The sequence below is a fragment of the Tursiops truncatus genome, chromosome 3, assembly GCF_011762595.2.
Source record: "Tursiops truncatus isolate mTurTru1 chromosome 3, mTurTru1.mat.Y, whole genome shotgun sequence".
Taxonomy (NCBI): domain Eukaryota; kingdom Metazoa; phylum Chordata; class Mammalia; order Artiodactyla; family Delphinidae; genus Tursiops; species Tursiops truncatus.
This window is the reverse complement of record NC_047036.1, coordinates 66466594-67043309: the sequence shown is the minus strand read 5'-3', so window position 1 is coordinate 67043309 and position 576716 is coordinate 66466594. Positions and strand designations below refer to the sequence as shown.

General features: G+C 35.9%; 1 protein-coding gene across 3 annotated transcripts; it reads left to right on the top strand.

Moving 5' to 3' along the window:
- The first annotated feature begins 132583 nt into the window (after nucleotides 1-132583).
- On the top strand, nucleotides 132584-562377 carry EDIL3 (EGF like repeats and discoidin domains 3). 3 transcript variants are annotated; one of them, XM_019929732.3, is made up of 11 exons: nucleotides 132584-133922; nucleotides 262350-262478; nucleotides 285849-285875; nucleotides 338107-338235; nucleotides 373285-373398; nucleotides 406554-406735; nucleotides 432232-432387; nucleotides 433812-433956; nucleotides 438330-438514; nucleotides 517264-517419; nucleotides 559410-562377. In XM_019929732.3, exons 1-11 carry the CDS (start codon nucleotides 133856-133858, stop codon nucleotides 559557-559559), a joined length of 1440 nt encoding a protein of 479 aa, XP_019785291.1. In that variant the 5' UTR covers nucleotides 132584-133855; the 3' UTR covers nucleotides 559560-562377. The 3 variants fall into 3 exon arrangements, with proteins under 3 accessions (XP_019785291.1, XP_073658375.1, XP_019785292.1); XM_019929733.3 differs by lacking the exon at nucleotides 285849-285875 and having other exon boundaries at nucleotides 132587-133922; XM_073802274.1 differs by lacking the exons at nucleotides 285849-285875; nucleotides 338107-338235 and having other exon boundaries at nucleotides 132585-133922.
- Nucleotides 562378-576716: the final 14339 nt, after the last annotated feature.

Here is a 576716-nt window from a genome sequence, read left to right as displayed (position 1 = left end):
TATGTAAAATATTATATTCTAGAAAGTGTTATATTCTAGAATATAAGTGCTAAGGAGAATGAAAACCAGTAAGGAAGTATCAGAGAGGGATTAAAATTTTATGTGTGGTGACCATACATAAACTCATTTTAAGATGAGTTTTGAGTAAAGACCTGAAGGGAGGAATGGAGATAGCCATGCAGATGCTGCAGGGAATATCATTTTAGGTAAAGGGAACAACATGTAAGGGTCCTAAGATGTGAATAGCCAAGCTTGCTCAAGTAACAGCAAGGAGGACAATGTTCTGGATGAGTGTTGGGGTGGGGAGTGGAATAACAGAATGTGATGTCAAGAGAGGAAAGGAGTTGGGACAATGTAGATTATGTTGGTCATAGAATTTTATTCTAGGTCTGATGGGAAGCCAGTAGAGGGTTTCGAGCAGAGTGCCAATGGGAAAATTCTGGCTGTTGTGTCAAGAACTGATGGTAAGAAAGGGCAGAAGTAGAGCAGACAGTTCAGAGCCTATTGCTTTTCCAGACAGAAAAAGATGATGCCTTGAATTAAATTGGAACCAGTAGGAGTGGGGTCACTGTTATAGGCTGAACTGAGTCCTTCTAAAATTTGTATGTTGAAACCCTGCCTCCCAGTACCTCAGAATGTGACTCTGTTTGGAGATAGGACCTTTAAAGAGGCAGTTAAGTTAAAATGAGGAAGTTAAGCTGGACCCTAAACCAACGTCACTGGTGTCCTTATAAGAAGAGGAGAATAAGGACACACAGAAAAGAGGGGTGTGGGCTCACAGAGAAGAGGTCCTGGTGAGGACATAGTTAAGAAGGCAAATCAAAGAGAGAAGCCTCAGAAAAAACCAATCCTGCCCACATCTTGATCTAGGACTTCCAGCTTCCACAATTGTGAGAAAATAAATGTCTGGCACTTAAGGCACTCTGTCTATGGGGTGTTTTTGCTGTTGTTGTTGCAGCAGTCCAAGCCGACTAATACAGTCACTAAGGATGGAGATGATTGGTCAAATTCTAGATGTATTTAAAATAGATGCTACAAGATTTTCTGATAGTCAGTTTGAGGTATGAAAAAAAGGGAATTGAGAATGACACCTCGGACTTTGACCCAGCAACTGGTAGAACTGGAGATGTCATTGACTGATGTAGGAAAGACTCCAAGAAGAGTGGGTTTGTAGGGGAACATCCCAGTTTGGACTGCCTTGACACATGAGCATTTGAGTGCAAGTAGTTTATTTGGGAAGTTTAAAGAACAAGAGTAGGGAAGTGTGGAGGTGAAATAAGAAAAGGTAGCTGCCACTGTGGATGTTCTGTTAAGCCAGCTGACAACAGAGAGTGTCTGAAGCTTAGCGCTGTGAGAAAACTCTGGGAAACAGAGATTACTCTGAATTATCCTACCTTGGCAGTGAGAAAGGAGAGGTATTTATTCACTCCCAGTCACTGTTTGGATGGTGTTGATTCCGTAGCATTTTTGGCTTCATAGTGGGTTTCTATAGTTGGAGGAAAGAGTCCTCAGGCACAGAAATGCAGATACTGGTAGTTGGAAATGGGAAGTCAGCCAGAGCTTTTAAATGAGTGAATTTAAACAAGTTTAAGTGAGTGAATGGAAGACATGGTAGAGGAAACGACAGTGATTACTACAAGGAGCTTGTGTGGACCAAGTCAAGCTTGAGATTCTATTAAACATCTAACTGGAAATGTCAATAACAAGTCTGGATTTCATACATAACTGCTAAGAAGGGAGTGAAAACATTGTCAAGATGACACATAGTGCAGCAATTTTAACCCAAGGAGTAGAAAAAAGAAAGAACTGAAAAAAGTAGTCTCCTATGAGGTAATTGAATTTGAGTCATAATGTGTACTGTTGAACTGAAGGTAAATCAAAGTATTTATTCCACATTTATAAAAAAATTGAAAGGCCAAATTCTGTCATCTTTATTCAAGATTCCAAATTACAGCTATTTGTCCTCTTTCATTGTCAAGATTTTAAAACTACAGCCTATAATCTCTAAAGGATTTTGTTGAGGATTTGTTTATTATTTATTAGAAGGTCAATTGCTTAAAATGGATTAATTGTAATGACTCAAGTTAAGGTGTACGTAAATCCCTACCGTCAATACTCATAAAAGCTCGATAAGAAGCATTGTATGGATACTTCTAATTAAACATGAATCATTCTTGATATGAGTTCAAAAGATTCCATAATAGTTTATTATGTCCACAAAGTTATTTCATAAACATCAGGGTAAGAATATTGCTTTTAAAGCTAGTTTTCCTAATTTTTCATTGAAAACAAAACTTTCCTAAAATTAGAGATAGACTTCTGGAACTAGATATTCACAAGTACCTAAAACATAACATGTTTAAATATAAACCCAATCTGTCCCATAGAAAACCTGTTCTTCCTTATGGGTTACTTATCTATATCATGCTATTACCGTCCACTCAATATTCCAGGCAAGAATATTGGGAGTCATGCTTCCTTTCTTCTTTTGCCACCTCAGTAAATAGGACAATCCTCCATCCAATTACAAGAGTCAAAAATCTAGGAGTCTTTCCATTTTTCCCACATACAGGGCATCAGTATGCCCTGTCAACTTGACCTCCAAAATATATCCAGTCTAAATCCAGAAAGCTACTTCTTTCCATCTTTACTGCTACCATCCTTGGTAAATTACCATCATTTTGCATGGATTATTGCAATATCCTCCTAGTCTATCTCCTTACTTCAGCTCATCACTTCAATTACAGTCTATTCTCTATACATCAGAATGATGTTTTTAAACTTGGGAATCAGTTCACATTGGACTCCCTTACTGCAACTCTCTAATGGCTATTCATCACACAGGAAGAAAATCCAAACTTTCTAGACCTTTACAAAACTGCACATACTGGCTCCTCAGTATCTCTCTGACATTCTGACGTCATTTCACACCACTGTATCCTCTCCCACTCTGCTCAGATACACTGATCTTTTTATTATTTATTTTAGCTCATGTAACCCACTTTCAAATTTGGATAAGGGTGTCCTCAAGAATGAGGAAGACACAACCAAGTGTAGAAATATTCAATCAAAAAAGAATTCCAGGGGCTTCCCTAGCGGTGCAGTGATTGAGAGTCCGCCTGCCGATGCAGGGGACATGGGTTCGTGCCCCATCTGGGAAGATCCCATGTGCCACGGAGTGGCTAGGCCCATGAGCCATGGCCACTGATCCTGTGCATCCGAAGCCTGTGCTCTGGAATGGGAGAGGCCACAACAGTGAGAAAAAAAAAAGAATTCCAGAGTCCCTCCCATCAGGAAACTTGCACAACCCTCTTAGATAGACTCATCCACCAGAGGGAAGACAACAGAAGCAAGAAGAACTACATTCCTGCAGCCTGTGGAACAAAAATGACATTCACAGAAAGATAAACAAGATGAAAAGGCAGAGGGCTATGTACCAGATGAAGGAACAAGATAAAACCCCAGAAAAACAACCGAATGAAGTGGAGATAGGCAACCTTCCAGAAAAAGAATTCAGAATAATGATAGTGAAGATGATCCAGGACCTCGGAAAAAGAATGGAGGCAAAGATCAAGAAGATGCAAGAAATGTTTAACAAAGACCTAGAAGAATTAAAAAACAAACAGATGAAAAATACAATAACTGAAATGAAAACTACACCAGAAGGAATCAATAGCAGAATAACTGAGGCAGAAGAACGGATAAGTGACCTGTAACACAGAATGTTGGAATTCACTGCTGCAGAACAGAATAAAGAAAAAAGAATGAAAAGAAATGAAGACAGCCTGAGAGACCTCTGAGACAACATTAAACACAACAACATTCGCATTATAGGGGTCCCAGAAGGAGAAGAGAGAGAGAAAGGGCCCAAGAAAATATTTGAAGAGATTATAGTTGAAAACTTCCCTAACATGGAAAAGGAAATAGCCATCCAAGTCCAGGAAGTGCAGACAGTCCCATACAGGATAAACCCAAAGAGAAACACTCCAAGACACATAGTAATCAAATTGGCAAAAATTAAAGACAAAGAAAAATTATTGAAAGCAGCAAGGGAAAAATGACAAATAACATACAAGGGAACTCCTGTAAGGATAACAGCTGATTTCTCAGCAGAAACTGTACAAGCCAGAAGGGAGTGGCATGATATACTTAAAGTGATGAAAGCGAAGAACCTACAACCAAGATTACTCTACCCAGCAAGGATCTCATTCAGATTCGATGGAGAAATTAAAAGCTTTACAGACCAGCAAAAGCTAAGAGAATTCAGCACCACCAAACCAGCTCTACAACAAATGCTAAAGGAACTTCCCTAAGTGGGAAACACAAGAGAAGACAAGGACCTACAAAAACAGACCCAAAACAATTAAGAAAATGGTCATAGGAACATACATATCAATAATTATCTCAAACGTGAATGGATTAAATGCTCCAAACAAAAGATACAGCCTTGCTGAATGGACACAAAAACATGACCCATATATATGCTGTCTACAAGAGACTCACTTCAGACCTAGGGACACATACAGACTGAAAGTGAAGGGGTGGAAAAAGATATTCCATGCAAATGGAAATCAAAAGAAAGCTGGAGTAGCAATACTCATATCTGATAAAATAGACTTTAAAATAAAGAATGTTACAAGATACAAGGAAGGACACTACATAATGATCAAGGGATCAATCCAAGGAGAAGATATAACAATTATAAATATATATGTACCCAACATGGGAGCACCTCAATACGTAAGGCAACTGCTGACAGCTATAAAAGAGAAAATCGACAGTAACACAATAATAGTGGGGACTTTAACACCTCACTTACACCAATGGACAGATCATCCAAAATAAAAATAAATGAGGAAACAGAAGCTTTAAATGACACAATAGACCAGATAGATTTAGTTGATATTTATAGGACATTCCATCCAAAAACAGCAGATTACACTTTCTTCTCAAAGTGTGCATGGAACATTCTCCAGGATCATATCTTGGGTCACAAATCAAGCCTCTGTAAATTTAAGAAAATTGAAATCATATCAAGCATCCTTTCTGACCACAATGCTATGAGGTTAGAAATGAATTACAGGGAAAAAAACGTAAAAACACAAACACATGGAGGCTAAACAATACGTTACTTAATAACCAAGAGATCACTGAAGAAATCAAAGAGGAAATCAAAAAGTACCTAGAGACAAATGACAATGAAAACATGACGGTCCAAAACCTATGGGATGCAGCAAAGGCAGTTCTAAGAGGGAAGTTTATAGCTATACAAGCCTACCTCAAGAAACAAGAAAAATCTCAAATAAACCATCTAACCTTATACCTAAAGGAAATAGAGAAAGAAGAACAAACAACACCCAAAGTTAGCAGAAGGAAAGAAATCATAAAGATCAGAGCAGATATAAATGAAATAGAAACAAAGAAAACAATAGTAAAGATGAATAAAATGAAAAGATAAACAAAACTGATAAACCATTAACCAGACTCATCAGGAAAAAAAGGGAGAAGACTCAAATCAATCAAATTAGAAATGCAAAAGGAGAAGTTACAACAGACACCACAGAAATACAAAGCATCCTAAGACACTACTACAAGCAACTCTATGCCAATAAAATGGACAACCTGGAAGAAATGGACAAATTCTTAGAAAGGTATAACCTTCCAAGACTGAGCCAGGAAGAAATATAAACTATGAACAGACCAATTACTAGTAATGAAATTGAAACTGTGATTAAGAATCTTCCCACAAACAAAAGTCCAGGACAAGATGGCTTCACAGGCGAATTCTATCAAACATTTAGAGAAGAGCTAACACCTATCTTTCTCAAACTCTTCCAAAATACAGCAGAGGGAGGAACACTCCCATATTCATTCTACGAGGCCAACATCACCCTGATACCAAAACCAGGTAAAGATACTACAAAAACAGAACACTACAGGCCAATATCACTGATGAACATAGGTACAAAAATACTCAACAAAATACTAGCAAACAGAATCCAACAACACATTAAAAGGATCATACACCATGATCAAGTGGGGTTTATCCCAGGAATGCAAGGATTCTTCAGTATATGCAAATCAATCAATGTGATACACCATAAAACAAATTGAAGGAGAAAAACATACAATCATCTCAATAGATGCAGAAAAAGCTTTCGACAAAATTCAACACCTATTTATGATAAAAACCCTCCAGAAAGTAGGCATAGAGGAAACTTACCTCAACATAATAAAGGCCATATATGACAAACCCACAGCCAACATCGTTCTCAATGGTGAAAAACTGAAACCATTTCCACTAAGATCAGGAACAAGACAAGGATGTCCACTATCACCACTATTATTCAACATAGTTTTTGGAAGTTTTAGCCACAGCAGTCAGAGAAGAAAAAGAAATAAAAGGAATCCAAATTGGAAAAGAAGAAGTAAAATCTGTCACTGTTTGCAGCTGACATGATACTATACATAGAGAATCCTAAAGATGCCACCAGAAAACTACTAGAGCTCATCTGTGAATTTGGTAAAGGTGCAGGATACAAAATTAATGCACAGAAATATCTTGCATTCCTATACACTAATGATGAAAAAGCTGAAGGAGAAATTAAGGAAACACTCCCATTTACCATTGCAATGAAAAGAATAAAATACCTAGGAATAAACCTTCCTAGGGAAACAAAAGACCTGTATGCAGAAAACTATAACACACTGATAAAAGAAATTAAAGATGATACCAACAGATGGAGAGATATACCATGTTCTTGGATTGGAAGAATCAATATTGTGAAAATGACTATACTACCCAAAGCAATCTACAGATTCAGTGCAATCTCTATCAATGGCATTTTTCACAGAACTGGTACAAAAAATTGCACAATTTGTATGGAAACACAAAAGACCTTGAATAGCCAAAGCAGTCTTGAGGGAAAAAAACAGAGCTGGAGTACTCAGACTCTCTGACTTCAGAGTATACTACAAAGCTACCGTAATCAAGACTATATGGTACTGGCACAAAAAGAGAAATATAGATCAATGGAACAAGATAGAAAGCCCAGAGATAAACCCACACACATATGGTCACCTTATCTTTGATAAAGGAGGCAAGAATATACAATGGAGAAAAGACAGCCTCTTCAGTAAGTGGTGCTGGGAAAACTGGACAGCTACATGTAGAAGAACAAAATTAGAACACTCCCTAACACCATACACAAAAATAATATGGATTAAAGACCTAAATGTAAGGCCAGACACTATAAACTCTTAGAGGAAAACATAGGCAGAACACTCCATGACAGAAATCACAGCACAATCCTTTTTGACCCATCTCCTAGAGAAATGGAAATAAAAACAAAAACAAACAAATGGGACCTAATGAAATTAAAACCATTTGCACTGAAAAGGAATCCATAAACAAGATGAAAAGACAACCCTCAGAATGGGAGAAAATATTTGCAAATGAAGCAACTGATGTATTAATCTCCAAAATATACAAGCAGTCCATGCAGCTCAATATCAAAAAAACAAACAACGCAATCCAAACATGGGCAGAAGACCTAAATTGACGTTTCTCCAAAGAAGATATACAGATTGCCAACAAACACATGAAAGAATGCTCAACATCACTAATTAGAGAAATGCAAATCAAAACTACAGTGAGGGGCTTCCCTGGCGGTGCAGTGGTTGAGAGTCCGCCTGCCAATGCAGGGGACACGGTTTCGAGCCCCGGTCCAGGAGGGTCCGGCATGCCGCGGAGTGGCTGGGCCCGTGGGCCATGGCCACTGGGCCTGCGTGTCTGGAGCCTGTGCTCCGCGATGGGAAAGGCCACAGCAGTGATAGGCCCGCATACTGCAAAAAAAAAAAAAACAAAAAAACTACAATGAGGTATCACCTCACACTGGTCAGAATAGCCATCATCAAAAAATCTACCAACAATAAATGCTGGAGAGGGTGTGGAGAAAAGGGAACACTCTTGCACTGCTGGTGGGTAAATTGATGCAGCCACTATGGAGAACAATATGGAGGTTCCTCAAAAAACTAAAAATAGAAGTATTATACGACCCAGCAATCCCACTACTGGGCATATACCCTGAGAAAACCATAATTCAAAAAGAGGCATGTACCCCAGTGTTCATTGCAGCTCTATTTACAATAGCCAGGATATGGAAGCAGCCTAAGTGTCCATCGATAGATGAACTGATGAAGAAGATGTGGAACATATATACAATGGAATATTACTCAGCCATAAAAAGAAACGAAATTGAGTTATTTGTAGTGAGGTGGTTGGACCTAGAGACCGTCATACAGAATGAAGTAAGTCAGAAAGAGAAAAACAAATACTGTATGCTGACACATATATATGGAATCTTAAAAAAAAATGGTTCTGAAGAACATAGGGGCAGGACAGGAATAAAGATGCAGATGTACAGAATGGACTTGAGGACACAGGGATGGGGAAGGGTAAGCTGGGACGAAGTGAGAGAGTGGCATGGACATGTATACACTACCAAATGTAAAATAGATAGCTAGTGGGAAGCAGCCGCATAGCACAGGGAGATCAGCTCGGTGCTTTGTGACCACCTAGAGGGGTGGGATAGGGAGGGTGGGAGGTAGAAGCAAGAGGGAGGAGATATGGGGATGTATGTATATGTATAGTTGATTCAGTTTGTTATATGGCAGAAACTAACACACCATTGTAAAGCAATTATACTCCAATAAAGATGTTAAAAAAAAAAAAAGTTCACCAACCATCTTTGATACACTAAGTCTCTTTTGAATTTAATTGACTTTAGGATGTTAGGTTAGAAATCTATGAAGCCACTAACCAAACTAATTTATCACCTGCTCTGTTAATGCCTGAAAGGGCTTATTTTTTTTTCTCAGAAATGCTTACATTAATCGCCATTGTATTTGCAAAATAAAATTGAACATTTAGAGAAAAGCTTCAAACACATGCATAATTCACATTTTGAAAAAAAAGTTGTTTAAAAATATTGTTAATTCCAATTAAATGTTATAAGAATCAAAATACCCACAAATTAACATACAAAATGTTTAAGCAACTTAGCAGAATGATTTTAAGATAACATATATATTCCAGCGATTGAACAAATGGGCTCCAAATAGATGAGATTATTGTGGCCCTAACAATATTAAAGCCGTCAGACAAATAGCAATGCTAAATGGATGAAAACCAGCTTAGAGAAGAGTGCAAAGTTTTAAAATAACACAGATGAAAATTGACCTGAAAAAATTAAAATGCAGCATCTTTTTTGAGTTACATGCTAAAGTTTTGCATTGTTTGCAACAATGTGACTTTTAAGAATTATATTTTACTTAAGTTAGAAATTAAAAATGTTCACCTTCAACTGTGAGCTCTGTTCTGTCATTTACTTGAGTAGTAGAGAAGCTGAGAAGACTGCAAAACCACTCAAAACCCTTTGGAGATTTATCATTACAGAACAGCTGCATATCTGTATTTCTGTCTGTGTCTTAGTAAATAATAATATAATGATAGCAAATTTTATTACATATTTGTATCACAGTTGTTTTCTAATAAGAATATATTTGAGCTTAACGATAACTTATGGATTAGATGGGGCCAGTATTGTTATCCCTAAAGAAATTGATGTTTAAATGTTTGACTTGCCCAAGGTAACAAAGCTTGTACATTTTGAAATTCATATCACTCGTAGATCCAGAGATTTACAGTGTGATAGGCATGTAGAGGAAAGAAGCCAGGCTTATTGTAGTGAGAACTGTATTTGCACCTTTTTTACATTCAGAGACGAGCTATAAATAGCTCTGGCCAGTGTTCTCAGGGTGTATAGCGATTCCGCACAGTAGAAAGAATCACAATATAAACTAAACGGAAAAGACATATAAAACAACCTATGAGTGGGAAGTTAGAAATGGATGTAGAGGCATATTATTCTTCAGGAACAAAGAAAAAAAGAAAACAGTAAGTGTGGGTTATAGATTTGCACATGGTAATAAGCAATACAATTTAATAAAACCATAAATAAAAGCAGCATGACCTGTGGATGCAATTATCTCTACCTTGGAACTCTACAGCATTACCCCTTCTGATGAAATACAGCTCACTTTATTTTAATTGAACGAATCTGCCTAGTTGGAAACACTCCTCTGACAGTTGTTCTGTTGACGTCTCAGTATCTTTGTGAATTAACTGAAAGATGTGTCTTGGAAAGAAGAAACTATGAGACAAGGACAGGAGAGATTTTGGAAAAGTGTAGTGATAAGGAAACAGGCCAAATCAAACTTACTGTCCAGATATATTAACCACTATTGGACTGGAGAAAATATGTATATTTAAATGCAATCTAGAAGGAATGTAATTATAACAAATTCTGCTTATTTTATTACACTGGGTGAACAGAGGTTCAACTTACATTTCTTGTCTCCTTATATTTCCCTCATAAATCCCTTTCTGCAGGTCTTGGGGATTCAGTTAAGTTGACAGATCTGATCTTATCTCCACCTTTCAATAAAGAACTAAATGCAATTTAAGTCTAAAGTGATAGCTAAAGAAAGCTAAACAGGGCTTAAATATGTGTGCATGTGAGTAAACAGGCATCAGCTGTGTAGGAAGAACTCTATGTGGATCACTGACAAAGAGAACTGAATAATACAGGTGTCCCAGGCTCATTGAAAACCAGTTACAGAAAAGCAACACTGGGTTCTCTTGAGCTGGAAAGTAATATTTAGCTGCCATTAGAACATATGAACTATGAGAAGTCAGTACCTTAGGACCTTATTAAAATCTTCTGTCATCATATTTTAAATAAGTGGCTAGGTAACACCTAAACATTTGGAAGATTTTTACATTACAGTTTATAAAAAGGAAGATTTAAAGTTTACACTCAGATCCTAGTAGCAGTTCTGCCACTTACTAGTTGTGTGGCGTTTAGAGATTCATTTAAATTCTGTGGCTCTTGGTTTCTGCCTCTGTATAATAAGGTTGGTTTAGAACCATATTAAGAATATAAAAATTGGTTAAAATAAATAAAATTCAAATCAAAGAAAAATTGGTGATTGCACAATGAGATCTGTGTTGAAGAAGTAAAGAACACTTAATTTTGTTAGACTTAAATCACATATTGATAGAACTTCTTCTGAAAAACATGTTAATCCGTTGGTGATTTAAGAAATCCTAAGGGAGTTTTTCTCAGCTTATGTACTAGTATTTAAAATATAGTGCTCCCAAATTACTGTATTTGTCAACTAACAGCATGCTTCATTCACATGTTCATTTTTTCATTCATTTAACCGATATTTATGAAGCAGTGTCTGTGTTCCAGATACTCTACTATGTAATGGGCATATGGTAAGGTGCCCTGCTGCCTGGATCATAGATTTTCCTGGGAGAAGCAGAGAGTAAGCAAAGAAAAATCAACACTGTAGTTACACATGATGAAAACTGATTAGAAGAAAAGATGCTTTGAGACATAATAATGGAGAATCTATTTTAGATTTGGAGACAGGGGAAGGCCTACCTGAAAATGAGAAGAGGCTGTCCAGCAGCCTACCTTCAGAAATGAATGAAGCCCCAGGTGAGAAAGTTTGAGGAAGTGAAAGGACAAGGTGGACTAAGTGTGCTGAAGAGAAAGACAGCTTAAGAGGAGAAAGAGAGGCAGATAAAAGAGCTGTGTAATGTAGAGTATTTAAATTTCCTTACGGGGTTTAGGGCCCTACTTAAGGGCAACTGAAAACCATTACAGCCTTTTAACCTTGGGAGTGGTGGAAAGTGATTTACATTTTACAAAGCTCATCATGAAAGTTGGTCAAACATTAGATAGTCAGGAGGGAGCTAGACATCAGGAAAGAGAAGTTAGTTGATGGCAATGGTAGAGAAGATGGAAGAAATCTTCACTAGTATTAAGGAAATGATGGTGCACTTATACTAAAACCAACTTCCCCAGTTGTGGGATTTTGTTTAGGACTGATTAGTTTTCACCAGAATTCAGTTCATGGGTCTAGGCAAGAAGAAAGCAAAGGGCAGAAGGCATTTGCAAGAGTATGATTGTATGGATCATGAGATAGGTAGGGAGGCAATAGAGGAAGGAGGAAATTGATGGACAGTGAGTGGTGGGATTCATGGACTCACAGTCTTGATGCTATAGAATTATAACATGGGACAAGAACATTTGTCCCTTTCAAATGGTGAAAGACATTAAAAGAAAGTATAAGACCGAGGCATGACTGCATCAGTGGATGAGTGAATGTAACATGGGACTTATATCACACTTTTATCATGGTCTTTGTAGCTCAGCTCTGTGCTTTAATGATACCTGAGCAGTTTATAGAAATGTCTGTTACTCAAAAGATAGGCTCAGGACTTTTAAAAATTAACATTGAGGTGTGATTCATATTAATTTTACTGCCATATCATGTTACTGAAAAGCTGTCAAAATTAGTATAAATTAGTATTAATGCAGAATTTTAATAACATCTTTCCAACAACCTTTTAAATTGAACAAGTTGTTAGCAATGTACTGGCCTGTCATTTTAAAAAAATCATTTGGCTCATTATTTAAAAGAAATAACTTAGGAAGTTTGAAAATATGGTGGGATGACATAATGTATGTGAGAAAATTATCTGTCATACAGATAATTAAGTTTAAAAGAATCTGAAGCCCCATTCCATAATCAAAATATGCTGGAGTCTATAAATTTATATGCACAAATGTTAGTGCATTCAAAGCTAGTTCTGCCCACAAGCCGCCACCTCTTAAATATAAACGTTATGTAACAATTATCTTTGACCACATTTTAGAATCTGCATACATGCAAACCTTTAAGATTTAAATATGCATGAACATGCATTTATGTACTGTGCTGTAAATGAAATTTAAATAGTATAATAGTTGTGATTTGGTTACTTAAGGATCATCGTCAGAAATGTAAAAAAAAAAAAAAAGACTTTAATGTGAGATTAGACTTAACTTAGAATTATTTTGAATTCAAAATAGAAAAACATTTTTGAGTGTTTTCTATGTGCTAGGTTTCCTGTAAGCATTAATAAATAAAACCAGTTACTTTCAAGAAATTCACAATGTATTACAGATTTTTTGCTTAAATTTTTTTGTTTCCTTTATTCATATGATGTTTTTAAATTTCAATAATATAATATTGTGATATTTACATTGAATCAATGACCTGCCTTTTCATGTTGAACTAAAATGGAGTAGGCAAGCTTTAATATAGAACTTCCTTTACAGTGGTATTTTCTCATGAAATCAATAAATTGTTCATCAAATTTATTTTTAAACACAATACTATAATATTATAAAGATTGTCCACACTAAGTGAAAAATTTTGCACCAATCCTTTGAGAAAGCAGCATTAACATCATTACAAGAGAGCAAACTCACACACTAATCTCAGAACATGAAGGGAAGGGGCACTACTTTTAAATATTGGTATGAATTTTTTTTTATAAGCTAATCTCTAACCCAGGCTCGTCATTCTCCCTTCCCTTTAACCAAACTATCCTTTAAGAATCAACTTCAGTCTCATCTTCTCCATTGAATCTTCCTGGGCAAAGAGATTTCCTTGTTCTGAACTCACAGCTCTTTCTGGACTCATTAACCATGAAATATTCTATATCATATCTTACATTTGTTATTTAACTTCTCATGGCTCACAATGTATTTCTATAATTAGATCACAAATTTTGTAAGGATGCATACCATGTATTATATTTGCCTTGAAAGTAATTTTTCTTTATTAAGACTTTTTTTTGAGTAGTTTAATGTTTACAACAAAATTGAAAGAAAGGTACTGAGATTTCCTATATACTCCCTGTATTGTGTGCTGTGTACACATGCATAGCCTCCCCAATTATCAATATCCCCCAGAGTGGTACATTAATTCCAATTAAAGTACCTACATTGACATATCATAATCACCCAAAGTTCATAGTTTATATCAGCATTAACTCATGGTATTGTGCATTCTATCAGTTTAGGAAGATGATAATGATATGTATCCATCATTATAATATCATACAGAGTATTATCACAGCCTTAAAATCCTATGTGCTGTATTCATTTCCTCCCCTGACCCACAACTAGTCGCGGCCACTGACCTTTTTACTGCCTCTAGAGTTTTGCCTTTTCCAGAATGTCATATAGCTGTAATCATACAGTATGTAGCCTTTCAGGTTAGCTTCTTTCAATTACTAATATGCATTTAAGTTTCCTCTATGTCTTTTCATGGCTTAATAGCTCATCTTTTTTTTTTCTCTTTTTTTTGCGGTACGCGGACCTCTCACTGTTGTGGCCTCTCCCGTTCTGGAGCACAGGCTCCGGACGCGCAGGCTCAGTGGCCATGGCTCATGGGCCCAGCCGCTCTGCGGCATGTGGGAACTTCCCAGACCGGGGCACGAACCCATGTCACCTGCATCGGCAGGTGGACTCTCAACCACTGCGCCACCAGGGAAGCCCAATAGCTCATCTTTTCAGTGCTAACAAATATTCAATTGTCTGGATATACCAGACTTTATTTATCTACTCACCTACTGAAGGACATCTTGGTTGCTTCCAAGTTTTGGCAGTTATGAACAGCGCTTCTATAAACATCCATGTGCAGGTTTTTGAGAAGATAAATGTTTCAACTTTTTTAGGTAAATACCAAGGAGTGAAATTAATGGATTGTATGGTAAAGGGTATATTTACTTTTGTAGGAAACCACAAAACTGTCCTCCAAGTGGCTGTACCATTTTGCATTCCCACCAGCGATGAATGAAAGTTCCTGTTGCTCCATATCCTCACCAGCATTTAGTGACATCAGTGTTCCAGAATTTGGCTATTCTAATAGGTATGTAGTGGTATCTTTTTTTTAAAAATTAGCAATTCCTTAATGACATATGATGTGCAGTGCCTTTTCATAATGCTTATTTGCCATTCATACATCGTTTTTGGTGAGGTGTCTGTTCAGGTCTTTTGCCCATTTTAAGCCAAGTTGTTTATGTTTTTATTATTGAGTTTTATAAGTTACTTGTGTATTTTGCATAATATTCTTTATCAGATGTGTCTTTTGCCAATATTTTTTCATGGCTTGTCTTCTCATTCTCTTGAAATTGTTTTTTTGCAAACCGGAACTGTTAATTTTAATGAAGTCCAGATTATGAATTATTTATTTCACAGGTTGTGCCTTTGATGTTGTATTCTAAAAGTCATGCCCATACCCAAGGTCATCTAGGATTTCTCCTATATTATTTTCTAGGGGTTTTATAGTTCTGCATTTTACATTTAGGTCTGCAATCCACCTTTTGTGAAAGGTGTAAGCTCTGTGTCTAGATTCATTTTCTTTGCATTGGAATGTCTAGCTGTTTTAGCTTTCCACTTGTGGAAAACACAATCTTTGCTCCATTATATTGTATTTGCCTCTTTGTCAAAGATCAGTTGACTATATTTTTGGGAGTCTGTTGCTGAGCTCTGTATTCTGTTCCATTGATCCCTTTGTCTGTTGTCTCACTGGTACCACACTGTCCTAATTATTGTAGCTTAAGAGTGAGTCTTGAAGCCAAGTGGTGTCAGTCTTCTAACTTTGTTCTCTTTTAATTGTATTGGCTATTCAGGGTCTTTTGCCTCTTTGTATAAACTTTAGAATTAGTTTGTCAATATCGTAAAATAACTTGCTGGAGTTTTTATTGGGATTGCGTTGAATGTATAGATCCATTTGGGAATAACTGACATCTTGACAATGTTGAGCCTTCCTATCCATGAACATAGAATATTTCGCCATTTATTTAGATTTTAAAAAAAATTTCTTCTTCAGGGTTTTATAGTTTTCCTCATATAGATTTTGCACATATTTTGTTAATTTTAAACCTAAGTATTTCATTTTCAGGGCTGCTAATGTAAATGGCATTGTGTTTTTAATTTCAGATTCCACTTGTTTATTGCTGGTACATAGGAAAATGAAAATGATTAACTTTCATTTTGGGTTTTGTTCCATAACATTTTTATTAAATGTGTATGCTAAAAGAGGAAAGAGTCAGGGAATAAAAGTTGCCCCTCTCCATTCAACCACTGATGTCTCTGTGGCTGACTCCAGGCTCTTTCTTCAGTCTTGAAGCTGGGCAAGTTTAGGGCTTGTAGCCCTGCGAGGTACAGCCCAACGACCCTATATATTCCTTCACTATACTGTGGAAGAAGTCTACAAAATGTTTCACCAAACTACATTTTTATTTTTAAATAGAATGCCTCTGGGCAAGTTCATTTCTAAGTTTTAATTCTTTTGTCTACTTATTGAGGTTGGTGATACCTGCTCTTGTCTGGCCTTGGTGGCTCTCTTCCTGTGGTGTCTAACATCTACAACAGTTTTTGGTCAATAACTTTCCAAAAAGTAGGGTACTCTGAGAAAAGTACCAGATAACCATAGAATCGCTCTGTTGTAGGATGCTCTCCCTGAAGCCAAAACTGCTTTGGGTTTTAAACATTTGTTGTAAAAAAGTTGGCCAAGTAATCTCTGGACAGGAGGATTGTTGGGTCCTATGAAACTGTTTTGAAGGGTTGAATCTCAGTCCCCATCTGCTTTTGGCTAGTGTTTGGTAGGTTCATTTAGAATTTATGGGGTATTAATTAGGCTCCAGGCTTTTCTACATTAAAAAATAATAATAAAAATGCTAAAAAATGATATCTTGAGTTTTAGCTTGGAGGCATTATAAAGAAGGTGAAAATTAAATTTAAAGACACATTAAATTTTCCTTATATACATGAGATTCTAACTGGCAAGTATAGAAGCAAGTGACTTCACTGTAAGAAGACTATTTTATGTGCCTTTATATTTGAGATGCCCTATGAATTGAAGAGGAATGTCAGGAGAATGCATTTGTTGTGCAACTTGTAGTCTGGGGAATATTCTCTAGGAAAACTGCATTAGCATCAAAATGGCAACATGCAGATTGAAAGGTTATTATAATGGTTTGCAAGTCTTACTCTCCTTCACTTAAGAACATGGAGGCAGCACTAGAAGCCCCCTGTGTTGAGAGCTATTGGTTGTCTAAGTTCTGATATTACTGCTGCTGATTGCAAAGCAGAAAGGCAAAACAAACAAACAAAAACAACCTTGTGTATGCCCTCCAGCTGAAGGCAACATCAAACTTGACAAGTCAAAAGATACCATTGAATTATAGGTATTCAAAACCCACTTAATAAGTAACTGGGATTAGTGCTGTCTCTTAAAAATGCTGGCTTGAATTCAGGGCTCTATTTGTGGAAGAGAAATGAAGAATAAAAGAAGCTTCTCCGTAAATGATAATGAAATAGAAAATAAGAAAAACAAAAAACAAAAACAAAAACGCCTAGAGCCCAAGGCAGGGAAGTTGGCTTAAGGCTAAATCAAACTTTCCTTTCATAACCAATGAAATGTATAAAAGCTATTTTTCAATGTCTCTCTCTATAAAATGTACCAATGTTATGCCAAGCTATGAATTTATAATCAAAGGTAAGTGTGATGATATCATGATGGTTTTGAGGCTTACTGCACTTTGCATAGCAGAAAAACATCTCTAATTTAGAGCACTGATTAATAAACTAGATTTGTCTGGAATCTTGAGTATTCACAAATGCACTGTTCTCTATCCAAGTCGGTCCATTTATTCAGTGGGGAGCAAAGACTCTTTATCTTGCTATTATATATAGTGAAAATAATGGAATATTGGGGCCAATTTCCTAAGAATCTGACTTGCTTTCTGTTAACCATTTTTTTCTAGTTTTATTGAGATATAATTCACATACATCAGTGTACAAGTGCAAGATGTACAACATAATGGTTTGACTTACATATATTGTGAAATTATTATTGCAATACATTTAGTGAGCATCCATCACCATTAATCTTTGAGCCCCGTTCCCAGTATGCTTATTTTTTTTAATTTATTTTTATTTTTGGCTGTGTTGGGTCTTCATTCCTGTGCGCGGGCTTTCTCTAGTTGCGGTGAGCGGGGGCTACTCTTCGTTGCGGTGCTTGGGCTTCTCATTGTCGTGGCTTCTCTTGCTGCAGAGCACAGGCTCTAGGTGCGTGGGCTTCAGTAGTCGTGGCACACAGGCTCTAGAGTGCAGGCTCAGTAGTTGTGGGCACGGGCTTAGTTACTCTCAGGCATGGGGGATCTTCCCGGACCAGGGCTCGAACCCGTGTCCTCTGCATTGGCAGGCGGATTCTTAACCACTGTGCCACCAGGGAAGCCCAGTATGCTTCAGTCCAGATAATTCTGGGTCACTCCCAACAGAACAGATTAAAAGCACTATCTTGCCACTTGGGGGCCAGGTTGCAAAATAATATAATAATAATTTATATTATTTTAATTAATCATGACACATTTTAATGGAGATGTAGTTTACAGCGTGCTATCATTTGCATTATTTCATTTGATTATAGGCAGGTTTGCCCCTGTGTGTCTTGCATTTAATAAGAACTCAGGAAGTATATGTGGATTGATTAACTATATAATCTTCTTGCTAATGCAAGCAGTAAAATATTCAGTAACCCTGGTTACGTCATTACCTCAGCTGGTCCATTGTGGTAATTTCCACAGGAAAACTGCCTCCAAATACCAACACTACAGTTTTACTGAAAAGGGGGAAGATTTAGCCTGGCGATTAGATAAAGGTGTGGCTTTCTGTGTTATACAAAGGCAAAAGCTGCTGCTTTGTTTACATGGTGTACAAAATTCTACACACCTGCAGTCACTTTGAAGTCATGGCTTGCCCCATTAATATCCCAGTTCCAACAATTTGTTCTTACAACATTTTTCATCATGCTAAGCAATACTTAAGTATGCTTTGACATTAGATTGCTTTTGGTTTTTATTCCATAATGTTTTTATTAAATGTGTATGCTAAAAGAGGAATGAGTCAGGGAATAAAAATTACCACTGGAAAATTATAGCCAGGCAGGCTTCATAAATAATGCTTTGTTTTTGCTACTGATGTCAATCCAGCCCAGCCTTTCAATGCCTATCTTTGCTATTCTGAATGCCACGTTTGCTAGCACTAAGGCTCACTCCCTCTCACTCTCCCTTTTTGTAAGGAAACACAGATAGAAGGATTGTGGATGAAACCATTACTGAAGATCAAAAATGCATTTTGTTACAAAAAGAGAAGACCTCAGAATGTGAATAAATGCAAAATGGAGAACATTATAACTTAATTTACTGTGCCCATAATAGTAAACAAAAAAAAAACAAAAAAAGAAAAAGTAGAATTGTAAGCTAACTGGAATGTTATTCTTACAAAATGCAGTAAATGAGTTAGTAAGACTTGTATTCAAATGGCTAAAAAATACTTCTGAGAACGAAAGTCCTTTAGTATGTCTTGAACCATTTGGGGATACATACATTAATACAAAAAAAATCTCACGAGGTACATTAAATAATATATGCTCAGTTGTCAGTTGTCAAGAGATCACACTAGGTCATTTAATCATGAGATTGGAAGGATATGACAGACACTCCCAAGGTGACCCCCCCAAATGAGTTATACCCTTGTATGATCCCTTCATCTAGCATGCAGGAGGACCTGTGACATGCTTCTAGACTATAGAATATGGCAAAAATATTTCTTTTTACATAACATACTGTTTTAGCAGACTGGAGCCAGAGATTCCCCTCTTGGCCTTGAAGAAGCAAGGGGCCATGCTGGAAAATGCCCAGGAAAAAGACCCCATGGCAGGGAACTGTGGGCAGCCTCTAGGACCTGAGAGAGCCAGCAAGAAGCCAGAGCTCTCAGTCATATAGCTGCCAGGAAATTAATTCTGCCCACAACCTGAATGAGCCAAAAAACAGATTCTTCCCTACTTGAGCCTTTAGATGAGAACACAATCTGGTCAAAATCTTGATTGCAGCCTTCTGAGAGCAGAGGACTCAGCTAACCCATGCCTGGCTCAACCCACAGAAACTGTGAGATAGTAAATGTGTACATTTTAAAGCCCCTAACTGTGTAGCAGTTTGGTAAGTGGCAATAGAAAATTGATAAACCCAATGTCACCAAATTGAACAGAACTACAACATTTAAAAAAAATTTTTTTTCTTTTTCATTTTTGGTGAGGACATTTAAGTTCTACTGTCTCAGCAATTTTCTATTTTATAATACAGTATCATGACAATACAGTGCTATTAACTATAATCACTATGTTTGAAATTAGATCCTCAGACTTTATTTATCTTATAGCTGAAAGTCTATACCCTTTTACTAACCTCATCCTACTTCCCCCAGCCCCCAGCTCTTGCAACCACCTTTCTACTCTTTGTTTCAATGAGTTTGACTTTTTATTAGATTCCACATATAAGTGACACCAAGCAACATTTGTCTTCCTCTGTCTGGCTATATCATTTAGCATAATGCCCTCAAAGTCCATCTATGTTGGCTCAGATGGCAGGACTTCCTTCCTTCTTTCTCATAGCTGAATAGTATTCCTTTGTGTGTGTGTGTGTGTGTGTGTGTGTGTGTGTGTGTGTGTGTGTGTGTGTATCACATCATCATTATCCATTCATCCATCCATGATGGTCACTTAGGTAGTTTTCATATCTTGGCTATTATAAGTAATGCTGCAATGAACATGGGAGTGCAGATACCTCTTTAATGTTCTGTTTTCATTTCCTTTGGTTATAGACTCAGAAGTAAAATTTCTGGATCATATGGATCATTTCTGGATCATATCTATTTTTAACTTTTTGAGGAACCTCCATACTGTTTTCCATAGTAGCTCTACCAATTTACATTCCTACCAACACATCATCATCAACATGTGTTATCTTTTGTCTTTTTGATAATAGCTATTTAAACAGGTGGGAGGTAATGTGTCATTGTGGTTTTGACTTGCATTTCCCTGATAGTGATGTTGAGCACTTTTTTGTGTACCCTTTGGTCATTTGTATTTCTTCTTTGGAAAAATATCTATTCTATTCCTCTACTCATTTCTTAATCACATTTTTTTTATATTGAGTTGTATGAGTTCTTTTTAGAAACTAAACCCTTTTCACGTATATGATTTGAAAATATTTTCTCCCATTCTGTAGGTTACTTTTTCATTTTGTTGATTATTTCCTCAGCTATGCAGAAGCTTTTTAGTTTGATATAGTCCCACATGTATACTTTTGTTTTTTTGCTTTTGCTTTTGGTGTCAAATGTAAAAAATTATCACCAGGACCAGCATCAAAGATCTCACTGCCTATGTTTTCTTCCAGGAGTTTTATGGTTTTAGGTCTTACATTTTAGTCCTTAAATGGATTTTGAGTTGATTGTTGTATGTGATGTAAGATAGTGATCCAGTTTCATTCTTTTGCATGTGGCATCCATTTTTCCCAGTATCATTTATTAAAGAGACTGTCCCTTTCCAGTTGTATATCTATCTATGGCTCCTTTGTCATAATTTAATTGATTACTCATGTGCTTATTTCTGGGCTCTGTATTTCTGTTCTATTGATTTCTGTGTCTGTTTTTATGACAATACCATACTGACTGATTACTATAGCTTTGTAATACAGTGTAAAATCAAGATGTGTGATTCCTCCCACTTTGTTCTTCTTTTTTCAAGATCACTCTGACTAGTTGGGGTCTTTTGTGATTCTACAGAATTATAAAATGTATAGTATATGGAGCCTTGCTACAGCAGTACGGCAGAATTTTGTGAATGTTTTTTTCCAGAACAGGTTGAGTTTTCTGCAAAGTAAAATAAATGATAGCACTATTTTGAGGTTAGAGAAGATAAATTCTAAAAAGTGGAATTACTCATAAGTTTTTAGCAAAATGAGACTAAAGTATTGGGAGTTACACATTATATATTAAATGATAATGATAGGATATTACTATTTTGAAAGCTAAATCAATATATATTATTGGAAAGAGGGAAATAATGTGAACTACTAGACGTTTGAAAAGCTTCATTGACTAAAATTAAAAGCTGCAGAATCTTAAGACTAAATACAGATGCATAATAACTAAGAAAAAACTGAATTTTCTTCAGTATGCATCATCATATATGAAAGGATTGGAAAAATTCAGAACAAATACTCCCAATTTTTATGAAGGATAGATATGAAGGATTTTGTTTTAAATTTTCATAAAATAAAATCTAGTTGGACATGGGGAAGAAAGGTTACTGACAACAATATTTGCTAAAAATTGTAGAACAGCTGCAGGGGGTGAAGAATTGCTGTCTGCTGAATGTAAGAATGATACTTAAATCTACTTCAACTGCTCTGGGATCTGGGGGCCCTATTGTTGCTTCACTAGAAGTGCTGCCTACAGACACTGAAGCAGCAGCTGAGGCTTGTAATTTCGGTGCTTCAAGTCTTAGCAGTGTCTGGAGGTCCTTGTTGCTGTCCCCAAAGCAGTGCTCATGTCATAGCCACCTCTGCTGAGCTATCAAGGGCTGGAGTCAGGTTCTCCTAGGTCTGGAGACCAGCCCTCGCATGGGCCTTGGGGAGAGCAGTTAGGAGTGGGGTGCTTACCCTAGAAGCAGGGGATTCTCCTTGGTGACACCTACGTTGGATGACCTGGTACAGTAGGGCAGGGGCTATGGTGCCAATACCTGGAGGGCATTGGTCTCCCGTGTGCCTCACATCTGCAGGACATAATACATGCATTGGTGTCTCACTGCTTTTGTCCCTCCCAAAGAAAAATATCCAATTTTTACTTTCAAAAGTTTTGGTGACAAATTTCAAAACATACTTAGACAAAATGGTCTATCTCAAAGAACTGAAATTTTCCATTGCCTTTTTCATGAAAATATTTCTTTGGTGGAACTTTTGTGTTTATCTGTTGAAAACACTCATGGCTTTGAATGAGCTTGATGAGCTTCTTTTTCACAGCCTCCTATCCTCCTTCCCATCTTGATTTCAGACTCTTTCCCATGTTTTCTTAGCTCTGTTATCTTGGACAAATTACCTCCCTCATTTCTCTTTTCACAAGTATCTCATCTGAAAGTGGGGATAATATCTCACAGAAATGTCAGTATAAAACAGGAACAGAAATATATAGTACTCAACTTTTGCATCTTTTTTTCTCCCATAAGTATACAGTTTTACATTATGACAGAGTCCTCCACAAAGGTCCAAATTTTAATCCCTATAACTTTATATGAGGGAGACTCCAGCTTTCTTTCAGGAACCCCCAGAAATATAAGTTTTACTGAACCACAGTAAATCAATGAAATAGGAACTCTCACATATTTTCTACCCTGACATCTTTTGAACTTTTCAAGAATTATCTGTAAGCCTAAAGAAACTGCTACTGACCTTTGCTCATACCTCAAATTTATAGTTAAAGATTTGGAAGGTCAATGGTCCATTATTTTTCCACTTTTTATTTTTGGCTAGGTGAACAATTGTAAAGGTCTAAAAGTGGTAAAAATAACAGGACAGGTTAAAGTGTCTGATACTGCTCTGATGTGCTGACTCTCACAAAGTCAATGTATGAAGCACTATATTTAGTTGAAAGGCTAACTGTGTCCTCTCTTTAAAGCACTCATTGTCGTACCCACCACATTTAATTCTCTTACACAGAAATTTACACAAGTGTATCATTTAGTAATATTTGAGTTATTATACTGTATGTTTTACTCTTTTCCTCATGATGCTGGTAATGAGATAGACAATAAAATTTTTTTTCCAAAAAGTATAAAGATAAGTAGACTGTCATCAGCCAACTAAGTTATAGTAAATATAGGAGAAGTTAATGCCCTATGTCAGTGGAAAGTTTTATAGTATGGCTTCAGATAATGAATATCAGTAAAGCACTTTTCCAAGATGTAATTGTGGTTAGTTAAAATGAGTAATAGTGTTCTAATCTCACTGGAGTTTCCTGAGAATAGCCTTCCCAAAAGTCTAGTAAAATTCAGTTGACACAGTGGTCCTGGAACTTTTCCATAACTTCACCCAGTAGAGTTTGATTGACTTCCTGTGGCTTTAATCTAGCTGGAAAGATATGCCAACGTAACTTCTGTAATATAGAAGAAAGAAGAAAGCTGCAATTTCTAAGCATTCTTCTTTCATGTAATTTTGAATACACAATTTGTTTGTTTCTTACTGTTAGATATGGCCTCTCTAATGCTGGATCTAACCATGGACCAGAAGCACAAATAGGGAATGACAGAGAATAAATTGCTCTCTGCACTGGACATGGCAATATTTGGATAAGGAGGAAATGAAACACCCTGGAAGTACTTCAAGACTAGCATGACAAGGGCTAAAATGACAAGGCTAAAATTCTGATTGGTGATACCACTTTTCCCAAATAAAAGCTTTCTTCATTGTTGGACTCTTCGGTCTATTAATCCATTTTTTATATTGAGCCCGCCTCTTTCCTTGGCATTGGTTGGGCCATTTTTCCTTCAGTATAAACATGTTAAAGTTTGAAGATAGTTCTCAATTTCCTTAAATTTTTTGTTCAGAGATTTTGTTAAATCTTTGAACCCTTTATCCATTTTCCAATATTTGTTTTATATTCTTTAGTATCTTCCTTAATTTTAAATTTGTTACTTCATATATCCACCTTGTTTCCTAATTAAAGGGGGTTTTAAAAGGGGAAGGAGGATAGAAAGAGACAGATCTTGTGATTAGGGAGATGAACAAAGAAATAGAAAATCCGGTCTTTTTTTTTTTTTTTTTTTCCTTTCAATTTTGTATCTTATTTGAAGTAAACATTTAACTCCAAATTCTTTTTTGGAGGGGAGTGACAGTACATAACAGGATCATTGTCAAACTCAAGGAAGTAGGAAGAAAACATGAAAAAGTAAGAAGAATTGGCAGAATTGGCAAAGTAGAAGGGAGGAGAGGGGACAAAAAAAAAAGAAAGCTAGGTAGTAAAGTAATAATAACATCCAACATTTGTTGAGCTTTATTTATGTTCTGATCCTTTAATATTCACAACAGGTCTGCACATACTGCATCTTTAACTTTGCAGATCAAGATACTGAGTCACAGAGAGTTAAATAACCTTACTGTGTGGCAAAACCAGGATCTACAAATATGGCTGCCTGATCCCAATGTGCAGGAGTGCCATCATCAATTACAATACAGTGGCTATTCTGATTTTCTGAAGAATCTTTTGTTTGTTTGTTTGTTTACTTTCATGATAAATACAATTTCTTCAGGGGTAAAGAATCACACAGCTCCCAGGAGTAAGCGTCAAGGCACATGAATGCATGGTTGACTTTTCATGTAACCCTGGCTATAAATTTACATAGAGTAACAGCCTAGTTTTAAATTCTTAGGCTTTTAGTTTGATAAACATTAATATTCTTTCGCACCTGAATGTATGCCAGTCATTTTAGGAAAGAGAATTAAATTTTAATCAGCTGATAGACCCTAAAATTATATTATCTAAAATTTAGAGTTCATTATAATTAATATTAAGACAATTTAAGTGCAATGGGCCTTTTCTAGCCATTCAGAAAATACGCTTGTTAATTCTTTAAGTAAACCACAGGGCAAAATTAAAGCATATACTTGGAAATAGGCATTTCAGAAGTCCATAATAAATTCAGCTTTTAAAATTTACACAGCTATCTCTATGCATGTTAAACAATGAAGAACAGATTGGGGAAGATTTTAGATTTATCAATTAAGTGATAAGTGAATCTCTAAAGATTTCATGGAGTTTTGATAAGCATCCAGGTTTTCTGTAAGTTATTAAAATTTTATCTCAAACCACATACATTTTTAGTTAAAAAATAAATTAGAATGTCTTATGAGGCTAAGCTTTTACATATAAACTGTGCAAGTCTTACTCATAGTTGGGATGACAAATGCTTTTCTGTACTGATAATTACTTACTCCTTGACTACTAAATAGCTATAGTGTGACTAGCATAAGGCTCAGGCAATGAAAACAGATATAAATCAGACACAGCCACTTCCTGTCAATTAAGTACACAATCTTATAAAAGATACCACCATGTGAAAAATAATTACACTTCTGAGAAATAAGTGCTAAAAGAGGATGTGAGTAAGATCAAATTTAGAGGATGAAAGTTTCTGCCAGGGGTCGTGGTTGAGGAAAGAGCATTAGTTGGGAAATATTCTTGCGAAGAAAGAGTGTTTTAGCAGAAAGTTTGAGTAAATTAACCAGATAAAATATGTTTTGTCCAAGAATCCTTCATTGTTTGGTGGTATCCTCAAAAGTGACTCTTCAAAGTCCTGTCTTCTATTCCCTCCCTGCACCGCAGCTTGGCATTCTGGGAAACACTTCGAAAGCTGTTTTTTGTTGTTGTTGTTTTGTTTTACTTTTTAATGAGATGATATAATGCTTGTATTACTTTCCAAGGAAAAGTTACTGTTTTCCTCAAATATGAAAATTTCTTTTTGTTAATCAAAACCCTTAAAATACGGCATTATTTATCCACCATAAATTGAACTTCTGAAATAAGAGGCACACAAAAGCCTGCGGGAGAGCACACAAGAAACTTCTGACCTTAGGATTTGCCTAGAAGGAACCTATAAGCTGTTTTTAACCTTCCCAAGAAAGAAGCATTATGACCTGTCCCATATCTATTCAGCCTTTCTTAGCTTCTTGTATACCCCTACACCACTCTCCACTAAGAACATACCTTCATTCACTCAACCTCGATCCATCCCTGGATCACATTATATTTTTGTCTCTTGGCTTGTTTCAGCTAAAAGACTAATAGAATTTCCCCTACAATGGTTCTCATAACTCTATGCCGTTTCTGCTTTATATAAATTCAGCCAGACTGTCTGAGTTTGTAGGCGTGATTTTGGAGCCTTGAACTTCTGAGAGTTTTCTTCTCCTTTATTGGCTCTAAGTACATTCAAAACAGTCTTTAGCATAGCTACAAATGCATCTCAAATTTTATTCTTTTGTAGAATGATGCCTTTTAGCTTCATTTTTTATTTATTTTTATTCCATTTTTATTGTTATAGGGACACAATAATAAAGATACATTGAAGAATTTCTTCAAGCTGTAAAAGATGAGTTTAAGGAAGTTCACTTTTACAGCATATTAAATTGTCAGAAGACTAAACTGATTAGCAGAGTCATGGGATTTCAGAACGTCATAAAACGCAATAACATTTTTCCAACCTTTTTCTGTTGAGGAAAGAAAAAGTGAGACTCAGAGTTTCTCTACCCCAAAATTTGACTTCTTTCCCTTTTTAAACTTGGTAACTGGTTACAGCATGATTTTCACACTTTCTCTGAATGCATTTAATTTTTTGAATCCAAATTAAAAAAAATAGTTGGTAGTATTTCCCCCTGACATTTTTTAAGGTTTTTCAGTTATTGGCCAAAAACAAAAGCAAAAACATATAAAAGTACCCCCAAACACCCGATTTTAAAGAACAAGTAGAAAGTTCTCCTTTTTATAATAAATTACTGAGTACTTTAAATCTTATCTTACAGATGGATAGCTTAGCAGCCACCCGTAGAGAAAAAAAAATACATAAGCAAAATGTTAAAAATTTGTAATATGTCTAGCCTGATAATTGAGATGTCTCCTTATTAGTTTTTATTGCTTGCCCAGCAAGAGAAAAGATGGTGCTTCCTTTCACCCATTCTAATCAAAGGATTTGAATTAGTTTGCTAAAAGACATGGAGAAAGAATATGTCAGAAGAGAGGAAAGCACTCTTCTAGGGAAAATGAAGGAGGGACAAATACAGTGAAGTCCAGCATAGAGCAAGTCCCCATAATGCATGTCTTAACATGACTCATTGCTGCAGTTGAGAGCAAGACCTCTGACCTTCCATTTTTCCACTTTTTGTAACATTTACTCACAGGTAAAATCACATCAGGTTTTAGTACAATTGACCAAACAATGTTCTTTGAATTAGCTTTCTGCTACTTTCATTTTTAATCAACGCTCAGGAAAAAATTGCTAACTCCTTTTAGTTGCAGGTTTACTACATTTTTAATATGAATAAGGAGAAATTTTCCTACTGAGTAGTAATAGTTATCCAGAGGAAACCATTTACATTATTTTCGTAGGCAGTCAAGAGAACTCTGAACACCAATTTCTCAGAAATGTTAATGGAATAAAAGAGTACTATCAATTTATTTAAGACATAAAATCCACACTGCCTCTGCCTCAGCATGGCATTTCCAGCATGAACCTTTTTATTTTTAAATTACTAGTATCATTATGTTTTTGTCTACAGATGACAACTAGAAGAACAATTAAACAAATGACAATATATTTTTCACTCTCTAGAAAATGATGAAAAAAATTCAGCTACCTACTATCACATTTTATCTTGGCTTTTTGATATGATATGAACATTTAAGTCTATTCTCTAATTGATCTTCATATTTACCTGTTAATGTGAAACAGTTCTAAAACTGTAATAAGCCAAACATTTCTTGTAGATGTTGTGAAAATTGACAACATTATCAAAGAATGATGGTTTTCATATCAAATTAACATCAAACAGTAAGATACCACTTAGTTTTTATGATAGGGTATGCAGATGGGAAGAAGACCTAATTTATTTGTCAATAGGAAAGGGAAAAGCTGTGTCAGAAAGTGTGATTAAAATGTAACACTTGCCTGTTAGTGAGACTTTGCAGAATAGATGGGAATTTGAAAAGTGCTAGGTGAAAACCTATTATTCATATGTTCTCTAATTTGCCACGCTCAATCATTTTCAAATTGTGATCAACCAAAGTAAAAATGGAACAGCTGTCATTAGTATCCAGTGGTGTGCAAGAAAAAAAAAAAACATTTGACCTCAGAACTGTAAGAAGGCTAAAATCTAAGCCTATCTTTATAAGTTTCAAAATTGAAACACATCACTGACTAACAGAAACTTTAATGAAAATATAAACATTATTTAATCCAAAAAATCCAAGATACTTAGTACTGAGTGGATCTCTAATATTATCAAATAGCTATTTTTTAATGCTGTGAAATGGAAAAATACATTTGATCAGAAACAAAACAGATGTTTCAGGGAATAGAAAAATTGATTGTTTATATAATATAAAATCAGCATTCATGGCACAATAAAAATACCAATTATTTGAAAGGCTTGTAGTGATAAAATGTAATGTTATCAATTCAACACATGTTTATTAAGTGCTATATTAGTTTACTATTGCTATTTAACAAATTACCACAAACATAGTGGCTTAAAATAACCATTTATTAGCTCACAGTTCTCTAGGTGAGAAGTCCAGGTATGGTGTGCCTGAGTGTTCTGCTTTGGGTTTCAAAGGTTAAAATAAGGTGTGTATGATTACACACACTCACACATATAAATGAGAAGATTTATTTCGGGAATTGGCTCACATGATCACAGAGGCTAAGAAATCCCACAATCTGCTCCCTGGAACCAGAGAACCAGGAAAGTCTATGATATAACCCAGTTCAACTCCAAAGGCCTGAGAACCCAGGGAGCTGATGGTGTAAGTCTGATAATAATTGGAAGGCCAAAGAACAAGGAGCACTGATGTCTGAGGGCAAGAGAAGATGGATGTCTAGCTCAAACAGAAAGGGAATTGGCCCTTCCTCTTCCTTTTGTTCTATTGGGGCCCTCAGTGGGTTGGATGGTGCCCACCCATGTAGGGGAGAACAGTCTGCTTTACTCAGTTCATCAGTTCAAATGCTGATCTCTTCCAGAAACACCCTCACAGGCACACCCAGAAATGTTTTACCAGCTACCTGGGCATTCCTAAGTCCAGGCAAGTTGACGCACAACGTTAACCTTCACAAGTTATCAACTTGGCTGAGTTCTCCTCTGGCAGCTCTGAGGAAGAATCTGCTTGCAAGTCTAATATGATCATTGGCAGAATTCAGTTTCTTGCTGCTGTAGGTTTGAAGTCCCCATTTCCTTGATGGCTATCAGTCAAGGGTGATTCTCAGCTCCTGAAGACTGCTCTCATTTCTTGTCACATTTCCCCCCTCCATCTCCAGACCTTGGGACACGAATAATCAGAGTTAGGAATACAAGCAGAAGACTGCAAAGGATTCTGAGTAGTGGCCAGAGAGGTAGGAAGAAAACCATGAGAATATGGTGTCATTGGTGCAAGTGAAACAGGCATTTCAAAGAAGAGAAGGTTTTATAGTCTGTCAAATGCTGGTAATAGATCAAATATGATGAGAACTGAGAACTGACCATTGGATTTGGCCATGTGCAGAACAGCGTTTACCGTAGCAACAGCTTCAGCTGGGATGGAGTAAATTTTAAAGAGCAAGGGAGAAGAGAAATTGAAGATAAAGCAGATGTGGAGACAACTCCTTTAAGAAGTTTTGCTGTAAAGGGAATCAGAGAGAGAGGTATCAGAGAGCAGAGGAAGCACGGTTAAAACAAATTGTTTTAACGTGAGAAAAATAAGAGCATATTTGTATGCTAAGGGGAATCATCCTTTACAATGTGAAAAATTGATGCTTTCGAATGACATCCTTGAGTAAGCTAGAGGGAAAGGGGTCTTATACACAAGTGGAGGAATTAATCTTAGTAGAGCAAGGAGAGTCCCTCCACAGTGATAGGAGTGAAGGTAGAGCACTGATTATCCAGGAACAGATGCTGGTAGCTAGGTGGATGTGGTAGGTACTTGTGGATGTTTGTTTCTGATTGCTTTTATTTTCTTGGTGAAATTATATTATCAATTAGCACTTTGAAGATAGAAAAACCTAGTGTAGCAGAAAGAGCACCCCTTAAAAAATTAGGAGGACTGTATTCTCATACTTTGCTGCCCTGAAATGATCCCATAGTTACTTGGGACAGCCATGTACAGCCTCTGTGTCTCCATCCTTCTGTCTGCAAAGGGTAAGGATTTAGCTAATTACCTTCACATCTTTCCCAGTGCTGAAACATTAATACTTTATAATAATAATAATATCTTTATTATTTTTATGGGCATATTTGGTTTTAATACTTAACTGCAAAACTACTGTACATTTTTTAACAGACAACAGGGAAATGTGCAGAACTTCATCATTTCAGATGAAAAATTCTTCTCTAATTAGGATACAGAGTATTTATATTGCAAATTGTGAGGGTGGGATTTACTTTTAACACAAGGACTATATAGGTCAATTCTCCTCACTTATACCTTCATGAAAAATGCTATGGAATCATAGATTATCTAGATAAGACTTGGTTATTTAAAAATGAAAGAATTTAAGCATAGAAGAGACCTTAGAGATAATAATCCAGGACCTTCACTTCTCAAAGGAGGAAACTGAGACCTAAAGAAAATGAAAGAATTGGTCCGAAGTGCATAGATATATCAGCACTCTGAGAGACAGGAGCCAGGTCTCCTGGATGCCAAGTGAGTGTTTTTACATTATGCCAAGTAATAGACTTTTTTTTTTTTTTTTAATTTTTGGCTGCGTCGGGTCATCGTTGCTGCGCACAGGGGCTACTCTTCATTGCGGTGTGCGGGCTTCTCATTGCGGTGGCTTCTCTTGTTGCAGAGCATGGGCTCTAGGAGCATGGGCTTCAGTAGTTGTGGCTTGCAGGCTCTAGAGCACAGGCTCAGTAGTTGTGGCACATGGGTTTAGTTGCTCCGCGGCATGTGGGATCTTCCTGGACCAGGGCTAGAACCCTTGTCCCCTGTATTGGCAGGTGGATTCTTAACCACTGCACCACCAGGGAAGCCCCAGTAATAGACATTTATTCCCCAACATAGCTTTGCATTTTTCTTCCTGTATTTGGATAAATTTGTTTACTGTTTAGAGTAAGAGTGAAAGTTTCTGATAAATACCTTTCCATTTTTGCTAATTTAAATGAAGCAGTTCTCTTACCCATTAAACAATCAACAAGTATTTATTGAACATTCACTGTATGTCCACCTCTATTTTAAACTGAGAGATACAGAAATAAACTCAGTATATGATGTCAGTGCTCCCATGGGGCTTAATTCTAGTAAAATAAATATATCCTCATTCCAGAGATAGATAAATCACTACTCTCAAGAAACATTCTTTCATCTTTTCACCTATTCCAAGAACAGAGAGCACTGGGCTAGGTGCTGGTGGATAGACACAAGCATGAGGTGTGATCCCTGCTCTCAAAGAGTGATAGCATATCAAAGCAGACAGAAACGGAGGAGGACAACTGTAGTTGACATTGATAAATGCTGGCACAGGAGTGTGCACAAGGAGAAACTCTAATTAAGACTAAGAAGTCAAACTCAGCTCCCTGGTAGAGCTGATACCTGTGTCCAACAGGATTAAAGACGTGTAAAGAAATTAACCCACTAAAGGTGGGGAGTTAAACAGCTTTGCAAGTCAAGTGAAAGGTCAAGAAGCAAGGGAGTAGATTATACAGGGTAGGAAATGGAAGACTTTCCACTGAATGAGCACACCAGGCAAAGAGAAAGAAGAGATTGGCATGAGTTTTGTTTTGTTTTGTTTTGTTTTGTTCATAAGTAACTCTATTTAAATGTTCCAAGGGTCCCAAACCCCATTTAAAAATCAAAATTGCAGAGCACTCCAATAAAAGAACATAAAACCCTCATAATTAGTATCACAGTTCATGATACTCTTACTCAGAGAGAGTTTATTTTACCCTCTATTACAAAGGCACAGAAGTCATCTGAGACCTCAGATATTAACCCCACTGTATACTAGGTTTGGAGAAGGACCTGGAGAGGTAGTAGATGGGAGTTCTATATGTTAGGCTTTCATGGTGTGCCAGGAATTGGAGTGAGCCCTTGTTGTTCAAAACAGTCTTACAATTCTGCTTAGCCAATTATTTTAGCCCTATTTAACAAGTGAGGAAAATGAGATTCAGTTAGTCAGTAGCCACCCACACTACAGTGTGCATAAGAAGTGGTGTTGAATGAAGGCCTTTCTAATTTCAAAGGCAGAATTTAATTATTACCCTAAAACATATTTAAATTTTTTATGATCTGTTTTTTGTTTTATTTGCTTTTGCTTGTTTATATATACACACACACACACACACACACACACACACACACACATTTTTTACTGATGGCAAAGGGAAACCTTTAATGTTTTTTAGTAGGAGATTGACATGATTCAAGTAAATTTGATTTTTTTGGATTCTAAAATAGTCTGGCTGTAGAATGGATTTAGAAAGAATGGATGGGTGAGAGAAGACAATATTGGTGGCAGAGAGATGTTTTGGAAGGCTTTTTTTCTGAAGGCTTTAAAAATAATGAGAATCTAAATTAAAGTAATATTACAAGCTATGGTTAGAATAAGATATGTTCAAGAAATACTAAAAAACTCGAGAATACTTGGTGACTAAATGTGGAGAGCAATGGGCTAAGACAGGTATTCCATCACTAATACTGGGAATATAGGATGGCAAGTGTGGTGCGTTGAATTGTGTTACCCAAAAAGATATATTCAAGTCCTGACCTCTGAAATCTGTAAATGTGATATTATTTGGAAATAGAGTCTTTGTAGATATCAAGTTGAGGCCATACTGCATTAGAGTGACCCCTAAATCCAATGACTGGTATCCTTAAAGAAGACAATAGGACACACAGGAAAACAGGCCCTGTGAAGATGGGTATATAGATTGGGGTGATGCAACTAATAGCCAAGGAACACCAAGTACTGGTGGCAACTGCCAAAACAAGGAAAGAGGCATGGAATGAATTATCTCTCAGACCTTCCAGCAGGAACCAACCCTGACAACAATTCGATTTTGGATTTCTAACCTCCAGAATTGTGATACAATAAATTTCTGTTGTTTTAAGCCACTTACTTTGTGTTCATTAGGTCATTAGGCAGAACTAGGAAAGTAATACAGCAAGCAATATTATTGGTAGGGGGAGGAGGTGTTAATGATTCAGATTTTCATTGGTTATATTTGAGGTCACTGTGAAGAAATCCAGAAGGAACTGAAAATACAAAATTTTAAGATAAGGAAAGATACATGAGCTGAATCTATAGATTAAGAATTTTTTTCTTAAAACTTCCTTGTATTAACTTAAAATGACTGGCTCCTTTATTTCAGTCAGTTCTCAGATTAAATATCATTTCATCAGAGAGACCTTAACTGATCATCCAATATGAAGTAGCAATTCAGTTATACCTATCTGCTACATATTTTAATTCACTTTATAGTTCTTATTACTCAACATTTTTCTCTTTCCTTTCTTACACTTTTTTTTCCTTCCTCATCAGGGGGCTTTGGGGTGTGGGAATGTTAGAATGGAATTATATATGGCGTGATAACCCATCACTTCACTCTTTGCCTTAGGAGTTGCCGGAGGACACTGCCTTCACTAAGGAAATGAGAAATGTACTAGTGATGGTGGTCCCAGCATCACTGAGATGCTCAGTAGAAGCTGACCTCTAGAGGCTGGCAGTGATGGCAGTGATGATGCTCCTATCAAATATGAGAATCTAATGGTAAAGCAGGATGGGAGAGGCTAGTTTTGGACTCATAGCTATAAGCTACAAGGTAGATGCAATTCCATTGATGGACAGGAAGATTAAAGTGACAGTTAGGGTGCATTGACCCACAAGCATCTACAGCAATGGGCCAAGTTGGTCCTAAGGGTAAAACAGATGAACAGCCACTTAGTGTGTTACTGTATTTATATAATTAAGAAATGGTGAAGGCTGATGCCAGTCCCTGAAGTCAACTCTTGCAGCCCCTCTTGCTGTATCTAACACAGTTCTTATTCTCAAATGGGCTTCCCTCACTAGCACACGTGCACACACACACACACACACAATGAGGATGTTAGTGACCTCAAGTAAAATTGGGGGAAAATTTAGAAAATATATGTAGTATGAAGTATTTCTAAGCTAAGAAAAAAGAAAATGAGTAGTATAAGAGCAGGGACACAAGCTATGTCCTAAGATTTAGATAGGCATTTGATAAAAGTGAAACTAAGTGAGACTATGTTTTAAGCTTTAAGTAACATTTTAGCATAGAATAACCTATTTTTTTCCTAGTAAATGGTAATAGAATAACTGACTCAGACTTCAAGTATATTACATATTGGAGTGTGGTTTCAATTTGTGCAATATTTTGCTGAAAGGTCAAGTTAATCAAGATAGTCATATATAAGAATTTGTCTACTCAGTGTTCATTAAGTACACTCAGGTCCAGGTCAAATAATGGCAAAATTGAATATAAGCTAAAATGGAATACATTTCAGTACAACCTTCTGTAAGAATAAAATCGTTTCAATTCTCAAGATGACATCAAGTGCAGGAAACTTTAGAGGAATACTTTAAATTATCTCTAGGAAGAATGATTGTCAGGATGAACTAAAGGAAAGGACAGAGAGCCATATAATTACTTGTTAGAATTCACTGCCACTAGTTACAGTTATGCTCTTTTTAAATATCTTACATCATAAAGGTTTGTAAGAACAACTTACCTTTGGATATAGTGGAATATTGAGCAAGTGTCAGGTATATCATAAGATGCTCTGGTGTTTTCCTCTGTTGAAAATTGAAGGCAAGTTGTCTTGGCTTCTGCATTAATCTTGCTCAGAAATGTATTGGTTCCACAATTTGGATATAATTTTAGAGAAATAAAAAAGGAATATTGCAAAACATAATAAATATGAGATTAGCCTTTTTCTCTAGCAGTACACGCTGGAATTAAGGTTGGGTATTTCTAACTGGCCCTCATATCCTGTACATATAGTGCCTCTGCAAGAAACCATAAAAGACAGAGGAATTAACAGGATTCTAGCAATAAAAGTCTGCCCCATACCCCTACCATACAGGCGCCTCAATTATACTACCATTTTGGAATCAATATATATTGCATGATGGCCAGAGGTGTTACCGCATCTAGGGTTTCTTCATTTACGTGTCTCCTACTGCCAAAAGATACGGATGTGGTTGCTGGTATTAACACAAATCCCTAACAAAAAGTTTAAAACCTGAATCTGCTACTAATTAGTTATGTGATTTTAGTCCAGGTACACCCACTAAGCTCCAGAGTCCTCATCTGAAACACGAGAGAAGAATTATAGATAATTACTGTAGAAATCTTTTTAAAAGTTATCAGTAAATATTCACGGTTCAACAACATTGTGGAAATACCATATAAAAAAATGGTATATTGTTGAAATAAGACCACACTAAAGATCATTAATTTGTCTTAAGGACTCTCCTTACTTTACATTCTGTTCACCTCCATACTATTAGACTTCTATGTCTGCTGTATAGAATATGCCAAATTCTATGGCCAAACTCTCCCCATATCTATTATATCTAATGACTCATGAACTGCTATCTTCAGAGTCTGTGCCAAATCCAAACAAAATTGAAACCTCATACGAGGTTTTCTGTTCTATATTGAAGTAGTTTCAATTCATGATTTCCTTGTTGCTTCTCCATATCTGCAAACCATTTAAGATCTGACCTGCCATCTTGTTTGGCCCTCTGTCATCTTTGGCCATCATGATTTGTAAGTGTTTTTGTGTGTGTGTGGCTGATCATATCTATATCTAACTTTTTGCACACACTAAATATTATTATTTTTTTTACTTCTATTCTGAATTTAATCCTTTCATCATGCCAGTGTTACCCCTGAGTTTTCTACTGCTTCATGCAATGGTTTGAGTCTAAGAATTACATAAATGAAAATAACTTTAGATCTCTACATAATCAGTTCCCTTACAAGAAGTTGTATCTAGTCCTAGAAACAATCTTCAATCACAGAATCATTTTGTAAATTCCTGTTTCAGCACTAGTGTTTGTAGAACGTTATTTACCATTAGTTGGTAACGTCCCCTAGTATTACCAATTTTAAGAACAGTAGATCTTAAATTTAAATAGAAGTAGATTTTCAAAATTATAAAAAAAAATTCTGTAAATTGTTTAGATAAGGGATCAATTTTCTTATACTAAGAAAAAGAAAAAAATGTTAGTGAATTAGTCAACCTTTGCCTTATAACACAGCCAGATAATGACTTTGGGTTCTTGTAAGCTGACACATTGGCCTGTATGTATCACTTGATAACATAGAGTATATTTGTTTAACTCTAAAATATTTCCCTTTTAGATATATTTCAGAAATCCTTCATATACACGCGGAACTTTTAGAATTGTGCTAAAAGTAAATAAAAATAAGTAATTGAAAGTAAATTAAGAGAATCTTATTACAGAAAGGACTAGTTTAAACTGCTAGAAAGCTCACTGATAGTTCAGGAATTATCACTTTTTGACAAGATGAACAATATGTGTGGCATGAACCAAAGCTGCTAAGGTTTCCTGTTTAGCCTTTCATACAAGACTATATATTTTTTTCCTGTTTCTCCATATTTCTCTTTCCAAGTACACCTTTTACCAGCCATCTGTATTCCCTCTGTCTCATGTCTCTTTTTACTGTTTCTGTGCTTCACCCTTCTCTTCTTTTTCATGAACTGGCATATAATATATAATGTAGGTAAATATTTTAATGTTGGACTTGCTTACAATATAAAAAGCATTTGGAATGTTTTATTTTTTTAAATTAATTTTTTTCAATAAATAAATTGGTTAGGTGAAGCAAATGTTCTTGTATTACTTTTGGGCTTCTAAAATTCTCCCATTGGGATACCTAATCTTAGACTGATTTCCTTAGACTGATCACCCTGGATGAATGATTCAGCATAAAAGCTACGAGAATGGTGACTAATGTACATAGACACTCATGTTTGGGGCAGTTGAACTTGAGGTGCAGAAAGAGATGCACAATTAATAGCTGGAGCAGAATCTACAAAAAATGCAGAAAAGGAGACATGTTTCCCCTCTTTCCTCGAACTAGAAGAGCAATATGACAAGACCAGTGGTCTCCTTCATAATGTAAAATCTTGGCATTTAAGTCCTCATGGATTCCTAAGGATGATTCACAGAGCATATTTTGAAAACCAGTCTTTCAGTTGAAAACAAGTGTGTGTGTATATACATATTTAAATACAAATATATATAAATATAAATATATATATATATAATTCTTTCCTACAGTGCTAACTGTAGACTTAAAAAAATGCACAACATGAGAGTGGCGAGTTAAGTTTTATTTGGGGCAAAATGAGAACTGCAGCCCAGAAACAGAATTTCAGATAGCTCTGAGAAACTGCTCCAAGGAGGAAAGGAGGGAGCTAGGATATATAGGAGTTTTGCAACAGAGGGCAGGTAGTCGGAACATCAAAAGATTGCTGTTAATTAAAGAACCAGATATGTCAGCTTAAGGAATTTAGTGCTTCTCTATGTATGGGAAGTTGCAAGAGTCTGGGTTCACTGAAATCATTCCTTCGATATGCACCTCAGCTCTCGGGGACCAGTATCCTGTATTTTCACATCCTGAGTTTCCTCAGGGCTCACCTTAGGGAGTGGCTGCAGTCTGATGGCTGCTAGATGGCAGGTATTGTTTCCTTCCTGAGTTCCCTCAGGGCTCACGTTGGAGGGCTGCAATTGCTGATGACTGTGACATCCTTTGTTTACTGATATGGCAGGAAATATCCCATTTCTCAGTGCATATCAATCAAATTAGTAACCAAATGAGGCCATCTATACATTATATCTTTACGCATTTGGTATTTTAGGTAAAGAATCAATCATTTATTCTACCTCCTAGAAGTACTTCATTTCAAGGTGATAAATTAGTTGATGAAGGAAAGTATAGTAATACTATAGAAGAACTCCAGGTATTAAAGATAAAAAGAATGATAGAAAAATCACCATTTTTAACCCTTACTGAAATAGTCTATGCAATGATTATTAGTAAAAATTCAGCCCAATAAGTAAAAGGTTGATGGGAAATTTAATAATCAATAAATAAGGCTGTCAGTATCTGAATCCACTGATTAGTATTTACATCCCTAAAAGTTTCAGGTGTACAACATAGTGATTCAGTATTTTTTCAGATTATAACACATTAAAAATTATTATAATAACTGTGCTATGCAATATATACTTGTTGCTTATCTATTTTATATATAGTAATTTGTATCTCTTAATCCCATACCCCTAATTTGCCCTTCCATCTCTTCCTTCTCCCCTTTGGTAACTACTAGTTTGTTTTCTATATCTGTGAGTCTGTGTTTTTCAAATACATACATTTGTATTATTTTTTAGATTCTACACATAAGTGATATAGTATTTGTCTATCTCTGACTTATTTCACCGAGCATAATATTCCTCTAAGTCCATCCACATTGCTGCAAACAGCAGAATTTCATTCTTTCTATGGCTGAGTAATATTCTATTGTGTGTGTGTGTGTGTGTGTGTGTGTGTGTGTGTGTGTGTGTGTGTGTATGTGTGTGTGTATGTATTTTTTTGCTTCTGTTACCCTTGCCTGAGGAGACATACCCAAAATAGTATTGCTAAGAATGTACACTGTTGGTGGGAATACAAATTGGTGCTGCCACTATGGAAAACAGTATGGAGGCTCCTAAAAACAGACTAAAAAAATGAAAAAGATCCTTTGAAATTTTACTTCACTTTGGGTTGAGGAATAACTATGTAACTGAGGTGCTTATTATTTTCTTTTGGTTATAGTCATTTTCATCCAGGACTTCTTCATGTATTTTGATTGTCAGTAAGGTATATGTCTTTCTCTAGTGTAGAAAATAAGGATGGATATTTGTGTATTCCTTGATTAAAAATGCTATTAAGTAAAGTAGATAGCTAGTGGGAAGCAGCCACACAGCACAGGGAGATCAGCTCTGTGCTTTGTGACCACCTAGAGGGGTGGCATAGGGAGGGTGAGAGGGAGGGAGACGCAAGAGGGAAGAGATATGGGAACATATGTATATGTATAACTGATTCACTTTGTTATAAAGCAGAAACTAGCACACCGTTGTAAAGCAATTATGCTCCAATAAAGATGTAAAAACAATGCTATTAAATCTTTAGAAGCTGCGCTGCTAAATCAGTAGCTATTTTGCTACTTTAAATCACTGTGTATGTGAGTAAACTTCTTTAAAGTAACTGAAAATATTCCTTTTCTGAAAGTAGCTCTTAAAATGACTTTCATTTTCACAAAGCTACTTATTTCATTAGCAAAAGTAAAGGCAAATCAAATGAATTAAAGAAATATCAAGTTCCTGATGTTGGCACACTGACAATATTAAATAACATTCAAAGGCTCTTTTTAGTGACAAGGGAAATATCCTTTTCAAGGTTATAAATAACTTTGGAGAGTTCAATAATATTTTTCTTTGCTCTGTTAAAAAAGGCATAATGGATAAAGTTCTGAGAGGAATAAATATTTCTAATAAAAAGAATAGAACACAGAATATTGTCAGGAGTACTTCAGGAGTTACAATGAACCTGATTGCATTAGGGAAGCCTGATGCTTGTTTCTTCTATAGGCATGAAATATCATAACTTGTCCAAGCACCAGCATATAACCACTTCATAAAAAATTCAAATCATGGAGGAACTTTATTCTTCCGGGAAGAGCTATTAGAAATACCTCTGCTTTGAAAGGTTAATGATTCTATGAGAAGTCAAAAATATTGATGTAATATTAGACTAAATCATGTACTGCATTGGTATTCAGACATGTTTGAATCATTAAATATTTTAAAAAGAATTATTATTCACAGATGGTCCAAAATTCATGCCTTAGCTTTGCTGTGATATTTGTAGTTTACTGAAAAAGAATATGTGGGATTTACTACCAAGAATTCAAGTCACATAGAATTAGTCTAGAATGCCAAAATATATCTGAAATACAATTTTAGTTAGTTCAATATCAACTTTTTTCCATTAATTTATAGCCTTTCCTGAGTTTTTAGAGAAATCATAAATTGTATATTTCCAAGCATACTGCTTTATTGAAAATCACTTTTGGTATGATTAGAAGTCTCTAAAATGTATTTTTATTTTATTCTCTTTTGGCATTTATGGTACACACATTGTTCAAACCTTGCATATATTTATTATTAGAAATAATTGAAATACAAAACAAAAAACAAGAAAAAAATTTCCTGAAGCTTACAGAAGAATTCTAAAAAACAAATTAGTATTAAAGTTAGTAAATAAAATTAGTAAATTGTATTAAATGTTAATCAAGAAACAATTTCTAAGATCTCAACCAGCCTAAAGACAATAAAAATTCAATGAAGTTGTACAAATAATAGGGAAATAAAGCTATGCTTTGAGCACTAATATTTTAATTCATACCAATGTAAAGGAAATATTAGAGAAGCAAAAATATTAACATACAGACATTTCATAAAGCACCAAAAGGTAATGCAGTTAACTGGAAATGAATAATCCTTTTAACAATTTCCTCTACTATATCATATTTCTTATTATTTATCTCTCCTTCATATATTCATAGGAAGCTTCATAAGAACCTTCTTCTCTCCAATCCCAAATTTACATTAAGTGGAAACAAAGGTTTAGAAAAATTACATAATTTTTTCAAGATCTCAAAATTTAATGTGGTATAGTGGGTCTTCTTTCATACCGGTACCAGTGATCTTAATCACTCTACTAGCATGCCATTGTCTATGGACATGAGCTGTACTCTGTCACTCTAACTACATAAAAATCCTTAGATAAGCTGTAATTTCTTAGTATTAAAAACATGGTAACAATGTGACTCTCCACTATTAAGAGTATAAGATGATTTAAATCACTGCATAGCTTCAGTGGTGATTAAAACTGTATAATTGTTCATAGATTTTTCTGATCATCGTTATGGCAGATTATAAGTTTTGGAATGGACGTTCAAGGGCTTTACACTTTTTTCCTAAATTTACTCTCATCTCCCTCACAAATCTTGTATTTGAATTCTCAAAGAGATTCATTTCATCTTTAAATGAATTAGACAAGGAATACATTTTCTTATGTGGAATTAATGCTGTTTCTCAGTGGTATGCATGGGTTTAGTTTATATTTTATCTAATGGGGCCATCTAGAAGAGATATAATTCCTATTCCATATGACAGCCCTGAACATTTCTTTTCCACACTAAGCAGCCCTGCTTATGATTCTTAGTGTAACATAGGTTCTAAACTTTCACCCTTCCAAAATTTTTCCTTATTTAAGGTATTTTAGATTACCTGAAATCCTTTTGATATATGGTTCCCAGAACTAAACACAATGTGCTTAGCCACACTCAACAGTTCACTTACTTTAACATAAGTGGAATTTTACAGATTGCATTACTTAAAGGAATAAAATGAGACGTTACTTTGAGGAGTTTAATATAATGGTGTTGATCTGAATTTCAATTTAAAACAATTTAAAAAATAAAATACAGTCTAAGGTACAATATGCACAATAAATGAGTCATAGATTCAACATTAGTATGTTAAAATATTCAAAGATTTACACTGTGGTTCATAAAAAATAGTTTATTATTAGCATGCCCTTACTTTCTAATTATTAAAATGATGACAATAGGTATAGACTTTTTACTATAAAATTAAAATATTTAAATGGCTAATTAATTTGCATATCACTGTCATATTTTTGTTAGAAAAATATTTTTGAAAGAAATTGCAGTGTCATTAAACATTGAATTTCACTTTGTTCAATGTCAGAAATGATTAAAATGATATACTTAGGAAACAGAATCAATAAGAGTTTAGACAAATTTGAATGAATTGAATTTATTAATATAATTTGCTAATGGCAAATTGTGAACCAGGTAAGGATTCAAAGGAAGATTTATATACAAATGATTAAATTATTTCTGTATCATCTCAAGCATATATTTGATGCTTCAAATACATGTTTGTTTATAACTCAATAAGTTTTCTGGTGTTGCTCCATTTGTCAGCATTTTTAACTCACTGAAGAATATACTACATACTGTTGTTTTAGTTGACTTTTATAACTGCCCCAGTACCTAAGAAATAAATACATTAAATCAAAATATTGTTAATCTAGTCTTTTTAAGTGTCTTAAAGCTATAACTCAATTTGCTGTAGAATGGATTTCATCACATGTTTAAAATTCATCTTTTTAAAATTGGCAAAACTATCTGAAAAAAACCTGAAAAATATCTGAAAAAATATTCTGTATCATATGACCAATTAAGAAATAACACGACATGATCAAGAATATTTACTGTTTAGCTACTTTTTCTGTAACATTGAAAAGTGTTACACATTTTAAAAATCGAAGGAAATATAATAATTGTGATCCTAAAATGGATACATGTAAATTATCCTGGGAAATTCTATTAGGAATAATCTCACTTCTATAGTTTTTTCTTATTCTAATGCTCAGTATTATCACAAAACCTATTTTTTTCTAACCTGTATCTTCCTGCATATCATCCATTCCATTTTCAGTCACATTGAACATTCAGTAATTTTTCCATTCCTTTGTTATATGATATAACTATGTTTCACCCATACTTTGTTAATCTTGATTATTTTCCAAGGTAACTTCTGTGAGTTTTGAGCTTTGAGCCTGTATTTTCAAAACTAAACAAATATCTTTTGTCTGTTGAGCTTTCCTAAATGACCCACAAAAATATAGACTTTTAGTGTGGTCCTCTTGTCTTTTTTATATTTGGGAATACATTAATATTCAGAAAACAGATGCAGACTTTGTGCCAGGAAGCAAATCAGTTTACATTTATCCATAAAAAGACACAGAAATTGTGTTCTCACATACAGCTTTCAAGGATGTATGGAGCGGTGGCATTGGAATAAATAATTTAAAAACAGAATAAATACATAATTAAAATGATTGAACAGTGAATGACAATTTATTTGATATAAATCCTGAAGTTCAATGAGATAATTTGTAAAAGGAAGTTGAGGTCATGAATGAAATTTGATGAAAATATGACTTTTCTCACATTTAGCTATGGTGAATTAGCTTAAATCCTTCTGCAGAAAACAAGTCAAGAAGCTATAAAAAGTATATGAGATATCTATTAAAAACATTAGATAATGGCAACCAGATTTGAGAAATGAAGATCCAAAAGAAAAGTACTGTGATACAAATCCAAGATTCCAAGCACTTGTCTCGTACTCTCCCATAGCCCCTTGAAACATTTGCCAATTTGACACATCCGTTAAGGAGATTGAGATGTTGAGCGCAATTTCTGATAGTTGAATGGGGCTAGGAGATAAAAATTAGAGTTAAGGACCTGGCAAGGAGGAAGGGCTTTGGAAAATACTCCAGACTTTTAGTCAGAAAACTTGAAGGTCTATATCCTAGAAGTAAGGGAACATAGGAATATATCATTGCAAACAAAAGCTGAAACTTCTCAGGAGGAATAAGATATAGGAATAGAAAAAACTGGATTATATACTTGTCTTCACAAAGACTTTAACCCTGGTTTAAATTAGTTCAAGCACTATTTGAATCTTTCTTCAGTGTAACTTAATTGTAGAGTTTATGTCCTATCTAATTTTCAAAACTTTCTGTTATAATTAACAGGAAGAAGTGGGAGAGAAAAGTTCTGTTTTTTTTACTGGACCACAATTTTGTTTTCAGTCAGGTTCTCTTGATCTTATAGTCAGTAGCCTCCTTAGATCTGGTCCAGAGAAGGGCTTGTCCTGGACTCCATAATTTTAAATTTTCTTCTTATGAGGAAAAGGATCTGCAAGGGCAAAGTGATAAGCTCTTCTGGAGCTTGTGCCCTCCTCCACTGTCTAGATCATGCTTAGGGTACTTTGTCCCCTGAAAATCTCTGCCCAGTAGCCCCAAATCTCCTTGTAAAGCCTGTAAGACCTCTTTCCTGGGTCTCCCCTTTCAATGATTGACCACATCTGCCACATCTGCATGTGCACACTTTTGTAGAATAGATGCCCTGGTATAGATAGGAATGAAGTATCCACTTATGTGCACATTAGGTTGTTGATGAAGAAAACGGGAGCTGAGAGTAGTAAGAGAAGGTGGGGACAGAGCCCTGGCTGGGGATAGAGCCAGGAGGCAGGCTCTCCCCTTGCCTCTAAGTTATACCCTTGAATAACAAAAAGTTTGAGAATTCTAAACTTAAGCCTGGCCCTCCAAATTATTATAATGGTAAGAAGATAAAACATTTTCTTTAACAGCTAGCTTAACTTAATGACTTTAAATACTTAGCTGTGGGTTTTATATTAATTAGTTATCAGTATGACAAATTTCCCCAAACTTAGTGGCTTTAAATCATTATTACTTTTATTACTTCTCCAAAGTCTATGGGTTGATTAGGCAATTCTGATACAGGCCAGGTTTGGCTGATCTGTAAGTGGTCACCTAGCTCCTTGACTGGGGGCTAGCTAGCTTAGAATGGTCTCAACTGACATGATAAACTCTGTTCCGTGAGCCCATTGCCGGCTGGTGGTATCAGAGTTTCTGTCTTTATCTTAGGCAGCTATTAAGAGTTTAAGGTATCTTCATCTATTTGTTCAGTATGAAAATAAAAGTTCAGTAAATACTGGAGTGACTTATTTTACATTATGGTAATAATTTTTAAATACCTCCTCATTACTGTAGTGATCCAATAACTGCAATTTTATGCTTTAAATGTATATTTAATTTTAGAGCATGCATACATTTACCTTGAAATGTTGGCTATTCTTCCTATATTCTTACCAAACAATTCTGATTTTGTGCTTTGGGCAATTTGCTTTTTGTATCCATAATGGACATAATAGAGTAAAGGTCAACACGGATCCTTTGCTGAGAGGGGTTGTAGCCCAAGGGGTCAGAGATATAATTGAGTCTGAGAGCACAAATCAGTGTCATGGCAGAAATTATTCCCAAGTCAATAGTGTTATTACAAAGGCACTACCATTTAATAATCCTTTGTTCTCTAATGTTAGTCAAGTCTGAGAGTAGATAAAACATTTTAAAAAAGGGATAAAATACTATGAGATGCAATGAGGAAAAATATAATCAACATTTCCTCCAACCTCAGAAAATAAATCTTTAGGAAGTCCTTAGAGTTCACTTAAACAAGCATACTTTAAAAAAGAAAATCTCCCAAGCTGTTATTTGAAAGTATTTTACGTACATTAAAAATTTGTTACCTGTTAATTGTAAAAACAAGTTTTTTAAATAATGTATATTACTAAGTTTTTGATGATCGAGAGAGAAAATTCTCACAAAGTAGACTTCTAAAAACAGGTGTCTTTTCATCAACTTGCCAAACTATATGAGATTAATCTTACTTACCTCTTTTTTATTAGAATATTTTACTAGGTATATACTTTTCACAGTAAGTTGTTTCAGTGTTCAGGTACAGTAAAAAGACCACTTGAATTTAGTTTTTAAAATCCATATTAGAATTATTATCATTGGAAATTTGTAAATCTAGTTTATGAATCTAGTCAACTTTAATTTTAAATCTAGTGTATTTTAATATATAATTCTAATAAACTTTATCATCTTTAAGGTAGCCTTAAATATAGCTTGGTTAATTTTATTTCATTAATATTTTATCTGTATTTCTGAATAAAATCTATTCAAATTTTTCTTTATTCTAAATAAAAAACAATCTTCTCAAGTCTTCCAGAAATGTTTAGGTATCAAATAAATTATACTTATAAATATTACCTCTTTATGATTCTTAAATATTTTTGTACTATTAACAACAAAATCATCTTTAATTTTTCAAATAAAATTACAAATCTGTAATAATTACTTATTTACATATTTTACATTTGGATCAAAAGAGTAAGCTTTGGAATACTTAAATGTGCCAAACTGTCTTCATCATCACAAATGTACTCCATTAGTTATTTCTGAGCCTAATTCTAAACCTTTTACGTTTAAAAGACTCGTTAAAGAACAGTAACACCATCCCACAAAAACTGGACTCTCAGTCACAGCTGTCATGGGTTATATACAGCAAGAGGTGCTTAGCAGGAAATTAGTAGCTGTTGCCTCCCCACCTCCACCCGACCCCAGGCTGACTGCTATTTATTTTTACAATAAGGAGGATTCTATGTGATACCAAAGGGTTGATCTTTCAGCTTCTGTCCCTCAGAGTTGATTTACATATTACCGTATTTTCATTTGAATCTTCAAGCTCATTCCCAGATTATAGGTGTCATTTTTTGTTAATTATTTAGACCTCTTTTTTTTAACTTAGTTGGCTTTGAGAATATGTTAATGCTTTCTCACCATCTAAAGACTCCTTTCCCTTGTACAATTCACACCCTTATATATTCTTTCATATAATTTTGAATTCTTTTGCCTCATGTAGCTAGCAAGAACGCTATATTACTTTCCACACATGTTTTCCTATGTTGCAAGTCCACAACTTTTACACTGATTAAGATCACCTCCTATTGGATTTCACACGCATCTTGTGACTTCTTCCGGCTCTGTTGGTCGAACTCTAAAGCTATGTTGATAACAGTGATAAATATTTAGTCAGAGTTGAGACTGAGGCTCAACTGGTATTCAGGGTGTGCTAGTATAACAAGTACTCGAACAAAGGCTGCCCTGCCAGAGAGTAAAGTTGTATTTTTTTCCTCTTTTCTAGTGAAAGAATTGCCAGACAACTATCTTGGAATCAGTAAAGCTAGCCTTCCTTAGAAAGTTTGAGAAGAAAGAGACGTAAATTAAACCCTTTGTATTCTGAGAGTTTAACATATCTAAGCTTGGACTAACACAGGGGGAAGGGTTAAGGGCAGAAGCTAAAACAACTGTTTTCAGAACAGACATTTTGAAGTTTTGACACAAACAGTGTTGATTCAGACCCCATATGCTGACATATATAATCCAGAGTTAAGAAGTGGTCCTTCTCTGCCTAGATGGTATGTAGTTTTTTATTTTCTGTATATTATGATGTTTTAACATCATAAAGCACAAACAAAAATTAAAACAACCAAAAAAAAACCAAGCTTTCTTACTGGGAAGAGACTGTCCCTCCCGGTTAAGCAATTCTTAGATATAGCGAAGGGCCCAGTGGGGAACATGCCTTTGATATGCAAATTAACCAGTCTAGAGCCATATCTTCTCTCCCTGGCCTATGCACCGCAGGAGGTGATATTCCTCTGCCTTCATCATCCCAGGGCCAGTTACCAGGCAACTAGAGACCATCTAGCCCAAGCCAACTGGAATTATTCATATTAGCCAGTCCTAAACTGTTGACCCTGCCTTGCCTTAATCTTCCTACAGAACTCCCAGTAAAGGCCATGGCCTAAGTTCCCCCTGCTCCTTCCCTTCTGCCTCTTGACCTATGCTGGTGTCATCCCCTGTGGCCCTGAGTCACATACATTTACTCCCTTCTCTGGGACCTGTGAGTATAATGAACTTTTTCCTTGCTGGCCTTGTTCTCGTTTTGTCCTTTGGCTGGACCAGCTTTAGCATACCATGTCCAATATGTACAATTTGAAAATGGTCACACTCTCTGCCCCAGGTATCTGAACAGCTTTGGCAGCTCAGCGTTCAGAGTATCTGCCACGGGAAGAGAGGTATTGACACTGAAGGAATAGCAGTGACCATCACCAATCACTGGCGTGCAGTTCTGCAAAAGAACACAGAACCAGAGCGGATTTCTTTCTGATTCCCCTTAGACAAATTCTAGAGACTTCGAGAAACAACTGGGAGAGTTTTGAAGTAGACATTGATTTCCTCAAATTATGCGAAAAACAAGCCAGCAACATTTGGGAATTTATATTAGTGTGACCAGATTGGACCTGTAGGCTGGGGAGGCATAAGGACATTCTGATTTCAAATCAGTTATTAAATATGTATGCACAGTTCAAGGTGTACTTGATTCTTGCACTTTTCAAGGGTGAATGAATATTTTGTTTTGCTTTGACTTTCTTTTTTTAACATCTTTATTGGAGTATAATTGCTTTATAATGGTGTGTTAGTTGCTGCTGTATAACAAAGTGAATCAGCTATATGTACACATATATCCCCATATACCCTCTCTCTTGCATCTCCCTCTCACCCTCCCTATCTCACCCCTCTAGGTGGTCACAAAGCACCGAGCTGATCTCCCTGCACTATGGGGCTGCTTCCCACTAGCTATCTATTTTACATTTGGTAGTGTATATATGTCCATGCCACTCTCTCACTTCGTCCCAGCTTACCCTTCCCTGGCCCCGTGTCCTCAAGTCCATTCTCTATGTCTATGTCTACACTTGCTTTGACTTTTTAAGCACAGTTATTAAAAATTGATTTAAGGGAGTGTGCACAGTTTTCCATCTGCTCTACTCAGTGTCATAAACTCTATAACTGAGTATTCCCAATGCTGTTCAAATAAATGTTTATTAAGCTGAAGTGAAATAAACAGGAAAATCCAAAACAGTATAGGGTAAGTGCCCATGGAGGAAAACAAAAATTGTGAACAAGGAAGGGAGTTTTCTTTTTTATTTTGACAGGAAAAGATTGGTATCAATTATACATCACTAATTACTCATGGCTCATGATGTATAAGTATTAGGTAATACTAGCTAATCTTTATTGAGTGTTACTATATGGTAGGCACTAGATTAGGCCATTTAAATTTACCATCTCATTTAATCCTCTCAACAGTCCTCAGTAGGACTATTCCTACATTCCATTTCTTTTAATTTTTAAATTTTATTTATTTTTTTATACAGCAGGTTCTTATTAGTCATCAGTTTTATACATATCAGTGTATACATGTCAATCCCAATCTTTAGGCTCTGCTTACTTCTTCAAGTCTCATCTCTCATCCTTCCCTGGCTCCTGTGCCATCACAGGCAACTGTGAGCAGATCTGTTTTAATTGCTCCGTGTTCCCAGCTCCCTCTCCTCCTCTCCACCCACCACCAATGTAATGCTTATCCCACTGCATTGGAATTTCCTGCTAATTGTCTAGCCCCCACCTACCAAAATGTATACCCAAGAGAGTAGCTTCCTTTCCTAGCTGTCGCATCTTATCAAGCAGAGCACTAGGTTGTCATCATCTTCCCTTGGCAGGGACATTGCCTATGTGTTGGTCTGTACCTACCTCTCTGGTGACTCTCCTGTAACAACTCTGATTCTCCTTCCTCTCTTTCATTTCAGACTTGCTGTGTTTGATCTAGGATAAATATAAAACAAACTAACAAGGCTTATCAGTCCCAGAAGTTAAATCTAAATATATAATAATCTCTTTTAGAAAAAACTTTACATCTCTTGCTATATTACCTTTGATATTTCTAATTTTACATTGTAATTTTTGGTTTCTTAAATATATTTTCCAGTGATTTCACCATTTTTTTAGTTTTCCTAAAAGAACCAGCTCATAATTTTTCAGTTCTGCTTTTCTTTTTTTTTTTCTTTTCTGAGTCATAATTCATTAATCTCTTCTTGCAATTTTTTTTTTTCCCCCACAGAGTTGCTTTATTTTTAATCTAACCGTTCTAGAATAGAGTTCTGGTAGTTATATCAAGATGTATGTTTCTCAGAGCAGTTGAAATGACAACAGTTTAAATAGGTACAGTTTCTAAGCCCTACTAAAGAGAAAGATTTTAATGTCCCTAATGTGTTAATCCTTGCATTCTTATTAGGGCTTGGTCAGGCAGTTTGCACACAAGCAAACATGTTCTTAAAGTGGCTAAAAGTGCCAAAATTAGGGAAGTTGAAGGAAAAAAATGAGAACAAAAAATTCTAAGAAGATGATTCAGAAGAGAAGCATTTCCTCCACTTCAAGGAGACTCTTGCAGCCTTCAGAAGCTTTGCTTCTCTAGAGCCAACCTGTAGGAGTTTTCTAATGCGGACAGATATCTAGGGCTTTGGGTTTGGAGAAGACTTTGCTCCCCACAGGACAATCATTTACATAGAATCAAACAGTTTTCATCTTTGTGTCTTGGCCTTTCATAAAGCTTTTTATAAAGAAGGAAAAGTACTCTGAACACAGCAGTTGTTCCTTAATTCTTTGGGGGTTAAAAAAAGAAGAGAAATACTACGTTTTTTCAGTTTTTTAGTATCTTGACTTGTTCTGAAGTTTGGATATAGATGTGTTTTACATTTAATATATGTTCTAAATCAGTAAATGCATGCATTGTATTTATTTTTTACATATTTTCTGGATATTTTTCTTATTATATATACTCACATATATGTGTATGTACATGTTAAGGAAGCATGTGTGTAAAATGTATATATTAAGATACAGGTAAGAATAAAATCTAAAAGTATGGATGGTAATATAGAAGGAGATGAGGAATGTTCCTCCCAATATTTTAAACACAAACAGAAGGGGGAGATCAGTTTCTGAAATGATGTACATCCAGTGATATAGGTCAATATATTTTATAACACTGCTCCATATGGCAAGGATGAATTCTGAATACAATAGTTTAAGTTTGGTGAAGTTCTAACTCATACCTCATACAAACTATCCTTCAACAACATATAACAACCTCCTATCAATCCAGAGGGACAATTTGCTAAGATCCCAAGCAAGAAAAACATGGAAATGATTTCCAGCTATGAAGCTTATCATCAACACAGAAACATGACCTCATCAGCCTCAGAAAAGAAACCCCGTTTCTCCTAACTGTTGAACAAAATGGGCTTAATTAAAGCAACTGAAAATTTTGCAGTCCTCAAGAAAGAAACCTTAGATGAGTTACTTCTACAAATAATATTTTGAGTGCTTTGATTTTATCCTAAATGAGCATTTTGGTTAGAAAGAATTCAAGTCTCCTTCAGCGAATGAAGCACTCTCTAGCCCACTTTCCCTGGACTAGGGAAGAAGAGAGCTGTGCCTTCTTTAAAGGGAATACCACAAGAGCAGTTTACAGAAAAATGGCAGGAGAGGAAGGTGTGATGGATGGTGCGTGGGGTTTAGAACACCTTTGCTCAAAAATTGGCTACAGATTGGCAGGCATCAGTGATTCCTGGACTCGTCTTTCAATCCATTCTGTACACACATATTGGGAAGGAGGTGACCTCTGCTTCTCTCTACCTTTCTATACCTATATTTACAGCTATTTTCCCCTCTTGAGCCACAGAAAACCAGACTATTCAAAAGCAACGTGGCAGGACTTCCCTGGTGGTCCAGTGGTGAAGAATCCGCCTTCCAATGCAGGGGACACAGGTTCGATCCCTGGTCAGGGAACTGAGATCCCACATGCTGTGGGGCAACTAAGCCTGCGTGCCACAATTGCTGAGCTTGCACGTCTCAACCAGAGAGCCTGCGTACTGCAGACTACAGAGCCCACGCCTCCTGGTGCCTGCGTGCCACAACTAGAGAGAGAAAACCCACACGCCACAACCAGCGAGAAGCCCGTGCCCCACAACGAAGACCCCGTGCTGCAACGAAAAATCCCACAGGCCTCAACAAAGATCCCGTGTGCTGCAGCTAAGACCCAACACAGCCAAAAAGATAAAAAGAAAATAAATAAATAAATATTTTTTTTTAAAAAAAGAAAGGCAATGTGGCATAGAGAGCTTACCCCAAATTTCACGAAAATATTTTAAAGGATTCATGGTTCTATAAGCTTCTGAAAGATGATTTCTGTCTGGTAAATTTAGATTTCCAAGTCCTAAGTTTGAAATCTACTCAGTCATAAATATTCTTTACAGAAGAACTTCTGTGACCTGAAGAAGAATTATGGACCTAAAAGGCAACAATTAACCAAATCCTAAAGACTTTATTTAACAGAGCAGGGAAAGTAGTTTACAGTCTTTGAAGGATACAGAACCCCAGAGTATGCAAGGTAACCAGCAAATACAAAAAAAAAAAAAAAAAAAAGAGAAAATAAAATCTACTTTGCAACGTTTTAAAAGCATATGAGAAAAACACTTGTTTTTAACTCAGAAATGGGAAATAGACTTTATTTATAAAGAGTGAACTCTCCTTTAAGGAAATTTTTCATATATTGGCAGGAACTCAAATCTTCACACTTTTAAGTCATTAGGGAACACATGATCTCTCAGGTAAGAATAGCAGCTTCCATTATGACTTTTTTAAATGGTTGAAGGTATGTCATCACATTTTCAGAGGGTTCTAATTTTCTTTCATTATTTTGTTTTATTTTTCTCCTGCAATTGTTTCGTGTCAATTGCATTTCAGATATCATCCAACATGCTACTCACTCCTGCAGTTTGAATCATTGAACTCAAGGTCCCTTCCAGTTGATTAGAATCTCTCAAATGATACTGACATTTGAACTTGTGCATCTGTAATCTGTTTGCTCCTGCTAAGTCCTACCTCTACATGCAACCCACTCTCCATAATTCCTAGCGAGAAAACAGAGCAGATTTAATGACATCTTGGACCCCTCGACAAGGCACCTCTGTGGGCATCATGGCCCTTTATTGTATGTTCTCATAAAAATTGCCACCACTGTGGATATTCAACATATGTTTTTTAAGTGCCTCACATGTTGCAAACGGTGTACTAACATTACAGTGGTTCAAAAATGACCACAGTAGAAACTTTGCTCTCTAGTGACTAATCCTAAAAAAGAGATTGGAATTAGCATCATGTATTTCCATACCTCCACACTACAACTCCCCCACTGATGGCCCCAACATGTATACGTCCTAGGAAATTCAGACTTTCAGGGAATGAAAAGAAATAGCAAAATATTTGCAAGTTTGGTGGATGAGAAAATGAGTCCTAAGTGAAATTTGCATGTGCTTTCCTCTTGGGTAAAGTAGAGCATCTATAATGTGCTTTAGAGCTATTGCTGTTTCTTTGGCAGTGACTTCTCTGTTTACATCTTTTGCTCAGTTTTATTGCATGGTATGTCCCTTTCTTGTTTATAAATTTATATTGAGAAATTCAAATTTACCTAAATATATTAGGAAAAATAGCCCTTCATATATAACATGAAATGTACATGTTTACCAGTTTGATTTTGTTTTTTGATTTAGCTTATTGTATGATCTTTGATTGAGAAATCCAAACTTGCGTAAATATATATTAGAGAAATTAGGCCTTTTTATATAATATGAATTGCAAATTTTTACCAATTTGTTTTTGGTTTTTGCCTTTGCTTACGTATGATCTTTGACATTTGTTTGTTTGGTGTATGTGTCTGTATTTTAGTCAAATTTATTCATCGCTTGGTAAAATGATCAACTTTGGTTCTTCATGTGGTATCATTGTTAGAACAGTTTTCTATATTCTGGGCTTATAAAGTACTTACCTAGTTCTTTCTTGTATACTTTTGGGTTAATTACATTTGAATCATTGACGTATTCATAAGATAGCAGATATATTTGTATCCACCTTCATTGATTCTAAATGGCTACTCTGTTCTATAAAAATATTAGAAAAAGCCCTGTTTCCACATTTAGTTCTTGTGTATATTTGTGTCCATCTCGTGTCCATTTCAGGATTAAACAATAGGTGAAAACTGTAGTAATTGGATACAGCCAAAAGTGTCTCTAATTCGTAATAATCAAGGTGTTGGTCAATCAGTATTAACGATACATTAGAATAATCAAATACATATTATGTGAATGTATAATAGATATAATGATATATTTTGAGACTATTGAGATTTACTATCATTAACTACTCTATTTAGATATGTAGGGTTTTCTAAAATTGTATTTACAACTTGTATATAGGTAAAATTAAGTGTATTAATTATTTTATACATATATGCTGCTAAATGGCTCTTAAAATAAATTTTGAATATATAGTTTCTAAAACAGACAGCTGCCATCCCCTTTGTCACTTATTTTACCAGGTTGCCTAGAAACATCACTTAATAGATTGGACAACAGCAACCTTTGTAAAATGATCATGAACAATAAGGTACATGGAGTCTAAATGTGGCTTCTTAAATTATGAAATATTGTTGTGATGACTTATTTGAGTCAGTACTACATATGCTAAAAGCACATTTTTTTAGAGTACAGAAGTATTAAGTAATTTGAATACTCAGAATATACAGATGTATCTTGGATACTCAAAGATAGAGATGTATATATTTCATTTCATTTTGTGAGCAGAGATACTCCTAGAATGGAATGTCCTAAAAGTCACTCCAGGCTTAACATTTTTCATGTTAAACATTCTATGATTGGTTTGGCTAACCCTTGTTTTTCTCTTGTAGTTGACTGAGAAACATGCTGGCTTAATTATTTTTCTTTTTAACTTATTATCTAATGCCTAGCATAAAGCATGTTAAAAATGATGTTCAATAAATGTTTACTGATGACATTTAGCCAATCATATAGAAAACATGCAATTTTAGCCACTCATTTAGTAACTTACAGTTTCACCAGATGAAATTTTATTGGCTAAGAAAGTTTTAACATCAGTACCATATAAATTTTCTTCAACTTCGAGGTAAAATAGTTCATTATGTTCATGATCATGAAAAACAAATAGATACTCAAATGCAGTGAGGAGACTAGGCAAAATTTCAGCAGTTTCTTCCTTTCCTGACTTTCATGCCCTCCAGATACACCTTCCACATCTAGCAGCTACTGACCTAGACTGGTATATAAGCTAGGATTTTGACAAAGGTTAATTTTCTTTCAACTTTTCTGAATGAGTATGAAGAAATCATTTTAGATTTTTTGTCTATGTGTAGGAACTAAAAAATGTTTAGTGTCACAAAAAGTGAAAATTATTATAATGCAGATGTGAGACTTTTAAGAATGCTTATATATGAAAACAGTGTGAAGGAATCCATACCCAAACTGATAGTTTCTCCTATGTAGCATAATAAGTATTGAATATTATTCTATAATAAAGGCAAAACTCAGAAGAGGGAACAAAAGTGAAGTTACATAATGGAAGGAGAATGAAAGCAGAGGCCTTTAAAAATATATTCAAATAAATGTCCCTGTAAAGGAGAAAATGTGAAGAATATTAAGGATAACTGAGAAACCTGTCTCCCACTACAAAACTTGTTTTGTGGAGAAAATAAATGCCTAATATAGTTAGGCCCAAAGGTGCCCACACATCAGTCAGTTAACATAATTTGAGAACCTCAGTGTCAAGAATGGTGAAAAAGTCTGACATCTTACTCTACTTGCGAGCTAAAAAGTCTCAACTACTTGAATGTTGGTAGAAGACATGAGATGCTTGGATGCAGGGGCAGAAGCATTTATTTCTCTCAACACAGCAAGCAGCATTGAGCATGAGCATAGTTGGTGTCCATTCTGCAAGTCCAAATTCCCAGAGTGATGGAAAAAGGGTAGGTGACACCTGCACATATGGTGGATTGCGTTACAGGAGAGGAAATCTGAGTTTAAGGAACCTGAATCTTTTACACCAGAGGGAGGTAGAGGTACAATCTACCTCTATCTTCCAATGCTTTTTGCTACAAAATATCGCCTTGAAAAGATATTCTGGAAAAATTGCACTCAGTGCTTCTATTTGCAAGATGTTCAGAAACTCATAAGCTCCATAGAGGATTCTCTTCCAATCTTTGCCATTAGTGATTGACTCATGTAGACTAAAAATGTAGAGTGTTTAACATTGAACTCATCTGTTACATCCTTGTCAAAATGTTACTACACCGTATTCAACTTTTGTTAAAATACTATTTTTACAATATATTTAACCTGCTGTGTAGAGGAAACCACTCTTTTCCCGTTGCATGTCTGTATCATTTCTTGGTTTTTGTTGTATTTTTGTATTTTTTCTTTTTGTTGTATTTTTTCTTCCTCTTATTCTTAAAGAACATGAACTTCGTCCAACTGCATACTATCCCAGATTTATTTATTTATGTCAATTTTCTTTTGCTTCTTGTTTTAAAGATATTAACTTGAAGGTCATCTGAACAGTGAATATTTCTGAATTCTTGCCCCTAAGTCATCTAATTTCTCATATTCTGAAGCATTATTGCAAATGGACATGGTAAAAGATTTTAATAAGTTAAAATATATACTCTTTAAAGCCTAAGAAAGAGGGGTAAAAAAACAATGAAAATCTATAAAAATCACCACATACGTGTTTTTAACTCATATGTTCCATTTGTGTAATTAAACACACACACCAAGAGACAGACATATGTACAAACTCATCCACATGACAAAGTGGTTATATATTTGGGTACTAGAGTTAGGTTATGTGTGTTCACATCCAGGATCTGCCAATCAGAGCAGAGAAACCGCAGTTTCCACATGGAGAGAAATAGAGATAGTAGCCATTACAGGCAGGCATCGTTAAGATTGCTGTGAAAATTAAATGAAATAATGTTGGTACCTTTAGTGCGTTACTTAAACCTAGTAAGTGTTCGGTAATTGTAATGCAGAATGATGTAGAAGAAGAGCTAGGCTCCCCACCCCTAACAAGCAAGTCTCATGGCCTTTCCAGACCTCAGTATCTTCATCTGTGAAACTACTAGTATTGTAGTATTTGATCTCCCATGTTCAAACACCAAGATTCTGTTATTCTGTGACTATGATTATATGTAATGTTTCTTTTAAAATGTCAGCATTACAGTGAAATTCAATCATGAACAACTAACAAAAAACTATCATTGTAATTTTTTATTGTTGTGATTATTATTCAGAAAACCATAATTATTATTCTGATTCCTAGTGCTTATTTAGCTCTTTGTCTCTACTAGATAGTGATGTTTTACAGTCATCATATTTTTCCCTAGAAAAATTCTTGAGTTCTCTACATTAATATTTGTTTTACAAACAAGGAAACTGAAATTTAAATGGGTTAACGAACTGACTAAGGTCATATAACTGGAAAGAGTTAAGAATACAGCCTGAGGAGTGAAGGAACAAGAAGGCAATTTAAACAAAAATAGGATAATTTGGATGGTGGGCATTGATTTGTTTTTTTAATAAATTTATTATTTATTTTTGGCTGTGTTGGGTCTTTGTTGCTGCTCGCGGGCTTTCTCTAGTTGTGGTGAGCAGGGGCTACTCTTTGTTGTGGTGTGCGGGCCTCTCATTGTGGTGGTTTCTCTTGTTGCAGAGCATGGGCTCTAGGCACGCAGGCTTCAGTAGTTGTGGCACGTGGGCTCAGTAGCTGTGGCTCCCAGGCTCTAGAGCACAGTCTCAGTAGTTATGGCACACGGGTTTAGTTGCTCCATGGCATGTGGGATCTTCCCGGACTAGGGCTCGAACCCGTGTCCCCTGCATTGGCAGGCAGATTCTTAACCACTGTGCCATCAGGGAAGTCCTGGGCATTGATTTTTAAAATAGTGTTTTCTATAGACACTAGATTATAAATTTCTGAACAGAATTTTTAGTTTCTCAAAGACAAGAACCGGGCTTCCCTGGTGGCGCAGTGGTTGAGAGTCCGCCTGCCAATGCAGGGGACACGGGTTCGGGACCCGGTCCAGGAAGATCCCACATGCCACAGAGTGGCTGTGCCCGTGAGCCATGGCCGCTGAGCCTGCGCATCCGGAGCCTGGGCTCCGCAACGGGACAGGCCACAACAGTGAGAGGCCCGCGTACCGCAAAAAACAAAACAAAAGACAAGAACCATTTGTTTTCCAGTTTCCTTCAAACCATCTGTAAACAGAGTAGGCTCTAACGAAAACATAGTGACTGAGTCAATGGTTCAATCAGCCCACTCTCCTAGCATTATCTCAATAATATATTTATTTCTTTTGGTTGGACATGAGCAGTCTCACCTCATGAAGGAGCAGTATTTTTTAAAAAATTGTTTCACTGAGTAAATATAGAATAGGTAGCCAAGGTGGTGACCAGAACATAGTATATTGATTTAAGAAGCTCTATTTGTAAGTGTTATTGCATAAAGGAAATTTTGGCACAGAAATAACAGTGATCATTGATGTCTGTGTAGAACATCAAGTGCTTGGCAGGAGACATGAAAAGCACTTAGTGCAGAAGTTCGGGCTGACATCTGTCTTTGCTAAAGACACACCATGTTCTGATGAACCATGGCAGGCTGAGAATGTCAACAACATTCCCTGGAGTTAAAATCTGGCAAAATTTAAATAATCTCTGTCTTGGATAGAGGGATTTTTTTTTTTTAAATTGGAAGTGATGATTTCTAAATTGCCTCAAATCCTCAATTACATGTATTTTTTGTTTTGGGGAGTTTTTGTTTGTTTGTTTTTCCTCAAGTTTAAAAGGAAACCACAGATACTACCAAAATAAAATGGTCCCAAATTGGGAGTGAGTCATGTTGACATAATGTAATTTTTCTTCTAGCTCTTAACATAAAGCGTTGAAATGATGCCCATTTTCCCAAATCTCAGAAACAAGGTAGAATATGGTCAGTATGGGACTGACATGCAAACAGTCAAACAAACACAGTCCTTTCATTTGTTTAACCAGTAACTCATTATGCAAGAGCATGAGTTCTTGTACTATTTTGCTTAAACCATTGTTATATTCTCTTCCAGTGCTTCATAAAGCAAGAGCCAAAATTGGAGCCAGAAATTCACTTTTGATTATCAGAAAGTATAAGATGCCCATATTCTAATAATGACAGTATTAACTACTACTTCCTCAGATCATAATTTGTCACAGACATTATGCTAATCATTTTTCATGGATCATTTCTGCAGTATCTGACTTTAGAGCTGAAGAAATTGCCTTCAGAGAGATTAAATCACAGGCCAAGATCACTGGCTGGACAGTGTCTGAACCACAATGATCACCTTTAAGTTCTGTCTGATTCTAATGCTTGGGCTGAGACAGTATCAAAGCCTACAATAAATTCATATGCATTTCAATAAATACTATCACAAAGGGGTCATGGGCCTGTGGAAGACCCCCCAAAAGAGGACATGATCTGGTATAGCACAAGTCTGCATTAGACTTGATAGGGATGTTAGGGGTCCCTAAAACTACGTAAATTAATGTAAAAGGAAATAAATAGAATAGATGCTAGGAATAGCTTTTTTCTAAAATTACTATTATATATTCTTAAGGAAAGACTGAACTTTTTTTTAATACTTTGTTTTTAAGTCTTTAAGGAGTGAGCAGCTAAGAAGTTATATGTTCTGTATAATAAAACACATGAACAGGAAGCTCTAATGCTCTATTTGTGTATGGATGCCAGGGAACATGTCTAATTCTCAAGATTATATATATCATTGGCTTAATTATTATTGTTAGTTTCATTTTGTATAATTTCAAAATTTGTGCGATTTTTATTGTTTATTATGTATTTACTTCTCATTTTATAAAAATATATTCTACATTGAGATCCAAGGCAGTAAGATATTTTAAATGTAAAGTTATGGTTCTAAAACTGTGTTCAAAGCAAAAGTACGGAAGTCAGAATATTTCAAATAAAGGATGCAAAATTGCATCCACTGATTTCCAACAAATGGGAGGTAAGCTGCCTAAGATGAAATGATAAATGACTTTGGGAACAGGCTAATTCGAGGGCATTGTAAATGTCATTTTTCTGTCTTCCTCCCTATTCTGAAAGTTTACCAGTATGAAACATTTTTCCTAATATGCCACTATGAAGGCAAAACATAGGAACAGTCTTACTGCTGAACCTAACTCAAAAATGCAATTCACTAATGTGGCTAATTCAAAATAGGCATATGATACAACACAGAAGTACCTTCTCATAAAAATAGTATGTATATTTTTATACTAAGAATATAAAGTATGTAAAGTTTCAGTGCATTTTGAAATTTTTAGATTAAATAAAATGTGGTTAATTTATATTTCTGTAATTATAAAGTTTACTAAGAATTTTCTTGTTTGTATTAATTTTTTAGAGACATACTGTTTGTTGTGTAATTAACTTGAAATAGTATCGAATTTCACCTGGCAGTATCCCTTCTACATGTCATAAGCTGAAAATGATACAGATTGCAGTCATCCTGGGGAAGGCTCTTGTGGTAGGCACAGTGCTCTACTGGCCTTCTAGATTCTGGCCCCCTGGTGTACATGCTCTGCATAATCTACTTCTCTTAAGTGTAGGTAGGCCCAGTGTGAATATGATGGAATGTTACTCCCATGAAAAGGTTACATGGAGAAAGTGAAAGGATTTTGCAGAATTAATGAATGTCCTTAAACAATTGACCATAAGCTAATCAAAAGAGAGATTATCCTGGTGGTCCTCACCTAATCAGAGAGTCCACTAAAAAAACTCTAGAGGTAAGTGACAGAAGAGATTCAAAATAACAGAGTCCATTTCCCCTTGGTGTTGAAGAAGTAAACTGCCAGGTTGTGGAGGGGGCCACAAGGCAGGGAACAGTCACAATTCTAGGAGCTGAGGGCCCCAGTCCTATAGCTTCAAGGAACTGAATTCTGCCAACAGCCAGTGAGCTTGGAAGAGAATCTAAAGCTTTAGATGGGATCACAGCCCTGGTTGACAAATTGATTTCAACCTGGTGAGACTCTGAGCAGTGGACCAAGAGAGCCTGTGCTCAGACTCCAAACCCAAGGAAACTGAAATGATAAATTTGTGTTGATTATAACCACTAAGTTTGTGGTCATTTGTTACACAGCAATACAAAACTAATAAGACTTATCCACAACTATTTTCTCTGGTACTAAATTATAAAAATTCATTTCTGTGCTCTTTGCATTAGTGTAGGGAGAAAATAATTGCAGATGAATTTTCATACTCCCTGTATTGTCATTAAATAGCTACTCTTTTCACCTTCAACACTGCTTACTCTTCCCAGTTCAAACAGCAAAATTAAATAATTGAAATTTTAACACACAATTAAGCCCCAAAGCAAAAAACAGAAAAATTAAATATTCTTTTAAATGGCAGTGAAAGGCAGCCAATTATATACCTTAGTTCTCTGTCCAGTAAGTTCAAGTCACATCCTGATTTTCTCCTACAACACTGAACTTGAGTTTTCTCTTTCATTTTAAAATTCCTCAAACTATGAAATATAATATCTTCAAATGTATTCATTTCAAACAATTCTATATCAACTGGACCAACCAATTCAAATGCCCCATGGGATTGATTACATCGAGATAATAGGCTAAGTATATGATGAAAATATGACTTGCTATACTGAGAAAAATCACTTGTCCTTCACTTTTTCCAATTGTAATTATATCTGTGACTCACTCAACAACATAAAGAGGATTATTTTATGTATGATGATTTTGATGTTCCAAGCCAACTTTAAGGTATTTTTGAATTATGCAACACGGTATATTTCTAAAAAGGTGCCTTTTGTAAAAGCTGGATTTTGTAAGTCAAGTAGTATTTCTTCATTGATATTTTATGTGCATTTTCAGAAGAAAAAAATAGATATAAAATAATTATGCTTTCTGAAAAGTACAATTAGTGTTTTTTTTTAAAAAAAGTCTTGATTTTAATATAAACAACATAGGCAGAACACTCTATGGCATAAATCACAGCACGATCCTTTTTGACCCACCTCCTACAGAAATGGAAATAAAAACGAAAATAAACAAAGGGGCCCTAATGAAACTTAAAAGCTTTTGCACAGCAAAGGAAACCATAAACAAGAGGAAAAGACAACCCTCAGAATGGGAGAAAATATTTGCAAGTGAATCCACAGACAAAGGATTAATCTCCAAAATTTACAAGAAGCTCATGCAGCTCAATATAAAAAAAAACAACCCAATCCAAAAACGGGCAGAAGACCTAAATAGACATTTCTCCAAAGAACATATACAGATTGCCAACAAACACATGAAAGAATGCTGAACATCACTAAATATTAGAGAAATACAAATCAAAACTACAATGAGGTATCACCTCATACCACTCAGAATGGCCATCATCAAAAAATCTACAAACAATAAATGCTGGAGAGGGTGTGGAGAAAAGGGAACCCTCTTGCACTGTCGGTGGGAATGTAAATTGGTACAGCCACTATGGAGAACAGTATGGAGGTTCCTCAAAAAACTAAAAATCGAGCTACCATATGACCCAACTTTCCCACTACTGGACATATACCCTGAGAAAACCATAATTTAAAGAGAGTCATGTACCACAATGTTCATTGCAGCTCTATTTACAATAGCCAGGACATGGAAGCAACCTAAGTGTCCATCAACAGATGAATGGATAAACAAGATGTGGCACATATATACAATGGAATATTACTCAACCATAAAAAGAAACAAAATTGAGTTATTTGTAGTGAGGTGGATGAACCTAGAGTCTGTCATACAGAGTGAAGCAAGTCTGAAAGAGAAAAACAAATGCCATATGCTAACACACATATATGGAATCTAAAAAAAAAAAAAAAAAATGGTTCTGAAGAACCTAGGGGCAGGACAGTAATAAATACACAGATGTACAGAATGGACTTAAGGACATGGGGAGGGGGAAGGGTAAGCTGGGACTAAGTGAGAGAGTGGCATGGACTTATATATACTACCAAATGTAAAATAGATAGCTAGTGGGAAGCAGCCACATAGCACAGGAAGATCAGCTCAGTGCTTTGTGACCACCTAGAGGGATAGGATAGGGAGGGTGGGAGGGAGATGCAAGAGGGAGGAGATATGGGGATATATGTATATGTATAGCTGATACACTTTGTTATAAAGCAGAAACTAACACACCATTGTAAAGCAATTATACTGCAATAACGATGTTAAAATTTTTTTTAAAAAGCTGAGCAAGAGGACTGCATCTTTCACTTATCTGTTCTTCTGCCTCAGTTATTCTGCTATTGAGTCCTTCTAGAGAATTTTTAATTTCATTTATTGTGTTGTTCATCATTGTTTCTAGGTTCTTGTTAAACATTTCTTGTATTTTCTCCATTCTGTTTCCAAGATTTTGGATCATCTTTACTGTCATTACTCTGGATTCTTTTTCAGGTAGACTTCCTACGTCCTCTTCATTTGTTTGGTCTGGTGGGTTTTTACCTTGCTCCTTCATCTGCTGTGTATTTCTCTGTCTTCTCATTTTGCTTAACTTAGAGTGTTTGGGGTCTCCTTTTTGCAGGCTGCAGGTTCGTAGTTCCCATTGTTTTTGGTGTCCGCTCCCAGTGGGTAAGGTTGGTTCAGTGTTGTGTAGGCTTCCTGTTGGAGGGGACTAGTGCCTGTATTCTGGTGGGTGAGGCTGGATCTTGTCTTTCTGGTGAGCAGGACCACATCTGGTGGTGTTTCTGTGAACTTATTATGATTTTAGGCAGCCTCTCTGCTAATGGATGGAGTTGTGTTTCTGTCTTGGTAGTTGTTTGGAATGGGTTGTCCAGCACTGTAGCTTGCTGGTCGTTGAGTAGAGCTGGGTCTTAGCGTTAAGAAGGAGATCTGTGGGAGAGCTTTCACTGTTTGATGTTACGTGGAGCCAGGAGGTCTCTGGTGGACCAATGTCCTGAACTCGGTTCTCTCACCTCAGAAGCACAGGCCTGACACTGGCCAGAGCACGACGACCCTGTCAGCCACATGGCTCTGAAGAAAAGGGAGAAAAAAAGAAAGAAAAAATAAAATAAACTTACTAAAATAAAAAAAAAATTTTAATTATTACAAATAAAAAAAAAATTTAGAGTAATTAAAAAAATGGAAAAAAAGGAAAGAAAGAAGAGAGCAACCAAACCAAAAAAACAAATCCACCAATGATAACAAGCACTAAAAACTATACTAAAAAAAAAAAAGGACAGACAGAACCCTAAGACAAATGGTAAAAGAAAGCTGTACAGACAAAATCACCCAAATAAGCATACACATACACACTCACAAAAAGAGAAAAAGGAAAAAATATATTTGTATATCTATATATTAAGAAAAATAAAGGAAGAAAGCAACCAAATCAATAAAGAAATCTACCAATGGTAACAAACTCTAAATACTAAACTAAGATAAACATAAAACCAGAAACAAATTAGATGCAGAAAGCAAACCCCAAGTCTACAGTTGCTCCCAAAGCCCACCGCCTCAATTTTGGGATGATTCGTTGTCTATTCAGGTATTCCACAGATGCAGGGTACATCAAGTTGATGGTGGAGATTTAATCCGCTGCTCCTGAGGCTGCTGGGAGAGATTTCCCTTTCTCTTCTTTGTTCGCACAGCTCCCGGGGTTCAGCTTTGGATTTAGCCCCGCCTCTGCATGTAGGTCACCTGAGGGCATCTGTTCTTTGTTCAGACAGGACCGGGTTAAAGGAGAAGCTGATTAGGGGGCTCTGGGTCACTCAGGCTGGGGGGAGGAGGGGTACGGAATGTGGGGCAAGCCTGCGGTGGCAGAGGCTGGCGTGATGTTGCAACAGCCTGAGGCACGCCATGCATTCTCCCGGGGAAGTTGTCCCTGGATCACTGGACCCTGGCAGTGGCGGGCTGCACAGGCTCCCAGGAGGGGAGGTGTGGTTAGTGACCTGCGCTTGTACACAGGCTTCTTGGTGGCTGCAGCAGCAGCCTTAGCATTTCATGCCCATCTCTGGTGTCTGCGCTGATAGCCGTGGCTCACATCCATCTCTGGAGCTTGTTTAGGCGGTGTTCTGAATCTCCTCTCCTCGTGCACCCCAAAACAATGGTCTCTTGCCTCTTAGGCAGTTCCAGACTTTTTCCTGGACTCCCTCCTGGTTAGCTGTGGTGCACTAGCCCCCTTCAGGCTGTATTCATGAAGCCAACCCCAGTCCTCTCCCTGGGATCTGACTTCCGAAGCCCTAGCCTCAGCTCCCAGCCCTCACCTGTCGTGGTCGGTGAGCAGACAAGCCTCTCAGGCTGGTAAGTGCTAGTCAGCACTGATCCTCTGTGCGGGAATCTCTCCACTTTGCCCTCTGCAACCCTGTGGCTGCGCTCTCCTCCGTGGCTCTGAAGCTTCACCCCCCACACACCCCCCACACACACCCCGGTCCCTGCCAGTGAAGGGGCTTCCTAGTGTGTGGAGACTTTTCCTCCTTCACAGCTCCCTCCCAGAGGTGCAGGTCCCATCCCTATTCTTTTGTCTCTGTTTTTTCTTTTTTCTTTTGCCCTACCCAGGTACGTGGGGAGTTTCTTGCCTTTTGGGAAGTCTGAGGTCTTTTGTCAGTGTTCAGTAGGTGATCTGTAGGGGTTGTTCCCCATATAGATGTATTTCTGGGGAGGAAGGTGATCTCCGCGTCTTACTCCTCCGCCATCTTGAAGGTCTCTGTTCTCGGCGTTTTTTAAAACCGGTTGGGGCTCTTGGTTACTGTACTTTCGAACTACATTTAAAACAGAGTTGTAACACAGAAAAAGAAAAACTTTATGTCAAAATAAAACCAAAATAAAAGAGCACTTCAAAACATGTGGAAGTTATATAAGTTGCTAGCTCTTAATTACTCTTGCTTAGTATAAGTGTACATAGCAAGCCATTTGGGTTCATTCAAATATGCAACACAACTTAATTTTTGTTCCTATGAACTTTTCTACTTAGTAAAGTAGTATAAAGTTAATTGGTACATATTGTTTTTGCCTAAAAGCGTAATGTTGAATTATTAATTTTACAACATATTTATTTGATGTGTTTTGAAGGGAGAGAAACATTGTATAGTTGACCCTTGAACAACAGGGGTTTGAACTCCATGGGTCCACTTGTACATGTGTTTTTTCCAGTAGTAAATACTACAGTACTATTAATACATGATCTGTGGTTGGTTGAATCTGCACATGTGGAACTGCCGATCCAGGGGAACCATGTATAGGGAGGGCCAACTTGTAGTTATATGTGGATTTTACACTGCTGGAGAGTTGGCATCCCTAATCCCTGTGTTGTTCAAGGGTCAGCTGTACTAAAAAAATTATTTGTTGTCCAAAAAATGGTATAACTTTTAAAGAATTGTTATAACATGATTGTTATAACAAATCATGATGACCTAAACCGTGATTTGAGACAAGTTTACTTAAACTATAATAGCAAAATCTGCCATATTCATAATATTTTAATAAAGTCTGTCTAGAAAATAAAGATTATCGATATTTACCTTACACTGGCTTTTCTCACCATATGTTACAAGACTTGTTCACAACTCAGTCTTGGATTGACCTCCTTCTGGCTCCTTTTCATTGCCAAGTTCTCTAAGACAGCAATTTCTAAATGCTGATTCATTTCTGAGACAGAGGATGTCAACACGTCATATGCAGTAGGCTGCTCCCTTGTCAAAACCTTTTTTTCCCCCTAATTATTTTACCTTTTATTGTCATCTATGCTTTCGAAGTTACTTATATCTATTGTATCTGTATGAAAGAAATTCTATATAATGGAGTGCTAGTGTGCATCTCTGTGCTGAGAGAGATCACCTTGGTAGCCTGAAATCAGCTGTAGTGGGAGTAGTTACACCACAGAAATTGGCAAATGCTACAAATCAGGGCTTTTTTTTTTTTTTCTGTAAGTAAGTCAAACCCTTTTTATAACTCTAATTGCTGCCCATAGTATCTTATCTGTTTAAAAAATGTCTACCTCCAGTCCCCGAGTGCCTCCACAGCCAGCACTGAACACCACATGCTCACGGGGAGCCCATGCTATGTCTGTATTCTCTGTAGAAGTGCCTGTTCCATCACTGTTTCATCTCCAGTGTGATTCTGTGTACCTATCTGCTACTTAGTACTTGCCTTTGAATAGTAATCATTATGTTTTATTGCCTTATTTACTGATATTCTACCAAACATCTGAAATTTTCAGTTTGATTCTGTATTTTCCTTAATAGCTTTTCTTAGAATGGTCAAACTTTTTTTTTAATTTTCTGAATGCCTGAACATTTCCAAACTGAGTCAACAACGTTTAGATAATCATTATAGGTTAATGATTTCTTGACACAGTCACTGATATTTTTCAGAATTCTGCAGTGGTCCTTCCATGCTGCTGTGTTTTTTGTTTTTTTTTTTTCTTTTGATACTTCCTTTTATTTCGCAAGAACATAGTTTGGTTGCTAAGCCTTTCATATCATATTCCTCTTATTAATTCCTCTTCACTTCTTAGTGTTTCCATAAAAATCTTGAAGAAACATATGTATGTATCCACAGATGTGAAAGCTTCAATTAATAGTTTTTTTCCTATCTGTTTGGCAAAATGATCAATGATATTTTATCAAATATAAACTTACAGGCTTTAAAAAATATTTTTAATGGTTATACTTATCAGCTTCTGCAACCCTCTCTACCCCATCCCTAACCCTAACCCTGGTTAATCCCTGGTTTGTGTCCTCTTTAGGAAGAATAAGGATGCTAATTCTCAGAAAACTGATTATTTTTTAGGTTAGTACACATACTTATGCATTATTTCCCTTGTAAGCTCTTTGGAGACACTTTGTTTTAGGAATCATTTACTCTGTGCAGGGCACTGTACTAGGCACTGTGAAAAGGGATATACTCTTGCTTGACTTACTAGTTCCATGCAGCTGCCCCAGGTTTGCTATAGTGAATGGAAGAGTGGGGTTTGAGAGGGGGGGGTCTGGGATCAATGAAGTTCTCAAGCCTTCCACTTTAAAAAAAAAAGACATTTAATCCATACATAATATGAATACATACATGACTTAACTAGATCTTGAACATTTCTTCTCTGATCTCATGATTAAACCCCATTTCACTACCTTTGATTCTCCCTTGTGCATCTGCAAGATGAACAATAGAGGAGGAAAAAAATCTTTAAAATTCTGCTTTTCATTCATTTCTCCACTAGAACATAGTCTGTTGCAGAGAGGTAATCATTTTATCAGTAACTGGCACTGTCACAAAGGAAAACCTTTTTGCAAACAACTTCTCATAGATGCAGAAAGCAACCTCACCAGATTTCCATCCCATGTTAACAAACTATCTAGATATTATGCTGTTATTCTACTTCTGATGGGAAGAGCATACAATTCTGCCCTTCTACGTAAAACACAAAATTTATTAACTTAGTAATTTCTTTACTAATTTTTTTTCACATATTACCATTTGAATACCCTGCTATCACCAAGTAAGCAAGACAAGCAAGGTTACCATTTTTATTAAACGTTTGTTTTTGAGGGTGAGGGACAAGTTTTTTTTTTTTAAAAATAAATGAATGAATAAGCAAATAAAAAATTAGCAAACAAATATATCAGATGAGGGTGAATGATTTGTAGAGAATTTAAACAAAGTAACGTGAGGGTGTGACAGAATGGTTACTCCCAGTTGCATGGGAAGAGAGCCTTTCTGAGGGAGCGACATTTTATCTGGGATCTAAATGATGAAAAGCAGACTGACTTTAAGTTTCTGTGAAAAATCATTCTAAGAAGAGAGTAGGGCTAGTCCAAGTAGAGAGTGAGCTTATTATTTCCTAAGACTGGAAATAAAGCCAGTGTGGCTGGAGTCTAATGGTGGAGAAGCTTAAGTGCACAGTGTGAGTCCAATGAGTATAGTGAGTTGAATGGTGGCCCCCAAGAAGATATGTCCAAGTCCAAAGTCCTATAGCCTGTGAAAGTTACCTTATTTGGAAAAAGGGTCTTTGCAGATACAAAGGATGAATCTTGGAATGAGCAGAGACTGAGGGGATGTGACTACAAGTCAAGGAAACCTAAGAATGCTGAAAGCTACCAGAAGCTGAAAGAAACAAAGGATTTTCCCCTAGAGCCTTCGGAGGGGTTGTGGACCTGCCAGCATCTTGATTCTGGACTTCTGGCCTCCATAATTGCTAGAGAATAAATTTCTATTGTTTTAAGATACCCAGTTTGGTGTAATTGGTCATGCGAAATTAATACAGAGAGGTAAGCATTGGTAGATAATTAAGAACATTGACAGCAAGTACAAAATGTTTAGAATTTAATTAAAAGAAAAAAATGAGGACTTGGGGGGGATGGAGAATGAGGGTCTGTTAGAGGACAGAGATGGTCTGATTTTTCGCAAAGGCAGATAAATACTGATTATCAGCTCATGCTCAGGTGCTCGACATCTTTGGGTTGAATTCTGGTCTCTATGAGCTATGCATTAACTTTCTCTCAGCTATATGATATGGGTCAATGAATTTTAAACATCTAGGCATTTCGTTTCCTAGTTTAGTGGATATAACAATAATACAGTAACTCATAGGTTCACTGTGAGATTCAGTAAGTTTAAACGTTAAAGTACTTTGGAACAATATCTGGCACTCAATAAGTACTTAAACATTATATATTGTTTCATTTTTTTAAGGTTTGAAAAATAGATTTTAGAAGGAGAAGAGGTGAGGCAGGGAGAAAAGAGGGATACATAAGCTCCAAGCAAGAGATTGGATGAAGATGGTAATATGAGAGGAAGTGAATGAATATTTTGAAAATAGAATCTATTCTACATGGATCTGGGAGGTGAGGAAAAGAAAAATGAAGGACGATGCCTAGATTTTCAGTTTAAATAACTCAGAACAATGTAGTAATATAAGTTTAAAATTAAAGGACATAGTGTCCTTAAAGGAGCAGATTTTTTTTTGTAGAAAAATAAGAGTTCTGTTTTAAATATATTAAATTTCAGATGCCTGTTAAATATACAAATCAGGAAGGCAACACATGATTGTGGAGTGTGGGGAAAATTGGGTTTGGAAATTAAGGCTAGAAATAGAGATTTGAGAATGATAAATCTACAGATGGTCTTTAAACTGTGGGTCTGGGTAAAATCACTGATGGAGAATGTGTAGATATCTCAAGGAGCTGTTATTAAAAAGGAAGAAAAAAACAAAGTAAGAAACCACATCAATTCCTAATGTTTACAATAGTTTACTGTTAGCTATTCTCTCTTAATCAGTTTGGGCTGTTATAACAAAATACCATAGACTAGGAGGCTTAAACAGAAGATATTTAGCAATACTGTGCTGTATATTTGAAAGTTGCTAAGAGAGTAAATCTTAAAATCTTTCATCACAAGAAAAATAATTATGACTATTTGTGATGATGGATGTTTATTGGACTTATTGTGGTGATCATTTATATATATATATATAAAATCATAATGTTGTACACCTGAAACTAATATAATGCTATATGTGAATTATATCTCAATTTAAAAAATAGATGACAAAAGCAGAATACACATGTTTCTCAAGTGCACGTGGAACATTCTCCAGAATAAACCATGTGTTAGTCCATAAAATGTCTTAATAAATTTAAAAAGTTTGAAATCATACAGAGTATCTTTTTTCAGTAATAATGAGGTGAAACAAACAAAAATAGGTATTTACTTTTCACAGTTCTAGAGGTTGGAAAGTCCAACATCAAGGTGCTGGCAGATTTGGTTCCTGGTGAGAGCCCTACTTCTATTCCTAGTCTTCTTACTATGTCCTTACATGGCAGAGAAAGAGAGCTCTGATCTTTCTTCTTCTTCATAAAGGACACTAATCCAATCATGGGGGCCCCCACCCTCATTAGCTCATCTAAACCTAATTACCCAACAAAGGCCCCAGCTCCTAATACCATCACATCTGGGATTAGGACTTCAATATATGAATTTGGGGGAACACAACCATTCCTCCATAATATATGCCATTCAGGTTATTTATATCTACTATGTTTGTATGGTGGAAAGACTGTAACAGTGTGCTACTCTGCATTTCTTCCCAGTTCCATGTTTGGTGACATCATACTTATAACTTGAAATCATCCAGGGTGAGAGTATCTCTGTCTTAGACTTTGGAAAATGCTCTAAGCCAGGCTTCTTCTCCTACACCCCCTAGAAAACTGGTTATTCAACATTTGCTAGCATATACTATATGCACACCACTGGGCCAAGAGAGGTTTTGTTTGTTTTTAGGATGGAAGATACTGCTAGTTATTTATATGCTGATACTTGTAGGATAAATCTTTTTACATTTCTAAAATAATTCAAAGTGTTATTGGCTTAATTCTGTTAAGACAAAATATAAGTTAATTGTTTGAGGATAGGGTTTTTGAGAGGAAAAATTCATAGAGGAGAATATTATTACAAACTCATTGTTTCTAAGAAGGCAAGAGTGGACTGGATCCAGAAACCAAGTGAAAAAATTGGCCTGAGATAGGGAAGAGGCATCTGTAGTGACATCAGAAAAGACTAGTGCAAGTAGTTTGGTGTACTTGTGTGGGAGGTGATGAGGACATTGCTTCTTTGCCTGCCAGAAGGAGAAGATCTCCTTGCCAAGCCCATATTTGAGAAAGAAGTCTCATTTCACCCAGTTACAGCTGCCACATCTGCCCCTAGCTAGAATCAACATGTCCAACAACTTGCTCACCATTTATTTCATTACACCAGGTCTCCAGAAATAAGACTGTTCAATCGAAAGCATTCTTTTCAATTATTTATGAAAGGTCTGTAAGTTTTAGAAATGAAAATACTAACCCAATTTTCTTTACCTACATTACTTATAAAATTAATCTCTGGGGCTTCCCTGGTGGCACAGTGGTTGAGAGTCCGCCTGCCGATGCAGGGGACACGGGTTCGTGCCCTGGTCCGGGAAGATCCCACATGCCGCGGAGTGACTGGGCCCGCGAGCCATGGCCGCTGGGCCTGCGCGTCCGGAGCCTGTGCTCTGCAACAGGAGAGGCCACAACAGTGAGAGGCCTGCATACCACAAAAATAAAAAATAATAATAATCTCTGAAATTATATGCAAGTCACAGGTCTCACAAATCCTCCAATTGTCCTTAAGAAATAAACTTATGGCAAACTTTCCTGAAGTTTATGTAAATCCAAAAATAGCTTCAGTGTTTTATGAGTGGAATGTTTAGCCCTCAGTACACTCGATGCTAAGAAGTTCCAATAGAATGTAGAGCACTTGATAAAATACTCCATTTCTAGTACCTAAATATAAAAATTAGAGCCTGTTATCTCTAAATGGAGTAATCTTCAGCCACTTTGTGGCCACCCAAGAGGTTAGGTAATCTCTAAAATAATAAACCTTCAAATTCCTCATAGAGTTTAAGTCTCATAACTGGACCTGGCTGTCAGATGAGAATAACTCAGTTGAGCTCAGAGTAGCCAAAAAGCTTTTTATATTTCATTAAATTGCTTTCTCTTGCTGATGACTGGGACCCAACTTGGATATAGTGGTTTTATGATTGTGATATAAATCACTATCAGGAAATATTCTGATGACTCCGGATCACACACAAAATAATCAACATCGCCTGAATTGATTTTGAATTACTAAACTAGGGTAAACCTTTTCACATAACTGGAATAATTTCATTTCTTACTGGTGTAAATGTCAGTTCTCTGAGGAGAGGATTTTTTAAAGTTAACTTGTATCCCAGATATTGTGACAGGTCTCTCAGGGAATAACTCATGAATCAAATAAGGTATTGCCAGTAGATTGGTTTCATTGTTTGACCCAGAGAGAGACTCATCCAGATTAGCTAAAGATAAGCAGTTTAATGTCAAGATCTATATGGAGCAAGAAAAGAGGCAGAATCTCACAGAAGTTAAGTGTAGGATATATAATCAGGTTGGGTCATATGCAGAAACTATTATGGGTTCAACATATTTTTCTGTGTTAAGAGCAAGAGATTATAATCTCCCTTTCCATTGCATTAGCATTAACCTGATTTATATATTCTCTGTATGTCAGCTGAGTTCTCCGCTCATGACCTCCAGGCCTCTTCACTCTCTATTCTGTGTATCTCTAAAATGTTTCATAGTTTGCTTTATTCATTGTTTACTGAGATTCTTTTATATGTCAGGGACTGTCCTTGGCAACAGTGAACAAGACAGATAAGTTCCTTGCCCTCACAGAGTTTGCCTTCTCCTGGGGGAGATGGAGATTAACTAGGAATTCAAGATAAATATAGATTGTGAAAATTTATATCTTATGAAGGATGTAAACATGGGCTTGTGATTAAAAGTGAACCTGGGTGGGGCAAAGCAGGGGAGGAGTCGTAGGGATGAACAGTACTACTTTAGATAAAGTGATAAAGTGATTTGGAGAGTTGAGAATGAGCGATGGGGCAAACGTGTGAAGTGGGAGGAGTTTTGTCTGATAATCATAGCAATGGCTTAATCGTAACCTCCAGTTTACTCATAGCCCAGTAAGTTACTGGCAAAGCACATTGACCATTTATTCATCCTCCCCTTAGTGCTGGGCAATGTGCAAGTTCACCCAGCCAGGGAAGCCCTATGCTTTCAATTTAATTCCTTTATCAATTCTGTGCTTTGTGGCTCTTAGGAGATTTGTGGCTTTTAGGAGATTAGAGTGGATGAAGGTGACAACTTGTGTCTGTTTCACTCACTGCTGTATCTCCAAGGCCTAAAACAGTTCTGGAATGAAGGGTTTAATGAATGACTTGCTGGAAAATAGGTAGACTATGGGATGGATTTGAATTTTATCAGTCTAGTTAGGAATATTGCAGTAGCGTGTGTTCAGTAGTTTTACTCCTGAGCAAAGTTTGCTTGAATTGTCTTGGATATGAAGTTGAGATTTGCATGATTTAAAAAGAAAATGCTTAAATTCTTGCTTATATTCGTTTTGTTTCATATATATGAAGCTTTCAAGACTCAAGAAAAATTAATGTGCCATATGCATTTTAAAATCCCAAACACTGAATATAGTGCCTATACTTAACTGTAAGTAGCTGTTGAATAAATGAATGAATGTGCATGGACATTTTTAGTTCTCCTATTTTAATGTCAGCTTGGGAAATTTTACAATATGGATTTCTCCTCTACTGAAATATATAGAAAACTTGAGATGGTTTAAGATCAAATACACAAAACTTTTTCAACTTTAGAATTAATGACAATTTTCAATTTTAAGGTTATTTTCCCCTCAAACCATAACTTTTGAACATAGCTTTCAGAACTTTTCACAAAATTATGTGTTCTATGAAATGAAAAATTAATTATCACAAATGTCACCCACAGAAAAGCAGTTACAGAGCAGATGAACATTTAATTAGTTTTTAGATATATTTCTTGCAATATATTTTTTATTCATTAATCAGTTAAAAATAGTTAATGTTACTTAAACCTCCATACAAATTCTGGTGGGGTATATTTTTTCAGATTGAATCCAAAATAGACATCTATTATAAATGTATAAGAAAATGATTTCCAGCTCTAACAAGTCAGATTTTTTTTGGACAAATTGGTATAGGTTTTCTCTTCAGAATCTGAAATTTTCAGGTTGTAGCAGTATGAGGCAGCTTGTCCCTTATTCTCTGGAGATATGGATGCTAGTTGGAATAATGATGTCTGGGATCTAATCACAAATAAGTTCAGGACTAAATATGTATTGCTGCAACCACTGAGGGAGAGGAGACGAGACATACAAATAACAGCTTCTCTCTGAGTGAGAACATTACTTTCCGGACTGTTCAAACAGGGTGAGCACTTTCATAACGTGCACTTCTAATGAGAGCACAGTTGCATATTAACAGCTTAACCAGCTTCAAACTCTGCCTAAAATGTCAGACTCTTAGCAGATTTTTCTAATAACAATTGAGACGATTTCCATTCAGTCATTCACTCTACACACCTCTGTTTAGTGTCCAGGCACTGTTCTAGGTGCTATCTGGTTTACTCAATTGCAAAACAAAACATAAATTTGTGTTAGATAGAACAGAAAATTACACAAGGTTGTCATGTTTTAATATAAATTATAAGAAACATGAATTGTAAATGTTATTAGGTAAAATATTATTGGACCTCGGATGAGAAAACTGAGGCTCATAAAGTGGTTGTGTCATTTAACTGAAGTTAAGCTGTAGGACAAACTGCAGAGCTGAGCAAGGATTCACCAGATAACCTCAGTTCTCCAGGAGTGTCACAATTTTATATGACTTTATCATTTTGATGGAAGTTATTTATTTTTATATTATATTAATTTTTGAGTTAATAATTAGACCTGATACAAAATCAACAAGTATAAAAAAGGTTTATATTTAAAAGTATGCTTCTTCCATCTTCAGTCCACATGCACCCATATTTTTTCTCAGAGGTTACCAGTTTCACCAATATTTAAAACATTATTTTGGGGCTTCTCTGGTGGCTCAGTGGTTGAGGGTACGCCTGCCGGTTTAGGGGACGTGGGTTTGTGCCCCGGTGCGGGAGGATCCCGAGTGCCGCGGAGCGGCTGGGCCCGTGGGCCATGGCCGCTGGGCCTGCGCGTCCGGAGCCTGTGCTCCACGGCGGGAGGGGCCGCGGTGGTGAGGGGCCCGTGAACCGCAAAAAAAAAAAAAAAAAAGGGAAGAAAAAAAAATACATTATTTTGAATATCTTATAGGAATAAGAAACAAACATATGTGCATGTGGGTATAATGTGCATATATGTGTGTGTGCATATATATGAATACATATTTGTCTTCATGCATATATGCAGATGTGTATGTGAACGTTTATTTTTCTGAACAAAATGGTGGCTAACTATACATAATGTTCTACACCTTGCTCTTATCTCTTGAAAATGTTTCCTGAAGCCCATTCCATATCAAGATCTGCTGCAGATATGAAAATCTGAGCCATTCTGATTATAATCTTTCTTTGGAGATCTTTTTATCTTTCCTCTCTGAAAACTTTTGACTCCAGTAATCTAAAGTCACAGTTATTAGTGTCTTGGGAGGGTCTATTTTTAACTGTTAGGCTGTGCATGGTATTTTGCATTTGCCATTTCTAATGCCCAAGAGAGTATGTAAGATCTGCCCTTTGTTCCTTGCCGGAAGGAAATGATCCTGGGTTTTAGACTAAATGAGACAATGGAGGGAATTCTTAACAGACAGTAGGAACAGAAACTTTGCTTTGGCCAACCACTGTTTATTTCTGGTTCTCATGGTGTTTGGGATGCTCACAAAGAACACTAAATGGTAGCAGTCAATTCCAGGTTGCCTGTTGTTGCATGAAATCCAACCAACAGTTTAGTTATCATTCCTACGGCAGATTGCAAAAATGACCACTACTCTTCACTCCTTCCATGAGGAGGCAGAGTCTCTCTCCCCTTGAATCTGAGGTGGCCATTAGAATGTGGAAGAAGTGACCATGTACCAGTTCTGAGGCCTTATTCTTTCTATTCCCACGTAGAACTGTGGGAATTGAACTGCCATGTGAACAAGACCAGAGATGGCCTGCTGGAGCATGTGATACTCTTGCCCAGTTGCCCTCCCTTACTGCAGTCAACAGCTAGACAAACCCCAGAAATAGAGATGCCCAACCTGCCTGAAACTGGGTTGGAAAATAAAAACTGGGGTTTTTTTCATATCTAATTTCTTCAACTGATAAAATATTCTCAGTAAACAAGATCTGGGGCAATGACTAAATCTAGGGTATAGACTATAAGACCCCTTTTTAAAGACACCTGAAAGGATTCAGGTAGTGTCTATTAGACCCTCTCAACTAGAAAAAAAAAAAAAAGTGTTTCTAAGAGTCTTTAAGGGACCTTTCCAGCAGCCTGACATGCCTCATCAAAGTAGAGAAAATTTGAGAGTATAGCTTTTGGTGAACAGAATTCGTATAACAAAATTCACTGGAAGCCACAAGTTTTTAAGAGAATTATACTAGCAAAAGCACTGCCTGCTTAGAAGTAAGGGGACTGAGGCAGTTAAAGGAGAAATGACCTTTGGGTCCCTATGTTTCTTTTAGCAAGAACTAGACTAGGAAAAATCCTTAAAGATATAGTAGAAGTGAGAGGATATCAAAAGTTAGAGCTGAAATCCATTCAGAACAAAGGGCTGGAGAAGTGATTTCTAAGGATCAGAACCAGGCCCTTATCAAAAAATGGTCCCTGTTCTTAGAATGGGTAGGCCTGGTAACACCTGTCTCCCTGGATTTCTGAATTGTCATGGACCAGTGACTGCACTATTCTTTTGTCCACCTCCCTCCCCAAGTGGGAGTCCTTATGTAGTTTGTCTGTTCCTGTTTCTCAATTACCTATTGGGGTCTAGGAGAAAGACAGCTCATCTTTCACAGGTGTCTGGAGCGAAAGGAGGTATATCCAAATAACTGCATCTGAAACTGATGCAGATTGCAAATTCCAGGTTTTGAGCCTGGAGCCATAATTGGTTGGTTGAGATTTTTAGGGATCCTGGGATGGCAGTAGCATGTATTGCTTTTGGAAACGATGTGATTAGGTCCAGAATAGCCTTTTTGGAAGATGAGAAACATATGACTCAGTTGCTTCTGTCATCCTAGAAAAAGAGTCTCCTTGCTCACCTGTAGACCACAGATGCATGAGGGAGTCAAGCTGTATCCAGAAGAACTTCCCAGCCTCTATGTCTAGCATAGTGGTTGACCTACAACTGCATCCACTATGCTAGACACAATATTTTGCAATTGCCTAGTGTAATGCCCATGTTGTCACATAAAACCTTCCCTGATAGTAATATGTGGGCACCTTAACCCTGGAAATCATTCTGGTTGTTAGTCTTCTAGATAATGAGAAGGAATGTTTTCAGGTAACAAAGAACAGGAACTTGTCATCTATCCCAAACCAGGGTTTCTTTTTGGCCCTCAGGACACATGAGTTACCTCCTAAGATTGGAAAATGGGAGCAGACAATCCTGGACTCTCTGATGCTCCATGGAGTCCTGTCAATAGCAAATGTTACCCCTCCCTTAGTACTTATTAGGAGTTAGAGTTAAAATACCACCCACCATTATCTGCCATTATCCATGAGGCATGAGTCATTTTGAGTGTTAGCTCCTAATTGTACTGTAATGGTAAAGCTGCTCTAATGTGTGGGCTCTTGTAATCAAGGAAATGATCTTGATTCTATGTCTTAATGAGACAGTAGGGAAGAATCTAGCATGTAATAGTGGAAATATTTAACATTTATCTGAACCACTGTTTTCTGATTTGTAGGTAAAACCTCTATTTAATGTGGGAATGAGGAGGAGAAAGTATTTAAAATTCATCTTCTGAACCATTAATCATGCCCGGAAGGGAACAAGAATAAAGCTAAGAGAGCAGGACTTTAGATACTCCAATTTATGCTTCACCAGAGGGACTCACCTATTTCATTTGTAATTATTGCTTTGAGTGGTAGAAGCTGCACAAGCATTGTCTCATTTAATCTTCACAGCTACTCAATGAGTAAACTGTTATTTACATCATTTTACAAATGAAGAATCTGAGTCTTGGGAACTGAATTATCCAGTCTTTCAGTTAGAAACTGGCAGGCCTTTACTATAACACACACACATGCACAGCATAGAAGACAGTGCTATTAAAATTATCGTCCACCTCTACTTCATAGGTTTTATTTAATTTTTTAGAAAAGAAGTATGCTGCTAAAATGTTTGAGAACCATTGGATCACTCATTATAGAACTTGTAATACAATATTCACTCTACGTTACTTCAAGGGTACGAAAATTTTTTTTAAAGTACAGAAGTTTAAGAAAAAAAATTGGAAGTATTATTTACCCACCTATTAGGTTCTAACTTTTTGGTTTTGTAGCATGGAACATTTTAACATGTAGAACATACTAGCAGATACCAAGTTATAGCAGAGTAAGTATATATATATATATATATATTATATATATATATATATATTTTATATATATATATATATAATATATATATATTCATTCCCTGACACCACCACAGAAAATTAAAGTTTGATAGTTATGTTATAAAGACATGAATATGTCAAAATGAAATGTCCCAAAATAAAATTTCAAAGCACAGATGCCTCAAGCTTTCCTTTACTGAAATACCTTGAAACAACAATTCTTTAGAGCAACCTAAAGTGCTGATAAGGAAAAAATAGTGATACTGATTGTATGCTAGTGTAATAAAATGCTAGGTTAACAGACAAAGTTACTGCATATGGAAAGACGTTTTATTCTTTTTTTAAATTGAAGTATAGTTGATTTACAATGTTTTGTTAGTTTCAGGTGTACAACAAAGTGATTCAGTTATATATATGCTTTTTCAGATTCTTTTCCATCATAGGTTATTATTACAGGATATTGAATATAGTTCGCTGTGCTATACAGTAGGTCCTTGGTGTTTATCTATTTTATATATAGTAGTAAGTATCTGTTAATCCCAAATTCCTAGTTTATCTCCACCCTTTTCCCTTTGGTAACCATAAGTTTGTTTTCTATGTCTGTGAGTCTATTAAGACATTTTATTCTTAACTTAAACCTTGAATTTCTGTGAAGGGTGATATTTCCTAGATTTAGTATTAATGGAAAACACTTAAAATTTAATTTGCTGAAAATATTTTAGGAAAATGATTAATGATTGATCAAATAAATGAAAAAACATATTCTCAGTAGGCATTCGTCCATCTCATACTACTCAAGGCTTAGCAACTGCATTCTTATGCAATCTGGAATAAATCATTTACATTTTGTCATAGTTTTCAAATTTTTGCAATGTAATTTATAAGTTAAATCATATTTGTGGAGGTGTCAGGTTAAAATGTAAATAATGCATTTTTCAATTTGTGAAGAGTAAGTCTACTATGTAGTGAAAATATTGTGTTGTGGGAAATACTTTCTCATATACTTTTCACTCACTGTACTCTTTTTTTTTTTTTTTTTTTTTTTGCTGTGCCATGACTCAGTGAGGAAAAAAAAAATGATCATAATATAAAAAAAAATCACCATCCATAGTCTCTGGATTACTTCCTAGAAGATGAGATATCCATAAGGCCAGAGGAGGAGCTATGAACTTATGCCTTCTGCTAGAATAAGTCTTGGAGGCTTTAAATTCTTATAGCTTTTAGTAAAAAAAAAAAATGATGATGGAAATAGTGATAACGGTAATTGTAATAAATGCATTATACGCGAGGGATGTTTAGAGTATAAATAGATATTAGAAGTGTCTTTCCTAATGGAATTGAGATTAAGGAGGTTAATTTACTCTCTTGTTGACATGGAGTTTGAGGTTGACACTTTCTTAGCTTTCTTTCTAAATTTCACGATACTGTTATTTACAGTTATGTTAAAGAATTATGTAATCTTTTGTCTTCACCTTAGTGGCTACATTTCATTGTGATAAGGAATGTAATAGTGGTGAAATGGTCAAAATAGTAAAGGTAATATACTCTTTTACTAAAATGCTGATAAATATTTACAAATCAAGCGAGATAATACTTCAGTTTATTTCATGTATGATTTTTATGATTTTAAATAAATTTCACTCTGTATTTGTATTGAGGAGTTCTCATTGCTAGGGATATGAGTCTTAAAAATCCTAAACCCACTTAGGATTATATTTTCTATTACTGTGTTACCTAGTAAGAACCTAGCCTATTTAGAAATTATTTTGGTTGATAGGAAATGATGCCCATCTTTGGGAAAATGAATCATTAACAAAACCTCTGGCTAGCTGTACATGGAAGGGATACGTCATTATGTTTTGTAAAATTATATGTTATCTAAATTATAGATCAAAAAAATGACCAAATTTATTATGTAAAAGAACTTTCACAATTCTGATTTTGTATCAAATGCATAATGTTCCAAAGCAATTTAACACAGCTAATGAGATAATGTAGGGTTATGAATTGTAAATACTTCAGGATGCTTGTATGTGAAATCATCTATTCATTTGGTGAGTGTTTATAGAGACCCTACTATGTGACAGACAAGGGATACAGAGTATAGTCGAATGACATAGTCCTTTGAGGCATTAAAATTCCTATTTAACATAAAATATTCACTTCAATTTATGGATAACAGGCTCAGGAAAAATTTGAATAGCGAAATAAAGGTTTTTGTAAGCATTATTTTAAGCGTGAACTTTGGGACCCCATGTGAGACCATTTTGTGTCTCTATTAAAATCAGACTTATGGCTATGGAATGCATGTGGCAAAAAATAACTAACTTTTTCTTATAGTATATATACATTAAAAATTCAATTGATGAGGTATGTTTTACATTTTATGCTGTCTCCCAATAACGACTCATAACAAAGCATCTTTCCATCATAAGGAACTTGTCCTTTTACTGAGTATTTGTATATTGTTTATAATTATTGTAGATTCATATGTGAAACCCGAGATTATGAACGATAATACATTTTTGGCTTTAACAATGTTTAAATTCCATGACTCAATTGCATTGATATTAAAGTGGAAATATACTTCTATGAAGAAATAATAAACTGGAATTCCACAACCCACTGTTCCAAATCTAATCATTTAATTTCAAGTAAAATCAAGCATTACTCATAAGCCAAAATATGTTTTTGCTCCAAAGTTATTCTACTCTAATTTTTAAAACAACCACATTCAATTATTTAAACACATAACAACAATAAGCATTCATTCTAATCATAAGAGTCCATGTTTCCTTGAGTCCTGAATTCTTACTGTAAACAAGACCAAATAAGTTCACGTACTTACTTCACCATTCCCTGACACTGTTGATGACTGCATGCCCATAAAGGTTAAAACAGTGTTCAGCAAAATGCCTAGAGCAGCAGAAACTAACCATAGTACAGTGTCAAGGGCATCTACTTATTTCCCAGGGACTCACTACTGAATGTAAAAATGAAAGTTACTGAATTTTTTCAGAGTCTTGTGCATCTCACGTTTGGTGTTTGATGGGCGATATCATAACCTTGAAAAATCCCTCGGCTGCAACAAATCTTTTTAATCTGGCCCTTTGTTAACTAGGAAATTAACAAGTATATGTTATTTCTCATGTTAAAAGTATTTTAGAATGATTCTGCCAAATTTTCCCAGAAGACACTCATTTAAATGAATTTCACTCTTGTAGTAGGATTATAGGGATGCTGGCCTTACTGGTTGTCCTGGAATCACTATTTCTTCTCATGGTAGCATTAAAATTATTTCCCATTCCTGGGGAAAATCTTAGTTCAGTTGCTTTCAAACAGTTATGGAGAAACATGTTAAAACCAGTTCAGAAAAAAAAAAAATGTTGAGCAAAATTATTACAAAGACAATGGTTACAAAACAAAGTCTGAAAAAAATAATTATGATCTGGTTTACAAAGAAAACTAGAAATCACATCTGTGTCTAGACCAAATTTCAAACATCACTCTGATATTCATGACCCCCAGTATCTAACCTGAAACTTACTAAGAAGTTAAACCTGAAACTTACTAAGAAGTTAAACCAGTCTTCCCCTAAACTGCCTTGACAAGGTGTAGTTGTATATATAGACCATGTTTCTAATTACTCAATAGTGTTAAACCCTTTTAGCTTAAGTAGTTTAATGATTTCCGGTGGATGGCATTCATTCCTTTGAGATTTAAGTAGTATTCTAAGAATATGTAGCAAAATCAGGAGGAAATATAAAAAGCACCCTTAGTTGTAATTGATTAAACATAAAATGTCATATTTTTCCACTGCCAAAGTATAGTACTCTTTAAGTGCTTAGGGAAGCATGTCTTTTAGGTCACTTGGGTATCATCTAGTATGTTGTAGTCATAGTAATTTACGAAGAATTAAAAGCCATAACCTGGAAGTTTAAAAGGCCTTTTTTCCTATGGACCACCTTTGTGCCAGCCCTATAGAAAATTCCTTTTAGTGAAAATAAACTATATCATAACAGATAAATCATTGCCATCATATACATAACAAATCATGGTATAAACTACTTCCTAACATTTGTACTGCAAGTATAATTCTATAGGGTATAGTGTTATAAATGTATATGAAGAAATTTTTAGTGTTTGGAGTCACAGAAATGTGACAAATCTAGAGGTATTTTATTTTAGTGTTGTTGGAAATTTTGTGTCATCAGGTCTTTCTACATTATGTGGTATAATATTTATAGCCTTTTGGAATTGATTTTTATGAAGGAAGAACACATAAAAGTGTATATCATTCCAGGATCAGTTAATAGAACACAGGTCTTTCTTATTTCCATTTAGGCAGGCTTTGAAATCCTTTTCACAGTCTAACACACCATTAAGTTATTGCTACTTGGAAATGAAATGGAGGTTATTACATTACGAGGTAGCATTTTTGGTTAGATGATTTTTTTGTTTGGTTTTGTTTGGGTTGGGTTTTACCACTGCATCTTACTGATGAGGTAATGGCCAAGTCTAAGAAGCATAAACATTAATCTCAGAGTGAACATGAATCAGATAGGTAGGTTGAGCTATTATTTCAGCCATAATTCCATGGATTAAATGAATTAAGTCCAACAAATCCTTAACTCATTAATAAATTTAAGGATGCTTATGAATATCCTTAAACTTTTAAAATTACATCTTAAAGGTTAACCCTGGGACAGAATGAAGGAATGCCTCAAAAATCAGTCTAATTGACTATTGTTTTTCTCTACAAATGTACAAGCTTATAGTATATTCATATACAAAGAAAACTTTGAAAAAATAGAAGAAATTCTAATAAAATGATGTAATATTCCAAAGTGAAAATCAAAATAATAAATACGCTAATGTAGCTGAGAATACATATCCTGTATTAAAATTCTTCAAATATAATGAACACTTTCTGATGTCACTACATTATCATTCAGCATCCACTAATGGAAAAGGCGCCAGTTTGCCTGCAAGTGCAATGATCTGTAAAAATTCCCTCCTCTCTCCCTCTCATCTCTCATCCTCTTCCTCCTCTTGCATGTCATCTTTTTTATTATCTAATGAAGTTGATGCCACACCATCTAGCAGTCACTCAAGTGGAAAACCCAAGAATAATTACTCTCGATTCCTCTGTCTCTCTCTCTGCCCCACAGCCTGTTATATTAATTGCCCATTGGCTTGGCAGTTTGGTTTCCTAAATATGTCTTTAAACTTTTCCTACCTCTTCATCGTTAGTATCACTGTCCTTGCTGAGGTTCAAAACATCCTTCTCCTGCACCTCTTCAGCATTCTCTTAACTACCTGCTTTCCCTGCTTCTAATCTTGGGCTGTCAACTCTGTTCTCTCCCATTGCCAGGGTGCCCTATTTAAGACAGAAACTATCTCTTAAAACTCTTCAATGGCTCTTTAGTTTCTATAGAATAAAGTCCAGTCCACCTTGTATGCCACAACTAACTAATCTTGACCTGGACTGTTTCTGTCTCTCCAGACATATCTTCCCTCTTGTCTGCTTGAAATTTATGATCCAGCTACATTGAGCTGCTTACAGTTCTCCACCTACATGACATTGTTTTCTGTCTTCATGGGTCTTCAAATGAAGTTTCTTATGATGAGAATGCTCTTACCCTACTCTTCACCTTGTAGAATAATTCCTACAAGGTATTTTTTTTTAAAGATTCAGGTTATATATGTCTAGCCCTAAGTTTTCCATTACTGAATAATTATCCATGTGTATGCTTTCTACCCCAAGGCATCTTATCCATCTTCAGCTGTCTGGAACATGGCAGGTAAACAGAATAAACACACTCAGTGCATTGTTGTGAATGAATGGTAGAGTTCAAATTAGTATATCAATTTCACTCTGTTTATCCATGTTAACAGAAAATGTAAATAACTCAACTTAATCTTCATAATTCAACCAGAGCTTAGCCACCTGTTGAAATGCCAAAGTTGCGGCACACGAATTATCATAACTCATTTAAAGCAATTTAAAATGTGGTCACCCTATAATGGGTGAAGAAAATGTGCTCCAAGAATGTGTTGCAAGTATATCTACTTACACAGAGGAGCAAGCTATTCTGTGCATAAAAATGCAACCCTTAAAAACTACTGTGTGTCCTTTCAGGGTGAAAGCAAAGACCCTCACCTCTTCTCAGTAGACAGATGACGATAGGGTCTTTCAAACTCGATAGCAGATTATATATGAATTTCTTGTTTTAAAAAGTGCTGCTACTTTAATCAATCTTATGAGCAAGAAAATTATATTCATTGAATTTTAGCTAAAATTTTGGCCATTTCCTTTAAATCTTCTATTCTTTATTGAAATTTAAACTCTTTCCAAGATAAGCTTTAACATGTAAGAGAAAAATATTTATATATTTCAAGTTTAATCATATCATTTAAAAGTCAGTATTATTTTCAACTTATACAGTCTGTCAATCCCCTGTTCCCGTCACTGCACCTCTTCTGTGGCCTAGTATCATGTAAAAGCCAATGCAGTATTTGCTAACTACTTATGAATATGTCTTCCAGATAACTGATTTTTTTCTTTTAATGGCAGAGGTCTTGCCTTTTCAGATCTAAAAGGCAGTAGAGCTTTCATTAATAGAAAAATGAGGGTTACATAAAATCTTCCTACCATTGTAACTGCTCAGATTCTATTCAAGTTAAATAGCTCTCCAACGAGAAGTTAATATGCCTGCTGTAGTGTTAGCGTGACACAGCATTAGCACAGGGTCTTTCTTTTCAGTTCACAGAATATCCTGTGGTGAAGGTGTTGATGTTGGAAAGAAAAACTATTTCAATTCAAAGAAGGATGTTTAATTCATATGGGACTTTTTTTTTTTCTGGTTGTTGAGTTATGCTTTGTAGGAAACATGAATTGAAAGTTGAAGAACTGAACTCTGTTCTCAGCTGTGTCACTGTCTTATTGCTCTAGGTTATGTGAAGTCACCAAAGCAATTATCTCTTTGTTTTTCCACATAAACAAATAGAGATACTAATTTTTCCCACAAATAACTGGAGAGAATCAGAGTCACTGGTCTGGAATAAGAAATGGTTAGTAATGAGAAGTAATATAAGGAGGATTTGATGACTGGCTGGATAAGGGTGTAGGAGGACCTTCTGAACTTAGGTAAATTTTCTGGCAGATGTAACTTAATATACGGCCTGAAATTGAATCTTGAGAAAGGCCTGTATTTAGGAGGTACAGTAGAAGGATGTGGGGCTAACTAAAGTGATAGAGAAACTTCAGAAGGCTGGAAGAGGACCCAGATGGCAGCTGTGGCAGAAACCAAGGAAAATGTCTTCCAGACCACCCACCTCTTCCCTGATAAGCATCTCTCCATCTCTATGACCCATTTTAAGGATCATCTCCTTTGATGCAGAATAATAGGTCTCCCACACCTCCACCCCACCCCCGCCAAACATTTCCATGTCCTAATTCCCCCAAATCTGTGAATATATTTGATCGTATAGCAAAGGGCAATTAGTGTTGCAGATGGAATTAAGGTTACTAATCAGCTGACCTTAAAATGGAAAGATTTTCCTGTATTATCTGGGTGGGCTCAATATAATCACAACAGCCTTTAAAATTGGAAGAGGATGAGAAGGAGATGTGAGGATGCATGCAGAGACTGGAGTGTTTAGATGTGAAAGAATTCAACCTGACATTGTTGGCTTTGAAGATGGAAGGGGCCTTCAGACAGCGTGTGGGCAGCCTTTAGAAGCTAGAAAAGGCAAGGAAATGGATTCTCCCCTGGAACCTCCATAAAGGAGCCAGCCCTGCTGACACCTTGATTTTAGCCCAGTGAGACCCACATCAGACTTCTGATCTCCAGAACTGCAAGATAGTAAATTTGTGTTTTAAGCCACACAATTGTAATTTGTTATAGTAGCAATAGAAAACTAATATAGGAACTTCCAATACAACAAAATTTCAATTTCCTTGGTACACTGGTCAAACTGCATTGTTAAAAAGGAAAGACTTTGGTACAATAGAAGTAGTATTGGACTTGGAGTTAATAAAGCTGGACTATAGCCTTGACCTTTAAAAACAACCAACCACGTGGACTTGGGCAAGCCCTTAAACTTCTGCACCTTACTTCCCTCGCCTATAAAACAAGGAGTGAGATTAGATGATCTCTCAAGTTCCTTGCAGTTATAACTATTATAAGCAGATGACTGAGTTCCTTCAAATGAACATGTATTTTTCAGTTCTGTTTTATCACATGTAATCTTCTCCTAAGATTTTTGAATTTCTGAGAGAATATGCTTTCCCAAAAAAGGAATTGATTTCTGAATAGGAATTCTGGGGAGTTCTGCAGAAAACTGTGGAAGGGTATATGGGCCAAGAGACTTTCTTGACCTTTGCAAACTAGCAAATAGATGGGATTTTTAATCTTCTGTGCCACTGGCCTTGGGCCATTCTGAGAGAGTGTGCTCCCAATGTGACCTCCCTCCATCACCCTTTGTGTACCCCTCTCCATGTCACAGTTCATTGGTTCTGGGGTACTCACCTGATGAGGCTGCTGAATTTGCAACTCATAGGATCTAGTTTGACTCTGTTGAGCCCTTGAACTAGAGGCTGTGTGAAAGCCTCCACTAGGACAGCCATATGTAGGCCATTTGTGAGTAAGCTAAAGGAGTTGGTCTAGAAAGAGAGAGTAAAAGAAGTAGATGTGTAAAGTTTAGCAGAGATGAGAGACTGTGTAGCCTGCAATAGGGCCACAGAGGTGTACATGAGAGAAAGAGAAGATATGAATGTATGGCAACTGCCTAACTCTAGGCCCTGGGAAGACCCGGCTTCTTTTTATGCCTCTGGAGGATATGGTATGCACCTACCAAGTATTTCTCCTTTTTTGTTTGAGCTCCCTTGTGTTGCTTCATTTTCTTGAAATCAAATAATCTCTGCCTACAGCGTTAGACCCTCACCTATTCAGTGCTGATTTTCCATGCAAATGCCAAACCATTTATGAAAGATCAGTTTAAAATGATCTCATGTCATTCAATGATCAGAACACCTAATTATAAGCTAATAGCTATTCACGTACATAAATTAATAAGAATTTCAATTCACAGCATTGGAGTTAAAAATTGAAATATGTATTTCAAGATTTTTTTCTCGTATCTATTTCCTGTTAATCATTTGCCATTGAAAAACCAAAGCAGATATGGGAGAAACACATTAGTGTTGTTTACTAAGGGTTTAACTGTGTTTGGGGGGGGAAAAAAAGAATGCTTGCCTATTGAAATCCTTTTGCTTTGCAAGTATTTTTACAGAAAAGCTTTGTTATAGACTTCTGAAGGTTATTTTGTTTATACCCAAAAATAATAAATGAGGATTTTTACCATAGGATACAGCTAAATGTTCTTTATTAAACAGATATATACAGCCCTACATTTTGCATTCTATTCAAATATTATACATGAATGTTTCAAAGATTAATATTCTCTCGAGTCTGTAAGAGATTGTGTCAATTTCTATTCTACCCAGGGATTTTTTCCATTGCTTTAGGTATAAATATATAAAAACTCAGGTAGAATTTATTGATGTATTACTAGAGTTATGGCAGTGACAGCTTGTCATATGCTTTGCAGAGAAAGTCATTAGCCAAATGCAAATTTAGGTCAGCTAACATTTCTGAATGATATTTAGGGGATCACTGAAATTATTGAAAATGTGCTTCATATTTCATCATGCAAATGTCAAACTCGATTCCTCATTCATTTATTTACAGTCATGTTCCCACACTTACCTGAATATGCAACCCATGAAGATCTATCATTTAATGAAGCTTTCCTCCCCCACAGTTCTGATTCTCAACAATTGAGGTAAATCATTGTATCTCATGTCTTTAAATAAGCTCTCAGCCTCTGACACATACAAATAAATATTTATGCATATTAGGTATACATAAAGATATTTGACAGAGACTAAATAAATGAAAGTATAAGTGCTTACTTATAACTTTTTTCCTCTCATGCCTTTTAAATAAAATGTATGACCTGCACTGCATAAAGAGGGGAAGATACAAATGGCAGAAGTACTAAGAGCTCCAGGTTGCCTTACAGCTTCATCAGGGTGACCACACAGTGAAGAGTATGAGACAATTAAAAAAGAGGTGTACTAGCACAGATGGGAAAAGAAGTTAGGAAAAACTGAATGGACAAAAAATTAATGAATAGAAGTTTTAAGAAGTTTTGATGAGGGATGTATGCTGTACTTACTTCTACATAATATTCAAGAAAATCTAGAATAAAGAGTTACTATAATCTGCAAGCTTTCCAGAGTCAGAATGATTTTCCCTTTGTGTTCCCATGCCAATGTTAGACTTGGCTCAAGAAAAAGAGCACCTCATATTACGATATTTGAGATACATGCATATGTATATGTGTGTATATTAATAGATTTGAATGCCTAGTGTGTTAGAATAGTTTTATGTGCTTTGATTTTAAGAAAAAGGAATAGTGAGTAAAGTTATATGAACATTACAGGTTTATATTATATTAGTTCTCTCAAAGTATGACCTAGGATCAGTGCAAATACTTTCTGATTATTTCAACCTCTCTGTGGCTGATCTTGGCAAAATCCTGGTTTTTGGCAACCTTGACTTTCTCATTAAAAATTATACTGTTCTTCTCCTTTCCTCAGTCAGTTCATTCCCACAATCAGGCTCTAGAACTTTTTACTAATAATTGCCCACAACTCCATACTCTCAATCTTAAGCATCCAACTTTCCATTTATAACATTTTATCTTTCAGCTCACTCTCTCTAGTGTCCTAATTACAACAATTCTTTGACTCCATCAAAACCTCCAATTCTTTGATCCTACCATCTTTTTATTCCTCCTCAACCCTATTATTCCTCCTCAACCCTATTATTCCTCAACCCCCTCCTTATCTGACTTAGATTCTACACCAATCATTATTATTACTCCTGTGCACAGACCCTCCACATCTTTCTTTATCTCCCTCCATTATACTTTCTGAGAAAAATCCCAACTCTGGTTTAACCTAACTTCGTATTCCACATCTGCTTGAAGAAATACATACAAGTATGCTCTAAGTCAATTTATGATCACAAACCTTAAATAGGTCTTTGGTGCTTCCAACCAATCCTACTACCCTTTCTTAGATGGGTACTTCACACCTTCCTTTCTGTCCTCACACTATCCACAGTCTTCTTCCATACTCTCTACTGATTATCTTCATTCCTGTTTCACTGAGCAAATGGAAGTGGTTAGATTTCTGAGACTATTTTTTTTAATCCTCTTGCCATCAAATTAAGTTCTTTACATGTAATGCCCTCTGACTCTTCCCTTAGCAATAAGTTTTATGATCATTTGTTTTGTTTCTTTTGTTCATGTTTCTTACTCTGTCCCCAGAACCCAGAATGATGATGGGGATATAGCAGCCCATAAGTAATTGTTGAATGAATTCGGTCTAATCTCTGATGCCCTCTACAACTATGGTACTGCCCTTCAATATCTACTATTTTATTCTTGTCTCATATTTTTAGTACCTAGAACAGTACCAACATTTGGTATTTCTTTGTCAAAATTTATAAAATATAAATGTTTGAATATTCAGGATATTTAGTCCCAGTTACGGCAATAACATTAGCTAACAGCAAATTTCATTATGCTCTGTCCATCTTTGTAGGATAGTTTCTAATCATAGTTTAAGAGATTTGCAAAACATAAAACTTGATCTTCAATAAAAAATTCATAGCACTGCATTCTGTCAGAATTCTAACATATCCAAGTTCAATAATTATGCTTATCTGTAATTGATTTTGAAGGAAGTACTCCCTTCTCCAAGAGCTATGTTATTTCATTTTATGTCTCCTAAATTGTAGACTGTGAAATCTTTCTGGCAAGAGACAAATAAAAACAAAAGCATACTGAATACATTCCATTCAAATCAAACACTTTGTTCCCATGGGGTCAGCTTACTCTTTGTAGGGTTCTTCTTTCTTAGTTCCAAGAAGACTCTATTTTTTTTTTTTTCCAGCTTTAAGAGGCACAAATGGAAGCTCACAAATCACAAAACTTACCCAGATTCCCACATTCAAGCTTAGGTCCATAACCCTGGGTATTTTATTGTCTTTAAAATTTCATCTGTTTGTGAACTTCATAACACAGGATTTAACTTTCATAGTTGATTTCTCACTGTAGTAAACTTTCTCATCTCTCCCTTTGACAGTTTCTGACTCTGATTTCACTCTCTATTAAGTTCATTGATGAAAATAGCAGAAAGAGAAAGATCTGCCAGACTGTCTTTACATTTATTGACATAAATTGTCCAGTAGATTTTACTCAATAATAATTTCCAATTTTCTTGTATCCATTTACATCCATAATGTTAGACAATTGACATCATGTCACTTTGCAAATAAAACTAAGAGCAAAGATGCACACTCTTAATAAACATATTAAACCAAGGCAGGTTGATTTAATTTACATGTATATATAAAGGCAACTTCTATATTGAGAACAAAATGAATTCCTGGAAACCATGTCAAAAAGTGCTATTCATAAATTGGCACATATTTTCTTCATTAACAATACTGTGTTTGTAAGTTTTGTATTTTCTCAAGGCATTGACATAAATCACAGAGGTAACCAACAATGGCCAATAAAAACAAAAATATGTCCTAGTCCTGCTGGCTAAAGCAACATAGAATGCATCTGTAGTCTCTTCCATATAATAGTCATTCTCATATTTGAAGGGCACCAAAATGTACTGTCACCTGAATATTCTTTTCTCCAAATTAAAAATCCTCACATTGGGCTTCTCTGGTGGTGCAGTGGTTGAGAGTCCGCCTGCCGATGCAGGGGACACGGGTTCGTGCCCCAGTCTGGGAGGATCCCACAGGCCGCGGAGCGGCTGGGCCCGTGAGCCATGGCCGCTGAGCCTGCGCTCCACAACGGGGGAGGCCACAACAGTGAGTGGCCCACGTACCACAAAAAAAAAAAAAAAAAAAATCCTCACATCCTTTCTATGCTGTTCTATCCTTTTTATATACTAAGATTTTACTCATCCTTAAAGATTCCGAAAAATATTGCTACCTTGTTAAAATCCTTCACCTCCAAAAAGTAGAAAAGTAATAATAGCCTCTTCTGTGCTTTAATTGGTACAATCCTAGAGTAGACTTCATTCTTCTCTGACTTTGTACCACAATTCATGATATCTTTGTGACTGCCTTTAAGGTAGAGACTGCATCTCCTCATCCTTGTTCAGGGCTTTGCAGGGAATGTAGGGCACATAATAGGTACTCAGCAGTGTGTTGTAAATTGAATCAAGTTAAGCTCAAGTGTATTCTAAAATCAGTGAAACTGAAACATTGACTTTAATAGGAAGAGACAGCTCAGGTCTAGTTCTGACTGGTTTGCATATGTATATATAATATTGTGACAAGATATTAATAAACTTAGCATTTGGGGGTTTGGATTATTTCTATTTTAATTTTCCAAGGAACATATATTCTTTGTAGATAAAATTAGAAGTACAAATGAACAAAAAGGACAATAATAAAACCATCTGAAAACCTACCACCCAAGGGTAACTACAATTAGCATTCCATGTGTATCTTTTAGGTATTGTTCCCCAGGTACATTCCTCATGTAGTTCTCAAAGGAGAAAATAAGAGAAATGAGGGACCAGGTCAAAATAGTTAAAGGCAAATTGCTGTTAATTAGTCTGAAACTATTATATTAGTGATACACATGAAAAGAGGATTTTAAAAATTTAGTTAGTCTTTATTTTATTTTATCTCCTACCAGTGTTTTCTATTGACCATATCTATGCAGTAAAAACAGAGTCAGATCAAGATTCTAATTTACTTTTATATTATTCTCACTATCATTCAAAAAACCCAATTAGAGATATAGAATAATTTGGCTAAATTTCTTTAAGTTATCCAGTTAATTTAGTTATAATGTCTAATACCATCAAATAATATGTCATAAAATTAATCACAAGTTAATATTTTATAGTTTTCATTTTGGTGATTAGTTTGTTACATTACTTAAATAAGAAAATTCAACAGAATTTAAAAATGCATTAGAATTAAAACTAATGATACATTTATGTGGTATTATCTAAGATATTTAACTCTTACATATTTTAGGTACTATGATAATTTACCTACAATTTAAAATCTTGTCAGGGCTCTAGCGTAAATATTACTTTGTAGTTAATGAGATTGAATGATACATATTTTAATAAATTCACTAATTTCTCCATTGATTGATCTAGATAATAAATGGTATAGCCAAGCGCTAGTTTTTAAAGAGCATGCTCTCATAGAATGTATGAAAATGCTTTCATCCAATTCAAATATGCTAGTGTAAAAGCTTTAAATTATTTCAAATAACTTGACCATGTTGCCTTGCTTTCCTCTGATAAATAATAAATAGAGTTAATCTTACACTGATCTTATGTCATATACTTATGACCTTATCCAAGGCTTTCATCCACCTCCTCTCTCACAGATGTTCTAATGAGCACTGTTCCTCTAAAGGGAAGGGTTCTTGTCTTGGAATAAATCTTCAGAGTTCTATCTGTCCTTGTTGTCAAGTAGCAATAAGTGATTTTCCTAAAAAGGAGAGAAAAGAAGGTAATCCAGATTGCAAAGCTTTAGGGAAGGAATTTATGATGAAGAAATGGGTGGAGTTGGTTCCCATCAAAATTTAAAAGAGTTTGTCTATAAAGGGAATGATTATAGTGGTGGGAGCAGATTTGGGGGGAACCATGGCTAAGCTGTCACCACACTTAAGCCCTAAGGATAGGAGGATAGAACAGTTACAGAAACCCAGATGTCTTGAAAGGAGTAGTGACTTTTAGTCAAGGGACTAAACTAACCTCCCAGGGAGGAAGTTGGAAGAATGAATACTCCACTTTTATTCTCCCTTTTCCCTTTAATTTCCTCTTTGCCAGACCTAAGGGACACCTGAAGCCTCAGAAATCCATTGATGTAATGCATTCATAGTGGAAAAAGATAGAAGACTAGATCTGGAAGGCAAACAGAAAATAACCAGAGGAGTTAGTAAACATAAGATTTAAAATCCATGCAGGTAAAGAGCAAATTAAGATCAAGAAAAAAAAAATGGTTTCTTGTTCCACTATGAGAGAATAGTACATATTTATGAACAAAGGATATGTCATAAATTGAAGCAGATTGAAGAAAATGTGGATAAAGAGAAGAGCTGAGGAAACAAAAATCTGAAGTCAGGAACTGCAACATCAATGACAAACGTTAAGTCCAAAATGATCAAGGCAATAGGGAATATATACATGTAGTGTAAACCTTTAACACAGAGATAACTTACACTGCCCTTTATATAAATGTAATAATCCCTCTGTCAGACCATTCCCAGTTTCTTGCTTTTATTATGTTATTTATGAAAACAGGTTGTCTCCCTGACTAAACTATTTAAACTGAGATCTATATGTTTAATTTAGCAAATACATTGAATAACTACTATAGTTAAGGCACCGATATGTAACACAAGAATAAATAGAATGGGTCCTTGATCTCTAAGAGTCAAAAATATCTGAAAGGAAGGAAATTCTGACTCATGCTACAACTTGGGTGAACCTTCAGGACATTCTGCTAAGTGAAATAAACCAGTCACAAAAAGACAAATACTGTATGATTCTACTTATATGAAGTACTTAGATTAGTCAAAAATCATAGAGACAGAAAATAGAATGGTGATTCCCAGGGCCCGGGGGGAGGGGAAAAGGGGGAGTTATTGTTGAATGGGTACAGAATTTCAGATTTACAAGAGTTACGGGGATGGTGACGGCTGCACAACAGTATGAATGTATTAAATACCACTGGTCTGTACACTTAAAAATATTTAAGATGGTAAATTTTTATGTGTATTTTAATTCGATTTTTAAAAAGCAGCCAGAAAAAACTATATCCAAAGGGAATACAAAATGTAAAACTGTTATAATTCAAATTAATCTGTGTAAGCACAGTATGAGAAGAAGAAAACCTTTAGGAGACTATATAGAAGAGAGAGTAATGAATTTTGAGAAAGAAGGTGAAAAAGGTTTCATAAAGGTGCTATCTGAAATGTGCTTTTGAAAACAGTTAAGATTTCAACTTAGTGAACAGGGTAAGCATGTTTTAGTTAGAGGGAATAAGTAGCAAAGAACAAGCAAAATGAAGGAAATATGAAAATAGATATTTAGTTTGGGAATGGTGAGAAAGTTCAATTCAATGAACATAGCCTGCATATGTAAGGAATGTGGCATAAACCTTTCATTTCTTATCTAATATCTATTAATTTGCTTAATTTGCTTCCTTCTCAACAGGACTCTGATTTATTTGAGGAAGAAATATTCCCAAATTAGTAATGATATTCCCCAGCCACCTTGCAGTAGTACAGGTGTCCATGTGATTAAGTTCTGGTCAAATTTGTTGGGTACACTATAGGCAAAGATTCTTTAAAAGGAGGCTGATGTCTGGCAGGCAGGTTTTTTTTTTTAAATTTTATATTGGAGTATAGTTGATTAACAATGTTGTGTTAGTTTCAGTTGTACAGCAAAGTGAAGCAGTTATATATATATATATGTATATATCTATTCTTTTCAAATTCTTTTCCCATCTAGTATATTACAGAGAATTAAACAGAGTTCCCTGTGCTGTACAGTAGGTCCTTGTTGGTTATCTATTTTAAATATAGCAGTGTGTATATGTGAATTACAAACTCCCAGTCTATCCCTCACCCTTCCCCTTCCCCACTTGGTTACCATAAATTCGTTCTCTAAGTCTGTGAGTCTGTTTCTATTTTGTAAATAAGTTCATTTGTATAATTAATTTTTAGATTCTGCATATAAGTGATATCACATGATTTTTGTTTTTGTCTGACTTACTTCACTTAGTATGATAATCTCCAAGTCCATCCCATGTTGCTGCAAATGGCATTATTTCATTCTTTTTAATGGCTGAGTAATATTCCATTGTATTTATGTATCACATATTCTTTATCCATTCATCTGTTGATGGACATTTAGATTGCTTCCATGTCTTGGCTATCATAAACAGCACTGCAGTGAACATTGGGGTGCATGTATCCTTTCTGACCATGTTTTTCTCTGGATATATGCCCAGGAGTGGGATTGCTGGATCATATGGTAGCTCTATTTTTAGTTTTTTAAGGAACCTTCCATAGCGGCTATACAATTTACATTCCCACTAACAGTGTATGAGGGTTCCCTTTTCCCCACACTCTCTCCAGCATTTATTGTTTGTAGACGTTTTGATGATGGCCAATTCTGACTGGTGTGAGGTGATATCTCATTGTAGTTTTGATTTGTATTTCTCTGATAATTAGTGATGTTGAGCATCTTTTCATGTGCCTCTTGGACATCTGTATGTCTTCTTTGCGGAAATGTCTATTTAGGTCTTCTGCCCACTTTTTGTTTGGGTTTTTTGGGTTTTTTTTTTTTTATATTGAGCCACATGAGCTGTATGTAAATTTTGGAGATTAATCCTTTGTCTATCTCATCATTTGCAAATATTTTCTCCCATTCTGTGTGTTGTTTTTGCCCTTTGCCTTTTTTCTTCCTCCTTCCTGGAATGCAAATGTGAAGGGTGGTGCTTTAGCTGCTCTCTTATGACCATGACACAATAAGTATACAGAAGGCTACGTGGAAGAATCCAGAGTCCTGATGATACAATGGACTTGTGCCATTCCCAGACTTTAGTGTATTTTTGTATATTCTTTTAAAAAAGAATTCCCCGTCTTGGTTGGCTACTGTTTTATGGGTCTCTGTTCTCACAACTGAATGCAGTTATTAACTGATAAATATAGAGATCAGATTGAAAAGGTGCCATTTATATTGAGTTCATAGAATGCATAACTCAGTTCCTTCTATGTTATAAACTCCGATTAATGATCTTTCGAATTATATTTATCGGATGAATTAACTAATGCATTAAAATTAGTTAATGGTGAAACTTTCCACAAAGCCTGAATGGCATAGGTAGGAAAAAGAATAAGGAAAATTCTTCTGATATCTTAAAAGAGGTTGTGCTGGATAAAAAGATGAATAAGGTGGATTAAATTCACACCTCAAGAAATATATGAAGTGAAACTAACAATACTTGAGTTATATTCCTTTAAGGTGAATATTATGGATGGAAACTACTACATTCCAGGTATTTATGTGGCAGGAACTGGGTAGACACTGGTCTGATCTTGAATGACATTTCTTATATACTTTTATGCTATGATATTAAGATGATGATTCATCTCATTTTTAAAGTCCTCTAACCTTCCAAAAGTTATAATTTATTCTAAAGTTTAACAGCTCATGCTGTCAGGAATGTTTTCTTTACGTCTAACTCACATCTCCTGCACTGTTTTTAGAGGACATCGAGAAATATATGTACCTATTTCCTGAATAAAAATCCTAACAAGGACAAATGTTATATTTCTTAGAAAAACAGCCAAAAATTATAGTGATGTGACTAAGAAAATCATTTCTCCCAAATATTTTAAAAGTACATAGAGGGCTTCCCTGGTGGCGCAGTGGTTGAGAGTCTGCCTGCCGATGCAGGGGACACGTGTTCGTGCCCCGATCTGGGAAGATCCCACATGCCGCGGAGCGGCTGCTCCCGTGAGCCATGGCCGCTGAGCCTGTGCGTCCGGAGCCTGTGCTCCACAACGGGAGAGGCCACAACAGTGAGAGGCCCGCGTACCGCAAAAAAAAAAAAAAAAAAAAAAAAGTACATAGAAAATGATTGGAGGAAGGGAGACCTTAATGATCAATTAATGATCAGCATCACTCTACTCTCTTCCATCATTGTCGAGTTCCTTTTTTTTAAATTTTGGTTGCACTGGGTCAAGTTGCAGCTCACAGGCCCATTAGTTGTGGCACATGGGATCCTTAGTTTTGGCACATGAACTCCTTAGTTGTGGCATGCAAACTCTTGGTTGCAGCATGCATGTGGGATCTAGGTCCCTGACCAGGGATTGAACCTGGGCCTGCTGCATTAGGAGTGTGGAGTCTTAACCACTTCACAACCAGGGAAGTCCCCATTATTGAGTTCTTATGCAAAAGTACTGTTACATAGTAACATAATCCAATTAAGCACCTGTGAACTGTCTAAAATGGATATGTGGAATGTTACATAAAAATTTGACTGATCTCACTATGGAGAACAGTATGGAGGTTCCTTAAAAAACTAAAAATAGAGCTACTATATGACCCAACAATCCCACTCCTGGGCATATACCCTGAGAAAACCATAATTCAAAATGATACATGCACCCCAGTGTTCATTGCAGCACTATTTACAATAGCCAGGACATGGAAGCAACCTAAATGTCCATCAGCAGAGGAATGGGTAAAGAAGATGTGATACATGTATACAATGGAATATTACTCGGCCATAAAAAGAAGTGAAATTGGGTCATTTGTAGAGACGTGGATGGACCTAGAGACTGTCATACAGATGAAGTAAGCCAGAAAGAGAAAAATAGATATCGTATATTAATGCATATATGTGGAACCTAGAAAAATGGTATAGATAAACTTATTTGCAGAGCAGAAATAGAGACACAGACACAGAGAACAAACATATGGATACCAAGGGAAGGAGGAGAGGGGGTGAGATGGAGTGGGAGATTGGGATTGACATATATACAGTACTATGTATAAAATAGGTAACTAATGAGAACAGACTGGGTAGCACAGGGAACTCTACTCAGTGCTCTGTGGTGACCTAAATGGGAAGGAAATCCAAGGAAGAGGGGATATAGGTATATGTGTGGCTGATTCATTTTGCTGTACAGCAGAAACTAACACAACATTGTAAAGCAGCTATACTCCAATAAAAAGTAATTTGGCTGATCTTTACCAACTCAATCTTGTAACTTTATACTGTCGACACCTTTTAAAAATGTAATATTCTGAAATAGATATATTTCTTCATTATGTCTATATATGTACATGTATATACATACATATAGATATATACATGCATAATGCAAACTAAATTATTTATACATGACACATTAAATGCTTCAGATACAGGGCACTTTAGCAGCTATTCTCATTGACATAAAGAAGAGACAGGTGTGATTCAGTACAGTTATCAGTATATTCAGAGCAATTTCATAAAACACTGAAATATATCTGAGAAATCAAGAGACCATATCTGCAAATGTAGTGTATTATGAAATGTGAGCTAATTTTGCTTGTAAGAGGAAGAAGCCAATGTACTTTACAAAATAACATCATCCTATTGCATTATACTTTTTTGTTAAATAAACTACTTAAAGCACACAGGACAGAGCCTGGCATGAAGTAGTTACTAAAAATTATGTATTAATTGCACTTTCCATTAGTATCCCACACACCTCCAGTTACAAATAGCAAGTGATGTCAGTGCTTAATCTTTCTAAAACATGTCTTTTGGCATTCCACTTCCATAATCAACAGCTTATTTGCTCATTTATTTTTTGTTCTAAAATCAAAGTATTTGGTCAGACCCCACAGCTCTCCACATTCTGCTCCTCCCAGCTATTTAACATTATCTCTACTCTAACATTAGCCCTCCAGTCCTGTCTTCTCACTGCCTTCATGAATGCCACATCCATTTCCACTGCTCTGTGTTTACTCATGCTATTTCTGACACCTGAAATGCTTTCCATCTATAGAACCCATTTATCAAATCATAATCTTTCCAATCATAGTTTCTACCACTGTGTGACAACCATTATTAACTATCACACTCTACACAAACTCTTCCATCTTGGACTCAATGTTTTACTTGTAATTACCACCAAAGAACTTAATATTTTATTGATTATTATTAATATTTTATAGATTAAATAGTAACGTATTAAGTAAGATTTTTTAAATTTTCATGAATAGAATGAAATGGATGAGATCCTGGGTCATTCGTTCATTCACACTTATCAAGTATTAATTGAATGCCAATTTGTACCAGTCACTATTTTAGATATTTGCATCAAAATATCTGTCAGAGGGGAAGAAGATCCCTATCTGTACAAAACTTATAACTAATGAGGAGAGAGAAATATTTACCAATAAGTGTTAAAATGAGTAGATTATCTAGTAAATTACAAATGAGAAGTAGTACCATGTGGAAAAACAGAGTAAAGTAAAAGTAGAGTATAGTGAATGTGAAGTTATATCCTGGTTGAGAAGTTTGAGCACTGAATTGGGAGTTATTTAAAAAGTGGAGATAGAATAAACAATTCTTTTAAGGAGCTGGCCTGTAAAAGCAAAGATAAATGGGACGCTAATCAGAAAGGAGAGCAAACCCTAAAAGAATATATTAGTTGTTAGTTAAGTTGGGATATAACTGAAAATATGGACTACTTCCAATTGCCAATTGGAATTAGGGACAGGACAACATGATGATTAGTTGGACAATGGGAGCAGAGACCATAATGTGAGCTGACCACACTAGAGTAAATGCCTATTGAGATTGCTTTGAGATAAGCAAAGTGTGAGGTTCCCACCTCGATTTGATCTTATCAATGTGTATTTGGCCACATTGGAAATCCTATATTTTTTCTCCTTTGTTATATTATGAAAGGTTAATATAAGATAAATAAAGGAAATGAGTCTGTACACCATTAATTTTCTCTGTTGCTTTTATAGAACTTGTTAAAGGTAATGGGGAGCTACAGGGACACCTGAATATTTCTTTTTTTAAAGTGGGGATTTTTGAACATTTAAAAGGCCAGCGGATGGAAAATGAATTAGGAGGCAAAACCAAATCCATTGACTGTGCTGAACAATGAACAAAAGTTTGCTTAGAGTGATGATGCTTGCATCACTGTGGTGATTGGGAATCACAACAAATGGGAGGGATGTGTTGGCGGATTGCCAAAATGCACTTATGACCCTAAGTCCCAATGCTAACAATCTAAGTATAAAAGTGTTTCTTCAAAAATATTTTAATAAATTCTTCAACTATGGCTGAAAAACTGAGGCCCAATGAAACTTTAACGAGGTTAAGGGACTAGATGACCAATTTCACATATTGTTAAAAGAACAATCAGCAATGAATATTTCTGCAATTTGATTGGAAAATTAAAATTAAACTAATGAATATGCTTATTTCTTTCTGAAATCTGAAAGGAGGCTTGCAGCTGTATAATTTTAAGAAGAAAACCTACATGGGTGGTGGGAAATGGAGAATACATGGTTAATTTGAAAGATTCAGAGCTAGCATGAAGAAGGCTTAGTGTATAATATTTGTTGCAATGACAGACTTGAGAACCAGTTCTGACTCTGCCACTTCGCTAACTCTAAGACATTGAGTGAGTTACTCAACCTCTCCGAGGCTCAGTTTCCTCACCTTAAAATAAGAATACTACTAATAATTGCAGTATATACTTATTGTGAGAATTTAATGCAGATAGAATGCACTAGCATTGTCCTTGACATGAAATAAATTAGATGCATTAGATGCATTGGTATTATGACTGTATTGATACTGGTGTTGGTATTGATATTTGTGTTTATAGTGGTGTTCCTGCTCTTTATGGTGTTGTATTGGTATTGGCATTGATATCACTACAAAGTACAGTCTAAGGCAACTATTATGGTAATAAGAAAAGAATTAGGCCTACATTTTAGTCATCACAAGGGCTGGAACTACTAAGAAACAGCATAAGAACAATTCATCTTCAATAACCCAGAAGATGAAGACCTTTGTAATGAAATAAAATGGAAATCTCCCCATGTCTGACAAAGCTATAACAGGTTCTTATGTGGATAAAAGGCTGCCTTCTGGGTCAGGATGGGAGTGTGAGCTAAAAATTAGGCATTATAATACCTATTTGAAAGAATTACAGTGTATATTAAATGAATTAACGTGTCTGCCTTAATTCCCTGGAAGATTCTAGATTATTATTTCCCCGTCAGTCCTCTCTTGCTTATGTAGATTCCTCTGCTTTTTTTCCACCTACATCTAAAGGAAAGAACCGACTGCAGCCCTGTCTTTAATGACACTCTTATTTTCTGTAGAAATAAGATTTTATTCATCCTCTTAAAACTAAAAAGAAGTCAATATATAAGAATAAAGAATATAACAAATTCTGAAATTAAGATGGTTATATGTAGTTCCTTCTGTATGAAACCATGGTCTTACACTAGCTACGGGCAAAGAAATGGCTACTACAAAACTTCCATTTATTCTCCTTTCCTTCACTGAGATGCTGAGAATTAAAAGTGTCTGTTAATTTTAAAGTATTTAAAACAAATTTGAAAGATGTAGGGGAAAAATGCAGCTGCTCAAAGATAATTTCTAATTTCTATAAAAACATGAGCTAAATGTTTGATATTTTTAGAAATTTGGAAAACAAGCTCATGGATTAGAGTTTTAATGGACGTGCTAATTCCCTCCTGAAAGCTGAAAAAAGGATTATGACTATACAGTCCTCATGAGAGCCAAAGAGAAGAAAATAGAGACTGAGGTCATCTATTTGGCTAATATGGAAGGACTGACAATTTTAGCAGCAATTCTGCATAATTGATGTAAAAATACTGGCTACCAAAATTATCAGGATTAATATTAATTTTCTGATTTCATTGTATCCCTCTATCCTTCTACTTTGAATAGTTTACAGCTGTTAATATGTTTTTATATTAGTTGTTCATACCTGTATCATCATCTAGATAACAAGCTTGGGCAGCGATCATGTATTATTCACCTTTTATTCTCTCAAGTGCTTAGAAAATAGTTGTGATCAGTACATATTTTTAATGAACTAAATTATGCAGATTCACTATGAAATGGCCTTGAATTAATAAATGTTTTCATTTATTATAATTTAAGCAAAAGGCCTATAACTTCTATTTTATTGAAAAAAAATTTCAGAAAATACCTATCTTTTTCAATTATGAATCCAAGGAAAATTGGGTAACATTTGGAGTGAATTTGGGTAAAATTTTAAAGAAAAACAAATCAGTTGCTTAAAAAATAAGTAGGTTTTTGTTTGTTTTTCTTTTGCTTCAATAAGTGATAGGCTGGAATAATGTTGGGAAAAGAATAAAGATAATAAGAAACAGAGGATGTACAGAATGTCTGTCTGAATGAAAAGGAAGATACATCTTGGAAAATAATTGAATGGTTTCGTTAGGGACTGTGGAGCCAGCTCAGAATATCAGGACGAAGAAACAAATGTTCTGTGATTGCTATAGACTGTTGTTCCTGAAAAGAGAACCGAGATTAGAAGGTCTGTGGAAATGTGAATAGGTCATGTTAAAAGTATCCTTAACATCTGGTCACCTTAGTTGTAGTGACGTCATGGTGGTAAAGGATAAAGAGATTTTGAAAACACTTTGAAATCTTAGGTTCATGGATTAATTTCCTTGGTGCTAAGAGTAGGTGAGTATCACTGAAGTTCAGATACTGAAGTCTGGAAAAATTTTGTTAGTAAACTTCATGAGATTTATGAGGAATGTCATAGGCAAGTTGATTTTTAAGGAAAACAATTGCAAAATGTTATTAATAATCAGTAGTTCTCTCTCTCTCTCTTAATGTGTGTGTGTTTGTGTGTGTGTGTGTTGTTCTCTTTGGAAACCATAATACAGATCTAGTAATATATTTTAGAGGGTCAATTTACTTCAGAAAAGCAAAATTTTTTTAAAATTCAAAAATTAAACTATGAAAATTTTAATTATAATTCACAATGTAATTAATAAAACAAAAAAGAAAATCATATGCTAATCTCAATAAATGTAGAAAAAGCATTTTAAAAATTAAATCATTTATGATTTTATGTTTAAACAAATTAGGAATAGGTTTGAAACTGAAAGCTTCTTCCTTGAGACTAGGAATGAAAAAGGATTACTATTATTCCTACTTTTATTTAATATTTTACCAGTGACCCTAGCCAGTACAATTAAACATGAAAAAAATCATTAGTTGAAAGGAATGAATAAATTTATCTTTATTTGTTGAAGATCTGATTGTGTATGCAGAAAATCCAGTATATTCCAGATAGACTTTAAATCTAAATGTGAATGATGAAATATTAAACTTCTAAAAGAAAAATATTGAGTATCTTCAATACACTTAATAAATAGTAGTATTTTACAGAGGACACAATAAGTAGTAAACATAAAAGACTGAGGAATTGGACTTCATTAAAATTAAGAACTTCTGTTCATAAAAAAACTCCAATGAAAGAATGAAAAATGCAACCACACGCGGGGAAAAAGATACTCATAATGCAAATACGCAATAAAAGATTCATATACCTAATATATTTTTTAAAACTCCTATAAATCAATAATAAAAAGAAAAACAATACAAAAGAAAAATAGTCACTTTTCTAGTCTGAAAGCAAAATATGACTTAAAGATATGCTTCAAAAAAGAGGGTATCCAAATAGCCAGAAAACAAATTAAAGGTGTTTAGCCTGTTTACCTGACAGGGAATTATAAAGCACACCACAATTATATTCAACTACCTATGTATCAGAATGAATAAAATTAGTTAATGGCTAATATAAAGACAGTGCCAGTATTTGAGAGTATTTGGAGCAATAAAAATTTCATACATTGGTGGGGGAAGTGAAAATCAGTACGATCCCTCTGAAAAACTATCTGGCATTATCTACTAAGGTGAACATAATATTCTTCTATTTTCCCAATACATTTAGGTATACATCCTAGGTATATCCCCCAATTCTCTTAGTCATGTGTTTGTAGGCATGAACACAATACTCGTAAGTATAAACTCATAGGTATATAACTATTTAAAATGTGCACATATATGTACTAAAAGGCATGTACAAGGCATGTACCAATAAAGCACCATTTTGTCATAGCCACAAAACTAGAAATAACCAAACATCGGCACTAATGGAATATATAAATTGTAGTGTATCATGTATAGGATTCTATCTAGCAATTCAAATCAATAGAATACTGCTACATGCAGCATGAGTTAGGGTCACAATCACAAAGTTGATCAAGATAAATCAGACTATATAATTCTATTTATATAGAGTTCAAAAAAGAAAAACTAGTTCATGGTCATAGAAATCAGAACAGAGGTTGTCTTTTGGGAGGAAGAGGTAATATTGGGAAAGAATGGGTGAGGAGTGTCTGAGGTACTAATAACATTCTGTTCCTTGATGTTGGTGTTCCTTACACAGTTATGTTCGGTTTGAGAAGTCAGCTGTCCACATACGTTTTGTGTGCTTTTCTGCTGTGTATCGCACTTCAAAAATTTACCAAACTCAGCTAAAAGTAAACACTGTAAAGGTTAAGAATCAAAAGAAATATTAAATTGGAATAGTACACTTTAGGAAAACTAAAAGAGGAGTAAGCCATGTAAAAGTCATATTTTGTCTTAAACACAAAAATGAAAAACAGACAATTAAATTCTCTTTAAAACACAAATCAACTTTTGCACTGAAGTAAGTAGGGAAATCATTTTCCATTTAAAAGCATCAAAGAATTAGAAAGAAAAGTATATTTAAATATATGTTAAGTTGTAGAATTATAAGGTTCTTAAGTATTACAATGAGCTTTTTATAATTTTTGTTTTATTAAAATTATTACTTAAATTTCAGTGTTACTCTTAGAAAATTACATACCAAAGAAACTAATTTTGGTTTCTCTGTAAATTTGTCACTTAATTATTCCTAATGGAAAAGCTTATTGTTCATTCACTCATTCAGAAAAAAATATATAATAATAATAACTGATTTCAGAAATAAGGCCCTCCATAGGGCTAACCTCTCTAGCTCCAGCTCCCACCTTGCTGGCTTTGGCCTTCTGCCCTCTGGGCACACTGACCTTTGAGTCTCTTTGTCAGGCTCTGAAGCCTGTGAGAAAACTCTCCAAAAGCAGAGTGCTCCTATTTTCCTGATGTCACAGTTGCTGTTCCAGATGCCACTGGTGGTTGATTGCTTGAATTAATACCCCCAATTTTTTACCCCTCTTTTCACTCATGCCTTTGGTTAATGGCCTTCCATACTGACTGTTCCTGGCCATATAACTTGCTTTGGCCAATGGTAAAGTAGCGAATTTGCAAAAAGTGGAGGCTTGGGAAAGCAACCGTGCATTCTCAGTTCCTCTCTTGTTCTTCTGCCAAGCCTGCTAGAACATAAGTCGACTGGTGTAGACCTGAATCTCCTCAGTTGTCCCATCTGAGGCCACTCTACCAGCCAACAGACATGTAAATAAGCCCAGTCAGGACCATACGAGCCTTCTTGCAGATGGAATGCTAAGAAAGGACCCAGTTGAGTAAGTCCAGTTGAGGCCAGAAGAAGCCCCTAGCCTACCTGCATATTTGTGAGCTACACTTATTTTGTAGCTATTCTAAGTCACAGAATGTTGGGGGCAGTTTTCTATGCAGCATTGCTTTAGCAATAAACAACTGATATACCATTACATACTTCAAAGATTCTCTCTGCCATACACAGCCAGAATCAGAGAAATGCCTCAGAGAAATGAGCCTAGCAGTCTTCTGATTGAGGTCATTCCCATGCTGTGTAATTCTGACTTTGTAGAAGACACCAGCTATAGACTACAACTCTAGCATAACAACAAATTATAACCTGAAATTATCACCAAACTGATTGTCTTTTTTATTGGATTTATGGTTGAAAATATTCTCATTAAATACACATGAAAGTAGTAGCTACTCATCCCTTCCACAACATGTATCCCAACAATTTCTTCTGCCTAGGACCACCTCACTTATGATTTCCTATGCTTATGTTACATCCTCTCCTCTTGTGACTTGTTGAAACCTACTTTTTCTTTAAACTTTAGCTGACTAATCATTTCATGAATGATTTCCCTGACTTCCCTAATTAAGTCAAAGAGTTCTCATTTTACCCTGTGTTTTTCTTTTGTGGTACTCATCACAATGCAAAATTTTTCATTCTTGTAATTTTTAGGTTAATTATCTGTCCTTACGTTGATTTTAAGTTCCATGAGAGTAAGATATCACATATGTTTGCTCACCATTTTGTTCTACTGCCTAATACAATGTCTAGTGCATAAAAGGCAGTCAGTAACTACTAGGTGAATGAATGAATAAATTTAATTTAAAGCCATCACAAAATCAGTGAAAAATTAAAATTGAATGTGTATTTGTGAATTTCATTTAATTAATAATTTTTATTTCTTAATCTTTGTCAGTGTTCTACAGTAAGAAAATTGATATTTAAAATTTTACCAAAAAAGCAAAATGAATGATAAACAGAAAAATCTTTAAAAGTTGGAGAAAAGCCTGTAAACAGAGTGAAGACATGAAAAATTGAGAACTTGTGCTACATTATAAAGATATTTATTGAAATATATCGTTCCTCAATAATTGTTGAAAATAAAAAGGTTGCAAAGAAACCTTGTACATCAAATTAATAAATTCAATCCGACTCAGTTAAGTGGTAATTTAATAATGGAATAATACAACATTTATGTTAAATTTTAATATCATACATAATTATTTTAGTTTTTTGGATGACATCAAAACATAGGTTTCAAAGCAGACTTTTACTGTTTAGTGTCAATATGCATCCTTTTCCATTTGCAGTTTAATTAGATTTCTAAGAGAAAATTGAAGTGGAGAGTTAGAATAATTAGATGGATTATGTAAACAACTAAATCAGCATCAACATTGTTAGTATTGTTAGATGTATAAAGGAATGAAAGGATATAAGTTTCAATATCATTTTTTATACTTTGTTATATTAGAATATATAATGTCATATTGGATTATATAGTAACATTTTTCTGCAACTGCTCGGCATAAAACTGCTTATTAGATGACATTATAATATCTATTCTGATACATCAGTATGAACTTTTCTGAGGCCATAATATCAAGTTGTAAAAAGCATTTAGTACAGTGATGTCAGCAAGGTGGCTGGATGAGATATCACTCACACATATCCCCTCCTCAGCAATAACTTGACATCTGTACACAGACAAAAGCTCAATTATTTGCCTGTTGAGTTCTTAGAAATAGCTACAACTTTCACAGAGTATGAAAGCTTAAATAAAATTTTAATGAGATTTTCATTTTTATAATAATGTATAAACTGTATAAAATATTAAAGTCTATTGTTAGCAGCTTGTTAAATTAAGGAGTACTGTATATTGTTTTTCTGCACATTTCCTGCTTTTTCATCAACACTTATGGGCCTATTCAGGCACAACAAGTCTTCATTTGACTCAGTGATTACCTTAATCAAAATCTCATTAAATCCTTACTATCCCACAGAAAGACTTGACATATAGTAATATAGTTTACTGATTTATAGATAAATATGCCCAAACACAAATTCATATTTTTCTATGATCTTTACTCTTAATGTGCCTTTGCTCTCTTTGCCATTGTAGATTTTTCTCTTTCTCCCTATGATACTTATACACTATTGTACTTGCTTGATAAAGAACTTTATTTTAATGTTATCGCTACCTCTAAAGAAAGGATATGTGTATTCCTATCTGCTTTACAAGACTCTCAACTTTCTTGGGTCAGCAACTATCTGAAGCATGTTTTCACTGCAGAAGGCAGAAGCCAAGAAAGCAAGCCCAACCTCAAAACATTTTTCACACCTTCACTTGCATCACATCCACTAACACCCCACAGGCCAAAGAAAGTCATATAACCAACCCAGTGTCTTTGGGGTAGAAAAATATTCTCTCCCATGGCAGTGTGAGGAAGAGGCATTGGATATTTGCTAAAAAAAAAAAAAAAAAAAAAAAATCTAATATACCATACTTCCCATTCACTGTAGTCCACATATATGCTATTCAAGTCCACAGTGTCTTACTACATGCTCTAATACAAAGTTTAATTCATTTGTTTTTACTCTAAGGTTAAAAATATTTAAACAAATGGTAAAGCTAAATCACTTTTTTAAATGAAGCTTCTTACCAGTCACCACATAGAAAAAACTCTCTGAAAACTATAAGATCCATAAATAGGTTAGTAACATAGGTCAGGTTAGTAGTCAGACTTCTGGTAAATTGCTTTATTTTTAGAAAGATTTTAGAGCTGTGTTTACTTGTGTTTACTCAAGTAAATGCTGAGAGAAAGGTATGATGCTGTGTCTCTGTAATACTTCAAAGTCAAGACAAGATTATTCACACTAAATGCTTATTTCTGTAGTTCATTGGAGACCATCAATTCATACAATGATCTAGTTTAACCCATTTCTTAAGTTCTTAATCATTATAACAGTTTTATTTCTACATATAAGATACAAAGTGACAAAGAAAATAAGAATGTCTAAAAGGGATAGATTTCTAAGTTTAAGGTTTTGATTACATTTTTTCGAAAAGATTGTGCCATAACTATGTTTCCAAGTAGTGTTACTTGATTTCATTGCATATTGAAAGTTAATAGTTTATAATTTTCAGTCAGTCAGTATTCATTGAGTTACTTACCTATTGCTCAGTGATACATAAAAACCCAGGATAAATAATGATTTCTACCATCATCACAGAATCTAAAAAAGTATTTAAAAACACAGGCTTCTTTGGGAAAAAAAAGAAACTAATTTGGTGAGAAGTTTTATTGGACATATCCAATCTACACTTTAGATAATTATTGATTTTTATTTTATCTCTGTTAAGCAAGCACAAACTTCTGTAATTATATTTCTTTGCATCATAAAAAAAAAAAAAATTTACAGAAGAGTTGCAAGTACAATACAAAAAACTTTTCCTCTTTCTGGAATATTTCTGTGCCAGCATGCTGCCCCCAGCAGGACAACCTCTTTACCTGGGCTGGGCTCTGACTCCTGATGCCAGCCTTCCTTTCTATATGAAAGCCATCTTTACTTTGTTCACCTAATTCCTTTAGAATGGAATAATCCAAGGAAGGAAGGGAAAGGAACAGCTGTAATTATGCTTCTGGACTTCTTCCTCAGTCATTTTGGTTAAAGAGTACATATTGTGGGCTTCCTTGGTGCCGCAGTGGTTGAGAGTCCGCCTGCCGATGCAGGGGACACGGGTTCGTGCCCCGGTCCGGGAGGATCCCACATGCCGCGGAGCGGCTGGGCCCGTGAACCATGGCCGCTGAGCCTGTGCGTCCGGAGCCTGGTTTCTGCAACGGGAGAGGCCACAACGGTGAGACGCCGCGTACCACAAAAAAAAAAAAAAAAAAAAAAAAAAAAGAGTACATATTGTGTGGTCAGTTATAATATAACACTGAGGAACCTTGGAAAATATTATTCCAGAAAATGGCAATTCAGAATACCTTTGCTTTGTTTTATGAATTTGAATACCCAACTCAGAGATCTCTTCTATAAAAATCTCACAAACAGCAAAATTAATCATGTAACAGCATAATTCATATCTAATGTTTGACTGCTATATATTTTTATATTATTATATTTGGCATTAGTCTAAATTGGTAAAGTTTATATACCATTGAAGACATTTTGAATGTATATTTCAGTTAGCTTATGCTCCAGCATCTGAAGATAATTTTCATACATTTTGTTGCAATTGTGAATTATACTAAGTCATGTTCTTTCGAATTACTATTGTTCCTTTTGTCTGTTTATTTTTAGTTTTTAATTTTGAAGGCTAATTTAAAGATGTTAGGCCTCAAGCCAAATATAAATACATGGGGGGAAAATACAGTCTATTCCAAAATAAAACTATTTCTGTCTTTATTTCTGGAAAAATGACCTGTTTCTGCAACATCAGGGGCAAGGAACAAGCATGCTATTAGTACTAAGTGCACTTTCTACAAGTAAACCACAAAGTGCTTTTTCAAATCAATATGTTCTGAAAAAAAATTTTTTTAACCTATCCAGTGGGGGAATCATTTTCAAAGTCAAAGGACAGTGGAAGATAATGGCCACTAGAAAGTTCCTCTTTCTTTCCATTTAGGATGCCCCTGTGTTCTCTCCTCCTGGAGACAAAGCAGTTAGGTATATGGCCCATGCAGTGGAGGGATAACAGCCCAGTAATCCTCAGACAGAAAGCATGGCCATGGAAACTGCTACAGTGCTGGAATAATATTTGATTTTCCTTTAATCCATTCCAGACTTTTTGCAGAGAGTTTTACACTCTGGTGTAAGTGTTATAATTTAGAGGTGCTTTCCTCCCATTTTCCACTCTGATTCTCCTCCAATAACATATTTGTATGTCACAATTTTGATAAACAAAATCAGTACATATGTTTTAAAAATAATTTTTGCCTCACTGGTTTTTATTCAAAGGCAATCGTATAATATATTTCACTTTGCCTGGGCAAACAGAGCATGTCAGTATTTTTCATGTTAAGTTTTGGGAAGACATAAGGAGGGGGCAGATCTTTCAGCTCAGAATCATACAGCTACCAGGAATGTGGATTATAAATATTTAGAATTAACCATTATCCTCTGATCATTCACTGAGCAGGCCAACATCTAACGAATAATCTCCTTCTGCCACAGAACTGTAAAATGTTAGCTTCAGGAACACAATGATAAATGAGATTGCACCTAGGCCTCAGAGATATTCAGAGTCTTGGTGGTGCCTCCATGGAGCAGCCTTCAAAATGTTTGGAAAATTGAAAGTGAAATTCATTCTATCATGTTCTCTTAATATCCATGAGAAGAGAACATTCACTTTATTTTATCTATTTATTTATTTTATATCTATTTTATTTTTGGCTGCATTGGGTCTTCGTTGCTCTGTGCGGGCTTTGTCTAGTTGCGGCTAGCGGGAGCTACTCTTCATTGCGGTGTGCAGGCTTCTCATTGCGGTGGCTCCTCTTGGAGCACGGGCTCTAGGCGCATGGGCTTCAGTAGTCGTGACACGTGGGCTCTAGAGCACAGGCTCAGTAATTGTGGCGCATGGGCTTAGTTGCTCCGCGGCATGTGGGATCTTCCTGAACCAGGGGTTGAACCCGTGTCCCCTGCATTAGCAGGCAGATTCTTAACCACTGCGCCACCAGGGAAGCCCAGGACATTCACTTTAGAAAGAAGTAAATTGTGAGTCAGTGTACCCAGTAAACATTAATTAAATATTAATAGGTTTCTATAATACACTGAAAACAAGTGTAAGTAGGAATCAACGTTTGCTGGATTAAATCATAAAGGACCTAGAATCTTCAAAAAGGAAGGTTATAGATTCTGTCAAAATAGACTTCTCTGCCTTAACGTAAGCCATCATATCTCAGTTGTCAAAGAGTCAGAGAATTAATGCAATATGTGATGAGTGAAATCTTGACTCATTCTTGCCTCTTCTGTTTCCTTAACTGAGGAAGTTTTGAAATATCTGCTTTATTTTTATTGAAGTACAGTTGATTTACAATGTTGTGTTAGTTTCAGGTGTACAGCAAAGGGATTCAGTTATACATACGTACATATCTATTCTTTTTCAGATTCTTCTCCCTTATAGGTTATTACAAAATGCTGAGTATAGTTCCCGATGCTACACAGTAGGTCCTTGTCGGTTATCTATTTTATATGTAGTAGTGTGTATATGTTAATCTCAAACTCCTAATTTATCCCTCCCCCACTTTCCCCTTTGGTAACCATAACTTTGTTTTTTATGTGTTTTCATCTATATCTGTTTTGTAAATAAGTTCATTTGTATCTTTTTTTTAGATTCCACATATAAGCAAGATCATATGATATTTGTCTTTGTCTGATTTACTTCACTTAGTATGATAATCTCTAGGTCCATCCATGTTGTTGAAATGGCATAATTTCATTCTTTTTTCTATGGCTGAGTAGCATTCCATTGTGTGTAGATATCACATTTTCTTTATCCATTCATCTGTTAATGGACATTTAGGTTGTTACCGTGTCCTGACTATTGTAAATAGTGCTGCAATGAACATTGAGGTGCATGTACCTTTTTGAATTATGGCTTTCTCTGGATATATGCCCAGGAGTAGGATTGCAGATCATATGGTAGCTCTATTTGTTTAGTTTTTAAAGGAACCTCCATACTCTTCTCCATAGTGGCTGTACCAATTTACATTTCCACCAACAGTGTAGGAGGGTTCTCTTTTCTGCGTAACCTCTCCAGCATTTGTTATTTGTAAGACTTTTTATTAAAGAAAAAAGTTGTGTATGGGGGTGGGGAGAAGGAAATCTTGCCGTTTAAGACAATATAAATGGGCCTTGTGGGTGTTATGCTAAGGGAAGTAAGTCAGACAGACAAAGAGAAATACTGTATGGTCTCACTTATTTGTAGAATCTAAAAAGACAAGGTCATAGAAACAGAGGGTATAATGGTGATTACCAGGCACTAGGGGAGAGGTGAAATAAAGAGATGTTGGTCAAACGGTACAGACTTCAGCTATGAGACGAATAAGTCCTGGGGATCTAATGTACTGTATGGTGACTAAATTTAATAATGCTCTATTATATACTTTAAAGTCACTGAGAGAGTAGATCTTATGTTCTCATCACACACACAAAAAGTGGTAATAATGTGAGGTGATAGAAGTGTTAACTAACCATTGTGATGTTCACTTTACAATAAATATATGTATCAAATTACCATATGGTACACCTTAAACTTACACAATATTATTTATCAGTTATATCTCAGTAAAGCTGAGAAAAACTAAAGTCATAGAACCCAATAAAAGAAAGCTCCATGAGGCCAGGAAGCTGGCTGTTTTGTTGTTGTTCATTTTGTTTTGTTTTTTAAACCTTATATCTTCAGTACCAAGCAGCCTTTCACATAGCATGGATTGAATTGGTGCAATAAACAAAGTAGGCGTTTTTGGTGGTTTGTTGTGATACATAGTATGTATTGAGTAGGTATAATAAATATAGTAAACTTTTTATTTATTGTGAGATTTTTTTATTATTTTCCTTGGTTTATTTTTATGTTTGTTGTTTGCATGCTTGTATTTGCACATGAATGTTGAACTAACTTAGTTTATAAATGAGGGTACTAAAGCCCAGAGAAATTAAAAGAATTATCCAGATTTAAACATTTCAACTACAGCAACAGTTTAATCTAATCTTTTAATATGTATCCTTTATAGGGATAATAATTTCCTCCACAATCCACTCTTGATTCCTCACCTCTTTTATGTAATAAAAGAAACAAAAGATATCTCCTGTAAGCAACATATGTAAAGATTTTAATAAAGGGCATATAAGAATTATCAAATTACTTGTCAATGTATTACTATCACTATTTTAAACTATTACTTTTTGATAGACTTTCCCTAGAAATAATATGATTGATTTTATAAGCATGAACTGTAATTCTAATTCAACATATATCCCTTCCCTAAATTCAATTGTATATGGAGAATTTCTCATATTTATTCAATAACTCAACTGTAGAGCACATGTGTATGAATGCATGTGAGCATTCAACCCAGATACATATACATAACAACATGCATGTGATTTAATATTGGTGATGTTACTGTAGAAGAATGATCTAAGAAATTAATTAAAATCTTATAATTGTTTTAGTTGATTTAATAGTAGTGTATAATGTTATTTTAATTTTAAACAGTGTAAGGAGAAACATCTGTAAGGATCATAATTTTAAAGATCATTGCACAGGTAAACATAAAGCTATTTACTTTTAAATCCTGAATCAATAGTTGATTTTTGAAAGGCAAGTTAAACAGCATTATATTTTAATGTCGGAAATTAATCTTTATCTCATAATAAAGATTTTAAACTTATCTAAGTATCATTTTCAAAAACTAGACTTCATCATATTTGCCTTGCAATTATATGAATAAGGGGTTTTCATATTTTAAAGAAGCAATGGAGCGTGTTTAAATATATCAGTCCTTTCATGAATAACTGGGTGGCAAAGAACTCACCATCTCCTTGGCAGCTTTGCTCAGCTCTGAATATTAAAATCTTCTTCCTTTTACATGGCTAAAATCTGTTTCCTGGTAACTTCATTTTAGTATTTCTTACCTAAGCCCCTTCTAGAGTGATCTCTGCATAGTGGAACCCACAGCTCTCTCCATCCTATCAAGTACTACTTCCTCTTCATGTAGAAAGGATGTCTTGGTGCCAGTGGTTATTCTAATGGTTTTTGCAAACCCTGATAATCATGGAAGCTTCTTACCGTTCCCCCGACTGCTGGAGATGCCCTTCACTTTGGGTATCATACTTGTTAGGTCTCTTTGAGGTTTTGGCTTATTTCCTTGATTCTAATGGGATATATACACCCCCTGAGGTGATGGTTAGAGCTTGAGATTATCACAGTTACACACGAACCTTTACCACTCAAGGGGATAACTTAAAATAGCTTTTTCTTGAGGAATAGTTTATCAGTAGGTAATCTGATATATTAATTTTTAGAAATGCCCTTTGAAGATAAAAGGTTATTTTTTATGTGTATTTTTTAAATGACAGTGAAACATACAACTTAGGTAAACTGTCTGAATTAATTAAAAATAAAAAATTAAGCTTCTTTAAATAAATATGAAACCTAATGAAAGAAATACTCAGATAAGCACACGTGAAAATAGTCAGATATACATTCTGAAAATGCAGAATGCAACAAAATGCAACAAAAATGCAACAAAAACACGGTTGACAGAATTCCTTTGTCATCCCATTTCTTATATTGACCAACAAAACTTCCCTTTCCATTGTAATAAAAAATCAGATTCTCTTGCATAAAATAAAGGAGGTGACTAAATACAGTAAATAGAGAATTAAGAATCAGCATCTTGTGTCCCGCAAAAACAATTTGATAAGGGTCATCTCAAGTAGAGTACTGAAGGCAACCACCTTATCAGTATTCCTAAAACCATGGCAGATTGATCAGTTTTAATTATGAGCAAGATAGCATAACAAGATTAAAAGAGAATCAATAGGACAGTCTGATCAAAACCTAGTAGATACTAGGCTCTTCATACATATTACCTCCCAAACTTACACGCCTCACAAACACTTTTATGTAAATATTATTCATCCCATTTAAGAGATAAAGAAAGCAAGGCTCAGAGAGTTTAACTAACATGCTCAAGTTTACATAATTAATAAATTGTGAGAAAGATCAACTTGTTTGACTCAGTCTCACCCTTTCCTTGACACCACAAGGCGAGTCATTGTTTTTCCACACCTGCATTGAGGAAAATCCAACAAGTACTGGGCTCATTTCTGGTTGCTTTAGGAGTGTAGCATAGCTGCAAGAGCAAGGGACTATGAGTCAGATGACCTGGTCTTGGATTTTCCCTCCACTGACCTATAGAACTTTAGGTGTGTCACCTTGCATCATGGTATCTAGTTTCTTATATTTATAAAATACAAAGCCAAAACTGGATGTTCTCCAAGACTTATTGCTCCAGATTTGAAATTCTGTGATTCTCTCACACACCTCTTTGAATTATATTTTCCTTTTTAAACAAGAGTTATCTGGATTTAGATAGTTGTATTTATTTTTCATGTCAGCTATTATAAATATTTGGAAATGTGATGTGTTTTACTCTGTAAGATATTGGCACTATCCTGTGATAAACCTTTCAAAGTTGTCTTATGCTAATATCAAGTGCCGGATTTCAAAATAAGAAATGTGTGACTGGAAGTCTTTTAATGCTAGTAATTGTCTTCTGACTTGGAAATTACAAAGTCTTTTGGCTCATGTATGCAGTTAAATTTATAAAGCACAATGGCAGTGCTCCATTTTATACTTTTTATGTAATTCAGTGATTTGGTCATGGGAAGAAAAAGCTGGTGTTTGGATAAAGCTAACAATATAACATAAAATATGAAAGTTTTTTTTTTTAAGATGGAGGGTTATACATATGTGATATTTGTATACACATACATATACAAGCATTCACACATAAGCCAAGTCATTTTTCTTTTTGAGACTGACATACCATATTTCTCATATATTTTAAAGAAATAAAACAAATTTTTGTCATTAAAGTTGTGTTTTACTTTGTAAATAAAAAGGAAATTTTCCAATCCTTCTTCTTACCATTATTTATTTTAAATTACAATTTTTTTTTATTTTACGAAAGAAAAAATAGTTAAACCAAAGGAAAAATTGCCTTCAACTCCATAATATAGATATAACTATTTTTTTAAATCTCTTGGTAAATATACTTCCAAACTTTCTTTAAGCATTTGTGTGTATAAATACAATCATACTACATATACTCTTTTTCTAATCTGATTTATTTTATGTAATATTTTACATAAACAAATACAAATTATAGTAGTCAATGCATCCAAAGTATTTGACTACATGGGTATAAGAAAATTTATTAATTTTTTATAAACTAAAAATAATTTATAATGAATAATTTTTATTATTACTTAATGATTTTCCCATTTTTGATATTGGCAATGTGCAATAAACATGTGTATATCTATCTGTACTTGACTATTTTTTCCCTTAAAACGAATTTCAAGATATGAAATTTTTAGGTGAAATGGTGAAGTAGTTTTAAAAGTTCTGATGTTTACTGTTAAATTTCCCTATACAATTTTAAAAAATCATTTTACATTTGTAGTTACCTCCTAACACCCTTCCAAATACTGAAGTCCTCTTCTTAAATAGCATTTAAATGTTATTTGGCCACCTCATTTACATTTTTCCATATGTTGGTACAAAAGATTCAACTATATGAATTATAAAAGTATTACAGAGGAAGCCCCACAATGCCCCAGCTGATATTTATCTTACCCCATGAAATGTACACCTACTGTTTTTTGAAAATCTAAAAACCATTTCACTTTCTTTGAACTTCCTTTTGGGGAGGACCTGCCCCCACTTTCAGTCCATGTGCCTCGGTGGAGCTGGTTCCATCCCCTATTTCAGGGGTATGTATGTGACCCAGGCCACAGCCATACAGTACGTTTCATTTTCTATTCAAGAGAGATTGGTTCAGAGATGGGCATGCTCCTTTATTTAGAGCATTCACCATGGAATTTTGCTCAAATTTATGGAAGAAGAGATGTTTGCATGTACTACACCCTGGGATGATGTGATGGCTACTGCTGTAGCCATTTCTCCACCTCATGGAACATGTTTAGACTGGAGTCAACACAGTAGTGGGCAGAACCAAGAGATGGGAAAAAGGCAGTGTTTGTAACAATCTTTGATCCCTGAATCCAGCCATTCCTGGGTTGTGAAAGATACCTAAATGGTAATCACATGAACAAGTAATTCCGGTGTGGGTTTAGTTTTTGTTACCTGCGAGTTAAAAACAATAATGCTAACTGATACATGTTCAAATAAAAGTTTCAGTAATAGATTCATTTCCAAGTCTTCCAGAACTTGGTGTTGCCTTCTTGTTTCTTTCTATGTTCAGTCTACACCTCCAGCCACATTATAGACACACATGGTATGCTACTCACTGCCCTATCTCCTCTCTCATCACTGGACACTTAAACATTATATTTTACACTTGGCAAAAACACATAAGCAGCAGAATGACGACGGTAACAACAACAACAAAAAAAACCCCTCAATATTTATTCTTGAACTAGTATTTGTAAATTCTCCTGATTATCTTCAAATATCACAGCTCCTCCAGCTGCATACAGACTATGAGCTTTTGAATGGCAGGTTGTGATTCTTACATTTCTTTCCCTTCTCCTCAGAGCCTTGCTCTAACAAAACAAGAACTCAGTAAAAAGTGTGCTGATGGATTGAAAACAAAAGTTTAATGACAAATAGAAGTAGCAAAGGAGGGCCTTTTCATAGGATAGCTGATAGCCCTAAGAGGCCACAGATTCATATTAAAGATAAGATAAATTGAAGTGCTAAACTCTGCAGGCCACACTGGCTACAATATCTCAAAGATTAGTAACATTGTGTTCCTAAACAATCACACACGACATAGACTGTAAAATATATAATCAGATAATTATACTAGTTCAATTCTATTTTATTTCTATTATTCACTTGCCTTTTAATTTCAAAGTTTATTGCTTTTCCTTATCTTTGAAAATAGAGAAAACAAATTTTACTGGAATCCTGGGTGTATTCTTGACATTAAAATAAGCGATTCATAGAAATAGTTAATATGTTATCATAAAGATATAGTTAAATAAATAATTAGTAATTCAAATAATAAATATGTTGTTCTATGTTTAAAAAGTGTTGTTTATCCACTCTTGACACATACTTTAGGTAGAGCAGAGAGGACGCCTTTATTAAAAACACAGAGGGATTTCACAATATAGCAGGCAAGCCTCAGATTATCAACTGCTTCATCAAGATTTCGCTTGAAAAAAGTAGAAAACCCATGGGCTTGTTAAGAAGTACAGAAATGCCATATGACTGATGCTGGAGTCAAATAACTGGTATAAAAATAAGCCCTAAATAAAAGGAGGTTTATGTGAACCAAAATGGTTTTCTATTATTTGAAACCTTCACATTATGTGTGGCTTATATACTAAGCATCATATATTTTATTGCTTTTTAAATAAAGATGTTTTTTTATCACTTTACAATCTATTTCAAAAGGCAATGTATGTAACATTTAAAATTTTTAAACTAAAAATTTTTAATTAAATTTTAAAATATAACTACAGGCTTAGAGATAACCTTTGCTAATACTTAAAACTTTCCAAAATGTTTCCTATGTAACTACAAACATATTTTTATAAAAATTATGTCATTATATACAGTTTTGAAAATTGCATTTTTTGATCACTGAATTATGATTATTTTTCTGTATTAGTGAATATTTTTCTATGATACAATATTAAGAGTTACTGTATCCTATTGCTGGGAGTACCATTATTTAATTAATCAAATATTTACATTTAATTAGCTTGTTAGCATTAACATTAACTTTTAGAAACAAAGCTCTGATGAATAAAAGGATAAAGTTTCCCTCTCTCTTGAATAAAATGTGCTTACCTCTCGTAAACAGTTTGGTTTGGTTTATATGATGCTTACCATGAACCAGAATTTCTAGCCATCAGTTTGTCATTTATTCTACCTTTCCTTTCCAAACTGGTAACAGAAGATGCAAGTTACTCCACAAATCACTGAGCAACTAATTTATTCTGGGGAAGGACAGAGCAATTTTACAGGTTGCTCACAGTTCTCGCTAGAGGCATATTTACCTTGACGCTAGTGAGGCTTAAGTTTCAGGGACTTTCATTTGTACCACCTCCTTCCAGGGCCCTGGGAGGGACCTGGCAGTATGTTCATATGGTCATATGCTTTTGAAAATTTTGAAAAGGAAGGTTTATAACCATTTCTATTTCTAGTCCAACTCTCCCTTTGTCAGCACCTTCCTTTTTTGGGGGGTGGCATTGGAGGAGCCATGGGAATTTGGGGGATATTTTTATGAAAAAGTTGAGTTTAGAATTCATTTATTTTGGGTTTAATGCCATGTACTTATATGGCTTGCAGTCACTTTTACTTGTAGTAAGTAACCCTCACTGTTGTATAGCAATAACTCCATGAATATTACCACCACTTCCTAGCCTGACTAACCCAGACTGTGACAACAAGATACAGGACTAAACCCTATAGAAGTAACTATGTGGATAGTGGAAGAGAAACACAGTTTGGCAAATATAGATCCAGAGATCCAGTCTGCGGAATGTTCCTTGAAATGTTACACCTTGTTTATAAAAAAAAGTTGAGAGAGTTTTAGAATACCAGTTCTAAAAGTTTTGACATTACTGAGTAGGGGTTGTGACATATAAAGAAAATTACCTAATTATTCATTTAATTATTTTTGATTAATCATGCTAGAGAAAAAAAATCAACTTTTTCCCATTCTCTCTATAGGTACTCATATTTTAAAATTGTTCTTAAATAAAAAAGTGATCAAAAAGTATACATCCAAAAGAACTGACAGAATATAAGACATGTGTCAGGCTATGTTAATAAAATGTTTTATTTTGTGATCTTTGAGATAGGTCTCAGCTTTTTAAATTTTAAAAATAATCTTGGTCACTCTAAATGAAAATACACTTATATAACCATTTAAAATTACGTTTTAAATACATAATGAACAATAAATATATTTATGATACATTGTTTAAGGCCTAATGAGGGAGAGGAAAAAACAAAGATAGAAAAGGAGAGGGACTTCCCTTGCGGTCCAGTGGTTAAGACTCTGCGTTCCCAATGCAGGGGGTGCAGGTTCCATCCCTGGTCGGGGGACTAAGATCCCTCGTGCCACAGGGTGCAGCAAAAAAAAAAAAAAAAAAAAAAAAAAGAAACGGAGAGAGATGTAATGTATACATATTCATATACTCTGTAAACATTTAGGATACATTCTGGAAAGGTATATTCTAAAATGTTAGCAGTCATTAAGAAGCAGAGGTGAATTTATAGGTGAATTTTTTCTAGCATTTAAAAAAATCTAGATTAAACATAAGCAGTTACTTTAATGTCTTAAAAATTAATCAAAACCATTGTGTTATGAAAAGTATAAAACTATATTTATTGAATTGGTTAAGATTACTTAAACTTTACCTAATGCTGGACATTTAACTTGTTTCAGATATTTGATATAATAAATAATGTGATATACTATACTTGATCTAATAATTTAATAATAGCTACGCTTTGAATTATAATCATATATAAAGCTATATTAAATTAACTCCTTAGGATAAATTCTTAGAAATTGTTTTACTGGGCCAAAACTTATATTTTAAGTCCCTCATCTATAGTATCAAATTGCTTCTTAGAAGATAGAAGGAATTGACATTCCCACTAGTGGTATATGACAATCAGTTATCACAGTAAATTATTCTTCATGCTTTGATATTTACCTTTTAATTATTTTTATGATTTTTTTGATGTACAGAAGTTTTTATCTTCATTTTTATGTAGACAAGGAGATTGGTCACTAACTTCTTTCATATTTTCATTAACTGTTTTTTACTTATTCAAACATTATAGATTAAAATATTGACCTAAAGGTTTTCTATTATATGTGGTTTGATAAGAAAGCTAATTAGATTGAAAATCAATTTTTATTTTAAAAAAAGTTCAATTATTAGAAGTATGTTTATTTGATTTGCAGAAATGTTGAGTTACACCTGCATATTAAAAATTGGGAAATTTCATATTACACATCAGGTTTTGAGAAACTGGATTCTGGCTATTCTGGGCCCGTAATCCCCAAGGCAGCAACCAACTGTAGTTGGGTAGCTGCTACCCCCTCTAGATTGCATGCATTTTCCAATTTGCCACCACTCCTTATTGTGTTCTGTCGGGTCTATTTTCATTCCTGTATGTGCCGGCTTTGGCATAGTAGGCATTTAGTGTGAATTTTTATTTTAAATAATAGATGAGGTAGATGTTCACAGAAAAGGCATCAGGATTAATCTGGGCTCTGTTTTCCTTAATAAGACTGTGCTGTTGATGGTGTCTGGAGCAGAATGGGTTCCAATGTCTGTTGGGTTCAAGTGACTGTGTAGTCTTGGCTGACCAGTGTTAAGGGTGTATAAGTGGAGTATGGGGGTGTATTCTGGTGACTTTAGTCAAGACCTATTGGTTAGTGGAATATTTGGGCTGCACAGTAACACTAGTCAACAAAAGAATATCTTAAATTTAGTGATTTAGTGATTTAAACAGAACTGTGTAGTAAAATGCCTTAAATTAATACTTTTAAGAATGTATAATAGATGAGTGATTGAACATCCCACAAGTAGATTTCATTGCTGATACAAGAGAAATTAACTGAGTGAGAGACAACCTAAACTGATGAAAAAACTTAGAGCTCAAAGTGAGGAGGAAAATAGTACCAAGTGACAGAGGAGCTGGTAATGCTCGTCATGAGTTTAACTCTGCAGATTGATCAAAGAAACAGACTGATCAGAAAATTTAATGGATAAAAACGTTATTAGATGATGTTTCAAATTAAGAAAATAGGGTATAATGTTTAGACCCCTTATGTTGGTCTAATTCTGTGAGGTAGCTGGTCAATGCAAAAACAGCTCTCTGTTTATCTGAAGACATGTATGCATAGTACATCTGGACATTTTTTTCTGAGAGAATCAAACTTCTCTTGACATATCGATGATGAAGTAAAGTTTAGGAAGACAAATTATACTAGACAACCAACACTCCTGCTTGCAAGAATTCTTAATAGAGGCTTATTCTGAAGAATTAAATTTAATAAGCAGAAAATAATTAAAATCTTTTTATTTTTAGGATGCAAGTGAAAAGCAGGCTAATGCCCACTTCTGAATTTTTTTCAATTTCTTCTCTCATGGTTGCTGAGGCCTCTGCTTCCTGTAATGTGCTATCCAGGTGTTTCGCTTCCTAACTTCTGCTGAGTGTTCTGCTTCGGGCCTTTCTAGGACTATCCTCCATCCACTCATTCCTACCCCGCCCCATCACCAACCTCTCACATTCCAATGTGTACTCTGAGCTCCAGTTATCCAGATATCAGAAGGTATCCATGAGGATATCCTTAACCTGTCCTTCCAGGAGGACGTTGCATTCCCTCCCCACTTCCTCCACCCTCCTTTTCTACTTTGTCTGTCTTCAAAGAAGAGACAAAAATCAACCTAGAAATTAACTTCCTTTGTTAGACCTCTTAACCACAGAATTGTTTAAGTGGACTTAGGGACAGAATCACTACTCTTTTTAAAGATTTATACAAAGAGGTATGCTATATCTTCCTTCTCAGCTTCAGGTATTTGGGAGATTCCTGCAGGGGGCAGAGACTAGCCAGTTTATCATTTGCTTCTATCCGTTACTCAGTTGCTCACGTTTGCACACCTCTGGTGCTGCAGTCAGGCTAGAATGCCACTGGAAGTTCATAGCATTGAGAGTTATTTAGACTTGCTTGGAAGTGCCAGACAAAGTAAATAAAATAAAAGGAATTATGGAGATTTCCAATTTCCTTTTCACCCCATACTGTGGGCTGAATGTAAGGCTTGGTCACTGTCAGGAAGTTATGTTTTATTCATAGATTTGTTTTTTAAGGACTGAATGATCTTAGAAATTAGAAAGCAACAATACTCCAGTTGTTACCCTGGGATGTCTATGAGTTGGTGCTTATTGCTCCCGTGGGAAGGAGTCCTCAGCCAACAGTGCCAGCCACTGCCAGGAGCCCATATTTAAGCTCCGTACTACTCACTTCCTCCACAAGACTGCCTTTTTGGGCAAAGGTGCCATCTGGGATTAAAATAGGAGAGCTGTTTTATAGCATTAAAAAAGGATTTTACAGAACTAATTAGAAGCAAAAGGACTGGCCACCTCCCTTGTTAGGGATGTAAGCTATTCAGAGAATTCATAAGATTATTCTTCTGCATTTGAAAAAGAAAAATTAAAAAAGCTAAAAGAAATATTATAATAATAGAAATATAAGTAAAGTAGAAAAGAAAGCAGATAAAACAATAAAAGATTTTGCTATGGTTAAAAAATATTAAGGTAAAGGGACTAGCAATTCCTTTTATTTTAAGTAAACTGGCTGAAAGTTGTAGATCAATAGTTTATGTACTTAAGTTATCAAAACCAAGGCTCTTCCAAGGGGAAAATTTCTGGGCCTTTTCAGTCATTGCTCAAGGTTCCCAGGCAGAGTCAGGGACGGAACTGAGTCACCAGCTTTAGCCATAGCCCAGAGTGACACATTATTTAATACAGGAACGGAAAATGTTAAAATAATACAAGGGCGTTTTCAGCTGATGCTGAGTCAGATCATCATAGGCAATACTAGAAACATTTCCACCCCTCACGCTGCACACTATTATGATGTATGCTACTCATATAGGAAGACTAGAAAATAGTTTACATATCAATATTCCTGTTAATTTTATCTTTAAAATTAGACAAATGCAATTTTAAAACTTTTTGGGAAGAGTACCTACCTTCCTTCCATCTGAATACACTTTTAATTTATTCATCTCCAGTTTGACAGTTTCAGGTATCCTCTAAACTCATCATTAAAAAAAAAAAAAACCCTGACTTTTAGGTTGCTTTATAATCTCTACTTTCAAATTCATGTTAATTTTTTTCATTACATTATTTTATAGAAAACATTCAGGAATGTATTCCTTACAATAAAATGGTAAATAATAATTCAGCTAAGTGGAAAATTAATTTTTAAATTATTTTATTGATGATTAGATAACTGAAGGCCCATATTACAATGGGTTTTTACTATAGCAGCTGCAACTTTTCAATTTGAACTATCCATTTCATTATATTTCAGATCATAAATTGCATTACAAATCAAGTTGCATTCCTATATATCATTCCTCAAGAAAAATATAATGATTAGAATCAAACTATAAATCTCTCAGTTCTCTAAGGATTTAGTGAGACAATGGTGAAATTTTGCTTCATAGTTTTTATATATGCTTTATGATTTTGTTCTTGAAAATAAAAGCTTCCCTATGAATTAAAGTTCCCAAGATCATCCAATAAAACAAAAAAGGCATGCTACCATTGTGTTTTCAAAACCTTATTAAAAATCTTTTGGTTTAAATTACTGCTTTGTTTTGCTCACCCTCAAATACATAAGGTCAAGATGTTATAATTTTCTTCACAGTGAGAACCATGGTATTTCCTGAATCCTCCAATTTTAATATAGGCATTATGGTTTTGTATAGGTTTATATGGGAAAAGTATGGGTTAAAAATATTTAATCTAGTATTTCATATTATGTTAATACAATAATAATTTAAGACAAATTACAACTTTAATATGAGAGATGCATGATACTTTATTTTAGTGAAGTATTTAAAATTACTATGTATGTTAGGGAATGTGCTAGGAGTATTTTGTGTTCAGATAAAAGTAACAGAATCAGTGTCAATTTTAAGCACATGAAATCAAATGTTATTCTCCCCATGGCTGAGGAAACATACCGTATTTCAAATTGCATTTGCCAAAATACCATCTATTAAGATATATTCCATTTGAACTTTCTTTTTTTTTTTTTTTTTGATGAACCAGTGATTGTGAAAAATTTTTACTGACAGAGTTTTCTCATTAAGTTGTAGTCTTTTGGAACCAGGAAAATCAAAGAAAATCTTATGTGTTCATTTGTTTATGGAGACAGAAACATTTTTTCTCTAAGTTTCATTTAGTTTTGGTCCAACTACTATGCTTGATGTATCAAACCAGAAGTCCTGTATATTTTAAATAAATAAATATCTGCAGGGAAAAAGAGAGGGAAATGCCAATGAAAGCTAGATAAAAGAGGAAATAGTCTAAAATTGTCCTTTGGACTATTATACTATCATTTCCCCCCAGTAAACCATATATTTAAATAGCTATGGGTATGGTGAGCAAAAAAGAATTTTTTATCAGTTTGTTTTAAATCAGAAGACATACGTTGCATTCCAGATTTCTGTCAAATGCAACCTCAAATTTTACGACATCCAATCCTGCCGAATCTTCACAAGCCTCTCTTGCTAACGAAAACATCATTTTTCTTTTTATCATATCCTGTACATTCATGAACACTTATTTCCTTTCTACACTGACAGTAAAGTCTTCACCCCTTAAAGTTATTTTTCGAGCAAATGTTGGTATATAGAAAATGACTGTACCACCTCACCTGGACCCAGGAGACCAGAGGCCATGTGCTGTGCCATAAAAGGTCATTAGAATGGTCACATCAGAGTCAGGAACAGTACAAGTGTGTCCATTTATTTAGCATTTATTTGGCAGCCGTTACAACAGTTTCATGGGGAAAAGAAATAAGTATGAAAATCTGTTAAAAGGGGCTAAAACTAATATTATTTTCAGATGATATAATTGTATATGTGAAAAATCCAAAAGAATAAACTAAAAAAACTGGTATAAACAGTAAAAGACTTTGATAAAGTGACTGACTATAACATAAGTATACACACACACACACACACACACAAATAGCCTTCTTATAAACAGCCAGTTACAAAATATAACTGAAAAAAAACATTTAAATAAGTACATAAAAATATTAAATACCTATGGGGCTTCCCTGGTGGCCCAGTGGTTAAGAATCTGCCTGCAAATACAGGGGACATGGGTTCGAGCCCTGATCCAAGAAGATCCCACATGCCGCAGAGCAACTAAGCCCATGCACCACAACTACTGAGCCTGTGCTCTAGAGGCCGCAAGCCACAACTACTGAGCCCACGTGCCACAACTGCTCAAGCCCACATGCCAAAACCCGTGTTCTGCAACAAGAGAAGCCACCGCAATGAGAAGCCCATGCACCGTAACGAAGAGTAGCCCCTGTTCGACACAACTAGAGAAAGCCCGAGCGCAGCAACAAAGAGCCAAAACAACCAAAATTAAATAATTAAATTATTAATTAAATTATTAATTAAATTATTAATTAATTAAAAAATAAATTTCACTTGGGTAAGAATTGTAAATGCACACATGAAAACATAATATCCATAAAAGTACTATGAGAAAATATATGAGAATATGTTTATAAACTCAGAATGGTGAGGGCCTAAGCAAAAAAATAAAACCTAGAAATCATAAAGCAAAGGTCGTTAAATTTCATCACTCCAAATATAAAACATTTTAGCACAGCAAAATCAAACAAAGCAGCTGTAAACTAGCTGGATAAATTGTTTGTCATAAATATGACACACAATGGGCTAACTTCTTTATTATATGCAGATTACCAATCAAGAAAAGGGTCAGCAACCCAGTAGAAAAAACAGCAAAACACATGAAATGTAGGTAACATAAAGAAAATGTAAATTATTTTTAAATATGTGAAAAGTTCCTAAAACCACTCAAAAAATATTCAAAACCATGAGATACCACTTTTCATCTGCAAGATTGAGAAGACCGCAAATTGCAAACACATTGTATCATCCGAGATGTAAGGAAGACAAGTTCTCTGATGTATTATAGGTGGAAGGGTGAATTCATACATCTTTTATGAATGGCAGGATGGCAATATCTACCACAATTTTATTTTATTATTTATTTATTTTTTAAACAATCATTTTTTTATAAATTTATTTTATTTATTTATTTATTTTTGGCTGCGTTGGGTCTTCGTTGCTGTGCGTTTCTCTAGGTGCCGCGAGTGGGGGCTATTCTTTGTTGCAGTGCATGGGCTTCTCATTGTGGTGGCTTCTCTTGCTGCGGAGCACGGGCTCTAGGTGTGTGGACTTCAATAGTTGTGGCACATGGGCTTCAGTAGTTGTGGTGCATGGGCTTAGTTGCTCCGCAGAATGTGGGATCTTCCCGGACCAGGGCTCCAACCTGTGTCCCCTGCATTGGCAGGCGGATTCTTAACCACTGTGCCACCAGGGAAGTCCCACAATTTTCACCCAACAATGCCACTTCAAGCAGTCTATTCTAATGAGTTTATCTTGCACATGTGTGTAAGATGTGCATTCACTGCAACATTGCTTGCAATCACAAAAGATTGGAAAGAAATGTCTATCAAAAAGGATTTATGTTACGCAAATACGATGCCAGTCTTTGATGCTACTTCAGAAATATATAATTTTTTGGTGAAAAAATGTAAGATACATAATGTTTGTATAATTTAGCAATTTTTTTCAAAAGCACGTGTACTATACTCTACACATCTGTGCACAGGTGTGTGTTTGTATGTGTGTATGTATATATACACATATCTTTTGAAGGATACACAGCAATAGCTACTAGCTACCATCTGTTGGCCCTGGGGAAGCATCCCTGTGTAAGGAGGGAATGTCATCAAGAAGGAAACCTTTATTTCTCTGTACAACCACTTGTACCTTTGAGCTTTCATGATGTGCATGTATTAGTTATTGAAAAAATATTTTAGGGAGCTGAAAACTAAGTCGCTCAATGGGTTGAGCAAGAAACTGGAGGGAAGTAATTAGAGGCACCAGAAATTTCTCTTACTAGGGTCAGACCCTGAAGGCAAAGGCTCACCCCTGTGTAATGGCCCTGCATATGTTCTGGAAACAGCATCCATCAGGGAATCAAGCAGGGAAATACTGGGAACTCTGAATTTGGTATAAAATGTGTACTTTTAAAAATGAATTTTCCTTAGTGTTCATAGTGGAAAGACTTAAGAAGTTTAGAACATAACATTCAGCTATATCCAAGGAATGCAGTTATCTTCATGGCAAGATCCGTTTGTAATTATTTGTAAAGATAAGGCTAGCACCAATGAAACAACTAGAAAAAAATAAGAAGTACTAATTCTAAGAAATCGTGGTTCTGTGGTGCTGGAATAATTTGGGAGGTCTGACAGACAGGAATTCAACTAGTAGAATTTGTAAGAAGTCCTTTCAGATTGGGGCAACAGCATGAACAGAGGACTGGAGGAAAGAATTAGCTTGGTGTTTATGGAGAGCAATGAAAAAAAGTGTTATGAGTTATGCAAATATTTTAGAGAATTTTAAAATGTACTTGGAACTCTACATTCAAGCAAAGTATACTCTAAAATGATAAATCAAGGTCAAAGAGAATGCAGACTGTACTAAAAAAATGGCAGTTACAGTTATAGCCACTTAAATTGAAAATATAAATGAATGAGATAAGTTAGACCCCTGACTAAATAGATGCTACAGCATAATCGTTATGAAAATTGCTCCTGGAATCAAACCAGGGCTCAGATCATGGCTCCTGGCTCCATCCCTCATTGCTGCCTTAATCTTGGGCAAATTACTTACATGTTTTGATCCTTGGTTTCCTCAACTATTAAATAGAAATAATAATAATATTTAATTCATAAATGTTGTTGGGATGACTTAGTGAAGCAATATATTTAAAGATGCATTAGTGCTTAGCATAGAGCTGACCCTCCATGATTTTTACCAGTAGAGTAAAGTGGTTTCTGGATTCAGACTGACACTAACTTGAGACCATAGACAATTTACCTAACCAACCTGTGCCACATTCCTTCTCTCTAAAAAAGGGATGATGATAGTGACTTACTGTACTCCTTTTCTCTTGCTGCTGAACAAGTTATCACAAATTTAGCAGTTTAAAGCACCAATTTATTAGCCCACAGTTCTGTAAGTCAGAAGTCTAGGTGGGCTTGATTGGGTTTTCTGCTTTGGATCCCACAGTGCTGAGATTTTAATTCAGAGGCATTTGGGATATTAAAGAAAATAGAGTTTTCTAAATGCAAAATAAAGTTTTTAAGCACAAAATGATTTTTAAAATTAATAGTACTACTGAGTGTAATTTGATCAAATAATCTAAGATGCTTCCTATATCTAGTTTATTTATAAATATCTTTCAATAATTACAGGAATACAAAATGCTACTTTTATTTGCTGATTGACAAATTAAAAGATGAGTTAAAAAATTTTTTTCCAGGTAATTTAATGGGGGTGGGGGATGGGAAATTGAGACAATCAGCTATTGAGGAAAATTCTTTTGGAATTCTGTATGTGATTATTGTCTCTGTCATCATCATCATCATCATCATCATCACCATCACCATCACCACCACCACCACCGTGTGCCCACTACTGGCCTAGGTCCTTTTGTAACCACAATAATTTACCACTATGGGTTTGACACTATTACTAACTCCATTTTACAGATAAGAATATTGAGACTTGGCGATTAACTGAATTGCCTATGTTAAAAGAGTTGAGACAGTATTCCAATTCAGACATGTTCTGTTCCAGAATCTAAACAAGGAGTCAATAAGAATAGTTCTTGAAAATCGGTAAACTTTCCACAGTCTCTTTTTTGTTTGTTTTGCTGATACTTTATTCTGCTTTATTTTCAGACAACATTTCCCAAATTATTTTCCTTATAGCGCTAAATACAATATGTTAACAGGTGTGCAGAGAAAAAGCTTACCTTAGTAAAAAAAAAAAACAAAAAAAAACAAAAAACCCCACAAAGTTTGTAAAATGCTGGATTAACACTTTTGAAAAAGTTTCTTAATCACAGGACCTTTCAAAGTTTTTAATATGCTAACATTCACCATGAATCTTTTAGAGGCTGCTTTGATTGGCGATGTTTCCCAATCAAAGTTTCATTTGACTATGAAACTTTTTTTTTCCCCATTAACATCTTGGGGAAAGTAAGCCTGCAGAAAATATTTTGGGACCTGCTGTCTTCAAGTGATGTATAGATTCATTTTTGATGCTCTAGGCATATATTTGGAGAAGCTATAAAACTGTAGGTTGGATCATATGTGATTAGTAAAGGTCCTTTTGCACTTTGTGTGAGGTAAAAATTCTGAACAGAATTTCGCCCTTTTTCTTTTCCTTTTATAAAATGTCTATTTCTTGTGGTCCTTTAACATTTCTTATATTCCACTTCTGGACAGGCTGTATATGAGTTTAGTAAGAGTGAAATGAGTCCTATAACTGTAAATTAGGTAAAGTGCCTGGAATTTTCAAAATGAAAGGCTTATTAGTACATGATGATTATCAGTAAGTGGGGAAAAAGGGGTAACTATGTACAGGGAGGTATGAATCTAAGATTATGTGTTAAATTTAGATTGGAAATGGGACTTAAAGTAGAGGTATTAAACTGGCAACATATTTTACAAGTCGACTACCAGGTAATACAGAATGGCTTTTATAGTCACAATTCATAGAATATGAATTTTAGTGCAGTTTTATGCTCTCCTGGAGTTTTTTTTTTTTAAGAACTTAAACTAAAAGAAAGAAAATTTTAGTAACATACACTGTTGCCAAAAAAATTATTTAACTTTCTAACATGCCTACTGAGGTCATATATTACCAGAAAAGTGGAAATAAACAGGGAGTAAATAGGAAAATAAACAAAACTCTTGGCACAATTTTTTTCTTTAATGTCTCATCACAGTCATTGTTTTCTGATTTTATTTTATTATTTATTTAAATTTTCTCGGAGTATAGTTGATTTACAATGTCTTGTTAGTTTCAGGTGTACAGCAAAGTGATACAGTTATACAAATACATATATTCATTCTTTTTTAGACTTTTTCTCATATAGGTTATCATAGAATATTGAGGAGACCTCCCTGAGCTATACAATAGGTCCTTGTTTGTTACCTATCATATATATAGTAGTGTCTGTCTGTTCATTTTTGAGATTTAGTACTATGTTTTAGAAATAATACCTTAAAACTAATATTAAACATCACACTTCAAAAAGTTAAAGAGATACTTTATGATGGACATGCCACCACATGACTGATAAAAAGCATACTTTTAAAATTAAGTAACAGTGATGTGACAGAAAGTTGGAATTTGCTTGTTTAAAACTGCTTTGCTGCAGCTCTGGACAGTGGTACGTTACACTAACATCTGTGGCTTTAAGCAAGAAAACAGAATATAAATAAATGATTCTTCCTCTTTCCCTTAGCAAAATCATTTTTTTAAAAATGTTCTTGTACCCCCACCAAACATGAGATCTGAACAAACCTTGTTTTCAAATAATTTTTGTTGTTGCTCTTGTTTTTTTGTTTGTTTGCCAGCGGTACCTTAACTTCTCGGTGGCAGTATGCAGTTATTTTTCCATCAGCCTTACATCCTTGCTCTCACTTCAAATTCCAAAGGAAGGTAGAAATTGAAGTTTAAAGGAGTCAAGGAGGCAAAAGGAGATGAATTGCATGACCAATTGTCCTCTGCTATCTTTTTCTTAGTACATTCTCCTTTCAAATCTTTGCCTTCAAGAATGTTTCCTTCAATGTTTCTTTGCTGGTGTTTCTGTCTCTCTCCCTACCTCCCTCTCTAGAAGGAAGAAAAAAAAAAAAAAAGGCTGTTTTTATTTTGGTACCTGCAACTGCCAGAGCTGAATCCATGTACCCTAAGCAAATATTTTAAATGGAAAACAGAGGAGAAAACACTATTGTAAGCCATGGGCTGTAGTTTGGTTCAGCCACTTTGACTGCAAAAAGCCAGTCAATTTATATTGCTTTTGGTGGGTAGCAGCGAAATTTGATCTACCATGGTGATGCTTCAAGAATCTGTCTTTGCCTTTTATTTTCTTGCACGGTCCCCAAACTCGCCCCGCTATTTCTCATCTGAAACAGATGTCCTCCTTGAGGAGATGTATGCCTCCCACTGGCTTGCCCTGTGCCTTCACCTTTTTGCCCCGGTGGACAGAGGAGCCCACAGGGCTCTCTCCCCAACCCTAGAGCCAACCAAAGTGCAGCCAGAACAGCAGCAGAGCAGCCCTGTCTTAGCTGATTAGAGGCTGGCTGCTGACTAGGTTGCATTTCCTGGAATCCGGGACAATTCACTTTGCAGCGTTCTGTCTCTCGGGCAGCTTTGTGCCCCAAGAGCCACTTTTCAAAATCTCTTAACTTCTTTTTCTGGCTATGCAGAGAACGGGACTTCAGGGGATTCCTTGACGTGGTTAATTATAAAGTCAGTGCTGGAAACCAAGAGAATCTCAGACACCAAGGGTTGCTTCCCTTAACCCCGGAGTCTCTGGCGTGTGTGCAGAAGGTACAGGCACTGTAGGAACTTCAGAGGTGGTGGCAGGTGCCAGGGTGTGGCTGCAGTTGTCTCCCTTTTCTCTTCCAGCAGAAGGAGCCACCTCTGGGGGGTAGTGGTGGGGGGGCGAGAAAGAGGGGGAGGCTGCTGGAGGGAATAGGAAGGAGGGGCGCGCGGGGCGGGCGGGCGCCTGCGAGGCTCAAGCTCACACGCACGCCGCCTCTGTTTGTACACAGTGCGCTCTCGGCTCGCTCCCTCGCTCCCCGCCTGCTCACGCTTCATTGTTCTCTTAAGTCAGAAGCCCCGCAGCCGGCCGCGGCGGCGCGAGCAGAGCACACAGTCTGCGGGTCCGCCAGCGCGGGTGACCCCGAGCCGCCGCCGGCGCCCGGCCCCGCCCGCTGCGCCTCGTCTGGGACCCACCCGCAGAGGAGGCTGAGCCCGCTGGCGACTCCCCGGAGCTCGCCCACCTCCCAGCGCCCCGGAGCGCAGGCAAAAGGGGAAGAAAGATTCCTCTCTTTGGTCGCCACTCTTTCTTGCTCTCTCCAAGAATTTGTTTAAGGAGACGCTGCAGGAAAAAGACATCTTCTTGAATCCTCTGTCGGGGCGGGGTCTGCCGCTGCCCTGCGGTGCAGCCTCAGCGACACTACCCTCCACTAGGACCCCTGACCAGCGGGGTCACGTCCGAGAGACGGATCATGAAGCGCTCGGTGGCTGCTTGGCTCCTGGTTGGGCTCAGCCTTGGTGTCCCTCAGTTCTGCAAAGGTGAGGCGACGGCCCCGGGCGCCGGTTGCGGGACAGGCAGAGAGTCCCCTGGGAAACGCTGCGCAGGGGGCTGGAGGAGGTACCCCGGGCGCTCCCGGTGTGGCGAGCGCCGTGGGCGGCACAGAGGAGGCTGCGCCCTGCCCTGTGTGCCCAGGAAAAGTGCTCGCAAAGTCAGAGAGGAGTATGCGGGGCTGAGCCGGGAAGAGGGTGTGGGGTACCCAGATGAGATCGAGGAAGGACGGGGATGCAGGGGAGGCGGGAGGGAAAACATCTTCCACGGCTTACTTGGCCCCCGGGTAGCCACGCGAACCCTCCCTGGGCAGTGTGGGTGATGCCGGCTCCCGGCTCCAGACGGGGCTTTCGCTGGGGAGCGAGGGAAGCGAGCGTGCCCCGGGAGTGGAGGAGTGGAAAGGGGAAGAGTGCCTTAGGGCCGTCCGCCTCCAGGGTGCTGTGCTCTGGTGCCCGGCCCACGCCAAGCAGTTTGCAAATCCGAACCCGGTGCTGGGAGTTTGGGCGATGGGTGCGGTGGAGACGGGTCTGATAAGTCAGTTTGGCTTTCTCCCATCTCCCCATCCTGGAGGCGCAGCACCAATAGCAGGAAAAAACCCAGGAACCCGCCCTTCCTGTAGCCCAAAGGGCCTCAAGCTTTGCTCAGCATACCCTCCTGGTAGGAGCCTAACTCTTGGTAATAGGGAATCTTGCGTTGCGAGACAACCCTGGCGCCCCCGCCCAAGAGCGGAAAAGTTGTAAGAGGTGGTCTGGCGGTGGTTTTCATGAATTGCATGAAATAAACCAGTCTGTTAAAAAAAAAAAAAAAACCCAAAAACACAGGACTTTGAAGAGTCTCCTGCTGAGTTGCGTAGTTGGCTTCCAGGTCCCTGGGAAGGATGGCCTGTCGATACAAGCCTTGGTCTTGGTTCCATCTAAGCTCGCGTTGGCGTTGAAGTTGGCGCCTGGAAAGGGCAGGGGGAGCTGCAGGGACTCTGGGTAGGTTGCTCGAGGCGGACCCGAGTCCCTTCTGCGCCCACATATACAGGCGGCTCCTTCTATGCGTTCAGTGGGTAATGAAACCCTCCGCAGGCTGCTTCAAGTGGAGAGCTGAGTGCACTACAGGGTTTAAAATGCTATGCCTCTTAAAAAATGTGGCTGGATTAAAAAATGCATTGACTCAAATCCATTTGAGATTAGACGCTGAATGAATATTCTACACCATTCATCCACGCACCCATCCGTCTATTTGTTTCACAGGAAAATTGTGAACTCTTGGGCTACTATTTGCCTAAGAAGCCGGGTGTTCCTGGCCAGATGCCCTCGGTGCCCTATCAGTAGCTATCCAGGCCTCACCTTTCCTCGGCCTCCCTCCCTCCCCCAGAATGTGGCTATTTCCCCCTGCGAGTAGGTGTGTGCCTCGCCCGCGTTTACTATGTGCCCTTCCAGTTATCAGACAGGCAGCCAGCCACTCCACTGAAGGTTAAGGAATGGTAATGGCTCTGTAGTTGCACTGCGGACTGCCCCAGCTATACGAAAAAGACAGTGCTTCCACTACCGATATTTCTCCTTTCTTTCATTCCCCATCTGGATTCCTTCTGCACTTTGATCCCTCAGCAGGAAAGGAGAGGGAGAACGGCAGGCATTCCCCTCCCCTCCTCCTTTCTCCGCCTCCGTTCCCACCCCAAACCGAAAACACACACTCACCCACTCACAGGCACCTACTCCTTGACACCATCGCCTCCATCATCACTCCTGGCACCCAGGCGGAGGGCGGCGCAGGTGGAGGAGGAGAAAGTATATCTAACCTGTGTGCCGCGCTAGCCTCCCTAGGTCTGGTTGCTGGAGCCCTCGGGCGCGGTGAGTCCCGTCTCGCTGCAGCCGGAAGCTCTGCTGTCCAAAGATACACACGCCCAGGACACAGCTTACTCTTGGTGTGTTGCCTGGGCTCTCTTTCCGTCTCCTAGACAATGCTGGGCAGTGTGTACTCCACATTCTTCCGTAGATTCTCTTTTTGTCCAGACGGCCTGTGAGGAGAGGGATAGGAAAGAAATGGACCATTTTCCACGAGCTCTTTTTGTTAAACTTGCACCTTTCTAATTTATTCTCCCTCAGCTCTGCAGAAAGGCAGAGTACAGCTTGCGTGACATCTCCAAACAATTAAACTTTGAGCAAACTTACTGAGGCCAGTGTTAACGATGAGAATTTACCTTGCACCTCTCCCACCCCACCTCCCCAGATATCATTTGTCTAATGTATACGTTTTATAAATTGGTGTTTCCCCGTGTGGGTTGCAATTTACGCATATTAATGACTGGGATTTGATAAGGACATGTAATTCCTTTTCTTAGTCGTTTTTATTTTAAAATTAAACCAGTGGATCAGTCAGATTGAATATTTCATTAACTCTTAAATTATTCATTGTTATGGGTTGCTCTAAAAAATCCAATTACATGCATACAGTTGCAGCAAGCACGTGACATCTTATGCAATCTGTCCCTGTGCTTGCAGTTTGTGTCTGAAGTCTTTAAGCAAATGGCACTGTTTAAAAATGTCTAGACATGTCCTAAATACTATGAATCATTGGCATTCACATTTCCTTTTTTAATCAATGGTGATTTTTAGTTAATTCTACATGGGGATCAGTTAGTACCTGAACAGTCTCACTCGAGGTAAAAACACCCATGCTTCTATGATTAGTATAGCAATATCGATGCTGAAATAACAGGTTACTGTACTTTAAAAAAATTATTACACATTAGTGTCTTCATTACTTGATTTACATGATCATTAATTTTATACTTTAACAATCAATGCCAGCTGCAGATTCCAGGTGAAACATTAAAAAAATAATTTGGAAATACTGAATTAAAAATAATAAGTAATTGAAGATAAAATATCCTGCTGGTACAGTTTGACACTAATGCAAAGAAAGCCCTGACCACTGTTATGATACAAAACACATTTTTTCCCTTCTGGTCCTAAAAAAGTTTTTTCTAATTATTTGTGAAATATTTTCTTAGAATTGAAATGTATTTTTGTTTTAAATTTATATTGTTTGGGGAAAACATTTATAATAATACAAATTAAGGGTTAAAAAATGGAAATGGTCTGTTCTCCCCTCTGCAGTCTTGAATTTACAAAGATCTTCAAAACCAGGCAAATGTATTTTACTTCTGAACTCTTCTCTAAATTAAAACTCTCTTGTATTTTTCTCAAATATCTTAAGATCAGTGTTTATATAAAACATGTATTCAGGATATAGGGTATTTTTAATAAATATTTTCATAAAATTTTCCTTTCTTGTTAGATACATACGATTTTTCCTTCTCACAAAATGAGGATACCATATACATGACTAGACTAAAAAAGCTTGGTTGCTCAAAACCATTACAAAGTATAAGTTTGACAGTTTTTAGACTCTAAATTAGTAGTCCACACTCGTAATTTCACTGATTAAGATAAAAACTTTAATTAGGTAATTTATTTTTAGAACTTTTCATCTTTTGAAGGGTTTTGAATAATGGGATGGCCTGTAGTTGTTGTTTATTGAACGTACTTGCAGGCGCCAATAGATTTGAGTATCATTTATGATGTAGGTTCATTATATTCCTTGCCAAATAAACCCACGAAAAACAGTGTGGGTTTCAGAACTCAGTTCAAATCAGAGTAAGTCAGAACACTTGGGTACTGAGAAACAAACAGCAAATTTTGCAAATATGTAATTAATGGTATGGCTTCTCTCAGGCTAATCAGTTTACTCCTATGAGTTTATATGAGTTTGAGTTTATTTCCTAAGTAGTTTGCAAACTGATGTTATTATGATGAAAAAAAATAGTAGAAAACCAAAGCCAAGCCATTCCTATTACTTAATTCTTACCTGTCTTTTAAGGAAGATGTCTAGCATGTTTTTGTTTTTGTTTTTTAAATCACAGCCCATATAATGATTACAATATCTTTTGGTTAATCAAAGCAAACATGTAGTTATATATAAAGACTTAAGTTGTTGGCTACGTGAAATGGATTATTGAAAATTTTCTCATGGTTGTGTGATAATGCTAAAAATTAAGTACTATAAATACTTACACTGAATGAATTACCACTTAATTGTTACTGAAAATACCTCTAAACAGTCTTTGCTTTGGGGGAATTGTTGAAGGGAAAAGTAGACTAGGATCATCGACTATGCCCTTGCCAGCAGGTGTCAGGATAATCAATGGAGATCTTTTAAAGGAAAGATGTTGGGTGGCGGGCGGGGGAAGTAAAGTAGTAAATGTTAATCTGCAAATCCACATAAAGTGACTTTCTACTCTCTGTGAAACTGATATTATTAAAGTTTTCAGTGCTCCCCTGAGAAAGAGAGGGAGGGTGAGTTGTAAGGACGTGCTGCTTGTACCACAGGATTTTAACTTGGAAGCAGAGTTGCTCTAACTGCCACACACAAATAACTATATGTCTAGGTTGAGCCATTATTTCTCAGGGGGTTCCTGAGTAACTTCCAAGGAAATGCACATAGAGCTATGGGGAGCTTGTAGTAAAACAGTTATTACTGAAATGTTTGGCATACTTTTAAGCTTACTCTCCATACCAGCTGTAAATTTTATACATAGAAGTAAGTACTTGTTGTATTGATTTACATGGATGTATATTCAACTATTTACGTGTATAGATCTAAAGTACTGGAAGAGATTACAGCTTATCCTTTTCTGTCACAGTGGTAAAGTGTATGGTTCCTAAAACTTGTAAGTTTCTAACTTAAGTCACTGGCCAAAAGAGACTAAATGACATGATAAAGTTTTGTCATTACCCATTTAAGCCAGTTATTATTCCTTATATACGTGCCTATTGTGTTTCAATAGCTTTCAGTGACTTGACATTATTTGTTTCTAATTGATCCTCAACTGAGAACCATTCCTCAAAAGTTAGTTCTAGCATCTGCTGATATAGCCCTTAAAACAGTGTTACAGATTCACCGTTACACCATTTCTACACGTTCTCTCTGTTTTTTATAAAGTCGCTGATATCGTGTCAAGCAGTCTGTCTCCAGTGGTATCCTTTCTGTGTCACAGTCCTCCTTAAATAACCCCCCTCCCAACATTTCCTTGCTGGATAGCAGCTAGGGCACAGCATCCACTATAAAATTCTGTCATCATTATTAAAAGGTTGCAAGTCTCCAAAACACTGTGGCATTTGCAATTTGCTTTCTTGTGAGGAAAAACAAATGACAATCTAAAGCCTCTACTACTAAATCCTGAGGTTTAAAACATAAACAGAAATAAATTAGGATCTGAATTATGGAGCAACTCAGGATTTTACACCTTGATATGATCACAGTATCCTGCCTAAAACTATCAACTGGGCAATAACTTATATCCACCCCACTTGTAGAGAAGTATCTTGCTTTGCCTGTAGCACAGAGCTGAGAACCTAGGAGAAAACATCAAAAACTCCTGACCACCTAAATTAGATAATGCATTTCGGCCTTAAATCATATAGAAAAGTCTATTTCTCTTGGTTTTTAAGTTCCTGGGCTCTCTATAAACTGAATTCAAAAAATTAAAGACATATGAGGTAATAGGTCAGACTTAATCAGAGCAATAAAGCCTGGCAGCTGTTAGACAAAGAGGAGATTGAAAAAGTATATGTAAAAGTAGAGCTACCTTACAGTGTAAAAAACTAGAAAAAAACATTATTTGGGGTGGGAGAGGGGCTATGTTTAAAGGCCAAAAGGCGTTACCCTGTGAGAGATTATGCTTGTATTTGATACCAGTATTGATCTTGCATCCTAGACAAAGACTCACTGAAATATGTTCAACATTTGGGGGATACAAAGGCAGTGAAATATGTGCATTATTGAAGAGATTTTGTCCAAAATGTTTAAGCTTGAAAAACCTGTTTAAAGGTGAAAGAGACATATCTGAAGAATGTACTTGTTTGAAACTTTATTTTCCCATCATTTCAGATAATATGTTGTTATACATTTTTTATTGATTTTCCTCCTAAAGTAATAAATGAAGGTACAAATTACAAAACAGAGGACTCAATTTTGTAGAAAAGGAATAGATCTCAGAATGCAGATAAGATGCCCTGTAATTATTTGGTAATATTTTAGAAGAAAATGTACTACTATTTTGTTTTAAAATATGCATTATTATGCTGATAGAAGCTGGGTAGGATTTGTTCAACAGAAGATTTAATAGTGCATGAAGTAGAATGGAGGATTTAAGTTCAAGAATTTAAGTGAAGGCTTTTTGAGTACTAAAGCACTTTTGAATGTGATTGTTACTATGGAGAAAGAAAATTGACTCTAGATCTAAGCTTTACTTTTTTCTGTTTTCTAAAACAGGTCTGTATCAAACTGATCAGTCTCTTTAAAACTAATTTAATATAGTAATAACAGCCCACAGACGGAAAGGCCAAGGTTTTAATCTCTTTTTGTTAAATGATTTTGTGCATGATTGAAAGCGGTCTCTGAATGGGTTAGGACACCATGCATTCTTTTTTATGCGTGGTATTTGATGAAGACATTTATTTTGGGAATGCACAATATTCCTCTTAAGTCTCTTCTTGTACTGAGGTCAGGATGACCATTTACTTTTTACTGCTACTGGAGATCATATGAAGACAGCCCAGGTCAAACGGGCTCATTACCCTTGGGCAGAAAAGACTGGGACAGTCAAGTGGGAACATTGGAGAATATTCTTATTTGAAATAAATTGGTGAATCCCTCCCAGTAGCATAGAGCAGTCTCCCAATTATAGGCATCAGTCTTATCTTTGCTTACATCTCCGATACCCTTCTCCCCCCACATGTTTGGCTCCAAATGCTAATTGAACTCTAATTTTATCCACACACTTTTTCCTGTTTGTTTATTCATCTTTTTTCTTTCTATAGTTTAACTTTTGTATTGTCAACACCATTTTGAAATTGTCTATAGGCAAACAAAATGCAAATTACCATTCAAAATGCTTTCATATTTATTTATAAATTCTTGTGTCATATGTTGTACTTCCTACAGAGCCAGGGCTTAGAGCAGTGCAAGGCAAAACAAACAACACAACTATGCAACAGCAACAACAAAACCGAAACGCTCAATATATATCCAAATGAATGGAGCTATCCACTCCCCACCCCCACCCCCGTCAGTGTTCTGTGAGAGATACCCACATATTTTAAACAGCAGTATGTTATAAAAGATAAGTCCAAAGTAGTCCCAGGAAATTTAAAAGCTTTGTTTCTCGCTTTGTTACATTAACTTTTTTTTTTTTTTACAATATATGTTATAGAGTGAACTACTTTGAAAATATTTCTCAATACTCCTGCAAGAGCATTGCTAAACACATAATATTAACATGCAGGCATGACAAGAAGTGCTGTGTTTGCTGTGCATCTTCAGTTAAAAGAAAAACTACCTCTGAGTGATCAATTTCTTTGTTAGATACAAGGTGCTAACATTTCCAGCTAACTTTAATTTTGATCTAGAAACAATAATTTTTCAGACATCAGTTTGTTTTTTCCTTTCTTCTCTTTATTTGGGGAGTGCCACCATGTCTATTTAAGCATCTTGCTAGATAACTTAACAAGGAGCATTCATTAGGATGTCTTTCTTAAGTATAGTTAGTAAGTATAGTATTTATTTAGTGCATGTTATGTGTTCCCCTGTTCTAAGTACCATCTTTGATTCTCACTCTGATTCTATGAGGCAGGTACTATTATTATTTACATATGAATGAGAAAAGAGATACAGAGAGGTTAAGTACTCTCCCAAATAAATAATCTACTAAGTAGCTTGTTAGAAATAGGATCCAGTTTAAATCTAGAGCCTGCTCTCTTAACTACTGAACTATGCTGTATTTCAGTGAGTGACACATCCTGTATGTCATGGACATATTTTGTTAAATGATTTTCTTATTTGTAAAACACACACATCATATCCAATTTCTATTTAACAAGTAGATATTTTGGAAGGGGTAAATTATATTTATTTTCTTGGGACAAAATTTTTAAAATTTTCAAATTTAATTTGGTAAAGTGTCAATACATCTTTTCTTTTCACATTCAGAAATAAAGAGTGTAGTATGCTCTGTTTGGTCAGAAAGAGTTAATGTGTCTTTCAGAAAAATGCATCACTAGTATGAATAGTGAAGACAGGAAAAAGAAGAGGAGTACTCGGGAAGGGATTCAAAACGTTGCCATTCAATTTTATTTCAACATGATTTTTATAATTTATTTTGGTTTTCTAGGATTCCATTGCTTCACTGTTATTCAGTATGATATGTAAGAGCATACTTTATAATTTTCAGATACGTTATGTAGGAAAAAGTGATTTTAAAGGTTAACAGATACATAATGTAGGACATAGTGATTTTAAAGGTTAACTAGGTTTTTATTTCTGCTAGTTTGATGAAGGTATTTTATTTGCTTTACATTCCATCCTCATTTAATTTTATTTCTGTGTAACCCCATTAAGAAATTTGAGCCAAACAAAAGCACCAGATGGTCTCAAACCGTATCAGCTAGAAAATTATATCTTCTGGTTTCTTTTAAGAGTTATTTAACCAAGATATTTATTTTTTAAAACTAGAATTGGATTAACATTAAGTATTTTACAAAATAATGAAAATTCCATCATATGAGATCACCTTGTTAATATCTTCTTCTGTACATCTGTATGGTATTTTATAGTTGAAATGGACCTCTACATGCTTTATTATATTTATTCCCCTAAAATAATAATAATAAAAACAATAGTTAAAATTTCTTCAGCATTTCCCATGTCTCTTCTAGGAAGCATAAGCAGAAAAGGCATTCTTAATCTCATTTAACAGACAAGGAACCTGAGGTTTGAAAAAGTCACATCAATTATAATTCAACATGTCCTATAATTCAAGCAACCAGTGACAGAGTTTGAACTTGACTGTGATTCCAGCTTATCTTTTACTCTTTTCTGCTATACCACTTTGCTTTAGGTAGTTATAGTTGGTGCTTTTTTCTCAGTTCTTGGACCCACAAGATGAGAAGAAGGAGTTGGTGTACCACTTGCTTTTTCGGAAACTATTCTAACTGCCTCTTAGTACAACATTCACACTTTCCTGCCATCAGCCTGTAACATCTCCTTTCCTCTCTGGAGCCAATTACTAACCATCACAACATCCTGAACTTCCTCAAAGGCTTCAGAACCTTGTTTCTTCTCTATTATTTGTTCCCTTAAAAACTTGTGACCCTTTTAATATTCTGGTGTTAAACTTCCTGGAAGTTCCCAACACAAATGATTCCCAGCTCCATTCTTAGGTACCTACTGGCAATGCTGTTCATTAGACTTTCTCATCGCATGATTTGCTCATTTACTAGTACTTTAAATTTCTCAGACTTCCCATTTCTTGCCAGAATTTTCTGTCTTTCTACCTCTCCTTGCCCTTCATTCCCAGTAAACCCACTCTTGTCATTGCTCTGATTTTCAGTTCTTCTTATCTCTCTTCTTTACCAACCTGGTCTTTGTGGTTATCCATTTCAAGATGTATTCAACCATTTTTGAATTTTTCAGCCCACGTGCTTTCATTATTTTTGCTTCTTTAAATCTCAAACTAAGGTAATTTCCACTGTCCCTTTCCCCTCATTGGCCATGAGAAAACTGGAGTTCTGTCAAGAAGTAATAGGATCCACTGGAAACCCTGGTGAATTTGAAAGGTTGAGTTGTGGGTCCAAAAGGGAATGAGCAAGAAAGAAAGTGATGGTATGAGGAGTAAGGTGATGGGGGCATTGCGGTAATTAGACTATAATTACAGATACTGATAATTATAAATTTGGGAGTAAGTTATGGTTGAAGGAGGGTAGAAGACAAGATCATTGGAAGAGGTGAGTCAAAACACATGGAAAAAATATTTATGTGGGTATTGAAATTCCCCAAAAAATTATACCAAGAGAAATGTTGGAGCGAATGATAGTGAACCAGGAACAGAAATCTTTAAGGAGTGAGAGAGGTACAGAGATGAAGAAATAACTATAATGGGGGGTAGTATTGGGGAATAGAGATCTATGGCATGAAATTAAAACTGGGTAGGGTTTTTTTGCTGTTGTTTTTTTTTTTTTGAGCAGAAGGAGAGAATATTCAGGAAGTTGCACTGAAGAACAAGAGGGACTCCTGCCACATCTCTATAAGCTATGGGAGAGAAAACGGTAACCAATTAAGAGAGCTGCAGGGTAGACAGTAACTCAGAGGAGAGCTGATTTTCTCTAGAGCAGGAAGACAGATGTAATAGCCTAGTCCCAGGCATCATGCACTTTGGCAGTCTTCATCCTACACCTTTTGACACATTGAGCTCATTATGATAATTGATATATTCACTAAGAGCGATGCTTTCAAGCACATAAAATATGTTTTCCTATGCAACAGCTCTTTTAAACCTCACAAAAACCTAGTGGATTATTATTATCCCCATTGACAGATGAAGCTATAGACAGAATAATTCTATTCCCAGTGATAAACACTCAAAACTAGGTTTTGTAGACCCAAGTCCAGGACTCTTTTCACTTTAGCACAATTGCAGAGAAAAGCCTTAAATCCGAGGAAAGATCCCTTCTAAATTCAAAGCATAGCTGGGTAATGGGAAGATGTCCTACTTTGTCCTATTCAGATAGGCCTCTATGTATTTTGAGGTCTGCAGAGTTTAGGTTACTGGGAATGTCTATATCTGCTTGGTGGCCTTAATCCTTGCCCATCTTGGATTATTTGTCCAAATGGTTCTTACTGGAAAACAACATTATCACTAGGGGAAGTTTTGTTTTTTTTTTTTTTCTTTTCAATATGCTCGTAATTATGCAACCTTGTACACAAAGAATTCTTTTTCCTCAATTTACATGTTTCAAATATTTGTAAACCATAATGTTTCTTCTTTAGTTTCTGAGATGCTAAAGTTGTACATATTTTTCCTTTAATCTGTCCTTGTAAGCCATTCCTTTCATCATTTTAGTTGTGTCATTTGGAATCTGTCCAAGTAGCCTACATATTTATGCAACAGGCTTGCCAAAACCTCAACAGGGAATTCCATGGATGTGCTTCCCTAAAATAACACCACACACATTAGTCTGTACTTTTTAATTTTGCAAATACAATCTTAATTTTTAATCTATTGATTTGCTGGTTAATTTTTTCTATCAGACCACCTTTTTCCAAGTAATACTTATCTATGTCATTTTTATTTCATGATTTTGTTTTACATTAGCCTTCACTGGAGTTTTACTTTATATTTTTCTTCATTCTGCATTCAGAATGATGACCATTACTGCTGTATGATGTATTCTCTGCCCACAGAATCTCAGAATAACCTGATTTCTTCACTGTAAATTGTTATTTTAATATCATGTACGTATCAGCTAAATAACAATACAATGTACAAATTCTTATCCTTACCTTTTTTGCATATTATTTCTTTTGGGGCCTTTGAAGTATTCACTATCTTCTTGAAACCATCATCTGTCTCTATTTCTGTATTTTTCCTATTTCTTTATTTATTTATAGCTATCTCCTTCTATATGTTGCCATTTTCTGCTCCCAGATCATTCCTCAGCTTAAACTGCAAAACCTCAGAGAATCTTTGTGATCACCTTCTCCAAGTACTGAGGCATCAACATACACATAGATACAAACAATATACCCCTGTCACTAGCTTCTATTACTGTTCTTTTTTGAAATTACGCATTTTTCGAAAATCACATTTATATAATCACTTGCTTATTATCTTATTTTCTCTCTTGTTTGTAATGTATTCTTGCATATTATCTTATTTTCTCTCTTGTTTGTAATGTATTCTTGCAAGCTCCATGGGGGCTGGAAGAACATCTGTTTTATTCCCTAATGGATATATCCAGCTCCAAACATGATGCCTTGTACACAGTAGGCATTCAATATTTGTTGGCTGAGTTTTTGCATGCATGAAGGAGTGGAAAACATGAACGAAAACAACTCTGCTGGTGTATAAATCTTCCTCTGGTTAAAACAAAAAATATGTTCCTTTAATAGACCCATTAACTAATTTAATAAATTCTTATCTACTTGCACTGATGCATTGACGTGTGATTTATGGCACAAGTGATACACTTTTAGAAAGCAATAAATACTTAAGTAGAGGCAAACTCTAAGAGCTGACTAAATAAATTACCAACTTGTTTTCATCTCTGTCTAATGTATAAACACTTTAAAATCAAGATTCGGGTTTTACCTTAAATTATCAAATTACAATAAAATAGTTGTAATTGTATATGCAAGATAGACAGTAAGCTTCAGACTATCATTTTATTATCAGGAGTTGACAAGAAATGTATATGCAACAAAATGAAAGCACTTGGTGGTTTTTCATTGTCAGGTGGAGGAGCTACAGGTAGCCCTTTGATCTGCTAATTGTCCCAGTGCCTTGGTGATCACTCCCATGAGCACCACCAGTGATAACTTTCCTCCAACCATGACTTCTTTCCCTCCTCCCACCACGCAGTCACACCTGCTGAACCCAGATGTACTTGGCAGAGGGGAAAAGACAGCACCTGGGCACTGTGTCTGCCCAGGAGCCAAGAGCCTCCGAAACAGCTCTGTTTAGAGTTGTTTGTGTAATGACCGTCTTTATGTCACTGTAAACTGCTTTTTATTTCCCTTTGGGCAACTAGACTTCTACCTTTCTTAAATGCCTAGGTGGTTCTAAAACAATTTGTATGCTTGTGACCCCAGTAATTGTGTGATTTCAACTTCTAGTCTAAAAGCTCTGAAGATGACATGTCTTTCTAAAAAAGGAATACAACGGCAAAGGATTATGTAGAATAAAAACGATAAAGTCTAATGCTTTGCTCTATCTTATGTGATAAGAAAGAAACCTTGGCTTTTTTTTTTTTTTGAGGGACAGTTACTTCCTCATCCTTGTTTTAGTTTTAATTATTTTTTAACCTGAAGTATATACTCATTGAAGAAAAGTTGTAATGGTAACACTTTGGTGTCTATATTTAGAGACTTGTTTCAATAAATAAATATCTCAAAGTAATGTTTTTAACCATAAAGTAGATCATACCACCTAGTTTTATAATTTATTCAACAACATTTTATTAAGTAGAGATGGATGCCAAGAACTGTTCTGGGTGTTGCAATTACAGACGGTGAACAAAACAGACAGAAATTCTTGCTCACATAGAGCTTACATTCTAATGAAGTGGAACAGAGAATAAACTAAGGAAATTGTCTTGTAGGTTAAAAGGAGAGGGTAGGGATTTCAGGAGTGGATTTCATTTTTATGTAGGGTGCTTATGTCAAGCCTAACTGTTTAAAAACATTAAGGAAGTGACTTACATGTTGCAAGTATGTTGTCTCAAGTTTCATTTATCTTTATATTTATTATGTTTAATATGCAAAAGGTAAAACAAATTTATTTTGTAAAATAATCCATATTTTCCTTTATGAATTCTGCTTTTGGTATCATAATTAAGTTCACAAGAATCGCCCTTTGTTTCTCCAACCAAATGGTTGGGTATGTTCCAACACTACTTAAAAAAAACTGTTAGAAAATAAGGTTATGTATCATATAATACATTAGAATATTTTCTAATTTATTCACATTATATATAGCATTAAAATGTTTGTGAAGAGTTCCATGTTTATGCAAAATGAAACATATTACAGTAATCTGTATACAGTGTGATAACCACAAAGTGGAAAAGGAAACATAAAACAAGATAAAGCTCCCAGGTTCAGGAGTCAGGAGTTTTCAGTTTCAATAGATGACTAACCTTAGTTTTCAAAAATAAATAAATAAATAAAATGGGAATAGTAATAATATAGCCTGACTCCTAGGATTATTGTGAGGATTTAATGCAGGTTAAATGCTTAGAACAATATTTTTGTCCTGTGATGGATATGATGATAATGATGATGATGACACTGTAGTCTTTCCAGTGCCATAGCATAATGCATGGCACACATTATGATAAAAAATTAGCTGGTAAAAGAATGGGGTTTATCCATTCATTTTTTTGATTGGATAAAATTGATTTTTATCCAATCAATTTTTTTTCTCATTTAATTATTATTTTACTTTTTGGTGCAATATTTATCAAGAAGACTTCAGTCTTTTAACTGAGATATAACTTACAGGTATATTAATATAATGTGTTGTTAAGAGAATGGAATCAGATAGACTGGGAGTTGGATCCTGGATCAAACCGTCAGTAGCTCTGAAGCCTTCTGCAGTTTGTCTAGCTTGTAGACTATGGATAAAGTAGTAGGAATCTAATAGGGCTGTTGTAACGATTAAAAGATATAATCCATGTAATGTGCTTATAGATCTTGGCACAATATAAACCTCAATAAACATTATCTATTATTATTTTCTTAATTGTGGTTGTGGCTATTACTGTAAAGGGGGCAGTTACATTGGGACACATTCCCGAGGAGAATGGTATAAGGAGGGGATGGGAACCTGGATGGATCTGACAAATTGGCTGATCAACAAAGTCTAGCAATTCTTGAATTTATGCTAAATGAATCTTGGTTATGTTTCTGGCTTTATTTGTATTTCGGGGGGTATTTAACTGTCTTATCCATTAGGGCTACTATAATAAAAATACCATAGACTGGGTGGATTATAAAAGACAGAAATTTGTTTCTACAGTACTAGAGGCTAGAAAGTCCAAGATCAATGTGCCAGCAGATTCTGCGTCTGGTAAGAGCCTACTTCCTGAGTCATAGGTGGCCAGTTTTCACTGTGACCTTATGTGATCAACATGGCAAGGGAGCTCTCTGAGGCTTTTTTTGTAAGGGCACTAACAGTACTCATGAGGCCTCCACCCTCGTGACCTAATCACCACCCAAAGACCCTACTTCCAAATACCATCATATTGGGGATGAGGTTTCAACATGTGGATTCTGAGGGCACATAAACAATCTGTAGTATCATCTGCAGTAGAATAGCCTTCAATGTCTCCTAATGCAACAGGAGGTCTTTGCTTCCTTTATATTCTTTCCACTTAGGTGCACTTACTCTCTACTCTGAATATTGACTGTGAGTTGTGTCCTGATTTATAAGCTATAATAGAAACTTCTAAAATACTTTAGGTTATTTTCATTTCACATTTTGCTTTAGAGGCCTCAACTGTGAATATGGTATATAGGGAAGTTTACAGCATGAAGATTTTTTAATCTGCTTATTCATGACTGGTGGTCTCTGTGGTCAGTACTTAGTATTCAGAAAACTGTTATCTCTTATGTATCTAAATGGGTAAAAATTAAGTTCATGTTGGGCTAAAGATTTTAAAATAAAATAATTCTGTTTGCATTTTAAATAATTGACTTTTATACTGTCCCCTCTTTGGGGGAAAAAAATGCCAGAAAAACAACAACAACAACAAAAACTTTCCATTCAGGGAATACTTTTAAATTAAATACAAGAAATAGATATACAAACATGTTTTAAGAATTAATGTAGAACTATATGGTTTCCTACAGAATGACTCAGTTTGTTCAGATGAATTAAGAAATAGACATTAATGATTTTAGGGTATAAGACTACTAGGTCAGTTTGTACTTATTTTCAAAGTAACATTTATGACTAAAATCAGCTCGTGGCCAAAGCAAGCAGGATTCCACATGAGATTTACATGGTTAAAATCGTTGAGATTTATCAAGAAAATATATTATACATGGACTATTTCCAAGTCAAGTCACAGTTAAAAACATTATTTTGAGTATTATAAGAGAGTCTCCATGAAGGGGCAGTGGTGATACAAAGATTCAGGATTATTTACCTGTTTTGAGGTCAGCTAATTAGTAATCTTAATTGCATTTACAAAGTCCTTTTTGCCATGTAACATAACATATTTAATGCGTATAACATCAAGGAGTGAAAATCATGGGACCAGAATCCTACTATTGTTTTTATACATAATCTCATGTAGATGCAGGTTTGTATAACTTCATCTGCTGTAGCAGTGTGGACTAGTTTAGGTCTCAAAAAACTTATTTGTGGCTCTACCAAGTACTTGCCTTGTGACTTTGAGCAAACTCTAATCTCTTGGTTTCTTTATTTGGCAAAAATAGAGATAATAGCCTCTACACTATTTGTCTTTTAGGCTTATTATAGTGATCAAAATGAAAATGAAGCAATATACTGGGAATGATTTTGGAACCTGAAAACTGTCCTATAAATTGTTTGGTTTGGTGGTAGCTTCAAATTCTTGCTTTGTTTTCTATTCCTTTATAGAGTAAGCTAGTATTAGAGGTCGTGATGATTCCTGATATTTTATATGATACTCCCTTCATTTGTTCTTGTATGTTTAACTGAACATATCCAGATGCCATGAAAACTTTTGATTACAGTTGTTTGGAAAAGGAACATAAACACACTAGAAATGATGACAAATCTGATATGTAGGTATTCACTGCATTATGAGAACTTAACTGGTGGTGATCAGACAGCTCCTACATGTGAAAATGGGCATATTTATAGCTGGTATCCCCAAATGTCCCTGATTTCACCTGCCTTTTTCAACCCTAGGTTGAGATCTAGAGTGGCTGGCTTAGAAAATTGTTTTGTTCGTGCAAATACAGAGAATTAAAACATTAAATCATCCTCTCACCCTCCTGACAAAATTGCCACCTCCAAAGGAATCAGGGTCATCTTCTCTCCTGCTATGTTCCTGCTACATTCTAGCTGTGTTCCTGCTACCCAAACCTTCAACTTCTTCTTGTCCCAATGCCAGTCCACAAAAATAGCTTAATACAAATTTCCTTAAAAATAGTAGCAGTGACACCATTTAAAATATTTTAGCTAGTGTTATAGAATTGTTTCTAGAAAAGCATGCTTTATTTTGTTTCTAAAAAGCTCAATTTCAAAATTATATATGGATCATAAACCATAACTTATTTTTGAATTAGCAATTTCTTGATACTTTTCAATACAAGAATTAGCTTAGATTCTGTTACCAAAGTGCAATCACATTGTTGAGATTTCCCCCCAGTAAATATAAATGTATACTATATATATGTAAAAAGTTAATACTTTATTGTAAAGGAAATATTAAATTAGAAGAATAAATACCTTAATACCGTAATAAATGACCTCTTTAGTAATAGAGTTCACCTGGTGATTGCTTTAAAAATAAAATGTATTCAGAAGTCAACTTTACAAATAGGAAAATAAAAATATAAGCAAAATTACTGCTAAAAATAATTTCTGTATGTTCTTTGGGAAGAGGTATAGATCAATTTAACATTTCTTGATTATTTTAAAGAGATTATTTTTTTAGTTTTGTGTTCCCCATAATTCGAGTACCCTGAAATATTTAAAATGTTATTACTGATAGCAGCTGCACAGTAAACCAATCTAGCATTGTTGGTTTCAGGTTGCTGGTTTAACTTTAATTGGGAATCTGTTATAAACTAATAAGTCAATTGACTTTGGGATAATAAGAGGCATAAAGAACTCTTCCAGGATCAATTGTGTGTGAAAGCAATTATTAGGAGCAAAGCCTAGAATCAGAGCCCGCTGAAGCATGCAAAGTTTAACAGTGACTTCTTGGGCTCTTTTATGTCAGTATATCAGTCTGAAAGTATGCATTTTAAAAAGTAACTGCATTATAGAAAACTTAATATTTAGGTCATTTGGCAATATGGGGAATGTAAACCATCACTCCAGAACAGTGTAGCTTGGATCAACCTTTTTTTTTTTTTTTTTTGATTCTAGAAATTGTAGGAAAACACTGACTATGAGGAAGATACAGTTTAACAATTTAGAGCTTATTCAGATGGTTCGCTGGTTCCCTGACTCCTACAAAAGGAAATTAAAGTAAAATGAATTGATGAATACTTTGGTTGCACTCCAGGAACTTAAACACTGTTGTTTCTTTTGTTGGAGTATTAATCAAGGTGTGTAGTAAGGCAAAAAGATATTACTGATATGTGCTTTTAAAACTGATAATCCAGAAATTAAGTGGAAACCACTCCAGGAAACCTACTAATACATGTTTATAGTTAAAAATTGCTTCTTTTGACATTACTGCTCATTTGGGAAGTTGGCTTATATATATCCTAAGTTAAGTTCATTTTGTTATATAAGCTTGTTATTGTAGGGTGTTACTCAAACTGCTGCTATGGAACAACATACAGAAAACTCTTGTGTAACCAGAGTATTTGTGACTTCCAATTTAGGTTATTAGTCTTATGTTGGAATGGTCTCTGTTGGTTTTTTAGGTTTATGAAAATTGCTGATATATTTGTAGTAACAAAATGGTACTATAAATTTTTTGATATACAAAACACCATAACAATCTTAAGTGTCTAGTTCAATGCATTTTCAAAATTGTATGTGCCCATTTAATCACTAACTAAAACACGATATAGAATATTTCCATAGTCCTAGAAAATTCTCCCATGCTATATCCAGCCAAATTCCATCCTTACCCCTCCTCTCTCCAACATCTGTTTTTTAAAATTTCTGTCACCATAGATTAACTTTGTCTGTTTTTGGACTTCATACCATTGTTAGTATGGGGGAAGAGAGAGAGAATTTTAGTCTGGCATCACTCACTCAACATGATGAGTTTATTTATCCTTGTTATTGCACATATCATGAGTGCATTCCTTTTTATTCTTGAATAGTATTTCATATAAATATAGCACAATTTGTTTATTCTCTAGTTGATAGACAATTGGGTTGTTTCCTGTTTTTAGCTATTATGCATAAGAGTAATCTGAAAAATCTTATGGAAGGTTTTTTTTCCATAGACATATGATTTCATTTCTCTTGGATGAATACCTAAGAATGTAATTGCTGAATCATAGATACATATATGTTAACTTGATGAAAATCTATTCAACAGATCTCCAGAGTGATTTTTTCATTTTCCTCTCCCAGCAGCTATTTATGAGGGGTCCAATTGTTCCCATATCACCACCAAAATTTGTTCTACAATTGATGAACAATGAAGGGGTTAGGGTCACTAACCCTCCACATAAAACTGACCCACAGTTTAAACCCCTGTTGTTCAATGGTCAACTGTATTAGTCTTTTGATTGTAGCTATTCTAGTTGATATGAAATGCTATCTCACTGTATTTTTAATTTGTGTTTCTTAATGACTAAGGATTTGAGGACAGATGAGTTTCTTGACATTCATGTATCTTTTGTGAAGTGTCCAATCTTTTGCAAATATTACTTTTTGTTACTGTTGTTTGGGTATTTTAAAGCTGATTTGTACTGGTTCTGTGTATATCCTGAATATGAGTACTTTGCCAGATACATATTGCAAATATTTTTCCTAGTCTGTGGCTTGATACTCATTTCTTAATGGTGTCTTTTGATGTAGAACTTACTGATTTTGATGAAGTGCATTTTATCGATATTTTTCTTTTAGAGTCAGTGTTTCTAATGTCCTGAAAGGTCTTTGCCTGGCCCAATGTCACAAATACATTGTCTTCTTTTTTTCCTCTAAAAATCTCATATTTCTGTTTTTTACATTTAGGTTTATGATCCTTCTTAAATTAATTCTGGTATGTATCACAAGGTGCAGGTTGAGATTTACTTTTTCCATCGGGAGATTCAGTTATTTCAGCACCATTTGTTGGAAAGACTGATTTTTCCATTGAATTGACTTGGTGCCTTGGTTGTGTCTATTGTGTCTTTAATCTCTTTATCTTTACACCAATACCAGGGTGCCTTGATTACTTTAGCTATATAGTAAGGGTTGAATTTATGTAATTTCTTCTAAATATATTTTATTCTATATCTTTTGTACTTTTATATAAATTTTAGAATTAACTTGTCAGTTTCTTCAAAAAAGCCTGCTGGGATTTTGATTTAAATTGCGTTGAATTCATAGATCACCTTGAGAGGGATGGCCATATTAACAATCTTATCTCTTCCAATCAATTAAGATATTATAGTTGTTCATTTATATATCTGTATGGATCCATATTTAACAAAAGGACTAATTCCTTTTATTTTTGTAGAGTTTTATAAAATATAAAGCATTTTACATTGATTACTCATACTTTATCTTGTTTTAAAACAGGAATTAAGTATGAAAAGTGGAGATCATTCAGCACCACAGTGTGCTTCACAGTGCTTACAGAAGCACTTTGCACATAGGATATACTTGATAGACAAATTGAATTCCCAGAAAACCATTTTATTAATACTGTTATAACATGACAATGCTGTTGGAAAAAAAATAGCATTTCTAATAATGAAGTTTTTTAAACTGAAGTATATAAATATGCAAGTTTCCAGAAAAATAAACTGAGATTCATAGCATTAGACCTATTAAAAGCTGAAATGACAAAACCTTTAAAACACTGGGAAGTAGTTAATGGAATCAGAGAAATTTAGAGTACCTGTGAGTATTTTATTCTCCTAGAAATAAAGATTGCACTTTAGCCAGCTTAGATAGGTAAGTGCGTCTTCTATTTATAAAGATAATGGTAGTTTTAGTTATTTCTAGCTTTTTACAGAGTAGTCAAGCTCCTAATCGTCAGAGGCTTCATCCTGCTTTAGAAGCTTAAAGATCGTGTGTGTATGTGTTGATGATCTTATTCCAGAAGAGTGTTATCACCAGAAAGCTTTTGCTTTGACTGAATCTCTTGAACCAAGTCCAAACGAATGTGATTTTCTTTGAAACAGGTTGAGCAAAACCCATCGTCTATTTTTTCTATTACCACTTGTTTGCAGAATTGACTTAGGAAAGTGGACCAAAGCTATACTGAAAGGCAAGACATATGCTTTTGAGCCACTCATTGCTGGTACCTTTCCAGCACATTCGAAAATATTTAATACGTTAATATGGAACCTAGAATATTTTAGGAAAAAAATATTTCTAGAAGAATCTTGCTATATAACTGTAAGCCACTCCCCAAGTAAATTATTTTTGTTGCTTTATATGATAATTAAACGGTAGATTGAGTTATTGGAAAAGGGATAGCATTCTTCCTGCTTGAGAGGCCATTATTATATCCAGTCTCCTCCCATGATTTAGATATACCACATATGATCACAGTGAAATGAAGTAAAAATCTTCTAAAAGACTACTTTTTGTCATGTGGATCTGCGATAAGATTTCTCAGGTCTATACCAAGCACTACTTTGAAATTTGCTGAGGTCTTTTTTCCTTTCAGTGTTTACTGAGGTTCTTATTTAGATAATTACCATTCTGGAGGTTACAACCTACACAGGTGATGGCATTACTTATTCCTTCTTTACTAATTTAATAGGAAATGACTGATAAAGGGCATTCGATTGATCTACTCACTTCACATTAAGAGATGTTTTTGAGGGCAGTGAATCTATTCCCAGGCTTCAAACACCTTGGCCTTTAATTTGTCAAACTTCAGTCTTTAAGTAAATTAGCTGGGTTCCTACTGAATTAATTGAATTCGGAGAAGGCTGTACAAATAGTTGTTCCTATGTTTTCTCACACATTTCTGTAGGGTCCAAACTGTTGGAAAGGAATTAGAGTCTGAATTACTCAGTTACACCTGTAACACCTGTTCTTTGACCTCACAAAATCTCTCCTTTTCCCTCTACTAACCCTCCTCTTGCCTTCCCTTACTTTTCAATTCAGCTTATATCATTTTGCGCCATGTGAGCTGCTCCGCTGTGAATCTTCAACTCCCCCAGGCCTTGAGCTGCTTTCACTTGGTATTTGTTCAGCCGTAGATGGTAGTAATAGTTCAGTGTTTCAGTCCTAGAAACACATCCAGTAGGTGCATTGAGAACAGATTCATCTCGCAGGTGTACGTATAATATTTAAAACTGTTATATCAGAATGAATTTTAATTCCATAATGCTAATTATAATCACTGAGGATACAAAAAGATACTGGAGACTTCTGATCATTCACTCCTTATTTATTATGGATTTAGATAAAAGGAGTTAGTTGAACAACTTGAATGTTTAATGGTCTGAGGCTGAGATGATCTGACCACAGCAGAGATAAACCTGTCCCACAGTCTGTGCTGCAGCCCCCATTCTCCTGGTCAGTGCTTGGATGGGCAATGCCAAGGTTAGCCTCTGCCTCTCAGGTTTGGATGTTTTAACTGATGAATAACCTCTTTTCCCCAATCCTGTTGATCCACCAAAGCATTCTGACATTCTTTGTTTGGATACAATTATACATTCTGTTAGTTCCATGTCAACTGTTGCTATCCTGAAAAGCCAATCTTTTCTGTTGGGATTTTATAATTTAACCAGCAGCTGGCAATTTTATTTTTTAGTTTTCCAAGTTCTCAGGGGACTCCCAACCTGTTTAAAATTGCAGCCTCAGTATGCATGAGCCATATAACTAGAGGGCCATAATGTTGGAATTTAAAATCTCGGGTTTGTTATTTATATCAGAAAGAAAATTGCATATTCTAGAAATGCCCTTTGTGCTTTTACATTAAATGATTAGCAACGTGTTATATCATTTATCTAATTAAATTCTTATGTGATCAAATTCCGGGCAAAAGTTGGGAACTAGAGAGGACATTTATCCAAATTCTTGCTGTGTTGAGTATAGCTGCCTTGCACATTTTATGAAATGCTATAAAGTCAGACATGCCTGGTAATGTCTTAGTCAGTCAAATGGTTGATAAAAATTTTATTCATCATATTTGTCATCTTAGACTGAAACCACAAGCTAAAAACCATAAAAATTAATTCATATGGAGCAGAGCAGCAGAAACATTAAAATGGCAGTTCTTAATAAACCCAAATTCCCATGCCTATGTGAGTGCTGTCCTTCAAAGTAATCACCCAGGGATGTTTATTCCTTTTTTCCAAATGATACCACAGTTGTTCAAATGGTATCTTAAACTCCTTTTGGAACTGTTTTTAAAGCCACAGGATAAAATGAGTACCATCTTTTTCATGCCACAGTTAGATTCTGTCCCAAAACTCAGCTTTATTTTTAACTAGTTTACTGGGCTTGATACTGAGAGATGTTTTACTTCTTCTAAAAATTGTGTAAAACCTCAAATGACCAAAAACTACCACTGTTTAGGTTCTTCAGTATATTATAGCACAATATGTGAAAGCAATTTCAAAAGGGAACCTCGTGCTGCTTCAGAGCAACTTCTGTGTCACCTGCTCACGTGACATTATTGTAGGTATTTGTGATTATGAAGAACACTTTTCTGTGGCCTTATGGCTTACACATGATTAGAGAAGAGTGCCCCACTTAGGGTCTAAGGAGAAGAGAAGATGCATTAAATAGTTAGAGAAGGCCAGGTGTATTTCCAGAACACAGTCTCTATCTGTAATGCATTCACTGGAACCGGCCTCTAAACCTCAAAGTTATGAGGTTCCAGGGTATACCAGAGCTAATTATTGCCTGTGCAGAATGTTCCTTAGCTGCATGGAGTATTCTTGTGGTTAGTCTGGGTTTTCTATGTGAATTCTGCTTCCTTGTGGCTGCCATGACTGATTCAGCAGCCCTGGAGAGAAAGAAACGGGTGAACACTCTGCCCGTGCTCCTAGTGATCCTGTCCTTCCCATTTTACTCACAGAAAGATAAGAACCTGATGGGAGTCCTGGGGCAGGGGTTGGGGGTGGGAGTGGGGCTGCCACTAAAAGTGGGAACTGACATCAGAAAGATTGTTCTCTCAAGGTCCGAAAAGCCAAATAAATGATATTTGAAGACTCAATTCCTGAATCATTGATATAATGACTACTTGGAAGAAAATAAGTATGACCAGTTAGGTCTAAGATAATATAGACGAGGAAGTAATAACACTGTATCTGATGTGGTAGCAGAATAATGGTCCCCCAAAGATTTCCAGGTCCTAATCCCTTGAATCTGTGAGAAAGAAACTTTGCAGATATGAGTAAATTAAGGATCTTGAGATGGGGAGATTATCCTGGATGATCTGTTGGGCCCAAGGGGCTCTTAAAGTGAAAGAGGGAGCCAGGAGAGTCAGAGAAGGAGATGTGATGATTGAGGCAGAGTCGAAGTGAGGATTGTGAAATAGACTCAACTGGCTATTGCTGGCTTTGAAGATGCAGGGGGACCTCACAAATCAAGGAATGTGGGTAGCTTCTAGCAGCTGGAAAAGGCAAGATAGCAGATTCTTCTAGAGCCTCTAGAAAGGAATGCAGTCATGCTAACACCTTAATTTTAGTCTAGTGAAGCCCATTTATATTTCTTTCTTTCAGATGGTAAGTAAGATAATAAATGTATTTTGTCTTAAGTTATTAACTTTGTGGTAATTTGTCACAGCAGCGACAGGAAACTAATATAGTGATGCAAGAGCATCTCTCCCACTTACATAATCCTGGCCATTCCCTCCTTATCACCATTCTTGCTTTGGCATCTTGAATCCTGGGAATGATATATTTTCACATGATTTTTATGTGATTGGTTAAGATTTTTAAAACATTCATAGAGTGAATTATCTGAATTAGAAACTAATTTAGAGGAGAGTATGTTTAAAAATATGTCTATCAATTCATTTAAGAAACTTAATAGTGGTAATGAACTGGATTACAATTTTCTCCCAAGAGTGTGTTCCTTTTTCTTAATTTTGATGTGAAATTATACTAATACTCCTGCAACTTTGTTAAAAATTATCCTAAAAGTTGTCTATATAATTTCAGTACTAAAATATTGTTATATTTAATATTGCCTGAGATAAATGGACCATCTGCTGAGAATTGGAAGCATTTTTCCTTTCACACAGAGATCTATATATCCAGAGTATCATTTTAACAGAATTTGATAGGTGATTTTTAATTAAGTACTTAAAAAATATGAGGCAAACATGAACCTAGAGGTAGTACAATGATATAAAAATTCTCATAAGAAAATGAAGAAAATTGTTAAGATACAAAAATTATATAAGATATAAGATGGGATTCTACACCAAATTATGTCTTGAATGTATTTTAATTATACATATTTGGGGAATTGTGATGCATGTAAGCCTAAGAAAATATAAAATTAATTATTTTTAAATGCCTTTTTATATGATATTTATTTAACTAGCATTGATTAGCTGAACATTTAAAAATTATTTTTGGTGGAGTCGCTGGCAGTTAGAAACATATTTCCTTCCTTTCTTGGTTTCCAAGCATTGTCAACATAAAAAGCGCAAGGGAAGAGGCCCCAACATGGCTTGCTTCCCAGAATCCTGTTCCAAGATTGGCATCTGCCCTTCATGCCCACTGAGGTCAAATGGAAGACTAGACTAGGCTTTGGCTTTTATTATGTACCTACTGTGTTTTAGTTGACGTTACTTCATTTGGCTTTCACTAGAGTCACAACCGATTCATGTACAAGGTCCTTATTATACAAGTATTTATTATGCACACGCCCAGAGTTGTAATTTTAAGTTATTTACCCAAGATTACACATTAAGTAAGTCGTCAGAGCTCAAACTTTTCCCTACAACCTGCCTCGTTGCCAGTGTCCATACTCACTGGGAGATACCAGTGTGGCAGTTCCATGTAAACTGCCCTTCCTTTTGATTAGTTGCAACAACTGTTGTGATTGGTTGGTGTTCATGGTTTACCCGTTATTACATATGTTGCCTGTCACCCCTGACTCTACTGTCTCTAAGAAGTACTCTTCCCAGTTAGGCCTGCTTCAGGGACTCCTTGTCCTGCCCTCTACCCAGGCTGTCTTTGTACAGCCATTAGGGAAACAAAACTAACCTACCCTCCCCTGTGGTGGCAGTTGAAGGGGGTGAGTTCTCTTTAGATTTACTTCTGTTATCCACAGGCCAAGGTTTAATACATTTCACTGAATTATTGAGTATTTTAATTGGAAGGAATCTTGGCGAGCATTCTGGTTCAAATCCAATCCTCATTTTGTAGATAAGGGAGTTTACATTTAATAATTGTTAAATGTAACTGAAGTTCAATACGGAGTAAACAGTATGTAATTTACCCCTAACAACAGCTCTAGTAGGTGAGTATTACCTCCATTTGACAAACAGGGGAAATGAAAGCTTCATTGACTTTCCCACCATCACCCAGCTCATCATCAGCGAGACAGGACATGAGCCCTGACAGAATTGTAGGGCTGAAAGCCTAGTTCATTGGTTGCCTGCAGTATCTGTTTCCTATAGAGATGAAGAACAGGCAGCTTGGGTTGCTCAAGTCCGCACACCTGATTAGGAACATAACTAGGACCAGAACACAGTGTTTGTCAACAGGAGGTCTTAAAGTAATGCCAAAGATTGTAGATAGGTTCTGAATCTGATAATACTGCAAAATAAGAATGATGCTGCAAATTTATTGTCTCAACAATCCTGAGTGGAGTCAAAATAGATAAAAAATATACAAATAGCACTAATAAGATCATACAGTTTCCCAGAACCTAACCTTGCTGACCTATGAACATCTTTTTAATATCCCAAAGAGCTAGTTTAAAGGTTTAAAAGGGGAGGGGGGTGCCCTAGCTGAAAAAGGCTATTGCTGTGCTATCTAATACGGTAGTTTGATCACACATGGCTGTTGATCATAGGAAATGTGACTAGTCTGAATTGATATGTGCAGTGAGTGTAAAACACACACTGGATTTCAAAGGCTTAACACACACAAAAAAGTAAAATATCTCATTTAAATTTTATATTGATTACATGTTCAAATGATAAATAGTTTTATTAAAATTAATTTTTCTGGGCTTCCCTTGGTGGTGCAGTGGTTGAGAGTCCGCCTGCCGATGCTGGGGACACGGGTTCGTGCCCCGGTCTGGGAAGATCCCACATGCTGCGGAGCGGCTAGGCCCGTGCGTGAGCCATGGCCACTGAGCCTGCTCGTCCGTGTGCTCCGCAACAGGAGAGGCCACAACAGTGAGAGGCCCGCATAACGCAAAAAAAAAATAATAATAATTTTTCTTGTGTCTTTCCTCTTTTTAAAGTGGCTACCAGAAAATTTTAAATTGCATGTGTAGCTTGCTTTATATTTCTCTTGAACATTGCTGGACTAGAATAAGAGATAAGGGTGAATATTCAAATCAGAAGCAGGACCTCTGCTCATGGAGTACTTTTGTTTGTAAATTTAAATGATACATAGTATGGCAGCCCTTTAAAGATAATTCTGGCTCACTGTTATTTAAAAAGGTAGATAATAGCATACTATTACTTTAGTAATATTATTTTTTGTTATTTCAAGACTAAGTCTTATTAATCTCTTGTGAATTGTCAGATAAATGGTTGGCCTATGGTTTCAGTACATGCAAATTTGAGAAGTTTAAATATACATAAGATTGTCCTAAATCTTTTAAGTGGTTGCAAAACCAAACTCTTTTAAGTACTTATTTATATCAATACGGCATCCATCTAAAATGACTAATAGATGTGTCAAAGAATACTCAGCTAAACGAATAAGTACAAATTAAAATGGTATAATATAGCCTTTGCTCCTGTCAGTAAAACAAAAATTAAAAGTTTGTTAATATCTAATGTTATTCTGGTAATGGATTCCTGGAGAGAATGCAAATTGGCTTAAATTTTCTGGTGGGAAAATTGACAATAGACATAAGAGTTTAAGGAATTTAATATAGTAACTAAAGTTGAGGCATAATATTGAGAGAGAAATAACCGCTAATCACTAGTCACGTAATATTGAGAGATAAATACACTAAGATAACTTACTACAGTGGGTAAGAGCACAAATCCTAGAGCTAGTTTGCCTCAGTTAGACACCGGAATCTTCCACTTCCACTGTGCCTCAGTTTCTTCATCTGTATAATTGAAGCAAGAGTAATAGCTACCTCATAGAGCTGTTGTGAAGATTAAATAAGTTAATATTGCTAAGGTTTTTGGAACAGTGCCTGCTACACAGGAAATTACATATGTATTTTTAAGTTCATTAAAAAGTATTTGCTAAGATATATGTACATATAAAAATCTGTGATATTACATATAATACAAAAATTGAAAGTGAGAATTTAAATGAATGGTATATCCATGCTATAAAATAATATGCAGTCATTAAAATGTTATGAGCTGTATTTATTGACATGGAAGAGTGTTGGTGCTGTTCATTTAACAACATAATATGTAGTATTATACTATTTTGTGTCTATTCATAGAAAAATGACTGGAAACATGTGAACATGTTTCTTTTGAAAATGGAATTTTGCTTTATAAAATGGACTTGTTTTTATTTTTCAAAACAATCCTGAATTTTTTATTTAAATTCAAATTATATTTAAAATATTTAAAACTTAAAATATTTAAATTTAAGTTTATTTAAAAATGTAAGTCACAAATCCTTAGTTCTTTTCGTCAATAATGAATTATGTACTTTTTGAGTCAGCAAGTGGGTAAGTGCATTACTACTCTTAGTTACCTTTTAGGATAAGAGGGTTAGTTTTTTTATCTACAACTAGAACACTTCGTTACAATTCACCCTAATGTATAGTTATAGGAAGAAGAAACAAGCTGCTCAAGGTCGAGCAGGGCCAGGGAACCCAGGAGGAAGGGCTGTCACTAATTAGACTCCTCTGGACCATGATTTTTCCACAACGCAGGCTTCAGAGATGTCTGGTGCACTGTTGGCTCGAGACCCATGCGTGGGAAAGAAGCTGTTATTTTTTTATAAATAACAGTAGTAGAACATGTTTCTAAATTTGGCAATAGAAGTTAACAAGAATATTATTTATCTCTTAAAAAGGCTGCTATATTACTTAGTAAAGAGAAGAGATTCATCATATTTTAGATGAAATTTTGAGCTATAATATACAAGGGTTATTAAGATTATGGACTGGGGCTGTGACATATCATAAGTAGGAATTGTATTATTTGTTAAAATGATGATTGAGTTTCCATAGTTTGATATAATGAAATGTGATTTTTATTTAATGAAACATGAAAGATGTATCAAATGTAACATTGCTAACAAATGCTAACTAGAAATTGAATTTTGTAGGAGTTGAAGTGGTACTTTAAATATTCTGAAAACATTAGGATACTTATATCTTCAGTAGACATTGATGACCTTCTATGTGTTGGTGACTTTTCTGGGTAACAGGGTCAGAGAGATAAACTTAGCATATTTGGAAATCATTAATATGTTTCAACTTATGCATCTTTAATCCACCACCTAGCCATGCAGCATCCCCAATTGACAATTTTTTGTGGATAGTTTTTGTTATGTTTGCTTCGGTTTGGTTTTGCCATAGAGGAACACAAAAAAACAAAACAGGAAAATCAGGTGAGAGATTTTAGATTTTGGTAAATCCAAAGAGAGGGAATCACTGAAAGTTTTTGAATAAGGAAGTTTGATAAAATAGGTATATTTTTTTAGAATATTACACAGGAAAAGTGGAAAGGAGAAAGAAAAGATGGATGTAGCAGATGCTGTCAGTGACCCACCTAAATCCTTCAGGCCCTGCATTTTGGGGTGCTCAGGATGATGTCCAGCTGCCATACTATTTCCATGCCTAAAGGCTTTTTCTAGAACAGGTAGAACGGAGATGACAGGCAATGAACACCCCCTATGAATTAGTCTTCAAGCAATAATTTCAGGGAGTTGGTATGTAAATAGCCTGGCTCTCTTCTCCAAATGGTGTAAATCTCTGAAGTGCATTTTCCACCTTTTCCAGAGTTTCCCCCCATAGAATTTAGCCCAAGTCACCCTCTGCAGCAGCTTCCTTTGTAAGCACTCTTTCCTGGCTGCTTTCCTTCTTTGAATCATTTCTCCAGTCCCTCACCACTGCTTCCTGGGCTTGAACCTAGTGTCAGGGTTTATCTCTGGGGAACCTGAATGAGGTAACAGCATAGGGGCGGGAGTAGGAAAGGTCTTTATCTTATTCATGCAAAATAGTAAAGTTAACATTCCAGGTCTTTAAAATATACATGTGAGCAAACATTTTAAATGTATCTTGTAGAGAAAACTAATTCAATTAAGTAGATATTGAGTCCTTTCAACATGGAAGAAACTCCAGTAGCCCTGCAGGGGCTAAAACTAGTGAGACACATATCTACTTTCCAGGAAATTGCAGTTATTGGGAGAGACAGTGAATATAAAGACGATTATAATAAGACAGACAAGTGCAATATGTGAATTCAAATTAAATAATTATTCCTATTATTGAATGCATATTAGATCTTAATGTTTACTAAAATTTTTCTCCCAAATTAATCTTAATCTAACCCTGTCTTTAGAAGCTAAGAGATTATATCTAAGATGATAGGAAAAAAAGCCAAAATATGGTTATGTATATTTAGGTAAAGAAGATCACTTAGTTTTAGTTACTATAATTAATGATGTTAGCACAATGCCTTATAATAAAATTAAAGGCAAATATTCCTGGAAATGTCAATTAGCTATTCCCAAATGGAGCATAATATTTCTTTCCTCTTATACATATTCAGTTTTTGTCCTCTGCTTCATGATACAAGATCTGTAAATTTAGAGCAATATGAGATGAGTTTTCTGATGAAGAGAACAGATAAAAATAGAGTTTTGTATCTGATGGGATCTGAATACATTCACATATTTACTATTTTCCTTCCATTCATATATATTTAATGCTGCCTAGAATAGAACTGTGAACAAAGGGACACCATTTTACAATCTGGGAGCGCCTACAGGTCATAAAAGAAGCCAAGGGTCACCTGTGCAGCTTAAGTCCCAGAGCTAGGCTTAGAAGCCTTAAGATATTATAATTTATCAATGTATTTTTGTTAGTATTTGTTGCATGCAAAAGACAGAAAACGAACTTAACCAGCTCAAGCAAAAAAAAGAGTTCATTGTCTCGTGGAACTGAAATGTTCCAGCTTCACACACAGCTGGATCCAGGAGTTTAAATAATGCTGTCAGGGCTCAGTCTCACTTCATCCCTTGGTTCTGTGTTGGTTTCATTCTCAGACAGGCTCTCCCCATACAGAAGCAAGATGGTTATCTGTGGCTCTAAGCATACAGGTTATTAGTTTCAACACTAGTAGAAAAGGGATGAGCTCTTGTGTCTCAGAAGAGTTTCACAGAAGTTCTGCAGTAAGTATCACTGGCTCTGATGTCCATGTTGCTTCACCTCATCATCCCTGAGTTAACCTCACAGCCACTTAAAACATGGAGACTAGTGGAGAGGGGAGTTTCCAGGGAACATCAGGGGCTATTAACAGAAGACAAGGAATAGAAGTCCAGCAGGCAAAACCAAACATGTCCACTGTACTCACGTTCTTAAGGAGAGTACTCATGAAAATACCAAGAGAAGCAAAATTAAATTGGCAAGATCACTAGTTCAGAGATATAGAGCAGGGATCAGTCAACTATAGCCCTTAGACTAAATCAGCCCCCGCAGCCTGTTTCTGTAAATAAAGTTTTATAGGAACACAGCCATGCCCAATGGTTTATGTATTATCTCTGGCTGTTTTTTGCACTACAGCAGCAGAGCTGAGTAATATCAATAGAGGCAGTATGACCCTTAAGCCTAAAATACTCATTATCTGCCTTTTTTTGGGAAAAAGTTTGATGACCTTGAAATAAGGATTTAAGAGAAAAATAATAGAATTAAGTTGGTGCACTTAATAGAGTAAATAAAATTTGTACAAGCATCAGTTTTTAAAACAGACATTTTGCTTTTTGAACCTTTTCCAGTAGAGAATTTTCTGAAATCATCTGCTTCAGTAGTTTATGAAACATTGCTTTGCTTGCATAGGGATCTGCTGAGTGAGATTCTTCAATCTGTACCTATTTTTAGAGGTTTTGAACCAGGCTTACTAGCTTGGAATTTTTTTTTTTTTTTCTTTTTGTACTTGCATCTGACTACATTTCATTTTTGGAAAACTTTGCAAAATGCCTCTTTAATTATGTGTGTGTGTGTATATGTATTCACAATACCTAATGATTTTTTTTAATCCATATAAATTAAAAATGAAATTTAAACACATTATCTCTTTCTGTAACATCCTGAGTCCCAACTAATTAGGGAGCAATTAATAATGTTGTGGTATATTTTTTTTAAAGTAGACCATCTGTGGGAGAGTCTCAGATTGTAGATATTTTGTTACATGATAACTCAGTCAGCTTTTGGCAACACTGTAATTGGAGAGCCATATCTCCAGTTTAATTTTTTTTTTTTTTTTTTTTTTTTTTTTGGCTTAAGCAACAGAAATGTATTTCTCACAGTTCTGGAGGCTGGGAAGGCCAAGATCAAGGTGCTGACCAATATGGCTCCTGGTGAGGGTCTCCTTCCTGGTTTGGAGACTGCCACTTTATTGCTGTATCCTTGCATGGCAGAGAGAGAGAGAGACAGAGATCATGTCTTTTGTGTCTCTCCTCTTTTTTTTTTAATTTTAATTTTTTAAAATTAATTTTTATTGGAATATAGTTGATTTACAATGTTGTGTTAGTTTCTGCTGCACAGCAAACTGAAGCAGCCATACCTATATCCACTCTTTTTTAGATTCTATTCCCATATAGGTCATTATAGAGTATTGAGTAGAGTCCCCTGTGTTATACAGTAGGTTCTTATTAGTTATCTATTTTATATATAGTAGTGTGTATATGTCAATTCCAATCTCCCAGTTTATCCCTGACCCCCTTTCCCCCTTGGTAACCATAAGTTTGTTTTCTACATCTGTGACTCTATTTCTGTTTTGTAAATATGTTTATTTGTACCATTTTTTTAGATTCCACATAGAAGCAATAGCTTTTAGATTTGGAGAGTATCTGGCTTTTTTGGTATCCTATTTTTTATTATCGCTGTTTATTTTTCTCATTAAAAACTACCCCAAGAGTAATAGATACTTTGAAAGGGATATTTGAGTAACTCTTCTTTCTTTTGGCAAGTTGGTGAACTCAAATGACATTTCCTTGGCAGAATATGTGTTTCAGACGTCTCTATTTAGTAGGGTTCTATCTTTCTATGGCAAGAGAATTAGTGGATTGTTACCCAATAACGTAATTACAGAAAGGTTTCGGTGGTTAGGTATTTCCTCTGAGGTGAAATGGGAAACGTTACAGAATAGATTTATACTGTAGAGCCTGTAGAATATTATCTGTGTAGGCCAAGAAAATGAGCCACAGGAAAAGATGAGAGAATAACAACTTGGTCATTCAAATACTTCTGTGAAAATACATAATCCTCTTAAAATGCTTCATAAGCAATCCAAGAGTTTTTAGAATGGCGCCACCAGTTTACTTTAAGTGTAAGTGATATGACTGATTGGTTGAAAATGATATTATAATTTTGAAGCAACATAAAATGTTTAAATCAAGAGCCCTAACATTTGACACAGCAAATGATTTGTGGTAGTCTAAGGAAGCTCTATCTAATAGAAATGTCATGCAAACCGCATGTGTGTAATTTAAATTTTTCTAGCAGCTATATTAAAAAACACAAAAAGGTATAGGTTAAATGAATTTTAATAATATAGTTTAATGGCAACTATAGTTGATGACACTGTATTGTATAATTGAAATTTCCTGAGACAGTAGAACTGAAATGTTCTGATCAGAACAAAATAAAAAGTAAATATGTGTGGTGATAGACGTGTTGATTAACTCAATTGAGGGACATGGGGGGCATCGGGAATCCTTTCAAATGTATATATATCAAATCACCACATTGTGCACTTTAAATATTTTACAGTTTTGTGAATTGTACCTCAATAAAGCTTAGAAAATAGTTTTATTTTTTTAACCCAGTATATCAAAAATATTCTCATTTAAAAACAACAGTATAAAATTATTAATGATATATATTACGTTCTATGCTTTATTCTAAGTATTTGTAATCTGGAGTGTATTTTACAATAACAGTACATCTCAATCTAGATGCTAAGTTTTCATCAAAAATACTTTATCTGTATTTAGAGTTCATAAAATTATATTTGAAAGAGGAGAATCACATATCCACATTGTTGCTAATGTTAAAATTTTTTCTAATAGCTACATTATTAGATTTATATTTAAATTAAAATTCATAAATTTAGCAAAAAGGTAAAAATTTAGTTCTTTAGTCACACTAGCCACATTTCATGTGCTCAATAGCCACGTGTAGCTAGTGGACACCATTGGGCAGTGCAGGTGTAGGACGTTACTCAGTCATACAGGTAAAAATTTTCAAATACTTGTTATATATTTCCTTATAATAACAAAACATATGAATAGGAATATCTACAATATGCCGGTTGTAACAAAATATATTAAAATGAATTTTCACACGAAAAATTGACTGGCATGTGTTCTGTAGGCATTTTGGATGTTTCCTTTTTTTTCCCCCCTCAAATAGTGGCTTCTCTTCCACAGCTAAAGAGCCTCTGCTACCAAGCTTTCAAAGATAGATGGGCTATGATTATTTTAATACAATTGTTTTATTGAGGAACATTCATCTAAAGTATATTGTTCTATTTTTCCAAATACTGAAGAGTTTCATGTCACACTTCTGGTGGGACCTCAGTCTGAAACTCTTCCTGAGACTTGGCTGCAGAGTGACTCTTAGGTGATGGAGGCCAGAGGCCCCAGACCTTTAGGATCAACTTTAGAGCTTTCCCATAGGAGAGAAGACACCCCTATTTCTTTACCAGGTTCTGTTCCAAGCCAAAGGGTCCTGCTAGAGATTATGAGTTAGAAGCAAACCAGAATCCATAGAGATCAATCTCAATTCTTCACCTCCTGCGGACAAAGAAGTTTAAATAAATTTACAGCTACTCGTGTGATATGTATGGAATATACCTTAATAGTTGTTTGGTTTGGGTTGCCTTTCTGAAGTCCTAAGGTAGGAAGAAGTTTCTATGGAAATATTATATCACTTGTTAATTGTCACAATTTTCCAAAAAATGAAAGTAAATCCAAGTGTACTTCCTGCCCCAGTACAGATGAGCTGGCCCATCTTAAAACAGATAAAACTAGACAATTTTATTTCTCTTCCAAAAAGAAAAAAAAGCAATTCATTAACAACATGACATGAATGTCAAAAAAACCATTTTTACTTCAGGTTAAAAGGACTCAAAGACCTGACCCATTGTTACAGCAGTTCAGGAACGCAGCCAAGAATAGAAGTTATGCCAAGCACTATTTTTTTTTTTAATTTTAAATGTAATAAGAACTCAGCTAGAGTTAAAAGAAAAACAAGTTATTTCAAGTGCTGAATTTTATCAGATGAAAGTTTCCAACTTAAAAGAATATATATTTGTAGGCAAAGACAGTGCACATCTCAAATTTTAAATGAGCCAAATTTAAATGACTTCTAAACACCTCTTTAAATTTATCTCTAAAGAAGATGAAGAACAGGCAAATACTTGGGTTTGTTCCTTGTGTTTTAGCCATTAAAAAATTCAACATACATATTTACCATGAGTCTGAGTTTTGAAAATGTAGAAAATTATAGTTTGGGATCATGAAGATTTTAAGTAACTCATGAGAAAGTGGAAAGGAATTTGGACAGCGAATAAGTGAAGGATTACAGTCCTAACTTTACTTTCAACACCTTGGTTAAGGAAATTAAGGCTCTTTGAATAGGGAGTGTATAAATAGAATTCATGGCTACTTAACAGCTGAGAAGTTCAGTGAAAATACTCTTTTGCTATAAAAAGTACTATCTAAATTTGAAAGGAAACTTGATTACAAATGTATGGATAGATGATTTCTAAGTTTGCTTTCAGCTCTAGAAGTTTGAAAGTTTCTAAAATGAGGAGGAAACAATGAAAAATGAGGAATAATATTCTGCCAGACAGCTTGATTCTAAGTCAGTATTTAAACTTAAAACTGAAATGTAATACTGAACAGTCATGAAGGATAGATAATTCATCATACAAAGATTAACTTGCTATTCTGTGTTCAAAGAATAGATGAAAGAAAGGCTTATTTAGTTCTAGGAAACTGAGTAATGGTGGTTCATAAATTTTATTGATAAAATTGCTTTCAAAGGAAAGAAATCAATTCACCCCTCAGGGCCAAAAGAGAGCACAAAGTGATTGTAAACCTTCCTCATTTAAAAAAGGGAGAAAGGCTGCTATTTTTATTAAATACGTAAGAATGGTATAAGGAAAAAGCATGCATTGATAATGCGGTTACTGCATACTGAGCTTCTAGGGAGAAAGAAGCTGTCTTAAAATAAGCTATAATATTTGTATTAAGTTCCTTGTTATGACAGGGGCATTTGGATACATAGAAGGGATATTATATTTAAGTGCTCCGTTGGGTTTTTCATATGAAACATGCCTGTGTGCCAGTGGCAAAAAGAAGAACCTTTTTCAAAACTTCTTCATCCACCAGAAAGTTAAAAATGTTTTAAAAAATAATTAGTTGAAATGGGATTTTCTGGCTGACCCCATTTCAAATTATATTAGTTTTCTCTGATCATCATTTTTTTTTTTTAGGGTCTATTCTTAGAAGGATTTGAGGTGATTGTGTGAGACTTCTGACCCATACAATAACTGACAATAGAAGCTGTTCAAACTTACCTTGAAAAAAAATACGGAAATATTTAACAAACGTTATAGAAATGTTTGAAACACTTGTCTTTTCTGTTAACCTGAAACATGTTTTGACTTTCCCTTGGTTTCTATGAGGCTCAGCTCTGTTTTGATTATTGTGAATTCTTTTTTTATAGTCAGGCACAGTTGTCAAACAGCTGTTCGTTCAACTAGAATATAAAGCCTATCGATGCAAAGATTTTTGTGTCTTTTGTTGACTGCTCTATCTCCAGTCTAGAATATTGCACATAGCAGGAGCTCATTCAACGTTTGCTGAAACATGTTGAGTGCATGCTATGTGTAAGATATTGCACTATGTGAAAAATGAAAGATAAATGTGTATGAGTTCCTAAATATTTTTGAGAACCTATTTTAGCAGGAAGATGTGTTCTGGTACCAAGCCTGATGGATCTGTCAGGGAAGATAAACATTAATCAGGCAATGAGTGTAAACTGAAAAAGAAATGCAATGGGTGCCATAGGGGAGGAAAAATCATTTTCCCTATATTCTTACAGGCTCTTGGTGGAGACTTCCCCTATAATAAAAGACAGATGAACAGGTTTACCTCCTGTATACATGGGAGAAACCCAGGAAAACTGAGTAACTCTGCAAAATGGCCCAAGTCACCACCTTATATTCCGTGTTCAGCTAAAGACAGAAGATTTGGGGAGGGGAAGGCCAGGTGCTGGGAGGTTAGCAGGAAGAGCTCAGTAAACAAGGGTATGGTTGTGATGCAGATTCACTGCCTTCACCATGCTTAAAGAATTTCTAGAGGTTTATTCCTCCTTCTCTTCCCAGGAGAAGAGAAAGGGACACACTAATAAAAATGGAGATTTTCCTTATAAATGTAAACATCTCTCATAAAAGGGTAACTTATACTTGCTTTTCAGAGCTTCCCCTGTGTCTGCAGCTTTTCAAAAATAATCAGCCAATTATACTTTTCATGTCAAAAAGGCTTATTTTGGGGTTGCGAATTATGTTTCCCTTCAGTGCTTTGGGAGCACAATCCTCGGTGGGGACAGGGCTGAGGACCACTTTCACATAAATCTTCCCTGAGTTGACTTTTGAGCTGAGCCATGAAGAGTGGAGGAGTTGACATAACTGGAGTGGTGCAGCGTTGGCGAGGAGGGTTTTGGATGGGGCATTGAGGAGCACATCAGGCAAAGCCCTATGGCAGAAGGAAATATGGTGCCTTTGAGAAACTAAAAGAAAATTTGTGAGATTGGGAACAGACTTAAATAGTAAGTAGAGCTTTGAAAGTTGATAGAGTATAACTCATGGCCACATCATCCTCTCTAGGTTGTTTGATCTCTTACTGGCGATGAAAGACTAGAATTTTTTATTTTTTCATTTATTTTATAACTGGAAATTTGTACCTCTTAATCTCTCTCACCTATTTCACTCATCCTCCAACCCTCCACCCCTCTGGGAACCACCTGTTTGTTCTCTATATCTATGAATCTGTTTCTCTTTTGTTATTTTTGTTCATTTGTTTTTTAGATTCCACATATATGTGAAATTGTGCAGTATCTGTCCTCCTCTGAAAAAGACAAATTACATTTAGCATGATACCCTCGAGGTCCATCCATGTCACAAATGGCAAGATTTTATTCTTTTATATGACTGAATAATATGCCATTGTATATAAATACACCACATCTTCTTTATCCATTCATCTGTTGATGGGCACTTAATTTGCTTCCATATCTTGGCTATTGTAAAAATGCTGCAGTGAACATAAGAGTGCATATTATCTTTTCAAAGTAGTGTTTTACTTTTCTTCAGATGAACACCTAGGAGTGGGATTGCTGGATCATATGGTAGTTCTATTTTTAATTTTTTGAGGAAACTCCATACTATTTTCCATAGTGACTGCACCAATTTTCATTCACATCGACAGTGCATGGGGATTCCTTTTTTTCCACATCCTCACCAAAACTTGTTATTTATTGTCTTTTTAGTAATAACCATTCTGACAGGTGTGAGGTGGTATGTCACTGTGGTTTTGATTTTCATTTCCCTGATGGCAGATGATGTTGAACATCTTTTCATGTCCTCTTGGTCACCTGTATGTCTTTTGGAAAAATGTTTTTTCAGGTCCTCTGCCAATTTTTTAATCACATTGTTTGTTGTTGAGTTGTATGAGTTCTTTGTATATTAACCCCTTATTGGATATATCATTTGCAAATATCTTCTCCCATTCAGTAGGTGGCCTTTTTGTTTTGTTGACAACTTTTTAGTTTGATATAGTCCCTTTTGTTTATTTTGGCTTTTGTTTCCCTTGCCTGAGGAGACGTATCCAAAAAAATTACTAAGACCAGTGTTGAAGAGTGTACTTCCTATGTTTTCTTCTAGAAATTTTATGGTTTCAGGCCTTACAAGTCTTTAATCCATTTTGAGTTTATTTTTATAGATGATATGAGAAAGTAGTCCAGTTTGATTCTTTTTCATGTAGCTGTCTAGTTTTCCCAACACCATTTGTTGAAGAGACTGTCTTTTCTCCATTGTATATTCTTCCTCCCTTGTCATAGATTAATTGTTCATGTAAGTGTGGGTTCTGTTCTGGGCTCTTTATTCTGTTCCATTGATCTATGTGTCCGTTTTTGCCAATACCATACTATTTTGATTACCGTAGCTTTGTAGTATAGTTGAAGTCAGGGAGCTTGATTCCTCTAGCTCCATTCTTCTTTCTCAAGATTGTTTTGGCTATTTGGGGTCTTCTGTGTTTCCATACAAATTTTAGAATTATTCTAGTTCTGTGAAAAATGTCACTGGTATTTTTTACAGGAATTGCACTGAATCTGTAGATTGCCTTGGGTAGTATGAGCATTTTAACAATAATAATTCCAATCCATAAGCATGGTCTATGTTTCCATTTGTTTGTGTCCTCATCAGTTTTTTTTCATCTGCATCTTATAGTTTTCTGAGAACAGATATTTTACCTCCATAGTTAGATTTATTCCTAGGTGTTTTATCCTTTTTGATGTGATTGTGAATGAGATTGTTTTCTCAATTTCTCTTTCTAGTAGTTGGTTGTTAGTGTATAGAAATGCAACAGATTTCTGCATATTAATTTTGTATCCTGAAACTTTATGAAATTAATTGATGAGTTCTAAGGTTTTTTGGTGTCATCTTTAGGATTATCTATATTTAGTATCATGTCATCTGCAAACAGTGACAGTTTTGCTTCTTCTTTTCCAGTTTGGATTCCTTTTATATCTTTTTCTTGTCTGATTGCTGTGACTAGGCTTTCCAATACTATGTTGAATAAAATAACAGTAAGAGTGCATTTTTGTATTTATGTAACAATTGGAAGGCATGTGCAGGTGTGAGGGACCAAGCATAAGTCCACCCAGTGTTAGATTTACAATGGGCATGCCATTACAATTGAAATACTGTAAGGATTCTAATTCCAGATGAATCTGAAGGCTAGAGACATGCATTTTACTTGGAATAATAGTTCTGTTATAGAAAAATATAAATAATAATTTTCCCTTTGTGAAATTCCATGAGTAATAACACTAATTCACATTGTTTGGCTATGTTCTAATTAACTTACAAACATCAACTCATTTATCTTACATTATTCAAATAAGAAGGGAGCTATTATTATCCCCATTTTAGAGATAAGGAAACAGAGGTACTTTCCAAGAGTATAGAACTTGTAAGTAGCAGAGCTGCCTAATTCTAGAGTCTGTGCTCTAAACCACTGACTTTTTAAAATTGTTTTTTATTTTTTTATTGTTGTTAATGTAAAAGTTTTATTTACATTTATGAAGACCATGAAATTATAAGTTTAGTAAAGTGTATTGTTCGTAGTCTACTTGGGAATCAGGAGTAAGTTTTCTTCATAGGAGTAACGGTACCTGTAATGTGATATCTGAACAGTGAATAAAAGGAAGTATCAATAAAAGCAAAGCAACGACAACAAAAAATCCTTCAGTAACCTAGAATGTTATGAAATGTAATATTTATATACTTCAGAAAATCAACTATTATTAAAGATATGTTTATTCTTCTATACTAAAATGTCTTTCTTTTTAATGTATTTTTAATTTTTCTTCTACAGTTACAGAAATTAAAATAATTATTTTTTAGAGATTAGAACAAAAGTGAAATTCAATCATTAAGTATATTTTCACAGATTAAAACTTAAAGAAAAAACCCTCCAGGATATCCTGCTCCTCATTCCTCATCTTTCCTAAATTCTTATTTTTTTTCTTTTAGCATCAGAGTTAGAAGTTACTCCAATTGCAGGTATAAATCAGGTGTACTTTATTGTGCATTCTTGGTCCATGATAGAGTTATGATCAAATAACATGCGTATCACACATTAACATGCAGGATTTTTATAAAGGTAATTGTTAAAAGCAATAAATAAAATGTTACAAAAATTCAAAAAGTTATTCCAGTATTTTAAAGCACAGTATATTTAAGGGAATAAGTCAACCATACAAGTAGACAGGAAAATATCCATATACAAACTTCTTGGGATTTGAGCCAATCTATAGGCAGAGGGAAGGCACCCAGTTAAGTTGAAGATTAAATATAAAAACTACAGGGTGACTGATACAGTTCCTGAGAAGAAGTTAAAGGAGATAAAAGTTAGTGTATTTTCTTAAAACAATTATAATGATGCAGATAATACCAGTATAATTTACATAATGCTTACTGCATGTCAAGCTCTGTCCCAGCAACTATTGCTACTTAGCTCTTACAACAATGCTATGAAGTAGAGGCTGTTATTACATTATCCCTATTATCCAAACAGTGATCTGGAACACAGAGAAGTTAAGTAAATTTCCTAGTGTCACACAGGTGAAGAGCGGCAGAATGAAATTTGATCCCACACAGCATGACTTAAGAGTCTTTGCTTTTAACCATGATGATGAATTGATAAATGGCTTCTTGTACAGTCCAGGAAGGTAAAGTAGGTCCTAGTCATTCATTTTTACTGTCTCCCTGGCACCTACCACAGCCCCAGCATAAAGAAAAGTAAGGAAGAAAAGGGATAGGATGGCAGAAATATTGAGTTTCCGGTCCAGCTACATAATTTTCAGAGCCTAGTACAAAATGAAAATATGGGAGTCCTTGTTCAAAAATGATCAAGACAAAGCAGCAATAGATCATTAAACCAAGTGAGGGACACTTCAGAGTGTAGGGTCCTGTATGACTTCATAGGTCACATGCCCATATAGCCAGACCTGGGGAGCTGCCTTAACCTTGGAAAAGAGATGCAAAACCTTTTCTAGGGAAAGGTTTTGGTGGATTGGATTATTATTCTCAATTCTTTATCGTGTGAACTTACAATGCATGAAAGTGAGAGGAGTTTTTACTTCCTCAACCCAGTGATGTTGGGTTTTGTCACAAGATTTATCTAGGCAAAGGGATAAAATTAATGCTTCAATAGTATCAACATAGAACAGAGCCAGGGCCAATTTGCCAATTGCTTATGTGAAATAAGATAGTTAAGGGACTATACTAGGGATTTTACATACTTTATCTCATTTTATTTTACAACCACCATTGACCTTAGGTATTATCATTATGTGCCAACCATTTTTCTTTTTATAAATGAGGAAAATGAGATCCAGAGAAACTAAATATCTTGTTTAAGGTCATATGGCTGCTATATTAGTTGGCTACTGCCAAATTCCTGCTGCATAACAAACACTGACAAACTCAGCATTTTAAAACACGAAACATTATTTTTTTGCTCACATGTACAAAAAACATTAGTCTTTTGCTTACGTGTCTGCAGATCAACTGGTGCTCAGATCTAGACTAGGCCCAGAGTCGTAGTTCCTCTTCCTGCCTTAGGTTGTCTGGGCTTGACCACAGGCTACAACTTTAATTCATGTTTACTTCTTATGTTCATATCTTTCATGGAACGGTCTTCTCATGACAAATGACAGGAGTGCAAGAAGCTAACCAAACTGCAGAAGCACATTTTAATGTTTCTGTTTTTATCACACCTGCTTGCATTCTGCTAGCCAAAGCAAGTTACAGAGCCAGCTATATTTAGTCAGAAATGAGCTTCTTAAGGGATGGTCTCCTTAATCCTCATCCTCCCAAGAGTTAGTGTATAACTTCAAGTGGTAGTTTGTTATGGAGATTCTAGCCTGGATAGTATTATTGGGGGAAAAAAAGAAAAGAATTTGATTAACATAAATCTAGAGTTAGCTTTCTAAATATGTTTCTGTATCCAGTTATTTGACCATTATATATATGTATCTAAGTATGTAGATTAGTATTTTAATAGTTATGAAACTTCAGAGAAGCATAGATGCTTGACGCAAACAGAAAGAAAAATGCATGTTCTTTTAAAGTTGATGACTAATAACCTCATATTTTATTATGGTACAAAAAAGAACAACCTCATAGCGTTTGCATAGTGTTGCATATCATTATGATTTCTTATTCAGTATGGAATTGAATATTACAATTCTATAGTAAAAATGAAATATTTGCATCGTTATAGAAGACATCCCTCTTCTGATTATGGTTCATCATTTGCCATGACCAAAAATAGTTATGTAAAATATTGAAGGTCAATCTGAATATAGTCACTGAGTCATAAATTTGTAGGTAATGTAAAATAAAACCTACATAGTGCCAGAAAAGGGGGTTTTATTCTTTGTTATATCTGAATCATTCTGTGTGTATGTGCTCTAGAGCCAGGCCCTCAGTGTGGAATATTTTTCTCACTAGTTTCAGAACAGAAAGAGGCAATATATATATATATATGTATGTGTATATATATATATATATATATATATATATATATATATATATAATTAATTTTATTCACACTAGAAAAGCAAAGGTTTTATTATTAGTTGCCTTTGTTCTCTAATTTAAAGATGTAGCTACCATTTGGAACCAAATGTAGGAAATTTCCAACCACATAGTCTCTTACGTATAAATTCAGAGTGAATCCTGTGCCCTCCCTTCTTGTTTCTAGCTTTGGGATAGTTTCCCTATACTGTTTGCCAAAGCAGATCAATGTGTACCTAGATAGTTCTTAAAATACAATGGATAAAGAGCCACCACAAGACCATAGGTGGCTTTGGTACCTTTGTGCAAGTTGGAAGAATTCACCCCTCCAAGAAGACAGAGTTCTTAGGGTACACAGCTTGGTATCTTTTCTACGAATTAGGAAAAAGCACCTCTTCAAAGTTTTATATGCAGGCTTGGGTCCGTGCGCAGGACTAAGCCAATGGAACTCAGGCTGGAACTCAGCCCTTATTTGGTTGCTTGTCCTGGCACACTTGTGCCATGAACAACCTGTGCAACTGTATGGAGTCCCTATGATTAAAAGACCTATCCCAGCCTAGACAAGAATTTGGTTGTGATATTGAGCGAGTCCCTTAAACTTCGAAGATATTTTTTAGAAATTTATCTTAGAGTTTTGAGATATGGTCTCACTTCAAGGGAGAACAGGGGAGACGTGTCCTTATGTCTTGTTTTGGAACTATATGGTTTTTTAAAATTTATTTTATTTTATTTTTAATTTTACTTATTTTTTATACAGCAGGTTCTTATTAGTTGTCTGTTTTATACATATTAGTGTATGTATGTCAATCCCAATCTCCCAGTTCATCCCACCACCTGCCCCCTGCCACTTTCCCTCCTTGGTGTCCATACATTTGTTCTCTTCATCTATGTCTCATATAAGAGGAATAAAGCTGCAGAATGTTGTTATTTTTATTGTGATATTTAGCATAATGTCAACTTAATTATGCATTAAATATATCTAAATTAAAGACACCATCATCCACTTTGTGAACCAAGCCTGGGTCCAAGGATTCTTTATAAACCACCTTTCTCACCCTCTCTCCTCTCCCAGTCATAGTAACTGAGCTTTATTAATACCCTTTCTTTAAAAATAATTTGTATTTCGCCCTTTTTCTATCACCACTCTCACTGCCTTGGTTCAGGCTCTCATTATGTCTTTCTTGCATTATTATAATTACTCCCCATCAATTCTGAATCATGTTTCAATCCCATTAATCCATTCTTCATAGTGTCCCTTCACAGTGCAGATACCCCTCTGCCTGAAATCCTTCAATGACAGACCGTAGTGCACAGGAATAAATCTCAGTTGTAAGAATCACGTATGAAGCTTTTCACGATTTGATCCCCATTGACTTTTGCAGTCTCATCTTCTATCTTCATGTTCTTCAACTACATGTAGACCTAAACACATGAAGCCTTTTTTACACTTCTTTGCTTTTGAACATACTGGTCCCATTATCTCAAATGCTACACTCCCAGTTCCTGTGATTTCATACCCATTCATTTTCTGTTTGAATATCAAAGTCAGTTCAAATATTCCCTAACCCCTCCCCGTTTCCTCCACTTCCTTCCCAAGGCATGCACCCCTTCCTTGTTTGTAAAAATTAATGCCACTGGTATGGTAATTATTTATTTACAAGTTGTGGTCTCCATTTGATTGTATATGCTTTGAGTTAGAAGCCAAGGCCTTAGTTTTTCGTTTGTTTATTTGTTTTCTATTTTTTTAAATATCTTTAGATTCTTATTTAAGGGATGACTCAAAATAGCTGTTCTGCACATGTTTTCCAACGAATGGCACTACTTAACACATTCAATGTCTGGGTTAGCGCTTCCCTTCCAGTACAGATATCATACGATAAAAGGAGAAATAACCTGGGGTAAATTGGAGGATATAATAAAGCTAGTAGGTCTTCCCTGGTGGCGCAGTGGTTGAGAGTCCGCCTGCCGATGCAGGGGACATGGGTTCGTGTCCCTGTCCGGGAGGATCCCACATGCCGCGGAGCGGCTGGGCCCGTGAGCCATGGCCTCTGAGCCTGCACGTCCGGAGCCTGTGCTCCGCAATGGGAGAGGCCACAGCAGTGAGAGGCCCGCGTACCGCAAAAATAATAATAATAATAATAATAATAATAATGCTAGTAAAAAGAGAATGAAAAGAAGAAAGGAGATCCTAGTGACAGGAGGTCAGAAAGAGGAATAAGGAGCAGATTTGGAAAGCAGGGACAAATTAAACTGCAATGCCCTTACCAGAGAAAGGAAAGGTGAACACTTGTAACATTTGAAAAAATTTTTAATGTAGACGGGAGATTGTCTAGAATGCACTGTGTAGAATGGACAAGTAAATTCAGACTAAACATTTTGAATATATGGTGGCTATGCCAAAAGGAGGTATAGACAAGATCACAAACCAAGGGCATAAAGTTAAAAGTGAAGAAGTGATGGGGAGAAATAGAAATGGTAACTGTGTAAACTAAGAGCAAGAATAAAAAAATTACTGTGAAGGGTTTAGTGAAATACTGTTATTAAATTTGGAATTATAAAGAAAATGGGATTCCTTTTTAAAAATATCTAGTTTCTGTTAGAATTACATTATTACTAACAAAATGGAATAAGAAACTGTAAATTGTACTCTTGGTTTGCTCTAAAATACACTATTCTTGTCCTGTCAGAAAGGAGGACAAAATATCAAGCTCAAGCCTCTTATGTATGAATGATAACATGAAAGAATATAATAAGAAAGAGAATATGTATAAGGTAAACTGGTGCAAGGAACCGTCACCATTAGGTTGTCCTTCACTATAGCATCACTTAAAAGATGCTGGGCTTTAGCTGGTACTTCAGAGGAGGGAAGACATGAGCTAGTCAGCCTCTGTGAGAGTAACAGCATCCCTGAGTCCAGGGCTAAGCTTCATCACAGGACTCAGCTGGATTAAAGAAGGAGGAGTGTTCCCTTTTCTCCACACCCTCTCCAGCATTTATTGTTTGTAGATTTTTTGATGATGGCCATTCTGACTGGTGTGAGATGATATCTCATTGTAGTTTTGATTTGCATTTCTCTAATGATTAATGATGTTGAGCATTCTTTCATGTTTGTTGGCCATCTGTATATCTTCTTTGGAGAAATGTCTATTTAGGTCTTCTGCCCATTTTTGGATTGGGTTGTTTGTTTTTTTGTTATTGAGCTGCTTGTAAAGTTTGGAGATTAATCCTTTGTCAGTTGCTTCATTTGCAAATATTTTCTCCCATTCTGAGGGTTGTCTTTTGGTCTTGTTTATGGTTTCCTTTGCTGTGCAAAAGCTTTGAGGTTTCATTAGGTCCCATTTGTTTATTTTTGTTTTTATTTCCATTTCTCTAGGAGGTGGGTCATGTATTATATCTTGTATCTTGTATCATGTATTGTATTTCTTGTATCTTGTCACATCTCTGCAGTGCCCTTTAATCTGAACAATTTCTCAATCTTTGTCTTTCGTGACCTTTAACATTTTTGAAAAGTATCTTCTGTGTGTGTGTGTTATAATTCCTAATGCTTACATTCAGTTATACATTTTTGGCAATAATACTACATAAGTGATGTATGTTCTCTGTGAATAGTGTCAAAAGGCACAGAATGTTGATTTGTCCCATTACTGGTGATGTTAACATGTTAGTTAAGGTGGTGTCTGTGAGGTTTCGTTACTGCGAACTTCCTATTTTCTCTCTTTAAATCAATAAATATTCTACGCAGAAAAAAAAAAAAAAAAGGAGGAGGAGCCCCATTGCCCCGATGGCTGGGCTGACTGGATGGTTCACTTAGAAGTAGCTTCAGGCCTGCGAGGCAGGTAAGATCAGCGTTATTTCTCCACATTGCTCTGTTATGATTTTTGGCATAACATAACTTGATTTCCCACCCTCACCCCTGTTCTATTTTCTCCCACTCCTGGGTTCAATTTTTTAATAACCAAGGTAATTTATTTTTTAAATTGATCTATATTGGTCATTAAATGTCGCATCATTTACTACTGTGGTTTAAGTATTCAGCCTTATTGGGGATCAGCCATTTATGACTGGCTGGAGGTTCAACATCTAAGTGCTAGTCACTGTTATTGTTTTTTACAGTGAAGTCATTTTGTACATGCTAGATAGTTTTATAATGTAAAATAGTGACTATTTGTAGTGTAAATATATCTGAAAATGTCCAGTTTAACAGATTCTGGAGGAAAAATGTCCCCGCACAGTCAGCTCCTGATAAAATCACTGGAAATGTGTCACATTACAATGGTAAGGGCTGACGGTTACCAGGGGCTTACTTATGAGTTAGAAGCTGCATTTTACATTCATCTCATTAATCCTCAAACTCTCTCTCCAAGGTAGGTAGCATTATTATTCTCATTTGTCTGAAGAAGAAGCTGAAGTTTAGAGAAGACAAAACCATTTTGTTCCCAACCATTTAGTGAGAGGAGGAAGAAGATTCAAATCTTCATAGTGAGCCCAGCTGTTAACCAACATGCTCTACTGGACAACAGTATCTCAGTGAATGAATTCATAGGGCTGATATACTGCTGGTATTTGCAGTTACAAAGTTCCACTTGTGAAGTACTGGGAAATTAGAAGACCTCTCTTTAATTTTGGTGTAACTGAGAGGATCAAAAATAAGTATTACAATGAAAAGTAACAAGAATTACTTTATATAAAATTTATATTTACTTTATCTCCCAGTTATTTTATGCTCTCTGACCTGGAGAATAGAGTGGGAGAGGATTTAAGAGTCCTCTCACTCAGACTTAGTTTAAAATTTTATTGCACAACAAAGGCATGTGGATCAGATATTAATCAGTGGTTAGTTAGAATGTTAAGAAACAAACAACCAGTATCTACTGAGGGAGAATTTAAAAGAAGAGATGATTGGATTGGCAGAAAAACAGACACACAGGTTATGGAACAGAGTTGAGAGCCCAGAAGTAAATCTATGCATATATAGGCAACTAATTTACAACAAAAGAGCCAAAAAAATAAAGTGGAGAAAGGAATGTCTCTTCAATAAATGGTGTTGGGAATACTAGGTAGCCACATACATGCAAAAGAGTGAAACTAGACCACTATTTTATACCATACACAAAAATTAACTCAAAATGGATTAAAGATGTGATTATAAGACCTAAAACCATAAAACTCCTAGAAGAAAAGAAAGCGCACACTTTGACATTGGTTTTAGCAGTATCTTTTGGGGTATGTCTCCTCAGGCAAGGGAAACAAAAATAAAAATAGACAAGTGGGATTAGGTCAAACATAAAAGCTCTCGCACAGCAAAGGAAACCATCAACAAAACAAAAGACAACAAAAGAATGGGATATTTTCAAAGTTTATTAAGTTAATATCTGAAATTGTAAAGAATTCATACAACTCAACAATAACAAAAAACAACCCTATTAAAAAAAAATGGGCAGAGGTTCTGAATAGAATCTTTTCCAAAGACATACAGATGGCTAACAGGACGTGAAAAGATGTTCAACATCATTAATCATCAGGGAAATGCAAATCAAAACCACAATGAGCTATCACCTCACACCTGTGAGAACGGCTGTTATCAAGTGTTAGAGAGAATGTTGGTGGGAATGTAAATTGGTGCAGCCACTGTGGAAAAAAAGTATGGAGATTCCTCAAAAAATTAAGAATAGAACTACCATATGATCCAGCTTTTCCACTTATGCATATTTATCCAAAGAATATGAAAACGCTAATTCAAAAAGATATATTACCCCCCACCACTATTCATAGCAGTACTATTTATAATAGCCAAGTATGAAAACAACCTAAGTGCCCAACGACAGATGGATAAAGATGTGGTGTAAGTATATATGCATACACACACACACACACACACACACACACACAATGCAATACTATCCAGCCATAAAAATGATTAAATCTTGTCACTTGTGACAATGTGGATGGACTTTGAGCATATTATGCTTAGTGAAATGTCAGACAGAGAAAGACAAATATTGTATGTTTTCACTCATATGGGGAATAAAAAAAAAGAACAAACAAAATGAACACATATATAAGAATAGATTGGTGATTACTGGAGGGGAATGTGCAAGGTGAAATGGGGAGAGGAAATGGATAAAGGGGATCGATTGTTTGGTGATGGGTGGAAACTAGACTTTTGGTGATGACCACACTGTAGTGTATAATACAGAAGTCAAATTATAATGTATATGCGAAACTTACATAATGTTATAAACCAGTGTTACCTCAATAAAATAAGTAAAGGAGATCATTTTAGGAGGACTTATAGAAGATGATTCTTGAGGTAAAAGATAAATAAATCTAAATAAGTTTTAAAAACCTGTAAAAGTCTCATTAAAGAAGATTGAGGTTTCATTATAATGAGACTTTCAGCTCAGTGGATACAGAAACCAGTTTTTTCACCATTTTTGCCCAGCACATTTAATACATTCAATAAATATTTGCCAAATTAATGAATAAGTATGTCCCTCTGAAAGGACAGGGAGGAAATTGAATGCCAAAGACTGAAAAGGCAGAATGAATTAGGGCAAACTGGCAACAAATTCTGAATGGGATGTTTGGATTAAATTTAAAATGAAGAAGGTAGTAGAACTTGGTTATTTGTTCTGTAGGAAAAAAGTCTTCCCTCTTTTTAGTTGCACTATTTGAAGAATAAAATATTTCATTCATCCCATATGGCCCCTGTAAAAGGGCATCATTCTTACATGAAAAGATTCTGGATGAAAGAAACTCAGTGTCTACTGATACCTGCTTCTGTTCTTCTGGTCAGGAAGAAACATATTGTATAATTATTGCACTTTTTAAGTCATGGCGGTTGCTCCATTTCCCTGAGTACCTAAAGGTTACGTCCTAGGTATCTTTGGTTTCTTTACCTTCCATCAGGCAGCCTTCAGAAATTCTTCCAAATAAGAACTTCGAATCTAATAAGTTACTGATTTTTCTTAATGTTGGGCGGGGAATTTTGTGTCAATATCTTTTTCCTATTGAGTATGTTATTATAGGAAATAGAATATATTGATATAATATTTATGGATTTTAGTATTTGTGGCCCTATTGATGAATGAAGAGTATAAGCTTCAAAGATTAAAAAACAAACAATGAAAAGCAAAATTTTATCATGAGAGAATGTCCTAAAAACACTTAGTTTCAGTTTATTTATTTTCTGACACAGAAGTATCTTTCGGTGTGCAGTAACTCTTTCATTAAGTTTGTACTTTTGATCTTTGTGTTAGTTTGTTGTTAAGGAAATCATAACTAATCACTGTATCATGCATATCTCCATTCTCAGGACTATTTTTCTAAAATATTTCTCACTGAAATTTTAATTTTATACCCATGGTATAAAATGGGAGAAAATATTTCCTTTTGTTCCTCCCTAGAAAGCTGTGCATTTTCTTTTTATTATCTTATTTATTATATATAAATTTCAATTTGCATATAAAAGTAATGTATTATTTAGTGATATTCTAATGTTTATAATTATTTCACTATTGGATTTTAATGGTTTCTGAATGTAAAGAATTTATCTTCAGAAGTCCCTATAGAAATAGTATATTTATTTCTATTTATAAAAATATATTTATCTCATTCCTTTCTAAAAGGATGAGGACTTAAGAGTATTATGCAGATTTTCTTTTATTCTGTCTATCTAGTTCATTAATAGCTTGTTCCTTTGAAATTAAATAGAATATGTGTTAATGCATGTATTTATTATTTGAAATCTTGATTAATTTTTCACTCAAATCAGTTTTTATTCTTAATTTTCTCCTCTGTCAAAAACTGAATTCCTTTCAACCCCAATTTCAAAAGGCAAATTATGTTAATTTTCAAATGGAGATAAATCACAGTGTTTAAGCAAGTGAAATACATAGCTTTTTTTAATTGAAGTATAGTTGATTTACAATGTTGTGTTAATTTCTGCTGTACAGCAAAGTAATTTAATTATACATATATATACAGTCTTTTTTGTAAATATTCTTTTCTATTATCGTTTATCATAGGATATTGAATATAGTTCTCTGCTATACAGTAGGACTTTGTTGTTTATCCATTCCATATGTAAAAGCTTACATCTGCTAACCCCAACCTCCCACTCCATCCTTCCCCCTCCCCCCTCCCCTTTGGCAACCACCAGTCTGTCCTCTGTGTCCGTGAGTCTGTTTCTGTTTCATAGATAGGTTCATTTGTGTTATATTTTAGTTTCTACATATAAGTGATATCATATAGTATTTGTCTTTCTCTTTCTGGCTTACTTAGTATGATAATCTCTAGTTGCAACCATGTTGTTGCAAATGGCATTATTTTGTTATTTTTTATGGCTGAGTAGTATTCCATTGTATATATGTACCACATCTTCTTTATCCACTCATCTGTTGATGGACATTTAGGTTGTTTCCATGCCTTGACTTTTGTGCATAGTGCTATGAACATAGGGGTGCATGTATCTTTCTGAATTATAGTTTTGTCTTGATATATGCCCAGGAGTGGGATTGCTGGATCATATGGTAATTCTGTTTTCAGTTTTCTGAGGAACCTCCTTACTGTTTTCCACAGTGGCTGCACAATTTACATTCCCACCAATAGTGTAGGAGGGTTCCTTTTTCTCCACACCATCTCCAGCATTTGTTATTTGCAGACTTTTTAATTATGGCCCTTCTGACTGATGGGAAGTGGTACCTCATTGTAGTTTTGATTTGCATTTCTCTAATAGTGATGCTGAGCATCTTTTCTTGTGCCTACTGGCCATCTGAATTTCTATGGAAAAATGTCTATTTAGGTCTTCTGCCCAATTTTCAGTTGGGTTTTTCATTGTTGTTGTTGTTGAGTTGTATGAGCTGTTCGTATATTTTGGAGAGTAAGCCCTTGTTGGTTGCATTGTTTGCAGATATTTTCTCTCATTCTGTTGATTGTCTTTTCATTTTGTTTATGGTTTCCTTTGCTGTGCAAAAGCTTGTAAGTTTGATTAGGTCTCATTTGTTTATTTTTGGTTTTATTTCTATTGCCTTGAGAGACTGACCTAAGGAAACATTGGTACGGTTTATGTCAGAGACTATTTTGCCTATGTTCTTTTCTAGGAGTTTTATGGTGTCATGTCTTATGTTTAAGTCTTTAATCCATTTTAAGTTTACTTTTGTGTATGGTGAGAGAGTGTGTTCTAACTTCATTGATTTACATGTGGTTGTCCAACTTTCCCAACACAACTTGCTGAAGAGATTGTCTTTTTTCCATTGTATATTCTTACCTCCTTTGTTGAATATTGATTGACTGTAGGTGTGTGGTTTTATTTCTGGGCTCTCTATTCTGTTCTGTTGATCCATATGTCTGTTTTGTGCCAATACCATGCTCTTTTAATTACGGTAACTCTGAGGTATTGTCTGAAGTCTGGGAGGGTTATGCCTCCTGCTTTGTTCTTTTTCTTTAGGATTGCTTTGGCAAATTTTGGCTCTTTTATGGTTCCATATGAGTTTTAGGATTATTTGTTCTAGTTCTGTGAAAAACGTCATGGGTAATTTGATATCTTTCCATTTATTTGAATCATCTTCAGTTTCCTTTATTAATGTTTTATAGCTCTCAGTGTTTAAGTCTTTCACTTCCTTGGTGAGGTTTATTTCTAAGTATTTTATTTTGGGGGTTCCAATTTTAAAAGTTTTTTTTTTTTTAATTGCCTTTCTGATATTTCATTGTTGTTATAAAGAAATAGAACTGATTTCTGTATGTTAATCTTGTATCCTACCTTGCTGAATTTGTTTATCAGTTCTAGTAGTTTTTGTGTCAAGTCTTTAGGGTTTTCTATATATAGTATCATATCATCTGCATATAATGATAATTATATGCAGATATAATGACAGTTTTACCTCTTCCCTTCCAATTTGGATACGTTTTCTTTCTTTTTCTTGTCTGATTGCTGTTGTTAGATCTTCCTATACTATGTTGAATAGAAGAGGTGAGAGTGGGTATAAGTGCATAGCTTTAGTTGCTAAATTCTTATTATAGCTTCAGCTCTTGGTGATCAGCCATATTGTTTGCAACTTAAATATAAGAAATTATTTAAAATGTACTAATTCACAGCCTAAGGTAAGGAGAAGTACCAAATTACATAATCATAAGTCAACAGGAGGTTATCCTTGAGCTTTAGTATAATTCTGTGCCCTCCTTTTGCAAATATTATTATTTTTTAATATTATCATGTTTCCCCTTTTCTTACTGGCCACACTCCTTTCCCTCTATCCCTTTATACTTCTCAACTCTTCTCATTTTCATTCACACCTCTCTCTCTTTCTCTTTCTGTCTCCTCCCTCACTCCTACCTACCTACCTACCTACGTCATCTGTCTATGAATGTGTAGACACATATTTAACACAGCCTGACTATCCTTGTCCTCAGTGCAATAAGAAGGATGTAGACTGTCAAGTTTTACCCTGATTCTGCAATAGGCTGATGGGATTTTCAAGGTGATCTTTATCATAAGAAGCTCTTTGTTTTCATCATAGCCTTTTGAGGAACTGTGGAGTTACTTATTGAAGCTGTACTCCTGCCATTACAATTTTGATTGAATCAGTGACAAACACCAGTAATAGTAATACAGCAATACTGCCCTGGGTCCTCCTTTCTCAGGACCTTCTGTCTCTGCCAGTTGAGAGTCTGGCATGTATCCTGTGTGCCTGCAGGGAGAGGTGTCCTGTTAAGTGTAATCAGGAAAGCAGCCACTTCAGCTCATGAAATCTTGCACTGAAAGTTAAAATTCTATAACCAGAACTTTATCTTGAGAGCTTTGTAATGGCTTTCAGCTTTAACCTGATTTAGGCAATCGACCTTTTTAGTACTCTGTACACTTTATTTTCCTAGAAGAATCTGATATTAGAGTCTCTCTTCTATCAGTCAGAGAATACTCCTCCACTGGATTGTCTGGAGAGGCTTTCAGTGAGTTTCCTAGTGAGCAGATGTAGTCAGCCTCATAACATATTTTCCAGTTTGCCCCTAACTCTATAGGTGAATAATTCAGTAATTTGGGGGAGCTCATTTAATAATTTTACTTCTCTTTTCTTCAAGTATTGACTGAGGATCCATACTCAGTTCTGAGTATGTGTATGCATTAAAGAAATGAATAGTCCCTGTACCCAAGTGGGTCCTACTGTTAAAGAAAAAAATAGTATACAGAGGGACATGTATATAACTGTTCTATAAAAAATCTTTTGAAGATAAATATCAGTGAGGAAACAAAATGAAATAAAATAACAGAGAAGTTGCTGTAAGAGCTGGAATGCCAACCCCTTCCTGATCCATTTTTCATGGACTCAACCATGCTCATTATTGCTGTTAACTGAAGGCAGCTCTGCTACTCAGGAAGGATGAGCTTGACCATAGGCTTGCATGCAGCCCTGTAGGAGCCTCCTTAGTGGCCCTGTCTACTTTAAAAGGTAAGCAGAACTGAGAAGTTGGATTATAAATAAAAGAACTAGAGAATTTTATTGATAATTGATCTCTGTTATAAATGTTGACCACATTTTTTATGTCTGTGTCTTCATCTAGATATTTTACTGACTCTGTTCATTATAAAGACAGATAAAGGAGATAGCTGAATGTGAGGAATCATCCTATTAATAAGAAAAATATTTTTTAAATTGTGTTCTTTTCAGTTTGTTCTGATGGGAATAGACATGACTACATATAAAATGCATATCCTTAATGTATTTTTAAATTTTATATATTTATTTTTGGTCGTGTTGGGTCTTCGTTGTTGCGCGGGCTTTCTCTAGTTGTGGCGAGCAGGGGCTACTCTTTGTCGCGGTGCGTGGCCTTCTCATTGCAGTGGCTTCTCTTGTTGAGGAGCACGGGTTCTAGGCACATGGGCTCTAGAGTGCAGGCTCAGTAGTTGTTGTGCATGGGCTTTGTTGCTCTGCGGCAGGTGGGATCTTCCTGGGCCAGGGATCGAACCCGTGTCTCCTGCATTGGCAGGCAGATCCTTAATCACTGCACCACCAGGGAAGTCCCTCCTTCGTGTATTTAAAAAAATAAGATATCAAATATGAATCTGAGAGCTAGCTGTACTTACACTAATTCTATCCTAACAACTACATATACTAAGTTACTTCCGTCTTTATTTTCATAAAATGAGTTTTCTGACAATTAAGGAAAAGGAAATGTACATACATAGAAAGTATGGATTGTACTAGTTTAAACATTGAAATTAACCATCCTGAGACTTTGTTGTATAAATTACTTGAGTACTTAAACATTAATGTGACAAGCTGTACCTCTCAGGAAGCATTTTTGGCAACTCAGTGTAATGTGCACTGTAGCCTGCCTATATTGGTCTATCTGTCTTATGCTTGTTTATTGTCATCTGAATGAAAGCAAGATGTACTCTGCTACATTCTGAGTTCCCAGAATTACAAGGCTAGTTTTAGAACTAAATCTTTTCTCTTTGCACTGAAAAGAAAAAGCAACTTGTTACTCCAGGAGAAAATGGTAGTTTTTCTGGGAACTTTAGTCTCTCAGCTTGTCATACTTACTTGTATTTTACATTTATTTGGAATGAATTAGTTATTTGCAGGTTAATATTAGAACTGAATAATCATCTATAATATATAGATGGAAAATTATAGAAAATAATTTTCTCTGGAAAATTATTTTGGCATTGGAAAATTATGTCTCTGGAAAATTATGTTCTCACTTTCTATTGACAGCTGTAAGTAATTAGAAATCTAGGTATTTAGGTATTTAGATATTTTAATCTGATATTTGGAAATCAAACTGATGATAATTTTGCAGTCTCTGAAATGGAATTTCTTCTAAAAATCTATAAGTAATATGTAGAAAAATACAAATTGTATAATTTTGGACAGGTCACCTGATAATTCTAAGTCTCTTTCCTTTTGTGCGAAGGAGATAATCTCTCTTTTCTGTCAATATTGTTGTGAATAGTATATGTGAAAATGCTTTGACAAGTGCGATTATTGTATTTATTATATTTAAAACTGTCTTTAGCATTATTATAAAAATGGTGATAAGTTTATACAGTAGAATGAAGAAGCAAAATAATACCAGTAATAACTTATTAATTTTGAGGTAGCAACAGACTATCGAATGCAGAAATAGAGACAAGCAGTATAGACAATAGGAAGTATAATCAATATGCTAACTTCCAAGAAAATTACCTAAATTAATACCTGGTACAGTGTAATGGAATGCAGTCAGAGGAGCTATACAATTCTGGGAGCCTTTCATGATAAGCACTGTGTAATAGGCACAGATGTATTCATAGTAAGGCATCTAAAGGGTGAATTTACGCATTTACAAAATTCAGAAACAGAGCTGAAGTATTTATCTTGAATATTCAAGATAAATCTTAGTATTATAGAAAAACATCAGTACACATTTAATGAAAATTGCCCAACTTTTACTTCACTTTTCCTGTCTTCTTTGTAGTATGGGATGTTGGTAACATTCAGCTGGTAGATAGGGCATTTAGGTTGTTCAACAAAGGGGTTGCCATGGAAGAGAAAAAACAATGGTCATTTTCCTTTTCATGCCTTTCTCTCTCTTGTTATTGGGGAAAAAAAATGAAAAAGAAACCGAATAGCAGTTTTCCTGTTCTCAAAGAAGATATACTCTTGCATATATTATAAGGAGGAAATCAATCCAAGCATACAGATAGACCAATATAGGCAGAATAGGGGTACTTAGCATAAAGTCATTTAATATGCAGATAGTGAATTTCATAAGTAGTGAGAGAGGTTCAGTGCTGCCTGCTTCCCAGCACAGGTATGGCTGTGGCAAAGAACTGTAGTTCTTTTAGAGGATGCTCATGCTCTGAAGAGTCAAACACAGCGAAGTTGAAAGTTCCCTGAGGAAAATTTCAAGTGTTTGTAAGAAACTTTACAAGTATCTGCCTCTTCTCCTTTTCCCAACTGAAATAACCTTACAGATGCAGTGAGAGATAATATGAACCACCGACAGTTACTTGAATTTTACTTCATTCAGGGTACTGCACTTCTTTTACTGATGGAATGATATGAGGCATTTTATCTCAGCTGAGTGTCCTCCTGGTGTTCTTTGAGTTGAAGAAATTTGCTATTTTCTGCACTGAAGCAGAGGCATGGTAAGGAGATAGTGGGGTGACCTTTGTATTTCTGTAGAGCCAATAATATACATGAAGAGACCCTAGGCATACAGGAATCATGTATCCATTTCAGAAATATTTTTTCAGGTTTCAGAAATCAAAAGTCACCTGAAGCACTTGTTGTTAGGTGAATTGCACCACTCAAAGGAAATATGCAAAGGTTTATTCCCTTGAGGTTATTAAAGCTCCTTCTCTTAGGGCAGTAGCCACATCTAAAGAGTCAGAGCATAGAGATGGAGGGGAGGTGGATGGTAGTGGTGGGAAGGATTTTCTGTATAGCTAATTTCACCATGGTATAAATGTTCACAAAATCTAATATGCTTGGATTGATTGCATCTTAAGACACAGCTTTAAGAAACACGTCCTATATAGAGAACATCTAGTTCTGTAGAAGAGGATTACTGAGAAAGGCTGAAATGTTTAATTGCCCACGACACACTTCTACACTTACGTTTCAGAAAATTTTCTATGTTACCTGTCCTTTTAAAAAAATATTATTCATTGTTGGCTCCTTTTTTACTGTGATGAAGAAAAAGGAAATAGTATTTCTAAAGAGCATTAATAAATGTTATCAAAGTGGTAAATTTAATATTAGATATAAATTCTCTTTGAACAGCATACATTTATTCATCTAATGGAGAAATACACACTACCTCCGAGCATTCTTGGAGTGCCCTCGTGCACTGGCAAGACCTCCACGCACTATCCTCATATAAAACTAAGATGAATTAGGGTTACACCCTCAATGGGCGAAGTGGAAAGAAACCCTGCTTTCTTAATCTTTCCAGTCAGTGGAAAAAGGTAAAATAATAAAAATAAAGTGTCTCCCTGAAAATTCCTAATTCCTTCATTGGGCATTGGGACTGCCGTTCATACTAACTGCATGGCTCTGAAAACTGCAACGCTAAAATTTAATACAAAGTGGTCTTGGGAAGTTGGTGTCCAAAGTGTGTAACTGAAGTAAAAGCAAAACTGCTCTACAGGGAAAAAATATGTACTACCTAACTCTAAGTGTTCTCACAGAAAAAGCTCCAAAGAACATGAATTAAAAAATAAACAAAATAACACTAAATATATAGAGAAATAATCTAATATAAAAAAGTTTTTAAAATGTGGAATCAAGTTTGCACAGACTGTACATTTTATTACGTATGTAATTATGCATATAATGTTATTATTATTATATGCAGAATATAAAATAAATATCTTTAATCTCTTTAAACAAACAAACCAACCAAAAAAGATGGAGTTGAAAGTGTGACAAAGGCAGAAATGACTATAAAAATTGGTCAGTTATATTTGAAACAGAACTAAATTTAACTTATGGAAAGGAAAAACAATAATTGAAATTCTTTTTAATAAATGGATTCATTAAACTGAAATACTGAAGAGTAGACACAATGAAAAAACATTTACGGTATAGGACAATATATCGAAAGAAATTATCTTGATTGCAGAACAAAAGGAAATCGAGAGGGAAAAATTAGAAGTTAGGAATGAAGGACAAATAAATTCTGACATATGTCTAATTGAACTTTCTGAGGGAGAAAATTTAGAAAATGATGAAGAAACAACATTGAAGATAAAAGTAGCTGAACTACTTTCTAGAAATTCTGAAGGATTTTAGATGCACAGGACGAGAAAGTAAAAATATTAAGAATCCACGTTTAAATACAGCATACTGAAACTATAAAATGCTAGAAGCAAAGAATTCTTATGAGTAGCCAGAGAAAATACAGATGACCAAAAGATTTGATTCACTTTGAACTTTATAATGGCAATAGTTGAAGACTGTAGATAGTGAATCATGCTTTATAAAAGCTAAGAGTACTTGCAGTCTGAAATTATATCCTATAAACTTAACATTCAAAAATGAGGGCAAAATAAAGGTATTTTCAGAAAAACAGAAATTGGGAAAATTCAGTACCAACAGAATCTAGAGGAACTGCTAAATTTCACACTTCCAGAAGAAAGAGCATAATCATGTTAGGAAAGTCTGTGCAGAGGAATAGGGAGCAAATAAAAAAGGTAAACATGGAGGAAAATGTAATCAAATGTTGACTGTATAAAATCATAACAAAAATATAAAATCTCTTTCAGGTTAGAAAAGTCAAGTTACAAGCAAAGCCCTGGAAAGCAATTGTACTTAAGTCTAGAGGTGGATGATCACAGGTAAAGATTTAAAGATCATTGTATTAGTCTGAAAGAGGAAAAAAATATTGACTAACCTAACATATTGAACAAAAGACAGATTTTCAAATTTCTAGTCAACTAAACTAAAGCAACAACTGAAGAATAATAACTAAAAGGAAAGAAATAGAAATGTATATCCCAAACAGGGCAGTGAATGGAAACAGGGTGAGGGTAGGGAGAATCTTGATGAGTACAAATGAGAGGAAAAAAATGCAGGACAAATTAAAAGCATATGGTAAGATGGTAGAATTAGTCCAAACATATCGGTGATCTCAGTCAAAATGAATGGACTCTTCAATTCAAAGAAAAGACTGCCAAGAAATAATAAGGCAAAATATTTACAGGGCATACAGTCAAAATATAAAGATACAAAATGTTGAAAGTAAAATAATGAAAAAATATATAGTAGGCAAATACCAAAATGAAGCAATTTTTTAATTAGACAAAATAGACTTAAAGGAAAAGCATTATTAGAGATTGAGGGTTATTACATATTGATAAAATGTTAAATCTCCAGTGTCATATATCAGTTCTGATAGTATATCAACCAATAATAGTTTAAAATATGAAAGCCAAAATTGAAAAGAATAAATTGACAAATCAGCTGTCAAGACAAATTTTAAACCTCATATCCTAATACTTGATAGAACAAGCAGATTTTTAAAAAGTAAGTATATAGCAAATATGTACAACATATACTTGATCTAAGGACACATATAGAGTACTGCCACCAACAAATAGAGAATACATATAATTTTTAAGAATACATAAAACATTATACAAAATTTTTAGCCTTCTGTGTTATAAAGCAAGTATCAACATATTTCAGAGAATAAATATTATGAGGTTGTATTCTCAGAGCATAACTTTAGCTAAAAATCAATAACGTGAAATAGCTACAAAACTCCATATGTTTGGAAATTTTTAAAAACACATTTAAAAAACTCATGAGTCAAAGAAGTAATAGTGGGAATTATAAAATGCTTTGAAATGAATGATAAAAATATTGCATGTCCGGGCTTCCCTGGTGGCGCAGTGGTTGAGAGTCCGCCTGCCGATGCAGGGGACACGGGTTCGTGCCCCGGTCCGGGAAGATCCCACATGCCGCGGAGCGGCTGGGCCCGTGAGCCATGGCCGCTGAGCCTGCGCGTCCGGAGCCTGTGCACCGCAACAGGAGAGGCCACAACAGTGAGAGGCCCGCGTACTGCAAAAAAAAAAAAAAAAATATTGCATGTCCACTTGGGATGCATTAAATAAATAATTAGAGGGAAATATGTAGCCATTAGAGTTATTATGAAGAATAAAATAGAGATATTAGGAAATAAGAAAAGGGTGAACACTGTGTAAGCATTATAATTGAGAAGTTAGTTTTAAAAAATAATGCAAGCAAATCAGAATTAAGGAGATAAAATTAAGAGCACAAATTAATAAAACAATATACCTAATAGGATCATAAGATCGATAGTTGGTTCTTTGAAATTCCTAAGATAAGGTGTTAAAGATTCTACGAGGCAAGGCCCTAATAAAATGAACAAATTCCTAGAAAAATACAATTTGCCAAAATTCAGTGAAAGAGAAATAGAAAATCTGAATACTCAAACTGTTAAAAAGGAAATGCATAGCTTTTAGGAGCAGTCATCCTAAAAGAGAAATATAAAATGCTTCATCTTATGCTGTGAGGCTTTTACAATTTTGATCCCCAAACCTGACAAGAACAGCTGGAGAAGAAACTGTTACAGAGTGGTCTGTCATAAAAATAAATGCAAAAATCCTAAACAAAATTTTAGCAAAAATTAAAGCAATGTAGGGAAAAAGATGATATTGTACATTATAATCAAAGTGAATTTATCCCATGCATATAGTCTGGCTCAAACTTTTAAAATTTGTTCCCCATATTAACATATCTATAGTTGCAGAAAACAATTTAGTAACATTCAGTAATCATTTGTGACAAACATTCTCAGCAAAGTAGAATAGCATTCCTTTCTTGATATGGATTCTACACCAATAACTTCAGCAAACCTCAGACCCACAAGAAATGGTGTAATTGTATGTACAGTGGGCCTGTCAACTGCCCTACGCCATTGTATGTAAGGGATTTGAGCATCTGTGGATTTTGGTATCGGCAAGCGTCCTGGAACTAATCTGTGGATACTGAGGGAAGACTGTATATACTATTGTGTTAGCTCTTCTTCCTGTTGGTATCCTTGTGTGGAAGAAATCTCGGTGGAAGTTCTGGTTTTTTTCCTTCTGTATCTGGTGTGAGATGGCTTGGAATCACTGTAGTATTCTGAGGTTCAGGTTGCTTTCCCTGCTTCTACAGTCCATATGGAGGGCTGGATCTACCTAGAGGCAGTCAGTAGTGCACAGGACTTACTGTATGGTGTGGTAGTAAGAGACTTAGAATGGCTTGATTCTAATTCAGCCTCAGTTGAGAGATTTTCATAAAGTCTGCAAGTCTCAACTGCTATTTCTGGTTCTTCAAAATTCCTGCTGCTGACTAGATTGTATTTACAGTCACTTTCCTTGGGTACAGCCCGAGCTGCCTGCCATACTTTTCAAACTTCAGTGGATATCTAAGTTCCTAGGCCTCTTGTTAGAATGCAGATACTGATTAATTGGTTTTGGCACGGGGCCAGAGTTTCTGCCTTTCTAACAAGTGATGCCAGTGCTAGCTACTCCATGTTTTTAAGTAATGCATTTCAGATAGCAAAGTCATTTTTATTTTTATTGTTTTGTTTTGTTTTGTTTTGCGGTACGCGGGCCTCTCACTGCTGTGGCCCCTCCCGTTGCGGAGTACAGGCTCCGGACGCGCAGGCTCAGAGGCCATGGATCACGGGCCCAGCCGCTCCACGGCATGTGGGATCCTCCCGGACCGTGGCACGAACCCGTGCTTCCTGCACCGGCAGGCGGCCTCTCAACCACTGCGCCACCAGGGAAGCCCCCAAAGTAATTTTTTAAAGCGTTCTTAGAGTAATTCTTTCAATCAGTATACTTTATTTACTTAACTTAAAAAGAAATTCAATTACAGGCAACTTTTTCAAAAGTATTAGTTACATTAAATTTCTTTCATTAGCTACTTGAAATAGCTCATATCACAGATACACTGATATCATGAAGTATTTTATCTTCAAAAAACATTCTGGCATGGGAGGAGATATCATGGTGTAACAGAAAATAAACAAGTGAGAAACTCTGGATTTGGTAATCATGAGACCAAGGTGCTATTCTCAGGTCTATAACTAATTGGTTATGATTTAAATTATCAAAATCTTGGTTTCTTAATCTGAAGAACTAGGAGTTGAATGAACTGCATGATTTCTCTGGATTGCTGTAACTCTAAACTTCCATGATTATAGAACTTTCATCATTACAGTAGTTTTGACGTAGCTCACACATGAGATTTCAGATCATTTATGCATAAGGTAAATAGCAAAGTGCAGAGTGGAATCCAGGCTATTATCTCAATCATTGAGAAACATAATGAGTATTTTCAGTTGGGTTATTGGTATAAGATGATCAAATTCACTGGAAATAGATCAGTTCACCTTTTATCTTTCTAGTCATTGCCATATATTCTGTTAAATAAGAGATAAATAAAAGGAAAAATTGCAATAGAAAAACCTTCAGGTATTGTGAACATATAGTAAACTCACCTCACATTTCTCATTATCCAGTTTCTACAAATACCATAAAAGGCACAAAATTCATAACATATTTATGTTTTAACTTAAGTTATTTGAACTATTTGAAATAATGAGGTTAGAATATATTTTTCTTGAGACTTTTCTGATTCTTTTTTTTCCACATATACTTTTATTTTTTTTAACATCTTTATTAGAGTATAATTGCTTTACAATGTTGTATTAGTTTCTGAGGTATATCAAAATGAATCAGCTATATGTATACATATATCCCCATATCCCCTCCCTCTTGCATCTCCCTCCCACCCTCCCTATCCCACCTCTCTAGGTGGTCACAAAGCACCGAGGTGATCCCCTGTGCTATGTAGCTGCTTCCAACTAGCAATCTATTTTATATTTGGTAGTGTACACATGTCAGTGCCACTCTCACTTCGCCCTGCTTACCCTCCCCCCTCCCCGTGTCCTCAAGTCCATTCTCTATGTCTGCGTCTTTATTCCTGTCCTGTCCCTAGGTTCTTCAGAACCTTTTTTTTTTTTTAGATTCCATATATATGTGTTACAATACAGTATTTGTTTTTCTCTTTCTGACTTACTTCACTCTGTATGACAGACTCTAGGTCCATGAACCTCAATACAAATAACTCAATTTCGTTTCTTTTAATGGCTGAGTAATATTCCATTGTATATAAGTGCCACATCTTCTTTATCCATTCATCTATCAATGGATACCTAGGTTGCTTCCATGTCCTGGCTATTGTAAATAGAGCTGCAGTGAACACTGTGGTACATGACTATTTTTGAATTATGGTTTTCTCAGGGTATATGCCCAGTAGTGGGATGGCTGGCTCATATGGTAGTTTGAGTTTTAGCTTTTTAAGGAACCTCCATACTGTTCTCCATAGTGGCTGTATCCATTTACATTCCCACCAACAGTGCAAGAGGGTTCCCTTTTCTCCACACCCTCTCCAGCATTTATTGTTTGTAGATTTTTTGATCATGGCCATTCTTACCAGTGTGAGGTGATACCTTATTGTAGTTTTGATTTGCATTTCTCTAATGATTAGTGATATTGAGTGTCCTTTCATGTGTTTGTTGGCAATCTGTACATCTTCTATGGAGAAATGTCTATTTAGGTCTTCTGCCCATTTTGGATTGCATTGTTTGTTTTTTTGATATTGAGCTGCATGAGCTCCTTGTATATTTTGGAGATTAATCCTTTGTCAGTTGCTTCCTTGGCAAATATTTTATCCTATTATGAGGGTTGTCTTTTCATTTTGTTTATGGCCTCCTTTGCTGTGCAAAAGTTTTGAAGTTTCATTTGGTCCCATTTGTTTATTTTTGTTTTTATTTCCATTTCTCTAGGAGGTGGGTCAAAAAGGATCTTGCTGTGATTTATGTCATAGAGTGTTCTGCCTATGTTTTACTCTAAGAGTTTTATAGTGTCTGGCCTCATTTAGGTCTTTAATCCATTTTGAATTTATTTTTGTATATGGTGTTAGGAAGTGCTCTAATCTCATTCTTTTACATGTAGCTGTCCAGTTTTCCCAGCACCACTTATTGAAGAGGCTGTCTTTTCTCCATTGTATATTCTTGCCTCCTTTATCAAAGATAAGATAACCATATGTGTGTGGGTTTGTCTCTGGGCTTTCTATCCTGTTCCATTGATCTGTGTTTCTGTTTTTGTGCCAGTACCATACTGTCTCGATTACTGTAGTTTTGTAGTATAGTCTGAAGTCAGGGAGCCTGATTCCTCCAGCTCTGTTTTTCTTTCTCAAGAGTGCTTTGGCTATTCAGGGTCTTTTGTGTTTCCATACAAATTGTGAATTTTTTTGTTCTAGTTCTGTGAAAAATGCCATTGGTAGTTTGATAGGGATTGCATTGAATCTGTAGATTGCTTTAGGTAGTATAGTCATTTTCATGATGTTGATTCTTCCAATCGAAGAACATGGTATTTCTCTCCATCTATTTGTATCATCTTTAATTTCTTTCGTCAGTGTCTTATAGTTTCTGCATACAGGTCTTTTGTCTCCTTAGGTAGGTTTATTCCTAGGTATTTTATTCTTTTTGTTTCAATGGTAAATGGGAGTGTTTCCTTAATTTCTCTTTCAGATTTTTCATCATTCGTGTATAGGAATGCAAGAGATTTCTGTGCATTAATTTTGTATCCTGCTACTTTACCAAATTCATTGATTAGCTCTAGTAGTTTTCTGGTAGCATCTTTAGGATTCTCTATGTATACTCTCATGTCATCTGCAAACAGTGACATCTTTAATTCTTCTTTTCCGATTTGGATTCCTTTTATTTCTTTTTCTCCTCTGATTGTTGTGGCTAAAACTTGCAAAACTATGTTGAATGATAGTGGTGAGAGTGGGCATCCTTGTCTTGTTCATGATTTTAGAAGAAGCAGTTTCAGTTTTTCACCATTGAGAACAATGTTGGCTGTAGGTTTGTCATATATGGCCATTATTATGTTGAGGTAATTTCCCTCTATGCCTACTTTCTGGAGAGTTTTTATCATAAATAGGTGTTGAATTTTGTCAGAAGGTTTTTCCACATCTGTTGAGATGATCATATGGTTTTTGTCCTTCAGTTTGTTAATATGATGTATCACATTGATTGGTTTGCATATATTGAAGAATCCTTGCAATCCTGGGATAAACCCCACTTGATCATGGTGTATCATCCTTTTAATGTGCTATCAGATTCTGTTTGCTAGTATTTTGTTGAGGACTTTTGCATCTATGTTCATCATTGATATTGGCCTGTAGTTTTCTTTTTTTGTGATATGTTTGTCTGGTTTTGGTATTTGGTAATGGTCGCCTCACAGAATGAGTTTGTGAGTGTTCCTCCCTCTGTTATATTTTGGAAGAGTTTGAGAAGGATAGATGTTAGCTCTTCACTAAATATTTGATAGAATTCGCCTGTGAAGCTATCTGGTCCTGGGTTTTGTTGGAAGATTTTTTATCACAGTTTCAATTTCGTTGCTTGTGATTGTTCTGTTTATATTTTCTATTTCTTCCTGGTTCAGTCTCAGAAGTTTGTGCTTTTCGAAGAATTTGTGCATTTCTTCCAGGTTGTCCATTTTATTGACATATAATTACTTGTAGTAATCCCTCATGATCATTTGTATTTTTGCAGAGTCAGTTGTTACTTCTCCTTTTTCATTTCTAATTCTGTTGATTTGTGTCTTCTCCTTGTTTTCTTGATGACTCTGGCTAGTGGTTTTTCAATTTTGTTTATCTTATCAAAGAACCAGCTTTTAGTTTATTGATCTTTGCTATTGTTTGCTTCATTTCTTTTTCATTTATTTCTGATTTGAACATTATAATTTCTTTCCTTCTGCTAACTTTGGGGGTTTTTTGTTCTTCTTTCTCTAATTGCTTTAGGTGTAAGTTTAGTTTGTTTATTTGAGATGTTTCTTCTTTCATGAGGTAGGACTGTATTGCTATAAATTTCCCTCTTAGAACTGCTTTTGCTGCATCCCATAGGTTTTGGGTTGTCGTGTTTTCATGGTCATTTGTTTCTGGGTTTTTTGGGATTTCCTCTTTGATTTCTTCAGTGATCTCTTGGTTATTTAGTAGCGTATTGTTTAGCCTCCATGTGTTTGTATTTTTTACAGTTTGTGTCCTGTAATTGATATCTAGTCTTACAGCATTGTGGTCGGAAAAGATACTTGATGTGATTTCAATTTTCTTAAATTTACCAAGTCTTGATTTGTGACCCAAGATATGATCTATCCTGGAGTATGTTCCGTGAGCACTTGAGAAGAAAATGTATTCTATTGTTTTTGGATAGAGTGTCCTATAAATATCAGTTAAGTCCATCTTGTTTAATGTGTCATTTAAAACTTGTGTTTCCTTATTTATTTTCATTTTGGATGATCTGTCCGTTGGTGAAAGTGGGGTGTTAAAGTCCCTTACTATTGCTGTGTTAATGTCGATTTTCCCTTTTATGGCTGTTAGTATTTGCCTTATGTATTGAGGTGCTCCTATGTTGGTGCATAAATATTTACAATTGTAATATCTTCTTGGATTGCTCCCTTGATCATTATGTAGTGTCCTTCTTTGTCTCCTGTAGTAATCTTTATTTTAAAGTCCATTTTGTCTGATATGAGAATTACTACTCCAGCTTTCTTATGATTTCCATTTGCATGGAATATCTTTTTCCATCCCCTCACTTTCCTTCTGTATGTGTCCCAAGGTCTGAAGTGGGTCTCTTGTAGACAGCATGTATATGGATTTTCTTTTTGTATCCATTCAGCCAGTCTATGTCTTTTGGTTGGAGCATTTAATCCATTTACATTTGAGGTAATTATCGATATGTATGCGCCTATTATCATTTTCTTAACTGTTTTGGGTTTGTTTTTGTAGGTCATTTCCTTCTCTTGTGTTTCCTGCCTAGAGAAGTTCCTTTAGCATTTGTTGTAAAGCGGGTTTGGTGGTGCTGAATTCTCTTTGCTTTTGCTTGTCTGTAAAGGTTTTAATTTCTCTGTCGAATGTGAATGAGATCCTTGCTGGGTATAGTAATTTTGGTTGTAGGTTTTTCCCTTTCATCACTTTAAATATGTCCTTCCACTCCCTTCTGACATGCAGAGTTTCTGCTGAAAGCTCAGCTGGTAACCTTTTGGGGATTCTCTTGTATGTTATTTGTTGCTTTTCCCTTGTTGCTTTTAATATTTTTTCTTTATATTTAATATTTGATAGTTTGATTGGTATGTGTCTTGTCGTGTTTCTTCTTGGATTTATCCTGTATGGGACTCTCTGTGCTTCCTGGATTTGACTATTTCCTTTCCCATATTAGGGAAGTTTTCAACTCAAGTATAATCTCTTCAAAATTTTTCTCAGACTCTTTCTTTTTCTCTTCTTATTCTGGGACCCCTATAATTTGACTGTTGGTGCATTTAATGTTCTCAGAGGGGTCTGAGACTGTGCTCAATTCTTTTCATTCTTTTTTTCTGCTCTTTTTCTGGCAGTTATGTCCACCATTTTATATTCCAGCTCACTTATCTGTTCTTCTGCCTCAGTTATTCTGCTATTGATTCCTTCTAGAGAATTTTAAATTTCCTTTATTGTGTTGTTTATCATTGTTGTTTGCTCTTTAGTTCTTCTAGGTTCTTGTTAAACGTTTCTTGTATTTTCTTCATTCTATTTCCAAGATTTTAGATCATCTTTACTATCATTACTCTGCATTCTTTTTCAGGTAGACTGCCTATTTCCTCTTCATTTGTTTGGTCTGGTGGGTTTTTACCTTGCTCCTTCATCTACTGCATATTTCTCTGTCTTCCCATTTTGTGTAACTTACTGTGTTTGGGGTTTCTTTTTGCAGGCTGCAGGTTCGTAGTTCCTATTGTTTTTGGTGTCTGACCCCAGTGGGTAAATTTGGTTCAGTGGTTTGTGTAGGCTTCCTGGTGGAGGGTACTGGTGTCTGTGTTCTGGTGGGTGGGGTGGATATTGTCTTTCTTCTGAGCAGTCCTGCATGCAGTTGTGTGTTTTGGGGTGTCTGTGAACTTATTATGATTTTAGGCGGCCTTTCTGCTAGTGATTGGGGTTGTGTCACTGTTTTGGTAGTTGTTTGGCATGGGGCGTCCATCACTGGAGCTTGCCGGCCGTTAAGTGGAGCTGGGTTTAGTGTTGAGATGGAGATCTCTGGGAAAGCTCTCACTTATTGTTATTACGTGGGGCCAGAAGGTCTCTGGTGGTCCAATATCCTGAACTCGGCTCTCCCACCTCAGAGGCTCAGGGCTGACACCAGGCCAGAGCACCAAGACCCTGACAGCTACACAGCTGAGAAGAAAAGGGTGGACAAAATAATAATGATAATAATTAATAAATAAATAAAGTAATTAAAGTTAATTTTTTAAAATATGAAAATTAAAAAGTTAAGAAAAAAAAACGAAGAGAGCAACCAAACCAATAAGCAAATCCACCAATGATAACAAGTGCTAAAAACTATGCTAAGATAAACATAAACATCAGAAACAAGTCAGTTGCTGACAGCCTACCCCAAGTCTACAGTTGCTCCCAAAGTCCACTGCCTCAATTTTGGGTTGATTTGTTTTCTCTTCAGGTATCCCACAGATGCAAGGTGCATCAAGTTGAGTGTGGAGATTTAATCTGCTGCTCCTGAGGCTGCTGGGAGAAATTTCCCTTTCTCTTCTTTGTTCGCACAGCTCCTGGGGGTCAGCTTTGGTTTTGGCCCCACCTCAGTGTGTAGGCTACCCTCAGGCTTTTGTTCCTTTCGGGAAGTCTGAGGTCTTCTGCCAGCATTCAGTAGGTGTTCTCAAAAATTATCCTTTTGACAACTTTTCCACTTTCCATACCTTAAATAATTCTACTTCGACAACAGCAAAAACATTTTGTTTTGCCAGTTATGTTTTTCTGCTTTAATCCTTCTCTGGTTCTTGAGGCTTATTCATTTAGAAAATTGAATAAGCATACATATTCATTAAATTAGGAGTAGATTTTAAAGCTTGTTGTCTTGAAGACTTTTCAAAGGTTACACTCTATAATGTCTTCTTTGGGACAGCATAGAAAAGTTATATTTTATAAATTTTAAATATTTCACATTATAGATCAGGAGAGAGATAGCGGAAAAGATTAAATGATGCCCTTTTATCTTCAAAGTGTTTTTGGAGAAAGATTGATGTTCTTTCCTGCAAAGGTAAATTGGCCTCATAATTTTAGCATGGTGAAATCTAAGAAACCTTTTAACTTATATTTCTGTACATCTGTACTAATAAAAGAATCTCTATAACCTAAAATAGACTTTTCCTTTGCATGCATTTATTATATGAAAGCCAGACACTAAATTAAGAAGGAAAAAGGTAAAGCAGATTGGGCATGAAGATAAAGCAGATATTTCTGATACTGTAAAGGCCTAGCAGAGCAAGTCAGTTATGATGGCAGAGATTTGTCATTGGAGTCACTGCCTTACACCCTTCCCCATGATCTGTGCATCTCAGATTACTTTGTCCTAATGTGGACTCCCTTCTGGTGCCCACTGTGGTCTTCCTTTCCTTTCCTTTCTCAACTCCCAGACCCCACTAAATGGTATCTACCCTATATTCTCTGTACCTTCAGTATATGGATCTTGTGTAAATATCTACAATTTGGTTACAAAATTGGACTCACTTGGGAGCTTAAAAAAATACTGGTGTCTAGGTCCTACCCCCAGTGATTCTGATTTAATTGATCTGAGATATAGTCTGGGCTTTGGGATTTTAAAAAGCTTTCCATGTGACTAATGTGTAATTTGAGAACCACTGAAATGTACTGGGAAGTCTACCTGTCTCTCTGGGATCACCTTCTACTTAATGTCAAAATACCCTTCTAGGTAGATATTATGTACATTGTAGAAAAAAGGAAATGGAATATCAGAAAGGTTAAATAACTGGTGTAGGGGCAGAAAATAATTTTCACTTTACCCTTCAGACTTCTTAGCTGAGACCCCTCTAATGAAACACAGATTAACAGAGAAAAACAGAAATTTACTAACTTGTGTACCTCATGCATACATGCGAGATACTTGGGGGAAAAGGGTAACTCAAAGAGGTGGCTTTAGAATTCAGGCTTAAATATCATCTTAATAGAGAAAGTTTGCGGGGGAGGGGAATGTAGACCTCTTAGGGGAAAGTAAATGACTTTTAGGAGAGATAAATGGGCCCTTAAAAGAATAAATGGAAGGTGTGATAATTTATGACAGTTTGTCTGAGTGTGGTGTTAACCTTTAGTCTCCTGTGATAAAAGTCAGTCCTCCCTGGTTGATGAAACTCCCCGGGAGGGGATTTATGGCAGTTGAGTCCCCTTTGGAGGATATGTTTTTAGGCAGATAAAGGGAGTTCAGAGAAGCCTCTCCCTGCATCTGCTGTTTTTCAAGTGCCTATAGCTCAAAATAATCAATATACTAAAGTGGCATATTTTGGAGTAGTCTGTCCTGAGCTTCTACAGTTGTAATTTGCAATAGCATATTCTTCTACTCTTCACTTGCCTAAGGTTAATGTCACTAGTACATGGTAGCCACAGGATTCTATCCAAGTTTTCCATGATGGCAGCCTGGCTCCTTCCCCTTATGGAGGGAGTAGGCCTAATTCTATGTTGTGTGACCCAGATTCTTAGCAAAGCCAAGGTTTCTTTTCTTATTGTATTGCAATATTAGTAGTCTTCATAAAAAAGTTAAAGAAAGAATATTTACTTATATATAAAACTAACTCTCTTCATCTATAATGGTAGAATGATTTATTTTTTCCCTTTCATTATGGAGCTGCAGTGGTCCATTTGAATTTAAACTGGTACATTATGTCTTTTAACCTGACCGGCAATGCCAAGGTAGCTCTTTGATATTTGGTATATTTCATTTAGTGACAAGGAATTCTAATCTTCTCCTATTTAATTTTATATATGCATTTAAATATATGTGTGTGTTTTCAGTATTGTGGGCCCTGTCATAAAAACCAGACCTTTACTATCATTTAATTCATATAATTTTATGGCAGGAGTGGAATGCCACTCAAAACATTACTGAGGCTTGTTAAAATTACATTTTTCTTTCGAAATATATTTATTCAAGATAACCCAATATTCTATTTGATAACTACTTTAAATTATGGATTTCCTCTTCCTCATTCTATCTGCTAAAATTACTGTTTATATTTAAATCATTCATTTGTTGAGGAAAGAGGCATCTTAACTTAAAAGAAGAGCACTTTGCTTGTTTATTTTGTACAGCTGATAAGAAGTGTAACCTAATAACAAAAAGAAACATCCTACCAAAAGTGTAAAAACGTTCAATAGAAAGTGCATTGAATGGTGAGAGGGCAGTAGGTAATCTCTTGGAAGCTTTTTGTCAATATCTACTGATGCTAATGCATGTTAATTAACTAACTAAGCATAACCTAAGACCAAGCAATTCGTAATATGTGGCTTGTAAAAGAATGTTTAAGGTGGCATCATTTATGAATTTAAAAAGTTAGAGAAAAGTCCACCAACAGTGGAAAGGATAATAAATTGGTATATTCATCCCAGGAATACTCTACAGCAATGAAGAAAAACTACTTCATGCAACAATATGGATGAATCTCATAGGCATAATGTTGCGTGAAAGAAACCAGACTCAAAAGAATGCATTCTGTTTATATGAAATCCAGGGGCAGGCAGAAATAATCTATGATGACGGTGGTCACAGGAGTGGTTACCTTTGGGAGATGATTGTTGACTGGGTAAGAGCACAAGGGAGCAGGCTGGAGTGTGGAAAATGCCTTATATTTTTATCTGGGAGGTGTTAAGGGAGCATGCCTGTGTAAACATAGAGTTGCACGCATGATTTCTGCACTTTATGCAAGTTGTAACTCCATCAGAGTACATTGGGTATATGTATGCATGTGTGCGCCTGCATGTGTGCATCTATTTTTTTAAGTTTTGGTCTAGAAGGACAGACACCTGAGTGAGCAAGACCCTAGGACACAGCAAATACTTGTATAAGCATGAAGAAAACTTAATTGTGACCTCAGAAGATTTAGAATTAGCACCCTAGATGGCTGTGTCACTCACTTTAGTGCTTAGATAACTGATCTATTTTCCAACATTTGCCTTCTTTTGGGGTGCAATAGAATTAATTTTTTTCTGTAAATTCTTCAAATAATTTTAAATTGCAGTCTAAACATAAAGGAAATTGAGCATACCGTTCTTACAATACATGGTTTTTACATAATGACAGCAGGGCCTAAAACTTTACATTGCCCTTAATGTGCTCTCCCCCATATTAAAAAATACATTTGTTTTCTCTCAGTTACTTTGGGTAAATTATTCCCCACCATTACAGAGATTTCTAATATGACCTGATCATCATCATTAGCATCCTGCACAACAATAACTATTGTTTTAGTCCTACTCTGAGCTAAAAAGTGTTTTATGAAAATTGTTTAGATATCAAGGTTCAGTTATTTCTTTGTCAAGAGAATGATCTTAGAGAACTATTTTAAATTGTGTGGTCTCAGTGTCAGAATTCAGTTATTTGTTTTCTATGAAAATCTTTCTCTCTTAATGAGTATTTTCTATATCACATTTGTAAGACATTTCTGGAACTGAGGGGAAGCAATGATAGCATGGAGTGCCAGTGTGGACATAAGAGCCTAAGGAAGAATATGGATTACTACCGAATAAGTACAGACGCGTTGGCTTGAGAAACAAACAAACCAGCAACAAATTTTATTTATTTTTTAATTTAATTTTTATTTTTATTAAAAAAAGTTTTTGGGGGCCTTGCCATGAGGCTTACCGGATCTTAGTCCTCCGACCAGGGATTGAACCCGGGCCACAGCAGTGAAAGTGCCAAATCCTAACCACTGGACCACCAGGGAATTCCTAGCAACAATTTTTTAAAAGTAAAGATTTCGTATAAAGGGACAGGTGAAGGTAAATGGGAAAATCTTCAACATAATCATAATCATGTAAGTTTGAGCTCAGGTAAAAATTGTGGTCTCCATATGTATCACCAGTACATAGCTCATAGAAGGAAATATAAACATGTCATATTAAACCCTATATCTTTATATAAACTCTGAAAAGAAATTTATTTGACAAAATATGAACATAATATCTCCTTTTGTATGTCCGATAAAAATCACTTAGTCTAGGGCTTCCCTGGTGGCGCAGTGGTTGAGAGTCCGCCTGCCGATGCAAGGGACACGGGTTCGTGTCCCGGTTCGGGAAGATCCCACGTGCCGCGGAGCGGCTGGGCCCGTGAGCCATGGCCGCTGAGACTGTGCATCCGGAGCCTGTGCTCCGCAGCAGGAGAGGCCACAGCCCGCAAAAAAAAAAAAAAAAATCACTTAGTCTACATAAACAATTATGAACTGTTTTCCTGGGTTTAAAATGAATTAACTTAGTGACTGATGATAGAATTTTTCCCACTTGCATGATCTAAAGGTTATGTCGCATCTCCTGAGGAATCTTTATTTGAAAAATATGTTGCTAGAGAAAGAAGTATCGACTTAATTTTTAAAAATCACTATCAAATATATATCAAATATATAGATCTCTTTATACAAATGATATTATTTTTAAAAGATAATTTTTTAGGCTTGCATCCAATATTATGAATCTTGTCTTGACAGAATACCAAATATTTCTATTTTATAAAATCTGAATACTAAATAATTTACTTTTTATAATTTTCAATATTTCTAAATAATCAGTAGCCAAAAACAAGTCTTAAATTTATCTTTATACCTGGCCAAAGAAATAATTCTCAATGGAATTAACTTAAAATACAGTAGAGGGCATGTATCTCTCATATAAAAACCAATTGCAATAAAGGTGTCACTAGTTTAGACTGTTCTGCAGATGGTTAGGAGATTTCACTTGGGGAGTGAGCGCCAGAGACGTTAGGACTATTCATATGCACAAATCACCCTGAGCTTTACAGTCCTGTACACAAACAGCTTCTGCTCTCTCTTCTACATTCCAGGTACGTGTTTGTACCTGCCTACCGGATATCCTGCAGGCCCTTAACACTCAGCATTTCCAAAACACACTTTGTAATCTCTCCTCTGTCTGCCCAGGCTGGATCATTTATTAGTAATAAAGGCCAGAAAGCTAGGAGGCCACGAGGTCAGACTGATACAACATCACAGTTGTCTCTTAAATTCCTCTCCACTTTATTCCTGTATCCACTTCTCTCACATTGAGTATCCCAGGTGACCCCGAAATTGCCTCCCTGCCTTTGACCTCCTCTGCCCTCCATATTTCCTTTACACTGTTGTCCAGAGTTATTGTTGTGAAATATAGATCTAATCATGATTATTTGAAATCTTTTAGTGGGTGAGAGGATAATGCAAGAATCCTACAAAGTTCTGGCCTCAAACTACCTTTCTGTTTTCATTTTCTACACTAAGCCACTCTTTTCAAACCCAAATTTGTCTTTTTTCCCCTCCTAATTCATATTATCCTCTACCTCTTCCCTGCTTTGTGCACTAGAGACCAAATGTTTTTATATACGGCACCTTCTCATCTCTCCTCCTGTATTTTTTATATCTCTCTTTCCTGTACAGGCTCTAGCTAATTGTGGACCTTCGTCAAGTTTGGCCTTGCCCTCTGCTTTTTTTTTTCCCTTTAATAACTCCCTCAGAGAGAGTTCATTTGTTCTCAAAGCTTCAGCTGCCATCTCTGTGCTTCCCGTGTTTCCTCAACCCAGAGCATGAAGCCTACAGCTGCTGACATAACCTTTCTAAAACATAATTTTGGACCAGTTATTTTCCTCTTCAAGAACCTATAGTGATTTTTTTTTAATTGCTCATGTGTATATATGAATAACTGTAGCTTATATGCCATTTCTGCAAATGACTTCTCTGTTTTGTGGGGCCTCTTATCAAACACTCCCTCTATTTTTGTGTAGGCTCTCTATTTTTTCTTATCCACATTACCTCAGCACTGATCTTACCCATATCATGTTGTTTATTTTCTTTTCTGTGACTTCTTTTGGGTCTCTATGCGTCGAGCATCCTTCCCAATTTTCCATTAATCTGCAGGTATTTAACACAAGACACAGGTGGGATCCACTTATTCTGTGAAACCTTTGACTAACCCTACTTCTCTCCTGTCACTCACTTTGGATTTATCTTCTGCTTTTAAAGTGTGTTCTTGTATTTCTTTTTGTTCTTTAATTGGACCTCCCTAACTAGATTATTTATCTGTTATGATCATGTCATTTTTTCTTATTCTCATGTTATGATCAGGTCATTGTCTTTTTTTTTTAATTTCTAGTACTTAATACACAAGAGATGGATACCTAGTTGATGCTTACTGGAAGAGTATATGACTAATAATTAAGTCTTACTGAGTATTCACTAGGCGTCAAGTATTATATAAAGTATTTTACATGAATCATCTCATATATTTTTCATAAACCTCCTCTGAAGTGGTACTATTACTACTCTTCTGTTGCAGATAGGGAAACTAAGGCACAAGGAGGTAAAACAGTTTGTGTAAGGTCATATGGCAGGTGAGTAGTGAAGCTGGGGTTTGGAGCCTTGTACATAATCACTAACTCAGTTTGGAAATATGACCTAAAAGGGCTGCAGAACATGGTGCTGCTGGTTAAATCTTCTCAGGAAATCACTTGTTCAGGGAGCATGCCTTACAACCCTGAAAGTTTTGCCACCACAAAATAATAAAGCAGAAGCACCGGGAAGAATTGCTTTCACTAGAAATGGGTTTGTGTTTAGCACTTGACTCATGATTTAGGACTAACTTACTCACTAAGCTCTAAATTTTTTCCGATACCGTCTAAGCTGTATTGGTCAAGAGAGAGTTGTGGACAATTTGACGTAGAATATACTTTACCCATTTGCCATAATCCCAGATCTCAAGGAAGATTCTATTTAGTTTACAGAAGGTGGGAAATGAGAGTAAAATTATTGTTATTTATAATAGTAATATTTGCCAGTGTGGTGTTTTCAATCAAGTGTGCCCTAATTTTGGAAGTATATTATGAGCATTAGACTTCAGTTAGTTCATATGTTACTGTTTCCAATATTAATCAAACTTTGACTTTAAGGAATACAATCCCAAATGCATCATCAGTTTGGTTGCTCTTGTGATTGGTCTTCATCCTATGTTTCTAGCCATGCTCAACCCAAGCCAGTGACCTTTTTACATAGTAGCTGATTCTAATACTTTTCTGCCAACAGTGAAAGAAACGTAAAAAGAAAAGGGTTGGGACTTCCCTGGTGGCACAGTGGTTAAGAATCCACCTGCCAATGCAGGGAACACGGGTTCGAGACCTGGTCTGGGAAGATCCCATGTGCCGCGGAGCAACTAAGCCCGGGTGCCACAACTACTGAGCCAGCACTCTAGAGCCCATTAGCCACAACTACTGAGCCTAAGCTCTAGAGCCCACGAGCCACAACTACTGAGCCTAAGCTCTAGAGCCCACGAGCCACAACTACTGGGCCCACATGCCTAGAGCCCATGCTCCACAACAAGAGAAGCCACCGCAATGAGAAGCCCGCACACCGCAACAAAGAGTAGCCCCCACTCACCGCAACTAGAGAAAGCCCGCACACAGCAATGAAGACCCAACACAGAAAAAAATAAATAAATAAATTTATTTAAAAAAAAAAAAGAAAGAAAAGGGCTCACTTGTGCCTGATGACTGTTCCTAGGGTAATGTCCTGAGCTTGCTTTTTTGCTTTTGTCTAAAAAAGCAGAAAGTTAGAAAACAACAATTCTCATCACAAAAAAGGAAACTCTATTGCTTTAATAAATCTGAAGAGGAATGTGCTCAAATTCACAGATCAGAGAATTTGAAGGACATGTGACAAAAGTAAAGAAAACATATAGACAGTGTATCTTGAAGTTATTTTTAAGTAACTGGTAACAGAACTCACAGCTTGGAATTGTACAGTGTAGCACCAAATGAAACTCTGTTGAGAGCCTCTGAGAGACCTTGCTTCGTTTAGCTAGTGGATTACAGCCTATGTCTAAAAAGCCTCCTGGGACCTAGGGCAACTAAGCTAATCTGTGCCTTTGGGAGTGATTCCACAAAAACTGCTAAGAGCTAAATTTCGTAGAACAAATTGTGTACAACATAGGCACAGAAAATAGTTGCAAGGTGGTCCAAAGAAACAGTTTTACCATATGAGAGGGAGGAGATGTTTAATATAATTGTTCACATATGTACCCATGGAGAAATCACTGGCATTAAAAAAATGTTAATAGCATTTAAATGTATCTTTTCTTTTTAAAGAATGATGAAGTCAGGATTATTTAATTACTGCTTAAGCCCTGAATGTGTTAGTTCTAGATTTATTTTCTGACTGCTTAATTTTATTCACCGTCTTAAATACTATGAGTTGTTTTGTTAGTTTATCCAAAATATTCCAAGCCACTAACTAATGCAGTGTTTTGCCCTCCTAAGAGCTTTAGATTTATTTTTAGTTACATTAAAGTTATATTAAAAAATATTTTCCCATATCTGGGATTATATTCATGAAGACTATTTTTCTTTGTTATTTTCAATGACTGAGATCCTTGTTTCTGACACATTTCTAAACCACGTTACCACATACAAAGTGAGGGCTTTCTTTCTTTCTTTTTTTTATTTTAAAACATGATAGTTTTCATATCCCTGGGATTCCTTGCCTTGTATCCATATTGGTAGTATTTTTTGGCTGCTTAGGTTTGTTTATATTGAAGTAACTTTTTGAAGATTTAGTCATAAAGATATAAAACTAATTAATGGACTTCAATGAGACTTATCCCAAGACAATATGTACCATTCATCAGATCCTCAATATGATATTCAAAACATAATTTCACCTTGCACACTTAATTGATCTTTATAACAATTTGTTCTGAGATTTGGTTTCAAATTTTCATTTAGGATACATAAAATAAGAACTTTTTCCCTGGTATTTTTGTGTCAGCTTCACTAAAGCAAGAAGAGTGGAATAGAGGCTGCCTGTTCAGAACTACAAAATGCGAGCTGGCATTCAGTATTTTGTGGTCTGTCATGCATGTCAATTAAGTGACAGAAATGCCCCAGATGTTCTGTAACACATTGAGAAAGCTCCGTATTCTAACTAACACAATTTTGGTGAACCCTAGGTGACTTTGAGTTGAAAATCCTAAATTCAACATTCTTGTCAGTCCATTGACACATAACAAAAAATGTAGTCAGGCTTGTTGCCTAATGTTAAAACCAGATATTCTGTTACCAATTCAGTTTTTACCTAGAAAACATCCCTGTTACTCAATGGTGAAAATATTAAACATGAGCTGTATTGTTTACTGGACCAGCTACTTCTGCATATCTTCATATATTTACTGCTATAGCAGATTTTTCCAAAAGCATTTAGAGTCAGATTTTTACATAAATTATGGCTTGTACACACCAATGAAGACATTCTTCTGCAACCATTAAAAATAAAGTGATAGATTATATAGGGTGCCATGAAAAGCGTCCTAAGATATATTGTTGAGTGGAAAAGCTAATTGCAAAACAGTTTATATGGCATGATCCACTTTATCTCAAACAGACACACACAGACACAAATATACACGCACATATACACACAAAAACACACCCGTTCAAGTGGTTGCATTAGGAAAGTCATCTTTGAGAGAGGGAAGAATAGAAAGAATTTTAAATTGTCATGTTATGCTTTTCTGTACTGTAAAAATTAAGTTGTAACTATTAAAATTAGTTTATACCTAATAAAATTTTAACTGTTTAATGATTAACTTTAGGAATAATAATAAAATAAATAATAAAATATATTAACAATATATTTTAATAATAATAATAAAATATAAAAATAATTAAAATATAAACTATTTATTATGTGCCCACATGGATGTTAATCACTAAATTAATTGTGGACGTCTATAAGGCAGGTTAGGAGAGCAAGGCTAGGATGAGTAGTGTATTTAGCTTGAAGGTGGTTCTTGGTTCTCTAGTTCTCTTAATGGGATGTGAGGACAGTGAAATCAGGACAGAAGTAGCAGAAAGCATTTCCAAACACACTGAAGCCAGTCTTTAGATATTATACATAATGAAAAGAAATAGGGGTGGGAGGATTCTGGCCAAACAGCTAAGAAAGAGAGCATAAGTGCACAGGTTCACCTTGATGTTGCACAAAGGTTATACAGGCAATGACTCAAAGATGGGAGCTAGGTGACGTGTTTTGTTATTCAGCTATTTATAAGGGAACAGGATTGTGTGGATAATGACAGACCAGTCCAAGCAGGACCCGTGAAAGACGGAGGGAGAATTTATGTAATAGAGGCACAAGATTAAAGAGACCAAGGCCCCTACATTACACAAGTGCAGCTGCCACCATTCACATCCTTATATAAGGCAACTCTGGAGCTGTGCAGTGCACTACCTGTTCAGTGGTCCACACTGTCCTGAAAGAGATCTTCATGATTTGATCAGAAAATTGCTTCAAGGAAAAGTATCAGTATTTTTCATTTGCTTTTAGAGACTGTGGCTCATACCGCAAATTATGATGGAGATAGCTCTAGTAAGCACGATGTCTAGCCTATTCATTGAATACAGTAAATTGTATGATTAAATGATTTTGTACCACTCAAAGGGCCTGAAATGGGGCAGTGAAGCGGAGACTATAGAGATCACTGGTTTGAAGATATTAACAGAGAAACTAGATGAATTTTGAGGCTTAAGTACAGTCCCTCTTTTTTTTTTTTTTTTTTTTGCGGTACGCGGGCCTCTCACTGTTGTGGCCTCTCCTGTTGCGGAGCACAGGCTCCGGACGCTCAGGCTCAGCGGCCATGGCTCACGGGCCCAGCCGCTCCGCGGCATGTGGGATCTTCCCAGATCGGGGCACGAAGCCGTGTCCCCTGCATCGGCAGGCAGACTCTCAACCACTGCGCCACCAGGGAAGCCCCAGTCCCTCATTTTTAAGGTTAAGAAAGAACTGGGCACAAATAAGAGCTCAAAAGAAAATTTTCATGATAAGAGAATAATTAAAAGTGCTGGGGGCAATGACTGCAGAAATAAAAGTCTGGCAGGTATGGCAAGAGATGAAACCCAGAGTGCAGGTAGAGAAATTCTCTATAGAAAGAATTCATCTCTGCCTCTGAGACGGCTCAATTAGGAGCTTCATATATTGTAAGCATCATGATAGCACAGTTCAAAGTTCGTTGGAAGCGTTAAATGAAATATTTTTATCCTGAGTAAAAAATAAATGATGTTCATTGGGTTTCTTCTAGATAATCTATCTTCTCCACAAATTTTGAGGATTGGCCACCTAACGTTGATTGAACTAGTTTTTACTATTGTCCCTGTGGGCTCAAAGTCACCAGTAGATAAGACAATGAGATCGCCTAGAATAGAAGATGTATAATAGAGATAGATAACACAGGAAAGACTTTGGGAAGTGATATTTCATGGACATTTTTGGGAAATGAAGAGGATAAATCCATACTGAACCATCTACAGAATACAAAGATTTCTTTTAAAATTAAAGTACTTGATATTTCAAGTTAAAAAAATATCATGTACAACTGTTAATGTGGTAATGTAAGCTGCAGAAAAAAAGGAGTAAAACATTAAAATTGAACTGATAAAAAAACTAAAAGGAAGACTCTATGATTAATACTAAATCTCTCAGGAAGTTACCAATCCGATTTTTAATTGCATTAAAAGACTGATTTTTAAGACAGATATTTTACAAATATACACTCTACATAGTTAATACTCTTGATAGAGAAAATATTGCAAAAAACTAGTTTATTGTTGGCTTCTGCAGCTATTTAGATTCATCTTAGGATGGGTCTTAACTTCTTATGTCTCACACTACTTTGATAATATGATGAAAACTATGGCCTCTCTAGTCAGGAAAAAAATTATCCCACACAAAACACACACATCTGGATACCAGGTGAAGAAACAGAATTCCTGTTACTTTTTCATCTTCTTCCTCAAATTCTCTTTATCTGCTTTGGACCAATCAGTGCCAAAGAATTAGAGATACTCCATGAAAGGATCAGCAAAGATCATCACAAAGGAGAGTTTGGTCTTGATGACTTTTTAAAATGTAGAATTTATTGGATTAATGATTTATTTACCAAGTCGTAAGTCACAGTGACCTGCAACTTGATGATTTACAGTTGTAGTTTCATTCTTTACTGCAAGTATGACAGGCTTTTGTTAAAGTGATGATAACTGTGATTTATATGACAAGATGGAGGCTGACATTTTAGCAGGGATGGATCTGACCTTTCTATTTCTGTACTTGGCCCACTACAGCAAGCAGATTCTAAGACTTGCAAGAATAAGAGTATGCTGTATTACATATGACTTGATTTAAAGGATTATTTTGAAATTGGCAAGTCTAAAATTTGTCCTGTCATAGCTATCTTTTGTAGTTTATGCTGTTGGATTCATTTTACTTCATGAGTTTGCATTTGACATTCTGATTCCATATGATTCTGTAAAATTTCTAAAATATTTTATGAGCCATATATGCGTGTGTATATGTGTGCCTGTGAGCATGTGTGATTGGCTTGGACTCATCATACCTGGATCCTAGTTCTAGTCTAGTTTTTACCCCAGTTTTTTTTTTTCTTGTGCTGAGAACTCTTCAGGTTTACTCTCTTAACAACTTTCATATATAGCATACAGCAACATCAATTATACTAATTGTGTTGTACATTACATCCCTAGTACTTATTTATTTATCTTATGATTGAAAGTTTATACCTTTTGACCACCTTCATTCAATTCCCCCTCCACCCATCTACCACCTCTGGTAACCACAAATCTGATCTCTTCTTCTATGAGTTTGTTTGTTTTTGAAGTATAATTGACCTACAGCACTGTGTTAGTTCCTGGTGCATGACATAAGGGATTCAATATTTCTGTACATTACAAAATGATCACCACGATTACTCTGGTTACCGTCTGTCAACATACAAAACTACTACATTATTATTGACTGTATTGACTGTATTCCCCATGCTGTACTTTCATTCTTAATTAACAAATATTTCTTAAGGATGGATTTCTGTTTATGTTTTTCATAAGGATATACACTTTATTTTCTATATAATTAATGCATATATGTGAAATCTGAAAAAATTGGTATAGACGATCTTATTTACAAAGCAGAAATAGAGACACAGACATAGAGAACAAACGTGTGGATACCAAGGGGGAAAGGTGGTGATGGGATGAATTGGGAGATTGGGATTGACATATATACACTCTTGATACTATGTATAAAATAGATAACTAATGAGAACCTACTGTATAGCACAGGGAACTCTACTCAATGCTCTGTGGTGACCTAAATGAGAAGGAAATCCAAAAAAGAGGGGTATAGGTATACGTATAGCTGATTCACTTTGCTGTACAGTATAAACTAACACAATATTGTAATGCAACTATACTCCAATAAATATTTTTTTAAAAGGAGGGGGGGAAGGGGGAGAGGGATAAATTGGGAAATTGGGATTGACATATATATACTACTATATATAAAATAGATAACTAATAAGGACCTCCTGTATAGCACAGGGAACTCTACTCAGTACTCTGTGATGGCCTATATGGGGATAGAATCTAAAAAAGAGTGGATGTATGTATATGTATAACTGACTCACTTTGCTGTACAGCAGAAACTAACACAACATTGTAAATCAACTATACTCCAATAAAAATTTGAAAAACTAAAATAATTTAAAATTATAGACATTTAACTCAGGAAATAAAATGATTCCCTTAGACCATACAGCCTACCCATGGTTAAGAGCTTTTATTGATAAGATTGCATTGGTAATATGTACTGGTGTGGGAGACAGGATAATGGCCTCCAAAAGATGTCTACATCCTTCCTAATCTGAGGTGCCTATGAATATGCTGCTTTCCTTGACACTTCACAGGTATGATTAAGGTTAAGGACCTTGTGATGAGGAGACTATCCTGGAATATCCAGGTGGACCCAGCCTAATGACATGAGCCTTAAAATCAAAGACGCTTTCCTAGCTGAGCTCAGAAGAGAGGAAGATGTGACTACAGAGTAGTCAGAGAGGTGCAGTGTTGCTGACTTTACAGATAGAAGAAGGGGGCCAAGAGCCAAAATATGCAGGCAGCTTGTAGACACTGGAAAAGGCATCAGACAGATTCTTCCCTTGAGCCTCCAGAAGGCAATGCAACCCTGCTGACCCCTTGATTTTAATCCAATGAGAACTATGTCACGCTTCTACAGAACTCTAAGATAATAAATCTGTGTTGTTTTGAGCCACTAAATTTGTGGTAATTTTTTACGACAACAGTAGAAAATTATTGCACTGGGAAATGGTAAATTCAGACCAAAAGGGTAGATTTTTAAAAGATAGATGGATGGATGGATAGATAGAAAGAGAGAGATAGAGAGAGATAGGAAAAATAGAGACATACCATGTGGTAATATAAATTTCAGAAAAATAGAGACATACCATGTGGTAATATAAATTTCCAATATGTTATGATATACAGACTGTTCCAAATGTATTGGTTAATAATGATTGCTCTGTAGACAAAAATATAGGTGCTGTGGGGTTCTGGTGATTAACTTATCATTTGTGTTTACCCCCTATACATTCTGAGATGTAATTGAAATAGAGGCATTACATACAAAGATCGCTAAACACATGAAAATAAAAAAAGGCTGTTGCTAACTCTAAAAAAACCCTGAACTTTGTAAATGAAAATAAATATACTAAATTGAGACTACTTAGAACAGCAGAGAACAATAATTATAGTCATAAAAATGAAACAATTCCATATAAATATAGTTAAATTTATATTGGGAGAATGGAGGATAGATTCAAAAGATAGATAAAATATTTTCTGCTGTAGAAAAAGAAAATCAACTCAAGGAGGTAGAATTATTGGGTCTGTTTTAATGATAATATACATTTGTGTAGGTATATATAGGGAATGGGGATCTCAAGGCAACTATATATACATATAATGGAAAATATATTTAATTAATAATTTATATAGTTTTAAAAATATATCAAATGTCCTCATAGAGGAAATAGCAATCCCCTGCCACCCAGCCCTATCCTGCTGCTCTAGGCATCACCACTTTCACCTGCTTTAGCTCCTCCTTTCCATGTTAGCTACATGCCTTTAAAAATGTATGTCTACCACCACCTGTTAGTTCAACAATTTTGGGCACTAGAGTCCTACCACATGTAATGAGGATTGTACCTGTCTTTCTATCCATTACCGGTTAGTGGATTACAGAGGCAGATCCTCCTTATCTCCACTGCAACTTGTTAACAGAGTATTCTGAACTAAGTTGTCCCTCTCAGTATTTAATTTCTCAGCACAAGCTCATAGGTTTTCTAGACATTTGTTAAATATTTCATCTGCTGGTTATGGGTCCCCTCTTCACGGCAGATTTAGATGTTATAGTGACCAGTAGGCAGCTTGCAAATGAGGCTCTATGAGGCTTCTAGAGAGAATAAGGTCGTCCTTGAAATAGCAACCATAGGGCTGAACCCAGTGGGGCTCCAACCAGAATGACTAAGAATCAGTATTCAGTGAGACAAGAGAGGAACAAGTGGATGGTGGCAGGCATGAGAGGAGAGTGATTTCAAGAAGGATGGATAGGTCAGTTACATTCAATTTGAGTGGAAGATGAGGATGTGACCATTGCTTTCACGAGTCGGAGGTTATGCGTGACCTTGGCAAGAGCAGGTTCTTCAGAGTCCTGGAGCCAGTCGCTCCACTGGAGTGAATTAGAGAGGGCATGCATCACATGGTGGTGACAAGTTTACCTTAGGTCCCTTGCTGTAAAACATCATTTTGTTTGAAATTTAGATGACATAAAAATTAACTTATATGATTAGTTTTATCAGTTTAAAGGCACATTAAGTTTCTCAAAATAAGAAATAAATACCTTGGGCTCTTTAGGTACAAATATAGTTTCATTTTCATTTCAAAATACCTGTTTAATGTTCATTGAGTATGTGTCACTCTCCTAGATCCTGTGGGAAATACAGAATAGAGCAAACTTATTCTAGAATATAAATGTTATCCATAAACATCACTAAAATACCTAAGTAAACATTGATACACAGTAATAAGGTACCTACTTAGCTAGTCTGAACTTTACTGCCTGGAGCTCCAAAGATGTAGAAAGGAAGATGAATGCCCTAGGGCAAGGAAGGAGGGAAGGAGTTTAATATCTTTTCTGTGACTACCTAATCCTTGCTAGAGTTGGAGGAAGGAAAGTAACTGACAGGTATAAATTGCCTACTATGTGTCACATACAGAGTTTGTTGCTTTCTGTGTAGTATAAATTTATCCTTTTAACAAATCGAGGTAGTAACTCTGACTATCCTCATTTTACAAATGTCTTCCTTCCCTATATGGCTGCTGACATCCTAAGTCAGTGTTCACAGGGAGACAAAGTCTTTGGGCATTCAAAATGTTTCTATTACAATATAGTAAATGGTGCTTGTGTAGCAGTTAGGAAACAGAGGAATGATTCACCCTATGTTTTTGTATAATAGACAGTGGCAGTGAATATGTTTGCCTTATTGTATTATAAACAATTTAGGAAAATTTGTAGTTGTCTTTTAAGAGTGATATATTTAAATTAAAGAGCCATATCCTTAATTATTACTCTTACTGCTATTTTTTTTTTTTTTTTTTTTTTGCGGTACGTGGACCTCTCACTGCTGTGGCCTCTCCCGTTGCGGAGCACAGGCTCTGGACGCGCAGGCTCAGCAGCCATGGCTCACGGGCCCAGCCGCTCTGCGGCATGTGGAATCCTCCCGGACCAGGGCACGAACCCGTGTCCCCTGCATTGGCAGGTGGACTCCCAACCCCTGCGCCACCAGGGAAGCCCTCTTACTGCTATTTTTAAAATGAAGGAATGAACTCTGTAGCTTTCAAAAATTAGTCGTTAAATTTAGGAAAAGTTAGTAGGTCTGCCTTCTTCCCACTTTACACATGAAATCTTTCTTCAATATTCAAAAGAATACCTAAACTCTTAACAATTTAATTTAGTTAATCTTTATGTTAGGTATGTTTAATATCCCATCGTTATAATGATAGACTTTCCTGTTGCTTCGGTAATAATTGCTAAATTTGTCATTATGCATGAGTACCATTGTCTGAATTACTTTAGGTGATTTCCTCTGGTGTTTCATATTCTTAGAACATAAATGCAATTTAATATTATTTTAGGGTGGGGTAACATCTTTTCTTCAAGTGACATACTAGTTAAATATATGGATTAAAACAGACACGCCTACATGTTCACATTTACAGAGTTGTTAGTTTTAAAATTTATATAGACAATGACATTTTCCTTTAATTTCCTCTTTGTTATGATGTGTGGCATAGGAAGAGAGAAAAATACTAAAATTTTCTATTTTCTCATGACTGTTGTGTCTTCTGCCTTTTTCTTTTCTGGCTACCATTGTTGTATTGAATTCCCTGCTCAACATCTATGGGAACTAGATAAGAGCTCCAGATAAACTTACACTTTATTGAAATGTATAAATACGAAGATGCATTACATTGTAATGTACACGGTGTTCAACTTACTTGCACACTTCAATTTTGCCATCGCTTCTGTGAAGTAACGTGATGCCTCGAAAGTCTTCCTTGCTCTAGATCCTATAATCAGCATGTACTGGCAGTGTAACCTTTTCAGGTTATTAACCTCTAAGTTCTGTAGGATGAGGATGGTAATGGTGCCTAATTCATTGCTGAGGTTTAGGGAGGTAGTACACAGAATGTGTTACCACGCCATCTGACATATAGTAAGTACTCAATAAAGATTAACCAGTAAATGTTAGCTAATATATTTCCTAACTGGAAGATCCACTTGGCTTTTTAAAATGCTTTCAGATAGTGTGACTGTTTTGCAGTGTTTTTCTAAATAGGAATCCCTTGACTTGGTATAGTACTCAAGTGAGATATACACATGAATATATGTATGTATGTATTATACATCTGCTAAAAGACTACACTCTGATGATAACTTAGTTTCAAAACATTTTATTTCTTAGGAATATTTGTATAGTATACATGGCTAGTTGGAATTTCTCACAGCATTTCTATCTGATGATGGGTCACTTTATGGTCATTATGGTACATGCAGTTTTTTGGGGTTTTTTTAGTTTTTTTTTCAGGTTTGTTGAGGTAAAATTGACAATAAAGTTGTTTATATTTAAGGTGTCCTGCTTGATGTTATTTTTCTTTTTAAATTATTTTTTATTTATACTTTCTTTACGATGTTGTGTGCATTTCTACTTTACAGCAAAATAAATCAGCTATACATATACATATACCCCCTCTTTTTTGGATTTCCTTCCCATTTAGGTCACCAGAGTGCATTAAATAGAGCTCCCTGTGCTGTTTTTAAAAGCAATCTATTACTTTGCAGTATGTAATTTTGACCTATCTTTTACATGCTGCCATACTTCATGTATTTCATATAAATACTTGCAGATGGGATATACATTCTTCTGTTTCCAACAAATGCAAAAGATGTATTTGTATGTCTATATATTAAAATTTTATTGTGAAAAATTATATAGAAACAGAAAAGTGAATAAAAACAAGTATACATTGGGATGACTGAATTACTTAAAAGAGAAAATTCGTGTAACCATCACCTAGTCTAAAAATCTCTAGCCCTGATATGCTATCTCTGGTGCCCCTTACTAACCACAGCCCTCCCCTCCCTTGTTCTTCCCAACTGGCAAAGGAAACGGTATCTTCATTTGTATGGTTATCACTTTTCTTGATTTCTTTACCACATTACAACCTGAAAATGTTTCCCTAAAGGCTATAGATTTGCTAGTTTAAAATTTTATCTTTATGTAAGGATTTTACTGGGACACATATGGATTGAACTGGAGATGGTTCTTTTTCCCCACACATGGGTAAGTCTTTACTTGAAAACAAGTATTAGCAGAGCCTCAGTGGTTAAGAGCACAGACTCTAGAGCTGAGGAACCTGGGTTCAAATGCTGGCTCTGCTTCAGTAACCTTGAGAACGTTTTTCAACACCTCTGTACCTCAGGTTCCTCAAACTGTATAACTCAGTAATGACGATACTGAACCAAACTTGGGTCTGCTTGCCCACACATAGTAAAGCCAATCTACTGATGTCAGGTTGTGGTGAAGGAAAGTGCAGCATTTATTGTAAGGCACCAGACGAGGAGTCTGGAGCAGCTATTGCTCAAAAATCCCGAACTTCCTGATGGGTTTCAGGGAAGCAGTTTTAAAGGCAAGGTGAGGGAAGGGAGTCACAGGGTGTGTGACAGCTCCTGCACAGTTCTGTGATAGGTTGATGGTGAGGTAACGGGGCGGTGTCATAGGGGCTAACATTATCAATCCTCAGGCGCCAGTCGGTCTGAGGGCTATGGGCTCACGTTCAACAAGTAGTTAACTTCTTCCATTTGGTGGGGGTTTTAGTGTCTGTAAAACAAGTCAGGAAATGTGCATCAGATACTGTTATCTAGGTACTTCAGAGAGGAACTAAAGATGCTGTGACTGCCATATGGCTGATTTACTGTTTACATTCTTACCGGTTCTCGTGGCCCACCTGCTACTTTTGTCACTACATGTTCACATCCTTTTAATCATTGATTCTTGAGCCAGGGGAAGCCTGGGAGACTACAGCTTTTCTAGAAACAAGAGGCAAGCAGAGGACATGATGGGAGGGGTCTGTCTCAGGAAGGCCCTATAGCATCCTGCTTGGTTACAATGATAGTGTTAGCTCATAGGATTGTTAGAAAAATAAAGTTAATTGACTTGGTAAGGTGCTTTGTGTTTACTAAGTAAATATAACAACTGTTATAATTGTGTTGTTAGCAATAACCCTTGGTTTACTCAATATACTCATGAATTTCCAATATCTGATATATTCATCAGTCTGTGAAACCACTAAGAGTATATAGTGTGAGAGCCAAATATTTTAATGGTAGGGTATTCTCAAAAATATTTTAAAATAGTGAGGATGCAATTGTAGCACACTTCTTTCTATCTTCAGCCATTAATGATAAACACAGATAGCTGCTCTTCTGCCATGAAGTTTGTATCATTGTTGTTGGCTTGACAATCTGCTGTGTAAATCTGTGCCATGCTCTTGTCCTCTTCTGCACACAGCTGAGAGAACTGAACAAAAAAGCTTTAACAGAGAGCGAATGCTTTCCTGGCTCCAGAACACTATATTCTATTCAGCGTGAGATAGATTCTGATACTGTGAGGGCCTTTTAATGTTTTATTCTGAAAACAAGGTCTAAATTTTGAAAATTATAATTTTGAAGGTTTTTTCCTAAATAATATGGTCACCACATTGATATTCACAGTCACTGTTGGTGAACAGGTCTGAGCATGGTGTAGCAGAAAGATGTCAAGCTTGATGTATGAGTTTGTTAGGGTTGCCATAACAAAGTACCACAGATTACATGACTTAAGCAGCAGAAATTTATTTTCTCACAGTTCTGGAGGCTAGAAATCTGAGATCAAGGTGTCATCAAATGTGGCTTCTTCTGAGGCCTGTTCCTTCGCTGGTGGATGGCTGTCTTCTCCCCGTATCTTCAGGTGGTCTTCCCTCTGTACATTTATTTCTGTACCTACATTTTCTCTTCCTATAAGGACACCAGTTATACTCGACTAGGGCTCATCTAATGACCTCATTTTAGCTTATTTTCCTCTTTAGAGACCATATCTCCAAATACAGTCACATGCTGAGGTTCTGAGGGTTAGGACTTATGGATTTGGGGAGACACAATTGGGTCCCAAGTACTTGTGTATCAGGATGCAAAGTTTCTGATTCTGTTTTGCTATAACAATAAGAGTCTAGTTAGACACTGAACTGGTCTGGTCTGTGTAAGTTTTCTTCCAGCTGTGACAATCATGATGTAGGTCAAAATTTACATAAATGTAAATATCCAAGACATTATCATGCATAGAATCATTCACTGAAGCCATCAGTTCTGTGAGGAGTGGTCATTCATTTTTAAAAGTAATTTTAACTTTGTCTTCAGTGACTCCCCCCAATCCCTGTTTCTTCTCTGTTAAAAGTTTGATCTGTACTTTAGAAGAGCACTGCCCGATAGAACTTTCTGTGATGACAGAAATGTTCTGTGTCTGATGAATATAGTGAGATAGCTACTCAATAGTCCCATGGCTAATTGAGCATTTAAAATGAGGTTAGTGTGACTGAAGAACTGAGTTTGCATTTGTAGTTTTATTTTTAACTTTAATTAAATTCACATAGACACTGTAGCCAGTGCCACCATATTGGAAGTAAAGTTCTAGTTCATCTTCAGAGTTTTTTTTTAAACTGTGTCTGAAAAAACCAATGTATATTTTTTATGTGTGGAGGGAGGACTATAAAGCATAATTAAATTTTTTCTATATCTTGTGCTATACATTTTTTCAGTTATTATCTTCTGTATACATGGGCTATGTGTTTATGTGTGTATGTGATAATGAACGTTCTTCTCGATGGATTGTCACTTCTTTTATAATCCTTGTGTAGAATTTTGTCTAAAGTTTCATTTTTTAATATTTATATAGTTTTTCTATACATTATGTATAGATATATCTATGTATATGTATATATACACAGAGTATCATATTATTTTCTGTCTTTCAGAGTTGTTTTGCTTTCTGCCCTTTTCAAAAGGTATATTTAGAAATGGATTTCCAAGAATTCAGTGTGATAACTTCTGTCTTAAAAAGTGAACTGATTCCTTTGTTCTAGTATTCTTTAACTGTATTTGAGCAAAGCAGTTCTGTGTGCTTATGTGTGTATATGTGTGTGTGCGTAAATAGAGTTAAGATGTAATTAAATGTCTCTTATCATTTGTCTAACATTCTGGTGCAGATAATGAAAATCAATTTAGTAAGGAGAAACAGTAGCTCTTAATTGATTTAGCTGAATATAAAGTTATGAGCTCTTTTCTCTCTTTAGTTGTGTTCAGTTCTACAAACAGCTACCAAGTAACTTGTATGATTCTAAATGTCACGTAGCCTCGCTGTTGGACAGGCATTACCTTGCATTTTGTTGGTACCATATATTGAATTTTAAATTGGGTTATCAGGCAGATTATAATATGAGCAAGCTATCCTGGTTATAATGTTCCCTTGTGGAGAATATTTTAGCTTAAATGTTGCAGTCAGAGGAAAGCCAAAATAGCAAGTGTTCAGTGAGCAGTCTGTTCAAGGATCGAAACTGAGCTACTTGAAATAGCATAGATATTCAGTATCTTAGTATTAGAGATGCTGTATATCCAGATGGGACTCCCCAGACACAAGACTCTAAAATGGAAGTTTGCATGCAGGAAGAATACTTGCAGGGAGTAAGGGAAGCAGGAATGGGCAGAAGGAGAGGTTGACCATGATGAGGTTGTAAATGAAGTCTCAGGTGGTATCATGGGCAGCTCTGAAGCAGAGATGGCCCTTGAAAGTTGTCTGGCATTGAAGCCAGGGTCTGTGCTTCTGTACTCCAGCATCAACCAGTCCCTGGATGTTTGCTGTCCCAGGGAGGGGCAGCTCCCTTGTCCAGGCAGTTACTGAGAAGGAACTAACTTTTGAGCTTGTAGGAGCTAATACTCCCAACTGGGGAAAAATGAATGCTTTGTTCCTGACAGGAGATCCAAGAAGCCCACCAATATATCTTTTACAACATACTACTTAGAAGACAAGAAAAGTTTGTGTTTAATTCTTTTCATTAAGCACTGGGGTATTACAATGACATTACTTATGTTGGACAGTCAGGATGTTTCTCTGGAAGAGTTTACAATTCATATATTAAGGTTTTCACTTCCTCAGTATATTTTAGTGCTTAAGTAATTCCTTAACTTGAAAGGTGGAGGTGTCTGAAATGATTATTAATAACTTCAGTAAACCTATTTGTTTCTGACAAGGAAGTAACATCAGAAAGAATAACCTAGAGAGATGAGAGGGATGGAAGGATAAACGGGAGTGAATGCTATCAAGAGAAAAGTGTCCTAAGAATCAGAGAGTGGTCAACTGTGTTAGTTGCTGACAGGAAGTCAGAAAGATATGGACGAGGAATACCCACTAGATTCACAACCAAGTGGTCCTTGGTTCCTTTTAAGGTGAGGAACTGGAGACCGATTAACAGCTTGCAAGGAGTGAAGAAGTGATTGAATGATTCATAGGAGAGAAAGTGTACTTGACAATTTGGTCATGTGTCAGTGCTGACCAGAAAGAGCTTATGAAGAGAAAATTCAAAGAACAGAGACCTAGGGGCTAGCATCTCTCACCAATGAGGAGGTGGAAAAGGATATGTTCTGGAAGAAGACGTGGTATAGAAAACTCAAACAGCAATCTGTCTACCTAATTAAGCTCTTTTATTAACTTAAAGGAAGAAATATTTAACAAAACACTCTATTGTTAATGGCTAAGTTTAAGTAAATTTATTTAGATAAAGGAACAGAATGTTAAGTATGTAACATTAAAACCAAAAAGCCAAACTTACATTGTAGAACTTATTCTCTTTATTTGTTTTTATATGCCCAGCTCCATTTAGAAATCTAAAGGATGTGAACTACTGAATTTAGCAGTTTGCCTGGAAAAAACAGAAATATTGTTAAAATGCAGCATTCCAGGGTAGGGCAGGGATGTTTTAGTCACAATCCCCAAGACTTGATCTGCATTTCTTAGCTCTATACTGCATATTTCAAATTTATTGATTCATTCAATCATTCAGCTTTAATTTTAAAATTAAGTAATGTTCTAAAGCACCTACTATATGTAGGCTGGTTCTAAGTAATGGGTATAGCAATAAAAAACAAAATCCTACCTTTCTGAGTGATCATTCTAGTGGAAAAGAGAAACAATATACAAAATGTTTTAGTAAAATTAGTAGTATGATAGTTGGTGATAAGTATTATAAAGGAAATCCCTGGATTTGGGGGCAAGGAACTTAACAATTTAAGTTGAGTAGTCAGCAGAGGCCTTTGGGAAGGTAATATCTGAGTAAAGGACTAAATAAGGCAAGGATACAAGGTCTTCTCATGCATGGATCATGAGTATTCTTAACAGAGGGAAGTTTTTTAGATGCAAAGGTCCTGAGGTAAATGCATGGCTGAAATATTTGAGAAATAGCAAGGGGTCTGTGGGCTGGAGCAAACTGAGAGATGGAGAGAAAGAAGATTGGGAGATGAGGGCAGAGAGATAACAAGAATCTGGGAAGCCATTGGAGTATGGTTGATATTTAGTTGGTAAGTGCAATCTTGTGGTTTATAATAAGAAATATATATTTGTTATGTTTCTGACACAGACCTTGGAATTTCCTGTGATAAGAGCAATTAAGGTGTCTTTTGTTATGTTAATGAGGCGACTTTTGGAAAACCCTTAGGCAACCTAAAGATGGAAGCTGGTTGTCGTGGGAACCAACCACATGATTAGAGGGTTAGATCTTTCAGGTCATCCACTGACAACTGGGGAGAGAGGCGCTGGAAGTTGAATCAGTTGCCAATGACCAATGATTTAATCAACCATGCGTGTGCAACGAAGCCCTTATAAAAAACCAAAAGTTAGGAGAGGTTCTGGAGTGGTGAACATGTGGATGTTTGAGGGATAGTGGTATACGCCATGAGATCATGGAAACTCCATCCCTTTCCGCATACCTTGTCTTATGCATTTCTTTCATCTGGCTGTTTCTGAGTTATATCCTTTTGTAGTAAAATGGTAATGTAGTAAGTAAAGTGTTTCTGTGAGCTGTGTGAGCCGCTCTAGCAAATTAATGGAACCCAAGGAGGGGGTCATTGGAAACTTCGATCTATAATAGCCAGTCAGTTTGAAGCACAGGGACAACCTGTGCTTGTGGCTGGCATCTGAAGTGTGTTGAGAGGGGGCAGTCTGGTAGGACTGAACCCTTAACCTGTGGGATCTGATGTTATCTCTGAGTAGATATTGCCAGAATTAAGTTGAGTTTTAGGACACCCAGCTGGTGTCTGAGAATTGCTTGTTGGTATGGAGACCCCCCTCACACACCCACATTGGGACTGGATGTGAGGCTTATTTTAGTAGGTACTGATCCAGTCTTAGACTGATGCTGGCATCTATTTCAGTCTGTCAGAGCCATGTTATATTCCCTGTTAAAGTTTTCAAATATATCCTTACATTGAGAAGTTTGAGCAGAGGGGTAACATGATCTGACATGTTTTTACAAAATCACTCTTGCTGACATATGCGAAAATACTGAAAGGGGCAAGGGTGAAAGTAAAGAAACCAGTTAGGAGGTTATTGCAATAATCCAGACAAAAGATGATTATGGATTGAACTTGAGTGTAACCAGTGGTCAAATTGTGGTCAAATGCTGGATGTAATTTGAAGATTGAGGCAACAGAAACTGCTGACGGAGAGGCTTGTGGGTATGAGAGAAAGTAATGAGTCATGAATGCCTCTAAGGCTTTTGGCCTGAGCAACTAGAAGAATGAATTGACATTAACTGAGATGAGAAAGACAGCAGGAAAAGTAGGTTTGACAGAGATGATCGGGAGCTTGGACGTATTAAATTTAAGATGCCCATTAGTCATCCAAGGGAGTTTGTAATTACATGTCTGGAATTTAATGGGATGTACCAGGCTGGAGGTAAAAATGTTAAGTCATCAGTCTATAGGTGGTATTTAAAGCCAGGAGACAAGATGAAATCACAAAGGGAGTGAGTATAGATAAAAGAGACAAGAAGTCCAAGGACTGAGCCCCGCAGTGCTCTGAAATTAAGAGTGAGGGAGGAAGAGAAAGAGCCTGCAAAGAAGAAATGGCCAGAGAAGTAGGAGGAAAACCAGGGCAAAGAAGTGTATTGAAAACTAAGTGAAGAAAATAGTCTATAGAGGAGGCAGTGCTTAACTATGTCAAAGACTCCTGACTAGTCAAGTAAGATGAAGACTAAGAACTGACAGTTGCATGAAGTAGTGTTTTCAACTTTAAAGGGTTCATTTCATTTTCCCATATGACCATGTAGAAATCAGGCCTTCTAGGATGCAGACCTTCTTGCATTCCAATCCCAAGTTATTAAACCTGTGTAATTTTGTTGATTAATTTAAAAATTCAACCAGAATTCCAAACAACGTGGAAATCATTTTGACAAATATTTACATGGTGATCTCACCTCAAGATATAATATCCTAAATAGTCAGACTCTGAAAAGCAGTATTATTACTTTCTTCATTTTTGTTCAACTCAGTTCTTTTAATGATGATGTAAAGATATGCCATGGATAAGACCAACACCTTTGGAAGTCAGACATCAATCTCTTATATTCTTAATAAGTTTTCCACTTAAAATAATGTCACACATCATATTACATCCAGAACTAAGCTTGTATAAAGGATCAAAATAGCACATTTTTCTTCGGAAAGTAAATTACTACGTATACCTTACAGAAATAAGGCGATTTGACAAACACAGGTTTAAAATCAGTAGAACTCTACAGTTTATAAAGCATATGTATATATTACATCTTTCAACAATATTATGTGAATCATCACCAACCAAAAAACTCTGTGTCTGCTGTTATGTGGCTCCCTTTCTCTCGCATTTCCGGGGATAGTCTTCAGTTATAGACATCTTAGGTAGGGGGTTGTTTTCAGAAGAATACTTGTTGGGGCCCAGAGTAGCCTACCCCAAAATGTGCCTCGATGACATATTGATTATTTTGAATTAAAGTTATTTAAGAAATGGTCAACACAAGAGGGATACTCTGACCCTCTTCTGTCTCCCTGAAAGCAGGAAATAAGTCTCTCCTGTCAGAGGTGTGCTCCCTGCCTCTGGATTTAGAAGGACACCCTTATTGCCAAAGATAGGGAATTTGAGCCAAGAAGCCTATATATAAAACCTTGCTACATCTTTAATTTATTATACTACCCCAAGCCCAAACTCTGTTTAGATTCCTCGCTAATTGGGCACCTAAAACCTGTTTCTTTGTCCTGTCAGTTCCTCATAAATTTATTGTTTCTTTGTCTAAAATGTATAAAAGCTGCCTGCTTTGGCCACTTCTTAGATCTCATTTCTGTGCATGAACTAAAACTTTTCTTTTCTTCTATTAATCTGCCTTGTGTCATTTTTATTATTAGTCCAGGCACAAGAACTCGAGATGGGTAGAGGGGGAAATTTCCCCCTGCCCAGCATACCAATAAATTGTTACCATCACCAGGAAGCAGGATTCTTACAGTGTTCTCTAGCCTTACACGCACTAGCCTGGCTGGGACATTGTACAGGTTGTAAAAGGTGGGCGGAGTTCCGAGAGTTCAGCCTAAAGCCCCAATGGGGAGAGTAGGTACCGCGTATGGGCTGCCCCACTGGGAGCTCTGACCTATGAACAGCTGAGGCTTGGCCTAATTGATTCTAACCTGAAGTGCAGGACCTTGTTTTATGAGGGCAAGAGAAACAACATGAATAGAGAAAGCATTGCATCTGAAATCTTTAGAGAGAATACATAGATTCTACATTATTCTCGGTATTCTGCTGCCCTATTTAACCTAATAAGGTATAAAATATACAAAAAGGGCAATAAAGGGTTTTTGTATAAAGAATCCAACTAAATATATAGCGTTGTGTGGGCTTCCCTGGTGGCGCAGTGGTTGAGAGTCTGCCTGCCAATGCAGGGGACACGGGTTCGGGCCCCGGTCCGGGAAGATCTCACATGCCGCGGAGCGGCTGGGCCCGTGAGCCATGGCCGCTGAGCCTGCGCGTCCGGAGCCTGTGCTCCGCAACGGGAGAGGCCACAACAGTGAGAGGCCTGCGTACCGCAAAAAAAAAAAAAAATTTATATATATATATATATATATATATATATATATATATATATATATATATATATATATATATATAGCTAGTGTTGTGGATCTCTAGCTTACATTTATCAAAATAAAACAAGCAAGCACTCGAAGAATAGATGCTAAATATATTGTCTTGATCCAGAGTGTGGCTGTCTGCTGAATTCAATACAAGCTTGATAAGACCTTAAGCACAGCCTATCGGCCTGTACCGCAAGATTTATTGCTAAATCGCCTTTTTTATACTTTAAAGAGTATTTTATTTATTCTGTTTTCCATTAATAAATCTTCTGTTCCTTCATGTGGATGGATAGCTATGTCTTTCTCTTTTAAATCAGAGACAGACTGTTACTCGTTATGATCCTTTCCCTTTAAAAGTATAGAATGGAAAGAGTGTAGCAAGCTAAAACACACATCAGTTTTTGTGAAAATACATGGTATCACAGAATTAAAACCATTTTTAATATCCTAAACTGCAGTCTACTGCCTATGCTATTGTCTGGAGAGCTTGGCTTCTCAAAGCAAGGCTCAAGAATATTTATGCAGTCTGACTATAGAGCCTAAAGCTAAAACAAGAATTTAAAGATACAGGACAAGAGTTTCATCTTAGGAAAATCCATGGAAAAAAATTCCCATGGAATCATATAGGTTGAAATTCTGGCTGCCAGCAATTATGGTCAAACAGATAAAAAGAACTCCATATATAACATAGTTCCAATTTAGTGCTCTGCGTGTCTCCCCATTCCCATATAAAGTACTGAAATTAATCAGTGCCACTGGATCGCTCATACCACTGACAGAACAATCACCCTGACACTTTTCCCGTTAAGCCTTTCTACCTGAGGCCTTCCACAGTCCATCACTTCCCTTCATTAAATCCATGGCGAAAGCAGCAGCTATCACTGAATGTGCAGTAATGCATACCAAGTGGATCCAAACATCTTAGTAGCTACATGTGGAATTTATTTTCAACAACCTGGAAGCCTCAGTCTAACATCAGATTAGCTTTTCATTATGGTTTCCTTTTATGAATGTATTTTGTCTCAGGTAATAAGAACCATATTAATTTTTTAATATTGTAAAGGCAAAGTGTTTTGTTTCATTCAAATGGCCATTTATTGCATACCTACTGTATGGCAGTCACTGTACTAGGCACAAAGCATGCTAAGCCTCCTAGACATGGTCCCTGCTTTCTAACTGGTAAAGCTTGTATGTGAGGTATCAGTAGCTCTCAACTGGTTTCAGATTAGCAAGTCTCTATGTAGGCAAAGTAGCATTTGAAGGCTAAGTTCATACACACATACACACACACTATTATTGTTGAAAGATATGTGGATACTGTTGGGATTAGAACATTTAAATTTAGTTTACTTAATAGCGTTTTGTCATTTAGCTTTCTCTTAATCAATGAACCTTGAAAATGCAATTCAGATTATATGAGAGTTCACCATGTTTTGACATTTAAAAGGAGCCTACTTATTCAGAAATATTCAACTTCACTGTTACACAGATTATGTACATAGTTTAACTATACTCTCATCATAGTGCTGTTAAGTGTAGATTCACTTACAGGTGCCTTTGGAAACATTCTTGTAGATATCGACTTCTTGTGACAGATGTTTGGTTTGTTTGTTAAATTAAATTTCAACCCATCACAGAGCTTTCACTGGTACACAGAATGTCACTGAAAATAATAGTTTTTATAGATTTTTCCCATTGTCTTCTGGATGATAACTGATGCTTAGCAACTAATCAAAACATATATCTTTCAAGAAGGAATGGGACGGCGTTTTCTTTGTTGTACTGGAAACAAAGGTAGCATTACAGCAATAAGCTCTGGCATCTGTCTCTAGTTATGCTCTTTGGTCTGAATTCCTCAAGACTTTTGTTTTTATTGAAGTCCTCTTAATTATGATGTTAGGACAAAACTATTTAAAGACTTTTAGAAGTTAGAATTATTGTTATATGAGGCAGAAACATCTTTTCGTCAAAAGCAACAAAAGGGGAAAAGCAACTAAGTAACCCTAAGACTATTTTCCTTAATAATGTCCATCTCGTTAGATTTATTATAATCAATTCTTCAAGCAAATGGTTTTTAACATGATGATGGCACTGTGTACCATTCTAGGTGCTGGTGATAAAGTGATGAAGGATAGGCCTTTGTCCACAGAGATGCTGTGGCCGTGGGGAAGGACCAGTACACAGAACAGGTGCATGTGTATGGTAGCAGTGCCATGGGAGACTTGCCATGGGGTTTCTGGGAGGAGTTCTTTCACCAGAAATGGGTGTGGAGGGAGGGCAGGGAAAGGGGCTCCAGCTTGGGAAGGTCAGTCCATAGTTAAGAGGTGAAGACTCAGAAGTGTGGGGGGGAGGATTCTTGGCAAGTGTGTGTGGAAAGTGCGGAGGTGTGTTGCTGGTGTTGGGAGTGGAGGTGAAGGGAAGGGAGCGGATTTCAAGGTGATTTACAAGGTAGAAGATGAAGAGAACTTGGCGGTCATAGACTGAATGCTGGGGATGAGGGAGGAGAGAGCTCCTGTACACAGTCCTGTCTTGTGTAGCTGGATGAATGGTTGTGCTCTTCCCTGAAGGCTCTGGGGTAGTTAGAAGGAACATATGTTCAATTTTGAATATAATAATTCAATTAGTGCCATAGCGATATATGAATTGAGATAATCAATTGACAAAAAAAGACAAACAATGGCCAGAGAAGTAGGAAGAAATCTAGGAATATATGTTAGGAAACTAGGAATATATGTAAAAGGTGTTTCCTGAAGAGATAATGCTTGTGTTGCTAAAGGATGAGAGATTGAGAAAGATTTGTGAATTGCAAGTAGTAGTAGTTCAATATGGCCAGAAATGGACAAGAATTTGTGTCTAATTCTAAATAATTGAGATTTTTCTTTTAAAGTGAATGGTGCACCTCTGAAAGATATTAAGCTATAGCCTGGTTTACTTTAAAATGGTCTTTAAAGGAAAACCTGGGGTTATACTTAGCTGTAAAAATAGGAGTCCTTAAAGTAAAGATACCTTGGCAAGGCGGAGTTATCTCAGTTTGTTCTCATGAAAGAAAAATAGAGATAGGGTGAAGAAAATTGTTTATTTGAAAAGAGCAGTCAACTATAATCACAGCAGTTTCTAACTCTTAGAACATAAACCTGAATAGTTAACTGATCTTATAATTATTATAATGATTACAATCATAATGTTATGATTATTGTAGCATCAGCAGCTATTTATTAAATAAACACATGAGATGGAATAATTGGGAAGAAACTGTAGCCCTGCTTAGTGGGTATTTATAGTCAATTCTTTAATATGTTTCTTATATTCTATGTTTACTCTTATAAGTGAATACTGAACATAGCAACCCAATATGGAATTTCACCAGCTTATCTTCTTTCACAGTGACATGTAGGTTTAAAAAAAAAAGAACAGAAAGAAACAGACACAGTTTATTTGAAGTTAATTTGTACCATTTTATCTCTCTTACATGATATTTGATTAGGTAATCCCAAGAACAAATTCATTATTAAAATATAATCAATATGTAGTAGTTTTTCAAAAAAGTGTAAGAAACACACTGAAAAATACATAATGGAGAGTCAGTTAGTGAATATCAATATTGGATACTTAATTATAGATGTCAGTTTCCTCAACTTAAATAGAAGAAAACTGAACAGTAATCAGGAAAATGCAAACTAAAGCAGTAAAAAGAGGCGGTACTATACGTATCAGTTTGCAGAGAATAAACAGCCCAACAGCACCAAGTGTTGGCAAGAATGTGGAATAACGGAGACTCACACACTGATAGTGGGAATATTAGTAGGTGCCACTGCTTTGCAGAGCAACTTGAAAATAGTTTAGTACATGCATATCATTTGACCCAGCAACTCTGCCTCTAGATATATATCCAAAAGACATTTTTTGCACAGTGTTTAAGGAGAAACATACTTAAATGTATTAGCAAAAATAAAACAAAACTGGAAAAACCTAAATCCTAAATATCCATCAACAGGAGAAAAGGTAAATGCATTCCAGTATATGTATACAGTAGAATACAATAAAGCAATTAAAATGTATTAATTGGAGTTTTGTGGGTAAACATGGATATATTTCAAAAATACACTTTTAAGAAAAAGCGAAGAATGCAGAAGGGTATGTTTATTATAATATTATATATAAAGTTTAGAGAGTAATATAAAACTCTAGGTTTGTGTGGATCCATACTTATATAGAAGTGTAAATCATGTATTAAAATTATAAATATAAAAATTATATTAGTGGTTTCCTCTTTAGAATGAGCAAGGGAAAGAAATGGAATCAAGGAGGGGTGAATATGAACTTAACACCATGTCTTTAATGCTTTGCTTCTTAAAAAAAAAAGTGAAACAGTCAAAAATGTTAAAATTTGGCAAAATTAGGTGGCAGATAAATACATGGGTATTGATTATATTAGTCACACTTATCTGTTTTCTTGAAATATTTCTTAATTTGAGAAAAGAACTTGAACTGCCTGAGGTTACAGGTTATTATAAGCAGAGGCAGGACTGGAGAGCATCTGGTTGTCATAATCAGAAGAGAATAAGTGGGAGTCAGGTCTGTACACACAACCGCCCATGCAGGAGAAGACCAAGCCATTTCTACACTGTGGTCACACATGTCTTCCACAAGTCATACTAACAGCTACCATTTTAAACCACTGATTAGATATTTTGCTGAATGTTTTATGTGGATTATGGCATTAGAGTGAGATGAAAACAAAAGTCATTTGAGACCTAAAGTGCTTTAGAGTGGACCACCCATTACTGACAGGGAATGTGGGTTACGAAAGGCATTAAAAGTCAAATGAATAATATGTTTGGGGATGAAGTGGTATCATATAAGATAGACCCCATCCTCCTCTATTTGGAGTCAACTTTGCTTTCCACTTTAAACTGATTTAAATGGTAGCCTAGGCATAAAACACCAGAACTCATAAAAGTCAGATTTGATTTCTAATGATCACAGTAAAGGTAAGAATTAGAATTGAATGAGAATAAAGTGTTAAGAAAAAAGTAACATATTACACTTCAGGAAGCGTACCAAATCTATTAACTAGATCATGGAAAGTTAGCAGTTGATGAGGGCGGTCATTTATTGAACACTTACTATGTGCCAGCCACAGTTCTAAGGGCTTTGCAAACATGAACTCATTTATCTCTCACAATGACCCTTGTGAGTTAAGTCCTTAGATTTTTTTTTCCTTTACAGAAAAGATCACTGAAGCACAAATTGTAAGCAATTTTCCCAAATTTACAAAACTAGTTTGTTACGAGGACAGAATTCCAGGGCTCACATTCTTAACCACAGTGTAATGCCAACAGTAGTGATGTGAAAAGTGATAGAAAAAATATATTTGCAGATAGTAGTTCACAAGTGAAGAAAAGACAACAACATTATTTAATAGTTGTAAGAATACAGTCTACCAAGAAAAATTTATACAGACAAATAGCATGACAGTGAATAGAAAACACTGTAAAGAGGGGCTTTTACAATGTACTGGTAAAACAGCAGCCACCATCGAATAGAGGCCTGCTGGATGATCATTATCTTATTTAATGATATTAATTTCAAGGAGATGAAACTGAACCCTAGAGAAATTAATGAATTGGTACAAGGTTGTACATCTCATACTTGGTGGAGCTGGCATTTGAACATAGGTCTCTGGACCAGAGATCCAGGTCTCTGTACCATAGCACATTCTATTTGGGCTTCATGTTCTCATTGTGTCTTGTAGGATTCTTGGGAGATGCTATTGTTATCCCTCATGACATTTGTAAATGACACACCCTTTGCTACCCAGTAAAGGTGAAAGAAAGGGAAGAGCAAAAACGGGACTTGAATCCTGGATGCCACAGGGAAACAATTCTTTGCTAGGCATGTTGAGAGTGAAGAGACAAGAACATTACATTTTTGTTTCCCCTCACTTAGCCATTGTCCTTCAGTGATACCAGTCATGTTGGAAGAATGAAAAGCAATGTGACCAAAGAGTCAAGCCCATAAAGCAACGAGAATGTGCAGCTTTCAGTCGTCTGTGAAAACTGGACAGCTTCAAATCTTGAGCAGTGGTATATTAAATAGCAGGAAAGAGACCCTGGGGATTAAGTACTGGTGTGTTATCAGTCCACTGGCAATAAAGGAATGCTTATTTTAGTACAAAGTTCCTGGGTGTCTGGGGAGAACGTGCAGCAGTGGAGTATTCAAACAGTTGTGGAATGGGAGCTGGAAAAGAGAAGGTGTCAGCAGAAAGGGCAGGAGAAATATCTGAAAGAAGATTCAGCCCTGTGATTTCACTGTGGGCAGCAAGTCACGAGTAACAAGGAGAACAAGATAGAGCAGTGGTGAAGGGCAGAGATCCTTGCAGACCAAAGTATCCATCCAAAAGTAGAACAGGAGAGACAGTGTTACAAACAGCAAAGGGCTTAGCAAATACTAGCTTTGACTACAAATACAAAAAGGAACGGTTTTAAGATAGGTATAGTACAGTATAATCTGTTCATAAAGCAGCTGCCATTGTAGGTTTAGGAGCGCACAGTGTTAGTAATCTCTGTAAATACCACTGCATACAGGTAAAGAATGTATATGTAGAATGCACTTTACAGTGTTTATGCTAATCTGTATGGCTGGATTCCTAAGGAAAATATAAGAAAACAATTTTTAGCGTGTCAGTGGGATGCTGAGGGAACTTCTCAAAGGAAAGCATTGGTTTTCTTTTATTGTGTTTACTAATAGTTAAGAGAGTGTTTTGATGTGATCACTCCACATTTATTAAATTATTCCTTCTCACTGGAGGGAGTTGGACTTAACCTCTGTTCTAGTGCAGGATTTGAATAAGTTTTCTTTCATCAAAAGAAGGGAAGAAGGGAATTTATAGCCATTGAATGCCTATTATGCACTAAGCATGGTGCTCTTTGCTTTATACACATTATTCTGTTATCCCAGTTAAGCCTCCCAATTTAAGAATGAAAAAGAAACTGAGGCAGAGAAGGTTTTTCCAAGGTGACAAGGCTAAAAGTAGTAGAGCTGGGATGTGAAAGAGGTGGATCTGGCTCTTAGAGCCTACAGCCATTGTATTATGAAATACTGTCCTTTGTGTGCTCTCAAGAGGAGCAGGGAACCTGGGTAGGGACAATTACTGGTGACTCCCTGTCAGAGATGTGAAGAAGAACTCTAGGAGGATGGGGAATCTCTACTCCCCCAAGGAGAGGAGATAGCAGATCTGCATTTACTTATGAAAAGCCCTTGATCAAGGCAAAGGTGTTATGTACTGACATTCTGCACTGTTCTTTTTCTTTCCATGAAGAATTTTGGTCTCTTTGAGGCAAGGTTAGAACTTAGGGAGTAACAGTGGACGTACAGGTATGTTAATGGCTCCTTTCCTCAGTGCTGGGGGCATCAGACAGTCTTTCTCGTCCCTTATCCCTGTCATAAGATTGGGCACATGGTAGGTCCTCGATATGCTGATTTGTGTTGAAAGGATGAAAATGAGAAGATCAGAATTTTCAACTTTTATGTGTAAGTTTGTGTCTTGGAGGAAGTAATTTTACCCACCTGATTCTATAAAAGTCCAGATAATTGTTGAGTCTCTATTTCGTGCAAAGGTTGATGCTAGAAACACAAATATTTAGTAGACTCAATCCATATGCTCAAGTGCATACACTCAATGTAGTAACAGAGGCAGTGGTTTAAATGAATGAATGAATGAAGTACTTTGTGAGACACACGAGAGGGACTCACACCCTGTTATATTATGCATCCATTCTTTTACACTTTTTGTACTAAATTTTCTTGCCTTCCATCTACTCTTGTTCCATAAACTCTCATTCATCCTTAAGATCATTCTCAGACATTCCCTTTTCTGTCTATTCCCATACAGTTTTTCTATCTAAAATCAAAGGAACAACGTAGAGGATGTGATTGATATGGGCCATTAGGGAAAAAAGGTTTGTATAAGTGCTTTGAGTTACTTGGGGGAAGATATGTTATACACAATCAGGTATTACTAGAATTCTAGTCACATTGATGGAGACATTAAAAGGTCGAGTCTTCAGGGATAGTACTTCCAGGGTATAGTACTAACAGAAGGGCATATGTTTTTAAAAATAACTTCATTATGATGTGAATTAACTTTCAAAGTAAGGGGTTCAATTTTTTGCATTGAAACTGATTTCTAAATTAACATAAGTGATTTTAATTTGATTGTTATTAGTTCACTGTTTTCAAAAAAAAAGAAAGTATATTACAAGATCTCCATGTAAATGGTAGAAACTATACCTGTGACATTATAAATTCTATTTCACTATGCTAGGCACAAGTAGGTGCTTGAAATATACATGTGGAATGAATGAATGAATCTTAAAATTATGACAGTAATACTGAACTATGTTTTATGAACTGTTAAGAAGTAAACATATAAGATATTTGAAATACTGGTCTTAATAACTGTGGTAGTTATGTATTTGAAAGTGAAGGTAAATGAATGGTAATATTTTTTTCACATAAATATAATTCTTTATATAACATAAAATAGCCAATAATCAATAATTGAAATTTTAATTAAGCAAAATATGACATAAGCTTTTTAATTTTAAAAATGGCTTACTTTATATGAGAGGAAGTGTTTTATAGACTGCTGGTGTTAATGGACCAAGGTATGAGAGTAACAAAGTTGTGATTATTATAGATTATATGTTTTAAAAGTTTAAATGGTGAAAAATGTTTTTGATTCAGTTTATTTATTCTTAGAGTATGCTATGTAAAACCAACATTATTTGACTTGAACAGCAAGTCAAAAGGTATAGCAGCAAACTAATGCCAAGGAGGAAATAAAGATATTGGTAAATAAAATAAACAGATCAAAAAGCAAATTCATGTTGATGGATTGTGAAGAAAAGTATTAAAAAGTTACAGAAAAGCAATTAAAGCACAGTTAGAGATTAATGGGGGAGAATTAACAACCAGAGCTGAGAATTCTGGAAACACATCTTGAATTTGCATTGAAAATTCATAAGCAAGAAAATGTAGATACTTTCTAAATTCATCTAAGTGTAAATTTTTGCACACCTTCACACTGTAGTGTTCTAAAACTGATTTGGAACTAGAGAGCCATATTTCTTATTTTGGGATTCCCTGTATTACTAAGCAAACCAAAAGTTTTACAAACAGATGAATATAAATAATCATCCAACAAAAGATAATGTGTAATAGGATGAGATGACAAAGGACCGGCCTGTAAAGGCTCAAACAGGTTTATAAAGGAAAACTGTAGATAACTTGGGGCTGGTTTTAAAAGACTCAGGGTAGTAAGAAACTGAGATCCCACCAACAAGGGGAAACTTACCGAATATTCATGCATGAACAATGCAAACTAGGAAACCTCCCTGCAGCAAATATATAAATCCAATGAATAAAAAGTAGTTCAGTCTTGTAATGAGGCCCTGAGCTAGTATTATTTTTTCAATTTTATTTTATTTATTTTTTATACAGCAGGTTCTTATTAGTTATCTCTTTTATACATATTAGTGATTATATGTCACTCCCAATCTCCCAATTCATCCCACCTCACCCCCACCCACCGCTTTCCCCCGTTGGTGTCCATACGTTCGTTCTCTACATCTGTGTCTCTATTTCTGCCCTGTAAACTGAGCTAGTATTAATAGTTCTATTTCACAAGAAAAATGTTGATGCTTAAGATTTACTTTTGCATTTTACCTATCAGAGCTTTGGTTTTTTGTTTTTTTGTTTTTTTTTTTTCTTTCTTAGTGGTACGTGGGCCTCTCACTGCTGTGGCCTCTCCCGTTGCGGAGCACAGGCTCCGGATGCGCAGGCTCAGCGGCCATGGCTCACGGGCCCAGCCGCTCTGAGGCATGTGGGATCTTCCCGGACCGGGGCACGAACCCGCGTCCCCTGCATCGGCAGGCAGACTCTCAACCACTGCTCCACCAGGGAAGCCCTAGATCTTTGTTTTTGAGCACGTATTTGTCCAAATCATTCACCACCTCCTTCAAGGGACTCAGTTAATATATTTGCCTAGTTGTTGCAATTCTCTCATATCTGCTATCTGTGAATAATGATGCTTCTTTAATCACTCATTAGCACTACAGTTTATCACCTCCCACCACTCGTTAGATTGCCTTCGGAATAAAAATAAAGAACTTCCACAGTATTCTTTTAATATCTAACAGATATCACATGCCAAAACCAGTTCAGTTGGGAAGAAGTGGAAGGACATTCAACAGGAGTTCAATTTGTAAATGAAACCAACAAATTATAAGTTATATATAATTGACAGTGATTGCTAAGAGTATGTTAATACATTTTATATAGATGCTTCTAATTTCCTTCTTGTGCTACTAAATGAACTGACTATATTTTAAGTGAGTGGTTAAAGTAAGAAATCAAAAACTGGTGTAAGACTTTTGTGATAGTCAATTATTTTGCACATTTGACAAAAAGAAATCTTTACTGAATGTAAACTGGAGAGTGGCTTTTATTATGTTCTCAACCTTGTGGTGTAGCAGGTAGTAGAAACATCATGGGCTTGACTTATCAAAACTGGGTTCTAGTCACTTATTAGCACCAGAGCCTAAGTTTTTCCTTCCCTAAAATAAGAATAACTATGGGGTAGATGGTGTGGTACAGTAAAATTAAATAAAAACCAAATACTGTTTCGGGAATCAGGAGATTAACAAGATTCCAATCCCAAATGTGAAACTGTTTGGTTGGGTGGTGCATCACTACATTTCTAGACTTCCCTTGACTCATTTAAAAAACAAGGGAGATGGATCATACAGTCTTTGGGGTCCTCTTTATCTCTGAAATTTTATTGATGTATTATGTATGAAGTCAAAGGGTTATTTTGTGAGATTGAAATAAAATATACGTTTGTGATCATATGCCCAAAGAATTAAATTGGTATAAAATGCAATTATTACCTTATTATTACTCTTTTTATTACCATTCTGATGACTATTGTGTTCTGAAGGTCTTTCTGTGTGTGTGTGTGTGTTTGTGTGTGTGTGTAGTAGTAGTAGTAGTAGTTGTTGTTCTTGCTGTTGTTGATTTTCAGTGGTGTATAGTATTTCCAAATATCAGTCATCGTTATGATAGCCAGAAATTTCACTATGTCTCTTTACCAATATTTTTATACAAAAATTATTTAATATCTTAAAAAATCATCTCACATTTAAAGTTAGCAATGATATGCATAAAGTGAGTTTCATATGTCAATTTTATTTTTTCTAATGCATATTAAAATAAATAAATAAAGTACTCTTTCCTGCGCTACTTAAAAGCTTCCTCTTAATATTTGTAAAAATTGGGCTGGAATATAATTAGAAAATGGTGAATGTAGAGAGGTTAAATATTGAGGAGTAAAAATGATACTAAAATATTTTAGGATGTTCAAATTCAAACAACACATTTTAAATCAGAAATACAGCATTCTGAGCAAAAGCAGATATGCACCAAAAACAAAAGCCATGGCACAAAGACAGTAGAAAAATAGGTCAGTTCATCTCCACCTGTTGTCAAGCTCTTGGCCTTATTTTGATTATAAAACATACTTGCTCACACTGGGAAGAATGTGAACTAGTATTAAGATTATAATCAAGGAATAATTGTACAGGAATGAAGCAAGGTGGCCTAACCTCTTTCCATATTATAAAAACCTGGAAATACAAGACGATAGGTGTGTAGAACTATCTCGAGGCATGAAAGAAAGCAGTGCCATAGGACTGCTACCATGAAAACGCACTATATGTGAGGATTATAGTAGAAACCTTGGTGAAATAAAACTAGAAATTAAAGAAATGCCAGGCTTGGAGTTTGCATTAACAGTTAACTGAAACAATGTGTGGTTGAGAACTGTCAGGGCACTGTGACAATGTTGTGTCTCTCACTATTCAAATCGATTTTATGGGTCGATTAAATAAAGTACTACCTGTTAAGTATGAGCTTTTTTGTTTAGCATTTTATAAATATCAACTAATTTAGTTCTCACAGCAACATTGTCAAGTATTCACTATTATTAACCCCACTTTTTACATGCGGAAACAGAAGCATAGAGAGGTTAGGGACTTGCCCAAGTATGCAGGAAAGCTAAATTTGACCCCAGGATTCTGGCTGGGTTCATCATTAGCAGATTCATGTTCTGCCTGTCCCACAAATGGGCCTGATTGATCTAATAAAAGACCCTTCTCTTTGGCTGAGTGATTGATTCAGGAATTCTGATTAAGGACATTAGCACAAAGACTTCCCGTAAAGATAGGAATCAAATCAGAAATATGTACTGTATATACACATTTAGGACCGATAAGTAGTGGGGAAAATTCCCATGTCTTCTGGGAAGGAAATCACCTTGCTCTTAGTAAAGAGTGTTTATAAGAGATTCTCTTCTTCTGGATATCATAGTGTGAGGTTTCAAGTCCTATTACTGCTTTGGTCTTTTTGGCACTGTATGAGGAGCCCTTCTGATACCTTACCAGGGACTAGGGACAAACAAACCCAAGAGAACTGCAGAGAACATAGGTAGAGTCACTGTCTACTCAGAAGCCACCGTGTGAAGTGGCTTGGCTGCTTGCCACAGGCTTGGGTGCTTCTTGAGCTTTTAACTCCATGCCCTTGAACAATAGGAACTGTAGAAATTGTAAGTAGTTCCAGGTTTTCTCTCTTCCTTCCTCCCTTTTTCTCTTTTCCCTCTCTCTCCCTCCCTCCCTCCTTTCCTGCCTCCCTTCCTTTTATTGTTAAAGAACAAAACTAAATTAAAAAAAATTTTTAATCAAGAAGAAAAGCTCCAAGAAAATAGTGGTAGTGGAGTATCCAAATCTGAATAATTCCCCAACTGAGGATGCAGTATGTAATTCCTCTGACTGCTATGAATTATGTCATTCTGCCTGAAGAGTTTCTATATTGACCCTGAAAATGTTTCTAGATTTTATCATGTCAATAAAGTTACTAAAATTGACCTCTACTCCCAATAGTATTAGAATGTAGCTTATATAGTAATTATGTAATTACTTTAAAAAGCATGAGACATAATTATATTAATCAAAGTGAGAAACCTGTTAAGGGATTTGAAATGAAAATAAAATAGAGTCTCTTTCCAGAGGTAAACTAAATCTCAGTGGCTTACAAGCTTACAATACATACATCAGTATCTAGTGGCTTCATGGGGAAAATCAAAGGCATATAAATCATTCATGAGGGATCCTCTGAACATCAGCATTAGTTTTCCTTCTGTAATAAACTATGTCCCTTTTTTTATTTTAAGTGACACTTAAAGGGGCATTCTAGTTTCACATTAAGTTTCATACTAATAATGTAATGCTTTCAAATAGAGTCAATTTTGTCTATTTCTCTTCTTTTAGGAAGACCCAGAAAAGGTGAACTTTAAGTTGTCTAGATAAAATTTGAAGAATAAATTCGGTAAGACCCAGACTGTGTCATGAGTTTGTAATTTAATTCACACTAATTAACCCTCTGCCTTGAATCTAGTAGGGACATGATGAATTATTTTTGAATGACTCAAGGGATGGATAAAGGACTAAGACTTCTTTTCAGGACTGGGCTGTATAAGTGATCTAGACCACTAGTTATATTTCTTATAATATTTTCATGTCTGCCTACTCCATGGATATTACTTCATTCCTTGTCAGGTTCTAGATCAGAGAATAAGAAATCAGATTGAATGGGGTTGAATATAGGTGATATTACTTCTTAGATGTGGAATCTTGAGTGAGTTATTTAACCTTACTTTTTATTCACTATTTGTTTTTTTGTTGTTGTTTTGTTTTTAAACATCTTTATTGGAGTATAATTGCTTTACAATGGTGTGTTAGTTCACTATTTGTTTTTAATCACCAAAATAGTGATAATAGTAGTATCCATGTCATATGGTTACTGTGAAGTACTGAGATAATATCTATAAAGAGCGCAGAACAATGCTTGGTATATAATTAGTACTTAACAGTTAGCTTTTATAGTTGTTGGTATTGGTGTTTTCAAAATTAAATAAAATTAAACAAATAAAAACTTTAACCTCCCAGAATACATATCAGTCAAAGTAAAAAAATGAATTAGATTTGAATTATGCATTAGTTTTATCAGAGAGCTGTTATAAGTTGACAAAGAACACTGCATAAAGTAAGCAAACTATCAGCATATTTACTGACAAATATCTATATATCGTCACACTTATGAGTTTAACAGCTATAATAAACCTTGAGAGTTCACACCTGTAATGTGTCTATGATGAGAATAGGTTGAGCTCCTGAACAGCACATTTTTAGTATTTCCTGCGTTAAGTAAACATGAAACACTCATGGCCCATCATAAATGCTCACTAACCTCTATTTCTTTCAATTCAACCTTGGTAGTTATCCTTTCTCTTTCTACCTAGATGCTAATTGCATTTTTAAATGTTATGAGTTTTTTAATTAAGTTTTTTCTTATTACAAAGAAGCAGTACACACAATTGTCCAAAACATTACAAAATTAAAATAAACACAATGAAGAATATTTAAATACTCTGAAGACCTCCCTATCTAGAGATGGCCGCTTTTGATCTTTTTGCGTATACCTTTCCAGATCTTTCTTTTCCTCTCTCCAACTTTAGAAAGAGCTCGTAGAACAGTTCCTTCTTTTTCATTTAACACAGGCTTTTGACAAGATCCAACAGCATTTGTGTATTGACACTTTGCTTACAAATTCTAATGATCTCCTGTAAAGTTATTCTAATGTCAAGGTTGGGGAGAAAGGGGGAAGTATGTCAGGTAGGTCCTCTGGAGACACTTTAGTGTGTACTGACATGCCTGTTGAGTTTCCTAACCCTGGGTCTGGGAAAATGGCCATCAATAATCTCACTAACTATGTGGCCCACATTCAGAAAAGAATTAAAGCTTTAAGAGCCTCCATATTTGTATGTCTTTTGGATTAGTTAAGCAGTTAAGCAGATCTTCCTTTATTTTTTCTTTCCAGGTGACAAAAACTCAGAGTTTATCTGGTTGGAACTAAGTTGTAAACTGCTCCTATTAAGGAGGAATGGAAACCATATGTGTATATATTGCTTACAATCATGTAGGTTAATTTGCAAACTGTCCCAGACCAATGACATGAACCATAAAGAAGAGCTATATACTATTTGTGATATTCTAGATTGGGATAATATTTTTGAAAGGCTACTAAGCAATATCAATAAAATTTTTGAAGCAAACACCTACTTCTATGGTTGTAGTCCCAGTTTAAGTGCCATTTCTGTCAATTTGTGTACAACAAACATAAAAGAGAGTACTGATTTGTAAATTTCAGAAAGGACACAAAAGAATGAGCTAACAGTGGCTACTTCTAGGGTTCAAGAATGAAACGCAGGGAAGGGGTCCAGTTTCACTGTTTTTCATGTGGCTATCCAAGTTTTCCTAGAACATATACTGTTTTTAGGATTAGGAAAATAAATGTTGAATTTTACCATAGAATGTTAAAAAGTGGTGATTAGTAGTTCAGGGTCCTGAATTATATTGCCAGGGTTCAAATGCTCTGAATATATAGGCAATTGTTTTAATTTTTTTCTAAAAATGAAAGTGCTTAGATCACAGTAGGTGATCAATAAAATGGAGGGGTTATCATTATTGTTATCTTAAAACCTAAGGGAAAAACTTTATGTTCAGAGCATGTTTGTATACAATACAGACTGCATCAATAGAATGAGAGTGATATCAGTGTCTGAAATGTTAACTGCATTTTAAAAAATCTGTATGCTCTTATACTTAAGTTTTCAATGATGAACGATTTTACTTTCATATGTAGGTTTGACTATAACAGGGATTCAGAGGGGACTTATGTTTACATGGAGAAAAAGCACAAGAGATTCTATTCCTTAAAATATCCTTCAGCACTTGAATAAAAACAATCATAAGCCACACAGACTAGAAGTCATTCATTACTCCTGTTATTAGCTCTATTTTGGTGATTATTAATCTACATCTGTCATTAAATAGGAGGGACAATGACCTCTTTCTAGGCAAATTACTGCTGATATATGCTACTTCAAGCTTCTAAAAGCTTTATTTCTATTGCAAGTGTTTTGTTATTTTCAGGTAATTGTTTGTCATCATTGTATTTCTTGTGATAAGAGAGCTTATACATAAGTTCATTCAAATGTAAATATATGAGATTCTTTCCCCATATATATATATATATATATATATATATATATATATATATATATAACCTACTATAAACCAGATATTATTCTAGTACTTGCTATCATTGACTCAAATAATGATTCATATGTTGTTCATCCACATAATTTTCCAAGAGGCTGAAATTATCCAAAGATGAGAAGGTAGGCAACACACAATAATACTAAATAATTGGCCTCTAGTCAGAGAATGAAAAGAACTTGAAAAAGATAAAGAACTTGAAGTGGTGAACAGAAAGGTGAAGGAAAACAAGGGCAAGGAAAACCATCCCAACACGCGTAGTTTCTTATTTCTGAAGCCATGCTGACTACACGTGAATTTTATTTTGCCATTGTTATTCTATGCCTTTAGGTAAATTCTGGAACTTAAGTAAATTTTAATTTTTCATATATAAAATGAGGCTTATTAACAGTATCAGCAAAGTTTATCATAGGGATATTATGAGGATTAAGTGATATAATACTCATAAAGTACTTAGTATAATGTTTGGCACATAAGGCACAAAAATATTAACTAATATTACTATAAAATAATGAAATGTTCTAACAGATCGGCTGAGTAGTGGAATGAAAAATATCAAAGGATATATGAAATATGGAAATTTAAGGAAGCAGGTAATTTGTATCCGAAAAAAAAGAAATTCAGGAACAGGTTGCGCGATTTTAGGACTAAGGATAGTTATGTCAAAAGGGAGCTCTATGAGGCTTGGGACAAGGAGTTTCCCAAAGGTTTATGTAGTTTGAAGCCCCATACCCCAGATTATTCTAAACTGCTTTTATACCATTCTTATATGAGAGTCACTGACAAAATTGCAGAGACAGTAACTCAGCCAACGAGAAAAGGGAAACAAAGTCAAAGCTTCACTAATAGCAGAGATAAACTGATGCTGGATTCTGAGCCCTTGGCCAGAGCTGCATAAAACCCTCCCATTTCAGATCAGGGCTGGTTCAAGGACTGGGAAGGTGCTGGTAGGTATCAAATGATCACAACAATGAGGACAGGAGGGGTACAGAGATTGAATACCAGGTAAGACCTCATACTGTGTGATCCAAAGCAGAATCCAGGTTATTGATAAAATAGAGACAGTGGGTTTTTTAATGCATTCAGTTTCTCAAAGAGTTGTCCATTTCTGTGCTTAGTGGCTTCTTTTAGCAAGTCACATCTCTATTTGGTAGGCCAGAGGGATAACACAGTCTTACTTCCAAACTATTTCCCTGGTCTTTTTTAGTATAAAAGCACTAATATTCTAAATGGAGTTCCATTAAGGCATCTAGAACTCCTGAAGAAAGGGCACTTTACTTTCCTCCTTACAATCAAGCTGTTCCCTAGAAAGATGCAAATTGGTGTGCTAACAGCAATAACCTGATACCCAATGAAAACTGGGAAGATGGCAAGAGCACCCACAATTTCTGACTTCCACTGAGTTAATTGTCAGGAACTCCCCTGCCTTAAGAAAACACATTGGCCATATAGCCATTAAATCTGAATAGCAGATTCCATGTTTGTTAAAAGAATTAAAGAGCTCATTTGTTGTCATGTTTATCAGGAAGCTGTCTACAGAGAGTGGCCTATCAAAGTGATAGGCTAAGACTGTTTTGTCTGTGGATGAAAGGTATAAATTCTGAAATGTGAGAGATTATCTGGAATTAGAACATTCAGCAACTATTCTATAAAGTGTTGTTTTCATGTGATAATATTGCTGTAAAAGGTGAGTATGAAATCATTCACCTTTTACAAAATTTAATCAAGATCTAAATCAGACTTTTAAAATATGACTTACATTCTGTAAATTAGATAGGTGTCTGTCGCTTATTTTTAGCTGAAGGAGGACTAGCTTTAATTTCTGTGATTTCTTTTCTCCACCCACCAAATGGATGAACATATATAGTCAGGGTCAGTGGCACAGTTTATAAGCATGTTATGTAATGAGATGATTGACTACTTTAAACATTCTAGCAGTGACTAGTTGGGGCTGCCTTTAAAACAGTGAAATATATTGCTTCAGCTTTTACATGCTGTAGTTTGAAACTATCATTTTACAGCTGTCTTAAATTATGACTTTTTAAACGAAGATTCTAAATAAAACACAAAAGTAGACTTTGCAAATTTTTTCTGTAATTTTAACATGGCATATCCTTTCTACCTGAAAAAAAAAGATTAAATGGGTTATTTAGTGATTAATAAAATGTCTCATTGTTTCTTTGGGTCACTATGCTTAACAGGTGATCAATGTAGCCAATTTGTTTTCCTACTCATTTTCCTTGGAGGTTATGTTTCTATTGTGGCCGTGAGGCTTTACATTTAGAAAAGGAAGAATTCACATTCTAAGATCTAAATAATAAGGCAATGTGAAATTTCCACCGTTGGACATGGCACTGGATTTCATCTTCTTTGTGTCACCTGATTGTTTTTGTAAAGTCAGTGTGAGTTTGTGCGCTTGACAAAGATTGATGGACTAAGTGTTATCATCATGATGTACTGCATTATTTATATAAAGCAATCAAATTCTATCTTTTAGTTTGTCCTTTGCTGTCAACTGAAGAACTACGATAGTCTGAAAGAACAATTAACTGGGCTTATAATTTTTGCATAATTATAAAAATATATAATCTTAGAGCATAAAATTCAATAAGCTATCTTATTTATGCGTCTTTAAAAAACAAATCCAAAGCAGTCAGGTGTCATTCCTTCGTTTTGTTGACCTTCATCACACCTATCTGGTAAAACAACAAAGCTGGATCAGGGTATCGCCTTCCTGTACGAGCACTAGCTGTTGTCCTCTAACCAGACACATGGTTGGGTACATGTTGCAACTATCAGTTTTTGACTCCAAGCCCAGCTGGGCCCTCAGTGCTTTCCCTCAATCTTTTTTTCCATGCTTTTCCAGGCAGCAACCTTCTATTTACTGCAGGTACATATTACTTACTTTCTACTCTTCTCAACCCTCTGATCCCATCACATTTTCACCAGCCCTACTACACAGAGAAAACACCAGGTAGGAGCTCCCTCAGTTTGTCTAACAGCATCTACAAGCATACGGGCATCCAGGTGAAACTTCATATTCTGTCATCTCCCTCCACACGCCAGAGGTAATTCCTTCCACATGTACTCTGAAGCCCACCCTTCATAGTGTTTTCTCACTCCCTACTCTTCTGAGTATTCCTTCTCTATGGCATCTTTAACTTCTTCTCTTCTGGTAGCTGCTTCCCATCAGCACCAAACACTGTCAGGTTTCTGCCATCTTAAATACACTTCCAGCCCCTGTCTCCCACCCCATTTTCATTTGGATAACATTTTATTTGAATAACACTGACTATATGCCAGGCACTGATCTTTGACACGGGGAGAATTTGGTGAATAAGTTGATTCCAAACCTAAGAGAGTTTACAAGGTAGAAACATATGTCTGCTTCTAGACCATGTTTCCAAAAACACCTCTCAGAATTTTTGTTTAGACTCCCATGATTTAAAAGATCAAATTTATGCTAATTTCTCTATCTCTAAACTGAATCTTTCTCCACAGGTTCAAATTCATAATATCAACTTCTCACTAAATATCTCCACATGGATGTCTATAGACATTTCAGTCCAAGCATTTCCAAAAGAGAATTCATCATCCTCCTTCACCACCATCCCCAAACTTGCTCCTTAGGCCATATTTTCCATCAAAATGAAAGGCAGAGCTTTTTGTTAAATTTTGATGTATGAATTTCCTCCTTCGTTCTTCTCTTTCTTTTCAACCATCACATTGGATCTATAAATTTTGTCTCTCAATATGTCTTTTGGAATTCACTTCTCTCCATTTAGTTTTTAGTACTCTGATGCAAGCTGGCCATCCCTTGTGCCAGAGTAAACTTTGCCCCTTCCTCACTGGTCTGTCACCCTTAGACTTTGCCTCCTTGTAATCCATTCTCTGCATTGCATCCAGGGTGAATTATTTGAAGTTCAAATCATGTCACCCTCCTGATTAGACCCCTAAATGGCTGTCCTTTATGCTCAGGAATGCCCAGACTCCTTGGGAGTGTCTTAAAGACACTGCATACCCTGGGCAATGCCTATTCTTCAGTCTTATCTCTTGCCATTTCTGTTTTCTCTCTTCTCTCTAGCTAAAGGCAGTTTCATCCTGTTTCTTAAGCCCGTACTCTGGCTCTTCTCCCTATGTCTGCATATGCTTTCCCCTCTGCATGGTCTTTCTGGTCCCACCCCTTTGTCTGGCTGGTTTCCACTAATCCTCTTGTATTAAATTGGAGATCACTTGCCTTGGGAAGGCTTCCTAATTCACAGTGCTGAGTTTGGTGTCCCCTCTTGTGCTCCTTTGGCATCAGGCATTTCCTTTTTCATAGACCTAACATGTAGTGGTAACTACTTGTCAACTTATTTGTGCCTTTTGTTAGACTCTAAAGAACAGGTAATTGTCTGTCAGGGGCCCCATAATATGTGCAGCAATTATCACTTAATGTCATGTAAATGGACTTCAGTTTATATTAACTAGACAGATATTCTTCATAGGTAGAAATAATATAGTCAAAAAACACTTGGGAATTCCATTATATGGTTGAATTTTCTGGTGATTTATGAAATCCAGCTAAGTATTCTATGGAAATTCAATATACGTTAGTAGTATTATCTGTTCTATTCTCCCTAACATGCTGTGCACCTTTATTTTCAATTTGCTGATTCTAGTTTCCTGCAAATATTTTTTTCACAACTCATAGTGAACCAACAGAGAAAGCTAGTCTAATAAATTTCTTTCCTCTTTTGCCTTCCTCTCAACTGAAGTAGGAAAATACAAACTTCCTTCCTTCCTTCCATCCATCTCTCCTTCCTCCTCCTTTTCTTTCTTTCTTTCCTCACTTTCTCTTATTCGTTTTCCTTCTTCTTTAATAATTGAAATCTTTGGATGAGCTTTAAAAAATGTGGAGGGCTGGGTTCCAACCCCAGTGATTCTGACTTAATTGGACTGGGCATCAGGAATTTTAAAAGCTCCCCTGTGATTCTAATATTCAGCAAAGTTTGAGAACCACCAGATTAGATCATCTCTAATGTTCCTTTCAATTCTAAAAACTCTAGATTTTGTTATTTTAAGGGACTCTCCGGAGTGTTTTAAAATACAAAATATGCCAACAGACTTGTTTTCAAAATGTAGAGCCCAAAATATCTTTGTCTTTTCAAGCAGTTAGCCTTGATTAAAGCTGTGTGTTAAAGGATGTATAATTCAAATAGTCAACACTCAAAATTATTGCTGATTTTCTTCTAATTCTATTCAGTACTGTATTTCCTTAGCAGTAAAAAGTTATCTGAAAAGAAAAAATGTCTTTAAAACTAGTGGGATAAACCACAGGCTAACAGCTAAGAAACATCCTGCTTTAAACTAGCTTTAGTATGGCTCAGTGAATCTACAAAGTTTCTTTGTTCATTCATTAGATTTGCGTCTTCTATGGCTGCACCGTGGTCATTTGGGGGCGCTGTGAACATTAAGGTGTAGAATTGGATGGTCTTTTATTACAAGTATGTCTCGTGATTTTCTGGTAAAATGACAGATCCTCTCAACGTGAATAAACTTATTCTTATTGGCTTTTTTTTATCTTATTTCCTTCTCTACTCTTCCAAATTGCAGGATGGTCTGAAATATCAACTAAAATTTAGTTTTAAAGCACAAATGAAGCTAACAATCACATCATACCTTTTGAATTGTATTTTTTTTTGAAATTTATAACTGGACACATTATCAAGCTTTAGCTTGTGAAAGAAGGCTTTAAAATCAAAATCTATTCATCAGACTCATTAGAGCATGCAACAAATAAAATTTCAATATTCAGCATAAAAGGTGCCTCAAGAGGCACCAAAGTAAAATGAGAGGCCTGTTGTTGATTCAAAGTGACATTTATTTTGTTCTGTGCAGTTTCACTGGCAGTAAGTCATAAGGGTGCTAACATTTTCTGTGATTTTTACCGGGTTGAGTATGCAAATTCTCATTTTAACTAGTTATTGCTCACTTGTGTACTAGAATTGGCTCATTTTGCCAAGTACTCTGTTTACAGGTTGGTTCAAAATCTAGCTTGTGCGATTGAAGACAAAACTTTTATTTTCTTTCCGTTTTTAAATGAAATGATAGTATAGCTGCCAAGTTCAGTAGGAGAGCAATAAACTGAAGATGAGGTTGTAGTACACAGACCTGCATTGTCCTGGTTGTGGAGCATGAATTTAAATGGTCTCTTGTATCTCATTGTGGCTTTGACTGTGGTTTTGATTTGCATTTCTCTGGTGATTAGTGATGTTGAGCATCTTTTCATGTGCCTGTTGGCCATCTGTATGTCTTTTTTTTTTTTTTTTTTTTGGAAAAATGTCTACTCAGGTCCCCTGCCCATTTTTTAATCAGGTTTTTTGTTTTTTCTTTTTGTTTTTGTTTTTTTGATATTAAGTTGCATGAGTTCTTTATGTATTCTGGATATCAACCCCTTATCAGATATATCATTTGTAAATATCTTCTCCTATTCAGCAGGTTGTCTTTTCATTTTGTTGATGATTTCCTTGGCTGTGCAGAAGATTTTAGTTAGATGTTGTCCCATTTGTTTATTTTTGCTTTTGTTGCCCTTGCCTGAGCAGACATCTCACCCCCGCCCCCAAATATTGCTAAGAATGATGTCAAAGAGCTTACAGCCTATGTTTTCTTCTAGGAGTTTTATGGTTTCAGGTCTTGCATTTAAATCTTTAATCCACTTTGAGTTTATTTTTGTATATGGTGTAATAAAGTAGTCCAGTTTCATTCTTTTGTATGTAGCTGTCCGGTTTTCCCAAAACCCTTTATTGAAGAGGCTGTCTTTCCCCCATTGAATATTCTTGCCTCCTTTGTCATAGATTAATTGACCGTGTAAGTTTGGACCTAGCAGGTGTTATGCTAAGTGCAATAAGTCAGGTAGAGAAAGACATATACAATATGATTTCACTTAACTGTGGATCTAAAAAGCAAAACAAATGAACAAATGAAACAAAACAGAAACAGACTCATAGATACAGAGAAGCAACTGGTGGTTGCCAGAGGAGAACAGGGTGGCAGGATGGGTGAAATAGATGAAGGGGATTAAGAGGTACAAACTTCCAGCTATAATATAAATTAGTCACAGGGATATAACTGTACAGTATAGGGAATATAGTCAATAACATTGTAATAACTGTGGTGACATATGGTAACTAGACTTATTGCGGTGATCATTTTGTAATGTATAAAAATATTCAATATTTTTATTGTAATGTATATTACAATAATATATTGAATATTATTGAATAATAATATTCAATAAATTATTGAATATTATTATTCAATAATTTATTATAATTTATAATTTATTTTATAATTTATTATATATAATTTAATAATAATTTAAATTATATGTTTATTATATAATTTATTATATATTTATTATATATTTATTATATAATTTATTATAATTTATTTTATAATTTATTATATATAATTTATTATTTATTATAATTTATTATTATTGAATAATTTATTATTCAATAAATTATTGAATATTATTATTCAATAATATTGAATAGGGATTGCATTGAATCAGTAGATTGCTTTGGGTAGTAGAGTCATTTTCACAATGTTGATTCTTCCAATCCAAGAACATGGTATATCTCTCCATCTATTTGTATCATCTTTAATTTCTTTCATCAGTGTCTTATAAATTTCTGCATACAGATCTTTTGTCTCCTTAGGTAGGTTTATTCCTAGGAAAGTATATTATCACATTTGTGTTCTGGAATGATGACTCAGGCAGCATTGTGTTGAATCAAATGGAGTAGTCTAGGCTGATGGCAGAAGGACTAAGCATTAATCTTTTGAAGTCCCAGCAAAAAATAATGAGGATTTTCTTAATCTTCTTTAGAGATAGCTGTGGACAGGGGAAGCAATGCAGGCACCATTTAAACCCAATCCAGTTAATAAATACTAGGTAATAAAATAGGAAATGAAAGTCCTCCCAGATCACTACCCCCCATTAGAAACAAGGCATTATTGTTGAGATTTTCTAGAAAGAGCCAATTACCAGTTTAAAAGTGTGATCCTGCCTCTCTGCCTTTGGTGTGAGCAAAGCAGCACAGCTTTGTACAGTCAAACTAACAACACTGCCATCTTCTAACTCTGTTCATTGTATGAAGATCAGTACTAACACTCAAACTTTATTTGATAAGATGTCAGTCATATTTCTGGCATTGTGCATACTACAAAAAGAGGAGTTCTACATTCCCCAGACCAGGATCTGTTGTTGTAGTAATTGCAACAGATCAAGTAACATTGTAGATGTTTATACTGATTTATTCACACTGACAGAAGCAATCTCTACAGGAGAAAGGCAAGGGATGAACAGTATCTTAGAGGTTCTGGAGAATACAGACTATATATATTTATCCAAAATCAAGATCTCTCATTCTGATCCCTCTAACTCCTACTGCCAGGTTCCTGCAAAGTTTATTAACTGATGTGAGCTTACCCAAGGTCACATGAGGCCACAATGTCTGGTCCCTTTGGTTATCCCATCATCACGGGGAGTTTTGGTGTCCTAAGAAAACTTTCTTGGTACTTGTGCTACCCTTTCTGGTATTAATACTTAATCGGTTTTCTACCATGTACGTGTGGCAGTCATATGATGCTTCTGTGGTCAAAATGAGACAGGACAATCTGTTCACCTCTCATTATATCTCGTAGATGCCAGCTGCTGTTCAGCTGACCTGTTTTCTCTCTTGTACTTGTACATTTTTTTTCCTTCTTTTTGCTTACTACTTATTTCTAAGAAATTAATACTTGTGAAAACTCATATTTTATCCCCAGTATTGATATTTACTGTCTTTTTGAAACATAGAAAAGAGGTAATAGGTATGACCAAAATGTACCAGGTGGAATCAAGATGACACTGTGACCAAATTGATGTGGGGTTGAGGGAGAGCAAAAAATCTGGGTTGATTTCTAGAGCTCCTGTCTGTATGACTACGAGGCCATCTTTCGTAAGTAAATATAATGGGGTTAGTGTCAAAGGAATTATTGTGTTTGAGAAGCCTGTGGAATATTCAAAATGAAAATGTCTCATAAAGCTATTGAATAAGCAGATAAGCAGTCGGAGAGCTTTTGCTAAATCAGGGCTTGTTAAGTACGGACATGAATACTGTATTCCAGTGACAGTCATTAAAGGGAGGGCAGAGGAGGGGAGTGGAGCAGAGAGGAAAGGAGAGGGGAGGAGAGGTCCTTGGGCACACTGACAAATAAGTGAGAAAAAAGAAGGAAGATTCTTCAAGAGAGAAAAAGGAGGAAAATAGTGATAGGTCCTATCCGCTACCATATGAATATCCAGTTTATTCACTTAGGGTCTATTATGTCAAGGTCTGCCTGAGATTAAAGTCTCCCACACGTACCTGTGATAGATGGACAATGTCAGCAAAAAACAAAGTTTTGATGGGCACAACAGAGCCCATCAAATATAATTAGGGTTATTAGAGGCTGTGCTATATATCTGTTTCCCCACACCTAATTATCAATAGCACCCCTTTGTCAGTTGGGTTCTCCACAAAGACAAAGAGTACATCAAGTTTATTGAGAAGTAGTGCCTAGGAAAGATAAAATGGAGAGGAAGCAGAAAAGGGCAGGGAAAGCCTTCATCTTGTGATGCAGATCTGACATCTGTGAAAAGGGTGGAGGGCGGTTATTGAACGAGGATTGAGCAGGGGAGCCTCAGTCCATAGTGCAGACTTGACAAAGACTTAGCCAATCTACCAGGGAGCTCCAGAGCAAAGATTACACTTTAGAGGAATCCCCCAAGGGCAGAAATGACCAGGCACTAGTGCCCTTCCTGTGTTCAATCATTGGCTGGAGGAGGCTCAAGGCTCAATCATAAGGCTCAAGTGGGATCATGAAAGTGCTAGAGAAGAAGGTCACTGGAAGCTAATTACATTCTTTGCAGCCAAACAGCTTGTTCTTTCTTGAAAGGATATTGGAGCCATGCACCTCCACTGGTACCATAGTCCCCTTTCACTCTCAAAACTGTCCTGGTTTGGATAAGTTACATAGTTACTTTTGTCAAAACCATCATATCTTAGCCTGCTTTTTTTCTCTCCACACCCACTACCTCAGTGGGTGGTACACATGTAGGCGGATACCTTAAGTAGCAACAAACCCTCTCTGGCTAAAATTTCAAGTCTAATTAAAATGCACTGTAGGGACTTCTGATTCCCTGTCATTTCAATTAATCTGAGAAAGCATCAGTTTAGGTAAGAATCCTGATTAAAATGCAATAGACTTCTGGATTTCAAGTTTTATTGTCTGTTTGTTTGTTTCCCAGTGGATGTAGTGGTTGAGTCTTAAAATTAAGATGGCAACCAGTACAAGAAGGCAGGCTCAGGAAAGGAAAAGAGGACAATGCACGCTTTCATGGTTCTTTATTTCACTGTCAGCAGGCTCCTAAAATATACCTCCGCATATTGTAATCTGTGTGCAGTGTTATACCTTGATGCAACTTGGCTGGCTGGCCTCACCTGCTTTAGATTAGGACAGATGTGTTTAATTTGAATCTAACTATGTTTTATGATTCCATCTGCAGTTTATGGCAGACTCAGGCAAATTAAGCTGATGCCGATTTGCCTTTTGGCAATAGAACAAAGCAACTGTTTTTCCCAGGGGCAAGAAATCACTGCAGGCTAAATTTAACTTCCCATTTGCCTCCTCTTCCCCACCCCCTTCCCCCGCTCTCCAGGGTTCTGTTTGGACTGGAACCATCCTGTCTGTGGTCAGTGTCCGTTTCATTCTTCTCACTGACCCACCACCTGTTGCCAGTCACCTCCTGTTCAAGGTGATTCAGGGACTGTCTTATTTCACTTTATTATCAATTTGCCCGAGCTTTTAGCCTGGATTGCAAAGTGTGTATGAATCTATAAAATATCATATAGCACTGCCCAAGACAATGCAAATAAAAAATCCCAAAACACTAAAAGTTGTACCATTATGATCATGGTTGTGTTTTTTCTGTGAGCTCAGTATACAATCGTGCAACTTGTAATGCCAAGTAAAGGAGAAAATTCTATGTTGGCACTACTCTGGGAATCAGGTGGATAGAACAGCTAATTTCTCTCATTGATATATAAACTCTTGGATGGTGTATGCACTCAGTTTTCTTTATATATTACTGCCTATCTCCAGTTCACAGATTAGAGGGTCACTGATCCAGTTATCATTATTGATATTCCAGCAACCACATTAGACATTGGGAATGCAGCTTAGATGAAGACATATGGCTCCTGCATTCCTGGAATTTATAGTCTAGTGGAGTGGATGCATAATGAAAAACTTAACAAATAAATAAGCAAGGTATTAACCACTGTAATAAAAGCCATGTTAGGGGTGGGGTGGGTCAGCGAGTAGAGAGAACAAACTGGATGAAAAAGGCTGTAAATAGAACTGGTTCCTTAAGATGGCCAGTCAAAAAAGGCTTCTCTGAAGAGGTGCCACTTGAGCTGAAGGATGAACATTAGCTAGTCATGTTAAAACCTAAGGAAGAGTCTTGTAGGCAGAAGGAACGGCAAGTGTGTAGCCCGACTGATAGGCAAGACAGTGATGAATTCAAGAAATGTGAAGGAGGCCGAGTATCTGGAACACAGTAACTAAGTGTCACTAAACTTATTTTGTCAGCAACACAGTTTTAGTAAGAACCAAGTTATAATTTAGAGCCCTACATTTAATTCTCTGTCCTCATGATAATCAAGGACATTTCTGCTAAGCCTATTCTTCCTATGTTATCAAACATCTACTGAAAATATATTATCGTATTTACATATTAATGTACTTGTGTATTTATATATTGATATCTTTTTTAGATATTAATATAGTTACACAGTATTGCTAATATACTCCCGTATTTACATAGTATTGTAAATATATTAATAATTTATTTGGATGAATGCATGCATCTCCATTTTCTCTGTTCCTTTAGCAATGCTAGAAGCCACCTAGAATATGTCTGTACCTTCATCCCTGCCCTCTGTTAATTTCTGAAAAAAAAATTGGTATACAGATGTAAAATTAAAAACAAAAAAGTAGTAACATATCTCTCAAGCATGTAACTACACTAACACAAGATACTGTTTAATTTCTTCAACATCTCTGCAAATTAAATGTGAAGAATATTACAATACATATTTATATGTGGTAAAGTAAAACAGACTATATTTTTGTTTGTTTTACTTTTTGATATTTTTTAATGGAACTATAATTGACATCCAATATTGTATTAGTTTCAGGTGAACAACAAACACAGTGATTCAATATTATTCAATAATATTGAATAGGGATTGAATATTTATTGAATAATAATATTCAATAAAAATATTGAATAAAAATATTCAATATTTTTATTGTAATGTATAAAAATCCCTGGCATTTTTCACAGAACTAGAACAAAAAAATTCACAATTTGTATGGAAACACAAAAGACCCGGAATAGCCAAAGCAATCTTGAGAAAGAAAAATGGAGCTGGAGGAATCAGGCTCCCTGACTTCAGACTATACTACAAAGCTACAGTTATCAAGACAGTATGTTACTGGCACAAAAACAGAAATATAGATCAATGGAACAGGAGAGAAAGCCCAGAGATAAACTCATGCATATATGGCCACCTTATCTTTGATAAAGGAGGCAAGAATATACAATGGAGAAAAGACAGCCTTTTCAATAAGTGGTGCTGGAAAAACTGACACCTACATGTAAAAGGATGAAATCAGGGCTTCCCTGGTGGCGCAGTGGTTGAGAGTTCGCCTGTTGATGCAGGGGACATGCCCTGGTCTGAGAGGATCCCACATGCCATGGAGCAGCTGGGCCCATGAGCCCTGGCCGCTGAGCCTGCGCATCCAGAGCCTGTGCTCCACAACGGGAGAGGCCACAACAGTGAGAGGCCCACGTAGCAAAACAACAAACAAACAAAAAAAACCAAAACAGATGAATGGGTAAAGAAGATGTGGCACATATATACAATGGAATATTACTCAGCCATAAAAAGAAACGAAATTGAGTTATTTGTAGTGAGGTGGTTGGACCTAGAGTCTGTCATACAGGGTGAAGTAAGTCAGAAAGAGAAAAATACTGTATGCTAACACATATATATGGAATCAAAAAAAAAAGGTTCTGGTGAGCCTAGAGACAGGACATTTATAAAGACGCAGACATAGAGAATGGACTTGAGGACATGGGAAGGGGAAGGGGAAGCTGGGACAAAATGAGAGAGTGGCATTGACATATATACACTACCAAATGTAAAATAGATAGGTAGTGGGAAGCAGCTGCATAGCACAGGGAGATCAGCTTGGTGCTTTGTGACCACCTAGAGGGTTGGCGAGTGAGGGTGGTAGGGAGGTGCAAGAGGGAGGGGAAATGGGGATATATGTATACATATAGCTGATTCACTTTGTTATACAGCAGAAACTAACACAACATTGTAAAGCAATTATACTCCAGTAAAGTTGTTAAAAAATAAATAAATAAAGGCATGCCCGTGACTCTCTGATCCCTGTTTTTCCCTCCAGACTTAATCTACTTTGTGCTACTTTGTGTATTTTAAGGTTACTCAGGGATAACACCCTTAAGATTTCTAGAATTCCTTTTTTATTTAGCTGAGAGATTCTTTCAGGCTACACCTGAATTATATGAAATGTTTTCACAAAGGTTTTGTAGCTACATCCTTCATTTTATATTTATGTTGAGGCCATCTTTCTGACAGAGCTCTGGATTTGATCTTTCACTGGTTTGAGAGGCTGAAGTTGAGAAATTATTTTCTATCACAAGTCCTGGTGCCTCTCTATTCCTTTTCTTTGCTTTCAAAATCATCAGTTCTTTATTTAGCATGTCTCTTTCTTGTAGTGCCTTATCAGATACAGCTATTAAGAGTCAAGTGACACTTTAACATTCTGACTACAAATCTTATTACTCATATACAGAAGTTTATTAGGTACATTTTCTATCACCCAAGTATCCTCAGGTGATAGTTTTACCAACTGCTTCTCTCTATATAGCAGGGAGAGCTCCTTTTCTAGCCTCCTGTAGCCATTCTTTCAGTGCCTTTCCGGATTCCATCTGCCACCAGTATCAAAACCAAGGCCACATATTTTAGGTTTTTGTTACCGCACAACTTATTTCTCTTTCCTCCCATGTTTCTCTCAACTCTCTCAAGCAAGAGAGAGATTTTATTCTCAGGGCGGTTGCAGGGTTCTAAGAGAGGAAGCAGAAATATTCAAGTGGTTTTTCAAACCTCAGCTGACTTCAGATCTCCTAACATCCTATTGGCCAAAGCAAGTCACATGGACAAGCCCAGACTCTAGGGATCAAGAAATAAACCCCACCCCTTTATCGAGAGAAATTGCAAAGTTACAGAGCAAAGCGTGTGGATATAGATAGGTTATTTATTGGAATAATTAATAAACCAGTCAACCACAGATATTTCAGTTAATCTTCTTTAACAAATTAGACAATATTTCATTTACATGTAATGAAGGGACCCAACCTGAGTTAATCGCTTTTAGTATGCAATTCAACATGCAGTGTTTGAATCGTAAAATTTAATTTTTACCATGTTACATACCATCTCTCTTAGAAGCACATGGTTTCAAATGGGTCTTGCCTATAAATATAAATAGTATGGTGACTTTACCAAAGGAAGATGAGTGGGGTATGTGAAATAGTACAGTTCACTCCCTAAGGCAAGAAAAGTCAATATCTGTTTCTTTGTTCCTCAGGTGATATTTGTGATCACAATCCATGTGAAAATGGAGGTATCTGTGTGTCAGGATTGTCTGATGATTCCTTTTCCTGCGAGTGCCCAGATGGCTTCACAGATCCCAATTGCTCTAGTGTTGTGGAGGTTGGTAAGTGTAAGATTTAAGCATTTCAATAGTTATCCTCTTTGTTTTCATGAGTGACTGACAAATTTGGTTGTCTGTGCATTATGGGTACTCTGTATAAGATTCTTACGTGTTGCTAATTAGTTTACTTCTCTGTGGGCCTCTTAATTTTAACATTTTTATTTTATATTTAAAGTATATTTTTATTCATAGTGCTCTCAAAAAATTTAAAAATATATTTTAGTGATTAACATTATACTTTAAAGGCACTACACGTACTACTTGAATATAGTAAATTTATTTTTCTAATATTAATATATATTTAAATTTTATTTTCACTGGAAAGCAATTCCCAAGTCAATTTATTCAAGTTAGATAGTCACTCTGAATAAAATAGAACTTATTTTAGTGATTGAAAATATTCATCAGTATTTTGTAGCTGTTCTAATCATTACTTTTCTAAGACTATAAATACATGATGAAAGAAAAAATATTCTAGCTGCATTGTTCTTCAAAGTCTCAAAAACACGCTTGGCAAATATTAGTCAGTGATCACATTTCAAAATGTTTTTCATCTGTGAAGTACTTCATTGGCATGTATAGTTGTGGATTCAGGGTGGCTTCCATAATTTCCAAATAGTTCTCCATTAAGAAGATATCGGTACTTTAAATAATTTAGCACTACATAAATTTGTATAGAGGTTTTTTCTCTGATTAAAAGCAATACCATGGTTAAGTTGGAAGAAAATCTTTTTCATGTCAGTAAAAGAAGAAGAAAGTGAACTGTATCTGTTCGATATAGGGAAACCAAACATGTATTGGATTAAAGTTCAGTCAGCCAGCATAAACCTTGGAAAAGTCAGAGATGTCCATAGCTTTTCAAAAATAGTTTTGAAGAAGAAAAGTAGTTCTGTCTACAGGAAGGGATCAGTGTGAGTTACTCACCATTGTATCTAATGCACCTAACTAGTTCCTTTATGTGTAGTAGGAGCCCAATACCCAATAACTTGGTTGAATGAATGAAAGAATAATTAAATAAAACCACTAACCAGCCATTTTTGGCCACTATTAATTGCATTTTAGTGTGCTTTATTTTTTAAATGTGTTTTCCTTGTATTTTTATGTTACATTGGTATGAATGTATTACACTCGAAAAAGTTAATTATATTATTGCTGAAAAGTACTATGTTCATTTGATTCATTTCAAAGACAATTCTCTTTTAAGGCTTTTATTAACTTGCTGTTATTTTCGGGGATTTGATTCAGTGCCATAGAAATAAAACTGTTGTAACCACTTTGACCAAGTCTCCAAATATGTACAGTGAGTTTCAGAATTTAATATGAGAATTCTATCCTCACAAAAGTCTATATCTCTGAAGAAAATTAGAATGATAAATATTCCCAACAGGAATATATGAATAGCATAAAAAAGAGTTATATTTTAAGCCCACTGACCCCAAATCGGCAGTGCCTTAGATTTGCAGTATATAATGTTTCTGTTGCTACTTTGTAAGAGCCAAATCTGGAACTGAAGAGGCAAATGTGTTTAAATAATTAAGAAACCATTATCTTTATAGATTTTTGAAGTAAATACTTGAATACTTCAGGCCATATTTTTAAACATTAATTCAACATTTGTCATTTTATCAGAAGAATGATACTATAGGCTGCAACACTTTAAAAACTAAACGTACTGCCATATTCCTCTTAGTTCAATGAGACTTTGAGAAATCAAATGCTTATAGAGTTAAGTTTTACTTAGATTCATTATTCTGTTATTAAAACACCTCACATTTCTTCTACCTCTTTGTTAACTCTTGCATATAATCAGGGAATACTAAGTATTTATTGAATAAAAATAATAGCAATGCTTTAATATCTAGCCTACCTTATTTTTTTCGTGTCTTTAAAACTAATTGTTGGTACAAAGTATATGAACATTAGATCATTAAAGACAATCCTGCCTTTTTAATTTAAAAAATCTACCACTTTTCTGGAACATTTCTGGGACATTGCTGTTGTTGTTTCCCTGCTGTTGGGTAGCACCAGTGCAGAAGAGCAGAGTGTAATGCTAGAATTTTATACCAGAAAAACCTCAAAAGCTATAGGTATTTTGATATGATATCATAAAAGACAAAAGAGTTGAACTGTCACCATTGCTGTATTTTTACTTTAACATTAATCCTTGCAAAGATGGAGATATGCTGCTAGCCTTTTGAACCATATATATTTTGTGATTATATGAAGTTCTAAATCACCTTATTAAAACTTGCATTTTGACCTAACTTTAAAAATTATTATTATTCTATACTACAATCAAAAATATTCTCTATTGTAGTGCATTTGGAGAGGGAAATTTCAAACATATGCTACTCTCAGAGATAAAAGTTGATTCTTGATTTCACCTCAAACTTCATTAATTTGCAGTAGCCTTATTATAAGTTCTTGATGCTACTTATTTCAAAGAGAGCCTCATCCATTTTTGGACTTTTACTCTTCCCTCTCAAAGCATCTAGTGTCAGGTAAGCACAAAACACAAAATAGATATATATTAATATAGTCAACTGGTCATTGACAAAGGAACAAAGGAAATACAAGGAGCAAAGGGGGTCTTCTCTACAAATGGTGCTGGAACAACTGGACATTCACATGCAAAAAAATGAATATAGACATAGATGTCCTTCACAGAAAGTTAATTCAAAATGGACCAAATGTGTGTGTGTGTATATATATATGTGTGTGTGTGTGTGTGTGTGTGTGTAATATGTATAACTGAATCACTTTGCTGTACAGCAGAAATTAACTCAGCATTATAAATCAACTATACTTCAATTTAAAAAAATGGATCATAGACCTAAATGTAAAGTGCAAAACTATAAAACCCCTAGGAAATAACATGAGAGAGAATCTAGAAGACTTTGAGTATGAAGATAACTTTTCTAATACAACACCAAAGACATAATCCATGAAAGAAAGAATTGATAAGCTGGGCTTTATCAAACTTCTGCTCTGTGAAAGACAGTGTCAAGAGAATGAGAAGGTAAGCCACAAACTGGGAGAGTATATTTGGAAAAAACATAGCTGTTCTCCAAAAAAAATCTTGGCTGTTCTCGAAAATATACAAAGAACTCTTAAAACTCAACAATAAGAAAGCAAGCAGCTTGATTTAAAAAATGAGCCAAAAGCCTTAAAAAACACCTCGCCAAAGAAAACATACAGGTGGCAGATAAGCATATGAAAAGATGTTCCACACCATGTGTCGTCAGGGAAATGCAAATTAAAACAATGAGATACCACTACACACCTATCAGAATGACCAAAATCTAGAACACTGACAACACCAAATGCTGGAAAGCATCTAGAGCAGTAGAAACTCTCATTCATTGCTGGTGAGAATGCAAAAGTGGTGCCACCATTTTGGAAAATAGTTTGGCAGTTTCTTACAAAGCAAAACATACTCTTACCATGTGATCCAGCTATCATGCTCCTTGGTATTTACCAAAAGAAGTTGGAAACTTATGTCCACACAAAAACGTGCACACAGATGCTTATAGCAGTTTTATCTGTAACTGACAAAACTTGGAAGCCACCAAGATGTCCTTCAGTATGTGAATACATAAATTGTGGTACATCCAGCCAATGGAGTATTATTCAGCTCTTTAAAAAATGAACTATCAAATCATGGGCAGACATGGAGGAAGCTTAAATGCATATGACTAAGTGAAACAGCCAGTTTGAAAAGACTACATACTGTATGAATCATAGATGACCTTCTGGGAAAGGCAGAACTGGGGACGGTAAAAAGATCAGTGGATGCTGGGGCAGGGTGGTAGGGATGAATAGCAATAGACCAAAGATTTTAGGGCAATGAAAATACTCTGTATGATACTGTAACATTGGATACATGTTATTATGCACTTGTCCAAACCCATGCAATGTACAACACCAAGAGTAAGCCCTAATGCAACCTATAGACTTTGGATGATTATAATGGGTAAATGTACATTCATCAGTTGTAGCAAATGTACCACTTTGGTGGGGAGTGGTGATGATGGGAGAGGTGCTTGTGCGGCGTCAGAGACCATATGGGAAATCTCTTTACCTTCCTCTATTTTGCTGTGAATCTAAAACTGCTGTAAAAAAGTAGTCTTTAATTTTTAAAAATGACTATAACAAACATTCATCAATTTATTCATTTATTTGCCCATCCATCAAATATTTAGCGAGCACATACTGTGTGTTAGAAACTCTTCCTGGCAGTGAGGATATGACCATTAAAAAAGAGGCTTTGCCTTCACAAATCTTCTAGTCAAAAGGGGAACTAGACAGTAAACTACTACACTTATCATGGTAAGCTCTATTAAAAAAAAAGACAAGGGCTTCCCTGGTGGCGCAGTGGTTGAGAGTCCGCCTGCCGAGCCAGGGCACACGGGTTCGTGCCCCGGTCCGGGAAGATCCCACGTGCCACAGAGCGGCTGGGCCCGTGAGCCATGGCCGCTGAGCCTGCGCATCCGGAGCCTGTGCTCCGCAACGGGAGAGGCCACAACAGAGAGAGGTCCGCGTACCGCAAAAAAAATAAATAAAAAAAATAAAGACAAGTGTGAGGTAGAATAAAAGGAGGTTATTTTTGGATAGGACTATTAGGAAAGACTGAAAGGTTGATGTTCTAACAGAAAGAAGAGCTGAGATACCTTCACTGCATACAGATGGCAGATGAGGACAGTAACTAAAGAGGGATTTGGGCCAAGGGGAGTTTTCCTTTAAAATAGAACTATAATGGCATTATGATTCAGAAATATGATATAAAACCTAAGCTTGTGTTTTACTAAGAATAAACTAAATCAGATGACTCATATAGATATTTTAATGATATTTAGCATACGCTTAACCTATTAAAACTATCATTCTGGCAACAGAGGACATAAACATTGGAATTTTGTAGTAATTTAAAATCCATCATCACTTTTAGAAAGATTTCAAAGTACCTGTGTTTCTGACAGTAGTTCAGTACAGGGAAACAAAGCATATAATTTCATTTCTAGTTCTTCCTCTTTATCCTGTCTGTCATTTCATTGGCTTCTAATCAGGTTTTTTCTAAATATCCTTCTGCTTCCATTTCATTATGAGAAATTGGTTACATTTGCCCCAGAAACACGAAGTATCTCATAAAAACTAAAAAAAATTAAAAATACACACCAATTTCCACTGTACGTCTTGCACCATGAATAACCATATTCATGTTTATCTTTTAGAAGATGACCAGTGTCAGAATTTCAAGTATTGTAGTGGAGGCTGAGTCTGTCTAAAAGACTTCTTGTTAGTGAGCGTGAAATATCAGAATATTGATAAGCTTTAAGTAGATCTCTTGGGTAGAGTGAGGCTACTTTTAGATTTCTGAACTTTGGTTACCAAATGAGAGATTTGGTAAATTTCAGTTAAATTATTCATATATTAGATGAAATTATGAGTAATTGTCAGGTTTTTTTTTCTCCTTAAGATTACTTCTTGGACTAAGGAAAGATAGCTCATGATTGAATCCATATTTCTAGAAATTATAATGAGAGCTATTCTGCATACACTAAAATAGTTTCTCAAAAGCTGCTAGCCATGGATGATAGCTTAGAAATTTCTCAGTCAATAAGAGTCAAAGGCATTTCTTTTCAGAGTTATGTTTACTTACTTTTTTGTTAATAAAAATGATTAACTATGTGTTCTTACAAATAGAATTGTACATTTAAATGACAGAATTAATAATTTAAGAGAAATGTTTTGCCATTTATTTTGCATATATTATAGAAAAATAATTTTGTTTTATATATATTTAAATTTCTATAACATAGCTTATAAACCAGCTTATTAATTTTAAAGTGGTTCTAAGTTACTGTTAATAATAATAATCAGAGTTTGTTAGCTTGCAATTCCAAGCCCTAACATTTATATACTAACCTCAGAAAACACATATATAACATCAAAGGACTTCAGAAAATATCAAGTACAGAAATCCTCTCTTGCCCAGTCAAAAGGTGAGTGCCAATTTGTGGTAAGGCTTTTATTTTCAGGAAAAGACAACAAATTAATGTAACAAATTAATTCTTTTTTGTTGTATACCATTTAAACCAGAATAAATACTTCGTGAATGAAGGGATAGTAGATGTGTATCATTAAGCTTGTTCTGCTTAACAAATCACAAATTTAGAGGCTTTAAACAACAATTCATCTCAAAATTCTGTAAGTCACTTAAGTGGTATTCTGGTTCACTGGTACTGGATAGTTGAAGATGGCTTGGCTAGTATGGCTTGTCTCTGATAGATCAAGCTTCCTTACATAGTGGTGGTGGGAAGGTCCCAAGAGCAGTGAGAAAGATCAAATCACAATTACAAGCACTTATCAAACCTCAGCCTGTGTCACATTAGCTAACTACAGTTTTTTTTTTTTTTTCTTTGCGGTACGCGGGCCTCTCACCGCTGTGGCCTCTCCCGTTGCGGAGCACAGGCTCCGGACGCGCAGGCTCAGCAGCCGTGGCTCACGGGCCCAGCCGCTCCGCGGCATGTGGGATCCTCCCGGACCGGGGCACGAACCCGCGTCCCCTGCATCGGCAGGCGGACTCCCAACCACTGCGCCACCAGGGAAGCCCCTAACTACAGTTTTGATGGGAAGATTTGCCACTTCATGTTGCAAAGGCGAGGATGCAAGAAGGGAAGAATTTATAGCCAGTTTTATAATTTACCATAGAATGTTAGTTGCTTTTCTTTTTATTCGATTTTTTAACAGTTTTTATTGGCAGTGCAAAAAGTTGGTAAACATATAGATATGTTTGTGGATATTTATGTTACTAGCTATGAATACAAAAATTTTAGTAACACTGATTTTTATCAAGAAAATCCTCTATTTTTTATAAGGGAGGAAAAAGTAAAAACTCTTTTAAAAGGAAAAGCTTGATTATTTTCTGTTTATTTTAGGGAAATACATTGAAGAAATTAGAAAAGTGAAAATGCAAAGTGACATTAATTTTTCCTTTTATTCAGATTCCAAATGGAGTGGCATGAAATTGGTTGTGGCACTACCAAAATGTACAATTCTGCATATTTATGAAAAGTACTATTTTAAAGTGATAGGCTAAATGACATATTTAGCATTAAACTCTGGGAAATTTTTGTCTTCCAATTTAGTGGAAAAGAGGTCTACAGGAGACTTGCAAATGACTTATAAAATAGAGAAAACATGCCCAACAATCTTTAAAACCTTCTCTACTGTTACTTGGTTTTATCTTCTTCATTGATTTTTCACCATTAATCTATTGCTTGATTTTAACAATTATAGCTATTGTTTGTTTCCTTTCAGTTGAATTAAGTACCCATCAACCCACGGTATCCTAAACAGAGCAAGTCATTTAAAAATAACATTGTTTTTAACCAATTGTGACAAGGTGTTAAAATCTAATCATTTCAGGGAAATTGATATGTTGCTGGAGAATGAACAAAATCTTCTTCCTATGATTACAATAGAAACAAGAAAATGAAAACATAATTTAGGTCGAGTTGCTAAATACCATTAACAGGAAGAAAAGTGAACAGTGTGTGCATTGTTTTTATCTTGACATAGCCAGCTATATTTAAGAATTTATATTTTACATAGAATTATTGATTTTCTTCATTACAAGAGTAATAAAGAAGAAAACTTAGGAAATATAAAATAAAAGAAGTAAATAAAAAGTATCATAATCCTAGGTTATATATACTTTCATTATCTTTTGTATCATTTACCTACATCTAAAGTTCTATCTATGTCTGTATCTATAGCCATATACAGTCATATAAAGAGTGATAGCAATTTAAATTGCTCTTATATACAATTAAATTGCTATTGTAGACAGTTTATATAAAATTGTCTACTTGTGTTTATGTGTATACATATGTGTGCATAAAACATACTATACATAGCATATTCTTTGATCACTCTTTTTCACTTAGGATGTGAAGTTAAAATCTTTCCAATTCATTAAAACTTCTTTCCTGACATTATTTAAAATATCAGGCTAACATTCCATCACTTACCTTCATTTTATTCAGCCAGACCCTATTTTTTTTTAACATCTTTATTGGAGTATAATTGCTTTACAATGGTGTGTTAGTTTCTGCTTTATAACAAAATGAATCAGCTATACATATACATATATACCCATTTCTCCTCCCTTTTGTATCTCCCTCCCACCCTCCCTATCCCACCCCTCTAGGTGGTCACAAAGCACCAAGCTGATCTCCCTGTGCCATGCAGCTGCTTCTCGCTAGCTATCTGTTTTACATTTGGTAGTGTATATATGTCCATGCCACTCTCTCACTTCATCCCAGCTTACCCTTCCCCCTCCCCATGTCCTCAAATCCATTCTCTGCATCTGCGTCTTCATTCCTGTCCTGCCCCTAGGTTCTTCAAAACCATTTTTTTTTTTTTAGATTCCATATGTATTTGTTTTTCTCTTTCTGACTTACTTCACTCTGTATGACAGACTCTAGGTCCATCCACCTCACTACAAATAACTCAATTTCGTTTCTTTTTATGGCTGAGTAATATTCCATTGTATATATGTGCCACATCTTCTTTATCCATTCATCCGATGATAGACACTTAGGTTGTTTCCATCTCCTGGCTATTGTAAATAGAGCTGCAATTAACATTTTGGTACATGACTCTTTTTGAATTATGGTTTTCTCAGGGTATATGGCCAGTAGTGGGATTGCTGGGTCATATGGTAGTTCTATTTTTAGTTTTTTAAGGAACCTCCATACTGTTCTCCACAGTGGCTGTATCAATTTACATTCCCACCAACAGTGCAAGAGGGTTCCCTTTTCTCCACACCCTCTCCAGCATTTATTGTTTCTAGATTTTCTGATGATGGCCATTCTGACTGGTGTGAGGTGATATCTCGTTGTAGTTTTGATTTGCATTTTTCTAATGATTAGTGATGTTGAGCATCCTTTCATATGTTTGTTGGGAATCTGTATCAGCCCCTATTTTTGGACATATAAGTTACCTACAAATTTCCTCTATTATAAACATTTTGGTACATACTCTTCTAACTAAATTTTGTGTACATTCACCATTGTCTCCTTAGACTAAATTCTTAAAAGTAAATGGTTGGGCTAAGAGTTATTTGAGAACCTTTACTATCATAAGTATTGTATAGGAAAGGTAAACAGTTTATCATGATCGTTGTTTTAATGAAAAGAAATCTTAATGGGCTTAGATCTACTTAATCACAGTAATGTACATTTGGAGTTATTTGATTTGTATAATAAGAGAAGAAAAATATACTTGGAGAGCAAAAGAAGAGATTGTTGTCCTATCAAATATGTTTTTTAAATAAGTCTCCATCCCCTTTTATTTTCACTTAAACAGTTATTATATAATGCCATAAATCATTTAAAAATGACAAACTATAGATAGGCATATAGAAAGTCCAGTTGGGTAAAAACTGTGAGGAAAAGGCTATTCTATAAAAGTAAGACCAATGAGAGAGGGAGCAGGCATTTTATCAAAGAAAACTTAAAAATGTCTCTAGAGCATCTAGAGTATGGAACAGACTTAGAATGCCTGGGTAAGGAGAGCCTAAGAAGGTTAGATAAATGTAGGAAGTGAGGGAAAGATTAATATGACCCTAATGGAAAGTGAAAGGCTCTTGGACGAATGAGGGAACATTTGTTCTCTTCTTTCCACCTAGCATTAGTTACATGAATGAAGAGAAAGAGACAAAGCATTAAGAATTCATTGAAATTTGTATTTTGATAGGTTGATATTTATTTCTTAAAACTATTAGAACCCCCTGTAGTTTTTAATATTAGTAAATTAGATTGATCAACAAATCTTATTGGCACCTACTATGTGCTAGGCTCATACTGTTTGTTACAAGGAGTTACTAGAATAAAGCATAAGGGTTACTACAATGAAATAGAAGGCATGAAACTTTTCTCAAGGAGTTTCAAGTAGATGTCATTGTGTGTGAAGGCTTATTTGGCCACAGTCCCTGCCTGAAGTCATAGGAAAACTGGGTGACACCTTAAGGCAACTTTGTACTCTAGGACAATTTATTTTTCAACATATATCAAAGTATTTATGTGAAGGCAAATTCTGTAATCCATATTACTTAAAGTACAGTGGCAACACATAATTTTTAAACAAGTCATATAATGAGAGAGAATTGGGGCAGAATCCTTTTCAGAATTTAATTTTTCCCTCTGAAAGAATAAAATTCACTGAACTATGATTTAAAATGGACAATAATCAATATTTTCTGTTTATTTTATTTTAATCAAAGCTTGGAAAATAAAGTAGGAGGACACAATTTCAGTTCCTCAGTAAAAGATAGAACCACAGATAAGGGTGTTTTCTTAAGTACTAATCCTGGGAAAGTATAGCAAATTTCAAGTAAGAATTAGCACCTTCTTTGCATAATATGTTGATAAATCCCCACAGTGTCTCTACGTGGTAAAATTATAATTGAGAAATCAGACCCCCAAGTGCTTCATCCAAATCATAGAGAGCAGTTGAGTATAGAACTCATTACTGCTACACATCGACACAGTAGCTACTAAATATTTTCAATAACAAGACACATGTTGTTTGTGTCAACTCAGCTCTATTTCAATCAATGTCATTGATTGAATGGCATAAATGGCATAAATCAGGGTGCATCACACAACATGCTCTGGGCACTGAGGTCAGCTTCCATTAATTATTCAACTATGGAGGTTGAGCTATATTATCTCCACAATGATTTCCTGACCCAAAACTTCCGTGGTAAGTCTCACCTCACAACAAGACATTCTGGTTATCAGGTCATCATGTAGTGAACATTGAAGTGGGGCATTTATGAAATTTACCAATCACCATAATGCCAATGACATTTTTTCTTTCACCTTTCCCCTTTAATAGTGTTTTTAGAGTACTCTATCCATTAAAAGGCTAATGTATGCATTATTCTTGCAATAATCTTGAAATAACCAGTTGAGCTAATACCAATCTCAGTGTTAAATGGGAAAAGGATTCTGTGATAAACACGATGACTATACCAAGGTCATGAATTCCTGCTCAAAGGTGGGCAAAACAGGCATTAAACCTGAAATTTTGTCCCATGCTTTTTCTACAGTCCAGTGTTTGTGTCCAAATTAAAGTGTACCTGTTACACATATGGGGAGGGATACTTTGAAGCAGTGAGAGAACCTGGAGATATAATAACAATAATAATAGTATTAAAACCTCTATTCCAGTGTTGTCATGCTGAGCATGCTCTTGGCATTCTGTAGGAACACATTCTCTAAAGAATTGCATCATGATGTTGTGATCAAGAACTCAGCCATACTGAATTCAAATTCTGACTGTTCTATTTACTATCTCTGTTACTTTGGCCAAGTTGCTTAACCTCTTGATGCCTTCGTTCCTTACCTGTAAAATCCAGGTAATAATAGTACCAACTTCAAAGACGTTTTGTTCAAGTTAAGTGAATTGGTATATGTAAGGTTCTTAGAATAGTTCCTGACTTATAAAAGAGCTATGTAGCAGTTATAAAATAAGTAAATAAAAATAGATAGACCTTATAGACAATTCAAAAGTTACATGCAGAAATCAAGTTTCTAAGTCCCTGAATATTCTTCCATCATTTCAGTCATTAATAACGTTATTGAAATGTCCAATAAATCCTGACCTATTATTTTTATGTCAGGATTTTTTCTGCTTGTGCTTGAATATGCAAACTGGGGCAGTTTAGCTGTCAGCTTTTAATTTTTCAAAATTTTCTTTTCTTCAGTGTATAATTTGACAAATCACCTCATTTGTTATGGGAAAAAAGAGAACTCTATGTTTTATTATTTGAAAATTATGAGTAATGTAAGTAATGTTTGCATAATTAGGAATTGGCCTTTCAGGAACAGAGCTTTTCTTATGCTTACAGCAAATAACTTATGAATTGATTTTTCTTTATAAGTTTGCAAAATGGGAATCCTGTAAAGGCATAATAAATACAAAGTTGGAATTTATGACAACATATTAATATTAGATTCTCAGATGTGATACATCAACAATAAGCTCTTTGTGGCTTTGCATAAAGATGGAATCACAGAGCAGAAAAGAACAGTAGAATCTTCCATTTAATGAATGTTATTGAGCATCTCTGGAGCTGTTCCAGACCCCCAGGGCCTAACCTCCCCTTTATCTATGCCCCCAAGATAAAGAGCTTGACCTTGAGATAAATTTGGGAAAGACTCTAAAACACACACATCAATTGTCATTACACAGTGCAGAAAATAATCATCCTGAGAGGAGAACAAAGTGCTGCAGGTATCAAGAGGAGGAAAGGTTACTTCCATTCCTAGGAATCAGATTCGATGGGTGAGATAGATTTTGAGATGGGCTGGGTTGGAAGTGTACTTCACTAGTAAAATTATTTGGTGGGAACATTTTAAGCAAAATACAGGATGATAAAAGGCACAAAGATGAGAAACATGGGAACCTTCTGGAAGAATTAGCATTAGTGGTTACCTAGATTATTTGGTGTTTGCAGAGATGCTGAGGAGCCAGACAGGAAGGTGGTTTGGGTCTACACTGTATATGGCCTTTAGTCATCCTCTTGAACTATTTCCATAATATAGTTTTCAATGTTATTAACAGTATCATCCCAGGAACATGATTCTGTAATCTCTTTTTATAATGTATAATTGAAGCATACCAACATTATAAAAACAAAACAACACAGAACTCTTATTAACAAAATTTGTGATAATTTTTAAGTAGTACCTCAGGCTTTTCTTTTGAGGATTAAATTGTACTGTTGGGTTTTTTTTCCCCATTATGTTTTTTTCTGCCTCCAAGATAAACCTGTTTTTCAACTCATTAATTATTGTGATTGTTTTCAATAAGACTTGGTCTAATAGGTAGTTGATTTGGAAAAGGCTCAGTGTGGCTTATTGACTGAAATTAGTGTTAATTTCTAACCTAGAATTTATAACCAAAAATTACTTGCTGAAAGAAGCAACTGCAAAGTTTCAAAAATAGTTTTCAGGAGACCCTCCTATGAACAGAAATGTCAATTGACATGTGGAAAATCCCATGAGAAACCACAAAATATTTATATCCATCTGGATGGACACCTAGTCCTGGATACTAAGGAAACTGTTTCAATGAAGACAAATGTTTGGTTTTCCTGTCTGTGAACGTAATCAACTACATATGAAATATATGCAAACTAGATTCTTTGCTAGAGAGAAAATGAAAGATTGGAAAAATACCTTTAGGGCTTTGCTTGGTTTCAAACTTTTGCAATTTTTCCTATTGCTAAGGTACTTTTAGATACTGGCTTGCAAGCCAGTCTGTTCTCTCTTGACCTTCACCTCATGTCTCCCTTCCCCTCTTTGTTTCCTGTCCAATCTTGCCCTCAGATAGAAAGGAGATAAGATTAGTAGCACCCAGTGTTCTAGGAATTGGTCTATAAGATGAGGCTGGAGGAAGGGGAGAAAGGAAATTAATTCTTTCAGCAGCATGAAGAAGGCAGGTAATAACGCCATTGTATTCTGTGCTAGTTAGATCTCCTCTGGACATCTAATTCTTGTTGCTGTAAGATTTCATTCGTATTGCTATGTTTTAAAAGACCCTGACAAATTTGAATTTATCAAGAGGAGGTTAACAAAAATGATGACCAGGTTGTACGTCGTGATTATGAAATTAAGTGGAGATGTTTGTCTCAGTTAAGAAGAGAATTATAGGGAATATGTTAGTTGTCTTCAAATATTTGCATGGCTGTTATGTCAAAGAAAGCCACATTATTCCATTGTTTTCCAGACGCTGTCTTTAGGAGAGTGATATGATGTGTTTCTTTGTGAGATTATGAGTTCCCTGCCACTAGAAGTTTTGAAGCAATGTTTAGATTTTTGATTGGCAGGTTGGACTAAGTGACCTTTAATTTCAGTTTGATTTTAAACTTTTATTTATGCAAAGTCGCTTACACCCTGTTTTCTGAACAGGCTGTTTCCTAGACTGTTTCTTGACAGTTTGGAAAAGTAGAAGTTAATAGTGTGCATTCACAACTTGAAAATAGCCTCAAGATAAGAAGAGTGGGGCTTGGGCCCCCTCTGAATAGCCTTGTACTTTTATTCAATTTCATTGCCTTAAAGTTAGACCTGTCCACTTTTTTTTTATCAGTTGAGTTCCTTAAAGATGTTCCAATTAAGGAAAAATTTATCCTAGGGAGACAGGTTCTGAAGATAGGGAAATTACATTGTCAATGTCATTTGATTAACACCTGAATGTAGATACACTGACTATTTTCTTTTAAAGAAGGTCCTAATGATTCTGAAAAGAAAGCATTTAATTTTAGCTTCTATTTGAACAGGTAGGAAAAAAATCCTCTATAGCAGTCATTAACTCACTGCTGAATAAGTCAGTGGCACATTAGATTAATTGAGCTCTGTATAGGCAAGCAGAGACTGTGCTTTATCGCTTATAGTTAGTGTCCTTGGGATGAGTTCAAGCTACATGAAAAAAATAATTCCCCTTGACCAAAGAGAAGCAGATAGGTCCACCAGAGATATCTCAGCTCTATTCAAGGTACACCTTCCACTGTTTTTTCCCTTCATCTTTTGAGTTTCAAAAGATATTTTAATTAAGCCAGATGTGTGGATCTGTATTTTGGGAACCCATCATCTCAAAGCCATCATAAAATTTCTGAATTCCTCTTTGGAATATAAGCAGTGAAAAAGGAATGATATTTTACTAAAAGGCTTCTCAGATATCATAAATGGTATAAATGTCATGTTTGAAATAACTGTATCATTAAATACTTGCTTGTGCGCATACACACACACACACACGTTATATGCCAATATTTTATAATAAGGTAATTTTCTGTCTTCAAGTAGTCACCATTAATTTTCTTAAACGTTGAAGTTTTATATTATTTAATATAAGAATATTATATTCAGTATACAGCCCTACATACCCCCTAGTGGGGTGAGAGTGATGGGCAGGGAAATCTGTTAGTCTAAGACTGCATCTCCTCAAGCCCACAGCTCAGCCATTTCTTTGTCTCTTGTGTCTTGTGCTTGGGCATCGGTCACTGGAACTTTTACTTGATCTCCATTAATAGTAACTCTATTTCAAGGGAGGTAACTTTCATAGGAAGAAGTCACAAATATAATATTGTCCAATATATTTAAGAAGCATGTTACTAAAGATAGGCTGACAGCATAAAAGAGGATCCTTTAAAAGCCTTATTTATAAAAAATGAATATTTTATATTGTGTTTAAGATCATGAGCTCTTATTTATTTAATGAAATTATTTGGTCATTTATTTTTGTTTCGTGTTTCTACCGCTGTTCAAATGGAGTCTGATTATTCATTGAAATAGTAGTTCTAAGAGAAAAACCCTGAATCCATCCAAATATCATTCAGTAGAGACTTAGTTAAATAAATCATGGTTTATCCATAAAATAAAATATTATTGTCCATATTCACTGATAATATTGAGATAGAAAATATGTGCAATATATTAAAGCAAGTTAAAGAACATCATATATTATATAATCCTAGTTTTATTTATAGTATAAATATTTGATTATAATTACATATATTTTTATATATGTATTCAGATGTTTAAGTATTTTTACTTCAAAATTCAGTTTGTTTTGAGTTTTTAGTTGATAATTTAGTTGATTTAATAAATATAATAAATATATTTCTATTTTCTAATGCAAATCTTAACCCATTATAACAATGGGTTTTTTGCCAACCTCTTAATCACAAAATCTCTTCTGACATTAGCATTTTATGTGCAGTGATTCCGTGGTTTCCTTAAATGGATGCTATCTCTGGGATTTGTGCCAGTATTGCTGACTTATCCATTATTTTTTCGTTTTTGGTTCTTTTGGTTTTAACAGATTTACTTTTTAGATTAGCTCATTTGTCCAGACTTATGGGAATGAATTGAGGGTGAAGTGAGCAGTTGCCCACACGTGAATAAAGCAGAAATCCATAGAATATGAGCCTGGTGGTATTAGCTTCCTTCTGTCAGTTGCTGTGAAACAGAACAATATAGGTGTTTAACCATGTGAAATTCACATATGATAAGCAAGTAACCTCAGCTGCATGGCTTTTCTGTCACATTAAACAGCATTCTTCTTCCAGAACTATTCCCTCCTCTCCTGTATTAAGTTTTCAAAAAATTATGAATTAATTTTATTGGAAATTGATAAATGTGAGCAGCCATTTATATTAACTTCTGACCTGCTTTATCCTTCACAAGTTTCTTCTATTTGGCTATGAATTTTCTTTGGCTACCTTAGGTTTAATTCCCAATTCTCTTTTTAGATGGCTCCCAGTAATGTAAAACAGCCCTTAAATTCACTTACTGGACTTCATTTTCTCATGTCTAAAACTGGATAGCTTTCCAAAAATATTTACTCAGTACTAATTATGTGCACTATACAAAACTGAAACATAACCACTGCCTTTGAAAGAAGGAGCACGGATAATGTCCAGCTTGGGAACAAGGCTGGAAAATATTATTGCCATTTTGTTTAGAACTGGCTTTAGGTTATAGTTAAAAAGCTAGTGGGGGATGTTTGGAGGCAACTAAATCAGGAAACTAAAATAAATACTAAAGAAATGAGGGTGGTGAGACTTGCATTCAGTCTACAATGATGAGGTGAATTTGGATAGGGAGGGAGGGCACATTGAATAAACAAAGGATTTTTGAGGACAGTTGTATAAATACATGAAATGTTGAATTATAGGCTTTTGTAATGTTAAATCACCTAGCCTAAAGATCTTTAGTGCTTCCTTTAAGTAGCAAAATGTGTCCTAATTACGTCCCCAAAGTCTCTTTAATACTAGCTGGGGCATGAATATAGGCCTATTACTTAAGGCATATAACTTCCCAGCTACCCAATACTCTGGGAATACTTTGTAAATTACATATGTTTTTTACTTAGTAGAAAAAAATGAAACCAAAGCTTTCATTTATTCTTTATTATTTTCCCCATTTGTACCTCTTTCAAAATGAGAAAATCACAAATGCATTAATTGCTGTTAACATGATTAACTGTATAAGTAGCTTGTAAAACTCATGTGAGCTATATTACTACTAAACTTTAGAAAGTGCATTTTTGTGGTTCTATTTTAATGAATGTATTTAATTAATAAACTATAGTTTGATGCTTTTTGAGTTACTTTAAAATCACAGATTTATTTTTTCATGAGATTTATTTTTTCATGCTCTAATGGTCATTAGAGCAATCATTGTCTTTTCAAATATTATTCCTTTTCTCTCCTGCCCCAAGAAAGAAAATATGATTATATAGTTATATAAGTTATTGTATATGATTATATATAAATTTATATAACTAAAATATAGATGACATTTAAGGCTTTCTCTTTGGCAAGTCTAGTAATGTAGCATAATGAAGCAACTAAATTTTGTTGAGTAACACAGAGGACTGTATTAGATATTTATACATATTTTCTTTCTTTCTTTTGACCAATATTTATTGAGCCCTGCAGTGTTATAGGTATTATTATAAAAACTGTAGTTATAAGGGTGAGCAAAAGAGGCACACTCCTGCCCTCATGAAACTCCTAGTCTAACGGAAGAGACTAGTAAACATACAAATACATACTTACAGGCTAACTACATGTATACATAATTATATTTTATGTACTACACAGTATTAACTGTATTCAAATAAATGCTGTCCTCCAAATCTAGCACAAGAATCAAACTGCATGTGGAAGAATGATAGAACAGAGAAGGCTTTGTAATTCTCTGAACATTTTCTCTGCAAATCCATTGATTGCTGCTCCTCACGGTGACCCAATTATTCTGCAGTTCTGAGAGTGGAGAACGGACCACATAGTATGCTGTCTGAAGTCTTTGGCCAGGAGAGACGAACACTTCTCTTCATACTTTCACAAAAAAGGAGTTGGTAATAGCAACTTTTAAGTCCTGAGGCTTGTCCTCATTGGGCCATTGGCCAAGAACAAACAAATCAACAAACAATAAAACAAAGATCATGTAAACTAATAAAACCTCTTTCTAAATACTTCTCTGTTTACTTCCAGAGACAGCTCCACAACTTACTTAAATTACTGAATTCACAAATTTTAAATGTTAATTTTCTCTTCTTTGTTTTAGTACTAACGCACACGTACACACACACACACACACACACACACACACACATTTATAGCATTTAACCTCTAGGCAGGCATGAATAATCATGCATACCTATCATCGTTATTTTTGCATCACTGCAGTTGAATAAAAACATTCTAAAATGTTGTGAGAGTACAAGAATACATACTTCTTGTTGCTTTGCTCATGGAAATAATAAATTACATAGATAATTGTATATTTGCAAAGCATATTTGTGCATAATTAACTAGATTTATAGTATAGCAAACAAAATGATGCGTAAGTCAATATGAACTAACATCTCTATGTAAAATAGATTATCACGTGCTAAGAAATGTATTTTATGTATTTCATAATGAGCTTTTCCTATTTGATGGTGAGCGATGCTGGGCTGGGTATAGAATTGCTTTAAATGGATAGAATTTCCAAGGTGTGAAAGTTTCCTTAAAACACCCAAGGATAAGACAAAAAGAAAAAAAAAAAAACCCAGGAGATAACAAAATTGTTGAGACCACATGAAGAGACTAGAGCCTGTTCAATGAAGAAGTATGTGTGTGTTTTGCTAGCACAGGTATATCAGGGTAATACAAAACTCACTGGGTTTGTGTAGTTATTGTACTTGACAGTTGATCCTGTGAGCAAAGGAGAAAGGTGAGGGAGGGAGGAAAGAGGGAAGGGAAGGAAAATCTGTAGGATGCCTTCTTCTCCTTCGGTTAAGCACCAACCCAGTTCATGAACATGTACACTGCCAGACTGTCCTGAAAAAATTGTGACCAACTTCAGAATCAGAGGAATAGGTTTATTGTATCAAAATGTGGTGGTAAACTCTGTGGAAAAATTAAAATAAAAATTTGCTGAAAGTGCAGCTGCCCTCGAAGCACAGCCCTAGACTATGTATTTCCCGTCTTGCCTGCCTCAGAGATGATTAATTTCTCAGGCGTTCTAATATATTTTAAATGGGAACAACAAAACTGGTTACCATAGCAGTTGAATGCCATTAGTTGCAAATAAGAGAAAGCTCAACTAAAACTAGATAAATAATAAACTGCAAGTATTTTTCCTCAGAGCTAGAAGTCTAGAGTAAGGTCACGATATGATTCAGTGGCTCAATAATATCATCAGTAATCTAATTTCGTTTTGTTTATCTACTCAGTCTTTGAGAATTGGCTTCTTTCTAAAGCTCGCTCCCATCATGGTTGCAAGATGTCTACCAATTTGCTTCTAGGGCCGCAGACTTCCTGGTCCTTACCTAAAGAAGTGAGAGAGATGGTTATTTGCAGATACTTCTGCAGAAGAAAGTGTCTTTCCAAGAGCTCTCCTCACCCAAACACCTACAAACCTGTCCTTACACATTATTGTCTCCAGTTGGATCATATACCTACCTAGACCAATAACTGTGGCCAGGAAAAGGGAAAAGATTTACTTAGTTCTGAGATACAGACTCTCTCTCTAAATCCAAAGCAAGAGTCATCTTCCCCCAAGGCATCAATGTAGATGCCCAAACCTGAAGATGTTAAAGAGAAAGAGCATTGAAAGTCAGTGAAACAACCAGAGTACATTGCAAAGGGTTTTCTACAAGCCTGCTAATTTACTGCTGCAGTTCCAACAATTGGACCCATGGCTCTGCAATAAACTTTTTATGGATAGAGCCATAATTCTCAATACTTAGTGTTCATAACAGTTACCTGCTGAGTTTTTTAAAAATGCAAAAACCTGGGCTAACACCCAGAATTCAAATTCATTAGATCTGTGGCATTTTAACAAAATCCCAGGTGATTCTGTTATGGGCAATAAGAGGACCACACTGAGTTAAATTCTGTATATTAGATATATACTTTCACTCTCTCTTTTCCTACCATCACCGTAATTTCAGTACATTCGTCTACATTGTCACCAGGCAGAACAATACAGAGTTGTTAGTTTGCTTTTATTTCTTTTGGTGCATGTCTTTTTAATTTCCAGGATTAGAGGAACTTGCACGTGACACAGACCTGTGTGTGTGTGTGTGTGTGTGTGTGTGTGTGTGTGTGTGTGTGTTTATTTGCTGATTCATGAATTCCAAGAAGCAAATAGGAAGAGTAAGGAATCATTTAGGTATCATGAAATTACTTCTAAGATCCTTAATTTCACTTAAATGTCACAAAATAGACCACTGTCCACTTTGAAGTTTATTTGTACTTCTGGGGCTCTTGCTGCCACCTGTTCATAGTTCATGATGCTTTGTTTGGTAATGCAGTTAGCTTATAAAGCCATCTTTGCCAGCGATAACTGAAATGGTGAATTAATACCAATCCTAACCCTGAACGTGCCTTTGTGAATATGTGTGTGTATTTTAATAGTATGTATATTGGTTAATAGTATGAATATGTTTAGTAGTATGAATATAGTTACATCTGCAAGTTATGAGGAACCACCACTATGGAGATGTTTCAAAGAAATACAGTTCTGTGCAGACTTGTGTACCTGCTGATTCTAATATTGTTTTTTTTGTTTGTTTTAAATATTTATTTATTTTATTTATTTTTGGCTGCATCAGGTCTTCATTGCAGCATGCAAGATCTTTCTGTTGCGGCGCAAGGGCTCTTAGTTGTGGCGTGCAGGTTTTTCTCTCTCTAGTTGTGGTACACAGGCTCCAGAGCACATGGGCTCTGTAGTTTGCAGCATGCGTGCTCTCTAGTTGAGGCATGTAGGCTCAGTAGTGGTGCATGGGCTTAGTTGCCTCCCTGGCATGTGGGATCTTAGTTCTCTGACCGGGGATTGAAACTGCATCCCCTGCATTGGAAGGCAGATTCTTTACCACTGGACCACCAGGGAAGTCCCTCTAATATTGTTAATTTGTTACAAACGTGCTTTCAGGTATTATAGCCTCAAGTGTAGGGTAGTACACCCCAGGAGCTTTGGCTTTAAGACTATCTAATTGCTATGACTCCTGTAAGTTTAGAATTGTCTTTACTTCTGTGCTTGCTAGTCCTTTCCTAAAATTTCTTGCTTATCCATATATAATGGAGGAATAAAGTCTTAGCCCTTGTGATATTTCTTTCTTAGGCATCACAGGCTTGGTATGTTTTGTTTAACCTCCTAGTCAGTCCCTCTCCTGCCTATGTCTATTCCTGGATTGTAAGGGACTTGAAGATGTTTCCAAGGGACCACTTCATTTCTTAAAGGGATTTCTCCTGTGGCCCTTACATCCAGTTTTTGTTTTTGTTTTTTCTCTTAGGCTAAGTCCAAGAAACATTATCTGAAATCTAGCCAGTCCTTATTCCATGATCCTTTCTCCCATTTCCTTTTCTCTTTTAGTGGATACTGAATTAGCACTTTGTGAGACAGTAAAGCACAGTGGAAAGAGTTTGGTTTTAAAGTCACGTGAGCTTGAATTCAAACTGACCTTAGACAAATTGTTCAATCACTCTGAATCTCTGTATCTTCATCTATCAAATAAGAGTACATTTCATCTCATCAGTTGCTTTATAAATTCAGTTCACATACACAAAGTGACCAGCTATACGTGTAAGCTTTTTTATTCTTGTTCCTTTTGAATCTCCAGACTTTTACCAGCAATGACCCATCTAAGTCAGCACTTCTACAAGCCCCTGTGGTATTTTCCTAAAAGGGAGTTCCTGGAAGCTACCAACAGTTTTCTTCTTTGAACATGTTGTGAAGTACTTTGGACATGATAAAGCAGCAAACAGCTTTTAAATATTTATGTTCTCCACACCATGCATGCCAAGTGTGTTTGCTCTATTTTTTTCTTTTTTTTTTTTTTTTTTTTTTTTTTTTTGGTGCCAAGGAGACAAGCCAAACAGTGTGAGAGGAAAATACTGTCAGGACACAAAGTAAGCTTGTCTAATGTGTACTCTGTGCAGATGTAACCCTAATGGAAAATAGTGGAGACTGCTCCCTAGTTACACAGTGATACCTTGAGGAACAAATCACCTGGAAACAAAACTCCTTTATAAGCAATTCAGCTGAGTAAATTTTTATTTTAAAACTTCATGAATCAAATGAAGTAGTACTGGCTAGAGTGATATAATTCAACAGTAATATTCTGATAAAGCTGCAATTGTGCACAGAGCAGAAATATCTTCTCACAGAGCATGTCTGTTAGTATAAAGATGAAGACATGCATTCTAGGCAAAATTGTGACGCTATTTCACTTTTGCAACACCATGCTCCATCCTCCACATACACGCAGCAGATTATTACCCTTGGAGTTGTGCTGCTCTCAAAAATGTCCCCTTTTAAAGAAGGAATCAAAATGATTCACACTTTGAGTTATAGTTCATGTTACATTATATTGATTACTTAGTCGTGTCTCAATCCTGGCTACAAGTTAGTACCATTGAGAGAGACTCTGACTCAGTTGGTTTGAGGTGGGCCCAGAATTTGGCAATTCTTGTATAGATGCGGGGTTATGAACCACTGCTTTAGCATAAAGTTATGTTCTTGTAGTGTGACCTCTCCTTTTGTAATATCCATGCTTATCCATGTGTGCTTGGGGTCAACCTTTAAAATGCAGGTTCCTGTGGCTTCAACACAGAATCACCACTACTGAATCTTGAAGTTTGTGGTACACATGAGTTGAGTGTGTTTGTGTGTGTATGTGACGGGGAGAGAGAGAGAGAGAGAATCTTTGTGTTTAACCAACACTCATAGTGATTCTGAGTCACTCTAAGGTTTAATAATTCCTACCTTTTTATAATTTCTAACTCATGGAACAGAATTTTTGACTGTCAACAATACCTTTTAATTCCTCTTTGCTAATAGAAAATTCCCACAAAGTGGATGGTTGGGGTATTTATGTTATATACAATTTATATTTTAAACAATATTATTTATAATAATTATAATAATTTCCACTCAAGCTAAAAAAGTTCAACCTTGTTTGCAAAAGGACAGAAAATTCAAATTCAGACAACCAAATGGTCTTTTCTAATGCTTGCTTATTTTAAAGTATGAGAGTTTTTAAATGTTAATTTAATGTAAGTACTATCCATTTATCTGTCATTATCTAATTATCTAATGAAAAATATCTAATGTATATACAAAATTTCAAGTCAGAGACTTTTAGTCATTATTTAGAAATGAGAAATATATTTATGTTCAATCTCAATTTCTCTTTCTCTCTCTCTGCCCCATCTCTCTCTCCCTCTCACCTCACTCCTTCCTTCTCATCTCACTCACTCCCTCTCCTTGTTCCCACCTCATCTCTTTTCCTCTATCATAGCATCAGATGAAGAGCCAACTTCAGCAGGTAAAGTTCCTATGCTGTAAAGATTATTCCTATTTATTTTAATGCCCTTAATAATATAGACCATTTGAAATGTATTTGTTCAGGTTTCAACCACAAAACTGGCACAGTTTTATTTATTTACTTTATTTCTTGAACCCATTATGCAGTCCCAGACTAAATGAAGTTCGTTATGAGTTTTAAATAAAAAGAGAAAATAATTGAAAATGAACTGTCACAGAGGAAATCATAACACAAAAAATCACATCACTATTACAGAATAAGGAAATTTGGAAAATTAAAACATTGAGAAAAATGCCAATAAGTAATAAATGGGGAGAAAAAAACTAAAATGATAAAATGCAGAAAAATAATAAAATGAGGAGACTGAAATTAAAAAGAGGAAAATGATAGGCTTCCCTGGTGGCGCAGTGGTTGGGAGTCCGCCTGCCGATGCAGGGGACACGGGTTCGTGCCCCGGTCCGGGAAGATCCCACGTGCCATGGAGCAGCTGGGCCCGTGAGCCATGGCCGCTGAGCCTGTGCGTCCAGAGCCTGTGCTCCGCAACGGGAGAGGCCACAGCAGTGAGAGGCCCGCGTACCGCAAAAAAAAAAAAAAAAAAAGAGGAAAATGATAAAACATACTTTCAGAAATATGACTTACTATGGTAGAATACTGCATTATCAAATACGACAGACATTGAATATGATATTCATTTAAGTTTAAGGATAAAAATCATGTTGTTGCCTCAAATATTCACTTTCGTTAAGAAAATAATTTTTGCAGTTATAACTTAATGATACTGAAACTTGGCATCATGACTGTGCTTCTCATCCATCTAATCAGCATTGATTAAGAACAGGCTCAGGTCTGAACTAAATACTGTGAGGAATGCAAATGGTAGAGAAGGCATGGTATTTTCAAGTTGGTTCTAGGACAGTGGGATGGGTCAAAGACCAGGAACATTTATAAGGAGAAAGCAGGCACCACAGCCAATCTGGTTAGCAAATAATAAAAGGCCCAGGCTAGCAGACTAGCAACATCAACAAAAAGGGATAAAGCCCTCCATCTCAGGTTACTGAAGCCAATGGACAAAAATGGGGCTTGATTGTATAGAAAATGGGGAATGTAGCCCAGTTATTGGAACTCAGGTACAGAATAGGGTCTTTTCAATTCATAGACCTAACTTATTTCAATTGGTAGGAGACTTCTTGATTTCTACGTTCTTCTAGAACTGGGCAGGGATTTTTACCTGTAAAAGTGGTTCAAAACATCAAAAATTCAATGGAAGAAAATGAAATAGACATCTTAACAAATATCTTTGGTAAACTCCAAGGATGCCATATTGCATTATACTCATTATCACTGCCTTGAAATGGAATCACAGAAGATAAACTCTCAGTTAATGTTTCATTTTCATAATACTGTTAGATAGTTTATAACCTGATTTGGATGATAAGAACTCCCTATAATTTTCTCCTACTCTAGTCAGTATTATGTAGCCTATTTTTAGGAACAACCTAATCACATGACTCAGTAGCAGACTTATGTGTTGTTATGAGTTTCCTCTGCCTAGTTTCTGACTTCTTTTTGTCCTGACTTGAGGCTTTAGTGTTGACAGCGTTGCTCAGAGACTCTGTCTTTCTCAGCCTTAGTTGAATTTTCTCTTGGTGTGAGTACCAGGCCTTGTGAGCCTATGCTTTTCTAGAGCAGTTTCATTCCTCTAATATTCTTACACCTCATTCCTAGCTATGTTGCCTGCCAAGCAGTTTTGGTGACTTTGCAAAAGAATTATTGTTTTTGCATGATGAAGATTAATTTTAATTTAATATAAGTAATACATATAACTATTTCTTGGTATAATTTTCTTATTTTAAAATTATTTTAATAATTTCTCTGCTTATTAAGAAACTCTTTTGTAAATGCAACTGAACATTTTTCCCCAAATATTTATTTGACTCTAGAGTGATCTGAACATCATAGAGTTTAAATTATGTTTCTAAAATAGTTTTGTTTTCATATATGACCAGATGTTTTTGTTGTGATTTTAGCATAGATGATTAGAATAGAGCAAATGTATTAAGTAATATTTTAACTAAATAGTTTCACATACAGATTACATTAACATTAAGAAAATTTGCATTTAGTAAAGCAGACATTCCTTTTATATAAAACTGCCAATGGGAGCCAAATGTTCTTCCATTAATTTTATCAAAGTGTATAATAAAAAGTATTATTGTGTAGTTGTATTAAAACTTTTGACAAGGTATTATGAGATTTATAAAGGCTTGATTTCATAAGGAATATGAATAATCGTGGAAAGTGGATTGGGATTTTGTTTTAGCGTTTTTTTGGTACTTCTTGCCCCCAATTTTTTCAGCAAATATTTTTCTCAATTAAATATTTATTATTCTGTTTATGTGTCTTTTTCAGTAATATTTATCAAAATATATCTTTTATTTTAAACTGTTACCCAAAATATATTTAATATATTGTTGATAGTCTCTGTTTTTGCTTTCATCTCCTTCCATCAACAGTTTAGCTAGAATGATCTTTCCCAAACTCAGACTCCTTTAATTTATCTTTTTGATCCTTCTTTAATTTATCTTTCTTTCTGTTATTTCTCCATTCTGTTTAAATTATCAGTGAAATGCAATCATCTGTTTGCCACAGAAATTGTACCTGAATTAAACTTTCATATGTCCCCACATGATATCTTTATCAGTTTCACATTCTTCCTTCAGCTTCATGGCATAATTGGACTGTAACTTCTTCTAATAATACTTCAGTTTCTTTAACTTAAATAATTCAGATATTTCTAATAGATCTGCTACTCCTCAAAGTTCAACAGTAGAAGGAATAAAGTAAATGGGGGTGTTTCTTGCTGCCAGATAGTCACAGGCTCATGATCACCAGTTGTTAATATATGAACATTATAAGTTATGAATACTATAAGTTAAAATTAATATTTTAAAAAACAAATATATACATGGTTTATCTAAATGTGTAGGTGCCTAGTGGATACTACTGAATGATACTATTTATTAAATATTTGCAATGTATGGATAATATATAGCAAATCTAAGTTATTTTTACCCCAGAGGTACACAGAATTGGATTAATTATAATTCAATAATCATGAAAAATTCTCATTGTCCAGAATATTTTTTAGAGAAAATAATAGGTTTCTGTCTGGACTAGCATATAGTATAAAAAAAATTAGAAAGAGACAATATAACTCTGAGAAAATTAATGAGATATTAGATAGTGTTTTACTTGTGTTATAATGCTGCAAAGTGATTGTGCTTTTCTCTTTACGATAGAGTATATTTGATTTGACTTATATTTAGAATTTTTATAACTGCCATCATTAAAACAGACAAGTGATTCCTCTACTCTGTTACCATATGTTTCTGTTTACAATATTTTTATGCTTCACTCTGTCCTTAGTCATTTTTTCAAATATACCTAATTTCCCTTATTTGAACCTCTAAATTGCCGTGCAAAAAACAAGTGCTTAGTAACTGCTTTTTTGGTGTTGATTTATAGAGGGGATGCATAATATGTCACATCTGTGTTTCTACTCATGGAGATGTATCCCCTTATTGAATATGGAGCATCCATTTGTTAATTATTTTCATCTTCAAATGTTCTGATGGGATGCATTAGCCCAGAGCAACATGTTTGTAGTATCTGGGTTACTAGAGCAGTTTCACCCAACACCTGTTTCTGTAACTACCAGAAGCTTCTTCTTATTTATCTTAGTTGAATCTTATGTTCAGGTATTTAAACATCTTATCATTGAGTACAAAAACACATCTATGAACTGTACAAGAAATTCCTTCAAACTAGGTTATATCCTAAGATCTAATTATAAACTAATGAGATTCATTCTGTTAAAGAAACCATAACAGATACCGTACCTCCAAATGAGTCATGTTTAGAGGTGATAGATGTAACCCAATTATGTTGCTGTTGCTCAAATAATTTTGGTAACTCTCTTTTGAAATTTCCTTCAGATATTGCAACATCAGTTATTCCCTTTTATAGTCTCAGAACTGTGCTACTATATTCATCAGACACTGGTCTAAAAAATAGGCCTTCAAAAACAAAGATTTGCAAATATTAAGAGAGTGCGTGTGTGTGTGTGTCTCTGTAGGTGTAAGGCACAGATCCGTTTATAACTTTAATAACACTCTTTAATAGAGTTAAGTCAGTGGCTGCTTCTCCCATGTTGCACAAATCCAATTTCTATTTATCTTCTATTTAAATTTCATAATAAGGAGAGATTTGATAAACTGATTACACCAATGCCTTTGTCTGTGTTCTTTAAGAAATTAAGACATTTACATTAGAAAATTGACTGCTACAAATGAACTAATCCATATAAAATTTAATTTATTAACTCTAAGGTCTATCAAATTAGGCTTATTGTCATATACATTTCTTCATTCCTCTTTATTTTTTTGTCTTATTAGCTATTATTTTACCTCTCTATAAATGCCATTTATTCATCAAATTAATGAAATCATTATAAGAATTAAAAGAGGACTAGAAATGGAAAATGTTACTGAATGGGATCAATCAGTCCGAAAATGACACAGTTGAGATACTGTAGCTGTACAATAGATCAGTGGCTAAAATTAATAAAACCACAACATACTATTTTTTGTTTATACCACCTCAGAAGCAAATCTTGATTTTTTTTCTTTTTTTTTTTTTCTTCTCTTGCTTAAAGGGAGATTTTTAATTGCTCTAATTGTCATTTGTCATTTTTTAATATCAAAGAAAGAAACTGAGTTTGAATTTGTATAAAAGTAGTTATTAATACTGTTAGCTCATATAATAACAAAAAATATGATTAGAAAAAATGGAATTTTCAAATGAATGTAAAAGGAAAATCTTTTTAGCAATCAGCTATGTTAAAACACTAAAGTGCAAAAGCCATACTGTTCTTCACATGTTTATAAAGTTAAAATTTCATAATTTACTTAAATGTAAAAGTGCATTTCTGGCCTATTAATATCAGATCCCAATTGGTAGTGATGATACAGGTTACTGCCTAGATACACTAGTTTATAGTAGGCTCTTGTGACCTCTGTGATGCCCATCAGAGGTGGAGACAGTGTTGATTCAGCACAGCAGAACTTCATCATTTTTACTAGCTCCTTTTAAATCTTTTAGTATGTTTAATCTTTTAAATGATCAGTTTGGCCACTGAGGAACTACACCTAAGAACTAATAATCTATACATATAATAGAACATTGACTAGCAGTAATAAAAATTTAAGGCTATGTTACATATATATATATTCATAGTTTTATAAACAAACTATATATATAGTTTAAAACAAATATGTTATACATCTGTGCAGCTAAACACAGGATGCAGTGATTAGATATTTTCCTCTTGGTTTTTGTTGTTGTTGTTGCAGTACCCGGGCCTCTCACTGTTGTGGCCTCTCCTGTTGCAGAGCACAGGCTCTGGAAGTGCAGGCTCAGGGACCATGGCTCACGGGCCCAGCCGCTCCGCGGCATGTGGGATCTTCCTGGACCGGGGCACGAACCTGTGTCCCCTGAATCGGCAGGCAGACTCTCAACCACTGCACCACCAGGGAGGCCCTCTCTTGTTTTTGAAATACTCAGTCTTAGTCCTACAAAAACATTACTTCTGTTTATGGTGGATTTTGTGATTTTCTTAATTATGCTACAGACTCTTTTAGATCTCTTTCCTGTTTTCTTATAGAATTTAATTCTGCATGGCAAACTATGCTCAATTATTCTACAACTCATGCTTTTGAAAAGGAATGATATCTAACCATATTATTCTCTAATGAGCGTAACACTTGTGCATTTTGATCTTAGAACTTTATTTCCTTGGTGGTCTAAAGTAAAGCTTCACATCCTCATTTTTGTTCACCTTACATTTGTTGCAAATTTTCCCCTTTTTTATATAGACATGCCTATTTTCCCTTTAGTGCCTGGAGCAACGTTTCTAATTATATTGTCAAGTATATTCTTGTTCATAAGTATATGCTAAGCAGGCTTAAATATTAAAACCCAATATATAAAACTAAAAAGTTTATTGCTATAATCTCTAAAAAATAGAAAGAAGTCATTATTTGTAGATTCTTAGTGGAATAGGGAAGAAATCATTACCTCTAAAGATTTATCTTTGGTCAGTTCACTAAGACATTCGTTAAAGAACAAATACTGCTTACTTCTTTTTTAATAAAACAAAACTTCCTTATTGATAGATTACTTGATAGTGACATTGAATTGTGAGAAAAATAGTTGGTTTTTAAATTTCTGTTATATGTAGATAGTATTTTTCTTATTTCATATTTAAGAAATATTCATATTTAAGATAAACTTAAAAATAGTAGTAAAGGTATATACATGGAAAGGAAAAGTATATCTGTCAGTGTTCTCTGGAGGAGCAGAATCAAAAGGCTATACATGTATGTAAAATAAAGAGATTTATATTAAGGAATTGGCTCATGTGATTGTGGGGCTGGCAAGTCTGAATTCTATAGGGCAGGCTGGCTGAACTCAGGCAGGAGTTCTGGTTTACAGCCTTGAGGCAAAGTTTTTTCTTCTCAGGGAAACCTCACGTTTTGCTTTTAGGGCCTTCAACTGATTGCATGAAGCCCACCCATATTATTATGGAGGGTAATCTGCTTTACTTAAAGTCAACTGATTGTAGATGTTCATCACATTGACAAAATACCTTCACAGCAATATCTAGGCTAATATTTGACCAAGCAACTGGGTACCACAGTCTAGCCAAGTTGACACATAAAATTTAACAATCACAGAAAGTGAGTAAAAATTATATAAACACAAAATGTTTTAATTTTCAACAAACCTATTTCAGGAAAATAGACCAAGTATAATTTGCAATGTTTAATAACAATGCATGTTGCCCCACTATCTGTGTACACTTAGACTTCAAGCCTTATTTAATTTCTAGTACTCCTTGCATTGGATGGATTCATCTTTAAGGCCATCTCAAATTGTTTGGGTCAATTTTTTTGCTGTCCCAAGTTTCACCTCAAGTTTATTACAAATAGAACACTGAGAAGTATTAATTTAATATTCCAGGGATTTGTTGGCTCAAGGAAGGCATTAAGCATTCCCGTTCATGATGGGTAGGATAAAACCCCATGTACCCGAAGGCCTGAACCTATGCCTTTAGGTATTTTTATCTTCAGATAAATAGCTGTCTCCTACCTGTACATTATTTTCCTTTTACAGATTTCATTTTCATCATCTGTAAAATGGATTAAGAATAGTGCCCACCTTAAATGCTTGATGGAAGGATCAAGCACGATGATACATTAAAGCGTTTATCACATCATGCCCATCCTATAATAAGTACAAGGAATCTAAGCTGTTCTTTTACTTCTATTATCATCAGTGTTGTTTCCCATATTATTGTTATTGTTATTTTGATTATGATTATTTGTCAGGCAATGTGCTAAGTATTTTAGGTGCAGTTTTTTAATTTAATTTTCACAATAAAGCAATGAAGCTAATTATATATATATATATATTCCTACTTAAAGAGGAGAACACTGAACTTTACAGCATAAAGAAATATGCCCAAGGTTACATAATAAGCAAGTGACAAAAGGAGGATTCAATTTCAAGTTTCTCTGGTGAAACTTGTACTTTTTTTAATGAAGCAAACTGCCTTTTATTCACTTATAAATAGTTTTAAATAACATATATTTCTTTCATTTGTAAAAGTAATGCACAGTTATTCAAGTTTTTTGTCATGCATATGTTATAAAGCTGTACCTAATAACATGCAAAATTTTACCTATTATTTTAAATGATAATCTGATTACTATAGTAATTTTATGGACCTTGTAGACAATTTTAAAATAATAAAATAGGAAATGGAAATCCTTCTGACTACCTTCATCCATATTGAATATTTGCATTTTCAGAAGACATTCTGCCTCAATCTAGTTGCTCTTACAGTCTTCTCCATCTCAGTGGCTCAGTCCAGATCTTCAGGGTCAACTTTGATAACACCCACTACATCCCATTCTCACCAGACCCTTTTAGCCTCTTCTTACAAAATATACCCAAAATCTAATCACTTCTTGCCGTCACATATACCATCACCCTTGTCGAAGTCACCATCTTCTCACACTTGGCTTATCATTCAGTAACCTTCTGAGTGATCTTCTTCTTGGTACTCTTGACCCCTCTGCAGGTCCTTCTCAACAGAGAGGCCAGGATAATTCTCCTACAAGACCATGAGATCCCATCACTCTTCAGCCTTAAGGCTAATTTAGTACCTCTCAATCAACCCTGCAGTAGATTTAGGATTGAAACTGGATATAATTTGCACCCTTCATTACCTCCCTGGCTGCATTTCCTCTACAGCCACCCTGTACTTCCTTTTCATACAACAAACACAAACCCTGAGCCCATCCCAGTCTTGGGCAGGGTTTTGCACTCATAGGTCCATTGTCTGACAGCTTCTCCTGCAAGTATCTGCATGACTCCTCCAACACATCCTTCATGTCTTGACCTAAAGATGCCTTCTCAGAAAGGCCTTCTTTTTGTCTCTAAAAAGGTCACACCTTCTCCACCTTGTCATGGTCCCCTGCTCTGCTTTATTTTTTAATGTTAGCACAATCTGCCCAGTTTATGTAGCTTATTTTCTGTCCAGTGTGAATATAAATTCCCCCAGGGATGGGGTTTTTTGGGTCTATTTTATTCAATACTGAATCCCTAGCTGCTAGAACAATTGTTCGGTACATGGTAGATGCTTAATAAACATTTGTTGTATGGTTGAATTAATGAATAAATTCAGCCATACTGATTTAATGCTGATTTTAAAGCACTGTTAACCCAAGAACATACATAGTTCTTCCCTGTATGATGATATAAAGAGAGAGGGGGTGATAGATATATTTCCCAATTTAAGAAATAAATAAAAGGATAACACTAATAATTTGATAAGAATCTTAAAGATGCTTTAAAATTACTTAAATCCCTTGGCAGCGAAAAGCCATTACATTGATCTTTGTTTTTCTGTTTTGGTTGCAGTAGGATAAAATACATTTTGTTTAGTGCTTCATTGAGCGTGGTGTCCTAACAATGTCAGTAATTTAGCCATTGTTAGGAATTGCTGAATGGAACCTGCAGCAGTGACTTTAAAAGCTTCAAACCTGGCAACAACCACTATCTAGTGCTGAGCACGGGTAGAAGAGTGGGTGGGCTTAGGTCAAGGAGGCAGCAGAAAGGATGTGGACAAGGCCACTGGTTTCCTGGGTTTGGACTCCAAGTAGAATAAAAAAGGGCCTGCAATTTTTTGGTACAATAACTTCCTCCTTATTGCATTGTTATCAATGAATGTCTCATTAATAAGCTCACAGACATTTTCAGGTAATTTTATTTTCAACGTTGTGTGGGTGGTAGACTTTTTAAGTCTTTGAATAATACATTTAAAAATAAAATAAAATAAAATGTACCTGGGTATAGTATTCTTGGGATACACCTTTTTGTTTCTAATTATTTATCCAATACAGATCTTCAACTGCTAGAATTCACCAAGATTTAGAGATACGTTCCATATTTTGCATCTAATTTTCTGCTTTTCTAAACATAAATATCAACGAGAAAATATCCAGTATTTATTACCTAATTTAAATAATATGTTACAATATTGTTGATTGTTTTTGAAAACTTACTAGAGGCTCTTGAAAAAGAGTGAACAATCCAGTTCTCAAAAATAAAAACAAGAAATAAAAACCACTGTTCACATCAGCTAATAGTTTGTGCCGAGGCTTTAGATGTTGTTTGAAAGACATTGTGATACCTGTCTGAGACTGAGGCCCCCTGAAATCTATTTCATTCCATAACTTAGTGTTTAAAAATGTGTGGGAAGAATTGTGCAGGTACTAAGCCATGAATATAAACAAAGATAAAATAAGAATGATCAGGAAGTGAATAAATAGGGAATTTATCCCCCAGAATTTTAACCTTCATCATCTTTACCTATCTAAACACATTGTTTTGCAGTAAGTTTTATTTATAATATCATGAAGAAACCACTGAGAATTCTGATCCATGTTGAGTTTCTTATGATATGCCATTCCTTAATCTGATACTTTTAGGCAGAATGCTCAAGCAAGCTGTCTAACTTTCAAGATTCATAGAGCTACAGAAGAGGGAGATTAGCATATTTTTAAGTAGCTTGAGTTTTCAGACTGTGGGTTTTTTTTTCAATATCCTGTGTTTATATCATTCAATTTCTGTGCTCCTTGACAGTTTGGGGGGTGGTGGGAGATAGAGAGACAAAACTATTGCTTCCCACTAATTTTATTCTTATTCTGAAAATGAGGAAACCAATGAAAGCTGACCTCTTAAAGATATTCTTTCATTTCACTCCATGAAACCTGTGCCTGGCTTTTATGACCCATCACACCCGTGTTTCTTCTCCCTAGGAGACAAACAGTTTCTGTTATTCCAAGTCATACCTGCTGTGCTCATTCTCACTTCAAAGCTTTAATTCATGTTTGTCTGTCTAGGGCATACTTTTTTTCCCTTTTATATCTCCAAAACCTATCCATCTTTTCAGCCATCGCATGTCCTACATCTTCCATCTGCTGTAACCCACACTGATGTCTCTTTTCCCAAATCTCTACTTGTGTATCTGTTAGGAATGTTCTTTGTGGCAGGTAACTGAGATTAGCATGACTGGGGAAGGAGTCCATTCTCTGAGATCACAGGATCTTCACTACTACCTTTTAAATAAACCACGTTTCTGTGAGTATGAAAGAAGTAATAGAATAGAGGTTGGGGAGACAATAGTTTCTATCGTTAAAGGGATTTGAGTTCCTTTATTATGTACTGGAAGTGCATTGGAATTGCTTCTCCACCTGGACTGGGGACTCACTCCTGACTGTGATTCATCCTTCTATTGTATTCCCAGCAATGCTGAAGACGGAGTCAGGGATCAATATCTGTATTGTGCCTAATAGATACATATCATTAAAATTATCATCACTCCTTAGGATCATAAGACAAAAAGAAAAAAAAAGAAATTAAATGAACACAGTGCTTTTCAAATATAAAAAATATGTAAGCTGTGTGATAGTACCCATATGCAACTACTATATCCTCTTGGATTTGTGTAAATTACAGTTATGTCAGTCACATTTCTTGATTTATATCATTCCTTAATCACTTTGACTATAGCTGTATTAGTTTTCCAAAGTTCCCATAACAAATTACCATAAACGCGTTGGCTTAAAACAGCACATAGTTATTCTCTTGAAGTTCTGGAGCTCAGAGGAAGGTCTGAAACCAAAGCGTCGTGAAGGCCGTGCTCTAGCGGATAATCCTCCCTTGCCTAATCTAGTTCATAGTGGCCGTTAGCATTCCTTGGCTTCTATGGTTGTGGCCACATCACTTCAATCACTTCCTCCATATTGACATCATCTTTTACTCTTCTGTCTGTGGCTTCTCCTCTTCTGTCTCTTATAAGGACACTTGTCGTTGGATTTTAGATCTGAAGATCTTTAACTTTCTTTTTTTTTCTTTTTTTTAGCATCTTTATTGCAGTACAATTGCTTTACATTGTTCTGTTAGTTTCTGCTGTATAACAAAGTGAATCATCTATACGTATACATATATCTCCATATCACCACCCTCTTGTGTCTCCCTCCCTCCCACCCTCCCTATCCCACCCCTCTAGGTGGACACAAAGCACCGAGCTGATCTCCCTGTGCTATGTGGCTGCTTCCCACTAGCTATCTATTTTACGTTTGGTAGTGTATATATGTCAATACCACTCTCTTACGTTGTCCCAACTTACCCTTCCCCCTCCTTCTGTCCTCAAGTCCGTTCTCTACGTCTGCAATATTTATTCCTGTCCTGCCCCTAGGTTCTTCAGAACCTTTTTTTTTTCCTTTTAGATTCCATATATATCTGTTAGCCTATGGTATTTTTCTCTTTCTGACCTACTTCACTCTGTATGACAGACTCTAGGTCCATCCACCTCACTACAAATAATTCAATTTCATTTCTTTTTATGGCTGAGTAATATTCCATTGTGTATATGTGCCACATCTTCTTTATCCATTCAGCTGTTGGTGGACACTTAGGTTGCTTCCATGTCCTGGCTATTGTAGATAGTGCTGCAGTGAACATTGTGGTACATGTCTCTTTTTGAATTATGTTTTTCTCAGGGTATATGCCCAGTAGTGGGATTACTGGGTCATATGGTAGTTCTATTTTTAGTTTTTGAAGCAACCTCTGTACTGTTCTCCGTAGAAGCTGTACCAATTTACATTCCCACCAACAGTGTAAGAGGGTTCCGTTTTCTCCACACCCTCTACAAGCATTTATTGCTTGTAGATTTTTTGATTATGGCCATTCTGACCAATGTGAGGTGATATCTCATTGCAGTTTTGATTTGCATTTCTCTAATGATTAGTGATGGTGAGCATCCTTTCATGTGTTTGTTGGCAATCTGTATATCTTTGGAGAAATGTCTATTTAGGTCTTCTGCCCATTTTTGGACTGGGGTGTTTCTTTTTTTGATATTAAGGTTCACGAGCTGCTTGTATATTTTGGAGATTAATCCTTTGTCTGTTGCTTCATTTGCAAACATTTTCTCCCATTCTGAGGGTTGTCTTTTCATCTTGTTTACGGTTTCCTTTGTTGTGCAATAGCTTTTAAGTTTCGTTAGGTCCCATTTGTTTATTTTTGTTTTCATTTCCATTTCTCTAGGAGGTGGGTCAAAAAGGATCTTGCTGTGATTTATGTCATAGAGTGTTCTGCCTAGGTTTTCCTCTAAGAGTTTGGTGGTGTCTGGCCTTACATTTAGGCCCATTTTGAGTTTATTTTTGTATATAGTGTTAGGGAATGATCTAATTTCATTCTTTTACATATAGCTGTCCAGTTTCCCCAGCACCACTTATTGAAGAGGCTGTCTTTTCTCCATTGTATACTCTTGCCTCCTTTATCAAAGTTAAGATGACCATACGTGCATGGGTTTATCTCTGGGCTTTCTATCCTGTTCCATTGATCTATATTTCTGTTTTTGTGCCAGTACCGTACTGTCTTGATTACTGTAGCTTTGTAGTATAGTTTAAAGTCAGGGAGCCTGATTCCTCCAGCTTCATTTTTCATTCTCAAGATTGCTTTGGCTATTCGGGGTCTTTTTGTTTCCATACAAATTGTGCAATTTTTTGTTCTAGTTCTGTGAAAAATGCCATTGGTAGTTTGATAGGGATTGCATTGAATCTGTAGATTGCTTTAGGTAGTAGAGTCATTTTCACAATGTTGATTCTTCCAATCCAAGAACATGGTATATCTCTCCATCTATTTGTATCATCTTTAATTTCTTTCATCAGCATCTTATAGTATTCTGAATACAGGTTTTTTGTCTCCTTAGGTAGGTTTATTCCTAGGTATTTCATTCTTTTTGCTGCAATGGTAAGTGGGAGTGTTTCCTTAATTTTTCTTTCAGATTTTTTTATCATTCATGTATAGAAATGCAAGAGATTTCTTTGCATTAATTTTGTATCCTGAAACTTTACCAAATTCATTGATTAGCTCTAGTAGTTTTCTGGTGGCATTTTTAGGATGCTCTCTATATAGTATGATGTCATCTGCAAACAGTGACAGTTTTACTTCTTCTTTTCCAATTTGGATTCCTTTTATTTCTCTTTCTTCTCTGATTGCTGTGACTAAACTTTCCAGAACTATGTTGAATAACAGAGGTGAGAGTGGGCAACCTTGTCTTGCTCCTGATCTTAGTGGAAATGCTTTCAAATTTTCACCATTGAGGACGATGTTGGCTGTGGGTTTGTCATATATAGCCTTTATTATGTTGAGGAAAGTTCCCTCTATGCCTACTCTTTGGAGAGTTTTTATCATAAATGGTTGTTGAATCTTGTCAAAAGCTTTTTCTGCACCTATTAAGTTTATCATATGGTTTTTCTCCTTCAATTTGTTAATATGGTGTATCACATTGATTGATTTGTGTATACTGAAGAATCCTTGCACTCCTGGGATAAACCCCACTTGACCATGGTGTATGATCCGTTTAATGTGCTATTGGATTCTGTTTGCTAGTATTTTGCTGAGGATTTTTGCATCTGTGTTCATCAGTGATATTGGCCTGTAGTTTTCCTTTTTTGTGACATCTTTGTCTGGTTTTGGTATCAGGGTGATGGTGGCCTCGTAGAATGAGTTGGGGAGTGTTCCTCCCTCTGCTCTATTTTGGTAGAGTTTGAGAAGGATAGGTGTTAACTCTTCTCTAAATGTTTGATAGAATTCACCTGTGGTGCCATCTGGTCGTGGGCTTTTGTTTGTTGGAAGATTTTTAATCACAGTTTCAATTTCATTGCTTGTGATTGGTCTGTTTATATTTTCTATTTCTTCCTGGTTCAGTCTCAGGAGGTTGTCCTTTTCTAAGAATTTGTCCATTTCTTCTAGGTTGTCCATTTCTTTTAGGTTGTCCATTTTATTGGCATATAGTTGCTTGTAGTAATCCCACATGATCCTTTGTATTTCTGCAGGGTCAGTTGTTACTTCTCCTTTTTCATTTCTAATTCTCTTGATTTGAGTCTTTTCCCTTTATTTCTTGATGAGTCTGGCTAGTGGTTTATCAATTTTGTTTATCTTCTCAAAGAACCAGCTTTTAGTTTTACTGATCTTTGTTATTGTTTCCTTCATTTCATTTTCATTTATTTCTGATCTGATCTTGATGATTCCTTTCCTTCTTATAACTTTGGGGTTTTTTTGTTCTTCTTTTTCTAATTGTTTTTAGTGTAAGTTTAGGTTGTTTATTTGAGATTTTTCTTGTTTCTTGAGGTAGGATTGTATTGCTATAAAATTCCCTCTTTTGCTTCATCCCATAGGTTTTTGGTTGTTGGGTTTTCATTGTCATTTGTTTCTAGGTATTTTTTGATTTCCTCTTTGATTTCTTCAGTGATCTCTTGGTTATTTAGTAGCATATTGTTTAGCCTCCATGTGTTTGTATTTTTTACAGAGTTTTTCCTGTAATTGATATCTAGTCTCATAGCATTGTGGTCGGAAAAGATGCTTGATACGATTTCAATTTTCTTAAATTTACCAAGGCTTGATTTGTGACCCAAGATATAATCTATCCTGGAGAATGTTCCATGACCACTTGAGAAGAAATTGTATTCTGTTGTTTTTGGATGGAATGTCCTATAAATATCATTTAAGTCCATCTTGTTTAACGTGTCATTTAAAGCTTGTGTTTCCTTATTTATTTTCATTTTGGTTGATCTGTGCACTGGTTAAAGTGTGGTGTTAAAGTCCCCTACTGTTATTTTGTTAGTATTGAACTCCCATTTTATGGCTGATAACATTTGCTTTATGTATTGAGGTGCTCCTATGTTGGGTACATAAATATTTACAATAGTTATATCTTCTTCATGGATTGATCCCTTGGTCATTATGTAGTGTCCTTCTTTGTCTCTTCTAATAGTCTTTATTTTAAAGTCTATTTTGTCTGATATGAGTATTGCTACTCCAGATTTCTTTTGATTCCCATTTGCATGGAATATCTTTTTCCGTCCCCTCACTTTCAGTCTGTAGGTGTTCCTAGGTCTGAAGTGGGTCTCTTGTAGACAGCATATATATGGGTCTTGTTTTTGTATCCATTCAGCCAGTCTATGTCTTTTGGTTGGAACATTTAATCCACTTACATTTAAGGTAATTAACAATATGTATACTCCTATTATCATTTTCTTAAGTGTTTTGGGTCTGTTTTTGGAGGTCTTTTCCTTCTCTTGTGTTTCCTGCCTAGAGAAGTTCCTTTACCATTTGTTGTAAAGCTGGTTTTGTGGTGCTGAATTCTCTTAGCTTTTGCTTGTCTGTAAAGGTTTTAATTTCTCCATCGAATCTGAAGGAGATCCTTGCTGCTTAGAGTAATCTTGATTGCAGGTTTTCCCTTTCATCAATTTCAGTATGTCCTGTTACTCCCTTCTGGCTTGCAGAGTTTCTGCTGAACGATCAGCTTTTAACCTTATGGAAATTCCCTCGTATGTTATTTGTTGCTTTTCCCTTGCTGCTTTTAATATATTTTCTTTGTATTTAATTTTTGATAGTTTGATTAATATGTGTCTTGACATTTTTCTCCTTGGATTTATCCTGTATGGGACTCTCTGCACTTCCGGGATTTGACTATTTTCTTTCCCTTATTGTGGAAGTTTCCAACTATAATCTCTTCACATATTTTCTCAGTCCCTTTTTTGTTCTCTTCTTCTGGGACCCCTATAATTCGAATGTTGGTGCCTTCGAATGTTGGTGTTGTCCCAGAGATCTCTGAGACTCTCCTCAATTCTTTTCATTCTTTTTTCTTTATTCTTCTCTACAGTAGTTAATTCCACTATTTTATCTTCCAGTTCACTTATCCATTCTTCTACCTCAGTTATTCTGCTATTGATTCTTTCTAGAGAATTTTTAATTTCATTTATTGTGTTGTTCATCATTGTTTGTTTGCTCTTTAGTTCTTCTAGGTCCTTGTTGAACGTTTCTTGTATTTTCTCCATTCTATTTCCAAGGTTTTGGGTCATCTTTACTATCATTACTCCGAATTCTTTTTCAGGTAGACTGCTTATTTCCTCTTCATTTGTTTGCTCTGATGAGTTTTTACCTTGCTCCTTCATCTGTTGTGTGTTTCTCTGTCTTCTCATTTTGCTTATCTTACTGTGTTTGGGGTCTCCTTTTCACAGGCTCCATGTTCGTAGTTCCCATTGTCTTTGATGTCTGCCCCCAGTGGGTGAGGTTGGTTCAGTGGGTTGTGTAGGCTTCCTGGTGGAGGGAACTGCTGCTTGTGCTCTGGTGGATGAGGCTGGATCTTGTCTTTCTGGTGGGCAGGACCATGTCTGGTGGTTTGTTTTGGGGTGTCTGTGAACTTATTATGATTTTAGGCAGCCTCTGTGCTAATGGGTGGCGTTGTGTTCCTGTCTTGCTAGTTGTTTGGCATGGGGTGCCCAGCACTGGAACTTGCTGTTCGTTGAGTGGAGCTGGGTCTTAATGTTGAGATGGAGATATCTGGGAGACCTCTCGCTGATTGATATTACGTGGGGCCGGGAAGTCTCTGGTGGTCTGGTGTCCTGAACTCGGCTCTCTCACCTCATAGGCTCAGGCCTGACACCCGGCCGGAGCACCAAGACCCTGTTAGCCACATGGCCATGTACGTGGGGAGTCTTGCCTTTTGGGAAGTCTGAGGTCTTCTGCCCGCATTCTATAGGTTTTCTGTATAAGTCGTTTCACATGTAGATGTATTTTTGATGTATTTGTGGGGAGGAAGGAGATCTCCATGCCTTACTCCTCTGCTATCTTGAAGGTCCTCCCCTCTTACATCTGCAAAGACCCTTTTTTTCAATAAGGTATCATTCAGAGGTTTGGGGATTTGGTCATGGACATATCTTTCTGGGGGACACCATTCAACATACTTCAACAGCTAAAGTAAATGTGGTAAATAAATGTACAATGAATTAGGTTGTCCTTTTTTGGGACCTGAAAATTTTAAGTAAATGAACATATTAATGTATAATGAAAGATTTTCAAGAATGGTAGACTATTCTTGAACCTTGAATATTTTTTATTTCCTTGTTTAAAAACTGGTCATAAAAATATAATGATGAAATCATAGTTTACTCAAAGCAGCACAGAGAGCATTCATAAAGCCTATAGGCATTGTCAAGCCTAATATAATTCAGTGAAGTGGAACTAACCTCGGTATCAGTGGAAACTGTATGTTCTAAGAAATGGGGTCTAAGTATATAAAATTAGATAGTAACTGTAATAAATATATTTAAACAGGCATGTTTAGTAACATCTGCAGGGAAAAAAACAGAGATATGCAACATCTTAACCACATTGTAAAGTAGCTCCTTTCCATTTTAAAGAAGAAAATTGTTATTCACAAATTTCCTCTTAATTATTTTGACAGAATTTTATAATTACTTGATGTTTTATAATTTCTCCAACTTTAATGCTGGATTCATTCACTTGTAAAAACAAGGAAAAAAGAAAGGCAGAGTCCCAGATTTTAGAAGCCTAAAATGCATTTATATTATCCAGTCAGGTTAGTTAAAATAACACATAATGAGAAAACATAAAATTAAACCTTACTTTATTTTTATTTTAGTTTTATTATTTATTGGCAGAAAAACATCAGTTCAATATGGGTAATCTATTTTAAGTAGAAAACAAATATTTACTGTGGCAAATATGAACAGTCTTTTGTTCAAATTCATTTTAGCAATTTGGGAGCCAAAGCTTAACCTTACTATAATGAATACAGAACTTTTAAACTGTTAGTATTAAGCTTTCACTTTCATGATAATTTTAACATATAGTAAATCTTGTTGTTAAGTCAAGGTATTTTTTATACCTAGAAAATGTTCTTTGAAGGTGGTGGCAATAAAAGGTGAATTAGAATGTGCTTGGGCATGAGTCTAAGCTCTTTCTAGATTCAGGTAACAAAAGCCAAGTGTCTCAGTGTGATGTGGAAATGACCCTTGGGAAATCATCATGTTGAGTAACTTGAGGGATAGAGCAGAAAATACCAGTAGATTGCTGTGAAAAATGTGTCAGGAAAACATTTTAACGGAATTTCTTCCACTTTATTTATCAGTGAACAGGATACCCAATAAATACGTGTGTTTCTGTTGCTGAGTGTTTATGGCACTGCCAACTTCTCTACCCTATGATTGATAGAAGTTAAGAATAACCTTACTGTTCACCATCTGTCATTAAAGAGTCAAGTTCTTCAAGTGGACACAGCTTCTTTACAAGATTTTAAATATGACTTACACATTTACTATTGCCTCTGTGAAAGAGATGTAGTCTTTTGCAATGACACAACTGCCTTCATTGTTTTTCTTGCTCCTTTCTTACATTACTGCTCATCTTTATTTTTGTTCATTATTTGAATGTTTCTAGCTTATTTTACATTATTTTGGGGCTGTCTAAAACCCTTCCTGGAAGAAAAGTGGGACACAGATAGGTTCAAACATATAGACATGACTATGTAGAAATTTACTATTTTAATTATTAAGGCTTCTTATAAGACACATTGCATTTAAAAATGATACAAAAGTAACATTTCCCTTTTAAGTCATATAGCCATTTTTTGATAGTTGGCCTTGGACCAATTAACTTATGCTTATAAATGGTCACAATAGAAAAGAGAGAATTTTAAGAGCTACTTTGAGATCACTAATATGTTATTTCAAAGAACAGCAGAAGTCTCTGAAGGATACTGATATCACAGTCATAAGGGGCCTGCTGAATTTCCAAGTTAATTGGAACTCAAGGCAATAAGGGAAGAACAGGTTGCATGTAGACCTAGAGACAGAAAATAATTGGATAATAACTAAAACTAGGCTCTTAATGGAGATGAATGCAAATTTTATGATAGAATTGAAGAAAAAGAAATAATTTTTTAATTAAAGAATGGGCTGAACATCTAAAATATAGAAGTTGGTTATAAAAATATAGTATCTTGATTGTGAAAATTCAGTTACATTTTTACCTACATTTTGATGAAAATAAAGGAAATAAATTCTGTACCAAATATAATTAGGATAAATAGTGTTCAAAATATTTTAATGTTAAAATCTGTTGTATTCTATATTGTTACTTCCAGGGAATATACAGTAGACTTTACTCCCTGAAGTATATATATATATATGAAAATGAATTTGACTAATAGGACTATATAAATGTGTAATTTGTCCTTGGACAACTAATAACTTTCTAATGAAGTATTTTAAATAAATTCTATAATAATGATTATTGGGTTTATTTGTCCCAAAAATGCTGTAAACATTCTTCAGTAAGGTAAAATTGTGTTTGATGTTTTGCTTTCACACCTATATTAAAATAAAAGTAATAAAAGTACAAAGCAACAAAAGTGGAACAAATAGATAAGTCCAAGCTGTTTTCTAATGGAAAAATCCAGTATCTGCAAGAATTGTCGATCATGTCTAAGGAATTGGCAAAAGCCTGTAACAATTCAAATGTTAAAAAAAGAATGTATCTACAGACGTGCACTTGCTTTACTTAAAATTTGCCTCTTTTCTGAGATAGTTAATATTAGAAATACAAGTATTTTGTCTTAAGTTATATTAAAAAAGGAGGTTTCTTTTCCTTAGAGAAATGTGAACACTTTTTATAAGTAAAGAATATTGTCTTCTTATAAATCTAGAAATTCGATGAGCCCTTGACCTAAAGTTCTTAACTGCCGCTTGTGAGAGTACAATGCTTCCTTTATGTTATAGATTTTATAATAGTCACTCACCTATGTGACCTTTCAATTAAATCATTGGAGTGCATTCTAATTTAGGATTTCCCTGAAGATCACTTTGAATATTCATCTGATTCAGAGGTTCCCATGCATCCCATGAAGCATTATGACCCACCAGGAATATGTGCTGTTGGCATACCAAAATCAGCACTGAGATTCAAATTCCTTTTGAGAGCAATTTGTGGAATTAATTTACCTGTATGATTTAGGCCTGTCAAGGTGTTCATTCATTCATTGGGTCATCTTTGCTAGAGATTTTTTTATGTAAAGAAATAAAAAATATTCCTAGTGGTAGTGTTTACTTAATTCCCTAGATTTTAATTTAGGCAAACATGAGGTGTAATGCTCATAAAACAACCCATCTCTGAGATTCGTTCAGCTTAATGTTCTGCAGAATATTATTATATTAAAAGCTGGATACGTTTCAGCTTTTGCCTTTCATAAGTTAACCATTTTGAGTCAAAATTCAGTAGTTTGAAGATAATGAATCTAGTTAGTTTTCTCTGCAGTATTCAACGTGAACAACAATCTTTTACCTCCTGACATTTCCCCCTTGACCTCAGTGGCTCTGTATTTTTGTTTGGCTTTAAAATTGTCTGTTTTTACTTAGTGTCCTCTTTCTTCTGCCTGTCTTTTGAATATAGCTTTTACTATCTCCTTGCCCCTTTTTCTCCCCCAGGCTTCTCTTAATTCCTATATGGATAGAGTATTCCCAAATCTGGATAGCTAAACCTCTTAATGACTCAGTTTTTTCAGTGCAATGGTGAAATTGTAATTATTATTGGAGATATTATATGTAAAATACCTAGGGGAATACTCAGCTCATAAAATATGGGAGGCTGCTTTCTCTTCTCCCTCTTCTCTATAGCCCTGGCCTCTCTCCTGAATTTCATATTTCCATTTTCAGACATCAGCCAGACACATCTAATGGTCTACGTACAAAAATGAATATTCTAAACTTCCCCCCCGCCCCGCTTTCATGTGTTACCTCTCTCAATGGCATTACCAATTTCTTTGTCAGGCATAAAACATCCAAGTCACCTTGTATTTCACTCCCTTCTTGAACATGACCTGTTAAGATCATCTCGTTCTTACTCTGCAATACTGTTAAGTCTATCCCCCTACTAAATACTCCCAACTGGTATCCTATAGGACTAAAAAATCTATGTTTGCACAAATTTTGCTTAGCTCTTTGTGGTTTACAAAATGTTAAACAGTGAAGGAATTAGACTCCCATTACAGTTTTTGTTTTTTGTTTTTTTGTGTTTTACTGAATCAGTGAGGATGAACTTCATTATGCCTCAAGAATAAGCCACATCCAGATCTCAGTGGCTTGTCACACAGGTCCAGTGTGGGTCAGTAAGGGATCTCTGCTCATTGTACTCAGGGCCCCGGGCCAGCAAAGGCTACATCTCAACAGTTGCTTCTATAATCACTAACACAGTGTGAAGCAGGCATGATTAACCACTAATTAGTTCTGAAAATATCTGTTAGAAATGACACACATTACTTCTCACATTATTGGTCAGAGAAATTCACATGACCACTACTAACTTGGAAAGGGGTGAGGAAGTACAACACTACCATGTGTCTATTAGGAGACCTGTAATATTTGTGAAGTCTTGATGATTTTAATCTGATAATTACAAGGGCTGCACACTGGTTTCCTGCCTACATTGACCTTCCCCTTCTTCAAACCCTTTTCAACAAAATTCTCCATCCAAAATCCATAGATTTTAAAAAAATCTTTTCTTTCAGTGCCTGTTATTTTACTTTTACCACATTTTACTTTCTTGTAGCATAAACTGTGCTCTTTCTGCATTTAATAGAAATTTATGTAGATTTTATTATATAGCTAAGTTGTTTTCATATCTTTAATTGGCAATTTTCTATTCTATTAATATTTCATAGTTATGTTATATTGAAGTTTGCTTAACTATTCCTCAACTTGTGGGCATTTGTACATTTTTAAGTGTTGCACTTTTACTATAAAACTTTTCTAAAAAGGTTGAGTAAGTAGAGTTAATTCAAAAGATTAGATTGTCAAATCAGCCTTACACAAATCAGAGATCTTAGCCAATATCAAAGCTTACTAATGATTTCAAGGATACAAGCAGTCAAGAGGCACGAGTGAAACAGAGAGCTTTAGGACATTGAGGACAGCTCCCCAGGTCTTTCTTTCCTTCACTGGACACATGCTGTCTGACCCAGAAAAACAGATGAGGTCTCTAAGTTTGGACATGGATTACGACGTCTATGGGGGGTGTTTAGATAATAGTCTATCTTCATGTAGCTGTTAGCTTATATGACATTTGCCATGGAACTATGCCTTATAAATTCTGGATTGAAGATTTGTTTACCAGAAATAATCCTAAACTAGAGATATACCACTAAAAACATTCATAGATAAGGTGTCTCCTCCTAGCAAACGTTTTCTAGCAGGTTTAGTTGTATGTATGTTTACAAAGAATGGAAACATCTGCCTTTCTTTCCCTTGGATCATACCCCTGATAAAAGGAGAAAAATGGATTATAAGCTAATTATTTAGCTTCTCTCACCACAAGACACAAGTGGTATATATTTGGGAATTAGTATTCATATCACAGATTATTTCTTTGAGATATAATACACAATAAATTAATTCTTTTCATTACCCAAACAAATATATTCTATTAAAATGTTACAAAACACCCAGCTTTACTGTGCTCCATGCCTAAGTGCCTTATGCTTGATAAATAATTATCTTAGGCTTTCCTGTGAAGATGAATTTTAGTGGAAATCATATCAACTGGAAGATTTGTCACTCAGTTTTTACCCATATAAGACAATTTTTCCAGTTTCTTTCCCATTATGCCAGTACTTTCCAAGGAAGATTTTTTCTTACTATCAAAATCTACATAATCAGTAATGCCTGTCTGCTGCTAACATTGGCCTGATATGGACTTAAAAATTTTATTTTTGTTTCTTTTAAAATGAGTTTCAGTTTCATTAGAGTAATTATATGACTAATCACTTCAGTTTTATTAAGACAAGTATAATGTTTCACAAAACTATGTAATAACTTTAATTATTTGGATATGTCATATGAAAATATACTCCTACTTCTAAATTTGAAATCTCATCAATTAAAATATGTAATAATTTAAGATGATATACCTATTCTTCTTTATGTATATTATGACTCTGATTTTGAAACTTGTGATTTTTTGTTTTTAGAGCTGGGAAGAAAGTTTGCTATATTTTCTTCAGTTACTCAAATACTAATTAATTTTTATGTCTGGTTTGTTTTATTGAAAATGAACATGCTTCATTGTTTATGTGTGCTGAAGATCTTTACATAGAATCATGCTTAATCCCTGAGAAATTTTGAACTCATTAGATAGGTTGATTAATTAATATTCTGCCATTTTTTCAGAATGATTTTACAGAGGCATCTTTAAATTCTGATATAAATTATACAACACTTATAATTCATATTCTAAATAAACTCATTCAAGAAAACTAATCCCTGGATGTAATCCTGATTGTAATCACCCCAGTTCCCCTAGGTTTTCAAGCTTCTTGGGGAATTGTACCAATATACTATTAGAAATCCCAAATCTATAGACTTGGGAAGGGCTTGTTTTCCTTAGTCATTAGATACTATTTGCTTTAGTTGCTCTCAGCTTGGCTATCAGCCCTTGCTCACTTCATAGTTGGTCACAGGATAAGTTTCCAGGGCTCCTCCATATGCTGCTGCTAATGGAGCCCTCAGTTGAGCTGAGGCATGATAGGAGGAAGCTAGCATTTCCTTTTACTGTGCACCACTAAAGCCTCTTCAATCCCACTGACAGAAAAGCTTCCCGTTGCAAAAATTTTACTGGAGATTTGAGGCTCCCTGGAAGAAATAAAAAGGGCACAACAGCAGCAACCAAAAATAGAGAAAAAGAAAATAGCCTCCCTCTTGCTCTGAAATCTGTCGCCTTGTTCAATTCTCCCATTGCAAATCTCATGTTTCCAGGTAATGGCAAAGACCTATTTAAGTATAAGAGAACAAGTTCATTAGAAAGTATTGCCAGGCAAAACACCCTACTTACCTAAGAGGTGTTCATTTTGGGCTGGATCACATTTTGGGGCCTATTGTCTTCCTCTTTTTGTGATGTTTGAACTTTCAATATATGTAGTATAAGGATTTTCCATCTCTTTCCAAAAGTGGTTAGAAAGAGTGAGGATGATTGTTCTTCTGGCTACATGTGACAAAGGAAAAAAAATTAAAGCAGTCAAATTAAGATGAAGTTGGGGTGAGGTCTGTGTCTAAAGGGGTTGCACACTCTTGGCATAGACATGTAGGATAGAGGTGAGCTATGAATTTGGCTCTGAACGTCTTCCTTAACTTTATATGTTTTCAACAGGTAAAAGATCCTAACACACTGGACTATCTCATCACTACCCACTGAACAGAGACTTCTTCAGAAGCAAAATCAATTCAAGTTGCAATTTGCTCTTTACACAGAGGTCTGAGTCTCTCCATCAAGTAGGGATCCTATTGGGAATTAATCAGTCTGGAAATCTTACAACCAGGCAATCTCATTCCATCTCAGAAACCGTAATGTCTTGGTGACTCCTAAAACTGGAAGCCTTCTGGTTAGTGATCTTCACTAGTCCATGTTCTCATACAGCTCTGCTTACTCTGGTCACATCCAAATTTCTTCTGCTCACCTTATTCTGGAAATTGAAGAGCCCCATTCCACGGCACACAAATTCCATGACATGCTGGGCATCTTCCCAGAAATGTCCTTTGTCTTAACACAATGTTTCCAAAAGTATGATACTTACTGCTGGTTGTCATTGGATGAGCTTGGTGGGCAAACAAGACATTAATAACCCTGAATGACACAGCGTTACATAGAATGTTACTTTCGTGCTAATTCTCTTTTACTTGTTCTGATCAAGTCAAGAATGACTCAGTATGTTGGTAATCTTTAACAGGTCTCTAACATTTTGTAAATGTATATTCAAAATGTGCGTATGCCTTTATGATGTGACTTAACTCAGTACTACCTGTTTTTTTCAGATCCAGAACTGATTTAGTTCTTAAACTACACCTTTTCTTTGATCTACACCTTTTCTTTGATCTCCGACCTCTAATCCCTGTGTTACTCCAGCCTTCTCTTTCACCTCCTTAGAGCCTGATCACCCTCCTTTTACTAGTAAAGACCACAAGTTCCATCATCAAAACCACTCTCTTGCACGCATTTTCATTTCCTTTGCCTTGCCATTCCTGAGCCGCATACAACTAGAAAGCTCCTAACTTTGGATTAAGGGTATCATCATCATCCTCTTCTAAGCACAGCAGAAGAAATGTCATGTCATGCAGAGAATGGTGCCATTACAGTTTCCTAGTCTTCAGCATCAACTGAACAACAGTACTACCTACAGAGCCTCTGATTGCCTCCTCAGATACCTCCTAAGCCCCACAAGTTGCTATTTAAAATTCTTCTGCTATGTTTCCTATCACACTACCTCCCACTATCTTTTTTCTAAATTTTTTGAAGGATAGTTGATTTACAATCAACTTGTGTTAATTTCTGCTGTACAGTGACTCAGTTATCCTATTCTTTTTTATTATGGTTTATCCCAGGATATTGAATATAATTCCCTGTGCTATACAGTAGGACCTTGTTGTTTATCCATCCTATATATAATAGTTTGCATCTGCTAATCCAAAACTCTCAATACTTCCCTCAGCCACCCCTATCCCCATTGGCAACCACAAATCTGTTCTCTATGTCTGTGAGTCTGTTTCTCTTTCATAGATATGTTCATTTGTATTATATTTTAGATTCTGCATATAAGTGTTAACATATGGTATTTGCCTTTCTTTTTCTGACTTGCTTTGCTTAGTATGATAATCTCTAGGTGCATTCATGTTGCTGCAAGTGGCATTATTTCATTCTTTTTAATGGCTGAGTAATATTCTATAGTGTGTATATGTATATATATGTGTGTGTGTATATGTATATGTATATATATATATATATATATATATATATATATATATATATATATCGCATCCACTTTATCCATTCATCTGTTAATAGACGTTTAGGTTGTTTCCACGTCTTGGCAATTGTGAATAGTGCTGCTATGAAGTTAGAGGTGCATGTATCTTTTTGAATTTATAGTTTTGTCTGGGTATATGCCCAGGAGTGTAATTGCTGGATCATATAGCAACTCTAGTTTTAGTTTTTTGAGGAACCCCCATACTGTTTTCCATAGTGGCTGCAGGTTGTATCTTTTCTACTATTGAGGCAGACATACACTTTGTAGAGGAAATAGAAATCATCCCTTGGTAACTCCATCAAGTAGCTAATCCTACACATTCAGTTTGTGTGCATCTGATTAGTCATTCTTTGCTTAAAACTCTTAACTTCCCATTATCTTCAGGATAAAGTATAAATCCCTTATTTGACTTGTGAGGTTTGTCATAATTAGGCTCTGCTAATCCATCTGACTTTTTCTCCTACCAGTTTCCCTCTTGCACTTCAGGCTCTAATGACACTGTATTTGTTTCAGTTCTACAAATTAGTCATGCTTTTTTTTTTTTTTTTTTTTTTTACTTTGAGTATTCGTACATGATAAAGCCCTCCTCTGCCTGGAGGGCTATAACCTACCTTCCTTATCAGCCTATTCCTATTCATCCTATGGATCTCAGCTTTAAATGTTCATTATTCTAAGATATCACACCTGAGTTTCCGATATTGAATTAGTATTCCTCCTACATTCTCCCAGAGCCTTCTGTACTTGCCATACATTAGCACCTAAGTCATCATATTGAAGTTTTCTAGTTACGCGTCTGTAATCTTCTTTGGCATACAGGATTCTTGTGGCCATTGGCTGTTTTTGATATTGTTCACTATACCCAGTGTCTGGCACAGGGCAGCTGCCTAATAAGTTTCTGATGACTGAATGATGTTATAAATTTAAATTGTTCATAAGAATAAACTAGATTTGTCACTCATGAAGACCAAAACTATTCTTGGTCTCAAGTTCAGAGATGCTCCTTGGATCCTGGATAACATGAATCCTCACAGTAACTAAAGCAGGGTGGGTTGTTTTTTTTTTTTTCCCAAAAGTTTTTTTCGTTTGTTCATTTTGTTTGGTTTTTATGTAGGTCAGTGGGATTACAGCAAAAATAATCCTATAAAAGCACTTTTTTGTTTGTCAGAATGATCCTATGTACATGGATAATGGCCTTTTTGGCATAATGCAGGGCTAAATCCAGCTTTGATCAGTATTTAATAAGTTTAATATTGTTTCCTGACGAAAACTTGGAAAACTTAGCCACTTAAATGCAATACTCAGTCAGCAAAAATATTCTGAGTACATCATTGACAGACACTTGGGTTATATAAGTGAAGAAAACAAAGTTCTGTCTTCATGGAGATTATATTTTAGCAAGGGGGCTTTCTGACAATAAGCAAAAACCAAAAAGATAGATGATAGATAGGTAGATAGATAGATAGGGAGATAGATAGATAAAAATAAATAGGTTATATTAGAAGGTGGTAAATGCTTTTGAGAAAACTAGATCACAGTAAGGGAGAAATAGGAATATTGGGGGTAAAGGTACTGTTTGCAATTTTGAGTAGAAAACAAGTAACATCATTTTGAGCAAAGGTTTGATAGAGGTGAAGGAGTTAGCAGAAGAATTTCTTAGGTTGAGGGAACAGCCGGTGCGAAGTTCCTAAAGTGGAAGCCTGACTGGCGTGTTCAATACAGCAACAGGGGCCGTATAGACACAAATTATTTCATTGTTTTGTACTGTAATATCAATATATCGTTTGTTATGAGTATTTATCTGTGTTCCCTGGCTTTATAGCCACTCAGTGATATCTTGAAGATAGAACCAATAGCATTTCCTAATGAGATAGATGCAGGGTAAAGGCATATACACCTTTTATGCTCCAATGGGCAACATAGGCAGAGTTCGGAAGGACCTCCCCTTAGGGAAGTTGAGAGGCCTGATGAGCACAAGTGTCTGAATCAAAGACTGCACTTTTTAGCCCAGAGGTGCACTAGGGTAGCTTCTGTGTAAAGAGCTGATAGTCTCAAGATTTCATAGCACATAGATCAAGGAAAATTTGGAACCCCCGTCTCAAGTTCAATGACATAAAGCATGGTCAAAATTATTTTATTCGGAAAAAATATTAAAACAGTATAATAACATTCCTGCTACAGTTATGAGGGTGAGCCTGAGTCCACATCTAAAACGTATTTAATCTTGAACAATATGGTTATCCTTGAATACTCAAATTAGAGACATTTTTGCTGCTTGCCAATCTTCATTAGAATTCAACATGCGTTTCCTATCAAAGTTCCATAGTATCTTGTACAATGATGTGAAGACATTGTTTAGCTGCTTCTTTGGAAATTACCGTGTCTGTACATTTACAACTGATTTTTTTGAAGCACTAAATAAACAATCATAAATCTCTTCATTGTTTGTTACCTACTTCAATCAGACTCCTAAATTATTTTAAAAGGCTTTTTGCAGGAAAAATTACGCTAAAAGCCATACCACATTGACCAAGTAGCAGCTACACATTCTTGTCACTTCTAGTAAATTGTTGGTTGCTCTGAAAATCTTTTATATTTGATATGCTGACCTTAAAGAATGACCTACTGTATTTAAATTTCAGACCTACTATATTTAAATAGCATGTTGGTAATAACTTCTTGAATTAATTATTTAGGGTATTCATTCATTGACTAATTCATTTACTGCATATAATTTCTCTGTACTATGATATTTCATCTAACAGAAATTGTGTTGGAAATAAGAAAGTGCAACAGGCAGAAATAACCTGAGGCATTTTATACTGAAGATGTGAACCTCAGCTTTTTCTATCCAGATGGTGACATCCTGATCATTTTAATCAGCATACTTTATTTGGATCATGAAAACACTATAAATATTAAATCACAGTGCAGTCAAACATGGGTTATTGCCACTTTTTTTAATGGTTATATGGCCATATGCTATGTAGTATTGAGTACAATGTCAGAGTCCAAAGACAGTGCTATTAAAGTGTAGTTTTTAATTTTTTATTATTTTGATAAAGCTGAGAAGGGCTTAAACATCTAATAACTTTTGTGAAGGAAACCTTACCATTTTATGAACTATAGTCAGATTTTAACAAAATTCACCACAAAATTGTCAGCAGGAATGATTTCTTTTATAGGGAATACAGTGATTGCCATAGCTCTCTATCTAAAAATTGCCCATCTATGTTCATGTGATTAATGTAACATGGAATTTACAAATTTAAATGCATAATGATGGAAAAGTGGAAATAAAGATTTTTATAATAATGCAGATCTGTACTGCATACATTTAATACTCTTGCTCATGGGTTAGAAAGTGAATTGTGTTTAATAGCTCAACATATTTAATTGGGTTTGCAATGATAATAAATTGTTATGCACATTTTTAAGTGGATTTCCAGAGTTAATATTTCTCAAATATTAACTGCCTGCTACATTTTCATGTCTACTAGGAAGCAAACACAAGAACTTTACATAAAAGTGTGATGTTATTATTTTTAAATGGCTTCTGTTTTTTTTTTACCCACACAGTGCTTATCCCTATGGGCAAATCTTTTTTTTTTAATTTAATATCTTTATTGGAGTATAATTGCTTTACAGTGTTGTATTAGTTGCTGATGTATAACAAAGTGAATCAGCTGTATGTATACATATATCCCCATATCCCCACCCTCTTGCATCTCCCTCCCACCCTCCCTATCCCACCCCTCTAGGTGGTCACAAAGCACCGAGCTGATCTCCCTGTGCTATGCGACTGCTTCCCACTAGCTATCTATTTTACATTTGGTAGTGTATATATGTCCCTGCCACTCTCTCACTTTGTCCCAGCTTCCCCTTCCCCCTCCTCGTGTCCTCAAGTCCATTCTCTACGTCTGTGTCTTTATTCCTGCCCTGCCCCTAGGTTCATCAGAACCTTTTTTTTTTTTTAATTCCATATGTATGTGTTAGCATACGGTATTTGTTTTTCTCTTTCTGACTTACTTCACTCTGTATGCCTATGGGCAAATCTTTATAGAGGTTTTTCTCAACCTAATACCATAGCAGTATTAACTGGGTTCTCTTGTCAGAATGATCTTATGGGAACCAGTTTTAGAAGTGTAGTTAAACAAAAGGATTTCTAGGGTTAGTGAAATGACAGTACAACACTGAGAGTAGCAGCAGAGAGATCATGGAAAATCAAAAACAGCCAAAGGCCTTTAGGTAAATCGGAAAACATGTATATTTTCTAGCATGTATTTTTCCTGCCTTTCTTCATTTTCATATCACTCTTTTAGTTCTCCATGTTTTTTCTTTTTCTCTTGTGGATTCTAAAAGGAATTGAGATTGCTAAATTTTTTTTTACTCCTATAGACCAAATAAGCCTTATTTTGGAAACAACAAAAAGTATTGGCAGTTTATCCAACTTGACTTTTCCTGTAGTTATATGAAAATGACTCCCTAGATAAGCAAAAGGATCGACCAGAATGTCCTCTTGGTATAGAATAATGTCACTTAAATCCCTAACATACTTTGCCAGTATATTCAGTCCATAGAGTTGTGAACATTTTTCATCCATCCACCAAGTATTTGTTGTGTGCTAAATGGTATATAAAACACTGAGTGGGTTATAAAAGAAGTGTAAAACAGAAATCTCATGTTTTTGGAACCTTAAAATCTACTCAGAATTTTAAAATGTATACATGTTAAATAGTTTATTAATAATGTAAAGCAATATGTTAAGTGCCATAATCATTTCACTTGATTTCCTGCTAATATTTTTCCTACCTCTCCAGTTGCTTTCTCTGAACATTGCATTTTCTATCCAGCCATTAAGTCATGGCATATCTTGGGTCTTGGTCCTCGATTCTCCATATTATGTCTAGTCTTTCCATAGGTGGCTATATCCATACCCATTAATTTCCACCTATACTGGGGACACTAACATTTATATCTCTAGGCCATACTCGTTTCTGCCTTCTTGATACCTCCTGTTGAATAACAGATCCAAAAGTTGACTCATGATCTTCCCTTCCAATCTAGACACTCTTCCAGTACTTCTGTCTTAGGGGATGGCACACACCATTGAGATGTGAAATCTAGAAAGACAAAAGTCATCCCTGACCCTCCTTTCTCAAATCTGTCTATTTCTTTCCATATCCCCCAGCCCACCACTCTAATCCAGGCTTCCCATCATGCTTCACCAGGACTAGAGTGAAGACTCCTAACTGGTCTGCCTTCATCTATGCTGATACTTTCCTAAGTATTGTCCATATAGCACACAGATTATCTTTAAAATTGAAATTCCAATCATATTATCCTATTGCTTAAACATGTCAATGTATCCCCATAAAGCCCTTTCTCTTTCCTTTTTTTTTTTTAAACATGATATTTGACAGCCTGCCTGATCTGGTCCCTATCTATCTCTGTCTTTGCTCTGTCCACTCCAGCTATACTGGACTCCTTGAAGACCCTTCCAAAGACCTATGAATGGAAAACTCATCTCCTTCTTTACTTTAGCTCTTACTTGGATTTTAGTTCCTAGCTTATGTGTAACTTCCTCAGGAAACCTCCTATTAATAGGTTCTCAGGATACTGTATACCTTTCCTTCATGACTCATTAAAAAATTCCATTTCTAATGTGATTTTTTTGGTTGGTGTCAGTTCTTCCACTTGATTGAAGTTATATGAGAGCAGAAAGAGTATCTGTTTTGCTCACCATTATAACCCTAGTACCTAGCACTGTGTCTGGAACACAGTATGAGCTCTAAATATGAACTGAATAATTCTGTGAATGAAAGGATGAATGAAGGAATGAATGAAACAATGGCTATAATAGAGAGTAATAGAAAAAATTTGTTGAAGAGAATAAGAATAAATGATAGGGAAAAATTAATGGAGGTTATGAAACTTGGGGAGGTCTTGGAAGGAAGGAGAGATTTGGAAGAGACAGTAAGGTGAAAAAAGGCATTCTGAGCTGGGGAACCATATAAGCAGAATATTAGGAATAGATATTATCTTCTTTAGGTGATAAGATGGTAACTTAATCAGGTAAAGAATTCTGGTTCATTTTTATAAACAGTGGAGTTAACATTGACTATCCAAGATTAGTCTAAACTTATGGACTTCAGAATTCCAGGCAGTAGGAGACCATCCCAATAATACAGTTTATCTAGTACATCATTCCATTAGGAGAATTAAAAAGGTTTATGACTTTGCAAAAAAGCTGCTTTTTCAGAATAGGATATTTCAATTGATCTTTAAAAAAAAAAATACAGAAAGTGTTTTTCCAATCAGTGACCACTTGGTCTTATTCTGGAGAATTATTTGGAAAAGTTTGGTGTTAATGACTACAACCACAGTGCTTTCAACTCAGGTCAGGATGATAAACCCCTTCGTGTGTTTTCTTCATTTTAAAATTCTTCCTGAGTTTGATACATGCATAGCGGGATAGTAGGAACTATGATGCTATTACCTAGCTTCCCTATGAGACCCCTATCTTCCATTTGACATGGATTCAATATGATTAAAAGTGAAAATGGAAAATAAGTTAATTATTGCTGTTCTGCATCTATTTCATTGCTCTCTTGTTTTTAATTCTTCATTTGTGTTGGTGACCTTTTCTGTGTTTGGGCAAGCATCCGCTAAGCTTTTATCCAGTGATTAAGAAGCATTCATTACACACTCTGTTTGACATGGTCATTACTTAATGCTCACTTAACAAAATTCTACAAGACCAAATTATCACAGTGGGTGAAGGAACAGATGGCCAGCTGGCCGGAATCCATGCCTGCTTCGTTTCATGCCTTCTCAAGTCTGCTACAAAGAAGCCACATGCGAGACCTAAAGAGGCTGTCCAAACAGTAACTTGCCTGTCCAGCTGTGCTTCAATATTCTCAGCTGTGCAGTCTGGGTAGGTGCTCTTCCCATCTGAGTGTAGCTGGATCCCTGAGCTACAGGGATCTCACTGCCTCATGGTTAAGATGGCAGTCACAGAGGGCAGATTCCAAAAGTAAAAATAGAAATCCTTCCCCCTCCTCCTGTCATTGCCTTCAAAATCAAAACCACTTTGCTGGGCTTCCCTGGTGGCGCGGTGGTTGAGAGTCTGCCTGTCGATGCAGGGGACATGGGTTCGTGCCCCGGTCTGGGAAGATCCCACATGCTGCGGAGCGGCTGGGACCGTGAGCCATGGCCGCTGAGCCTGCGCGTCCGGAGCCTGTGCTCCGCAACGGGAGAGGCCACAACGGTGAGAGGCCCGCGTCCCGCAAAAAAAAAAAAAAAAAAAAAACCACTTTGCTAAATTTCAAAAGAAAGAGCTGTAGTTTTGGGGAAAGAGTGCATCTACTTTTAATACCTATTTATAATTAAAAGATTATCTACAATCTGATATTTTACAAATTGCCACAGCCTTCAGCAAACAAAATTGAGCTTGGCTCCAGGCTTAAAATTGGATTGTTGCAACCTGCTAGCTGTGGATAAGAAAGGGCTACAAATGAAAATGCAACCAACCTCTAAACTTTAGGTTTTTGTTATAGACTATGAAATGTAGTTTAGATTATATGCTGTTATTCTAATTAACAAAATTAATACTACTTTTCAGTCAATCATCATATATTTATGAAGCAACATCAGAGTATCTAGCACTTTATCAGCATATATGGGGATAAAACAAAATACAAGGAGTAGGGGTTCCTGTGCACGAGTGTTTATAATCTTGTCAGGGAGACAAAAGAGACCCATAAAATAATTAGAGAAGGAAGCAGTATACAGTGAGATGCTAATCATGCAGTACAGTCGGCAAGTTCAGTAGAAGCCTGAAAAAGGTGAAGAGCTGTCAGAGGAAGATTGATGAATATGGAAATTTTGTAGCTGCTTAGAGACACCATGTGAAACAGTGAGATTGCTTGATGCTCCTGAAACCTGGGCTCAGATATTTGCTTATAACAGAAACACATTGGTCTCTTCTCTGTCTTTACTCCATGCCCCATCCTACTGACATGTAGAAGAGGAAACAAACCAAGGTAGCTAATGGCAAACTTGAATGATATCTTACCACTTTGCACCACCTGCTGATGTGTATTCTGGAGCTTGAATTGTATTTTGCAATGCACGGAATGTGAGTTCTAACAGATGCACTTTTCAAACAGGTGATTTGCTGAGTTCTGTTTGGAAACAGCTCCCTGATTTTAAAGGGCTTTTTAAGGAATTAGAAATTCTTATGATTTATTGGCAATAACCAGAGCTGGCTTATTACAATCACTAGAAGCAGAAAGAGATTTTTTCCCCCTAGATTAATCAAAAATTATTGAATGCCCTTTTTTTTCAATTAGATTGGATTGCATTTATGGTTTCTAAAGTTTCATAGGAATTTTCACAAGGAAGTCCCTCCTCTTACTCTAGTGGCTATCTGAAAAAAAGGAAAACATGACATTGATTATCATGATGGTCCATACTTTAGATATCCATGTTTCCTATAGATTTTAGAAATGTTGATCCTATTGGCCCAAGATTTCAAGGTGCACTTGGGTCTTCTGTTACTAACTTCAACAGTAATAATTAATTTTATACAGCATTCAGTAGTTTATAAAAGGCTTCTATAGAATTAGTGTCCTTTATTATAGAAAGGAAATCAAAGGGCAACATTATCTTTTGTCTTGTGTTCAGCACATATTGTTCTGTTAATGAGTATATCACATAATCAATCACAAATCAAATATTATTGGCTAGGTAAAAGATGTCCCAAAACAGACAGCATGTTTTGAAGGACTAAAAAAAATGTATATGCATTGTGACTACAGACGAGACAGATTTCTGTTTGAGTAATAAAACATTCTGAGCTGCCGTGGTGGTTTAGGAAGCTTATTTTGCCATCAGTGCAGGATGAATGGACAGAGGAAGAAATGTAAGATGGAGCTATAGTAATAGTTATCACTTTGTAAATGATAGATCCTCTTGCTATATTTTGTTAATAATTTTTAAAAGTCATACTAATATTTAATAAGATATGTATTTATTGGGAAAAGAGGACATATCAACTATTGTCACTCAAATGATTACATGTGTTTATAGAAATAATGTGTATAATGGCTTTCCTCAGAGCGTTGGCTGACTACGTAAAAAATGTACTACCATTGGCAAGCCCAACTCTAAACTAGAGTAAATGGCTAAAGATCAACCCCAAGAAATCTTAATTCTTTCTTGAGTATTTTCTTCAGTCGTGCAGTGAAAGGTCCTCCTTGATGGCACCTAAATAGCCACTTCTGCACTCTTCCTAGGCACTGCTCCAAACTTAACTGCTCTCCTGCTCTCCAAAATCATCAAATTTTTTACCACTCTGTGTGATGAGAGCCAAGTGAAATTAGTTTTAGCTAAGGTGTTAATTGTTGATAAATATGAGTGCTTTGTCAGCCCACTCTAACAATAGACGAGGGCTCTGGTTTCCTTAGTCAGCTTCGTTGCTACAAGAAACAACTACTTAGGGACTACAGTGGATTGAAGAGTACCTGTCCAAAATTCCTGTCTACCAGGAATCTCAGACTGTGACCTTATTTGGAAATAGGGTCTGTATTAGTTTGCTGGGACTGCCAAAACAAAATACCACAGCCTGGGTAGCTTAAACAATAGAATGCATTTCCTCACAGTTGTCATAGTGCAAGATCAAGGTGACAGCAGGTTTGGTTTCTCCTGAGGCCTTTCTCCTTGGGTTGATAGCTACCCTCTTACTTTGTCCTCACATGGCCTTTCCTCTGGTATTGGAACATCACTGATATCTCTTTTGTGTGTCCAAATTTCCTCTTCTTGTAAGGGAGATTGGATTGGGTTAGGGACCATATTATGGCCTCCTGTCACCTTAATTGCCTCTTTAAAGTCTGTATCTCCAAATATAGTCACATTTTGAGATACTGGAGGTTAGGGCTTCAACATATGAATTTTGGGGGGACACAATTCAGTCCATCACAAGGGCTTTGCAGATGTAAGTAATTAAGGATCTTGAGATGAAATTATTCTGGACTAGGGTGGGCCCTGAATCCAATGACTGGTATACTTATAAGAAGAGGAGAAAACACAGAGAAACACAGGAAAGAAGTCATGTGAGTGTGGAGGCAGGGATTGGAGTTATGCTGATACAATCCAAGGAGCGCCAAGAGCCACCAGAAGCTGGAAGGGATAAGGAAGGGTTTAGCCCTAGCATCTTCAGAGGGAGTTTGGCCCTGCCAACACACCTTGATTTCAGACTTCTAGCCTACAGAACTGTGAGCGAATAAATTTCTATTGTTTGAAGCCACCAGGTTTGTGGCATTTTGTTAAAGCAGCCCTGGGAAACTAACACAGGAACCCTAAACACCTTTGTAGCCACTAGTCATCTCAGTGCCTTCCTCTAGACAGTTATATATGAAGAGAGTCCAGTATTAATTCTCGAGGAGAAAGTTTTTCAATAGGTATTAAAAAAAATCTCTCTTTAGCCTCAGATTTCAGTTTTCATAATGTATTCAAATATTTTATATTTAAGGAACAATTTGTTAAATTTGCTGATTCTCCCCTTAAATGGAGTGTTTTAGGTTTATTTATAGTTTACCTCTCTATACATATACAAAATACCCAGAAAATATTGACAGTTTTTTCCCCAAATGGCTGAATTTACGTTTAAAAAGGAGTAGAAAAGAGGAAGAGGAGCAACTAGTGTTAAAAATGGTTTGAAAGCTTCAATCATGTGAACATTCCCAGACTAACTCATTTTTCAACTAGTTTAAAATAGAGTGGCAATGGCTCAAAATGGCAACTGCCAAAATGTTCAAACCTTATTAAATATAAAAGCAGCACTATGATAGAATTTTAACATGTTTTTTTGTTTTGTTTTGTTTTGCGGTACGCGCGCCTCTCACTGTTGTGGCCTCTACCGTTGCAGAGCACAGGCTCCGGACGCGCAGGCTCAGCGGCCATGGCTCACGGGCCCAGCCGCTCCGCGGCATGTGGGATCTTCCCAGACCGGGGCACGAACCCGTGTCCCCTGCCTCGGCAGGTGGACTCTCAACCACTGCGCCACCAGGGAAGCCCTAACATGTTTTTAAGACGAGAGTTTGGAGTGAACTTTTGGGTCATAACTATTCCTATTTGCTTGCATTGCTAAAATAACTAGTGAAACTAAGCTCTTGCAATGGTCTTACTGGCATTTCCTTATTACATAATCTAAAATGTACATTTACTTTTAATATCTAAGTGCCAATGTTTTGAGAGTGTAATTTATAAAATTGACCAGGTCTGTGTAGACATTGTCACAGGAGAGTGTTAACCTGTTTACTTTCTAATAATCTGCTTACACACCATGAGGAATTCATGATCTGGGGCATAGTCTCTAAATGTGTGAAAAGCTAACCATGTTACACATATAGAAATCACTTCAACTCTCTACTGTTGGAATTGTGAGAAGGTAGATGCAGAAAAGCAGCAAACCATATACAGATCTATTGCTTTTGTGAGCAATTAATCTTGTTGACATATTTATATGAACTTGCATTAAAATGCCTGAAAAGCATGCTGTTGACTTCAGTTGTTCATTAATATTGATCATATGCTGTCCCCATTGTGTTAGGTGCTACTTAAAGATTACCTACAAAAGTATTACAGCGTTATCGATTTTAAAACTCCCTGAAGCCTCTGGTATCTTGCAAGTCCGCTTATACTTTCATTAAGAATGACATTACCAAGTGTTGTCTAATCAGATAATTTCGACCTTTATGACTACTATTCAGAACTGAAGCTCGTAACCACCATTGTGTATACTTCTTCTGTACATCTGTAATACAAAAAGAAGCAGACTTTTGAAATGGAAATGAATTGAGATGGCCCTCGTTTTTACAAGCTCTGAGTGGTTCAGTAACACTACTTTGATTTCAAATTTTGCTCTGCTGTTAAATTGTTTTCAAAGTGAGGTATAAGTTATAGATTAGCACTGACGTGTTACAAAAAATATATGAGGTGTCCTAAATATTCCGAAGTTGGCAGCAAACGTTAAGAATGTGGCCATATTACAAACATTTGTTAATATGATTATCACTAAGGAAATTCTAGAATTAAATTTTCAGGAACCATTACATAAATAAAAAAATGTTAATACTGAGCATAGTATATTTGCAGTGAAAGATAACCATTAAAATTACGTTTAAAAAATGAGATACATAAACTGGATCACTAAGTATTTTCTTTTGTTGTTAGCTTCCTCATCCAGCTGCTGACAATTCCATTCAAAACATTTATCACAAATTACTAGCAGAACTCAGCACATAATAGATGCCTAATGAATAGATGTTATTTAAGCTTAACTGGAAAAAACAAGTTAACAACACCTCTATGTTGAGAAAGGTCAGGGTCAGTTTCTTTCTTATTCTCACAGTACAAGCAATGGTATATGCCATAGGTGATGGTTATTATTTTTCAGTGTGCCAAGACATTAAAATAATACCTACTTACTTTCAGTAGCAAAATAGAGAAGATTATTTGATGGGGGAAAACTTAAAAACAGACAAGAGTTTCCTAGGATGTCTAATTCTCAGATGACCAGCTCACTTATCATCTGGGGAAAGAAACCTGGAAACTCTTGATACATATTTTAATTGTCATTATTTAGCATCAAACATAAAATTTTTTGGCTACCAAGAAAATTTTGTGAGTTGAGAACTTGGGCTACATTTGTTATCTTATCTTTATGCACTAAGTTATATTCTCATTATTTCTTTTTGCTAATGTTTTAAGTGAATGTCTTTATACAGGAATTATTAAATTAGGAGACTAAAACACTATTAATCAGATTATATGATGTTAAATTTTTCTTAATTATATATTTGCCAAAGAATTAGGATACAGGTATAATCATTAGGCAAAAGTTTACATTCCAATGATCTGTTATTTACAGTTATAATAATATTACAAATGTAATACTCTAGAAGCTTAAACTGCATTAGAGACAAAAAATATTGGAAACTAATTATGAATTTAAAGGACTTGAACCTTAAAAGGTGTAGAAAAGTTACAGAAAGTATCCTAATTAATTACCAATTGAAATGCCAAAAGATATTTATAGCTTATAAACCTTGTAAGATTTAATGGGGTCTCCGCAGAAGATATAAATGGTTATCACTCATTAGTCCCATATCGTTGTTTATTAAAAATTTATCAGAAACCTTCTGTGTGCTGACCATGACTCTTACCACAGAGAATTAAGGGTCTAATGGAGAAAACTATCATGTAACCAGTCATTTCAACACTCTACCGGGAGTTCTCCAAAAGAATGTATACAAGGCATATAACATCAGTTTCATGGTATAATTATTAGGGATGAAAAAGAAAAAAATCTGTATGTTGGGCAGGGTCAACTTCTCATCTTCACAGTATAAGCAACGGTATACACATACCAAATATATTATTGCAAAATAATAGGCGGAAATGCATTTGACAGTTGATTTCAAACATAGCTGAAGTGGAGTACTGTTAGCATAGCAGAGCCTTTCTATATTCATAATATCTAACACGCTGACCCATTTGCTGAAAATACTCTGAAATATTTCCATTTAGGAAGCCTTTGGAGTCCTGTATTATTTATAGGAATGTGCTTAGTGAGTGCATGCTGATTCTGTAGGCATCTGTCAAGATTAACATATTAATCTACAGATCTTCAACGGGGCAGGAAGTGTGGCTTAATGGAAAGGGCTTAGGTTTGTAGTCGGGCAGAATGTGTTAAAGAAAATCTTGGCTTTTGCAGTTACACATGTTACTTAACCTCTCTGTGCAAACCTGTTTTCTTGCCTGTAGAACAAAGATATGTTCTTACAGAGCATCATAAAGAATACTATGTATTTCATGTTGCTTAATGTATAAAGCACTCTAGAAAGGTTAAATCCTTGCCCCATTTGCTTTATCTCATCCTCGCCCTGTAAATGAAAATCATTGAATTTCTTAGAGTAGGAAAAATAACAGCAGCTACAACCTTTGTAACAGATAATCTTTTTCTGAAACCCAGATGTCAGCTGAGGTCATGATGTCTTTGGGGGTATAAATAAAATGAGCTCCAACTCTCTAGCTCGTATCTTTGGGGAATCTCAGAGGCTTCACCAAGATTGCTGGGCAGACTTTGCCTGTGCCCTCAGGAAATATCTAAAGTGTCTAGGACTAGATACCTCTGTCAGCTCGGTCTTCAGGTTCCTGTATCCACTGGATTCTTGAGTCCCTCAGGCGTCGTGTCCTGCAACACTTCTTCCCTTCTGCCAGGATGAGCCAGATGAATAGCATAGCTCTTTCCCCTTGATTTCCCCCAGTACCACACACAGGTCTGACTGTAGATCTGAATAGTCCAACAGAGACAGGTCACATTGCAGCAGTGCCAACAACTTAAACCTGAATTTTAGACATCACAGTTTCTTACCAGCTACTTTTTATCCCTATTACAGCTCCACAGCATACTGCTTGACCCCCCTCGCTCCCTGAAATTTACTTCCATCTCTGCTTGTGGGGTCTCTCCTCCTGGGTTGTTCCCACTCATTCCTAAGTTCTTCCCTCTATACGGCAGAGCCACTAACTCATCCTCAGCTTCTAGCCAAGTTCTACTTTTCCAGAGATGCAGGAAGCATGAGTAAACAGAGTCATCTATTCCAGGCTCTCATATTTGCTCCTTGTTCTTCCAAGTGACTTCCATTGACCACTTTCCTCGTGATCATGGCTTTAACTGCTGCCAAGGACTGGCAGAGGCCTTACTATTTCAGTTGTTTGCTTTTTATCCCTCCTTCACCCAGCTCTGTAAGTAGAAGGGAACATGGAAAATATTTATTTTCTTTCTGATATAAATAATATCACTCTCTTGAGGGGTCAGAAATAGCTTAATCATTTTTGGTTTTAATAACTTTTTTCCTACTAGAGAGAATTCCTTAAACTCAACATTCCTCATATTAATTGAGGTTTTTGGTTTTTATTTTTGAGAAATCACTGAATTCTTATTAGGCTTGTTTCCTCATCTGTAAAATTGAAAGATTGGATTAGGTGATCTCCAATGCTCCTTATTTGTTTAAAATTATATAATTCTTAGGCTATAATTATTAATATCTTTTTGGCAATTATATGCATGGCTATCAGTTATCAGTTAATAAAAAAATCTAGGTTATGTATTTTCTTATTTTGAGTGAACTGATGAGTCAACCCTCTAATGTCACGTTTATTTCTTTCACTCCTCCCCAGTTGGTTGATTCTGTAAAGAATGTAGGTTTTAGGATCACAGATTCTTAGCTTGAGACCTAAATGCATCACTTGTAGATGTTCATTTGGGAAATATTACCTAATCTTTCTGTCTTTAAGTTTTTGAAAAAGGTAAAAGAGAATGGTAAGGACAACTACATCATCTAGTTGCTAGGAGGAATAAATGAGATTATTTATGTGAAAGGAATTTGTAAGTTGTCAGGCATCGTTAATGTTAATTAATTTGAGAGGAGGGAGGAAATAGAAAGTGAGAAAGAAGAGAATAAGGGAGGGATTCTGTAGCATGGTTTGCATCTCTTCGTGATGGAGAAAAATGACCACTGGTGTTAACACCTTCTTCCTGTCTCAAACACCTACAACATACCACCTCAAAGACAGGTGTTAGTTGGTCTAATTGACAAGTACTGCATAGCACTAAACTACCTACTTGAATAAATGTATTATTTTTAATTGGTATGAAGATATCTGGAGAAAAATCACAGCTACATTGATTTCTTTTCACTCTTTGAAAGTCAGCCCTACCAAGAATTGAGGATCTAGACACCAGAGTTGCCACATTGTTGCCTATTTCACGTATATCTTTATTAGATTCTACAACCATTGAATTTCATGAAATTTTAAACTGGAAGAAACTGTCAAACAGCTACTGGAGGAGGTGATAGAATTATGAAGTCTTGCAGGATAGCGTTGCCCAAACTCTGAGTGCTTTCTGTTGTCAACTTTGTGATGATGGTGAATTTCCTTTTCTCTCATCAAGTTGTTAAATGGCTTTGACCCACACTTGGGTAGCCATTCACTATTGCAACCTTTTAATACAGCAGTCCCAAAACCTTTTTGGCACCAGGGACCTGCTTCGTGGAAGACAATTTTTCCACGGACAGGGGTGGGGAGGGTGGATGGTTCAGGTAGTAATGTGATCGATGGGGAGAGATGGGGAGCCATGGGGAGCGGCAGATGAAGCTTCGCTCACTTGCCCGCCGCTCATCTTCTTCTATGCGGCCCGGTTCCTAACAGGCCACGGACCGGTACCGGTCCATGGCCCAGGGGTTGGGGACCCCTTACTTAATAGCCTTGCCCCCACCCAGCTGACTCTGGTTATCACCATTCTTGTGCCAACACTTTCACCTACTCTCTAGTCTCTGCTGAAACCACTCACTTTTCTTCACTAATCTTCCTCCAGACTCTGGAATTTATCTCTACATATAGAGTCAGACACTTGGTTTAATTACTCTCGCTTGCCTTTTCTAGTATGTACATCTTAACTTTCTCTTCAGTGATTTTTGTTTCACATAAGTGTGTTCTAGTCTCTCCAATTAAAAAAAAAAAGGACAAAATTAGAGAATACTATATATTTTGCTTAGCCTTTCTTCATCTCCCAGGGAGAACTTTTTCTTCCTTCAACTTTTCTTCACAAACTCCAATCTGGATTCTGCCCTGAGTCAATTAGCATCTTCCAAGAGGCCAACTAACAATATAAGACAGAATTAGACGTGCAAAACGTTTATGGGGGGGGGGGGATAACTGTGATGGACAAACGGGAGAGAGAGCAAGAGTAGGTAGGATGAGCCTTCAGAGACTGTGACACAAGCCTGTCAACTCTGAAGGGAGAAAAGGAATGAAGGAATATTGCAAAGAAAAAGCCTTGGATGCTATGCCAGTTGAAAAAATCTCAGCCATACCAAAGGGGCACCCCAGAGTAAAGAATGTGCAGTAGAGGAGTGCCAGGGTCAGGCAGGACTGGCCCAGCTCTACACCTCCACCCGGCAGCTGGTTCTCTCCAAGGGAGGTGAAGCACCACAATCCTATGGACTCTCACAGTACCAGTCACTCTGGTGAAGTTACTTTCTCAAAGCTTAAAAATAACTCTCGGGCTTCCCTGGTGGCGCAGTGGTTGAGAGTCCGCCTGCCGATGCAGGGGACGTGGGTTCGTGCCCCGGTCCGGGAAGATCTCACATGCCGCGTAGTGGCTGGGCCCATGAGCCATGGCCGCGAGCCTGCACGTCCGGAGCCTGTGCTCCACAACGGGAGAGGCCACAGCAGTGAGAGACCCGCGTACCGCAAAAAATAAAAATTAAAATTAAAATAAAATAACTCTTCTCTATATTTGCAACTTTCAATGAGCTACTTCCTACACATTGGCAAAAATTGTAGTTCTCCCGAAGTATGCCCCACCACAAGCTCACAGATAGTCGAAATAATTATTGCAACCAGCTATACACTCCCCTTGACCCATGAGGTTATAGTCACTTACAAGCTTATGCTACTTTCACCAGCAGGATACAAAAGCTCTTCTGTGTTTGTGACTCTAGAAATTGCCATTCACTATTACTTTTTAAACATGCAGAAGAGATGCTATAATTCAGAGACCTTAATAACAATATTTTACTTAGTGCTAATACTTTCTGAGTATTTCATATGTGTCTGTTCTGGGTATTTTATATGTATGATTTTTAAAAAAAATTTTTTTTAACATCTTTATTGAGGTATAATTGCTTTACAATGGTGTGTTAGTTTCTGCTTTATAACAAAGTGAATCAGTTATACATATATATATGTTCCCATATCTCTTCCCTCTTGCGTCTCACTCCCTCCCACCCTCCCTATCCCACCCCTCCAGGTGGTTACAAAGCACCAAGCTGATCTCCCTGTGCTATGCGGCTGCTTCCCACTAGCTATCTACCTTACGTTTTGTAGTGTATATATGTCCATGCCTCTCTCTCGCTTTGTCACAGCTCACCCTTCCCCCTCCCCATATCCTCAAGTCCATTCTCTAGTAGGTCTGTGTCTTTATTCCTGTCTTACCCCTAGGTTCTTCATGACATTTTTTTCCCCTTAAATTCCATATATATGTGTTAGCATATGGTATTTGTCTTTCTCTTTCTGACTTACTTCACTCTGTATGACAGACTCTAGGTCTATCCACCTCATTACAAATAGCTCAATTTTGTTTCTTTTTATGGCTGAGTAATATTCCATTGTATATATGTACCACATCTTCTTTATCCATTCATCCGATGATGGGCACTTAGGTTGTTTCCATCTCCGGGCTATTGTAAATAGAGCTGCAATGAACATTTTGGTACATGACTCTTTTTGAATTATGGTTTTCTCAGGGTATATGCCCAGTAGTAGGATTGCTGGGTCATATGGTAGTTGAAAATGAATTAAAAAAAATGAAAAATGAAAATATTCATTTTTCAAGTATGGTCATATGGTAGTATGGTAGTTTTTTAAGGAACCTCCATACTGTTCTCCATAGTGGCTGTATCAATTCACATTCCCACCAGCAGTGCAGGAGCGTTCCCTTTTTTCCACACCCTCTCCAGCATTTATTATTTCTAGATATTTTGATGATGGCCATTCTGACTGGTGTGAGATGATATCTCATTGTAGTTTTGATTTGCATTTCTCTAATGATTAATGATGTTGAGCATTCTTTCATGTGTTTGTTGGCAGTCTGTATATCTTCTTTGGAAAATGTCTATTTAGGTCTTCTGCCCATTTTTGGATTGGGTTGTTTGTTTTTTTGTTATTGAGCTGCATAAGCTGCTTGAAAATTTTGGAAATTAATTCTTTGTCAGTTGCTTCATTTGCAAATATTTTCTCCCATTCTGAGGGTTGTCTTTTGGTCTTGTTTATGGTTTCCTTTGCTGTGCAAAAGCTTTGAATTTTCATTCGGTCCCATTTGTTTATTTTTGTTTTTATTTCCATTTCTCTAGGAGGTGGGTCAAAAAGGATCTTGCTGTGATTTATGTCATAGATTGTTCTGCCTATGTTTTCCTCTAAGAGTTTGATAGTTTCTGGCCTTACATTTAGGTCTTTAATCCATTTTGAGCTTATTTTTGTGTATGGTGTTAGGGAGTGATCTAATCTCATACTTTTACATGTACCTGTCCAGTTTCCCCAGCACCACTTATTGAAGAGGCTGTCATTTCTCCACTCTATATTCCTGCCTCCTTTATCAAAGATAAGGTGACCATATGTGTGTGGGTTTATCTCTGGGCTTTCTATCCTGTTCCATTGATCTATCTTTCTGTTTTTGTGCCAGTACCATACTGTCTTGATTACTGTAGCTTTGTAGTATGGTCTGAAGTCAGGGAGCCTGATTCCTCCAGCTCCGTTTTTCGTTCTCAAGATTGCTTTGGCTATTCGGGGTCTTTGTGTTTCCATACAAATTGTGAATTTTTTTGTTTTAGTTCTGTGAAAAATTCCAGTGGTAGTTTGATAGGGATTGCATTGAATCTGTAGATTGCTTTGGGTAGTTGAGTCATTTTCACAATATTGCTTCTTCCAATCCAAGAACATTGTATATCTCTCCATCTATTTGTATCATCTTTAATTTCTTTCATCAGTGTCTTATAATTTTCCGCATACAGATCTTCTGTCTCCTTAGGTAGGTTTATTCCTAAATATTTTATTCTTTTTGTTGCAATGGTAAATGGGAGTGTTTTCTTGATTTCACTTTCAGATTTTTCATCATTAGTGTATAGGAATGCCAGAGATTTCTGTGCATTAATTTTGTATCCTGCAACTTTACCAAATCCATTGATTAGCTCTAATAGTTTTCTGGTAGCATCTTTAGGATTCTCAATGTATAGTATCATGGCATCTGCACAGTGACAGCTTTACTTCTTCTTTTCCGATTTGGATTCCTTTTATTTCTCTTTCTTCTCTGATTGCTGTGACTAAAACTTCCAAAACTATGTTGAATAAGAGCAGTGAGGGTGGGCAACCTTGTCTTGTTCCTCATCTTAGTGGAAATGCTTTCAGTTTTTCACCATTGAGGACGATGTTGGCTGTGGGTTTGTCATATATGGCCTTTATTATGTTGAGGAAAGATCCCTCTATGCCTACTTTCTGCAGGATTTTTACCATAAATGAATGTTGAATTTTGTCAAAAGCTTTCTCCGCATCTATTGAGATGATCATATGGTTTTTCTCCTTCAATTTGTTAATATGGTTTATCACATTGATTGATTTGCGTATATTAAAGAATCCTTGCATTCCTGGGATAAACCCCACTTGATCATGGTGTATGATCCTTTTAATGTGCTGTTGGATTCTGTTTGCTAGTATTTTGTTGAGGATTTTTGCATCTATGTTCATCAGTGTTATTGGCCTGTAGTTTTCTTTCTTTGTGACATCCTTGTCTGGTTTTGGTATCAAGGTGATGGTGGCCTTGTGGAATGAATTTGGGAGTGTTCCTCCCTCTGTTATATTTTGGAAGAGTTTGAGAAGGATAGGTGTTAGCTCTTCTCTAAATGTTTGGTAGAATTTGCCTGTGAAGCCATCTGGTCCTGGGCTTTTGTTTGTTGGAAGATTTTTAATCACAGTTTCAATTTCTGTGCTTGTGATTGGTCTGTTCATATTTTCTATTACTTCCTGATTCAGTCTTGGCAGTTGTGCATTTCTAAGAATTTGTCCATTTCTTCCAGATTGTCCATTTTATTGGCATAGAGTTGCTTATAGTAATCTCTCATGATCTTTTGTATTTCTACAGTGTCAGTTGTTACTTCTCCTTTTTTTCTAATTCTATTGATTTGAGTTTTCTCCCTCTTTTTTTTTGATGAGTCTGGCTAATGGTTTATCTATTTTGTTTATCTTCTCAAAGAACCAGCTTTTAGTTTTATTGATCTTTGCTATCGTTGGCTTCATTTCTTTTTCATTTATTTCTGATCTGATTTTTATGATTTCTTTCCTTCTGCTAACTTTGAGGTTTTTTTGTTCTTCTTTCTCTAATTGCTTGAGGTGCAAGGTTAGGTTGTTTATTTGAGATGTTTCCTGTTTCTTAAGGTGGGCTTGTATTGCTATAAACTTCCCTGTTAGAACTGCTTTTGATGCATCCCATAGGTTTTGGGTCGTCGTGTCTCCATTGTCATTTGTTTCTAGGTATTTTTTGATTTCCTCTTTGATTTCTTCAGTGATCACTTCGTTATTAAGTAGTGTATTGTTTAGCCTCCGTGTGTTTTTATTTTTTACAGATATTTTACTGTAATTGATATCTAGTTTCATAGCGCTGTGGTCAGAAAAGATACTTGATACAATTTCAATTTTCTTAAATTTAGTAAGAGTTGATTTGTGACCCAAGATATGATGTATCCTGGAGAATGTTCCATGAGCACTTGAGAAAAATGTGTATTCTGTTGTTTTTGGACGGAATGTCCTATAAATATCAATTAATAAGTCAATCTTGTTTAATGTATCATTTAAAGCTTGTGTTTCCTTATTTATTTTCATTTTGGATGATCTGTCCATTGGTGAAAGTGGGGTGTTGAAGTCCCCTACTATGAATGTGTTACTGTCGATTTCCCCTTTTATGGCTGTTTGTATTTGCCTTATGTATTGAGGTGCTCCTATGTTGGGTGCATAAATATTTACAATTGTTATATCTTCTTCTTGGATCGATCCCTTGATCATTATGTAGTGTCCTTCTTTGTCTCTTGTAATAGTCTTTATTTTAAAGTCTTATTTGTCTGATATGAGAATTGGTACTCCATCTTTCTTTTGGTTTCCGTTTGTATGGAATTTCTTTTTCCATCCCCTTACTTTCAGTCTGTATGTGTCTCTAGGTCTGAAGTGGGTCTCTTGTAGACAGCATATATATGGGTCTTGTTTTTGTATCCATTCAGCCAATCTGTGTCTTTTGGTGGGAGCATTTAATCCCTTTACATTTAAGGTAATTATCGATATGTATGTTCCTATTACCATTTTCTTAATTGTTTTGGGTTTGTTTTTGTAGGTCTTTTCCTTCTCTTGTGTTTCCTGCCTAGACAAGTTCCTTTAGCCATTGTTGTAAAGCTGCTTTGGTGGTGCTGAACTCTCTCAACTTTTGCTTGTCTGTAAAGGTTTTAATTTCTCCATCAAATTTGAATGAGATCCTTGCTGGCTAGAGTAATCTTGGTTGCAGGTTTTTCTCCTTCATCACTTTAAACATGTCCTACCACTCCCTTCTGGCTTGCAGAGTTTCTGCTGAAAGATCAGCTGTTAACCTTATGGGGATTCCCTTGTGTGTTATTTGTTGTTTTTCCCTTGCTGCTTTTAATGTGCTTTTTTGTATTTAATTTTTGACCGTTTGATTAATATGTGTCTTGGTGTATTTCTCCTTGGATTTATCCTGTATGGGACTCTCTGTGCTTCCTGGACTTGATTAACTATTTCCTTTCCCATATTAGGGAAGTTTTCAACTCTAATCTCTTCAAATATTTTCTCAGTCCCTTTCTTTTTCTCTTCTTCTTCTGGAAATCCTATACTTCGAATGTTGGTGCATTTAATGTTGTCCCAGAGGTCTCTGAGACTGTCCTCAGTTCTTTTCATTCTTTTTTCTTTATTCTGCTCTGCAGTAGTTATTTCCACTATTTTATCTTCCAGGTCACTTATGCATTCTTCTGCCTTAGTTATTCTGCTATTGATCCCCCTAGAGTATTTTTCGTTTCATTTATTGTGTTGTTCATCGTGGTTTGTTTCATCTTTAGTTCTTCTAGGTCCTTGTTAAATGTTTCTTGCATTTTCTCTCTTCTCTTTCCAAGATTTTGGATCATCTTTACTATCATTATTCTGAATTCTTTTTCAGGTAGACTCCCTATTTCCTCTTCATTTGTTAGGTCTGGTGGGTTTTCATCTTGCTCCTTCATCTGCTGTGTGTTTTTCTGTCTTCTCATTTTGCTTATCTTACAGTGTTTGGGGTCTCCTTTTTGCAGGCTGCAGGTTCATAGTTCCCATTGTTTTTGGTGTCTGTCCCCAGTGGCTAATGTTGGTTCAGTGGGTTGTGTAGGCTTCCTGGTGGAGGGGACTAGTGCCTGTGTTCTGGTGGATGAGGCTGCATCTTGTCTTTTTGGTGGGCAGGTCCATGTCTGGTGGTGTGTTTTGGGGTGTCTGTGGACTTATTATGATTTTAGGCAGGCTCTCTGCTAATGGGTGGGTTTGTGTTCCTGTTTTGCTAGTTGTTTGGCATAGGGTGTCCAGCACTGTAGCTTGCTGGTCGTTGAGTGAAGTTGGGTGCTGGTGTTGAGATGGAGATCTCTGGGAGATTTTCACCATTTGATATTATGTGGAGCTGGGAGGTCTTTTGTTGACCAGTGTCCTTAAGTTGGCTCTCCCACCTCAGAGGCACAGCACTGACTCCTGGCTGCAGCCCCAAGAGCCTTTCCTCCACACGGCTCAGAATAAAAGGGAGAAAAAGTAGAGAGAAAGAATTAGTAGAAGTAGGAAGAAAGAAAGGAAGGAAGGAAGGAAGGAAGAAAAAAAGAAGAAAAGAAGGAAAGAGGGAAAGAAAGGAAGGAGGGAGGGAGGGAGGGACGGTGGGAGGAAGGAAGGAAGGAAGAAAGGAGGGAAGGAAGGAAAAAAGAAAGAAGGAAGATAAAGTAAAATAAAAGAGTAAAATATAATAAAGTTATTAAAATAAAAAATAATTATTAAGAAAAGAAATTTAAAAAAATGGACGGATAGAACCTTAGGACAAATGGTGGAAGCAAAGCTATACAGACAAAATCTCACACAGAAGCATACACATACACACTCATAAAAAGAGGAAAAGGGGAAAAAATCATAAATCTTGCTCTCAAAGTCCACCTCCTCAATTTGGGATGATTCATTGTCTAAAGGAAGGAAGGAAGGAAAAAGAAAGAAAGAAAGAAGATAAAGTAAAATAAAATAGTTATTAAAATTAATATTATTAAGAAAGAAAAAAATTAAAAAAAAAAAAAGGACGGATAGAACCCTAGGACAAATGGTGGAAGCAAAGCTATACAGACAAAATCTCACACAGAAGCATACACATACAGACTCACAAAAAGAGGAAAAGGGGAAAAAATCGTAAATCTTGCTCCCAAAGTCGACTTCCTTAATTTGGGATGATTCATTGTCTATTCATGTATTCCACAGATGCAGGGTACATCAAGTTGATTGTGGAGCTTTAATCCGCTGCTTCTGAGGCTGCTGGGAGAGATTTCCCTTTCTCTTCTTTGTTCTCACAGCTCCCAGGTGCTCAGCTTTGGATTTGGCCCCGCCTCTGCGTGTAGGTCGCTGGAGGGCGTCTGTGTTTTGCTCAGACAGGACGGGGTTAAAGGAGCAGCTGATTCAGGGACTCTGGATTACTCAGGCCTGGGAGGGGGGAGGGGCACGGAGTGAGGGGCGGGCCTGCGGCGGCAGAGGCTGGCGTGACGTTGCACCAGCCTGAGGCACGCCGTGCGTTCTCCCGGGTAAGTTGTCCCTGGGTCCCGGGAACCCGGCAGTGGCAGGCTGCACAGGCTCCCCGGAAAGGAGGTATGGATAGTGACCTGTGCTCGCACACAGGCTTCTTGGCAGCGGCAGCAGCAGCCTTAGCGTCTCCTGCCCGTCTCTGGGGTCCGCGCTTTTAGCGGCGACTCGCGCCCGTCTCTGGAGCTCCTTTAAGCAGAGCTCTTAATCCCCTCTCCTCGCGCACCAGGAAACAAAGAGGGAAGAAAAAGTCTCTTGCCTCTTCGGCAGGTCCAGACTTTTCCCGGACTCCCTCCCGGCTAGCCGTGGTGCTCTGTCCCCTTCAGGCTGTGTTCACGCTGCCAACCCCAGTCCTCTCCCTGTGCTGCGACCAAAGCCCGAGCCTCAGCTCCCAGCCCCGCCCGCCCCGGCGGGGGAGCAGACAAGCCTCTCGGGCTGGTGAGTGCCAGTCGGCACCGTTCCTCTGTGCGGGAATCTTTCCGCTTTGCCCTTCGCACCCCTGTTGCTGCGCTCTCCTCCGCGGATCCGAAGTTCCCCCCCTCCCGCAGTCTCCACCCGCCAAGGGGCTTCCTAGTGTGTGGAATGATTTCCTCCTTCACAGCTCCCTCCCACTGGTGCAGGTGCCGTCCCTATTCTTTTGTCTCTGTTTTTTTCTTTTTTTCTTTTGCCCTACCCAGGTACGTGGGGGAGTTTCTTGCCTTTTGGAAGGTCTGAGGTCTTCTGCCAGCGTTCAGTAGTTGTTCTGTAGGAGTTGTTCCACATGTAGATGTATTTCTGGTGTATCTGTGGGGAGGAAGGTGATCTCCGCGTCTTAGTCTTCCGCCATCTTCCCCTCGTCCCCCTTATTTATTTATTTTTGGCTGTGCTGGGTCTTCGTTTCTGTGTGAAGGCTTTCTCTAGTTGCGGCGAGCGGGGGCCACTCTTCATCGCGGTGCGCAGGCCTCTCACTATCACGGCCTCTCTTGTTGTGGAGCACGGGCTCCAGACGCGCAGGCTCAGTCATTGTGGCTCACGGGCCCAGTTGCTCCGCGGCATGTGGGATCTTCCCAGACCACGGCTCGAACCCGTGTCCCCTGCATTGGCAGGCAGACTCTCAACCACTGCGCCACCAGGGAAGCCCTGTATGAATTCTTTTCATCTCTATCATCCCCCTCTGTGGTAGATTGTATTAGTATTGCATTCAACAGAAGATGAGACTGAGGTACGGAGAGGTTAAGTAAATCGTCCAAGACCACATGGCTAGAAAGTGATGAAACCAGGATTCAAACCCATACCATTGATCTCTAGAACTCCCCCAACTACTACATTTCCTATGGCACTAATATCCAGAACACTTTCCTCTATAAAATTATTAATTGCAAAATGCTGACCCAATGTCTACTTTAAAGCATATGCATCATGCAGCAATATTCTTTTTCTATCTTTCAGGTCCCTGCACTCCTAATCCGTGCCATAATGGAGGAACCTGTGAAATAAGTGAAGCATACCGAGGGGATACATTCATAGGCTATGTCTGTAAATGTCCCCGAGGATTTAATGGGATTCACTGTCAGCACAGTAAGTCATCCACAGTCGTTGTGCTTTTACTATCATTGATTGCAAAATATACAAGTCATTATTCTTGTTTGTAATAGAATGATAGAATCTTTGAGCAGCAAAGAACCCTGGCCGTTGGCTAATGCTACTTCTCTCCCACTGAATACACCACATTCCCCACTGACTCCTAGACTGTTTCTATCCTCCCAGGCGTGTTGGCCCTTTTCATCGTTGTTCAGCCACACTTGCAAAATGCTGCTTTTATATTGAACTGATATGTGTCTCTTTCTTTCACATTTGTCCTAACGCTGCATTCTTCAAGCTTCCTAGACATTATTCTGTTGATTCAGTTCAGAGATGATACCCAGAAAAGAAAACTTCCCACTCTGCCCTATCTATAAGCCAGTTTCCTCCTTCTCACATGTCAGCAATTTTAGTGTGAAAATCTTTGTAAGTTCAACAAGTGTGCTATCTGCATATCGCTCTTTTATGCTTGTTCTTATTTAACCTGAAGTTAAACAAAATATGTCCACTTGTGATGATTTTTTCTTAGAAGTATGGCTCAACATTACTGTCCTTCTAAGGATTTCTAACAGTAAAAATCTGCCTTTGTATACTCTTACACTCTCCACCCTAGAGCCCTGCAGCACAGGAAAAAAAAAAAAAAGGATGATATGACCTTGGGTACAGTCCTTGCCACTAAACACTGGACAGCATCCCATTATGAAAATTCTATTCTCATTTCAAGAGGGGATTCCTCTGTAAGAGTGTGTGCTCTATGCAAGCAGCCCTTGATTGGGGGTTGCCAGACTGTCTTCCTCTGGATGCTGCTCTGACACTATGTCACAAAGCTTTGCCAATAAGTTAGTAATATTCTCTTCAGGTGATTAGGTAAGTGTCAAGGCAGCGAAGATTCTGGGCTCCCATCTCTGTCTTTCCAGAGATGTTTTGAGATATTCATGTGTGAAGGCTGAGCAGTGATGCTACAATAAGGAAGAATCAGCTGTGGGGACTTTGGACTCAGCCTGAGAAAAATCAGGAGCTTCTCAGTCCCTTGTTGGTGATCTGAGCCCTTAGAGACAGTTACAAGCAGTGTAGGTATTACAGTAGACTGTATTATGTGTATTATAGCAGGCTTCTACAGAAATTCCACAAATTCCTGACCATTGAAGGTCTCCAGAAAAGTACACAATATTCTCAAAGTCTCAGAGCCAGGATGCACTCTGCATTTTTTGCTGATGATTGGAAATCTGGCTCTGTCTGACATATCCAATTTTGCCTTACTCATTCTTAACATCACGGTCTTAATCATCACTCTAGTATTCGTGGCTTATATATTCACTACTCACGCTAGGACATTCGCCATTCCCCTGTTCCCCTCCCTCTGATCAATATCCTATTCCTCCTTTAAGACTCAGTTTCTATTAAGACCTTAAACCTATGTTTAAGGTTTATGGGAAGCTGGAGGCTGAGGGATTCAATTTAGAACTGGGATTTTGTGGTCTAAACAAACTGGTCCCTCTTCTCTGAAGTGCATCACTATTAGAAGCAGCAGAGAATAAGGGAAAGGGATTGGATTTGGAATCAGAGACCTGGATTTGAGACCTGACCTCTAAGTTATTGGATAAGTGACCCTGAGCCAGTCACTTGACCTTTCTGTGCTTGAAGACATATAAATAGAGGAATTGAACTAGAAATAAATGATCTCTGGCTCATACAAGCTAGGAGAGTATTATGACTAAATGGGTAGCTTGCTTACTGTACAAAGGTTATCAGGTCTTCCTCTTTACAGATAAAATTGAAAAGGATTATAGGGAAAGAAAATTTAGAAGTTCTGGAAGCCCTGAGAGCTTTTCCAGGTGGGAGAACCAAAAAAAGCAGCTGTTTAGTCCCTTGCAAGAACTGCTAGGGATTTGGGTTTGCGTTTCACAGTGGTAATTATCTTATAGCCTAGATATACTCTAGAACCTTGCTATTCAAAGTGTAGTCCTGCATCAGCATTTCCTGGAAGCTTGTTGGAAATGCAGATTACCAGGTGCCACCTCAAACCAATTAAATCAGAATCTGTTTTTAAAAATGATCCCCAGTTGACTCCCACACATATCGAAGTTTGAGAAAAACTGCACAAGGCTTTCAGTAGCTATAACTAGTCATCTCATAGGTTAAGGTAGCAACTTCTGCATTCAGTTACATAACAATGCATTATAGGCAAAATATTTATTATCTTTTTGCTAATAAAAACTATAGTGAAAATCAGAGATGGACCAATATAATATGAACATTTCATTTGGGAAAAGAATTGAAAAAAATTCTTCAGACATCCAGTTATAGCAGGGCTTATTAATTTAGTTCTATATGACAGAATGTGAATTAAATATCTTTTGGAATATGCTAAATAGTTAAAGAATTTTAAGTTTCATGATATAGGAGTGACAAATACATAGTTAATAGGTTTAGTTTAACAACTGTTTTGTCAGTATGTTACAAATTAGAAAAAATGTTTCCAGTGCTAGCATTAATATTACCTACATTTTTTTTTTAAATTAGGTTTTGGTTTTGCAAACAGTTTTAGGTTTACAGAAAAATTGAGCAGAGAGTACAGAAAGTTCCCGTATATCCCCCTTCCTTAGTCTCCTCTCTTATTAACTTCTTGCATTAATTGGGTATATTTGTTACAGTTGATGAACTGATATTACTATATTATTATTAAGTAAAGTACATAGTATATATTAGGGTTTACTATTTGTACCGTACGGTTCTATGGATTTTGAAAAATGCATAATAGCATATGTCCACCAAAGCCTCATACAAAATAGTTTCACTAACCTAAAAATCTGTGCTCTGCCTATTCATCCCTCCCTCCCTACGCCCAACCCCTGGCAACCACTGATTTTTTTTTTTTTTTCCACTGTCTCTGTGGTTTTGCCTTTTCCAGAATGTCATACAGTTGGAATCCTACAGTATGTAGCTGGAATCATATACTATGTAGACTTTTCAGAGTAACCTGTTTCACTTAGCAGTATGTATTTAAGTTTCCTCCACGTCTTTTTGTGACTTGATAGCTCTTTTTGCTTTTAACCACTGAATAATATTCCACTTTATGGATGTACTTCAGTGTGTTCATTCGTTCACCTATTAAAAACGTCTTAGTTGCTTCTATTTTTGGCAATTATGAATAAAGCTGCCATAAACATTCATGTGCAGGTTTTTGTGTGGACATAAGTTTTCAACCCATTTGAGTAAATACCTAAGAGTGTAATTCTTATGGTAACAGTACATTTAGTTTTGTCAGAAACTGCCAAACTGCCTTCCACAGTGGCTGTACCATTTTGCATACTTGTTGGCAAAGAATGAGAGTTTCCTATTCTCACAAACATTGGTTATTGTCAGTATTTTGGATTTTAGCCATTACAAATTTTTTTTGGTAATGAAAATAGCATGAGGTTGTAACTTTATAACTAATAATGATTAGTATTGGTTTTTATGTAGAATTATCAAATTATACATGTTCTTAAAATGCCATACATTAGTGTGTATCATATACATATATATGTAATTATGTGTATATATGTATATGTACATATATGTATATATACACATGTGTGTGTGTGTTAATTATAAGATGTAAATTATAAGATGAGTTGAACACCAAAATTGTCTAGAGGTTAGACTTTTGAAAGGCATTTTTAAGCAAGCACTTTTCTGGTGGGAGCCGCATTTTGGGCTGGCTAGAAGTAATCATATTTTATTTGTTGCCTAGTTACAAATCTAATGCCTTAGGGAAGGACTGTTTCTTCATTCTCAGAATTCTATGCCCATCTTACTGAAGGCATTCTGTGCATTCTCCCTACCTGTGCACAGCTCTGCAACCTTGAATTCCTTTTATTGGGTTGGCCAAAAAGTTCAAACTGAGAAAGTTGGCCAGAAAAATCACAGAATCTAAAATTTTCCTCTTTGTATATTATGCTAAATGTTGTAAACCAGTTTGGTGTTAATTTGATACTATTGACTAATGGATTCATACATTCAACAAATATCTATTGGGGACATGAGTCATTTTACTTTTTTAAATTACATATTTCACTTTTCTCAGAGTTAGCCAATGGTATTTGCTGTTTTGACAATCACTGTTCATTGGATTAATTACATATTTTGCAGTTACATGTGTTTTCTGATAGATGATGCTTGTTAGAATCTGGTTCCACCTCAGCCCTATTGAATCACAATCTTTGATTGGTACCCTGGATATAGTTAAAAGCATCCATATGGTCCTTAGGTGCACCAAGCTTGAGGACTACTGGCTAAAAGAATGACCTTTAATTTCCAAATTATACAGGAGTAAACTTGCTTTTAGGGAAAGAATTCTGGATTAGACTTGGATTTTTGATGCAGTTCTATCTTGATCAATTGATGAAGACTTGGTTAGTATTTAATGGTTCTTTGATTCAGCTTTCTCATCCAATGATTCAATTCAATTCAATAAACACTTACTGAGAACTTCACACTGTATTATGTGCTGGAAATAATATGTCTATAAAAAGTAGAATTAATAATCCTTTGCCCTGTTTACCTAAATAGGATATTTGTTAGAGTAAGATGAGACATTTTGGAACATACTTTACATATCTTAAAGTGTAACAAATTCCTAATGGATGAATATTTTAAAATATAATGGGGATTCCTATTGGTCTTTAATTTTTCCCTTCTCTTAAAAAAATTTTTAATTGTAATTTTTTTTTGAAAAATATAAGTTGTAGGGCCGGGAGGGGAAGCCTAATTTGGAACTTTATGCTTTTCTATAAGAATTCCTCTCTTACATCCTTAATTCTAAGAGGTAATTATTATTTTGTTAAATTACTCTTTCTAATGTTAGCTTGATGGCCTCTTTATTTTAGCTTTCCCACTAGAGGATAAATTTGTCCTAATAAAGTATTCACTTCAAAACTGTGTTGAAACAACCTGGAGTTATTACTGACACCTGCAAGCCCATTAACCACAGTGGCTAAATGAAGACCTCTAAGGAGACTTCCAAAATAGACTTGCCTCCAACCTCAAAAGGTTTCTGACTATAGATAGAGAATTCAGAGTTTTCTGTTCGCTGAGGACTTTGCAGGTCAATGTTAGACCCCTTAACTCTATAAGCCAAAGGTTCTCGAACTTGGTGTGTATATGAATCATCTGGGAGTACAGATAAATATTCAGATTCATCTTGCTCATCTGTAGAGATTCTAATTCAATAGAAGTAATTTTGGACCCAGATCTGCCTATTAACAATTACCCTGGTAAAACTGACACAAACAATTCTAGAACACTGGTTCTCACTTTGGTTGCACATTAGAATCACCTGGAGACTTATGAAAACTACTAATGCCTGGCTTCCACCCCAGAGATTCTGATTTAATTGGTCTGGGGTATGGTCTAGGCATTAGGAGTTTTAAAACCTCCCCAGATGATTCTAATGTGCAGCTAAGGCTGGGAATCAGTGTTCTAGAACTATACTGCCAGGAATTACCATGTCTTAAAGATACCAAGCAGAGAAATACAGAGAAATGAAGCTTAGGATACACAAATGTAACTCCACACTAAATGTATAATCAGGCAACCTTATTGAATTTTGTCATTCAAGCTTTACTTAATATAACGGAAATCATCTTACAGCAAGAACCCTCAACTGTTGAAAGAATCAGGCCAGAGGAAGATGTTAGCTTACTGTTCTTAAAATATGTTATCCCTTAATCTATCTGCAATAGTCAGCGTTCCAAGGCATTTTCATTTTCTTGTTTTCACTCTTTTCAGGAGTCTCGCAAAGAGCACTGTCCTGGCAGAGCTATGTACTAGATATTTACACAGAAACACTATTCAAATATAGACACAGTCTGTGATTTTTTGCAGTGAAATATTCAGATATTGTCAAACTCAAAATATTTGAAAATTGCTACTTTAAATGACAGTTAAACATTCTTCTTTTTTCCTGTTACTTATTAAAAGAAATCTGATTGTCAGGAAACCATAAGTTCTGAACAAAAATATGTTAAAATCTGCCAGAAAGGTTAGACTCATGAAGGTGGTGTATTTATACTAATAGGCTTGACCTTCTAGAACTGATTCACTCATGATTTCATAAAGGATCTCTCCAGGAATAGAGATGGTACCACAAATACAGTTTAAGAAAAGAAATTTGTTGCATGTAATCCAAACTTCCAAGGCCTCTCAGTTTGTGGCAATATTTAACTTTGATTTCCTAATTCCTGTTGCTCTTAGCTACCATTTTCCAGTGCCATTTACGCCTGTGGGGCCTCATTCTCTCCTGAAGTCTTCCTCACTCAGGCCAGGAGTTTATTTATTTATGCATTTGACAGGTAATTTTTGAGAGCTTACTTACTGCTTTGCCAGGCTGCCACATGCTTAGGAACGAGTATGAGCTCCCTGGCTCTGCTGACGGTTCCACCTTGAAAATATTGCTCAGGGGCTGGCTGCACTTTCCTCTGCTGGTGGCCACCCAGGCATCTAAAACTGCACATGGTCTAAGGAACCATCAGGCCAAGTTAAGCCGTTTTAAGGACATTGGGTCCTACTGTGTTCCCTGGGGTTGGAGAGTCACAGGGCTTTTCCCAGAGCCTCACACATCCCTTTACGGACACAACTGCTCAACTTCCTGACCTAACTGCGCCTTCTTTTTTTTAAATTGAGATACAATTGACACGTAACATTATATTCATATCAGGTGTGCAACATACATTTTTTTTTCTTGTGATGAGAACTTTTAAAATCTACTCTTTTAGCAACTTTCAAATATGCAATACAGTATTTAAAATTATAGTCACCATGCTGTACAGTACATCTCCAGCACTTATTTGTCTTGTAACTAGAAGTTTGTATCTTTTGACCCCCTTCACCCACTCCCTCACCCGCTGCCTCTTGCAGCCATCCATTTTTTCTCTCTATCTGTGGTGGTGGTGGCTGTTATTGTCCTTGTATACCTGAAGATAGTGTCAGATCCCACAGGTTGAGGGCTCAGTACCACAAGACTGCCCCCAGCCCACTCTGGATGGTCCCCAGGTTACCAACGACTTCTGTCAGAGTTGGCTACAAATAGGACATTCCCTCCTCAAGTTCTCTTAATTTGGTAGAGCAGCTCACAAAACTCAGGGAAACTCTTGCTTACATTTCCCAGTTTATTAAAGGATGTGATAAAGAATACGGGTGAAAGCCTACACCCTGTGTATCTCTGTGAAGAGATACACAGGGTGAGGTCTGTGAGGGTCCCGAGCACAGGAGGTTCTCTCTGTGGAATTGGGGTGTGTCACCTTCCCAGTATGGATATGTTCCCCAACCTGGAAGCTCTCTGAATCCCATACTATTGAGATTTTTATGGAGGCTTCCTCATGTAAGCATGATCAATCATTAATTCCATTTTTAGCCCTTCTGCCTTCTCTAGAAAATGGGGGGGCGGGGCTGAAAATTTCAAGCTTCTAATCGTGGTTTGATCTTTCTGGTGACCATCCCTCACCCAAGAGACCACTCACAGCTGCCTCATTAAAACAAAAGACACTCCTATCACCCAGGAAACTACAAGGGTTTTAGGTGCTCTGTGCCAGGAACAAGGGAAAGAGACCAAAATAACCAAGTCCCTGGTGTCATAGGACTTCCATTGTAATGGAGAAAAAAATAATTTAAAAAATAGGACATATTCATTTACCATATTGCTCAGCAGTTATACTCTTGGGCATTTATCCAAGAGAGATGAAAGCTTAAATTCACACAAATGTCTGTATGTTCATAGCAGCTTTATTGGTAATAAACAAAGTCTCAGATTGGCCCAGATGTCCTTCAACAGGTGAATGGTTAAACAAACATTGGTACATACATTCCATGGAATACTTAGTACTCAGCAATGAAAATGAAGAAACTGTTGATAAATACAACTTAGATAAATCTCCAGGAAATGAAGCTAAGTGGAAAAAAAAAAAAAAGCCAATCCCAAGAGGATACCTACTGGATGATTCCAAGTAAAACATTTTGGAAAAGACAGAATTTTAGAAAGGGAGGACAGATTTCCAAGTGTTAAGGAGGGAACAGAGGAAGGTGAGTCCTTAAAAGGACAACACGAGGTATCCTTGTGGTATTGGAACTATTTGGTATATGGACTAGCATGATGGATACACACACCTACTTACGTGATAAAATTGTACAGAATTACTTACATATACACAAATGAGTATAAGTAAAACTGGAGAAATCTGAATAAGGTTGATATAGTAATAGCAGTATTTTAGTTGTGCTTTTATACTACAGCTTTGCAAAATGTTAACCATTGTGAAGAACTCGGTATATATTTCTTTGTCTGATTTTTTACAAATGCATTTGACTCTACAATGATTTTAATAAAAATTTAATTAAAATGTAGCAATATATTATGTATAATGCATAATAATGTAGTAGTAACATGTAATATCAACAATAATAATACATATTATAAGGATAAGGACTAAGGAGCAGAGATTTTTGAGTGATATTTTAGAGCATGGCCAAAGTTTTCTCCCAGGAATTGACACCTGAGTAGAGATGTGAATGATGTCAGGGGTCATCCAGGTAAACCAGAAGGAGTAGCGAGTGCTGGGGTCCCAAGAGGGGTGTGTGCTTGGGGCACAATGAATGATGAAAAGGGAGGCAGAAAGGAGGCCTGGTCAAGGACTGGATCAGGTAGGGCCTTGTAAGCCATAGAGAGGACTTTTTAATCTTATTGAAATTGGAAGAGCACCTTTGGAGGGCGGAGAGCAAGGGAGTATATTAATTCATTTGTTTGGAGAATGACTCTGACCACTGGTGAAGAATGGGCTCTGCTGGGGGCAAGAAGATGGTGGCTTGGACTGAGGTGGTAATGAGGACTTGAGGGGAGCTGAACAATGTTCAGATTTGGAAAGTCGTTTCAAGTGGATTACACTAGGGTCGTAAATACTTGTTTTTTTCTAATTAATTTCAATAGCATTATAATTATTTATTTTTACTTAATTTCTTGTCATGAACTTGGGCAGTATAATATATTATTATAGCTTTCATTATGCCTTGTTACTGACATTTGTTTTTAGCCTTTAACAGCATCATTAGGATAAAATCTAGAATTTTAAAGAAAAAAGGTATATATACACATATACATATATACATATATAATCGATGCTTTAAATGTGTACGATGTTATTTAAGATATTGAATTTTCAAAATTTGATGTTTTCAAATGACACAAAATTGGTTATATTTAGATACTTTTAATTTTTTTTACATCTTTATTGGCGTATAATTGCTTTACAATGGTGTGTTAGTTTCTGCTTTATAACAAAGTGAATCAGTTATACATATACATATGTTCCCATATCTCTTCCCTCTTGCATCTCCCTCCCTCCCACCCTCCCTATCCCACCCCTCTAGGTGGTCACAAAGCACCGAGCTAATCTCGCTGTGCTATGCGGCTGCTTCCCATTAGCTATCTGTTTTACGTTTGGTAGTGTATATATGTCCATGCCACTCTCTCACTTGGTCACAGCTTACCCTTCCCCCTCTCCATATCCTCAAGTCCATTCTCTAGTAGGTCTGTGTCTTTATTCCCGTCTTACCCCAAGGTTCTTCATGACATTTTTATTCTTAAATTCCATATATATGTGTTAGCATACGGTATTTGTCTTTCTCTTTCTGACTTCACTCTGTATGACAGACTCTAGGTCCATCCACCTCACTACAAATAACTCAATTTCGTTTCTTTTTATGTCTGAGTAATATTCCATTGTATATATGTGCCACATCTTCTTTATCCATTCATCCGATGATAGACACTTAGGTTGTTTCCATCTCCTTGCTATTGTAAATAGAGCTGCAATGAACATTTTGGTACATGACTCTTTTTGACTTATGATTTTCTCAGGGTATATGCCCAGTAGTGTGATTGCTGGGTCATATGGCAGTTCTATTTGTAGTTTTTTAAGGAACCTCCTTACTGTTCTCCATAGTGGCTGTACCAATTCACATTCCCACCAGCAGTGCTAGAGTGTTCCCTTTTCTCCACACCCTCTCCAGCGTTTATTGTTTCTAGACTTTTTGATGATGGCCAGATACATTGTGTCACTTTATCTTTCACATTAGCTGAGTCATAATAATATAGTACAGTGTATTTTAAAGAAAACATTATAATGGAAGTGATATGTAAATCAAGACAAATACAATTACATACTAAAATACAATAATGATTTTGAAAAAGAGGACAACGTTTACATTTTAATCGGAAATCCGGAAATCACAATTGCATTGAGTGGGTATTTAACATCAGCCTTTAGAATATAACTTGATCAGTTTTGCTCTCACGATTCCTAATTGATTTTGCAATCACGCTGCAGCCTATAAGTTTAGAGAAATTTTAGGCAATATATTCCTTGGAAGTAAATTATTCTTAGATATTCAGGAAGTTTTAATCAATTTATAAGATACATCTTAAACTAAAACATTTCTAAATGAGTATTCTTCCTCCCAACCACATGAAAAAGACTCTTTCGGTGGTAAGTAAAGGAATTGCTTTTGACTCTTGCTAAATAAAATGAGTATAGTTAATTTGAATAGTAAAGGCATGATTGTTAAGGGGGTTAAGAAGTTAAATGTAGAAGAGAGTCAAACTTGAATTCTTTCTATGTTATTAACAAGTCATATCAATTTGAACTAATGATTATGCTAAGCCTTGGTTTCCTTCTTTGTAAAATAGAAATAACTGGGCCCTTTGCCTTCTCTTAGGTCCAAGTTAATGATGCCCAGACAATTTAATATATGTGAAAGTGTTACGGACAATTTAGAAGTACATTTATAAACTTTCATTATTATTTCTGACTAGTTTCCAAAATACTTTTTCTTTAGTCATTATAGAAGAAATTGGTACTAAAATAAACACTGATTTTATCTGAGCGAATTTTGCAATAGAGAGAATAGGAAGCCTAGATGCCTCAATTTAAAAAAGTGAAATCTTGTCATTGAGAGTATACACCTTCTCAATAGCTAGGGAGAGAGGAAGGAGAAAAGAGAGAACTAGGCATAGACACAGTGATAGAGATAGACAGAGAAATAGAGGGAGAGGAAGAGTGAGAGGGAGGGTGGGAGAGAAGGGGAGGTGTGCGGGGGGAGAGAGAGAAAGAGAATGAGAGAGAGAGAGCAAAACACATTAGTACTTTGGTTCCATTTGTCTGCTTTTCATTAAAGCGCCTTAGAAGAGTTATCTATACTCAATGTCTTCTATATGCTCTGTGATTACTTAAAGACTATATAACATTCCGATCACCCCCTACTACCTTCACTTCTTCCCTGAGGCACCATTATCCGCCAGGACAAACTCTTACTGATTGTGCTGTCTCTACACTTGTCCCTAGGCTATTTTCAAAACAACAACCAGAGTGGTCCTCTTAGATCACAGCTCATGTTAGGTCACTTCTATGTATAAAACCCTCCACGGTTTCCCACTGCACTTGGAGTAAAATCCAAAGTCCTGTATCGACCACAAGAGACTGATGCATTCTCTTCCCAGCCATTTCTGACCTTATTCCCAACCATGCTCCATGGTGCTGGTTCAGCTGGGGTCACACCGTTCTGGCTGCCCGTCAACATCCAAGCCTGCTTCCAATCTGGGGCTTTTGCATTTGTGTTCACTTACCTGACCTCTCTTTCCAAGAGAACCACAAGACTCTCTCCCTTTCTTTTCTGTACTAGACCTTTGCACAAGTGGTAATTCTCCAGAGTGCCCTTATCCAACTACCCTGAATAAAATGTCATTTTGTAAAACCTTCCTCTGCTATCTCTACTCTCCAACCTTTTTACTTTTCTTTATTTTTTAGCACTCCTCACCACCTGAAATATTATATATTTATTATTTGTTTATTTATTTTTCTCTAAACAGTAAGCTTCCTGAGAGCAAGGGCTTGATTTGTTTACTTTTTGCTCTGCTCTCTATGCCTAAAAAGTTCATAGTAGGTACTCAGTAAATATTTGAATAAGGGAATAACTAAACCATTAGTCTATTATACAATTAACCCATTAATGTATCATCTACTAATACCCTGTCTTCCATGATGCTGGGCTCCGTGGAAGAACAAAAAACTCTAAGAATTTGCCTTCAGTAGCTTGTGAAATTAGTGTGGAGAAAAATAACATGTCATCTAGCAAGACTCCTATGGCCAAATAAGTTTGAGGACTGTCCATTTTTTCCTCCTTTTGGAGAAGGCCAATAGATTGTCGATACATTGATTGTCAATTTATTTGATAACTAATTGTTAAGTAATTTTTAAAACTTGGTTAATATTGTTTAACTCAATAATCTGGAAGAGGTGGGAGTGGGAATGACAGTGAAATCTCAGATGGAGGGTTGAAACTTTAGGCAAAGGAGAGAGGACAGATGAAAACAAAGTGAGGTAGAGACACTGAAGGTGAGGGGGTTATTGCCAGATGAATGGTAAATATGGAGGAAGCAAGGGTGGGGTGAGGTGGAAAGTTATTTCAGGGATCCTTTGCATCTGCACATATTCATGTTTTAATGCAAATACACACACAGAGGAAGGTCCACCCATGCCTACTTTACGAGCTTTGATTCAGCATTTAAGGTTCTCCCAGAAACAGTGATTATGTTAATGCTGCCCTGCCTGTGGTGACCCCTTTGTCTGAGAGGTGAAGGAGTGATGAGTGATGCTTTCCATCAAGATTATCTAGAGAGCCATTTGCCACTTTTGCTGCGAGAGTCTTTGCCATTATTTGTGGTATACAGTCAGCACACTGTTTTTCTTGGAGTCACTTTTCTTCCTCTACCTTCGTACCAGCTCAGTCCAATGCTGCGTTTTCCCTGTTGTATATGCTTTAATGCTGCATCTCTTCAGACTGAACACAAGAGCTTTGTGAGCTATGTTTTTGCAGCCTAGGCAGTGAATCCTTCAAGAGTAATGTTGTAAGGCAGACTCCAGCCTCACTCAGAGACGCACGTGGCACAAGAGTTACACTTGTGGGAGAAATGGGTCCTGAGAACCCTAGTCACACATAAAAGGTACGCACAGGGAGAGCTGGTTCTGATCAGATGGTTTTGAATCCGTGCCCTTCCCAGAGCTGTGGCAGGTATGTAGTTGCTTTCTATATAGAGTTCTATGCATCATGCGGTAGAAGAAAGGTAAATGAGAATAATTAAATGCAAGCATCTGGCATTTGCCTGGCCATGCACGTATTAGATCATGAAGTCCTTGAGGGCAAGAGTCTAGCTGTGTGTTTCCTTTGCCAGCTTTCGCATAGCAAGCGGCACAGTTAGGGGTACCAGCTCCGTAAGCTGAACCTCTTCTCTTCCTAAAATCTAGCCCTGACCTAATTTCCCTACTTTATTTCTGTGTTCCCCTTTATTCACCAAATGTGTCACCCAAGTGAGCACTTGCCATTCTTCCTTCACATTCCTTAAATGCCCATCGTGCTGCCTCTGCTGATGTGCTTTCTGTGCCGGGAGCCCTTCCCCTCATCACTTGTCTATAAAGCCAGCCCCGGCTCCTCCAGGAGCACTTCCATGATTCCCAGTCCATCCTTAAGCAAGAAAGCCCCCCTACTCTCCACCTTGCATGGCACTTTTTTTTCCTTCTTTCTACCTTGCTTTGTATTGATTTGTGTATTTCTCATCTCCCTAGGTAGCTTAAAGACACTTTCCACCTGAGTCATCCTCGATTCCTGATCACAACCTAGAATTGTGCTTTGCATGTAGTAGGTACTCAAAATATAGTTGATGAATTAATGAATAAATGAGTGACTAGAAGAGCTCAGTAAACCCTTCCTTATTGTTTGAATACTAAGATAGAAACCTAGAGAAAACCATGGTGAATTACAGCAGAGATAATTGGAATTGTTTTGTCTTTAGACATTAGACCTGTTGGGGTTACTTGCCCTTACTTGGCAGAGTTACGTGTATGTTTTATATATCACTTTACCCTTTATATCTAGCAATGTGCCTGTCTCATAGTAGGTATACAATAATAAATATTGGTTGAGTGAATAAATATGAGGACACATTATCAATGCACTACTTGTATATTTCATATAACTTCAGGGAAGCACGTGTTTTTCTTTCCTGAGGTACAAAGATGCTCCATGTCATCAGATACTGAAAACTATAAAAGCTGTTTTGCTTGGCTGGCTTAGGCAAACTTAGTGTTCAAATCCAGTAAGTATTCTATCCTGAGTTCCTATTGCTCCCACTCTACTTATCAGTTTTGGACATCTATTTTTATTTTCAGCTATTTTAATTTGTAGAGATTTTATTGCAAGCTGTTTCAACTGCTTTGTAGAAAAGCAGGGTATATATTAAAAATAAATAACTATTCCAAATGCTTCCATGTTGGCTTGGCATATATAATGAGAACAGCACAGCACAGCGCAGCATGTATAGCAATAAAGATAAATCCCTCATGGCCAGCTCCAGAGGTCCAAGTCAGCCTTTTTCGAGGCAGAGCAATTACTCCAAATTTTTAAGAAGCTGTGTATAAATGATTGACCATATTTGAATAGAGCAAGCAATAGAGTCCACTTAGACATTAATAACGTATTTTTTGGTGACAATATGGCTAGCATTTTCTAGAGTCATTTTCTGTGTCTTCGTTTAGGATGAAGTTCATTGTATATCTGCAAGTCTACACCTGTGAATTTTTTTTTTTCTTTTGTTAGACTTGCTACGTGCATTGTTCTCTCAGTAAAAGATAACATAATGCCCATGTTAATGCATTACTATCAACATTACCCTAAGTGACATACATGGATTGACTCAGGATGGAAGATTGTTATCTCTAGATACACTGGTTAATCTTTGAAGTCTGCTTAGATAAGTTCCTGTACTGTCGATTACTTTTTTAACTTATAAAGTCATATAAGGTATTTAGTATATTTTTGTGTTGATGGTCTTATATATCAAAAACTAAACAGATGTGAAATTGTCTTATTTCCTTGGGGTAGTTTACCTCTCAATGGTCTCTGGGGGTTTTTTTAATTGATATTTTAAACTCACAGGCAATATGACTTATTTCAATTTCTCTTTAAGTGTGGTCTTGTAAGAATGTAAATGACGTTTTATCTGAGAACATAATTTTTTTTCTTTCCTATTCAGAGTGATTGGATTGAAGAAAAATGTTTATTGCCAGCTATCTTTCTGCTGTAGTTTATGGCCTGCCATTCTCAAATTGTTCAGAGAGTATATTTAAAATGAACCTTTTGGTCATTTTCTGTTTTTCAGGGACTTTGGACATGATTTGGTTTTGCCATTTGAAAGCAGAATCACTCTTTGAGATTCTAATTTCTTTTCCCATTTTATTTTTAAAAGTTTCTCAAGTACAAAACTCATGAGCCTTGGTAGATTTTAAAAGCAGACAACCTTTTTTCCTCCAAATATTTCCTTTTAAAAAACATGGCATATATTACGTACATTATCACTAATAAAGGAAAAAGAAACCATGGGAGATCAGAAAGCAATACAATACTTGTTTTTTTGTTGTTTGTTTTGCAATGACTTCTTATATTCACTTACGTACTGGTGATTTAATGCCTACCTGGAGAGGTCCAAAGACAAGAGACTGTGACTGAAGCTGCCCCTACCTGATATGGAGCAAAGGCAAGGTATTGTTTGAGGAATAGACGGCACTTGTAGACTATGGCAGGGAAAGGATGTGTGTGGATTTCTTGTGGGTCACATATGACCCCAAACCAAGCAACTGTGCTGTCTTAAAAGGAATGGAGCCTAAGTAGAAAGCCCAGGGAAGCTCTCTGACCCGCCAACATGGTGGTCCTCAGGGAACCGGGGGCAGAGCATAGTGACCCATCCGAGAAGGCAAGCTAGAGGCAAAGAACTCCTAGTGATGAGATATTTTCAAAGAACCTACAAACTTGCCCCACAAGAGAATGAGCTCACAACTACACATCTGCCACATCCAGGGTAACCAATGCCATATTTCAACCTGAATATCAGGGAAGACTTCCATCTCATCTACTCTGAAACTGGAGAGGCCAAAATACAGCTAGAGAGTAGAGGATGGGTTGGAATGAGAGAGAGTGTGTCCCTCACTTCCTTCCCAGTTCTCTCCTTGGACACTGCCAGGAGGGTCCCCTGCTCTGTATCTCACACTGGCAACCTTGCTCTGGCCTTCCTCTGGCATCAACCCTCTCTGTGGGGCAAAGAGTCAATGGGCATAAGGAGCATGCCCACCTGGAGACAGATTCCCCTCTTCTAGACCATGCTCAAGGTACTCAGGACCCCAGAATACTCTGTCAAATGGCATCCAACATACTTCCAGGGCCTATGCATGCCTCTTCTCTGTATCTGCCCCGCCATGAATGGACTGTGTCACTAGTGTGCATACCCCGCCTCAGCCCCGTGACAGGCCGTTGGGTAGCTGTTTGCTGGGTGGGAGGTAGAGCTTGGGTATCCATGGAGAAGGGTGGGTTGAAAGTCCTTTCCCCCAGCATCCTCACTTTGTTTTCTGGAACTCTGAAGTATCTGGGATTCTCATTTGAAACCTAGTCTTCCACCATGTTAGAAATGTAGGAGAATATATATATATCCTTTATATATACACATCCCTTTCCTACCATATTCTACAAATGCCGTCCATTCCTCAAACAATACCTTGCCCTTGCTCCATTATCAGGTAGAGGCAGCTTCAGTCACAATCTCTTGTCTTTGGACCTCTCCAGGCAGGCATATATATATATATATATATATATACACACACACAATTAATATATATATTACAATTTATTAACCTTATTTATGATTTTTAAATATTTAGACATGTAAGACACACTGCAGATGTTAAGGGAGGGCCTGCTCCTTCCCCACTGCACTTTTCCCAGCCTAAGGTAAAACTAAGCTGGGGAAGAAATTTCCAAATTGGGTATGATTATGGATTTTTAGATGCTACAAGAGTGGACTTATTTTAGTATGTAAAATATAAGTGACTGTTTATTAACTGAAAGTAAGCTAAGGATAGTTTTTTACCCAAAAGTAACCAGAAAAACTATGGAAGCTGCTTCAAGATTTGATTCAGTGATAGATAGAAATAAATATCTAGTATTAGATAAAGGATGTTTTTATTTTGTTTTAAATCTTACATACTAGGAAACTCTTTGGTTAATAAAGAACCCAGTGTTCATTTTTTTGTTTGTTTGTTTGGGTGGATCGTTCTCTTATAGTCACACTGTGATCATAGCACGTGTCCAAGATACATAGGCTTGAGTACAAGATTAGTCATACCAAACCCAGTTTTTAGAAAGGCAATTGCCCTGAAGTTAGCTGAAGAACAATTTTTTTCTTAAATTTGGAATACTTCATTAGATTAGAAAGAATTGAAATAAGAAAAGTCTAATTCTATTAACTATTAGTTATTCTCTACAAGTCATAAGTAGTTGAGCATGGTTTTATGATTAAAAAGAAATAGGACATATGTTACAGCCCCAGATCCATCTTCCTAGACACTTTACCTACAGTGTAGTTGTTTCCACACTGAGGTGCATATACCCCAGAAGAGTGCAAGAGACAATCCTGATAGGTGCAAAGAAAGTAAGATAACTTTTATGTTTTCTTATTGTTAACAGTTACGTATACTAATCATACTACTATTTGCCACGTGGTTTGACAGAGGCACCTCACTGGGTTTATCTGTCAGAGGGTCACCAGTGCAGAGGTTCTGTGGGAAGGTAGGAGTTCTACAGAGCAGCACACTATCAGCACAATGTGGCTGCTTATGTTATCTATTTTCAATTAAATTAACCCTCACCAAATCCACAATTGGCCTAAAAAGAAATCTACAGAGCAATGTCAGATTGGAGAAATTGCCAATGATGCAAGAAGAGAAGAAAATGGTAGCTAAGGTTTCTTCTATTGTGACCTAAGCACAAAAAATTATGAGATAATTTGTGTCAAACTAGTCATAGCTAACAGGAGATTGGCCCCCAAATTGAGATTGTCAACATGATATATATTTTATGTCTACCATTATTATTGATGAACTCACCCAGAGTTGATACCATGTTTTGAGATATTAATGGTAATATGAAGCCATCACAATTAGGAAGATGCTTTAAAAATTGTATTGCAACCTTTCTCATTCTTTTAAAATTTATATTTCCTACATACATTCTATACTGTAAAAAATATATTCATTTAGTAATACTTGATATATGATCAAGAATTTTGAGGTCATGATTAGAAAGGACTAAAGAGTATTTACATTTTTTGAAAGAAAAAAATACAACATCTGAGCTCATGTACGTACGCTTCAACTTATAAGACAAATGAATGTCTTATTATATTTATGTTAACCCATTTCCTCTGCTTCTAGCTAACCTCAAAGACACCATTTTCTACCTAACAATTTGTAGTCCATTAGGATTATCAAAACAATATAAAACCTCAGTCAGAGGGATTTATGCAGACCTCAGAGAAATACAGTACTTGTAAACAATGCACCCTAGTTTTCATACAATGATTTAAGGTGAGCTAACTCATAAATGCACTGTTTATTTATAATGGATAGCTAGTTGCCTTTTACCTTATTTTGTGAATGGAAGTTTCTACCCATTAATTTGTATTGCAAAGTGGCAAAGAGTGAATCTCTAGAGATGCCTGTGGCTAAAATATTTCCACTTGGCTGTACATGTATAGGAAACGGGGATATCATTAACATATAATAAAAATGTACATTGTGTCTTTTTATTGTTCTGTTTGTTCCTTTGTTATAGGCACTACAGGGGTTAATTTTATGGGTTTTTATAATAAAGTAGTTTGGGGGATATGAAATGACTAGAGATATTTGGGGTAGTAGAGTATGATTATTAGATCAATATACTGAGGATGACACTGAAACACAAAAGCATGGAATGACACAATTGCATCTCGACCTGAATGTTTCAAAAATTAAGGTAAACACCTTGTTACAGAAAATGGAGAATTTATCATAAATACTTTTTTTCAAAGTAATAGTTTTTTTGCACATCTTAAGATAAAAGGTTTTAGGACATAAAATCAAACATTTCTTATGTCATCTATTTTTAACTATCCAATCTCACCATGTAATTGAGGCATAAATAGCAAATAGATGCAAAGCTTATCTTATAATAAGGTAGGACTATGCACAACATAACTATGGAATATAAAAGTATCTGTGTATGCTGGAAGCACTTTAAAATTATGTTTTAGTAATCAGTGTATTTCTGTGTTGATGTTCTGAATGCTCTTTCATCTCCCAGTATTCTGTTTTGTAGGATAATTCAAGGTATGTCTCTGAGAAAATGCTGACATATTTGGCTGTGTATGAATGCAGTTGAACTTTCTTGTGTTTTGCTAGTGGGAATTGGATAAATTATTTTTCCAGTATTCACTTTAATTCTCTTCAATGCTGCTACTCTTCTTTAAAATATCAGAGCAGGGTTCACTTTGAGAGTTAAGAAGTAAATTGGTAAAACCCTTAAGGTTACCTCTTTTTGTGAATTGCTAGATAAAAGTAGAGAAATGAGAATGCCAAAAGTTACTTGACTCTGTACGATATAATTGGTAGATTTATAAACCAGTCAGACTTCAATTTATTTTTACTTTTACTTATGAGGACATCTGGTTTTACAAAGGTGTTCTTTTCTCTCTTTCCTCTTATGTAATGAAGCTTGTTGTGCCTACCAGTTTTGTCTGCGTACTATTTTAATATTTTAGTTATATGCAGCATGCTACTTCATTATAGTGACACTTCTTTGGCAGTAATATATTCTAGTTATTGTGGTCTAGAAAGTTTCAGAAACATCCAACACTTTTATTTGTCACCAAAATATGCAAGATTGTAAGGCTGAAGTATTGTTTTATTTTAATTATGTCTTCTGAATATTTATGTATTTAGTAACTTATGCACTTACTTTTCTATATGCCACTACTTTTAATTCATAACACATCTTAATGAGGAGTAATTAAATGGGAAAAACGAATTTGCCAAAAAGACTTCAAAAGAATTAAAAATACTCATCATCTTCTAGATCGTTCTCTCCACAGGCCTCCTTACAGAGATCACACAGATTGGCAGCTCTGCCACTGTCAGCGACACTGAGTTATATGATGTGGGCAGAATGGAAGCGGTCCAAGAAATTGATTTTAGGAAAACATAGAAGCAGGCTTTGTAATTTTAAAACTAGTTGAATGTGCAGAATGTGAATATTCAAGAAAATAGAGTTTAAGTAAATAATTCCAGAAACTGTGTAACTCTGTGAGTGTGTGTGTGTGTGTGTGTGAGTGTGTGTGTTTAATTGAAAAGCTTGAGTGTCTTATCCCCCCACAATCACCAACCCCTTTCTTCATCTTGATTCTTCATGGTAGTTTGGATGTTATTTACTGGGCACCTTATTTCACATGTGGATTGTATGTAAAGCTGTTTTAGAGTCAATGATGTAATTCCCCCACTTCGTTTTAAAGGAAGAAGTAAAGGGTTATACTGAGATTCTTGTCAAATACTCTTCAACTTTTTATTAGAATCAAATGGTAAAAAAGATATTTTCAGAGGTTTATTAAGAATCCTCTATTCTTTCTTCATGTAAGGAAACTTATAGAAAAATTGTGGATCATGGTTAATTTCTGGAACAAAAATTTTGGTAAGGGTGGCACTGGAGAAGGAGGGCGTCCAACTGTGTTGACTTCTCTTTCTGTCTCTGACATGTGCTGATGGTGTTCTGGTGTCTCAAATGAATATAATGAAGATGTTATCTAGTGGATGCTCGATTTGAAAAAAGGAATAACTTTTCCTGAAGCTTTCCTAAACAGACTCTGGTACTGAACTTATTGCTGTCTCAGGGAATATGCTCTCCTGTAACTTTAGTGAACAGTCAGAAGAAACGATTTTGTGTGTGGGGCTGCCACCCTCCCCAGAGGGCCATCTTTAAGTCCAAGGGACTGTAGTAAGAGGCTGGTTTCCAAGTGCTTAAAAAGCTATTTTATTAACAACCTTGTAATAGTGTAAAGTATTACACTGTTAAAATAAATAGTGAACATTTTAGTGAAGTTGTTTGGGAAAAGGATGCCCCAATGGATTATCTTCCTCTTGCTTCCATGTTTCCACCTAATTTTTAGTTATTCAGTTACTTATGTAAATTTAGCCTTTCATGATGGCAAACTGAACATACATATTTACCAACCCTTTATTCTCAGATCCTCAGATCTCTTGGAAGTGACAGTGAAGATTTTTGTTAAGGGATAGGATTTTAATGGTACAAAAATAGTGAGATGGGACTATTAGCACCCCAGTGATTTTAGACATTTCTAGATGATGGAATGTGGGAACGAATAATGTTAATAGAGAAGGGGGCCAAGAACCTACATCCTTGAAGGGGAAAAGTCTGAAATAGTGTCAAAGGTTATTTTTCTTTTAGGGGAAGAGTGCAGGCTAGGAGTCACCTGGAGTCAGCTGGTACAGAGAGATGAGTGGACAGAAGGCAGGTTCGTTCATTAAGAACCATCTTTGCAGCAGCGACCCCAGCGACCCTTTGATTTCCCACCACCCCATATACAAAGCATAATTTCCGAGTCTAAAACTGGGAGATTGCTGTCTAAAAACTTTAATCAGAATTTCCTTGGGGAGAGCTTGGGTTCCTAGCGTGGAAGTAGGTATCACTGAATAAAACCTTTTTCATTCGGTAAATGGAGGGGGCCTTGCTGCCTGCTTCCTTACGTTCCCGCGTGCTTAGAGTTTCCAGTCAGTCGCTCCATGTAGGAGGGAAGACTTGGTAAAAATAAACTTATAAAGAGGTTGAAGAAGCCACACCAGTTAAGTTTATTAATCAATCTAGTTTTTCATTCGGAAAAGTAGTCAATCACTGAAGTCAACTACGCAAAACAGAAGATCCAAAATGAGCACATAGAATAACTGATACAAGACGAAGCAAGCGTGATCCATGGATCAGCGAGACCTTTTTAAAACGTCTTAATTAGAAACATAAAGAAAATATAATATTCATAAAACTAGAAAATGTCGCATTGAAAAAACATTATGCATATGAAAACTATGATTGGACAAAAATTAATGCAGTACAAGAATAAAGTTGGAGAAGTCTTGCAAAACTTAGATCAAAATATAAAGAAATGAAAAACATGAGATATATGTTTAGCAAACATGGAGAATCTATTTAAGAAACTGAACATAGGACTAATTTTGTAGATCCAGGGAAAATAGAGAAATTGGAGGTAATAACAAGTCTTCATATTGAATTAAGAGGTACCAACACAGTGAACACAAATCAAGATGTATCCAGATAAATTTTAATGAAATCTGCATATGGAGAAAATCCCCAAATCCCTAAGAGGGGTAACATGTTAACTCTAAAGACACAAAAATTACACTGACTTCAAACTTCTCAGACAGCGACAGTTTATATTAGAATTTAATGAAAAAATGAATGTACCTTTACATTTCTGGGGATACATGAATTTGAACTTAGACTTCTGTTACCAGCCAGATTTTATTCAGGTGCCGGGACAATAAGACAAAGGCACAAAATAATATTTTCCTTACTCTTTTCATGAAAATTACCTGAAGATGTTCTCTGGCAAATGAAAAGTGGATATGAAAAAGAAACAGCCTCCAAGAAAGTATAAAAGGAAAGAAAGGGAGCGAGGAAAAGAAGTGCCAGCAGGTAGCTCGCAGCATACCTGGAAAGCAGTCAGCCCAACTCAGACCAAGAAACCAGAGGGCTCCACAAGAACGTCTTCAAGAAGCATGGGAATAAATTTCAATCAACATATGGAAAGATTGTGATCATATGGTGAATACCTTTATACTTCTTGCAACAAGAAGAACAATTAAATGTTCCAGAAAAAATGAGAGAAAAAAACCTCTGTAAATATGAAGCATTTGAATGAGACATGATTTTAAACAGTTCATAAAATATATCAAAAGGAAGTAGATTTGTGCCTCCATAGTGTGGTACATTTTTGGTGAGATACAGTAACATTTTTCTCCTTGGTTCTATAGTGAATAATATTTATATATCATCATGTTATTGCAAATGCTCTTTATTTTCTAGTTCTTACAATTAATTATACACAAGACATTGGAGAATTAATATACAACAGTCGGCATTATTGCCCCAATTCTTCATCCCTCCATATATCCTCACCCTTTGTCATATGTGACTTTGGATCTTCCTGTGAAGGAGGAATATATTTCTCTCATTCCTTGACTTTGAGTTTAGAGATGTGACTTGGTTTGGCTAACTGAATGAGCCTAGGCTTTAAGAGGTCTCGGATGTTTCACTTTCTTTTCTGAACTTCTGTTGTCACATGGATGAGGTCAAAAGACAGTTGCTATACCCTCAGCTTGGATCCCAGAATGGTCACACAGGGAGCAGACTTGAGCACAAATGTCAGTGAGGGGCTGAGCATGGCAGTATCTTTAGGTCAAAGCTGAGCTCCTCTGTGGAGCCCACCTGAGATCTCCTGACACCACCACCTCTCACGGGGAAATAAATATATGCATATTATGTGCCACGGAGGTTTGTGATTGTTACACAGACTAACTGTAGCTTTCATTGACTGACATACCACCATAAAACAGAACGTGTTGGAAAAACATAAATAACATTTTGGTAGTAAGAAAAACAGTGGGACTCTAGGGGCAGGAAAGAAATGTGAAAAGTGATGTATAGCTCTAATGTCTAAAGCTTATGCAGAAACAGCAGGTTTATATATATTGGTTAAGATTGTAAAAATAATGAATAGAAGAAGAAAAATAATTATTTAAGAAAATTTGGAAGGCACAGAGAATAAGAGGAGGTAATTTCTGGAGATCATTTTCTCACTTGTATAATGAGTTACTATTGATATTGAATAGGCTAGAATAACATAAAAGCCATGGACTAAATAATTGTACACCTGCAAAATTATGTATATATAATATATATATATTGTATATATAATATATACATGGCAGGTAGATAAAAATAAAGTGTCTATTGTATTTAACTATGTATAACTACAATAACCTCTAAATTTCTTTAAGATATGAACTTAGTATACTTTAGTGGTAGTACCTATAAAGAGATCTACAGATTTCAAAAATATATTTGTATATTCAGTGTAATAGATTTCGTCAGTAGATTTTGGTTGTTCTCTACCTCTGCGTGACTTAACCAAAATACTTTAAATATTGTGGTACTTTGTGGATGGATTCTACTTTGGGAAAATATTAACATCACTTCTGAAGATAACTCTGTAGTACATTTAACTGAGACTACATAAGCCTTACTTTATCCTCTGAAACAGAAGGAGATTTAACGAGGGTAGGGAAGTAAGTTTTGCTGTGTAAGCTTAAATCATTATGCGCAGGGCCAAATTAAACAACTAAGTTAAGTAGATGGGGTTACACTTATACTTATTATTAACATATTTAGTTCAATTCACAAGTCATTGGATTTTATTAAAAGGAGCTAAACTCTTTTTCTGCGTTAATCTGATAATAGAATAATACAGCAATGCAGTTTCTAATCAGACCCACTCCTCTCTGACATGGGACCATTTGTTAAAGTGCTTGTTATGGAAATAGCCAATTATTTCAATCAGGTTCATTGCAGATGATGGAAACTGTTGCCTTGAAGGCTTACTTTTAAAATGTGAAATTACATAGTAAGTAATTAATGGCATTGAGATTTCCATCTTACTGTATATTAAAAAGAAATTAATAATAAAAATCCTGTCAAATATGCATGTGTACATGTGTGTTAAAGTTATACCTCTCATATAGGAGGAGCAAAGAGAACTAGAAGAGTTATTTCATGCTTTTTATATGAAAATTACAACTTCTTAAATAGATCCTAAGAATGCAGGAAACATACATATCAATATACTTTATGAACTTACTGCAGAAAAATTTCTGGGAAATAAGAACTATTAGGGTAGATATGGGTAACATCAGTTATAGTTTAATAATCTTCAGTATTCTGATAGTCAGCCATAGCAGAAGTAAATCCAATCTAAAACCAAAAATATATGAGTAATAGAAAATTTTGCAGTTATGTTACTTTTTTTCCATTCGTCTTCATTTAAGGCTTCCTGCAAAGCCTTTCTTGAGTAATGAAAATAACCTGCAAAGCAGGAGGTGAACTACTGTGAAAAAATTAGTATTTTTGTCATTTTTATGAGTACAGCTCCTTCTGGTAGTATGTTTTATTAAACTACTCAATCTTGGGCTTCCCTGGTGGCGCAGTGGTTGAGAATCCGCCTGCCGATGCAGGGGACACGGGTTCGTGCCCGGGTCCGGGAAGATCCCACATGCCACAGAGCGGCTGGGCCCGTGAGCCATGGCCACTGGGCCTGCGCGTCCGGAGCCTGTGCTCCGCAGCGGGAGAGGCCACAACAGTGAGAGGCCCGCGTACCGGAAAAAAAAAGAAGAGGCATGGAAAGGCTCTCAAGTGCTGGCGTTGTTCTTGTGCTTGACCTTGGTGACTGTTAAACAGGTTGTCTCTTAACAATAATTCATTTAACTCTATTAGTTTGTGTACTTTTCTATGTGTATGCTATCTTGCAAATAATGATCTTAAAAAATGTGGATTTTCCTCTTTGAAAAATAAGAATTTCAGCTGACATGTATAAAATAGATCCATGTCCTCTGTAAAGAAAGAAACAAAAATAAATGTATTCTTTTCATCAGAATGTAAAGTTAAGAGTCAAGTATAAAAGAATGTAAGAGCCAAAGACATCCGTTTCTAAACAGACAAGCAGTTGTGGCTTTTAGGAATAAAATTAGAACAGATGCCCATTAAGCCCAAACTACTTAAGAGTTTGAGAAAAATTACTAAAAGGAATAAAGGAATTAGGGGGAAAAAGTGTTCCAGACTAAGATTTTAGGACTGGAGTCTTTGACCTAGAGCAGTAATACTAATATTACTAGAACATTTTTTTTTTTTTTTTTAAGATTTAATGCTTTATTGCTCTTGATGATAAATCACAATATGCTTTAGAAATAAAGTTAATTTAATGGAAAATAGGAATATACGCACCAAACCATAAAACTGCATTTAATTAAATCAAGAGAAACACTTCATCGCATACAATCACTGTGTCCTCCTGCCTTCCCCTCAGCGCTGTGATCACACCCGAAATTCTTTCTTCAGTTGCCAGACACTGTGACTTTCTGTAGGACATCATGAAAAAGTACTAGAACATTTTAAACATTTTGAGATCAAGGGCTGTGTATTCTGGCTTCTCTGTCCTCCTCAGCACATAGAGTGGTACCTTGAAGGCAAGTATGAAGTAAAGGTGAAGGAGAATTCATATTTTCTAGTGGTGGTCAAGTTAACTGGTGAAAAGCATAGATTCCTGAGACAAATTATCTGGCTTTTAATTTCAGTTTCAGCATCTGTGTGACTCTGACATATTATTTATATTTTCAATGTCTCAATTCACTCATCTGGAAAACAGTTACGATAATAGTAGCTCAAAGGGTGTGATGATATATACAAAATGTTTAAAACAAGGTTTAGCTCATAGTACAAGTGGGTGGATTTGCTAATTGTTGTCAATCAGTTGTCATCCTGATGAGCTGTTTGTCCATACTTAATATGTTATAGAGTTATTTTTAAGAAATTAATTCTGAACTAAGTGAAATTATTTTTCTGTAATATGAAATGTAACTGTGTATCATTGCCTGTTATTTAAATGTGGCATTGCTTGTATGCTTTAAGCGGCTCATCATTTTTCGTATAAGTTACTGTCTCTGTGTTTTTTTTTTTTTTAAATTACTGTCATTGAAGAGAAAAATAATTCAACCTGGTGAATTGTTAAGTTTTAATTTATTCCCTTAAAAGCCTCTCTTGATAAAAAATACATCCCGAAATGATATACTGGTGTTAAGTCCTTCTACTTACAACTTGCATATGAAGTGAAATAAGTGATTACTGTAAGTTTCATGCATACTATATATTCCAAACCATTATGAATTAATTTGCTGATAGGAGTGCCAATTTTCCCCCAGTTCTTTTATTCCTCTTAGTAATTTTTCTCAAAATCTTAAGTGATTTTGGCTTAATGGGCATCTGTTCTAATTTTATTCCTAAAATCCATAACTGCTTGTCTATTTAGAAATGGATTACCTTGGCTCTTACATAGCTGAAGTATTGATATGTATACAAGTATAACTATATAAATAATACATTGAAGCTTATATACAGGTAAACTCTAAAGATTATGAACTGCTTTGCAAGCAACGAAGTTTAGTTTGAGCAAAAGCCTGAGGAGGACTCATTTGTCAATAAAGATTTTCTACTGTAGTTAGTTTTCCTTGGGGTCTGCTGAATATACAGAATGGAAAGCATGACCATATGCTGAAATTAAAGTGCTTATATAAAAGGAAAGAAAGAAAATATGGAGAAATCATATTCTAGTTGACTATTCAAATAGGATTCCCAGATAAAATACGGGATGGCCAGGTAAATTTGAATTGCAGATAAAATTTTTTTTTTATAAAGTATGAGCCAAATATTGCATGGGTATCTTGTATTTCTATTTGCTGAATCTGGCAACCCTAAATATTAGGAAGTCTGTATGCATTTCAAACCAAGCCACATGTTTAAAGATACATGCTGTAGTCATCATGTTGTATGTATGATCTGAGTGATACAGACTCAACATAAACTGCCCTTCCAACTCTTTGAATTATTTTTCCAAATGTTACCAGTAATGAAATTCTAGAGTAAATGAGCTTTCTAAACCACAGATCTATTCAATCCCATGCCCCCTTTCCACACTTCTTGAATTCTCTATTAACTTCTCAGTGTCCAAGGACTAAAGTTCAAACTCCTTAATTTGATTTGTAAGGCCATAAAAATCTGGTCCCAGACTACCTAGTAACCACCATCCATAGTAGTTCCACATAGTCCCTGTGCATATCCAGACATTTAAAAGTGCTCAGTTCTCTCTGAAAACATTGTGTCCTTTTATGTTCCAATTATAGAAGGTGAGACTTCTTAGAACAGTTGCAACTATCCCTGTTCACTGATGTATCCAATCATATATTCAGTATTTTAGAACCTGATTCATGGAAGGTGCTCATCAAAGTTTTAATGAATGAATGAGTGAGTGAATGGGTGTGTGAAAGCAACCATGTGAATCCTAGCTATGCTTCCCATGTGAATCCCATCTCATTTTAGCCAGTTATGGATTTCTGATAACTCACTATAGAAAAAATCCAAAATAGTTGATCTTTAGTACTGACCATTAAAACTAGAGAGAACTACAAGAAAACTAATTTAACATGCATTTGACAGAATAGAGTGATTGATTTTGGATAAAGCATTATGAATATGCAAAAATATATAAATTATAACATACATAATAAAAGGACATATATGAGTTTTATACTTGGAGCACAGAACTATGGGACAATAAGGAATCACTCTCGGATATGTAGAATAATGAGATGCATATTAATTTAGAAAAATAACTTTACAGAGTAATTAGTTATGACTTGACATAACTCAGAAGCATTTTCCACAGTCAGATAGACACCTCTAAAATTCAACATTCTCTAGCCTGCTAGACTAATTTAGTTATTGCTGTCTGAAGTCTCTGAGAAACTGTGCGTTCATTCATTAGAGCACTTGTCACTTTGTACTGTAACTGATTATTTCCTCATCTATCTGCTGTACTATAAGAGTCTTGAGAAAAGTAAGGGTCCGTGATATATTAATCTTTGCATTCTTAGAACCTAGCAGAGAACTAAGGATGGGTGGATGGATAGATGGACTTCATACACAGAGGTTCTGTGCAGTGTTTGTTAACCCTGGCTACCTGGACTCCTATAAAACAATATTTATGCCTTCATTCCACCCAAGTCCATTTGAATTAGAATCTCTGGTGCGGAGGCTTTGCATTGGTATATTTTAAAAGTTCTAACTTTTAAAAGGAGCATTGTTCTAAATCCATTCTCCTTGATAGAACCCCTTTAGAAGTAGGCTGGTACATCTGCCCAAATCAGGGAACTCACTGTCACAGTACAGGTGATGATTCCCCAGGTCTCTGATATTCTCAGTTTTCTTACCAATCAATGAATATTTATTGCAGGTCAAGTTACTGTGCTGCATACCCCTAAGGTAATGTTCTTTGCAATTGTTTGCTCTTTGGTACAAATTTTACCAGAGGCATTGGTTCATTTTGGCTTCTACTGTGTTTTTTCATGTAGCTTTTATTTATGAATTTCTTCAAGGCCTCAAATATTTGAGTTATACCACCCTCTTGACTATCCCTCCCCTAACAGCTATTCCCTGGTTTTGGCTTTATAAGTATCTTGGAATAGCTGTCTTATCTTGCTGGCCAAATATCTAATTAAGACAACTAAAACCTTACTGAAATAATTTTAAACGGAGACATCCTAGAGAAGTGGGCTCTACCTGGATACCAATAACAAAGTTTCTTGCATTAAAATTGAGATCTCAAAATAAATGTGAGGATGCCAGGATACAGATGAGCATAGAGTATTATCTTTGTTAGGAAGAGGTGATGGTTAAATACCTCTTGGATATTTTTTGGCACTATTGTTCTTGGTAAATGAGGGTTATCAGTAAATTAGTATAAAAGGTTTGCCTGTGGTATGTTCTCATTGAAGAATGCTCATTTTAATTTGCTACTTTAAAATAAATTAGTAGCAATAGAACAAAAGGCCAGATCAAAACAGAGTTCAAGCACACAAGATTGAAAATATACTGACTTGCCCCCAAAATGATTGGGAAATCCTGTAGATAGTTCCGATTATGACATAATTAAATTCAATACCTGAGCGGGAGGACAGAATTCCTAGAAATATATCATAATTTTTTCAGCCTTAAAAGAGAAATTGAAAAACCATAAACTTTAGGTAAGAAAAAATATAAAAGGTTAAATTTTAAAAGGCAATCACTCACAGGAAGTCTGGGGAATATTTAATAGCTAATGGGGAGCCCAGGGAAGATGGGTTACAAAGGGTCAAAAGTAGCAGACTCTAGAAAATAAGCACTTGCGGGCTATTTAAGTCAATAACAATATCGCAGGAGGAAAGACAGCCCAAGAGAAGGGAATAAGGAAGCCAAGAAATTATATCTTTGCAAAGAAAAAAAAGGGCTTAGTTATGGTGTCCTTCTGATATATCAAAACAGGGGTGCTCAGCCTGAGAATTAGTTGTTCCTTTCTTGATGCTCATGGGACCTGGATATACTCGGGGATCAAAAGGAGGTAGTTTCACGAGTGAATTAAGTTGTCTTTTTTCCTCCACTCAAGAGGAGGTTACATGGATTTCTGTCCTTAAAAGGATTGGATGTCCTAGTCTAAATGGTGGTCAATATTCAAAATATTCTAGGCCAAGTTGGCAAAGTAAATGTAGTTGAACTACTGGGGCCAATTGGCATCCACCTCAGGAGTTCTAGAGAGACTCAAGGGTGAATTGGGACACTGATGGCCCAAGAGTGCAATGTGCAGTCATTCCTGTTCTGCAGATTACAAATGGGAGCCAGTTTGAAAATGAATTAATTAATTAGTTATTTAGTTAATCGATTAATTTTTAAAGTTTCCACAGGATGCCCTAGCAATTAGACTCCGCAAATCTCCATTTCCTCTCTGACCAGCTAGTGGAGTCTATAATGAAGAATGGGATTTCTGAATATTTAAATATAATGATCTGAAAAGAAGCAACATCATTTCTGTGGCAAGAAATCATACCCAGAGAAGGCACTGATAAAGGAACTAGCAAATATAATTTTGATTTTCAAAAACTCTTTGACAGCCTACTACTCCAAAGGCAGTTTCATGGGCTTTGGGGCTGTAATTTGCACAGTGATGGGTCTGACAAAGATCCAGAAAAAAAGACTAGGAGTAACTGAGCACTTCTCATGATGCACATGTGTATAAGTTCAAGAGTGCTCAGAATGATCTTAATGAATATATGTGTTTTTCAATTACTAGAGGAGGCTTCTCACAGTGACATCTCTAGAGGGTGCATGGGTTGACATTATTTCTGTTAGCAAAAAGCCAAGCCTAAGAGGGAAGACTACAGCACACCTTCCCAAATCTGTATAAGGTGGGCTAAGGGCAAAATAATGGTAAAGATAAAGAGACTAAATTATGCATATAATATGAATGAATCTATGTAACTATTTACAACAGAAGAAGTGCCTGGACATCCTTTTAGAGTACCTTTTGTTTCAAAGATATGCATGCTGTTGTGACCAACTATCTATTCTCTCATCTCTTCCTCTCCTCCCTTCCCTCCTTTGCTTTGCTTTGCTTTGCTTTGCTTTGCTTTTTAATTGCTTCACACACACACACACACACACACACACATACACACATCACGAGTTTGGATCTGGAAATCATGCTCAGCTCCTACCACTGTGCTTCAGTCAGCTAGAGGGTGGACAGCAAAGATTTATGTTTTCAGAGTAAGGAATCAGGACTCAGCTGGGTGTCTTAATTATAAAATCTAGCTTTGAATGATGTTATTTTTTAAAAACAATTCTCAGGAAGCAGTCATAGAACTAAAAACCTCAAAAAATGATAGCTATTATTATTATAAATGAACTATAAAAATGATCAAATATGGAAATTCCTATTTTGTATAGAACTGCAATGTCAAATTTTTCTTAGTTATAAAATAATTTATTATATCCCAGTATATTTGGAATAGATGAGGACTTTTTTCTGGAAATAATAATGTCATGATCTGTGACAGAGAAATATGTATGTGGTTTATTACAAAGAAGTTTAACTTTCATTTCATTATATTCTGTGAGTATTTATATCTAGTCTTTAATTAAACATGATTTATTCCAATTGAGGTCTGTTTCCATTTAAATTGCTTGCAGTGTTAATCACAGTGCAAATAGCCTTCACCGCTGAAAGAACTCTTGCATTACACTGATATATAAAGGCTTCTATGTAATTTGCATCTGTTATCTGAGCCTGCGTGTTACTAGATGTGTACATAGGCAGAAATGTTTTACTTATTTGCTACTATATTAAAGTATGTAACTCATTTAATATAATGTTTTTATTTTTATGAATTTAGATCAAGGTAGTTTTTTGGTTTAAAAAAATGCACAAACAGTAGAGGATCTTTTTTTTTTTTTTAATCACAAACTAAGTATGGCTAGAAAGCATTTTCATTTCAGCAAATGCAATTCCAGTTCATTCCTCCTCATGTTAACCTCTGGGTAAAGGTGTAACTATTTTTAGAAACAAATGTTCTTAATTTTAACTTCCATTGTTGATGATTGTAGAGCTGGTCTGATGAACAAATAGAAGTTCAAAGATCGATTAGTCTCAATTAAATTTACATTCTCATGTGTTAAGTACTACTTATCGTGTAAAAACTTAGGAGAAATGAGGAAGCAAAGAACAACGGTAACTGCATATCCTTAATAGTACATAAAATAACTCTTGATTGTTCTCACATCATCAACTATGCAAACTTCCTTCTATTAACATTTCAAAGCAGCAAGAGCTGGGTTTGATTTTACTCATGATATAGGTCAATATTAAAATGAGAAATCTTCAGGTAAGGTAATTCTCTTACCTGAGAATTAAAACATATGTTGTACCTCTTAGCATCAGATCCTGGGTGGGTCTCTGTCCAGCCTTCTTTCATTTATTTAAGTCCATCCCACATATGGCTTTTCTAAATCTTTCTAGGGTAAAGGGTATAGAGGCTACCCTCCCAGCTGGCTCCAAGCCTTCACTGCCAAAAGAGAATGGCCAGATCCCTCAGCTGGCACTAAGAGTTCATGGGAATCTGGTCCTACCTACCTCCTCAGACTTAGTTACCAGCACCCCCTTCCCACTCTCTCCTCCAGACAAACTGTGCTATTTGTGTACTTGAACACACCGTCATACCATGAACGCTTCTCTTCAAAGTTGTGACTCATTCTGGATCCCTGCTTGGAAATACAATACCCTCTTCATCCTGTTTTTATTAATCCTAATTAAAACTTTCCTTCAAATCCAAGATCAAATTCTATTTCCCTTATGTGCTCTTTTTCAGACATTAATTAATACTCAGTTTCTTCCCTATAAGTATATAAAAGAGTAGCTTTTTATGTCTAACTTTACAAAATAAGACAATGCATTCTTTAAGACATGAAGATTTAACTTCTTGTCAGGCTCTGACATATCTCACCTAAAACAAATTGTAGTAGATATGATACAGGGAAAGACATATTAAGCATGTTCCAAAGTAGCCAGTCATTGCCATTTCCTGACATTCATCTGGTAAGGAAATAAATAGCACAGTGACTTTTGTGCTGTTTTCAAAGTTTAATGAAAATATTTTGCATGTTAGTCCAATATAAATAAAAAGTGAATTTTTGTTAAGACAAAAAGAGCTAAATATCTCATCAGATGAGAAAATGAATGTGACATACTCTTCCTTCCCTCCTTTCTCTCCTTTCTCTCCTTCCTTCCTTCCTTCTTGCTTAAGAGTTTTAGTGTCAGATATTTGTGAGTCTATTATATAGTACACAGCTGTTTTTTAGAGGTGATCAGATTCTGATTTTATCCTGTTGTTTGATATTATAAAATGATCAAATTATTCAGATTCTTTCTGAACACAGTCATGAATTGTCTCTACTCTCAAACTGTAGAACTTGGCCAGACACCAAAAGGGATGGTTTTTTCAGAGAAAGTGGTCACCTGCCTAAAGAAATTTAGACCAAACTTTGCCATAAACTTAGAATGAAAGGATGACCAAATCTGCTTCCAGGAGGAGATGCTGTTTATAAGAAAGAAGTTAAAGGAAAGGGCAAAATAGAGGTTTTCTAGTATTTTGTCCTTGTTTGATATTGAGGGGGTAGTTTAATGATCATATTGTTTTAAGCACTATGAAAACCCAGGACTTCAGAATAACTTTTGATACGTTGTAGTGTATCCGAAGGCACATCACACATCTGAAATAATTTTTTTCAGATTGTTTGCACCACTATTTTGTTATAAATTTTATCAAGAAATATTTATTGGGCACTAGTGGTTTTCCAGATAGAGTGTGGCATTTGTGGAGGTACAAAGAACAGTGCAGGACGGGTGCTGCATTTGTAAACTTTACAGATTGACTAGGTGAAAGGGTGAAAGGCACATAAACAGACAGTCCCTAAGTAACACCATTTAGATATGTAAGGAGTTGTGGGAATAAGAGCAGAGCAGGATTTCAGTTGAGAGAGATGATAGGAAGGGAAAGTGATGGGGAGAGTGCATGTCCTCCAATTACTTTACTAGCTCCCACAGAACCTAGCTTGGTGCTGAGCTTAGACGAAATGATGTGTAAATATCAGTGATTGATATTTGACTGAATTAGTCTTTAATTCTTTTTTCATTCAAAATCCCATTTGTTGTCCCTGTTGTCCAAAATTAGTGTGGAAGTTATTATAATTTGCTGAATGTTTTCTATTTCGTATGATTTTGCATCAGGTATAATAATGATTCATAAAAGGTAAGTCCCTTTAGCCCTCCTAACTTTAGAAACCCTTGAATGAGATTAGGAAGTGATCATTTACATTTATTATACTTTGCATATAATGAGATTTACCTATTAACTCCAATTTACTTCTTGTCGCATTCATCAAAGGCAGACTATTTAGAAACTAAAACATCTCTGTCAGTTAGAATTTTAATGAATTAAGATGAAATGAGACAGTGTTAATTGGCAGTGGTTACTGCTGAGGAGGTTTCTAGATCTTGTGATACCAATTCATTTCTCTATCAGGGTTAATTTGTTTGATTTAATTCTAAGGATACGCTGAATATTTCCCCAAACTATTCATATTTATTTTCAGGATAGGAGAGTGGTTTAGTTCTGCTGGATTTGGATTCTCAATTCCATTTGAACTGGATTTATTTTGATTGCTAATAAATTGTTGATTGTAGGCACCATTTATATTATTGACTAGAGACATACACACACACAGCATTATTTAGACTTTTTTTTATTTGAAACGCCTAAAACCTTCTAATAACTGATCTTTTTTTCACCAATAATTCTCTTCCTCTCTTCTCTCTATTTTCCGCAGATATTAATGAATGTGAAGCTGAGCCTTGCAAAAATGGTGGAATATGCACAGACCTTGTTGCTAACTATTCCTGTGAGTGCCCAGGAGAATTCATGGGAAGAAATTGTCAATACAGTAAGTATTCATATATATATAAACCTTTATTTGCATAGCCTCCATTTATTATGGAATCTGGGCCAAAATCAATAATAATTTGCTTCCAGATTTCATAATGTATTGAAATGGCACATTTCATATTTGTTGTTGTGAATGTTATTAATGTGCATCTATTCTCCAGGATGGGTCTCACTTAGAACATGATAGGCATAGGAGTGGTTGCCTTGTGGTCTGAAAGGAGGTCAACAGTTCCTCAGAGACCCAAGTACATCTCTTCCATGAATCACATTTTGGCTTTTGAGTTGTGCATATGACCTAATTTTCTCCCAGAGTTGTTGCTCTGTTTCAAACAGTAAATTCAGAGCATTCTAACCAGATAACCTTTGTCCAGATAAAAGGTAGAGATTAATAAGGGTTCATGCTGAATTGGCCAACACATCAGTAAGAGTTTTACATGCTATTTATTTGTCTTCTTGAAAGCCTAAGACAGTAGGGTCTTGAGATGATGGATCAAATTATAGGATAATAATTTACCTGAAATGTTTGCAAAGAAGCACAAAGCACCCCACCTTCTCCAAAACAAATAAAAAACCTAGGGAGAGGTAGCAACAGGATTATAGTCAGTAAGAGGAGACTGGAATTGGGCACAAGTTCATGCTAACAAGAACAAGAGTCATGTAGCTTAATAATTGTTGGACACTTATAGAAACTTCATAGTGCTACTAGTTTGATGTATATAATGCTATTAGAGCATCATAACATTATGCAAATTCAAAAGGCAAATGCAAATAAGAATTCAGACATAGAAACTGAGACACATAGGCTATGTGGTTTGCTGGGTTCTCACAGTTAGTGACAGAACCAGGACTGGAAGGAATCTAGAATCAGGTCTTGTGATTCCCAGTTCAGTGTATTTTCCTCTAAACCAAGAATGATACCTCTTTGGATAGAGCTGAACAAGATAAACTTGAAAGCACCCTCCACCTCCACTCTGTCTCTTACGCGCGCGCGCGCACACACACACACACACACACACACACACACACACTCTTTCTCTCTCTCTCTCTCTCTCTAGCCAGAGTAACAATTTTATTTCTCACTTTCCCTCTCTCTCTTCCTCCTTGACAATGGTAATTTATAAAATAAAAGAAGGAAAATTATTGAAGAATTTATTTGGATTATGTATATAAACAAAATGGTGATCTGGAGATTCTCATTACCCTAGTCCTGAAAAACTTCATTAAAATAATGAAATTGTGAATATCAAAGAAATACCTTGGATGGGGAAAATATTTCTAAGCTTAAAAATAATTGAAGAAGGACATGGAGCATGAGTTAATAAAGGAAGCTTCAGGCATGGATGAATGGAAGGAAAGGACAGTATGAGTAAGCAGGTTGATCATACAACTGGATGACCAATAGCCACCCAGTCAACAAACCTAGCAACCTTCCTATAAAGCACCTAACTGCCTGCCCACTAAGTTGACTTAAATTTAGTTTCAACTGGTCCTTGGCCCACCCAGGCCCAGCTCTTGCAACTTTTTTCTTTTGGTTCATGGGACCTGAATATGGCTGCCTAATCAGCCTTTGCCCCCTGTACTGACCAAGGAGCAACTAGACAGCCAGTTGGTTTCTTACCTATTGAAAATGGAAAGAGACCTTGATGTGAGCTAGAAATTGAAACCAATGACTAAAGCCTATTCATCCTTCCATCAGAGATTTTACTGAGGTCACCACATCCGAAAATACCCTTGAAAAGAAAGAAACCTTATAGGTTAGGAAGGATGTATTGAAATAGACTTTCAACTTCATGGCCGTAAGTTTGCATCTAGTGTCTTTGCTATTGCGTTTAATGAAATTCTTTGTTTTTCTCTGACTTGGTTTTATATTTGTAAAATATTTATATGTAAATCCAGACTGCTCTCTGAACATGCATGTGATAGTGAGGTGCCTCCCTTAACCTATCGTATGCTCTAACATTCTACTGTTCCCCCTGTTCATCTCTGTGCCCTGACAGATATTGGAACAGGTCCCCTAAGGTACAATCTAAAATATGTTCCTCTTGGGGTATTTGTTTCTATTGCATTGATTTATAAGAGTATGTAATAAATTCAGGATTCTGATTCTTCCCATTGTCTAGGTTTCTGAGGCTATGGTTTTGCTTTTTATTCTGTGGCTTTTTAGAACGTTTAGAAAATCCACAGTAGGAAAGTGCATCTTGCCACAGTGATGATTTAGTGATATGCATTGAGAACGTAGAACATTCACTCACTACATGGCATATAGAAGCACCTGCAGGTTACAGGTAATGCTAGCGCCCAGCTAATTGAGTTTAGGATCTTAGGAGTTGACATTACATAGATTATAACCAATTTGCGTACTTCTACTCTGAAGTAAGATTGATGAACTTTCTTTGGGCTTTGTATGCTCTCCCACAGGGGTCCACTAGGTCAACTTACACCTGCAATAATGGGAGAGAAGCCATTTGTTTCAGCAGATATTTCATGTGAGAGAGGGAAAGAAGAATGATGGAGACTAACTGCTGGGGGGTTAGAGGACACCCATACCGAAGTGTCGTTTTCCTTGTGTTCACATTCAAGCTTTCAGTCTAATTTGGGGCTGCTGCACTTACATTTGCCTCACTTGTACCACTTCTTTCTTATTTGTACTGATGGGTTAATTAAGTTTTAGTATATTTTGCAATGGGGTTATGCAAATGGATTTGAAATAAGAGGTAGACAGGGATCTGTTTCTCATTTTAGGCCATTACTCCATGCAGACATCTTGATAGTTTATCTGAGATCACTTATTTATTTCTCACTCATTTCAAATAATCAACAGACATATAAATGCTATGATCTGACCAACTACTACTACTAATGAGCCTTGAAAATATAAAAGTGGTAATTTTGGAGGTTGCTTTTTAGGTTGCTTTTTACAGGGTGTAGACAGACTGATCTTGATATCTGTCTACTTATCACCAAAAGATTTGTTTTTCTCAGATCTTAACCTGTTCTCTGCATTTTTCTCATATTTACCGTACCTTCAATTTTAATCAATTTATTATTACTACCTTTATCAGTGTAATTAAATGAAATATTTTTAATATTAATGATATTCTACATTTTAAAAACCTAAGTATATTTATTCATTTTCAGTTAAACCATTAAAGGTAAGATGTGTATGCTGAGATGCTACTTTAATATTATTTTTTTAATTATGTGACTTCTTTATTTATAATGTATGTCTTTAATTAATATAGCTATTAAGTACTTTTACTTTGTAAGGAATAAATTTATATTTAACCCTATCTATTATAACACAATGCCTATGTGGTAATAATTATTACATGTATCAATCACCTATTAAACATTTTCAGTAACAATATAATTATTTCAGATGTTAACAACAAATGTTTTAATACTTGGCAAAGGATCTGCCTGTAATTTTCACACTAATTATTTCCTAATTAATATTTACAGATGAGTTAAGGCAATAATACATCTGATTTATATAATTTCAGTTTAGATTTCCATATACAGTTCATACAACTTATCATTGACTCTGAGAAATCTCAGTTATTTTTTAGTTTTATTCTTCATTTTTTATTACAGGGGGTTTAAGTTTGATTATTTTTAATTTTAATTGAAGTTACTTTTTTTTTTTTTTTTTTTTGTTGTACACGGGCCTCTCACTGTTGTGGCCTCTCCCGTTGCGGAGCACAGGCTCCGGACGCGCAGGCTCAGCGGCCATGGCTCACGGGCCCAGCCGCTCCGCGGCATGTGGGATCCTCCCGGACCGGGGCACGAACCCGTGTCCCCTGCATCGGCAGGCAGACTCTCAACCACTGCGCCACCAGGGAAGGCCCTGAAGTTACTTTTGATTGATACGTGAAAATCGTTTAGATGTTTCCGTAATATCTATTACAGTATTACAGATACTCTTCTAATTTAAGTTCTAATTTATATTCCTTTGTCACTTTTAAATGATATAAGTTCAAGTGTTCAGATAGCCATTTTCATAAACAGCTTGAAAGGACAATGATGATGAAATGGAATGAGAAACCTATATATCAACCATTTAGTAAAATATCTAGGTCAATACATTTTGTAAAAAAGCAAATAATTGCATAAATAAATAAGTAGACAAAAGGATTTTGAGTTATCTAAAAAGTTAAATCTAGTTTAGTCCCCTTTTTCTTTTGTTATAATTTTGTGAAATTTTAAATTTTTAAACAACTGCCTATCTTTAGTAACTGACTGTGTGTATTGAGAACAAATTATGTAGAAGTCAGCTTTAATGCCTTGCATACCATGTTTTACAAGTACCTGAATTTAGGAAATCCAGTGGCATTAACATAATTTTTAATAAACAAATATTGTTAATTCAACCAAAACCATTATAGGAGATAGGAGTTGCTTTAGTTTTTGAAAAATATGACATCATAACATACTTCTGAACCACAAACACCTAAGTTCATTTCTTTATGTTTTCATGTTTACAATTATTGTAAACTGTCACTGTTATTTGATCAAGTACTTTAGTGAATGATGAACAGGAACTAACAGTGGAAAAATAATTTCAGTATTTTCTTATCTAATATAGATGGTCAGAGATTATAGTTTTATCCTATCTAACACTAAATTTCTACTCTGCTATATCCAGCTATGACATAGATCCAAAAGCAAAATATAAGAGATTCTGATTAAAATAAAGTTTTAAAAATAAAAGGTATTTATGAGGAAGTAAAGATTAGAATTAAGACACATAAATTTAATGAGAAAATTGTGTTAAGTCCAGTGTTAAAACATACTGAATGTATATAATTATGTGTTCAATAAATAAACTAGCCACAAATATTTATTGAGTTTTTCATAACTATGTACAGAATTTTCAGAACATGTATTAATGAATTAATTCATTCACCAAATTGGATCCAACACTAGCCACCCCTTAGAGCTGGGGCAACAATGGCGGTTAAATTCAGTTCCTATTCTCATGGAGTATAGAAATTAGTGGGGGAGAAAAACAGGAATTACATAATGTCTAATTACAAAACATGATAAGTACCATGAATGAAAAGAAGAGAGAGCCATGACAGGGGTGCCTGTTCTGTTTTGGGGAGTTTAAGGAAGTAACATTTGAACTGAGGCCAGAAGCACATATAGTAGGTACCAAACAGGCGGCAGGCTATGAAAATTTTACAAAAAGGACAGTATGCTCAAGGATAAACAGACCCTTTGTCCTTAAGAATCTTAATATTAAGTGGATGAGCTCTGATTGCTGTATGATAATCATATGATGAGGTGTTTAGAATGATCACTTACCTTTTAGGCTTTGACAATATGGGGTCAACACTAGTTGATGGCAAGCATATTTATATATTAATAATCCATCTCATAAACTATCTTTTTATGCATCTACAAGGGATTTTTAAAACACCAAAATAGACTTTAACTTTTGCAAGTGTAACAAGAAATCAAAAAAACAAAGAAGAATAATCATTAATGCTCATTCTAGTTTTATTCCAGATAAAAAATAGCTGCTCTGTTTTAGAATTTTGAAATGGTGATTTGCAACAATTTTTATCTTTGAATGCATTGCCTAATATCAATGTAAGATTACTTTCCTTGAATACATAGGATAAGAATTAATCCAGAACTCCAATAGGACAAGAGAAGGACAGCTTACCTCAGGCTGTCACCTTTTGTGAACATAAAAAAAAGAAAGAAAGAAATCGACTATGGGTTGATGAAAGTTTTATATTCAGGATTAATTGTATAATGTTAATCCAATATACACAATATTTAAAAATCTACTCATAAATATATAGAGATATAAGTGGAAATAACCATAACTGTAAATACTTGAGTATAGATAATTATTTTACTTAATTTCTCACATTCTTTTTAAAGACATGACAATAAGTACAAAAAACCCAGAATACTGTGTAAGAATATCAATAGCCCTCAAGGAAAGAAGTGATTCCAACATTACTGCAGTATGAAGTCTTTGCAACAATAAACACAAAAAATTGACTCAATGACAAACTGAATTGGACTTTCTGTGTCTGACACGGAAGTTCCAGCTTCAATCAGTTGCCTCTGGGTATATTTTTCCAAATGTTGCCCAACAGTTTTGTTCAGACATATCACACTTTGAAAGTTCACCTGCTGTACGTTAAAGTGATAATCTAAAAGGAAAGACAGAAAAAATATCTGCAGAATGCTCAAATAGACCCCCTAGGACATACTAAATACATCTAACAAATTGAATCAGATTCTTATTAACTGTATTTTGTATTTGATTACAAATAATTACTGAAACATTCAGTAAGACCTTCTTGTTTTTCAAATTATGTAACATTCCCATTATGCACTAACCTGCATATGTCCAGGGATTAAAATTTAGTTTTGCATTTATTCTCCAGGCTAAAACTCATTTTAATATATCCTATCTCAGAAACCAAGTAAGATAAAGTATGCAGAGATCAGGAGAGGAGTTTGGGAGCAGTATAACTTGATTTCAGCTTCATAACATTTAGAACGGCAGTGTATGATTGAGAAATGTTGTATTTTTCTCAGACTGTAAATATCAATCTTTTCAACCATCACCCCATCCTCACCCTTGACAAAAAAATAAAGGTAGAACTCAAATAAAATATTACACTATAGAATACCAAAAATCTCTCTATAAGGAAACTGCTAGAAAAGAAGTCATCCTAGGACTTGAAAGTTGAAACATGGTTAAAATGTAATTTGTGGGCTAGTCACTATTCTTTACATGTGTTGCCATGGCATTTTGGGGTACTTAGGTGAAATTTGGGGTCTGAATATCAAAGTGAGGCTGAAATCGTGGTTTCATAATGAGGAAATTACAAGCACAAATCACTGGTTTCTGCTTTTATCAGAGTCACTGAACAGCAGAGATAAATAATGCTTTTTTCAAATAGGAGAAAGAAAAGAACATAGATGGTTTCTGATCTTTTACCAAATGTGCACAGTTTTCCAGGATTTCCTGAAATCCCAAGGGTTTCAAATAGTAGCAGTAAAATTTTACTGGCACCCAAGGAGCTGAGTTGAGCGGGACACCAATCCCAGCATGCCCCTTGCTGCAGTTGTCAGCTACATAAGCAGACTTGGAAGTGATAGCTTCCAGCAGCATGTAACACAAAGAGCCTCGTACATGTTTTGAGTCTCATCTTCAAAGCATTCTTCTTCACGTGAAGGAGAAGGGCCCAACAGATTTCTTTCCTGCATAGGCATATTGAATTATAGGTGCACTGGCACATCCTGGTAAGCTAGGACAGCTAGTTAATTAAAATGTGGGTGATAACTCAGGGAAGCATAGTGTAACAAAGACTCAGATTCAAGAATCAGATGAGAATGGTGAAGTGGTAAGATTGAATGTTAGTGCCAACGGAGATATTCAAAAGAATAAAGAATATAAGATTACTAAAGATAGAATTTAAGATAAAGAAGTTCTATCTGCAAAGGGACAAAAAATAAAAGAGTGATTAGAGAAACTGAGAATCAAGACTTAGAGAGGGCAAAGAAAATAGTGTTTCCAAAACAGGGAACTGGTCAAAGAAATGGATACCTAAGAAAAGACTTTTTAATTTGGATTCTGAAATCATTATTAGTCCTTAAATAATTGTGGTGGGTGGTAAAGAGAATGCCAGATTGCAGCTCTCCCAGATCAAGCAGGTGCTGAGGAAGAAATAATAGCCACAGACCACTCCTCCCAGATTGTAGTGCGCTGGACTTTAAGCATATCTTAAAACTCAGAGAGCCATTAAGGTGACCAAGGACCTAAAAATATATTTCATAATAGTTACCTTAACAGCTTTATCTGGTCAATAGTACACATTGTTTTTAGAGCTCTAAAGGGAATGGACACATAAAGTATCCAACTTAAAAATAAATTGAACTTGAGGAATATGGTTCTATAAAAAGAAGTAGAGTCAGAGCAAAGTCAGTAAATTCAATACTAAAATTCAAAGGAAAACAGGAGCAGGGACAGAAAATAAACTTCTGACAAGGAAAATGGACAGAACTATAGTTATAATAAAGGAGCCTATAAATACTCAGCACTATTATCTAACTACAAAACACTGAAGAATTGAAACCACACCTCTTAGCTCCAAGAAATCCGAGGATATTTGTGGTGGTATGTTCAAAATAAAATTCACCTTATATTTTTTTGGTACACTCAGGCAGACACACAACTTTTTGAATATCCATAAAATGACTATTTCATTTATAAAAGTTGCCTCATATCCACTCAGCAGTCACTTAATAATGTCTTTTCCTTTCCCATTAGAATTGTTCCTGGATTCTACCACTGTTAATAGTTCAGTATAACAAAACATGAGCACTTTCCTACAGAGATTAATATAAAGGATGTTCTCAGTCCCACCCCCTTAAGTACTTAATGCAGAGTTTTTGACTGAGGGTACAGGATCTTCGGGGATGGGTAGAATTCAGGGTGTCTGTGTTTTTTGATGAGAAAACAAAAATCGTATGTTTATTTTTACTAATGGCTCCCTGAAACTTAGAATTTCTATCCATTACAAATGTAGGTAACAATGAATCATTGCATTAGCAATACCAATGACTTTGTCACTAATAGAAATCACAGATATTTTCATACCACATTATACTTGTTGTACATAGCTGAAAATACCATTTACCATTTTCACTGTAAGAAATTATAGTAGTCCTGCCACCACCTCTGTTTTTTAATGCGTTAATAGATGAGCACACGTATTATTGTATCACACATTTTAAAATATTTTGGTAATGACTTTGTACTTCTGTTTATTTCATTTTATGAACTAAAAACATGCTGAGAAGGGCCTCTAGGCTTTACAAAACTGATAGAAATATCTGTAGTGCAGAAAAGGTTCAGAATCCTGAGTTATTGGCTTATTGGTTTCAAAAGATATTTTTTCCTCCTGGATAATATGGATGAAGCTTTTGGAAATAAAAGCTATTAATGATCCATTTTCATTGAATGTCAATTTCTAGGCTTGCTTCTGAGTTTTGTTCTCTAGCTCCATGTATAAAAAATATAAGCAAAATAGCAGAAGATGATACTGTTAAGCCACATTTTTGTCACTGTGTTTACAGGTGTTTTAATAGCAGGGTTGAGTTTTTACTGAACCCATTGCTGCTTCTCACCAACAATGCAGGTTTAGAAAGTTTGTAACCCTGTAGAGAATTGATGTATTCTGAGCTAGATATGGATACTAACCCATATTTAAAAGACGAGAGAAAAGAGATAAACTAAAGAATATCCCTTCCGTCCAAGGGCTACAGTCTGAAGTTGAGCACATTCTGCTTTTTACCAGGACCTTTTTAATTTTCTCAAAACCAGTTATAATCTGTGTAAAATTTTATAATCAGTTTAGTTATTTGGGTTGCCAGCGACATATACACAGTTGCTTTAAAAGAATGCAACTTGTATATGAATTAACCAAAAATTGCTAGTGGTCCAGAATCACAGCATCAAGTACAAAGTAAATGTGGATTGCTCATTACATGAGAAAATTTTAAAAAATAGCCAATCTATTAAGTTATGTTTTTAGTTGATGTTCACATCAGTTTTAAAGCATCAGGGTATTGTCACTAAATGCATAATTAAGTCTATTTTCAAATTTAGTTCTTATTTCATAGTTTACAGGTACCTAGAGTTATTTTAAGCAGTGTACGCTTCCAAGACTCATGTGATTCTATCATTTACTTGGACGTCTTTCTTTATGGAGGATAAGTTTGCACAGATCTGTGAGGGCTGGACTGGAATAAAAAGGTGGAAATGACTGGACATCTAACAACCTAGATCTTTTGCAACAGGACTATGAAAATAGCATGATGCTAGATGCTGAGACAACTATCAAAATATATAACACAAGGTCATTGACATTAAGACATTTGAAATATTGCTCTGATGTACTTTTTCTGGCTTTTTTTATTTGATTATAGGAAAACTTTACCCACTCAATTTATTTCATTAAGAGGGCTATTTTCAAGACTACATGTGAACCAAAACTGTAAAGAAGGCTTATGTACTGCTTGGGCCTCTCTCTTGCTTTCTCGTTATGTCTTTATTCCTGTTTCCAGGTCACATAGATTCTCATAGAATTTTTGCTTTTCCCTGTTTTTAATTTTCTTTCCTTCTTTGCATGAATAATGAATTCCAATTTATTGAATATTCCTCAGTTACAACAGTATTTTTACCTGGGGTAGCTTCTTTTGATGAATAATAAATAGTGCTATGGATTGCACATGAAAAGGTTACTTATAACACAAAAAAGCAATAAGCTTACAATTGTATCTGAGAAGGAAAAACAATTCATTTAGTGTCTCTTAACTCTTCTTCCTAGCATAGCAAAATACCAGCTTTTTATACACATTTAACCTTTTGAGCAGTCAGGTGGATTTTATCATAGGGGCCTAAGTGAGTTCATTCATTATGCAGAACACTACGAAAGTCCCCACAGAAGTATTAACTGTGTCCTGGTGTTTTGTCTAGTCATAAAAAGTAAAACAATTTTTTTATATTCTGGGGATAATGGCACTGTTGCCTGAAAATATTACACAGTAATATATAAAATTCTGTGCAATGAAATGGATAAGCCAATATAAAAGAAAAAAAATTTTTCATTTTCCCAGTCTGATAATAAGCCCTCAGATTTTGGTTTCTAATATGACCTGGAAGAGAGAATTTTGTAGTTCTGGTTTAACTGTGTCAATTACAGAATTGGCTAATTGCCTTATACCGGTAATATGGGAAAAAGGAATTGTCCAAAAAAATTAAAACATGCACCCCTAAAAGAAAAAATAAACATCATATACATTTCCTCATTTCCACAATTCTAAAATGTATGCCTTTATACTAACATCTCTGAATTTGGGATGCATCTTAAAATCATTGATATGTTAATGGTACTTAAGAAAATGGTACACAATAATGGGATCTTTGTCTCACTAAGGTCTATTAAATTAATAATAAAACAGAAATTTAAGTAACATGACCATTCCAAAAAATGTACTACTAGCAAGCATTTATATCTAAGCTAAGCTCTGCAAGTAATGATTTTTAAATCAATAAAATAAAAATATGGATTAATACTAAAGAAAATGATACATAACTTCATGCTGTCCATTTGTATTTCCCATTGTATGAATACTTTACCATTACTTATGTCAGGCCACATCTGTAGAAGCCAGTGTATTTGCCCACAGATTACCCTTCCGAAATACGGAGATGTGTTCAGAATAATTGAAAACCAATAAGATCATTACACAACATTTCTCTCTCACACGCGCGCACACACACACACACACACACACACACACACACACACACACACCTCTACCTTAATTAGAAAATAGATTATCTTTTTCTAGACACAATTATCTATCAAGTAGTTTCTAGTGAGTATCTCTGTGCACTTAGCAACAGGTGATAGCATCTCTGATGGTCTAAATTGAAAAACTGTTTACATTTCACTTGTTTTGAATGACCCTTTAATTTTTTTTAGTATGTGTGCTACCGAAGAGAGCACCCCTTTAATGTTTTTTTAAACATTTTGTTTTTCTGATTACAAAGTTACATACAAAGTTACACTTGGAAAACAAAATTAGCATTTTAATTTCTTTTCGTTCTGAAATAGAGTCCATTTAAATCCACCAGAGTACACTACCAAAGACTGCCCTTATAACATTTATTTATTGTTACTTTATTCTTTCTAGAGTGTGTCTAACATATGTCTAGTTGGTCACATCCCATTTCAGATCTAAAGTTTTTCAAGAGGAGACATTGTTTCTTCAATGTACTTCCTTTCCTAGTCTCTGTAACACCTCAGTTCCCTGCATGGTTAGATTAGACATTTGACAAACCCAGGCAGCTGAGTAACTAAGATTTCTTGAGAGAGAGAGAAAAAAAAATGTTAGAGAGAGAGAAAGGAGAGATGCCTTCATCTATATTAACATAAAAATGGGAAGCAGGTTATCACTTATTTAAACAATGAACAGACCACTAGATACATATAATCTGAATTTTAAAAAAGAAAAATATTGGAAAATTTTATGGGCTTGGTCTTACACTTTTTAACAGTATATAAGTAAAAAGGAATGACTGTTTTATATTCTAGTAGCAGCCTCTCTACTCCCAAGAATATAATAGTACATACAGTTTTTGAAGTTCCAGGAGCTGGCTAGCCAAGTAAATGGTCTACAGGCTGTTTTTATTACTGATTGAAATGAATTTTTTTTTTAGTATTCTGCTTTAACCAGAGAGTATTGATAGCAGTTAAATACTGTAGAAATCATGTTTCAGTTAATAATTAGTGTTATTAAATAGCCATGCTTATGAGAAATGGGAGTTAAAACTGAATTTTAAAATGATTGTAAGGTATGTGGAGTAAATATAATCAATAGATTTATTTTCTCCATGTTTACTTTTTAATCTGTTGGCACAGGTAATGAAATTTGGATTTACAATAAAGTGAATATGGGAGAAAAGAGAAATATACTGGGGAAATCCAAGTTTATGTGCACATGAATGTTTAATTGGTGTCTGTTTATTTTTCTAATGATTATTGTGCACCTAATACATAAAGCTATGAAAAACAAAAATTAACAGCTACTACAAAAGCAATTCTGGGTTAGAACACAAAGTTCTTGATAAAGTAATGATACAGGTTTTGGAAATTATACGCAAACCTTTGTATCCTAAATTAGACTAATGTGATACTTACCCAGACGCTAATTTCTTGTTTGAAAATATTAACATTGAAAACAATTGCCTTCAAAATTTAGCCAGAGGCATTTCATTAACCAGAGAATAAAGCCTTATATCATAATTGGCTTTCTTATAAGTGAACATTGAAAGCAGTTCGTATATTGTAGGGAGAAAATAGAGAGCAAGAGAGAGAAGAAAAATAAAGACGTAGAAAATCTTGAGGTAGGCAGTTCACTATAGTCCTTTTTTTTTTTTTTTCCCGGTACGCTGGCCTCTCACTGTTATGGCCTCTCCCATTGCAGAGCACAGGCTCCGGACGCGCAGGCTCAGCGGCCATGGCTCAATGGGCCCAGCCGCTCCGCGGCATGTGGGATCTTCCCAGACGGGGGCACGAATACGTGCCCCCTGCATCGGCAGGCGGACTCCTAACCACTGCGCCACCAGGGAAGCCCCACTATAGTCCTTTTTCATGGATCTCTAGCTATAAAATGATGCTAAATTAGCATCATTAGCATTTAAATTAGCATCACTTGAACCTTAAAAGACTAGAGTATGAAATGTCATGCCTCTGCCTTGCTCAAAGAAGAGGTTCAACAAATATGTTTTAAATGTTTAATGAATAACAATCAATGTTGACCCTTCAGTCTACAAGCCATGGCAGAAACAATGATGAAGAACACAAAGTGAGCTAAGTTACTACTCTTTGTCTTTATAAACATGATAGCCAAGTGCCCTGCTTGTCATTTCTCATCACTTCTCCACACTGCTTAAGACATAATGCAGCAAACATAATGTCCTCAGCAAACAGATTGTATCACAGTGTTTATCATGACCCTTTGGTAATAGATTCACCTGGGGTCAAATCTTCCTTCTGTGACTTTAGGGGTTATTTAACCTCTCCGAGCCTCAGTTGCCTTAATTAAAATTGGGAATGAAACTGCTATTCATGGGGTTATTTTGAGGCTGAAATGCCTGACATATTTTTCTCTGCAATAAATATGTTCAGGCTTCATTTTTATTCTTCAGGAATGTCAGTGAGAGAAAAGATCCATACCTTTGGAGGAAAGAAGTTTCTTCTGAAACTGTCTCTTCACTTTACTTTGTTTATTTGACACTTCAGAAAAAACCAGTATTCATATACCTCAAAATCAGATCAAAAAAGAGTTGGCTAGGTGCTAAGGGGCATTTCATGATTTTTCTTCCAATACCTCCTCTTTATGTCTTTGGAAATCTGAAGCAATGAATATTAACATTCTTCTCACATTGATTGGAAAAATAAGTCATGATGAAGCAAAAATGGTTATGCTGAAGATATGGGAACCAGGTATATTATTCAATTTGGGGAGAAAATGTTTGTTACTTTACTCTCAGTTACGGACTTGAGGAAATGAGATTTCTTAGATCACTGCAACAAAATTGCCACCAGCTAAAACTATCTCCATCTAACCTAAAGATAGGATTACTCGGATATTAAATTGGGAAAAAAAAAACTTGATTATAAAGGCGCTTTTCAGAGTTGTAATCTGGTTTATCAAAGTGTTAATACGAGACTTTTTCCATAGGAGAGATCCTTATTTTTTACCACAATGAAGAAAAGTGCCTGCCAGTCACAGACCTATTTTAAAAAGAGATTATTTAATTGGTTATTTTTATTTCCAGTGAATTTGGCACTATACTGTGGGGAATCATTTCGTGTTCATTCATTATAAGAAGCTATCGTTTATATTTCCCCCAGGCAGAGATTTATCTGACAATTTGAATGCTTTGGGGACAGAATTATCTGATGATGAATATAATACTAAGGCAACGCCAAGTGACATGACATTTTGAATCATTTTCAGTAAATGTTCATGACTAATAATTGTGCTTATGTATGTATTTTTATTAAAGAATATTTTGTATGGGAAATGGGAGCAGATGTTCTGCTCTTCTTTTATTTCCTGAATAAGAAGTAAATGCATGTAAAACCTGGCTGAACTGGCAGTATATTTTTCAATCTTGGATTCTTCAGGTAGTCACAGTGGAAGTCAATCTCTCCCACCATAACTTTTAACTCTAACTTTTGCTTTATAACAATAAAATAACAACCATAACAATTACAGTGGAAGAGCTACCATTCACTAAGGGCATATTGATTGCCATATGGTTTACTATGTGCTTACCATATATTGTTTCTAACCTATGACACAAACCTAAGGTGGGTGTTATTTTCCTGGTAATAAAGATGATTAACTCACAGTTTCCATACTTTGCTATATATTGGTATCACCCGGGTTTTTAAAAATACAGGTACCTGGAACTGCATTTTTGTTCATGCCCTTAACCAAAATTGCAATGAAAACAGTCTTGATGAACTGATATAACAGAAAATTCTCTAAGACTTGATAAGTCACTTTACATACATCACAAGTCACCAGTATATTACACTTAGTTGTTACCTTATTTCCTAGATAAATTACTTACATTTGTAAACTGTATGATCCTATGAAATTGTGGACCTTTAATTCTATTAATATAAAATGAGTGTTTCTGTTGTCTTTTTATCTTTGCAGTTTTGGTTTAGCTGAGCAGATAACTTTTGAAAGTACTGAGGTGCCAAGAACATATTATCGTAAACCCCAACCTGAGCAATTTATAGTTCACACAGTCATTTCTTTTTTCTATAGCTAAAGAGGTTTTGGGTAATTGAAAAAAATGTTCAACAAATGTATTAGTAATGTAGGTAAAATTTATATCCCTGGTTCTATTTATTTTTGTGTAATTTATCATTCTTGTATATTAATAATAGTATTCATATCTTGCTGTATCCTAATGACATTAAGGTACAAAATAACTGCTTTAGTAATTTTTTGAAGCATGAGACTAAAGTGAAGGATTCCTAAGAAAAGTAAATCACTATTTTCCTCATTTGCACAGGAATTTTTAGAAATCATGATAATTCTTCCATCTCCATTTTGGGTTAATGACTGGGCTTTATTTTATGTTTGTGATTTATTGGCCTTTATCAGATTTCTGGTGAGCTGTCCAACATGAATTAGATGAAAGCTTCTGGAGAAACTAGTATTTTACATAACTCCAAAGTATGAGACACATGAAGTTCTCTTTTAATTAAAAGCTTAAGAAAAAGCATGAAATTCTAGTTTTGACTATTTTTTTCAAAATGTAAAACTTCCTAATGGGCAGTCATAGGATTATTTGTAGTTTAAAACTTTATATTTGTCATCTAATTTTTTTAACATCTTTATTGGAGTATAATTGCTTTACAACAGTGTGTTAGTTTCTGCTGTATAACAAAGTGAATCAGCTATACATATACATATATCCCCATATCTCCTCCCTCTTGCGTCTCCCTCCCACCCTCCCTATCCTACCACTACAAGGTGGGCAAAAAGCAGCGAGCTGATCTCCCTGTGCCATGTGGCTGCTTCCCACTAGCTATCCATTTTATATTTGGTGGTGTATATATGTCCATACCACTGTGTCACTTTGTCCCAGCTTATCCTTCCCCATCCTCGTGTCCTCACTCCATTCTCTACATCTGTATTTTTATTCCTGTCCTGCCCCTAGGTTCTTCACAACCATTTTTTTTTTTTTTAGATTCCATATATATGTGTTAGCATACAGTATTTCTTTTTCTCTTTCTGACTTAGCTTCACTGTGTATGACGGTCTCTAGGTCCATCCACCTCACTACAAATAACTCAATTTCGTTTCTTTTTATGGCTGAGTGATATTCCATTGTATATATGTGCCACATCTTCTTTATCCATTCATCTGTTGATGGACACTTAGGTTGCTTCCATATCCTGGGTATTGTAAATAGAGCTGCAATGAACATTGTGGTACATGACTCTTCTTGAATTATGGTTTTCTCAGGGTATATGCCCAGTAGTGGGATTGCTGGGTCATATGGTAATTCTGCTTTTAGTTTTTTAAGAAAACTCTGTACAGTTCTCCATAGTGGCTGTATCCATTTACATTCCCACCAACAGTGCAAGAGGGTTCCCTTTTCTCCACACCCTCTCCAGCATTTATTGTTTCTAGATTTTTTTATCATAGCCATTCTGACCACTGTGAGGTGATATCTCATTGTAGTTTTGATTTGCATTTCTCTAATGGTTAGTGATGTTGAGCATCCTTTCATGTGTTTGTTGGCAATCTGTATATCTTCTTTGGAGAAATGTCTATTTAGATCTGCCCATTTTGGATTGGGTTCTTTATTTTTTAGATATTGAGCTGCATGAGCTGCTTGTATATTTTGGAGATTAATCCTTTGTCAGTTGCTTTGTTTGCAAATATTTTCTCCCATTTTAAGGGTAGTCTTTTCATCTTGTTTATGGTTTCCTTTGCTGTGCAAAAGGTTTTAAGTTTCATTATGTCCCATTTGTTTATTTCTGTTTTTATTTCCATTACTTTAAGAGGTGGGTCAAAAAGGATCTTGCTGTGATTTATGTCAAAGGGTGTTCTTATGTTTTCCTCTAAGATTTTTATAGTGTCTGGCCTTACATTTAGGTCTTTAATCCATTTTGAGTTTATTTTTGTGTATGGTGTTAGGGAGTGTTCTAATTTCATTCTTTTACATGTAGCTGTCAGGTTTCCCAGCACCACTTATTGAAGAGGCTGTCTTTTCTCCATTGTATACTTTTGTCCCCTTTATCAAAGATAAGGTGACCATATGTGAATGGGTTTATCTCTGGGCTTCCTATCCTGTTCCATTGATCTATACTTCTGTTTTTGTGCCAGTACCTTACTGTCTTGATTACTGTAGCTTTGTAGTATGGTCTGAAGTCAGGGAGCCTGTTTCCTCCAGCTCCATTTTTCATTCTCCAGATTGCTTTGGCTATATGGGGTCTTTTGTGTTTCCATACAAATTATGAAAATTTTTGTTCTAGTTCTGTGAAAAATGCCAGTGGTAGTTTGATAGGGATTGCATTGAATCTGTAGATTGTTTTGGGTAGTATTGTCATTTTCACAATGCTGATTCTTCCAATCCAAGAACATGGTATATCTCTCCATCTGTTTGAATCATTTTTAATTTCTTTCATGAGTGTCTTATAGTTTTCTGCGTACATGTCTTTTGTCTCCTTAGGTAGGTTTATTCCTAGGTATTTTATTCTTTTTGTTGCAATGATAAATAGGAGTGTTTCCTTAATTTTTCTTTCAGATTTTTAATCATTAGTGTATAGGAATGCAAGAGATTTCTGTGCATTAATTTTGTATCCTGCTACTTTACCAAATTCATTGATTAGCTCTAGTAGTTTTCTGGTAGCATCTTTAGGTTCTCTGTGTATACTATCATATCATGTGCAAACAGTGACAGTTTTATTTATTCTTTCTCAATTTGGATTACATTTATTTCTTTTTCTACTCTTGATCGCTATGACTAAAACTTCCACAACTATGTTGAATAATAGTGGTGAGAGTGGGCAACTTTGTATTTTTCCTGATCTTAGTGGCAATGGTTTCAGTTTTTCACCATTGAGAATGATGTTGGCTATTGGATTGTCATATATGGTCTTTATTATGTCGAGGTAAGTTCCCTCTATGCCTACTTTCTGCAGGGTTTTTATCATAAATGGGTGTTGAATTTTGTCTAAAACTTTTTCTGCATCTATTGAGATGATCATATGGTTTTTATCCTTCAATTTGTTAATATGGTGTATCACACTGATTGATTTGGGTATACTGAAGAATCCTTGCATTCCTCGGATAAGCCCCACTTGATCATGGTGTATGATCCTTTTAATGTGCTGCTGGATTCTGTTTGCTAGTATTTTTTTGAGGATTTTTGCATCTATGCTCATCAGTGATATTGGCCTATAGTTTTCTTTTTATATGACATCTCTGTCTGGTATTGCTATCAGCGTGATAGTGGCCCCTTAGAATGAGTTTGGAAGTGTTCCTCCCTGTGCTATATTTTGGAAGAGTTTGAGAAGGATAGTGTTAACTCTTCTCGAAATGTTTGATAGAATTCGCCTGTGAATTCATCTGGTCCTGGGCTTTTGTTTGTTGGAATATTTTTAATCACAGTTTCAATTTCAGTGCTTGTGATCTGCTTGTTTATATTTTCTATTTCTTCCTGGTTCAGTCTCAGAAGGTTGTGATTTGCTTAGAATTTATCCATTTCTTCCAGGTTGTCCATTTTATTGGCATATAGCAGCTTGTAGTAGTCTCTCATGATCCTTTGTATTTCTGCACTGTCAGTTGTTACTTCTCCTTTTTCATTTCTGATTCTATTGATTTGAGTCTTCTCCCTTTTTTCCTTGATGAGTCTGGCTAGTGGTGTATGAATTCTCTTTATCTTGTCAAATAACCAGCTTTTAGTTTTATTGATCTTTGCTATTGTTTCCTGCATTTCTTTTTCATTTATTTCTGATCTGATCTTTATGATTTATTTCCTTCTGCTAACTTTGGGTTTTCTTGTTCTTCTTTCTCTAATTGCTTTAGGTATAAGGTTAGGTTGTTTATTTGAGATGTTTCTTGAGGTAGGATTGTATTGCTATAAACTTCCCTCTTAGAACTGCTTTTGCTGCATCCCACAGGTTCTGGGTCATCGTGTTTTCATTGTCATTTGTTTCTAGGTATTTTTTGATTTCCTCTTTGATTTCTCAGTGATCTCTTGGTTATGTAGTAGTGTATTGTTTAGCCTCCATGTGTTTGTATTTTTTACAGATTTTTTTCCTGTAATTGATATCTAGTCTCATAGCATTCTGGTCAGAAAGATACTTGATATGATTTCAGTTTTCTTAAATTTATCAGTGCTTGATTTGTGGCCCAAGATATGGTCTATCCTGGAGAATGTTCCATGAGCACTTGAGAATAAAGTGTATTCTGTTGTTTTTGGATGGAATGTCCTATAAATATCAAGTAAGTCCATCTTGTTTAATGTGTCATTTAAAGCTTGTGTTTCCTTATTAATTTTCATTTTGGATGATCTGTCCATTGATGAAAGTGGGGTGTTCAAGTCCCCGACTCTGATTGTCTTACTGTCAATTTCCCCTTTTATGGCTGTTAGCATTTGCCTTATGTATTGAGGTGCTCCTGTGTTGGGTGCATAAATGTTTACAATTGTTATATCTTCTTCTTGGATTGATCCCTTGATCATTATGTAGTGCCCTTCTTTGTCTCTTGTAATAGTCTTTGTTTTAAAGTCTATTTTGTCTGATATGAGAGTTGTTACTCCAGCTTTCTTTTGATTTCCATTTGTGTAGAATATCTTTTTCTGTCCCCTCACTTTCAATCTGTATGTGTCCCTAGGTCTGAAGTGGCTCTCTTGTAGACAGCATATATATGGGTCTTGTTTTTGTATCCATTCAGCCAGTCTATGTGTTTTGTCTGGAGCATTTAATCCTTTTACATTTAAGTTAGTTATAGATATGTATGTTCCTATCACCAATTTCTTAATTGTCTTGGGTTTGTTATTGTAGGTCTTTTCCTTCCCTTGTGTTTCCTGCCTAGAGAAGTTCCTTTAGCATTTGTTGTAAAGCTGGTTTGGGGGTGCTGAATTGTCTTAACTTTTGCTTGTCTGTAAAGGTTTTAATTTCTCTGTCAAATCTGAATGAGATCCTTGCTGGGTAGAGTAATCTTGGTTGTAGCTTTTTCCCTTTCATCCCTTGAAATATGTCTTGCCATTCCCTTCTGGCTTGCAGAGTTTCTGCTGAAAGATCAACTGTTAACCTTATGGGAATTCCCTTGAATGTTATTTCTTTTCCCTTGCTGCTTTTAATGTTTTTTCTTTGTATTTAATTTTTGATAATTTGATTAATATGTCTTGACTTGTTTCTCCTTGGGTTTATCCTGTGTGGGACTCTCTGTGCTTCCTGGACTTGATTGACTATTTCCTTTCCCATATTAGGGAAGTTTTCAACTCTAATCTTCTCAAATATTTTCTCAGCCCCTTTTTTTCTGTTCTTCTTCTGGGACCCCTATAATTCAAATGTTGGTGTGTTTAATGGTGTCCCAGAAGTCTCTGAGACTGTCCTCAATTCTTTTCATTCTTTTTTGTTTATTCTGCTCTGCAGCAGTTATTTCCACTATTTTATCTTCCAGGTCACTTATCCGTTCTTCTGCCTCAGTTATTCTGCTATTGATTCCTTGTAGAAAAATTTTAGTTTCATTTATTTTGTTGTTCATCATTGTTTAGTTCTTTAGCACTTTAGTTCTTCTGGGTCCTTGTTAAACGCTTCTTGTATTTTCTCCATTCTAGTTCCAAGATTTTGGATCATCTTTACTATCATTACTCTGGATTCTTTTTCAGGTAGACAGCCTATTTCCTCTTCATTTGTTTGGTCTGGTGGGTTTTTACCTTGGTCCTTCATCTGCTTGTATTTCTCTGTCTTCTCATTTTGCTTAACTTACTGTGTTTGGGGACTCCTTTTCACAGGCTGCATGTTTGTAGTTCCTGTTGTTTTTGGTGTCTCCCCCAGTGGGTAGGGTTGGTTCAATGGGTTGTGTAGGCTTTCTGGTGGAGGGGATTGGTGTCTGTATTCTGGTGGATGAAGCTGGATCTTGTCCTTCTGGTGGACAGGACCGCCTCTGGTGGTTTGTTTTGGGGTGTCTGTGAACTTATTATGATTTTAGGCAGCCTGTCTGCTAATGGGTGGTGTTGTGTTCCTGCCTTGCTAGTTGTTTGCCGTGGGTGTCCAGCACTGTAGCTTGCTGGTTGTTGAGTGGAGCTGGGTCTTAGTTTTGAGAAGGACATCTCTGGGAGAGTTTTTGCCTTTTGATATTACATTGGGCTGGGAGGTCTCTGGTGAACGAGTGTCCTGAACTCGGCTCTCACATCTCAGAGGCTCAAGCCTGACACCCAGCTGGAGCAACAAGACCCTGTCAGCCACTTGGCTCAGAAGGAAAAAAGAAAGGAAGGAAGGAAGAAAGGCAGGAAGGGAAAGAAAAAATATTATTAAAATTAAAAATATAAAAACATAATAAAAAAGGAACGAAAGAAAGAAGAAAGCAACCAAACCAAGGAACAAATCCACCAATGATAACAACTAAAAAAAAAAAAAGCAACAAAAAAACGGGCAGACAGAACTCTAGGACAAATGGTAAAAGCAAAGCTGTACAGACAAAATCACACAAAGAAGCATACCCATACACACTCACAAAAGGAGAAGGAAAAAAATATATATATTAAAAAAAAAAAGGAAGAGAGCAACCAAATCAATAAACAAATCTACCAATGATAATAATCTCTAAATACTAAGCTAAAATAAACATAAAACCAGAAACAAATTAGATGCAGAAAGCAAACCCCAAGTCTCCAGTTGCTCCCAAAGTCCACCACCTCAGTTTTGGGATGATTCGTTGTCTGTTCAGTTATGCCACAGATGCAGGTACATCAAGTTGATTGTGGAGATTTAATCTGCTGCTCCTGAGGCTTCTGGTAGAAATTTCCCTTTCTCTTCTTTGTTCGCACATTTCCTGGGGTTCAGTTTTGGATTTGGCCCTGCCTCATCATGTAGGTTGCCTGATGGCGTCTGTTCTTCACTCAGACAGGACAGGATTCAAGTAGCAGGTGATTAGGGGGCTCTGGCTCACTCAGGCCGGAGGGAGGGTGGAGTACGGAATGCCAGGCGAGACTGCAGCGGCAGAGGTCAGCATGGTGTTGCAACAGCCTGGGCACCATGTGTTCTCCTGGGGAAGTTGTCCCTGGGCTGCACAGGCTTCTGGGAGGGGAGGTGTGGATAGTGACCTGTGCTCGCACACAGGCTTCTTGGTGGTGGCAGCAGCAGCCTTAGCATCTCATGCCTGTCTCTGGTGTCCGCACTGGTAGTCGTGGCTCGCACCCGTCTCTGGAGCTTGTTTAGGCAGTGCTCTGCATCTCCTCTCCTCGCGTACCCCAAAACAACAGTCTCTTGCCTCTTAGGCAGTTCCAGACTTTCTCCCAGACTCCCTCCTGGCTATCTGTGGCACACTAGCCCCCTTCAGGCTGTGTTCACGCAGCCAACCCCAGTCCTCTCCCTGGTATCTGACCTCCGAAGCCCGAGCCTGCAGACAAGCCTCTCAGGCTGGTCAGTGCTGGTTGGTACCCATCCTCTGTGTAGGAATCTCTCTACTTTGCCCTCTGCATCCCTATTGCTGCGCTTTCCTCCATGGCTCTGAAGCTTCCTCCCCCACCGCCACCTGTCCCCCCCCCCCCCCCCCCGCTGAAGGGGATTCCTAGTGTGTGGAAACTTTTCCTCCTTCACAGTTCCCTCCCAGAGGTGCAGGTCCCATCCCTATTCTTTTGTCTCTGTTTTTCCTTTTTTCTTTTGCCCTACCCAGCTACGTGGGGGGTTTCTTGCCTTTTAGGAAGTCTGAGGCCAGCATTCAGTAGGTGTTCTGTAGGAGTTGTTCCACCTGAAGATATATTTTTGTTGTATTTGTGGGGAAGAAGGTGATCTCCACATCTTACTCCTCCACCATCTTGAAGGTCCCTCCTTGTCATCTATTCTTAACATAAGTTTATAAGAAGCATACCTATTTATTTAATCATTAGGTCAGACTACATAATAATAATATATTCTGTTTGAACATACCAGAAAGTAGCAATGTATCTCATTATGAATATTTTGTTGAACATAGCTAATATTCTGTCTTCTTTTCAGCAGTTGAAGATTTAAATCCAGATTTAAGGTTTTTAATACCTTCTCTGAAATATATGTGTGCATTATTAGGTAGCTCTGATACACACTTTAGTTGTTTTTCTACAAATACTGTCCAACAAAAATGAACATTTAACCTGAACATAACAAAATATCAGGGTCTACCATTATTATATAAAATTACTTTGAAAAGAAACAAAAGTTAAATTTCTTATTTTAATAGGCTTACCTATATTCATTACATTATAAAATAGATCTCATATGAATCTCAGATAAGAGTTAATATATGAAAAGCTGGCTTAGCTTCTACAGATTGGTAATAAAATTGTTACTCTATTAATTCTCCTAGAATGCTGTTTCTATAAAATTCATAAAGCATCCTTTGTTTTTGTAGCTTTACATTTGTTTTGTTTAAAATTCTACATTGGGTTTTCCCTTTCAGAACTACCAAAATCATTGCAAATACTATATGCAAAGCATTTGTGATACTTTCTTCTCTAGGAATGTTCGATTAGTAAATGCATTATCATCAAGAATTCATCTTCTGTCTCAGTTCTCTACTGGAAATGCTGACAAATGATTTACTTTTTTATTTAGTTTGGAAGGAGGAAAAATAATGGAGCTGAGGTTGTGACGTTGAGAGCAGACTTAAAAAAATTACTTGCGAGAACTTTTAGTTCCCTTTTCCAACACTAACAGTTCTCTGACTCTATGATTATTGTGTATTTATTTTCTCTATGACAAACGCTTCTTTATATTTTTAAAAGTGAATATACATGTAGACATCTCTAGAATTCAAATAATCAAATCATCTACTCTGTACTTCCAGGCTCCATTTTGTCCTCCATCCCTTGTTCCACCAACTTTCCAAAGTATGCTAGCATTAGAGAGGGCTCATTATGCTGTACCTGCCATCTGCAATGGCTTCCTGTTTATCCTCTTCTTGCTTAGTTTCTTTTGACCTCTGGAACACTGAGACTTCATACTTGACCTGAGATAACATCCAGCATGAAGAAAAGCAAAGCTGCATTGTACAGGAAAAAAATGACCAGATAGCTGATAACTGGATATGGGACAGTGATTCATCTCTCAAATAAAAGTCTGTTTGACATGCCAATCATATTGCTATAATAAAACATCAGAGGCAACACCTTGCAGTATTTATATGCATTTACCAAAGACACTTAAAAGATGTAAATAGCTTATAAGTGTGGAAAAGTGTCTTCTGCATAGCAGTGTTTGGATATTTATATTTGGTCATTCGACTCATGTTTCTTGAAGCAACTGCATCCCACCTTTAGCATTTACCTCGGCATTATGCCCCTTTTTAGCTCTTTCCTGTGCAGATGTATGTTTTGTCGGAAGGCAAGAATAGGTATACATCTGCAGGTTTTTGAATTGCAGGCTTTTGACTCTACAGACAAATGTTTCATCAAACCATGTTGTTATCTTCATAGTTGGTAGAAGATGAATTGTGTAGTGTAAGTGGAAGCCTGAGTACAAGTTACTGAAATCTTGCCTGGCTGCAAAAGTACATTCAGTGCTTGAAAAGCCTGTATGCTTTTCTCTTTTGAAAGAATATATCTTAAACAAACTAAAATGTGCTCTTTGATAGTCCTATGGCAATGCTGTTAGCTGTGACAGGATGATAATATTAGATTTGATTGACCTTTGTGAATTATCTCAATACAAATTTTGGCCTTTGAATACTAGAGTCCATTGGCCCTGCTATTTAAGTAACACTATCATTCTGCATCAATATGCTCAAAAATTAGATTGGGGAAATATTAGTGGACAGTTTCCTATTCAAATTTAGCTTATTCATGAGTTTAATTTTTTCTGGAATTTAAAACAATTAATTTAAACTGATAGTACATCATAATTGACTTGAGATAATACAGTGTGAAGAAAAGCATAACCACATTTTACAGGAAAATAGCTAGATGGCTGAGAATTGAATTTGTAACTTTAGAAAGGCTGGTTTTCCTTCCAGATGCTTCCCCTACCTCCAAGCACTACTTCTTATGTATTTCAAGTGTTCCAGCATACCAAGAAAGAATTTCTGATTTTAACACCCACCCAGTATATAGAATCCTTAGAGTGATAATATCTACATTCAGAAGATTAATTCAGTTTCAAGAAAGGAAGAGAAGTAATTCCAAAACAACAATGATTTGTTTTAATTTATGTTAACCCACAATATTGAGAACTGCCAATTGTAAGTCACTGTGCTAAGTGCTTTGGAAACATAAATAATGCAAAAGGCATGGTTTCTACCTTTAAGAAGTTTATTATCTGAGAGAAAAAATATGCACGAATAGTTGTTCCTCATCATTTATCTCGGGCACCTCTGAGCTTCTCGATATTGAAAATAATACAGTTCTTAATAGAATGGGGAAAATTCTTTAGTGGCCACGTATCACAGAATCAGTCTTCAAGATTGTGAAGAAAATTAGCATTTATCGAGTGTAAGCAGCCCATCTGATGCAAAGAAATAGAGTTTTCTCCAAGTTACACCTTCATTTTATGTAAATACCAAATACGCTTAACTAATTTTTGGAAATCATTTTGATGATTTTTCAGCTACTGGTTTCCCTAAGCAACGTTACTGTGGCCATATGTGAAAACTATGTCTTGACACAAAGCAGCATTCTCTAAGTGTGGAGAGAAACAAACATCACCAAATGGGATTTTCACTCTCAGTCCTTTTAAGGTGATCACTTCCAGTGCAATGGGGGGCAGCTGGCTGACCCCCAGGGTGCTCTTCAGGGATTTGTGAGTGAAGGGAAGGCTGTGCTGTGCATGTCCACTTTCACATTCTCACACCATGTGCGGGGAGCTCCTTCCCACCTCCCTGGTCTCTTACCACCAAACCAGTGCATCCAAACCCTATTCCTGAGATCAGCCTTTCTTATACTTCCTATCGTCGTTCTATCCCTTGTCCTCTTTCCTCTGACACCAGTCCGCAACACCAGCAAAATGATAGCTTGAGAGAAATCAGCAAGTGTGTGTGTGGCGGGGGGGGCAGTGGGGGAGCTTAAGTGACAAGACTCACAAGCAAAAAATCTTCAGGGCTCCTGTTAACCTCTGAGGCGCAGTGTGAGGAATAGTGACCTTGATCTCTCCCTCACCAATTTAGAACCTAGTATCAAGACAACTCCAAAGTAGAGCAAACACTAGGAATAAAAGAAAGGCCATGGTCCAAGTGGCACAGAGGGAAGTTTCTGCTTGAATCAGCATTCGCTTCTGCAGTATTGGAGGTCATCAGTAATTCTTTCGCCAGCGCTCGTGTTCAGCACAATTATCGTGCTATGCTAAGCACAGCAGAGGTCTCACTCCTGTAAGATGAGATGCCCAGAGAAAGAGAAGACTGAAGATGTTTAAAGATTTGTTTCTTACATGGCTTTAATTTGAAATCCTTTCATTCTGAAGATGTCTGGATACTGAGATAGAGCGAATGAAAGCAGTACATTCCTGTTACAGATTCAGCCAAGCATCTCCCTTGTTTGAAAGGCTTAATCAGCACCCTCAGGAACAAGATGTGAGACATCTTGAGGCACTGCTTCCTTGTCAGCTGAAAGATCAATAAAGTGCAGACTCCATTCTTTGCCACGCTCCAGAAAATGAATTTGCAGAGTGAGAAGGACTTCACTTTGAAGCTATTTTATTTGCGCGTGAACTTGGCAAAGGCAGAGAAGCCGCTCTGGGGAGAGCATGTGAGGCTTGGCCCCAGCTGGCCCAGTTGCTCTTACTCAGCCTTCCAGGTGACATCACTCACTTGCTCAGTTCATCTGAACAGCAGGGCCTCCGGTCAAAGGCATTTCCAGGCCACTCAGACAATTCAGGCAAAGCAGTTATTTAACTGATTATGTAAATGACACCTAAAAGCCTTTGGTAATCGTTGTTGATTGGACTCATTAATTTAGGATTATTGTTGAATCTGACAAAAGCAAGCACAATACCAGAGATACATAAACACAGCTCTTATGGTCAGGAAATGTAGACCACCATGTCCTACTGCCATCTTTGACAGTGATCAAATTGCCGCTGGTCCCACTCTAGGGGTAATGGTGGACAATTTCAGAAATACCTGGTTACTTTGTGGCAACTAGTTGAAAGAGAAGTAACCCATTTGACTGCCAGTCTGTGTTTGTTTCTTTTTTCCTTATGGAAGAAATGCGTTCCCTCTTCACTTAGCATGTAAACAACTTCTAAAGGCTTCAGTATCTGTGTACTCTTGAGAGACTAAGTGAAATAATTTTTTAATTTAAAAATAAATTACACAAATAAAATGTTACAATGTTAGCTGTAATTTTTACTGTTTATTTACCTTTTATATTTATTTGAAGATTAATTTTCTGCTAAGAATGAGGCTTGCTGCTGGATACTATGTGGGATATAATCCCTGTCTACAAAGGGGCTCCCCATTTTGTGGGACAGCAGATGTACACACATGGGTAAGCCATGGGGCAAGGAAGTTCTGGGTGTGGCCTCAGCTTAGAGGCAGGTTTTCAATTTTCAATCCTGTCCCTGCAGCCTGGTTGATGTGAATGTAGCCCATAGGGTTCTGCATGGTAATAGCAGGTGGGACTAAAACAGGTCCCCTCAAATGCAATCCACCAGGAAGAATAATTTTTGATAAAATTTTAAGGAAGGAATTAGATTCAAAGGTGTTATTTGTGAGACGTGGCCAATCCCTTAACTGGGAGCTGCTATCTGCTATTTACTATCTGTCACCCTCGAAGATACTCCATTTCTCTCTTCCATTCTACATCTAATTAACACTAGCTCTGCTCAATTTTAACTTCTAAGTATGCTTTGAACTCTTCTTTCCATTTCCCTTTCAGACCTGCATCATTTTTCACCTGGACCATGGTAGTAGCTTGCTATTTGGCCATAGTTTTGTCCCCTCTTCAGTCATTTATATTAAATGACAATATCACCATAGTTAGAATCCTTCAAAGGCTCCCCATCACTAATAGAATCAATTTTTCTCAGCAAAATAATCTAGGCTATCTCTGCTTCTTCATCCCATCATTGACTATCCTCTGACCAGCCCATCTTGGTCTAGTAATACTGATCTGCCTCTACTTCCCTAATCATGCCAGGCTGTTTCCTATCTCTCTGTCTGCCCTTCCTTTCTTCTTCACTATGTTAATCCCTACTCTATTCCAGGAAGTCTTTCCCTGAAGCCCAAACTGGCTTATAATTCCCTCTCCCATTCTCCCAGGGAATCCTGTGCATCCAACCTCACAGCCTCTGCTCTATTATATTAAAATGTTTCCTTCAGAAAACCAGTACAGTAAATCTAGTGCAGTAGCTGACTTCTGCTTCTCACTCAGAGATCAGATTTATGTCACCTCTCAGAAAGGCCATCTCTGATCATCTCATACTCCCACCTGGTTTACCCTTTTTTTTCTTTCACTTATCACTTCATGGTATTTCCTTGTTTATTTAAGTGTTTGTGTATAGTTTGTCTCTCCACTAGAATATGAACTCTGAGAGCTGAGACTTTTTCTGCCTTGTTCATCCCTGTATCTCCACTGCCTGGAAAAGTGCTTGGTATATAGTAGGCCTTTAATGAATATGCATTTTTCAAAACTGAATTTAATGAATGGAGAGTGGATGGATGGATTGATGAATAGATGGGCATGTAGTAAGAGGTCAATAAATTAGTCAAGACTGAATAAACCTATCCATATTAGATAAGCAGTATATAGGCCAATAATGGTAGTAGGTCAATTTTTTAACACCTGTAAAGGGACACAGACCACCATAATACCTCAATATTTACTTCTGTGACTCACTGCCACAGACTGTTGTCTACTATTTTAAGGTATCCCAATTTGTGAAAGCTCTGTCGTATCCTGAGTACCACTAGTAATATTCTACACATTTCCTTCATGTTAATTTTCCTATCTTCTATCCTAGTATGTTTATGCACACATCCCCATATAAAAACGCAGAAGAAAAAGAAATTCAGAATCAACTTTTAAAGAATTACTGAACTCTTCACTCTATCAGTTGACATTATTTTCTGTTTGTGCACAGAGCATTTGGCTTAAATTCTAGACTCATCTTTTATGAGTTTAACTTCCCTCCTCAAAGGTTTCCTCATTTATGAAATAGGTGTGATAATCATTTTTCCTTGAAATATTATTTTGATTATGTGAGGAAACATATATGGATGCATTTTTCAAACTTCAGAATGCTTGTCTAATATTGTTTTTCAAGTATTATTTCATATCCTTCCCTCACTTATGGATAGTGATAGCAGTGTCTATCTCCATATTATCTTTCTTTTAAGCATCTTATTGTTTGCTGCTTAAGGTCACTTAGTCTTAAGTGTATAATCATTTGCATTCTGAATTGCAACTCCTTCATTAGTTTTTATAATTGTTGCATTTAATAGGACATTGGGGAAGTGGATGGCACAGGCAAAAGGAAATTGGATTTTGAACCTTTTATTATGATGACATCCATTTGATTGTGGTCCAAATGATGAGTGAAGGAAAGCTAGTGTGTGACAACTTTCCAGTGTGAAATAAAGTGTAAGAGTTGGATTTGCTTATTAGTTTGCTGTTTGGGGGGGGGGGGAAGCCACCAATATTCAGCACATATTTATTGAGCTCTTCTTGTGTACAAGCCAAGCAACTGTGAGCATCTAAGGATGCAACAGTGTAAGATCTGGTGCCTGCTCCACAGGAGCTAAAAGGCTAGGATCACCTCATCTCTAAAGAGAGAAATGCAAGTGGCCTTGTAGAACCAAGCTCATTATTCACAATTTATAGTCACATAAAGGCAAAGCACTGTTTACCTTTCCTTACCTCACAGCTGGTGAATTAGGGGTCACCATAACCACAATTTTTAAAATGAGAAAAATTGAGGACCACTCAATTTTTAAGGAATTAAACTGATACCTCACAGACTCATGCTTTGGTCAAGAACCCCCCAGAGTCATGTTCCCTCTTCTGGGCTTTAGTGATCAGCAACATAAAGTATAGTATGTAAGTGAGTGTTACAAAACTTTATTTAAAAAAAAAAAAATTGTGGAATTGAGGACTGAGAAAAGAAGTGTTCATCAGTTTGACATCATAACAATGAGATAGCTCATGTGAAAATATTTTGTAAGCTGTGAAGCCCTATATAAGTATAACATGTCAATATATTTTTTTAAATTATGTTTTATCTGAATGAATGACTGTTGAGGGCATGACAAAGATTGGGAGCCTTATGGCTGAGTAAAAAATTGCAAATATATTTTTTAAATTGCTCATTGGTGTTTGGCCTATATGATAATGCAACAGTTCACAGCCACTGTGTTTGTTGATATAGTAGCTAATAAGGGGAGGTTGGTAGGTTAAGAGTGCTGACAAAGTAGACATACTGAATAGTGTAGTTTGAGGTCTGATTTTTTTTTAAATGGTTAAAAATTCAGTGAAGATATCCAATTCAGCATAAGGTCTTTAGAAGTAAACAACTAAATGGTACACAGTTCTTTCTAAGGCTAAGCAGTTTAATTAATCAAAGCTGGCTCTCTAACTCTGCCATGCCACTGACGGGCCTACAATAAATGGCCTCCCTGCCTGCTGCATTTTTCCATCCAAACATTGTACAAATCAAGGACAAGCATCCTTGAAACTCTTTTTAATGGCAATTTTCTTAAAAAGCCAGGCTCCTGCAGTTGCTTAAAATCAAAGAGCATCATGAAAGTTTCTTAGTGATTTTATGAAATCTGTAAAGATCTTGAAGTTTGAAATGCAAAGCAAAGCAAGAGGCCAAAGACTCAACATTTGAGTTTTCAACGTTAATTTTTTAGGAATGTGGAAATCAGATTATTATCGTTGGCTTCTAATACTGCTACTCTAAAAACAAATGGCTTCTTAATTTAATGACTTCAAAATGATATAGCGCACCTTTATAAAGTGCTAAAGAGTTCTAAATACAATTCTTTAGAAAAGATCTTACTACTTAAATTTAACATCAAGTGAATGATTTATCAGCTGTCAATCACAGAGATGCAATTTTTGCTGTATTAATGTCATCTTTACTAATAACAACTGATTAAGATGATTACTTATCCACACATTTTTGTTTTTATAAAAAGTGTTTAAAGGTTTTAAATTCATTGGGGAAATGTTAGTAAGTAATGTGCTTAGAACTACTTATTATCTGAGTTTGGAATAGAAAAAAGAAACATGCTTACACTTAGTGAAAAAATGGTTACCAGTGAGAAACATCTTTGTAACTTTTTAAAATATTATACTCCAGTGGCAAAGTTCTTCCTTTCATATTTTCAGTCTCAATCTGAGTGTAAACATTTAATTACTGACAATCATTAGACTTCAATAGTAATTAAAATCTAAAATATGCTTGGTAGCAATCACTGATCAAGTTGACTTACATACACTAACATTTAATAACAGCAGTATGCTCCTTTCATATTTTCAGGAATTCTAGTATGTTATAGTGTATTTTATAATAGAATTATCATATGTATTTTACAAATCTAATTTTGCAATAAGTTGAATGTAGTATATGAAATGTTAATGAAATTAAGAAAACTAGGTATTACTTTTTATTATATCATATTACTTGTTCTGAATTTTCAAAACTGAATTCACAATAAATGTACTTTCTGGTGAAATTTTAGGAGATAATTAAGAAATTCGAATGCATATGATATATAGTACATATATAATTTTTAGATTGATTTACCTTCATTTCTAATCTTAAAATCTAAACACTTTTGGTATCTGAGAACATATTATTTGAGTATATTATGCTTTACTCTTAGTATTTAAAATTTTTATTAGGAAATTTACCTTGAATTTCCAAGTTGCATATTTAAAGAACAATAAAAGAAAAAAGCTAAAATGTCTGTGTAAAATCCCAATTGGTAGAGTTGTGGATTTTGAAATGTAAATATTTTAATATCTTGATTTACTGAGTGGTATTTATACTGCTCTATGTAATGTCTGAGTGCTTACTTTCTTACTCTATAAAAATAATTTGTCTACATATTTCCTGTTACTTATAACATATCACAAGTTATTATTATAATAATTTTAAATGTTGACAGATTTACACATTGCCCTTTTTGTGGAAGCATAACTGACAGTGGTTATAAAAATTTAACTTAAAAAATTTATAGAAGTGGGAAATGCTAAGTCAGTATGAAAATGATTTTGATACAAACCTCAGATGTAGGCTAGTCAAGAAATAATGGATCAACAGATATTTATTGAGGAATTATGATTTGTGGGGCATGCTAATGGGAATATAAAATATGAGAGACCTTTTAAGGACATTACACTTTTGTTAACGTGATCAGCAAAGGATAACAGTACATAACGCAGAATCACAGTGTAGAAAGGACATGTCTGTTCAGGTGCCACATTCAAAGCAAAGGAAGAAGAGAGTGGCATGAGAGCAAGAATTATTTCCTGGGCTTCCCTGGTGGCGCAGTGGTTGAGAGTCCGCCTGCCGATGCAGGGGGCACGAGTTTGTGCCCCGGTCCGGGAGGATCCCACATGCCGCGGAGCGGCTGGGCCTGTGAGCCATGGTTGCTGAGCCTGTGCATCCTGGAGCCTGTGCTCCGCAACGGGAGAGGCCACAACAGTGAGAGGCCCGCATACCGCAAAAAGAAAAAAAAAAAAAAAAAAAGAATTATTTCCTTCATGTAGTGATCAGTAACAAATCTGTAAATTCCGAGGGGCTTGAATGGCATGATGGTCCACGTTGAAATCACTTTAAAAATATCTCCCATCAAATCTAATAGCCATATTTTGATATGGATTATTTCTAATACATTCAAACTTTTTTCCTCATTTGTTCCCAGAATGCTCGGGCCCATTGGGAATTGAAGGTGGAATCATTTCAAATCAGCAAATCACAGCTTCATCTACCCACCGAGCTCTTTTTGGACTCCAGAAATGGTATCCCTACTATGCACGTCTTAATAAGAAGGGGCTTATAAATGCCTGGACAGCTGCAGAAAATGACAGATGGCCATGGATTCAGGTAACAGATGGGATGGAACAAGGTTACTGGCAAGGAATGACCAGAGTCATTTCACAAAGAAGATAGTGAGGGTCCAAAGTGTGACTTTTCTGCATGGTCACAGAGGAAAGGATGATTTAGCTAGAGTCCAAATGGACTATAAACTCTGAAACTGTGGGAAACATGCACATTCCATTGGAAAGTGCATTAAGAGGGTTAAAAATGTTAAAATTCTTGGGTTATAAATATCACAATCTTAAGGTACATATCAAAGAGGGAGGTTTTTACATATGCCATGTGTTCCTTAGTACTGTGTTAACATTTAGTAGCAACTTTGGATACTTCAAGAGTATAAAAATTGTGTCTTTTCCTTCTCTGTCTTAAGTAGTTCCATATGTGCAAATATAGAATATGCAATGGATTATGATAATACCTCAAATGTCTTTAGAACCCTCTTTCAATAGCTGAGTGTGTTTCAATTCATACTCTATTATTTATTAGCATCAGTCAGCTATTTTTTTTTTAAACATGAGAAAACAATGCCATACCAAGAGACTAAGTGATTTCCCAAAGATGTGATGGAGGGTAGTAATGCCTGCATCTTATATTTTATCTACTTAAATACTTTTCGAGCCCTTAGCTGAAGTGAGACAGGAAACTACCTATTTGGAGACAGAAAAAGTAATCAAACTATGATTTCTGTGAAAGATTATACCTCTGTTGGTGGGGAGCATGTTAACAACATCTAACAAGTCATTGATGTGTGCTGAAGAGAGGGAAAATCCAGTATACACTGGGGTCAGAGGAGGAAGTAATTAATTATCATGAGAAAGCCTCACTGGAAGATAGCTTTTAAGATAGGGCTTGGAAGATGGCTTTCAGTAGAGACCAGATATCAAGGGAACAGCATGATCCAAGATGCTAGGTGAGAACCTGGGCAACGCCATGTAGAAAATCATGACCTGTGTTTAGGTTGCTAGAGGAATGCATTCAAATTTAGTTTGCGAGTTCAGCACACTGTAGGATTTATGAATACCAAAAGGTTTTGGCTTTATTCATTGGAATAGGGAGTTATTAGAGAATTTTGATTTGTTTAGGTAGCTGATCTGTTTTATCTGTTGACTACATAGTTTGAGTCCGAGGTAATTTTTAAGATAGGAATCCATGATGTGATGTTATAGCAGAAGATAGAGACTGCTTTATACGCAGTTAATAGAAAGGGAAATTGATTTACAGCCAAGTAGTATGATTTCTGTAGTACTTTCAAAACAGGGCCAAAACCTCCTTCAGATATATCTTTGCTCAGATTTCTTATGAAGTTTTACATATCCTATATACATTTCTTTTATCTATATGGCTCCATGTGGTTGCCTGATATTCTTGTTTTGTTTTATGAATTTAATTTGCATGCATTTGCAGAAGTTCCTTCTTAAGTTGCACGTGATTTTTCTAATCTACAGCCACATGCACAAAGAAAATTCCAGAGAGTGGAAATGGCACCTTTTTACAGTTTTGATCATAGACTAATGAAGTTCCAGTTAAGTTTTAAATAAACACAAAACAACAAAAAATACTTGTGTTCTATTTGCTAAAAATCATTCCAGAGACCATTCTTTAAGTTGACCTTATGAAATGTATTTATAGAATTGAGGTCATGATAAAACTTTAGAAATTATGATTCATAGCAGAAATTGTAGAGCAACTGAGAGATGATGTCACAAGTTTGCATCAGGGTTTCTATTTGACAAATTGTTTGTGAGCGTCAGTGATTTCCTATTTCAATAAACCATAAATAACACACTTTGGCAGTTTTTTTCTCTGAGAAACACCTTATGATTGTTTTATATCCTGATTTTTCATTTATTTTGTCACGGTTTATTGCCTACTTAACACTATGCAGAAGTCTTTCAGAGTGTGAATGAATTTTAAGTTTTCTTTATCCCAGTGATTATAGGTAGAAATAACCTCAGTGAAACAGGACAGTGGTAGACTCTTAGAGGAACTTAGATTAAATATAACTTTATCAACCTAAGTAGAATAATTAAATACGTCTTTTAAGGGCAGTCTTTTACTATTATTGCTATGGTTATTATTATTTTTCTTTTGGTGTAAAGATGATAATGAACTCTTAGAGAAAAACAAGTAAAAGTAAAATAGAAGGGTTTATATTAGATGAGGAAATCTTGCATATGATGGGAGGAAAACTAAAAACTCACCATTGTTATTCAATACGTACTTCATGATTGTGTTCAGAGTATTATGTTATTATATTCTCTAATAACATCTTATTTTCTAAGTTATTTTTCTAAAAAGAAAACGTGTATCCCTTTCTTAAAGGAAAACCGTATCTAGGAGGCTCTGGGAAGTCTAAATATGTACCAAATATTCTTTGTTTGAGCATTAGTAATTTCCCTTGTCATTTAATTCTTTTATTTATATTCAGTCCTTCAAATGAAACATTTGAGTACTTTACTTAAACTCACTTATAATGAGCACAGTATTCCTCTAATCTTTCAGGTGTATGAGACACATGCCCTAATTAGTGTTCAATTTCATTTTCTTCCTTGTCTTGATGAAATGAAAATTGAAATGGCCATTTTTAAATTTACACACTCAGCATGCAATTATGGATAGTACCACAATATTCTTAATTAGTCCTGAATTTGAGGGGTTAGTACAGTAAATTCAGTTAAACAAAAAGTTTTTTTTTTCTTATTTTTTTTCAAGTTTTTCTGACCTTTATTTCCTCACCCAGATTTTTTTCCAAGTAATAAATAACCACCACCTTCAACAGTAACTGGGTCATTAGCACCCTGGAATATCAATTTCGTTTTTGACTGATATGTCAGAAATAACAGCTTTGCAGAATTATGGAAATATGCCTTGTAATATATAAAAATTAAAAGCTTATCTAAACCTTCTGGGAACTTTGCTCACTGAATCAGATCAGCCAGGATGATTATTTATTATTTATTTTAAAAGATAAATATTTTCTATTCCTGTTATTTTTCTCTTCTTTTTTTATAGCTACATGTAGTTTTCATTTATTGTTTTTTTTTTTTTTTTTTTTTTTTAAATTTCCAAGGTGGTTTTGTTTGTATATGTTCTTTCTGGGATGCATATACATTGGATTTCCAGGCATTTATTTATTCATACGTTCAACAAACATTTACTAAATGAATGTCTACCCTGTGGTCTGTTCTCTACTGGGCACTAGAAAAAAGATAGTATTTGCCTTCACAATGCTTTCAATCTAGAATATAGAAAAGTAAGCAAACATAATAGTATAACATGTGTAGCCTGGTCTTACATCATCTGCTAACCATTCTATTTGAACCATAATATTTTATTATATCCAAACAGTCAATTTTTAATCGAGCTTTTGTTAAACTAAAAACTGGTTTGGCATATTTATAGAATATGAAAGGAGAGAAATTCCCATTACACTATATATTACATAGATATATTATTATATGCTGATCTATTTGATGGGTATATTAAGGCAAAGCCATAATCTTCCTTTGAAAATTAATTTACTAGTAGTTGTTTCAGTGCTGGTATTTTATCACAGAAAAATAGATCTTGATCTTTCTATTTTAAATAATTCATTACCCTTTTAGAAAATGTGAACATGAACTTAATATGTTCCTTTTCTATATCCCACAGAGTTTAGTGGGAGGTGGGGGGGTAGTTATTTCTCAAACTTTAATGTACCTAGGAATCACATAGGTCACTGGATAAAAATAAAAACTTCTGGATTGTCCCACAGACCTATTTATTGCAGGTCATCCTCAGACTGTACTGTAAAAACAGGGTTCATCAGCTCATAAAGCCTGGTTTTGTACTGCCTGAGATACATTAAAAATAAATAAATAAAATGCAAAAAACACTTTTGCTTGATGATCTGATCACACTGTTGTTGGAACTGCAAGTAGTGATAACTGCATGGGTGGAAGGAGAGGAAACGACAGCGAAGAAAAATGAGGAAGAATAGTAGGAATTATGTGACCCGCAAAAAGTCTGTAAACTAGAGGGAGGCAGAACCATGTTGTATATCCTAGTCAGAAGTGCATCCTCCCTTTAGCAGCAATTCCTAAGTAGTCATTATTCATTAGTCATAATAAAGTCTTTAAGTATTTTCAACAGTTAGTGTTCTTAAATGGCTATTAGATTCTTCTTTGTTAGAAAAGTTTAAATACCCAAAAGCAAGACCATCTGACTTTTGCATTTTAAACAAAATAATAGTTAGTGTGGAATACATGGACCCAAAAGAGACTTATGTGAGCACAAGTTATGTTACAAGTTCACATTTCTGGAATATAAATTTCATATGTGGTGGGGTTTTTTAAACTTTGTGAACAAGGTATTTAAAATGCTGCAAAAAATAGAGTAATCATATATTTCATTTCAAAAGCCTATATATAATATGTTTGAAGACTTTTTTGGTACTTATAGGCACCTGGAGCTCCTTGAAACACAAAAACCGTTTTTAAAATCATAAAATTAAAAAGTTGATTTTTTTCCAGGTTGTTTTCTAGTTACAGAACCTGAATTGCACAGAATCGAATCTGTCTTTACTATTTCTTCATTCAAGTAGAATATGTTTTAGCCTGTTTTTTCCTGAAAAAAGCTACATTCTCAGATACACTCCCATTCATACTAAACATCTCTCTAAGGTTAATTATATCTAGACATTAATATTAATTAATTTTAATTAATTAATTAATATTAATAATCATCTTTGTTTCAAATAGTAATCTTGTATGGAAAATTACTATTTTCCTTTAAGTTATTTATTAGAAGTGAGCTTCTACACAGTTGTGTATGCTTTTAAAAAATGTTACTTTTTAATGTTTAAAAACAAAAAGGCACTTAGCATTAAGTAAAAATGGCATGATGCATCTTTACTGAAATATATTGATATAATATATTTATCAATATATTTATTGATAAATAAATATATTGATAATAAATATATTATCAATATATAATATTGACAATAAATATAGTTAGTCTCTAATTATTTGGTCATTTACCACATTTATACTAATACTAGTGCATATTGCTTGCTTATTTGCTTTAATGGATGTGTTTTGGATCTTAACTCCAGATTCTCTGAGCTATGGAATAGATGACTAACCAGATAGCAATTGCCTCTAATATAAAAGAAGCTGCATTGGGAATCTCTTTTTCCTCTAAGCTGCTTCCTCTCTTTCAGCACCCAAGACCTCATTGACCTGGATTTCTTGCTGTTGCTCAATTTCACCTGGCTGTTTGCTGCTGTTGTGGTTAGGCACATACACTTCATGGTTTTTCTATTGACCATCTACCAACCTTTAGATTCAGCTCCTTTGTTGCCTTTTCGATAAAGTGATTCCTGAAATTCCTGCTTTTTATCTCCAAAGCCATAAGTGACTACTACACTGTCCTTTTTTCCCACTCTGCCAACTATGTATTTCAATCATAGCAGCTAATATACTTAACATAAAAGGGTCTTTGTTTACCTTTCTCCTATATCACTTGAGAGTTAGTATTACACCTGATTTAAGTCTATTTCCATAGCACCTTGAATTAAAAAAAAAAACAACTGTGTTGGATAGATGCAGATAATTGATAGAAGAAAAGAGACTGCTGAACAAAACAGATCGGAGAGAGATATTGGTTGTTTTCACATGGTAATCATACTGCACTGAGTGGTACTGAGAATGTCCAAACAACTTAGCTCATCTCTGTGTTCAGCTGTTATATACTTACATGTGAATTGTGCCCTCTAAGCATGATCCCATTGGTGCCATATGTGCTACATCTCTCCACGATATAAGGAATTCCTCACGCATCTGGGCAGCAGAGGAATGAAGCATTCTGTAATTCCAGTGGCCCATACTTTCCTCCGTAACCACTGCATACCACTTTTATATGCAACGTTAGATGAGCATGGGTAATATTTGTAAGGTTTTTGCCAGGAAGTCTGCTAATTAAACCCGGAGTGCCAAACACCAAAATTTTCATCTTCTCCTATCCTGGTTATGTTCTGTTCCAGAAATGTTAAAGAAAAAACGTCTATTTTAACTTCTTGCAAAATTTTTATAAGTTTGTTATTATAATCACACCACCAGAGTTTAAAACTTTAGACATTACCGTTGTCAAAATAATCATATTATTTTAATGTCTCTCTTAGTCTCTAAGATTAATTTACCATAGAGAAACAGTTAAAGTACTAGTATTTCCCAAGCTTATGCTATGTGATTTTTGCCCTTACAGAAATGTCAAAAAAACCCCAACAAAATGTATTAGTATTATTCATAAAATATAGAATATGAAGAGTTACAGGGAGTTGTTTTAACACAATTTTTAGCATCTATTAAACTGTTAGTGGATAATTCAGTAAAGCACTCATATATAAAAGACTTTTTCATTATACGTACTTGCTATACATTTTGGCCATGAGGAAAACATTTCCAACTTATCTTCTGTATTTACAAAGGTTGAGTTTTTTTTTTTTTTGCGGTACGCGGGCCTCTCACTGTTGTGGCTTCTCCCGTTGCGGAGCACAGGCTCCGGACGCGCAGGCTCCGGACGCGCAGGCTCCGGACGCGCAGGCTCAGTGGCCACGGCTCATGGACCCAGCAGCTCCGCGGCATGTGGGAACTTCCCAGACCGGGGCACGAACCTGTGTCTCCTGCATCGGCAGGCGGACCCTCAACCACTGCGCTACCAGGGAAGCCCAAAGGTTGAGATTTTAAATGTCTTGTGGTTCGTTTAGTTCCCAATGTCTCATGAATATTACCAGAGTGATTTTTTTTTTTTTTTTTTTTTTTTTTTAGTTTATGATACTGGTAGATTGAAATGGAGATCATCTGAATTGATTGAAAATAACTCTCTGTCATGGAAAAAACAAAACATTCAAAGTTTAATATCTCTTGGTTTTCCAATCTACCTTGATAACCTTCATGGCAAACTTACTCTGGTTCCCTCTTCAAATCTCGCAACCATCTGGGCAGCCTCTGGGCTATATATCCCAATTTATGGCACTTAGGACTAAAGGAGACAGAACCCTAAGTTCCTATCATCCTTCAGAGTTTCTAGTAACTTTTCTCCGATGTTACCAAACGCTCTCGTGAACGTCAGTCTGCCGTGCCTGTGGATCCAGCTTCAATCCAAGGTGTTAACTGTGCTTATGAGACCTGCCCATGGGAGATTTTGCTTATGAGTCCGCATCAGCTACTGCCTCCAATGCAACAGTTCGTTCTGAAAGGGCTGCAGCAGCACCTCCTGCAAGGGCAGAGGAGGTCTGCTGGCAGCCTGTCCTGAGTCCTTAGTGGGGGTAGAAAGGCCGAGAAGCAAGGGGAAAAGTGAGAGTCTGAGCTAAAGGTTTGATTGTCTCTTTATGTTTATCGTCTGAGAACTAGTGGGATTACTATTTGGACTGAGCTGAAGGAAACCCTTATTTCCACTGTAGACACTGAACAAATTTATTCTGCCCCAAGGCCTCACTGAAAACCTCCTTGTGTTGAAAATGTGACCAAGTACCAAGCCACTTGGCCTGATTCTGAAAGCTTTAGTTTTTTGAGACAGTAATTAATTTGAAACCATTTCAATTTGGGGGATTTGGTTGCTGTTTAAAACTAACTGAATATGGTTAGATTTAAGTGCAGAAAAAGTTACTCTAGTCACTTGTACTTTGGATCCAGCTGAGTCTCACTATCCATACCATTATGTATTAGCTTGAAAATAATCTAACAGCTAGCACTATATGCTGTTTCAACTACTTCGTGTATATTGAATCCGTAATTCCGTGTAATTGGTATTGTTCTTATACCCATTAGTCAGATAGGGACATCTAGGCACGGAACGATAAATTGTCCAAATTGACTAATCTAGTAAATTGCATGGTTGGGATTTAAACACAGACAGCTTGTGTGAGAGGCCAGCGCTAAGCCATTCCTAACCTCTGTACTATCCTTACTTTGAAAGCTCTTGGAAGTGCCCTTTTATTTATTTATTTATTTATTTTTGGAGGTACGGGGTGGGCACTGGTAGTGGGTATGGGGGGAGTCTTGGATTTTCTTAAAGCTTTATAAAGTAGCTATTGTATTTTATAAAATTTATATCTGCCCGTAAGCAAGCAGTGCACCTCTAGGCTGGGGCAGTAGTTCTCAAGTGTCAACTACATAAAAATTACCTGGAGGGCTTTTTAAATATGGCCCCCATCCTTAGAGTTCCTGAATTCATAGGTCAGAGTTGGAACCCAGGGGACTACATAATGAGCAGACACCTCAGGTGGATTGTGATAGTGGAGATCCTTAGGAAAAAATGTAGTAATCACTACCCTGATGGAGCTCACAGTCTAGCAAGAGAGATATACTTCTCCTTGAATGTGCCCCTTTCACTATTAGAAGCAACTTAATTGAATAAAGATGTTGGAGAATAGTATATTGTTCTTCCAAATGAGACATCAGTGTGGGATATTTTAAAGTAATGGATGGCATCAAGACATCACAATTCTAAGACCTAACGACTTAAGCTGCTTTGGTGATGTTTTATTATTAACCTGCCTGTATGAGTTGTCTGCCTTAAGTGGAATCCCCATTCCTCCATGAACTGGAAATAGTAATGCTTAATCGTTTTCAAAGGATTTTTGCCTATGACGTGAGGCCTTCAATAATTAAGTCACAATTAAATAGTAAAAGGGTCGTAAAATAGCCACATCTCTGGAAGACCAGGCTTTAAATGTTTTATTTTTAAAACCTCAGCTGGGTCTTAGGAGTCTTTAAGGAAGAAATACTTATTCTCTACGCAACCAGAGTATAATGAAAACATCAAAAAGCCATTTACATTTTAATTATTAAAGGTGAATTTAGTATGTTCACCATTTTTGAGGATGACATTGAAGAGCTTATTCCAGATGGAAGGAACAGGATGAACAGAGTCACAGAGGAGATGGAGGGAACTCAAGGTACCACAGGGACTGGTTTACTATACTGAAAATTTGGGTACATGTGGGGGTGGGCGGGGGTGGGTGGGAGGGTGCGGAATAAGAGGATAAGGGTCTGCAAAGGTAAGGAGACATCAGAAGGTGAAATACATCAATACTGGATGAAGGTGGCACTTGATGGTTATTGAAGAGTTTTCAGCAGGTTATTAATACTGTCAGAACTAGAGTTTAGGAAGGTGGCATGTCAGTGGTGTGGTGCGTGTTATGTGTATACAACACAAAGCCTAGTGCTAACGAGGCTTTTAGTACAATTTTATTGAATAAATGCTGTGTTTAATGCAGAGGCGAGTCTAGGAGCAGGCACAGCAGTTGAGAGGCTTTTATGGCTAACTGCCCAGAGGAGGACCTGAATGAGACTGGCAGCTGTTGAAATAAAAATAAAAGATCAAACTGTGAGAGGGTTTGAGGGTGCATCACTGACAACTGATTCAACTGTGTGTTATGGGAGGGGAGGGAGGAAAAAAGTAAGACAAATTAAATTCCAGGGTTTTGAGCCTGAGCATGATTTTGGTACCATTAACAGAAATGTAGAAATCAGGAAAAGGAGTTGGTCTGATTGGAAAATGTTGCATATATTTTGGGGCTCGGTGATTTACCTAGAGAAAATAATATCCAGTATAAAGCTGGAAAAGTGAGTTTGCTCTGTATAGAGAGTAGAAGTGGATCAAGTGGACACCACTGCCAAGTGACACGCTTCCTTATTACCACTGGCCACTTTGAGTCACAAGGCCACGCCTGTCCACATAGAGTTGAAATAGATTTTTGAGGGGACAGATGAGAACTCTAAAACAGAGTATCCTCCCACAGAGGTGAAAAAGTCTCTCTCTCTTCTATTTCCATTTTCATCAAAACAGTGTATAAGACCATAGCTTACCTGGGAGCACCATTGCACAGGACCCTTTGGAAGAAAAGAGCTGAACTTTGAGCTTGGGAATAAGTGTATTCATTCTACACATTAACACCTTTTTCAGGACATTTCATTCCTGTACTATATGTTGGTTACATTTTCTCCATGTATTTGTTTTTAATGTTGTTATTGCTGTGGCTGCTGCTGTTTTCCCCAAAATTGATATATTTCATTAGAATAGTAGCTGTTTCAACTTAACATTGGTGTACTTAGCGTAGATTGTTTTATTTTGTTGTTATTTTGGTTCTTGAAAAAATAACAAAGATCTCCTTTTTTTTTTGCCCACAAATGGGCTGTCAGATTTTTGCTTGTATTATATGTTTAATGCTACTTTAAGTTTGAAGTATTCTTCTCTGAGTTTATAATAATAGGCTATATTTTCATTTTTCAGATTAAAAAGAAAGCTATGTTAAACTCAGGTCTCCTTAGTTACTATCATTAGCACCGCTATTAGAGTGAGTGCTGAGTTTCAAAAGCAGATGTAAATTTTTCTTAGTTTTCCTAGCAGGAGCCCAACCTGAGCCAGTATTTTTACATAATGGTAGCTTTCAAGAAGTTCTTTCAAGTGATTATCTTGTAAAACAAAACAACAAATAGGACATTTTGATATTGCCAATGGATCTTAGCTTTTCTTCTCTTAGGAGCATTAACCCAGATTTGGAAAGATGTATGTAAATGTTGAAAGAAGAGTACACTACAAATTTTTTAGAATGTTTTCCTTAGTTTCCAATCTGCTGTAGATGAATCAGTATTTATTTAGCAGCTCCTATTTGCAGAGAACTATTTGGGCAATAGACACGTTTTCTGAGCCTATGTGGAGCTTATTTAAGTAAAGAAAACATTTCAGATGATCTTATGCAAAAAATGTTTACTTCATTGTGTGGACATTTGAGAGGGAAAAAAAAAGCTGTTTGATTTAATTCAACGAATAATTGAACTCAACGATGTGCTCTGGGAAGTGGGGAGAATTTATTGAGTTCCAGCCACATGGGACTTCTTGAAGGGTATTCCCTTCTACTTCCCAAGCTTGGCAAAAACATCTTCCAGAGTGACCTCCAACTCCCTTTTAATTAACAAATTCAATCATTCATTCATTCAGTATTTTCACTGAGCATTTCCCATGTGCCAATTTCTCTTCTAGAGGCAAGTTTATCAAGGAAGCCTTCCCTGACTCAGCTCTTCACCCTAGACTAGATACAGTTCTCATAATATATGTTCTTATAACTTCTTATTCTTTTTTGCTCATTGCTTATAATTAAAGACTATATGAGAGATTATTAAGTAAGCTGCATGAGGGTAGAGGGACTGTCTGTTGGCTCACTTTGTATTCTCACCAATCCCAGTGACTAAACCTTTAATAAATAAGAAAAAATATGCTATCATAATCGGTATCCCCAAGACCTAGAACAATTTTTATTTGCTCAGTATTTATTAAGTGAATTAATAAATAGTGTGAAGATAAGCCACATTACCTATAAATCTAACACAAGTAAAACACATTTGCATAAGCGGTTATATTCTATGGTAAAGCAATATGGTGTTCAAGATCAGTGGTTCTGGATTCAACTGGCCACTGTCACTTTGGATAAAATTACTTAACCACTCTAAGATATAACTTCTTTATATATAAAGTGGTAACAAAAATAGAGTGGCTTTTTAAGATTGTTGTGAATATTTTATAATGGATGTTGTCACATATTACCGTACAGCAAGTGATTAAGAAATGTACATTCTCACTCATTTAACAAATATATATTGAGAGTTGTAGCCAAGACTTTTAACTGTCTCCCAACATCCTTTTTGCCTATTTCCATAGCAAGAGGATTACTAGCTAATAAGCATGTTTTACCTCAGAATATAGTCTTATTCTGTATAAGATTATATATCTTATTCAGTGTACTATTCTGTATATTCTATATAAAAATATAGTCTTTTAGGCTATATTTCCCAACCTCCCTTTCCACTAGGTGTAGCCTTGTGATTCACAAAGGGCCCAAGGCATATAAGCAAAAGCATCACAGTGTGGTTTCTGTGAATCTTCCTTGAGAGGTTACACCCACATGCCCTCTTCTCCCCTCTTATCCCTTTCTTCATCCTGCTGCCAGAAACTCAGATGCCACCATCTTGGACCATGAGGTCAGGGTTACATACAGTGGCAACAAGATAGAAGGCACCCGGGGCCCTGCTATATCAGCCCCTTCTGCCTAGTCACATGTTTACACAAGGGAGAAGCTAAATTCTTTCTTATTTAAGCCACTGTTAATTTGGGCTTTTGTCACTCACATCTGAACTGAATCTTACCTAATATGATTCTGAAAATAGCATATTCAATATTAGATCCAAGGCCAAATGTATTAGTGTCATAATAATATTTTTTAAGTGTTACATGTAAGTGCAAAGGAAGCTATTTAAAAGGAGACTTAAAGAGCAGATAAGCTTTCAAACTGCTCCAATAGATGAAAGGGGCCTTCCAGATAGACAGACATAACAACAGAAGAATTACCTTTTTGTCCAGCCTCGCCAGACCCTCATTAGCTTAGTGAGGGCTCCACCTCCTGGGCTACCTCTCTTGCTCTCCTCTGGGTCTGAGATGACCATTCAATCCTGGCATGTGACTTTGGGGAGGCAGCTTGACCTTTCTAGACCTAGTTTTCTGTTTCCAGTCACTATTAATTGATATTTTCTCTTTATGTCCATAACAACCCATATGTCCCTTTATCATTTGTAACATTCTGCTTCGAATTACAGTTAATTTTGTGGTTTTCCTCTTTAGATTACATGTCCAAAGATCTTTTCTGTCTCCATTTCCCACTGTCTCTATCATCATGTTTGTAAATTATAGACATGTGGGACAAATTAAATCCATTAAATAATCAGAAGTGCAGCTGAAAATATAAGTTGCAATGACATGGTAGGAATTAGTGCATGCCAGAGTGAAAGATGTGCATGTTTTAATTTGGTGGTGGGTAGGCAAACCACTGAAGGTTTGAAAACGAAGAAGTGATCTAAGACTGGAGAAAATCTACAGGTCAAGCTACCAAAAAAAAAAAAAGTCAAGTGTAATGTACTTTGCTTTATTTTGAATGTCCTAATAACATGATTATAGTATTTTGTCATCAGAAATTTTATGTCACTTTTTAAATCATATGAATCTTAGAATAATGGGTCGTAAAATGAACTGTAAAGCTAGAGTTATGGATGTAATTTTTATAGGCATAAATCTGGTCAGTGGTTAGTATGTGTAGTCCTTGACCATTAAAAAATAACTCGTTTTCTAAATTCCAGTCACACTCTAATGAAATTACAAAAATTAAAAAATGATATTTTTCCGTTTAAAAATAATTAATTCAAGGTTTCGAAAATGTTAGATCAAATTGTTTTATAGTATTTAGTTAGGGGAAGTGGAACAAAAGTTTACGAACAATACAGTCATTACATCTTTTAAAGATTGTCTCATTGCCAACATCTGTTCAGCAAAATTATTATTTTAAAATAATGAGGTGTATTCTATTTTCTTCCTCCTAAATTTGAAATATTTTAATGTTTTGCTATGCAGATTTTTTTGGTAGTGGTGAAACTGTGTTTCTTTGAAAACATGTAAAAATATTATCTTTCTACCTTATCAAGGAGTCCATGTTGGACAAGAGTGCTGTGTGGGGAGTAGAGTTTTTTCTGTGCTTACCTTTGCCCTTTGTGTATTTGTCTCCTTACTTCTAAGGGAGCATAGATGACCAAAATTCCCCCATCATCTTCCCATCTTGGCCCATATGGGAGACCAGAAGTATACAATTTATTTCTTAGGGTTAATATAAAGAGCAAAGAAATAATGTAATATGTATAAAAGCACTTTGAAAAGTAAAAGTTAAAGAAATGGAGTCTAATATGCCTGATCAGTGTGAATTAAAGAATCATTTTCTTATTTTTGTTGTTTTCCTACATTTGTAAAGGAGAAATTCAACTTACCTCTTTCCTGGAAAGAATGGTACTGATAGCAAACAATCAAAGAATCCCTAAAGATGCCAGGCACCTAAGGGTCAACATCACCTTTAATACTCAGAAGACCCTGTGAGTTAGATAGCATCTCATTACCATTGTACAGATAAAGAAATTCTGGTTCAGGAAGGTTAAGAACCTTGCCCAAGGCCATGTTAGGAAGCACAGTGGCACAACCAGTTTTCCAGCATGGGTTTTCAGAAGACAAACATTTTAAGTACAGTGATCTTCTCCTACCCTAAAGAAACAGAATTTCTGTTGTTCCTTCTAATACCTCTTGGTGGAGGCAAGCAATTTTGGGTCTTAGTGGTTCTTACCACTGATCATCACCTAGAAAGGAGGGGTCTGTATGCACATCTTAAAGACATGCAGTACAGGACTTGCGACTGCAGGCTTTTGCTTCTCTTTGTTTCTCATCTTTCCAGTGTTCCCATAGCACCATCATTCTCCCAACACCTAATAATAAGTCCCAAACTCAACAAGTCCAGTCCCAGATGTTGGTTTGTTGTGAAAACCTCTGACTTCAAATTTCAGAATTTACTTGCTCATAAAGGGATTCAAAATGTTCAAACAGCTTAGAGCATTTTACCTTCCATATTTTATTTAAAGATAATTATACATTTAAGTGGAGTACCCATACTTTCCATAGAAATACAATGCAAATTACAAATTAATCCTTACCATAGAAGTGTATAAGCAGGTAGAAGGATTAAAAGATATTACTTGCCTCTTCCAGGGAGACTTCATTATAGACTGCAAAGAACCTTTTGTATCAGGCAGCACTTTAAGAGACTATGGAATATTGCCAGTGTGCGTCCAATTTTGGAGACATATTAAAAACTTACTTTCAGCATGTCTGAAATTAGATAATCTGGTTAACTCAGGTAATAGCATTCCTAGCAGCTACCTTTAGGTCTAGGGTAACAATTTAATAATAAGGAAAAACGACCAAGCACTATTTGGTTTGTCTTTTTTAACAGAGTTTTTGAATCATGAAGTTAAGTTCTCAAAAAAAGCCATGAAATGTTGTCTGTTTGGTTATTCAGAATATTTGCTGATATATTCCAATGTGACAATGAAATTTAATTTCTAAAACTATGTAATTTTATTTTTGAAACACAGATGGAAGAGTGTACTTATGTAGATTAAAATAAACCAGAAGTACACAAAGACTATAGAATACTAAGTTATTGCCTGGTAATGGCTGCTGCATCTGTGTCTCAGAGGTTTCCACTCCTTCTGTTTAGCCCTCTGATTTCTCTTTTTGGTTAATTCATTCATATTGCTCAATGCTAGAAAATAATATCCTAGAAAATTTGCCACTTTGTTTGCTAGAGCATATGTTTGCTTAGACTTTTTCCTACGGTACATAAAAATGAAGAGTATCATAGTATTCTGCTTCCCAGAAGTACCTTTTAAGTTTTTATTATGTGATTTTTGTTTCTGTCTTGATGTTTAAGTGATCCCATGTCAGCATTTTAAATTTCAGGGCACTTACTGACACTACCAATAATATCTTCATGAAGGGAAAGGTATAGAGTGTTCTCATAGCAAAACTTGGAAACTGTTCTGTTGGCATTGTTGTTTGTGTGCTAAAAACAAGCTGAAATAAGAAAAATTAGAGAACACAGGGGATAATGCGTTCTTCTCTACCTGCCAACCCTTCATCGTCCTGGTTAGGGATATGAACATCAGGGAATTCTCAGGTTTGGCTAAGACTATACTTAAAGTAATTGAAGATCCAGTTGTTATTTTACTTTTCCTATTCCCTCAGTACTGTCCTCAGTCACATTCACTTTGAAGGCCACTCAGCGAGGTGGTTGAAGTGGAGGAGAGCATTCATGTGGACCTTAAAGTGAAATTCCTCCCCCTCGTTCCTGAGCCAGCTATTAGAAGTAATGCACCTGGGGCTTCCCTGGTGGCACAGTGGTGGAGAATCCTCCTGCCAATGCAGGGGACACAGGTTCGGGCCCTGGTCCAGGAAGATCCCACATGCCGCGGAGCAACTAAGCCCGTGCGCCACAACTACTGAGCCTGCACTCTAGAGTCCGTGAGCCACATCTACTGAGCTCACACGCCTAGAGCCCGTGCTCCACAACAAGAGAAGCCACCGCAATGAGAAGCCCACGGACCACAACAAAGAGTAGCCCCCACTCACCACAGCTAGAGAAAGCCCATGCACAACAACGAAGACCCAACACAGCCAAAAATAAAATAATGAAGTTTAAAAAAAAAAAACAAAGTAATGCACCTCTCCTAACATCTGCCTTGAAGGTTTTTTTTAATTGGTAAACTTTTTAAAATTTTTCAACATGCTAATTTATCCCCCCTCTCTCACTCCTCCCCCCTCTCTCTTTTCTTGGTGGAGCAGGTGATTGCCCTCTTCACATCCGCCTAAGAGCTATTGCTGTTGACATTGGCCACCTATAGGAACTTAAGCAAGTCCAGTCTCTGGCCCACAGCCTCCCTCTTTCCTCTCCCCTTTATGGCGCACCCACTGCTCCTGTGCTTGTGCATCAAGAATTTTTTTTTTTCCTTTTTGGTATCACCTCAGGCTTCTTTAAAAATATATAGATTAGCGAGGTGACCTTATTTTTATTATTTCTAATGTATCTTTATTGAGGTTAATGTTCCTACTCATGTAATGTCATCATTTTCTCTTTTAATTCCTCTTGTTTCTTCCCCATCTTCTATCTTTTCTTTGAGGTTTCTGTTTTTCTCCTTCCTTCCTTCCATCTTTCCCTCCTTCCTTCCTTCCATCTTTTTACTGAATCCATTCAAATTACCAGGTTTTTTACAGACAATGACTCCTTTAATTCTTGCCCTAGCCATATAAAGTAACCAGGAAAAAGACAAGAAAAATCTAAATTTCAGAGTACAAGAATTAAAATCCATACCTCAGACCATGAAACTTTATTTATGAGGGTTCTGGACTACCACTACCTTAATATATACTATTACATGAAACTTAATATACAGATTGAAGTCTTTAAACAAAATAGCCACAGTTCAGTTCATTCCTGAATATAAATACTGGAGGATATGAAGAAACTCTAGCCACAGCAAGTACCAAGAAGGGGGAGAAGAGTACAATATACTGAAGGCTCTTCAGAAATAGGGGGAAATTCAGAGGAAGCTGTTATGCCAGGACTCGTGGAACAACTAACAGGTTACACCCATGATGGTGTGTGAATTCCTTCTGTTGCATACTATGTAGTGAATGAGGTGTTTCACTTTGACTGGAAATTTTCCCAGGTGCAAAGAGTCATAAAGAGATTATAGTTTTTATGCTTACTTGCTTGTGTTCTTGTCCCATCTTTTTTTTAAAGAAGACAGTTGGGTTAATTGAACACATGTCAAAGGCTGACCAGCATTCAGAACAGTGGAGGGCAATTTAGGATCCCTCTTATCTGGAGCTTCAGAACTAAGTATTGATTAGTTAATAAAAACTGATTAAAAGAAAAAAGCATTTAAATTCTTTTTCATGTTTCTTAGATGAATCACACCCATGAAGCGTTATTGATTTCAGTTTTTATTTTATTTGTTGCTTAAACATACTGGCAAAGTTATTCAAGCATAGAACCCTAGGTATTAATTACTTCCCCAATAATATCAATTGTTTTCAGTAATTTGCCTTTTTGAGGTTTTTCAAAGCTATTTCATGTTTTCATAGGCAAAAAAAACCCTCTCCTTTCCCAGTCACATTTAGCAATTATGTTTAATCAAATTACATAATTAAAATAACAAGCACAACTTGAAAAAAAAACAGGTTGAGGATCCAACACAACTGACTCACGGTTAGTGTGCGTTTCAGCTGGCAACAAGGAGAATAGGCCTGGCAGAGACCAGCCAAAGTGCCAGGATGTGCAGAGCAGTGTATGTGTTTAACAGTGGGGATGAAGTGTTAGTGAATCAGGTCATTGGTGACACGGAGGTTGTTTAAGGGAAGTTCTGTTATAACTAGGCCAGTCATATCAAAACCATGAACTTATGCACTGTTGGTCTGAGTTACTCCTTTCATCTTGACACACCCCAGAGGTCTTCCTCCTTAGACACGTTCATGATGCTTCCCACCACCCAGGTCTCCACAGAAGATGTTAAAGATGCAATCGATAAAAATACTTTATGTTAATAAGATCATGTGAATTACAGGGGAGTCTAATTCCCTGTAATTTTTAACTAGAAACTTTTGGTAATAGTGTTCCTGTTTCTTTTTAACCCCTTAAGTGACATCTGAACAATCCAGATATTTAGAACTGCCTCAGAGGCTCAAGTTATTTCTCATATCACTCAAAAGAGATGGTTGCCTGTTCTTTTTGCCTGAAGCTTATTTGTATTGCCAGCGCCCAACTGACAGCCCTCCTGGAGGGATTGTCCTTACTGTGGCCTGTGAAAGCATACTTAAATGAGGTGGACTATGAAAAATATTGTGGAGAAAAAAAAAATCTCATTTACAAATTTAAAAGTTTAAATTCCATCAGTATAAAATGGTTATCTGGAATTTTCAAATATACATATACATGTATACATATGTGTGTGTGTATATATATACATTTTTTTTCATACTTCCAGACCTGGAGCTAATTGAATGCATGTCTTTTTGCATCTCCACTCCACCAGAGGTAGAATGTTAGTACATAAAATAAAATCTCTATTAAGATGAAAGTGTCATGAATAATGATGATTTACAATTTCAGGGGTGCTCTAATTCTCTCTAATTACACATGTCCTTTATAATAACCACACAAAAAATAATGTTTCTAATTCAACATAAGGACAGTTCTGATACTCGAGTGAACTACTCATAAAAGATGGTTGTAGTTTGGCCATTGTTTCCTTAAGAAATGTGCTTTTCGTTTAGTTTAAGCATGATTGTGTTCATAGCTAATACACAGTTACAGCAAATTCCTCAAGTTATGTTTTAACAATTCTAATGATGGACATATATCAACATCATCCTGTCTCATAGGTTCTTTCATTACTTAATCTTGATAGTTTTAATATTTATATGATAATCCATAACCCTCATCATTAGGAAAAGAAAAATTAGTAATTTAAAAATCTCTCTTCGGGGCTTCCCTGGTGGCGCAGTGGTTGAGAGTCCGCCTGCCGATGCAGGGGACACGGGTTCGTGCCTCGGTCCGGGAAGATCCCACATGCCACGGAGCGGCTGGGCCCGTGAGCCATGGCCGCTGAGCCTGCCCGTCCGGAGGCTGTGCTCCGCAATGGGAGAGGCCACAACAGTGAGAGGCCCGCATACCGCAAAAAAAAAAAAAAAAAAAAATCTCTCTTCACCAGCACTTAGTGGTCAATTTACATAAATTTTGTGCAAATTATTAAAATGCTGGTATGCATAATGATTGTTATAGGGTATCATTATTTAAGTACTATTTATTTACATAGTACTTTAATGTAATATGCTGTCTAATCTTCAAATCTGCATTTTTTCCATAGCAACTCACAGACTACTGATTGTGTGCCCCAATAATCATGAAGTAAACAACCACTAAGTGTTTGATTTTAATATGATTTTCTTAATAATAAGTTATGAATCAGGCATTTATTTCTCTTATTGATTGATCTTATTAAATTAATTAAACAAGGAGACCATTAGTCTGATTTGCCTTTTTTATTGAAGTATAGTTGGTTTACAATATTACATTAGTTTCAGGTATACAGAATAGTGATTCAGTATTTTTACAGTGTATACTCCATTAAAAGTTATTACAAAATAATGGCTATAATTCCCTGTGTTATACAATAGATCCTTGTAGCTTATCTATTTTACACATAATAGTTTGTATCTCTTATTCCCATACCTCTAACATGTCCCCCCTTCCTTATCTCTCCCCACCGGTAACCACTAGTTTGTTTTCTATATCTGTGAGTCTGTTTCTCTTTTGCTATATATGTTTATTTGTTTTATTTTTTAGATTCCACATATAAGTTAAAACATACAGTATTTGTCTTTCTCTGTCTGACTTAGTTCATCAAGCATAACATTCTTTACGTCTGTCCATGTTACTGCAAATGGCGGAATTTCATTCTTTTTATGGCTGAGTAATATTCATATCTGTATATATCACATCTTCTTTATTTGTTGATGGACACTGGGTTACTTTCATATCTTGGCTGTTATAAAAAGTGCTGCTATAAACATTGGGGCGCATGGATCTTTTCAAACTAGTGTTTTCATTTTTTCCAGATAATGCACCCAAGAGTAGAATTGCTGGCTCTATTTTTAGTTTTTTGAGGAACCTCCATACTGTTTTCCATGGTGGCTGCACCAATTTACATTCCCATCAAAAGGGTTCTCTTTTATCCAAATCCTTGGCAGCATTTGTTATCTGTAGACATTTTGATGATAGCCATTCTGACAGGTATGAGATGATATCTCATTGTTGTTTTGATTTGCATTTCTCTAATAATTAGTGATGTTGAGCATCTTTCCATGTGCCTGTTAGCCATTTGCATATCTTCTATGTATTCAGGTTTTCTGCCCATTTTTTGATTGGGTTGTTTGGTGTTTTTGAGATTGAGTTGTATGCGCTGTTTATATGTTTTAGACTGAGTTGACTTTAATGCCTTAGCAGCCTACGTAGGCAAGCACAGACCTAAGCCTGTAAATTCCTCAAGGTTAAGAACTGGAAACCTAAGGACAACCAATCATAAACAGCCAACTAGGCTTTCCCAAATGATGCAACTCCTTAAGCTATAGCTAATCAGATAATTTCTTTGCTTTGCTCCCCCCTCTTCTCTGTAAGTCTCCCCCAAGCTCCTGTTTGTGGAACACTCTTAACCACTTCTTGTTTGGTGCTACCCCATTCCAATCACTTTTTGATCAAATAAACTCTTAAAATTTTTAATATGCTTCAGTTTATCTTTTACCAATCTTCAATTGGCAAACGTTTCCTTTTCTTCAAAAAGGAATTCTTCCTCTTCCACTTCCCAACTATTACAACATTTAAAAAACTGAAAGCTTTTTTTTCAGTTTAATAAAATAAGAAAGTAGTTCCTTTTGGCAAGCTGTATTTCTTTACATTTTATGTTCCTATTGTTTTTATGTAGTGATACCAGCTACCAGTCAGACCCACACTGGAATGCATTACTTAGATGGATCACGACTTCCAGGCTGAGGTAGAGAAAAACAATTAGCTATTCATAAAGCTACTTTTAAAGCTAATTGCTTATTTAATACTAGCTTTTGCCTAAAGTACAACTATAAATACTTTTAAGTATGTTTTACAATAAGTATGCTTGAAATGCTTATGGCACTATATTTTATACTGGGGAATGAGTCTCAGAAAATACTTTTGTATGTAATGGTACTCTTACATCAGATGGCCATACTTAAGTCCTTTTCCTTGAGAACAGAGGAGGAAATGAGAGGAACCAATGATCCCTTCCCCCACTTTGAATATCTTTTGCCAGCACTGGTTTGAGGATGAACCTCCTTATTTCCTGGCACTGTTACTCATTCCCCACCTTCTGTCTCATTCCTCTTCTCTTATAGAAACTCAGCCTAGAAGAGTTGATGTGTAATCTTTCATTTCACCTTTCCTAGGTTGATTTAGACAGATGAATTATGGGAAAGTGCATGATGTTATGTTGTATATGTGTTTGTTTTTCAATTTACATAAGTGGTGTTGTGTATATTTCATTCTGTTTTTTTCCACATTCTTATGTTTTTAGATGGCTATGTATGAATCCAGTTCATCACTTCTGACTCTCAGAAAGTATGCTTTTGTGTATGTGTGCAAAAGCACACACAGACACATGCATGTGCACACATATATTTTATATTTTAAATCTCTATTCCTCTAGGGATAGTCACTTAAGCTGCTCTTCTTTGCTAACATAAAAAATTCTACAATAAATATGTGTGTGCATTTCTCATTGAGCACCTATGCAGAAATTTGCAGGGTGGGGGGAAGAGTACCCAGGAATAGGTTAATTTTAATAACAACTCCCGCCCTCAGCAGAAGAATACTTCAGCAATACTTGATATTATCTCATCATTTCTGGCTATACGTTGTTCACTATAAATTGCTCTTTTTATTTAATTTGCATTTATTTAATTAATAGTGAAAATTTAACTCTCGGCATTTCCTTTTCTCTGAATTGCCCTTTAATATGCTTTGCTCCGTTTTCTGTTGTTTTTTACATCTCTTTGGAGTGTGTGTGTGTGTGTGTGTGTGTTTGTAATAACCCCTTGTATATTTCACATCAGTAGTTCTCAACTGAACTTGAAGTACCCATATGTCTTGTGGAGGCAGGGACCCCCATAGTCCCATCCAGGAAGTCCACAGGTCAACACTATTTCCATAATAATTATAAGATTTTCTTTGCCATCTTCACTGTGTTGACAATTGTACTGTTGCCACAGAACAATGGTGAGTAAAATTGCTGGAGCCTTAGCACAAATCAAGACAGTAGCATCAAACTGTACTAGTAGTCTTTGTATTCACCCCCATTATGCAGACGCTGGAGGCCAAAAAAAAAAAGAAAACTCCAGCTCATTTAAGAATGTCCTTGATGAAACAGTAACGATCATTAATTTTATTAAATGCCGATGTTGGCCATGTCTTTAATATTCTGCGTGATGACATGGGAATCACACATAAAGCACTTCTGCGGAGTACTGAACTATGAGGATGATCTCGAGGAAAAGCACTTGGGAGATTGTGTGATTCGCAGGCTGAACTACCCCCTCCTTATTTGAACATTATGTTTACTTCAGAGAACAACTGACAAACCATGACTATTCATACCTGGATATTTGGCAGATATTTTCTTGAAAATGAACAAAGTAGTCCTGCCACATTAAGGAAAACAACTGACAGTATTTGTTGCTAGATATAACTTGAAATTTCAAGGGAAAATTAGAATTTTGGAAAAAATGTAACTGCCAGTGTGAGCTTGAGAGCTTCCAGTGTTTTAAGATTTTTTAATGAAATTGGTGGTGATATTAATGAATGTGACTTTTTGATATTATATGTATAATGTGTAATCTTTTAGAGAGTCCACATAGTTCCGTGAGTCTATATTTTCCAAATGACCAATGTGCGATTTTACAAAACCGTGCATGGGTAAAAGACCCATTCAAAGTGCAAGATAAACCAATGGATTTTAACATAACGAATATGAGAAGTTCACCGGTAGATTTCAGATTCCACACTCCAATAATGCTAGATACAGGAGAACTCAAAAGCCTAAAACCTAGTAATTGCTAATAATCCCTGAACCGGTATTCTATGAGTCACTTTTTGGTTGTTATTTTTTATTTGATGAAAACAGTACTGATATTTAATTACAAATACCTACTAAAAGTAGATTCCACCCAAGTTGGGTGCTATTTACTCTCTGGAATTCCAGCTCCTTGAGATATATATTCAGAGCTTGTAAATATTAGAGCAAACAGGAATCTTTTAAAACATCACTTCTGATATGACTTAGAGAGAAACATGTACTCAGATTTTCATTTTTTGATTGTTACATAATTTAAGCTTCAGAAAATTAGTCATCAGCTAAAATTCTAGCAGAGATAATTTGGCCATCTACAAGATAAAAGATAATGAAAAAGGAACGTTCAGCAGTATCAAGTGTGGAATTTGGCTTCCAAAATGGAGGAAACATGATTTATAGTGTCCACTGTTTATGTTATATATATTAGAAAGATTTAGACTATGAAGAGTCTCCATTTGAAAAAAGAATGCTATACCTACGATAGTGGAAGAATATGGCTCTTTCATAGCAATGTGCTCATTTACCTAACATAAAGATAAAGTCTCTTTCGGAGGTTACCTTTACCAAATCTCACAGTTAAAATTACAAAATCACCCTTAGAGAACTAGTTGAGATAAAAGAGTAGTAAGTAAAATTTACCTTCATGGGGAGTATTCTTTTATTTGTACCTCCAAACAAGAATGAGACATCAAATGTATTCATGTCAGTAATTTTGATGTTTAAGTATTAAAATGAGAAAAGCAAAATCAGATATATGAGTCAACTCACTTCGCACTGTTGAAGAAAAAAGGAACCACAGGCCCAGAATTTAAAAACAAAAATGTTGTTTATAGGTTTGCTTTACAAGAGTGAAACATGGGCATATGCTCGCCAGTCAGAGGCTGGGGACCATTCACCCCAGTTCTTTAACTCATCCAAATTCCAGATTTTCTTTATACATGAGTAAGACAGAGACTCGTTTTATGAGCACTAGTTGGGGAAGAACCATCAGAGAGGGAAGATGAGACTTAGGAAACTCAGAATAGAGAGGAAGGTGGACCATGCCATGTTAGCAACCTTTCAGAAGCTTGAAAGGACACTGGCTACATGCAGGATTCAGGATTGCCCTTAACACATTAACACATTTAAAATCTATAAATCCAGGGAAATAAAACATTGTAGGTCTTTTAATGAGTCACAGTGTTTGTCTGGGGTGGGAACTCTTTAATGATTGCTTTCATAGTTCCAATTTTTGACTTTTTAAATGTATGACCTGTTTTTAATCATATAAAAACGAAAATTCTAGAGGCGCTGGTTTCTTCAGCACATCTTCTGCCATTTCAAATGTTAACTCTTATAGTCCCATCAGAGAGTGGAACATCCTTATCACTTACATGAATCTGAAGATTTTCTGGTTTTCTCAGGAAATGGTCTCTGAATTATTAACAATATTATAGTATAACAGATTTAAATTATTCTGATTTGTAATTGGTGGAGAGGAGAGCTCTATAGCGATTTGTCAAGAACATTGAAACAGTACCTTTCTACTGAGCTTAAGATTTTATAGACATCATAAAGGCATTTTAAAGTGAATAGAACAATTTTTAATGTTTGCCCATATATGGAGAAAGTATTTTTCTTACATGGTAGCATTTAATGAATGATTATGTTGTGTCAAAAGGAGATTCCTATTTAAATATGAGAAAAATGTTGAAAAATTTATTAGGTGACAGTTATGCTGCAGCAAACTATTGTAGGGTGATTTGGAATGGAGAGAAAATATCAGTTAGAACATCTCCATATAATGAAATGAGAAGTATTTGGTGAAAAACCCTCCATGACCAGTGTGTACTTACACAACCCATAGCAGAGACTACAGTATAAAGATTGAGAAACTGAAGATACTTTTGTACTTGTTTTTTGCCATCATTGTTGTCTTTATCTTTTCTTATTCTAATACTCAAAGTTCTCGAAAAGGTTTGCATGTTTTATTTTAATGGAAATTTCTTGAAGGCTAAAGCAGTTGAGACACATTAACAGTTATATTGACATTAGTTTCATAGTAATATCATTGAGGTTATTTTGAGAAGACAACATTCTCATTTTTTACTTTGCTAACTCATACTTACATATCATAATCAACCAAATGCTTTCAGTACTTATATTTTGGGGACACATTGCCCTTTTCAAATCTTGTTCATACATATTACTTTACTTAAAAAAAAAAAGTATACCATCAGAGAAAGACATTTTGAAGCTAAGCTTGATATATGCTTGTTTTGTATTATTTAAAATCTTTACTATTAAATAAAAATGTTCCATTTTCATATTTGATATCATCAGCATCATTATCCTGAAAGCAATGAAATTATAGTTGATTATGCCTTGTCTCTTCAGATAAATTTACAAAGAAAAATGAGAGTTACTGGTGTGATTACTCAAGGAGCCAAGAGGATTGGAAGCCCAGAGTATACAAAATCCTACAAAATTGCCTATAGTAATGATGGAAAGACTTGGGCAATGTACACAGTGAAAGGCACCAATGAGGATATGGTAAGACTTAGATGATATTATTAATTTGAAAGTAAACTCCCATAAATGATCATGGATTACCAAATGATTACTGATTATTCAACAGAAGTCTTATGCTGTTGAAAATAAATTTGATTCTTTTAATTGGACCAGTGGTGTGGAGAGGGTACGGTGTTATCGCAAATTATCAATGTACAGTAGCTACCTTTTAAATCTTTCTCAGATTTTAACTGGTGGTCCTATAAACACTTTATCACAAGGTTAGCATAGTCCTGTGTATGCAATTAAGTTTTATTTTAACAGTCAGCTTTCAATATTTCATTTTATTGTTTTGACAGATTAGCACTCTCCTTAATCAAATAAATACAGATCAAAACTATTATTTTTAAAGAAAAAATATAATTTTTAAAGAAAAACACCAAGTTATAGAAAACATAAATATCTTTATATACTTCATATTGGAAGAAAATTTTGTTATTTAGCAGAATAAAATATTTTAGAAGAAATGGATATAATATTCTATGTCTCCTTTGCCTTTTCATATGATATTTCTAATTTTTTAATTAGTTTTACTCCCAATTTTTAATTTAAAAAAATCAGCACTGCAGCTCATTCCATTTAAAACTGAGTCATTAGACTAGACTCTCATATATTTTATGAACGATTTTTTAAGTTACCTTCTTAAATGAATTTAAATAGGTTTTCTGATTACCAGGTTATGTAGAGGGTAAAATGATAGTGAGATTTAAAGGAATTAAAAATAACACATTTTATCACTTAATTTTTAGAGAGAAATTAGCTTTTCACTGGAGATATATATGAAGAATTAGGAGTCTCTTTTCTGGGACAGACTGATAAGGAAGTAATCTTGAGGAATCAGACCCTAAAATGTCATAAACCTGATCACAGTATTAGAGAAACTGAGTGATCAGGAAGCAATAGTGAAGACTGGTTCCTAAAAACAAAATGAAACAAAAAAACTATAATTACTAAGTAGCAAAATGAGCAGACAGACCCCTGTCCCAGATTAAGTTGAAAGATTAAGGTAGTCTGAAGGACTGGCCTTAAATTGAAACGACCATCATAGTAGGGTATAGATTAAGCCATAGGTCACAGTGGTTTACAGCTTTAATGAGGATTCTGTCTATAGGTCTGTTGTCTTTTTTTAGGGAAAAAAGCATTATATTTTATTTATATCAATAGAAGAAAAATAAAATACTAAGGTTGTAGAAAGGTATTAAATATTGAATTTACAGAAAATTATATTTATATTCACTTCTCTTGGCAAGGTGCTTTCTAAATGCTCCAGACCCCTAGATTATTTAATCCAATCTTTGAGAGATTACGTTGTGTATGTAGGATATAGGGTCAATATATGAAAATAGTTTTTTAAAAAAAGCTGTTGCAATTAATAATTTTAAACTCTATGTTATCTCTTTTCATAGGTGTTCCGTGGAAATGTTGATAACAACACACCCTATGCTAACTCTTTCACGCCCCCCATAAAAGCTCAGTATGTGAGACTCTATCCCCAAGTTTGTCGAAGACACTGCACTTTGAGAATGGAGCTTCTTGGATGTGAACTGTCAGGTGAGTCTCTTATTATGTATTTCTGTACTCTCTTTAAAGGAAAAAAAAGTATATTTGTATGTAGTGTGTTACGAACTTGCAATTTTTCAACACTCGTAGATGTTCATTTCTGCTACAAAATGTCTAGGGCTTGGTTCAATGAGAAAGAGAGAGAGAGGAGGATAAACAAGTTCTAAAACACGCTACAGAATAGAATTAATGTAGAAGGGGCAATGTATTTCTTTGAGTGGTCAAAGAAAGTACAACAAATTTTCATTGGAAACTTTTGTCAAATATAAATGTGCCTTCCTGATTTTAATAGTAACTATGATTTATGTTTTATGACAAAATTTCAGTAAAAACTGGAATCTGCCTGACTTCATAAATTGCAGTTACATTTAGGCTATATGGCATAGAAAAGTAAGCTTTATCTTTGTACATCTACCATAAGAATTTAGTTTTGTCTTTTTTTTAGGTTTTATGAAACATGTAAATTTATCATTGCTTCCAAGAGACAATACTTTACAACCAAGATTGCTACTATAAATTCATTCTTAGATCATTCTTATCTAACAACCCGCTTATTGTACCAACAGTGGTTTTCAAACACAAAGATAATCTATCAAGGGACTCAGATTTAAATAATCCTTGTCTTCCAGGAGCATCAGGACTAGATACAAAGATGAAGACTTTATGAGTGGATCTCACAGTCATTCACTTTCAATCTAGCCAGATTCTGAACTAAACAGAAAATCTGTCTAGGCATTTCACTGTGCTATATTTTTGGTGGTGGTTCTTATATTTCTATCATCAACATTTACAAACTATCTTTGCCACTTTGGCCTGAGATTTTGTTCAAACCACTGTGTTTTTAAGAAAACTAAAAATTCATGTGTGCCCCACTTTTTAGTGTAGCCACCAAGTACGAGAGACTTTTGTCATACTTACAGAAGTGCCGTTTAGTTAAAAATAGGACACATCTCTGAAAAGAGACAACTGAGAGCTTTTTATTCATTTCAAAATGTTGCATATAGGTTAAAACACACACTTTATCTATTTCCCTTCTTGGGTTTGTGATGTTAAGAAAGGGAATGATTTTCAGGGAAACAGAAGTTACTATTAAAAAACAACCAGACTTTAAATGAACCCATTACATTCAAAGGGGTTAGAGACATTTGGGCAGATGAGTGAATCTATTGATATTTTAAGAATCATATTTTCATATTATATATGGGTGTCTTTTATGAAGCAATCAACATACAGTTTTAGTACCATTAATTATTGTAATGGGGATGTTTTCCTTATTTTGGTAATTTGAACTGGCTTATTGACTACCAGTAAATCTCAGCAGAATTATTGCTGCACGGTGTTTATATTGCATGTCACTATATCACCACAGGCCAGTGTCATCCGTAAGTCATTCATCATAAAGCAATCAAGGGAAGCCACAGCATGATGAAGTTTGCTGTTAAGTCCCATGCTTTTTAGTTGCTACAACATCGCCTTCCCCAATTTTTCAGTCCTTTGATTCATGAGGGCCAGTCTCTCAGACATGGCACAGTTACACCCCTAAGATGTGAATATATTTTACTTTCAAGTTTGACAAGAGGTTACACCTGACCCTTTACGGATTTTTATGTTTTCAAAAAGAAGCCGCACCTCATCTCCCAACCCCACAAAATGATTTTGAAAGTATATGCAGAGAATAATATCTCTTAATGAATGCTTATGAAAAAATAAATAAATAAAAATTTAAAAAACAGTGGGACTTCCCTGGCGGTCCAGTGGTTAAGACTCTGCGCTCCCAATGCAGGGGGCACGGGTTTGATCCCTGGTCGGGGAACTAAGATCCCACATGCCCTGTGGTGTGGCCAAAAAAATTAATAAAAATTTAAAGCTAGGGCACCACCTCACTTTAGAAATAATCAATTTTGTTGTTAATACCTCATTTTGTTCAGGTGCTCTCCATGTTGGTAAAAGAGTTAATTTATACATATAAAATCATATGGATGAGAAGGGAAATTGGTGGTGTGAGGCAAATTGACAGAGAGGTTAGCTATAACACTTGGAAATAAACATTAGTAGAATGTACCAAACTATTTCCCACAATCCAGTGCAACACTGTAAAGCCCAAGGCTGCCTTATTGTATTCAATAAACTGTTATAAGAGCTCTCAGCCTGCCTAGAAGATAGCAGTTAATCTTTTTCCAGATACTTACAAAGAAAATTCCCCTAAATTCTCAAAAGAAATATGATTTAAGATGTTTAGAATGAAATGGATCATGACCGTAATTAGTAGAAGAATAGTCATTCATTCATTCTTTGAACAAATTATTCAGCACTTCCCTGGGCTGAGTACTAGACAGTAGAGTGGGTAATGAAATGAATTCTATAACTAAGCAGAAATGGTCAAAGTAAAGGTATGCCTTTTCTATCCAATACTTCAAAAACTATGTTACATCTCAAAAAGGAGAAAAGCAACTTTGTGTCTCTTTCCTTTGTGTCTCTTCTGCAAGCGAAGCAATTGTATGAAGATTCCAGTGGCAAGGTGGGGGACTGGTGGTGATAACAGAAGAAAAACTCAGAAATCCATAATACAGACAATGCACATTACCTTAGAACTGCTTGAAGATAAAGAGCATGCTATTAAGACTTTAGAACTTTCTAAAATCTTGGAGATTTTTGTCATGAAATTTTTCTTTTTCAGAATTTGTATTGAGGATTTAGAACTACTTATATCATGGAACTTGGGGTATAGGTCTCCTATGCGTGCAGCTCAACAAAACTTGAGCTAAGACATCCAATTGGCTAACCTTCTATGTCAGTCTCTGTCATGTTTGCATAGGATAGGAATTTCCTAGAAGGTGGAGGTGAAGGCAAATATGGAGGAGCCTCAAGAAGGAAGACTTGATCTAAATCGACTAGGACAGAAAGCAAGGAATTGTAATTAAGAATTATATTTATCAGTGAAAAGTTCTAAACCACCTCTCTTAGAGCCTGGACTGAAAATGGTCTAGTTTCAGAATTGCAGCCAATCATAGGATATTCTTTAATACTCACTGGTATGCTGATTTGGGGACTTAATACTGTCATCTGTTGGAATAAGATTTATGGAGATAATAAAAATAGCTAACGTTTACTGAATGCTAGCTATATGCCAACACTGTTTCTAAATACTTTATCAACTAATTTCTTAGAAGACTTTTTAAATATAATTTTGATTATTATCACCATTTTATAGATGAGAAGACTGAGGCACAAAGCGGTTAAATAACGAGTACAAGGCCACGAGTACAAGCTAGTATGTAGGGCATTAGCAGAGTATGAGGAGATGACATTGATCAGAGAAGTCTCCTATTTTATCTTGGCTTTCTTGATGATCAAACTTACCTGTGTGTTCCTTGGCCAAAAGGTAAAATTTTACATATGGAAGACTCAGCCTCTGGCTAATACGATAATAGAATCATACTTTCCATTACAAGCTTTGTGAATGTAATTTTGTCACAATTGCAATTCAACATTGGGAAATACTGTATATAGGTACATACATACATACAAGATTTTTCAAGGACAGACAAACCCAAATTTTGTATCATGTCAAACCTGAAAATATATGTGGCAGATTTGAAAATCTTCAAAAAATATCCAATACTAGAGGTTATGGAATATGATTAAAACATAAAAATGTATGAAAAGTCTTGTCCAGTAATGGTTTTGCTAGAATTAGCTTATTTTTTTTCTGTTATCTGTTAGTTTAAATTCTGCACTAGCACAATATGAGGTATATGGTATATGCTGAATAAATATTAGTTTCCTATCTTCCAGAAGAAGCCATGTTGGTATTATAAGAATCAGTGATAATGATTAACAGGTTTCTTGGAAAACAAATGCTGTCCAGTTTAGGATATACCATTGGAGCAGTTTGTGAAAATGACTTTGTACTGAGGGAATTTTCATTTTCAGTATTATGAAAACAAATAAAAGAAAACCAAATATCCTTTCTGAGAAAACGTTCCATTTTTAAAGACAAAATGAAACTGTTGAAAACCGGGAAACCGTCATGAGGTTATCAGTAATAAGACAGGAGAGAGCATTCCAGCATTGCTTTCATTTTGCAAAATCATCTGTCACAGAAAACTAGTTTGAATTATCTGTCTTGTTTTCAATTTTTCCAAAATATATTCAGACAAAATAGCTTGAATTGGTTATCTTGTTTTTCGATTTTGTTCCCGATTTATTTCTGATTATAGCCTTTTTTTGAATTTAGATGCTCTCTCTTTGGGGGAATGAATAGCATTATGCTTAATCTTCTCTTGCCTATCCAAAATGAATGCAGAAAACTTCCCAGCATGATAAATTATTTTTCTCATAGAGCCCTTCTCATTTTCTTCCAGGCTGTTCTGAGCCTCTGGGGATGAAATCAGGACACATACAGGACTATCAGATCACTGCTTCCAGCATCTTCAGAACTCTCAATATGGACATGTTCACTTGGGAACCAAGGAAAGCTCGGCTGGACAAGCAGGGCAAAGTGAATGCCTGGACCTCCGGCCACAATGACCAGTCACAATGGTTACAGGTAATATTTTCTAAAAATGTCTCACTACCCACTTTTCCTCTTCCTTAGAAGATTTCCTGTTGGTTAGATAAATATCAGAGTCATGATCTTCATACTAGTTTAAATGCGCCTTCCTCTGTGGCTTAACTAAATGGGTAAAACAAAAATTCCTTATGAATCCGTTTTCGTGTTCTATTTTTACTCTGATGTTGATTTATAGATGCTACTGTCAGACTGATGCAGCAGGGTGGACCAAATCACACTATATATAGGTCAATTTGATTGATTATGAGAGGATTTGCATTTTAACTCTCCTCTATTCTAATGCTTTGTGTCAATATTGGTTTGAAAGCATCACAGCAGGAATCCAAACCGCCTTGAAATCATGCCACTGACCAGCAGATTGTTCCCATAGAATCATGACTCATGACTTATTAGCTCTTTATCTGTGGTTGCTAAGCAATGGAGCAATTTGATTACATTCTCATAAGAAAGCTTGCTTGTAGAAGGAAAGCATAGACATTGCGGTCTGTTTATCATTTGCAAATGAGGTAAGATTATAGTCAGTGCTTCTTAAAACAACTTTCCTGAAGCGCACTTATTTGTGGAGTACTGTTAAGTATGACTTTTAAGCATGCACAAATTTGTTAATGTCTTCTGTAGCAAAGAAAAGTAAGACAACTTAATTCTATAGTGAGGTCATTTTATTTGAAAGATATGTGTTCTCCTCTTATTGATTTTTATGCTGCATGTATGAGGTTTCAAAACTGTGGTAATTCATTGTATTTCTGGAAATCATGAAAACAATTACAATAGCAAATGTTACCCCTCATCAAACCAGATTTGCCACATATGAAACTGTTCTTACCAAGTCACCTGAAATTTCCAATAGTCTCTTCTTTCTTGACCCTAGTTTCCCCTATTCTTACAGAAATATTCACTTTTTTTCTTTACTGTCCCCTAACATTCTACCTGGATCTTTATTGATCTGAAGCTTTATTTAGTTCTTTCATTACCATACATAACGGTTAATTATGTCTTTCTCCTTTTACTGTTCTGTGAACTTTTTGAAGGTAGGCTTTATATATATATATATATATATATATATATATATATATATATATATATATATATATATGTAATACAGGATACATTTCTCATCCCAGAACCCAGCCTCATGTCCTTGCCTATATGTAGCAGTACTACTAAATTAAATCATTCATTTGACAAATGTTTGTGATGTACCCCTGAAGCGTCACATACCATGATAAATAGCGATGGCACATGAGTGAGCAACACACTATTCTTGCTCCTAAGACATTACCTGTTTCATAAACCATTCCTTTTATTTGGTTTGCAGGACACCACACTTTGTTTTTCTTCATCCTTCTAGCCGCTGCTGCCCACTGTCCCCCAGGCCACCCTTCCTCTGCCTGTTATCTTCCTGACAACCTCATTTTCACCAAGTCCACACACTCACATTAGCCAATTTAGTGAGTACTGTTTATTTCAACTACTGAAAAAAGGATTCAACTTCTCTAAAATTCTTTCTCTTCTCACCATCCCCACTGCCACTTCCAGCATCTGGTCTGCCACCCTCTTTCACCTTGGTTTTTGCAGAAGCCTCCTAACCAGCCTTCTGGTTTCTGGTCTGACTCTCTAAAAACCTGTTTCCCAAATTGTAACCTGTGTGATTTTTTTTTTTTTCCCTAAAATGTAGATGTGATTCTTTTACTCCTTTATTTAAACCCTTCAGTTGTTCCCCATCAGCCTCAGAATCAAGTGCAGCTTCCTTAAGATAGCCTCAAAATCTTGGCGTGATTTGACCTCAATTCACCTCTTACCACACTTCTAAATTTGCTTCAGTTTCTCAAACCATACACTACCTCTCTGTTCCCCTTCCGTTATAAATGTGCTCTTCCTAGAGGAGAAGAATGGAGAGAGCACCTCTGCCCAGAGCATCCCCAACCTTCTGTTGGTTAAATCCTTCAACTATAGTTTAGATGCACTTTCCTCTGGGAAGGCTTTGCTGCCAGCTCCATCCCACACCAAATCTGGCTTAAGTTCTCTTCTGGATACTACTGTGTCCCCTGTAATTCTCTCACTGTCACATTATCACACTCTATTGGAAGTTGTGTCTTCATGCTACATTATTTGCTCCAGGAGGGATGGAACCACATTTGCCTTTTTCTGCTTTCTCAGTCTGTTGTCCAGTACCTAACTAAATACCTGTCACAATACCTGACATGTGGTAGGCATTCAATAAGTACTGTTTTTGTTTTACTGAAGTATAGTTGATTTACAATATTGTGCTAGGTTCATGTCTACAGCACAGTGAACATATATATATATATATTCTTTTTCAGATTATTTTCCCTTACAGGTTATTATAAAGTAATGAGTATAGTTCCCTGTGCTATATAGTAGGTCCTTGTTGGTTATCTATTTTATATATAGTAGCCTGTATATATTAATTCCAACCTCCTAATTTATCCCTCCCCCATCCCTTTCCTCTTTGGTAACCACAGGTTTGTTTTCTATGTCTGTGGGTCTATTTCTGTTTTGTAAATAAGTTCATTTGTATCTTTTTCTTTGTTCTAGATTCCATATATAAATGACATCATATGATATTTGTCTTTCTGTGTCTGGCTTACTTCACTTAATATGATAACCTCTATGTCCATACATGTTGCTGCAAATAGCATTACTTCATGCTTTATGGCTATTTTCCGTTGTATGTATGTACCACATCTTGTTTATCCATTCATCTGACGATAGACATTTAGGTTGTTCCCATATCTTGGCTATTGTAAATAGTGCTGCAGTGAACATTGTGGTGCATGTATCTTTTCGAATTATAGTTTTCTCCAGATATATGCCCAGGAGTAGGATTGCAGGATCATATGGTAACTGTAAGTTTAGTTTTTTAGGGTACCTCCATACTGTTTTCCATAGTGGCTGTACCAATTTACATTCCCACAATAAGTACCGTTGAATGAAAGAATGAGTGAATCGATCAAAGTACTATTCAATTTAGTGATTTGGGCCTAAAATGCATATAATTTCCTCCCCAATTTAAGAGATCAACTGCTAGTATCCTCAAAATTTTAAGTAATATTTGAAAAAGAAATCTAAAATTTCATATTAAAGGTCTGGCCTTTTTAACAAAGGAACTAAATTTTCATAATCGATAGGCTTTATGAACTTTTCAAGTTCTTAATTAGAAGAAACCAGGGAAACTATCCTTTCCGTTTGTTAGACTTGAATGGTGAAGTTAAACCTGTTCTTTGTTGCTGTATAATATTTTTCGAATTGAAAACATTTCAGTCATATCTCAGATTAGCTGGGTGTGGCTAACATTATTTGTGAATCATAATGCCATGTGGAATAAGACAAAATATTTTACACCCCATAAGTAACTCAGACAGGCTGGTAGACTCTAGAAATACCCACATAACGGTATTGCCAATGGCAAATTTCTTTAGAAAGATCAAAATAAAACAAGTATTTTTACATGAATCAGGGTGTAATGTTCAATGTAATGTTCATCCATCACTTTTTTTTTTTTTTTTTGGCTGTGTTGGGCCTTCGTTTCTGTGCGAGGGCTTTCTCTAGTTGTGGCGAGCGGGGGCCACTCTTCATGGCAGTGCACGGGCCGCTCACTATCACGGCCTCTCTTGTTGCGGAGCACAGGCTCCAGACGCGCAGGCTCAGTAGTTGTGGCTCACGGGCCTAGTTGCTCTGCGGCATGTGGGATCCTCCCAGACCAGGGCTCGAACCCGTGTCCCCTGCATCGGCAGGTGGACTCTCAACCACTGTGCCACCAGGGAAGGCTCCATCACTTTCTTTTTTTTTTTTTCTTTTTGCGGTACATGGGCCTCTCACTGTTGTGGCCTCTCCCGTTGCGGAGCACAGGCTCCGGATGCGCAGGCTAACTGGCCATGGCTCACGGGCCCAGCCGCTCCGTGGCATGTGGGATCCTCCTGGACCGGGGCACGAACCTGTGTTCCCTGCATTGGCAGGTGGACTCTCAACCACTGCGCCACCAGGGAAGCCCCCCCATCACTTTTTTTAAGATGACTTTTCATCTGTCTTCTTAAAGTCACTTGCATGCTGAAATTGATTCATTCTGTTGGTGACAGATTTTCTGTCAATGCAAGGACCAGTTGTTCGTAGTATATGTCTATTTTTTGTTGTGTCAAAACATATTCAGAATCTCCAAGGCAAGGTGGATTGACATCTTTATTTATTTTCATTTTTTTGTTTTTGACATCATGCAAGAAAATGCTCCAGAATTGACAGTTTTTAGTGTTTTCTCCTCAAGAGAGTAGAATCTGTTCAACTGTACATTGTTACACTTGTTAGTATCTTTGTTGAAAATAAGATTAATATTTTCATAGATAATGTATAGGGTGATTTCTTTTTAATTTTTGGTATAGAATCAATTTTTATCCTTATTTAAGCCTTCTGAACTTATAAATTTTGGCTGTGATCTTAACTAAAATGCATCAGTTCTGAGAAATAGCATGGCTGCCATTTAAATCCTCTTTCTTCCTTATCGGTCTCCTACTAATTATTTTTTAAGAAATTTCTTTTATATGCCAACTATACACGTAACTCTTTAATAATGAGAATTTTATTTCAGTTTGATAGTTTTTTCCAAAACCCGATCATATAGTATCTGGAAATAAAATTGTTGCAAATGAAACCAAAAAAAAAAAAAATCCTTTACCCAACTGTGATATATTTTAAGGAATCTTTATGCGTTCTTTTTCCTCTAATGCTTCTTCCAGTCTCTTCTCTAAGGTCAAAATCTCAGAAATTTCTTAAGAAAATGTTCTTGTGAGTTTTTTTAGGAGTGATCTTACCTAACTGATTAGTTTCCTTGAGCTACTGTTAATCATGGAATCGTTATGCTATTCCTATATGAAGATGGCAAAAATGTGTTAAGTCCACAGGCATTCCTAAGCGAGAGGCATTTCTCAGACTTCTGAAAAACTGTTGTTCCATCACTTGATATGTTTGATGGTCTCTTAAACTTTGAGCAAGAAGTTCTATGAATGTGTTTTCCAAAAGCCTACAAAGGTTAAATTGTAGTTCCTGCCTTTCAAAAAGTCTTACCTACACCTAAGTTGAAACGTAATAAGGCAGTCATTCCTAACTCAGAGTTGCACATTCCTAACACATGGTTGGACTAGATTTTAAACCCTGTTATAAAATTAGTGACATTTAATTTACAGAGATCTTTTAGAAGCAAACTATTATTATCTCCTGTGGTTAGTTTCTAAACAAAAACCCAGAAATTTTGTTGGGTTTCAAGGTGGATTAAATAAAACAAATGACAGAACCGAGGAAGCACATAGTGGGTACCCAGCAACAAGTAGTTCCCTTCTTTCTGTTTCTGGTGGCTTCTGAAAACTCAGGAGAGCATCATCTGACACCACCAATGATGACCAAGAATGAAGATATGCATACATATTTTTGCTTCTTCCAAAAGGAAATTACCAATAAAACTATGAAATATAAAGTAATATATCATTAGATCAGTTGCATACTGTGAGCAATGTTGATAGATTACATAAATTTGCATTGGCAAACAAAAATTTTAAATATTTTTACCTAGGCAGCATCAGTTGTTTTTCAGATTCTTTACCTGAGAGTAATAATAATATTATTAATAATTTAAAATGAACATTATGTCATTTGGCAATCATGAAATCATGTTCTTCTTAGAATGTCTATGTGCTTTTAATGTTCATTTTCAGGGCCTTTTCAACAGATTGAGTAAATTCCTTTTTATTTATGCTCAGATTATACAAACTGATTAAAATTCAGCATGAGGTTGAGATGTTTAGTGACATTCTATCAGGAGTAGGGACATTACTGATGATAATCTTCTAAATTGTGAAGAAATATTGTGCTACAGTAGATGCATCTAAACAAAGAACACTCTACGAATTAACTTGGATTGATTAAAAACTTGTTTTAAATAAGACATCATAAATTCTCTTATAGTGAATACACTGTGTATATACTTATTGCCCTGTTTATTGGTGGTGACTATATAAAATGGATAATTCATCATCCAGAATTGAATCTATGAAAATTTTTTTCAGATTTCATAAAGGGTAGCATAATATAAATGACTAATAGGATGAAAAATGTCAGAGTGTTACTTAGGAAATGACCTTTTGGTCTATTTCATGGGACATTTGCTAATTTAAGGTAGACTGCATAGTATTTCAACCAAATTAGTAGAATTAATAGAGTTGTTAGACTGCACATTTTAATGCTGACCTTTGTCAAAATTGCAGCTAACCCTACACAGCTTCATTTCAGTACTAATTTTGTGGAAATGTGTAAGGAGGCAATTGAATTTAGGTTTTCAAATTAAATAAGCCTTGTTTAATTTAGTCCATTTCAGATTTTTAAAAGGGAGTATTCTAGCCATAAATTTTATAACTTCATTAAAGCCATTAACTTCCCTTGCTCTCTGGACAATTTATTTACAGAAGAGTTAAAGGAAAGGTTTTTGAGGATCAAGGGACCTCTAAGCCACTGGGAAACATTTGGCAATATGAAGGAATATTCTGATTTCCAATTCACTATTTCAGTCTTTCATATCTAGTAAACAGTAAGCCTGCACAAAGGTTTCAGTTATAAAGCAGATCTACAAGAGATCAAATAATGAAACAATTTATGCAGGATTGTAAAACATCTTCCATCTTTTATAAGTAGTAATATATTTTGGAGTGTATGAAATGAATCAAAGGAGGTCTATACTTTGCTTGGATTATGAATTCATCTTTAATTTTTTTTATAATTTTATAATATCAAAGGAAATCTCCATGATCCATTAGGAAAAAAACTTTTAATGAGCAAAACACAATTGAGTAGGATACTTATACAGAAAATACTTAGAGAGCAAAGAAAAGTGCCATAAACATCAGTGTAGCTGTACTGAGGGCATAATTCGAACTCCGAAAATCTGGTTTTGAAGGCAATACTCTGGGATCAGTTTTTGCTCTTTTTCTAAAATGTAGCTATTACAAAAAAAGATAACCTCTCAGGCAACCTTCCCTTTTAAAAAAACTCTCACACCACTAAGATTCTAGTATCTAAAGGATGATTGGCCAAATCCAAAGTAGTCAGAAAATTACCAAACCTACCAGATAATTTCTGGTGAAGTTAACAACATCGTATAATTTAATTAGTGTTATGGTATAGCCGTATAATCTTAAAATTAACCTTTAAAAAAGTTATCTTTTATATTCTGCATATTATATCTACTCAATACCCCCAAATTTTCCCCTACCTTTCCACCCATTCTCATTTTGAGTCATTTCTTTGTTTTATATCTCTCTTTAAACAGCTTGAAAGAAAAGAATTCCCTAAGATGAGGCAATGAGACCTATCAAGCCATTAGGAAGTACTAATACATTAGCATTTACATATAGCACATCATGAAAAATACACAAAGCAATAGTTCTGGTGGCAGAGGAAGGAGTAGATCAGATTGAGTGCGGGGTGCAGTTGTGGAAGGCAAGCCACGATGGTACATGGAAATTGGATGGAAGCTTTGTGGTTCAGAGGTTATTTTAAATGGCTTCATAATTTTTTAATTCAAATAAATATTTTTGCAACCCCTCTTATAACAAAATACAATGCCACGTGCAAGGAATTGAAAAATAGATTCGGCATCGTGTCCACCTGCAGGTGTGATTACTGATGCCCTAATTGTTATGGATTCAACATTCCAAAAGCAATAAACAGGAATGTGGGAAGCTGAATGCTTCTACTTAGAAGCCATATTTGAAACCACTGAAAAACTGAACAGCAGGATTTAAGAGAATTGTATGTGCACGGCAGGCCCGTTCGTGTTTTTATGATAATGAAAACTGAATGACTTCTGATTCCTTTGTATGCAAATAAATTTTAATTTGTGGCATATTAGCTATCTTTATAGTAACAAAATATAGTTATAAGAATAGTAATCATTTCCCTCTAAAAATATGAACTGAAAATATGCCAATGAGTAAAATTTAGAGCTTGGGAATACTGTTTCAAGTAAGATGAGCATTTGTGAAGGCTTTCAAATAAAATGGGAATCAACTTTAATCAGTGATCTCATTTTGTCTTTAAAGCAGCCCTCTCAGTGACTGTTATTTCTGTTTTAGGAGGCTACAGAGCGTCTGAGAGATTTGCTAAAGATTGCACAGCCAGTCAGCAGTACAAGGGGAGCTCAATACACCAGGAAACTCACGCAATGATTTTTACCACAGTATTTTGTAAACCATTTAGTGAGTGAGGGGATTCCTTTTTTCAGGGAATGTTTGTTGGATTAGGAAGCTCTTCCAGGGTCCAGTGCATAGCATATCTCTGGCCATACCTTTCTTGAAGGAGAGCTTCTGGTACCTCTTTGGATCCAGCTTGCCCTCTAAATCTGTGCTTCTGCACTGTAAAAATTGTATACCCCTTACGGTGTTAAACATTGAACACACACAAGTTAAATATTTAGAAAACAGAATATCTATTTTTTTGGTTTAAGATAAAACAAATAGGAAATATGATGAAAATTCTAGCTTTCTTCCTACAACTCGATGGTGTGTCCTTTGTGCACACACCACATTTTAGACAGCGCTTCTTTGCCCAACACTCTTGGTTGTAGTTAAGCTCACCTGGCCTGGTTACTTTGGTTTATACTAGAGATCTTTGTACTTTTTCTTCGAAGCCAGTGGTGCTATGATGAATAGGTCATTCAGTTTTCATTTACATTTATGAGTAAGGTGTCTTTCATTTGTGAAGTATTTATTTGCCAGCTAATGTTGACATAAAATAAATTTATTTATAGCAAATATTACATTCATTTTCTCTTTCACTATTAAATTAGCATTTCTGTGAGGAAAACATGGCTCAGTGAAATGACTTTTAAGTTTCTTGTGTCTCCGTTTTATGCTGCTATTGTATTTCTTTGGCATAGTATGTCTACTGGAAATTGTAGGTCCATCTACTCTTGCCCATTTCCGTATTAGCCTTTGGTTAGAATATTCTCTCATATCCTTTATGATGTGCCTAAGGACATAGCTGCCTACCAATTAATCATTTTCTGGAATTAGTATATATTTTAATCACTTTCTGGAATTAGTATATATTTCAGAGGAAAATAGATATCAATTTCCTTGGCCAGGACAGATTGTGGGTTCAATATCAAGGCCAACCAGAGTTTTGACTTCTTAACTCATGACTTAAGCTCCTTGCCCAGGTCTGTCTAGATATCCAATGCTGCTCCCTCCATTTGGCCTGCCCGCTACTCCCTGCGAAACCTGGTGCACATCTGACTGCCCTCTCCTTGTGCCCTCTTCTCATCTGAGCTTTCCTGGGTCCTTGTTCTTTGGTTTATCTCCTCTTTGGTCTTGCATCAGGGCTCCAGCCTACCCTCTGAAGGCTCATTGCCTATTTATCATCGGCTCATTTTCGTCTTTGTGGAGTTTCAGCCCTGCCCTGGCTCTCACAGGGCCATAGCTGACCTCAGTCTTAGCTCTCTTAGCTCCTGGTCCTGGCATTCAAAATTTTTATTTTTCCAGATGCATCTTTTCTTCACATAGTTCTACCAGCAGAATCCAGTCCCCCTGACTACAGACCCAGAGTTTCTAAAAGGTCCTTTCTTTCTCAGTCTGATTATGAACTGATGAAATTAGGATAATGTATATCACTCTTCCATCCTGAAGATGTGTGTTCTTTAAAACGAATTAGATTCCCTTTCTCCCCCAATGGTCATTTTTATCAGCATTTTTCAAAATGTACCCTGAAAAACAGTTTCTATAAGGTTCTCCACAAAAAAAAAAAAAAAAAGATTCTATGCTGAAATATATTTAGTTAAGTCTATATCCTCTTCTCTGTTCTTACTGATTCAGATGAATATTAACATAGGATGCTTAAGAATCCTATAGGAAAGAGATTTGTTTTATTTGGTGATTTTCAAACTTATTTGGTCACAGAGTGCTTTTTAAAAATAACTACCAAGGGACTTGCCTGGCGGTCCAGTGGTAAAGACTTCACCTTCCAGTGCTGGGGGTGCAGCTTAGATCCCTGGTTGGGGAGCTAAGGTCCCACATGCCTCACAGCCAAAAAACCAAAACATAAAACAGAAGCAATATTGTAACAAATTCAATAAAGACTTTAAAAATGGTCCACATCAAAAAATCTTAAAAAAAATAAACTATATATTTAAATTAATTAATTAATTAAAAATAACTACCTTAACATCTCCAGAAAGCACTTTAGAATATTCTGTATTAATTAATTTGCATTTCTGTAGCACGTCGTTGTTTTCAAAAGGCTTTTCTAATAATCTGTATCTTTATAATAATCTGGAGACATATAATTACTTATGTAAAGTGTTCTGTCCCAAAATAGGAAAAAAAAATTTATAGAGGTTATATAACTTAATCCTGTAAGTATCAGAACTTGACTCAAAATTCCGGTTTCTCTCTTTTCCTTTGAGTGCCATTTTTCATGGCTGTTTGCATCTGACATCATGTACGAAGAAGTCTAACCTTAGTAGCCTTTTTTGTGTGTGAATTTTGTTCGTGATTTTCATGTTTTTTTTTTTCAGTACAGCAAACTATATGCAAAATATGTGTATTTGGAAATATGGTTTTCCAATTCACTTCATTCTTCTATTTTTGTGATAGACCTACTCAATATCACAACTTCATCAATTCTATGTCCATATATGTACAAACCAAGCATTTAAAATTGCCTAAGCGCTTTCAAAGCATTATTTTCATTTCCTCTTCAGAAAGTGTTGCACATAAGCTAAAGTTAGCCCAGGTGTGCCTGAAGCGTAGTCAACCCATGTCATGAATAAAATGGGCTCTGTACATTGACCACTCTAAGCACAGAAAGTAACATGTGAACAGTTTTGCCTCTTAAGAAACAGTTCCTATAAGCTAATGAGCTTATTAGCTAGAGAAGTTCACAACAGCACACAAATGTTTGTCAGCTCAAGTGGTAAAAAAAATTCTCTCCCATTTGTTGAAAAGTGCACCTGATAATTTTCTTTAAAACTGTTTCCCTCTCATTTAAAATGACAGATTTTCATTGGAACTTATCTTTCAATAAACTGTAAAGTTGGCCCTCCTGAAAATGTTCATACCCTTTGGCTTTGCCTTCTCTGTATTCACGGTGTAAAGGTCTCTCTCTTCATTCCAGTGATGGAAGCTTTTGTAACTGACATGCATTAAACTTTAACATAGAATTCATATTAGGATAGTTGCTGTTTTACAGTAAAATAGGACACTAAACACATGCAATGGGCATTTTGTAGCATCCATCTGTCGAGCAAAGCAAGCTCAGAACTATGAACGCACCATTATTTTACAGATACGTTCCTTGCAGGTTTTCCTCACTTAAGAAGTGAGACTGCAGTCTCTTTGAATATGATTTCTGTTGCCCCATACATTTTCTCTTCTACATGCTCAGTGGCTTTTGATAGAGAAAGTTAAAAGCAGATAAAAAGCATTTTATCCAAGGTTATCCAATATGAGAGAAATCAAGAGATATTTACCTATAATAATGATTAATTAGTACCTATTTATATGATATCTATAGTTTTAAAATTAAAATAAAATTTTGTAGATTGTATTCAAAATTGTATTATCATTGTGGCATTGTATAATGATTATTATTACCATTTTATAGGCAACATAGCTGACAAAACCAAATATGGTTAAGAGGGCTGAAAGTAAATGAATAAAATAAAAGCACGGGTAATTGAATAACTGTCATTCCAGTTAAACTCTGAGTCACCTTTTTCCCTTCTCCCAACATGCTACCAACTATATGAGGCTCAGCTTTTGTTTCTTTCATGAGAAGCACTATGGATTTTAATTCCAAAGCTGTAGGGTTTGATAGTCCTTCATGAGTACCACAGGACCCATCTGTTCTGTTAGGTATATGCCTGGTGATGTGGAAGGAGCTGTATATACAAGGTAATGGATCTAAGAGTACTTAGAATGTAACACTAAGTATATATATATGTATGTCTCTACACCCGCCTCAAAGCTCCATAATGGGAAATAGGGGAAATTCTAAAAATAAAGCAGCTTTTACGCCCTCACTGGGAAAAAGCACACCACCAGCTGCTTGTATCTTTTTGCATGTTGGTGTCAAAGTCATTTTCTCAAAGTGTGGTTTAGAGACCTCCTGCTTCAGAATCAGCTGGCATGAGCTGGCTGAAAATGTGGATGCCCAAATGCCATTCCCAAAGACTCTGATGTTTTTAGGTCTAGAATGGGCATAGAAGTGTACATTTCTGGTTATATATTGAGGGATTCTTGCACTGTGTGAAATTGGAGAGAAAGGAATTGGTAATTTATGGCTTGACTGATAAACATATTCATTTAGAGGCTACCATTTTAATGGGACTTGCTTAGATATGTTGAATTGAAAGTTATTTGAGTGTGTATCTAACTGTACCTTAGGAGAAGAGTATCAGATACTTCAAATTAAGGAAGTGTCATTGTACCAGTAGGCCGAATTCAAAAATTTCAGCCTTATATTGATCTGACTTTTATTAAGCGAATTAATCCAACAACAAATCTTTAGTTTCTCCTAATTCTATAGGAAATAGGTTGTACTGAGCATACTCACATAGAACCAGATCTAAAATCCGAGAAAGAGGATCTGTGTTGGTTTCCGTATCTCTAGTATCCTCTGGCTATGAAAAGTAGCTGGGTGGGTGGGTGGGTAGGTAGGTAGGTAGATAGATAGATAGAATTAAAGTCTAGTGTATGGAATTATGGCGTTATTATGGAATTATCACAGATTTTTGTTAATTGGTCCTTTGATATGTGTAGTGCAATAACAGATACTCCTAACAATTACCGTGAGATACTACCAATTTCTGAAGTAACATTTGAAGAGAGTAAAATATGTTCAGTGAAGATAATTAAGTTTACTGTTTTTGTCTCATAAAGAGGCCTTGTTTAAAGTAGGTGTTTATTGAAAGTCTGTTAAATAATGTTTTCAAAACTTGTCAATGTATGTGCAGTTTATAGAGTTAATTTTAAATTAATTGATATATTTGATAAGAAAAGGTATTTTGTAATGTTAAGATGGTAAACTCTATAGCAGAACTGTCTGGGTTCAGACCCTTTCTCTGCCACTAACCAGTTGTGGGACTATGGAAGAGTGATTCTACACATTAGTGTCTCAATAGTCTCATTTTCTAAATAGTAACAGTAGTATCTTATAGGGTTGTGTTAAGGACAAAATGAATTAACATAGTAAAGTGCTTAAAAAATTACTATAAAAATGTGTTACTATTATTTTATTAATCAGAACGAATCAGTTACCAGTGAAACTATATATAGCACTTTCTTTAATTTAAAGTTGCCAAATAAAAAATCTAGTTTTTAGTTAAGAATAAATAATGAATTACTGTTTAATATAAAGGTGTCCCAAATATTGCAAGGGACATACTTACACACACACACACACACACACACATACACACACAAATGTTGTTAATCTGAAATTCAAATTTAATTGGGCATCCTATGTTTTATTTTGCTAAATCCAGCAACCCTATTTTCACACTGTCTAGTTTGCTTTCTTTCCCCTGGAATCTCTAACTGAACTAAGCTATCATGGTGATATATTGATGATTTAGTCAATAGATAATGGTTTTAATAAGTTGCTCACCTATAATTATTTTATACTGTGCCTATATTCCAGATGAATAGATATTAGAAATCTAATAGTTTGTTAACTCCCAGACAAATATGCTTAAATTGTCCTCCACTTCAAAATTATTAATCCCTATTTTGTTCTGGAAAAAAAAAGAAGCTATTCTTTATTCTGACTCTTCTGTGTCTAGTGGATTTATGGGGCTAAGATGAACCCTTTGAGATCCACACATAGAGCAAGGAGATCTATCCTGGAAGTCAGTCTTTTTCAATATAAAGGGACTCAGTATAATATTTTCCATCATGTGAATGTGTTGAAGTTGCCAGGAATGCCCCTAAGTGACTCTCAATGACATTTGGGATATTGTATCTACAGTTTGTAGAAATTACCACTAGGTGGCGTTTAGGATCCTCAAAGATTCTTGGCTCAGTTGAGTTCATGTTATAAAAAGACACACAGTCCTTAGGACCTGATCCTTGATCTCCTGAATGACACTGGAGATGGTATCCCTCCCAACCTCCATCATCAGTTTGTTCATCTGAGAAATTTAGTAAATGCCCATTCCACAGGGCTGTTGGAAGATTGAATTCTCTCAGTATGAAATATATATAGCTCTAGTGGAATTATGGAATTTAAATTATCATGGATTTTTGTTAATTAGTCCTTTGATTTGTATAGCACAATAATAGATATTGCTAACAATGACCATGAGATACTAGACACAGACGTAGAGAATGGACTTGAGGACACGGGAAGGGGTAAGGGTAAGCTGGGACGAAGTGAGAGAGTGGCATGGACGCATATATACTACCAAATGTAAAATAGATAGCTAATGGGAAGCAGCCGCATAGCACAGGGAGATCAGCTCGGTGCTTTGTGACCACCTAGAGGGGTGGGATAGGGAGTGTGGGAGAGAGACGCGAGAGGGAGTGGATATGGGGATATATGTATACATATAGCTGATTCACTGTTATACACCAGCAACTAACACAACAATGTAAAGCAATTATACCTCAATAAAGATGTTAAAAAAAAACAAAACATAATTCAGGGTTCTTGGAACAGGCTAAGTGCCCTGTGTGAGTTCTCTTCCCTGCCTCTTCTTTAGCATTAAGGCAGAAAATTTAGAGATTAGCAGTAGTGGAACCAATTTTCACCCCAAATCCTGTGGCTATATTATATTTAATCACAAGACAAAGTAAGGAGGAAACATAGGCTACTTTGTGTCTCTAGCTTTCAATCGGATTATTTCATATATTTCAAAAGTTGCCTAGACTTCTGAATTTTTCCACAATAGTTCTACTTAACTATCTGGAAAATACTATAAAACTCCTCTCCCTCAACCCCTTTGTGAGGTTATCCATTTTTTTATCAGCCCATCTTTCCTTCTGGAAAGTTACTCCCTTTGGGGAGCAATGCCAGTCTAACCTGGTATTTGTAATAGGATCTGCCAACAGAGTCATGTATTCACTCACCACAGCTTCCTTCAGGGGAGAGCCCAGAACTTCCTGGTAAAAGGGAAGCATCTTGTTGGAGCTGTCACAGAGAAGGTAAAAACAGAAGTAGGAGACATTTCTTTAAGCTGCCCTTGTAGAGCAAGCACACCATAATTTATGACAAAATGATTATTAGAGAGGCTTTATTGAGAGCTGAAGGAGAAACTAAAAACTCCCAGCCACCTTGGGGCCACCAGCTCCTTGGAGCGCCCACTCCACCCTCAAGTGTGAAATTGAGAGACAGGATAGGTACTGACTGTTCCCAACCTACCACATGCAGAGAGCCACTCCAATAGTGTTTAGTGGAGAAGAGAATCCCAACATGCCTTGCTCTTTCTTGAGCTCACTGTTCATATCAATTGACACCTTTTTTTTTTTCTTCTATCCGCCAGGCCATAGTAACCAACAAGAGGATGGCCAGTATTTAAGAAAAATTTGTGGTGAAAGACCTAAAGTAGAGAAGTCTATCCACTAGATTGTTTTGGGGTTGTTTTTGTTTGTTTTTTGGCTTTGAAGTTCTATGGGAACATAGTAGTAGAAAACATTATTCTGCCTATTAGGTCTTGGGAAAAAATGCAACTGAAAAATACAGCACTTGAAAAATTTTATCTGAAAATAATATTGTGAATTAAAATGCTAATTAGGGAACTTCCCTGGTGGCGCAGTGGTTAAGAAACCGCCTGCCAGTGCAGGGGACATGGGTTCGAGCCCTGGTCCTGGAAGATCCCACATGCCACAGAGCAACTAAGCCCGTGCGCCACAACTACTGAGCCTGCACTCTAGAGCCTGAGAGCCACAATTACTGAGGCCCTGTGCCACAACTACTGAAGCCTGTGCACCTAGAGCCTGTGCACCACAAAAGAGAGTAGCCCCTGCTCGCAACAACTAGAGAAAGCCCATGTGCAGCAATGAAGACTCAACACAGCCAAAAATAATTAATTTTAATAATTATAATAATTATTAAATAATTAAATTAATTTTAAATTAAATTAAATTAAATTAAATTAATTAAATAATTAATTAATTTTAAAAAATGCTAATTAGTTTTAAATATAGAAAGTATAGTATCTCTTTAGGAAGTTTTATTCTTTGAGTTTTTAAAAATATACTAAAATCTGTTTATAAAGAACATAAATATATTCATTTCCAAGGTGGGTTTTTTAATGGATCAAATAAATGCAAAACATATTAAAGAAATCTATCTTATTTCTTAGTATTTCCTTTATAATTTTGAAAAGTTTACCTACTTTTCAATATCTCCAAAATAAATTAGAAGCAGCAGTTATTTCCTAGTAAAAGTCAAGTAAATCAGTCTTACTATTTTTCTACCGCTTAACCAAATACACACAGAATCACAAAGAAAATGGAGAAATGAACAATAGCATTAAACTGGCTAGTTGATGCTAATTAGGAGACAGTGCTCTCCATGACCTTCAAGTTTCAATCATAGAAGCCCCATACCTGTTAGGATATAATAGTAATGCGGCAAGAACGTAAAACAACTGTATCTCAGTATGATAAGTTATAGAGTTTGTTTTTCACATGGGAATTTAATTAAAAAATTTTAGACTACCAAGTACTGAATCTAGCCCATGAGTATCTAGACACGATACCTATTGAAGAGATAAAGCATGAAAGATTATATTGTTGTTCAGAAGACTTGCTGCTGCTCTTCCCTGCAGTTCTCCTTTCTGAAAAAGTATAAAACTTGTCAACCGCTAACTTCATGCTTTGTCATGTGACTTAATCTTAGCCAACGAATGGTAGCAAAGTAATGCTTCTTTTTTTCTGAGTGGAAAATTTTGGAAATGAAAAGAAAAAAAAGTGGATCCTGGTTTACATTATAAAACTAGGCGCAGGAGCATGGTATCACTGTCACATAGATTCATCTGACAGCTACAGCTTCTCATGAAGCCAAAACGAAGTCAACCATAAAATTCTTTAAACGTCTGGAAGCCAGAGGGGAGAGAATGTACAAAATAAGAGTAATAGTATTTTCTAATTTATAGGGCTGTTCTAAGCATTAAAATATATAATTTAGGTATAATACTCAGCAAAATGGCTTGTTCCTAGTAAACCCTCATTAAATAGTTCATGATAAGGAGAATGCAGATAGTGATCATCACAGCAGTGCTACTCTGGACCTCACCCAGATGGAGATGTTTGTCAATGAAGTAGAATTGATAAGAACCAGGTGAGAAAGCAAACATTTTATGGTAGCAATGATAATAATTGCACAAAATTAGCGAGCTTTGCAAAGAATGTTTAGACATAGATTGCAGACCAGTAGCAGTGGGCTGGATTCAAATTCAGCCTAATTTTTTTCAGATGGCACTGGATCCTTTTTTTTTTTTTTTTTTTTTTTTTGCGGTACGCGGGCCTCTCACTGTTGTGGCCTCTCCCGTTGCGGAGCACAGGCTCCGGACGCGCAGGCTCAGCGGCCATGGCTCACGGGCCCAGCTGCTCCGCAGCATGTGGGATCCTCCCGGAACGGGGCAAAAAACCCGTGTCCCCTGCATCGGCAAGCAGACTCTCAACCACTGCGCCACCAGGGAAGACCCACTGGGTCCTTTTTAATCTCTAATTTGAATGGCCTAAATGGAGCATATGCCCACTCATTCACCACAATCCACCACTTGATTTTACTTTTTTGATCCAAAATTGTCATTTGATTCATTCTCTGCAGGCCTGTGGAGACATTTCATTTGCTCAAGACAACCAAAAGGGCTTTTATTTCAGTTGATTTTAAATTAAGAACCTCAAGGAAGAGATAGTCCCCCAGCTTTTTCCAGTCTTGAGATATGACTTAGAGAAAACAAAGCTCTTTAATTTGTAATTTGCTTCTGTCATTCTGTCCTATTTCAAAACAGAGGGCAGAGAGAGAGGTGCTGAATGGCTGAAAAGCTGAGGCTGGGGGCTTGGGACTAGGGGTTGTTGAAGAGCTTTGCCCAGCTCTGGAAAATGACTAAGCACAGTCAGGTGAGGAGGAAAACAAAGAATGGTAAACAAAATGTAAAGGCCAGGCAAATAACTGTGAATGATGACACACACACACACACACACACACACACACACACACACACACACACTCTCACACACACACACACACACACACACACACACACTAGCCTAGGTACCAGCAAAGAATCGGCACAATGACTAGAACACCACTGTAGCACTTTTGTAGTTAATAAGAGAGAAGTGTTCAGTAGGAGAGATGTGTCCTGAGCAGGACCAGTTCTTGTCTCAAGAGTGATACCAGGGGGCTTCCCTGGTGGCGCAATGGTTGAGAGTCCTCCTGCCGATGCAGGGGACGCGGGTTCGTGCCCCGGTCCGGGAAGATCCCACATGCCGCGAAGCGGCTGGGCCCGTGAGCCATGGCCGCTGAGCCTGCGCGTCCGGAGCCTGTGCTCCACAACGGGAGAGGCCACAACAGTGAGAGGCCCGCGTACCGCAAAAAAAAAAAAGAGTGATACCAAAGTTCAGTAGAGCTGGCCTGACACTGGGAGCTGACACATGAGGACAGAACAGGAGCCTGGTGGGGGAAAACAAGGGAACATCACAGCCCTAGAATAAGAGTAAGCTCGGGCCACTGCATGCCCATAAGGTATGTTTGTGTGAAAGTGCCCCTTCCTCTGAGTGGACCAGTGAGACCAGGCACTTGGTGAGCAGAACCCAGCCCCCTCAGCTGGATGCCCTGTGTGGACACAACCTGTACAGTGATACACTGCAAACCTGAGGTGACCCGACAGATAGGGAGAGAAGGTGCGTAATACCTCCTACTTCAAGTCAGGCTTGGTCTAGTTTTGAATGAGATGGGGTTCAACTAGGGGAGCTGGGGAAAGCAAGGTCTTACAAGTTTGGCCAAGCTCCTTACCTTCTCAGTGAAAGACATTGATCTTTTCCTGACAAGCAGAGACTAAACATCAGAAAGGGAAAGATGTACTTTAATAAGAGTGAAGAAACTGTTAGCTCTCAAGCAGCTCTAAATGAGATAAGTTCTTTCACAGAACTAAGATTTTATACTTTTGCAATCGCATTGTACAGTAATCCCTTAAGTCTTTAGTGGCTTTTAGAATCATCCCCTTACCGATGTTGAATGCATGTCTCCTTAAAATCCCTACCTGTCTAAGATTTGTTGGCCTTGGGAATAAGGTATGACTCCAAAGTAATGTCTTAAAATGAGGTGTTCAGAAAGGTTAGCCTTACAACGTAGGAAAAAGTAGAGTAGCCCCTTGGCAGTTGACCTGCCTCTTCTGAAGTCCAGCTTCCTTATTTCTAAAGTAGATGGGATATCATCCCAGAAATGGAAATAAAAATGCCTATCTTTCTTACTGATAACCTGCCTGCTATACAGGGAGGAAAAGTATCATGTCTATAGTTGTGCCTTAAGACCCTATCTGATACAGGCCGAACCCAGAATGATCCTCCACAAAAGCACAGATTTGATTGCACTGACTCTACACATACCTACCCCAGGAGCCACATGTTGTGTTCCCAGTTGCCGTTCCCAGGATAGAGGTCTCCTGGGTGTTTATCATTATTTATCCCGAACCTTCAATTCAGGCTACTCAGGAGGAAATGACGCAAAGAGTGATTATTGGTTCTCATTTCAATACTTTTTATTATGCTATCCTATAAGATTTTTAAACAAAATTTGCACATTTTTGCAAGAGTACTCGGTATCACTCACTCATTCAGCAGATATTTACTGAATGAATTCTAGCTCCAAACTCTGGGGATGCAGAGGTGAAGAAGAAAGACAAGTTTCCTGCCCTTATGAAGTTTATTGCTCATAAAGACAGAGCTATAAACAAGAAAGAAAAGAAAAATGAGTATCCTGGGAATATAGAAGACTCTATTAGAACATATAATAGAAATTTGATCTGGCCTGCGGATCAGGGAAGACATTCTGTGAACGTGATGTTTGAGCTGAGACCTAGAATATAAGCATGAGTTAGTTGTAACTAATAAATATTTATTATGAATTAAGTTAATCTAATTTTAAGGGAGCATCATTTTTTAAAATGTAACTGATTTATTTCTTAATCCTCCAGCTAAGAAAATTTTAAACCACATCATTTAATATTAAAACTGAAAAGTTTCTATAATAAGAGCTGGAGAAGAGAATTGAGATTATGATTCTAGCATAAGAAAGCTAAATTAATCAGCATAGCTTTGTTGAGATTTAGACATTATATCAACTTTGCTCCCTGTTGCCCCTAAAGTTGCATGAAGTCTAAAATAAAAAGCTCTATTTATACAGATGCTTAAATGAATAGATGAGAATTCTGACATGCGATTCAGTTTAATCATTCCTAAGGTCATGTTGGTTTGAGAAATTCATTCTAATTTCATAAGCCCAATTTAGAAACATCAGTATGGTCTTACAGTCTATGATAAAAAGCAAAATCACAGGAAAATAAAAGTAAATCTCCATGACTCTTTTGTCTTCCAAAAGGTCAAGTGCAGAGAGGGGTCTCTCACTCTGCCTACAGGACCTATATCCTGAGACTTGATAACAGTGGTGTGGCCAGTCTTACCAAGGCTAGAGAAGGCTTGATCTTCTGAGGATTTATTGACTGGTGAGGAGATGAAATGCCAGGATAGATTCCAATTTCTGTGGTTCAATTCTAGCTCTGCTTCTTACTGTCTTTATTAGCAGGGCAAATGAATTCACCACCCCAGGGCTTCTCAAGGGATTTTTGTGGAGCTGAAATGAAAGGACATCCATGAAGGTTATTCCACACTGCCTGTCACATAAGCAATGTCTTTTCCCCACATGGATACAGTAGACATGGATACAGTAAATTATACAGTAAATTATAAATTTACAGTAAATTATAACAAGGACCATTCTAGATTGGTTGAAGGCACATTTGCTTTTTGTGATGCCTATCTTGTAGAGTTGATTATGACATGGTGATGATTATCATGACTATAGTGAAGGAGGCCTAGCCTACAGTCTGATAAAGTTTCTTTCTGTTACTTCTAGAATGACCTGATCATTAATTCCCACTAAAATGTGGGGAAAAAAATTAAAATACTGGGTACAACATATCCTTTGGTCTTTGAGAAAAACCAAAGCTTAGTTTAATATTTTTGAATCAAAAATGAAAAATGGGAAACAAGTGCCATTCTTTTCTCAATGAAATGATCGCATCTAATTCTGTTGCAAGCATCTGTGTTTGTGTTTAATGGAAAGTGTAATTATGCACCTGCGAAGTGCAGCTCTTCTAATTTTAGTAAAATTGATTATTTAGAAAATACATAACAAATTACTCTTTTAAAATGAGTAAATTTAAATGCTGAAGCCTTTATAACTATCAAATATCTGGTCTTCTAATTTCATGCAGTAGCTGCACACAGCTTTTATATCCAACAGGACAGCCTGGACTCTTTCCAGTGTGCTCAGAATCTTGCCCTGTATTCTGCTGAGTTGAGAGTGGCAACAAGCCAGCCAGTGCCCCCTCTTCCCTCCCAAAAGAGCCTCACCTCTAGAAAGGACTGTTCAGGGAGAGAGGGAACTTTTGTTCTTGCGTCAGAAAAATAGCCATGGGGCTTAAGAGAACAGACCCTTTTTTGTCTGACTATCATGTTAAAATGTCGTCCCAGTACAACTCAGAGTCCAGATCACTAACTTAGTATATCCCACAGAGTACAACTGTCTAGAGGTAACTCATGGCTCACAGGAAAGTGTATTAGAGCTCTAGACACATTTTTTCCCCCAAATCTTATTTCTTTAGGTGTCACATGCCAACTGATTAATATTTTAATAATTTTGAATTAATTGTATCTTGTAGGTTGCTTTAGATCAATTTTGAAACAAGACAAGAAAAAAAAATTTTAAGAAAGTATGGAAAAGATGAAGAAGATTCGTTAATAATTCTTACTGGTCAAGTGATTGGAGTTTTCAAATGCAAATTTGGGTGTTGGCCAGGAAATAATCAACTTGAATCACCAAAATAGCAAGGGACATAGCAGTGCAATATGCAAGTAGTAAAGAAAGTGTAGGAGTTAGGCACCATCTCTCCAGAGAAACATCCTATACTGGAATAGTGGATCAGAGAAGCTAATTATATAAAAAGAGCCTGAGGGCAACCCCTGGCAGCTCCTTAATGGGTGCACCTGCTGGGGCTGATGCCCTACAAGGCCTGAAAATATGACCTTCAGAACTAAGGAGCTGCTCAAACCTGAGCATTCTGAAGCTCTGCCCTGTCAGGTGGCTTGGCTTTCCCTGGTGAGCCTGCCTGAGGCCAGATCCCTCTGAAGGGTCACTTAGCCCACCTGAGCATTGTTGAATGTTACACTCAAACATCTTCTCAACCACTCACCTAGTTGTCTTAGAGCACATTTCAAAATATTTTCAATGGAAAAATATAACTGCATATATTTGGCAGCAAAGTGTCATGTATATTTCTTAAAGTGTAAGGCATACTTTAAATTTTCCATTAATAATCACTGTACCACAAAGCAACAGTGGTCAGAGGTCACTTTGATTTTTTTTTTTGTTACTTGAAGTTTTCCTCGCTGTTTCATACAAATAATTGAAAATATAAGCTTTTTTTTTCAAACTGCTATTGGCATTAATAAGATCTTGCTATGTGTATTTAAGCTGTGTGACTCAGAAATTTAAAGCAAATATTTCAAAAACCCTGACTGAAAACTCTTCAGATCTAAAAAGGAATATGTAAACTCAAATTCTTCTTGTATTTGTTCAGTATGTCAGTTCCCTAATCTAAAGTTTAAGTCTCTTTTTTTTTTCACCTATGGGAATATATTTTTCATGAAGAATTCTCAAGTTAATGAGAAGTACCAGTTGTCAAATAAGATTTATTAGTTCTATTTTTTGAATAACTTCTATTTTAAATGAGCACTAACATTAAACTTAGTATATAATTTTTTCTGTTTAACTATGCGGATTTTTAAAGAAATGCCATATAGATATGTCATAAAGGCCAAGCATATTTTAAAGGTTATGCCAGTGGAATACAAGAATTGCCTTTCTTATTATGTTCAATATGGAACACAATGCTAATTGATCTTATTGGAATGATCCTCTTAAAGGTTTTTGGTTTAATTAAACAGTAGTTGTGTTTAATCCACTTCAGATAAAACTTTATTTTTAATTAAATAAGAAAGGCACTTAGCAATCTTGCATGAATTATTTTCTGAGAATTTCTTTCATAGGAAAAAGAAAACACTGATTTCTCCATATGTAAAGAAGAAGTACACCTTTCAAATACCACTTTGCACTTCTCTCTCTTATGGTTCATGGGGCATGTTAACAAACTTTAAAGAAGTTTTGTGCTAATAAGTCTGGCAAATCTGGTAATATTTTAAGTTATTAAAAAGGTTTTTGTGTCATCTTTAGTTAGAGCTTCTCTGGTAATAAGTAGTGAACAGGTAGAATTATCAACTAAGTCACAACTTCAAAATAGTATCCAGACTTTTGCCTGAAAGTGCAGTTATCTTCTTAAATTTACCAAGATTCCATAAGGCAAAAACATCTAATCAAAGCTTGAAAAAAAAAGGGTGTCAAACAAGTATTTCATATAAAAAATCAGCTTAGTGTATTACTACTTTTTAAAATCGTTGTTATGTACTGAATTGTGTCTACCCCACCCTCAAATTGGTATGTTGAAGTCCTAACCTCTAGTACCTTAGAATGTGACTCTATTTGGAGGTGGGGACTCTAAAAAGGTAATTAAAGTGAAATGAGGTCATATGTGAAAGCCCTAATCAAATATAATTGGTGTCTTTATAAGATGAGGAAATTAGGACACAGATACACACAGCGGAAAAACCATGTAAAGACACAGGGAAAAGTCAGCCATCCTCTGACACCTTGGTCTCAGACTTCTGGCCTCCAGGACTGTAAGAAAATAAATTTCTGTTGTTTATGCCACTAGTCTGTGGTACTTGGTTATTACAGTCCTACCAAACGATTACAATTACTGAAACTAGTCAGTCTGTGGCAGGAGTTTTTGAAGTGATGAGGTCTGGGAGAAGTAGAACAATGGTTGAGGTTGTGTGAGAAACTCAAGGAAGGCGCAGTCCGGAAGTGCAGGCTGCCACAGCTCATGGGCCCTGGCTGCGCCCCACTTGTTAAGTCGCCTGTGACTCTGCTACTCTAGAAATCAGAATTGGTGCCCTAGTGTTCCTCCCTGGACATAACCTAGAGAGGACAGAAAACACTGCCTCATTCATGATAAAACCAAATCCCAGAAACTGGCAATCCACAGCATCGCAACAATCTGTCAGATGCTTCAAGATACATGTTTAACTGAATATCCTTTAAGCCCTTCTATATTATGAATATATAAATACAGACCTAAGAATAAACAAAAATCCAATATACATGCTCTTGGGCTATTTATCATATCCCAGCTATATCGTAGAAAATTGCTTTGCTTAGTTGATAAGATATTTTTAGAATTCTTGATGCATCTCCTCCTTAGGGAAAGCCATTTAACCTCATGTTTAATGCTTATGAAGTAGAGGTTACAAGGTTGGAAGTAAACAAAATAACAAAATTGTAGATAAATGCTTTCTGACAAATGTAATTTTTTAAAGAATATTACTTGCATTTAGATATGCAAATATGTATATAAAGTATTTCACATATAAGATATTTAAAATACTTAGACAAGAAAAACCCAAACACCTTTATACCATTAACTGGTTGTCTCCTGCATGTGTCTCTTTTCCTAATAATTACATTGTAGATTTAGAAAGAGACTTTAAGGTCATCCAGATCAAAAATCAGATGTGATGAGTCAGACCTGATGTTTAGAATCCTTTGAACACAGACTTTATAGACATATAAGCATTGAGCCTGTGCCTAGATAATTCCAATTACAGGAAACTCCATCCATTGCTGGATTTTTGTAATTAATAAGTTGTCCTTCCTTTAAAAAAACTTCCCTGAAACTCCATCCATTGCTGGATTTTTGTAATTAATAAGTTGTCCTTCCTTTAAAAAAACTTCCCTGAGTTTCTAGCCACTTTCTGACCTTCACATTGTAAGTAAAGTATGGTAATCCTAGCCAACTCATTTGTCTTTCTCTCCATACAATTTTTTTAAAATTTAATAGCTCTTTTATTTATTTTTATATGTTTATTAAAATTTTTATTGAAATATAGTTGATTTACAATGTGTTGGTTTCAGGTGTACAGCGAAGTGATTCGGATATATATGTGTGTGTGTGTGTGTGTGTATATATATATATAATATTCTTTTTTTTACATTCTCTTCCATTATAGATTATTACAAGATACAAGATATTAGCTCTTTTAAAATGTGGTCCTCAGAAATGATCACAGTGCTCCGTAACTGTTCTAATCAGTGCAGAGTGAGATGGGCAGAGTGCCCTGTGAGGGTGTCCCTGCCTCTGAGTTTGTAGACATGGACTTGAATTAATGCAGCCCAGAACTAGGGAAGGTTTTCTTATTGTTCTTTCAGTATTATCACACTTTTGGTATATATTACATTTCTTACAGGAAAAAGATGAGAGAAGTTATTGCATGTTGTTAGTATACCCCAGCATAAAATTTTAAGATTTTGTTTCCTATTCCAACTGCAGGCTGCCAAAGCAATTCTCAAAGATATACCTGTGATAAAGATCACCTTAGCCTTAGGAAAGTTGAATATTCCTTTTTGGTGAAAGCATTAAGGTAGCTTATTTCTGTGCTTTTATTTCTATTATTTTTCATGAAATACAAATATATAAGTCTCTGTTTAGAACTTCAATACAGATGGATATTATATATGCAAATTTAAAATTATACATAAACAATATTATATATATCTAAAGACTGTGTGTGAATATATATGTATAACTATATATATGCATACATGTATATACATACTTACATATGTACATATAGGACTATTAGAAACCTTTGGAAATATTTTTTGAAGTTCAAAATTTCCAGTAAACTCTCCATTGATTTTTTTGTGTATATTTTCATGTATCAGGTTTGCCTAATTGGGCTCTCCTATATTAGATGTTTTATGTGGCAGAATTATAGGTTGTTGAATAAAAGTATAAATTCATAATACATACTGCAAGTATAATCTACACACATACACATTGTTAACAGTGCCCTTGTTTTGGGATTTCTTTATGTAAATTTTTCTCTTGGGTTTTCCTCTAATTTTTTTTCTTGGGTTTTCCTCTAATGTGGGTAAGAAAAATATGCCACTAAGCCACTCCTTGTGCCATCTCTTCTTTCTAAATCAGCCACCGCCATTTCCGCTAAACATCACCTTGGGAATTTGATGGCTGGATGGTTCCATGAAGCTCCTCTTTGTTGTAGGGTGTGTTCTTGATGTCTTTAAGTATTACTTATCACATACAGATGTAGGCAGAAGGAGTATGACAAGAAATGGAAGCTTTTTCACAACCTTCAACGATTTCCCTGCCCCCATCCCATAAACACTTCCCTCATCCTGGAAAAAACTACTTTCCTCATAGCTACTGAGATCAAGACAATCTCTCCTAATATCATTTCCCTTCCATTTTATCTCCTCTACCTCAAAGCAACTCTGTAGTCCTCAGCCCTGGCTGCACATTAAAATCACCTGGGGGCTTAAACAAATTCCCATGCCCAATCTCTGTCCAGATGTATTAGATCAGAATCCCGGAATGGTGCCCCATTACTGTCATTTTATTGAAGCTCCCTCGGTCATGCTAATGTGCAAACAAGGTTGGAAATCACTCATGGTCACAAATTTATCTGGACTCCAAGAATCTTTGACCCCTTTCTTTCTATTTCAATAGAATAGGACTCTTCCTTCTTATCAAGACTTAACTTTATCAAGGATTACCTTTATCAAATATCCTTTCTTTTTTATCAAGGATCCTTTATCAAGTATTACCTCTGATTACACCCCCTACCTCATCTGATTCTTCAGTTATATGCAACCTGAGAGACAGGTTGATTCTCTCACTTCTTCCTATTCATTATCTACAAAGAAGGTTAGATATCTCTTAATTCTAGAAAAATATAACTCAAAGCATAAGCCTATATTTCTTTTCCCTCCACCACCAAAAGATAAATTTCATCCCATTCACTTCCTCAACTTCCATCACAGCTAATTCTCTTTCCTTCCAAAGGTGGCCACATCTTGCCATTTCTCTCCCCATCAGTTACCATGTGGCATGCCCAGACAGAAGTGCCACTTAACTTGGACACAAATCCAAAAGCAGTAGAGCCAACCTAATGTGCTTATATAGGACACCAGGATTTTTTCAAGACATAGTACTTGGGTTTACTTGGTTCAGAGACCAATAACCAACATAACAAAGAGGGTTTCTTTATGTATGACTTTATTACGATATAAGCCAAGATTCACCAAAAATAGGTAATTCTACAGTTAAATTGAATTGTGTTTTCCTAAACAATTAACACTGATCCTAATATTAACTTCATTGCTTCCTCATTAGGTAATTGATGGTATTTAGCCATATTAGGCTAAGAAAATATTCAATCTTGGTTTTGCCCAGAATATTTTACAATTTATTATTGTCTATTTTTCAATGGTAATTTTCTTACATATGTATTTAATCAATGCCCATTATGTGCTGTGCTAAGCACTTTATGTATACAATTTCATTTAATTTTTGGAATAGTCTTATAAGGAAAGTTTTTTGAAACTGAGGACCAGATAAATAACTTGCTCAAGGCCACATGACTAATATATAGTAGAATTAAGATTCAGATTTACATGTCCGAGTCTAAATCATATTGCCCTTTCCATTATAACTCACTACATTTCCCAAAGACAAGATTTAGGAACCATTGACAGATTTTAAGTCAAAGAGTGACATGTTATATTTGCATATCAGAATGATTAGTCTGTTAGCTGTGTGAAGGATGAACTGGGAGGAGAGAGACGTAAGACAGGAAGACAAGTTAGGAAAAAAAACTGTAAAGGTAAGTGGAAGATAATAAGGCCCTGAGTGTAGTAGAGGCAGTAGGAGTGGGAATTGGCAGGGAGAAAACTGGAAGAGCAAATTAAGAGGTGTAATTAGTAGCCCTGCATGACCAGTAGTATATAAGATTGTTTTTACATGTCACCAGGTAGTTTCTGAGAAGGCAAATCTTAATTTGGAAAAGAACATGGAGGATTATTCTTGGGACACCAAAGTTCATATAAAACATGGTAGTAGAAATGCCCAGCAGGTAGACTAAAGTGATTAAAATATTGTCTACAGTTAGGGGAAAGCAAACTAGAATTTGAAAGTTCCTAGCAAATAACTTCACAGAGGGTTAAATTCCTCAAGAAGAATGTACAGCATGAAAAGAGAAGAGGGTCAAAGGCAGTGGACACCAGTGCTACAAAGTGTCTTCAGGATCTATCCCTTTTATTCCACTTCAGTTCCTATTTTCTAGGTACAGGCTCGTATTACCTCTGCAATATACTATGCATTAATTTCTCCAGTTTTTTACTACTTTCTTCTCATCCTGCTCCACTCTCTATCTCCATCTAGTATGCACTTGACTATCAGATTAATTATCTCACTGATCAGAATGTTCAGACTCTCTTTCAAAGTCTTCCCACCTGTCCAAATTTACATTCTAATGCTAGTTCACAAATGTTTTACACTTAATCAAAATGGACAGTGTCCCAGAAAAATCTCTGGGCATTTTCCATCTCCATGTTTGCATTATGCTTTACCTTTTGGAAGGATACCAACTACTCCATAAAAACTTCTTATAACCCAGATAAGAGCAAGTTTTCCTTCTCTGAATTCTAAAAGCATGTGTTTGAAGATAGGTATATTTATTATTTCTCGCTAATTCAACAATTGTTTTGAACACTTGTATGACAGGTTCTTCTAGGGGAATAAACATGAGAGACATAGACCTTACTCTTCAGGCATTTATAATCCAGTAGGATCTTTATTTGTGGATACTCATATAGTAACCAACACATAGTATTCTATATGATAATGTCTTTATATTGTACAAACATAAACTAATATAATCTAGCTTGAGTTCAAATGATACCAGAGCTAAAGCAAGATGCTCTCACATGAGTCATTTTGAACCTAAATATTAAGACCTTTTATTCATTGAAGTCCTTAGTAGACAACATATCAGGATAGCTGCGGCTGTTTAATTGGTTTTAAGATAAGTATTTGGAGATGATTTTTTTCTAATTCATAAAGAAAATTATAGTTAGAAATAATCAAATAAAAATAAAATTAGCTGTGGCTAAAACCAAATATAGTAAAATCTGTATTGTCTAAATATTAATAGAGAAATATTTCTGAAAAAAGAACTGATAAATTTAAGCCAGGAAAATTGGATTTAGTAGAAATGCCCCCCCTCAAAAAAAGACACAGTGGCAGCAGGTTAAACACTATAACTTGATATGAAAAATAAAAGATAAGTGAATTGAATTTGTTGTAAAATTTATTTAAAGAAGAATTGATCCAATAAAATAATTTGAAGAAAATAAAAAGAGAAACATTTTCTCTGAAAAGAAAACTGATTAAAGAATTAAACTGGCTCAAAGCAATTTATTGCAGAAAATGCTTTCTTATGAAAGCATCAATGTTAGCATTATTCTGATGAAATATTTGGATTCAAAACATGTGTGGGATCAAAACAGGAATTTTATATTCTACAAGGATGATAGGATGCAAAATTTAGTGTGCATATGAGTCACCTGGGCATCCTGTTAAAAGGCAGATTCTGAGTCAGTACATCTTGGAGAGAGGCTGGATACTCTGCATTCTAACCAGCTCTCAGGTGATGCCACTTTGAGTAGAAGGGGACTAGATACCTCACTTTGAGTAGAAAGGTACTAGGATTTCTCATGGAATCGAATTTATATCTTCATCGGGCAACTAGACCAAACTAATAAGCCATTGCTCAGTCCCAATTTTTTTGAGAAAATCTGATTAACGCAGTTTGAGTGAAGCGGCAAAGGGTACAAAGGACACATAGTAAACTCATGGTGGCAAAAGCCCAGTCTTTTGCATATAGTTACAAAGGAAGGGACAACTCCTTTTCTTTAATAAACATGGTTTTGCTGAATACTGAATGTTGAATGTTGTGTTGGCGTGTAATATGGTATGTAGTTGTGGCAGCCATCTTGGGATATTGAAGGAAGCCAGTTGAAGGGATAAAATCAATATTCTCAAGAGGTAGGTGACAAAAGTAGGAAGAACTTGTGTCTTTGGGGAGGCTAATGAGCCCCTCAATTAACCAATCCTGGAGCAACCCGATTTTAAGACTTCATGTTATGTGAAATAATAAATTTCACGATATAGTTAAGCCATTATGGATTAAGTTTTTTAGCTACTTAGAGCTCAAAGCATCACATAGGTATAAAGTAGCAGGTTCATGATCAAAACCCACAGATTATGACTCCCTGTTCAGTCCCTTTCTTCCTCCTCCAGGTTTTGCCACTGCCTTATATTATATCACCGCTGCAATAAACTACAAAGTGACCAGGTACTGAACTTGAACATCTATACTCTGAAAAGTGCCTGGCTAAGGGCATTAGGTATGGTGGGTGCTTAGCACGTAGACATTAAATGAATAAATAGTGATTGAAAATTTGAGGTATTATAGGAGTTTATTAAAACATTTTTCTTGGCTATACTAAGTAATGTTTGATTTAAAGTAGACTGTTAGGAATAATGTTAAAGGACTATATTGTACTTTAAAAGGGATTGAAAATTAATTAACAGAGGATATTTCCCAGAAAATAGCTACAATACCTTTGAGAATGGCATACCGTGAAGAGCCTTAGTTATAGCATGCCTGAGTCAGGCCAATTAGGAGTGAAGTATAGTTACAGATTTTGCATTGCCTCTTAGAATGTTTGCCTGGTATAAACAACAAGGCTAATCTGTGTGGAAATAATCTCTAAATCCTGGAAATTGGGTTATAGGCCATCATTGACAGCTCAGAGCAAGTAAAATTTTAATGCACCTCATATAAATGAAAATTGTAAAATTATTCAAATTTAATCTGCTTTTCAGTTTTACAGAAAGATGTAAGTTTAAATTGAGCAATGCTATTGTGTCATTTGAACTGTAATCTTGAAAGTGATTTAAATATTGAAATAATTTTTCAGGTTTTGTCTTTTTTGGTTGATAATGGGATGATTTGTCATTTTGCCCTATGTTAGCTAGTAATTGGGTCCACAGTATACAATAAAGAAGAAAGGCCTAATGAGACAGGTTAATAGGAACCTTGACACCCAACTGTTTCTTATAAAGAACACATCTCCTCAGCTTCAAATTTGAATACAATCTAAATAGTCAAATACATTTTTTGCATTTACATTTAACATGTTATTACAGGGTGTGTGAGGCAGTATTCAGGCAAATAGCCTATACTTAAACTTCTTGTGCAATCTTGAAATTGTTAAATCATTAGAAACATTCACATCAAAATATTGCTTAATAGCTATCTTATTCCAAAGGACAAGATTTTATATGTTACTAGTACTTGGACTAAATTTGTGCTATCCAATATCTATTTGTTCTTGAACTCATATAGGACTAAAATAAACTCAAATATTTACAAAAGGTACTTAATGTTCCACTCCACACATTACTGTATGATATAAAGAGCATAAATAATCTCCACAGTTTACTGTCTTAGAATATAAAGAATGAATTTGTTAGTCATTTCTTTAGCTCATTTTTAAAATCCACTTATTTTCTCTTCCAATTTTATTATTATTTATCTTTAGTTTTAATGAACTTCTTTTGCATTGGACATTTTTCTCCTTTTTTAAAATTTTTAAAATATTTCAATGTATTTTTATTGAATGAGTCTTTAAACTCCATAGTGCTTTACAATTTTCAAAAGTTTCATACACATGATTTCATATAATCCCATAATAACATTTTTTTCTCCTTGATTTACTTTTAGCTCTTTTTAAAAATACAAGTAATTTTTTTCCTTATTGTACCTAAAAGTAGAAACTGTTAGCATGTACACCATGACTGTTTACTGGTATACTTATGTAGTCTTTTAGTAAAGAAATGTAAAAGAATTGGAAAGATATTTCTCTAATACAATTGTTCTAGAGGGGAAGATGATTTATGTATATATTTAGACCTTTCCTATCAAATATTACTGTTCTTATTGAGAGAAGCGGCTAGTTATATAGATAGATGAATCACTGGGACAGATGTCATTACATGGGGTATGTGTTTGTGTGCGTGTCTGTGTGTGCATGTGTCTGTGTATGTTTATGTGTGTGTAACCAACTTGTTACATCCCATTGCAAAGTTAACCATATCGAGGGTCAAGATTTCTTTAAAAGAGAATGACCACTGTAACCCTGTAAAAATTATTCCTCTAAAAGTCAAAGAGATGCAAAGAAGGATTGATTTTAAATAGTCAATAAACCCGTTCCCTTGTAAATGTAACCCCCTCTGGACTTATCTCAATGGCTGCCATTTAGATTGCTAGATTGTAATAAGAAATGAGTTTGACCTGACATTTTATTCCTTAATTCAGCAAACTATCTCTGGAGAAATGACCCATGAGAAAGCAATCTTCTTAATCCATATTTCCTTTGGGTGAATATAAATTTGAGTCATTCCCAATCCATTCAAGTATCCTAAATTATTAAAGGAATTAATAGCTGAGTATAAGGCTCAGATGAGGGTGAAATCTGTTGTAAGCATCTAAGAAGTACCTCTCTGTATGTGTAAAAGGTATATTGTATATTGTACCAAAACAGCATTTTACAAAGCATTATGTTTAGAAAGCTAATACTGAAGGAAATACATGAGCTTATAAAAGGAAAGCCTTTTTTTTTCTGCACAAAGTTAAATCTACAGTTTAATACACTAATACACATGAATATCGAGGAAGGGCCATTAATTGCAGTGTTCCCCACGCTGATTTAGCCAAGGAGCCCTTTGGTTGCAAAGCACTTTTGCCAGCCCATTGCTCTGTGGAGTAGCCCCAGGACCTCCCAAGGTCTTACCAGAAAGCTAGACTAAATTAGAACACAAGTTCCAAGGACTCAGGAACAGAACCAAAGATTCAGCTAGAACCAGCATGATTAGCCTACTTTGGGCTTCTTTTTTTCAAATTTATGTTGCTAGCAAATCAGATGAAAATAGGTCTTGCATATCCAACCCTTCACTAGTAATTACTTAAAAACCCAAGAAAGGTGTGTTAGACTCCCTGTGTTATATCCCTCTTCTGCATTTTAAGAGAGGAATGAGAGTCTTTGTGATATACATTATAACCAGCCCCAGGGGCAGAGTTTCCCTTTACCTTTTGGAGATTTGAAATTTTGTAATTCCAGAGTTAATAACTTTCTAACACCACTGGAGAAAGGCTTGCCTCAGAAGACCTGAACAGTTCTTTGAATGGGGAAACTTATGAGCTTCCCCAGTTACTCCATCTGAAGGTAGAGGAGATCATAAGGAGTGAGTGAGAGAAGCCAGGTACTGATGGTACATTATGATTCTTGGGAATAGAACAAGGTTGAGTGTAAGGACAAATGTGAGAGTCAGGACAGCAGTAGAGAGATTCACTGAGCATTTCATTCATGCCCCTCTTGCCTACCAGTTTGTTAAACTCAGAGAGATTAGAGGAACCAGACATCCCTCTTGTCATTAAGGGAATTAGTCAGCTTGGGGAAATAGGGGTTAAAAATATCAGGAAGTTTTCTTAGCCATCATTGCTTCATGAATCTCAACAAGGATTTGTATGGTTGCCTAATAAAATAGATGCTGCACTGAGGCAAAGGTTTTAGAAAAATATCAGATGTAAGAGTCTCATATCATGTTGCTGCAAAAGGCATTATTTAATTCTTTTTTATGGCTGAATAATATTTCATTCTATATATACACCACATCTTCTCTATCCATTCATCTGTCAATGGGCATTTAGGTTGCTTCCATGTCTTGGCTATTGTAAATAGTGCCACTATGAACATTGGGGTGCATGTATCTTTTCAAATTAGAGTTTTTGTCTTTTTCAGATATATGCCCAGTAGTGGGATTGCTAGGTCGTATCGTAGTTCTATTTTTAGTTTTTTAAGGAGCCTCCATACTCTTCTCCATAGTGGCTGTACCAATTTACATTCCCACCAACAGTGCAAGAGGGTTCTCTTTTCTCCACACCCTCTCCAACATTTATTGTTTGTAGATTTTTTGATCATGGTCATTCTGACCAGTGTGAGGTGATACCTCATTGTAGATTTGATTTGCATTTCTCTAATGATTAGTGGTGTTGAGGATCCTTTCATGTGTTTGCTGGCAATCTGTATATCTTCTTTGGAGAAATGTCAATTTAGGTCTTCTGCCCATTTTTGGATTGGGTTGTTTGTTTTTTTGATACTGAGCTGCATGAGCTGCTTGTATATTTTGGAGATTAATCCTTTGTCTGTTGCTTCATTTGCAAATATTTTCTTCCGTTCTGAGGGTTGTCTTTTCATCTTGTTTATGTTTTTCTTTGCTGTGCAAAAGCTTTTAAGTTTCATTAGGTCCCGTTTGTTTATTTTTGTTTTTATTTCCATTTCTCTAGGAGGTGGGGCAAAAAGGATCTTGCTGTGACTTATGTCATAGAGTGTTCTCCCTATGTTTCCCTCTAAGAGTTTTATAGTGTCTGGCCTTACATTTAGGTCTTTAATCCATTTTGAGTTTATTTTTGTGTATAGTGTTAGGAAGTGTTTTAATTTCATTCTTTTACATGTAGCTGTCCAGTTTTCCCAGCACCACTTATTGAAGAGTCTGTCTTTTCTCCACTGTATATTCTTGCCCCCTTTATCAAAAATAAGGTGACCATATGTGCATGGGTTTATCTCTGGGCTTTCTATCCTGTTCCCTTGATCTATATTTCTGTTTTTGTGCCAGTACCATACTCTCTTGATTACTGTAGCTTTGTAGTGTAGTCTGAAGTCAGGGAGCCTGATTCCTCCAGCTCCGTTTTTCTTTCTGAAGATTGCTTTGGCTATTCGGGGCCTTTTGTGTTTCCATACACATTGTGAATTTTTTTTTTCTAGTTCTATGAAAGAAGGGCATATACTTTTTTTTTTTTTTTTTGGTGGTATGCGGGCCTCTCACTGTTGTGGCCTCTCCTGTTGTGGAGCACAGGATCTGGACGCGCAGGCTCAGTGGCCATGGCTCATGGGCCCAGGCGCTCCGCGGCATGTGGGATCTTCCCAGACCGTGGCATGAACCTGTGTCCCCTGCATCGGTAGGCGGACTCTTATCTACTGCGCCACCAGGGAAGCCCCAAGGGCATATACTTTTGAACAGTAAGGTCTGGGTATTAATTCACATTCTTCCACAAAAACTTTAACTCCAGATAGCCAGTTTAATCTCATTTAGGTAATGTTTCCTCATCTCTTTATTTATAATTTTTTAAAGAAGATATCTGCTAGCTCCTTCAGAGGATCCTTGAGAGGATTAAATTTGGCTTTTTGTATAAGAGAAGAGTTTAGGGTAGTTTCAAGACTCCTGTTGTTAGTTCTCTCTATGACCACCACCCATCTTGACTCACACTTTGTTTCTATAGCAGCAGTTGGGTAGCCTTCAGCAAGAAGTATAGCAAGCCAAGTGGAGGAAATAACTTTACTGCAAATGGATTACATGTGTCCAGACAGCAGAGGCGACAGGTATCACACCTTTACTGTAATAAATTCCACAGTGCTCTTGTTTGTTTGAAGTTTTCTTTGTTTCCAACATAATATTTTGAGCCCTTATAGCATCCTGTATTTCTGCCTTTCCTTAAGCCAACTATAAAAATGTTTATTTATTATCCTTGCAAAATAATAAGCTTCAGAAGTTCAGGGATTCTGGCCTGCTGAGGTGTAGTATAAAGCAAAGTAGATCAGAATTCAAGGGGCCCCCATTTTAGTCTCAGCCCCACCAACAAGTACAGAAATCTTTGGCAGTTTCTCAGTTTCTTTATTTTTTTAAATAAGAAGGTTGGACAAATAATCTGAAACCTTTTCAGCTCTAATAATCTTAGGACTTTTAAATCATCTGTTATCTCACATATTCTTAACACAAAGCCTTTATACTCAATTAGTATCTGTTGAACTAGATGAATTACAGCACCTGTCAAATATGAAATACAATATGGAATATAAATTCAGAACATTAATTTCCACACATTTCACAGCACTGGGATCAGAAAAGGCTTTAGAGGAAGAAGGGAAATAAATGAGATAAGCTTTATTAGAGCTAACCAGGGTTTTGGTGTGCATGAAGATAAACTAGACTTATGCTCAACTTTGGCTTAAACATTCTTCTTTGGCTACAAATCTCATCACACGCCATTTAGAGCAAATTTGCTGTATGAACTGTAACACACATGGTAATAAACAGATTTAACAGATGACAAAGGTATAGAAGAAAAGTAGTTCTCTAGAAAAGCTGTACTTCTAAATGAAAACTCTCAAGGCTGTGCCACAATTTTAACATTTACTTCTTAAGAGAACTTCTGCTATTCATATGAATCTTTCCATTTCTTAAAGGCTTCTCAGCCTGGTTCATTTTTTTAATAGAAGTTACATGAGTTTTTTGTGCTGATGCAAACCTTATTTTCCTCACCCTATTTCAGCACCAGCCAGCCATCTTCCTATGCATGTACTCTTGTGATATTTCTCACTATAAATTGATGATATACATTATTATTTGCTTCATCTAAGCCAAGGGATTTTCTTCATCCCATACTGAGAGTTTTGTTGGAAAACATGCATTTTTGGTATAAAAATAATCTTATTTTTTTTTAATTTTCGGAATCAAATACTTTTATTTAATTGATTCCAAGTTCTTATTTGCAACCTTTGGGGGAAAAAATGGGTGACCTATACCTAGAAAAGAAACTTAGGAGTAAATTCTAGAATGAAGGTATGGGTCTGTGCTAAAATATTGGCCTAAGAATCGGAGTCTAGCATTTCAGTCTGAGCTATGCCACCTGTTAGGGAGTAGTCTTACTCACTTCCCCTTTGGAGTAGATGAGTTGTACCATTTATCCAGCTCTAACATGCCATTGTATTATTGTGATGTACCTGCTTTTCTCTTCAACCCAGATTTTTTTCCCTTCAGAAGTGCTTCACTCACAAAGAGTGTTTTCTACTTCTCAGAAAGCCATGCTTATGAAGCAGTCACTAGCTCTACCCTGTTGGGTCCCAAGTGTACCACATACTAAAATCACTCTTCAGCTCATCAAAATGACCTAGGTCATTCATCTGTAAAAGAAGAACAGTACATTTTGTAATCATCAGAAGTAGCAGGTCTACAAAACTGCTCTATGGTACACAGGTCACTATGCACTCTGCCCTGCCTCCTTCTGTTTTTTAACTGCAAATCTTATTGTAGCCAAGATGCAGGACACAAAGATTTCTGGTATTATTTGGTTATCCAGAGCTCCTTATCTGTTCTTCAGTTAGCAAACCCACAGCCAGCTGACCCACAGACAGAGAAAAGTAGTTACCTTGGTTAGTTAGGTAGTTAGCTAGTTTTTCTTTCCTTTTCTTTTTTTTTTTCTCTTTGATTCTTGTTAAAGCAGCTTTTCATTTCACATTATACTTCATTAGAGAGTCTAATTTTTAGTCACCAATGTGATCAAAGACTTTTCTAAAGTGACTTAACTGTTCTAGACAACTGATATGACAGTTATGTGCTCTCGGAAGAATAGTGAAATTAGCACATTGAAAAATCCTGTTAAGCATAATGGAGTCAAGATTTTTTTTAACCAAATGAAATATTATTGTACAGAGTAGATATAGAGCTGTCCAATTATTAGGGTTGCAGATTTTGAAGCTTAGAAAGTCAAAAACAATATCTGTAGATGTGGCTGATTTTAAGGTGCATCATGTCTCATTAAAGACAGAGAAAGAACAAAATAGCATTCAGTTTATTACAATTCAGCCTGTATGATGTAACATCATTGGATTGGCTAACTTTTCAACCAAATTGATTCAGTACTTCAGCATTTTGTTAATTCCACTTAAGAGTTATGCCCCAGAAAACAGGTTAGATTTACAAAATATTTTGTTCCAGAAGATATATTTGTATATTTTGCATCATTTGACTTGGGTTGAGCATGTACTTTAAACTTCACCTTCTATACACCACATTCTTTTTTCTTCATTGCTGAATCCCAGCCTTCAGAACCATGCTTACCGTGTGGTCAGCATTCAGTAAATATGTGTTAAATGAATGAAAGAAAGAATGAATCAGTGAATCATGTGTTTATCTGATATACGTCAACATTTCTTCATTTAATATATTAACAATCACTACCCACAAAGAAGAATCTCTGGGCTTGGCAGCATAATATTCCTGAAGCCTTTTGATAAATATCAGATCATTTCAGTCTTCATGATTAAAGAATTCTTTAAAAAAAACTAAACTATCAGCCATTCCACCTCTTAATCAGCCCTGCTATAAATCACCAACCATGCTTAGCACTTCAACTGCGATTTTGTAATAGAATGGTTCCTTTTTGTATGAACAATACCCCTTATTGTTTTTAGAGTAAAGGTTTGAAATTTAATTTTGAAGTTCCCTTAATGTATATTATACTGGTATATGAGACTACGTTAAAATGGAAGATGTACTTTTTAAGCTTCTGTTCTTAGAAATAAAATAAGCATAATAGGTTAAAAATCCTTCCCTGAAAGCATGAAAAGGTTTTCTTATCATTTAAAAATTATATTTGTAAAGCAATTTAAAATGTTTTTAAATTCTTTAAATCTGCCAGCCATGTGTTCTTTAATTAGGAGGAAACTCTAGTAAGATTGGAAGTGCACATTTTATCTGAACACAGTAAAAATCTTCATATAAATGGAAATGTACCTAATAGATTTTATATATTCAGTTAGAGTCATGGAAAATGAAAGCTATTTGTAGAGTAATGAGCTTGGCTTCTTCAATTGGGAAAAAAATTAAGTCATATCTGGAAGGATTTGGAATTTCTTTGATTACTTTATCATCTCTTTCAGTAGGTTAGGATAGAGTAATTATAATTTTAAAATATGCCTTAAACCATGGAGAACAGCAAATTGAGAAACTGTGTTTACAGTTACAAATGGAATATTTTCAATTCAATGGGAAGCTGGTCCACTATGCTCAAAATCTGTGTAATTTTTTAAAATGCAATTTAAAAAAAAAAAAAGCCTTGGTACAGTCAATATTAAACAGGCATTATTCCAGATGCCATTGGACTGTATTTCTAATGTGAGCATGAACATTTGTTTAAATCCAAACAGTTTGTTTTATTGAATTGATATTTGTGACTTGAACTCAGAATGAGGTCAGTGTTGTGATACTTGGACTGTACCCTGTCTGGTGACAGTCCTGTAGGAATTAACCAATTGCAGTGGTAGGCAGAATGCTAGGATTTCCATAGAAGTTATCTTTGATCTCCACAAAAACTATGAAAAGTAAGTCTCATCATCACTATTTACAAGTCAACAAAGAAAAAAAAAAAACCCACAGGTTTGGAGAGGTAAGTAGCTTGCCTAAGATCACAGTTAGATAATTAAGGGCAGACTTGCTATTCTAGCCAGTCCAAGTCCTAGTCTGTCTAACTCCAAATCACATCCTCTTCCCTCATCTATCATGCTGGTGGTTCTTAAGGGAACCCTCCCTGTCAGGCCTTCCTTTTTCAATTCTTCCTGAAAAGATGGATATGAATAATTACAGTTTATTCAACCAACATTTACTGAGTACATTCCATGTGCTGGGCATCATGCTAAGCACTGGGAATAAAGGGAAGACTCAGATGCACCAAATCCCTACCCTCATGGAACTTATACTCTAGCAGAGAGGATGCCAATTAATCAACAAAGAATTTAAATTAACGATAATGCCAGGTAGTGAAAAATGCCATAAAGTAAATGCCAAACAGGGCAAAATTGGTAAAATTGAGTAAGGGTGCATGTGCATATGTGTGCATGCATAGAAGTGGGGTTGCTATTTTAGTAGGATAGTCAGAGGGGCCACCTCTTTAAAGACTTGAGGTTAGAATAGATACTTGAATGAAGTGAGGAAGCAAGGCTTGCAAAGTAAGTTCTTGGGGAGAAAGGCAAAAGCTAAGGCTCTAAGGCAGGAATAAACTGGTGTACTAGAGAAAACAGAAGAAGAACACCATGGTCAGAGCAGTGTAAGCAAGTCAGACACACGTGTAGTTGAGGTTGGAAAGGTGGGCAGGGCGCATACCACACAAGGCCACCTGCTTTGCTTTGTGTGTGATGAGAAGTCACTGGAGACTCTAAACCAGGAGGAAGGAATCTGAGCCATGTATGGTTTCTAAAGATCATATTGGCAACTATGAAGAGGACTGACTATAGAAGGGCAAGAATAAAAGCAGTGAGACCGTTTAGGGTCATCTAAGAGAACAGCACAGTATTCAAATGAGAGAGGATTTTGAACTTGGGTGACAGCAGTGGAGATAAGAAGTAGAGGGACTCAGATTAAGTTTTGAAGGTGGACTTATAAAGACTTGATAGAGTGAATGTAGGGTTTGAGAGCAAAGAGAAATCAAGCATGATTTCTAGGTGTTTGGCTGATTACCAAGCTAGGGAAGATTAGGAGAAGAGCAAGTTTAGCATTTTGTGGGTCTGTAGTGGATGGTGATGTAGCTGACTAAAGAAGTGTAAGGACACAGATGATGTGAAATATCATTAAAGGCAAAGGCAATGTTACATAAAGCAGTTGGTAGCACAGCAGGCTATAGTCAAGGGACTTGGCTCTGCCAGCGCCCCAGAGTTCTTCCTGGGGCATAGATGAAACCTCCCACACTGAGATGTGATATGGAGCCATTTTCGGGGGGGCTTGCTGACTCCCATTGCACACATGACCCCCACCCTGTTCTGGAGGCTCTTGTTATGTGCCACCTTCTCACCAGGGTAGATTTACTTTTTTTTTTTTTTTTTTTTTTGCGGTACGTGGACCTCTCACTGTTGTGGCCTCTTCCTTTGCGGAGCACAGGCTCCGGATGCGCAGGCTCAGCGGCCATGGCTCACGTGCCCAGCCGCTCCGCGGCATGTGGGATCTTCCCGGACCGGGGCACGAACCTGTGTCTCCTGCCTCGGCAGGCGGACTCTCAACCACTGCGCCACCAGGGAAGTCCTAGATTTACTTTTGACTGAAGTCTAGGTCTGTTTCCCAGAAGCACTCCTGGCTGCCTCAGGCGTCAAGTGTAGCTGAAATTCTCTCCCGTAGGGGAGAATGTGATTGAATGTAAGTGTGAATTGCCTCTTAGACAGGCATTTATAAAACCCCCAGTGCTAGCAGTTCCCAGATATAGTCAATGCATGAAGAACAGGATAGAATTAGCAATACAATGAGGGACATTAAATATGTAAATGAAAAAGAATACTTACTCTAGAGAAGTAAACTGCTTTGTAAACTGAGAAGCACAAAACAGTATACAGCATTACTAACATTAAATAATACCTGTGAAACTAGACAAGAATATGAAAGAAACTGTACCTTACACTTGTAAAAGCAACTACAACCACACATTTAAATTTTGAAGGAAATAGAACCTGTCCTGGGAAGGTAATCTGGAAAAATTAATAATAAGTTTGAAGGAGCAGACAACATAGTACAGTAAACGAAGACAAAGCTGGAGAAAATGAACAGCCTGACATAGTATGAGTGAAAAGTACAAGCAAAATGTTACAAAGAATGAGATTATATGAGTAGAAAGAATGATTGTTATGAAGTCTCCAGATTTCTGCAGGGAGCTCAGTTTGGTGCTCTATGATGACCTAGATGGGTGGGATCGGGGGATGGGAGGTCCAAGAGGGAGGGGATATAGGCATACATATAGCTGATTCACTTTGCTGTACAGCAGAAACTAACACAACATTGTAAAAGCAACTATACCCCAATTTAAAAAAAAAAGAAATGCATGTGAGGTAATTGTAGGAAAAGGTTAATTTGATATAGAAATAGAAAGGCATACCCTAGTATTAAGAAAGAGGAAGAAATGGGAAGTTCAGATGTTAAACTTACATTTCAAACACAACCCAACCATGCACGTGAAAATAAGTAGTCAGTGAGTTCCTGGGAGGCAGGGACCTCGCTGTAACAAGCATGAGTCTTGGCATCTGCCAGACTGAGTCCCAGGTAGCCCATCAGCTTGCTGTGTGACTTGCGGAAGCTGCCTAACCTCACTATGCTCAGTTCCCACCTTTTTGGAATAGGGATAATTACGCCTGACCTAACGAATTGTTGTCCGTGAAATAAATAAAAGGATAGAACTTGACCCTGTGCCTGAATTGGTGGTAGTGGGCTGCCATCGGGGCCGGGGCCAGGGCCAGCGCCAGGGTCAGGGTCAGGGTCAGGGCCATGTGGTGAAAAGAAAGACTACATGTGGCATTGATGACCATCCTGCCTGGTCAGTGGAAAAGTTCTCCCTTCTCATCACTTCAGGTATCTGATTCCAGTTGTAGTTTTCAGCAGTTCCTAGAGACCTTCCAGTTTCCAGCCATCTAATCCCCCTTTATAAAGGCGCGTGTGCTTTTATAAAGGCTCACGTCGACGTGTGTGCAGCAGCCTATTCATGACAGTGTTTTTTACTCTTGACATTTCTCAATGTCATTAATCTCACAAGTTCTTAACTCAAATGTTAGCCTCATTAAATGAAATATTCATCTACCTCTAATTTTGCTTAATAACCTGACAATAATGTTAGCATGCTCAGATTATTTCTACAGATGATCGTATCACAGGTTGATAGTGACTTCGATGTGTTAAAGGCTTAATAAGGCCCAGGGAGTGAAAACACCAGCTCTTCATATTGCAGTCTGAATCTTCCAAGTTCAGAAGGAATGTCAGGAGATCCCACTGGCTCCTTCTGTTCTTGGTCCTAAATCAAATGATCATCAGGTTATTGATTATCACTTCCATACTTTCCCGGTTATGATATTTGTATAATATGAACAAAGTCAAATGGAAATAAGCCTCATTAAGCAGATTTTCATCAAGAAAATAGCTGTTTTTATTTTTCCTATTTTGGCCAAAAGTTTAAAATGAAACAACAAAAAAACAGACAACCTGAGGGGGCCCACCGAGTTCAGATATGTTTATTTAACAATCCCAGATGCAGCTTTTTAACCTGAGACTCCAAGATATCCCCTCTCTGCCTTGCCATTAGTAGTCAACCAACTATTCATTACCTTCATTTTTGCACATTCCTCTCATCTCCTGCTCACTCTTCTGCCCCATCACTTTGAAACTTTCAGCAAGATCATGTCAGCAATCAAGATTTTACATTTGACGTAGGAAGTCCCTTCTTGTTATGGAAATAATAATATGTTCTCTTTCTTCTAACCTTTTGGCTAATCCTTTCTGGTATGTTTTTAGGGATATTCTTTCTGTTGCCCAATACTCCTTCTTCTGCCTTCTCTGCCATTCAAATTACATGCTTCCCCTGGGTACATAATCCACTCTTAATCCTTTGTTAACCACTCTATTTTGATGACTCCCAAATTTCTAGCTGTAGACCCACATATCCAAATACTACTAGATAATATCGCTTGTATGTCCTCAGATATTTTAAATTCAACATGCTCGACCAGTTGCTTACCTTTTCTATCCAAATTCAATCCTTATTTTCAGGGATTGGGTCCACCAACTACCCAAATGCCCAAGCCAGAAATTTAAGAGTATCTGTGATTTCTCCTTCTCTCATACCTACACCCTCTTGGTTCTCTGTATTCACTTAGTCACTAAATCTGTTCACATTTTTCATATTACTATCCCATATATGTGTGTACTTTTTTCCCACCCTCATTGCCACTGTCTAGTTTAAGTAATCATCCTTTTTCCCTTTAACTGCTACAGTAGGCTTCTAAGTGGTCTCCCTGCTTCAACACTTGCTCTCTGCCAAAAATTTCTCCGTATAACAGCTGAGGGGATCATACTAAAATACAAAACCAATGCTCTTCCTCATTACCTTGTAGAAGGCCCAACTCCTTTATATAGCATTATCTATCTATCAGTATCCAACCTCTGCACACTTCTCATGCCTCATTTCCAGTGACATTTAATGGGACATTAAACTCTGCCTTCTGCCCACACTAACCAGTATGTGCCTGCAGTTCCCAGTACAGGGCAGATTCGTCCTCCCTCCAGCCCTTTGCCAATGTTGTTTCTTCTGTGTGGAAGGCTGTCTTCCTGTCTGTTCACTTGGCTGCTTACAAGTTGTCTTCCAGAACAGTGCTTCTCAAACTTTCCTATACATACAAATCACCTGGAGGTCTGGTTAAAATACAGATTTGTTTCCATGGGTCCAGACTGGGCACAAGATTCTGTATTTCTAAAAATTGCTTCCGGATGATGGCAACAGTCTGGTAGATGACACTCTGACTAGGAAGGTTCTAGAACTCACTTCAGATATCACTCATTCTGGGAAGACTTGCCTGACCTTTTAGGTTAGAAAGCTGCTTTTATTATAACATGTGGAGTATTCCCACATATCACAGCACTCATGACCCTGTGTTGTTATTGCCTGCTTATTGCAATGTTACCCCAGTCTAATGGACCAGCAATATCATCATACATCACAGCGTCTTGCCGAAGGTTTTACTTTTGTTTTAGGTTCAAAGGATTCCTTAGCAAAAAGACACAACTCATCACACAAATAGACAATTTCAACTTAACTTCAATAGAAAATCATTAAAAAGAGAGGAATAGAAATGAAAAGGGAAAGAAAAGTAAAAGCATGTACATCACCAAATTGGGCCGACACCTACATCCAGCCTCAAATAGCGCTGGGAAGTCCCGAAAACAGCAATCTGGAGTCCCAGTTGGGAAAGGTGCCAGGCAGTGCGTCCACTCCGCGAGTGAGACTTCAAATTGCAGTTTCGGGGAGTCTCGCTTATAATACCGGGCCGCAAACTGATATCGTCAGTTTGCGTGCAAATATGCAGTTCTAGGTTTCTTCAGCAATGCTGTTTATCTCATTTCGTGTATCATGAGAATTTCTAGACCCCCGGGAACTGGCCAGGTCCCTGAGGCTCAAGAAATTCCACGATCCACTCCCTTCTTTTTCCTAGGTGCCGCCGTACTCACTGGCGGCAGGCTCACTAGCAGGCACGTAGTCCAGGCAAGGTCACGAGTCAGTTAGAGGCCTAATAGCGCCTCTGAAGCCTGAACAAGACTACTTCCATTTCAGTCTTCCTAACCCACAGTATGCCCCGAACACTCTGGATCTGCTACAGTGTGTCCCATACTGATATTGCTGCTATGTCTGCTTTTGCTCCTTCATCGCCTGCAGTGCTGGCTCTCAGTTGGAGAATACTCACATTTTCTACGGTGCGTGCATTTTCTGGCACCATCAGTGTTTTGTGCTGCTCTGGAAGCCATGTTCTCTCTCCAGTTCTATAGCCTTCCACATACTGGGGTGAGAGAAGGGGTACTTGCATTCCTTCCAGTCAGAGTAGCTTCTGCTTGAATACCAAAGTAGAAGGCACAGCTGTAGTTATCCAGAAATATAGTCATCATGAACATTCTTGTTCAATACTGTAGTGTGAGATTTTACTACTTAATCGCTCTGTGTCCAATACTATTAGAAAGGTTTACACTTGTCCGATGGCACTTACATAATATGTTGGCTGACATGCTTGTAGGAACAACTAAAGTCAATCAGAACTACCTTGCCCTCTTTTCATCTAGATTATTCATCTCAAAATATCTTTAGGTTTACCCGGGATCATTAAATTTTACTACTGAAATGAGAGAAGCTTAAGATTACTCATAAACAGGTCAGGAAAATATGAACATAGTAGCTATACTTTATGCTTCCTAATTGATCAATTACAGAAGCCAAGGTAAATTTAAGGTACACATTGTCTTAGCTCATTATGGATAAAAATACGTCTGTCAAGAACATAATCAGACTCACAGCCTTGCTTACTGGGTAGGAGGGAGAATGAGCCTTCATAAAAGTTAAGGCATTTTCTGTTCTCAGTTGGAAATTTTGAGCAGGAGAGGAATAGGCAAATGAATAAAACATGGTAATGGAATGTAATAAAGCAGAAATTGAAACATATCCACTAAGTAAGATCACAGATAGCATACAAATTTCACTGACCATTAAAATGACTCATCAGGCAAGATTATGATATTTTTAATCCCTAAAGCGATTATGTGATGTGTTACAGAGTTTGGATTTTATTAAAAATGTTGAGTATATGAAAATGGATTAAAATTTCAACTTCCTAGATTTGACATTTATTTTTAGCATGTAACAGCTCAGCAGTTTTAATTATTATTGCTAGATAATTCTACTCTTTAGACTGCTGTAGAAATAACTTTGCAAATTGTTCATCAGTTATGTGCCAGATACTGGTGCAGGGACACTGTAGAAAATGACATCTGTGGAATAAATGCCTTCCCTTAGCTCCTCACTCTTCTCCCATATATACAAAGGTAGTGACTCCCAGCCAGGGTCCTGTAAACCTGTTATTAGGGAGCAGCAGAGGAGAGAGGAGGGCTGGAGGGTTGTTTTTTGTTTTGTGTTTTTTTTTGTGTGGTATGTGGGCCTCTCACTGTTGTGGCCTCTCCCGTTGCAGAGCACAGGCTCTGGACCCTCTCCCGCTGCGGAGCACAGGCTCCGGACGCGCAGGCCCAGCAGCCATGGCTCACAGGCCCAGCTGCTCTGCGGCATGTGGGATCTTCCCAGACCTGGGCACGAACCCGTGTCCCCTGAATCGGCAGGCAGACTCTCAACCACTGCGCCACCAGGAAAGCCCCAGGGCTGGAGGGTTTGCTAGGGCACTCTGCATTCCTAACATATTGAGTGTTGTCACCAGGACTTTAAAAAATGTGTATAGGTATTGCGGTTAGGAATTAAATTAAAATGCATTTAAAAGTGTCACTGTGGGCTTCCCTGGTGGCGCAGTGGTTGAGAATCTGCCTGCTAATGCAGGGGACACGGGTTCGAGCCCTGGTCTGGGAGGATCCCACATGCCGCAGAGCAACTAGGCCCGTGAGCCACAACTACTGAGCCTGCGCGTCTGAAGCCTGTGCTCTGCAGCAAGAGAGGCCACGATAGTGAGAGGCCCCCGCTTGCCACAAGTAGAGAAAGCCCTCGCACAGAAATGAAGACCCAACACAGAAAAATAAATAAATAAATAAATAAAAAGCCAAGCATTTGAAGCCCTTTAAAAAAAAAAAAAGTGTCACTGGATTCTTAAATGCTTATTTTCACATTATGTCTTTTATCAATAAACAGGTATTGTAAGTATAACTACCGCTATAAAGAAAGGGAAAAGACAACCCAAACTCTGTGTGTGTGTGTGTGTGTGTGTGTGTGTGTGTGTGTGTGTGTGTGTGTGTGTGTGTGTGTGTGTGTGTGTGTGTGTGTGTGTGTGTGTGTGTGTGTGTGTATGTTTAATCCCAATTGTTCCTGCAGTGGAAGAGACAGTATTTTTCACTTACCAACAGTCCAGATAAATAAGATATAAAGGGAGGGAGGGAGGGAGGGAGGAAGGAAGGAAGGAAGGAAGGGAGGAAGGGGTTAGAAATTGTGGGAAGAGTTTTACACATAACTGTATTTTCTAATCTGGCCAAATTTTAAGTAATTCCAATGAGAAACAAGTTTCCTTGAAAAACAAAATGAGAAATGTTTTTCTCTGCACGTTATTTAGGTGGAAATACATCCAGTAGATCCAGGTTTTCTCTCCAGGCAAGAAGTGATTTGGAAAGAACTAAGCAATGTGGTGTGGGTAAACAGTGTTTTTTTCCTCATAAAATGCCAGCCAAAAAGAGAATCTATTCTCTTTTTGGCAGTTACCGAACTCCAAATTTAAGACTTTATTCAGATCTTTCTTTCTGTCAGCCAGTATAGGAAAAAAAGTTATTAAATGGGTGCTTTTAATGCAATTTACATTTGTTTGAGTATAGAGAAAAAAATGAAACTTTTAAAACAAACTGTTTTTTGCTAAATAAAAACCTTTGCAGGATAGCCTGAAATGGTAGAATAAATGAAATGGGGGGAAAAAAGTGTTGTGAAATTGCCTCCAGTGGATTTCTGTAAGTTCAGTTTCAAATACTCTTCCAAAAAGTAACTTGATAATCAAAATCTCTTCTATTTAACGTAGTCTGCTGATGATATAAGTATAGCAGGTATATAATTATTGAAAAAGAATCTGATTATCTGAAAGTACCTTATAAATTGTTTCATACCCCTAGCTCTGTGGGATGATCTAAGACTATTTGCACCATAAAGGAAGCACAAAATGCTTAAATACAAAAATGATGGCGATATATAATTTGCAAGATTTCCAATTATGTCCTAATTTAAAGTAACGATTGTTATGAAACACTGTTACCACATTCCCCTTAAGGGAACTGCACATAGTTCTGGAGAGCCTTAGGGAGTAGAGTGGCCAAGAATTGAATCAGAAGAGGAAGGGTACAATATGAGCAATAACAGAAGATGTCAGAACTATTTTAAATTGGTAGTTTTCTAGTTATATACCTCAGAACTCCAGATTGCCTTAGAGGGTGCAAAGTGGGTGCTACAGGGCAAAGGAAAGACTCAAAAGTGAGTTTAGGGCAGCCTTGCTCCCCTCCTCAGTCCCTCTGAATAGTCCAGTTTGCAGACTCAGGTTCCCTGGAAGATTATGTTTGCAAAAATAAGGTGTAGCCTAAATTATATGCAAATAAATCATTCCTCATTTTGTTTTTCAAAGAAATTTGTTTCCTATTGGGATCACTTTAAAATTCAGCATGCTTGAATACCATTGGTTTAGAATTTAAGAAGGTCTATGGCAGGCGGCTGAGGGGATTCAATAGAAATGATCTGAAGATTCTCTCCACTCTTCCCTTTAACATGATTAAAGGATGTCATTTACAGAATGGAAGGGTAAGGATGCAGATAGGAGAAAGTAGTGCACCTCTAGGGTTTCTTAATTTAAAGGGAAATGGAGGAGAATATGTGTGGTTTATAATAAAACACCATTTGTCACATTACTTTGACTTTGTTTTATTCATGGAATTTTTAAAAATTTTCAAATAATATTAACAAGGTTGTGAAATCTTTATGTTCAACAAAGGGAAGCATGCCTTTTATAAAGGCAAGAAATATTGCTTTACTATAATTAAGGTTTTGCTTTTAGGGAAGTTTATTACCACTTGGGCTCTTTTATTCCTTCCTCACTGGAATTATTCATTCTAATGTTTCATATTAGTGACTATTTTAAGATATTCTCTTATTTAGGTAAATTGAATCTTCTACAACAGCAACTGGTAATTCCACAGATACTTCAGCAGTAGTTGATTTGGGTAGGCACTTAATCTGGACCAAAATTTTAAAGCTTTATGTTTGTACATTACTAACCCAGAAGAGAAAACTAAATAATCATTAACTAATTAATCAAACAGTATCATTTAAAAAATAGTTTGATAGTCATAACTTTCGGAATGTGATAATAAAATATTAGCCAACAGTAATATTTCTGTACCATTAAAAATGAATTTATGTATAATAAAACATCTTTCATTTTCCCAGACGGCACTTTGTTTAAAATAATTGAATAGTGAAAAAACAAAACCTGAAATACGTGCATATATCACAGTGTCTTCATTGATAAAGTACCTTAAAACTGGAATTGGCTATGAACTTAATCACTTGAATATAAACATATTTTCAGTATTAGATGCTTGCAAAATTTTCTATTTATTAACTTGCCTCCATCTCTTCCTTGCTACTTTGTTAACTAGTGTCTAGATGGCAATGTCTTGAATCTTTGATTGAAATAGTCATTGTAAGACCATGTATTATGAAGATAGTTTTGAGGATTAAGAGTGTATTTAGTCTTAATTATGAACGCTTATGAAGCATATTGTCTAAATTGACCTGATAATGTTCAAATCAGTATTTTTTTCTTGCTTGTTTCTTTGTAATAAGTATCTTTAAAAGACTTTGCAGCAGCAGACACAGCCCAAGGCAGCCTGGAAACCCACACTGATGGCAGTAGGACTCTCTCACTTTCAGATGACCCCCTGAGGCTGTATTCTTTCTGGTTTCTCTCAACAGCTGAGCATCATGATTTTGTGTCTATGGAACAAATGTGGATTTTTTTAACTAAAGAATTCATAAAGTGGACTTCTGAACACGGTTATCATATTCTTTCAATTCTTTGCTGCTATGAAGTGGCTTGGAGTTAACACAAAATCTACCTTTAGGTACTTCTATAGGTCCATGCTGTGAACTGCTATCTAGAAATGTAGCACTGTAACAATAGCACTTCATATCTACCATCATTCTTGCATCATTGAATCCTTATGTTGCACCTGCTAAGCGTTGTGAAACCTCCAAAGGCCTACTAATAGATTGCAGAGCATATCTGAATATACAAATTTGCCAAATGTGGATGACAAGTAGATTCACTGAAGCAGGGGATGTGAGTACACTCACAATTTGACATGGGTAACTCTGGGGAGATAGGCTCCTTTGGCCAAGACATCAAGGGGAAAGATAGCAGTAAGGAAAACCCACATTCTGCCTATGATAGGGGTGGCAGATAGTCGAAGTATATGTCAGTATCTTGCCAAAGGCTAAGAGATGCTATTTGTAACTGTGAGTGCAATTACATACAACCCTGTTTCCCCTCACCCCCTTACCCAGTGCCATCAACACCAAGTCGTCCAGATACCATGTTCCCTGTGCTGTTTAACTCATGGCCAAGATTAATTGGTAGTGAGTGGCCAAGAGACTCTGATCATATGTGCAGTGTTGAGAACATTGAACATGTTAACTTTCATAAGGTTCATGTGAATTTAAATAAAAGTGAGAAAATAAGAAGTGTGATCAAAGAAGAAAAAACATGTTGTTGGATGAAATTTGGAAGCAGATGGTGAATCGATGAGGCAAATACAGTAAGATAGAGCGATTGGTTACCAGAAAGTACATCTAGCTTTTTCTAATTAAAAAAAGAGTTAACGACTTCATTGTACTCTTACCCTTAATAAAAGAGACTTTTACAATGTCAAATCTCACTGTTTATATTATTAGGAAAAGTAGAGTTCTTGCAGTTCAACTAGGTAAGGAAAGAAAGTGGGAGTAGACCAGTTACTATAGGGATTCTGAACAAAACTGTGTAATGAAATATGGGGATACAGGGACAGTACTTACGAAGCAAGCAACATAAATGTTTAATAGGAAGAAAAGCTTCCGAATCTGAAAAATATAGGATAAGTTGAAATTACTTTGCATTCTAAGGGTATGCTGAACAGCAATGCTTCACATTACATTCACAAATACAGGTCTTTACTCTTCGTAAATAATACAGAACACTCTCATGCTATCCATTCCCCTGTGCCCTTCAGTTAATCTGTTGCCGTCATCCTTTTCTCTATTACTTGACATCTAATCACTTCATCATCTTTCTGACTTCTTCCTGTTATCTGGTATATTAGTTTTCTATTGCCGAATAACACATTATTACAAGCTAAAACAATGCATGTTTATTTTGTCATATTTCTGTGGGTCAGGGGGTCTAGTAACTGGGTCCTCTGTTCAGGGACTCAGAATGATGCAGTCAAGGTGTCAATTGGGCTGTATTCACATCTGGAAGCTTGATTGGGGAAAAATCTGCTTCCAGGCTAATTCAGATTGTGGTCAGAATTCATTTCCTTGTCCCTGTATGAGTGCCCAGCTGTTTTGCTGCCTGTTAGCTGGAGGCTGCCGTCATGCGCTAGAGGACACATTTAGTTGCTAGAGGCCATGTTCTCCTAGAGGTAGCCCACAGTTTCCTGCCACGTAGATTTCTCAACATGGTCTCTGAATTTAGAAAGCCACTAGAAGAAACTCTAGCTTCAATCTGCTAAGAGTCTTATATAATGTGATGTGAACAGGAACTGAAATCCCATTGTGTTTGTCATTTTCTATTGGTTAGAAGCAAGTCACAGGTCTTGCCTGCACTCGGTGGAGGGGAATATACAACAGTGTGGACAGCAGGGAGGCTGAAATTGTGGGGCCACCCGAAAGCCCACGGGCCACACCTAAAGTCTATACTTTAGTCAGATACCTCTTAGAAGATCCATTTATCTCTTTAGCCATCCTGTATCTCCTTGTGTCCTTTGTCCCCTTTCACTCAAAGGACTGATCCCAAAGCACACTCTATAAAGGCTCAAAATAACCATCAGGAACATTCCATCTCCCCTTCCCCCAAAATAAAGAGTAATACATATTTCAAGATAGCATCAGCAAGGGAAAAAATCAGAACGTTTCTCTCGGCAATATATCTCCTCCGTCTGGGAGCCAGCTCCATTCTGCAGAGCTGTTAGCAAAGCCTCACATTTGGACAGTGGGAACAGAGGCAACCCTCGCACATGGGGTGGGGGAGAGGAGCAAAAAGGAAGTTAGTGAGATTCCAGATCTTTATCTAATGGGACTAATCTGTTCTTGTATCTGGAAGAGGAAGAGCAGATGGAGAGGAGCTGCTGCTTCTCTCTGCTTAGCATTTGTTAAAACGTGAGAGAAATTATGTTTCTCCAGAAGCTCTGTTCCCAGTGTTTAAGCACCTAAGGAAGAACTGGTAACTCCACAGCTAGGGATTCAATTATCCTGAACCTCATGAAGTGAAAGTAAGCAATCTGAAGTTTACTCTGTAACCCTAAATCAATTTGTAAATAAAAGCCTTAATATTTGATTCAGTTTTTTCTTAAAATCATCTTCCCACGGCTTAAAAATACTCCCTCTCAAAGGACTCTCAACTTAAAAAGCTGACCACTTCTACAAGTAGTGATATTTGCTCTTGATCTAGGGTTAAGAAATGTCATCCTTGGTGGTCATAATATAGCTGCTATTGCTTTTTATTACATCTTTATGTTGGGTTTTAAATTGCTGTCCTTTTATTTTTAGGAAACTCAGCTTATATTGCTCTTTAGGAACAAACATGTTTCTAACTAAATATAAAGGAAAATCATTAAAAAATATATCTTGGTATAATATAGCATTTTACTTTTATAGAAATATTTTCATATCTCATTTGACCCAGAGAACAATTATATGAAGAGGTTAGTGACAGCTGATATGAATCCACTTTATAGGAAACAGTCTCAGAAAGGATACATGATCGCCCAGGGATACCCAGGCCAAAAATGACTGAGGTCTCAGTGAATCCGGGCTGCCAGCTCTACAGAGAAAACTCTTCCATGTACTTCCTGGCTAGAACAGATGAGCTCTGTGCAAAATGGGACAGATACCAAATCTAGAGGAAAACATTAAAGAAGGGCTGTTTTCCTCTTGCTCTTGTGGGAGCACAGTTTTAATTGATCATGTTTTTTTTTAATTTCAGAGGAAAATACATTTGAATTTAATAAACATAAAACTGACTGAATTTCATTTACCTTTTAAAGAGAAATTGCCTAAGTCAGGAAAACATGATTAGTTCTTTTATGTGTCAGTAGATTTGGTAATTATGCATTATTTTATTGAGCAGTCTGATAATCATATAAATCACTTGAAATATCAACACACAAATGTGTTGATTTTGGCTGCCTTAATGCTACCGTTACTTTTCTCCTCAAATATGAGAAAGAACTTACAAAGATACCTTTATGATAAATTTTAGTATAGATTTGAAATGGTAATATCTAAACAAGGAGAGTCATTTTCAGTGGGAAAAAGCAAGTTGCAGGCAAGTGTGTCCTGTATAGTCAGAAGAAAATACCATATCTAAGAGAGATCTGCTGATATTCACCGTGTTCCAGGGTGGGGCCCCAGCCCTAGTTCTATTTTGCTTTCTAGCAAAATAGATATTGGTTATATTATAACAAATGTTATTTGAGATTTTTCTTAATAAACTAAATATATGATACATAGTTAATTGCTATATTATATATAATAATATAGTATTTCCAAAGAAATATGAAAAAGAACATGTTACATTATTCTTTTCAGACTCTTTGTTAAATATGTAATTTTTCCTCCTCAGAGACTATAACAAAAATGTGGAGGTTTGGACACAAGTGATGAGTCTGCATATACTGGACATATATATGGTTAATGAGGCAAAGTTGCAGTGACCATTTAAAAGATTAAGCTGTAAGAAGAAACACTTTGAGATATAAGCTGCAGATACACAAAGGATCTGCACTTTTCAGAAATGGAAAATTGATTTTTAGCAGCTTCCTTTTTTCTAGCACACCTGAAAGGTGATGAAGGAAATGTCTCCCTAGATGAAAAATTGGCTATATACTTTGACAAATAGTAAACATTAAAAAGTCAGCATACTAATGTCACCAGAAATTAAAGATAGAATACTATTTAGTAGTCTGGCTAAGTCAAAAGATTTAAATTTACATCGTACCATGTGAATACATGGTACTTTTTAAAAAAAGGCATATAATGCTACTGAATTGCACACTGGACTCACAAATTATATATTGGCAATAGACTTTTATGCTGTTGAACACTGAAACAAGAAGAAACCAAGCCATTTGCAAATGGGGTGGTTTATATAAAAATTGATAGCTGGGGACTCCCCAGATTTAGAGCTAAACCTAAGAAGATTGAAAACCAGAAACATAGTATTGAAGGGTGGGCTTAGGCATTTTACAAAGAACCTAAAATCTAGAGATGTTAAAGGATTTGTTCAAGTAGAGTACATGATAAAAACCTAACTATGTTTCCCTTTAAAAACAGCACATTTAAGTTAAAATCTAAATTCCTTAGGCCGTAAATTTCTTCATTTACTACCTATGGCCAGTGCTAAGAAAAGCCCTTTACAAGTTGTTCAAACCTTCCATTCCAGCCTCATTCTCCGAAGATTCTTCTGCCGTATATTCCAGCCACAAGAAAATTCTCCTCCTTCTCTAAACACAGAAAGCTCTTTAAAGATACTGTACATTTGCATTCCTGGTCTGGAATGTCCCTCCCTCTTTTTTTCACTGTCCAGCTCATACTAATCCTTCAACATTCAGGCTCACCTGGGCTCTGCTGGCTCTTTGTTCCTATGCCTCAAGGGGTCCATTCCCCTGCTGTAATCTACACCCTGCAGACACTTTGTCTATGCCTCAAGGGTCTATACCACTGCTGTAACCTGTGCAGACTGGGGTCTGCTTCTCCCCTGACACCAGAGCTCCACAGGGAATTTTAGTCACCTGAGGGCTTAGCACATAGTAGGCACTCAGTAAGTATTGGATTAATGTTTGGATAAATAGAGTAGAAGAGGAAATGTAATAGGGTTATTATCGATTAACATTTAGCGTAGGGAGTCAGAGATTTTCAAATACAAAGGAAACTTGAAAATCCTCTACACCAGGGGTCCCCAACCCCTGGGCCATGGACTGGTACCGGTCTGTGGTGTGTTAGGAACTGGACCGCACAGCAGGAGGTGAGTGGCGGGCGAGCAAGTGAAGCTTCATCTGCCGCTCCCCATGGCTCCCCATCACTCTCCATCGCTCGCATTACCGCCTGAACCATCTCCCCTCTCCCACCCCCATCGTGGAAAAATTGTCTTCCATGAAACCAGTCCCTGGTGTCAAAAAGGTTGGGGACTGCTGCAAACTATGTGTCTCATTTTAAAAGTGTGTTCAAGGAGGTTAATTCATTTATTTCAGGTTACCAAGCTAGTATACAACAGATTCAAGGTTTAAATCCATGTCCTCTAGTTTTAATTTTATATCATAAACCATCTGATGAAAAAACTTTGTTATATAAACTATGTCTTGGTTATTTGGAATTGTACCAGTTCATAAAAATATAAAAATATTTGCAAGTATTAGTGAGCACTTGATGAATGATCTTTTATGCAAATAATTGTTTTCTTTTTTTTTTAATTATTGGAGTGGTTTGCTGATGATATCTTTGTTATTTTTTAGATCAAAAGAAGTGGTACTGAGCATTTTATAATATATGCATATTTTAAAACCAGGGCACTTATAAGCCTCTCCATTTTTTTCAATAAGCATTAATAATATTTCCAGTTTTTATTTTCATGTTCTGCTTTGCGACCCTATACTTTTTAATATGAAGTTTTATGTTTCACTGTAAACCTCAGTTGACCCTGTTTTTAAATGCATCAATTCTAACATCAGGGTGACCGAAAATAAGTCAGATCTTAGTACTTAAGATAATAATACGAAACTATACACACAGCTATGAAAAGCAGATTTCAAATTGCATGAATTAATTTAATGAATTTTAAAGTAATGAATTAAAAAAAATTTTTACCTAGCACTAGACAGGTAAAGTACATAAAGCAATTGTCAAGAGAGTTCAAGCAAATGTAAAATCAAGGCCAGTTTACTCATTTCAGAAAGACAAGGTTTTTTTTTTTTTTTTTTTTTCTCTTTTAACCAAAACTTGATTTCAGGAACAAGAATGAGCAAGATATTTTAGAGCAGAGAGTGTATGGCCCTTATTTACTACTCTGGTATACAAAAGTTATCTATTTCCCAAAGTTTTCTGGACACAGCACCAACATACAGATGTTACAATTAAATCCTGTCACTAAAAGCCCACACTTCATATTTATAACCAAGAGTAAAGAAAAAGTGAGGATTCTTAAGGAACATTTTGTCCAATCAAAAGAATACCTTCCATTTTTACTAGTGGGTATGCCATACCAAGGCTCGGTAAACTATAGAAATCATTATGCCAGAACAGAAGACTAGTGCAGTGCCCTATATTGATTATGAGAGAGTTTGATTATATTTATTTCTGATTATTTTTCTCTGGAGGAATCAGCATACCAGGGAATATAACATTCAGTTAGCATGAAAAAGAATCTACAGACACCAAGCAGAAAGAGCCTTCCTAACTCTCCTGCATCCTTCCTTTTACTTAGTCTGAGATGGAAGAAGAGAGAAAGAAGGAAATGTTTGAGGAGCAAATCAATGTAATTTAAAAATTATAGAAACCATACTCATTCAGCGTGTGTGTGTGTGTACGTGCACATCTTTGCTTAGTACTATGATGTGCTACCCATGTGGGTAAGCCTCCGTTCATCATAATATCCAGTCTGTCATAGGCAGAAGCTGTCTGGTTGTGAATGCGATGCATTTATGCCAGGGAACAGGTGGAGGAACAGATGACATCTGGTGCAGCACTTTTCAGGACCCTCAGCTCTTCATTGATCTGGATGGAGTTCATCAGCATAATGACCGCACTGGCTCTTTACTTCTGTGTACTTCTACCCCCACAACTGAGGGCACCTCATGCATTCTTGCAGTATCACCCACCAGAGTCCCACACTTTGGAGTTTATCTTGTTCCAAGACAACGGACATATAAAATCCTGTCATATGAATTCTGGGTCATATGCAGCTGTTCCTTTCTGTCACCATATGCAGCTTTGGACAGCAATCCTATTTGGTCTCCCAGTTGATCCCCTGCATGATATTCCATCCCTTCCCAAATTTAGCTTCACCAGTATTCCCTGAGAACAGAATCCAGCCACTGAGGGGGGCACAGTTTTATGCCCATGTCTTTGCTCCATGATATAGAGTGTTTATGTGCTTGGAACTTTACCTGCTGTTTTCTGCCAGACATCTGCAAAATCCCTGACAGTCCCCATTTGATACCACTTCTTTCACTCTACTTATATAGTGCTTATTGCTGGACTTCTCTGAGATCTACAACTTTCTGCAGCAACTCTCTTGTCTTTTGTCACTTTTGGGTCCCCAGAATTCCATCAGCCAAACTTAACATGTTGTCTCCCAAGACACTCTGGACCGACTGGCCTGATTTCATCTCTTTTCCTTGCCTCTGTGTCTGTCATTCCTCTGGTCCAGCCTCTTCAGCCCATGTGGATTTCATATTTGCAGAGTCTACCTTTCCAGCCCTAGCAAGAGAATCCAACCCATACTGCTTCCCTTAGCCTCCTGATTCTGAAACTTACTTGGCAAAATGACATTGGACTTGATATTCTACTAGTTTCTTCTACTTGTCCCCAGATCCTTACCTACCTATTTCTGACCTAGACATGTTAACTCATTCTAATTCCTGAGGGCTGTCATTGGTTGTCATTTTGGCACTCTTTACCTTGATTTAAGCTGATTAAATTGAGTGAACAGTGCAAAAAGGAGAGAGAGAGACTGGGTTTTCCATTCTCATTACCACTCTTTGAATCTAGGGACCTTTACTTCATTCTGCATTACTGACAAAGCATTAAAGTCATCCTCACTAATTGTTTCCTGCCATAGTTTATACTTCACAGTGTTGCCAAGTTCTCAGTGCCAAGGAGTATAAACATGAAATTCTTAATACTACGCCTTAAAACTTCTCTCTCAGGAAAATCTTTTTCTTCACTCAAACATTTCTTTACATATTGACACATCATTTTTCCTTGCTGCTTTTCTATGAAGAAAAAATTGACCCTGCTATATTTTAAAACCAAACCCCAACCTATGTTCCTGATCCAATTTCTTTCCATCTTATCTGTCCACCTATCTAATAAGCATGTTCCTGGATACCTAACATATAAAGACCTTGCAATAAACTTGGAAGATGCAAAGATGACTAAAACATGATTGGAGCACTTGAGGAGCTCAAAATCTAGTGGAGGACAGACATTCATAAACAGATTATTATGAACACAGTGTGATACCTACTATGATGGAGGGATTGGCTAAAGAACATAGACTGAGAGTTGGAAAAAGGCTTAGAGCCCTTTACATTTGTGTTTCACAGAATATCAAATGTCGATGTATTAATTTTGATGTGTTAATTGACATACTAATTTTCTGTCCCATTCAGTAATGGGAAAAACAATAAAATTTGTTGAGCATCTAGTTCTGTACTAGGCATCACGCAGTATAAGAAAAGCTGGGTTGGGGTGGAGAGGTGGCTGTACCTGTTATGAAGGCAATAAATATTTTTCAATTACTTTCATTAAATTTTACTGTTATGCATGTTTTTAAAAAAATCTAAGGTCGCTGTGTTACATTTTGTTTTCCATAAAACTTATAATAAGAAGATGATAAAATTTATGGAATATAATTATATTTACTTTCCTTACCTATCTGTCATTATGAAACACCTAGATTTTTAATATAATTTATGAAATATTTCAGATTTCATTGTTATTTCATGTTTACATGATTTTGCTACAGCTGTCTTGTGCCAAAGGTAGCAAAAATGCAGAAACATGAAAACTAATTATACAATGAATTCAGCTAACAGAAAAAAATCTTTCTTTAAAATAAATAGCTCAATGTTAGTGGTATGGCTGCAGTAATAAACAGAAGTTATGTGAAATGCCAAAAAATAAAATAAAGAACTTTGATTTTTAAACGCTTAAATACATTAGCTTTTGTTAGGCCTAGAGTTGTTGGGCAAGCAGAATTTCTTTAAAAACATTCAGAAGTTGCTTAATTATGTTACTTTTCATTTGAAGATTGAAAGTGTTTTGAGGGCATATTGCACAACTGAATACATAGTGTCAATATTACTGGAGAAAATCTACCCAGCCCTCACCTCCACATACTTCTTAAGAAGTGAAAACAAATACGAAGACAATATAATACCCAAATTTAACAAAAGTTAACATCATGCCTTATTTACTTCGTATATATATATTATATGTTTATACATATACCTATTTATAGTGAAAGGTACATTACCAAAATGTATTTACTCAAAGAAAACTGGGAACCTGTATGGTCAAGAAAAATTACACACAAAAAAGAGAGTGAGGAAGAAAGTAAAAGAATCCCTCAGTAGACTTACATTGTTAAAGACATTGAGTCAGACTTTACAGCTTTCAAAAAACATGTACCCTCTGTGTTTCGTGAAGTATTCCACAAAAAAAAAACAGAGAAAAAGGCTTCCCAAATTCTTTTATGAAATCATGGTTTCCTGTTACTAAAACTGAATGAAAGTACAAGAAAGAAAATGATTTAGAATCTCACTTGTAAAATGGAAGAGTCTTAAATAGAGCATTACTAAACGGAATCCATCAAGGTTTAAATATGTTTACTAATAAAGAAGAATTCATCCCAGGAATGTATAAAAGGATCAAATTTAAAAAAAGAAAACACTCAAAAAAATCTAATGTTATCCCCAAGATAGAAAATTAAATGTGAAGAATATATATATCTTGCTGGTAGGAATGTAAATTGATTAAATCATTTTGGAAATTGTTCAGCTTATTTATAAAATTGCACATTCATGTACTCTACAACCAAAAAATTCTACTTATAGGTACATGATCACAAAATTTCTGAGTACTGTGTATGTATACCAGGAGACAAGTACAAGAAGGTTCATAGCATTGATTTTTTTCTAATTTTTTATTTTTATACAACTTTTTTTTTTAAGAAAGATATTCACCATGTATTTCTTCTTTAGATCTTTTTTAAAAATTTATTTATTTTTATATTTATTTTTGGCTGTGTTGGGTCTTCATTTCTGTGCGAGGGCTTTCTCTAGTTGCTGCAAGCGGGGGCCACTCTTCATCGTGGTGCGGGGGCCTCTCACTGTCGTGGCCTCTCTTGTTGTGGAGCACAGGCTCCAGACACGCAGGCTCAGTAGTTGTGGCTCATTGGCCTAGTTGCTCTGGGGCATGTGGGATCTTCCCAGACCAGGGCTCGAACCCATGTCCCCTGCATTGGCAGGCAGATTCTCAACCACTGTGCTACTAGGGAGGCCCTTATACAACTTTTAACATTTATACTTCATTTACACTTATTACCAAATGTAGGCTATATTGCCCATGTTGTACAATACATCCTTGTAACCTTTTTTTTTTTTTTTTTTTTTGCGGTACGTGGGCCTCTCACTGTTGTGGTCTCTCCCGTTGCGGAGCACAGGCTCCAGACATGCAGGCTCAGCAGCCATCGCTCACGGGCCCAGCCACTGCGCAGCATGTGGGATCTTCCCAGACCAGGGCACAAACCTGTGTCCCCTGCATCGGCAGGCGGACTCTCAACCACTGCGCCACCAGGGAAGCCCTTTGTAGCCTATTTTACACCCAATAGATTGTACCTGCCACTCCCCCACCCCTGTATTTCCCCTCCCGTCTCTCTCCCCACTGGTAACCAGTAGTCTGTTCTCTATATCTGTGAGTCTCATAACACTGATTTTAAAAGATAAAACTGGAAATAATCAAATACTCATATCAGTAGAATAGGTAAATATATTGTCTTATATGTGCGCATGGAAAATTACAGTTGTTAAAATAAATATGCTCTATAAACATATAGATAAATCTTAGTAATATAATATTGAATGAAAAAGGCAAGTCTCAAAAGATTACTATATGTCATTTTTTATGAATTTTATAAACACTGAAAACTAAATATTATTTAGAGGTCCTTTCATATCTAATAAAACTGTGCTTGAAAAACCAAGGAAGTAATGGGAAATGTAAGACTGAATAACCTTGGTTCAGAGAAGCAGAAAGACAGTGGAAGACACCCATATAGGGATTGGCAGTTTATAGTGCTTGGGCTGCTTGGGTTTGCGGCTGTTCACTATGTATTAATTAATTAAAGGAGAAATCTGTATAATCATCTCAATATGAATAGACATATAATTTAATAATATTCAACACCTGTTCATAATTTTTAAATTCAGAAACAAACAATAGAAGGGAAAGTCCTTAATCTAATAAAATATCTCTTTAAAAAACAATATCAAAAAGCATTCTCAGTGCAGAAATGTTAGACACATTCTTTTAATGTCTGGATTTTTATTGTTGGGTTACTTCTTTTTTTTTTACTTTAAATTTTTAAAATTTTATTATGGTAAGAGCACTTACATGAGATCTAGCCTTTTAAACTTTGAAGCAATTTTTAAGTCAGCCATACTGTTTTGTTTTGTTTTGTTGAACATCTTTATTGGAGTATAACTGCTTTACAATGGTGTGTTAGTTTCTGCTATATAACAAAGTGAATCTATCTTGAAAATACATGATGTTGTTGTGACCTGAAAGTTTTCAAGAGAATATGTTATTTCAGAATGCTTCTTCACAATTTAACTTTCAGTCTCCCCAACAATAGTGACGTGTGTTGCTCCTAAAGCATACTCTCTACCTGATCGTTTTTGTCACTTGCTGTAACTTGTTTCTCTACAAAGGGGTTGGAGACAATACATTATAAGGCCACACTTTTTCAGAATACAGGGTATTAAAAAGCATATCTGGTATATTTGCCATTAGTTGTTTTGTCCTAAACATCTTTGCTATAAGCATTTTTGCCACATTTTCACAGCATAAATAATTAGCCGTGAGACAATTTGCTATGAAAGATAAAATAACCGGTTGACAGTTTTGTTTCAACTGGTCGAAATGCGTTAGTGTTTCTCCCAGGCAGTGACGTTGTGGGTGGCTTTATCAAGCTGACAGATGAGGATGATTTGCCCCAGGAGTTGGTTCCTTATTTTGAAACACTTTGCATTGGAGTAGGAGGAGGCCTAGGCCAAGGGCCTGGAAGGTACAGAGTTGACTGACCACATTTCCCACAGGACTTTGGAACATCTATCAATGGACATATAACAGTATGTCAAGAACCAACAACAGTATAGAGGCTTTCACAGTAGGATACAAAGGTCAGATACAAATATGCATCCTAGTATTTGGAAACAGATACCTCTCTTAATGAAGGAAGAAGTTTTAGCAAAAAAGAAACAAGTGTGATGCCCAATAAAGAGACAAATCAACAAGCAAGAAGAAAAAAGATAACTATGAATGAAAAACTTGGAAGATAAGTGCGTAGGTACAACCCACAAAAAAAAATCTGTTACTTGCACAGTATTGCTATGAAACTACACACATTTTAAATGTGTTCAAATATTTTCTATTTCATAATAAAGTCTTTTTAATTTTGTTACTCATTTTTATACATAGTGTTTATGTCCTTTTCATTTTTTTTATTGTTTTATTTTTATGTCCTTTTTAATGTCCCTCTTTTTAGTTATTTTTATCTTTTATGGCAAAATTGCCTTACAGCCAATTAGTTATGTGGTAGAAATGTCTGCAGCAAAGATGTGTACAGCAAAGATACTTATGGCAAAAGTACCTAGAACCATTTAAAAGGTAGTAGATTATATTTGTGGGCTCTGTCCTAAGTGTCCCCTAAAGGGAGACTTGGAAAAGTCATTTGTGTTGGGCGAATAGTGATTCTGTTTACCATATAGATGTGTCAAAGCTTATTTTCTGATTTATAAACTAACAGGTATTTCAGCATTTCTTGAAATGTACCAGATTTTTCCGTGATGGGAAAAACATGTCAAAATAAGGTGTTTAGGTATGACAAGCCACAAGATAAGAGACAAATCTTGTGAGCTGGTTGAGGATGAACCTTTTTTTAACTTTTGTTTTTATACTTCCCTGCTGACTGGTTCCACTGTAAATAACTTTCTAAAATTATACATTTAGTGTTATTCTATCTAATAATTTCTACATGATACCTCTTTTCTTTAAATCAGTGTTTGAATTTCATTAAAATATCTTTGGATTTCAGGATCCTTAAGCACTTATATCAAATAAAAGGGAGTTATACCTCAATTTTTTGTTTTTCACTTTTTTTTTTCAAATTATGTTTAAAATGTCAGAAGCTTTGCACCTGAAGTCTCAGATGGGATATCAAAGATAGTTATTGCAAAGATGTTCAGCCACTGGGGGATGTCTCATGAAATTCTTCACTTAAATCTATAACTGGGCCTTCAGTGAAGTGAGGTATAACTTGGAGAGTTTTAAAAATCTTGAACACATATGCAAAAAAAATAAGTACGTTTAATAAAATGAGTTTGTTTCAAGTGATTTATTAATTCCATACCTAATTTAACACTGGGTTTATAAGCTATTTTACAGTAATAGAAAATATAGTGCATGAATAGTTTTAGAGTTAAAGAATGTGATTTTAAAAATATGAGATTGTTTGGAGCTGACTGCACCAAGAAATGAACCATTGTTCTGAGACAGGAATATATACGAGAGTCCCTTAAATAAAGTGCCACTTCTAGAAAGAAGGAGAGCGTGAGCATCTTGTTCACATGCAATCAAGAAGAACATATTTTTTGTGTGATGAATTGGGAGATTGGGATTGACATATATACACTAATATGTAGGAAATGGATAACTAATAAGAACCTGCTGTATAAAAATATGAATAAAATAAAATTCAAAAAAACGTATTTTTTGAAAGTTGTATACCCTATACTTGAACCATATCATTATAACTGTTAGGCATATACCTATTGGGGCCTTCATTAAAGATATATCCAGGCCATATTGTACTGTGGGGCTTAATTAAAATATGTTCATCAGATACTATTCAGATTTTATCAGCATTCAGCACCCAGTTTTATATTTTTCTACGTAATAAGCTCAAAAGACCTTGGATACGGTGTTAAGGAGAATAAATAGGAGATTAATATTGGGACCTAAAGGAAAATCTTGATGACACTGGGATTTCAAGTTCAGCTTATTTCAAATAAGCTGTTCCTTATTTCCACTTGGGAGCAAAACAAATGGAAATTAATGTCAATAACGGTGAGGAATATAGATAAGACATTTTACCGTAAATAAATATAAAGAAATAAAACATGTTGGCTTTATGCATATTCAATGAGGGGCTCTAACTGTGGCTTCTAATGAGGCTCTCAAAGATGACAGTTATAATTTGTGGTGACTGGAGTTTTGATGAGCTAGATAGCCCTGCCTGCCATTTCCACCAGAGTCGGGCTTGTCCTTCTTATACAAATAAAATGCTGACAGTGTTACTATGTATTTGAATGAAAATAATTTGTATCCTTGTTATCCATACTATATGTACACTCTGGACAAAAGATTTTTTTAATAAGTAGCCCTTTAAGGCAGTCCACTTTCTGTGTCAATGGCTCTTAACCCTGTAATATGCAGTCAGTTCTCTTCCTGATGAGCCATGTCCCACCCTTTCCTTTCCAATCACTTCAGAGCAATGTGCTAATGGGCTGTTTTTCAACTGTTGACATTGATGGTCCATTTTCCCAAACCATCCTGATTCCTGAGAGGCCATGCCCCTTTCTACTTTCTTTTGCAAGGACAAGAGTAGAAAAATTACATCTAGGTTTCTTTACATTGTTGTTTTAGCCTAAAAATCAATCACGATAAAACGTGCACAGGTCCAGTTAAGACTGAAAAATCTAGAATTAAGGCTCGCATGATCTGATGAAACAAAATGATGTACAGGACTCTACAGATGATTTACAAATTGTGGGAATTGCAAAGCTTTATATCAACATAAAATGCGCAGCTCCTTCAAGCAAGCATGGTACATAAAAATATGTTGTGCGTTCTTGTCAACTTTCCTACCTTTCACGGGCCTCTAAATATTTAAGATATGCAATGTGATTTGCCGTTGCAGTATACTGTATGCTGTGGATGTTTTCTTTTGAGAGTTCTCATGATTTTCATTTATTTGTCACAGAACAAGATTTATGTAAATACGCATATTGACATACATATTTGTGTATAGATGTTTTGTGCTTGTAAATGTCAGTCTATAAGATATATAATGGTTATACAAAACACAGATGCTTTTGATAAACTTATTATTCAGTGAAGTAGTTGTCAGCAGCTCTTTCAAGTCAACAACCAATCAAATTCTGGCTACTGAAGTGCATGCCAGTTCAATGAATCTTTAGCTTTACAAAGAGATGCTGACAGTTTCTACGTAGGCTCTCCTCTCACTGTGCTTTCAAAACCACTAAATAAAAAACTATTTCAATTCCTACTTAAAAGTTGTATTATTATTTTCTAAATTATATGCATAAATTTACCAGTAATTTTCTTTGTTTTCTACTTCATTTGGGCTTTGTCACTGCTATAATAAAGTACCTAAATAACATTTATTGGATATTATCATGCTGTTTGATCAAAGACTTGTATTAAGTCTCCATTAACCTATTAATAATTACTCTATCAATTACAGACTAATTCAATTAGTCACCACCCTGAATTATTGTTTGTGGAATAAATCAAAGTTCCCAGCCTAATCAAAATCAGGCTTGAAAGGTAAATAAAGAAGATATGTTAGTTCTACTTTCTCAGGGTGATCTTATTTTTGATGAACTCAGCAGAAAATCACTTTTAGTAGCCTAATGAGAAAAGTATGATTCTTTTCCCTAAAAATTTTCTAAGTTTCATATTTTTCTTCACATATGTTTTAGTGTTTCTGATATAGGTTTTGGAGAAATTGGGTAATAGCTTACCTGTTAATTTGATGTCAATTTTAGTTACTTGTAACTATAATTGTTTGAGAATATTTTTTAGAACAAAATTTGTATAGAATATTACAAAAATCTCATTAAAAAGCAGAAAATCAAGTTATTTTAATTTCTCTTTATATATCATGATTTAAGTAAATATAAGGGCATTAGATTAAATCCTTATAATAGTATTTTATTAACTCTAAATGTTTATAATTTTGGTTGTTTTTATATTTTTTTAATTTAAGTATAGTTGATTTACAATGTTTCAGGTGTACAGTAAGTTGATTCAGTTTTATATATATATATATATTTACATATATATGTATATATGCTTTTTCAGATTCTTTTCCATTATAAGTTATTATAAGATATTGAATATAATTCCCTGTGCTATATAGTAGGCCCTTGTTGTTTATCTATTTTACATACAGTAGTGTGTATATGTTAATCCCAAATTCCCAATTTATCCCACCCCCCTCCCTTTTCCCTTTGGTAACCATAAGTTTGTTTTCTGTGTGTGAGTCTGTTTCTGTTTTATAAATAAGTTCATTTGTATCATTTTTTTTAGACTCCACATATAAGTGATATCATATGACATTTGTCTCTGTCTAACTTCACTTAGTATGATAATCTCTAGGTCCATCCATGTTGCTGCAAATGGCATTATTTCATTCTTTTTTATGGCTGAATAATATTCCATTCTATATATACACCACATCTTCTTTATCCATTCATCTGTCAGCGGACATTTAGGTTGCTTCCATGTCTTGACTATTGTAAATAGTGCCACTATGAACATTGGGGTGCATGTATCTTTTCAAATTAGAGTTTTTGTCTTTTTCAGATATATGCCCAGAAGTGGGATTGCTGGATCATATGGTAACTCTAGTTTTTTAAGGAACTTGCATACTGTTCACCACCAACTTACACTCCCACCAATGGTGTGGGAGTGTTCCCTTTTCTCCATACCCTCTCTGGTATTTATTATTTGTAGACTTCTTGATGATAGCCATTCTGACTGTTATGAGGTGGTACTTCATTGTAGTTTTGATTCATATTTCTCTAACAATTAGCGATGTTGAGCATCTTTTCATGTGCCTGTTGGCCATCTGTATGTCTTCTTTGGAAAAATGTCTGTTTAGTTGCTCTGCCCATTTGTTGATTGGGTTGTTTGGTTTTTGATATTGAGCTGTATGAGCTGTTTGTATATTTTTGAAATTAATCCCTTGTTGGGTGCATCGTTTGCAAGTATTTTTCTCCCATTCTGTAGGTTGTCTTTTTGTTTTATTTGTGGTTTCTTTTTCTGTGCAAAAGCTTTCAAGTTTAATTAGGTCCCATTTGCTTATTTTTGCTTTTATTTCCTTTACTCTAGGAGAGGGATCCAAAAAACTGTTGCTGTGATTTATGTCAAAGACTGTTCTTCCTATGTTTTCCTCTAGGAGTTTAATAATATCCAGTCTTACATGTAGGTCTTTAGTCCATTTTGAGTTGATTTTTGCATGGGGTTTTAGAGAATGTTCTAATTTCATTCTTTTACAAGTAGCTGTCCAGTTTTCCCAGACTGCTTATTGAAGAGACTGTCCTTTCTCCATTGTATATTCTTGCCTCCTTTGTCATAGGTTAATTGACCACAATTGATCATAAGTGCATGGGTTTATTTCTGGGCTCTCTATCCTGTTCTATTGATCTATGTGTCTGTTTTTGTGCCAGTACCGTACTGTTTTGATCACTGTCGCTTTGTAGTATAATCTGAAATCAGGGTGCATAATTCCTCCAGCTCTGTTCTTCCTTCTCAAGATTGTTTTGGCTATTTGGGGTCATTTGTGTTTCCATACAACTTTTAAAATTATTTGTTCTAGTTCTGTGAAAAATGCAATTGGTAATTTGATAGAGATTACATTAAATTTGTAGATTGCCTTGGGTACTATGGTCATTTTGGCAATATTGATTCTTCCAATCAAGAACATGGTATATCTTTAAACCTGTTTGTGTGGTCTTCAATTTCTTTGTTTTTATCTTTCAAATTTCTTTGAGATTTAGTGAGAAAATCATCATAGTTGGACTTTCATTTAGAACTATTTTTACATAGAGAGTTTTAGTGAAGCCTGAATGAATTTTCTCAAACCTTTTTGTGAGAACTACATTTGGAAGGTTCCTCTAAAGCTGCAAAAGCAGACCTGATTTTAAATGTTCCTATGTTGAGCTTACCAGGAAATCACTTACATTATTTTATTACATTCAACTTCTCAATTTTGACTGCCGCAACCTTTGATTCCCTTACCATCATCCATACAGTATGCATACAAGTATAAGCCAGTCAGTGACTTTCCAGGCTCTGGGCAGAGTTTCCTGTAACTACAGTGTGAGGATTCCAGCATCTGAATCAGAACAGGGGTGGCCAAGACCCAGAGGCTGCCCTGTGGACCGAGGGACCTGAGGTCACTTTACTACAGCCAGAGACTGCAAGCTGTGGTCAGCACTCTACTTCCCAATGTCCCATCACACCCATTTACCCCATAATGCAAACCTGGAAAAGTGGAATAGAGTACATGTTGGCTACATGTTAGCTCACTGAATCCTAAAATATGAAGCCATTCATTCATTATATACTTATTGAAATACCTTGTGTATGCCAGGTGCACAGTGAACAACAGGGACAAAGTTGCCTGCCACTGTGATTTTACTTGTGATAGGAGAATGCTTTGGATTTTGTATTATCAAGAAAATAGTTTATCCTTCCTGTATGTAGAGGATAAACAGCAAGAGTAGGAGAGGTTCATCCTTCAGACCAGCTAAGCTATACTGCCTAAATGTCTGCTGGACCTTGTTAATAAGACCTTTGGCAGTGTTTATATCTGAAGGTCAGTAAGAATTCATAAAACAACCTGATAGATGGTGAGAGACAATGGGGAATGCTTATGACCAGTGTGCTGCCAAACACCAGGACTATTCTCTCTCTGTTCAAGTAAGGGAAAATAATACAAGATTATATCAGGCTTATTTTTTAATATGCAGAACAAGAAAAGGATAGAAATTACTCAAAAGCTATGATGAAAACTGTAAAAGTAGAAAATTTTTTACAGAAACAAATGATTAGTAGAATATATATAAAGATATTTTTTCCTTAAGTAATAGAATGAGACCAAAGTTGAGATGATGAGGGAGGGATCTTAAATTATGTATTTCAAGGAAATTAAAAAAATTAGCAGTGGAAATTCCATTATCAAAAATAAAATGCAGGGCTTCCCTGGTGGCGCAGTGGTTGAGAGTCCGCCTGCTGATGCAGGGGACACGGGTTCGTGCCCCGGTCCGGGAAGATCCCACATGCTGCGGAGCGGCTGGGCCCGTGAGCCATGGCTGCTGAGCCTGTGCGTCCGGAGCCTGTGCTCTGCAACGGGAGAGGCCACAACAGTGAGAGGCCCGTGTACCACAAAAAAAAATAAAATAAAATTCAGGGCTTCCCCGGTGGTGCAGTGGTTAAGAATCCACCTGCCAATGCAGGGGACACGGGTTCAAGCCCTGGTCCAGGAAGATCCCACATGTCGTGGAGCAACTAAGCCCATGCGCCACAACTACTGAGCCTGCACTCTAGAGCCTGTGAGCCACAACTACTGAGCCCGTGTGCCTAGAGCCTGAGCTCAGCAGCAAGAGAAGCCACAGCAATGAGAAGCCAATGCACTGCAACAAAGAGTAGCCACCGCTCACTGCAACTAGAGGAAACCATGTGCAGCAATGAAGACCCAATGCAGCCAAAAATAAATAAATAAATTTATTTTTCTTAAATCCATAATATTGAGGATAAAGTGAAGAAACTCTGAAAATACAAAGGAGAATAATATTTTTAAATGATGAGTGAGAAAATATTATAAATAGGAAAAATTAGAAGTAAAGAGCTAGTCTTTGGATAATTGACCTTCTAGTGGGAGACACTAAAAGAAGCAGAAGCAACATTTTAAAATATAAGACCAGAAAACCTTTTGAGCACACTTCCCTGTATCTGTGAGACTGTTACACAGCCATTACAAAGTATTATTATTTAGATATAAAAATATACACATGCAAATTATAAAACCACATTCATACTGTGAGCTTATTTTCATGAATATAGATATATGGGAATAGGAAATGTCTGCAAATATGAATATTAAGAGGTCAACAAGAATTAACTCTAGATAATAGAGTTTTGGTTATTTTATCTGGATTTCTTATATCTCTTCATGCCATCTGAAATAATCACAAATGTTTATTACTTTTATGTTTAGGCAATAAACCTATTTTCCATATTCTCTGACCAAATTCTGTTAATTTATTCTATGTATTGGGTTAGCCAAAAAGTTCATTTGGGTTTTTCCATAAGATGTTATGGAAAAACCCAAACGAACTTTTTGCCCAACCCAATAAATGAGATTATGTGGCCAAATGAAAGGACTAGGATTTTATGAAAGTTTTAATTTTAATTAAAATTTAAGGATACAGGGAGGAACAAATGATTTACAGTAAATAAATGATTGTGATAAACTCTTGAAATGACTTGTTAGGATAAAAAAAAGTCTTAAAAATAGTTTATTGACTTAGAGAATTACTAGTGAAATATTAAGAAAAAAAAGGAATAAATTGACCTGCAAATGTGGACTAAAGTGCAACCAACACCTGGTAACCAATAATATTGTTCAAATGCCAAACATAACAAATTTGTCTAAAATATCCACATTTAAGGGGTATGAAAATCATTGATTGTATCTGATGGTAAGACAGAGCTGTTTTTTAATATTCTCTGTATTTCTCAATTTTTATTCTTAGCATATATTTTATATTGAGAAAGATTATTAAAATAACAATATTAAATATAAAATATTCATAATTATGCTGCATCCCATCCTTAGTTAAGATAAGCAGTTGAACTACCTGCATGACTCTAAACAAACTCTTTTAAAAAGTTCATAGTCATGAGCTGACAGCAATCATGGGGTGCAGCTCAGATTGACATATGCAGTTGTTTATGTTATAATTGTAGATAATTGTTAAATATGGAATGATCTCAATTTTGAATCCAGGGCAGATGATTCCTGGATATTTGGAATGTCTACAATATGTCTGATATGCTGCAAAACACGCTCCTGAGCATAAAAAGTTTGTTCATGGCATCAAACATGTATCATGCTTGGTTTTACATGTAAAAGGCACACTAGAAAACATCAATAAAACAGAACATTCCCTCTCTCTTTGAAAGGTTATTTTATAGTATATATTTTTTGTACTAGTGTTTATAATTTTAAAATGCAATATGGGAAAAGCAATTGCTTTATTAAATGTTTTTTTAAATATTATTGGAAACTAAAACTGTTTTTAGTAAGAGGAGGAATGCAATCACGGGTGCTGGAATGAGTGTATTATGAGGCCTCGATAGTATTTTAAGGATTCTAAATCCATAACCTTAGAGCTACTAAATTGTATGAGATACAAGGACTGGATAATATTTCATCATAAGTTGATCACATTGACTAGTTAGCCTGCAAATATGGAGTAAAAGTGTGACCAGTATCTGATAACCATAAATGTTGTCCAAATGTCAAGTATAGTTAATTACAGGCATACCTTGGAGATATTGTGGGATCAATTCCAGACCTGTGCAATAAAGCAAGTCACGTGAATTTTTCTGTTTTCCAGTGCATATAAAAGTTATGTTTATATACTGTAGTCTATTAAGCGTGTGATGGCATTATGTCTAAAAATATAACATGACATACCTTAGTTAAAAAATATTACTAAAAAATACTCATCTTCTGAGACTTTAGTGAGTCATAATAGTAACATCAAAGATCACTGATCACAGATCACCATAACAAATATAACAATGAAAAGTTTGAAATATTGCAAGTACCAAAATGTGACACAGAAACACAAAGTGAGCAAGTGCTGTTGGAGAAATGGTGCGATAGACTTGCTCAACACAGGGTTACCACAAACCTTCAGTACATAAGAAACGCAATATTTGGGAAATGCAATAAAACAAAGTATGCCTTTATGTGCTTTAAATGTAGCTACGATTATATAGAATTTTTTTCATGTAATGTTAAGGTAAAAACTTCTATATTGAAACCAAAAAGTCTAAATATTTTGCCTATAATTTAATTATTAAATATAGATAATTATATTAGCTTCAAAGTTATTTCCGCTTAATGAGTTAATTTTACAAAGCTCCTTGAAGTTATAAAATATGTAATCCAAAATAACTGATATAACATAAAAGCAAAAACTAGAGCATTGTAGATGCAGCAGAGCACCATATTTCTGTGATAAATCTCTGGTCTTTTTGTTCACTTTTTTTAAAAACCTATTTATTTCACTTTTCATTCTTTTTACCCTTTTAAGAACATCTCCATGAAAATCAGCAGACTTTCCTTGGTCTGCCTTGTCTCCTCCCAGGGAGCCATCTGTCAGGGTGTTATGCAGATAATCTGAAATGTAGTTCATCTTGACCTTTTTCAAACAAATGCTCTTAGTTTTTCTACACTGTTTTTCTAAGCTAGACACTCTAAAAATATGTATGCTTTGCTAAAACATTGTAGGATGTTTTACAACAAAATAAAGGTATATTCCTACATAACACTCATGCAATACTTTTTTCTTTACTTATATATCATTTAAGCCTCTTTCTATATAGATCCTTCTTTTTTCACTCTTACAATTAAAGGAAAACAAATCACCCACTATAATTTGGAGTCTAATTTTCTTTTAATATTTTTTAATTTAATTTTTATTTTATATTGTAGTATAGTTGATTTACGATGGTGTGTTAGTTTCAGGTGTACCACAAAGTGATTCAGTTATAAATATACATATATCCATTCTTTCCCAGATTCGTTGCCTATATAGGTTTTTACAGAATATTGAGTAGAGTTCCCTGTGCTATATAGTAGGTCCTTGCTGATTATCTATTTTATATATAGTAGTGTGTATATGTTAATCCCAAACTCCTAATTTATCCCTCCCCCCACCTTTCTGCTTTGATAACCATAAGTTTGTTTTGAAGTCTGTGAGTCTGTTTGTTTCATAAATAAGTTCCTTTGTATCATTTCTTTTGGATTTCACATATAAGTGATATCATAAGATATTTGTCTTTGTCTGACTTACTCCATTTAGTATGATAATCTCCAGGTCCATCCATGTTACTGCAAATGGCATTATTTCACTCTTTTTTATGGTTGAGTAATATTCCACTGTATATATGTACCACATCTTTATTCATTTCTCTATCAGTGGACATTTATGTTGCTTCCATGTCTTGGCTATTTTAAATAATGCTGCCCTGAACATTGGGGTGCATGTATCTTTTCAAATTGGAGTTTTCTCCGGATATACCCAGGAGTGGGATTGATGGATCATATGGTAACTCTATTTTCAGTTTTTTAAGGAACACTCAATACTGTTCTCCATAGTGACTATACCAATTTACATTCCCACCAACAGTGTAGGATGTTTCCTTTTTCTCCAAACCCTGTCCAGCATTTATTATTTGAAGACATTTTGATGATGGGCATTCTGACCAATGTGAGGTGATACCTCATTGTATTTTTGATTCACATCTCTCTGACAATTAGCGATGTTGAGCATCTTTTCATGTGCTTTTTGGCCATCTGTATGTCTTCTTTGGAGAAATGTCTATTTAGCTCTTCTGCCCATTGTTTTGATTTGGTGTTTGTTGTTTTGATATTGAACTGCATGAGCTGTTTATATATTTTGGAGATTAAGCACTTTTTGGTCGCATCATTTGCAAATATTTTCTCCCATTCTGTGGGTTGTCCTTTCATTTTGTTTATGGTTTCCTTTGGTGTGCAAAAGCTTTTAAGTTTAATTAGGTCCCATTTGTTTATTTTTGTTTTTATTTTCATACTCTAGGAAACGGATCAAAGAAGATATTGCTGCAATTTATTTCAGAGAGTGTTCTGCCTGTGTTTTCTCTAAGAATTTTGTAGTATCCACTTTTACATTTAGGTCTTTAATCCATTTTGAGTTTATTTTTGTGTAAGGTGTTAGAGAATATTCTAATTTCATTCTTTTACATGTAGCTGTCCAGTTTCCCCAGCACCACTTATTGAAGAGACTGTCTCTGCTCCATTGTATATTCTTGCCTCCTTTGTTGTAGATTAATTGACCATAGGTGCCTGGGTTTATTTCTGGGCCTTCTATCCTGTTCCATTGATCTATATTTCTCTTTCTCTGCCAGTACCACACTGTTTTGATGACTGTAGCTTTGTAGTATAGTCTGAAGTCAGGGAGCCTGATAACTCCAGCTCCATTTTTCTTTCTTAGGATTGCTTTGGCTATATGGGCTCTTTTCTGTTTCCACACAAAATTTTTTGGTCTAAGTCTGTGAAAGATGCCATTGGTAATTTGATAGGGATTGCATTGCATATGTAGATTTTATTGGGGAGTAGAGTCATTTTCACAATATTGATTCTTCCAATCCAAGAACATGGTATATCTTTTCATCTGTTTGTGTCATCTTCAATTTCTTTCATCAGCATCTTATAGTTTTCGGAGTACAGGTCTTTTACCTCCTTAAGTAGGTTTATTCCTAAGTATTTTATTCTGTTTGATGCGATGGTAAATGGGATTGTTTCCTTAATTTCTCTTTCTGATCTTTGGTTGTTAGTATATAGAAATGCAACAAATTTCTGTGTATTACTTTTGTATCCTGCAACTTTACTTAGTTCATTGATGGGCTCTAGTAGTTTTCTGATAGCATCTTTAGGATTTTCTATGTATACTATCATGTCATCTGCAAAGAGTGAGACCATTTCCCTCTTGTAATATAATCTTAATATTTAAATAGAGATGCACAACATTCCATAAAATTAATTATATTCTTAATTAACCATTTCATGCATAAATGTGAATTTTACTCAATATTTTCTCTACTTTCAGTAAAGATGAAATGACTGACTTTGTGTACATCCTGAGAAGGTGGCCAAAATATGCTATGATCAAGAAGTTGCTTCTAGGACAATCTGGCCACCCGATTTCCCTGTTTCCATATTTATGTTTCTAAAAGATACTCTGAGACCAATATTAGATTCTTCACCCAGATTTATTTATTGTTTTATTGTTAACAGAGTTTTAATACTCCTATATATTGTTTTACACACTTATATATTAACTCATCTTATCCTCATAATATCCTTAAAATCCTAATAAAGGGACTATTCTTATTTTTTCAGATGAGGATATCGAGCTGTAGAGAGGTAAAGTAGCTTGCCCAAAGGCATATAGCTAGTAAGGGTAGAGCCAGTTTGTGAACCCAGACCATTCAGCTCTACTAGAATAGGCTGGCTTTCACAATCACATTCCTGAAGATTGGAGAGGATTTTTAACTAGTTGCCTTCCCAATAAAAATTGTTGGTACAACTATGATGATGTTTCCTTCACTAGTAATGCCACGTAGAAAAACAAGAGGAAAGCAGCTAGCATTTTCTGCTGTGATACACTGCAGCATCCTTAGCCACGGGTTGGTTTTGTCTGCAGAACATACTTCAGAAGTAGCTCCAGCTTAATCCAGAAAAACCTTTATTGAGGGCAGTTACATGTTAGGTACTTTCAATACAGATCCTGACATGAAGTGCAGTGCATTAAGCCAAATGTCTACCCATGTCCCAGCTTAGTGCCCTAAATAACCTGCTCTATCTGAGCCAAACCTTGGGATGTGAGGGTCTAAAATAGCAGAATCATATTTGCAGTATAACTTTAACTCAGAAAATCTGCAAGAGGACAGAGTGGTCCTGGGCCAGGGGTAGGCATAGGTCCAGAAGAGTGGGCTTTTCTGGGATCATCCTGCATGATGAACATGAGAGTGATGTGTCCTTCCAGTGTGTTGCAGAGTGAGATCTGTACATCCCTGTTGTAACAACCTCATGTTAAGTGTGGGATGCTGATTATTTTTATACTGAAAGAAGGCTTGCTTAGGCCTGGTGTTCTAAGTTTATAATGTAGCAAATTTTAGGACCAAATCCAGCTTGAAACAGATTGCTGACTATTTAAATCGAGGAGTTGACTTAACTGGAACAAAAAAGAAAAACATTTCTGGATCAAAAAAAAAAAGCTGGAGAATGGGAGCTGTTAAAGTGGGAGAAAAACAGATCTGTTAGAAAGAGCCAAGACACACAACTTAAGGAGAAAACATCTCCACCCAGCAGGAAACCCTGACTTTAAGAAATGCCACTGAAAGAGAGATGCTCCAAGACTCCTCACTGCATCATCTTAGCTTAGGACTTATAGACATTTAGGCACTGAAGAATCCACTGGAGGTATTCTTAGTGTCAGTTTGAGTTCCTGTATGTTTACAGCCTTGATGACAACACAGTGACTCAGAGTACTGTAAGACTTTTTTTCCATTTATTGAGTGTCAGCAACATTAAGAGCACTTTGAAGACCAGTGGCTAGGCCTAGATGTTTCTGCACAATTAGATTTGGATTTAGTACAGCAACAGCAATCCATATTTTTAAGCCCAGACAGCTAAAGAACAGAGAGGAAATTCATGTTTAAAGACAGGGCTCTCATAATATTGTAAAGCCTGGATTGCTTTTGTTTGGAGCTTAGAGTGGCTATACGTTTGATGAGTGTGGTGAGAAAGCTTTGAGATTCTTCAGAAATTTCTGAAATAGTCACAAAGAATGGGAAGAAATCATTGAGTGAGAATCCATATGCGGAACTTTGAATCAGAAAGACATGGATTTGAATCTGGGATCCTCCCTTTACTGACTATTGATCTTTGTGTCACATGTCATGTTATGTTACCTCCCTAGCAACTGTTCCCTCTAAAGTGGAGATGATATCCTACCAGAAAAGAGTATTAAGAGGAGTCACTGAAGACATACCACAAAGCTTTTAGCATTATGTGAGGCAGCAACTGTTTCCTTCCCAGGATATCATAATTTTGCCATCCTGCATTGCCGCTGGACACGCAAGATATTTTAAGTGACATAATACATGTTTGGAAAGTAGTAACAACACTATATTTTATAACTTTTTATAAACTTTCTACAATGTTTTAATAAAGCATTAAGGGTGGTTTTCTGTCTTGATCCATTGTCCAGCTTGAGCCTAATGTCTTTGATGAATGTTACAAAAAGAGGGCAAAAAGCCCATGTGAATTTTTTAAGAAATATAATCCTATGCCATGAAACATTGGGAACTTTTTCATATCTTTATTGATGAGCATCTATGTCACTTAATATGGTCTATTCAATGCAGTCTCCCTAGACCCCTCTTCTCATTGATGGCCTGCATCTGACCCATGACTGTCTATTTGTAGCTACAAACATCTCTCAGGATGGAGAACCTGAAATAGAAACAAAAGGTCATAGTGGTTGAAAGCCACTAAGGTCACACATGAGATCATGACAGTTGAAGATGATAAGATCAAGGATGTAGCAGCACACTTAGTCATAGGAAGTAGGAAGAAGTAGGTGGCTATTGTGGGAGAAGAGAGGAAGCTATAGATCAAGGAACATTAGTACAACAAATGGTAAAGGTCTTCATAAGAATTGTCCACATGGAAAACAAAGTTTCCTATAATTTTTCTTTTAATTAGCATCATAAGATATAAGAAAAGATGCATGAGTTAGAGAACAAAGAGGGGAAATACTAAACTATTCAATGTTATGTATTCTTCTTTGATGAAAATCATTCCTATCTTTTGCATTTCAGTGTTGCAGTTGATGAATTTAATGCTTACTAAATCACTGTGGGTCTTATGCCCTTTAATATATATATTGCAACAATGAGCACATTGTGAGCACAGATCCCACAAGTCATGGATGCATATTTTAATTCTCTCTTATTTTTGAAGAATACTTGACTTCCTCCTCAACAGTTTTAGGGTTGTAGTTTTCTGAAAGATGATTTTCATTGGCCAATGATTACTATTACTCAATTATATATAAATGAACTGATCAAAATTCATGGAAACAGGGTTGGCTTTTTAATGCTTAATTAGGAAACATCAAATTTTTTTGTTCCTGATATGTACACAGCTATAATTTTTATTACTATAAAATTGACCAATAAAGTCAGAAAATTGATTTATAAGCACAGACTCTGGGAGATGATGATCAGTCTCAAGAAGATCAGCCTTGCCAGTTCTGTACTATCTCAATTACACAAAAACCACATGCTAGATGAGTCAGTTTAATATAAAATCGATTGGTAGACTGAAAAGACCACCACTTTATTTTAAAATGCTCAAAATGGTTGTTCAAATTTTCAGCCAGGTTTGCCCAGTGGCATAATCAAAATCACAAGCCAATAATAGACTCAGTCTTCTATTTCAAAATACAAATAATCAAGTGGGTTTTTGGCTTTAGCATATGTATTTCTTAATCTCCTGAGTTCAAAAGAATTGCAAATTTATAATGGACTCTATCGTGGCATTTGAATTATGTCTTTTCCTTTTTGTAGGTGGATCTTCTGGTCCCTACCAAAGTGACTGGCATTATTACACAAGGAGCTAAAGATTTTGGTCATGTGCAGTTTGTAGGCTCCTACAAACTAGCTTACAGCAATGATGGAGAACACTGGACAGTATACCAGGATGAAAAGCAAAGAAAAGATAAGGTAAGTCATTCTGGTGGTTTGATGACATACAGAAGTAGAGGATCAAATTGTTTAACATTTTTTATTCCTTGATTATTTTGATAATTAGCAATTGTAGAATTATAATTATAGAAGTGAACAGATTTGATGATTATATTAGTTCATTGAAATTAAAATAGGGATGTTTCTTAGCTCAGTTTCCTTGATTGTGTTTTAATTCATGGATTAATGAATTTGACCTGTAAAATCTCTGTTTTAATATTATAATGATCAGTATATATTGATGCACTTAACCTTCTATACCATACGATCTCTAATTGTTTTCCTAAAAGTTCTTACTATGTTGAACATCTTTGTATCTACTGGTAGCTACTGGTCTGAATGTCTGTGGGATTCTGGAGAATGAAAGTGTTCAAGGGTAATATCAATATCTAATTGGATCAGATGTTAAAATATGGCCTTAGATTAATGAAATTGAATTTGTTGCTTAGATTCTGTGCAAAGAACTGTACCTTTCTGAAGACATCAGTAGAAACGTAATCTCTTATTTCAGTGATTTGGGGGAAAATATAATACACTTTCATACATGTTAAGCATTTCTGAGTTAATAATGATTTTTCCATTTTATGTAATGCCTTTATTTCCTTACTGTTGTTGTATTATTAACCAATAGAAAGGTTGGGAATATCTTTCTTTCTTCAAGTATGCAAGGTAGAGAATTTAATTTTCCCAGAAATACCGAGACTGGAGTGACTATTTCAATGAGACTATAAAGTATGAATTCAGTTCACACAAAATTTATTTTAGGGGAGATGTGTTTTAGGTTAAGATTACAAAACCACAACTCTTTAACTTTTAATGTCTCAGAATATGCCCATTTAGCATCTCAGGACAGACATATTCACTTAACATCTCAGAACACACACACATTTTGCGTTTTAACATCTCAGAAATTGGTGTATCTCAATGTCACAATCTAATAGCCCTTACTATTTTCTAGAAGAATGTAAAATAATGGCATGTTTTATAATCAGTGGCTTCTTAGATTGAATGAATATTGGGTATTTTGTAACAATGTCTTCAAATTTTTTTAGGTGTAGACAAGTATCTGCTATGATTTATAGCAAATAACTATTTCAGTTCTTGTTTTCACCTTTTACAGTAGGCATTTTGATGTGTAAAGAATGCAAATATATTCCATAAGATGAAACTTTCTAAACTTCATAAATTACACAGTTCTTGAAATTAATTTTAAGATAAGTATTCTCATCTATAATCCATGTGCAATATTCACTGAAAAGCACATTTGTAATATTTAAATCCTTATATAAGTTGATTTAGGGAAGAAGTGTAAACCATTGTGCTGGTGAAATACTTCTTGTCTCCATTTATATTAAGCATATGATTTAATGATTATTTGTGAATCATTTTTAAAATTTCCCTAATTGATAGACTGGACATTGTTATTTATGCATTTTATTTCATTATCTCAATCTGAAATGTACATAAAACCTTTGTGTCAAGTTGGCCAAGTGATTAGATAGTGTTGTTCAGGTTTTCTGTATCCTCCCTGATTTTCCAGTTACTTGTACGAAAAATTCCAGAGAGAGCAATGTGGAAATCTCCAACTCTAACCATTGATTTCTCTATTTCTCCTGGCAGTTATTGGTATTTGCTTCATGTATTTTGAAAGTCTGTTGAAAGATATATGAATGATTAGGGTTGTAATGTCCTCTTAATCAAAAAACTCTTTTATCATTAGAAAATGACCTTCTTTATTCCTGGTGGTATTTTTGCTCTGAAACCTACTTTGCTGCTATTCATAGAGGTACTCTAGCTTTCTTTTGATTAGTACTACATTGGTATATGTTTTCTCCATCCTTTTACTTCTAACTATTTCTACTTTATATTTAAAATGCACTTTTTCTATGCAGCATATAGTTGTTTCCTTTTTTCCAATTCAACTATCTCTGCTTTTAACTGGAGCATTTAGACCATTTATATGAGTATTGAAGTAATTGGGTATAAATCTATCATCTTGCTATTTATTTGCTATATGTCTCACCTTTTCTTTCATTTTTTCCTATTTTCAGCCTTCTTTTGAATTAATTGAATTTTTTAGTTATTCCATTGTGCTTCATTTGTTGACTTATTTGCTATAACTTTTTTTTGTTATTTTAGTCACTGCTTTAGGTTTTATAATATACATTTTAAACTTATCGAGTCTACCTTCAAATTAATGTAGAGCCCCGGAAACATACCTCCATAAGCACAAGCAAAATAGATTATAGTTATAAATCCATGTACTTAAGAGCCACACTTACTATAACACATGATTTTGCCATTCCCCAAATAAGTCTTATTGTAAAGAAAGAAAAAGACTCCCACTAGGCAAGTTGGAAAGTCATGAGAGTAAACTGACACGTTCAGTGTAAAGGATGTAAGCCAGAATCCTCATGTGAGACAGTAAGTCATGTCATCTATCCAATGTAAAATTTCTTAAAAAATAAACCATTTTAGAATTATAAATATGACAGTTGGCTAAACTCAGTCAATATAACTGGTAGTTTTAAAATTAAATTTAGCCAGTCTGTTTTTAATATTATAATTAGTTTGGTACATTGAAGAAAAGCCTTAATAAGTTTACTATTTATTACCAAAGGAAACAACTAACACCAATAAACAATACATAGAATGCTGCAGTTGCTATTATAATAAAGAAATACTTTGAAGGAAATGCAGGACATAAACATCTCCATTCCTACAGAGAAGGGAATTTTATAAAATAAATGAGAAAATGGATTCCATGAGTTCTTTCAGCAGTTGGAAATACAGGCATTTTACACACACACACACACACACACACACACACACACATATATATCCCAATCAAAATATATGTTTATAAATATACACAAGTAATTATTGTGCTTTGTTGTTATTACTATTATTACTAGGAATTTAGGTATAATTTCATATATTCTTTATAGAAGTGCTTTTCTTTCGAGAAGTCCTACACAACTCATTAATTAATTTTTCTAAAGTTGAATAAGCCATCTTCTATTCATTCTTAGTATCATTTGTGTCTTGTTTTCCGTGGTTGCTTTCCACAAGGGAAAAAAAGTCTTCAATATTTAGAAGTGTAATTCAACTACAAGCTTTCATGGAAATAAATATAATAAATGAATTGAGTGTTTCAGGGCAAAATGTATGCCTGTGAGATGTTTCATATATGCAAATTTCAAAATGAAATATTTACAAAGTTTTCTTTTCTTTCATTTTCTTTTTAAACACCCAATGTCCTCCAAATGCCCTTTGGAGCTTTCTGTTTTTGATTGAGCATCCAGTTAAGATTCACGTGATGTATTTATCATATCTCTTTAGTCTCCTTTAGAGTAATTCTCTTGTCATTTTTTTCTTCCAAAGCATGGACATTTTTAAGAGTCTAGGCCAGATGTCTTGCACAGGTCTCACAGCGTGGTTTCATCTGTTTCCTCATGATTTTTTTTTTCTTTGAATTTTATTTTATTTATTTTTTATACAGCAGGCTCTTATTAGTTATCTATTTATACATAATTAGTGTATATATGTCCAGTGCATCCCACCACAACCCCCACCCCCCACCACTTTCCCCCTTGGTGCCCATATATTTGTCCTCTACAACTGCGTCTCCATTTCTGCCTTGCAAACTGGTTCATCTGTATTATTTTTCTAGATTCCACATATATGCGTTAACATACATTTGTTTTTCTCTTTCTGACTTACTTCACTCTGTATGACAGTCTCCATCCACCTCTCTACAAATGACCCAATTTCGTTCCTTTTTATGGCTGAGTAATATTCCATTGTATATATGTACCACGCCTTCTTTATCCATTTGTCTGTCGATGGGCATTTTGGTTGTTTCCATGACCTGGCTATTGTAAATAGTGCTGCAGTGAACATAGGTGTGCATGTGTCATTTGGAATTATGGTTTTCTCTGGGTATATGCCCAGTAGTGGGATTGCTGGGTCATATGGTAATTCTATTTTTAGTTTTTTAAGGAATGTCCATACTGTTCTCCATAGTGGCTGTATCAATTTACATTCCCACCAACAGTGCAAGAGGGTTCCCTTTTCTCCACACCCTCTCCAGCATTTATTGTTTGTAGATTTTTTTTGGTGATGCCCATTCTAACTGCTGTGAGGTGTTACGTCATTGCAGTTTTGATTTGCATTTCTCTAATAATTAGTGATGTTGAGCAGCTTTTCATGTGCCTCTTGACCATCTGTATGTCTTCCTTGGTGAAATGTCTATTTAGGTCTTCTCCCCATTTTTTGATTGGGTTGTTTGTCTTTTAAATATTGAGCTGCATGAGCTGTTTATATATTTGGAGATTAATCCTTTGCCCAGTGATTTGTTTGCAAATATTTTCTCGCATTCTGAGGGTTGTCTTTTTGTCTTGTTTATCGTCTCCTTTGCTGTGCAAAAGCTTTGAAGTTTGATTAGGTCCCATTTGTTTATTTTTGTTTTTATTTCCATTACTCTAGGAGTTGGGTCAAAAAAGATCTTGCTGTGATTTATGTCATAGAGTGTTCTTCCTATGTTTTCCTCTAAGAGTTTTATGGTGTCGGGTCTTACATTTAGGTCTGTAATCCATTTTGAGTTTATTTTTGTGTATGGTGTTAGGGAGTGTTCTAATATCATTCTTTTACATGTAGCTGTCCAGTTTTCCCAGCACCACTTATTGAAGATGCTGTCTTTTCTCCATTGTATGTCCTTGCTTCCTTTGTCATAGATTAGTTGACCATAGATGTGTGGGTTTATCTCTGGGCTTTCTTTCCTGTTGCATTGATCTATATTTCTGTTTATGTGCCAGTACCATATTGTCTTGATGACTGTAGCTTTGTAGTATAGTCTGAAGTCGGGGAGTCTGATTCCTCCCGCTCTGTTTTTTTCCCTCAAGATTGCTTTGGCTATTTGGGGTCTTTTGTGTCTCCATACAAACTTTAAATTTTTTGCTTCTAGTTCTATAAAAGCTGCCATTGGTAATTTGATAGGGATTACATTGAATCTGCAATCTGATTGCTTTGGGTAGTATAGTAATATTTCACAATATTTTCCAATCCAAGAACATGATATAGCCCTCCATCTGTGTCATCTTTGATTTCTTTCATCAGTGTCTTATAGTTTTCTGAGTACAGGTCTTTTACCTCCTTAGATAGGTTTATTCCTAGGTATTTTATTCTTTTTGTTGCAATGGTGAATGGGATTGTTTCCTTAATTTCTCTTTGTAATCTTTCATTGTTAGTGTATAGGAATGCAAGAGATTTCCGTGCATTCATTTTGTATCCTGCAACTTTACCAGATTCATTGATTAGCTCTAGTAGTTTTCTGGTGGCATCTTTAGGATTCTCTATGTATAGTATCATGTCATCTGCAAACGCTGACAGTTTTACTTCTTCTTTTCCAATTTGTATTCGTTTTATTTCTTTTTCTTCTCTGATTGCCATGGCTAGGACTTCCAAAACTATGTTGAATAATAGTGGTGAGAGTGGACATCCTTGTCTTGTTCCTGATCTTCAAGGGAATGCTTCAGTTTTTCACCATTGAGAATGATGTTTGCTGTGGGTTTGTCGTATATGGCCTTTATTATGTTGAGGTAGGTTCCCTCTATGCCCACTTTCTGGAGAGTTTTTATCATAAATGGCTGTTGAATTTTGTCAAAAGCTTTTTCTTCATCTATTGAGAAAATCATAATTTTTTCTTCTTCAATGTGTTAATATGGTGTATCACATTGATTGATTTGCGTGTATTGAAGAATCCTTGCATCCCTGGGATAAATCCCACTTGATCATGATGTATGATCCTTTTAATGTGTTGTTGGATTCTGTTTGCTAGTATTTTGTTGAGGATTTTTGCATCTATATTCATCAGTGTTATTGGCCTGTAATTTTTTTTGTAGTATCTCTGTCTGGTTCTGGTATCAGGGTGATGGTGGCCTCATAGAATGAGCTTGGGATTGTTCCTTCCTCTGCAGGTTTTGGAAGAGTTTGAGAAGGATAGGTGTTAGCTCTTCTCTATATGTTTGATAGAATTCACCTGTGAAGCCATCTGGTCCTGGACTTTTGTTTGTTGGAAGATTTTTAATCACAGTTTCATTTTCGTTACTTGTGATTGGTCTGTTCATATTTTCTATTTCTTCCTGGTTCAGTCTTGTAAGGTTATACGTTTCTAAGAATTTGTCCGTTTCTTCCAGGTTGTCCATTTTATTGGCATATAGTTGCTTGTAGTAGTCTCTTATGATCCTTTGTATTTCTGCAGTGTCCATTGTAACTTCTCCTTTTCATTTCTAATTCTGATTTATGTTGATTTCTTGATGAGTCTGCCTAATGGTTTATCAATTTTATCTTCTCAAATAACCAGCTTTTAGTTTCATTGATCATTGCTATTGTTTCCTTCATTTCTTTTTCATTTATTTCTGATCTGAACTTTATGATTTCTTTCCTTCTGCTAACTTTGGGGGTTTTTTGTTCTTCTTTAATTGCTTTAGGTGTAAGGTTAGATTGTTATTTGAAATTTTTCTTGTTTCTTGAGGTATGGTTGTACTGCTATAAACTTCCCTCTTAGAACTGCTTTTGCTGCATCCCATAGGTTTTGGATCATCGTGTTTTCATTGTCATTTTTCTCTAAGTTGTTTTTGATTTCCTCTTTGATTTCTTCAGTGATCTCTTGGTTATTTAGTAATGTATTGTTTAGCTTCCATGTGTTTGTGTTTTTTACGTTTTTTTTTTCCTGTAATTGATTTCTAATCTCATAGCTTTGTGGTCAGAAAAGATGCTTGATATGATTTCAATTTTCTTAAATTTTCTGAGGCTTGATTTGTGACCCAAGATGTGATCTGTCCTGGAGAATGTTCCACGTACACTTGAGAAGAAAGTGTAATCTGTTGTTTTCGAATGGAATGTCTTATAAATAGCAATTAAATCTACCTGGTCTATTGTGTCATTTAAAGCTTGTGTTTCCTTATTAATTTTCTGTCTGAGTGATCTGTCCATCGGCGTAAGTGAGAGGTTAAAGTCCCTCACTATTATTGTGTTACTGTCAATTTCCTCTTTTATAGCTGTTAGCATTTGCCTTACGTATTGAGGTGCTCCTATGTTGCGTACATATATATTCATAATTGTTATATCTTCTTCTTGGATTGATCCCTTGATCCCTATGTTGTGTCCTTCCTTGTCTCTTGTAACAGTCTTTATCTTAAAGTCTATTTTGTCTGATATGAGTATTGTTACTCCAGCTTTCTTTTGATTTCCATTTGCCTGGAATATCTTTTTCCATCCCCTCACTTTCAGTCTGTATGTTTCCCTGGATCTGAAGTGGGTCTCTTGTAGACAGCATATAGATGGGTCTTGTTTTTGTAGCCATTCAGCAAGCCTGTTTCTTTTGGTTGGAGCATTTAATCCATTCAAATTTATGGTAATTATAGATATGTATGTTCCTATTACCATTTTCTTAATTGTTTCGGGTTTGTTTTTGTAGGTCCTTTTCTTCTCTTGTGTTTCCTAGAGAAGCTCATTTAGCATTTGTTGTAGAGCTGGTGCTAAATTCTCTTAGGTTTTGCTTGTCTGTAAAGCTTTTGATTTCTCTGTCAAATGTGAATGAGATCCTTGCCAGGTAGAGTAATCTTGGTTGTACGTTCTTCCCCTTCAACACTTTAAATATATCATACCACTCCCTTCTGGCTTGTAGAGTTTCTGCTGAGAAATCAGCTGTTAACCTTATGGGAGTTCCCTTATATGTTATTTGTCGTTTTTCCCTTGTTGCTTTTAATAATTTTTCTTTGTCTTTAATTTTTGTCAATTTGATTACTGTGTGTCTTGGCATGTTTCTCCTTGGGTTTATCCTGCCCAGGACTCTCTGAGCTTCCTGGACTTGGGTGGCAATTTTCCTTTCCATGTTAGGGAAATTTTTGACTATAATCTCTTCAAATATTTTCTTGGGTCCTTTCTCTCTCTCTTCTCCTTCTGGGACCCCTATAATGTGAATATTGTTGCATTTAATGTTGTGCCAGAGGTCTCTTTGGCTGTATTCATTTCTTTTCATTCTTTTTTCTTTATTCTGTTCCACGGCAGTGAATTCCACCATTCTGTCTTCTAGTTCTCTTATCCGTTCTTCTGCCTCTGTTATTCTGCTATTGATTCCTTCTAGTGTATTTTTCATTTCAGTTATTGTATTGTTCATCTCTGTTTGTTTGTTCTTTAATTCTTCTAGGTGTTTGTTCTTTAATTCTTCTAGCTCTTTGTTAAACATTTCTTGCATCTTCTTGATCTTTGTCTCCATTCTTTTTCTGAGGTCCTGGATCATCTTCATTTTCATTATTCTGAATTCTTTTTCTGGAAGGTTGCCTATCTCCACTTCATTTAGTTGTTTTTCTGGGGTTTTATCTTGTTCCTTCATCTGGTACATAGTCCTCTGCCTTTTCATTTTGTCTCACTTTCTGTGAATGTGGTTTTCGTTCCACAGGCTGCAAAATTGTAGTTCTTCTTGCTTCTGCTGTCTGCCCTCTCACAGAGTTTTCTAACTGCTTTTTTATGCCTTTCTGTATTTATTGACTGCTTTAATTGTTTTAATTGATTTTGGGGTTATGGATGTGGAAGTCTAATGTATCAATAGATCCAGAAACAAGGTTAATGTCAAGAAAGCAATGACAGGGAAAAATTATATACATACATAGGAGTATCTAAACATATGTATGAATGCACATGTACATATGTGTGTGTGTATGTGTACATACACACCAGAAGTTACTTGCAGAAAAAAACGTGCCTTGTTCTCTTCATTGAGATGTCACTTTCTCATTACTCTCTCCAAGCCTTCATAAGAATTGTAATTTACTTTAGTATTCTATTTTTGGACAAAATTCCACATTAATTATTTTGTTATTGAGCATGTGATGATACTGTCTGAATACAATCCCTGCATTCTTATTTTTCTCTTTCTAGTCTACAATATTTTCTAACATTTAACTAACTTTTATATTTCTCTACAACATGGATTCAGATACACTTTTATTTAAAAGCCAAATGTTCCTTTGCTCTCATGAAAGTGACATTTTATACTCTTCAAGCTGTTTCACTGTAGTTAGCAGGAAAATTGCAAAATTTGACAGACACTTTCTGCATTTACTTTTTAAGGTTAGAAGCCAAAGTAAAACAATAATAAATTTCAGGAAAAGTACTTATATGGAAAAATTAGAAATGAAAATGGGTTTTCTTAACCAGTATATTAGTCATAATGTCATGGTGTTTAAGTAAACCTGAGTTTACACCATGGGAGCTTTCTTCTTTGGGAAAAGAGAAAAAATGCTGGTAATAGTCTATTTTGTCTCTCCCCCTGAAATTACCCAGGTTTTTTAAAAGCATAAGTCAAAAAATTACAACTTTACTCTGGGTTTTCTGTAAAAGAAAATCCCAAACCCTGTTTCTTATTGGTTCTTAAAAAGATGAATTCCACATATTCATCAAGAACTATTCTGCAACATCTTGGAACTCTCTAATTCAGTGGTTACCAAAATTGTCTGATCGTAACAGACTCATGGGGGAGCTAGTTAAGAAATACAGGGACTTTCCTGGTGGTCCAGTGGTTGAGAATCTGCCTTCCAATGCAGGGAACACAGGTTTGATCCCTGGCTGGGGAACTAAGATCCCACATGCTGCAGGGCAACTAAGCCCACGTGCTGCAGTGAAAGATCCTGCATGCTTCAACTAAGACCCAATGAAGCCAAATAAATAAATAAATATTTAAAGAAAAAGAAAGAAAGAAATATAGATTTCTGGGCCCTGCTTCAGACTCTCTGGGGAGGAACTGGGAATTTAAATATTTATAGAAATCCCAGCTAATTTAAATAATAAGTAAGTGTGGGAAAGATGATTCTAATTGATAGCAAAACTCAAATTAAGCTTTTGAAACTAAAGGTAGTTTTGTGTTTTTCTAGTGTGAGTGGAATTTATTATATTATAATTCTTCAGGACTTTGGTTGGCCTCTAATTTGTCAGTGGAAGTCAATATAAATCAGTGTTTGCAAAAGTAAGTTTAGATTTTAATATGTTTGCCAATTCTCTTATGAACATCAGAAAGTAAACAGGTATTAGCTTTAAACAAATTTTAAATTTAAATAGATTTAAGTAGTTAGGAACACAGATTATGTGGGAAAGCATCTAGGAGAATGTGACATGTGTGTCCAGCAGTTGCTGTCTACTCTATGCTAGATGTATGGGGCAGGGGCAGTGGGGAGTCTGAATATGACATAGTGGCTCAAAGAACTCCCAGTCTAATAAGGAGCTCAGGAAAGGTGGAAAAACTGATTCAGTCAGCTTGTTTTGAAGAATCAAAATATCATCTACCCGATGTATCATTTGATAAAACAACTCTAGGAAAGAAGTCGCACATAGATGTCCATTTCAAAAAGTTCGTGGCTCTCCAATAGAAAAAAAGAATTCCTGGTCCTTCTCTACTTCTTTTTTTTCTCAACATCAGTGTGAAAAAGAGAAACAGCAGCATTAACAACCCTCATTAATAAAGCCTCCAAATCTGTATTGGAGGATATATTCAAATCCAAGAGTAATTACAGATGCCACGGGGCATGCTGTCCTTCCTGCTGATGCTAGCACTATCAGGTAGCTGAAATTAAATTTGAATATTTAAAGCCTTGAAAGTCCAGCTTATCAGTGAAGCAGACATCAGTCCAGTAGTCAATACCCATGCTGTTCTTTTGAAATTTGATCTGGATCAGAAATTTAGAACCTGAAGAATGCTCTAGGAAGTAAATAAATGGTATCCTCAGTGGCAATTGGTAAGGAGGATGCTAGGAGGGGAAAATGAAAGGGGGTGAATTAGTCTTTCAAGGAGGACCGGCCACATGTTTCTGAATAGCAAGATCAAGGACAGATCTCTCAATCTTGCATGGAGACCCTTAGTCTCATCCAGTCAGAGTCCTCTTGCTGTTTTCCAGTAAGGCAGGGAGGGAAAGAAAAGGAGCTGCTTTTCTGAAAGCAATTTCCAAGAACTAATTGACTTTACACAAAACACTCAAATTCAAAAATAGCAAGTGAGTTGTGCCTCTATTTGCTAGAGATTTGTAATGTAGTCACAGTAGTGTACTTACTTAGGGATCTGGTGAGTGGCTTAATTGGAAGTTAAAGAAACAAGGATATAGTTTCAGCGTTGTCTAAAAATAAGGACTGTGTTATTTTAAAAAACGCCATCTGGTATCAACTGTTATTTACAATTTTATCTGCTTTCTTCCTTGTCGTAATTCAATATTACGGGACCTGACTAGGATACAGTTGGTGTAAAGAATACAAAATTGCCTATGTTTACATAAATGTGGGTGTTACTGGATTTTGGAATTTAGGACACCACCTGAAAATATTTCCATTTTGGCAGAATATAAAGTTCAATGATGAGCTCATCCTTTTAAATTTTAAATTGTATGAAATAGCTCTGCCCAGGAGTAGATAGACAGAGGTAAATAGTTAACGTCACAATTCTATTTTTAATGCAATAAAAACTGCATGGAATTCAGGGATTAAAAGAAAATAAGTTCAGTTATTTCAATATATACACCAACTGCAAAATTCAAGGAAATACTGTAATTCCTTACATAGCTTTCATAATGCATGATCTTGCCAAAAATAGAATGGGATCCCTGTAAATTTTGCTAAGGCCTCTGACCAAGAAGGCTGCATCCAAAGAAATATTCCAGCAGAGAAGAATTGATTCATCAAATGTTGTTTGCAGACCTAGATCTGCCTGCTGGATCAGGAAAGAGCAGGCACATTGAACAAATTTAAATTCGGAAAGCAGCATATTGTCACCAGTGAGTACTGTGAAAGCAGTTGGTAAGGTGCACAAAGAACATAATGGGGACTCAGAGTCAGTTGTGAAGTGGGGGCTTTGGGTCAGGAACAAGGCAGAAGACTGGATGCAAATCTAGAGGCAAACAGGGCTGGATCAACTATAAGGAGACCTGTATTTCCATTTCCATGTTTAACATGACCTCCAAATAGCCTGCCTACCCAAAGATGTTTGTTCCTGAACCTAGGGTGAAGAAGGGTTTAAGAGCAGGAAAGGAAGAGGAACAGGAAATGGAGCTTATGGGATGGAGTTGAGCAGGGAGAGGGTTAGTATTTAACTTAAAGAACTACAAGTGTAGAATCAAGTAACTATCTGCATGCTTAGAAATAAAAGACAAGCTAGAGTGACAGACTAGCCACAGGAACCATCAGAAGCCAATGTATCTGAAGGAGCTCATTAATTTTAAAAAGACATTAGGTTTATTTGGAGACAGAATTAGAAACCTAGTTGCCTAGTTTCTTCAAGGATCAATTTTGAAGTTGCAAAGAAAATTCTTTTGTATGTCAGTTCACATTCTGTAATATTAAAACTAACAATGTAAAATATATGGTTAATTCTGGCCAATGAAGCATTTACGTTTCTTAGAAGGAATTTGGATTTTTTAATCTTTATTTAAAACAAAAAGCAGAAGCAGCGTGCTTATCTAAGGACATATCATCAGGCAGTAAAAAGAAAAATCAAACATCAGGCACAAAATCCATAAAACTCACCAGTTTGGGGGTGGGTTGGAGGAAGAAAAACATCCCTGCCACTATGACTCATATTTAGTGACAGATAACATCCAGCACAGATGCTATGAAACATCATTCTCAATAAGATCAAAGTTTATGCAGAAAAGAGAAAACAATACAGAGAAGTGCAGTAATGAGGAACGAATATATGTTTTTTCTTTGTGTTAATTATATATGTCTTGAAAACTCAACTTCTTTATTTTCAAAAAATTTGATAAACTACCTTAAAATTTGAAACAATATAATCTTTCTAGTTAACATATGTTTCTGCATGAATGAAAAAATGTATGTGAAAAACACAAGGAATATATTAGTTATTCAAGTGAAATGTTCAGTCAGCTGAGCAAAAAAAAATATATTTTTTTATTATTGCCTGCTTTATGGCCTTACTTTTTCCAATACTCAAATACCAGAAACCTTAAAGTTTCCTAATTTTTGCCTTTCTAAACCACCATCACTCATCAAAAATTAATAAAAATTTCCTTACTGAAAATTCTGGATATCTAATGTTTATGTTTGACTTCCATACTTTGAGACACAGTTGCATAATGAGAATATTCCTCAGTGGAAAAGAATTACTTTTTCTTTAGTTCATGCTTGTATTACTACTGTGAGGACTATCAAGGGTCAAACCAACTATGACCCTATGCATCAATTAAAAATATTAAAACATAAAAATATATATATTTTTTAGTTTTAGGTGTACAACATAGTGATTTGATATTTTTGTAGATTATACTCCATTTAAAGAAATTAAAAATATTGGCTATATTCCCTGTGCTGTACAATATATCTTTGTATCTTATTTAAAAAAAATTTTTACATATATATATATATATATATATATATATATACACACACACACACACATTCTTCTTTTTTTTTTTACACATTCTTTTTAATATTCTTTTCCATTATGCTCTATCACAGGATATTGAATATAGTTCCCTATGCTATGCAGTAGGACCTTGTTGTTTATCCATTCTACATATTGATATGATGTTTGCATCTGCTAATACCAAACTCCCAATCCACCCCTCCTTCAGCCCCCTCCCCCTTGGCAACCACAAGTCTGTTCTCTATGTCTATGACTCTGTTTCTGTCTTATACATAGGTTCATTTGTGTCATATTTTAGATTCCACATATACGTGATATCATATGATATTTGTCTTTCTCTTTCTGACTTACTTCACTTAGTATGATAATCTCTAGGTCCATCCATGTTACTGCAAATGGCATTATTTCTTTTTTTATGGCTGAGTAGTATTCCATTGTGTGTGTGTGTGTGTGTGTATACCACATCTTCTTTATCCATTCATCTGTTGATGGATACTTAGGTTGTTTCCATGTCTTGGCCATTGTGAATAGTGTTTCTATAAACATAGGGGTGCACGTAACATTTTGAATTATTGTTTTGTCCAGATATATGCCCACGAGTGGGATTGTTGGATATCGCAACTCTATTTTTAGTTTTTTGAGGAATCTTCATAGTGTCCTCCATAGTGGCTGCACCAGCTTACATTCCCACCAACAGCATAGGAGGGTTCCCTTTTCTCCACACCCTCTCTAGCATTTGTTATTTGTAGACATTTTAATGATGGCCATTCTGACCAGTGTGAGGTAGTACCTCATTATAGTTTTGATTTGCATCTCTCTAATAATTAGTGATGTTGAACATCTTTTCATGTGCCTGCTGGCCATATGTATGTCTTCTTCAGAAAAATGTCTATTTAGGTCTTCTACCCATTTTTTGATTGGGTTGTTTGGTTTTTTGTTATTGAGTTATATGGGTTATTTGTGTATTTTGGAAATTAACCCCTTGTTGGTCACATCATTTGTAAATATTTTCTCCCAGTCCATAGGTTGTCTTTTCATTTTGTTTATGGTTTCCTTTCTGTGCAAAAGCTTTTAAGTTTGATTAGGTCCCATTTGTTTATTTTTGTTTTTATCTCTATTGCCTTGGAAGACTGACCTAAGAAAAACATTGGTACGATCTATGTCAGAGAATTTTTTGCCTATATTCTCTGCTAGGAGTTTTCTGGTTTCATGTCTTATATTTAAGTTTTTAAGTCACTTCGAGTTTATTTTTGTGTACGGTGTGAGGGTCTGTTCTAACTTCATTGATTTACATGCGGCTATCCAACTTTCCCAAAACCACTTGCTGAAGACATGTCTTTTCTCTACTGTATATTATTGCCTCCTTTGTTGAAGAGGGTGTGTGGGTTTAATTCTGGGCTCTCTATTCTGTTCCATTGACCCATATGTTAGTTTTTGTGTAAACACCATGCTGTTTTGATTACTGTAGCATTGAGTATTGTCTGAAGTCTGGGAGGGTTATGCCTTCTGCTTTGTTCTGTTTCCTCAGGATTGCTTTGGCAATTCTGGGTCTTTTATTGGTTCCATATATATTTTAGGATTATTTGTTCTAGTTCTGTGAAAAATGTCATGGGTAATTTTATAGGGATCACATTAAATTTGTAGATATTTTTGGATAGTACAGCCATTTTAACAAAATTAATTCTTCCAATTCAAGAGCATAGGATATCTTTCCATTTCTTTGAATCATCTTCAGTTTCCTTTATTAATGTTTTATATTTCTCAGCATATAAGTCTTTCACCTCCTTGGTCAGGTTTATTCCTAAGGATTTTTTTTTTTTTTTGCATATGATTTTTAAAAGGGATTGTTTCTCTACATACCCTTTCTCATTAGTGTAAAGAAATGCAACTGATTGCTGTATGTTAATCTTGTATCCTGCTCCCTTGCTGAGTTCATTTATCAATTCTAGTAGTTTTTGTGTGGAGTCTTTAGGGTTTTCTATATGTAGTATCATGTCATCTGCATATAATGACACTTTTACCTCTTCCCTTCCAATTTAGATCCTTTATTTCTTTTTGTTGCCTGATTGCTGTGGCTAGGACTTCCAGTACTGTGTTGAATAGAAGTGGTGAGAAGAGGACAAGGAGAGCATCCTTGTCCTGTTCAAGATTTTAGCAGGAAGGCTTTCAGCTTTTCACTGTTGAGTATTATATTGGCCATGGGCTTGTCATAAATAGCTTTTATTATGAGATATGTTCCCTCTATACCCACTCTGGTATGAGTTTTTATAATGAATGGATGTTGAATTTTATCAAATGCTTTTTCTGTGTCTATTGGGATGATCATGTGTTTTTTGTTTTTTCTTTTGTTGATGTGGTATATCACATTAATTGATTTGTATATGTTGAACCATCCTTGTGAACCTGGGATCAATCCAACTTGGTCATGGTGTATGATCTTTTCATGTGTTGTTGGATTCAGTTTGCTAATATTTTGTTGAGAATTTTTGCATCTATATTCATTAAAGAAAGGTATTGGCATGTAATTTTCTTTTTTGGTAGTGTCTTTGTCTGGTTTTGGTATCAGGGCGATGGTGGCTTCATAGAATGTCTTTGGGAGTGTTCCCTCCTCTTCGGTCTTTTGGAAGACCTTTGAGAAGGATCAGTATAAGTTCTTATCTGTATGTTTGGTAGAATTTGCCTGTGGAGCCATCTGGTCCTGAACTTTTTTTTTGTAGGAAGATGTTTAATTACAGATTCTATTTTACTTCTAGTTATCAGTCTGTTCAAATTATCTATTTCTTCTTGATTCAATTTTGATGGGCTGTATGTTTCTAGAAACTTGTCCATTTCTTCTAGGTTGTTGAATTTGTTGGCATATAAATTGTTCATTGTATTCTTGTGGGTTTTTTTTTTTTTTTTTTTTTTGCATTTCTGTGGTATCAGTTGTTATTTCTCCTTTTTCATTTCTTATTTTGTTTATCTGGGTCCTCTTGTTTCTTCTTGGTGAGCCTGACCAGAGGTTTGTCAATTTTGTTTACCCTTTCAAGGAACCGGCTCTTAGTTTTATTGATTTTTTTCTATTGTTTTTTAAATCTTTATTTTGTTTATTTCCTCTCTGATCTTTATTATTTCCTTCTTTCTGCTGACTTTAGATTTTGTTTGTTCTTTTTCTAATTCTTTTAGGTGATATATTAGGTTGTTTATTTGAGATTTTTCTTGTTTTTTGAGGAAGGCCTGTATTTCTGTGAACTTCCCTCTAAGAAACTGCTTTTGCTGCACCCTGTAGATTTTGTATGGCTGTGTTTTCACTGTTATTTATAAGATATAAAAAGTATTGTTTGGAGGAGAGGCAAAAGGCCAACTTTTGAGTGCTGTGAATTTACAAAAGTTTCCACAAAAGTAAAAATATATATATATTGAATGGTGATAGGCCCCCAGCAGAATGGTCAAGGCTATCGAACTTTAATAAGTTGTTGAAAATTCAAATATGTTATTATTCATTAAAAGGCAGTGATGAAGCTGATTAAAGCAGGAGAACTTAGCTGAGAAAAATTTTTATTATTTTTACTAGAAGAATTACAAAGTATTATTTAATGTGAATCTGGTAGTTATCATTCCTACTGTGAAAATGAGTACTTAATCAGTCTAAGACAGAAACCATGTCATTATTTTGGTTTTTGGAACTATGCACTGACTTTTGGCTAGAATACAGCAAAAAATATGAATCCATTTCATTTCTAAATAATTACTAAGCAATGAATATTTTGACTGTTTAATATATTTTGACTGTTTAATATATTTTGAAGGTAAAAAACTCCTCAAGGACATCATCCATGGTAAACGTGCCAATTTTCTTATCCACCATCACACTATCAGCTGCAATACATGAGCAATTAAGTCTTTAGTTTAATACTTTTAAAATGAAAGAGTAAAATACCAAAGTTTTAAAACAAGGAAAGATATTTGCCCTCATTAACTTCAGCCAAAGTGATATCTTTTTACGTATATTCTCTATTGAGATTTTATACACACATATGCATGTTTTTTTCCTTTAAGGAGATAATAAAGACTCACTTTAATTAAAAAAAAGAATTAATATTCATATCTACTCTTTCATAGTTTAAATCTGAAAAAGAACAAAAGATACCTGTCACAGTTCCATGTTTACTGGAAACCATAAAAGGATTTCTGAATCTGTCCCACCCTATAAAATGACCCATTTGGCAGTGATTCTCATGTACTTCCTTTTGTTAGAACTCAAAGAAAAAACATATTAATATGTATGGTGCACTCTTGAGACATACATCTGTACAAAAACCTCTTGGGGCCCTTATTAAAGAGGCAACGCATTTCTCATCATTATAAAGCTTCTGGTGTAATTTGAAACACAAAGCTGATTAAAAGATAACTTTAAAAAATAAAAGATGAATACAGAAATTATACCTGCATGAAAGGGCATTCCTCACAGTTTTTCTGCAACTGTGAACAGATTACCAAACCCCAGAAGACCGAACATAGAAATTAATTTCCTACTTTCCAATAAAACTAGAAACAAAATTAATTTTGTACAGATAAATGAAACATTAATAATAAAGGGAGACATTCCTCCTGAGTGAGTGAAAATGTTACTTTTACATACAATTGTTTTTTGGTTTTGGGAGGGGTTTTTTTGTGGTTTTTTTTGCGGTACGCGGGCCTCTCACTGCTGTGGCTCCTCCTGTTGCTGAGCACAGGCTCCGGACGTGCAGGCTCAGCGGCCATGGCTCATGGGCCTAGCCACTCCGCGGCATGTGGGATCTTCCCGGACTGGGGCACGAACCCGTGGTCCCCTGCATCGGCAGGCGGACTCTCAACCACTGCGCCACCAGGGAAGCCCTTACATACAATATTGTACTTTTTTCTTCTTCTTCTTTTTGGTAGTTCATCAATATCTATAAGTAACAGCAAAGTTGACTTTTCCCTCCTGATATCAAGTGTATTTTAATAATCAGTATACCCTTAGCTCATTGAGACAACAAGACTCAGGATTCAGCTCAGACCAAAGCAGAGTTTGCACCTGCTCAGCTCAGGGCCAGGATTCCCTGTGCTCTTCACATAGGGTTGCCAGATTTAGCAAATAAAATATAGGACACCTGTTAATTAGAATTTCAGATGAACAGTGAATTGTTTCAGTATATGTATATCCCATACCTTATATCTTACAGCCCTATCTCCATTAAAGATCTCCCCAATTTCCCAGCTGGATCAGCTGGTCTCCTGAGAATGCACAGGGAAGAGGAGAAAGGAAAATGCCTTATTTCTGTGCCTAGACACACACACACACACACACACACACACACACACACACACACACACACACACACACACACACACACACACACACACACACACACACACACACACACACACACACACACACACACACACACACACACACACACACTGCTTCGGCTCTGAGTTTCCCCTCTGCCACCTCATCATGCATCTCCAGGATTATCTTCTCCCACTCCCTAACACTCCTTTCTCCTCAGTACCATTTTATCTTAGAAGACACGTGGCTGAATGCTTAAATCACTGCTGTGCTCATACATACAGCTCTGTACTAAGTCATTTCTGACCAAGATAGGGTGAAGTTTTTCAAAGAGACACAGTGATGAAGAGGTTCCTAATGTGGGGTGGAAATTATCAGATACCAGTTTCTCTACTGCCACGTCATTTAGATGGCTACTATAAAGGGGTTAAAGTCACACCACATATTCTTCTGGTAAAATGCAAAATGCCTGGTATGATTTAGGAAATTCTGAAAGATGAGCATTGAGCTTCAATAGAGAAGGAGAATGTTCTGTACTTTTATAGAAAAAGGGAAAGACATTTCCACATTTCTGATGTTAGAATAAAAAAAAATTAGATGGCCTTACCCTCTGACTGCTCTTGGTAATACCTCCTGGAGATATCTTTGAAAAGCAGAGATTTTTTTCCAGTTCTATTTATTCTGTGGGAATACTTCTTATGGCAGTCAAAATCTGAGTGGCTAGAAAGCAGATAGTTTAAATATATAGCCACAGTTTAGAATGGCATATTTTATGTTTCATAAATCTTTATAAGCAATCATCCTATGTGATATATTTCCTAGGATATTCTTGTTACTTAAGGAGACTTTCATCGTAAAAGAATTTAAATATGGTAGTGTGTCCTACCTACTGACTTTTAGAGTGAGCATACAAAATACCAGCAAGTTGCAGGGAAGGAAGATACCAGTTGACAGAGTTTGAAACTTTTGCTTTGATTTTTCTCTGGGGCTTTTTCCAGGGTCAAGACCTATTAACAAAAGTCATATGAATTTCTCAGAGGAGTTCTTCTGACTCTTTTCAAGCTGCCAGGTCTCCAGCTACTTGGTGCAAAGGTTATGCTAGAAAACCACAGAAGGAATGGAGGTGGAACTCGGTCCCCAGTCCCCTTCCCCCTCTCCTCTGGTTGGGTTGAATCTTAGCAGCTCCTTTTTCTTTTCCATTATAGTTAATTACAAGATATTGAGTATGGCTCCCTGTGGTATATAGTAGGATCTTGTTGGTTATCTATTTTGTATATAGTAGTGTGTACCCAAACTCCTAATTTATCCCTCCCCCACCTCCCTCCTTTGGTAACCATCAATTTGTTTTCTATGTCTGTGAGTCTGTTTCTGTTTTGTAACTAAGTTCATTTGTATCAGTTTTTTAGATTCCACATATAAGTGATATCATATGATATTTGCCTTTCTCTGTGTGACTTACTTCACTTAGTATGATAATCTCTAGGTCCATCCATGTTGCTGTGAATGGCATTATTTCATTCTTTTTTATGGCTAATATTCCATTGTATATATACATCACATCTTTTTTATCCATTCCTCTGTTGATGGACATTTAGGTTGCTTCCATGTCTTGGCTATTGTAAATAGTGCTGCTATGAACATTGAGGTGCATGTATCTTTTTGAATTAGAGTTTTGTCTGGATATATGCCCAGGAGTAGGATTGATGGGTCATATGGCAGCTGTATTTTTAGTTTTTTAAGGAGCCTCCATACTGTTCTCCATAGTGGCTGCACTAATTTATATTCCCACCAACAGCATAGGAGTGTTGCCTTTTCTCCATACTCTCTCAACCATTGTTTGTAGACTTTTGGTGATGGCCATTCTGACCGATGTGAGGTGGTACCTCATTGTAGTTTTGATTTGTTTTCTCTAATAAGTAGCAATGTTGAGCATCTTTTCATGTGCCTGTTGGCCATCTTCTTTGGAGAAATGTCCTAAATATAGGTCTTCTGCCCATTTTTTATTGGGTTGTTTGGGGGGTTTTTGATATTGAGCTGTATGAGCTGTTTGTATATTTTGAAAATTAATCCCTTGGTGGCATCACATTCCATAGGTTGTCTTTTCATTTTGTTTATGGTTTCCTTTGCTGTGCAAAAGCTTTTGAATTTGGTTCGGTCCCATTTGTTTATTTTCTAAGCAGTTCTTTAGCTCAACTTGTCATTCTCACAGTGGGCTAGGGAATCACAGGATAACCTATGCTTGCTTGTCAGTTATAGAGAGGTTGATGGTACAGTGGAGTGTCATATCCCTTAATCTCATGCCAATTTGGGTCATTTGAGTGCATCTATGACAGGCCAGCAGTTAAATGTTCTCAAAAATACTCCCAAAGTTGTGCCATTTCCTCTTCTTTCCCAACACTTGCAACCCCCAGAGTACGCAGGAAACAAGGAATTTTAGAAAGATATCACAGCTCTCTTTCCCAATCAAGAATTAAATATCAGCCAACCAGCATTCACATCAATTACAGAAAAGTGAAGGAGAATGTATAACAATTTGAAAAGCAATAAAAGGCCCTTTACTGCCAGGGTAGGGGGAAAAAAAGACAACATACTTGCATTTTGAGGCAATTATTATTAGAATCTCACATTGGTGCATTTTGAAAAAAATGCCTAACAGAAAGAACAATAGATGGCAAATAATGCAGCAAGCATTCTAAGTGAACATCAAATTCTAAGTGGTTTAGTAAATAATTTCTTGGGATATAATCAGAGAGCTACATATACCAGGAGCATGAAGCAAAGCAGGATTGGTTCAGTGGAATGTAGCATTCCTTGAAGCCAAAGACCTACTAGAACATAATTACAAAAGAGAGCAAGCTTCAGAGCCACAGGAAATCTGAGAGCAACCATGGGGTGGAAATAATTTTCTCAGAGAATGCATATATTCATTTTAATGGTTTAAAATGATTCATGCACTGGTGGAAGAAAGACATGGAACTTGTCCCCACGTTTTTCTTTTCACTTCCCCCATATCAAACAAAAGTGTTCTATAATGGGACCTTTAAAGTCAATTCTTTAGTTAGGCAGTTTGAAAGCCTCATATAATTTCATTGAGGACTTTAGGAAGCAAAGAAATCTCAAACCAGATTTTTAAAAGGGCTTATGGAACAAAACAATATTTTGAAAGAGATAAAAATTAGTAGCCAGTATGAAATATGGTACAGAATTATATATGTCACCATGCTCTGTAGCTTTCAGAAAACCGGACTGTAGTTTCTCAGGGGATTTCAAATTAATGCCCATAGAAGGCCAAAGTAATGTTCTCCAAAGAACGTATAAACCTTTGGAGAAACAATATTAAAGAAATGCAGTTGTTTGCTGTATTTATAATATTATGTCCATAAGAATTAAATATCATCTAGAAATTAAGAAAAGTGAGTAAAATAGAGAGTAGAAACTAAGAGTGGAGGATTTAGAAAGTGTACACAGGACCACGATAAATACATTTTAATAGCTTGTTATGTCAGGATTTATTCAAAGAATCAGAAAAAAAAGTTCACAATTAATTTTGAAGCCTGAGTATCTGTCGTAGGCCTGGCATATGATGTAGAGGAAGTGTTGGACACAATTCTTTCAGACAAACGAATGTTGCAAATATCAAAAAGCCCTGTGGAACCTATAACATTTCAACATCAATTACTCAGTGCAAAGTTGGGAGTTTCCAATCCACCCTCGCTCCTGACATCAATTGAGAGTTGCGAGATCTCCAAGACCACCTCCGATGTGATAATTCACTATACAGACTCACCGAATTCACTTAAAGCTATTATATTCGTAGTTAAGTTTAGGCAGTGAAAGGATACAGATAAAAGTCAGCCAAGAGAAAAGGCATTTGGGGCAAAATCCGGGAGAATTCCAAACATGAGCTTTCAGTTGCTCTCTCGGTGGAGGCTTGGACAGTGGTAACTCCTCTCAGCAATCATGTATCACCAACCAGAGAAGCTCACCTCAGCCTTGAAGGTCAGAGTTTTTATTGATGCTTAATCATATAGACATGGTTGACCACCTGCATGGCTAAGTTTAGTCTCCAGCCCTCCAGTGGGTCAAGGTGGCTTATAGCCCCCGCCATACATCACATTGTTATCATGAGCTATCTTGTGTGACCCAAGACCCCCATGTACACAAAGACACACTTATCATGCAGGATTTTCCAAGGATTTATAGACATTATCATCCCAGGAGTTGAGGGCAAAGATTAAACCCCCACCCCCCACCCCGCCACCTTGGATAAAGTTAATCTTTCACTGCACACTTATATTACACAAAGTTGTATGAACTGTACAACCCTTACTGGAATGATGTGTATGTGCAAACACTATGACTATACTAGATTCAACAATCCTGAACTATATAGAATATTTGCCTGCTGACAAACTGTTTTTGTTGTCTATGGCCTTACCTCATCTGCACTTTTGGAGGGCAATCGTTTTATTCAAGATGCTTTGGGTTAGAAGACATTTTGACAGCTTCCTATTCCTTTCTGCCAATGAGGATTTTTGCTGCAGCACTGTTGGGATGTACTAAAGTGAGGACTCATCCCCCAGCATATTCTTCTGCAGACTGATAATCAATGTAGACTCTTGTTAACAATCTACTCTTTCCAACAAAAGCCTTTTCCCCCGCTTTGGTGTACTTTTTAGAAAGTGATTCTCAATATACACTATTTTCCAAGGAACGTTTCCTAGAATATTGGAATTTACCTGGATACTTGTTTCTTGTTTCCTTATTACATCTGAAAGAATGTACTTATATTTAGGCTAATTTTGTTACAGATTTTCATTGGTTTAGTGGAATTGATCGCAGAGAAAACCATCAAGAATGATATACCAGCCATTCAATCATGAAATGGTTTCAGGGTACTGGTAAATTTTCCTAGAAAATTGAATTCACTGAATAATAGCTAGAGTCTATGTCAGATAAAAGAATCAAACTTTGTTCAAACTTTTTATATCCAGTCACTAACAGAAGTTTCACAAAGTGCAAAACTTCCAATAAGATTTTTTTAAACGTGATGCAGATTTACACCACTCACTGAAACTTTTACAAAGCAATTTTCTATACATTTTAAAACAATTTTTATTTTGCTTTTTTAATGAAAAGTTTTGATTTTTGGAATGCTCCAATATAAGGCAAAGCAGGATATAACTTAAAATGCAGCTTAGCCTAAAGCATATTAGTAATCTAGTCATAGCATCAGAAGCAAATGAAGCCTCTTATAAACACTATTCATATGGATAAATATATGTTTAACGTCATTTGTGCATATTAATTCTGTGAAATTTTTCATAAGACTTTAAATCAGCACATTGATTCAAGTTGTAACTCTGAAATTTTTAACAGTCCAAAAACTTCAAGTAATGTTGAAGTATATAAAAATGAGTTTTATGATGCAGAACCATAAACTAGTAAGTGTAAGTCCTCTATGTCACCCACAAAAATCAGATTTCATGCTCACATAATATATAAATGGTTACTTTATGAAATAGACACTTAAATCCTAATATCTACCAAATTTCTACTATTTTTAAAATAGATCATAATTTTAACTAGGAATTGCTAATTTTAAAATGCCATGAATTCAATTACATGAATTTGGGATAAATGTAAATTTCTACATGCCCTATAAATCCATTTTACAAGCAAGAAATTTGGGAAATTCTGGCTTTAGAAAAATGTTATGAAAAAATTCAGCATTTATTTGACCATAAATCAATCCACCATGACCCAAAATGTAATATAATAGTTTTAAATCTTAGACTGTTTTGATAGAAGCATTGTATCTACAGCAAAGGTATGCTTTATTTTTTGAGCCGTTGGTATAATAACTAGGTACTATGTCCAAGCAAATACCACACTTTAATAGAACCACAGTTAAACCAGAGGGTATCCAATGGAATGAAATCAAGATAAGTCTGAAAATCACCTAACTTGTGGACTTTCTTAAGGAGCCGTGAATGATTAGCCTAAAGCGTTGAATTTGAGTTTGAAAGGTTTGTGTTATTGTTAAATATGTCAGTGGTGTTTTTCTTTTGATAGCTAGACTTCTATGCTTGTTGAGAATAAAGCTCTAGATTGATAGATGGACTGGACGTTAGAAAGAGGCATATTTCAGCCTAATAAGAAGGCAGTATTTCAAAGTGTCTAAATACATACCTGCTTTGTTATACTGAGGCTTGCCACAGATAAGCTGAAAGTTCCATGTCAGAAATGTTAGAGAGGGAAGTTGGCACTAGCAGATCTATGCCTTCTCTTCCAAGTCTCAGATTCTTCCATTGTATGGACAGAATTCCATAAAAAGTGTTTCACGGATGAGAGCTAGAAAAGACTTTCTTTTCGAACTTCTTTATATGCACTCTGGATGAAAGGACAAATAATTGAAATTATATATGCTAAGTAAAGAATTCTTAGCTTTTGCACCCCCTCCCAGTACACACACACATGTTGCCCTAGGGAAATGGGTTATCTCTGTCCTTTCTCTGTTAAGGACCTCAGGTCTGTGTACAGGTATACTCAATAAAGCCAGTGCTATGTTTGACACCATTAACAATGCAAATGCAAGTAATAGAGGAAACTTGAGATAGCTTGATTCAACCCTTTTATTTCCACAATATCTGGAATCCCAAATATGGTTCTAGTCTCTACATATCAGAAGAGAAATAATGAGATCTAGAAGGGGACAACCAGAAGGCCACAGGGATAAAGCGATGTCACCTGAGACCTTGCTAAAATAATGACCTGTTAGCCTTGAAGAGCTCAGGGAGACTATAAAAAAATGCTTAAAACCACTTGCCTATTTGGATGATGTGAACATAAAATCCAAAAGGTTAGAACAATGTGAATCTCTTTAAAATTTTTAATGAGGGGCTTCCCTGGTGGCATGGTGGTTAAGAATCCGCCTGCCAATTCAGGGGACACGGGTTCGAGCCCTGGTCCAGAAAGATTCCACATGCCACGGAGCCACAAAGCCTGTGTGCCACAACTACTGAGCCTGTACTCTAGAGCCTGCAAGCCACAACTACTGAGCCCACGTGCCTAGAGCCCGTACTCCGCAACAAGAGAAACCACCGCAATGAGAAGCCCGTGCACCACAATGAATAGTAACCCCTTCTCGCCACAACTAGAGAAAGCCCGCATGCAGCAACGAAGACCCAATGCAGCCAAAAATAAATAAATTTAATTAAATTTTAAAAAAATTTTAATGAGTTAAGTTTAAGACAAATATTAGAAAGAAGTACATCTTTACAAACCTGATGACTTAGTAAATAAGTAGTATGTGCAAGAAATCCCCGAAGGATTTCTCAGTACTTGTGAAAGGCAGAGTCATAGCACATGACTGCTAAAAGAACGGGGGATGTGCCCCAGCCCACTGACTGAGTCATGGAGGATAACCTTGACTTCCTCCGTGATGCTTGGGAGCTTGCTACTGATAATGGCTACTCTGGCCTGAACAGACCATTGTCCCTACCAAAGAATGACGAGCTTCATCTTACAAAAAATATTGCTTCTAGCAACGTTTAATTGTTTTATTTTATCTGATAGTTTCTCTGTGTTGAGATCTGAATCCTCACTACAATCTGATTTGAATTTTATCTAGTATCACAGGAGAGTTGACATAAGAAAACCAGATCCAAGATCTCAATCACATTGACGCAGTTTCATTATTCTCTCTTTTCTCCTGGTTTGTAACTATAGAAGCCTCTCCAAAGTACCTTCAGTTCCTTTTTGTCCAGGTCCCATGTGTTGGGAAAAACCTGAGAGACTCCTAAGCATATCATGTTTGAGTATCTCAGCAAACTTGTTACCAGCTAATTAGCTAAGCCTCCTCCTAAAACTGAAACTTATGCATACTCTTTTTTTTTTAATTGAAATATAGTTGAGTTATAATGTGTTAGTTTCTGGGGTACAGCAAAGTGATTCAGTCATACATATATATAAAACTTTTTTTCAGATTCTTTTCCCTTATAGATTATTACAAGATATTGAGTATAGTTTCTTCTGCTATATGGTAGGTCCTTGTTGGTTATCTATTTTATATATAGTAGTATGTATATGTTAATACAAAATGCCTAATTTATCCCTCTTCCCTCCTCCTTTCCCCTTTGGTAACCATAAGTTTGTTTCCTGTGTCTGTGAGTCTGTTTCTGTTTTGTAAATAAGTTCATTTATATCTTTTTTTTTAGATTCTGCATATAAGCGATATCATATGATATTTGTCTTTCTCTGACTTACTTCTCTTAGTATGATAATCACCAGGTCCATCCATGTTGATGCAAATGGCATTATTTCATTCTTTTTATGGCTGGGTACTATTCCATTGTATACATGTACCACATCTTCTTTATCCATTCCTCTGTCAGTGAACATTTAGGTTGCTTCCATGTCTTTGCTATTGTAAACAGGGGTATACTCTTTCTAAAAACTCCCCAACTCTTTCTCAGGTTCACTGTTTTCCCTTCTATATGGAGATTTAATGTTCTCCATCAGTCTTTTCAGACTTTGAATTCAATCTAGGTGCTTAAATCTCTAAAATGTGTATGTGAAAGCACTTTTCCAGAATTTTTATAGATTTTATATAAAGTTAACTAAAAATACTGAGTTTGCACTCCTTTGCCAGGTAAAGCATTGAAATAGCATACTTTAGCAGGATCTTCCTAGTGTTGAAGACAAGAAACAGCACATGTGCCACATGTTTGCACAGCAAGCACAAGATGTCATGCTAGAAGTTGCAAATGTGTGCCTTGTGTTTTCTGCTGTATCATCACTGAGAGACCTCCAAAAATGAAAGTATAGTTTTAGTACTTTTAGAGCCTAGTTTGATTGATTCCAATACAGATTTAGGCTGTCCTTCTATGGGTATTTTTGGTTTTTTAATTATCCTGTTTTATGAAACTTCATTTAATTTTTTTAATGAGCACTCAAATATCTATAACTTTCACACATTAAATCAGAAATGTCATAGCTGTATGTAGTTTCAGAGCTGCTGTTCTTTCCCTCTGTGTATTCTCCATTATGTGTAAAGAGATAGGTATAACTAATAATTCAACTACTGCTTTGGGGATTGATAGTTCCGTATTGAAACTTGTGCTGAAGACCAGTGATTTAAAAGAAAATTATTTCTTCCTGTATTTCCTTCCCCAAAAGTGGGAAAACACTATATTTTGAACTGTTGCAGATTTGCAATGAAAGTTAATGAATTTAAACTCTATTATGCCAAACATATACATTAAGTTCTCTAGCCAGGCTATGAAATTGGATTTTAGATTCTCTATTAAGTTGTTAACACCAGTCTCAGTGAAGCATTTGAACCCATACGTCAGAGAGATTGTCTGGAAACCATACAATGTACTCTCTTATTTTCTGCTGTTGGCAATGACAACATCTCTCAAGATTTTTGGTGAGTGTTTGCATGGTATATCCTCTACATGTGAGCTTTTGCTAACAGAGACATTGTTATTTACTAACACATTTCAGTCCAAAACTAGTTCCTTTTTGGTCAGGGCAAGCCAGAACATTGCTGACGGTAAAATTCGTATTAAAAGAACATAGGTTCAGTTATGCCAGGATGATGAATTCTAGACTTGGCACAGTTCAGTATTCCCTTCTTCAAATATTTATTCAGAAACAGCCTTTGAGATATATTTTGTGTCAAGTTGAAAAATTATTCCCCCACAAGATGGGGATGGCACTTTGCATTCACCCTCAATGGCTCATAATCTTTCCATGGAACCAGCAGAAAGATTACCGCATTCTTGTCTGTTGTGTCTGTTAATGTGTCATACTCTCTTACTCTCTAGAGCTTTAGAGAAGAATATCTTTATTTTTGTCTTTCCAGGGGACCTTTTGTGATCATGTGAGACTGAACCAACTGAAGAAGGCCATTTTTAAAACATTCCCCTTAATTTCAGAATGTTCAATGATATGGGTTAAATATTCTGTCATGAGATAATGGAGTTTCTTTTCTTTTTTCCCCTTTGGGGAATTTAATTTTCAGGTTTCTCTTTGACTATGTAGGCATGTTTCGATCTCAAGCAAGCTAAAAATTATCTTCCAATTGTAAGATGCCTCATAAAGTTAAAAGAGAAAACTTTGAAGAAATTTTCACTATACTAGTTGAACAAAGAAAAAATATAAATATAAAATAGAATAATAAATGTTTAGAATCTATAGGCTAAAAATGGTAAAATGTTCAAGTTTAAATATTATAAATACATTAATTTCTCTTAAAGTAATTTAAAATTTAATGCCATTCCTATCAGGATCCCAGTGTTCTGGTTTTGTTTCTTTTTTTTTTTCTTCCTTTTTACCATACCTTATATGCTTACATTTACTAGCTTCAGTTTTTTAATTTTATATTGGAGTATACAATGTTGTGTTAGTTTCAGGTGTACAGCAAAGTGATTTAGTTACACATATACATGTATTTATTCTTCTTCAAGTTCTTTTCCCATTTAGGTTATTACAGAATAATGAGCAAAGTTTCCAGTGCTATACAGTAGGTCCTTGTTGATTATTTAAAATATAGCCATGTGTATATGTCAATCCTAAACTCCCAATTTATCCCTTCCCCCTGGTAACCATAAGTAAGTTCATTCTCTAAGTCTGTGAGTCTGTGTGTTGTAAATAAGTTCATTTGTAACATTTTATTTTGGATTCCATATATAAGTAATATATAAGTAATATCATATGATATTTGTCTTTCTCTGTCTGACTTACTTCACTTACTATGATAATCTCCAGGTCCATCTATGTTGCTGCAAATGGCATTATTTCATTCTTTTTCATAGCTAAGTAATATTCCATTGTATATATGTACCACAGCTTCTTGTTCCATTCCTTGTCAATGGACATTTAGGTTGCTTCCATGTTGTGGTGATTGTAAACAGTGCTGCAGTGAATATTGGGGTGCATGTATCCTTTCAAACCACGGTTTTCTCTGGATATAAGCCCAGGAGTGAGATTGCTGGATCACGTGGTAGCTCTATTTTTAGTTTTTCTAAGGAACCTCCATACTGTTCTCTGTAGTGGCTGTGACAGTTTACATTCCCACCAGCAGTGTAGGAGGGTTCCCTTTTCTCCACACCCTCTCCAGCATTTATTGTTTGCAGACATTGATGATGGCCATTCTGACTGGTGTGAGGTGATATCTCATTGTAGATTTGATTGGCATTTCTCTAATGCTTAGTGATGTTGAGCATCTTTTCATGTGCCTCTTGGTCACCTGTATGCCTTCTTTGGAGAAATGTCTGTTTAAGCCTTCTGCCCATTTTTTGAATAGGTTGTTTGTTGTTGTTGTTGTTGTTGTTGTTACATATTTATTGGAGTATAATTGCTTTACAATGATGTTACTTTCTGCTTTATAAAAAAGTGAATCAGTTATACATATACATATGTTCCCATATCTCTTCCCTCTTGCGTTTCCCTAGCTCCCACGCTCCCTATCCCACCCCTCTAGGTGGTCACAAAGCACCGAGCTGATCTCCCTGTGCTATGCGGCTGCTTCCGACTAGCTATCTATTTTACGTTTGGTAGTGTGTATAGGTCCATGCCACTCTCTCACTTTGTCACAGCTTACTCTTCCCCCTCGCCATATCCTCAAGTATATTCTCTAGTAGGTCTGTGTCTTTATTCCTGTCTTACCCCTAGGTTCTTCATGACATTTTTTTTTTCTTAGATTCCACATATATGTGTTAGCATACAGTATTTGTCTTTCTCTTTCTGACTTACTTCACTCTGTATGACAGACTCTAGGTCCATCCACCTCACTACAAATAACTCCATTTCTTTCTACGGCTGAGTAATATTCCATTGTATATATGTGCCACATCATCTTTATCCATTCATCTGATGATGGACACTTAGATTGTTTCCATCACCTGGCTATTGTAAATAGAGCTGCAATGAACATTTTGGTACATGACCCTTTTTGAATTATGGTTTTCTCAGGGTATATGCCCAGTAGTGGGATTGTGGGATTATATGGTAGTTGTATTTGGAGTTTTTTAAGGAACCTCCATACTGTTCTCCATAGTGGCTGTACCAATTCACATTCCCACCAGCAGTGCAAGAGTGTTCCCTTTTCTCCACAACCTCTCCAACATTTATTGTTTGTAGATTTTTTGATGATGGCCATTCTGACTGGTGTGAGATGATATCTCATTGTAGTTTTGATTTGCATTTCTCTAATGATTAATGATGTTGAGCATTCTTTCATGTGTTTGTTGGCAGTCTGTATATCTTCTTTAGAAAAATGTCTATTTAGGTCATCTGCCCATTTTTGGATTGGGTTATTTGTTGTTTTGTTATTGAGCTGCATGCGCTGCTTGTAAATTTTGCAGATGAATCCTTTGTCAGTTGCTTCATTTGCAAATATTTTCCCCCATTCAGAGGGTTGTCTTTTGGTCTTGTTTATGGTTTCCTTTGCTGTGCAAAAGCTTTTAAGTTTCATTAGGTCCCATTTGTTTATTTTTGCTTTTATTTCTCTAGGAGGTGGGAGAAAAAGGATCTTGATGTGATTTATGTCATAGAGTGTTCTGCCTATGTTTTCCTCTAAGAGTTTGATAGTTTCTGGCCTTCCATTTAGGTCTTTAATCCATTTTGAGCTTATTTTTGTGTATGGTTTTAGGGAGTGATCTAGTCTCATACTTTTTCATGTAGCTGTCCAGTTTTCCCAGCACCACTTATTGAAGAGGCTGTCCTTTCTCCACTGTACATTCCTGCCTCCTTTATCAAAGATAAGGTGACCATATGTGTGTGGGTTTATCACTGGGCTTTCTATCCTGTTCCATTGATCTATATTTCTGTTTTTGTGCCAGTACCATACTGTCTTGATTACTGTAGCTCTGTAGTATAGTCTGAAGTCACAGAGCCTGATTCCTGCAGCTCCATTTTTAGTTCTTAAGATTGCTTTGGCTAATCGGGATCTTTTCTGTTTCCATACAAATTGTGAATTTTTTTGTTCTATGTCTGTGAAAAATGCCAAGGGTAGTTTGATAGGGATTGCATTGAATCTGTAGATTGCTTTGGGTAGTGGAGTCATTTTCACAATGTTGATTCTTCCAATCCAAGAACATGGCATATCTCTCCATCTATTTGTATCATCTTTAATTTCTTTTATCAGTATCTTATAATTTTCTGCATACAGGTCTTTTGTCTCCTTAGGTAGGTTTATTCCTAGATATTTTATTCTTTTTGTTGCAGTGGTAAATGGGAGTGTTTTCTTGATTTCACTTTCAGATTTTTCATCATTAGTGTATAGGAATGCCAGAAATTTCTGTGCATTAATTTTGTATCCTGCTACTTTACCAAATTTATTGATTAGCTCTAGTAGTTTTCTGGTAGAATCTTTAGGATTCTCTATGTATAGTATCATGTCATCTGCAAACAGTGACAGCTTTATTTCTTTTCTGATTTGGATTCCCTTTATTTCCTTTTCTTCTCAGATTGCTGTTGCTAAAACTTCCAAAATTATGTTGAATAAGAGTGGTGAGAGTGGGCAACCTTCTCTTGTTCCTGATCTTAGTGGAAATGCTTTCAGGTTTTCACCATTGAGGATGATGTTGGCTGTGGGTTTGTCATATATGGCCTTTATTATGTGGAGGAAAGTTCCCTCTGTGCCTACTTTCTGGAGGGTTTTTATCATAAATGGGTGTTGAATTTTGTCAAAAGCTTCCTCTGCTTCTGTTGAGATGACCATATGGCTTTTCTCCTTCATTTTGTTAATATGGTGTATCACATTGATTGATTTGCGTATATTGAAGAATCCTTGCATTCCTGGGATAAACTCCACTTGATCATGGTGTATGATCCTTTTAATGTGCTGTTGCTTTCTGTTTGCTAGTATTTTGTTGAGGATTTCTGCATCTATGTGCATCAGTGATAATTGGCATGTAGTTTTCTTTCTTTGTGACATTTTAGTCTGGTTTTGGTATCAGGGTGATGGTGGCCTCGTAGAATGAGTTTGGGAGCGTTCCTCCCTCTGCTATATTTTGGAAGAGTTTGAGAAGGATAGGTGTTAGCTCTTCTCTAAATGTTTGATAGAATTCGCCTGTGAAGCCATCTGGTCCTGGGCTTTTGTTTGTTGGAAGATTTTTAATTTTTCATCACAGTTTCAATTTCAGTGCTTGTGATTGGTCTGTTCATATATTCTATTTCTTCCTGATTCAGTCTTAGCAGGTTGTGCATTACTAAGAATTTGTCCATTTCTTCCAGGTTGTCCATTTTATTGGCATAGAGTTGCTTGTAGTAATCTCTCATGATCTTTTGTATTTCTGCAGTGTCAGTTGTTACTTCTCCTTTTTCATTTCTAATTCTATTGATTTGAGTCTTCTCCCTTTTTTTCTTGATGAGTCTGGCTAATGGTTTATCAATTTTGTTTATCGTCTCAAAGAACCAGCTTTTAGTTTTAGTGATCTTTGCTATCATTTCCTTCATTTACTTTTCATTTATTTCTGATCTGATCTTTATGATTTCTTTCTGTCTGCTAACTTTGGGGTGTTTTTGTTATTTCTCTAATTGCTTTAGGTGCAAGGTTAGGTTGTTTATTCGAGATGTTTCCTGTTTCTTAAGGTAGGATTGTAGTGCTATAAACTTCCCTCTTAGAACTGCTTTTGCTGCATCCCATAGGTTTTGGGTCGTCGTTTCTCCATTGTCATTTGTTTCTAGGTATTTTTTGATTACTCTTTGATTTCTTCAGTGACTACTTCGTTACTGAGTAGTGAATTGTTTAGCCTCCATGTGTTTGTATTTTTTTATAGATCTTTTCCTGTAATTGATATCTAGTCTCATAGCATTGTTGTGGAAAAGATACTTGATACAATTTCAATTTTCTTAAATTTACCAAGGCTTGATTTGTGACCCAACATATGATGTATCCTGGAGAATGTTCCATGAGCACTTGAGAAAAATGCGTATTCTGTTGTTTTTGGATGGAATGTCCTATAAATATCAATTAAGTCCATCTTGTTTAATCTATCATTTAAAGCTTGTGTTTTCTTATTTATTTTCATTTTGGATGATCTGTCCATTGGTGAAAGTGGGGTGTTAAAGTCCCCTACTATGAATGTGTTACTGTCGATTTCCCATTTTATGGCTGTTTGTATTTGCCTTATGTATTGAGGTGCTCCTTTGTTGGGTTCATAAATATTTACAATTGTTATATCTTCTTTTTGGATCGATCCCTTGATCATTATGTAGTGTCCTTCTTTGTCTCTTTAAAGTCTATTTTGTCTGATATGAGAATTGCTACTCCAGCTTTCTTTTGGTTTCCATTTGCATGTAATATCTTTTTCCATCCCCTTACTTTCAGTCTGTATGTGTCTCTAGGTCTGAGGTGGGTCTCTTGTAGACAGCATATATATGGGTCTTGTTTTTGAATCCATTCAGCCAGTCTGTATCTTTTAGTAGGAGCATTTAATCCATTTACATTTAAGGTAATTATCAATATGTATGTTCCTATTCCCATTTTCTTAATTGTTTTGGTTTGTTATTATAGGTCTTTTCCTTCTCTTGTGTTTATTGCCTAGAGAAGATCCTTTAGCATTTGTTGTAAAGCTGTTTTGGTGGTGCTGAACTCTCTCAGCTTTTGCTTGTCTGTAAAGGTTTTAATTTCTCCATCAAATCTGAATGAGATCCTTGCTTGGTAGAGTAATCTTGGTTGTAGGTTTTTCCCTTTCATCACTTTAAATATGTCCTGCCAGTCCCTTCTGGCTTGCAGAGTTTCTGCTGAAAGATCAGCTGTTAACCTTATGGGGATTCCCTTGTGTGTTATTTGTTGTTTTTTCCTTGCTGCTTTTAATATGTTTTCTTTGTATCTAATTTTTGACAGTTTGATTAATATGTGTCTTGGCGTATTTCTCCTTGGATTTATCCTGTATGGGACTCTCTGTGCTTCCTGGACTTGATTAACTATTTCCTTTCCCATATTAGGGATGTTTTCAACTATAATCTCTTCAAATATTTTCTCAGCCCCTGTCTTTTTCTCTTCTTCTTCTGGAACCCCTATAATTCGAATGTTGGTGTGTTTAATGTTGTCCCAGAGGTCTCTGAGACGGTCCTCAGTTCTTGTCATTCTTTTTTCTTTATTCTGCTCTGCAGTAGTTATTTCCACTAGTTTATCTTCCAGGTCACTTATCTGTCCTTCTGCCTCAGTTTTTCTGCTATTGATCCCTTCTACAGTATTTTTAATTTCATTTATCATATTGATCATTATTGCCTGTTTCATCTTTAGTTCTTCTAGGTCCTTGTTAAATGTTTCTTGCATTTTGTCTATTCTATTTCCAAGATTTTGGATCACCTTTACTATCATTATTCTGAATTCTTTTTCAGGTAAACTGCCTATTTCCTCTTCATTTCTTAGGTCTGGTGGGTTTTTACCTTGTTCCTTCATCTGCTGTGTGTTTTTCTGTCTTCTCATTTTGCTTATATTACTGTGTTTGGCGTCTTTTTGCAGGCTGCGGGTTCGTAGTTCCCGTTGTTTTTGGTGTCTGTCCCTAGTGGCTAAAGTTGTTTCAGTGGGTTTTGTAGACTTCCTGGTGGAGGGGACTAGTGCCTGTGTTCTGGTGGATTAGGCTGGATCTTGTCTTTCTGGTGGCCAGGTCCACGTCTGGTGGTGTGTTTTGGGGTGTCTGTGGACTGATGATTTTAGGCAGCCTCTCTGCTAATGGGTGGGGTTGTGTTACTGTCTTGCTAGTTGTTTGGCATAGGGTGTCCAGCACTGTAGCTTGCTGGTCGTTGAGTGAAGCTGGGTGTTGGTGTTGAGATGGAGATCTCTGGGAGAGTTTCGCCATTTGATATTACGTGGAGCTGGGAGGTCTCTTGTGGACCAGTGTCCTGAAGTTGGCTCTCCCACCTCAGAGGCACAGCACTGACTCCTGGCTGCAGCACCAAGAGCTTCATCCATGTGGCACAGAATAAAAGGGAGAAAAAGTAGAAAGAAATAGAGGATAAAAGAAAAGAAAATAAAGTAAGATAAAATAAAATAAAGTTATTTATTAAGAAAAAAAAGGACGGATAGAACCCTGGGACAAATGGTGAAAGCAAAGCTATACAGACAAAATCTCACACAGAAGCATACACATACACACTCACAAAAAGAGGAAAAGGGGAAAATATAATAAATCTTGCTCTCAAAGTCCACCTCCTCAATTTGGGATGATTCATTATCTATTCAGGTATTCCACAGATGCAGGGTACATCAAGTTGATTGTGGAGATTTAATCCGCTGCTCCTGAGGCTGCTGGGAGAGATTTCCCTTTCTCTTCTTTGTTTGCACAGCTCCCAGGGCTCAGCTTTGGATTTGGCCCCACTTCTCCATGTAGGTCACTGGAGGGCGTCTGTTCTTCGCTCAGACAGGACGGGGTTAAAGGAGCCGCTGATTTGGGGGCTCTGGCTCACTCAGGCCTGGGGTAGGGAGGGGCACGATGCAGGGCAAGCCTGCAGTGGCAGAGGCCAGTGGGACATTGCATCAGCCTGAGGCGCGCCGTGTGTTCTCTCTGGGACGTTGTCCCTGGATTCCGGGACCCTGGCAGTGGCGGGCTGCACAGGCTTCCCAGAAGGGAGGTGTGGAGAGTGACCTGTGCTGGCACATAGGCTTCTTGGTGGTGGCAGTAGCAGCCTTAGCATCTCATGCCCGTCTCTGGGGTCCGCGCTTTTAGCCGCAGCTCGCGCCCATCTCTGGAGCTCCTTTAAGCAGCACTCTTAATCCCCTCTCCTTGCACACCAGGAAACAAAGAGGTAAGAAAAAGTCTCTTGCCTCTTCGGCAGGTCTAGACTTTTCCCTGGACTCCTTCCTGGCTAGCCATGGTGCACTAACCCCCTGCAGGCTGTGTTCATGCTGCCATGCCTCTCCCTGCACTCCCACCCACGCCGGCCCTGGCGGGTGAGCAGACAAGCCTCTCGGGCTGGTGAATGCCAGTTGGCACTGATCCTCTGTGCGGGAATCCCTCCGCTTTGCCCTCCGCACCCTTGTTGCTGCGCTGTCCTCCTCAGCTCCGAAGCTTCCCCCCTCCGCCACATGCAGTCTCTGCCCACGAAGGGGCTTCCTTGTGTGTGGAAACCTTTCCTCCTTCACAGCTCCCTCCCACTGGTGCAGGTTCCGTCCTGATTCTTTTGTCTCTGTTTATTCTTTTTTTCTTTTGCCCTACCCAGGTACGTGGGGACTTTCTTGCCTTTTGGGAGGTCTGAGGTCTTCTGCCAGCGTTCAGTAGGTGTTCTGTAGGAGTTGTTCCACATGTAGATGTATTTCTGATGTATCTGTGGGGAGGAAGGTGATCTCTGCGTCTTACTCTTCCGCCATCTTCCGATTGTTTTTTTGACATCGAGCTACATGAGCTCTTTGTAAATTTTGGAGATTAATCCCTTTTCTGTCACAGCATTTGCAAATATTTTTTCCCATTCCGTGGGTTATATTTTCATTTTGTTTATGGTTTCCTTTGCTGCGCAAAAGCTTTTAAAATTAATTAGGTCCCAGTTGTTTATTTTTGTTTTTATTTTCATTATGCTAGGAGATGGATTAAAAAAGATACTGCTGCGATTTATGTCAAAGTGTGTTCTGCCTAGGTTCTCCCCTAAGAGTACTATAGTATCCAGTCTTACATTTAGGTCCTTAATCCATTTTGAGTTTATTTTTATGCATGGTGTTAAAGAATGTTCTAATTTCATTTTTTTACTTGTAGCTGTCCATTTATCCCAGCACCATTTATTGAAGAGACTGTCTTTTCTCCACTGCACTGTATATTCTTGCCTACTTTGTCATAGATTAATTGACCATAGGTGCATGGGTTTATTTCTGGGCTTTCTATTCTATTCCATTGACTATATTTCTGTTTTTTATGCCAGTACCATATTGCTTTGATAACTGTACCTTCGTAGTATAGTCTGAAGTTAGGGAGCCTCATTCCTCCAGCTCTGTTTTTCTGTCTCAAAATTGCTTTGCCTATTCAGGGCCTTTTATGTTTCCATACATATTTTTTAATTGTTTGTTCTAGTTCTGTGAAAAATACCATTAGGAATTTGATAGGGACTGCAGTGAATCTATAGATTGCCTTGGGTAGTGTAGTCATATTCACAATATTGATTCTTCCAATCCTAGAACATGGTATATCTTTCCATCTGTTTCTGTCATCTTCTGTTTCTTTCATCAGCATCTTATTGTTTTTGGAATACAGGTCTCTTGCCTCCTTAGGTAGGTTTATTCCTAGGTATTTTATTCTTTTTGAAGCAATAGTAAATGGTATTATTTCCTTAATTCTTGTTTCTGATCTTTCATTGTTAGTGTACAGAAATACAACAGATTTCTGTGTATTAATTTTGTATCCTGTAACTTTACCAAATTTAACCTCCAGGTGTTCGTGTTTTTTTCCTGTAATTGATTTCTAATCTCATAGCTTTGTAGTTGGAAAAGATGCTTGATATGATTGCAATTTTCTTAAATCTACCAATGCTTTATTTGTTTCTCAGTATGTGATCTATCCTGGAGAATGTTCCATGTACATTTGAGAAGAAAGTGTATTCTGCTGCTTTCAGATGGAATGTCCTATAATTAAGTCTATCTGTTCTAATGTGTCACTTAAGGCTTCTGTTTCCTTATTGATTTTTCTATCTGGATGATCTGTCCATTGATGAAAGTGGGGTGTTAAATCTCCTTTTATAGATTTTACCATTTGCCTTATATATTGAATATATTGAGGTGCTCCTATGTTTGGGGCACATGTATTTACAATTATTATATCTTCTTCTTGGATTCCTTGATCATTATGTAGTGTCCTTCTTTGTCACTTGTAACAGTCTTTATTTTAAAGTCTATTTTGTCTGATACGAGTATTGCTGCTCCATCTTTCGTTTGATTGCCATTTGCATGGAATACCTTTTTCCATCTCCTGTCAGTCTGTATGTGTCCCTAGATCTGAAGTGGGTCTCTTTTAGACAGCATATATATGGGTCTCACTTTTATATCCATTCAGCCAGTCTATGTCTTTTAGTTGGAGCATTTGATCTGTTTATGCTTAAGGTAATTATTGATATGTATGTTCTTACTGCCATTTGGTCAATTGTTTTAGATTTCTTTTTGTAGGTCTTTTTTCTTCCCTTCCTCGCTTGTTCTCTTCCTTTGTCATCTGATGACTGACTTTAGTGTTGTGTTTAGATTCATTTTTCTTTTGTGTATGTGTACCTATTGTGAATTTTCAGTTTGCAGTGACCATGAGGTTTTGATAAAGGCAGTCTGTATATAAACAAACAAGATTGTTTTAAGTTGCTGGTCTTTTCATTTCAAGTACATTTCCAGTATCCTGCATTTGTACTCTCCTCACGATTGCTGGCTTTGATATATTTGTGTGTGGATGATTTCCTACTTCTACTGTATGTTTGCCTTTACCTCTGAGCTTTTCCATTTATAATTTTCTCATTTGTAGTTGTGGCCTTTTCTTTTCCACCTAGAGAAGTTCCTTTAGCATTTGTTGCAAAGCTGGTCTGGTGGTGCTAAAAAATCTTAGCTTTGCTTGTCTGTAAAGCTTTTGACTTCTCTGTTGAACCTGAATGAGAGCCCTGCTGGTTAGAGTATTCTTGGTTGTAGGTTCTTCCCTTTCCTCACTTTATATATATAGTGCCACTCCCTTCTAGCTTGTAGAGTTTTTGCTGAGAGATCAGCTGATTACCTTACGAGAATTCTCTTGTGTTATCTGTTGCTTTTCCCTTGTTGCTTTCATTATTTTTTTTCTTTGTCTTTAATTTTTGTCAATTTGATTACTATGTGTCGGTGTGTTCCTCCTTAGGTGTAGCCTGCGTGGGACTCTCTGTGCTTCCTGGACTTGGGTGACTATTTCCTTTCCCATGTCAGGGAATTTTTCAGCTATTATCTCTTCAAATATTTTCTCAGGTCTTTTCTCTCTCTCTTCTCCTTCTAGGACCCTTATAATGTGAATGTTGGTGTGTTTATGTTGTCCCAGAGGTCTCTCAGGGTGTTTCATTTCTTTTCATTCTTTCTTTTTTCTTTATTCTGTTCTGCAGCAGTGATTTCCACCATTCTGTCTATCAATCAGCTCACTTATCCATTCTTCTGCTTCAGTTATTCTGCTATTGATTCCTTCTAGTATATTCTTCATTTCAGTTATTCTATTATTCATCTCTGTTTGTTTCTAGGTCTTTGTTAAACATTTCTTGCATCTTTTTTATCTGTACCTCCATTCTTTTTCCAACATCTTGGATCATCTTTACTATCATTTCTCTGAATTCTTTTTTGGGTAGATTGCCTATCTGCATTTCACTTAGTTGTTCTTCTGGGGTTTTATCTTGTTCCTTCATCTGGGACATATCCCTCTGCCATCTCATTTTGTCTAATTTCCTTTGATTGCATTTTCCATTCTGCAGGCTGCAAGGTTGTAATTCTTCTTGCTTCTGCTCTCTGCTCCCTGGTGGATGAGGCTGTCTAAGAGGCTTGTGCAGGCTTCCTGGTGTGAGGGACTGGATCCTGACCACTGGTGGGTGGGCAGGGCTGTGCTCAGGAAGACTTTAAGCAAACTGTCTGCTGATGGGTGGAGCTGTGTTTCCACCCTGGTGGTTGTTTGGCCTGAGGAGACCCAGCACTGGAGCCTACAGGCTGTTGGGTAAGGCTAGGTGTGAGGAGGAAATGGCAGCCTCCAGGAGGGCTCACACAATGAGTACTCATCAGAGCTGCCACTGCCAGTGTCTTTGTCCTGGCAATGAGCCACAGTCGCCCTCTGCCTCCACAGGAGACCCTCCAATACTAGCAGGTAGGTCTGGCCCAGTCTCTTTGGAGGTCACTCCTTTCTCCCGAGTCCTTGTGTGCACGAGACCTTGTGTGCATCCTCCAAGAGTGGAGTTTCTGTTTCTCCCAGTCCTATGGAATTCCTGCAGTCAAATCCTGCTGGCCTTCAAAACCAGATTCTCACAGGCTCCTCCTCACATTGTGGCTTCTTCTTTGTCTTTGGATGTAGAATATCCATTTTGGTAGGTTCCAGCAGGTTTTTTGTTTGTTTGTTTTTTGTCAGTTGTTGTTTAGTTAGCTGTGATTTTGGTGTTTTCCTAAGAAGAGGTGAGCTCACATCCTTCTACTCTGCCATCTTGTCTCCATCCTTATTAACTTCAATTTTTGTCAAATGTATGCTGATAGCTTCTCCCCATGTTTTCTTGTGGTCTCTGGTAGGTCCTTGGATGATGATTCTTTGAAGGAGGGGAGATGGTGTACCTTTTAGTCTGGGTCTAGGTGCAGTCCAAGTGCTCACAGCAAAAGTAAGCACATATGAAAAACTCAGTCATTCAGACCACGCGCCACTACTCCACACTGTGCCAACAGCCAACTGCCGATTTTGTTTTATTTTTTTCTAAAGCAAGCACTTCTCAAAGTTTACTGTAAAAGCCTCTTGGGAGAAAAATGGACATAAACACCTCAAAAAAGCATTGAAACAAAAGAAGTCATGGGATGCCAACATGTCAGAATATTATAGGTCACAATGGTCACAAGAGTATTGTATGGATCCAGGAATTAATAGACAAGGCAAGAAAAAAGTAGTTACTAGCATTGATTGTGGTTGTCTCTCTTGATAATGGGTTAATTTTGTTCTCTATGTGAGAAGTAAGCCAAAGACATTGTGATAGAGACCGTTATGCTCCTCTCCATTTCCCAGCCTCCTTTGCAGTTGGGCTGAGGTCATATAATTAGTTAAGGTCAATGAGATGTATCCAGAAATGATTGAAGCTGCTTCCATACCTGTTTTTTCAAACATCCTGTGTAATCTAACAGCTTTCTCTCTCGTTGCCCCTTGTGAATGTGGATGCCACGTTTTTCAGATACTGGTGGTAATTTGCAACAGCCTGGATCTCTGAATCACTCCTTAGAAGAGACAACCTTCAGCAAGCTAACCAACAGCAGCCTGTGACAGAAGCAAAAAATAAATATCTGTTGCATTAAAAAAAGAAAAAACCTGACCTTTTAAAAAAAAACCATAAAAATGATAAATCTATGTATTCCTGCCTCAGACAGTTGAAATACATTTTCAACTTATTTAAGTCTTTAAACATTCATTGGCTAGTCAATTTAAAAATGATCATTAAAAAGAAGCTGCATTATGTCTCGAAAAATATAACATGATTAGTTATCAGATCTCACGTATGAGAAAAATGATCCAAACAAGAAAATAATAAAAATAATTCCCCCAAAAAAGGCCATATGATTGATAGTCTGTTCATCTTTACTAGGTTTTCCAGGGCAATTTTGACAATGATACCCACAGAAAAAACGTCATCGACCCTCCTATCTATGCACGGCACATAAGGATCCTTCCTTGGTCCTGGTATGGGAGGATCACGCTGCGGTCTGAGCTGCTGGGCTGCACAGAGGAGGAGTGAGGAGATCCCACAGCCCACAACCCTCCTCCCTATTTCCCTAAAAGTATCTCCACGGAATGAACTCTGCAAAGTCTATCGGAAACTGAATGGAATTTTTCATGAAATTACGGTAGGCCATTAACTGTCTTCTTAAGGAGGTCTAAGCCTGCCTTTTCAAAGGTTTAATTTGATTTTTATCATTTAAATTTCTTAAGCAACATCACATTAGCTGTGAATTACTTTTCGCATTGTTTTCTGACTTCTTCATACTGGTTGAAATATATTAGGCAAAGAAAGTAGCACTCTTGATAGCAAGGGTAAAAAAAATCTCATAGTTATCAAATAAAAGCAAGAGTTGTTAGAGCTTTCATAATCAATACTCAACTTATTCTTATAAAAAGAATACTGCAATGTTAGCAATAAGTTTTTTTCCCTTCTGTAATGAATCTATATTATCCTAATTATTTCCCTGTGCCTGACAAACACTGTCAGAGTTTATAACCAAAATTTGAAGAAGAATCTGTAACATGCAATACTAACTGAAATTATAATTCTCATCTTACTTCTCTAATCAGAGATTATGTGATCTTTCTCTTAGTGCTATTCTATATATTATATATTGCCTGAATAAGTCCATACTTTTCCCAATTGACTTTTGTCCTATTACTTGCCTAAAAGAAGTATCATGTTTGTGTGTGTGTGTGTGTGTGTATATACACACGCACATATATATACACATATATATGAAACATGATTATCAGTAGATTGAGCATATTTAGTATCAGTAGATTGAATCTGCAATTCTCTTGTTTTTGAAGGAAGCTATAATATGTAATCTCCAAATATTTCCTTTATAAAGACCTCAATACTACCATTTTGCAAAATTAACAACAAAATCACATTATGTTTCTTTAAGACAAAATTTAAATCTTTGTTTTGATGGTATTTCCATAGCCTTTACTTTAAAATAATAGAAAAATTGTCTACTTTTTTTTTTAGCAAATATTGACATAGTGCTGCATAACTTGGCCAAGCATATTCATCATTTCTTTGTTCATCTCTGTACTTCCTGTGAAACTAGAATTTCATTGAGGTTTGAAATTAGTGGTGGTTTCTCAGGAAAGCACAGTGCATAGACATTTGTGAGAAGAGAAGTGTTTACTAATGACAAAAACCATTTTCAGGGTGAAAATTGATTTCTATCTATCTATTTTGCTTCAAAGGTCCTGAAAAAATAATAAGCAATTATCTTAATGATTTGTTATTGATAATGAGGTTTCATTGCCATTCTCTCAAATTAAGGCTCACACTGCCTCCATGAAAGTCCTCAACATCTAATTTATAAGCTTTACAAGTATTTGTTTTATAAGGCTTAGACACAGAATTACTGGGGTTTTAAATTGTGTCCTGAAAAAGAAAGTATGGTATGTGTACAAAACATTGACGTCCTGTGCAACACTGCTAAGTTCTTTTTTCCTTATTATTTGTGCTGCATAACAGAAGCCACTAGAATGTTGTTACTGTCTTGTCTGTCCATGTGTTAACAGCATTTCTTGATGATGTATATATGGAGTGGTCTTCAATCATAGTGAATTTAAAGAGAAAGTCAATCAATCATAATGGCATTTTTAATAAGAGCAAAATTAGGACTGGCTGGCCACGTATTTGTCCTATGCCCACATGCTTTCTACTTCAGGCTCTTATTATAAAATTGTTGTTTTGAAGCATCTGAAATGGTGATCAGTTTTTAGCATCTTTCTTTCAAAAACAAAATTGCCATGCCATCAATAAATATCATCTTTTTAAGATAACTTTAAATTAGGAATTTAAGTATTTTTAATTTGCTAAATTTTAAGGTCATGTTACAAATAATTGCTTAGGTCCCAAGCTATACACACACTCACTATGTAGCCAATGGCCCTTATTTCTTTAAAGATTTACTGTCCCACCAAATTTCTAGCCATTTTCTCTTGCAGGTTATGCACAATTCTTGATTCTTTTCAGAGTCCTTAAAATTATGAGTAATTTTTTGTAATGATTTACTTTCTCAAAATTATTCATGGATTCTTATGATGTTTGTTTTAATTTTATTTTACTGGTAGTTTTTTTAAAAAAAATTTTTCAAAGGGAGTTTGTTAAAATTTTGTTACCTTTTAGAAATACATACAAATGGCTTTCTGTTGCTTGTGCATTTTCTCTCTGCTCTATATGTTTTTCACCAACAGGACATATCGTGGGCTATCTCTTTATCCCATGATGCCCCAAATTAATGACAACAAAGGGATTCCCACATGTGGAAATGTTAATAATTATTGTGAAATAGTATGTAGCTTTTGTGTCATTTGTATCAATGACAAAGTGAAGCAAATTTATTTAAATTCACAGTAAAACAAGGAAACTCTCATAAGAACAAGGCACAGAAGAATCACCTAGCCTTCACCATATTAAGTAACTATAATATGCTAATTTTATAATCTATGAAATTACAATTTTAAACATATCCAGTTTATCTATGTCTTATTAAAAGCATTTATCATAATCACTAATTCTAATTTTAGGGTTGACTTTCTCTTTCTGAATGGCTTCATAAGGGTTTATGTGAATTTTGAAGACTTAAGGTACTAGTCAACAAATTATGAAATATAATATTCACTGCTGGCATCTGATGTGTCAGTAAGTACAGAAATAACAAAGACACAACCTTTGCAAACTTTCAAGCTGTGTAATACTCTAATGTTGGTTTTTTTCTTTGTATATATACTTAAATCATGTAGGATGTTATAAAATCAGTATGACCTTGTCTAGTCTTCAAAGTTAAAATAAACTTTTGAAAATCTGGGATACTTTACTTTTGAAGCAGTTGTAATCAAACACATTTGTAAGAACACACAAATTGTCTGAATGTCAATACCCACTACTCCTCTTAACTACATGCTGGTTTACTTTTTCTTTATACAGAAAAATGAAACAAGCACAGAAAAAAAAAAGGAACTCACAATAGCCTTCAAATGTACATTGATATCAGCCAAATTGGCCTCTCAAAACTTATTAAAATGTGTGCATTTCTCCTGCTTTTAGCTGTGGACATTTTATTGGAATACTAATAACCCAGTCAGTCATTTTTTTGTCTCATGCATATTTAAAGTCTTGTGCTCCAGGATTGATCTGCCTATTGGTAAACAGATGCTATTGCTGTTATTTCTATTGTTTAAGTACATGATTCTCAGGAGTATAATGAAGAGACCTAGTCAATAGTAAGCAATAACACAAACACTAATAGTATATTTATCCATGTAACTTTAGCTGCTGCTTAAAGACAATCAATCATAACACTTGGCTTCTTCATAAACCCTGTTTCAGCCTCTCTGAAAGTCACTGGTAAAATATTGAGTCTGAGTACTTCCTACTTTTAAGATATTTTCTTAAGATTCAAAACATTTAGGGAAAAAAATGAGATATTAAATGTTGACTCAGTTGTGCTTCAGTGAATCTCTGATAGTTCTCATATTAACATATATGTTTATGTATTCATACATGTTCCTATTTAACTGCATTTTAATGTGAATCGTTCAACAGGGTTCCATTGTTTGCCTAATTTTCACACACAAGCACACACAAATGTGTTTATATTAAATACAAGCAATTATATATATCTTTTTTCAATAAGGCCAATAAAGAATTATGACAACATCTATATAGGATAAAAAGTCATTGTGATGATAACAGAATAATTATTCAACAGAAAATTTTCAACTATGAGACTTGTAAAATTACTGGTTCAAGAACATTTCCAAGGAGGAAAGTCTGATCCTGTGGAAGTTGGACTTTAAAAATCTACTAAAGGTAACTTCATGAATGGAAAATATTCTCTCTATAACCGAAAATTTTAAAACATACAGCACTTCAGCTTTGAGTACATGATTTTAAGTGGAGATTTTGATAAATAAACATTAATTTTTACTGTTAGAAGCGCCTTGCTCTCTCTCTTCCCAAAGACTAGTTTAAAACAATATTAACAATAGAGTTAGTGTGTTACTTATTTGTGAAAAATATTGCCACAAAGGTTTCTTTGAGATGCAAAAGGACCCTCTCACCTGAGCAGTTAAAGTGGAGGATTAAACCACTTTGCTGATGGAGAAATAGCTGAACTACCCTGAAAGAGAATGCATTGTCATTGTCCTTACAAAGAAAGAATACCTAGGGTAAGTAGCAACTTTTCCATTGGTTTTGAAGGGGGAAACAGGATTCCTTGATTCTACTGCAGTAAGTAGCTATGATCCCTATTGGATATTTCAACATTGCCACCAAATAAAGTATTTTCCACAGTAGGCAAATGGCACTTACTCAAAGACTTATTTCTGTTAGATGAATTTGGTAGCAGAAATAGGAAAAAATTTTTGGAAAAAACCTCATTTAGTTGTTTTTGCATATCTTGGCAGGAGTTGACTGAGCCATTTTGAAAGCACTAATGCTGTGGAAATATGGCATAGGAGCATCAACAAATGGTCATCACATGACATGATTAAGCATTGCATAGGTGACTGCCTCTAATTTAATTTTAACATCCTCAAGGGCATGAACCACACTCTTCCATATTTTCCATATTTATGTAAAATCCCCATAGTACCATTCATATGCCCACATAAAAATATGTTAATAATGATGATGAATGGTGACATAAGCTCAACCTGCTGCCACCTGGGAAAAAAGTAGTGGTAGTGAGACTGATGGTGCATTCAAACAATACATCCCCCACGACCAGTGTGGAAACAGCTTTGAGAGAACTTCCCTAGGCATCAGGCCAAAACACTGTAGAAGATTAACCAGAAGACTACTGGGAGTAGGCTTCATGCATATGACACAGAAGGAATATTTTCAGCGATAAATGACTTAAATGACAAATTAAACATAGATTTACACATATTTTATAATATTCCCACTTTTATAAATGTAAAGAAAAAAATAATGAAAAGGACTTGCCTTTCAGGAAGAGAACCATAGTGGGCCAGCAGCTCTGGAAGAGATAATTAGTACAGCATTTCTCAAGGCCAATGGCATTTTCCACCTGGACCTGGGAAAGAATTAAACAGTATATCACAAAGGAAGCACTAAATAATCAACTTCAAGAGTTTAACTTCCTCAGTTCTCAAGTTTTAGGTAATGATAGGGATTTTTAATTTTTTTAACAATAGAAGCATCCTGCTATGATCTGAAGTTATGTCCTCCCACAAATTCATATGTTGAAATCCTAACCCCCAAATGTGATGGTATAGTAGGTTGGGACTATGGTGTAGGGGATTAGTTCGTGAGAGTGAAACCCTCATGAATGGAATTAGTGCTCTCATAACAGAGCCCCCTTAGAGCTCCTCATCCCCTTCTACCCAGTAAAACATTAGCTATGAACCTGCAAGCTGACCCTCACCAGAAAGCAACCATGCTGGTATCTTGAACTTCGACTTCACAGCTTCGAGAACTGTGAGCCATGAGTTTCTGTTGTTTATAAGTTAGCCTGCCTATAGTATTTAGTAATAGCAGCCCTAATAGACTAAGACACATCTCAGAAAGGAATCTGTTTTTAGTGGTATAAATACCTTGATAAGTTGCTCGGGATGTGGACCTATAAACAATAGTAAAATGTTTTTCAAATTTCCAGTGGAGAGAAATTGGTGGGTAAGGACTAATATTTCTTTGTTTAATTAAATACATTAGGCAAGGAGAAGAGCAGAGGGGAAGGGAAGGGAGGAATAAGTCCACTGTAAAGGTTCTTTCATGAAACATTTTTATTTCACTTATATTCCTGTGTATATATGTATTCTTGATCACCATGCTAATTATTGTTCTTACTCTGAAACAGCCATTAAAAGTTTGAAAGCCACTGCAGTAGGGTCCCTGAACAGTTTTCTAAACATATGGTACCTCTTGGCTGACAGGTATGCTGGTGGCCCAATGTGAGTTTAGAGCCAGAATTGGAGGGATCCTGTTAATAGGAGGCTTTTAGAGGCTGGATAGGGACAGAGGAGGCATGTGGTGTTGGAGGTCTAAGAGACTTTAAGAAAACAAATAAAGATACTATACAGAGAATTGTGTGAAGTTTTTCTTTGTGGTGGGAAAAGCCCTTTGTCCTTTTCCCCTTAAAATATTCTAATAAAATAAGTTTTTTCCTCTTCCATTTCATTGTTAGGGAAGATGCACCCAGGTGTTGAATACAGCCCGAAGGTGGATTTGTAGCATGAGCAGAGGCTGCCTGTGGGGACCTGGCACTTGGGGGATTAAATAAACTGCAGATTTACATATTAGTTTGTTCTTTTGAATAGACATTGATGCTTTTTTTTTAATGGATTTTTCTACAGTCACTTCTAGTTTAGAAGTCCATAATCTGATTCCCACCACACCATGAATCTAAACTTTTAAGCCTTTCAGAAACTCATACTACTAATTCCATGCTTGAGTTTTCCTACCTAAACCTAATATCACAAATACCTATAACTCCAAATGACAGCATTAGACTGTATTTCATGACCTGTAAAATATTGAAATGTTTTCCCTTTCACTGGAGATATAAAAGCTAAATTCTTTCATAAATAACACTGTAGAAACTACTAAATTAATATTAAGAGAAGATTAAGATTAACCAACCTCTTTTAAAAATCCTTCTTTGAATACAATCATACCTCAAGAAACAAGAAAAATCTCAAATAAACAACCTAACCTACACCTAAAGCAATCAGAGAAAGAAGAATAAATGAAACCCAAAGTTAGTAGAAGGAAAGAAACCATAAAGATCAGAGCAGAAATCAATGAAATAGAGACAAAGAAAACAATAGAAAACATCAATAAAACTATTAGCTAGTTCTTTGAGAAGATAAACAAAGTTGATAAACCTTTAGCCAGACTCATCAAGAAAAAATGGGAGAGGACTCAAATCAATAAAATTAGAAATGAAAAAGGAGATGTTATAACTGACACCATAGAAATACAAAGAATCATAAGAGACTACTACAAGCAACTCTATGCCAATACAATGGACAACCTGGAAAAAATGGACAAATTCTCAGAAAGGTACAGTCCCTCAAGACTGAACCAGGAAGAAAGAAAATATGAACAGACCAATCACAAGTAATGAAATTGAAACTGATTAAAATCTTCCAACAAATGAAAGTCCAGGACCAGATGGCTTCACAGGCGAATTCAAACATTTAGAGAAGATCTAACACCTATCCTTCTTAAACTCCTCCAAAAAATAACAGAGGCAGGACCACTCCCAAACCCATTCTATGAGGCCACCATCACCCTGATACCAAAACCAGACAAAGATATCACCAGAAAAAGAAAATTACAGGCAAATATCAGTGATGAACATAGATGCAAAAGTCCTCAACAAAATACTAGCAAACAGAATCCAACAACACATTAAAAGGATTATACACCATGATCAAGTGGGATTTATCCCAGGGATGCAAGGATTCTTCAATATACACAAAAGTGATACACCACATTAACAAACGGAAGAATAAAAACCATATGATCATCTAAATAGATGCAGAAAAAGCTTTTGACAAAATTGAATATGCATTTATGATAAAAACTCTCCAGAAAGTGGGCACAGAGGGAACCTACCTCAATATAATAAAGGTCATATATGAAAAATCCACAGCTAACATCATACTCGGGGGGGAAAACTGAAAGCATTTCCTTGAAGATCAAGAAGAAGAAAAGGATGTCCACTCTCACCACTTTTATTCAACATAGTTTTGGAAGTCCTAACCATGGCAATCAGAGAAGAAAAAGAAATAAAAGGAATACAACGTGGAAAAGAAGAAGTAAAACTGTCACTGTTTGCAGATGACATGATACTATACATAGAAAATCCTAAAGATGCCACCAGAAAACTACTAGAGCTAATGAATGAATTTAGTAAAGTTGGAGGATACAAAGTTAATATACAGAAACCTGTTGCATTCCCATAAACCAACAATGAAAGATCAGAAAGAGAAATTAAGGAAACACTCCCATTTACCATTGCATCAAAAAGAATAAAATACCTAGGAATAAACGTACATAAGGAGGCAAAAGACCTGTACTCAGAAAACTATAAGACACTGATGAAAGAAATCAATGGTGATGCAGACAGATGGAGAGATATACCATGTTCTTGGATTGGAAGAATAAATATTGTCAAAATGACTATACTATCCAAAGCAATCTATGGATTCAGTGCAATCCCTTTCAAATTACCAACAGCATTTTTCACAGAATTAGAACAAAAAAATTTTACAACTTGTATGAAACACAAAAGACCCTGAATAGCCAAATCAATCTTGAGAAAGAAAAACGAAGCTGGAGGAATCAGGCACCCTGACTATAAACTATACTACAAAGCTACAGTCATCAAGACACTATGGTACTGGCACAAAAACAGAAATACACAGCAGTGGAACAGGATAGAAAGTCCAGAGATAAACCCACACAACTATGGTCACCTAATCTATTACAAAGGAGGCAAGAATATACAATGGAGAAAAGAGAGCCTCTTCAGTAAGTGGTGCTGGGAATACTGGACAGCTACATGTAAAAAAATATGAAATTAAAACACTCCCTAACGTCATACACAAAAATAAACTCAAAATGGGTTAAAGACCTAAATGTAAGGCCAGACACTGTAAAACTCTTAGAGAAAAACATAGGCAGAACACTCGGACATAAATCACAGCAAGATCTTTTTTCATCCACCTCCTAGAGTAATGAAAATAAAAATAAACAAATGGGATCTAATTAAACTTAAAAGCTTTGGCACAGAAAAGGAAACCATAAACAAAGCAATAAGACACCCCCCAGAATGGGAGAAAATATTTGCAAACAATGCAACTGACAAGGGATTAATCTCCAAAATATACAAACAGCTCATAAAGCTCAATATCAAAAAATAAACAACCCAATCAAACCATGGGTGGAAGATCTAAATAGACATTTTTCCAAAGAAGATATACAGATGTCTAAAAATCACATGAAAAGATGCTCAACATCACTAATTATCAGAGAAATGCAAATCAAAACTATAATGAGGCATCACCTCACACCGGTCAGAATGGCCATCATCAAAAACTCTACAAGCAATAACTGCTGGAGATGGTGTGGAGAAAAGGGAACCCTCCTACACTGTTGATGGGAATGTAAAGTGGTACAGCCACTATGGAGAACAGTATGGAGGTTCCTTAATAAACTAAAAATAGAATTACCATATGACCCAACAATCCCACTCATAGACATATACCTGGAGAAAACCATAATTCAAAGAGATACATGCACCCCAATGCACTATTTACAATAGCCAAAATGTGGAAGCAACCTTAATGTCCATCAACAGATGAATGGATAAAGAAGATGTGGTACATATATACAATGGAATATTACTCAGCCATAAAAAAGAATGAAATAATGGGTAGACCTAGAGATGGTCATACTGAGTGAAGTAAGTCAGACACAGAAAGACAAATATCATCTGATATTGCTTATATGTGGAATCTAAAAAAAAGTGTATAAATGAACTTAGTTACAAAACAGAAATAGAGTCACAGATGTAGAAAACAAACTTATGGTTACCAGGGGATAAGGGGAGGCAGGGATAAATTGGGAGATTGGAATTGAAATATACACACTACTATATATAAAATAGCTAACTAATAAGAACCTACTGTATAGCACAGGGAACTCTACTCAATAATCTGTAATGGCCTATATGGGAAAAGAATCTAAAAAAAGAGTGGATATACATATCTGTATAACTGATTAACTTTGGTGTATACCTGAAACTAACACAACATTGTAAATCAACTATACCCCAATAAAAATTTTTAAATAAATAGTGTAAAATGGGGAAAAACTCAATTAATTCATAATACATTGTTTCTGCCTTTTATTCAGCAGCACTATTTTTGAAGGTAATAGTTAAAACCCATCAATAAGAATAGCAATAAAACATTACTTAAGGGAAATTTCCTGCACATCCTAAAATATATATATATATTCCCTGGAAGCTGAAGTCATTTGTGTTTTATTTACTTGTTTGGTGTTTTTAACTGTTCTGAATTGCAGACATTGAAATTTCGATATAAATTGTGTTTAACATACCTAAATCCTTCTAAACTATCTATTTGAATAAAATCTTGTAATAGCAAGTTCCATGGGAAAAAAAAAATCCTTCTTTGAGGAAAATTTAAGAACTATGCAAGGTTCTGGAAATACAAAGATGCAAAGACTCTGACTTTCAGGAGCTCACAGTCTGGAGGGTGGGAGTGGGGGTGGGGGGAGACAAGGAAGCCAATAATCATATTGGGTGCTGTGACAAAAATATGCTCGAAGTGCAAAGAGAACACAAGGACTCACACCAGTAAATGAAGTAGGTCAGGCAAAGCACCCTGGGGGAGGGGACATCTGAAATGACATCAAAACTGTCTAAATTAATACTCGTGACCCCTGAAACCTCCAATTTACTATTCATGACAACTCTAGGAAGAACTGATTAACATTTCCTCTTTGGAAGAGGAGAAAGAAAAGCTAAAAGAGGTTAGGAGATTTGCCCAAGATATAGGGCGCTGATCTGTACCTAGATCTGTTGATATCCTACTGCAATACCCTTTTCCTTTTTTTAAGTCAAAGGCTGCTGAAAATGTGTTTCGTTACATACTGGTACTTAACAGGAATGATTTGCCTCCAAACGAGCAGTTATTGTTTATTTTGCAACTTTGCATATTATCCTAAATAATTGAATACACCAGTACCTTTCTTTTTTTTTTTTTTTTTTTTTTTTTCCTGTGGTACGCGGGCCTCTAACTGTTGTGGCCTCTCCCGTTGCGGAACACAGGCTCCGGACGCGCAGGCTCAGCAGCCATGGCTCACAGGCCTAGCCGCTCCGCGGCATGTGGGATCTTCCCGGATCAGGGAACGAACCCGTGTCCACTGAATCGGCAGGCGGACTCAAAACCACTGCGCCACCAGTGAAGCCCTAACGTAGTTTTTGAAATAACTCATTACTGGGTGAGGTGTTGCTCATCACACGAATATATGAGGAAAGATCCTCAAATGATGAACAGCTAATGACTACTGTAAGATATTTCATAGCATCGATTTTTTAAAAGGAGAATAATAAACCCCAAATGTCAAAGTATCTACTATCCCAAGACACAGTAAATAGCCTATCCTCATGTGTACAGCATGAGAAGGTTAATGTAATAATCAAAACATTTATATTTAAGAAAATTTTGAGAATAGCATTCAATAGATAAGAGAAACCACAGGTATCTTCAATTTTTTAAAAAGAATTCCAAGTAACACACAAAAAAACATAAAACCACCTCTTCCTGAGTTCTAGTACCCCATATTTATGAGTTAACATACTCTTGACTAGAAGAGTAGCTGAGTAGTGCACAATATCTTAGGAAATCAAGCATGTGTACTAACACAATTTAAGGAATCAACTTCTTAACAATAAATAGTTGGCATTATCTTTTTCATCCCCTGGTGACTTTTCAATTAGTAGAATTAGGAGCTTAACCAGTGACTGATAACCCTGTGCAACCTCATGATATCAGTAAATGAAATTTCTATAGCTTGATTTAAATAGTCAATTCTCTGTCAATGATTCATCAGTGAACCAGAATAAGCTGAAAGAATCTTAGACAACTAGAATTAAGGGACCATCAACTCTGGGATGCATTTGTTTAAATGTTTAATTCCCTAGGTTGCATTCATCCAATATCTAAATGTGTTCAAGAAAAGGTAGTATAACCTAAGTAAGTCTTTAGTATTTCTAATGACCAATGAATCTTACCCCTAATATTTGAATTATATCCTTGATAAAGCTGAAATCATATATTTCACTAAAATCAGAAAACTGGTAGTTACGGTCTTTTTGTGATTACTCTGTTTTTGCCCTCTCAGTTCTCGTTAGTGTTTTTTAAATCTACTCAATATTTTAGATAATCTTCTGAAAATATAAGGCCTCAAACTGGATAAGGCACATTGAATACAGTGAAAAGATCATTTATGATCCTTATCTTGTTTATCTTTTTAGTAGGCTTATTTTACAGTAGCACCTATAAGCTTGAAAGATGTTCAGTCTGTAGTCTAATATGAGTACCTGATTTATCTCTAATGCATTTCTGCACATTAACTTATTCTAGGTCTTGGTTTGGGCCAATATTCTTTTCCTTATTAAGCACATTGTCATATATGCATTCCTATTTCTTTTTTAAAAAACATTTTCACGGTAAATAATGATTTGAAACCTGTGCTGCAGGCACTCTCTCATCTAAGAAATAATTTGAGTCTACTAAAGGCAAAACAAAAAGACTCATGAAAATATCAAGGGTGAAATTTATGTCCATGGCATCTGTGTACGGTCAAATAGATTGTGCCATGCACAAAGGAGACAGGCCAAGGGATGTGAGTGAAGCCTGAAGTCTAGCCTCTTTTCCATTTGGCAAGCTCAAACCCTGAGGAAGATCTGTCCACAGAAAGTGACTTTGTGTGTATCATATTCCCACAAGAGGCACTTTCGCTAATTTTAATTAGCATCTTATATTCTGGGGATAGAGGCTTGATTAGTTTCAATGCCCAACTACCACTTTTATTAAGCCAATCTTCCAGTATAGGAGACTATTATTATTTTACATTTTTGTAATATATTTAGCATATTCTAAATATTTCCTACCCTACTATAACCTTAAGCATAAAAATGAAAATTCAAGGTTTTGCTTCAATCTCCCCTCCACTGATGGTACTACAGATTACAAGTTGCACCTAAAATGGGTATGGAGGTCCTCTTTTTCCACCCCTTACTCCTGCATTTAAAAATGGCTAGAATAGGGGAGTGGCCACAATGGCAGAGTAGAAAGACCCTGAATTCACCTCCTTTCATGAGCAAATGAAAATTGCAACTATCTGCAGAACAAACATTGATGAAAAAGACTAGAAACTACCAGAAAAGATTTTCTACAACTAAAGACATAAAGAAGGAACTACAAGGAGATGGGTAGGAGGGACAGACTTGTGATATAATCAAATGCCATACCCTCCCGGTGGGTGACCCACAAACTGGAGAATAATTATATTGCAGAGGTTCTCCCACAGGAGTGAGAGTTCTGAGCCCCATATCAGGATCCCCAGCCCAGGGGCCCAGCACAGGGAAGACAAGCCTCCAGAACATTCAGCTTTGAAGGCTAGTGGCGCTTAACTGAAGGAGCCTCATTGGACTGGGGAAAAGAGAGACTTCACTCTTAAAGGGTACATGCAAAATCCACATGCACCAGATCCCAGCGAAAAAGCAGCAATTTGATAGGAGCCTGGGCCAGACCTACCTGCTGATCTAGGAGAGTCTCCTGGTGAGATGGGGGTTGGGGGGTTGAGGCAGCTGTGGCTCGCCCTAGGTACTTATACAATGGTGGCAGACATATTGGGGAACATTCAAACACATGAACACGGCTATTGGCAGCTGCCATCTTGGCTCATCAGACCAAGATGTGACCCCACCCAACAACCTGTGCTGGGATGCCTCAGGCCAAACAGGAAGCAGACAGGCTTCCTAAAGACGACATGCCCCTAGACACGGTCCTGCCCACCAGACAGGGCCAAGGCCCAGCTCCACTCTCCAATGAGCAGGCACCAGCCCTTCCCAACAGGAAACCTGCACAGGCCAATAGACCAACATCATCCTCCAGGGGGCAGACACCAGAAGCATAAAAATTATGATCCCACAGCCTGCCAGACCCTATCCTGGGACCAACTGGGCCCTGGCCCTGCCCACCAGCAGGCCAACAAAACCTTTGGGACACCCCAGAACCCAAAGCCAACTGTGTGAAGAACCTCCCCCTCAACCAACAATCTGAAATGAGCTCTGAGATCCGTGGGCCCTGCAGCCAGACTCCAGGTACCAGCTCTGCCTGCCAGGAGTCTGGCAAAATCCCCAGGATCTACCTTCATCTGTCAGTGGGTGGGCAATAGCCCCAGAGTCTTAGGAACTCTTACCACCCACCAGTGAGCCAGCACTAGCCCCAGAGCCCTGTAGGGTTCTGCAACCAGCTATCTCATGACCAGGACACACTAAACAGCAGGCAGCAGCATCCATACAAGGTAGGGCCTGGCAACCAACTGGACTAGGAACCAACCAAACCTACCAGACCACCCACATGGTCAGCCCATCACATCAGAAGGACCCATGCAACCCTCTTAGGGGGAACCCCTAGAGTATACTGCTTGGGGAGTAAGGGGAGTGAACTGCTGGGATGCATAGGACATCTCCTACACAAGGCCACTTCTCCAAAGTTGAGAAATATAACTAAACTACCACATAAAAATACAAATAGCAACTTAGATAAAATGAGGCAGCAGAGGAAAATATTTCAGATAACGGAACAAGATAAAACCCTGGAACAATTAACTGACGTGGAGATAGGCAGTGTACCCAAGAAAGAGTTCAAAGTAATGATCATAAAGATGATCAAAGAACTCTGGAGAATGGATGCACAGAGCAAGAAGTTAGAAGTTTTTAACAAAGTATTAGAAAATATAAATAACCACCAGAGATGAAGAATACAATAATCGAAATGAAAAATACACTAGAGGAATCAATAGTAGACTAAGGATTCAGAAGAACGCATCAGTGAGCTGGAAGACAGAGTAGTGGAAATCACTGCCACTGAACAGAAAAAAGAATGAAATGAAAACAATTTAAGAGACCTCTGTGAAAACATCAAGCACACTATAATATTCACATTATAGGGATCCCAGAAGGAGACAATAGAGAGAAAGAGCCTGAGAAGATATTTAAAGAGATAATAGTTGAAAACCTCCCCAGTATGGAAAAGGAAACAGTCACCCAAGTCCAGGAAGCACAGAGAGACCCATGCAGGATTAACCCAAAGGGGAACACACCAAGACACACGGTAATCAAAATGACAAAAATTAAAGAAAGAATATTAAAAGCAGCAAAGGAAAAGCAACAAATAACAAACAAGGGAACTCCCATAAGTCTATCAGCTGATTTTCCAACAGAAACTCTGTAGGCCAGAAGGGAGTGGCACCATATATTTAAAGTGATGAAAGGGAAAAACCTACAACAAAGAATGCTGTACCCACCAAGGCTCTCATTCAGATTTGATGGAGAAATCAAAAGCTTTACAGACAAGCAAAAGCTAAAAGAATTCAGCACCACCAAACCAGCTTTACAATTGTCAAAGGAAATTCTCTAGGAGAAAGAAAAGACTGAAACTAGAAACAGGAAAATTACAAAATGAAAAAGCTCACTGGTAAAGGCAAACATACATCAAAGGTAAGAAATCATCCACAGACAAAGCCAGTAGGGAGGTTTAAAGACAAAAGTAGTAAAATCTTCTGTAACCAAAATAAGCGCTTAAGGGATACACAAAACATTCAGATGTAAATTATGATATCAAAAACAGTAATCGTGGGACTTCCCTGGCGGTCCAGTGGTTAAGACTGCGCTCCCAAAGCAAGGGGCATGGGATCAATCCCTGGTTGGGGAACTAAGATCCTGCATGCCACTCGTCATGGTCAAAACAAACAAACAAAGAAACAAAAACAACCAAAAAAAACCCCACAGTAATTGTGAGAAAAGAAAATACAAATGCAGTGTTTTAAAATGCAATTTAAATTAAGAGATCAGCAACTTAAAAAAATCACGTATATGTATAGAGAGCTATACAAATACCTCATGATAACTGCAAACCAAAAATCTATAATAGCTATACACACACAAAAAAAGAAAAAGGAATCCAAACATAACACTGATAGTCATCAAATCACAAGAGAAGAGAACAAAAGAAGAAAGGGGGAAGAAAAGACCTACAAAAACCAATCCACAACGATTAACAAAATGGCAATAAGAACATATATATCAATAATTACCTAAATGGAAATGGACGAAATGCTCCAACCAAAAGACACACAGAGGCTGACTGGTTATGAAAACAAGACCTGTATCTAAACTTCCCACAAGAGACTCAGTTCAGATCTAGAGACACATACAGACTGAAAGTGAGGAGAGAGAAAAAGGTATCTCATACAAATGGAAATCAAAAGAAAGCTGGAGTAGCAATACTTATATCAGACAAATAGACTTTAAAATAAAGAAGGTTACAAGAGACAAAATACACTACATAATGATCAAGGGATCAATCCCAGAAAAAGATGTGGCAATTGTAAATATATATGCACCCAACATAGAAGCACCTCAATATATAAGGCAAATATGAACAGCCATAAAAGGAAAATCAATAGTAACACAATAACAGTGGGGGACTTTAACACCCCACTTACATCAATGGACAGATTATCCAGAGAGAAAATCAATAAGGAAACACAGGCCTTAAATGACACATTAGACCAGATGGACTTAATTGATATTTAAAGAGCATGCCATTCAAAAGCTGCAGAATACACATTCTTCTCAAATGCACATGGAACATTCTCCAGGATAAATCACATGCTAGGCCACAAAACACACCTCAGTGAGTTTAAGAAATGTGAAATCATATCAAGCCTCTTTTCCGACCACAATGCTATGAGATTAGAAATCAACTACAAGAGGGCTTCCCTGGTGGCATAGTGGTTGAGAGTCCGCCTGCTGATGCAGGGGACACGGGTTCATGCCCCAGTCTGGGAAGATCCCACATGCCACGGAGCGGCTGGGCCCGTGAGCCATGGCTGCTGAGCCTGCACGTCCAGAGCCTGTGCTCCACAACAGAAGAGGCCACAACAGTGAGAGGCCCGCGTACCACAAAAAAAAAAAAAAAAAAATTACAAGAAAAAACTGCAAAAAAAACACAAACACGTGGAGGCTAAACAATATGCTACTAAACAACAAGTTGATCACTGAAGAAATTGAAGAGGAAATCAAAAAATAACTAGAGACAAATGAACACAAAAACCCAATGATCCAAAATGTATGGGAGGCAACAAAATCAGTTCTGAGAGGGAAATTTATGGCAATACAAGCTTACCTCATGAAACAAGAAAAACACAAACAACCTAAACTTACATCTAAAGCAACTAGAGAAAGAAGAACAAACACAACCCAAAGTTAGTAGAAGGAAAGAAATCATAAAGATCAGAGCAGAAATAAGTGAAATAGAGCCTAAAAAAAAAAAAAAAAACACTAGAAAA

Bases quoted from the DNA above. Each gene is read 5' to 3' on its own strand.
- EDIL3 (XM_019929732.3), top strand. From the start codon at position 133,856: ATGAAGCGCTCGGTGGCTGCTTGGCTCCTGGTTGGGCTCAGCCTTGGT. The intron at 262,479-285,848 runs GTAAGTGTAAGA...CCTCTATCATAG, and splicing joins CTCTAGTGTTGTGGAGGTTG to CATCAGATGAAGAGCCAACT. The intron at 433,957-438,329 runs GTGAGTCTCTTA...ATTTTCTTCCAG, and splicing joins TCTTGGATGTGAACTGTCAG to GCTGTTCTGAGCCTCTGGGG.